Genomic DNA, 498,073 nt, shown 5'->3' on the forward strand with positions numbered 1-498,073 from the left:
TTTTGAAGAGTCTTTCCTAATCCATTGATCTTCTGTTTTATCTGCTGAAATAAAGTTGATACATTAAGGTACTGTTTTTGTTTGGAAAAGATTGCAAAGTTTGCTGAGGACCATGCACGATTTCCCTGACTTGTCCATAGAAAAGACTCCAGTTCTGTACTACTCAACTCCTTAGTTCTGCCAACAGTGAAACAGACTAATGCATTTCTCCATCAAGGTGCAGACTGTGCCTGCTCTGAGCTAGCTATAACCCCAACAGTTTCCATTCCCATGACTCAGTGCAACTTCCACAACTCATCTAAACCAGTTACTTACCCTTTCTGTTATTTACTGCAGTGTAAATGCCCTTCAGGTGAGGAAGTTTCACACCAATGTGGTTTTCAAGTGTCTCTTCACTGCATGCAGTGACCGGGCTTTTCTGGGAACATGTTTTCAGTATTAATCCACATCAGAAGAGGGGCTTTCCTGACACAATGTCTGGGTATGGTCAGAGCAGCTTCCCCTGGAGGATGGTAAGAAACAACGTCAAGATTGGTTGGTGCCATAATTTATTCTTCCAGATTTCTGAGGCTAAAATGTAACAAAATCAAAGCAAGTAATACAGATATGAAATCTCTGTCCTCATCACCTTTCTTACTGCTTCAAATTGCAAGCCTATCTGGGCAGTAAGGAACATGATAATTATATTTGGCCTTGATCTCTGTTCACACAAAAGCATAATTAACACCGCCATTGAAATGATGTAAGGGAGACTAAGCAGCTTTCATGTATTTGAAAGTTAGGCTCAGAAGAGAATATTCAGTTTGGGGAAGGTTTGAATAATTCATCCCAAGCTGAAGAGGTCTGTTCTCCAAATGGATTTAGCAGCTGTGCTCTGAGGATCAGCTTAGTAAATTCTGGAAAATGTGCACAGGGCTTGTTTTACATCATGCAAACCAAGATTATTCAACTTTAAATGGAAGTGAAAAACTGAGTTAATTATTTGTGCAGGGAGTACCCGCAGTGATAACTGAGGCAGTAATGCATTGCTGATCTTTATTCAAATACAAGAGTTGCTACAAAGTGCCCTTTCTTTCTTGCAACATTTTAAGAGAGCAAATGCTTTTTCCCAGTTCTGTCTGTAGGGAGATAGTGGGAAAGTACTTCCATGAAACCAAAAGAAAACTTTGGTATCTGACACCTGTCTCTTTACCAGTAGTATTACTAAGATTTATGCATCAAAATCCCTTTAAATGCAGGATCCTAATCTTCTGTAGAATGCTTAACCCTGAACATGTTTACTCACAAGGAAGGAGAGCAGACAAGCTCACCCTTGAATTGGTGGCCATACAGTGGGCTCAACCAATTTTAGCAGTGTAGAACTAAGCTAGAACCTAGCCAGGTTGTTTATGGATGAGAAAGAGAAATGACAGTACCTCTAACTGAGGCATCCAAGCAAGAACTTAAAAGTGTGTTAAAAATTCACTGAAGAATTAAGGGATTGTTTAACTAGCAATTGTCAGATGCCAGAATGCAAGCAGACAACATGATTGTTTTCCTTATTTAGTGTATCACACTGCTTGTTGGACAAAGCAGAAGCTTTCAAATTCAGTAGAGAGTTAATAATGTATTCCCATTAAGATAAAAATATCGCCTCTCCTTTGGGAACCAAGTCTTATACCCTACAGGACATCTCCTCTTCAGCCCTGCAGCTTTCTGGTAGGACTGCCCTCATTATGTAAGCAAGTGATGTTTGTTTAATGTTAGCTGTGTGGTATGTCAAATGGCTTGCTGCTGTACTGCCAGCAATTTGTGAGGCCAAAAATCTCCATTGTCAAGAGAGTGGCTGAACTTGAACACATCAAGAAGAAATACACTGAAGAAATTCTCCGACCAGAGCTGTTTGTTTCCCTCATGGATACAGAGGATGCACTCCAACACTCACTGCAACACCTTGCTAAGCCTGAAGTTCCTGAGAAGTTACTGCTTCACAGGACAGTGTTTTACAGTCTAGGTACAGCCAGATACATTAGGAATTGCACAGGCAGTCAGTGCTTGCAGCTTTTTTTACCTTATACTCTTCCTGGTCTGCCAAAGGCAGGTTTGCAGGAAATGCTCCACATTTCCCTGTACATGCTGTGTTACTAGAGTCAGCTCTTCTTACTGCACTCGTCCTCACTCTGCTCCCTCCTATGCCCACACAGCTGGAACACTGAAAAATGAGGCTACTCCTTCAACATATTGTCTTGGTTCTCTTAAGTGCTTGCTTGGGTGTTACAAAAGCTAAGGGGACCCTATTTCTGTTTATTCTGTAAAAAGACTGCTACTGGGTGCTACCTTTTCCAAAATCTTGGGAACAGAGGGAACAGAAGGATGTTGTTCTGGAAAAAGAAAAGCTTGGTACTCCATGGAGCCCTCCAGAAACCCTCAGCTACATAGGTGTTGTACCCAACTCCCATTAACAGCTTGTGGGGGCAAGCTACTTTCGTACTTCATGTCCTAACTGCTCTTAGGTCTCTTTCAGCACTTCTCACTTTTTAGAAACAAATTTCCCTCACTCTTCTTCGACAAGTTAAATGTATTTGGATAAGATGTCTGATAGGCACCTTATAGGTGGAATATAGGCAGGAGTATTTCTGTCTACCATTCAACACTATTACCTCCCGGCAACTGCATCACATCACATTGTGTTGTAAGCGTTGCAGCCCTGCAGTACAGATGACAGCATCAAAAAAGAGGTAATATTTGGTCTGCAGATATTGCAGTTCTACAGAAAGGGCCAGAGGACTCTGCTCACGTGTGCATGCATCCCTTCTTTAACATGGTTTTCCAGTAAGAACCAATATATTCCACCATCTGCTATTCCTTCAGCCTTCCCTCCACTGCACACACAGGGCACTAAGCACTGAAGCACTACTGACCCACTCAGAAATCAGCTTTGAGCTAGGAAAAGACCTTGTATGGTATAGTTTTTGTTAACTGCACTAGATTAATTATCATTGCTTTGCATGTGAAGTCTAAGCCTAGGATACCAATTGTTCACCTTGTCGTGGACGAGAGGCATTTTACACACTGAAGGCAGGAAGCAAACAAAGCTCAGATAAAAACACTGAACAAACATTACATTGTCAGCAGGACTCTAGTAAGTCCTTTCTGGGTATTTAAAGTGTTATGTCCTCTGAAACAGTCATATTTCAATAATCTACTTTGTATTCAGCTCATTTAATTTATTTATTTCTGCTATGATTCAATATATCTATGCTGTATCAGAAGAGCTCTCTGCACCAAATATCTCAAAGCAGTCACATGCACTTACAGAGATTTGGGTTTAAATGGAAATGCAGATGCTTTTATTTTTACCAGTTAACAGGTGGTCAATAATTTTTGTGACAGACTGCTAAAATGTTCCCACACTTTTCAATGAAATTTCAAAATATTTTTTACAACTGCAGTGGGTATCAGTTACAACAAATATTCAAGCTGATATTCCTGCAATACATCACACATGGTAGCCACCAAAGATGGTGATATTTACCTGAAGTTATGCGTTTGAAGGGAAGCATTCAAGTTCCCTTGAAAGCATTTGTCTTAAAATACTTGAACCCTTGCTCAACAGTAGAAAATACTCTGCCAGTCACAGAGGGGAGTTATTCAGTTTCACTCCACAGTAAAGGAAATGCTAATTGCCTGGAGAGATTGCTGCACTTCAGAGAGCACAGCTGCAGCGTCTGGACCCCTGCACACCAGACGTTTGGTGTGACCGGCACTACCAAGAGTCACTCTTCCTTTGGGAAGGCAACGCTGGTGTTTGGGTAGGGAAGAGGAAGACCTCCCTGCCTCCTCTCATGGTGCAGCCCATCCCCAATATCCCCTCACAGGAGGCCGGCTGTGCCACAGCACTGAAAGATGCTGAAGTGTAAGGCGAAGGGTTGGCTCAGACTTTGTGAAAACAGCGAGGTTGTGGGATCCTACTCTCCAAGCAAGTCTCATCAGCATTTCACGAGATACAGCTTCCAGCTCTGGAGCACACATGACAGCCAAGAGGAGCTTGCCTCACAATTTTAGCAGAAACTTTCCTGATATTAAACAGGAAATGTCTTCCCCTTGCCTGCATCTGGTCTTCAGACTATAAGAATAAGCCTCTCTACCAAGCAGCCTGATACCTTTTCTCCCAGACTTCAGATCTGCCTTCCTTCAAATCTTTTCTTCCCATCACAGATAACCTCATTGCATAAATAATTCACAGCTTTCTAGTGAAGCCAGGATATTAGCAGGTTGCTAACAGACAGGGTGGCTATGAAGAGTCCCGATTAGACAGACGATCTGGAAGTCTGAATGAGTTTGATGGATCTGAGGAAGTGTGAAGGACATACTGCGACACTTCTTCCTTCCCAGAGCTTGACCACTTATTCGGAGGATCCCTCCCGGTAGGTAAGAGAGCTGAACTGTTTTCCTACAGGCATGTTGCATAAGAAAAGAAAGGAGGATCTGAGTAGTTTGCCCAAAATTAAAGACTCCGTGAACAGTTGTTCAAACAAGCAATTTGGCAGTCTAGGTATTGGTCTTCTCTCAAGCACTGTACATTCATCCCATTTGAAAAGCTCTTTGCTGTTGCTTACTTTTAAACACATTTGGAGGGGTTTCAGAACTGCTCATTCTCTCTTTCCACCTAAGAACTTTCCTAACAGGAGCTCAAACTACTAGTAACAAACTCGTATATTTAAACCAACTTGGAATGTAGACAAATCTTGTTAATAATGACAGAAGTTGTGTGGCTCCATAAAGAGTAAACCAGTCTGCATTGGTAAGTGTTTTGGACCCTGATTTTGGAGCAAGACATATAGCATCAATAATTGCAGACTCCACACCATCAGATTCAGCTTTAGGAAACTGAAGTTAAGCAGCTAATATACACTGAGAGCCTTGAATTAAAATCCTCATTCCCTGAACTGCTGAGCACTTCCGTTTCCCATTTACTTTTGATTATCACTACTCCGTAGTTGCTGAGAAAAATACTGCTCTGTCCAGCAGCCTATTGCATGGGAAGCTGGAAAGTTTCATAATGCTAATATGCAAAGAGCATCTATTAAAATAAATCTCGCTTAGCCTAGCCGTTCCTTCTGTAATTCCACACTAAAGCAACCTTTAGGTAGGAGAACTTTTGGAAATGCCACTTTGATGTCAGTAACTTTTATACTTAAAGACCAAATATTTACTCAGTGACTGACTGGCTTCCATGATTATTCTATTGTTATTACCTCTTGCCCTTATTATCTTGCTCATTAATAGTATTAAGGCATTCATTTCCTACCTAAGAATACCTTCAGGTTGCCCTATTTAAAGGTCTATTTTCAGTGCAAGTTAGTTCACATAAAAATGCAAAGTTTGGTCATTCTCCTGAGAGCAAGAGATAATATATGGACTATAAGTCAAGAGATGATGAAGTTTTATCCCCGGGTTTGCAACTGGTTTGCTATGATACTTTGGACAAGTCACATCTCTTTTTTCAGTCCCTGCTCTCCCCTCATTCACGGTGTCTTTGTAGATGGTTGTCAAGATAGCAGGTGTCTCTTCCAAGGCCTACGCACTTGGGTAAAACATGCTGTCAGAGCAGTTAGACTAGAAAACCCTCTAGTGGGCACACAGTTAGAAAGGCATTCAGTCACGCCGGGCTAACAGACTGTCCCAGAGGAGAGGCAGAGGAGTGCTAGCGTTGCCATAGCTTGTACCAATTTATACCAGGTCCCAAGTGTTGGAAGTAGAACTCTTTCATTTGATTTCACTTGATGTCTGCATCTCTAAAGGTCCGAGATGGCAACAGCTAAGGCATGTGGTGAGGTAAGAGTATGTTACAGGGGACCTTCCTCTGGCATCACAAAAGCAAGTGTTTGTGGGAATGAGCCCCTTTTCCTGAAACCCAATCACCTTTATGCACTTGCATGTCTGTGCAGTTAGCAAAGGCAATAAAACTACAGACTTTCCATGACATGACTTCGGTAAGTTTTAGTTACTGAAATCATTGATTTAAGAGGAAAAGAAGTGATTCTAAACAAGTCCTACTCTTGCTGACTTCTCCAGGCACTCAGGTTTCATTTTTTCAAAATGGCTGTTTAATCTCAAGGGGCTTTTAACAGTGGTTCAAAGAATAATCAGTTCAGCTGTGGGATTCTCCCCACAGCCAGAAACTGTAATGAACAATTTATAGATGGAAGAAAATCCCTTTTTTAAAAAATTGATTGAACCATTGATTTTACTTCCATTGAAGTAGAAACCATGCAACTGAAGTGCTGCTGGGATGCTTTGTTCTGAAGTTGCTAGTACTTCTGAAGAGGCCAATATTGCCATCTTAAGTCAACTGATATTGCCACTTTCCCGAGAGCCATAAAAGAAATCTCTTCGATTATATTTTGTACTTTTTCAATAATGAGAGTTCATTTCAGATATACTCACCAGGGTAGCTGTCAGACCTAAGAATCTCTAGCTAGATTTCCAATACGGCATGTACTTCCAGGAGCTCTGACCAGTCGCTTGCCTGCCTGCACGGGTTCAAACATAAATGTACATGGTTTCTGATGCAGTGCAGCCTGGGCAAGGGTACTGTACACTAGCTTCAGCCGTTTCTATGTACTAACAGCTGTACCCACAGTAAAGGCAAGAGGACACAGAGTTCAGAGATATCCAACTATAAGTGCCCTCATTACTTTGCTTAGTGTAGCCACATTCAAGCATTTCTCCTCTTAAACACTGGATGCAACACTAGCATAGTCATTCCATTGGACGAAGGCATTACTAGTCTTAACAGAACAGCAAATTATATTCTTGGCCAGAACCGGGACCAAATTGTCTAGACAACAAATTTGAGATATTTATATTTTGTTCTAGCACAATGACATTCTCAGCCTTGGAATATGCTGTTTAGGGCTACAAAACTGCTCAGCTAAACAGAAGTCAATGACCTGGCCACTATCTTGTGAATACTATGGCTTTCCTGCCATTGGCAGAACTACACTAGTTTTGTCTTCTGCATTAGAAGGAATACACTCTACACCAAGTCAAGCTGTGAGAAATTCTTGGACAAGTGTAAGTTTGTCAAGAGGCTTATATGTTTCACGAAGATCAAAGGCATGAATTTAGCTTGCAAGTTTGATAGCCGAAACAGCCTGGCTTAAACACTGTGAAGCCAGCAACTGAGGAAACCCAGTGTTCATGTCCTCCCAAAAGCAAGCAAGTTGCTTTTGTTGCATTTTTTGGAAGCCTTTCCAATTGAGAATCTGATGGCTTATAACCATTCTTTACTACAGGAGGCTTTTAACAATCTGAACAGTTCTTTTTGCGTTATCAGCCTGACCCTGGCAATTTTTCAAGTCCTGCCTTTCTTCCCAGATTGTGTCAGGGATCTGGAACTATAGAGCCCCTCTTCAGATACACTCTAGTGCTGAAATGTCCTGTTCCTAAGAAATTCTGGATGCTGAAGACCCAACACAGAGATTAAAAATGCCCAGCGATAAATAGTTCCCCAGGCAAGAGAGGGGTGTTATCTCCTGTTTGTGATCTTTAAACGTTCCTGTCACTGTAATTCTAACAGCAAACTCCCCAGGGCTAGAAAGCCTCATTCCCCTCAAGCCCTGCTAGCCAATTTGTACTCATCGGTAAAAGAGTAGAAGTAGTTCTGAGCAAAGCAAAAGCATCCCCAGGACAAACAGAGTTAAGAGTTCCTAGTGCATCCTCTATTCAGCTCATAATTCTGGCCTTGTAACACTTCACTCAGGTATATGGGCAAATAAATCTGTGGTATGTGTCATTTGCAATGCTCCTGGCAACCAGAAATGCAAACTACTCCTCAAAGAAGAGCTCATTTCATTCCTCCGCTGTTCAGACATCTTCCACTATCCCCACCACTAAATGCACAGTGAAGTTATTTATTGGATGTATGTATGTTTGGTAGGAAGGCTGCCTTTCTGGAGATGTTCAAAGCCATTAGATGCTGTAAGCTACTGAAAATGAGCCTTGAGGGATTAAGAGTCAATTTATCTTCTGTCTTTTTAGAGCAGAAGAAGGCAGCGTAGGGAGGACAAGGGAAATGTGAGTGACAGCTGTTATTCCCTTGCTCCTTCCCTTGCTAAGTCACTCCACATGCAGCTGGATTGGCAGAAAAGGGAAGCACTGAAGAAAGGGGGCAAAGGAGCAAAAGCCAGCAGAGGTACGGGGAAAACTGTTAAGTACTAATTAGTTAGCTGCCGGCCTTTGGACACTGTGTACCAGATAGTGACACCAGCTGCTCCCTGCACTACAGCAGGTATCATGTACTTGTGGAGATGGAGTCCCTGAAGGTATCAGGACTGAACCTCAGCTCTGCCAGCTTGCTGTGCAAGGGCAGGGCAGGAAAATGTCTTGTGATGGACATGTTTCTTGGGTATGGCATGCTGCTTGTGGCCCTCCAAGGACAATACTCTTTGGGCATGATTATGCCACATGGCCTCCAGGGCCCATAACAGCCTCTGACCGTGTCCAGGAGCCAGAGGAAAAACTCCTTTTCCATATGCCACCTTAATTTTAAGACCTGTTGTGCGCACATACCAGGCTGAGCCTGAGATACAGGAAGACTTCTACTCTGTTTTGTATATAGTGCCAATGTAGGTCTAGAAAATAGCAATCGGTATGCAAAGAAAAGCAAAATTATGGCTGTACAAGGCTTTCAGCAGAATAAAGATCCCTTCATTTGTCTCACGTATACCATGCCTTTAGCTACTTACCTTGATGGTGGTCTGCCTTGCCATTCACATTGCTGCACCGGTGCAAGAACCAGCAAAGACTGGCTCCACAGCATAGGGCCTGTACTTGGTGCAGGACAGAGAAGATTGATCATAAGGACTGACGGGTAGAGCTGAGAGAGAAACGGGAAGTCATGAAGTCAACAGATTATGTGTGGGTCAAATCTCAGCCCTGATATTCAGATAGAACTGAACCCATTTCTTTACAGCAGATAGGACTGGGTATATTTTCAGCAGAAATATCCAAGTCAATTAACTTGTCTGAGTTTTCCAGTACCAATCATTAAAAACACCTTGCTTCATGTGCTCAGTTCCTTTCAGTTTGTCTAACCAAACTAGAGAGAAATTGAGTTAATACAGTTTTAGGCTAAACTTGCTACCTGATTAGCATAGGAATGTGCCTTTTAACATATCATTAGTAAATTCATAACAGCTTTTATTCTGTTTAACATTGATTAGCTGCAGTAATTTTGGATGTCTTTTCATTTCTTTCCTCAGAAGTGTGCCGTAGAAGAGCAACATTGCTCGGCTGATACACAGGATTTTCCCACAGCAGGCACTAAGCCTTACAAATTGTTGCTCTGTCTTATGACCTGTGTCATCTCCTGCCTGCCTTGCTCTGTGAATTATATTTCGTAGGATCTACAGAGAGGTCCATCATGGCCTGATCTTTCCTGCAACCGAGGGATTTCTGCTGGTACCTTTTTCCACCCTCATTTGCAGCTTCCTCAAGAATTAAATCCGTGCTGGAATTATACAAACTGGGCAGTGTAAGCTGTCCTCTGACTCTGCCTGCACATCATTAACATTCATGTGGGAGTCTGTCACCCTCTGACACCTCCACATGTGTATCAGCCAAGCAGTGAAGCAGTTTTACTTCAGCAGACATATGAAGGATGATAACAGCAGCTGACACCAATATTTTAAGCCACTGGCTGAATGAATTTAACTAGATCTGTTGTCACAGTGGTGTTTAGAAATCAGTGATAGTTTCCATAAGGAGTCAGGAATCCCATTCCAAACATGCCTGCCGAGCCCAGCATCTCCTCCAAGCATAAAAGAGGTGGTTTCCAGACAAGCTCTGCACACATAATACCAACCAAAGTGCAGTCACTGTGATGGTTCTTGTTACACTGAAAGCAATAGAGACAGGTACCTACATCTCAAGAAACATGAATATTCAGTTTAGCTTCCTCCAGCCAAGGGTTTTAAAGGTGTCCCAAATACCAGTGTGGTGTCAGGTTCAGGCTGGTCTCACCATAACTTACAGCATCACACTGAGGAGAGTGGCTATTCTTGGTAGTTCCCTCCACGATACAGTATTCCCAGGTGAAAGCCTAGCTCTCTTCCAGTGCCTGGGGAAGATATTTGTTATTTGTATTTCATATTGATTTTTTAGCCCTGCAAATTACTGTGAGTCTACAGTGTCATTAGTTCCTGAGACAGAGCAGACAGCCAAATGGCTATATCACGTGCTTATATTTGCTTTATTGATATGGTATTGTGGAGCTATTTGAAGGGGCCATGTGGAATCTGTATAAAGAAGCTGTATTCCTGTATACAGACCACGGTTAATATTAGTAGCCCTGGAAAACCCCACTCTCAGATTTCCTGATTCACTCTTCATCAAGTGTGAAAAGGATAGTCTACCAGTGATGTGTGGCACGTTGATTTTCACTGAAAACTGTCAGCTCAGACTAAACACAGCCTTCATCGGTGTAAACTACCCTCGCTCCATCTACTCAGAAGCTGTGCCAGCTTGCATACACTGTGTATCTAGCAGTGGGTGTTTATGGTTGCTTTTTTAAAGAAGAACAGAAATCAGAGTGTCAGCTCCCCTGAGGCAGCTGGCGGAGCAGGATGCTGCTTCCCGGGTCTCTGACTGTCCTGCCAGAAGTGCCAGTGAAAGCACTCCTTTGGCACAGCTTACAACAGGCTCAAGAGATAGACAGACTAACCTATAGCTTCAGACAGACCATTTTTTGCAGAGCATGATGTGATTGTGATACGTTCTCAGCTGCTCTATGAATCACAGAATAACAAAAGGAAGACCTCCTCTGGTCAAGACTACAACTGCCTACAAGGCGAAACTGCTTTGTTTAGCTAATGAATGTCATTGGCTAATGTAAACATTTGTCACTAAGTAAGCACATTATGCATGTATTACAGAAGGCTGCACAGCAGCAGAAAATTAATGGTTTGAAATGTTAACATCCTTGGTTGTAACACTGTTCAAGCATTGCTGTGACTCGCATAAAACAGGTGAGAGCTGGCAGTCGTAAGACACATGCCTAATATATTCAAATTGCTGCTGGAATAAAGCTGTGTTTGTCTGCTTCATTTACCATTAATAGCCTTAATGTCCCTGGTGCCTCCATCCGAAGGAGCCTGTCAAGACCTTTAGGTCACCTCCCTGCGTCAGAAGGGACCACATCTCAACTCTCGCCAGCCCGCCCGCACACGTGATGGGATGAGGTGCGTAAGGACACCATCCTACCTGAATGGGGACAGAGCAGGCAACTCTCCCTGACTGGGACTCGTGAAAAATGTGGTGAAGGGACCAGAGCTCGGCGTGTCGGGCCAATCCCTCCGTGCTCCTTCTGGGTGGCAGCGGCACAGACGCGGGGAGAACACGAGTTGAGGAAACGTGGCTTTCCCCTTTCCTTTCCAGTGAACTGAATTTTGATCTGTGTGGTCCTCTAAGTAATGCTGCTTTTCCTAGCTTATGTTTCTGTCCTTGTCCAAACACTACACATTACCAGGCTTGAGCAGGAGGTAAGATACAAGAGGCTATGACAGAGCTGGGGCGGGGGGAGGGTGTTCTGCACAATTTAACAAATTACACTGATTTGTTAAATCTGTTTCTCAAATCAAGTGACTAAAGGAGGTGCCCTCCAGAAGGGGAAGGCAACCAGTTTGAGAGACTTCTTCAATTAGCTTATTTTTGCTTATTTAACCTATTTAGGGATTTCATCCACAGAATGGTTTTGCACAGATTTAACCAGATCAGTCTAGAAATTTTTAGTTCAGTTGGTCAAATTTCAGCATGTGAACAAGGTTTTGATAGTTAGATACAGAGGACTGCACTAACTTCACCAGTAATTTTTCTGCATTCATTTTCTTTTACACCAGGACATCTCCTGGTCTCTCAGATCCACATCTCAGTTCCTGCTTTCCTGGCTTTTAGCAGCTATTTTGGAGAAAGGACTGAAAACCAAGAAAGACATTACTTTTCTTTTACACTATTCCAGCTCAGAGTTAATGAGCTTGCTGCTTCAGAGAGCAGGAAAAATTGATAGCTATAGGCCTGTATGACAGAATTAGAAATGAAAGCTTTCAAGAATCTGAGAATTGCAGTGGCTTCCTTGGGTTAATACTGATTTTATTCAAGACAGTGTGAATTTTCTCATTATATGGCTCAATACTGTGGTTACAGATGATAACTAACCTATAGTTCACAAAAGGTGCTTTTTGTATGTACCTTTTAATTCCTATTCTTCTAAAGGCTTGTCATCAGATCTGCAGTTAAGAATTGCCCAGAGTAACTTCAGTTAGTATAAAATTTGCCTGTATTTTGATTATACAAGGTGTTAGTGGTAGAAGTAGGTATGAACTATTTATGCTGAAGTAACACTGTTTGCAGCTCCATAGCAGGTTTGGCAGTGAAAGAGCTGTCAGGCTCTTAGGGCAGTCAGGCTCTAAGGAGCTAAGGCTAAGCACAGGACAAAGCTGCCTAAGAAAATGTAAGCAGACTGTATGCCTTGGAGCCTCGTACCAAAGTTATACTACACATCCGTCTGTAAGAAGCTCCACGGATGTACAAAGTATTTGAAAGCTAACCTCATACCAGTTGCCAGGGCTCAGTAATCAGTCTCCTCCCTGAATGCTCTTTCAGGTTACAAAATTGAGCCAAAGGGTTTTATGCAACTTTTTTACATAGCAATGAAGGGCAAATACTGATGAAACAGACTTACCCCTCCCAAGCAAACTGGACTACAGCCCATGCTGTGGCTTGCAAGAGTAAGATAATTCCTTATAGAGTTGAATCATGCAAAATGCTGATCACCTCCAGGGAGGGCTCACCCTCCTTAGCTTGTTAACCTTTGGCTCCTAATCCGAGCTTTACATACTCCTGGTAACAGAGACAGGCTTGTCAATCAAAGGTCTCTCCAGTTTTGATTTGCAATTTGACAAAATTGAAGTTAACTAGAGATAATACAACTCGTAGCTTTGGGTTAGCCTTCCATAAAGACTGCTGGATATTGGGAAACTGTGAGTTTCTATCTGACTGGTTTCCATGGTTACCTTTGCTCCTCTAAGGACTAAAAATGCTTTTTAAAGGCAGCTGAGGCTCTACGCACAAGATGGCAGCTGCCTCCAAAGTGTACCAGCTGGCTGAGGATGGGACAGCCATAGCTCAACAGCCAGCACATAAGAGCTTTCTCTCCTTTTTTGACCTTTAGAAGTATGCTTTACTCGTTTGCAGCTTGTTTACAGTCTAAATAATAAAAGGCACATCTCAGTGGGGAAGGAAGACAACAAAGACATCTCCAAGACCTTGTGTGAGCTGACAGTCAGGGATTTCCAGGGCTTAAAGTTGTCCTTAGTTTTTCAGGATCTTCAAGCTTTACGTGAGACTGCGCCTGCCTCTGCAGGCACTGCCCTAAGGAAAAAATCTCCAGGTGGAAGAACAGTTAAGAGCTGGCAGAACTCAAACTCCAGGAGATGAACCAGGGAAGGAGGGGAAAGAAAAGGCAGTAAGGAGTAGATCCATCACTGGTCCATGTATGAGCATTTGTAAGCATCTGGTCAGTACGAACAACCAGATTCAGTGGAAATACACTCACAACAAAAATTGTCCAGATTACTCTCTCATTGCAGTGATTTCACAGACTAGAACTGGACACAGAGATCAAAGATGGCTTGCCTCAGACTGCATTCTGTTTTACTTTGAACTGTTGTCGGACATAGCATACTGTGTTACAGGACACGAACACAGCACTGCCCCATGCTCTGGCTGGACCAGTACAGAGAAACAGCAACACTGGTGGAGCAAACTTGCACAGAGCTGGCAATATCTGACTGTTAATTATCAGACAGACTAGTCCTTACTACCAAGGCCGAGACATCACAGAAGATTATCAGAACGCTTACACAAATATTCAAATATTCATCTGTGAATAAACACCTGTATCTTCGTTGGGCTGTGCAACCAATATCATCAGTAACAGGTATTTTTTCTCCATGCATTTAAAGCTGTTGTCTGGCCAGAAGAGTCAGTTTAGCATTTCCATTATTCCAGAGCAATAACATAAGGGGTCAGAACAGATCTTGCTTTGTTTGCCTTTGAGTCATCTTATTCCCATGCTGAACCAGACCGCAGGATGAAGTATGCCACAGTTTAGTCAGTTAAGCAACTCTACAAGAAGGAATTACCTCATGGAGGCCAGAATTTCTATTATAATATTGTTGTAGCTGCACTGCTTTAAGGATAGGTGAGTTCCCAAATTTGTAAGGAGGACTCAAGTCCATCTTTTCAAGTACTAGTTGATCTGAACAACATATTCCTCTGCCTACACACAGGAGCTCTGAAAGACTGCAGTGGTCTCCATGGAAATACACAATATCAGGCCTGTCTATTCATGTTAATGTTTTCAATAATCAAGGAATTAATGTTCTGCTTCTGCAGTGTTTGTATTTATTCAGCAGCACACACCCCACACTAATACCTCTTATTTGTTTTCATTAGTAAAGCTATTTTCTACCCATTAGTCGAGTATTCTCCTCTTTCAGTTCCAGCCCTGCTTCCCTGTTGCATAACCTGTTGTCATGCAAATCCTCCAGGGCAGATGCGGTCAATCCGGAGGGACGTGCTGACAGCAGGTGCTATCTTGTGGTCCCAATCCTGTGCATTTTCTATGTGTGCTGAGTCAGCAAGGCATTCGATGGACATCAATCCACAGATTAAGCTATGTCAATAAGCAACAAATGCCAACAGAAGGGATAGCTGTAACATGACACTGCACAGCAGACACAAAATGGCCACATTACCTAACATCATTGAGGTTCACATGTTTGGAAGCACAATAAACTCCATGTAAGAAGAAATCAGCAATCAACACGTACAGCAAAGGAAAGTTGCAAAGAACTTAATTTAGTTCAGATATATGCACAGCAAATTTTAAGGGAACTAGACCCAGGTGGGTCACAAATCTTCAGAAGCTAACCACTAAAGAATATTCCTCTAACTGATGAGTTCTGGACTGCTGAGTAATTATAGCCATTTTCTGTTTCAGGAGGTGGGGTGGACATTGCCAACGTCAGTGTGAGCATTTTGGGTGCCTCTGTCAGTGTCTCCAGGTTCAGGTGAAACAGCAACAGCTGCAGCTTCCCAGGTTATATGCAAAAGAGAAGCTGATGCTGAGGTTAATGGCGTGACACTCTCAGATACAGGATCAGACAGCAAGTTCTCCTGCCTGTCTGAAAACATACCCTGTCATGATGCAATACGAAACCCATCCACACAGAAAAAGAAAGATTCTCTTTTTCCTCAAAGAAAACAGCTGATAATACTAGCCATGACATTTCAAGGAAGACCCCTTGCACTAACTAGAGCAGCCCAGACTGCTTCAGGCTTGCATGAACAACACCTGCAGCACCTGTAAAGGGGGAATCAGCCTCCCTCCTTTCATGCCCTTGTTCTTCTGCTTCCAGTCCTAAATACACAGTAACTTTTGCACTACATTGCAAATGGAGTAAATTCTTCTTCATGAATAAAGCGTGTCACCAAATGACAATTGCATTACATTAAAGTAGCTCAGAACTGTGCAATTTTCTTACAAGAATGTTTCTGAGTGTTTTAATTAGACAAAAACAAAGCATGACATGCTTTCCAAGGCTAGCCTTCAGCACAGAGCCACCTTGTAACAAGCTTTCTGAGCCTTTGCTGAATGAGATACCAAAGACCAAAACAATCCTCCAGTTCTCAGTTTCACCACTTCACTTTTCAGCCTAACACCTTATACTCATCCAAAGACGTGTCTGCAGCATGGTAGATCACACCTGTGGTAGTATAAGGATTAAACCCCAGACTCTGTTAGTCAGCACACGTGTTTAAAAATTCAGGAAAGAAGAAAGCCAGAGAGAGCAGAAAGAAAGCAATACCTGTAGTTTTTCAGAGTATTACAACCCCTGTAAATCTTTCCTTCACGGTGCTGGCACTGTCTCCTGATACTTGCAGCACAAGAAGGCAGGCATTATGGAAGTTTTACAACTTTGGATTGTGATTTGTTTGCTAATTATGATGATTTGCAGATGGAAATCTGTATGGTAAATATTTACAAGCTCTTCACTGCCTTCTCCCTCTCTTCCTTCCTGAAATAGACAAGAGGTTTTTTTAATGAGTACTGGCAATTATGACAAGGTCTTGTTGCTAAAAAGTTTAAAATGTAGTCATTTTTAACTTTTCACCTGTTAGGATTTATTATGCCACTGAAATTTTGAATTCTAGATACTTACAAAAAATGACCCCAGCATCACAATTCCAATTAGCTCTATCTAATGCATAATGAGCCAAATTCTTACACGTATCTTTTAAAACCCTACTTTTTTTGTGAATGAACCCCTTGAAGGAAATGAAGGGAGATCTGTGGAGCCCAATCGGGAAGTCCCCATGGCACTCCTTTCCATCCTATCTGTGCATGCAAGAAGAGAGGTGGACAAGAGTGATATTTCATTTGGCCCAGTGGATTAAGTCAGTGATTTTATGTCTTACCACTAAAATGTATCACTCAAGGGCATAGGGAAGCCAGGAGCATGTGCACTGATGTGAGGCTGGTGTTTCCACAGGAGCCTGCAGAAGTGCTGTGGCCTGAGGAAGGTATTCATGAACATCCCCAGCTGTAATGAGCAGTGTTGTTTATCTCAACTTAGTAAGGCTTTCAGCACTGTCTCCTGTAACATCCTCACTGCCAAGCTGATGAAGGACAGGCTAGACAAGTGGACAATGAGGCGGACTGAAACCTGCCTGAACTGCTGGGCTCAGAGAGTTGTGACCAGTGGCACGAAGTCCACCTGGAAGCCATTCACTAGTCACTATCGTGCTCTTCAGTTTTCCTGCAGAAACTTCTCTTTATTTTTGGTTTGGTTGTACCAGAATCCTCTCAAGCAAATAATAGGCAAAGCTTCAGTGACTCAGAACCTCTGCTTTAAAGTGATTTTTTAATAAGTTATATTCTTCTTGCAGCTGAGTCAGAGTTTTTCTGGCCTTGATAATACAACCAAGTTGTGGCAGCACTGAGGACACTGAAATTCTTTTTAAATTTTCTCTTTTTGTTTTCCAAGCACTTCAGATTGTTGCCATGGGGGAAAAAAAAAATCACTCTTCTTCTTTGACATTTGCTAGTTCTTGAGGTGGGGTCTCTCCTAGGAAAAGCACGGGCAAGCAAACAGCACTGCTTCTTCCATCAGACCTCAGCTCTTTGATGTCATGGGCTCAGGTCTTCTAAACCAGAGACGGTGCTTCCTACTTGAACTTTTCTTACCTGAATACGTCTAGAAGTTCTTTAAGATTCAAAGTTAGGCTCAGAGTACCCTGTGCCAGTGAGTTCTCCAGCATAATCTGATGAAGCTACATTTCCTTATGTCTGAAAACTGCCCTGACTGCCCTGAGCTGCAAGCTCTGCGCAGAGGCATGTCCCACTCTTTATGTAAGTGTTTTTCTTTGGATTTGACATGAAAATCATGCTTTTCTCCCTTAGCTCCCAGTGGTGCAATGAGACTTGCAAGCTTCTCCATAGTTATGACCCCCACAATATCTAGGAATGTGTTTTGGCATTCAGTGGTGGATCAAGTGGAGTTACAGAGCAGCATTTTGATGGTACCCATACAGAGAAGGCAGTTCTCCAGTCCTTCAGCAGCACCTGGGCTCCTATCCACCTGCGCAGCTCAGAAGAGGGAAGGATAGGATGGATGCTGCCAGAACACTGAAGATTTAGCTTAATTATTCTGAGTTCACTGAGAGTCCTCTGTAATCACTTTCAAGAGAAAAGGAGTTCAGCCAAAGCCGTAGGTGTTGGCAGAGCAGGCTTAGGCTGAGCTGAGGCAGACGGCGTTCCTGTACTGCAACATCTCACCCCATCATTGCGTTTTCTGGGCAGACCTGAGTAATGAGCAGTCACAAGATGAAAAGTACTATCAGGCCTGCTTCTCAGGTGATACTGAAATATAAAAGAAGCAGCAACTCTGCATATTTGTCTATCTGATGTGGAGATAGGTGCCACAGGCTTGGGATCATTAAGTCCTGTCTCACAGAAAGTAAGTGAGCAGGACACAAGGCAGAGTCAGTACAGAAAGCTGGCCAGCTGTTTTAATATATCACGTCTCCTAATAGTATGCATTTCTCACGAGCGTCAACTCCTCTAGTCTAGATATATTACAAAGGGAAAAGCATTAATTGCAGCTTACATTTTGGTTTTGGGAGACTTTTTTGCATTGCAAAATAGAAAGGCTTCTCTGTGGAACACTTTCTCCTCACTGTTCTACCACTAATAAGGAAACAAGCTTTATATTCATGACAATAAATTGAAAACCTTATCCCCTGGTGTGTCCTTAACAGCGTTTTGGAAACCAATCTAGTTTTTAATTGGAGTCTCAGGAATTTATAATTGCCTTGCTGTCAGTGGAACCAAGCAACTGTCTCTTTCCAGAAAGAACAAGAATCAAAGCAAACGGTCATAGCTTTGCCACAAAAATTAAAAATAGCCACAGTTCTGCAGGTGCCCTCTCCAAGAAGCAGATATATAAAGCAGGATGCTATTCTTGTTGGTGACCTTGAACAGTTCTCAGATAGTCAAGACCTTTGAAGTTAGATGAAATGTCCTGTGAAAAATCAAAGGCAACCTATGAAAGGAACTTCATTTGGCATAACTTTTAACAGGGAGGCTTAGGTTAAGTCAGCCTGTTCAGGCACTGGAAAATTTGGTTCTAGTTGCTCCCCTGTGGTTGCCACATAACCCGAAGAAGATCTCTCCTTTCCTGCTTCATTTGCTTCATCTGTTGATATTGGCACTAATAAATGGCTCTTTCAGACCAAGAATCATGGTATTTTCCTTCACTAATCTCTTAGAGGTTTTGTGAGAAGAGCCTGAGCAACTTCAGTTTTACTCCCACTGCAGTCAGTCAGCATTTCACTAGTAGACATTTTAGCAGTTAGGCAAATAAGAATTTGATTGAAGCTGTCTGAGAGTGTAGTTACACCAATGCTGATGGGGTTTTGAAATCCAACCCGTATTGTCATCAAGAAAAGATGAAAGGAAAAAAATACAAGCCATCAAGCAAAGCGTATGCCTCTTCTCCTACATATAGTTCAACAGATCAGCAGCAGCAGCAAAATAATGAACTTCATTGTTTGTGCATGTGTCACCAGGAAGAATAGGACTAATATGATAAAATTTAATAATGAAGCTTCACCCCCTTCCTTTCTTCTCTTTCCATAGCCCTGTTCTGAGTCCCTGACATATTCAGCACTCCTGCTAGAAGAGCTACTTTTCAAGCTATAATTTCTGACTGATGTAGGGCCTGTGGGAGAGGATGAAGAGTCACACAAGCTGCCACTTGGCAATAGAAGAGGAAAGTGCAAAAAGTTTTACTAACTAAATCAGAGATTCCCTTAATTTTCTGCCTCTCCTCAATGTTATAATCTGATTTTTCAGATCAGCAGTGACATCTTCCCTGTCCCTGCCCAGATTAAAGACATCTCCTCTGGCTCAGGACAGGCCTTTCATCTAGGAACAGGGCTGGTACTGTGGCGGTGGAGGATCTCCACTGAGGCATCTCTATGGCACAGCCTAAGGAAGTAGAAGTACTTGATGCTCCAGCAAATACAAAGGCCCATACATGCTGTCTCCAACCCTGAGCAGCATAGAGAGTCCCTAGCCAGAGTTCAGGATCTAAACTAGACAAAAGCAAGGATAGAAGGAAGAGTGATCTTAAATGCCAATAATGGGAAAGGTGTCCTAGAACCTACCACTGAGTCTGCTAGCAGAGGTTACTCTCAGTTCTGCAGGTGCTTACATTTATGTTAGCTTCTTCTTCTTCATCTTTGAAAATATTCTACAGGTGCTAGAAATCAGTGCTACCAAGGTGTCACACCTCAGCCAGCTTTAAAAGGCCAGAGATGGTCCAGAGAGGGGCAAGGCACAGGCAGTAAGCTCTATCTCCAGCAGGACCAGAAGCCAGCTTTGCTAATGTTCAGCCAAGCCCTGGCCCCCTTGGGAAAGTGTAACACATCAGTGCAGCCTAAGCACAGCCCCCTGTGCTTGCCCTCTGGCAACTTCTGTGGAAGCAAATTTTTCCTCACTTATCTGAAGAGCAAGGAAGCATTGCTTTATTCCAGGCAGTTACTGGAAACAAATCCCTCTTTAGACATGGTCTGTGTAATACGGTTCCTCTGCACTGGAATAAGCCCTTTAGACCTCTCAGGCTGTTGAGCTCTCAGAAATTTGCACCTTAGTCTAGCTGAACCAAAGCCACTGAGCACTTCAGAAAGTCAGATTTCTTATTTTAAATGCGTATGTGTGAGCATGAACTGTGAAACTAAGGCTTCCCTGTAAAGTGCCATACATCTATTGAGTTCTGAAGCAGAGGACAAAATTCCTGGCCCAGGGAACAGAATGACTTAATGCTTTATTTACTTAATGGATTACTTTTGTGTGTGTGTGTGTCACATCAGTTGACTTGAAGCAAAGCTTGACTGAAACGGTGTAAGACCATCTATTAGACAAGCTCTGTAAACTACTTCATGACTTGATGTCGTTGGTCTATTTCAATGCACTTTCATCATCTCTTAGCTCTTCCCTATCTCTAACACACAGAAGCACTGAGGGGAAAAAAAAAAAAAAAAAGCACTAGCAAAAATGCAGCTATGTAGCAAATGGCTTAAAATTTGATTCAAGTGCCCCCTCCTGTGGTCATATAGCTACATTCCCCTAAATATGGCTTGGTCGATGAGTATTACTTGAAGTTACATTAACTTCAGGGAGACGTATCTAAGATACCTTTTTACTAGAGAAAGTTGAACTCATTCTTATCCATGGCTAATATTAAGCTGGCTTCTACCTTGGCTTTGGCTTTGAAAATACCCCTTATTTTATGAATGTTATGGATATTTGCTCTTACATGCATTCCATGTAGATAGATCTCTTTAGAGGTTTATGGTTTGCAGGAGACCACAGCAAATAGCTCTGCAAGTTGTGGCCAACTCTTCACACTAGTATCAATGATAAGAGCATTTTCACAGGCAGTTATTATATTATGGCATAATCAAGTAGACAGAAGGCAAAAAGAGAAGCATTTCGTGGGGGAAGAACAGTCAGACATGAGCTGCTATTTTCACTGCCACATTATCTGGAGACAGAGGACCTGTCATGATGCTGTACAGCCAGATAAGACTTAGCAGGAAGATATTCATGTTCTTCTAGTCCATGTGTAGTTGCTGCTCAGTAATAAATACACTGAAGACATCTCCTGAACATGACCTCAGTCTGAAAAGCCAGTAGCCTACCCACTTGCCCCAAATTAGTGCAGGATCAGCTCTCTCCAAGACATCAATTACCTTACAAACTGCTGCTCCAGCACCCCATCAGCCTTCTCAGGTTTCCCACAATGCAACTTGTATTTTCTTCACTGCACTTCACACATATTGCTTCTTATTTACCATAACAGGTCTTTAGCTTTCCTTAAAATCTCTCTCTTTCTTCCTTCTTGTCCCAGCCAGATCAGTAGTGTAGCCTTTCTTCAGAGGTCTTCAAGACAGTTGTTGTAAACAGCCCTGCACTTCCTTCATACCTGTTTTGTCTAACCCAAGTCATAGAGTTGGCAAACTCATAACAAATATGTCGGTAGGCTTCAAGTGCTAACCTGTGGGCCAGGATTCCACCACTAGTTAGCCGAAGAGGCATTTGAATTTGAGTTGCTTGAACTCTCTTTGCGAAAAAAGAAGACAGTGAAGGGACTCATTTTAATATGAATACTAAGAAGTAGGGGAAAGATTCTAAGAAAAACTCCCTTTGACTTTAATAACTTCCGCTAAAATCCAAAAATAAAAGGTCCTCAGCTATCAGAGACTTAAGCCTACTGCTCAGTACTTGAATCTGCTCAGTACTGCATAACCTGTGAGTAGACATAGTGCCATCCAGTTTCCCAAATTTAGTGATTTGGTGTGTTTTTCACTGCCTAACTCATAGGAAGGGTAGCATGAGTGAGAAGTGTGACTAAAGCAGTAGTACTGCTGCTTCATATCAGAAAGCAATAGTAGAGGTAAGAGAAACGACAGACTGAGCCATTCTGGCCAGCAGTAAGAATTCAGAGAAATCATTGCAATAGTACCACCATCTCGCGAGGACCACAGTCTATATTTTCCTGGCTTTGCCTATGGTGAAGTAAATGATGAGGCTGTTGGGCAAGACCTCTGTGTGCAGAACAAATGCCCCTGTCCTAGACACCTAACAGGAAGGAGTATTAGTGTCTCCTCTGCCAAGGAGATGTTTGCAGCCCTCTTTTCCTGGGGACAGCAGTCCACAAAAGAGAATTGGCTACTGACATTACTGAAACCCTATCCAGTTCCAGCTCAGCTGTGCCAGCTGCCCAGCTTCTCTGCAATAAGGTGGTGTGCATGGGTATGTAGATGTGCTATTGCTCATTTGTCTGTTTTTCAGTCATCTCAGTGCATGCCAGTTCCTGTGATCAGCAGGCTATCAATTTTCTTGGATTAGCATGGCTGAGAAGCACAAGAAACATGGTGAACATTTGGTCCACACACCATATTATTGTAGGTACAAAAATAATAATAATGAAATAATAACAATATATATTTTTATATATAAATATATATAAATAATAAATGAATATATATAAAAATAAAAATAATCTCTTACTTGACCAGATACAAAATACAGCTATGTATTAATTAACAGGATTGAACTAATTGTTAACAGGCTTTTTGCTAAAATGTCCCCTGCAATTAACCAACTGAAACGGAGTCTGGCAAGAGTTTCAGTGATAGTGAAGTGCAGGGTTCACATGATTAATTAAGCGATTCCAGCACAGTGCATTTCCTGCAGATTAATGACCAGATGGGAAACTTGATAGCCTTTTTAACCTTGGGCCATTAACCCCAGCAGCTCTTAGCCATCTTTTACTGGAATTACTATGAAAGAAACTTTGATTTAAACATTAAAAGCCTATTTTCTTTCTTAAACAGAAATGTTTGAAATCACAAATTCCCTTTTGAATTGAAAAGCTTTTTATTTGAACATGCCCCTATTACCCATTAGATACTACCTGGAGGACCAGATTGGTCCAGGGATTTCTCTTTATTTGAACTAATGCCTTGTGCCATGTGTCAGCTGTTCGGCTGATTCCGTGCGTACTGCTTAAACGGAGATGCCACCAGGACCCAGCACAACTCTGCCCAGTGGCTCTGGGCCTGGTCCAAGGCTTGCTCAGTTGCACCTACCTTAAGCAGCAACAAACATCTCTAGCTCCATCAAAGAGCATGCCTGGAGAAGCTGCTTGACCACACCTCACCAAAATCATGGAATAATCATAGGATAATTCAGGTTGGAAGGGATCTCAGGAGGTCTCTAGTCCAGCAGCCTGCTCCAAGGAGAGTCAGCCATGGGGTCTGATCAGGTTGATAAGACTTTATCCAGCTGGATCTTGAAAATCTCCAAAGTTGGAGGTTGCACAACCTCTTTGGGCAACCTGCTCCCAGTGCTTGGCTGTCCTCAGGGGGAAAATGTGTTTCCTCATCTCCAGTCTGAGCCTCTCCTGTTTCAGCTACACCCACCATCTCTATCCCTCTCACCAGGCCCCACTGGCATTCCCGGACATGCTCCTGGTTGTGGACATCTCTCCAGCACGAGGTCCTGCGCTGGCAGCAGCGTCCGGCCTGGGTGTGATGAGGCAGAAGAGAGGGAGCATCCCTGCCCTGCCCTCACCAGGGCTTGCCCCTGCTCCTACTGCCCAGGACCCTGCTGCCCTCCAAGGCCCTTCCTCCCAGCTGCCCAGTGCCCTAGGTGGCAGCCCTGACTTTGAGTGTATTGAAACACTTTCTCTGCAGTTCTGGCCCCAGCTCTAGTTCAAATTACCTAGATCCAGCGAGATTCTTCTAGGAGATTCATCCAGTTTGGGGGCTGAGAAGACCTGAAAAATCTCCAGATGCACATGCATTTGAAGGTGTAGGCAGATGTGACCTAACTCCTGTGAATGAGCTGACACTCAGGGATGAGTGCTCCTTAGCAGTTTGAACAAGCTTACAATTACTTCCACTTAAGAAAGAAAGAAAAATCCACTTTACTCTGCTGCTTTGACATTTTCCCTGCAGGCTGTATTAGGAGAAAAACATTTGGTTATAGCTTTTATTCTACAGCTCCAGTCAAGTGACATCCTGCACACAGCTCACATATCTTCTCAGTTAAAACTTCCAGTTTGTATTTAAGCTTTTAGTGCCTATGTATGGACAGGAGAAAAGTTTCATTACCAGTCATTCAGGATTGAGATTAAATCTGATTAACATTCAGGCTATTTAAGCCCTGTCATATTGCTACACCTTCTCCAGGATGCTGCATGCCTCAGGAGCCTGGACTGTGTTTGCGGCACAGCACCATCCCTACTTGTGCAAGCTGACAGTGCACAGCGACCAGGTGATATACCCCTCATACAAGTATAATGGTATCGTACTGCCTGCTCCGGACTTTTTACTGCAAATTTAATACGCGCCCATTCAGTTCTGAGTGCCCCAGCTGCAGCAACATGTATTTTTTCTCTTTCTCCTCCTTTTGCCAGCACTTGGTCAGTTCTTGCAACTTTGCCCATTGGTTCAAGTGTTTCCCCAAAAGGCATTTTTCAGGAAAGTTTGGGCAAGTTTGGCCTCATCCTGCATTTTGTTTGCATGAGTGGTTTGGGCATTCTTCAACTTCTACATCCAAAATCTACTTTTAAAAGTATCAGTTTGCTAAGTCAGAGGGTAAGGAGTCTCAGTATGCATACCCCAGATATAAAATAGATGAACAAGCAAGGAAAACTAAGGAAGTGTGATAACATGTCAGCTGAACTCCTCAGAGTGGAGGACCAGCATTTCCCATGTAGACATCAGGTGCTTCAGTTTATGCAAAGCTGTGCAGGAAGAACTTAATCAGTGTCTACTGCACGTCATGGCAGAGCAAATACACACCCTCTCCTGCCTTGTGGAGATACCAGGGTTTAGAAGAGGCAATTTATTCAATGTATAGTTTTGTTCTAAACTTGCTTTCAAATTTCTGCAGACATGAGCGCTTCGAAACCATGTCTAGGCAATTCAGAAATAGTCAGTTTAACATCCTTCAGATCCTCAGGAATATAAACTAAAGGATTCTTTTCCATACACAGAGGATTTCTGACAGTACAGCATGTCTTTTAAATGAAGCATTAAAGAAGACCACACTGCACCTAAGTAACATTTGTTTTATCAAATGTTTGGATCAAAATCCTTTTGCATATGGCTGACTTTGTCACAGGAACCAAACAGCCAAGCCTGGGTCAAAAGCTCAGGAAAACTGAACTATTCCCTTCTTCCCCAAAGGATGCTTGTGACCGCAGTTTTTGCTTTCTTAGCTTGTCAGAGAGCCACAGAAATTCCTCAGATGTCAAAAGCATTTAAATGGGAGACTATTTGTACAAAATGCAGCTGCTTGGTTTGGAAGTGTGCACTGCTAGTGAAGAGACAGGATCAAAAACCGAGAGCAAATCCCATGTGAAGGCTTGGAGCAGCATGACATTAAGATTGTTTTGGGCACCCAGATCTCTGTGGTGGTGTGCCGTGCAGGCACAATCTGTCCTGAGGCTAGCTATACCCCAGATCAAACACATCTTCAGTAGCTCCTGGACAGACAGTATTTAGGTACTTTGAAAACCCCACAGAGCATAACACTCTCAGAGGCACTAGGTACCAGCTAGCTGGAGCTCAGTACCCTGACAGATTGATTGCACAACAGTGAGGCTCTTGCAGAGCTTAAACCTATTTAAAAAATGTTATGATATTCTTAGAAGAATAGCCACTTTAAACAGATCAATTTTCTGCTATCATCTAATTGTGCTAAAACAGAATCAATGCCTGATGAGGTTTTAGCTGCAGCTGCCAATATTTTGTTTGCTTTTCACACAAGTACCAAGTAGCTCAGTTTAAAAAGATCAATAGATTAGCCTCTTTTCTCTAATTTCCTGTCTGCATAAAGGCAATGCAGTTATACTAAGAACAAACAGGATGTAGCATCTGTGATTTCGCTGAACTAAGAAGTGCACACCTTAAGATTTATTGATTTCCTTAATGTCTGATTTTAGGAAAGTACTAAATGCCAGTGAAATAAATGATTAGGACTTTTAGTCAGTTCAGTGCTTATGTATGTATTTGCTTTGCAGAAACAAGTATGTAAACAGACACCAGAAGATTCTGTCCTAAGTGCTCAGACTATGTAACATTAGTTACAGAAATAGGCTGTAATTCCTCTCTGAAAGTCAATATTTCATATGAGACTTTGGCAAAGTGACTCTGTCCCTTGCATTTAATCTGATGGAAATCTGAGGAAATATAGGTGGGAAAAGTAACCATTTTGAACCACAATGGAATTTTGAGGAGACCGAAAGAGGACGAAACATTCAGCATACAATTTATGGGATTGCAGTGATACTTGCACTCTAGGCTACTTCAAAACCCTTGTCTTCTGCTGGGAATTGCTGTAGGAATAAGTAAGGAAGCACCTTCACCTGCATCCTACCCTATCGTCTTGTTGTTGTCAGGGGCCCCAGAGGCTGACTGGGAGGGGGGAGTCACTGCTCTGCTGTGCTTCATTCTGGGTCTGCGGCATTGGCTTCGCTCCCAGAGCGGGAGTGTTTCTGGTGCTAGAAGTGTCCAGCTGTGAACTACTGCTGGCCAGCTCTGATTTGCATCTACAGAAGTAGATCAAACTGCCTAGGGTTAACAACTTGAAGAACGATCTCTCTCAAAAACTCCTTAGGTTACAAAGTGAAACACAAAGCCTCCGCTGAACTATCTAGAGATTAAGCGAAAGGTTTTTGTCTTGTTCAAGGCAGCTAGCTGTTAAAGAGGGGCCTGGAGGATAAATGCATTCAAAGTCCTAGTGGCTCAAGACTATCGTTTCAGATAAAACCTGTAAAGAGGTATTTTTGCTTCATTTATTAAGATTCCCTCCCATCTCTAGCTTCAACTGCACTACGATGCAGTCTGCATCAGGTGAATCAAGCTGCAATACAGCCCACTAATTGTGCAGCAAGAACTCAACACTTCAGCCAGAATGCTAAAAAGTAATTAGCAATGATTGCATTGGAGACAAATCACAGTCCCTTACCAGAGCTGATGTTCAGAGAAAAATAAGGTGCCTTAAGGTAAGAGATCTGTAAATACCTTGAGATTTTAGGTGTTTCAGTCTCTGAAAGTGTTGTGCTATGTTTTTGACTTTCCTGAGCTCTCAGCATGGGGCCTCAGAAGTCCTGGGCCTGAAGACCACTGGATGATCAGTGAACACCTCCTCCATGGTGCCAGCATCTGAAGAAAATCATATTCCAGCAGTGTCCTTTGGAATAACTTTTATTTCCCACGTTGTCCTCCAGCTCCAAGAAAGGGAATCCTCAAGCAGGGCGAGAGCTGCCTAAGTTCCAGTTCAGCGAGAAACACGAGTTGCAAATACAGGGGCCGAAGTGACCTCCCAAGTGGTAACAAGTGAGCTAAACAGATGAAGTTGTACAAGGCCAGATCCTCCCTGCCCATGGCTTGGGCCCTCCCAGACCCTTTCCAGGAAATACATGAAATATGACTGAGCAGGGTCTGCTCTGGCAGGCCAGAGAGCCAGCACGGGACCCAGCTGCAGAAATGCCTCTCGGGGAGCTTTCCTGCAGCACGCTATCAGACATTCACAGGGACACTGTTTGCAGGGCTGACGGATCCTCAGTAGTCCCACAATCTGCATGAGTGTTTTGGCACACAGGAGCTGTGCAGCATTATGCTGTTTTGCACCCAGCGTGCAGCTCTGTGAGTCATCTCCTGTAGTATCCTTATGGCCAAACTGGTGAGACATGGGCTGGGTAAGTGGAAGGTAAGATGGGAGGAAAACAGGCCTTTGGGCTCAAAGGGCGGAAAGCAGCGGTAGGATGTCCAGCTGTCTGCTAGCTAGTAGTGGCGTTCCTTATGGATTAATATGGGAGCCAGCACAATTCAGCATCTTCCTTAACCACCTGAATGATGCAATAGAGTGCACTCTCAGGAAGAGTGCACATCCATATGGAGATTTCCAGGTAGTAACTAATGTTAACTGTAAGGGCTTCCAAAGTAGGAAAAGAAAGTATTAGTGTGAGGGGGGGGGAGCATTATTTGAACTACATCTGAGATAACCAGCTTTACACTTGTCGCAGCAGAGACACAAAATTCAGCGACCCCGGCAATTTTCCCATACTCATAAAATCAAAGTGTCTGGTTTAAAAAAAGGCTTTTGTGAGCCAGACAGTAATCTTAGTGCCACCCAGTGGCCACTGGTTGTCAAAAAACAAGAAAACTGCACTAGGTCTGTTCCAGTTTCCTAGGTATTTGTGCAGGCATAGAAAAGGCAGTGTGCCTGTGACCTTGCACGTCGGGGCAGAGCTGCTGGTGCCTATTGACAGTGTAAGACTTCCAGGGGAGCTGCTGGAAGAGCCCTTCACATACTATATTCGTTATTTCACCACAATCAATCATTAGTGCATTGCAAAACAATGTTTGGGACCTGACATAAGGGGTGAGAATGGCAGATGTCTGTTTTTAATTGGGACTCTTACGGGCTACAGAAGATGCTGTCCAAACAGGAGTTGTTTGCTTGAATCTAGCTAATCAAGCACGAGCTTAGATTTCTGGCCAGCCTTACTCAAATATTCAGTGTTTGGGGATATTTTCATCTGGTGAGTCACTGAAATGCAGCCACTGCAATTTTACCAGACGTAATGGCAGCTGCAGAATAAAACTGTGTGAGGAAGGTAATGAGAAGTAGTTTATCCGGCTGAAAATTCAGAATTTAGTAGAATGTGGTTATTTGAAGCAACTAGACAAAATAAATTGTTCAGGAATCCTGGAGTTTGCCAGATAACCACAGGATTAGAGGAGCATCCCCCTCTAAGGCACTGGACTGTCTACTCACAGCAGGGCTGGCCATCTCATGAGCACTGCAGCAAAACAGAGAGCAATGCCAGTGACTTTCCTGCCTCCTCTACCTTAGGATGAGCTGTTTGAAGAGGTGAGCCAAAAGTCACACCATGGCAGCTGCACTGAACAGGAACTAGTGAGCAGACTTTATTTCGTGTCTCTCCCATGAGACCACACCAGACCTGGGCTTCTGGCACCACCGGCAGAGAGCAGCTGCAGCCCAATGCATCATCTGTACCCAGGGGAAGCCCTTGCTCCACTGATGTCCTTTGCCTAAATAGGGACGACAAAAGCAATTGAGGAAATTTGGCAGTTGCACCAGCTGGTTTGCTAGGTATGAGACAGGGTGTACGACGAGGTGGAGGTGCAGTTGCCTTGGGTGAGACCTGCATGCACCGCTGTGCTGTCAGAGTGCACTTTGCTGGGAAGAGGAAGGTGCCGACCCCCAGCATGGGTTGGTACAGAGGGGAAACAGAGAGGCAGAATTCACCTGTACTACTCCTTATTTTAAATTATTTAAACACACCCCTTTGCATCATCTGAGAGAAGAGGATCTCTCTCCTTGGAGAGAGAGAGGAGGGCTCTTATCTCCTCTTTTACTAGGTCAGACGTTGTCCCACCACCACCATCTCCACCTCCACCCCAGCTCTTCAAACCAGCAGGGCAGAAGCAGCAGGAAGATGATGAGGTCTTGCCAAAAGCACCTCAGAGAAGGCTGGGTTAAAGCTGCAGGCACACTGCATTGTAGCATATACAAGCATCACATATTGCTGGCCTCCTGACTGTGTCTAGTCTAGAAAGTGGGACTAATAATATTTATCTTAACAGTGTGTGCTTCAACTTTGATTTCAGTTATGGCATTACAAGCTATTCAACATGATTTCGGGATCAAAAGTGAGTGAAATGGGGCCAAAATTAAATTTAATCTTGCTTTGCTGTGGTTTCTTTATCTGACAGTGTCAAAAACTCATGTTTCCTAAGATTACGATATGGTTGATTTTGAGCTGGAAAAGCTATTATATCCTTTCAGGTAACAGTCAAAGATGAAAGAAAAAAATTTGCTTCTAGTACAGTGCTACACCACTCGCTTACTCAAGTGAGAAACTCAGGCAGTGCTGGCAGTCAGTAACTCAAAATTGCTGAACTTAATACCTCTAGCTGCTCAAGCATGGCTTGAAAGAACAGTCCCTGTTTACCTGCAGCCTAATTTAGATTACATTGTTGTCCAGAAAGGTTACTTTGAGGAAAAGGATTTTGTTGCAAAGGTTCAAACTCTTGCAAAACCCGAGCTGGTCATGCCTTTTCCCAATAATAACTCCTGACATCACACTTACTAAGGAGCCAAAGCCATCTTTTCTGGATGAGAGCAGATGTGAGTTTTCCAGGCTTACTAAAACACATGGAAGTGACCAAGGAGGAGACAAAAAGACATTTTTTTTTTTTTATTAGAGGTGTCAATATTAGTTTTATTTTCTTAGCTCCAGGCAGAGACACAGAAACAGGCAAAGCGAGATAATGTCACGTGTAAAGGCTGAAATAGCAAACAGCAGGGATTCCACCCTAAGCATGTGGTGAACACAAAAGTTATTGTACTCCCTTCTCTTCAATTATTAGTCACTTGACAACAGTTGTGTAAGCAATCAAATGTATTTTTCAGCAAGGAAAAAATGCATATTGCTAATAACATTGCTAATGAAAACCAACAGGTTTTTCCTCCTCATTTAGTGTCTAATGTCTCTGTGCTCAAGACACCCATCACCGATCCTTCTCTGGCACTAAGGTGATTCCAGACCCCCATCTTCTACAGCCTCACAAAAGCATCCGAACTGTAGCCTACTCATGAAATGCAGGGATTCCTCTGTGCTGTTCTCCTTCTACACTGGAAACGGCCACAGCAGGAACCATATTTTAACAGGAAGCTAAAGAAACATGCACTGAACTAGATGGAAGAGACTGGGCCGCTCTGAGCAGCCTTCATCTTCTATTGTCACAGGAGATACGGGAATGCTCCAGCTTTATGCTGGTGAAGAAGAAATCTGCATAAAGAAGTATGCAAAGTCTCCTGCCTTATGCTTATAAGGCAAAAGATAGCAGAAGCTTCGAAGCGCAGCTCTAGCAGGTATCTTCCAGAGAGAAAGCATATCTTCAGATGGTATTTAAGGACTTCCAGAGTAGGCAAAAGCTCTACTCACTTCAACCACAGCAAAACAAGACTGGAAAGTGAAGCAGTGCTCAGCAGCAAGTCCACTGGGAAGGGAATGGATCCATGGCAGCAGCCACTTACCCACTTGCAAGTGCTCTGCCTGTCCCCAGCACATGGTCTGCGTGTGGTCCAAGCTCTCCAGGAGGGAAGAGCCTTCCAGAGCCTGGCCCTACCATTAGCCTCACATGGTGCAGCAGGGCTGCTCCACTGCTGGGTCAGAAATGCTCCCTGCATGAGGCACCTCCACATCAGGCCCAGAGCAAAACCTCTCCCCCAGCAACTGCTGCAAAATCCCAGGGCTGCTGCACCCTGACACCTTGAACACCCCCCACCCCTCTCCTTGACTTCTCCCTACCATTGTTTTAATCTCATGGGCATCTCATGGCTGAGTCCTCAGTCCCCAGGGCCATCCTCCTTAGCTCAGAGACTGATTCTGCCCCAACAGCTTAAGCAATCCAGCTGCTACTGACGTTAGGTGAATAGCTTGTGCCTGTCTGTCTCTGCCGCTCTCCCATTGCCTGTCTGCACCTTGTTTTCTGAGGGCCTTGTGCTTCTTCTTGATTTAGCTTTGGTGGTAGGTAATGTCCAGTAGCTGCCACAAACCTGTAGGAAAAAGCTAAATGTGTTTCAAGCCAAGACATAGCAGCTCTTACAGGTCCCTCCTGTCTGCTAGCATTTCAGTGACTCAAGTCCTTGAGGTACTCTGCCTGAGCTGATCATCTCTCTTTGCATTCAGCCATGGCTATTTGGTATGCTGCTCACTTTTTTTTGTATGATTTCTTCTTTGTGGCCTTTCGAGGGACTTGTGTACTAAACCCTGCCTGGCCTCACATCACACAGGATCACATGCACTGTACACAGCAATGCTGCTCCAGGTACCACCTTCATTCCCCTTTCCCTTCCCTCCAGCCGAAAAGCGTTGCCTGAAGAAAAAAACTTCTTAAATTAATCTACTCTGGCTGTAACTTTAGGCCAGACCTTAAAGCTGTTTACTTTATTTTCATTGATTTAACTGTTGGTTTAGCACCTAAGACATATTTTTGAGGAGAGCAGGGCAGCAGAAGACAAATGGCTGTCCGCACTGTAGATGTCTGATGTGGCTGTTTGACTTGATCCTGGACGGCATTCTTCTTCAAAGCTAAAATTTACCCCACATGCTACCCACTGAATGGAAAAAGACTTAGCTGCCAACTCTGAAAATGTAACTGTAAAGAACAACTCAGCCTGTAGAGGAACAAAAACTGCTCCTTGTGCTGTGAAATATGTTCCCAACATTGAACGGAGTCAAACAGCGTCTAGTAGACAGTGATATAAGAAGGTCCCACAATTGGAAGTGAAAGCTGGACAAATTCAAATCCCAAAAAAAGTGCACATTTTCATCTGTGAGGACAAATAATCACTGAAGGGTTCATCAACAGGTGTAAGGAATGCTTAGCCACTGGCTTTCTCTGGTTTCAAGCAGCCCAAAATACTCTAGCTCAGGAAGACAGTGGAGGGAGGTTGCATGGCACGCCTTCCCTAGCAAGGCAGACCAGTTGATCAGAGAGGTCTGTCTTACAGGATCTGCTGAAGAGGAGATAGGCCAGGAAGAGGAGAGCTAAGAAAGATTGTTCTTCTGTCATTGGGACACATATCACGTTGGGCCACATGGATGGAAGGGCTTTAGCCTCCTTCCTGCACCTTGCAGTAAATCCTGATTTGACTATACATTTATAGACTCTGAGACTGTGAAATTGATGGGTACTGCTATGTTGGCTGAAACCACCTGGGAGCTACACTGGTGAACAGTCAAGGGTAACAGCTAGGGTTGCTGTTATGTAGGGCTGGGCTGGCAGAATATGGCCCTGTACATCTTGCATTTTCCCTTTCTGTACAGATCCTAGCCATGCTGTGGATTTGGAAAAGTAAATGTTGGAAAGCTTCCCTTCCCCTTCTGCAAGCAGACAAAGTGGCAATGCAGACATTTGCAGTCAATTGTTTAGCCTGAATTTCTGAGGTGCAGACATCTTACTGCAAAGCAGAACTTGTTTCACTTTTGTCTTTGGAAGGGCAAAATGGACAAACAATTGCACAAAAGCTGTGTTTGGATTTTTTTTTCTTTTCTCAAATGAAGTTTGCAAAACTGCAGATGAGTTGTGAATGTCTATTTGCCATTTGTGAAACTGAATGACATTATCCCACAGAGGCAGCTTAGGAAGCTGTGCATTGTTCATTATAGATGTGATTTACAATCTGTAAAATATCTAGTAGAATTGCCTCTTACCCAAAGGAGAAGAGACCCAGTGATCTGTCAACCCTACACATTGCAATGTATACTTCATTTTATTTCACAAGAAGGTGAGTCTCTGATCAAGTTCTTTGTAGTCCTGAGACAAGGAACAGTGGACATAAAAGCACATATCCTTTTTTTTTTTTTTTTTTTTTTTTTTTTTTTGACTAGGGAATATTTAGGCAGGAAAGTACATATTTGAGTTCTCCAGCTTCTCTCAAAAGATTTTTGCCTTCAAAGTGCATGACTCATTTTTCCTGCTGTGCTATGAAACACAAGGACTTCCCAAGCTGGAAGGGCAATCAGACCTTTCACCACAGCAGATGAATACTTTATATCTCCCTGTGCAGCATCCCTGCACTCTGAAGATGGATCTGAGGATAAGGGAGTGCTGGGTAATTGAATGGGGGGCAATGGAAAAGACGTGTCTGAAGTCATTCATCTGGCTAAGTGCTTTTCTTGCTCTGCTCCAGCCCAAGTTGTCTCCTCTCTGGGGCCATGAAGCCATGCTCTGCTTCAAGTCTGAGACCAACCCCCGGGCTGGAGGGCTTTCAGAGGACTGCTGGTGTCTCTCCTTCTCCTTCCTCTGAGGATTATGGTATCGAGGCACAATGGCTGCCTTAGAGCTGAGCGCTATTTTCTCTAGAACAAAAACAATGAAAAGATCAGAGGGAAATGGGTCTTAAAACTGTAAGGTGGTTATTCGTAACTCTTGGCTTCTCAGATGGTATTTCCATCTTCCACCCAGGGATCCCAGCAAGTCAAGGCATCCTGCGGATTTCTCAGGTTTGGGCTGTTATTCTGTTTCCTCTGCTCACATACGCAGTTGCCTCCTGTTGTTTAGGGAATACCCTTTGAATCCAGCTCAGACTTTTGATCTCCCTTCACTTTGTAACTGCCTATGTTACTTCAATCAGTAAACCTGCACCATCAAAAAATACAGTTTATCAAATTCATGAGGAAAGTGCAGGACATGGGAACTTCACAGCTGTTTGCCAAAGACCTTCCTAGCATTAATGTTTTCTGACTTGAGGCAAGATGGTATTACACAAATCAGCACAATTTCACCGCATTCAGTAAATAGGCTGCAGAGACCACTGCTCAGCATGTTCACTCCTCCTTCCACCCCACCCGGGTGAGGTGGCTGGGGTGAAGGGAGCAACCACTAACTGGGGTGTAGGAAAGGAAGATGGGTTTGTTGGGCAGGTTTCCTCTCCTGCAGTGTGCCAACCAGGTTTGGAATAGGAGTGCCTCTGAGCCCCCAAACTAGAACCCCAAGCTGTGTTTGCCTTTCCCAGTGGTTTACTCCACTATCTGGTTTTCAGGGGAGTGGGTGAAGGGAAACAAAGTAATTTCTATATCACATACCTTCAGTAACATCATGACTCATATGTGGAAGGCTTGTTGCTCTGAGAGTATAAAAGGATCATGCTAATTTCAGAGTGACTCACAGTCCAATGTGTTCCCTTCTGCAGGGAGGCAGCTTACAGAGCTGTGCCTCATCAGAGTATAAAGCACTGCTTCCTCCTACTGATACAGAATATTGTTAATTTTGAGATTCTTCCTCCTCTCTACCCAATTAACCAGTTAATGTGCTCCTGTTCCCACCTCTCTACTTGGAAACTGAAGGTCGCACGGAGTCCTTCGCTGAAGCTCAGCAGAAGGCTTAGGTAGGATCCAAATGGGGTATGCACCTGAGCAATTTCCAGCAGGATTTACAATGCAGTGCAGAGTTTGGCTGTCCATCACTGGAACAAAGCGCTGATCAGAGTGTTAAATCCTCAAGGGCTGTGTTAAATTGCACAGCACTGGCTGTGGCATGTGGGGGTGTAGCGCTCAACAGCGACAGCTCAGCTCCTCCGTGCTGGCAGGCGCCGAGCATACGCCTCCTCCTGCGGGTACACTGAAGCTTGTACCGTGTAAAGGAAGAGAGAAAATCAGAAGTCAGGTCCCGGCGAAGCAGCAGTTCCCCAGTGCTCTGCATGGAGCATGCTCCCCATCCTGCGCCATGCCCCACTCCACCTCAGGGACCACGAGGACACATGGCAAGCAAAAGTAATTTTTACGATAATGACCAAACTCTGTCAAATGCAAGATGGGGTCTGCCAGCTTCTCTTTGTGCGTCTGCTGGGCTGTCTAATGTGGCCTTCCAACCAGGAGAGGAAAGTGAACTGGTACCTCACTTAATGAGAGCCGAGGTATATGCTAGTTAATGAGAAAAATTTCTCAGTTTAGCAGAAATCCCTTCCAAGTGCAACATTGATTCAAGAAACACCCTTGAATACAGATTTTTTGCACTAGAGTTATATCTATAGAGGTGGTAGAAGTGGAAATACCAGAGAAATTTAAGCTGCTTTTGCTTTGCATTATTGTTGTTGGTAGTCACGATATAAATCATCCACAGCACTAATACGTCCGTGCGTGACGAACAGCATTGTTAGCCACTGTGCAGAATACACCAGTGGTGCTAATCTCCTAGGCTGTAAAACCCGGCACAGCACAAAGCCCTGAATTACAAAGGGGAGCTTTAATTCCTAACGCAGCAGGTGTTCGGAGATTCTGTTTTGCTTTGTTTCTCTTTCACCCAGAAAATCTATGCTGGGGTCAAAGGCTAGGCGTGATCTGCCTTGCAATGCCAAGTTCACAGCATCAACCCTGCAGCTAACAAGAATTTGCTTTATTAAAAAAAACCAAACTGGTCCTGTCTTCAAATGCTGCATGTTGTTGTGTGGCCCAGTGTTTAGAGACATGGGTTTTAGTATGTCCTGCAGTCCAAGCACTTTGAAGGTGTCCAAGCAGTTGAAGGTAGGTTTCCATCCTAGCAGTTTGAAGGGAGGTTTACATCCCAACAGACCAGCTGGACAGTCAGCTTTCCAGCCATGCATGAATCCAGCCTGAAGGCTCAGTTGCAGAAAAAAGCTAGTGAATCTCACCTGCACTGCCGTGGCAGCGATGAGCCCCGTGCACAGAAACAGGTGATCAGGGAGCTGTGCCTCGGGCTCATAGCCACTGACACTGGCTGCAGGGTGTTCTGAAAGAGGACAGAAAGTCTGAAAGAAGTCTTAAAAACAGCAGGGCCTGGTGTTCCTACAGTAAAGACTTTTTTTGGCAGGAGACCAGGGATATTAGGACAGCTGTGGGTGGAGATGAGTTGTCTAGGGGTGGATGATCAGTCAAGGGAAGAGAAGAAAATACTACAAGTCTCCTTCCTACCATGCCATGACCTCTGCAAATCACTCCTGTGCAGCTGGATACCCATAACCTTTGGTGTGGCTGGATTATGTGTACAGGAATGTGAAAGGGCCTCTTTCAGGGCACACAATTCCCAAGCTAAGTGGAAGAGAAAGGAGTGAGGACAGAGCTCTCTGAGTAATTTACCACAGTTATTTCTCACCCACCTGAGTGATATTATTTTCTTTTAAATCTTATTTAATTAGTGAGATCAAAAAAAGAAAGGCCTGAGCAGATCCTGGCATGAGAGCAAAAAGCAATATTGCATTTATGTTGTGATTCCAGATGAGTGTGTCCTTCCAGGAAAAGCATATGTTTGAAACAATTAAAAAGTTGCTTTGAAATAATTAACGGTAATTCCCTAAATATATAAAATAAACCAGCAGAACCCTTTATAGAAAGCTAGTACTGATACTTTTCAAGAGTAGAAGCACAGATGAATTTAAAAAGGAAGAGAAATTCTATACTAAGGGGAATTTACTCCTATTGGAAGCTATCAGACTAGTACAGTTTTGGAAACTAGGTGGACATATTCACTGTTAATTGTGCGCACTGTCTTTCCCTGTCCGTTACTAATGACATTATGAATTGTGGAGATACGTATATGTGCAGACTGGTTTTATTCCCCCGGGATAGCTTCTTTTTGCCTGCTACGTAAAGACACGCATTAGCTTTGCCGCGCAGAGGGTCTGAGCTCCTTTGCTCTAGGTCATTTGTCACCCGTCCTGATAGGGAGCTGGAGGAGAGCCGGTGTTGTTCCCCACTGGAGGGTATAGTGCTTGGACTCCCGAGTAGCCCCTGTGTCACAGAGAAAACGTTTGTCTTCTCAGGAGAGAGCATCAGGTCTGCACAAGCTCCTTCTCCCTTCTTGTCACCAGATGGTGCTCCAGTGCTGGACAAGCCCAGTCCCTGCCCGGGCCGCAGCACCGTGCGCTCCCCAGGGCTTGGACTCTGTGATCTCCTATCCGAGTGACTTCGTTAACCAGATTTGCACTTCTTTTCACTCTGGCACAGGCCCTTGCTTTGCAAAGGTATATGAGTCCTTTGCCTTCTTCTCAGGAGCTGGCCTTTGCTGAACTGGCTAGTTCCTAGGACTTGTGCCAGGACAGCATGGCTGTCCCCTCTTGGATTGCTCCTGCAATAATGGACATTCCTGGTCAGGTCTGGCCCTACTTCTGGACAGGACTCAGGCCTCCTCTGCTGACCACATCTCTCTTTTGAGCATGGCATGTTGCTGTCATGCCTCTTGTTCTCCAAAGGCATCAAAGCCCTCTCCTGGACTAGACAAGCTTTTCTCAAGTACTGTGAGGTGTTCCTCTAGCTGAAATGAAGACCAGCGGGATGAACAACATGTCTGGCATGCTTAGAGCAACTGCCTTCAGGATGCTCTCATTTCCCTGGGGAGGGTTTCGATGGGGGCAAAGGGGAGAAGCATATGAGTGCAGAGGAAGAGTGTTCTGGTGAACTCAGACCTGAAAATGGAACAAATCTATATTGGGAGGACAAATTTTACTAGTGCCATGCATTTCCTCTAACAAATCCTCTTCCCCAGGTAACTTCTGGGGTGGCCTGGTTTGCCAGGGTTGAAAAATTGCTTGCCTGCTCCTAGGATAGTCCCACAGGCTATATGAATCTGCTTTGCTGTGAAAAGGGGGTTGAAGTTCTGTACAAAAGAACTTAATCTCAAGAACTTCCTAGTGGGGTGATGCCCTGCTCATTAGAATAATATGGATTATTTCCTGAAGACTTAGGAGGAGGCACATCATAAGATTGAAAACAATCCTCCAAGGCCAAGGAATAACCTTATCATAGAGAATATTTTCCCTTTGGTTTGACGGGTTGTCTGTTTTGTACAGGAAATAAACCTCCTGCCCAGATCGATTATTGGAGACATACTAGGCACTTCCATACTGTTCAGCTGGACCGACCTCAGGATCTGAAAAGAGCTATCTGGAGCTCCATGTTCCTTGCCCCAGGGAAGAGCCAAGTTGCACCAGACTGACGGGGTCATTTTCATGACAGAGGTTCACCTTCCTCTGACTTGAATCTGGAGGGCAGAAGGGGTTTCTGTGTCTCCCTCCTGGGCTCAGATGGAGAGCATTGTCTCATGCATTGCCTCTTGGATAAAGTGCATTTTCCCTGCGAGCTTAGGGACCACTTTCTGCATAGGAATCGAGACAGGGACTTGATGAATGCAGCAGGATTTCCTGCCTCACTGCCTATCCCACTTGGAAAAGTGGATGTTCTCCTTGTTGTCCCATGCTGCTCATCCTGGAGAAGGAAAGCATTGATTTCAGGGTCAGAAGGGCTGGTGTCTGGGTTCTCCCAGACATACAGACTGGTCCCAGTCTCAGATGAATGGCTGCTGGCATCTAGCAATGATCTTCTAGGGTTTGACTATCTGGCTGCCTGTTGGGAGACCCACCAACTTTTTCCCTTGGGTGGCGTATAATTTCTTTTTGCTTTCCTCTGAGATTAGAACTAGGGCTAGGGAAACTGCTTTCTGGAGGGAGGCTGCTTTGCTGGGGCCAGCTTCATAGTCTCTGTAAGATGGCATGTTTTGCCAGTGGCCATCAGGAAAAGCGTTCTGTTCTTTGGCCTAGTCATTTCTTCCCTGACTGCTGAAATCTCCTTTCCTGCCCAGGTACACCATAGCTGTTCTCCAGTGACAGGCAGCTCCTGGAGGTTTTCCTCCTGGACTGGACAGAAGCAGTCATTCTTTTTCTATTTGCATAACAATGAGCCTTGTAATATGCTGAGCTTTCTGGGTGTCCTAAAAGGTTGTTGATAGAGGTTCTTTCCCTTGTGCTTCTTCAACTGAGCTGGCTTCTGTAGCAATGGGAGTATTCCCTGTAACCCAGCGCATAGTGCCATGAGGTCTCCCTGCCTTCAGGAAAGCTGTGGACAGCTTCAAGATTCAGACTGTTGCTCTGGAAACCAGCTTGGTCAAGGCTGTTCTGCACTGCCACATCCTCATCAGGCTCCCCTCAGGTGGAGAGGCAGACATTCATCACAGCTGATGAAGTCACCACACTGTCAACAGGCAGCCTGCTTGTGCTCCGGACATCAGTGCCAGGACAGGCGGCGTGTCACCCATCCCTCCTGGGGCTGGGGCGACTGGCTGTGCTTGAGCAAGTGGTAGGGACAGGGCACTTGTTAGCAGGATCTGCTGCAAGGCCTCTTACTCCCAGGGCCTCTTTCTTGGAGTTGGGTGGATCATACCAATTTTCAAACTGAGATATGGGGCCGTCATAATGATATGGGAGGTGAAACAGGTAAGGTGTGTGTCTACACAGCGCTGTGTGCCACATTAGCTAGCTCCTGAGCTGGAAGCATAAAATGACGTCAAAGATGCAGCTTCTGAAGCCAAAGCCTCTGCTGATGAAACTAGGCTGTTTCTGAGGCTCTAGAGAAAATACTTGGTAAGCTGCTCTGTTGTGCTCCATAGGCACGCTAGCTCATTCAGAGCATGCCGAACAGAGCCAGGAACTTGGCCAGACAGCACTGGAAGCCCCTCACCTCACACTTGGAAACAATAGAAAATCCCTCCACCCTGTCTGAGAACAATAAAGAAATTTCCACACCCCAGCCCTGTTCAGGACAGGGGAAATCTCCCCAGTGTGTGCTGAGAACAATGGGAGTGGCCAGGTCTCAAACAGGTTTGGGAAAACAGCCTCTTAAACTCAAAAGTCTTGGCAAACGATATTAAAAATCAGGAATTTGGGTTTGTCTCCCACGTTCTTCCTGTCTCACTGCCTTACAGTCAACATTGAACGAGTTGGCCAAGTCATAATGGACAACTGAAAATAAAATGTACTTCTCTATTGTGTCTCCTCACGTTTTCAAGACTGTTCTATCTTAGGCACATGTGGTTGCCTAATAAGGAAGGCAGAATTGAATCAATCCTCTTCTGAGGCAACTAAATAAAGATCCAAGGAGATGACTTCATAGGCTCGAAATCACACAACAGAAATACAAATATTAGCCTTCAGGCAAAAAAGATGCTTAGCTCATTAACAACTTAAACTCCAGGATATTAATAAATTGTTAGGCTCTGTGTGGGAAGTAGGGAACACCGAGGTACAGAGGTTGTCAATGGAGACTGAAATTTCACATAATTGCCTGGCTCTAGGAAGTGGGATTTTACAGAACAGCTCCTGTCAGAAGTTATATGGTAAAACTGATCACTGGTAACACTGCAAAGATTGTGGACTGAAACATAAAACAAAGAGCAAATGCAATTCATGTGTTAGAAAGTCAAAGAAGTCAGCAGGATATTTTTACGGATCCAAAACTCCACCTGTGTGTGGTGGATCTCAGCTCGGCCACCCAGGCTTCCTCAAAACTGTGGCCTTGTTGCTTCTTTAGGGCCAGAGGCTACCAAAGCACTACCAGCCCCAAACTTAGAAAAATGATTCTGAATTCTTAAGGGGGTGAAGGAAGTGGTTCTTTTCCTATCTCCAGCTCCCTGCTGCTCTTCCCAGCCTCAATAATCTGATATAATTGTTTGACTCCAATAGGTGTCACTTGAAGGGAAATGCCGGTCACTGCAAAACTGCCAGTCATCATAGACGAGCTGGTGGCACTATAATAGGGAGAGAAATGGCAAGGTATTGGGGCAAAAGGAAAGAAGAAACATAAAGTAGGAGTCAGGAAAGGCGGCTTGAAAAAGAAAAATGAGAAATTCTCACCAGCCCATGACACTGGTGATATCCCAGCTGGCAACTCATTCTTTAAAAGAGCAAAAAGTCTTTCTAACCCCCCTTCCAAAACACTGCCCTTCATAAGCTGAAGACTTTATAGGTGGTAAAGCAGCTGCAGGCTTGCTCTTCCCCTCTCCACTACCTTCTGTAGCCTTATCGTATTCACCCCTCCTACCTCCTTGCTCATGAGTGGCTGTCCAAACCCTGGAGGCATTCGCTGGGGAAAGAAAAAGCAAGTGTTCTGAGGATGCCTGCACTGAACAGGTTACCAAAGCACCTGTACAACACCCAGGCAAAGGTCACCAGCTTCTCCCAAATGAAGTGTAACACCCCTGTTTACGTTCCCTCTCTCTTCTAAGTCATACATGACTCCGGAGAAATCAACAAGCCTCCATCTTAATTTTGCAGCCAGTGTTGCACAAGAGACTTGCCTGCTTGTAAGACTTTGGAAGTTTATGGGCGTGCTACCAGGTGTAGGGGCCGCTGGCACTAGGTAGCATCTGATCACTATGCCAGACAGATGTCATGTGGCAGAAAGCAGAGAGCTGATGCATGGCCTCCAAGAAGCTGCTGTTCCAGGTGCGGCCGCATGTTGACAGCATGAGGTGCTGTAAATCAAAATCAACTCAAAAACAGATGAAAGAGCCTGTTCCAATGCTTAGAAGAGGCACTTGGGTCCCAATACCAGGGATAAGCAGTGCAGAGGCCTGGAGTGGCTTTTCCTCCTTCACGACAAGGGTGAGTGAAGGTGCATGGGATGCAACTGGCTCAAGACCAGAAGCAGAGGTCTCAGAGACTTCTGTGTGACAAGTTCTGCTTAATGCTGGAGGAAGTAAGTTCTCCCGTTGCTTCTGTCCTTGGAAACACAAAATCAGCAATGCCTTTTAAGGAGGAAGAACTGCCTGTGACTGGCCTAATGCACCCAGAGGAAGATACACCAGGATTAATCACATGAGTTTAAGCTGTCCCAGGCAGAGAGCTCTGAGCTAATTCCTTGTCTGGGGAAATGGCCCAGCATAACTGGATACAGAGACCTGTCTTGAGGTCAGGTTGTCAGAGACAGAATTCACGGTCACTTGACAGCTCTTTGGCAGGCTCTGAAAGAGGACCTGGCAGCTCCATTTCCACCTCTCTGTGGACAATTACCTCTGTCACCAGAAGCCACTCTCCCACTCAGCTGACTAGACAAGCCAAAACTCAGGGGTCCTGGAGATTAGAGTAGCCCCTAAATGGTTTTAATTTAAACTTATATTTTTTTCAGAGCATTCAGTACTAATAGAATTGCCTTTAAGAGAAAGCCTTTTATGCCTTGGAAAGTGTTCAGCTGCAGCAGGAAGCGTCCTTGGTTGCAAATACGTGTGCAGAAAATATAAATGCATGGGTTATCTGCATGAAAGATCACTGGCAGGCAAACTGAAGGTCTGCTGTCAGTACTTCAGCCTCTTCTCACAAAAAGAGCAAGCTGGTTCCTGCAGTGAAGAACTAACGAGTATTCGCTTTTAGAGAGGCTGCCTCCTCTCTTCCATACCTGCTGTGCTCCTGAGGAGGAGACCTCACCGGTGGAGAGAGCCACGGCTGCTTCTGAAATAGGAATTGTGCATTCCCCATGGAAGGTACACCTGCTGACTGGCGGCCTCCTGAAGCTACTGGTCTTGTGCTATACTTAAGCATAGTAATAGCTAACACAGAAGGGGGATTCTAGTCTGATGTGTGCTGGGTAGTCCCCAGGCGTATGGAAGAACTCCTATAATCTCACTTTTCTCTGGGGAGAGGACTGGCTTCCTCACTGTACATCAACACAGGCGCTAGCCTTACAGGACATGTCCCAGGTTTGGAGCTCCTGGGCAGACATCTGCTTCATTAAAATGTTGAATGTGATATTTTTCCCATTAATTCCTGGTGAAGGTCTGCATAACCAAGTTGAAATGGAGTAGAGCTTCAACGAGTTTCTCCAGAAGCTTTTTTTTTTGCTTCCTCTGAGCCACGTGAACAAGGCAGAAGGGTGCACCTTACCTGGGTCACAGGCAGCATTCAGCTGGGCCCAGGACGCGCTGGGTGGCTGGCATCTGATCTTCCACTAAAGGGAAATAATGCCTTGAGCTGAGGAAGCCCACCCCAGCCCAGCCTTGGGCTCAGTGTGAAGATATCAGGCCTGGCACTGGCTGGACACTTTTCAGGGAGGGGGTGATCTGAGCGCAGGTGGCCCAAAGGGAAAGTTAAAGATGACAGTGACAATCTGAGCTGCATTATTTAGCAACAAAGGGGATGCTGAGACCCTGCTCATCCTTTCTTTTGCATCCTATGAAAGCAGTGAAGGGAGTTTTCCCTCACACCAGCCTTCCCCCAAGCACTTGGGGTCTCACCTGCTGCTGGAGGGTAATGAAGAGATTACCATCCTTAGGAAGTCCATCCCATTTCTCTGCTGTTGGCAATGGCAATTTTGTTGCTGAGGCCACGTAGCGGGCTTCCAGGAGGGCTGAGGGAAGCTTGACCCATAGCTAGACAAGGAAGCGAGCTAGAAAATAGTTTGAAAAAGGCACTTGTTTGAACACTTTACAACCATAACCCAAGTAAATTCATCCTTTTACCAGTCCAGCGATACAACTAGAGCATAGTATAAAGTGGCTTTACTGTCCTGCTACTCATATTTCAAAATACAAGCCTTCAGACAGCTCACATATCGGGATGAAAACACATTTTTTGCAGTTCTTTAGGGATAAAAGGAAAGAGCAATGTCCTCTTCCCTTAGGTGGCAGATGTCAAGTCATCTCAGAGGTATGAGTTTCATGTCCTTGGATTGCATTTGCATAAGCAGAGACTGAAAACCATGGGGCCAGTCACCTTTGCCCCTCGTGCCAGGAATTCCACTACAGAATAAAGACATATTTCCAGTGTTTCTAGTAAGAGTTTTCTGTGTACCATAGATAACTTGGCAGTAAGCACTTCTGGCAAAAATAGGTTACTTTTGCAATTCAAAATTCTTGACCAAATCTGCTCACGCATCTTTCTGCCTTCCAAGTTTATGTCAGGTAACAGAGTCCCACCCTTTCAAAATTCAGATTATATGCCAGAAAACAAACATCTTAGAGAATTTCTTAAAAGCAGCCTACTTTGGGATTTGCACTGCAGGTCATAAAAAATGCCTAGCTCATATTAACTTTTTTCTGGAGCATTGTCCCAGGCCTTGTTATTCAGCAAGGTCATCAGTCTGTTACTCTCTAATCCAGTAACCTTAGATCAATCAGGAAGGCGTTGTGTCTGTGGACCCAGAGGCTGCTGGGGTCAGAGCAGTCTGTTCTCACCCAGAGGCAGAGCTCCTCTGCCAAAGACCCAGCGGGGTCTGTGGTGTCCTTGTGCATGGGCAAACAGCTGGTGCTCAGTCTCAACAAGCGCCATCTCTGCCTCGGAAACGTCCTCTGGCAGGGCTGGCTAATGTCTCGCATCCCGCATTGACTTAGTAGCTCATGCTGCTCTGCTCCTGGTGGAAATGCTCTGTAAGAGACTAGGGGAGTTATAGCAAGAAGAAAAGCTTTTAGACTTTCCAGTGAGTTGGGGAGGTGGTAGACTTCCTGGGCAGTAGATATGTGAAGGTTTAGTCACTGTGGTAAAGAAAGACTAGAAACAAGCAAAAGGTAAAAATCTCTAACTTTTTGTCAGCTTCCTTCTGTGTGAATGAAAAACTAAGGGAAACAGAAACTAACTATAAGAACCTGAAAGAAGGGCCAGCATCTGTTTAAAAGGAGGACATTTCTGGGATGAAAATTTTCTTAGAAAACAGAAATATTTTGAGAAATATGCCTATGATGATGAACATTTTATAAGTGGTAAAAGATTTTTAAATAAATTTGTTTGAAGGAGGTTTCATTTTGTTTCATTTTTGGTTGGAAAATAAAAGCAATCAAAATTCTCAGACAGTATCGATGTTTATGGAAAATGGGAACGTGCTGAATGGAGGTGCTAACATGCATTGGCACTGCACAGGACATCCCAAGGAGGCCCAGGAGCAGGTGGGGCATTTTCAGCCCTCACCTGCGCACCTGAGAAGAAAGCAAAACCAATGCTTTATCACCCAGTGGCAACCTATGTCTGCTCTAAGTTCTCTGCAAAGACTTCAAGTCTTTTAGCCACTTGCTAATGGGGTGTCTCTTTGATCCAGCCAGTCCCACTTCCTGCTTCTAGATTAACAAACTCTGGGTCTGAACTCAGTTCATAAAACCATTCTAAAGAAATAAAAGGAAATGTAGAAGAAGCCAGCAAAGGCTGTCTACAATGGCTGATGTTTGCCCCGAAAGGTCAGTCTTCTTTCATGCCCTCTGAAATCAGTGAAGGAAGACGGACTTTTGGGGACTTACCCAGAAGCCCCAGGCTCTGAGGCCACCCTGGGGAGAATCTCCACTGCGTGACACTGGAACAGGTTGTCCAGAGAGGTTGTAGAGTCTCCATCTTTGGAGATATTCAAAAGCTGTCTGGATGCAGTCCTGTGCAAGGTGCTTTAGGTGGCCCTGCTTTAGCAGGATAGTTGGACTAGAAGGTCTTTAAAGGTCCCCTCCAGCCTCAACTGTTCTGTGATTCTGTGAATAGAGGGTTATACTAGGGAAATGTCTCACTCTGGAGATGTTCAAAAAGGCTGAGGCAAGCTTTAATGGTCTTAAGACACGTGTCATCTCAGATAGCCATGCCAGGCTGTTGCAGCAGAGTCCTCTGTGAGCAGAGACCTTCAGTCCCACAGGGTCTAAGCTGAAACCTTAGCATAGCTCTAGGTGAAAAAAAAAAAAAAAACTACTTAAAGATGGACTTAGCAATTTGGAGTGGGAAAGACATGCTTTTGATTTTTGTGTTGCAGGGACATAAAATAAATTTGAGTGTAAATTTGTCCGAACAGCTAAAAAATGTCTAACATAGTAAACAAGCAAAAAATTACTAGGAATTTTTGAGTACTTTTTAAAGGCCTATTCAATCCAGTGATTTTTGTCTCAGAAGCACCTTAAGACTTTAAAATCATGTGTAATGCAGAGCTGAATACAGAACTGGTGTTCAGACATAAGCAGACAAAATTTCAAGTAAGGGTTGCTACCTTCCTAACAGAGCAAATCTCTGCTTGGAGGCTGGCTGGCCTCTGCAGTTTATTTGGGCAGACTAGCACATTGGTCTAAGAGACCACTCTTCCTAAACACCTAAAATCATTGAATTTCAGTTTGATCTGAAATGGAATTTTCTTCCTGAAATTTTGATCTCTGTGCTAGTTGACTCAGCTATTATCTCTCCAGTTACTGTTGTAAAGTCTAGCAGTAATCTCAGATAGCTTTATTTTTAGTCATTTCATCTTTACAAGCAACAGTACATATGTTTTTTCATTGGCTTCAGGCAGGCAGACTTGTATATTAAAAAATTTTAAAGGAAGGGAAGTAAAGAAAGAATGAACTACCTTTTCAATATTGGAAAAGTTTCTCCATACTTTAGATGGCAGGTAAGGGAATTCCACAAGGACTTGACATCCAGGTAATTATCTATCCTTGAAAGGTTAATTAGCCCAGTGGCGTATAAATGCTCCTTCAACTTTGCAGAACCAATCAAGATTCAGTAAAATATTTTGCGCATCACTTGAAATTTCAACCTAGAAGATGGTACAGTGTACAGTGTAGAGTGTGCTATTATGTGACTGTTGAGTCAAAATCTCTTATTATGTTTAATAACAAGCCATGAAAAGAAGCTGAGAACAGTAATGTGCAAGAATGCACCACCTGCTGAGAAAGCATTTCATAGTGCTACTAATTTTGACTACTGGCTTCATTTGACAGTAAAAGACAAAACACTGACAATATTGCAGCAAAGCAGACCCTTCTTAAAGAACTGTGAATATACAGCAGAGTGTACAGCTTGCTAACAATCTTAATTGACGTTCCGAAAGGTTGAAAGTGTTGTTTCTGTCCAGATAAATACTTGACATCTGGATCCTCATCTCCATCTTTAACTTATGAAAAGGGACCGATAGGTCCTGCCAAAGCAGAAATGGCAGCATAAGACTGTATGACCCGTAGTATGTCAGAAGCCAGATAAAATGACTGCAGTCATTCTTTTGAAATAAATATATCCCTTTCCCAGCCTGCTCAGCTCTTTCTAAGGCCCTGCTAGGCAGTAGGATTTCTGCACTGCTCCGGGTGTACGCATGCCAGAGTATCAAGTTGGCCATGTCCTGGCATGTCTGTGCTGTGCCAGTGAAGTGTGGGTCTGAGTCCATTCTCCTGGAAACACCCTTCCACCTTCCACAGAGTAAACTCTCAGGTCTGCCCTAGAAGGAAGGTTCTTGGTTTATTCCATCTGGACAAGGGTGAGCTCGTTACAAAACTGTCCACCAGCCAACATCCCCTTGATGATTTGTCATAAGCCCACCTGGGACACTTTGAATTTGAACTATGGCCAAGGTAGAACCAGCAATGTGGACGTAAAGCAGAGGCTCACAGCTCTTGGTGAGGGCTTATTAAGGGCAAGACCACTCCCAGCCCCTTCATCTCTACACAGAAAGGACAGACCACTTGCAGTGACGTGCCACTGGTGAAGCAGAAGCCTGAAGGCCCTGCTCCATTTCCCTGTGATATTGCAGTGGGATAAATGGTTGCTTTACCACATCATCTTGCTTTAGGGTAAATTCTACATGAGGCTGATGTGCTGCGGTGGGCATCACAGACATTACAGGCATGTGGCTTTCTGTGCTGTCTGGTTCCAGCTAAGGGGACCTATCTAGAACATCTGCAAAGGTGGCTGAATGTCTACAGGAAAAGTGCCCCTTCCTTTTGCTAAGTATTAAGAATAACCAGGCTTGGTGCAGCCTGAATGTGCTTATGCCAAGCTCCAGGCTGCTATAACCATGGCGTTAGCAACATCCAAACCAGGCAGGGGTGGCTGACATAGGCTGCAGGTAAGACCCCTGCCCCAAAGTCCCTATTTATCAGGTACACATGTAGACCCTGATCCTCAGTCCATAAACTGCAAATGTAGAAAGCCTTGTGTGCTCCAGACCAAATCTTTGGCCCGTACAGCTTGATTACAGCATAGAGGAAACATTTGTTTTTAAAATTACATGGGCAGGTGAGTTGGAGATTGTCCAGCTCATATTTAGCAAAGATTCTTACAACAGTTTAAACTCTAATGGCATCCTAAGCACTTTTTTTTAACTCTAAAATTGGCCATACTATATCTGTTTACATGTCCACAGCTGCCTCAGTCTTGACAAGGGAGAATGTCTCAGTCTGCCTGACTGAAATTGAAAAAGGAGCATTTCTTTCACCTAAAGCCCTCAAGGGCCCACATCTCCTTTGCAGTAAGTCAAACTCCTTGGAAGAGACGCTGACCCAGTGTGAATGGGACAGCAATGCAGGTGCATGGCTTCATCATACTATGTAAACAGTAGATCCTCCATTTCCCACACATTCACATGTGGGGCATGTAACCAGGTCCAAACACAGCATGCATGGGGCTGCAGCTAGGGAGAGAGGCATTTCTCCAGCACTTCTGACCCCAGAATGGCAGAAGGCAGATGCTGTAGGGGAAGACAATAGAGCTTTTCTTCATTTTTCCCACTACTAACCCCTTATCTATTTAGCACACATAACAGGAAAGCAGCTGATCATTCTAGATAGGAGTGCTGCATTTTATACAATAGCTTAATGCTTAAGGCAATTGCCCAGAAAACAGAGGATCCCAGTCCAATATTCTGATAAGCTATGGATGTTCTCTGATGAAGGGAGGATGAGACAGTGTAGAAATATACATCATCCTAGATTTGCTTACTTCCTCTCTTCCCAAACTTAAAAGTCTGCAGAAGACTGTTATTTATCTAAAGGAAGAACCAGTAGCATATAGAAGTGACTAAGGCGGCCTGCAACTTATTCCAATGTCTTACTACAGAACACTAAATCCAGGCCTTGAAAATAAATCTGGATAAAGTGCATAAAAGCAAAATTATTTTCCTGTAGTGTGCTCCCTCCCTCTTGCTTTTTAGTTAGAAGTTAAATGACTGAGTAATAGGAGTGTGGTCAGAAAGTTACTGAAGTCTCATGGAAGATGAAAGGATAAGTGTGGGGACATCAGCAGAACACGTTTAACTGTCTTGTTTTTTTATGACCATTCCCTCTGAATGGTGAGGCTTTGCTTCCAGTGTTGTGAGTTTGACTTCTGCATTTATTGTCTTTTTTTTGCTGCTTTCACAGCCTTTGTTTGAAGGTAAGGAAATCGGTCAGCTCTGCTCCTCTTACTTCACTTCTGCTTAAATATTTGGGCTGTCAGCTCAGTACAATTTGTCTGTGAGGATCTACAGACCTCTCTCCTCAAGACACAAAAGTCATGTTTTGTCAAGGGAGGCAAACTTTAACAGGCTCAACAGTTCCTAAAAGACTGAAAAACTCCTTGCACCCAAGTTTTGTGGTCTGTGTTAAAAACTGCACATTGATATTTTCCAAAGGCATTTCTGGCAGAATAAATTCAGAGACTTACACTCATGCAGTCAAAGTACTATGTGTGCATGATTCGGGTCACAGTTCCCATGAAGTTAACATCAAACATTAATTAATTCTGTCTCAGGGTTGTGCATGCAGATGTGAACCTGAACATCTTTCAGGTGGATTCACTTCCCAGGGCAGGGACTTGATAAAACTGTGGAGACAGGCAGTGAGGTACAGGCCCTCTTAAATTCCCTGTTCCGCCACAGACTCCTATGTGGGAAACCATGAGTTAAGTCATTTAAGCTACATCATTTCTTGAAGTGCTTTATCACTGCATGAATGTCAGTATATTGCATCAGGATAAGGCCAGCTGCATTAGCTGTCTGTACTTACTTAAGCTGTCAGCTCCCACAGAGAATGACGCTCTGCAAAATAGCTGCAGTTGTATTTGTGACTAAACCAGGGGTTTCTGCTAGTCTGGTGCTGCCAGTCAGGGATCCCACCCCCTGAGGTTGCTCTAAGTCTGCAGGGTCCATCTGAGCCTGATTTTGATCACGGAGCCCCAAACAGCCTTCAGTGCCACCCATACTGTTTAAATTCCGCAAAAGACAGAATGATTCAGATATGCCCAGGCCCTACGAAAGGTAGGCAATAGAGGGCCACAAATAGGAAGTGCCTGAAAAAGTAGGTCTCCAACTTTCAAGAAAAGTCACATCAGGATTTCTTTCTTCTGTGTCTGTGCAGGTAGGGATGCTCCATTGTCCAAATGGGTGATGGAGAACGAAGGCTCCTCCCGGTTTTGCCTGTCTAAAATACTTTTACAAATGATGCAATTTAAAATCTCACTGAAAGAGGGGAGAGTGGTGGAGGGGAAGTGAAGCCAAATGAAATTTGTATCACAGTTCAGGGTCAGCAGGAAAATATAAGCAATACCAGCCACAAATAGAAAACAAAAGGTACCTGCCACACTTGCAACAGCCAAGGTTGCCTTTGATGGAGGAAAGTGATTGAAGTCATGATGTCCAGATGGTCCTAGCAGATGATCCTTTCTGGAAGGTAGAAAAAAAAGCAGAAGCTTCCAGCATTTTGTTTTGGAAGAAATCTATTTCCTACCCCACTACAAGTAGTTGGATTAACCTTGCTTACTCAGTCAAGGGAAAACAGCAAGAGGACTCCTTCTAGGGCACTTGTACGGGTCTCTGTGATATTTGTTCTGTGCTTTTTTAAAAGAAATAACTTTACCTCTGGGTTTGGGCTCTTCATTGCCCTTCAAAGTGACAGATGCAGTGCGGAGAAACTTTGGAAAGGAGCCATGGCTGTAACTGCTAAGTCAAATGTACAGTATAGCCCCAGGGCCAGAGCATTGGGTGTGAAGTCTTTACACAATGAAAAGGATGGGATGGGATGGCTCCCGAAAGCTTGGGCTGCACCTCAGGAGCTCGGAGCTAGCTGGGAGGATTTCTGCATGAGCATCTTTGCCATGTGTTATGCCAGAGACTGGGACAGCACTTGGGGACCGCAGGAGCACAAACGCTTTCTACACAGCAGGCTAGCACCGGAACATCACTGTGAAAGGTCTCGGGCATGACCCATCCCCTTGGACTACCCTGCCTGGAAGAGGGCAAACTGGCTGTTCAGAAGTCTAAACTACACAGCCTAAGATGCAAGAGTGAAAGGAGCTGTTTTTCTTACAGGAGAGACATGGAAATAGGCTTCACCTAGACAAAATTTCCTGCAAAATTAAGGGAAAGATGTCCTCCTGGGACAAAGAGAAATAAAGAATGATTTTAAACTGCATCAGGGGTAAATTACACTTTAGAGAAAGGACTGGCTGGTGTGTCTGCTGTGGGAAGTCATTAAGAAAAGGCTAGACAGTATCTGCAGGAAATGCTGTAGATACAATTGAAGCACCTTGGGGTGGGAGATAGATCGAAGAGATGACCTTGTGAATGCTTTTCGACCTTATTTTTTGATAACACTTTGATCATAATCAGCTGAAACCCAGGAGCAGTTCAAAGGTGTGCTCCTAACAGGCTGTTCGTCTCTGTTTACCATTGAGACAGTCCCCTTGAAATGCTAATGACACGCAGAGGCCTCTCCACCCTCTCCTCTCTTGCCTAGAGAAGCACAGCAACCTGCTTGGTGCAGCAGCCCCTCTCCCACCAGCAGCCTCCTGATCACCTGCTCTCCTGACTGGTAACCCCTTGCAGATGAACACAATTCCAGACCCATCTTCGCAGGAAAATTAAGCTAGATGGGTTGAAAGTAACATCTATCTAGACTAATCACACTGAATTAATTCTTTGCATAGGTATTCTGACAGAAACTTACTTCCATTTATCTTCATATACTTTCAAAACAGAGTAGTTCCCTTAGAAAACAATTGCTGCTGCTCAGGACCAATTAGGGAAACTATTTCAATATACCTGTCATGGACTAACTGACCACCAGAGTCTTGCATAACCTGTGGGTATCTAGTGTGTTTCACTATTTAAAGCCCATTAAAATAGTTGGACAGCCAAGTTTCAAAGTCCTTAGGTGTCCATGAGGGTCAACCTTAAAAAATCCTATTACTTTTGGAAAAAGACACCTCCCTGGTCGTTACTTTGTTATGTACAGAGAACCTTTTGGGTAAGGACAGAGAATTTCTGAAAGTTTCATGAGATAGCAAATGTGACTCAGTTTACCTGCTCACACTACATGTCCCTCTGCCTCAAGGGATTAACTCCTTCCCAAAGGCATTTTATGAGTGTAAGAAATAGGTACTCTGTCAGTATGTGTGCCACATAGCTAAATTTGATTCATAGATTTACATAGGTGGCACGCACAGACAAATGCAATGAACAGATTGATTCAAGAGCAGCACTTCTGAAATCCAGAGAGCTTCTACCCAGGCAAAATCTGGTGAAGCTCATCAGGGAATCACCTGACTAAGGTATTTGGCACCTGTGATAGGATGGGGTGGGGGGTGTCCAACCACTTTCCAGTAAGTTGGAAGAGGAAAAAGGAGGAGTAAGGCCATCCATCAGTCTACCCATGACCTGTGGTAGGTGATGGGCTGGAAGAAAGGTTGTGGAATTAGCACAGAGAAAGGTCAGGAGCACCGAGAAAACGATGACAGGGAAATACTTATGTCTGCCACAGTATTTTAGCCTTGGCTACAGCTGAGTGGTTTTTGTGCTCTCTAAGGTAAAGAATGACTGAGTGATTGGGCTTGGAGACATTTACAAGCAGAGTAGGTCCAATCACTCTCATCTATTGTGGTTTCCTTAAGGGTGGACTTAAAAAGCTCAAGTGCTCACAAGTTCTGGGAAATGCTGTGCTTGACCTATTGCCCAGACTAAAAGCTAACACTGCCCTGAAGGCGCAGTGCAGCTGATATGGAGCAAGGTCCCATTTCTGGGAGAGGAGAAGAGAGAAAATCTGTTCTGTGGACGTGAAACAGAGTCTGGGGGAAGTAGGTTGGAAATGCTATAGCAGGTCAGGCTTACTGACCTAGCAGATCACTGTGCAAATCCAGCAAGTTGCAGCATTACCAGAGACTGTGGCATGTTCCAGCAGGTAATCTGAAAGCTCTTCTTCCACAGAAAACCAACACAACAGGCAACAAGGAAAATGTAAATGCTTTATGCAGACAAGGAGTAACCACACAGTAGATCACAGAGAATATATCTGATAGAAGGTGGTAAGAAGCAAATTAGTGCATCCTGGTGCAAAGGGATGTTTGTTGTTTGTGTCAGCTGAAGATTAGTGGAGTTGCTGTAATAGGCTGTCTTGTTTTTTTATATCACCTTGGCAAGAGCCCTAACTACATGATGCATTCATTTTAACAGTTCCTCTTGCCTCCTTTTTAAGCTCTGCTATGATGATACCTCCTCTGTTACTCTATTCCTTTGCAAAAGCCCCTTAATGATGACTGCTCTCCTGTTTTGTTAAATTTTATTCTTTCTGCTTTCTCCATAGGAAGCTATGTTGCTGGGACCTTGCTCTCAATTAGCCCTTCTCTGAGCAGCCTTCACTGTAATAAAAGATGCAAAACAAATCTCAGAATCTCCATTTCCTTTCTCAGTGGGAGGAGACATTCAGAATCCAAGCTGGACCCTGACTTTGCCACTGGCACTTAGCTTTAGCATGCTTTGCTTGATGCTGACACTTTTCCTCACTTTATTTCAAAGACCCATCAGCTGTAGGCTACTGTCTGGAGTTAAGGCTTTGTTTCTCATGATTTACCTAAAATCACTCAAGTCCCTTTGAATCTTGATTGGTACAGCCATAACATGGGGTTCAGAGAACTCCCCTGTGCTGGAGGGGTACGATGACTGGACAGACTTCTGTAAGACTGCCCCAAATGCTCTGAAAAGTGTGAGATGAGAGGAAATACCCAAGAGAGAGGCTTACATAACACAGCTGTGTGATACTTCTCAATTGCTCCAAGGCACTTGGTTCAGAAATGCCTGAATGAAGTTCAAATAGATAATGAAAAGAAGCAGAAAAGTCCCTGGATAGTCACAGAGCTTGCTAAGACCACTGTCTGCCTGATAGAGTGAAACAGCTCAGTAGCTCCAGATAACAGACACAGAGCTGCCAATCTGGTTTACATTCAGCATATCTGTCATTACCTCCTCTCATCCTGTCCCCGGCCAAATGCAGACGTGTCTTGCTCTGCCACTTTCAGCAAGGCTGAGGAAAACTTCTCCTGTCATGACTGCAGAGGAGGAGGGTTTGACTAGCACTGTTGTTCTAGGTCATGCTGAACAACATGAACCCAGATTAAAGCAGGCTTGAGCCAGGGTATGTGCCCTAATGTTTCCTAGAAACATAACTGCTTTCTCCTGGGAAACAGCACACCTCCTCTTTATAAAGGAAGGAGGATCTTTCTCCAGTCTCCCACCAAGGCTGCAGGACCCCAGAAAGGCTCTGCTGTTTGTCTCCAGCAATGTGACAGAGCCAACAGCTGTCCCTGTAGTAACTGGTGTCCCTGGGACTTGCAGCCGTTTTCCACAGATGTAAATATATGCTGATAATGCTCCCCGCTAATCTGTGGAATTTCCTTATCAGCGATGCTTTGACTCTCCCCCTCTTTTTATTTCTGGTGCAAAATGCTCTGAAGAGATGTGACAGATGTCATGGATTAACGTTCACCCTGGCAACATCCATTTAGTTGTGGTGACCCTCTGTGCTTGGACGGACCTGCTGTAGATGCCCTTCCCTGCCACTCTGAGTGTGGTGTGCACTCACAGCAGGCTGAATGCCAGGGCGGCACATAGCTGTGCAGCTCGTCTCGCAGGCTGGGCAGACCTCTGACAAGCTGGAGGTCAAAAGTCTGGTACACATCTATTTGACTGAAGACCATGTTGAAGATTTTGCTGTGTGTTTTCTGAACCAAAAGCAGAGTTTCCTGGATATGTGGAATGACATCTCCTATCTTCCAGCTATTGTTCCCACATTCTGGAATTGAAGTGTTGTGCTTTTCAGAAAGCAGCAAGAAGAAACATGCTTCAATAAAACTGCATTATTTGAACGTTACCTAGTTCTCAGATAATACCCTAAGTCACCCATGGAGAGACACAGTCTCTCAGTACTAGATGTCACAAAAGCACTTCTTGCTTAAGATGCATTTCTGCTCACTCCAGGGAGACATTTAACAAATGGTGAGTACATACCACTCTGCACATGAACTCTCCAAGGAGCTGAAAACATAACAACATGAAGAGGAAATTCAGAGTAATTCACTGCAGCATTTCTTTTGTTAATCATCTTTTTTTCTTCCCTACTAAATGATACAGAAGGAGAAACCTTTGCTCTAATGTGTCCATAGCTGCATACGTTGTTAGTATACTTAATATTTTACTGAATGTCCCAGACAAACAGCTTACTAGATCTCCTTTGCCTGTGCACCCTGCAGAGAAAGTACATGTGCAATACGGAAACCAGGCACTCCTGGAAAGACTGACCTCACTTCCCCAGTCTAGTGGGCAAGTCTCAGAAGGTGGAGAATCTCTCCGAGGGGTCCGATTAACATCTTGCAGCAGTTGCTTTTGCTCTGCAGCTGGCAAATCATCTCCAAGTGAGAAATGTCCCTGAGAGGCCAGGTTTTGGGGCACCCTTCCAAATCTGTTGCCCATGCCAACAAAATCAGGGAGCATGGCACGACAGGCTGGTGAGCTAGCTCTGCCTCTCTGAAGAAAAGCAAGCTGAAAGGACTACGTTATTTCCTCAGCTTCTCATCACATGAGGCAGAAAACTAGCTATTCCCCATAGCCACTTCTGAAAGGGTAGCTGCTGTTGGAATTCTGGGCTCTCCAGTGCAAGGGACATAAGGACACACTGGAGCAAAGGGCCATGGAGATGTCCAAGGGACTAGAGCACACGAGTTACAAGGAGAGGCTGAGAGAGCAGAGACTGTTCAGCCTGGAGAAGAGAAGGCTCAGGGGGATCTTCTCAATGCATATATATATATATATCTGACAGAAAAAGGATCACATAAATATCTGATGGAAAGAGGATGGGGCCAGACTCTTCTCAGTGATGCCCAGGGACAGGATGAGAGGCAACGGACACAAACTGAAACACAGAAAATTCCACTTGAACACAAGAAAACACTTTTTCACTGTGAGGGTGAGTGACCACTGGAACAGGTTGCCCAGGGAGGTTATGAAGTCTTCATCCTTGGAAATATCCATAACCCACCTTGACATAGTCGTGGACAACCTGCTCTAGGTGAGCCTGTCTGAGCAGGTGGGTTGGACCAGATGATCTCCAGAGGCCCCTTACAGCCCCAACAATATGTGATTGCGTGAATGACAGCTCTTGAGAAATAGGTGCTGCTCAGGGCACCCCGAGTCTTTACCTTGTGGCCATGCTGAGACACACCACTGCGGCTTGCCCATCTTCTGTTAGCAGTGAACACTTGGTTTGTGAAATGAGAAACGGCCTCAAATGTGGGCTTTTGGATAAAGGAAGAAAAGTACAGTCTAAGTGTGACTCTATATGCCATGACTTTTTAATTCTTTCTGGGCATTTTGCAGGCTTTAAGAGATCCACTTTAACAAAGTTATGAAGTTTTTTTTTTGAGTTAAAAACAGAGCAGAGCATAAGTCAGGCAAGACAATTGTGTAACACCACAGAATAGAATGCCATTTTTAGGGGAAAACTGATGATGAAAAAAGGCATTATGGCAGAAAATTTGAAACAGTTTGTCAGAATTAGAAGCCCAGTTCCCACTGCTGAACAAGGGGTGCACATTAGGGTCTACTCCATGACTGTGAGTACATCAGCCTTTCAATCCAGGGTGAATTTTAGCTGCAACAATGTCCATTGGAAGAACAGTTGTCTGAGGGTGAGAAAAACAGAAATAAACTTACCCAGTGCCCACATAGGACAGAAAAAACAGCAGAGGGTAAAGCCATTTTAAAAGAATAATCAGTGAATTAAGATACAGCCGAGTAAGAGCAGAAAGAATTTGAGAGGAGGAGATGGGAAATAAACTACTGCTTGTTGCAGGGTCTGTTGCATTTGCCCTTGCTGCACTAACTGATGTACAGTCGGGGACATCTAGAATAAAAAGAAGGACAGGGTATTATTTCAGTGTTAGCAAGCAATCAACATCACGGCTGCTGTGAGCAAAGCTGAGAAGGAATGACCAGGACTCTACTTTTGAGGGCACAGACCAGTACAGATGGTCACATTTGCTTCATTTGTGTGCCTGGCTGGCTGCAGGCTGCATTAGCTCAGTGCTGCGCGTATGCTAAATGTGACCCTTCGGCTTCTGGTTTGTGTCTTGCTGTCAGCAAGGGCAGACATAGAGAAGATGTGTCTGTCTACACCCTTCCTGTAGCTATGGGTGAAAACAGCGTTCAGGCACTTGGAAGGAATTTACGGCTTGCCTCTACAGATAAATTTTTTACTCAGATGGCTGCTTTTCTGACTTACTGCTTCTCCCAAAAATGGCATCTCCTCAGCTAATTCTTAGTTCTGCTTGGGAATATGACAATTTAGCTCAACTGTGAGTCACCACACAACTCTTTGGTATAGACATAATTGTGCTACAGTACAGAGGAAAGGTATACCTTAAAATCTGTACTCAGAATGGGATCCAAATGCCCTGAATAGTCCCGTGCTGGTAACTGCATTAATTTAGAGAAAAATAGTCAGTGCACATACTTGAAAAAACTAAGACTAACTGAACAGAGAACCCAGATAACAGAAAGCAAAAGAGAAGAAACGACTATCAACACACTACATCAGTGAAATGCATTTCACCTGGCTAGAGAACATCACTATATAGAGAGCACTTTTGCTGCCTGGTCTTCCTTCAAACTGCTTCCTGATGTTCTTTCTGAGATTTCAATAACAGTGAAGGGTAAGCATATAAATAAGGCATGACTCGCAGGAAAAAAAAGGTAATGTCTGTTACTAGAGCAACAGATAAAGCTGAAAAAATAGCCAAGTTTTCAAGAACACTAGGCCTTCTTTAGCATTTGCATTACTTTATTTCCGGAAATAAACTCAGGTGATAACGGTATTTGCAAGCTGATATCACAATGATAGATAGAATTGTGTTGTGACATCATGTCTGGAGCACCATCTTCTGTAGACAAAAATCTTGGACTTTACATGGAAAGGGACATTTCAGCTTTAATCTGTAGGATATTGATTTTGCCTTGAACTGAACAAAGAACAGATCTCCATGGCCCTCAAGGGTGTCAATGGATCTGGGTTAGTTCAGCCAGTCTGAGAATCTGGCCATATTTTACTTGCACAGACACTTTGGGTGGTCAAATAACCACAACCTGCTCTAATGAAAGAGCTCAGAGGATACATTCTGTCCTGACTGGTGCACTGGCAGCAAACAGATTCCCTTATTTCCTTTGGTGTTCACTATGCTTTCTCCTGTGTGAACTGACACTGCAAAGGGCAGAGATGCAGAGGTAAACACTACCACCACCCTATCATTTCCAGCTGTGATAAGAGTCTGGTCACTACCATTCCCAATGGAAATAAATTTTCTTTTACATCAGTGAGCCAAAGTGGAAGGATGAGTCTGACAAACTACCTGTAGTACAGATCCTAGAGAGACTAGTAAGGCTTAAAAAAAAAAAAAGAAAAAAGAAAAAAAGAAAAAAAAGGAATGATTTCAAGGAGTCTAGGGCTGGGTAACAAGGTACACAGAAACTGCCTGCTGTTGACCACCAGCAGCTGCTAACTGCAGCTGGGCCTCAGGCCGTTCTCCTCAGTGAAGCTCTGGTTGTCCCTGCAGGACTGGTGGCTGTGCTTTGCTCCACGGGACTGCAGCCCTGGCCGTGGGAATGGGTTTTGTGCTTGTAACCTGGGGCTGAAACAGCGTCTGCTGTGATGGCAGAGGCGGAAGGTGGGCAGGCATTGCGTGTTCGTGTGGCTGGTGCAGGAGGGAGAAGAGACAACACTGTTATTAAAATGTGTCAGAAAGAGATTATCTTTCTACCGCTGAGATGATAGCAATTTTGTCCCAGCGTTAAAAATGAGAGATAAGGAAAGTCATCTGCCCTGCCCTGCTTGGGAGGATGTCAGTACCACCGTGTGCATTGCTCGCAGTGCACAAACATCACCAGACGTGCAGACTGTCTGCACTTTCCACGTTCTTTGCAAACTTCCATTTACCTGGACCAAATCCAGGCCTGCGGCATCCTTTCCAGAGTACCTGGGACGCTGCTGACACATGTAGGCAGAGCAGTGCAGGGTGGTCACAGCCCCACAAATCCTGCCTGGGCTCCAGGATCAAGATTGCCCAATGTGTTACCCTGGATTGCTTCTCAGTTCATCTGTAACAAAACACTGGTGCACAAGACCCATTCCTCTGCCCTTTAAGAGTGTGAATGCTAAAGATCTTCATCACTGTGTTCTTCATGTCATAGCACCTAGCTTCGGGTTTTTTTCTTTACGACCTTGGGCCTTTTTGACCTTTCACATCAAACATAACTTGGGATTATGTAGCATTTGTCTGGGAAAATATTTAGCTCTAACTTTCAAACATTTCAAAAATGTAGATTCAGAATATAGTATCACCCTCACATCCAGTCATTAAGCATGAAAAAAAGTGTTTATTTTCTAACTGGAAGGCACTTCTACTTCGGGTCGTCTACCTACTGTAGATACCTCTGTGGTTCTCTATCACTGTAATTCTAGCCTGCCTCCTAGTCCTTCCTCTTATTTCCTCTTATGAGGAAGGGAGGTTTGTTATTTCCATTTTATTTACAGGGAAAGGAAGCACAAAAGAGGAGAGAAAGATATTAGTGCTCTCCTGTAAGCATGTAACACCAGAGATCTCAGCACAGTCCATGCGAGAAACAGGTGCCCCCAGCGTCATGCATGGAGAAGGACAAGCTTGGTGCTCCGACAGCCACCTCTCTCGTGTCAGTAGAGACAGCCTGGCCTCCACGTGTGGATGCTTACCTGCTGATGGCATGAGTTTATTTTAGGATGGCTTAGGATGGCTTTCAAAAGCAATGCTAGATATCTGTGGCAGAACAGGCAGTCAGTCCTCAACCTCAGATGTCTGCCACTGGGCCACCCATCTTTCCAGCATCAGCGAGGGCTTTCAGCAGTGCTCAGAGGAGCTTGCTCACCTTTTCAGCCTGTTTGGTCAACAGACCCCTTTAGGCTTTTTTTGAACACTTTCATTATTCAGCTGTACCCTGGAGATACGGTGTTAGATGACTTGGCAACATTTCGTGGAAGCTGAGACTTTCCATACCAAAGCAGGAGGTTTGCTCCCCAGGCCAGAGACTCTGCCTCCATCACTAACCGTGGGAAGAAGGAGTTATCCCAGAAAGACCCCCTCCTTCCTGAGCCATCTTTGACTCATGAGGCAGTTTCACAATCTGAATGAGAGGAAGCATATGAATATCTTACATGTTGGGTCTCATGTTCCTGTGTCCTTCAAGTTAGCCAGGGGTGTTAAGAATGGGGCAGCAGAAAACCATGCAGCCAGGCAGGGTGAAATGGCTCCCCATAGTCATAGTGACCGTTCTAAGGGAACAGAGAAAATGGAAGGGTTCATTTTCACCTAGTACTCCTCAACTTTCAATGGTATTAACAAGGCTTTGAAGAAGTGAGGGTCAACACAATGTTGTTATAATTTCCCTTCCAAAAAGAAAACCTAATGGTGATAAAATTCAGGCTACAAGCAGCTAGGAATCCAAGGAAAATTCAGTTATGATTGAGGAGAATGTATGTATGTATGTTAAAAACCTGACAAACAACAAACAATAGAAAGAGGAGCAATTTCAGTAAACTAGATACCTTGGAAATTATAAAGATATGCAAAAAAACTTTGCAGATGCTTAGACAGAACCAAAGCATGAACATTTTACCTTTCGGGTGTACCCAGATGCCTGTCCTGTTGCACCCCATTTTCCTATCTGCCTTCTGCCAGCATCATGGATCATGTTATGGCATTTGGCTTTTTATGAGCCACATTGACTAGGCACTCCTTTAGTATGCAGACATCTTAAGTCATGAATGAACTCATGTTTCAACTTCTTTTTCTGATGTAAGCTGAGGCGGAGGCAATACACAAGGTACATTTGCAGATTCCTAGGGTTTAGAATAGACAGGTTTAGTGTTGCAGACTTGACACTGAATATCTGCAAGATGGCAAAGATTCAGGAAAAAGTTAAATGTGCCCAGCTCTGCCAAAAGAGTACTGGGATTTCTGCTTTATCACAGACATCTGCAAAATACTAATAGAAAAAGCCAGATGATAATTTTAGAAGGAAATTGAAATCAGTCTTATGGTGAAGCGTGCTTATAATTTTGATTTGATAATCTATCTAGATTTTGCTACAGCTCCATCAGGATGGAATCAGAACTCCTCCATGGAAGAAGTTTAGAAAATGAATGCTTATAGCACCCCAAATATGAAGTTAGAGGTGGTTGTTCTGCTTTTAAACAAGGGAACTGAAGTGAGACTAAGTAACATGGTCAAGCTGACAGAGGAAGCTTGCAGTCAAGTAGGAATTTCAACCATGCAGATCACGGTCAGGTCCTTAACATGGGTAAATTATTAAAGGCTTTCGCTTCTTAAGTCTTGCCATCTACAAAACTGAACTGATTTGGGGCCAGAGCAGTGAGGGGAGTAATATCTGAAGACAGCACATACGTGACTCTCTGGAGACATAACATGGTATTTTGTGTGGAGGGCTGTTTTCAGTAATGTATATCATCAGCTACAGCAATAACTAAGGCTTGCTACCTGTTCTGCTAAGCTTTATCAAAATGTAAAGCTAACATTTTTTCATACAGAAAGTTTTTTTTATCTATATATTATTGCAGCACATAAGAAAATAGAACTCAAAATAGTCCTCTAAACTTCTTTTTTATGAATATCTACATACTACAAATAGTGTGCTGTTTAAAAATAAATGAGTTGTTACCTGTGGAAGCAAGTTTGTATTGCCATCCATATTGTCTCGTCGTCTGACAAAAAAAACTAAAAAGTATTATAAATTGTTCACTGCTTTCAGACCTTATCCTCGTTCCAGTAGTGCGGCACCTTCATTATTCATCTAAATGTTAATGCTCTTGTCTGTTGTTGGCTTGTTGCAAGTCTACTCTGGCTGAAAAATAAGAAGATCTACTATCCAGGATTTTTCAAACCCCTGTGCCTGAATAGTTGTCTTATGCTGCTCAGCATGACAGAAATAATATCGGAGATCTTTTCATACAGTTGCTTATGTAGGCTTGTCGTTTTTCAAGACTCTCCGTGCAGGGAAATTTTACCATAAGAAAAAGGAGAAAAGTGTCGTAATGGACGGAGACAAATGGAGACATTGTTTACGAAGATCTTTGCCTGAAAGGTTTTTGTATGAAGCTTGACATTTGGCACGTGTGGTCTTGTTCAGGAACAAATGAGGCAGTTTGGCACGTCCTTACCTTTCCACTGTCTTTGTCCAGTATTATCACTGGTGTCATTTGGGCCATTCTTGCATCACGGCCTAAACAAATGTGCTTGTCAGTTATCCACCATGTTTGTGTTCTGAGTAAATCAGTTTAAAATATCCTGAGACTTCTGCAACAGTTTGATCTGCTCTCTCTGTAATGTGACATTAAAGAAACGGTCAGCCGTAGCACATGCTTTTTCTCTGTTTTGCTTTATTAAGCAACGAGGAGCTCCCTTCTTGCAAGGCTGCTGCTTTCAGCAATCTGGCTGACCCTGCTGAGCTCCCACTGAAGTGTGTGGAAATGCCACTGTCAACTTGCTGTGGTTTAGGAATACACCATTACAGCTCTACACTTCCACTGCCTAATGGAAGCTGAAGCTGACACTGACATAAATACTGCAGCCAAAAGAATGGCTGCAAGGAAATTTAGGATATATCTAGCACCCTGTTTTATACAATCACTATCTGTTCAGACTGGGAGATGTTCAGAAAAGGACATTAGTGGCAATATTTCTGCATAGTACTGTGGCTATCTTTATCTTCTTGCACTGTCACTGAGCAGGTGAGGGAGCTAAAATAACAAGATTGAACTTTCCTTCAAGAACAATTCCTTTCTGGTTTACCTTATTGGAAACTATAAATACCAGGTTTGATTATTGGTGGCTTTTTTTTGCACTGTAGACCTTTGATTGCTGTGACTCAACTCAGTGTATTTGGTGAAGGGTCATATCACTGTGTCATGCTGTTAATATTACCTTGAGGAGGCATACAAAACACAGCAAGGCCTGGCAGGGAAGGATTAATGTTATTTTCTTGAGCTACAGGCATTAGATTTTATCTAAAGAATTGCCAGAAAATTCAGCCAAGAGCAAGTAGGCTATTCTGACAACAAAGACTATTAGGGGCTAAGCAGAGTAAATAGAATAAGAAAACAGCAAAAGAAAGAAATAAAACTTTCCAAGGGGGAAATACAAATTTTACCTTCTTTCAAATTTCAAAGTTGCACTTCAGTCTAGATATTCTTTTCTCCCAACGACAATTACATTTCAGATTATTGCACAGGTTATTGAGAGGAAAATATTGCCCTTTTGTTTACTCTTCTTTCTGACAATTACAGAGGTTTTGAAATGTTTGAATAGCTGTTAAGATTATTACCAGCTCCACTTCTGAGGTTTTGCTCTGGGTTTTATGGACTATATCTTCTAGACGTGACATGACAGAGGTGGCAAGTCATGATAGGGGGGATATTATGATCATGACTACACTCATTGCAATGAGAGCCTGGGGCTTTGCATAGACTCCCATTGCTATCATGACACAGGGTCCTGGCTGCACAGATTCCTTAGGCTTTGTAAGATGCGGCATTTCATAGCAAACTTTTTTTTTTTTTTTTTTTTTTTTGATACAAGAATATGTCCATCCTGATTTGCTTGCTCTGGAGAATAAATCCAGAGCAAGCGAGATGCCAATGGCCAGGGCACACACCAGTGCTGACAAATGCTGTGGTCCTGAACCATGGTCTGAACCACATACTGTTCCCACAGCTCCCAGCAGGCAAGCTGACCACCAGTAACATCTGTTCAGTGGTTGACTTACTTGACTCTCCTGTTAGAGCTTGTCTGTGTATATAAAATTGAATATGAATTGGACCTGAGAGAGAGAGACAGAGAGGGAAGGAAGGAGGTTGTACAGCACTTTTGTAACCCCACAGGTTTTCCTGCAGTTACTTAGGATATAGTCATGCTTCCTTGCCAATCAAGAGTCAAATGGAGCTGAGAAATGGTGGGGCAGAAGGGCTGAGTAGAAGAGAGTTCATGTTACCAGCCTCAGGCCCAGAAAAACGATGTCTTACTGTTGCATGGTAGTGTTTCTTTAGGCAAAAACTTTTTCCCATGAAAGCAAGCAAGGAGAAAATCAACAAGATCAAAATATGGAATTAAAAATAGTCACTTAAGTTAGTTAAAGTGATATAGCTATACCTATGCAGATGTATATGCAGATTTTTCCTAAAAAAAATCATATGGGTCACTTTGTTCGCTCCCACTCATGATGCACAGATTCACCTCTGAAGCTGGCAAATGAGTTTGTTTGCATAAGGAAGACACTAAAATCCTGACTTGTTATGCAGTTTTTGTTTATCTAGCTGTATTGCTGGCATTGCTTTTGATTGAAAACTACAATTAGGCCAGAACTCCTATAGTGAAGTCAGTTCAGGTTCAAGATTTCTACCTGATCCATTAGCTCCACAGCCACACAATTGCTAGGTCTGACAGAGGGGAGCAGATCCAGGAGGAATTAAGTGCTCTTCTTTCGGCAACAGCTCATTACTAAATCAGTTTGGCTGAAGTACAAGGCCATGCTTTTTGGCTATGGTTCAAACCCCTCTTCCTATGGAAACTGAAATATAACTGGTCTTGCCTTGCTGACCAGAACCTTATGTACTCGCTACTGGAGTAACACAATCAGTTATCTCACCTTCGTGGCTCAAAGTCAGTATTTATTGCCAGGCATGATTTATTATTTGTTATTGATTGCTTATGTACCAGGAAGCTGCCAGCTGTCCTGAAGGCTTCTGCTGATTTTAGCACTGGAACTTCTCAGTTGTCTTTTTAAGATCTGAAGAGGGTCTATTTTTCCCTGGAAATGATCCCAGAGGCTGGATTTTTTTTTTCCCAGACCATTGACTGAGCTTAGATTGGCCAACTTGGAGGGTACAAAGACACCTTATCTTCTCCAGCATCATCAGGCAGGGAAGGGAAAATGAGTGTATTACTGCTTTTCAGAGAAATATACTTCCATACTCGACCCTTTTTTTCTTCCAGGGCTTTTTTTGAATATTTCTACCAGTTTTATCATATTTGCCTCAAACCACAAAATAGTTTGCACTCTACAGATCAAACAAATATTAAATACACAAAGTTCTTGAAGGCATAAACGATGATCTCTGACAATGAATTTGTGCCTCTCCAAGCACGTTCACAGAGTTACTCTGACTAAGTCCCACCGGGTTACAAAAAAAATGAAATGATGAACTTTTATTGTTCATTTCACTGAAGGCTGGTTTAACTTGCAGTGGAAACTTTCCTATCATGATAACATGACAGAATCCCCACCAACCTCAATGAGCCTTGAGCCATGTCTATATTTCTTCTATGATCTTCCTGAAACACAGAGATAAACTGACATCACTGGAGTCACCTGAAGTTTTAGTATCCTGACCTATGTGAGGGACTGTTGCTTGGTCATGAGAGAAAAAGATAAAAATTTTAGTTATGATTCCTTCAGGCTGTCCTGACTCTTGATGTGAGACAGCCCTAAGAGTCTCACTTATTACCCAAGAAAGAGAGCAGGATAGTCAGAGAAGAGGCTGGAGAGAAAGCAGAAATAGTATCTCTGTTCTTCAGCTGTTTTCTGCACTCATTCTTTTTCTAACTACCTTCAGAGGAAAATATGTTCCCATATTTAAACAAATCCAATATTTCTATACACAAAGGTAGAAAAAGCGTGCATCTAGAACAAGAACACCTTGTGAACCTTGCCATCTTCTTTTCCTCTTGCAGGATTACATATATTTTTTAATATGCAAAAGATGTGACCATATTTTCAGATGATCATATTTTCAAAGGCAATATGCTATCATACCAATTACCCATATTAAAGAATGACAAATTCAGTGGGAGGAAGATACTCCAAGGAGTTCCACAACCAACAGTTCCTTCTAAGAGCATGAGAACTACTTTTGAAGATTTGAACCTGGAGGCTGATTTCAGACTGTTCTACATTTGCAGATAATCACAACCATTCTGTTTAGTCTGCAGAGCCAGGTGCACAGAACCCAAGCAGGTGGACAGACTGTCACAAACCTTAAGTAAACTAGCAACTTAGACGGTGATATACAAATGTATGACTTACAGGCAAAGCAAGACCTGCGTCAAGGAGACATAAAATCAGCATCCATTTGTTCACATTTCAAAGATCTTCCTGGAACAAAACTATGTTATGAGAAGTTTGAGGTTAATTTCAGCTCCAGCAAATAAACCATACCAGTTTCAACAGCAGTTCTCTTTTGATAATCCTGTGTGTTTTTAATCATGCAGTGAGAGGAGTACTAAATTTCCAAAATCTATATTTTCTAATTTTAATGGGAATGTAATGTATCTTCTGTGGGAACAACATTTTAACTTATTTTAATTATTGTGCAAAGTATTCCAAATAAGGGATTTTACAGACATGCGGTAGAAAACATAGATGATGTTTCATTACAACCAATAAATAAACTCTGTGCTCGATACTGTTTGTGTAATACTGTTATTTCGTCATCAAATATCTAATTAAACTGGAATGCATGGGCTAATTTCGCCATGTCCCATTTATTGTAGCAATCTATCTGAAGTAGGCAGAGATCTGTTCACCCTCATGGTAATAATCCATTTCATAACTACCATGCTTCAAAAATGAAGATTCAGCATAAGCATAAAAGCATATCCATCTGGCGCACACACCCCTTAAGTTTAATTCCCCAAACTATGGGAAATTATTAATGTTCTGTCATAAGGTGATGAACTGACAGACTTTCTCTGACTCATGAAGTATCAAAATAATTGATAAAACTGTCAAACATCCATGCCTATCACATCAAGAAAATGTTACCTGTGCCTGTGTTTAGAGAGACATTTTTTCTGGAAAACTTCAATGCGTACAGAGAGGCAGTAGCCCAAATTCTGACTTCCTTTATAGCAGATGTAAACGTAGAGTCATTTCACTGGAGTCCCTGGATGGTTCTCGGGACTTTCTCCATTAGCTTTAGCATTTCATAGGCCGTTGATTGTGACAAATGTATTATCTGGCATAATATCACAATGGATACTTAACAAATGCTGTCAGCAGAGAACAAAACACAACAGAGCAAGCATCAAGGATAAGCACCTCTCACTCGTTGCTCAGCAGCACGATAAACAGCAGTCCCTGCACACAGACCACTCTGCAGACATCTGAGCCTGATTTCCCAACCATTTCCTTACTGCATAACCTCGTATCAGCCTAATATCTGTCGGTCTAGTGTAAATCCTCAACCTATATCCCATTTACTGTGCAACCCTTTGTACAGTGCCGGGTGGTGTGGGCAAGATATGAGGAGCTGCAGTTGCAGTGAGGAAGACTAAGCTTAGACATTAATAACAATTGTTCAGCCATACAGACAGCCTAATTTCCATGAGCACCAGCGTGAAGGAGTGTTAAGTCCCTCTCCTAGGGATTTGCGACTGTGCCTTGGTAAATAAAGTGTTTTAAAGGTCCAGCAGGACGCTAATTTCCATGGAATGTGACCTACCCAAACACAGGTTTGTAGCGTTCTCTCTCCCCTGGAAGGGAAACATAATTTCACAGGGGAAACTTTGTTAGGCGTCTTGCTCCTCATGTTGGAGTAGTTTCAAAATAATCACGAGAAGCTAAGTGCTCTGCTCCATTGGGTTTTAATGGGAGTGAAAGAAAGGAAGGAATTGAAGGCATTTTCCTTGATTTTGTGCCTTACATTGCACTCTTTTTTTGCTGGAAACAAGCATCCATTCTCTTTCCTTTTGGTAAAGGATAAATCTTGACACTGCTAAATTGAAGGCGTGTTGTGGTTGAGCACATCTCCACTGTTGGGTAAAGTTTCCTTCAGCATTGTGCAGACGTAAAGATGTACCTCCTGCTGCAGTACTGTTATAGCTGCACCTAACCACAGAAAGACAGTGACATCTCTGTGCAGAACAAATATACCTTATTCAACCAAAGGATGAATTTTTGGACATATAACACCTTCTACAGGTTTTATTCAGGTCCCCCCAGCCCTCTGGGATCAGGATTTCGTCCTTTCTCCCTGCTTGCTTGCTTTCCACATCCGACCTTCTTGCCAGCTCCCCGCTAACTCTTCTTGCTCTCTGTGGCCCTCAACAGAGTTTTACACGTTATTTGTTTTCCTCCTCTGCTTCCACCTCACTTTTTCCTGTTTTCCTAGAGTGGTCTGTGTCTGTTTGCCCTCTCATCTCCTGCTATTGTCTGTCCTCCCCTCGTCTCCCTTGTCTCTGTGTGATCCTCTCCCACATACGTCTTTATCTCTAATTATGAGAACAGCATCTGGCGTTTACACAGTGTTTCAGAAACAAAGGCCGTACTTCTAACAGTCAACACACAGGAAAGCTGTGGTGCTTCCAGTAGGCCACAGGCAAAAGGTTTTCTCACGGGGGAAAGATCAGGGTACAGGTGTTCTTACTCACCACCCCCTTTCATGAACAAATATGAAATCCATTTCACTTAGTTTTGAATGCTCACGAAAAACAACTTGATCTACTTTCATTCAAGGTTCTCATTGGGAGAAATAAGTATTTTAGGTGACCACTGTCTATAATTTTAATGTGCATTGTATTCCCCTCCAAGGTCTCAAAATGGCAGAAGAAAGTTTGAGTTACTTTCTGACCTATCTCAAAACATTTGTAAGCAAGCAAATAAAATCAGGTTTCAGTTCTACCCAATGTTTCAGATTTTATCACCTTAGAGACCTCATTGTGCTACTTAGCTCCTGCAAAGAAATTCTATAGTGCTGCTCAGAAACTCCCTCTATTCGGCAAAGAGTGAGAGAACAGGAGCCTATTGCATGTGTATGAACATGTGTTCCTGCTAAGCAGAGTATATTAATTAAGAATAGTAATTTTTGACAGTTTTTAAGTGAAATGCTGCACATTCCTTTGGCTTTATAGAAGGTATAATAATGTCGAGCTAAAAGTAAGTGTAATTCTTGGCCCATTAAACAGTGGTGATATCACAAATAACTTGATACTGCTCAGCCACCACTGCTTCACTGCAGGGGATTAAAAAGTTGTGTGGAAATGGGAGTCTGCTATGAAGTATTTCATAGGCTGCATGATTACACCCTTGGAAAAGCAAAGTACACCTAAATGTTGCTATTATAGACATTAAAATAACATTTTTCATGTCATAGTTGCTAGCAGTTCTGTAAGTATTCCTAGAACGTACATCTGTGCAGATCCAATTAGATTGACCACATTCAAGTGATGGTCCCAGCAAGCCACTGCCCAGATTATTCAGCAATAAACAGTTCTTTCTCTGGGGTTTCATCTGAAGGCATATCTCAAAGACAGGAGCAGTCTGTTGCTTTGTTTTGAGGATGAACAATTTAGTTTCCAGAAAACCAACATTTTGATGGAAAATGTTACATTTTCCTTCATTTTCCAGTTTCTGCCAGGAAAGCTGCCATGACATGTCAGTGATTTCTGTTTCTACCATAGCTCATGTACCACAAGAGTGGCTCGCCACACTCCTCTCTTGGCTGGACTCTTTGACTGTAATCCTGCAATTCCCAGCTGAAGGCAAAAGGCAAATGTCAGTGTTTTTCCACACAGAAACAGTTAGGAAAATGAATGCAAAACAAGTAGCAACATGATTTTAAAGTGTAATGGTTACATTGCTTTCAGCAGCTTTATAGATTCTTATATCAAAGAGACGGGAGTCTTATTTTGACTTAGGTCGGGAACAAAGTGAGACCTAAAGAACAGAGTTTAAATATTCATTTAGATTAATTTCCCGTGGAAAGAAAATTCAGCTAACAGCATTTTCCATGACATGGAAACTTTGAAGGGGTGGAGGAAGGGGAGTTCGTTTCTGGGTTGACACTAGCCAATATATGGGAGCAGAAATGAGATCTCCTCCTCTTCATGTGGGCAATGCTTGATCATTTCTGCCAGGAAGGGAGCAGCAGCGAGTATGGATCTCCACTTGCAGACAGGAGGAGACAATGAAGTCTTTCTCGGGGTCCTGCCAGTCTCCAAATGCCACTGAAATGCTGTGGGCAGAGTAGCAGCGACTGTCTTTGGGAACAAAACCATGACATTAATATTGAAGTTGCCCAAATCACTGCTAGAATAGATTCAGGAGATGATAAATAAGAGAAATTACTATTTGTTGGTCCCCTTAGCTGCACCAAGATGAAGAGCAAACCTGGAGCATCTCTGAACAAGCTGTTCACAGTATCTCTCCTCACACAGACCTGCGTGAGGATTTGCTAACGGCAGAGGACAGGAGAGCATTTCAGACAGCCAGGCTTGGGCACCATTGCTGGACGATTGCTACCCTGCTGAGTGGAAGGTCTGAGGCTTGGCTGAGAGGCAACAGGTTGTTTCTTCTTGTTGCCAGATTGGTAGGAGGACCTAGAGGGAGATGTAGAAGTGCAAAATATTGCTGCCTAATCTGCAATAAATAATCAGCTCTGCTGATCACAAAAAAACTCCCCACTGTTCCTCCAGCCTCTGCCCCATGTTTTATCCAGGTTTTCACCAAGGATAGCTGACCAGCCCTGAAGGAGTTCCTCACTCCACAGGCTGAGGGTGGAAGTCGCTGGCCTGGCTGAAGGACCTCAGCACAGCTCCATGCTGGAGAAAGTGGCAAAGACCAGGGCTGTCACTCCCAGCTTCTGCCTTACACAGAAGCCTCTGACCACCACAAAAGCCATTAACTGCTCTGTTTGAGGTACAGGTACCTCTGACAAATCTCAGCCTGTGCTTGGGCATTTTTCTCTCATCCATAGCCATGGCAGTGTTTCTGCACAACCCCTTTTTGGGTTGATACCAGTGTTGCTTTACAGACTGTAGATCATCATGCTGGTCTTTGCTCTGAATCAGCGTTATCCTTCTATATCCGGGGAAGAAGCCCATTGTTGCCTGCACGGCAGGCATCCATTTCAGGTGGGGATGCTTTGCTACTCATTTCCCAGGATATCTGTAGTCAGCCCTGCAGCTTCACATCTTGGGTATTTTCTCCCTGTGGCAGTTGTCTGAGAATTCAGTACCTGGTGTGATACAATTCCCATCTGCAGACCACAGATTTTCTTAATTGCAAACAGGTTGTGGTTGATAATATTAGAAGTAAGGTCAGAATCCAAGCCATTGCATACTCATACATGTGAGTGAAAGGCCTTGATCACCAGGCAGTGCTAGGATGACTCATTCTAAGCATCTAACTCATGCTTAGCTCACCAGATGATGTCTGTATTGTAATAAAAGGTTAGAGCAAGTGTGTTTGCTGGGACTGCGCATTGCTGTGAAATTTTGCAGTCTGAAAGTCATCTGAGAGAATAAGACTGCTCTGCATAACAAAGCTGGTTATGAAAATTGGTCCTAATGTTAGCTTGAGAAAATCACCTTTTTTAGACTCCACATGCATTCTAAGCACAGGGTATTTTTCTGTGCATTCTTCAATCCAGTAATATAGAAAAGAGGGAAAGAGGAGAGAGACACTCTCCACAGTAACTGCCAGACTGTCTCTGGTCTCATCAAAGGATGATACAAGATCAGGCCATGTCTTTTTTTATCATGTACTTGGAAGCTGAATTTGGTTTTAGATAGATCTGAAATATAAGAGGGACAGATCTGAGTATGAAGGGCTTTTCACCATTTCTTCTCCAGCTAAAGAAGGAATTGAAAGATTTGTGAGTTTGAAATGAGTGAATAAATACAATGCAAATAATCACTTGCAAACATAAAGGTATTCTTTAATTCAGGAAGAAACTTAGCCCTGAGCTGCTTCATGTCTTATCAGCTACTGTTGGACCAACAGTAATTATTTTCCCCACTCTTACATGACAAAAACATATGAGTTACATAAAAGATGAGTTAAAAAACCTGGAATAACCCTGGAATACCTAAATAATTTGATAGGGTGTCTCTTAAGTCTGCAAAAAGAATATTTACTCCACTTTGATAAAAAGAGAAAAAAAATGTGCATTTTTAAAAACTATATGAAATCTTAGTCTTTAAAACTAAGACTTAATTAAAAGAAAAATAAAGCTTATGTGTGTCTTCAACTCAGGTAATATTCTGAAGCCACTTCAGCTTGGCAGATGTTGCAAATGTAGTGTAAGGATGGCGCCAATACTTATTTGTTCTCCTCAAGTTGTAATATTCAGAAAGACACCATATCTTGAATTAATTTGAACACAAACTCAATGTGGATACAGAAGATTTGATATTCCCACCCATCCTGCTCCCTTGCAGAATAAGGCTACAATTAGGAGTGGAGCAAACAGAGAACAGAGAGAAATTGCTTGTAATTTATGGCAAGCAGCTTGCTGAGACAAACAAGTCTGATTTCTGGTTGGGAGAAGAAATGACTGTGCCTGAAATCCAGCTTGCCAGGTAGAGCCCAAGAAATAAGAGCAGAAAATACAAATATTCTGTGCTACCTGTAGTTAGTGGCATTATGGGGTGCTTTTCTCCTTTCTGTGCATACTCTGAGTGAGAGAAGGGCTGTTGTGGGGGATGGAGAGGAAAAAAGTGTCTTGAAATGTCAGTGATATCACTGCCTGGAGTGGATGTGTGTGCAGGTGCCGAACTGCGAGTACGTAGGGTTAGATCTTGGCCTGGCTAGATGGATGGATGGATGCCTTCAAACAAGAGTTGAGCGCCCTCCCCACTCAAGGCCATTACATCAAACTGCTCACTAGTGCCTTCACTTCTACACCTTCATCTCCAAAACAGACCTTCAGCTCCATGATGATTAGCTGTGGAGCACGTCCTCATGTCCAGGAGCCGCATCACCTCTTGGAAAGTGAGGCAGAGGTACACACACTCACCTGAAACAGTAGTACCAAGCCCCACCGGCCAGGGTCACAGGGCTAGCATGGGTCCTCACTCATGCAGCAACCTTTCCCCAGGGAGAGGAGGCAGCCTTTACACAGCCTGTCTGCTCAAACAGGTCAGGGACACCCTTTCACCTACTTGTAAAACCTTCATCCCTTCTTCCATGGCCACAAGTTGGACACTTCCAGGCTTGGTGAAGTTTGCCCAAAGCATGTGATGCAAACTCAGGAACTTCTAAAGCAGAGCTGCGCACAAATATTCTCCGCTGCTCAGTCTTCAAAGCAAGGATGAGGAGTGCACCAAGAGGATGTTTGGAATGAACAAATCAAGAAATGAACTGGAGATTTTAGGTTGTTCCCTGGGGAATGGTTGTCTTTGGATCCTCTGAGTAAGTCCATGAATAACTCTCACTCTATTTTCACTAGCATGCTACATCATGTGATATGTTTCTTGGCCAAATCCACCTGTTTCCCTCATTGCTCCTGCACAGAAATGGATTTCCAAAGCAGGAAATCATGCTCTGTGGTAGCTTTTTTGTACAACATGGATAAGCTGCTAGGGTGAGCTGTACTGCTGGAGGAATTGCAGTTGGATGAATCGTACTGCTTGGTGCACCTCATTCCCCCTACCCTATCTCTGTGTAAACTCAGAGTCTGTGCATAATACTGTGGTTTTCATTAGTGTGGTGTGCCTCCCTGCGGACTGTGCCCCAGCACAGCCGAAACATCTGTAGTATGTGCAATTACCTTCTGATGGTACTGTGTGTGAACTGAATCTAAGATGAGACTTGTGTAACTTGCAAGGCTGTCTCCAAAGCAGCCTCCCAAACATGGGAGCCAGTTACCAAGGACTTCCTTTAATCAGAGAACACTTCTCATCCTAAAGTGGACTCCTACAATTACTGAGATCAGCTGCACCCTAATCTTTGTTAAGTGCATTCTCTGGGGCTCCAGGGGCTATTAAATTAGAAGAAAGGAATCCCACCTCCAGAGCTTGAGAGCTGAAGGACAGTTTGTTAAGATTACAGCAATGTGTTCCTGTGACCATAGCAGATGTTGCCGCATGTGTAAGACCTCCCAGGACAAATACAAGAACCCTTTAGGAGTCCCTGAAGGTACCAGGGTCTGCAGAGTATCCAACAGTCTTTTCTTGCTGCCGCAGGTGAGAAATACGTATGGCTTCAGCTAACAAAAGTGATATCTTGACCACCGGAGTGAGATAGGGCAAAAAGGAAAGCATTACATTCAATAACAGGACTTCTGCAGCTAGGAAATGTGGCTTAAGGTTTGGGAAGGGAGAGGGAAAACAGGAATTGCCTGAACCTGCCATTCTAAAGAAATGTTGCTTCTCTTCCCACCGTATACACGTGGACAGGAATGTCTTAAACCTCAGTCTTTGGGCCCCGGCTGCAGTACCAAAAGTTAAAGCACTGGTCTGGGCATGCCAAATAGGCATTTGGGCATGCAAAGAGGTTGGCACTTCCCTCTGGTCATGCTCTTCTTGGAAAGTTTCATCCAGACATGCCTTGGCTGAAGTCAGTGCTACTCCGAGCTCAGAGTGAATCCCCCTCCCTTGCTGAAGGTGGCACAGCCACAGCGGGGGAACTGAAAAATGAGGTTTGGGGGAAATAGGGAAAGTCCTACCATCCCCTCAAGCTTTCCATGCTGGAGCTGCAGTTTCAGGTGGCAGGGGTAGAGGACACAGCAGGCAGCTAGAAACTAGCCAAACAAGTCCAAACATGCTTTGTATAAAGGACTTTTCCTCTTTTTTTGAAATATTCCACATTTCCAACAAGCAAACCCAAACCAATGGACTGCTTCTCATTACACAGAAAATAATTTAGAGTCCAGTTCTGAATCTTTGTGCTAGGTCAGCCTCTCCTATCAGAGTTTTTGTGCAAGTCTCATTATGCCATGAAAAACATGGTATCTTCTTCTTTTTTTTTAAGAGATGATGCCTTAATTCTATTTGCAGCTTTTGACTCTGACTTGAAAATCCTTAAAAAAATACTCATCTGCATGCTGACAGAGAGCAGGACCTTTATCCAAACGAGTGAGTGAAACATCAGCAATGTTTCTCCAGTTAACATGGAATATTGTCCAAGCTTTCACCTGAGTATTATTCAAAAAGAATTATGACTATTTTAGTTGCCCTTTAAAGAACCTTAATTGGAGATTGGCACAATTTTTCTTTCTGCTGTTCTGTGTTTGTTTGCATAGGGCTCTATGTGTACATGTGTATTTGCCACTCTAGTGGAAAGCCTTCGAAAGTATAAACAAGAGAGCCTAAGGATATTTATACAAGTGAAAAAAAAGAGCCTAAGGTGCAGTTTCCCCTTATGTAACTCAGTAGCTGCCATCAGTAAACACAAAGATGATTTTGCAATGATTTTGCAACTCTCTTGAAAGGCACCAGCTCTTTCAGGGTGGAACCAAACCTAAATCCAGTAACTACAACAGAAGATTCCCTTTTCCTGTCACGGTGTTATAGCCTCATAATGTTCAGTCATGAAGCACATCGGGACTATGCTCTTTGGCTCGGGATCCCAAAAGGACTTTGAGGGGTGTAACTCTCATTAATCTCTAAGGGAACTAGGTGTTTAAATACCTCTGGGCCTTCCATGTCAATCTCCTCATTTGGCTTCCCTGGTTGTCCATCAGAGCAGTCAATGTCACTTACTCCACACCAGACCTGGCAGAATGCAGAATCATACTGTATTTTTGCACATGTTCAGTTAGAGAGAGATGACTGAATTTGTGTGAATCATGCTCCCCACAGATTTTTCAGGGCCTTTTTTTAATCGATTTCACAATTAATTAAAATGAAATCTTATTCCTTTAACAAAATTAATTCTTCATCAAATTCCTGCAAAAAAAAAATTATTTCAAGCATGGAATTGGTTGGGTAATAGTCCACACAGTCCCTGAAAGTGGTAGTTTGGCTTCCCTACTGTGTATGGCAGGAAGATCTCGCTACAGCCATCTCTGCCAGCAGCTTAACACCTTCTGCCCATCTCATATGCATCTCAGCTAGCACTAAAAGCTGCATGACCATCAGCTACCGGGATGAGGTAAATGCAGTATTAGGGACTTACTTTGTTCTCTCTAAGAGGCTGGACATCTGCAAGAAAGGTGTTGACAAGAAGCTGAATTGCCTCACAGTCATCCCAGGCTGACAGCACACGCTCACCTGCTCACCCGCATTGCCCGGGTTGTGCTGTTATTTGTTCTCTGTGGTGGCTCCACCACGGGTCTGAGGTCTTAGGAACATAGCTGGCTTCAGAAAGATTTGCCTGTAAGCTTTTGGGAAGGGATCCTGCCATTTACTCTGTCTGGAGAGCACCCACAGCTATGAGGGTGAAAAGCGCTACAGTCAAGATCAAAATGAATATTGCACATTTGAGTGAACACAGTTTCCGGGTAAAAAACGCAGGAAAGGCAGTTGTGTTTCAGCACTGAACCAGTCTGTGGCACACGAATTCATATGCTTTCAGTATAGGACAAACTGCTCTGAGTCATCAAGGAGCCGCATTGCAAGCAGAAATTGGTAAGAGAAGGGAAAGGTTAGCAGTAAACTGAAGATTTCAGGCTGCAGGAAAGCAAGTCATGTTCTTTTGTTTTTCTTCCTCCTACATTATGAGAACGGGAATGCTTTCAACAAGACAGAAAGGCAATTCATTTAAAACTGATGGAAAAGAAATATCTGCCCATGCTGCACTTCATTAACCTGTGGAATTGGCTGTTGCAACATATCCGTGAGGTAGAGGAGCAAGACAGATTTAAAAAAATTATGAAAAATCTGAAATATTTAGAGGTCTAATGGAAAAAACACAATTACACAAAGGAGTACAGCAATTATTTATAGAAGGGGTAAAAGCCATCATGATTCAGCATATAAACCAGCCTCCTAATAGACAGAAATTTCTTTTATGATTCTATAATTGTTTACTGTGAAGTTCCTTGCAACTTTACCTGGAGCAGCTGGTCTAGTCACTGCCTGAGATGTGACTTTTGGCTAGAAAAAATACTAGCATGAGCAGTTCTAGGAGTAGAAGGTGATCATTGATTTCACTGAGTTTTCTTATCTATTAAGATGGAAATTTTAAAAGAGTAATAAACACTGCTCATTGTTTCTTCAGAACTAAGAACTCCTCCCTAAAAACAAACAAGAAAAGCTAGCACAAGTCAGAATTAGGATAGGGTGCTGGGTTTTTTCTTTTCTTTTTTTTTAAATCTACAGTCACCTTAAATTCAGTGCAGGAAGGGAAGGAGATGAGATGGTGACTTTTCTTTACAAGGCTGAAAAACAGTTACAAAGTAGGTTCTTATGCTCATTAGTTATATGAAAAGTGGAAGCCTTTTAAATGAGTGAATTTGCTCTTGCTAAATCAGTGCCAGCTCCTAATATGCTTGCAATGAGGTTTTATTGCCTTCAATGAGCTGAACTTAATTCACTAAATAAACAAGTTAAATCAATATGACTACAAACCCAATTGTAAATCAGTTTGGGCTATCTACAGCATTAACAACAGCTAACTTCTATATTCCCAGCTGAGGTGAGTCAGCCAACCGCACGTATGCTCCTTGCCTCTTGCTATTTGAAATAACTTCTCAGTTTATACTGCATTCATGAGCCATTTTAATCACAAAATAAAAAGCATATGGTTCAGTCAAAACTTTACTGACAATTGCTTCTGTTCATTTGTCCATAACTATGTCTATATGAACAAGACTTTGGGAAGTATTGCAAGGCTTAGATAATATGAGTGTTTTCTTCCCTTAGAATTACAGTGAAATGGTGGAAAATGGTGGTGGAAAAGTCTAGGTTGGAAGGGACCTCTGGCGAACGTCGGTCCAGCCTTCTGTTGGAAACAGGGCTTCAGATTAATTTGCCCTGGGGCGTGTCGAGCTGAGTCTTGAATATTTGCAACAAGTGAGATTCCACCACTTTTCTGGGTGACCTATTCCAGTGTAACGTTTTTCTGATGTCCAAGCAGAAATTCCCCTGAAGCAAGCTGTGCTGCTGCCTCTTGTCCTGCCACTGTGCCTCCTTGTGAAGAAAGTACCTCCATCTCCTCTATAACTACCTTTTCATATCAGAAAACTGAGATTAGATCCCCTCCCCACCACGGGCGGGTGGATGAACCATGTTCTTTCAAACTTTCTTCCTATGACAAGTTTTCCAACCCTCTAACCATCTTAGTGGCCCTCCACTGGATCCCCTCCTGTTTTTCAATGTTCCTTGAACTGTGGAGACCAAAACTGGACCCTGTATTCCTGGTGTAGCCTAACAAGTGCCGAACAGAGTGGGATGATCACACCCCTTGATCTGCTGGCTGTTCTCTTGCCAATGTCGCCCGCTGAAGGAGCAGTTGGCCTTCCTTGCTGCCAGACACCCTGATGGCTCATGTCCATCTTGCTGGCCACCAGGACCCTGCTTGTGCCAAGTCTTTTGGATTCGCTGCAGTTGACGCAAAGGCCTATGCTGTGGGGCAGACCGTCTGGGATGAGCACGGGTGTCTCAGAATTACGGGTTTTTTGAAGAACCCTTGCTCCATGTGAGAGAGTCTGTTTGTCATGCTCTGCCATGTCCAGATATTTTTACAAATACCTTTGGAACTATGTGGTCTAGAAAAGGCTGCATGGGAAGAATCTGGAAGGAAAGGAAGAGGAAAGGAAGAAAAAGAGAGGAGAGGAAAAAAAAGGAGAGGAAAGGAAAAAGGTAAATACACTGAGATAGTTGATAAATTTTTCCAGTTCTCTACCAAATGGGATTTGGCCAGACAGACCAATGACACTTTGCATGGGATTAAATTTAGGCATCTGCTGTATAAATTCCTGCCCCAGACATGTTGTCCATGCCGCCTTCTTATTCTGGAAAGCAAAACAGATATGTGGGGGGATGCCTTTCATCCTAGCTCAATTGCAAGCCAGTCACAGAAGGATGTGGAAGCACCCTAGCAAATCCTGATAGTCCTGCCTTCTGTGAGGCAGAATAGCTAAATCAGTCAGATGACTTGTGTCCTATCGGTGCCTCCTGTCTAGGAAGGAAGAATTCATGAATAGCTCACTGCAGACCTTTTTGTCTTCCCTGCCTTGCCTTTCTCAAGATCCTATCAACACGACCAGGCAAGGGAAAGCTGCCGGCCCACTCCAGTAAAGTCATCAGAAAAAGCCTTGAGACCTTCTGGTGCCCTTTAGGAGAACTCTGAAATGCTCCCCCGTCCGTCCCCTCTCCGCGGCTCGGCGGCAGTTGCTGTCTGCTCCCCCTGCTCCCCACTATTGCCCCATCGTTGCTGCTGCTGCAGCAGTGCCGAGCAACGTGAAAGGAGAAAGGGAAACTTCTAACTTTTAGAGGCACATTTGCACAGGTGTGAACGCGCTTGTGCTACACCTGTCAGTCGAAAAGACCCATGAGGGAAAGCCAGGGGCTTTGTGCCACCACGGAGAAGGAAAAGGCAATGTTAGCACCCCTTCCCAGGCCCGGTGGGACAGGCGCACTGTCTAAAAGATGGCAGGCTGGCTAACGTCTTTTCTTTGCAGAACACACAATCTTAATTCACTTTGTTTTAATTGTACTCAGGAACAGAACCCATTTCTCCTTTATTAATTGAACACTTTGCAATAAAAAAAAAAGTGAAAACAGCAGGAAAAGTGTAAAGAGGAAAGAGAAAAAAGAGGGAGAAAGAAACTTACTAAATTTATGTTTGGTTCTAATGATAACATTTGCATCAATCGGATAAGGTTGAGAACTGGGAATATCTCTGTCAGGGAGAAACTGATAAAGACATGATGATTCTAAGACAGATCTCTTAACACAAATTATTCATCTGTTGGGAGCACTCTATGTTAGACCTAACACATGAGGGACAACTCAGGACACACCTGAAAGTAAGAGCTCTCACTTCCCACCAGGGCACCATATCACTACCGTACTGTGTCCAAAGGACTGTTCACAGGATGATGCAAGTGAATAATCCCTGGAGGTTCAGGGCACAGGCATAAAGTAATAAATAAGCAAACAAAGCCATATGGAGCTTCTTTGAACATCTAAAATTTAAATGAAAATTTATAAGTTAAAAATTTGGAAATGCTGTCTCTTCTTCACAGAAAATGTTGTCCCAAGCAGAACTAATAGCCTAATAGGGAAGGATAGGACAGGTCAGCCAAGCATTCCCTAAGGGTTGCAGACGAGACACAGACCGACGGGAGATACGAGACTGCTGGAGTGACACCTGGAGTAATAGACTAACATGGCTATAGCCACCCACATGTAGGCAACTGAATCACATCACAAATGACTAGCTTAGCATTATTCTCTTTTAATTTCATCTTTTAAGTGAGCACTGAGTGAAGGTGGGAGGAACCCTGTGGAGCCTGCTGTCCCACTGCTCCCACCCTGGTCCTTGAGGAGTCAATGCAGTCAGGTCTCAAATACCACCGCTGCTGAGACACAGCCTGTGTGTCCCTCCTGATTTACCTGCTGCTACTGCACCAGCAGCATCTCTGGACTGAAAGCAGCTGGGCAGGGCGCAAGCCAAGCCCAGGGTTTACCTGCTGCTATGACAACAAAAACTTATTGTATGCATGAGATGAAAAATGCTGTTTTGTGTTTGTTGACTGTGTTCTAAATCTGCGGAGGGAAACTGCTCTTGATTTTTAAATTATACTTTTTCCTTCCAAAATACAGCTGCTGCCATCTGTGCTTTGTTATTTTGTAATCAATGGACATAGTAATTAAGTAGAACATTCATCAGTTTATAGTCATCAATAATTTGAAGAAAAGTTTCTAGTTATTTGGTTCAGAAAGAGAAAGGCTGATCCTGGATAAGGGCAATAAGCTGAGACACAAAAAAATAAATTTAATTTCTTGGATCTCACATAGGTTTCCTGTGCAATTTTTGATTGGATCACATGATCTTTCTGGAGCTCAGCTCTGCCTTTGACCAGTTTTCTTTATGTTGATGAAATTTGTTTTATGCCCGCCCTGTTCTTTTCTCCTCAGGTTCTGCAAACATACTGGTTTTGGTCCAAGTTTTTATTCAAAGATTTTTTTTCCTTTTTTTGGACCTGAATTAGAAAAACTCATGAGAAACACCTGAAAGTGTTTAATTTCTGTTTTTATATTATAGATTTCCATTCCTGACAAGCTATGCTCTGCTCCTGACTATAAAGTGGGTTTATCAGAACATTTCCCACGACTTGCACCTTACAGGTGTTTGGATCAGGAGCTATGTCCTGCGTTCCCTATGTGCTGCTGTGGAAGAGATCTCTTCTCTGGGGAAGATGCCTTTCAGACAGTGCAATAATAACTACCACTGAGAAGTTTTTTTATTAACATATTAACATTACATTATTATAATCACAAGCAATGATTTAGAATTATTAGAATTACAATTATTAATAATAATTAGCAATAATTTTTACTTATAGCTACTTAACAGGTGGTTCCACTTTGGATTTGCACGTAGGGGAGATCTGAACCCACACCAGATCCTGCACGCTGCAGACCCTGGCATGGCAAGCTCCCATTTGCTGGATGGACACTTCTTGGCTGGCAAGTGGAAACTGAACTGGAGTTTACAGAGTTAGAAGGATGCAGTACATTTGTAGAAGCAGCACATAGCCCACTCAGATGAGGGTAGCCAGGAGCTCAGAGGTTGCCTAAGGAATTGATGGACTTTGAGGGTGCTTATCTTCTCTTGTGCGTTGTGAGTTGCTGGTTCTTGATCATGAAATTCAGTTGACAAAGTTCTCCCACAATCCCAAATTAAAAACTACTGTGAAAAAGCCTGAGCATGGTACCTGTGTCCACTGGCATATGTGTCACTCAGAGCACCATCTACCGCAGCTGCATGATCTGGAAGGTGAGAGGAGATACTTTCAAGCTCCATTGCTTTATATGATCCTCACAGATGAACGGAAAAACCCAAAATAAAAAACAAAAATACACAAGCCTTTGAAACAGCCTGATATTTTTAGATTATCAGGTTTTCCTTTCATGGTTCAGTTGAAATTCTTCTCTAGTGTACTGTTATAGCATCTTTCTTATGACATTCCTGTTTAAACCCAAAGACAGCTTGTATCTGAGTGTAATTTCAGCTTCTGAGTTACAAGATATTTTCTTCACACAGCAGAGCAATGAAATAGAGAATTTAAAAGGAGATGGCTGTAATATTTCACAGCCCTGCTGGAGACAGAAAATAGCAGCAGAATTGCAAACAGTTCTGTTTCCTTGCTGCTCTGTCAAAGGCCACGGAGGCACATCTATCTTTAATGCTGAAGCTTGTAATACATGCCACAGACGTAAAACTAAGCTGTAGATAAGCATTGGCAGCACTGGAACCCGGAGACTTACCTTAAGCAAGTGCAGGTATTTAAAGTGACTTCCTGAGCTTCCTGATGGAACAAATAAAATTTTGCAAATTTTCTGATTCTCACTCAGAAATGCTTTTTGGATTCTCAGTGTCTTATGGAAAGAATGGATTTTCAATTCTATAAAAGTGTTTTTTCCAATGACTTTTTTTTTAACTTAGCAATATCAATTTTATCACTTAGGAGGGTATGGGAGAGAGAGTCCCTAATGTTGCCAGTCTGAATTGACTAGCTCTGTCACACAGCACCATTTTAATTAAAAAAGGCTTCAGAAAATTAATATTTTGGAAGTCTGAAATATTATTGAAAATCTACAGGAAATTTATCATTGAAATATATGTAGAATCTGTAAGAAAAGTATCCACAGAAGCTTTAGTGATACCAGGTTACCTTGAAACCTGGGACAGGAAATCTTATCAGACATCTTAGACACTTTCTAAACACCCTTTCTCTTTTCTCTCTCTCTCTCTCTTTTTTTTCTTTTTCTTTTTTTTTCTTTTTTTTTTTTTTTTTTTTTTTTTTTGTTAAATAAGCTGCCATTGGCAATTAGCCAAATTGGAATAATGACAAAATTTTTTTTCAAATATTCTCAAGAACATAGATAACATTATGCAGGGTTTTTTTCCCAGAAATGAAAACTAATACTGATTGATTGCACCTCATTGTAACACAACTTGTAGAAGTAATGTGACTGAAAACAATAAAGAATGAATGAAGTCACAGGCTTTTTTGAGAAAAAAATGTTTTTGACATCATCTGGCTGAAGTTATTTGTCAGTTACCTCTGCTGTTGCTCACAGAACAAACTCTGCCAGTTTGTCTCACCTGTGGGCAGAAACACGTCTCTGTGCATCATGATAAGGCTGGATTTAACTCTATTAGCTTGCAGCAGGGTAATTATGTCTTCCACCAAACAGATCAGCTAAGCATTTGCTGTGGTTCAAGAACAAGACTTGGCTTACAGTGCAAGTGACTGAATACAGCTCTGGCTCTATATCTTGAAGATCACCCTCATAAGTGCTATATTGCCTAGCACTGTCTCACTGAGACAGCACCTGGGTGATCACTGAAGACTCCCCTAGCAACACCAATCTATTAACTTGTAATATATCCTCCCACGCACGAGACAGCAGGGGACACAGAGGGCAGTGTGGCAGCACAGCTGTCTAGCTGCCTCCTTTACTAATAAGAGAGTGAAGAATATGTCTCCACACCACAGTTCTTAGCTATGTTCATTTCAGCATGCCACTCTCCATTCCTTAACTTTTCAGCATGTTGCGGAATCATAAAATTATTTTTTTACCCAAAGCAGGAGAGTTACACCCAGACCTATACTGCTGGAGCACAGTTTTTAAATGTGCACACCATGGGCGATCCAGCGACTCGGGAGAATAGTCTAAAATCTACCATAGCTCACTCTTGGGGCAATTTAAAAAGGCAGAAATGAAGATATGCTTGAGTTTTGCTTTGATTCAGCGGAGTTAGCACATAAACCATGCCAAGCAAGAGGCAGGACTGAACATACTGGAAGAGAAAGTGTTGTTCTTAGGGTGCAAAAAAGTGAAATTGCAGTCTTTCTTCTCTGAATTGCTGCCTGCATGAAGAAAATAGTGTTATTCTTTCTCTCTCATTTGCTCTCAGGAGAGTATAGCCTGTTATTTACTACCCTATCTCTATCTGCAGCAAGTAATTTCTACCACTGATCTTAGGCAGTATCAGATCATGCTTGAATCTCACATGTTTTCCCCACAAAGAGCTTCAGGAGTTTGCAGTGCCACTAGCTCCCACCCCTAGTTAAACTCTATGTCCCAGAGACCAGTCAAAAGACTGGAATCCACATGAAGTCATTCAGTTTTTGCCCAGCTCTTCATTAGCTGCATTATTAGTCATGGACCTCTTTGTATCCCATAAGCATCCATTGTTCTAAAAGCAAATCTCTTCCGAATGAAACCCAGAAAAACATGCACGGCCTAAACAAATCTGAACAAGAATCCTTCTGCATGTACTACAGGAAGATTATGAAGAAATGGGATGTCAGGCTTTTGTGTGAGACCTGTGCAAAATGTTTTTTGTGAAAACTCCCACCATGGTTTCACATAGCATATACTAGGTGTCCATTTCAGTCTCAGTGGAATAGTTTGATTTTGCAGGTAGGTAGAAATACAATGAGAAGGAAAGCCAAATCTCTTTCGCATGGCAATTTTTCCCATGTGTTATTTTAACATATCAATTTGTTGCATACCAGTCAGAGCCATCACTGTTTTCAGCTGCCACTCTTTCCATCAAGATGCAAACAGTCTTCAGAGAAAATTTTCACCATTTTGCTCAAATGGGAAACAACATCAAGATTTTCCCACTTTTGATTCGAATTCTCCTTTTTTTTGTTTGTTTGTTTGTTTATGCTTCTGAGTGTCAACAGTCAAGCCCCACTGTATTTTGGCTATAATCTGGCCTGTAGTATCTGATTGTTATTCTTAAAATAGGCCATATTGTGGAGTTTTGCAGTGCAGCAGTAAGAATGAGGTAAGAGCTTCAGAGATCAGCATAATCAGTTTAAACACTCTGAATTGGATTACTCTAACTTCTTCCAGAGAGCACAGGACTGCTGCCATTGTTAGTCTGGTATCATTCTTGGGAGGAGTTTCTTGCTACTGGGTTGAGATCAGGTTGGCCAACATCCTGAGTGCTGCAGCCAGGATTCATGTTACCTAACCTCAAACAACTAAAAATTAGACATCTAGACTAAACTAAGAGTCAAGACTCTCCCTGAAGTCATCATCTCTGTCAAGATGGTGGATGGCAGTATAGGGAAGGCAATTCATCCCACTTCTCTATGAATGGAGGGATTCAGGATCTAGAAATACTTAGAGACACAACCTTTAGTAGTTTAACATTTGTTCAGAAGATCCCCTTCCCAATCTTCCTTCAAAAACTGAAGTAGAAAACTATTTAACCTTGTGCTAAATAACACCAACCTTCTCAGTCAGTGTCAAACACCATTCAGAAAACTTTGGAGCCCCACATTTTATCTCTTAAAGGCAAACAACATTAAGTCTGTAAAAAGGATGAAATCACTCTCAGAAAGAGTCTGCCTAATTCCAGAGTGAAGTGCCTGGCCACAAAGTTATAATTCACTGTCTGCAGCATAGGGACATCCGGGGTTTGAAAAGAAACACACAGCATCAGCAAAATAGGCTTCACTTCATTAGTTTGTATTGACTCAGAAAGCAAAAGGGATTTCAGTGCTCGCATATTGTATTAGCCATCCCTGCAGCTGTGTCACAGCCTGCAAGTAAAAAAGTCAGACTCCCTCCTGCACAAGCCATGGCTTACACATGATAAATGGTTTCTGTTGAGGCAAAGGGTAGGGAAACAAGATTACTCACATAGCACTGAGTAATAAAGAGAGAGAGCCACCAACCTCACCCGACAGCCCAGATGCAGATTATCCCCATCGGGCACCACCCAGACTACACCTGGTTCGTGATGCCCTTGCATGGTTTCAGGCAGGGGTAATTGCAGCGCAGGTGAGACCAAGGCTTTCTGTGGGCTCCAACATGTCTCTGACTGGCCTCACAGAGCAAGACTGAGTCTTTCCTGTGAAAGGCAGCTACCTTAGCTTACCTGACCTGAGCATAAATCCTTCATCCAAAACCTGCCAAAGCCACCAAGCCATGGAGCTGTCACCTATACCTTTGGTCATTTGGGCTGAACCAGAAGCCAATCTCTCACACACTAAGCATGTGTTTTTAAATAAAACTGTGAATGCATGTCTGAGCAGAAGGCTGACATAAAGCCATAGCTCAGGCTCTGTAAGTGCACAGGGCCAAGGACCTTGTGATTCAGGGACAGCCGGAGTGCAGCAATCTCCTGCAAAGGTACAGTATTTTGCCTGTCTCTGTGGCAATCAGGACAAGATTTGGGAGAGTCATACCTCATCAGTACGCTTTGTACCTTACTTTACCCTGTTATGTTGCACCACAGTGTGACAGACTGAAATGCCAAGCCAGGAACTGCTGCATTTTTGCAAGATGGGCAGGTCCAAACTTAAAACAGTCTGAAGAGATAATCAGGAAGACCAGGTCTGTGACTGTCAAAAATGTGTGTAGGAGACAGTCACCCATCTTTCTGAAAACCCACCATAAGCAGACTCAGCATCACCTTTGAGAATGAACATGCAGGTTCACTGCCCTCGAGCTCAACTTCCTAACCAAGTGACGTGATTACAGGGATAACTTTCCTTTGCATGCTTGCTCTGATCTCTTAATGCATGTCCAGGCCAATGCTGGGGATCTCTAGGCCATGAACAGTGCACAGTGCAAAGCGCCCTGAGCTTTGGGTCTAGCTATAGCAGCTTCAGCATGGTCCCATGCTCACATGGCCCTATTTTTTGGCAATGAAGAACTCAGGCAATTGTCATGAGTTAGTGTGTCTATACACATGGAAAAACTATATGCTGGAGAAACACCATGCAGACACAGAGGTGTGCTTAGGAGGTACCTCTGCTTTGCCAGGAAATCACCTCTTATGGCCAGAACTGCCACAACAGAGGAAATGATCATAATTTTTCTCTTAGTAGTCTTTGTAGATGTTTTCCTCTTTTTCTTCATGATCAAACTGATTGTTTATAATTGCCTCTAAATGAAATGTAAAGGCATTCTGCAGTCATGGTGAGGACATTTGGTCTGATTGGTAAAATGTAATCAGTTCTTTCTTTTTCTCTGTTATACTGTGGAAGAACCTTCTCTCTGCAAAAGTCCCAGTTCATGCCAGGAACTAGGATTTGCTCCCCTCCCTGTGGACAATGCTGTGCACTGCACTTATTTTTGCAAGGCAGTAACATTCCTCTTGGTGGGCAGCAATGAAGAATATAATCCCTGTTCATCTGTTGGTAGCATCCGTCAGTCTGCTAAAAGAGCTAAAGGAAACCTTCTGCTGGTGGTTACCAAAACAGATTTAAAACAAGGTGGAGAACACAAAATAGCTCCATTTTGTTCTCCAGAAAATGAAAAGTACTGCAACTTCTAAGTTCACTGCACTTCTCAGCCACGTCTGTCCCACCCTTTGAGTCTGCACGCATTGGTCTGGACAGCAGAGCACTCCCTCTCACCCACCTCTCCTTGTCCTCACTCAGTGCCAGGAGCTGCTGGGAGACAGACGAAGGGGCTCAGGAATGGCATCTCATCTTTCGGTACTACCTGAGCCCTGTTCACTCCTGCCAACCCAAAACTAGGAAGGAAGGACCAGATGGGAGCTCCAAAGTCCCTGCAGCATGTGTATTGCCTAGGAAACAGTCAAGTTCCATGGGAATAATTACGGCAACAGGGAGAACAGGATTTGGCCCAGTTTTGGTGTCAGTCTTTGCATGAATGCTTTGCCACAGGAGTGACAGTAGCAAAAAAGCACATCTCTTGGACAGTTACGCCAATTCCCTTCAATAATCTGAAGGTCTGAATGCTGTGCTCATGACGTTACAGCCCAGCAGCAAACTGCTGGACTTGCGTTAGTGGTGTGGGCTCTCTTGACAGCCACTGTTCTGTTTGGGGCAAGATAAGGAGAGGCAGAGCATTTTTAATTCACAAGATGAATCATTCCCTTGGAAACATTAGACAAAGGTACCATCACAGACAGATTGTCTCTGTGAATGCAGGATGAAGACACGGGTGCTCTCTGCTGCTTCAAGCACCAGGTGAACTCAAGGAGCCTGGCTGACAACTTGCTAAAGCAGAAGACACTTCATGCTCTGTAAGCAGTCTCTGATACTAAACCTTCTGCCTCTCCCACGGAGTCTAGATTTGGCCAGATACAAGATGCCCACTGCCAGTGTAGCTGTTTGATCCTACACCACTCACATGAGCCCTCCTGGCCTTACCCAGCCTTGCTTGCCTTCCTTCTGAACCCATGAGCCTGCTCTAGGTGTCCTTTGCCATGACCCGGTCCTACAGGCCTGTGGTACTGTGCAGGGTGAGATCAGAGCAAGGAGGGAACAAGGATGAAGCTCCACCATCAAGCAGTTTAGCCTGAGTTTGTTTCCCCGCTGTCCCACACTGCTTATGTATCCCATTCTGTGCTGCACTGGCAATCTGCACACATGCACAGATCATACCTGCTGTTTCCACCCAGCTGACTCACATACTGTCCCCTTCCCTCGACCCCTCTCATCTGAGAGCTGGCCTATTCCAAGCAGCCCCTCATGTGCTTCTTTCAAGTGTTTCTACTACCAGTTTCTTAGCCCCATTTCACACCACTTACCTGTGTCTTTGGAAAACAGCTAGTGTGACACAACCTGGAAGCCTGTGGGCCTTGAAACAGTCACACCTTTACTCATTGACCAGCTTCCTTCCAAAGCAATAAAAAGCGACGCAGCCCTGAATGGCTTGCTGAATAGCGCAATACACTGAGAACTGCAGTATTGCCCAGGGTAAGGCACAGAGGACTGCTCACAGAAGAAAACAGCTTTTTTCAAAGTCTTCCTGATATATGCTGCATTCTAACTTTTCCTGTTCAGGAAAACCCCAGTAGACCCTGGGAAAGTTGTTTCGCTCTCACAACAGAGTTTCACAGGTGTTCCAGGAAATTCTGGTGTTCCTGTAGAAGACTTCAGTTTTGAGAAGACAAAATGACTGGCAGAGACATTGTTCAGAATGTGCCTGACACCTCAAGCCCTGGCCCATGGCAAGAATCACTTGTCTGGGGATTTTGTTGCTGAGTTTTGCATGCAAAAGCAAGTTGAAAATATCTTGGTTGGTAAATCCCTCATGTTACCACTGCTGAAAAACAGACTCATTAAGTAAAGTTTCACTGCTTCTTCGCGGTAGTCCCTGCTCAGAAGGTTGTTACCTAGTCACACCAACTCAGTAGGAGCCCTCACCACCACCAAGAGAAGTAGCCTCATCTCCTTCCACAAACCCTAGCAGCTCAGTTGCGCTTTCCTTGTGCTAGGTCAAGAATCCACGTGCTTTCGCAACGGCACAGGTCAGGGAATTAATTACACCAAAAAAACAGTATGACAGGGGTTTTTAAAGTATTTTTGAAGGATATTTTTCAGCTGATCAGTCCTTAAACCTGGCTCACTGTCCAGTTGTGTGAACTTTTATACCCGTACAAGCAAAGTTGTGGGAACAAACATACTACGGTGAGGAGAGGATGGGACCTTCCCTCTGAGCACTGACATGGACATACAGAAGTTTAAAGTGGACAGAAACCCACAGTTTTTCCACAAACAGTAATACGTAGTAAAGAAAACAGTTTGTTAATACATTAACCTTGAAAATCAGACTGTATCCCTGAGGTACCTAAATGTAAGCTGAGTTCCTCAGAAAACTGCTTTCCTTTTCTTTCTTTTTCTTTCCTTCCAATAAGCTTAATATCACAACAAAACAAGAGATAAGTTGTGTCTTTGACAGCTAGGTGATGTTACATCATAAAACTGAACAATGAAAATGAAAGATTTGCAGTCTTTACGGCTGTGATCTTTGTTGGAGGCTTACACGTGTGGATGGCATTTGGATGTTGAATTTCTGGGGACTTTAAAGATAAACACTGAAGCACAGCAAAGAGATAAAAAATACAGCAAGGAAGAGCTAATACAAGAAAAAGCTTAGCAGAAGAGATTTTCAAGACTTAGCACAATTTGGAAAATGCACTCCTTTCCCTCCTGAAGGTAGGTTTATATAAGCAGCCAATCATTCTGCAGTGCTGTCTGTCAAAGATTTCCATGATAATGTGGGTAGGATTTGCCTGCTTAAGGGAAAGAAGTTTTATTTCCCATTGTAAGAGAACTGGAAATCTTTCTTTCTCCCGTGGCTGATTACAGAGTCTGACTCTTTCCTGCAACGTGCTAACATGACATTGCAAATTGCTTCTCCCAAACTCTTAAGCAAAATTTTGAATATATTACAACTTACTTATTCAGCAAAGCACGTAAGCACATGTTGCTGGTGAGGGGGCCTGTGTACACTCTGAGGAAAGTGTTCACAAAGTGCTTTGCTGAGGAGGGATGGATTAATGGACTGAACCTCCAAAGCAAAACCCTATTTTGAAACAAGAATACATTCACACATTAGAATTCAAACACTGGAGTTCAAACTTTAGAAATGTCACAGAGCACTGATTTTTGGAATACTATAAAGAATATTTGTCAATGCATCTACTGATATTCCTCCCTTCTTCACTGCTGACACACATGTTCTGTGTGACACCCTCAGTACTGTGCTCTGTCACATGGATTTAAGCACACTGGGCTCCGCACTTTTAGCAGGGAGGATTTCTCAGCCTTCGCAATTTAACCATTGTATCTAGTATGCATCATCTGGACTCTTCAGAGCACGTGGAGAATACCGGTCCTTCATCCATCTCCAAATTCTTCCAGGTCCTGTTGGCAGAGAACATGGGATCACCCATCTCAGTTATAGCCCTGAATTAATTGATCAAATTTTTTGGTGACAGAAATCTATACACCAGTTACAGCCTCAGTCGTCACAATATAAACATCCATAAATTACTGAGTTCATAAGACTTTCCTGAACCAGCCTGGAGACTGGCCCAGCTCTGCAGGGGAAGTTGATAGTCATTCGCCAAGAGATTTTTCCCATTATGAAACACAGAAATGGCAAATAAACAGGTCCAAAATTTGCTATTTCCAGACTATATCTGGATCCTTGTAGTTGAGTTGCCCTGTTCTGCACCTGTGTACAAACGTGCAGAAATACTGAGTTTTCTAACACCTTAAATTGGCAATATTTGTTTTAAGTGTTCTGCAATTCTGGTAAGAGGGGCGCACATGCTCTGTGTGCTGCCAAACCTATCCTGAGAGCAAAAACAGTTTTCATACAGTCTGAGGAAATGCCGTTTTCCTCCGCTGTGCTGTCTCTTTCCTGAACTAAACAATTGCAAAGATAGAAATATAAAGCACATAAGAACAGTCATATTGGATAAGACCAATGGTCGATCTAGTCCAGAATCTCAGCAACACCCAAAACCAGATACCAAAGAAAGTATGTAAGAGCAGGACAGGTCACCGGTGATACTTCCCCAGAATAGTATCACAGACTTTAAAAGCTTTGTGGCTCAGGAAGCTTCAAGCAGTAGGCAGTGCCTTTATAGTAACCAGCCTCCAATGGATTTTCCCCTATGAATTTGTCCTGTCACCTTTTGAATCCATGCAAAGTCAGCCCCATAACATTGTGGAGCAAGGAGGCTCTCAGCTCCCCTACGCGTTATGAGAGGAGCCATGTCCTGCCCTTTGTTCTGAGCATGCTGCCTTTTGGTTTCATTTGGGGACCCTTATTTCTTGTACTATAAGAAACAGTGATTTCCTTCTCTGTTCCTCATGGGATAGACCTTTGTCCTATCCCCCTCAGCCACATCTTTTCCAGCCTGGAGCATCCCAATCTGCTTAGGCCTTCCAGACCTTTTCCCCATACTTCCAACATCCCAGCATTATGCACATACAAAGCAACACAGTGCTCAGGTCCTAGCTGAGGACCCTGAACACAAATAATAACGACAGATAAGAAAACTGTGAAAGCAAATCTAACACTGTCCAAAAATGACTGGAAAAACAACTGGAGGGAACAAATGTTATCAGAGTATCTGCTTCTCTAACTTTCCCTCCAGTGTAAAGCAAAAATCGCAGCTGTTTCCTTTTGTGTTTCAAGCAAAAGGCTGAATTTGCAGAGAAATGTGTGGACAGGACTGCAAATCAGAGAAGCCACTGATGTTTTGCCACTTTATCAAAAATTCTAGTTATTGTGGCAAAAAATCACCTGTGTGCAGTTGAGTATTGGTAGGACTTACTTTCAGAAGCTTTAACTTTCCCACTGCTACCTCTGATAAACTGTGTCTGTGGCATCTGAGACACTTCAGAACCAGCAAAAAGTGAATCTTATTAATCATAAAAATCCCTCATGACTGGACTGACAGCTACTATGACAAATGTCAGCCTCAAGTAACACAGACACGAAAAAGCAACTTGTAATGGAAAAGCAGCCTCACTTGTAACTAGAACATCATGAATTAAAAGCGATAATTGGCCCACAAGCAGTGAATAATGCCACCATTATTCTTACTGCTTGTCACTTTAGATCTTGATAAATCATAGATCTTAGATGATGTTCACAGCTAGAAATTTCTGACTGGTATCCATGTGAAGAGGCTATTCCCAGTCTGTTTGAAGTGAAGGTTGCAAACAGTCTCCCCTGTTGACCAGTACTTGGCATGCAATTTCAAGGTGAGAAATTGGCATGCTTTGAATAGGGTCAGACTTGCTTTGAAGGCAACACCAATTTCTGTGCACTATGTGTTTCTGAGCTTTAAAACAATGATGACCTTGATTTTCTAGTTAGATTTTTATCCAGTGAGAATAAGTTCTGTTGAGTGAAAATAAAATGTATTACCCAGTCATACCAATTTTCCTTGTACAGAAGCAACATTGAAAGTAGCTCAGACTATTCAGCTTCAGAAAGCAAATGTGAAGAAGTGATTCAGTCAAAGTTTGTTAGTGCCTGCAGGATTTCTGCTACCTGATGGCTACTTAATCTGCTGTGTCTGACCTGCTCCAGTCTCTGAAAATGGAAAAAAAACTTATGTTTGCTATAACGTGTAGTTTCTTAAAGGAAAGAAATTAACTACTGGAATGGGAAAGATGCAGCATATTGTCCAGCCCTTGAAGTGGAGTCCAGTTGTCTTTCTAGTAGAAATTCTCTCATTTCATCAAAAGGTATGGGCATGATGCAGGAACTGCTGAGTGAACTCACCAGACCTATTTATGCTGGAGTTCAAATTGCCTGAGCATACATTTCCTCTTGCCTTGAACTCTATGCTCTGACTTGGTGAAACCAAGACTTCATGCTAGTTATGGAACTCCAGAAAATGTGTGAATTTGGTACAGGTACAGAGCAAATGGCAAAATCTCCAGAGTCACCATCTCTCACTACTTCAGAAATTTTTAAGCTCCTGGCAATAACCAAGGATTTGCATACAGAATTCACACAAATATTGGCCTTTCATATGACATAGGGCTTTGAGCTGACATAATCTGTACTTTGAAGCAAACATTTCTAAATTATCTGTGCATGCCTCTCAGATTGGTGTAATTTTTTCTTTGGTGGCGCTCCTTGTTAAACTGGGTCTAGATGACCTAGTCAAATACAGTTGTTCTTCCTGAAAAGAATCTGCAAACACAGATAGGAGCACAAAGTGTCTGCATTTTTCAGCAAAAAGCCCCCATAACTTAATAGTATAATCCATTCAGAATAACTGAGAGGTAATTTAGGGCAGCCTGCATGTGGTCAGGACTCAGATATCTCTCAGCAAATGCTTCCTGTGATGCTTGGAAAAAAACCCGACTTTGTCCAGAGATACCAATCTTCTATCAGTGCCTTACACTCTGCCAATTGTTTACCAGTTACTTCAATTTTGGATTGTTGGGGGTTTTTCTTAGCCATTTTGTTGCTGGAAAGCCATTTCCTTTAAGGAATCTGGAGCCTTCCTCATTTTGGAGCCCTTTGGAAGTAAAGATTATCTCTTATATCTACCATCTGCCTTAGATATCTAATGTCAATCATCTGCATCACACTGCTTTCCCTGGAAGTGCCAGGTACTGGGGAGAAAGTGTGCACCTAACTTCATTCCTTGAACCATCTGCAAGAAATTCATAGTGTGAATTTCCTCCCCCTGTGATGGGGGACTTTTTGTCACCCTCTAGTCTCACCACAATGTTGATAATAAATCAATATAATACAGGAACCTGTCTTCCACAGACCCATCTGATAGTGTGATACGATAACAGCCTTTTGCTGCTAGACACTTTTACCAAATGAACTGTTTCTTGATAATCTATACTTACAGATACAGCTGAAGTTTGGCTGTGTCCTGAAATGGACCATATAGGACCTTTCTTCAAACCGAGTGATATCTTTTCAAATAGTGGAGCAGATGAAATCCGGGCAGGTTTACACATGCAGAGCTAGGGGCGTAATATAAAAGGACGGGAGGACAATGAAAAGCAGGCAGTATCACAGTTACCAAAAAACGACTTTCTTTGCATTAACATACAGGTGTATCACGTGAAAGATGGAGAATCAAAATATCGTTTGTCTAACTTTCTTGAGTTTTTGTTTTAACACTTTGCCTCAAAGGAAAAAACAGACCATCTGACGAAATTGGATTAGTTACAAGGAAATAGTGTTAATTCAAATTCCAGAGAATTTATCACTTAATTTATAAGTACTATAGGAAAGCTAAGTCTCATGATTGGTATTAAACTGGATTCCATTAGAACGGAAGCATGACAGAGCCGCATCATTCTGTGCAATAGAGACACCGTTCCCAAGCAGGGCACAGTGCTAGCCAGCAACCAGGGCAATTATTAAATCTTTGCAGGGCAGAAATCATTGCAGAAGTCTTTCAAAAGGAGGTTCCAAGAAAAGAAATGTGCGCGTCACAAATCAAATGAGTAACACTGATCCTTGGAGGCCAGGATCTCAAGCAGGTAGAAAAGGCGAGGAAGAGAATGAGGAAGGGCAGAAGGGGAAGACACCATCAGCCAAGGAGGGTAGTTGGATACCTTGCAAAACCTCACATGTGGCCTAAATCCCCAGTACATCTTGAAACTCTGATCAGCTTAGGAAGATAGAGACCTCTGACATCACTGAGATTGCAATAATTTGTTTATTAGGCTTTGAAATAAAGCATACCGAAAGATAAGAAGCACTTGTGATTTGAGATTGAGTAAAGGCATTGGATCTGGGAACAGGGAAAACTACTCAGACAAATGTGATGGGTGTTTGCTGCTAGAAATGGGGCAAATACAAAATGTGATTAAATAAATACGAAGAAATTAAAGCTGATCATGCTTCCTCATCTCTGAACAGTCTGTACAGTGGGTCAGATACATTCTAAATGAGGTCCACAACTAAATAATATTTCTTTCACTCTGGGAGAATTTGCAGTACAGTAGCAAGGTGGGAGCTGGAGCTTTCAATTCCCTTAGGCCTCTTTGGAGGCCAGGACTGTCAAACTTCAATACTGAATAAACTCCTGAAATAGGGTTAGCACCTATACAATTAAAAGAATAAGCTCTCTCATTTCTGAAAGTCTTGGAGTTGAACACTGCATAGATCAGAGCTGGCAAAATAAATCCACTGAGATTTCCTAGATGAAAAGACATTCTTCAAATTCCTTACTGGAAGCATATTGCAAAGCCAAAGTATAAACGTGGTTTGAATAACGGAAGGAGACAGAGCTGGGAGGTCCAGCACTGAAGAATATAGCCTATCAATTAAGGAACTGAGGAAGGTGCCAAATACAAACCTGTCATGAAACAGTCCACCTAGAAATTACTGGTGCATGGCATGAGGAAACTGGGACATAATGCTGTGTCATGAGTTAAATGAAACCACCGCAAATGGAGTGTCCCAGCTCACCAGTAGAGCGTTTTCCCCCTGTAACCTTTTAGCATCTGTTTTTCACATCTAAAAGTGTCTCCTCTGGGACAAGAGGCTGGGAGTGGAAAAGGGGCTTTTATATTTGATTGGCTTTGAGTTATCCAGCTTTGCTGCTGACACTGGAGAAGACTGAGGGTTTCCTGCCACAATGCCCATTTCAGAAATCAGTGACTGCAATGGGAAACCTGACAGAGGACACCCCAGAGGCTTGTGGAAAAGGGAGCTCCTTTGCTAGCCTTCACGAAATGCAGCACACTTTATTGTCACTGAGTATAGCCCACCTTTCTTCTCACATTCTTCCTCTGTTGGCTCCCATCTCTATAAAGCTACACGTGAGTTGCTTGGCTTCTCTTTGAAGACCCCCTCGGAGCCTGTTCATGGCTTACCCCTCACCTCATAGAGTGCCTAGGTCCACCCCAGCATGGCTCAATTTGGCTGGAGAGACGGGGAGGGTATTTGCAGGCCATGGATTTTCATCCTTTTGTAGTCTCCGTCTGAGATGAGAACAGGCACAGCTCTGGTCAGGGATTCACAGTAATATGGAAGAACCATTTTGCTACGGGCATATTAGCTCCGAGACCAAAGCAATAGCCACCACGGGAGAGACCGTCCCTCAAAGCTTCCTGGTGGTTTAGAAATGGACGGAGCATTGGCCTTAAGTCTGACAGGCAGAGAAGTGCTGTGAGCAGGTAGCCCAGATCCTCTAGATCAGGACCCCTGCAGAAAGTCTGCAAGACCAGGAATCAGCAGGTCAGGTCTTGGCGCTGGAAGATTTTGGTGACATGGGAGAGGCCTCTGTGGGGGGAACCAAGCCCTTCGCAATGGCCAACCCTCCTTGTTCTCAGGAAGCATGGGGCAGGCTTACCCCATGCTTTCAGCTCAGACCCCACTGGGAGTTTTAAAAGTGCCCTTTTAACTAACCTTTAAACTTCTGGAGAGAAAAGGGCCAGAATGGGTCTAAATCAGATTCACGTGACACATTAGAATTGTTTAAAAGAACACTTGGGCTGCAGCTGATACCCACTGATTAAATTTTCTAATTTAGACAAAACACCCAACCGCATAACATTGATTTTTAATAGTCTGTGGAAAGACATCAAACACTCTGAAGCGCTAGAAAAAGTTGGAGCTAGTTAATATGTGCTTGCAAGTGTTTTGGTTTGTGGGCTGACTTGGAGAGGTGTTGTTTGTCTTTTCCTCTATTATTGTTATTGCTATTTTTTCTGTTTTGTTTCTGTACGCCTGCAGACAGCGGTGTGCCCTGCCTCCCCTGCTGAGTCAGACACTGCCTTACACTGTGCCAAGGGTTGCCCGCAGAAGGGTGTCTGAAGGGCTTTTTCATATGTGCTAAAACAAATAGACTGTTGTCTTCTGCAAAGCTTCTTGGAACTATTATAGCTACATTTTTTAATTATAGACTCAGAATTTTCTCCAGCAGCACAACTGCGTTTTCACTCCTGCTGATTAAAACTTCTGGAGTTCTTGCAGAGGCATTTTTAGATATCAAGAAATATAAAAACAGTAATAATTATCAATAAAGGATGGAAGTGCTTTTATTGATGCAGCTGGAGAGCTGAGCTGGCTTTTTTAGCATGCGAGAAAATCTGCAGTCAAGGAAAGACATTTTGCTTTGTCATTGTTAATTTTGATATACAAGGTTGCAGTTGAGAGCACAACTTATGAAGCGGAATTGCACAAATAAAAACCACAGTTCTTGCCACAGAAGAACAATCAAATGGGTTTTTTTCTTTTTTGGAAAAGTACAAAAGGTGAACAAAACAGAGGCACAAGTAGGTAAAATAGAGACATGGGTGTCAGATAAGTTGCAGAAAACACTGCTAGCTATGCAAAGGTATAGCTTAAAGGCTGTATTTAAAAGATCTAACATGAAAATTCATGAATACCATTTGAAGTTATTTGCAAGTCTGAGGAACCGCATGGAAGAAATCATACTATTGCTTGAAAAAGACATAAATGAAAATACCATCTATTTCTTTCCATCTGTCTTGCTGATGAAAAAAACAATTATTTTCAGGTCTCATCTGAAGGCTGGATATTGTGTATTTATCTTAACTAGATTTTTCTTAACACTCTCAAGATAGTGCTGCTGGAGTAAACAGTTTCTTAGCAACATCCTACTGTTTTAAATACAGAGTATGTTTTCATTATCAAAGCAGAGTGATTTTCTGGTATGTACAGTGACAGTTTGATATAGTCAGCATTAGTGAGATAGGTAAGAAGAGACTTTTTTTTTACCAAATACTCTTTCACAGAGCTGATGGTAATTTTACATAATCTTGACGAAGTATCTTGACCTATAGAGTTGGTGTCACTTGAGCATTTAGGTCAATCCCCGAGGCCCACACTTTGATCTTTGGCATGTTGCCGTGTAGCTGTTAGGATGTAACTTCTGTTGGATAAAGCACAGTTAGGCAGGTGGTGTGAAAAACACATGCAATTGGTAGAAACGGCATAACCACACTTATTTATAGAAGTGTATTTGCTCAGTGACTCGCAGCACCAATCAACCAGCAACAGCTTGGAGCACTCTGCCAAGCTGTAAAGATGAAACGTTCTGGAAGATGTTCTCCCCTTCATAAACCTCATCCACCTCTGCCCGAAAGGGGATGGCACGACCCTGCCCGTGGGGAGACCTGGGAGTGGAGGACCTCCAGGAGCATTTGGGACCAAGGTCACGGGGCTGGAGCCACCACACTCAGCACCTTGATCCTCCCCACCGCTGGCACCACCGTGCCTGTCAGCAAAAAAAGCAGAAGTAGAGATAACTCCTCTTCTGTGACTTTGTAGTGTTTCTAGTATTAATAAAGACTCTTTCACAGAGGCAATAAACATCCAAAGTCCTTCACAGAGATCCCATTACTGTGTAGTCATTAATGCATGTATTTCATCTGTCCTGATCTAAACCACAATGCTAGCAAAAATAGTGTCAGAAGTGGGATCCAGAGGATGTTTTGGACAGTGAGAAGAGGATGGTACAGCTGTAGCACTGTCCAGTGAATGTCAGCAATGCTGGGACATTGCTAGTTGGCCCAGGTGTAATCTTGCAAAGACAAGGCAGTGAGCACTCAGGGGTAGGAGTTTGGAGGGATGCACACGCAGCGCTTGCACTGGAGGTAGCGCGTAAATGACGTACATGAAATAGCACTAATTGTTACTCTGTATAGCATGTCGATAGTGCATATAAGCTATCACTGTCTCCCATGCAATGTAACATCTCAATAGTGTGCAGAGGATAACACTAACATTCTGGAAACATACTCAGATGTTTGGACCAGCAAGGAATGGACTCTTCTCCTCCCTGATATGTTTCTGTAATCAGTTACAGCTCCTGGTGCATGGTCCAGCGAATCCTCCCTGTGCTGTCTGGGACATCCTTGGCACAACACTGTGCCTCTGGAGGAGACGGTGGGAGATTGCATGCTCCTTGAGGAGCAGTGGGAGGAACTGGAGTCAAGGTTAGGTGGCTGAGCTCTGGGCAGTGCAGCTTAACTCTGACTGTCCCAGCATCTGTGGTGGGGGTTGTTCCTTGCAGTCATCCCACCGCTCTGGGAGAGGGGCTGAGAGTGGTCACGCAAATCACCGGTGAGGTGTAAAACTGAAACTGCACAGGCCTGATATCTGCCTGATATAGCGCCAAATTGTGAAACCTAGGGACCGATTTTGAATGAGGGGTAGAGGAAACCTCGTGGGCATCTTCCACCCCCTCCCCAGCCCCAGCCCCCATTTCAGCCCAGCCCAGAGCCATCAGTTCCTGCCTGCGATGCCCCAGCAGTGCCGGACTCTAGCCCTACCACGGCCCTGCCCCAGCCCGGCCACTTATAAAGGTAAGTCTCAAAAAACCAAGTTTTGGGGAGACTTAGTACACCTGGAGGAACTGAATGTCACAGTTTCAGGAATGAGAGTTATGGAGAAATAAAACATGGGATTGACTGGCTATACCACTTGCCCTATTATCACGAGGTCTTAAGAATATTAGAGTGAACACCTTCAATTACCAACCCTTTCATAAGAAAACAGAAAGGACTAAAAAATGTCCCAAGATGTAGCAAAACCTCAGATTATAAAACAAAACTCATTATAAATAAATAGTTCATACTTGAGTAGTAGATGGATGTAACCTTGAGAAATCTTAAGAAAAATAGTTTCAATGGTCACAGTTAAAGCCAAATTCTAACCTCACGGCCATGGTAAGTCCTATTGTTCTGTTTTACAAGGTGATCCTTTGAAGAACAATTTGCAAAGAAGCAACTAGACCTAGTAATAAAGTTGTTAGTTTCAGTAATGTTTTCTTAAACAAGTGTTTAAACAACAGAAAGCATCAAGATTAAAAGTTTGAAACAAAGGGGAAACCAAGTAAGTGCCACCTGTACTTAAGTGGTAAAAGGTTAAAAGAACTGTGGGTTAAGCAAGAGCGTAGGAAAGTTTAAAAAGTGGTAGTGAGTAATAAGCTATTATGATTCAGCCAAAATAGAAGTAAGATTGAGAGAAGATGACAAAAGTATTACAAGATACTCATACTTAGTTAACAACCAATGAAAAGAGAAATGGAAAAACTGTAATGACTATTGTGCAACTAGCAGAACTCAAGATATGTGGACCCTTATGTCATTCAGAGGAAAATGATTTGTAACCCCTAATCTGAACAGGAGTCTTTAGGTAATGTCTGCAAATCTACCAACAGAGTGGTAAAATGTCCACGTGAGAATGTGAAACCAATGCTACTGTGGCTATAACTGGCAAACAGCACCTATCATGCCCCAGTAATCACACTAATGGATATAAAAAAACCTCTCTAAAGAAAGTATTTATTGGCAGCACTCTACTGTGAGACTGGAGGATACCTAACTAATGTCCTCCGAAACCAAGCAGACTTAGAGAGGCAATTTGCAAAACTATTAAGAGGCCTAAACACCCGCCAAGAGGTAGAAATCAAAGTGTTACATCAGCATGGGAATGTACTTAAGACTGCTTGCCGTGCTGCCACTGCCACCGAAGCACCCTGGTGTGAGACAGTCCCTGGCTGGTGCCCAAAAGCTAATGCCTTATCTGACCTCCTTGCTCACCGCATTGTCGTATTATTGGGATCACTTACAGCTTTAACCATCATTGACATAATTCTGTTTGTGAAGACCTGCAGTCTGTTACAGAGGGTCTCATTCATGATTCAAGGAACCTCCCACTATGTGTCGTTAGAAGAGCGAGTGTTACGGCAGTGTAGAGTGGGGTAGTTTAGTGTCCTGGCCTACATAGCTGATGTCACTTGAGCATTTAGGTCAATCCCCGAGGCCCACACTTTGATCTTTGGCATGTTGCCGTGTAGCTGTTAGGATGTAACTTCTGTTGGATAAAGCACAGTTAGGCAGGTGGTGTGAAAAACACATGCAATTGGTAGAAACGGCATAACCACACTTATTTATACAAGTGTATTTGCTCAGCGACTCGCAGCATCAATCAACCAGCAACAGCTTGGAGCACTCTGCCAAGCGGTAAAGATCAAACGTTCTGGAAGATGCTCTCCCCTTCATAAACCTCATCCGCCTCTGCCCGAAAGGGGGTGGCACGACCCTGCCCGTGGCAATGCCTAGGGGTGGATGACCTCCAGGAGCATTTGGGACCAAGGTCACGGGGCTGGAGCCACCACACTCAGCACCCTGCTCCTCCCAACCACAGCTCCTGTCAGCAAACAAGTCGGAAGTAGAGATCGCTGCTCTTCTATGATTTTGCATTAATAAACACTCTTTCACAAAGGCAATAAACATCCAAAGTCTTTCACAGGGATCCCATAATTGTGTAGTCATTAATGTATGTGTTTCAGCTTTCCTCACCTAAACCATGACACCAGGTTCCAAACATGTTACACAGGAGTAGCAGTATGGGACAGAGTAGCATATAAAAATCTTGACAATCCTGTTTCTTGGGTGATATAAACCAAATTTCCCCACTGCACAGGGCTACACCAGTTGCATCGTCTTGATGCCTGCTCAGGGTTATCATTTGTAATCCACTTTTCAGAAAACTTTTAATTTATATTTATATTATTATATTACATTAATTTATATTTATCTTTCTGCAGTTTGAATTTACATGGCCTCAGCTTCATATCTGGGAGCTTCTCAGGAATGCTTCTACCCCCAAAGGAGTCTGGTGGGTTATTAAACCTTATCTCACAGCTGAGGATGTGAAGGCACAGACTATTCAACTGATTTGACCAGGGTCACACAGACGGTCTAGGAAATTTATGCCAATTTTTCTGAAACATTGGGCTGGTCCTTAACCTGCTCTCTGAACAATCTTTTTATCACTTGCCTCATAGTCCACTTTCCTGAGGTGAACTGTTTCATGAAACTGTGTCACAAAACCAGACAGGATGGAGCAGGATCTGGCACTACTCTAACATCTTGTCTTAATTCACAGATTATTTATCATAGCTTAACTCTCAAAGCCACAACAAATAAGAGACATCAGGTCTGCACTGACCTTTTGAGGGATTTGTATAATAAAGCATCTAGCATGCAGACAGACTGTTGTGGCTTTCATATCTATTATTTTTTCACCTGCCTTGAAATGGGATCTGAACGTTCTTTCACAAACACTTTGAAAGGTCATCTGGATCATACAAACCCCTGCATCTTTTGATTGCTGGCTGTGTTTTAAGCCTCCTCAAGCCTCTTTCCTCCCTGAATCATTTTATATATATACATACAAAATCTGGGCAGGTAGGGAAGTGCGTATGTGCGTATGTGTAGATATATATATATATGTGTGTGTGTGTGTGTCTGTATATGCACATCAGACAGATACACCATAGTTTGGTAGAACAGCAGTATGCATGGGAAGCAGAGCTAGTTTTAAGAAAGGCTTAATCTTAGTCTAAACTCTTCTTCATTTCAATAGAGCAGAATTCAGAAGCTCCTTTTCTCAACTGCATTTTTCATTTTTGAATCCAGAGGAGGGATTAACACTATTATTAAAAGGTTATTTTTAGAGAAGGAATATGTACTTTTCTATATCTTCATAGCAATTTATAAGTTGTTACTTATGGATATTTAGCTCAGAAGGAATGATCACATTCCTAAAAGTTAAACTGACTTTGATTACATTCTTAACATGAAATGATTTATTTTAGGGTGCTCTGAAGACCTGGTCTTTAAGATTAATGTCATAAATACTCCGAGAATATTGTAGTAAAAGTCACTCCTGAAAATTTTGATCAAGCTTCCTGTAAAGTCTTATATTTTCCAATGATTTGCCACTTCTGGAGCAGGCATTAAAAATAAGCAGAACGTGGTCTGTATCATGCTGCAGGCTTTGGACCTTTGCCCTCAGAAGGCTTCTGTGCTTGGACTGCCTCTGAGCCAGTTGGCTCACAAGTGCTAATGTTGAGTATCTCTATGCTGCTCTTCCATGGAGGTTTAGCCTGGATGCAGAGAGCTGTTTGCCCTTACTAGTATAGACGTTTGCTTAGTGTATCTCTCTCTCCTGATGTGTAAAATGTCAGCAGCAGTTCTCCACCCCTGTTTTTGAAGGGATCTCATTCCCTTGGGATGAAAAACATCAGGTGAGCACAAGGTAGCATTATGTTTAAACCCATCTATGGAGAAGGCAACACATGTATCTGGAGGTTTCAGATGACCAAAAGTGGGAGCTATATACCTGTCTCCTCTGGGCTTTTTTAAAAGCCCAGTCTAAGAATTTCTGGGTAGATCATTCTGTTTCAGTGCAAAATCCTTCTGAGAATATATCTTCTCTTCCCAGTTTGGCATTTACTGTCCCCTTCCCTGGTGCAAGTGAGCTGGTCCCTTCTGCCTTCATGTGTGTTTAGTCTGGAAGTCAGACAACCTAATCTCACGGCTTTTCCCACTGAGATTTCTGGACAGTTATTGCTAAGACAAGAAATGTTAATTCTTCACATCTGCTGTATTAGGCTGCCTGCTTTCACAGTGCCCTCAGCGTGGTCAGAGTCCCAGGTAAAAGCAGCAAACAAACTGAATTTTCCTTGTACACTCCTGCAGCCTTTCCATAATGGTGCACAGAAAGACAGGGCTGTGCAACACTTTCTTCAGAAAGACAGGACTGTGCAATACTTAGAGAACATGTGACAAAAGCATCTCTGCGACTGAGTTCCTCTAGAACAACATTAATGAGGAATGCTGAGTAATAAGACTTGGGGACAGCCTGGGGCTCCATATGAACAGCTTCTGTTCATGTTAGTGACCTTCTGTGTGACCTTGACAACCTCCTAATCCATTGCCTGTGCCGGATCTCCTTTTCTCTTTCCTATTTAGCTGGAAGGCCTGCAGAGGAGGGATGTGCAGCATTTAGTTAGCACAATGGAGTCATGATCACTGTGAGGGGTTCTCAGAGTTGTTGCAATAATAGTCATTTATTTCTTTGCAGTGGCAGGATTGTGTTTGGATTAAGTCAGAAGTCTAATTGTTGTCTCTTTTGCCATTGATACTGCTTGGATGGTCCTCCTGGATTTTTACTGTGCAGCTGCTCTTGTTTCGTTTTTAGTGCGTGTGCCTGGGTTGTGGACTTCATGAGTGGGTTTATCACAGCATCAGCCTGTAGAAAGAAGGCTCTCTCTGGCTCTACGAGAGTGGGCACAAACATGTAGACTATCGTTCTGCTCCTCTAGAGGGAACTCTTACTGTGTCTTAACTCTCTCCACACATTCGTCTAAATGCTGCAGGCTGGCTGAGACAGGGAAGAGCTATAACCTATTTTGCCAAAATGAAGCTTAGAAGAATCCCGCTCACTGGAAACCAGCAGTAGTTGTCTTCACGTGGCAATGGCCTCCTGTTTTACTACAGCCCCTCATTTCCACGTAGGCATTTCCACCTCTAAGAAACAAGCAGAACACAGTGATACGTTCCCCCTCCCCCCCAGAGAGCAAGGTTTAATATCTTCCCCAGTCCTGCTGCTGTGTGTGCTATCCCAGGTCTCCAAGCGGACCAGGGAAGCTTGAACTCTGCTGTTTGCATGTTGGCACCAGACAACAGACAGAAAAAACTTTGTCCTGAGGGTTTAATGCAAGAATTTATCTTGTGGGAGGATAAGGGCTGTAAACATTTCTAACCTGCTCTGTGCCTCTGTGAAGCTATCTATTCAGCCTCAAATGCTAAGGCCCGTTTTCCCTGTAGATCCTCCATAGTTCCTGTAAGCCCATTTGTGGTGGGAGCTATTACTCAACGCAGAAGCGTCACACTCTGGCCTTGGCAGGCTTCAAACTCAGTGGGTGGCAAATAGAGGGGGGGGAACCATCTGTGGGAGGGTTAACTTCTGCATTCAGAGGAATGTGGAGAGAAAAGTCTTTGGAGGATGTCACGGGGTCTCTGTTTTGGGCAGCGTTGGTCACTGCAGATGGGCACGGGTCTGTCGCGTGGAATAACTCTGGGTTACAGGGCAGGCTCCTTTCCATTCTCCTTGCATTTTTCCCGAAGACCAGTGCCAGTCTGCCAGCTCCTCTCATTACCCTTATGTGGAAAGGTAATAAATCACCTCTCCTGTTCATATTGCTCTGGTACAGTGCCAGCCTTCCTCCACTCACAGATGTCTTGTTAGGGAGCAAGCCACGACAGAGCGCAGACGCAAAGACAGTGGCGTAACCTTTGACTAGCTCACTACTGGGAAAAGAGACAGCCATGAATATAGAGTAAGTTTGGTCTGGGTCAGCATCTTTATCAAGAACAAGCTGGAAATGATAATAAAGAAGATGGAGAAAAAGCGGACACCTGCATTTCACAGAACTCGCCTCTCCACCAGTTTGGCCCTCTGGTGTGTACTGTCTCCAAAATCCTCCAAGAAACAACGCACACTTCTGTTCACAACCCCCACTAGTCAGAAGTTGCCCTGCTCAACTGGGAGCCCAGGTGGTGCAGAAGGCCTCCGTGTCCTGCAGCCAGAAAAACAAGGCGTAACAGAGCCACAGCTTTTTGCCCTTCTCAAGTTTTATAGCTGAGCAAAGATTTGCTATATGCAGTGATTTCTGGGTTACTAGCTATTCTCTGTGAGAGAAAGGCATCAAAACAAATGATCACCAGGCAAGAAAAATCTGATAGATCAAAGAGAAATTACCCACTTTCCTTGTTTGTAGGCAGCTGTATATGGGGACTGCCTCCTGCCTGTGCTGCAAAGGGGCCCAGGTGTGTGGTAGATTTCATTATAACAACAAATGTAATCACAGGACCTAATCTGATTCCAGGAACCCTTCAGCTGGATAACATGAGTGATCAAGCAATGGGCATGGGCTAAGAGGCATTCATAGTGTACCTCAAAAGCCAGTTCTTCTATCTCCTGCTTCAGAAATTCTGTCTCATTTTTTCCTACCATACGGCTCCCCTGAGGAATTTGTACATGTACTACAGGGTGCTTGGCTCCCTCCTTACTGAAACCAGCCCTTTCCTGCCCTGCTCCATTGCTCTGAACGAAGTCAGAACTGGTACACACCAGCAGTCCTCTCAAGGAGCAAAAATGGATTAACAGGGCAGAGGCGTGTTAAGAAACCTGCTGGTCCTGGGGGGCAGCTGCTTCGACTGCCATAACAAGGGCTCTGTTCATCCTTCCTTTGCAAACTAGGACAGGACCCGAATCCAGAACCCCTCACTAACTGATGTAAGGCAGGTTACATTCTCACCAGCTCAGAGCTGAGCACTCTTTTGCACGAACTTGTTGCATCTACATCGTACATTGTGACCCAAGAAATCCGGAACGTAACAACTAATTTTTTTATTAGTATTTTAATTATATCTGTTCTGGGAGGAGTCATTCTTTTTCTAGCAAGGATGCCCTTTTTGCAGCTCACCATAGTAATACCCTGCTCTTAAGGATGTACATTGAATGCTGTGTGTCGTGGGTGGGATACAAAGGATTTGAGCATTTGAGTCCCGCTGAGATAAAGTTGATGGACTGTTGTGTGTGTGCTATACAGTGCGACAGGTGCCCATCAGTCAGCAAACTGTGCTCCCATTGCCTTTTCAGAAGGAAGCCCAGGAGCAATGGGCACAGGTGTGCAATTTGGACAACCAGAGGGCCCAGGGTCCAGGAGTGAAACAGGGAGTGACGCAGATGAGCTGTTAGATACACGTGCTGTTAAACACGCAGTAACATGCACACATTTTTTCATGTCAGAGGGCAGCTAGCTATGCTTTTTGCAAATGCAGTTTCTCTGGGAAGCCTGTGAGAAAGCAGGTGGCACAGTGAAGTACATGTGTTGCCTCAGTGCACTCCGCAGCCATACAAGCCACTTCGGTTTGGTGCAGTCGCCCCAGGCCTGCATGTGTTTGCACTGATGTGCTCTCCTCAAGTTCACAGCCCACCTATCTTCACAGTCCTTTAATAAGGACTACTGGTCAGAAACAAGGCTGGCTGTGCTCCCTGCCTGCTCAAGAGGGAAGCAGAGGGTGTAAAGTCCCATCACTCTGCTGTGTGGGCAACCCCACAGCATAACTCTGGGCCTGACGGGCAAGCCAGCACTTCTGCTCCTCAGACACCACAGCATGTCCATCATGGACAGCTTCCTCCTCCAGTGCTTCCTCCAGGGGAGGAAGTAATCTGAGACCACTAAAACGCAGAACAGTTGTGGAAATGAAAGAAAATGATCAAACGTAGACTTGTGTATCCTAGGTTGCTGTATGACCTGCTCTGGGCTGCTACACCTACGTACTCCCCCTCACTGCCCCACACCTGCACTGTGCCAGGCACCTCTGCCTGATGGGAGTGGAGGGGAGGATGACACCCCTCCCATGATAGCATCTGTAATTTGGTGCTGGGAGAAGTCTTTGTGTATAGCTTTTGCAACCTAATGTTTTCAGGTTCCTGTAAATAAGTTGTCTTTGCCTCAGAAGAAATTAGAAATTTTGCACAGCATCTTCTCCGAGCATGGAAGTAAGAAAGGCTTTCTCTTGAGCTGAAAAATCATTAAACCACAAGCCAGTGAGTGTGAAGACATAAACTGTTAATTACCATCTGTCTGTCACATCAGCATCCTGGGATCTAGGATCCTTTTAGTATTTGTTTATCCAGTGAGACACTCAGGCTGTGTTTACCCTGTTAGACAGAGTGTGTCTCCCTGGGGGTCTTGATACATCAAGTCCCACTGTAGGATGAACTGAAGAGAAAAACCAACAAGATCCATTGCAAGGCCTTAGCTTAAAGTCTAACTCACACAACATGTTAACAAATGAGCAGTCAAGGACTGTGTACCTTAGGCTTCACTATAAACATGCTAGCAATAGTTGATATCAGTTAACACATTGTGCACCTGTGTAAAGTTGCTGTAGAGTCAGATACAAAAATTTTATGTCCATGCTAAACTTCGTAGTCTATACAGAGGCCACCACCTAATAATTTGAAATCCTTATTGTCACCATAAAACTTTTGAACCTCTGTTAAGGCAAAAAGGGTTAAATTCTTACCAAAGAAAGTCAGGGCATTATTTGTGTACCAGCCATCTAAGAAAGTTCACATTTGGGGGGTTTTCTGCAAACAAACAAACAAAAAAAAGGAAGGGGCTCATCCCCAGCCCAAACCAAGATATTTAAATAAACCCAGTTTAAGTGTACTACTATTACTCTAATTTGGAAAGAGAATAGCCAGTAAATATCATCTAGAATATATGAGAATGGCTGGACCAGGTAACAGTTTGCCCAGTTGGGATTCCTTCTCTAACAGTGACTAATAGTGGACACTTGCAGAACAGAGCAAGCAGATAGCCATATTTCCCCAAAATACTCTCCCAGGCTCCAGTCCTCTGATGCCCAGGGATTTCCAGTATCATGGTGTGCTGCAGCTGTAGACAGACTTTTCTTCTACAAACGCATTTAATCACTTCTGAAGCATATGATCTTTTGGCACGTACAGATCTTGTGGCAAGGAGTCCCACCATTAAACTGTGTGTTCTGTGAACTACACCCTTTGCTTGGTCTTGAGCTTGTTGTTTGATAATATCATTTTGGTGCATCACAGAGATGTTGCTGCCACCACCTAGACTGGAGATGTGAGGAGGAAAAGCTCCTACCAAGCTCCTCGGCACACCAGGGAACACCCTACACTGATGCATGGGTGAAGCTCTGAGGTTTGCTGGGCACATAGCAGGCATTTTGCATATAATTAGCCATCAAGTAGGACCAGAATAATAAGTCTGGCTTTCTTTAGAAGGCGAGGAAAGCTTTTCCAGACACAATAGCAGGCACATAGCAGCAGCACAGCCGAGAACATCAGTCCGTGCAAAGGCACAGAGTGCTTGCAGAGCCCTTTTTCCCCCTCATGGGGCTGCTGTGGCAATTTTGGGGAATGGGGTCCATCCTGAGCCGAATGATGCCTGTGACCACCTTGCCTCATGGCCTGGGAGGTCACACTGTGGGGCTGTTGGTCTGTGATGGTGGGGCAAAGACGTGGAAGCAAGGTGGAGAAGATCCATCGTCTAATAGTGAGAAAGTCAAAGCACCTGCCACAGGGTTAAACTTGAGTTTTCAGTGTAAGTTTCCCCAAGAAACTATAGAAATGCTCTGCTAAGCTGCCCAGCACTTGCAGTAGGGTTCAGCCTTTCAAACCTACCAGGCACCATGCTGACAGCACCCCCTGATGATGCAGAAAACCAGGGTGTTGTTTCATTCCATTTTCTCTCTTGGAATTCGACTTGCTCTTGAAAGTGATCTTGAACTTTTTTTGCTATAGTTCCCTTTTAGAGTGATCCCCGTATTTAATGCACTTGGATCTGCAGAGACTGGAAAATCATCTTCTACTCCTAATTAGGTTCAAAGTGCCTGGAAGGAAAGAGACTGATGAAAGCATTTTTATGAGCACTGGGAGATCTGCTTTCAATTGCTGAGCCATCTATGGTCTCCTTAGGTGAATCACTTAATCCACCCCACTACCTCTGTTCTGCATTTCTTAAATGGACTCTAATGAGAATAAAACTCATTAATGATTGTCAGTAGGCAGGCAGGAGGAAGGTGTGGGCCTGCAAGTTACTAAATAACAAAAGTGATAAGAAATTAGAAAGAAACAATATACCAGTTCCAATCCATGCTCACCAGCAATGTCTTGGAAACAAAACAGTCTTGGAGCTCTGTCTAAGTGTTATTCAGACTATCTGCTCAGTTTCCATATCCAAAGCAATCCTTTCAGACACATCACTTCTAAAAACAATTGCCTGAAAAACACAGCATCTTCCTTCAATGTCAAACCTTGTGTTTGCTCCTGCCCAAGCAGCAGTCACATGCAAATAGCCATCCTGCCACTTCAGCAGGAATTTGCCCGAAAGTAACCTTTCTCCCCTGAAGCGGTGGCATTGTTTAATTCCCTTCTCATGTTAGTCTCATGGTGGGCTGCTTTACTGTGGCTGTCAGGCAGCAGCCATCCAAGTGAAAAAAACAAGCGGGAAAAGAAGCTTGATGACTATGCATCAAGTATTCCTATAATCCGCAGGTTAAAATATACATACATATGTGTGTGTAATGAATTTAGAGAGGGGTGATGTTGGTGGTTGCTGGTCTCAGAGAGTTCAAGCCTTGCTTTCCTCTGGAGGTTTAATTTCCATGGTGGAACTGGCTGGCATGGGCTCTTCATCACATGTTTATGCATATTCCTCTTTACTCCTCTCTGGTTTCCCTGACATGCCCCGTTCTAGGAAAGATTTTACAGAACTAGAACAGCAGCCTGAAGATGTAAAAGGGTGAGATTGTGACATACAAACCACAAAGGAGAGAGAGGTCAGGAAAAGATCAGGAAAGAGCTGTGCCCCTGCGGGTTTATCTGGGGGCTGAGGGTGAAAACATATTTAGGAAGAAGGGTATCGCAGCAAGGGTGCAGTGAGTAACTTCCCACTGCCCACTCATGCCATTAGCATGTCACTTCTCCTTGGTCGATATTTTCAGATTGTTTCCACTTCCAGAGCTGCTGGTCCCACACTCTGCCTGCCACTGCCTACCCACTCACACAGGAAAGGGAAGGGAAGATCTGCAGAGGCTGCACGTTTAGGGGTCTATCCCACCACCACCCCCTTAAAAGGAACAAATGACAAGTTATTGTGCTGCCCAGACCATTCACCTTACCCCCTGCTTCCAAAGCTGAGAATTTACCCTTCACCTCACAATGGTTAGCAGGGAGTCTCATTTTGCCAATTTTTTCATTAAAAGCTGTTGGTCTGGAAGTCACATCATTTGCACAGAAATCCCAGCTTTTACTTGCAGTGGTTCTTTTATTTTGCTTCTCCTCCAAGCCTGAAAAAAAAAAAAAAGCTCAAATTAATACACCTAACAGCTCTTGTAGTTTAAAATGTAAAATAAAAAGATACTGCTGCCTAAAGAAACGTACAAGCCTACATCACAATTCTGACAGTGCAACAATAGCCAAAACTGTCCCTTGTTATAGGGATGTCTCGTATCCCCTAAAAAAAAATGTCAGTGACAGCTGGAGGATCGTGCTTTTGCTGGATTCCTTTCTTTATCCCTCTCTCCCGGTTCCCCACATGGCCTTCAGAAAGCTTTCCTTCCCTTCTTCAAGGTCCCTCTCTGCTCCCCTTGCTGACTTATCTCCCCACCAAGGGGACTCTGAGGGAGGGAAACCAGTCTCTCAGGAACTGATAATGTGTAAGAGCCATTTTTAACATGTGGTCAGAGGGAGACATGAAGCCTGCTCACAGCCCTGTGAAAACACTTCAGGCTCAAGTCCTCCTTTCTTCCTGCAAAAGGTGTAAGAAGGAGCTGTCTTTTAGGGAGAAGTCCTCAAAGACATGTCTCTCCAGAAAAAGCAGCATCTCCCAGACTTCTCCATCTTACTCTGCCTTTTTCCAGGAGAGCACAGCAGGTCTTCTGAGATAGCTGAAGCCACCCATTAGCTGCTCTCTACAGCACAGAGCCTGCGCACTGCTCCTGGAAGTTTGCTCCAGCCAAAGCTGAGAGGAAATTAAAAAACGCATATGTATGTGTGTACGTGTGTTCATGAACTGTATAGGTTTTACAGCACATGGAGCAGAGATGTGATGGGCAAGCCTAGCACAGGGGACTGGCAATCCATTCCCCTTACATCAGCAGGACCCAAGCATCCGTAGGGAGGGTGCAATGCGAGGCCACCGCACCTCCTGCAAGGTTGCTCTTGTATGCCCAACCCTGGGAGCACACTCTGTGGTGCTGTGAAGGGCCATTTTCACCTCCAGCTTTAATCTGAGATGTTTGCGGTCAAGCAGGAAAAGCCTCTGAGCCTAGAAACACTGTCTGTAAATCGCAACTTGTAAATACAAACAAGTGGAAAGCGTGAGACTCCCGGGGTTTTTGTTATGTCCCCTGAGCCCCTGAGAAAAAAAGGATTGTTCTCATGCTGCCTATAGTAGAAGGAGATCTGGGGTCAGTGACAACCCAAGACAGTATATCTGGTAAGGGATGCCATGGGAGACCAAGGAGAGGAGACCGAGCTGTGCTGTGACTGAGTGAAAAGGACCCTGTTAACCAGCTGCTGTAATTTCTGGGAGGGGGTGAGTACATGCGGTAGCCCAGCACCGTATGACGTGACTGGCTTATCTTCAGGGTTCAGAGTACTGAATTACTAGGAAAGCTTTTTTTTCTCTCTGTCTCTGTTTTTTAGCTTTAACAAATGTGAAAGGTACTGATAAATACTGCAAGTGAGTGATACAGTATTTACTCACTACTGCTTTCCCCTGTTTGTGAAATAATTTGTTTCAGCCTGGGCAAAGACAGAAGATATTTTGTACATTTCATTTCCCTTACCTACAGCAATGGTTGAAACTAGAATACTGACCAGTTTCTTCTCCTCTACATCAGTTCCTGCTGCTTCCACCTGCTCAGCTCAGGGGTGTTGTGCTGAACGCTTCTGGCCTCCTGGAAAAGTTATTCTCAAGGTTCCTTCCCCTTTTCTCTTACCAGCTAGTTTCCACAAGACGTCTTGGTCAGGAGTCTGTATATTCAGCTGCAGCTCCTCCAGACACCTTCCACTGAGGAAGACTCCTTCCAGTCACCACCCAACAACTTCTGTTGCCACCTGCATCCAAGGTCATTTAGTTTCTTGTTTAATGCCTTAGCAGACACCCCTCTGTAGCACTGCTGTGGGATAATGTCTGCGCTGAGTAGTCTCAGCTATGTAGAGGTTATGAGTGACTGATTTCTACTATGCTGTTAAACTCAGCAGAGGTAGGAAGGGCACAGACATGTTTCTTGTCAGCTTGCCAATCCCTCTTTATAGCTCCTCACGTCTGTACGTGGTGCTGGTGATACTGGCAGGTTTCGTACAGGAGGAGATGGCACAGAATCAAACAGTGTCCCATATTGAAGGTGCTTTTGGAAAGGCAATGGAAATGCCATTGTCAAAAGCTGCCTTGTGATGTGCTCTCCTGCATCGGTCCATAGCCAAAAGATCTAGTTTACTCTTGGTCCTGGATCCAGCATATTCTTCTCCAAGCTTTGCACCCACTCTCTCTTTTTTGGCCTGGTTACTGACAGATGGATTTCCCTGAAGCAGAGGACAGTGTGATGCCTCCCCCAAAGTTGCAGCCCTTGAAATCCCCATTGTGAGTGTTATAGCAGTGATTTAGCCTTTCCCATAGGTCAAAAAGGGTCACTGGCTCAGGGCACACTTTTATCCAGTGATGGGAGTAAGGAGTGATGTGATGGTCCTTCACTGCTTCACTCTATTAGGAAAAAACATCTTGAGTGGATGCTTCCAAAGTTAAAATGTATCAAAGGGGAAAGAACATCTGTCATAGGAAAAAAGTTCAGAACACTATTACTGAAGTTTTATCATGCTCAAATGCACCATTGGCCAAGCTTGGCCTGTAGGTATATAATGAGGAGAATATTAATCAGTCTTATCCTGCCATCAAACAGTTTTTATTTAGTTACGTGGATTCCTCAAATCTTTATTCTAGTTCTTTAAACCTCTCTTCTACAAGCAGCTGTATTGAGGATTCACTTCCACTCACCATAAATATATGAAATACAGCAGCAAAGATTTATCTGGAACACTGCTAGGAGAGAACTGTGAATGATGAGGGCTTGAACTCGATCAAATAAAATGATTGCAATGTTTACCCTCCACACAGACTTTCCTTCAGTCCTGTACAGAGTGCACTACTTTAAATCAATGATGAAACTGTTTCTCTTCAAAGATTTAATACACTTTACCTTATCTCGGGAAACATGAAATGTAGGACTAGAATTCAAGTACAGAAAATATGTATTTGGTTTTTTTGACTAGCACTGGCCAAGCATGCAAAAGTTACTTACACACAAGACCATGTAGAGAGAAATGTGTTTCTGCCTCACAACTCTGTATGTACACCAGTAACGAATAGTACAGAAAACAGGATATGTAGTGGAGAGGATATCCTCCACAGGATACGGAGTCCAGAGTCCTCAAAAATGCATTGAGCTGCACAGAGGAAAGTCCGAATAGGAGACTACAGCTATTTATTTAAATGAACGTACAGTGCAATTGCTGGAAGATGGTTTCTGTCTATGCCTCCAGATAGGTCTGTCTGTTCCCATACGTTAGGTGCTCAGTGCATGGAGAACTTGGAAACATCTGTCTCTTTATCTCAATACAGTGCTTTTTCTCTGCACTTCTGTGGTGGCTTAGATCAAAAGCTTGGGTTAAAGGGCACCAAAAAGAAAAGGCAAAAGAAGTCAGAGTCATTTTTAGAGAAGCAGCTTATGGAGGCCTGTGTCCTACTTGGCTTCACACCGACTGAAGCAGGGTAGTCGTGGTAGGGGTTACACACAAATTCACCATGCTCCTACGAGGCCATGGGACAAGGAGCATGGGAGCTTTGGTCTGGGAGAAGGATGCTGAATTCTGCAAACTGTCTCAAAAGAGAAATGAAAGGAGAAATGGAAAAAACGGTTCAGGATCTGCAGTAGGTTGGCATAAGGCTGGGGAAGAGGTCAACAGGGCTTAGTCATATCTACATATGTCCAAGTACAGTAAGGAAATGTGCACTCATCTCTGGCTTTTTAAATGCTATTATCTCAGAGCCCTTTGGCAACTCGGTTGCACTTGGCCTGGAAAAACCTGCTCCTGTGTACCTGCAGTTATTGCTTCTCCAAAGGTGCCCAAGGAAAAGTCTTGAGGGCAACATTCTTGTTTTATTGCCTTCACCACTAGCAGGGTGCCATCTTAGGGAGAGAGAACAGCTGGACCCACAAGACGAGATGGCAGAGGGCCAGTCACTCAAAAGAGGTGCCACTAGGAGACTGAAATGTCTCGGAGGAGGCTGCCTAACAGTGACCACCGACAAAGTGCAACCAATAAACCTTGTGTAGAAGCAACTTGGCATCTTCGGATGCACCCCATGAAAGTTCAAAATGATGCTTTCAAATGCACTAGGAGAAAGTGAAGCCCAGCTTCCAATGCAATTGAGCACTTAGACTTTCCATTAAAAAACATCTAGTCACAAAAATGCTCTTGTTTTTATGCACCAAACTTTAAGCTACATATATTAATTAAGGGAATAAAGTCATTGTCAAGAGAATGTTCCTCAGCATTTCCCTGATTCCCTCACAGGGCCTTTAAATTCACTTATATTAAAGAAAACCAAATAACTGCAGCAAGATGCTCTAACATAGCTGTATTAAAAAAAAACAGGAAAAAAAAAAAAGCAAGCATCTTCTAGGTCTTGAATTAGCTGTTATGCCTGCATTTGCTTAGAGCTGACTAACTCCATCACTGCTCTGTGCTCAAGACATTAAGAGAGGACTGATATTGATATTGACTGATATTGACATTGACTGATACAATCTTTCCATTGCACTGAGTCGGGTCTGAGTCTCCTGTCTAAGGCCGGGGAAATAAAATTAGAGAGATTAAGATCTACTTTTCACCCTTGCACTGAATACCCTTCTAAGTAAAGGGCAAAATTTTGCCAAGATAAACAAGAACATTTATCTTAATTCTGTGCCTGGTCTATAAATAAATTCAAAAGAAGGGAAAAAATGGTCATATGTAAATAATAACTCAATTACTTACCAGAATATGTGGGTGACTGTCCTGGGTCCTCTTGCTAAAACAGGGTTCTTCCTCACTTTTCCTCTTCCTGTTAATTTATTCCACTTACTTAGGAACTAATCAGCTGAATATTTGCCTCTAATTTTAAATCTTCATTGTGCTCTGTTGTGTAATCGCAGTGATCTTTCTATAATGGGTGTTGACACATCTTTATCACTTCTCTTTATGATTTAATTGTTATGGAGTAAGCATTTTTAATTGACATCAACACAGTTCAAAGTACGTAAGTGACTTAAGTGATACCTAAGTTAAGCTGTGCACTTGTAATTATGATTATGATTTTAAGAATCATGATGCTTCTGCCTGGCTCCAAAGCAAGATGGGCCACATCTGGCCTGGAAGAGGCACCCGCTGCGGCAGGGGTTGTGTGCCACATGAAGCAGTGGGCTGTGTGAGCCCAGAGCTGTGAGGTGGAGGGACCGCGACCATCCCCGAGACACAGCCCACTTCCCAAGGAACATCTGGCCTGCCAGCAAGAAGATCAAGACCAGTGGTAGGGTTCTGGGATCTTCTTAGTCTCATACCCTCCTGTAAGATCTCCTAGGTGTTGAATGGGGTATTTATATAACATGTTTTTCTCTCTCTCTTTCTTTCCTTTTTTTCTTTTTTTCTTTTTTTTAATTGAGTGCTATTTATATCACTGGCAATTATGCTGTTTGGGTCTGGTATCCCATAAGCAAGTCTCCACTGGCCCAGAGATGCTGGAAATATTCGTGAGAAGCCATACAGAGATGCTATTTAACCTAGCACCTGAGCAGAGCATGGCCTGGTACTGTGTACGCTAGGGTTGGTAACTGTGTGCGAGAAGAACAAAGGGAGGAAAACTTGAGCTGTGCTTCCACTTTAAAGCTGGAGTACCATGCTGAGTGTTAGGAAAGTCTCAAGAACCCACTGTGCCAGGAAAAAGATTCTACCCAGCTTCACTGGGCTATGGATTAGGCCTCATGCCGTGAGGGCAGAGTTGGCCTTTTCGTTAGGAGTGCAATCCCGGTATCCACCTCTCCACATGCAGAGTCAGCCATGGAAAAAATTTTAATCCCAAGGGCCCGTATTTGTGTTGCAGCAGCCTCCCAGGCTGTGGAGTGAAACCCCAAAACTCAGCAATGCAGCATGCCACAGAAAGGAAGCAAGGGCCTCACAAAGCCTGAGACTTGGCAACAGTACAAGGAAACCATTCAAACATATCCTAATACCTCGAATAAGATTTGTTTTAATACTTCTTTTAAAAATGTATTGTCTATTCTTAGCATTTTTTCAACCTGTTCTACTCGGAGAATTTGTTCCTACTGCTCCTAATTTCCATGGAGCACTTATACACAGAAAGAAGTGAGGTTGGCATTAGCAGTGTGGGAGCCTCCTGTCTGGGAGTGTCCTTGCTTTGTTATTTACAGAATTCCAGGTTTAAAGCTAATTATGGGTAAAATAGCTTTGGTAGGAGGGACAATGCAAGACATGTCCTCACTTCCTGGCGCTTTTGAGGACAGACACATGGCCAGCCAGGCTGTCTCATTGCTCACCGAGTGCTTCGACATGGTGGGGTGATGAACAGTAACAGAGACTCTCCAGAGTCATTGGCAAGAACTGAGTCTACTGATATCAGGCTACTTCCCACGGGAAGGCCCTACAATGAAGAACATGGTGTTTATCTGACATGAATGGCTGCAAGATTACATCATTGGACATACTCTGCACCCACATGCTAACACCTGCTACACCCAGTGTGGGCCCCGTTTAGCATCTGCTTTTCTGATGCGAGTGCATTGTTCTGGCTGGGCTAGCTTGAAATGATTTAGGGAAGCACCCTGAGCGTTGCTGAGCAGAGATAGCACTGCACGCGGATGTAGAGGCATTGTTGAGTCAAGCCCTAAGTGGGATGTTCTGCCAAATGGTTCCCTTCCCTTCCTCTTCTCATTTCCTTGTTCTCCTTCAGTCGTTGGAGAATGCTAGTCCCTTTATTTGTTTATGTATAAACTGGTGACTTTCCAGATCTGCTACAAAAGGCATCAGGATGGAAGGCTTTTTTGGAAAGAGACAGCAAGAGGAGCTGAGAATTCATTTCCTGAGTGATGAAAGAGTTGGTGGCAAGTGGGTTAGTCCCCTTGGACCTGATGATTTTGATATTGCTGTGTCTGAAGTGATAGTCATAATATGGAAAGCCCTGCATAGCCAGCTGTCTTACTATAACAAAAAGGAAAATACCGCAGCTTCTTTAATTCTTCCCTTTTACCAAAAATTTGCTTTCAACATCTGTTTCTGACCAACTCTAGAAACAACATAGCTGCAGTGATGCCTTCCTCATCCAAGGTAGCAAGCCTCTGACATTTAGTTCACATCACAGAGAAATAAGCAGACACACAGCCTTCTGAAGGGAGAGAAGCATTTTCCATGATCACACATCACAGTCTTGAAGGAAGGAAAAAAACGTGCTGGTCCGTAAAGAAGTGAGGCATCTACAGGTCCTCATGGTATCATGTCTTGCTGACATTATGAATCAACTGCCCATTTTATAGATCTGCAAAGAGGAACAATTTTTTTAATCACTGAATTGCTGAGTGCTCTCTCAGCCTTTTAAAGAATGTTTTAATAATCCAGTTTATTTGTTTATTATGAGCTTAGAGGAAATAATATTGGACTTCAGGAAATCTTGCCGCCTGCAGCATCTAATGTCTAAGGCATGTGACCCGATGTGAAAGCAGGTGCCCAGTTTCAGACAGCTGCGAAGAGTCCAATGCCTCAGCATGGGAGCCAAACCAGCTAACTACCAAATTACTGGTTGAGTATGGGGACACCTCCAAACAGCATGTTCATTGCTGGGTTCCAAAAATTCCTCACAGTGAAATGCCTAGGAGTAAAATCTGAGCACTAGGTACTGGAGCCAGGGCTTCCTTGCCTTGCAGACCATTGCCTGAAATCCTCCTCTACACCCTTTCTTTCCAACCAAGAACAGGTTTTTCTGTTGAAAGCATTAGCTGGTGAGAGGTGCTGGTTATCTATGGCACACTGCCTATCCCCCCATAGTCCTCTCCGGAGGCTGTACTAGCTGTTGTGGCTGCCCTAGCACCTTTCCTGACGCAACTGAGCATTGCAGGACATGATATGAGACTCATGGGGCCAGGGAGAGCTCCTCAGGCTCCCAGTGGAGCCCTGGGTTCTTGTCTGTGCACCTACAACTCCCTCTCTGCTTTACCTAGTAATGGCTTAGTGTGGTGAGATACCTGTGGCTTTAAAAAATAATATCATAATGTTATTACTTCAGAGCTGGTCTTTTAATGAGACACAGTCACATGCTTTGCCTTTTAAAACTCTAAATGCCCATCAAGTCCCACTGCTCCAAGCTTTGACACATGGAAAGCAGCAGACAGCTTCCTCAAAACACCTGCTGCAGCACTTTCACTCATTCCCTCTTTGTAGTTTACCTCCCTCATCAGTGTGTCCTTCTTCTCCTATTCATTCCTTCTGGATGCTCTCTGTTTTCACTGCTTTCAGTTCCTCCTCTTCTCTCTTTCATTGTCCTTCCTCCACTCATCATCCGCCTTTGTTCCCACCCATCGCCCACCCTGTCTCTACTGCACGCTACTGGCCCTGCTTTAGCCAGGACCGAAGCTAACGGAGGCAGCCAACAGATGCAGCAGTTTGTGCAGCAGTTTGCACAGCTGGGTGCGAAGGAGAGCCTGGCATCACTGCTCAAAACAGCATGCACATACTCTGCTGTGGTGGTGGCGGGCCACAGGGCCCCTGAAACGCTGGGGTCTTCAGCCCAGATGGAGCTGCAGGAGGAGGATGCAGCCCAGCACATCTTGGGCTGCAAGGAGCCCTTGTGGCGTCTCCCTGGGGCTGGGGCTGGCGCTGGTGGTGTCCCTTCCTGGAGGAGGTGTGCAGTTGTGGAGGAGCTGAGCTGCCAAGTCACGGAGCTGGGGGAGGTCAGCAGAGCACCCAGCATCATACGGGATAGGAAAGGGATTGACTGGATCTTCCCTGAGACTGCAGATCAGGAACCCAAACATCGAACTGTAGTGGAGGGGCAGGCAGAGTCTGTGCCTATCAAGCCAGAAAGGGGAAGCTCCCACAGTGGGTGGATGCTGGTGCCTTCTGGCCTCAGGGGGAAGACTCCTGCTCCACCCGAATACTTGCAACTTCGGGATAGGTTCAGGGCACTTGTAGCCCTTGCGGAGCCGGGAGCGCTGTCCGATGGAGCCTGGGTGTGTGCACCTACAGCCACAGAGGAGCACCCGGAGGAAGCAGCGAGTGGTAGCAGGGGAAGACTCCTTGCTGTGGCAGAGCCCCCCTGACCTGCCACCCAGGGAGGTGTGCTGCTTGCTGGGGGCTGGCATTCGGGATGTTGTGGAGTGACTGCTGAGGCTTGTCCAGCCCTTTCATGGGCAAAGCTCTCCTGCCCCTTCGAGGAAGTCAGCATGCTGAGGTCCCTCTCTGAAGTGCCTGAGCACTAATGCACGCAGCATGGGGCGCAGACAGGAGGAAATAGAGGTCTGCACAGCTACAGGGCTACGATCTCGTCGGGATCAGGGAGATGTGTTGGGATAGCTCAAGCGACTAGAGTGCTACAATGGATGGATGCAGGCTCTTCAGGAAGGGAAGGCTGGAGCAGTGAGGAAGAGGAGTTGCCCTTTATGTGAAAGAGCAGTAGGAATGCGTGGAGCTCTGCCTGGAGATGGCTCTCAGGGGACCTCTGAGAGCTTGTGTGCCAGGATTAGCAGGCAGAGGAAAATGGGTGACACTGTGGTGGGTGTACACTATAGACTGCCTGATCTGGAAAAAGAAATAGATGAGGCCTTATTCAGACAACTGGAAGAAGTCTCACATTCCCAAGCCTTGGGTCTCATGGGGAACTTTAACCACCCTGGTGTCTGCTGGAGGGACAACACAGCAAGGCACAAGCAATCCAGGAGGCTTCAAGAGTGCATTGGTGGCAACTTCCTAACACGGGTGATCTAGGAGCTGATGAGTTGAGGCACTCTGCTGAACCTCATACTTGCAAACAAGGAAGAATGGCTCAGAGATGTGAAAGCTGGTGGCAGCCTTGGTGGCAACAACCACCAAACAGTAGAGTTCAGGATCCTGCAAGGAGAGAGCAAAAAGCAGCATCACAATCCTGGACTACAGGAGAGCAGGCTTTGGCTTCTTCAGAAACCTGTTTGGAAGAATTCCGTGGAATACAGCCCTGGAGAGAAGAGGGGTCCAGGACATCTGGGTGATTTGCAAGGATCACCTCCTCCAAGCTCCACAGTCCATCCCAACAAACTGGAAATCAACCAAAGGCAGCAGGAAGCCTGCGTGGATGAACAAGGAACTTCTAACTAAAACATAAAAGGGAAGTAAGTGTACAAGAGGTGGAAGCAGGGAGAGGTGACCCAGGAGGACTATAGGGACACTGTGTGAGCATGCAGGGCTGGGGTTAGGAGAGCTAAACCCCACGTACAGTTGAAATTGGCAAGAGACATTAATGGCAACAAAAAAAGTCGTCTATATGTACAGCAGCAGCAAGAGGAAGGCTAGGAAAAATGTGGGCCTGCTGCTAAATGGGACAAGGCCCCTGGTGACAAAGGACACCAAAGGTAGAGGTCCTGAATGCCTTATTGCCTCCGCCTCTGCTGCTATAAAGGAATCCCAAGCCCCAGAGAGCAATGAAGCCTTAGCCTGGTGGAGGATCAGGGTACAAAATACTTAAACAAACTGGACATGCACAAGTCCACAGACCATGACGGGATGCACTCACAAGTGCTGAGGGAACTGGCTGATGTTGTGAAGCCACTCTGGATTATATTTCAAAGACCATGGTAATCAGGAAAGATTCCTGAGGCCTGGAAGAGCACAAATGTCACCCCTATCTTCAAGAAGGGCAAGAAGCAAGTTGTGGGAAACTGCAGGCTGGTCAGCCTCACTTCAGTCCCTGGGAAGGAGATGGAGCAACTAATCCTGGGTACTAGATACTCTTTCCAGGCACGTGAAGGACAGGAAGGTGATCTGGAGTAGTCAGCATGGATTTATGAAAGAGAAATCATGCAAAATCCACCTGATAACCTTCTATGATGAGAGAGCAATTGGCAAATGAGAGAGAAGCGGTGGATGTTGTCGTTTACTCTGACCTTAGCAAGGCTTTTAACACTGTCTGCCATGACATCTTCATAGACAGGCTGATGAAATACAAGCTAGATAAGCACATAGTGAGAGGGACCAAAAACTGGCTGAATGGTCAAGTTCAGAGGGTTGTGATCAGTGGCATGAAGTCCACCTGGAGGCCAGCCACTAGTGGTGTAGCCCGGGGTCAATACTGGATTCAATACTGTTTAACCTCCTCATTAATAACATGGACAATGGGACAGTGGGCACCCTCAGCAAGTTTGCTGGTGATACAGAACTGAGGGAAGTGGCTGACACACCAGAGGGCTGTGCTGCCGTTCAGAGGGACCTCGACAGGCTGGAGAGATGGGCAGAGAAAGCCTCGAGAAGTTCAACAACAGGAACTGCAGAGCCCTGCACCTGGGGAGAAACAACCCCATGAACCAGTACAGGCTGGGGAGCGACCTGCTAGAGAGCAGCTTTGCAGAGGAGGACCTGGGGGTCCTTGTGGACACAAAGTTGACCATGAGCCAGCAACGTGCCCTCATGGCAAATGTGGCCAACAGCCTCCTGGGCTGCATTAGGGACAGCACTGCCAGCAGGTCGAGGGAGGTGATTTTCCCTTCTACTCAGCCACATCTGGAGTGGTGGCTCCAGTCCTAGGCTCGGCAGCACAAGGCAGACACGGACATCCTGGAGCAAGTCCAGCAAAGGGCCACCAAGACGATGAAGGGACTGGAGCATCTGTCATACGACAAGAGGCTGCGAGACCTGGGACTGTTCAGCCTGGGGAAGAGAAAACTCAGGGGGATCTTAACAATGTGTGTAAGTATCTGATGGGAGGGTGCAAAGAAGATGAAGCCAAACTCTTCTCAGTGGTGCCCAGTGATAGCTCAAGAGGCAATGGGCACAAGTGGAAGCACAGGAAGGTCCGCCTGAACATAAGAAAACACTTTCTCACTGTGAGGGTGACGGAGCACTGGAACAGGTTGCCCAGGGGGGTTGTGGAGCCTCCGTCCTTGGAGATATTCAAATCCCCAACTGGACACCGCCGCAGGCAACCTGCTCTAGGTGACTCTGCTTGAGCAGGGTGGGGTTAGACCCGATGACCTTAAGTCCCTTCCAACATCAACTATTCTGCAGTTCTGCTCCTGCCCAACTGTCATCTCGAACCAAGTCAGAGCTGCCCTGATTACCCTTCATGCTGTCCCCAAAGCACACAGAGGTACCTGCGACTCCCCTCGATCTGGTGATCCCCTTCCAATAGTCCTGGCACCTGCTGTGGGGCAGAGCAGCCTTCAGGCTGCTGGAGCCATCACAGGGCAGGGACTAGCTGACAGCCACCACTCCGAAGCTCAGCAATGCAGATGAGATGTGGATCGAAGAGGCACCTCCTTTACCCACAGGTAGTGGTTAGGGATAAGTGCTTGCCTTTGAAACCAAGGGGTCAGAAGTGTAATTTGCAGAGTACATTTTTGGTATAGAGAAAAGGGAAGTGCAGTTCTGCCATTTCCCCAAAAAAAGAGGAAACGCCTTTCAAAGTAAGGGCTGTCCCTAAAAGTGGGGGAAGCTTGGAAACCGCAAAGTGCAGCTGGCTGGCTGCTTAACATGTGGCTGGGATGCTTGTTGGCACATGCTGATTCTTTGCTGCCTTGATTTGTGAGTTTTGGTGTTTCCTGAAAGGTATCACGAAATTTAAAAAAGATCACGAGCTGCTCTGAAAAGAAAAGAAAAAAAAAAACCTTCTCATCCCAGAATCCAATGAACAGGTTATGTGGGTTTCACATAATACAAGAGAGATACCGCTAAGATTATTTCATCAAAAGCAAACTAGTGACTTGGCATCAGTTTGAAAATTTTATTAAAACGATAGGTTTCCATTCCATACAAAACTGAGGAGCTTTCTTTTTAAAAAAATGTATTACACTGCATTATTTCCGATGTGGTTAAGTGGTTCATTGATAAAAATCTTTCCGAAAGCTATATACAGGATTAATACCACACAACTGTATAAATGCAGAGACTCTCAGTGACTTTAGCAATATATACAAACTACCTTTACACACATAAATATGGTATTTACAGCTAATAAATAACATTCAAAGCTAAATCATGTGTCCTCATGTACAAGAACCTTCACTATTTGGTGACTAAGTACTGTATGAGTTTGTATTAGATCCTGTATTAAAAGCAGACCTGTTTATACAAGTTTTGTTTCCAAAGAATCTTAAAACTTAGGAGAAAATTGCAACAAAATGTGAAGTCTGTATGAAACAAATCACTGTATTTTTAGAAGTCTCAAATGCAGTGGCTCAATACTCAACCCCTCCCTCAGGGACTCATCCTATCTCTGCTGTACTTGTTGCATTAGGAAATCAAATGTGAGCAATTTTGGAGTTGTTATTATTCCAACCTATTGCACTGTTTAGAACTTTTGTCCCTACATGTAACAATGGCCATGGCTATAAAAAACAAAAAAAATGTGTATGCATACACGTGCCAGCATTGTTTTATGGTTGGAATAATGTTGGAGAATCACCACTTTTGCACCATCTTGCACATGTGCAAAAAGATTATGAAAGCCAGCATCAATAGCTCAGATTACCACTTTTCCAAACATGTACCTTCCAGCCTTCCCACCTCCCCAGTAGTTTGTTTATCCTCTGCAAAGCTAAATGAAGGCTGTGAACCTTTCAGGGCACTAGAAAAATTACATGTAAAAAAAAAAAAAAAAAAAGGCAGAAAGCCTTCAATTCACCTATTTTTGGCTACTCACAGCATGTCTAATTCAAGTGTTTCTCAGAGCATTCATTTCTGTGGATCACACAGTCAGACTCCTTTTGACTGTCCCAGCCCCTGCTCCTTGCTGAATCCCACCTCTCGTCAGAAAACCGAGCACCTCCAAGCATCTAGCACTAGCAGTGCACCACAGCCCAGCCACAAGCAGAGGATGGTCACTGGAAATCAGATTTCCAGTATAGGGGAGCGTGATCGCAGCTTCTCAGCTGCCAGGTTGATTCAGGTCCAGACCTGATACAGCTGCCACTCAGCTACATGACTGACATTCACTGTCAAAGAGCAGAGTGACTGTCACGGTTTAGCATCAGGGATGCAAGCAAGGTGAAAAGTCCATTTCCTGGAGTGTCTGGTAGATTGATTCCTTTGCACTTCCTAACTCAGCACAGTGTTGGAGGTTTGATGGTTTCATTTTTTAAGAGATGAAAGCACGGATGAAAAGTACAATATCTGCATAGGACACTGGTACTGCTGTCTTGTCCTACAACGGGATATTTATTGCAGGATAAGCTGCATAATAACACGTAGCTTAACAGATCATACCTATGGTTAAGTAGCACTGGCATCTACCCCCAGTGTAACACATTCATAACCACAAACTAGTAAATTTATCCCCATATTCATTCAGTCCCTGACACCTTTGAATAATAGCTTTACAGATAGGAAAGATGTTTTTTCACATAAGAAATCTACTCAATTCCTAAACACACACTTGAAGACAATGAGATCTGGCCATTGAACTGTTAGAAAATTCAGTTAGCCAAGCCAGAAGAAAAACAAAAACAACAAACAAAAAAATCCCAAATCTGTTCAGTTAGAAAGAAAAGCCAGGTACAAGGCTTTTCTTCTTTTCAATAAATACTAGAAAACTGCTACAGAGGATTTGATATCAAGAAACCTTGTCACGAGGCACCATGATTAAGCAAAATTACTTATTCCTTCCCAGTACTCAAGCTTTTGGCAAGTTGTTTTGGCAGTTTCTTTTTGTTTTTAACTATTTGGATAATGCATCTTTATGGTTAGTAACAACTTTCTGTGTGCTGAGACTTCCTTACAAGAAGTCTCCTAGAATAGCTAGGAATAGCAGGCAAAAAAGCCAGCAGTAGATAAATACTTCTATATATTTGGTTCTAAACACCCAGTTCATAGGGATGAATGGACTCTCCTCCTGCCCAGTGTGGAAAAAAAAAAGTCTCCATTCTTGTCACTTCTAAGCAGATTCATGAGCAGAATTTTCTTTAGAGGCTTTCTTGGCACTGCAGGGGGAAAAAAAAGGACAGGTAAGGTGAAGAAGAAGAAACGATTCCTTTTTGTCTTATTTTGGAGAAAGTTCAAAAATACTGGAAAATAAATTAAGTTCTGGAGCTTTCAGTGGCTGCTGCCTGATATAACTTGGGCTTGATTTTACAGGTATACTGTACATACACAGAGAGGTCTCAAGGCTTCACCAGGTCATTGCCCTGGAGTGAAGGTCAGCACACGCCTTTTTATGCGGAACTAGACCTCAGTTTGTAAGTGTCCCCACAAGACCTTTCAACTCACAAGACCCATTGCAGCTGCACTAAAATAAATGCAACCACTTCTCCAGATCAAACCTTATTGGATAAAGTCCAAACAAAGCTGGCCCATTTTTCAAAGTTTACTCTGGGTCAGAAAAAAAAATATTAAACAGATAAGAAAAACCTATCAACAGCTATTAAACACAAAGATGCAATTTCTGATGCAAATCTGAGATGCAAATCTCAGGAAGTCACTCACCTGGAGGCTGCCAGCAGCAAACACAGTATACTGGGGAGAATATCTGCGTTTGCCTATTCAGCTTCTGTAATACCCTCCAAATCTGCTGCTGGCCAGTGGGGAAAAGGGGCTCTGGATTGACTCAGCATGGATGTTTGGATGTCCTTGAATTAGGGGTAAATGTAGGGCATCTCTAGATAGAGGCCGAGTTAGGAGTGCCTCGTTCGTAAACCCTCTATGCAATCGTTTATGCTTGGCCACTGGGTGAATGTGAGAGGCAGCGATGTGTGCAGCTCAGCTTTGCAGAGGTGCAAACAACCACACGAGGAGAAAACCAAACTCAGGGTTTTCAAGTTGCCGAAAGCAAACCTCAGGTTAGTCTGAGTTGTGACGCTCCCCAAGTCTTTAGCAGGCTAGTGTACAAGCCAACCAGTTGTGGGAGGTTTTATGAAATTCCCCAAAGATCCCTTCCACCATTCAGTTTCCCACAAGCTTAAAACAACACTGCTTATGCGTACCCTCCTCTTTTCCTGTTGACCGGCTGCTCCATGCATTTCACAAATATTGCCGCTTCTTGTCCTTTACTGAGGCGCGAGGTGCCATCTCGGGAGCAGAACACGACCCTGTGGAATAAACACTGAACAGTGACGCGACCGAGCCAGACGCATCTTTTTAACTACAGAAACAGAACTGATGCTTGGAGGCAGCCTTTATGCTCTTGTCATGTGGGGCACTGCTACCTTAAGTGCCGTAAGTGCCAAATCACTGGGAGAAAATCACTTTTCTAAAAAGCAGAAAGCATGGATCTTGTGAGGGAAGAACCACCGTACCAGAAAAACTGGTAAATGCATTAAGCGTAGATCCAAAATCGCAGGCGTAACTTTGGTGCCTTCCCTCAAACCTCCCAGCGGCTGAGAGAACGGAGCCCCTGGCACAAAGCCGCCGGGATCTTTGTTTACATCAGCCCTCGTGTGACTTCTGCTTCAGGTGAATGATCTTGGAAGACAGCCTTGCTCCCCTGAACGTCTGCAAACAAAGTAGGCTGCCAATCCCAGCAAACCTCAGCGGCTGCTTTTATACTTATCAGTACTTACCCCACCCCTATATTTGTTCACTCCGATAACTGTTTTTGATGAAGTGGCTGCCTTGTTTATTCAGCGGAGGAACATATTACCCACGATACTGTACATAGGACGTGAGCATTCTGTCGTGGACCTGTTTTCTCCCAGCAGTTTTCATGCCTAATGAATTTGGATGTTTCAAAGGATTCAGGGGAAAAAAACAGTCCTGTTCAGACTTTGAGTGCTGTTTCAGTATTCATATACTGGCAGTGTCTTATATGCCTTCAGCAGAGTCATGTGTTTGTTTCCACTGACTATTCAGGGATTCCCAGCTCCAAGGAATTCCAAGTTAATGAAGCAATCATTTCCTGTACAAATACAGTTTTGGAAAGGTTTCTAAAAGTCTCCTTCTAAGCATGTGCTCTGCAAGAAAACTTGTACAAATGTCCAGCAAGAGTGCAACTGCAAATACAGTCAAAACTTCTAGTTCACAAAGGGACTCTCCTGTGTATTATAATTAACCTGAAACACGTGAGAAAGTGGGATGCAAATGAATCCTGTGGGAGTAAAATTACAGACTGCAGATCCCAGGGGAACAAAGCAACTTAAACTTGGTTGAGGTAAATACGGCTTTGGTGCCACTGAAGCCCTGACTATCTGTGCTGCACCCATTTGTAATTGCTTGCCATGTTTTATCCCACCCTGTCAGGAAAAAACAGCAGTTAAAACTAATACTTTAAGACAATGAAAACGAGTTACTTTTTTTGAGTTTCTCCTGACTTTACTCTGACTCTCTGGATGTCAAATGCAAAAGGAGTCCACCAGTCAGACCAGCTGAAGAAAGTGTCTTTCTCCCACTGCAGCTTTAGCATAAGCAGGTCACCAATATCCACTTCTGTGTAAATCAGGAAGGAGAATGTCTTGTTTGAGGAAACTTCAGGCCTGTGAGGAGGGAAAAAAAAAAAGAAATAAAAAGAAATGGGAACTATTGCAAAGATCATAAGAGCCAACAAGACTAATCAGTAATCTTAAAAGTGAGCTATGGAAAGATTGGTGGGATGGGGGTTATGCAGAGGGAAGGCAAAAGGAAATGAAGGGAAAAGTTGTGAAAAACAGGACTTTATGTGCTTCAAAGAGCAATGAAGCAAACTCCATTGCTGGTGGCTCTCTGGAGGCTGTTAGACAAACACCATCCAGGAACAATTTAGGTAGATAGTCTGCCTCCTTGGAGCGGGAAATGGATTTGGGTGCCTTCCAACCCTGTACCCTGCCAACCCAGCCTGCATGCTAGGGGACACATAAGCACAGACTTTGCCTTCAATTTGTAGAGCTGCGAAAGCAAGTGCCATCTCTTTGCTCAGCTTCTGCCCCAAGGCCTTCAAACCCATTTGACAACTAATTCCAGGTCACATTCTAGATTTTAAGTTGCTTTAACAGAGCTGGAGAGTGACAGCTTAGAAAAGTGAAAAAATGACAATGACATTAATCAATGACAAGATCCGACCCTGCAAACCCGCAAGGACAGATTTCCATAGCTGGAGCTAGAAAGACAAACTTTGCAACTGGGGCTTTAACAGATTTGGGCTAGACACAGCAGTGGGGTAGCAAAACACAGGGGCATCAGTTGCATTGCAGTGTTTTCTGTTGCTACTTACAGTGTGAAAGCAATGTTCTCACTCTCATCTAGAGTGCCATACAAAGAGATCAGGAAAGGCTGGTTTGTCTTAGTCATATTCGTCTTCCCAAAGAAATGGATCTTGACCTGGTAATGAAAGACTGGAAGAAGAACATAAAAGAAAAGTCTATTATGAAAAAGCCTAGGGCTCCAAAGAGATACTACTGATGACCAAACACTTAAAAACCGTGTGCAAATCCTAATCTGGAACATGCCAGCATCACTAAACTGAGGAAGCCTGTGGGTACTCACGGAAATATTTTTCTGAGGAGGTAAAATTTAGGATGCAAGAAATCATAATTAAAAACCTTCGCAACCCTTGCAACTGAACCTGCTGTTTAGCTGAGTGGCTACTCAGTAATTACAGGGTCCGCAGTATGGCCTTCAAACCTGTTACAAATGTGTATGACTTGCACTCTTTGGCTGGAATCAAGTGAGCTGTGCCCTCCTCCTCATACAAGCTTGGTGAAGTAAATTCAGCCTCGTGACACTGCAGACTAAGTGCCAAATGCCAACCAAACACTATTCTTGCATATCTTCCAACTCTGCAAGAATTTTCCCTCTAATTACTGGGCCATCACACTGTTCCTCTCTGCTCACAATGCATGCAAAGCCATGTGTCGCAGTCAAAGCTAGAGGAAAAAAACAAAATCCAACTTAGCAGTTATTTCTCTAGCTGGAAGCCTCCCAGTTTTGGCACTGTTCTTCTCAGACCTACCAATGTGGCAGTGGAAATCAAGAAGTGCTGTGAGATTTTAACGTAAGGGATGGTGCTCCTCTGGCCAGAGGCAGTATGAAGGGTGTAAGTCTGATGGCTGCATGTGTTTAAGTTACTCATCAGGCTGGGCTTCACTGATTATTTTCCCAGTAGCAGGAAAAACTCATTTGGAGGAAAAAAAGTACTGGAAAAATTGAGAAGACTCAATTGTTCCAAGTGGAGTCACTGTCTCAGCTGCATAGTAAATCATCTTATTTTGTCACTTTGAAGTTTATTACAAAACATCTCCCTCTTCATTTTCTACACAACAAATTCCACACTATGAATAAAGTCACACTGCTCTTCAAATGCTGCACTTTAGCTGCTCTTTATAGCAAAATGCAGGCAAGCTGGACCCCTGCTCACTCCAGGCACCAAGAAAGAAGTACTATCATCTGGGGCATGCACCCACTCCTACCCAGAGCTGAGCAAAACTACCACTCTTGCTCACCAGTAAGCAGGCAGGAGCAAAACTACCACTCTTGCTCACCAGTAAGCAGGCAGGACCTACCTTTATAGGGCATCTGCGCACGAGTCTTCAAGTACATTTTGCTGTTTCTCTTCGTTCTCACTCTATTGACCTTATAACCCAAATTGTTGCAACGGTTCTTCCGGCAGCTCAGGCAGAGGCCCTTCTCAAAGGCCTCCTTCGTGTTGCAGCGGTAGGCCATGCTTGGCTTTTCTTCGTAGAGGAGGGAGTCAATGAAGAGGTGAATGGATCGCTCATGAGAGCATTTCACTAGCTGATCCACATCTTCAAAGAAAGAAAATAAATATAACATTTTATTCATATATATATGTGTTTGTGTACATATAGGTATGTATGTATATAAAAGTACTGACATAAAACTGTCAGCAATGCCATCAATGGGCAAAACCCTCTATTCCAAAGCTGGGCTTTATATGGAGAGTTTTAAAAGCACCTAGAAGAACAAATTCTTGTGCATCTCAAAAGGATCTCTGCTTGTAGGAAGCCCACGTACTACTGAAGATCTCCCTTTAGATGTTACACTGCTTGCTACAGAGTAGTCTTACCGGCAAAGCCTTTTTCTGCAATCAGACGAAGAGCCTCTCCTAAGTTGCAACCCGGCTGGAAACCTCCACCATTAGGATAAATATCGATGTGTCCAACCGGCTTCTGGATCCCAATGCTGCGATCCGGAGAGCCCCGCGTGTAGGTGTGCAGGACATCCACAAAGTCCGCATCGTCCGGGGAGAGGCGGGTGGGGGCATCGGCGTACTCAAAGGTGGGACCAGCAGGATCCAGCCCTTCATGAGGAAGCCACAAGAACAGGACTGAGATGACAGCCTGCCCAAACACTGCAGTGGTAGCAAACACCAAACTCAGCGCCTGGGCTGGAGCTTTTTTTTGAACAGTGTCACTACAGACACTGCAATGGGCTTATTTAAGTAACACTCATGCATGCAGAAGGACCAAACACCCTAACTTGAAATGCTGTCACCTTTTTTGAAAAAAGGTGTATGTAAACATATGTTAAAAAGCACAGATAACTTCTCCATAGCTGTAGTGTTTACAGTGGATGGGAGAAACTAGCTAATAAACATTTTCTCAGTGTTTTCCTCTCTTGTCAATAGACAGAGGAAGTTAAAAAGTTCTCTTTGAAGTGTCTGAAGTGTGGAAAATATCTTGCTGCTAGCTCCCTGCCAGGGGGACAAGTGGGGAACATAAATGAGAGTTTCACCGTCCGCACGCCTAAGGGGAGGGGGAATATTATGGTACACTTCCAACTTGCAGCAACACTGTAGCATCAAAACCATTCACAGCTATTCTGCTGGGAAATAAGAACTTCCATTCATAAAACAGGCACAAGCGGTTCCTGTTACTGCACAGTCTCCCATGTCATGACAACATGCCTGGGACACGGCCGCATGCAGGGCTGCCCCCATGGGATGCCTCCTCCCTGCAGCGCTCCGTCGGGGACCAGCGCCCAGGCGAGCTCATCTCAGGGCATCTGCCCACCCCGGCACCCTCCCCGACCTCTGCTGAGAGGACTTCAGGGACCCATCTCCGTGCCCAAGGGCTGCGCTGCCTCCCCAGGAGATGCCCATCCTGGGCACTGAGGGGTAAAACAGAGCACTGCTGGTATTTGAGCGATTTGGAGCGCCAACTCTCAGGTCGCAACAGATCATGATGAGACACTTGCAGCCGCTCTTACGTTGCCCTGGTAGGTGTTGCTGCCCCAGGACAAGGGCAACCCAAGAGCTGGGGCACCAGCTCCTGCACCACCGCTGTTTCCAGACTAGCGCAGTAGCGTGCATGCATTCGCACAAGTTTCCAGTGTGGCGTGAGCCACCTCGCACGCAGCTTGGCCGCAGCTTGTTTAGGACACCAGCACATCCAGCACAGTACTCTGCTTCCATAAGCACACATTTAAGCATGCACAGAAATAGGGCAAGCACGTTTATGCTTCCCACCCCTTCCCAGTGCTCTCCCAGTATTATTTCAGCCTAGATTACTTGAGTCTGTTATGATTTATTCATTTAGTAACCCAGAGTGGGTCTCTTCTGATTATTTGTCCAGTCTCTCCTTGAGCTGGTATAAGCTTCTTGCATCCCCAGCACCCATTGGCCATGAGCTCTGCAGATGCTACACCCAGTGCAGGAGGATCCCCTCCTGTTTGCTTGGGCCAACCCCTATCAGCAGCAAGAGATGGTTTCTGGCTCAAGAAGACCTAGCTGAAGTTCTTGCACTGCAAGAGACAGCAGTCTTCTCCAAGCCATGGATTTGGTCAGCCTCTGTCACATCGCCCCAGCTAGTCTCTCTTCAAGGCCAATGAATCCCCACCTACTCGCTCATTTCTTGTACACAAGCAGATTGAGATTTCTCACCCACCACCTTTGTTGTTCTGCTCTCAAGGTTTTCGCATGCTACTGTATGAACAATATCAGCCCCACTGATTCGAGGAAAAATAAACACATAGCCTAAGCACTGCCAACAGCAACAATTATTCTGGTGATCTCCCAGTGGAAAGTGATATTTCAGCTTCTGGAAGGAAGACACAGGACCCTCCACTCTTCACAGCCTCAGGTTTTCTTACCAGTAATTCTGTTGACCTTCTTCTTGGTCAGACTCCCAGCAATCCCAGCAGCATGGGCACCCAGACTGTACCCCAGCAAGTGGACATTGTTGAGAGGGTAGTTGATTTCTTCCTGGAGGAGAAAGGTTTGTTTAAAGTTTGAAGTCAAATCTGACAACATCAGCAGACGTGGGGCTGGGAGAGGGATGTTATCTGAAAAACTGGAATTTCCCTTCGAATCATAAGCAATGGAGAAAAGAAAACACTAAATACAATCAACATCACTTCATTCTGTTTTAGCTAATTTGAGTTAACTAGCTTAGGACACAGGACACATCTCCATGAATATTCTTTTACTAATACAGAAGCAATAATGTATTATAATCAAAGCTTTTTAGCCTTCCCCTGACACACACCAATTTCTGGATCCCCTAAATATTTCCCAAAGGCAGCGCAGACTTCTTAGAGTCTCCCACATGCTGGTTGCTGTACAATCTATAGGAATGTGTCTTTCACAGCTACCTCTCACAGAGCCTTTAGAAATAGTCTGTGGACCCAAAGGGCTCCACGGACCACAAGGTGAAAATCTCCTGACTGTAATACAAAAGGCTTCCTTGTGTGAAGACAGCCACGGAAGTAAACCCAGGATTTTATCAGTCCAGCAAAGCACTGTCTGTGACAGCCCAACCCCATCTATCCTATGGGAGACTGCTAACATAGATGCATCGTTGCTGCTTTGTCTCCTAGGACTTTATATGCAATGTGTGGCACACGTGACTGCACATCTTACCTCCATCCAGTCAATAAACATAGCGACGTCCTTTCCCACCAGCTTAGTGTAGGCAGCAGACACTGGGTAGTGCTGCTGAGCCCGAACGAGCCAGTCAACCACAATGACATTTGAGTCAGGTTCTCTCTTGTACAGAGCATCCACCAGCTTTGGGACCCAACTTTCATACATCCCTGTCACCTGGTATAAAAAAAAGGTATATATTATTGGTGGCAAACAGGCACATCTGCTGAGACATCTAACACTACCCATCAGGAGGGTAGTCAAACAAAACTCCTAGAAGGGAGATTCCTCCTCTTCCTTCTTACCGTCCACCCATGGATCACCACGAAGGTTTTACTAGTGTGGTTGAAGTTGCAGTGTGCCAAGCTTTCCACCTGCCCGGGAACCAGGTAGCAGACATCCTCGTCGGGCTCAGCAGCCGTCCGTAAGGAAAATTTGCTCTCGATTCCTTCAAAATTCTTCTCGGCTTCTGCAGTGCAAGACCATAGGAAACAGAAAGTGGTGTTTTAGAAGTATTAAGGCAAACAGTTCTACTGTAGGAAGGCTAAAAATAAGTGAGAGAGTCACAGGCATGATGTTGGAGAGAGACCAAAAAACAGACAAGAAATGGGCACTTGGTTTTCATTTACCTCAGTGCTCCTTTTCCACCACAATGGCTGTGTAAAAGGAAAAATGGGGTGAAAACTGCTCCCACTTGAAAGTCCTAACCCTGCTAAAACAGGGAGGGCCTGGCCAGCTGTCAGATGTGTAAAAGTTCATTTCAGGAGTCAGTGTTTTCTTCACTGTATTATTAATAGGAAGCCTGTTTTCTCTGTACAAGAGCGTCATAATATATGTGGGAAAGCAACAAGTTCCTACCACACTATGATGTATTTTGGCGGCGCACTTTCCACATCAGTTCATCACTAATCGCTCTTTAACAAGGCTCTTTTTAGCAGCCAGTAGCTGCAGTCCATCAGAGGTAACAGCTGTAAACTCACCATTGTGTTAGAAAACACGGGTGTTAGACTTCACACCAACAGAGGGAAACAGCAGGTGACAATATCAAAAACACTTTAAGGGAACTTAACCGAGCTAGCGAAGCAGAAGCCTGTATTTTGAAGGCAGTATTATTTCAGATCATCTGATAATCAGGTTTTGAGAATAATCTTTCTCTGCCTGAAGACGTTTTGAATCCGGGGCGGGGGAAGATTATGTGCTGGTAGTAACCCAGCATGTGATGGGCCGTGCCTGAAAGGATCACTTCTTTCTCAGAGCACTCCCTCTGGTTTCCAGATTCAAAACATAAATTGCTCTTTTTCTTCCTGACAAGGCAGAAGAGTGACTTTAGATTTTCTGCTTGCTGACTCCTTTGTCTGGAAAGAAACTTAAATGCCTCCTCTTTTTAGGTCTGATTCAACACCTAAGCACCTCTCTTCAGCAGACCCTGTAATTAATCCTGGACTTAAGCATACACTCCAATGCTTTTCTGAAGCCAGGCCCTACTTTGGCAACTTCCACTTTGCAAATACTGATTGCCTGTTTTCCAAGTGAACCCAGGCCAACTCTGTCCTGCTCCGTGTGGTTTCCTGGCATCCTACTCTGAGGTTTTACAAGCTCCTAAGGAGGCATTAACGAATGGCTCAGAGCCACCACAGGCAATGCAAAGGTGCAAGGTGAGGTCCTCCTGTGAGACACCCAAAACATCTCTGCTCCCCCTTTTTCCCACTGCAGAAGAGGGGTTTTGTGATATTTGTATTTCTCTGTAAAGTTTGCTGCATCACTCGGAGGCTACTTCTACGGTGAATTATGTATGCATTGTTTCCTAAAAGTTCATCTTCTGGGCTCAGTCAAATTACACGCAATAAAACGCCTTCAGCTCACGGCAGAAGCTGTCCGAGACCTTTCCCTGCCTTTCCCGGGTGCGTGGCGGGGGAACACAAGCCGCGCATTTAACTTAGCGGCTCAGCATCAGAGGGTCTAAGGCTGCAAGCGCTTGCGCGCAGATCCTGGAGGGAGGGCAGCCGCCTGACACCAGCCGCCCAAGGTGCTCGAGCCACGGGGACTCCCCGCCTGCCCAGGGCGAAGCCTGCGCACGGGCGTGACGCGGACCGCTCAGCGCCGGGCTGGACCCTGACTGCGCCAGGACGGCCGGCTAACCCGGGAGAACTGCACGGGACGCCCCCTCCCTGCCTCCTCTCCCCCAAGAGCAGGTGCAGTTTACCACATCACCAAAAGAATTCCCCCCCCCCTCCAAACCAGCAGAAGGTGAAAATAACACTTTATCTAACGAAAACACACAAATCTGCTACACTAGCCAAATTTGCTTGTCCTGCAACTGATCCTAGTCCTAGGTCTTTCACAGGAAAAGTTGCCCCTTTTTTGTATCTTCCATGTTCAAAACTTCACTTCCTCACCAAAGAGTGAAAACCTCTTTCTGAAACAAGTCTTCAGAATTACACTCTTTCTTTTTTTAGCCAGAAAAAGGTAAGAGCCATAGGCTTATTAGTTGTTAGTTAAATATCAGCTATTTAACTTTCACTCAGCAACGAACTCGTGAAACCTTAAAAATACCAAGAACAGCTTTCAACTGTAAAGTACAAGGACTTTCAATTATGTATATTTCTGTCCCACACAGGAAGGCGAACAAGAATAGTCCACCTGCTCACTAGTTATACTACTTCCTTTCATATTTAGGAATCATTTCCCTTCTCAATTAAACCTATTTGATAATCACCCAAAATCTAAATTAAATTGATATCTGTCTCATTGCATGTTTTCAATCACAAATACACACTGTGATGTGCAAATAGCTCAGACTGTCTCTCTTAGGTTTGTCACAAAGTTATTTCCTCCAATATATACTTTGAACTGCATGTCACTAATTAGGAGAGTCTGCAGTATAACGGCATCTTCCCCTGGAGAGGTGCAAAGTGCTTCACAAACGTTAATATGCTTCAGCCTCAAAAACTTTGGGTGGGATTTAGGGCATGGGAACAATCCAGCCAGCACTGAAGTGCAGGCACCTCTGTCAAAGCAGCAGCTGCAAAGCAACAGCCCGTAAGTTAGGGAAATGGCAGAAGGCCACCTGCTCAGCTGGCTATGCTGTAGGAGGAATTAGAAAGTCAGAAGAAATTATGATTAGCATCTTTTATGCTCGCAAGAAGCGTCATAGCGTCTGATGGCCACCCATGCTCAATTTCCAGCAGCAAGATACCCTCCAGATGCCTGAAGCATAAGCGTGCTGGGGTTGGTTACTAATATAACTTCCTAACACTGTGTTAATTAAGAAGCTGTCCTCAAATATTTCCTGTATTTAACTTGGCACATTCTGGCTGGGTCACAGCACACGCTGTTTCGTCTGTACCTCACATTGTAAAGTTAGGATGTGCCTCATGCAATACCACGTAGTCTCCTACCATTTGCAGATTCAACTTTAGACATACCATACAGAAGTAAGTAATAATGTATATGTACTCACCACACATACATGCTGATATCTACCTATACCATGCTTTAAAACTGCAGCAGCATGTCCGTTCAGAAGGCTAGCATTTGCCAGTTCCATGTTTGTACCTTATAAGCAATGTCTTGGTCTAGTTAAAAAAATAATTGAGACCCAGATTGTGTCATGCATAGACCTTTGTCACAGACCTTTTCCTCATAGATTTAAAATGAGAAGTCTCCTTGAATCATGTTCTAATTTTCCAGTCAAACATTATGGCAGTGGGTTTCATTCCTACAGTCTTACACAAGGCCAAAGAAATGCAGAGACTGTCTATGCACACACTCACTTCTGGTTAACTGAAGATGTGTTTTAACACAAGTTAGTTAAACCAGGGCAAACCCACAGACGGAGAGTCTTCAGCATGTTTCTCAATGGTGGATACTAATTTAGCAGAATTTGCTTCAGGCTTGGCATAATGTGGATGGATAGAAATCAGGTATAAAGAAAATTTTGTGTGTCTATATTGAAATCTTGAAGTAGTTTTAGCAAAAAGAATGCAACTCTATTTCTAAACAAGACCTTAAAAAGAAACAGATCTGGAGGTTTAAATGCGTAGACAAAACAAATCTGTGGTTTTGCTTTAAAAAAAAAAAAAAAAAAAAATCACACTTTCCAGAGCTTAGTGCAGTAGAGGTATTAAGGCATGTGCTCTGTGTTGCAAGAACTTCCAGGCACACAGTTGCAAATACAGCCCCTGTTATAAAATAAAGTTTTCTGGCGACTGCTATGTGTTTAGGGCTGACAAGGTGGCCTATAAAGAGATATCCAGCTATCCAGGGAACTGGAAAAAGCAGTAGAATTAAGAATTAAGCCACCAATTTCAGACTGGAGCTCGCTTTTCTGACAGCACACAGGCTCTGTCGCCAAATTCTGTCATTTTATCACGCTCTGCAAACTTTGTGATGCTTTTCTTAAATCTCCACTTACATACTCTCACCTTTAATCTTCTAAAAAAGCTGACCTGTAATTCCAGGTTTACTTTAAAGTCCTGGAACTCTGAAGAAAGTGCTAATACTTAGAATCTGGGAAAATTCAGTAGCTGAATTTTCCTATTTTCCTATTTTAACCAAATACACTCTGCTTTGGACTTGCAGTTTGTGAAATTCCATTAAATCGGAGACTCCTACCAATTTTGAAAGAATCCAACTGACTTTAAGCATTCTCACACAGCCTAAAAGCAAGTTTACACACTAATCAAGAAGAGAATTCAGCCTCGAATTTCCTTCATGGGAAGCCTAAGGCAGCCTTGCAGTTGATTTTGATAGAGGAAACTTTATCACTAGTCAGCTGGGTGGAGAACTTGAATTCTGAGGAATAACAGCATCTGGAATATTAAGCAGAAGTTAAACTGCTAGTCTCAGACACAGGCAGCCAAAATCATAATAATGCAGCTGCCAAAATCAGTGCACCTGATTAACCTGTGGATTAAACGGGGAAGCTTTGACAAACAACGATTTCCTCACGTTATTTACACAGAAATGAAAATACTATTAGCTAGGTGCAACAAACCTCAGAAATTAGACTGCTTGCTCGTGTAAACTGCAGTCCACACGCACAGGCACAGAGGCACACATCAGCACATAAAATCAAACATTTACAGAACCAGCTGGAGCTAACTGAAATAGCTTGTCCTCCAGATGATAACCGGTGCTATGGTAATGCATCAGTCGCACTGAATTCCTGCATGGCTCCTCTAGCAAACCCATGGACAGCTGTAATAAAGGGACCATAGCACAGAAAGTATTATCACTTAATTCGATCTATAGTATAAACTGAAACCAGACTACTGTGTTGCAATCCCATAAAACCTACCCCATAAGTCAGGTTGTTGTTTAACTCTGCTGTGAAAGAAATTCGACTTCGAGTTTATTTATGTCTTCCTTAACGGTAGAGCCCTGAGCCCAAGTTCTCCCACACTTCCCAGGAAGAGTCGGTGGAAAGACCAACACCTCTGAAAAGCGATGGGGCTGAACCTTCGATGCTGAGCGGAGACCTGCCTGCTCCAGCCCTGCAGCCGGAGGTAGGAGGCAAACCCCGGCTCTCGCACCGCGCACACGGGTGCTTGCCCCATGCCCAAGGCGCTCCCCGTCCAGCAGTGCTTACTCAGCTGCAGCTGGGAGGCTTGTAATTCAGCCAACTTAATAGCAGGTCTCTCGCCATCCATCAGACCCTCTGGGGTATCTGGAATTAGCCCAAGACAACAAAATACAATCAGTGTCAACTTTACAGTAGTAAGGACCAAATGAGGCATGAGGAAGCCTCACCGTGCCAGTACCTAAGAAATTCCTGCATCTAAGAAATTCCAGCAAGCTTTCCTACAAACACTTATCCTGATGCAACTCTCCAGCACAGTTTTGATGGCCTGAATGCCTCACCTCTGCTCTGCCTCAGAAATGCATTGCTGCTGGAAAGACCATGCCCAGCTGCTCTGGTAGGTCTGTCCCAAACAGCCATAGCACAAGCTGGCAGCACACAACACATCACACAACAGTGTAAATCTGGTGTAACGCCTGACTCTGGATTTACACTGGTAAAAATAGAGAACAGCACGCGTTCCCAGAAATATTATCTTTTCCTGGAACACCAATGTTATCTTCACCTAGAAGATTTTTGTAATGTTGTTTATTAAAGACTCTGGATTCCTGGATGGTTGGATCATGCATTTTCCATGGTTTCAAAACATCTTTTTACTAAGGTGAGCAAGAAATACTGTGAGAGTCAAGGCTTAGATAATTTTAGGATGGTCACACAACCTGTTCTCATATAACCTATTTCTGTGGAGAATTAATACATTCCTTAGAAAGTCTCTACAGCAAAGCAGTTCCTAGAGGGATGAAAGGCTGCTTAAAAAGAGAGAGTTATCTCACTGGATGAGACTTAGGTACTCTGATGGAAAGCACTTTTGATTGCCTCTGATGGCACAAGATAGAATTTAATATGAGAATACATTCCTTTGGCTGTGCCCTAGCACCCCATCCTCTTACTTCGGAGTACTTCCCTCCAGCTTCTCTATTCAGAAAGGAAATAACAGAGGCATCCACGGTAAAAAAACAAAAAAGAAAAAAGAAAAAAAGTCTCTATTTGCCATCTTAGTTTCACTTCGTGGCTATAACAGATACATCCACATTTTCTTCTCACAGTGTGGCCTTTTAAAGATACACTAATCTCTCACACACAATGTCTAAGAAAGCGAGACCTCGACAGGGCCCTGCTATCATAAATTTAAGGAGTAGTGCACTATAACAACCAACCTCTTTGCTTGTTAAATCTGCAAACATCTTGCAGATTAACCCACAGAGCATTAGTGAGCATCTGCTGGTCACTGCGTAGATGTTCTAACTTCTGTATCCCGGGGAGGTGCCTACACACACATATAGGTAAAACAGTATAGGTATAGCAATGTATATGTATGCAGTAAAGTACATATATGCAGACACCGCTAGGGAACATCCCCAGGCTGCCCCTGCGGCCCCTCACGCCGGCCACCGCATCTCCTCGGGGGATGCGGGCACCCCGCTTCACCCCCCCGTGCAAAGCCCCCCCCCCGAGGGCGAGCAGCCCCCCAGGTCCCCCCCCGAGCTGGGAACACCCCCCGGGGCCGGGGCCTCACTCACCGTCGGCCGGGGCCGCGCAGGGCGCGGGCACCCAGCGCAGGCAGAGGCAGAGGGCTGCCAGCAGCGCCGCCCGCCCCATGTCTTCCCCTCGGGTCGGTCCCCTCGCGGTCTGGCGTGCCGGAAAAGTTTCGGTGCAGGAGCCGGGGCGGGGGGGGGAAAGTAAAATAAAATAAAAATAAATAAATAAATAAAATAATTAAATAAAAAGTTTTGAAAGAGCTGCAAAGCAAAAAGGAAGAAAGCAAAAGAGAGGGGGGAAGAAAAAAAATAAAAACAAAAGCTAGGCTAGGCTCACTCAAGGAAAACCCGGCGCGCCCCGGCTGCGGCAGGCGGGCTCCCCCTCTGCCACCGCGGCTCCCTGCCCGGGCACTTATGTCCCCGCCGATATGCAAATATGCAAATGAGGCCCGCACTCATTGGCCGCGCCGCCGCGGGGCGGGGCCGAGGCTGCCCAGGGCAGGGGGGGGTCCGAGCCGCCCTCGCGGGGCCCCGCCGCCCCCGCCGGCTCGGGGCAGCCCCGGCACCGCATGGTGCAGCCCGGCACCGCATGGTCCAGCACTGCCCTGCACGGTGCAGCCCGGTACTGCCTGGTCCAGCACTGCCCTGCACGGTGCAGCCCGGCACTGCCTGGTCCAGCCCGGCACCGCATGGTCCAGCACTGCCCTGCATGGTCCAGCCCGGCAGTGCATGGTCCAGCACTGCCCTGTGTGGTCCAGCACTGCACTGCGTGGTCCAGCCCAGCACTGCATGGTCCAGCACTGCCCTGCATGGTGCAGCCCGGCACCGCATGGTCCAGCCCGGCAGTGCATAGTCCAGCACTGCACCGCATGGTCCAGCCCGGCACCGCATGGTCCAGCCCGGCACCGCATGGTCCAGCCCGGCAGTGCATGGTGCAGCCCGGCACCGCATGGTCCAGCCCGGCAGTGCGTGGTCCAGCACTGCCCTGCATGGTCCAGCCCGGCAGTGCATGGTCCAGCACTGCACTGCATAGTCCAGCACTGCACTGCATGGTCCCACCTGGCACGGCACGGTCCAGCCCAGCAGGGCACGATCCCACCCAGCACTGCACAGTCCAGCCCGTCAAGCTCCAGCACAGCCTGTTTTTCCCACAGCTCACTTTCGAGATGATTTTTTTGGTGTGGTGTCCCAGGAGTTTGGCAGAGCTTCTGTCCCCCACGGCAGGGCGACACCAGGAGCCCTCAGGCACATGGCCAGGGCTCCCCGCGAGTCCCTGCTGTGGGAGAGAGGGCTGAGAGCCAGGAGCTCAGGCACCGCACAGCAGTGCCCACGTCTGCCCCGCTCTCTCCTTGTACCGTGGCACCGGTCCCCTGAAGGACCCACTCTGCCCTGCCGTTTCACCACCCCGTGGGCATCAGCCGAGATGCTCGTCTGTGCTACTCTTCCTTTCGCTCTGCGTCTCTTCCCTGTCCTAGCTCCTCCATGCACACAGCAAGATCTTCCTTGCCGTCCGCATTTTTGCACCAAGAGCCAACTGTTAAGTGCACTCATAGTCCAGCACCTGCAATCAGCCTTTTGCTGTTCACTTGAAAAACCTTTGCCAAAACCTTGTTTTGCCTATGCTTAAGGAAATACAAATCTGATGTGTAAATAAATACCCTAGAGATTATGTCCGGTACTCTGGAGAAATGCAAAGTTGCATCTCTGAGCTGTTCAGCTCTCACTGCCCTTTTCTCAACAATAAGGTCTGCAAGCAGCTTTTCATTGTTGGCCACAGGGTGAAAGATCAGTTATGTAAGGACTTGTAATGAAGAAATATGAAGTTAATGACAGGACCAGTTTTTATTCCATTCTGCAGTGCTTTGTCAAAGCCCCAGCTTCACAAAGAAGCCTTTGACACAGGGAATGAGAACTCCTTGGTTCGTGCAAGGTGAAACAAGTGGGATTCACTCTGGGCATGACTGTTTCTTTTAGGACTACGTACCTTAAGAGACTAAGATATACCTGGTCCGTATTAGCGAGGATGTTCAACATGAGGTTGCTTTAGCATAGGACAGAGTCACCCTTGCAACGTTAGATTTCGTAGGAAGAGCAGTAAGACCGTTAAGAGAGGATACGTCTTCCCCAGGACACAGCATGAGGTTCCTCCACTGCTGACTCCTACTTACATCCAAAAGGCAAAGGAAGAATTTAATGAGGGTGTGACTGATCATGCTGAGACTTACTTTCCAACCGAGACAACTGGGCAGGGGTGCTAAACCGTGTACGAGTGGGTGGGGGAAGGTGGGGTAGATAGGAGGTGAGAGGCTGGGGGTGAGGGGAGAGACGAGTCTGCCTTACTAGAGGAGGTAGTGGAATGAGCAGGGAAAAAATTACAGTTTGTGCTAGCTGCAGCTTGCTCTTGATAAATCAGTGAGCCATCCTCGGACCTGTGTTGGAGATCCTCTGAACAAAACAATGGCAACAGTTTTCTCTCTTTTTTTTTTTAATTGGCTGGACAATGCATTTTCTCTTGATCTCATTCAGCTGAAACTCCACAGTGTCATTTCCCCCCAGAAATCAGCCTGACTCTATCTAGGTTCAGACAATAACTGTAGGAAGACAATCAATCTACTTCTACCTGCTAGCAGGATCAGATCAAGCAGGTGGAAAAGAGCAGGCCAGCCCTGGGTGGGCTACAGGCCCCTATGAACCTCTGGAGATCCAGGGGCAGGAATCAGAATTGGAGTTTGTTGCCAATACGAGTCTTGTAACCTATCAATAGCAAGAGCAGGCAGTAGCTTTGCAGACTGCTCGGAGTAAATCTGATTTGTTACACTGAAAATGCTTGCTTGCATAATTTTGTGTTCCTTGTCATGCCCAAGCCTCATTCTAAGACATAGTCTGAAAGTATTGTGCTAAGTCTCCACTTAAAAAAAAAGAAGGAAAATTAAAAACAAAACACGAATAGAAAACTTTCATGTGGTGAAAAAAAAAAGTGTGGTAAAAAAACCATGTATTTACTGTTTCCCAGATCTTGAACAACTTGTCCATGTCTGTTGTAAACCCAGCTGCAGAATAATCTGAAATACATGGGACCTCATGAAGGCAGAAAGTGTGCCTAAACACTAAGCAATCTGCAGTTGCACTATTCTGACACAGCACCTTCTCCAGCATTTAAAAATGTTCTTTCTTTTGCAAATAATCATGATCAGACCAAGGTGAACCCTCTGAGGACCCAAACTGAATGTGCTTCAGCGCAGCTAATGGTGGATTTGAGTTTTGGTTCCTCTGCAGAATAAATAGTCCTATAGGGGAAAGCAACGCTCCATCTGTACAAGCGAGCCTGATTTATAGCACTGGGGGATTCCAAAGTGGGTGGAAGGCAACTGTGAGAACTAAAATACGTTATTTCTAACCAGAGGGGGAAAAAGTCTGGAGGAATGGAGACAGGAGTTGCGTAACGAGGCTGGTACTTGCACCCACGGACCATGTAGAAGGTTAATGTCAGAACAAGTCAGCGAGAGTCTGCAAAGCAACATCGGCGGTGTTGGTCTGTGTGGTGCAGCCGCATGAAGCCCTGAGCAAATTCACCGGACGGACATGACTGCGAGCAGGAGAAGACTCCACACCAAAATTTCCTTTACACAGCAGCGCTCCAAAGAGAGCTCGAAACACCAGGCAAAAGTGTAAAAACCAGAACAGAGAAACCAACTGTAAGTGTGAGAAATTCTGTGTTGCTTTAACCCTTTTCTGATAAAAGCTTTAGCAGCTGAGGATGAGAGGTCTTCCACAAAAAGACTTCTGCTCAGAAACAAGCAAAAAGCCTGTTCTCTTGCTTTCTTTCCCCCTAGGAAATGCAAATAAGTAAGAAGTCTTTGTTTACGGTCTATAAATATTTAAATTTTGTCTTTCTTGCACTAGAAGAAAAAAAGGGAAATTACATCCAAAAAACTCAGAAAGTACTTCCATATGATTTCTATGTGAGTAAATAAAACAAAGCCCGCTTCTCGTATTTTTTGTTCAAAGACACCAACGAAATATTTCTGAAAATCCCTTTTTTGTGAAAACCAGCCATTTCTAACAAAACCCCAGTTTGGGGATAAAAGGTGGCCCTGCCCACCCCTTTCCCCTAACGACATTTGGGCTGCAGAAACGACTCCACGTGTGCTGGAGACCTCCTCGTCCTGGGCTGCAGATCCTCCATCTGCTCTGAGTGAGGAGCAACACGTCCTCAAGCCATTCAGGCACAGGCAAGGGCTGGGTGGCCCGTAGCGAGCCTGTCGCATCAAAGCTGATCTGAGAGTGTTTCTTCAGGCGCAGCGTTGCCTCTCCTTCCACCCACGCCGGCTGAGTCACAGCAGGGGTAGTGAGCGCGGGGCGGAGGCGCCGGCCGGACGGGGCAGGACAGTTCAGCGGGGAGCTGGGGAAGGGTTTCGGCAGGGGCTGCCTGGGCGTCTGTTTCGCGACGCGGTCCCGTGCAGCCTCGCTGCTGTTGGTGCCTGGAAGAGCTCGGCGGGAGGCAACGCAACGCAGCGAGCTGCGCTGCGGCTGCGGCTCTGCTTGCAACGGCGGCACCTGCTCCTCCTGCACGCTTGCCTTGGGTCCCCAGGGCCACCCGTGCAACAGGAGGACGAGACCTCCCGTGGGAAATGACTGTCAGCAGTCTTGCTTTCCTACCCTTTCTACTACTGCGGTGGGACTTGCTGTTCTGTGCCCAGGTTGCCTCATCTCGCAGACGAGGTCTGCTCCTTGCTGGTTAGCACCAGGATACATTTCATTTCATCCCGCGCCCGTTTTCAGTGTCAAACGCAAGCTGCCCGCTCTCCCGAAGGAAGGGGTGCGAGCTCTAGCAAAGTGCCCTGCTCTGCTAGCGAGCTGCAGATCTGGCTGCAGACTAAGCTTGCGCTGCAATTTTCTCAAGTGTGCTTTAATTAATTATCACGCTGCCGGTGCTGCCTGCCAAAGTCCGCTGGCTGTCTCGCCAGATGTGTCTTTCAAAATGCAACGCCGGGGGAGCGGCATTCCTGCGCCCCTTTCGGGGTGGCCGGCAGGGGAGTGGAGGCCAACTCCCCACCCATTGGCCGTGGGGCTGGCGTGCGGACCATGTGCGGTCCCCCTCGCTGCCCCTCACGTGGCCCCCGGCCCTGCCTGCAGTAGGTTAAAGATGACGTTGTCTGAAACTTCTTGCAAGGTTACGAAAATGTGCAAGGGCAGGGGGGAGGAGGAGACGAGGGCGTTTGCCTGGGGCGCCCCGCGGGGCCGGAGCAAGCCCCCCGGCCTTGCCAGCCGGGTGCCCGGCGGAGACCCTCCGTCGTCCCCCGCCGCCCCTCGTTATTCCCCTGGTGCGTGTTAGAGCCTGGGAACGGAGCCCTCTCGGGTCCCGGCTTGGCAGTCTGGGCCCCCTGGCCAAGGGAAGAGCGAGTGGGACGAGGGAGAAATGCACGGCACGGCCAGTGTGGGAAAGCGTTTGTGTCGTTTCCGCTTCAAGAAATATCTCAGGGAAGAGAAGCCACATCCCCTGGCCCCGGGGCTCCCCGGCCAGGGAGAAGATAGTCGCGCACTTTCTGCTTTTCCCTCATTTCGCTCCGCGAGGCGGACAGATGGCGCAGCCCAGGCTGATTTCCAGCGCGTACCTCCTTCGGTCGCCTGTGACTCGCTCAGAACAGATTCCTCCTCGGGCTGACATTTCCATCTCATGCCAAAGGGGATTTGCTTTAATTTTCCTTTTCATTTAAAGCTTAGGCTGAGCTAGCGTGGCTGTTCTGGGGTTTCACAGCTGGGTAAAGAAAAGCTTCCTCCCGCCCAGCCCAGCCCAGCCCAACATCCTCGCTCCTGATGTGGACATCCCACCCAAGCACTCACAGAGCAAGGGGTGCGCTCCCAGAGCAGAGCCCAGCCTCCCCACGGTCGAAGCACCCTCCTGCGGTACCTGCAGGGATTAGAAAGCGATTTTGCCCTCCTGACTCGCGGGTGCCTCAGTTAAATGCCCAAAGTCGCAGGGATTTATCCCTCTTTACACACCCACACAGGCACACACGCATGCACACACGCGTGCACGCCCTCCTCCCTCCCTTTTCTGCTCTTCCAGGGCTTGCATACAACCAGCTGTAACATGATGTAGGATTAGGATGCGGATGTTGGCTCCCAGCTCCTCTGTTCAGCACCAGATAGGCAGCAAGCACACACCAAAGAATGAGGTGGAGTAAAGAAACAAAATAAAAGCTTTTGAGTGTCCCCAAGATTAAAGTCCAGAGCAGAGCAGGCAGGTTGCTGAGTACCTAGTTGTTCTCCAGCTCCTCTTCACTCCAGTGATGTCAGGATTTAGTTCAATGAAGCCCAGAGTTAAAACAGACCCGGAGCCAACTTTTTAGCTCTCATGGAGATTTAAAAGACTTCGAGCAAAGCTTGAACTCAGTCAGTGAGCTGTCTTCAAACTATGAACAGGAAGCAGGCCAAGTTTGCATATGCACAGTAAAATTTCCCTGTCTGGTTTATTCTACTCACCACGTATAAATAACCCACAAGTAGTATTTATTTCCCTCCACTTCTTACTTCATTCACGTTACTTCGCTTTAGTCATGGGCCTGCCGACGCTTTGCAGGAACACGTGCAGCTGCGGTCCCTGTCCCAGGGATATTCCTGCCAGCGCTCGGACATGGCAACGAACAGGGGATACAAACAGGGAGGAGGGGAAGGGGAGAGGAAGGGCAGGGGCTGCAGTAACAAGATCCCGCTGCTTCTCGAGCCATCCCAATCGCCATGGGAGCTATGGGAGGAACTCGAGCAATGGCAGCCCCGGTTCCTGTGTCACGGAGGGCTTAGGATCCTATAAACAGGTTCTCCGAGATGGAAAATAATGTTTTCCCTGGGGACCCTTCATTAAGAGGCAGCCTATAAGGGAAGTCAGTTCGGGGACCAAATGGTGTCACCTGCTCCTGGCAGCCACGAACCTTTTGCCTTTTGTTTTTAAAGTCCCAAAGTGGTCGGTCCAGCACTTCTAACGTTAAGAGCACCTGGCTGTCGCTGACAGCGTTGCCACGCGGCGCGTCGGAGAGGAGACACGCCAGGTCCTGGTGACGTCCTGCCCTGGATGTGGAGGGCTGCCCGCGCGGCCAGTCTGCGTGGGGATGCTCCATCTCCAGCGTCCCCCTCTTCCTCGCTCCCGCTGCGTGCTTCCCTGGGGCCGCAGGAGATGTCAGCGAGTTGCTGTTACAGCTCCAGGCAAAACCCCCGGAGGTGACGCTCAGGGCTCTGGCAGCATTGGTGGCTCCGAGTCCATGTGCAAGGTCACCAGCGGTCACAGACCTGGAGTCCAGACCTCCGTCCCTCCCCACCAAGGGGTCTTCCCAAGGCGGGTAAAACCAGAAGGGTGCTGATTATATAAGTAAAAGCAGGTAAAGTATTTGCTTTCCCCATCTGCTACGGGCCCCAGTGATTTGGGGGTCCATCAGTGCTTTCACCTCCTCCACGTTCACAACTCCAAATGTGTCCTTGAAGTCCACTGGGGAATTTCTGTTTTCATGTCTAGTGGTGAAAAAGTTGCCCCATGTGTTTATATGCGGGTTTGCAGTGGTGTAGATGGAACGATGCCAAACAAAAATGGGTATTCTAACAAGTCTTCCTGTTTACTTACTATGGCGGCTACCTCAGCAAAGGTCCCTGTGTTTAGAGTTATAAAAAGGCCATTCAAAGAGCTACTAAAGGGCTTAGAAAGCTCTGAGGATCAAACTCCAGGCATGAAGTTAGGTAACAGTCAGTCACATTAGCATAGCCTGTTTTTCGAGGTGGCTGATAACGCTGTAACTAACCAAATTATGACATAAATTTGCCCCAGGAAATAGGCAAAATAACTCTGTGGGTTGTTTCAAATTACTTATCCTGTGGGAATTGAAGGCATTCTTGTTCAATAATTAGGGACATGTGAATTTGATATCTAATTGCTCTGATGCCATGAGAACTCTGGGAAAGCAGCTTTTTAAAGGAATATTGGTCCTTTTGTTGTTAAACAAACTTTTTCCTCAAATATTCTAGGGTCATAATGTTTAAGGTCATTTACATCGTTATACATTATTTTCTATTAATGTAAGAAGAAAGGGTTCGAGGAAGTAGGAATATAACCATAAAGAAGGTTTTTGAATCTAAAGCCTTTCCAAAGTCTTTCCAAAAGGAAAATCAAACCATCCAACAATGAGGAGAAGCCTCCAGTGCATAAACCATTTCGGATTCACACGGCCAAGGTGGGGCTATGGGTGCAGCCAAAATTCCCTCTAGCAAGAGGGAAAGCGTGACGGAGGTGTTTGCTCTGTCGCTGGCAGCAAGTAGCCATGGGGCACCTCCCCGTGCCCCGGACCGCAGGATGGGCCGAGTTTTCGGCAGAGGGGCAACCACGCCGTGCAGTTGGCGTTGCCTCTGGCAAGACGGTGATGCTGCACCCGCCACCCCGATGCTGGGCAGCGGCGCAGCCCCCTCGGGCTGAAAAAAGAAAAGTCACGCATAGCGTTTCCCAAAACTTCAAAAGAGCAGAGCTATTTTAACTAAACCCATTCTGGGGGTGAGGGAAGGCTTTTTCTCTCCAGGGAAAAGAAATTATTAAACACTCTGCTTCTGTTTTACATTTTCCTCCAAGCACTGAGACTTTCCATAGCCCGTTTTGATGTAAACCTGACAGAAGTTGCTTAGGACAAAATTTCCCACAGACCCCCAAGGGCCTCTGCAGTCTCCGAGCTCAGCCTTGCCCCTCAGCTCATCCTCGCCGCCTCTGCTCGCCGCCAGCCCAGCACCAAGCAGCGCATTTGCGTGCAGCCGCTGTATCTCAGGCTGCTGTGCAAAAGGCAGCTTCTCTCTCTTTTGTGCGCGCAGACCACACCTAACGGAGAGGGCTTTTTCCAGGAACATCTGCACTCGCCGGTTCTGGGCTGCTTTGGGACGTGCCCAGGCGTCCTGGAGGACGCAACGCAGGGCGATTGCAGGCGTTCCTCACCTCGACCGGGTCTGAATCGCTCCCAGGAATTCAGGCCTTGGAAAAGCTGCCTAAACTGGGCGTAAGGGCCACTGCGGAAAACGTGAGGGGAGGCCGTGGCTGCAGGGCCGGGGCTCTGCGGGAAGCGGGTGATGCTGCCTCCCTCCCAGCAGAGATGGGAGGATGAACCCGCTCTCGGCACAGCTCTGCGTGGTCCATGGCTCTGCACGGACCTAGATTACCCGTTCCACCCTCTGGAGAAGGGGAGACACCCTGTTGCAAACGCCTTTTTTTTTTTAACCCTGTGGGTTTCCACAGTGATGCGGTTGAGGTACAGGGTTCAACAGGCAGACCTGAGATGAAGCTGTAGCAAACACATGCAGCAGAAAAATGGACACGATACAGCCTGGCTTAAAAACTGCCAAGCTTGCTTCGTTTTGTTTTAAAAGACAAAGGCTGAGGTATTTTTTCATTTGCCTTTTGTTTTTTGAGGTTTAGCATTCTTGCTGTCAACCTCTTCTCTGTGGTCATGAAGGCTAAACACCTACTCTTAAGCAAGGCGAGCTGTGAGTCGTACGTAATTGCAGGACTCTGGGAGCTGGACTCTTACATAAACTACCTGCTCCCACAAGACTTGCCATAATTCCTAAGAGCTTCCACCCCCTTTAGGATTAGGGAACAGTTTGCAAGCTGCTGCAATTTTCTTTTGCATCTTAATTTCTGATCAGATTTGCTGAATAATTTTGTATCGTTACTTGTTTGTTTTTGCCAGCAGACTGGTGAAAAGCCACTGTATGATTCCTTCGACAGCTCATATCTGGATGTTGTGGTTTGCCATCTCAGCCTGGCAGGGCTTTTTTTTGTTTTGTTTTGGCCTGTGGATTTCTTTTCCATGACTGCCTGAAGAGAAGAAAGCTTTTCAAATAGGAGAATTAGCCTCAAAGGAGCTTCCACCTGTGTACATGGAAAACAGGTTCCTACGAAAGAACTTTCCCTTCATAGGGGAGAGCAAAACAAATTCTTTCCTTGTGTTTTAGGGACATTATAGGGCCCTAATCAGAGGGCAGAACCACCCTCGTAGGTGCCTTGCAGGCAATCGAGGAAGACAGTCGCTGCCCTGTTTGGTGCTGGGCTGTCACCTTTACTCCTTCCCAAGATAAAGCAGAGACAGACAACAGAGCAAACAAAGCTAATGGGATAAGGCAAATTTGGGGCTGATTAGACATGGTCAAGGAAGGAGTCAAAGCCCCATGGATAATTCACGATGAAGCAGCTGCAGGCTTCTCTTTCGAGGCAGAAATAGAGCTCAGCAAAATATCTTCAACTCAGATAATTCTTGGCTTTGAAAACTTATGTTATCGCTGTTACGAGTATTTTGCATTTTTCTGTTGAACTGGTCAAATTGCTCGAGATTAAAGAGTAATAATGCCCCCCAATCCCTTTGATTTGACATTTTTCAAAACAAAGCACTACTTCTAGAATTTTGCATTTTGGAACCTCCTTTCAGCTTTATTTTAAAAATGTAGAAGAGGAAACCACCATCCAGCTCTTGAAATCAAATTTGAATATTGATCCTGGTTTTAATGAGATGCCTTGTTTGGCCTCAGGCAGATATTTCAGCTGTAATTTTTTTGTTTCACTGAATCTCTCCTGCATATGACAACTTTCTATGTTTCTAAAAATCCCATGTAAATCCATGAGGACAGATTCAGCTGCTCTGCACTCTGTGCGAACGCCAGTCTCGTAGGTGCTAAGCAGCTATAAACTTGGTTCAGCTGGTGGGGTAAGACATAAAACAACTCCTTTGCTTCTGCTGGAACAGTACTAGCCGGAGGAGTAAACTACAAACATACCAGCTTCACTGACACTGGCAGTAAAATATCAGTCTTGGTGGTAATCTGCTTCTGTATTTCTTTGTCTGTGATTTTGGTATCTCTAGGGCAAAGCACTTGTGATGATGCAGAAAAGCTCAGTATTGCAAACACGATTAATCAGATATGCTCCCAGATATCTGGGACTTGCTGCAGGCAAGACATTCTGGAGCTTTTGAACTCGCTGACACTGGCAGGTCCATGCATACAGATGTGTGCATACAGTTTGAATAACTGCTGTGGTGCCAACCCCTCTGTTGCTCTCCTCAGTTTACCTTGCAACATAGTCAAACAAAAAGTTCCTTTTTCCTTTCCTCTTTCCAATTTCTTTTTTTTTTTCCAAGGGTAAAAAATATGGCATTTCAAGAATTACATTTTTCCCAAAATGAATCTTTCATCTCCAAAAAAATAGTTTCCAAAGCTTTGTAATAGAAGCACAAATCCAAAAAACTTGAAATTGAATCTGAAAATATGAATACATGAGAAGTATATCCCTTTTTCATAATTTGGGGTTTGCTCCATCTGGAAAGGTATTTTCCTCTGGAATAACAGACTAGGTACTGTAATCAGCTCTAACCTGCTACTAGTACTTTTGCAATAGCAGGTAGTGAAGTCTTAGGTTTCCTTACAATGAAAAAAGACCCTTCAATTGACAGGCCGTCTCCTGATCAAATGACCCTTGCTCTGTAATGGAGAGTTTACACGTGCAGAAGCAAAACCTGGTACCTCCTCAAAGAGGGAAATCACTGTATATCCTGACATGGTTTGCAAAGGAAGTGGCTCATTCCTCCCACCACAGTCTTTCAGTAGATTTTTGGTCTTGTTAAAACACAGGACTGGGAGTAGTGATTGACTTGAGCAGGGGACAGTATTAGTTTCCTCCCAGAGGCCAGCTGAAATATGTCAGAATGTGTGTCTGTGCTTAGTTACTCCTTCTGCTGTGCTCCCTGAGGCTCAGCGAGAAATCCCCTTCCCCAGACTTTTTACCATGGTTGGGCACTGGCACAGGCAGCAAGCCTTGCAGCAAAGATATATTAACCTTAGCACCTGTCATGTGGTGATCAAAGCACGCATTGCAAAAGCTAAGTTTCCAAACCCCTGCAGGCTGGGTCACCTTAGGCACTGGGGAAAGGTAACAAGCCAGCAGCTGGGAGGAAAAGGATTTTTGTACCCCAGAGCTGCAAGTAGGATTTTCATGGGCAAAACCCCAGGAAGCAGCAGCCTCAGGAAACCATTTGCAGTGCATGACAGCTGTTGGCTCTGGTAGGTGATGGTCGGAGGCAGGTATTCGTCTGCGCCAGTTAGTCATGCAGACTGGTATATCTGCCAGCCTTCCCTTAAGCACCTGTTGTCAGGGCAAAGTTTTGGGCCGGATGGAGTATGGTCTGGCCTGGTCCAGCCAGTCACCTGTCCTGCTTGTAAAACCCGTGTAGTATCTGATCCAGAATTCATTCGAAGTACCAAGCTAACACACCAATCTTCGTGAGAAGTGCCGTAAAGAGGAAAAAAGACTCTGAAGTTCCAGTAACTCCACAACCCCATCAACTCTGCCAAAATAGAGCGGATTCATGCAGAATATTGCCGCGTCCTATGCCAAATAGTTCTTGCAACCTCCTGATAGCCTAAAGGAGGCCTCCCATCCACCTGACCTGAATTCAAGCAGAATCAGTTCACTAGCTTCTCATGTTTTGACTGCACAAGCTGGAAAGACTTCTGGCATTACAAAACATTTAGGATACGCGGTCAAACCAGGAGATTGTGCTTTCATGAAAATACCACCTTTCTTAGTGAAGTTCAAAATCCTCCTGAGAAAAAAAGTGTGAAAGTTGTAAATTCCAGTTATTAATTTCTCTTTCTGACCATCTCTCTTTTTTATGTGCCTAGTCACTCTCACTCTGCTACCCAACCTACTGCACACATCAGCAAACTGTAGAGCTGAAGTAGATGCGGCAAGTGCTGTTCCACTGATAAGGTCCAAGGTGACAAGTCCCTCCTTTCAGCTCTCCTGATACGGCTCTGTGTCACATGAATACCATCACTTTTCTGTATCTTTTCCTTGTGCTGATTATCTGTCTGTCCTGTTCTCACTTGAGCGCGGGGCTGTCTCTTTCACCCCACTGAAATCAAACATAAACCTCAGGGTCCTTGCACTTGGGTAAATCATCCATTAACATCCATCCCAATAAACTAGTGCCTAGCAGTCCAAGGGGAGAATCAATCAGGCCTGTTCCCCTCTAGCCTCAAACTTGCTTAAACACAAGTCTGATATTTTGTTCCAGGACCTTACACCATCCTTTCCCTCTCCCTACACCCACATGAACCCACTGGAAAATTCACTTCTTCCCCAAGGACAGAGAAGGGCAATCTAAGTCCCATGGGAGTCCAGCCTTAACCTTTTTAAAAGTTAAAGACCTTTCCTGTCTGACACAATCCCCTGGAGAGAGTACACAGCTGAAATTGCACGATCTGAGCTTGCTTTGCAACCACCCCAGCCAAGTGATTGCTAAATGCAACTCAACATCCACAGCAGATGCTTGCCTACAACCTGCAAATTCCATCTTTCGGCAGTGAAGCTGGGGGTTAGAGAGGTGGAAGCTTTGCAGACAGGTCTTTGGTACGACTTTCCTGTGCACAGTGAGATGTGAAAGCACCCCACAGGAAAACAATTCCTTGAATACAGTGGCATGTCCTCACCACCTTCTCATTCTCTACTTGGATTTGTGTATTTTGGTTGCATCTGGTGATATCTATCTCTCTGTATGAAAATATAGAAGAGTGTGTAATGCTGGAAGCTAACTTGATTAGTTGGTCCCTTCCTGGTGAAACCTTGTCACAGATTTCAAGGTCTGCTGAGAAATAAGCAGGAAAGGAGAGGCCAAGCACCACGTCTTGCATGATATGCCCCTCTCCCCGCCGAAGGAGGAGGCCTTACCACCCTCCAAGCCCTGGAGAGAGCCATGCAGGCAGCCGGCACTGCAGTCCTTCCACCTCACGTGTTCAGCCCTGCGAATCCCCGGGGAGACCACTAGAACAGCTCTCTGGGACAAAGATAATACTTCTTCTATCCCTCCACCTACTCAAGGCCCTACCACTAACTTTTGCCGGTCACTTTATACATTTTTCCCTTGCTCCACATCCCTCAGGAATACCATTCAGCCCCCAGAAAGGCAAACGCAGGCTCGCAGAGCTGCTCAGCGAACGCTGCCAAAGGAAGGTTCCAGTTGTTTCTCTTGGATGACACAGAGGATTCGATGCTCAGGAAAACAAAACAGCTCCAGGGCCTGATCCAACTCAGACAGCGCTCCCCCGGCACGCTGCCTGAGTAGGGAGGTCACGGCAGGGATCTCACTGGGGGCCGAGAGATTTCAAAGTTTCTTAGAAGATCTGAACACTTGACACCCATCTATTTCTAAACTGGGCGCCTAAATCCATTAACCATTTCGGAAGAACTCAGCGTTAGTAGACAATATCAAAAGCAGGCAACAAGCCATCACAAAGTGAACTGTCTGCAGGAGAAATTTGGAGTTCCTTTTTGTTCCACGTTGGGTCCTCAGACACGAGAGTTAAAAATACACACGGCTCTGGAAGATTCATTACTGGTTTTCCATGCCCTTGGCAAGGAGCCCAAGGACATTTCTGGTACATCAGGTGAGGTTGGGGGAAATACTAAAAAAGGGGAAAAGAATTTGCAGCTCAAGCACATACATCGTTAGATAGAAGAGATAAGGAGAAAGCCCCTTGGGGGCTACTGACAAGACAAGGAAAGTTAAAGATAAGGAAGCTGGGGTTATTTCCATAAAACTGTCACACACACCGCAGTGCAAGAGAAGGAACAAAAATCTCCACACAGAAGACCACCATAGTGCTACTGAGGTATCTAAACTCTTGTGAAAAATCAGGAAAGAACAGCATGAATTGGTTAATTATGCAATAGAACATAAACTTCAACCATTCATCCCTAGTGTACAGTTAGGAAAAAGACAGCATTACGCAAATTATGAAACATATTGCTAGTCCTGAGCTATTTTAAATTTTCTTCATTATTTACTGAAATTAAATGCAAGCTAAGAAGTTCAGAAATCATTTCTTAATGTGCTTTTGCCTCAGGAAAGGTCACTTGCTGTGGGAGGGTTTATTCCAGTGGGAAGGACTAATATCTTTTAACCTGTAGCTCTATCTCATCTGCCAGGTTCTCACCATTAGCAAAGTGATCACAGGTGACTTATTACACTGGAGATAAAATACAGTTTAAGTGTTAAAGCAAGTAATCCCCATTTGTGCATTCTATTCTGACATCTGTCCAATATTGAGACTTAAAACTATCTGGTGCAATATTGTCTCACGCCTTATCTCAGGCACAACACTTCTCTCAGGCACAACACTATTCTCCGTGCAGGCCTCAGGCACAGGCATTTCAGGTCTGCAAGCAGAAGCAGACCTGGTCTGTGAGTCAATGCTTTTCTGAGGGGAGCTCGTAAAGAAATTGGGGCCCCCAGATCTGAAGCATGATTGTATAAGCCTAAAGAGGTGCTGTAAAGATTATACAGCTTGACCCTTGGAGGGAGAAAGGAAGGCATGGTGGAAATCCCAATTTCAAAACTTCATCCAGAAAGACACCCATCACTCAAAACCCCAGGGCACTGGAGTCAGCTGGTGTCTGTCATGGAGACAAGACCTTGTCATGGTTTTGCCCACTTCGGGCTCACAGACATCCTCAAAACAGCCTAGGCACTTAGCTCTGCCTCAGTTTCCTCCCATGCAACTCTCAGCTGCCAAACCCTGCAGGAGACACATTGAGGTCCACAGCACTACAAAGCCAAGCATCTCAGACGCTTGGTTTCTCTAGATGAGGTGCAGCCACAGGCATGTTCAATGGAGAGTGCACCATTACCAAGACCACATCTCTTTGCCAAATCCAGGCACAATGGTGAGTCCTTCCCAATAACTGATGCCATCTTTGAAGGACTTACTGCTGAGCTGAAGAAGAAAAGCCCTGAGACCCAAGTCAAACTTGCTCAAGGTTCATTTTGGTAAAAATCTGGGTGTCTGGCAGTCAACACTGGCCTTCACACAAATTGGGAACGTTTTTCAGTACGTGATGTGGATGGGATGTGCCTAGAAACCCTGGTCTCAGACAGGACCTCCAAGTTCCAGCCTAGCACAACTAGGAGTATCCGGCACACCTCAGGTTGACGCCTGTGCTTGCTAATGGGGTATAAATAGAAAGAGCAAGCTCTGGGATTCATTGACTGGACCTGTAAGGGAACACGGTGCCACTTTGTCTGTGGCATGTCCAGACCAGTTTATTTTTCTGTCTCCCCATTAATGAACAGATATCCGCTGGCTGTTAATCCAATTGTCGCAGAGCATTTCAGGGACGCGTGCGCTGTTAGAACAATTTGTCATTTTCCGTCCCCTTATCCTTCTGGGCTGTTTTTTGTTTAGCTTTCTGGTTCCAAGCACAGTCCTAAGGAACTGTACATCCTGGCACTTCCTCCCCGCTCCTGACAGGGCTTTGCAGACCCGGCAGACATTTAAAAACAAAAAATGAGCCTGAAGCTTGCTCACAAACCTTCTTTCCTTCATGGCAGAAAGGATGCCCAAGCCAGAAGGAAGTGCCAACATGCCTCTCTAGCACTGTCATCCTTCAGAGGCTTTGCATTGCCACTTCCTTCTCCACAGCCTTCATTCCTCAGCAAGTAACATGCTGCCGTAATGTTAGTGACAGAATCATCTCCCCAAAGCTTCTGGACAGGCTGTCAGTTTCGGTACTAGCTCCTAGGTTTCATTTGTCCTGAGTACTAGGGAAGACAAAGCAACACCAGTACAAAGTTATTTTTATATTATTCAGAAGGGATCCCTCTTTGGAGCAAAGACACACAGGCGTTTGTGGTTTGACCAAGTAACGAGTCATACTGCCTTTCTTTGTTGTTGCCCTCCTTCCTACACTGCAGTCAACGCAACCCCTGGGGCTCCTGTAGCAGAGCCAGAAACACCCCTTGGAGCTGCACACCTGGAGACGGACGGCTCACCACAGGACTGGGAGCTCCACAGTCACCCACAGCTCAGCACTCAGGCACCTAAACCACTCCCAGCTCCTGGTTACCATGGCAAGGCTGCCACTCGTACCCAAGCAGGCTGCTTTAGGGCTAATTCTACCCAAATGAGCAATGTCACAGCAGTGATGACTTACCCTGCAAGACTAAAAGCTGTGTCGAGAGAGGGCCATCAGTGGTGGAGCAGGGCCACAGCAGAGTCTGAGGAGGAGGTGCTGTGTTTTCTGCCTCCCCTGCCAAGACTCTGCTCCCTGGGGCTTCTCTCAATTGAAGGAACAGCCCAGCCTGGGTCAGTGTGACCCATGACATTTTCAGCCCAGGCCATTTTGGCCACAGGTGGATGAACGAGATTTCTTAATTGCAGGAAAAAAAGAAAGCAGAGCCATCTTTTACAAAATGATTGCTTTGCTGAAGCATAGGCCACCTTTTACTTGGCTGTCAGCTCCTCGATTGCACAAGGAAAATGGAGACTCATATTATTTTCTTTTGTCAAGACAAACAACATGTACCTTCACTGATTTATTTTAACTAAGTGGGTTTCCTACCTCAACAGCCTTTCCTGTTCTCCATTTCCCGTCCTATGCAAGTCTACTCTGGCTCATGTGCTCTGTGCATGACACAGAGTAAGCCCCCTAAATTCCTCCAGTGGTAGGATACAATGCTATTCTTCCAATGACGCATGAATATACAATAAATAATATATATTGTGTTATGCAGAGGTCAGCTACTGAAGCAACATCTTGCAGCCGGTTGTCCGTGAACCCTGTGGTCCCATAGGTCCTGTACTACATCTGCGTATTTTGGGTGGAGGGCTTGGACACCCTAGGATGTCTAAAATGGTATTGCGTACATGTGTTTAGGAACCTGAATCACGCCCAAATTTTCCATGAGAGATTGCAACCAAAAATGGTAAAGCCACTGTGTGAGAATACGATCTGACCCCACACATGAGAACGTCCCACAGCTTGTCATACGTCATTTTCCAGGAAGAACAGAACTCGAGTGCTTTGCAGAAATTCAAAAATAAGTCATGAAAGAGTACTCTAAGTTGGCTCCATAGAATTAATATACAATGGAATCGAAAGTCTTTTAATTCATAGTGAGCATTGTCTGATGCTAATTATATTCTTCATTGAGTAGTCTTCAGTCTGGAACAAAGCAATATTATGATACAAACTGAAAGGTATTTAACAATGGTCACCTGATAAAGAAATGTATTCCCCAGCCCTTGCTTTTGCTTCAGGGGCTGGTTCAGGGGCAGACATCTTCCGCTCTGGTCAGCTGGGTGAGGGGCAAGGGGGAACGTGGGACTTCGCAGGTTCAGTGGGAAGGGGTCTAGAGCCATTGTCTGTGTCCTGAGGTCTCGCTGGTGGGGCGCCTTCCCCGTTGCTCCAGTTCCTGTGCCAGAAGAGCTCCACTCCCAATCCTTCAAAGCGTAAAGTGGCCTCTCTTTGCCCCAGATCAAGGATCCCAGCTGTACAGGAGACAGTATGCGGGGCCTGGTCCATTGGGGATACTTTTTGACTCCTGAAACAGGAGACATGTACTCTGACAAACTTTTTCTAATCAGAAGATGGGGACAGCACAAGATACAAGAGGGAGATCACTGTAGAGCCAAGGGCAGACTGCTTGGTCTTGCCACGGCCACCCTGAAGCAGACAGACATAACAGGACTTAACAATGGTCTTGGATCAGCTCTTAAAACTTTCCCGTGTTCCACCATTATATTATGCAGTCCTCCAGGGCTGACTCGGACCTAGTTCCCCTCCAGACAGCTGTTCATCCTTCTCCTGCAGGCTGTCCTCAGCACAGAGCATCCCCTCGGAGGAAGCAGGTAAATCACTCTCGTCACCATGCTCAAGACATGCCGCATTTGGTAAGGTTCAGATGTTGCAGTGGGGCACCTTGCTCTGCTGATCTCAGATACGGTCATACAGAGATAATTGGCTAAGAGGTTGTTCTTGCGCTTTCCTGAGTCAGGAAGAGTGACATGACTGCTAAGCTCTGTTTCACACAGATGTGCAGGGTGATACTGGGCAAGTCACTTAATGTATCCTGTCCACTTCAGTCCCCTCGTGGGTGAGAGGAGGATACATCTTCTCCTCACACCTCTAATCCAATGATTCGGAACACTGGGGAAGTCCTGCAGGAGACCCCACAGCAGCAAAGAGCCAAGAGAGGCCAGGTTTTTCCCTGGGGTCATGCATGTCTCTGAATTTTCTTGCCCGGATTCAGGACAAGATTTGGAGGTTTCACCACTCAGACTTTCAGCTGAAAGCAGCCTTTGTGCTGCTTGCCTTTCTCCTCATATGCCCCTCCTCTCCTGATAGCCTGTAGATGCTCGTCTTTTCTGATGGCACCATAGCCATCCTCAGCCTGCCAAGTTCCCTTTCCTGGAGTGCTGAGTCTAAGCAAAGATGCGTTTCCAGTGCCAAAACCAGGAACTTTCAACATTCACTGGGAATACTTTCCACTTTTTTTTATTATTATTACAGAGAGATGGCAACCCATGTGCTTTATTTCCAGGACAGGAAATGGCTCTTCACTGGGAAGAGAGATAGCACAGTCACATCCTTAGTAGCCTGTGCCATGGACCAACACAGAACATGTCTGCACACCTTAATTGCCATCCAGGACGAGACAGAGCTGTAATTGCCGGTGGCCCAGGCCCATTGAGCAGATTGCATCAACTTCTGTTAAGCCACTGTGTAAGCAACAAGGCTGTAGAGTCTACTACTTTGGTATCATGGCTCACATGCCACCACAGCATACAGCCCTGTTGATAAATTCATAAAGTTACAGCATAAAACTACCTAGATTTTAGGAGGAAGTACTTAAAGAACATAATTCCTCTGGTGGTTAGAAACCTTCTAATTTCTAGCCTAAATTTAGACACTGGATTTGGATGCTGCTGCAGTGTTGGGAAAGGTTATAAGGCCTTCCAACAGGGTCCCTCTGTAGGCAAGGCTGTGTTTTGCTACGCTTTAAAGCATTTAAGAGAGTAAGCAATGCCACCTACTGGCACCGAAACGAAGGATTAACTACTTCAGTGGGTTGGTGCAATGGAAAGATCACAAAAGAGGAGGCTGGCACTGTTCTTTAGATGCTCTTTTGCAGCTTCAGCTGAAAATGAGATGGAGGCAGACAGGAGCTTTTCTGCTCACAAGTATTATCAGGTTAAGCTCTGCAGGAAACATTTAACAGCTGACTCATTAGCTTTCACCATGCAAGACTGAATAGTGAGGAAAGCAGCAACCACAGCTGATGGTGGTGTGTGCCCTCCATGTCAGGGTGGCACCCAAACCTCCCCAAAAGGTGAACATGCAGCGATTAGGAGAAATTACACCCTAGCCCAGCAGCATTTGTGGCCGAGTGCAGACTGGGTATGGGAAAAGCCTCTGAGCAAAGCAAGAAGCTCAGGCCGCTACAGGGACTGAAGGATCAGACCTTCATGTCAGAAAGAAAAGTCGTAAATGGAAACATAAGGCTGTGCCTCAGATGCTGAATGGGTTGGTGGATGGGCAGCTGGGTAATTCCAGTCCCATAGTAACACATGTGTGCAGAAACATTTGCAAATAATAGACTTAGAACTTATAAAAGGAAATAACAAAGCCATGTAACTAAATTAAGGAAGTCCCTAGCACAGGATATTCCTGAGGCGACGAACGCTGTTTGTTTGGGTTCCCCTTCCCCCTCTGCAGAGGCTGAGTGCAGTGAAGCACTTACACAAGAGGCAGTGCATCAGCAGAGAGCATTCCCAGGGTGTTGATTATTTCCCAGCTCTGCTCCCTCTGAAGTCAGTGGGGTTGCTTAGTGGTAACCTCCACGAGAGGAGATGCAGGCTACCGCAGAGCATAGCTGAAATGCCTCTTCCTGCTTTGAAGAGCCAGCTGGCCACCATGGAGCCACCTTGTAACTTCCCAGCAGTGGAAGAAAAATGCTGGGAGATGAGGGCCAGGAGCCAAGACAGAGGACATCAGCTGTGTCCACTGGCAGCGCAAAGGAAGACACAAGCGCTGATGTTGGCACCAGAGGCACTGGTGAGGGTAGACCTCCTGCGCTCCCCTCCGAGCAGCCAGCCACCTCTTTGCCTGGCACTGACAAACAGTAGCTGTGGTTATTTTATCAGTATTGCCCCCAGACCCCACCCCAGAGCCTGCCCTATGTCGCTGGTACACCTAAGCAGTCCTTTCCCCTCTGGGCTTGCCAAGGTTTCCTTTTCTGTTTCCTTTTGTGCCCCAGAGCAGGGATACTGACATTTCAGCAAAGGACATCGGCAAAGTACGTACCACAAGTATGGGCCCTGCTGAAGGCCTTGGCAGTCGCGCTTACTGCACAAGCCAAATGAGACATGGTTTAGTGCCTCCACTGTGCTCCTGGGCTTTTCCCACAAAGCAGTGTGGGGGAGAAGGAGCATGGTAGGAGCAGCCATGTAGCAAATCCCAGGGCCACCTTACACCTTCCTCTGCACCAGTTGCTTCTGGCCACAGCTGGAGACAGGACACAGGGGGGATTAGCTGGATGCCTTTGCCTGTCTCAGTCACCCACCCATCAGCGCTAGCCACAGCACACCAGAGCTCCTTGCACCCAGACATGCCTAGCAGGTCACACTCCACATCCCAGCACTTGCTTGGGGAGCAACAGCAGCTACGGGAACTAGAGACAGCTGCTGAAAGGCTTTGCTGTATCACAGCATCAGCAGTGCCATCACTCTTGCCTTGCAGTCTGCGTTCAGAAACCCCAGACCTAGCACCTCGGAGACTTTCTCTGCTCCAGGACCCCATGCTCCCAGGCTGCTGAGCACACCCCTGCCACAGGCTTTCTCCAGGGTGGCAGGAGAACAACTCTGGGGAGGGTTTTAGACTCCCAGGCAGCCACAGGCAATGCCTTCCCCCCCATGTGCTTTCAATCAGCATTTACTGGTGCCAATCAGCTGGGGGAGGAATGCAAAGTCTGTGCCTTTGGCAGCCCCAGCCCTGCAGCATCTTGCTAATAGTTGCTGGCATCCACATGCAGCAGGAAAAAAACTGAGGTGCTGCAAGGAGAGAGCCCAGAGCATGAAATCTGTAAGGCAAAGAAAGGCACTGAGCAGTGGTGAAGAGGTGGCTCCGTGGAGGCAAAGCAGAGCAGCATGTGGCACCATCCATCAGGTGTTTTGAGTGATGGAGAAAATGCACATGATCCCTCCAGCTGTTGTCGTCCTCGCAGCGAGCACGTGGGACTGATTGCAGCTGTCCCTTCTGACCTCTTTCCTGCAAACTTAATGACAGAATTAGACCCTACTGGCCCCTAGTTACCTCCAGGCCCTGAATGGGTTCTGCTCCGTGCTTGTCCGTGAGCGTTTTTCCAGCCTGGTCCTAATAAAAGAAATTAATACCTGAGTGCACTCAGAAATCTTTGAACTCTGAAGTAAAAATGATCCCAATGCTAGAACCCTTAAGAGGGCAGAAAAGTACGGACAGTCTCCAGTGACTGTACACCAAACTAAAATAAGTGAGGTCACATCAGTTTACACAGCAAAGATCCTCAAACAGTACTATCACTGCAAGTTAACAGGCTGAACACCCAATTAGATGCATACAGATAGCTTGCTGCTGACGCATTAATTCCCTGTCCAACTCTTACTAATATTTTGTGATACCAGACCCTGCACAAGTTAATAAATTAGGAGAGATTGTAACTAATTGGTGTTTAAATGGCTGAGATTAAACACATCTCGTAGATGCATTCACTCTCTCTCACCTGCCACCTGTTCCAGGAATAATTAGTTGCAAAGGAAGAAGAAATAACAAACAAACAAGCAAAACCATAAAATCTGAAAGAGTATAAGTCACAGCTTTGCTAACAGTATTATATTTCATCCTGGCTGCAGTTCAGAAAGTATTTAAGCACAGATTTTATACAGTTTTAGCTTTTTTGGCCATGGCTAAAACTGCCCTGAAGCCAAGAGAGCTAAAATCATTTGAAATCAGTGCAACTGAAACATTGTAGTTAAATGCTTTCTGCAAGATAGAAAGAGGATTTATGCAGTGGTTTGGAAGAGCCTGGTCCGTTTCCCTGCTTTTCATGTATTTCCTGTACGATCTAACAGCCCAGGGCATAATATGTGTATCTCACAGCCCTGGTGTTTTCATGCAGCCTCGGGTGCATTGGTGGTGTAAGCTGAACTGTGAATGCTCAGTGAAACATGGATGCACTGCTTCATTTCAGGGCTGCTAAATCCTTTCCAAGAGACAAGCCAGGCAGCTGGCTACAGCGATATCTTAAATCACTCAGACTAAATTCATGTCCTACAGAGATCACGGGATAGCAGGGTGATTGCGTATTTCCATGATGAGGGCTCAGCTAGTACAGTAGGAAGATCTTCCAGCCAAGACCTCCATGGCCAAGAGAAACAGCTTCGTGCTTGAGAAAGAGCCAAAGGCTCCAGTGACGCGGGGGAAGAGGATCGGAAAGTTCCACCTTCTCACTGCCCACATTACAACCTAGCAGGGCTGTCACTTGCCGGGGCTCCAACAAAGCCCCCCACTCAGGTCGCCCACCAGCCTCTGGGGTGATTTATGTGCTCTGGATTCATCCCAAGACAGGGAATAAATCTTATCAGCATTTAGCCATGTGCAGTAGATATTTATACACCACCTACTGTATTAAAACACCATGTGGTCACCAAAGCCATGCTGTGGTCTAGTTAGAGTATAAAGTCTTTCAAAAAGCTTTTCCCCTCACCAGAGTCCTGAAAAACCTAGAATATTCCCCAGATATTCCACATATTACCTCTGCACAGTCATCATACTCAACAGCCTACTGATTTCTGTCCATCAGTGAGGCTTTCCAGTATATCACTTTGTTGGGCAGATGTTTATAGTGTGTTGACCCATTAACGGACTGAATACAGCATCTACAGTAATCTTCTCCAATCTCACATAGTTTAAAAGCTTGCTATTGATCTGGCAACACCTACTTAATTCCAGGAGGGAGATGGGATTAATTGACAGCTATCAAGGGTAAGTTGTCCACAGTGAGACAGAAAATCCTGTTCTTGTCTGCTTCCCATGTAGAGACCTCTCCAGCCACAGCTGGCAAGGTTAGCTCCAACTTGCCACTGGTGCGGCTGGATGCCAGCAGCCTGCAGCAGGGCTAAGGCAGTCAAGACCTTTCCATCGTTGTACCACCAACTTGCTGAGCTCGCACCTCCTCTCTGGACATCTCCTGTTTGTTCTGATTGCTTTCCTCCATGACAGGGCCCGCCTTTCACTGTACAGGACATTACAAGAGGGTAGGATTTCTGATTTTGTTGGGGGTCTCTAGACTCTGCTGTTACACAGGTAATAAAGGACAACACAGAGCCACTCATCCAGCCATTACAAATAGCCAAGTGTTGGCTCCTACTGACTGTTTCACCACCATGCATTTCTGATGACTTTTAGGTGTTGGAAGTGGGAGTAGATTTCAGTGATGATGCAAGAATCATATCGATCATACCTCAGTTCTTTGGGGAAAACAGCGAAAAACTAGTTCAACATGGTGCCAGGAGAAAAAGCATCAGCACCTGTTTTCGTAGCCCATGGCAAAAAGAAGCTCAGGGAGCTTTAAGCCAAATGGCATCCATCCTTATGAAACTCGCTCAAACTGCACAGTAGAGTCCAGAGAAATGCAATGGTCTGTTCTGGCTACCAGCACCAGCTGTGACTCTGCAAAGTCTCTGCAAAGGTAAGGAGCAAGATGGGAGGTGTGACTGTGTTTCTGCAACATGCAAGAAGGAGAGCCATGGTGTAATACTGCTTTTGAGCAGGCAGTACTGCTGTAACGGTACTTGAAATGCCTGCGATTAGGAACACTGGGAAAACTAGAATGGGCATTTGGTAGAGGGATCAGAGCAGACACCTGGACTGGAGAGCTCAGTCTGCTTAGCTCTCCAAGGAGCAGCTAGTGAGGCTATGACTGCAGCAAGCATCTCCTTGGGGGACAAAATTCTGCATCCTTTCAACCAGAGAAAGGTGCAATAGGAATTGATGGTTGGAAATTGAGGCTGGACATTCAGACTGAGATTAGAAAGATTTGTGAAAACAAGGAGGAATTAACTATTTGGTTGCAAGTACCAAGGGCAACATCTTCAGATTTCTTCTGGGAGGGCAAGGTTTGGATCTATCCAGCATATTGATATACACGCTTTTGGGGTGATGTGGGGAAGTTTTCAGCTGTAATGCAAAGCTGAATGATATAATAGTATCTCCTGACATTGTGCTTCAGGGAAGGTAGGTGAGGCTAGGCTGTAGAGTACCACCACTACCACCAGCTCTCCATTGGACCATTTCAGCCCAGTAGAGGACTCTTCAGCTATACTGTGCTATTTACCTGGAGGGAATTTTCATTTCTTTCTCCTCTTCTCTCCTCCTCTTTTTTAAACCTGGAGCACTAGAATCCTAGCCATTTTCTTCCTCATGGCTATTACTATGCTTTCCACACTCTTGCTCTTAAGAGAGCAAATCTTCATTCCTAGTTCAACCCTATAGTGTGAAAGAAGGACACCTTCAGCTAATTTACATCTAAGTAAGCATTTGTCAGGGAGAAGAATAAAGGTCTTACTGTGCAAAATGGCTCCTATGGCAGCACTAATCAATACTTGTTTGATGGATTGCCTGCCAAAAGTCTTTCAGGCACATCATTTCGGCTGCTAGACTTTCTGCTTGCTCACTGCTTAACAAAATAAATAGAGATGAATCATGGTATTTAACATAGAACTCCAACTCCAAATAAGAGCTGTTTAAAATGCACCATGGCTTGCTTCACTCCATCCTTCCTTTCCTTTGCTCAGGAAGACTGTTAAGTCCTAGCTTTTTTGGTGGAGCAGGCACAAGGCTTGAATGATAACTACCTCACTAAGGACTGCCCTTTCGTCTGCCATCAGTGACTGCATTCCCAACGCAGGGGGTTCATTCCTCACTGCCTGGCTGAGGGGGGAGCCAGCCAGGGAAGTAGGAATTCAGGTGTATTCCTGCATGGCTGATGAGAGGGTAGTGTTTCACACATGTATGTGCTTTTCTTAAATGATGTGATGCAATGCAGAAACATCCCCTCTGCTCCTGAGCTGATTGCTCCCCATGTGAAAGCCAGTGCCTGTCTGGAGTATGCAGGTCTCACCACTGAACTGTCCCCACCTTCAGCTGCATCAAATTCAAATCGATAAGAAGCGACAAAGAGCTGTGTTTTCAGAAGTACTTAGCTTCTCAGTAATAGTAAACAGGTATTTGACTCTCCAGAAATTCAGTTTTCCTATTCAGATGCATAGCTGGATGCTGACTTCCTTACCTGGCTTTAAAATGGATAATATTATTTCCCAAACCCTGTTATACCTGTAACCCACTAGTAGCCTGGGAAGGGGTGAATAATCACAGCAGCAGCTTTTCAGGCCAGAGAGGAACATTGCATTTCATCTAGCAAGTTGTGTCTCCTCTCTTGTCTTGCCAACCCCACCATCACCCTGCAGCAAAACTCAAACAATCAGGCAGGACTTATGAAATGGTGTGGGATTCATCTCTGGGCTCTGAAAAATGCGTCCTGTTTTGCTGACACTGATGCCAACAAAAGACCTTGGGGCCCTGGCTTGGGGCAGGAGACAGAGATGCCCTCATTTCTTGGCAGGCACCCTGACCCTCGAGGTCTCCTCGCCTGCTCTTCCACTGTCGTGGTCCCCACTGCTCTCTCCTTCATGCTCTGCCAGTGGGAGCAGTTGCCAGGCTCCTCTGAGCCCATCTTTCTCTTCAGAGCACCAGATTTGGGCTCTGGAGGTTCCTCTTTCTCTCCGGGAAGCTGAGGAAAAAATCATCGCCATCAACAGGGTGGACAGATTAACAGTCTCGTCTTCCCCATCCACTTTCCCTCTTCAGCCCCCCTCTTTGCTGTGGCATTTTCCAGTCATGTGCTCACACAAGCTGCCACTTTTCCTGGCCAACAGCTCCCCTTGTGCAGAGTGGGAAACACAGTCTGTCACGTTGAACCTACCCCACCAATGCAACTGCAGAGAAACTTCAGCTGTGCTTGCTGTGCAATCCTGTAGACCTTGCCAGGACTCCCTGCCCCAGGGAGGGTTTCTGCCTTGCCCTCCAGACACTGAGCTCTCACTGTGCGGCTTCCTCATTTCTTAATCCTTCAGTTCTGCTTTTCAAACCCTTCCACGATATCTAGGCTCATTCCTCTGCCTTTCTCCCAGAGCATCACCGCTGCCCTTTAGACTGAGGAGTGCTGAATCCTCGCAGCACAGCTTGGAGTCTGCTTTGACGTCTTTGTGGGGCTCCCACCTTTTCCCCTCCCTCCCCAAGAGCCTCCGAGGCAGCAGCAGCCACTGCCCCCTCATCACTGTCCTCCCCGGCTGCCCTCCTCCCGCACAAGACCTGAGCAGCTGGTGCCCCAGCTCTGGGGACTGTCACCCGCTGCTGCCGCCACCCTGCTCAGGGAGCGCAGGCAGAGCCGGGGATGAGCAGCGCTTGGTGCTCCGAGAGGGTCACAGGCATGCTCTCTGCGGGCTCCCTCCCTCCCTGCCCTGCGGCTGGGCCTCGCAGCGAATTTCCCAGCAGTGCTGCTCAGGCTCGGGGTGTCTCCAGAGCGGCTGGGAGGGTGTTGCTACGGGGGGAGCTGATAGGATGCGGGGGCTGGTGTCTGGGGAATCGAGAAGTGGGACGCACCCCTGCAAATCTGGGCTCGGCTCAGACCAGAGGGCATTTTGGCAAGACAGCTTTACAGCTGTGCATGGGCAGAGGGTGTGGGTAGCCAGAAAAGCCAGAAGGGAAATGCTCAGGGGTAGAGCAGCAAGGAGAAGTTGCACCTTGTCGCAACACAGGGTTTCGACGTAGGGAGTTACAACACTGGTGTGCTGTAAGTCATGTGGAAGCAGGAACAAGCAACACTTTATTATCCTTTGGGATATAGGTACACAGAGCCAGGGGCAGTGGCTATTTGGGAAGAGTCAGAAAGGAAACTTGCCTTGGAAAGGCTGGCGGGTTGCAGACAGCTCGTTTCCAATGGGGGCAAGAGGGGTTTTGAGGTGCAGAGCTTTCCTTCTCCCTCTTGCACCCCCATCTCACCATCTTCCTTCCCAGGTTTTCAAGAAAAACATATGTAGAAAGCCAGTAAGTATGTTGCACTGGGACAGATCAGAAAAAACATATTTTCATCCTGTTTGAGTTCTACTGCTGTTTTTGACCATGGTACAAATACCTTATGGACACATGGTATGCTTCTGCATGTGTGTGTGTGGGGGTACAAGATCACTGCACATATAGCACACTTTTTAACAGGAAAAGCCGGTTAATAGTTACAAAGTAGACCCCGTGAAATCTTTCCATCAAGGCTTTCCCAGTCAAACGTGCAAGAGCCGTGGGGGGACATTTTCTGGAGTGCTCTTGTGCACAAGCTGGGACTCACCACCTCGAAGCACAGGGAGGTGAAGCAGCTTGTCTTGTATGGTGGCAGGTTAGCATCAGTAATAATAATCCAGTCCAATGCTTTGTGGACTGAGCAACACTGGCTCTTACACATTATCAACAAGATCCTTTCTGGCCTTAAAATCCGGGACAAGTTCTTGGTTTTTTTCCCCAAAAGAAAAATCTTGCACTCAACATATTTTGCTATAAGCTTGGTAACTTTGTCAGTTTCCAGTATCCTTCTCTCTCCTTTTTGTTTTGTTGTAACCTGACATATCCATGTTTAATAAATTTTCTGTTAGTGACATCTTTAAATTATACATAAACGTTTCAAAAACAATCAGAGGAGAACCTGAATATTTCATATTAAAACTAAATGTTCTATGTTTGCTTACAAAGTGAAATTAATAAGGAGTCTCAGCCAATGCTGTATAATTTATGTCGTGCTTAAGCTTGAAGACTGGGGCTAGTGCTTACATTTGTTTGAAGTCGTGGTCTCCTTCTCTCACCTGGCAGGATGAAAGCCACTGGCATGACAGGGCCAACCTTCACTCTCAATCCCAGCTGCTCCTCTAGGAGGGAGAGTCTATTGCACATAACCAGAGCTTAAAAAAATAAAAATAATAACAGTAACAGTGTTGTGACCTTGGGCAAATGACCCCATTTCTCAGTATGCCTATTTCTTTCTCATTCTTGATCTCTCTTGCCTATCTAACTCGTCTGTTAACTGCAACCAACAAGCACATATGACCCTGTTAGTATTAATAGCAAAAAGTCCAATAAACTTGTTACCTCTGAATTTCAGCTCAGGTATAAATCTCCAAAGAACAAAGGGATCAAAGACATTGCCTGGAGCTTTGGCGGACTTACATGTTGCTTAGCAAAGCAGTACTCCGAACTCAGCAGTACAGTGATGACAGCAGTACGAGCAACCACAAATAAACCTGTGCAGTTCTACTGCTTCATTTTTAATGGTGGTTTTGCACTGATGTAGCAGAGGCGCAAATATGCCAGAGTTGTCAATCTTAGCTGCAGAGATTCAGTCAGTTGCAAAGTTTTCTCTAATCATAATTCAGATTAAATAAACTGAGAGTAAGAATGAAGGATAAGACCAAAAAAGGAAGATTTTCCTGAAAGAGGATAGGGTGTCAGAGTACTAGAGGCAGCTAAAAAGGAGAGTGACCCAGGAGTGATAGTATGGGATTTGGGTATAGGAGTTCACCTTCCATATTTGCTCACAAACTCTTGGGTGATGGGTTACCTAGGCTTTTTGTGCTTCCTTTTCCATCTAGATGACGATATCATACGGAGAAGATACAATATGACATGGCCAGTTACCACAGTATTAAGAGCTCCGAGGAGCACAGATAAGCAAGGGAAGTCATACTCCAATGAGAAGATGCTACAAGTAATATCAGCAACCAATGAGCTTTAAAATTTACTCACACCCATCACAGGCCTCATCCAAAACATAAGCAGCTGTAATAACAGTAGCAGACTTTCGTCATCCAAGGTGGGACCTGCCATGAACTGTAGAAAGCATACCTGCTGAGGAAACGTGGAATGAAAGTTGTGCTTCAAGAGGAAGGACCTGAAGGGACAAGGGGGAAAACTTTTCTTCCTGTCTTGCTATATTAAAGTCCTTTGTCAAAATCAGAACTCCTCGGAGTGCAATGACAACCCCCAGAAAACCATTTCAAAAGGCTGGATTTGGGTGTGGGATTTGTTTTGTTTTATTTTGTTTGTCCTCTCCAAAGCCATTGAGATGAGAGGGGTCTCAGAGGAAATTTACAAGGAAAGTTTTCTAGAATTTGGCACCCCACCAAGGCAGTACCCCACTGCCATCAAAGCTAAGTCCTCAGCTGATGAAGGCCAGCAGCTCTCCTCTGCCTTTGGCACTCAGGCAACCTTTCCTTAACCTCACTGGAGCTGGACTCAGTCACCTCAGCTGCATCTTTGGCATCTGACGTTTTTCAAGTCAAACTCCTTAATGCTTTAGTCAAGGCAGGTGGATGTTTAAACCACTCAGATTCAAGGAATCAGCCTTGGTGAGTCACAGGGAAAGGCCTGCTCCTTTTTGATTGATCACATTTGTGACTCAAAGCCAAGAACACATTCGAACAAGCTAAACCAACCCCAGGGCTCATAAAACACCGTGCCAGGCCTTTTGTGTTTTGCCTTGAAGTCATGCCTGTCTCTGAAAGCCTCACAGTTTGCAAATCATAAAGATTAATATTTATTCCTACTTAATGTGCATGGTCAAGGCCCCTGCCCTGGAGAGTTTGCAATTTAAATAGTACAGGAAGAGCTGGCACAGACGCTCAGTGCTGGCCTTAATCTGCTCTCAGGGAAGCTGAGGGTGAAATCTCCATGACTCATGAGCATGGAGATAGATCAAGGCAATTCCCACATAAGCTTCCACATTGCTGTTGCCTAGAAGACCGGACTCAGCCTCGGTAATCACAAGAGGCTGAGCCCCAGACAGCACAGCTGGCATATGCAAGCCCCTGAAGGACGTCTGCAACTCCTAGTGCTTGGCAAAGATGCCCTGTCAGTCAGAATACACATTGAGCTAAACTTCAAGAGACATCTAATGAATCACAAGCAGAGCAAGAGCCCAGAGGGCTGCAAAATACCTCCAGGGACTTGTTTGTGCCAGATCTCTTAGAAAGTTCAAGAGGAATTAGATAAAGATGTGAATCAAATTGCTGTGGGGAACGTGTGCAGAATTAAAAAAGGCCCTCATTGGATTCAGCTTGCCTCACTCCAGAAGCGAGACTGAATTGAGGTCACCCTGTTTCTGAACCAGGATGCACACACAGGTATTCACTGCGGTGCACCTTATGCATTTTAAAGTGGCGTTACCTCACTTCAGACGTAGCTGTCCGGCCAAGGGCTTTGTTTGAGGAGGCATCAGCTCACATTTAGATGCAAAGTGACCTTGAGCTACAGTGAAGTGCAGACATTATGTTTCTGCAAAGAGTATCCACCCAGTTCACGCTGTGGCTCCAAATGCTCAGCCAATTCACTTTACCTCTCTGACAGCATGCAGACAAGCTCTAAGAGAAATGATGAGAAAATGGACGAAAGATAAGTGAACAAGCAAATTATTGTAAAGCAGGGACTCCCCCCTTGACTGACAGACAGGTGCCTTGGGAATGGTGCAACTCTTCATGCACGAGGAAGCAGAAATGCTATTGCTACAGGATTTAAGCTGCAGGTTGACTAGAAAGTCTCAAATTTCCCATCTCCAGTGCTTCCCAGGCAGCTCCTTCTGGTGTCAGTCTGGACCTAGCCTCTGCTGGTGGAAAGAGGCTGAGGCAGCTTGACCAGAAACAAGTTTCTTGGTAGACAGCTGGACCCTTTGCAGAAGAGACTTTCCCTTCCAACTATTAAGATTCCCATTATATTGCTGTAGCCCAATGTCCTGGGTCAATCCAGTAGTGTCCCTGCACTTGGAGGTGTGTGGCTTTGCGGCTCACCTGCAAGTGGCCATGGGAGGGTTGTTGGCCATGAGCAGCTGCAGCTGTGGGTTTAATGTTCTTTTCAGCTCCCAAAGCCTCAGATTCAAGCCCCACCATTGAGCTGATGAGGGGTGGTCAGAAAACTAGCCTGGAAAGCGTCTGGAGAAGAAAAAGAAAGCAACGAGGAAAACAAAACTCTCTGAAGTGTCAGTGTACCTGGTCCCCATCATCTGCCTGCCTGTTGCCCACACAGTTTAATCAGCGTGCCTCGCTCCCAGGCAGTGAGGATGCAGATTCTGACAATTTGTCTGAAGTGGAGTCAGAAATTGCAGCTAAACAGAAAGAGAACTACTTTTTTTGTTTTTCTTTCTTTTTTTTCCAGAAACAATTACAACCTCTAACTGCCGCCCACACCTCAGTTGCCTGAGAAACACAGCGTGGGTATGGCTGTGGTAACAGGGACGCAGTTTTACGCCCTGCTTGCTTTCATTGGCTAGCTGCAAGGCCCCCACAAAACTGTCCCAGCAGGATGTCTTAGCCCAGACATTGAGAGCATCCCCGCCCCAGGCACAGCCCGTTGCAAACTCCTTCCACAGCAACCCTCTCCTTGGGAGAAGCCAGAGGTGCAGTAACTGGTCTGATAATCTGGTAATGGCCCTGGCTCCACCATCCCGGTCTCAGTATCTACTGGGTGCCCAGCAGAGCTCAGCTCTGGATAGGATGGAAAGCAGCATGCATCAAAAGAGGGATGCCATGCATGCTGCTCTGTTTCATGCACTTGACAGAAATCTTCGAAATGTTCCCCATACCTACCCTAACAGCAATATTCCAGACGTCGCCTTAATCAAAACCACTTCTTTGCAAATGACAGGACAGGGCATGTGTCTGTACAGGAGGCTGTGTTAACACCATATTTCCAACCAGATACATACATCTTGGATAATAAGCACCAGCTGGAATTGCTGTGAAAAGAGAAAGTGTATCCTTTCACACTGAACACCTGAGAGGAGAAGGGGAGCTTGCTCAAGGTGTCTAAAAATACGCACCTTCCCAAAGAGATGACCGAGCACCTCTACGGTGCACTTCTGAGCTTAGGGTCACAAGGTGGGGTAGATTGAAAAGATGATTTCTGGCTGAACAAGAACATTTCCTTCAGGGAGGAAAAAGAAAAAAGTGTTTCTATTTTGCACAATCTCTGCACAGTAGCAGAGAGGGAAGAGGGGCTTCTGCTTCTTTTTTTTGTTTCTGCACTTTCCAGCAAAGCTGCTCCCTATCCAAGAGGCAGTGCAGACTCAGGGAGGCTTTGGTCTCCCACGCTACAAAGCACAGAAAGGAATATTTATCCTGGCCAGCTCTGAGCAGCTTTCTCCGAAGGCCAGCGCACAGCGCTCACTCCTGACCCGACAGCAGCCTGTGGCAATGCTCAAGGCTCCTCTGCGAACTGTTCACCAGAGGAGCACTCAGACAACGGGAGGTGCTAGACAACCTTCACAGGGGCTGCTTCTTCCTTACTTCCTCATCAGCTGACTGCTTTTTTGGAGTCTTAAGTGAATCTGCATAGACGAAGTCCCACCATTGCTTTTATATGTGCACACGAGCAGCGTTCGTTCTTAGAGAACATATGATGCTTCTGCAGTATAAAAGTTTGTCCCTGAGATTTTAGCTTACAGACCTTGCTTTCTCAAACTATCCTTTACGCTGTTATTTTTGCATTCTCAAAACTCATCCTGTTTAGTTTGTGGCTTGTGGTCACTGGCAAGGCTCCTACACAGTTCAAACTTAAAAAAAAAAAAATCTCCACAAATATCCTTGTCAGATTTCCAAGTCATAAACTTGTTGTGGCTGGAGTAAGTTAACAGTAGGTAGGAACCATTCTGGAGCATTTCTCCCCATGTAACTGTCATTATCTGACTCTCCTCATTTAGACTGAAGAATTAAGATGCAGCTGATTTAGGAAACCACAGTGTTTATTGATTAAGCAACACATTACAAAAGAATTAGTCAATCCGTTAAATAATCAATAAACTGCTTACCCAATAAACCCACCACTATTACTAATCTCCAATTATATAATTTTTCACACAATTATAAAGCTATTAATCAGCTCTCTTATGAATCACATGCAGTCATTATTCCCTCACATTTCCACCGCCCTTCCCTCCCCACACCTCTCAGAAGCAGGGTGCAGGTCTGTGCCTCTTTAGTCCACCCTCCCACACCACATCCTTCAGACGCAGATCTGATGGATAGTCTGGTGGGTTGTCCAGTGGGGAGTCCCTCCAGCTTCAATTCACAGATCAGTTTGCTACCATCCGTATGCATCCTCACTCCCGCCATCAGGAGACTCCCCAATCCTTTGTTCTTTCCCCAATTTTATACCTTATTCTTTATTGTTTCTATTTCTGGAATGACCTTTTTCTACCCTTGTATCTCCCTTTTTCTGCCCAAATTCCTCCCCAAGAAACAACCTGCCCCTACTTATTTTTCCTGACTGATCCCAGTTTTGCTACATCTGTACCCAAGACCAGTGTTTCCAAAGTTGCTACTGAGGCAATCTCAGTTTGTGCAGCATTACTAATGCACTTCCCTGGGCACAGAGGGCCAAAACTTCCCTACAATAATCTGGTTCATACTAGCAGCACACTGTTTACCCTATATTTTCTCTGAACTGAATCAGTCTACTTGACCCTCGATTCCTCCACCTCATTCCACTTAAGTGCCCTATCTTTGTACCTTGCTGTCAAGAACAGACGAGCAAAAGAGACCCAAATCATCTACATGCCTGATCCACCCAAAACTAGCTGTTGCTTGATGACTGAAAGAGACACCCTGCAATGAAATGAACGTGACAATGACCCTGTAATGGCGGCTAGGTGCTGTGCAGTATTTTTAGGACTGTGATTTTTCCCTGAAACTGCCTAACGCAGTGGGTGGCCTCATTTCTTTTGAAAAACATGTATTTAGCAACAAACATAGAAAGACAGAGCTGGAAGATGTGATGACCTGACACGTGACAACCTGTGTCATCATCATCATAATTCCCCTTCATAATGTACCAAGCTCTGTCTTCAAAGCCACGGGGTATTTTTGTCCTTCCCTTGCTATTTAGGAGGCCACTGCATAAAATCACTGCTCTGCTGGGTAGGAGCTTTCTTCTAACTTCTTCTAACTAGCTTTCTAACCTAGAGATATCCATGACAATTTTAGACTAATCTGTGCTTTACTTGTGGCTTAAGTCACCTGCTCATGCTAGATGACCTTTATAAAGAGCCAAAGAAGATGTGTAGCTTCTGTGGACATTTCACCTGCATACACAATCTAGCCCTTTCAGGCTCTCTTGATAATTATATTCCTTACTTGGAAACTTGAACTGAAAATGGACAATGAAGAGAATATAAATGCATCTGTCTTTCACTTTGCGGCTGTTCTGTCATTTTGTTCTGGTTTAACGCATCGTGAGCAACGTGACGTGACTAAAGATTCCCAGCAGAAACAGATCAGCAGAAAGTGCTCAGCATTAACTTTGTCAGCTAGGAAGATAAAATAGAAAAAGATACGGTGAGCAGCGCTGACAGCGACGTTTAGACACAGTTAAAACATTCATCTGGGCTTAGGGAAGGCACTTAAAACATCTTCTACGTAAGTACAACTCCCCCTCCCCCACCACTTTGTTTGGTCCTCTTATAAAAGAAATACTAATCCAGGACCATGTACTGGAACCAGCAATCTCAATGCTTTCAAGTAACCTGGTCTGTCTTGGATAGCAGTTTGGGAATGTAGCTGAAAAAGTGACATTCCATGGCATAAGGTGAAAAAAAAGTGTGACTATCTCAAGTGCTAGAGGTCTTCCCACTCATCTAAAGGCAACATGCCTCAGAAATACAAAAAAAGGAATCATCTCAAGACAGTCAAACGTTCAGAGACATCTTGGTAAGAAAAAAGCATGTCTTCCCTACTACTACCTCCAATTAGAAATTCCCAGTCCTGTTTTAAAGCCTCCTCGTGCCCCACCTGGTAAGCTTTTGGACATCTTTTGCTGATCTGTAGCTTATCCACTCCCCTTTTGCATGTCTTGGGTAGCTTCTCATCGTTTGCCTCTCTCCACCCAGCTTCTTTTCCTCCCACACTGAGGCATGTCCAACCCAAGGAGAGGGAGCACAGGACTGTTTGCTTTGCATTGCACAGTCTGTTTCCCCTCACTCAGGAGGGCCATGGTTTCTTACTTGCTCCTGCCTCTGTCTTTCTGCACTCCCCTTTTTCTCCGTACCTTCCCACTCTTCTGTCTGTCAGAGGTCCTCACGTCCCATCCACCAGACCAGCAGCCACCCCCAACTTAGGCAGTGCTCTCAAACAAGCTGTCTCATAATAATTTTTTTTGGGGGGGGGGGCAATTCCACGTAGTTTTTGACCAGCTGATCACACAGCCTCCCTCTTCCAAACCATGTGCAGCAAACCCATTTTTAATCGGTTAATTGCCTTCTCCTGGTCTCTTTGCAGCTATGTGGTGACAGCTCAGCAGAATATACCCACTGTATCTTGCTCAGAGAGAAAGCCACCTCTTGCAGAGGTGCAACGGGAGAGAGATGTGTTCCAGCTACCCTCCTGTGAGACCAGTGTGCCTGCTCTACCTCTGGGGTCCACATGCTTGAATACCTCCGCTTAGCAGAGGTATTCAAGTCCAGACTGTGTTTCTGTGAGGTATGCAATACATGCGCCCTCTAACTCAGAAAACCTTTAAACTGCTGACTCCCAGAATGGTGCACTGGGAAGGGACTGTGCCAACTAATTGCTCCACATCTTCCCTATGCAGGGCTGCAGACCCCAGTCAGGGGCTGCTGTATGAGCCAGTAAAGCCATCTTCATGTTCTTATTCATATTAAGCAACAGTAAGGACGCCAATAAAATCCATTCAGCTATAGGACATGAAATACATTTGGTTTATTTCTTTCTAAAGTTTGTACATATACATATATCATATACATATGTGAGATTCTTCACTGGGGTTGCTTGATTTCAATTACATAAAAATTATTAGGAAGCTTGCAGGCTCTCTACTGCCTGTAAGCAACATTTATTCCAACTTATAAAAACACAGAGGAACAGAATAATAGTCAGGAACATGGACACAAGAGAGAAATCTACTTTATATCTCACAGTTTCAATACATCAGAGGCAAGTTATTTGTTTGTATACCATAGGCTTACTTTATCAGCAATGATAAAATAGAAGGAAATATTTATATACAGTCACCTCAAGTGAAAAATAAAGCAATGTAAACTTAAGTTCCAAAATATTATTTTAAATGATATAACAATATCCCCATGAGTCCTTTTCCCAAGGGAAAAAAGGACCTAGTAAGTGCCTTCATTTGTCAGGAAAAGATCATTCTAGTACCAGTTACATGAAGTAGAATAGAGGATCCAAGGGCATCCTGTGGTACCTGTAGAAAAGAGTGACAGCTCTGCTTCAGGAAAGCATCTCTGTGTAAGCAAGTATTATGTTCCTATGGACATCAACAGCACATGGAAACATCTCCCATGAACAAGGGCTACTTTAAGCCTGCACAGCTCTGGCTCTGACCACTGGGGAGGAGTGCACTTATCTGGCCATGCATGTTCCCAGGGACAGAACAAGGTGCCGCAGGGGTAGGACAGGTGCAAACCTGAGACAACGACCACCTCAACAGTCAGAGCAACAAGTTTTATGCTGCTGGAAAAGATTTGCTGATTACCTCCACAGTGCTTTGAGGCAGACTGGGAAGCTATCACAAAGCAGTGAGACTGGGACTGCACCTCTAGTGCACTGCATGAAAAACACTCCAGCAATTCAGTCATGCCAGTAAGCTAAGTTCAAGGTTATTAGACAGAAAGTTTCTACACTTGGCAAAAGAGATAGGAGGCCAGCCAGAGGAAAGGTCTTGCAAGGACCGCTGCTGGGCCCCATGGGTGGCTCTGGTCATATCCCTCAGTGAATGCTGCAGAATACTAGAGTAAGGTTTGGTCTGTGCCAAGAAGATGCATGTCCATACACATGTGCACACACATGTGCATGCTGTTCTTTGCAGTTCTGCTACCAAGAGTTACGACATGGACAACACCGCATGAACTGAGAACTGAGTGCTCTTTCTTGGCCTAAGGAAAACAATGCTGCAACGGCTCAGGTGGGGGGTAAATGACAATTCCTAACTGGGACTCTATATATGACAGGGCTGATCCTCCTCTTCCCACTGCATCACCATGTGAGGCAGCAAGCCATAGCGCTCAGCCCCTGAAAATGTAACTTCAGGGTTACAAATGGCCCAAAGCAAGGTGAAGGGGATGCTCCCCTTCATTTCATCCTGAGCTACAGCCCACTCAAGTCCCAGTCCTAAAGACGTGATCACTCTGGCCATGGTCCAGTGAAGCACACAGGCATGACTTCACTGAGGTTGCTCAAGTACTTAAAGTTAACTGCACACTTAAATGTTTATGACTGCAGGTAAGAATCTCACCCTAAGGCTTTGCTGCCCATTTCCTGGGTTAATGCAGATCTAGTGCTGCACTGACTGGAGCTTAATAGGAAAACCCACTGGGTTTCATTATATCTTTATTCACACCAGCAACTTGTTCAGATTGTTTAAACCTCCCAAGAGAAACCTCTGAGAGGCATATGAGATGCCCATGGGAGACATTTCAGTCCTCTTGCTCTTCTTTTCCCTGCTGATGAACTGAACAGATTCTTCTGGAAATCTGTACAATTGCAGAAAAAAATCCTCACTATCACTGCTTGATTATATCTGCAAGAGACATCACAGGCACCTGTGCTGCTTGGACAGTTTCAGACATGATGTCCCCTTGCTGAATATTCACAGAGTGAAGCAAAAATTTTCAGAAATAAAACCATGTATCACATTCCTATGGTGTGATTTTCAGAAGGAGTCTGCATGGATGGTCACAGTGCAGGCAACAGCTGACATCAATGAAAAGAGAGTTAGCCCGAAGCTGTGCAAGCAGCAAACCCCACCCAGTAACCCTTGCTTAGACACTCAACTATATGCCTTTGTTTTAACATGTGGAACAACAGGCAGCCCCTGTTGAACAACAGCAAGGGAACTCAAGGGATATGCAAAATCTGCAAAAGCTCTGATGACTGTTTAACTTAATTTGACAACTAGAACAACAAGCATCTTACCAATGTTTACAGCTGCTGAAGTGCTTGGCTTGAAAACAAGCCTCAGAAAAGAACAACAGATTTTGTAGTGCTGAGCCACACAAGCCATGCCATACCTATGAAACACATACACACATCTATAGGCATCATTTGAACACATTTACCAAGTAATGTAAGCCTCAGGTTGTACCTCATGAGAAAAGCAGTGATTTTGAAGCTCTCAAACTGTCAAAAAATTCTGTTCTTTTAGCCAAGTTATAATCCCGTCTTCAGGTGAGAGGACATGGTTGTCATGACTATGCACAAATGAAAAAAACCATCCCAGTTCTCATCCTACAGGTTTTCAGAATTTGACAGCATTGAGAACGAGGCTTTCGTGATGTGTAAGTGATTTAAGACTTTGAATAATGATAGAATTTGTCCTCTGAAGCCACCTGGGGCTTTCTACAAGTTGCTCCCAATGTTTAAAGTGACACAGACTGGATATCACAGACCTCCATTTTCCCAGCAAGGGGCTGGGGGAGTCAGAAGAAGATTTCATGTCAAACAAATCTCTATGGCAGCGTGGCTACTTGCTATGCAGTTAGACCAGGGTATTTATTTGGCCCAAGGCAAAGCTGAAACCTTGCCTGCTTACACAAAAAAAGTCTTCTTCTATTGGTCTCACTAACACAAGTTAAATGCACGATTAGTGTCACAGAGTGACTACTAATTACAATGGTTTGTGTCAGAGAAAAAAATCTGCCCTTTTAATTTGTAGCATTTCTAATCCCTTCATTGCTAAGTAGCACACTTCACATTTGGTCCAAATAAACCTCTGGCCTGTACTTCACATGATTCTTAGCACAGATTTAACAACAGATGCCACGGGAGGTCCCTCACTGTTTAAAAAATTATAATTTTTACAGAATACTTTGCTGCTCAAAGGGAAGGACAGAAGCACTTCAGGCTGGCATAAATTTGCTCCTTCTGACCATGGGAGCAAAGTTAGGTCAATGGTGTGGCCTTTGGGAAACCTGTTGCTTGCATTTGTTAATTATTTATGAGAGCACTTCCTTTAACACAAAGCCTCAACGCAGCTGACAAAATGAATGAGCAAGGTACCTTCCCTCTGGGCTGAGCCTGCCCCCTTTCACTGTTCAACTGGATGTTGCCAACAGGAGAGCAGATATTCACAGAGGATGTCAGGACATAGTGGAAGACCTCTGAGAGAAAGGAGAGGCCAGGCATAGTGCACAAATACGCATTAAAAAATATCCCCTATAAAGTATAGGCTGGAGACCAGCTCTTTCAAAGAAATTTCTGAGGCAGCCTCTTTGGCTTGCCCCTCAAGGCAGCCTAGACAGCAGGCACCAGGATCAGGTGCTGAGGAGTTTTGGTCATGCTCAGGACTTCAAAACTGCCTTTGCAGGGAGACATGATGCCCAGGAGCGCAGGGAGAGCAATGCTGGGTAATTTTGAAACAAGTAGCAGGCTGGAAGATTGTTTGAGATATGCCATTCACACTGCCTTTGCCTCTGCAAAAGCAGCCAGTGTTTCTGACTGCCTGACTAATCGTCTCTGCGCTTGGGGGGCGCCGACTGAAAATGGCATCCATTTTAAGAGCTCCCCAGAAGACTGCAAAACCTGATTTGCAAGGTATCTGGCTCCTTGCAAAACAACCTGTCAAAGTTTCCCCACAGCAGGGGTTGCCTCTGCTTTTTTTGGAAAGGAGACCAGAGCTGGTACCAGTGGAGTACAAGTGTCTGGTCTAAGCGTAAGGGGACACCTTGTGTCCCTGCAGCATACCACGAAAGGATCACAACGGTCTGTGACTGTCCTGTACTGCCCAGCTTTAACTGCGGCTGGAAACAGGCTACAAACGAGCAGAATTAGAAAGCTGTTTGAAGGATTATCCATTCAGAGCAGCACCGCCACAGAGCAGGTTTTCTCAAGGCAAGAACGGGACAGTCAGAGTTTCTGCATTTCTGCACGCACGGAAGGAAAGAGACCTGTTATACAGAAGCAGCTGAGGTGCTAAGATGACAGACGGGAGCAGCTTGACAGAGGAGGAGGAGGAGCTGTAAGACTAACTGCAATAAGGCCAAAACTGATTTTGGGATGGAGAATGCAGACATGGTATTGCTAGGTGCCATCTACAGAGGAAAAACCTTCCCTATTTTCAAGAACATTCCAGTGCAATCCCTCCAGAAACTCCGCAATAATCTTGCCACCTTAGACTTTCTCCACTGCCACAACCATCTTCCAAAGGAAGAGACATCTCTAACCAAGCAGGAAGCCATGTCACCAGAGTTAGGTGGAAAGCTCGACTGCTTTGAGCCAGAAGCCTTTTACAGGAGGGCACAGGCGCTCTGGAAAGGCACAAAACCATGCAGGTCATAAGGGACCTCTGGAGGCCACCTAGTCCAAACTGCTGCTCAAAGCAGGACATGGCGCAGCTCTCCAGAAGACTCCCTGAACTTGGGCAGCAGGCAGCACCCTGGGAGTAAGTGGGATCCAAGAGAGGGCACTTCAGAGAAGAGCAGTTATGGCCTCTAGAAAGCTTCTGATAACCTTTCACAAATGGCTGGCTGTAGATGAAAAACTGTCTGAATCGGCATTGTGGCTAAACAGCGTTTCCCCACAGCTCCGCTACATTAATCACCCAGCTGGCTGACTTATCTTTCTACATCAATTAAAGACACAACATAAATACTGGATTAAAAAGCTGTAGTCATGTTCCCTAGTCCATGCGTGATTTATCTGCAAGACGCACACAAACACACAGCCAGCCCAGGGATTCTCCTGCGCAACCCCTGACGAACAAAAATCATCTGAACCAAATCCCAGAGTCCTGCTGACTCACAAAGGAGAGTGCGGTTTTGGCTTCGGGAGAATTTTTCACTCACTTCGGTTGCTGAGCAAAGAGAGGGGAAGGCAATTTTGCGCTCTTCCCTCCTCTCCCTGCTGTCAGATGAATTTTGTTTATTTATAGAGGCCCAATGGAGGCCTCTCCTGCCTCAGCAGGACAGAAGAGCTGCTCTAGCCTGCGGAGATTAAGCAATGAGCAATCTTCAAAGCAAGACTGGTCCCTCTGGGCCCAGTCCTACTCCCTTCCTCACGACCACCCTCTAGAGGCGCAGGCAGGGAGGTGGCTTCCCAGTGTCGGGAAAGACCACAAGGGAGGACCAAACCTCCCCACAGTGCTGAAGCAAAGGCTGGCGTGGGGGCTGGACATAGGTTTGCTTTGTGGTGGTGCAGCCTAGAGAGAAAATCAGGATACTCAGGTATCACGCAAAGTTATCCGGCCTGATTCCCCATGATGCCAACCGCAAAACCCACCACTGACACCTCCTGCGGATCTCCCCACCCTTTGCAACACCATCAGAAAGAAAGCAAATGACAGTACTGCTTGGCAGATGATCTTGTTCTCATAGGGCTCCAGGAGTTTTTGCCATTCGCAACAGGATCTCCTTTCACTCTTTTCTCTCTACTTGCCAAAATATGCATTTCCACCTGTGAGCCTGGGGTGCTTGGAGTTCATAAAGCAACTGAGCAAAATGGCATTAATTACAGCTTGAGCAGAACCAGGCAAATTCTCAGTTAACTAATCTGCACACCTCAACAGTCTCACCTAGAGTGCTCTAAACTCAGCAAATATTTAATAGCTAAAAACTGCAGTGAAAAGCTGCATTTACTAAGCCCAGATGAGACATAAAAAATAGACCACAAACCATTTACAAGTATACATGGAAATAGAGAATAAATAATGAAAACTGAAAAAATAAATAAAAAGATCACTTTTGCAGCTCACTATTTAACTTTTCGTATTGCTTGAGATCATCTCCTCTGCAATGACTTTGAAGACGAATTAACCAGTTTCTGTGCCAAAGCTGCAAAACACATTTTACAGAAATCATTTCCTTTTTGAGCTCAGCAATTTAACTGCAGTCTACAGCAGCTGGAATATTTTAAAAGCTGGAAGAAAAGTTAAATGTGACCTCTTTGCCTGTAAAAGCACTGCATTCTCATCACAATAGGCTTCTGGGCACGTTCCAGACTGCCTTCAAAAAGCCCATCTAGAGTACCCTCCTGTGGGGGATCACAACAGGGCCCATTTACAAATCTACACTTTTTTTTTTTTTTTCCCCACTCCATGCTTTCCATGAAGTGCAATATCAAAGACAGCACACGTTTTCTTCTTGAATAAATGCAATCAGCATTCCCCATGAGATTTTATTCCTCTCAGTGTAACCTCTCTTCTGTTTGTTTTCAACTGCCACAGCATGATGAACAGCTGCAGGGATCTCCTGGCTTTGTTTCCGCTCCAGGAGCTGTTGATCTGCCACATGTAAGTGAGTAATCCAAACAATCCCTTCCAGTGAGTGCTACCATGCACCTGTCTACACTGAATTTCTTCTCTCAGCACTCTGCAATTTTGTCTTCAGTTCCAGGAGGCATCTCTTCTTCAGGAAAATGCCTGGACACTTGCTCCTGTCTAGGGACACACAACTGCCAACGCCTCAATGCTTGGGAAGAGTTGACAGTTTCCATCTGGGACTCGGTAGTCTTCAGTGACACTGCTGGGGTAGGTGCTGACCTCCTTACTACTGGCACAGAGAAGCCACTCTCGGCAGCAGATGCAGTACATTTGTTTGCCACGTTGCTTACACGTCTTACCACCGTGCTGGAAAGCCAATTCCCTCTGGTTCTGCTGCTGGGCTGCGGCTTTGAGGATCGATTATCTCTGACACCTCCTGGAATTTGGCAGTACATCATCTTCATCACAGCCGATGGCCAGCACAGCACGGGGAAAGCCATTGCGCAGTGGTCCTCAGTGGGGAGGCAAGTCATTCAGCTCCTGTGAAAGTCCTTCTCTTTTGATTGTTCCCTTTGCTGCCCACTAAACCGGCAGTTCAGTAAGCTGGACTAATTGACTTGGACCCTTCGGGAGGTCTGGCAGAACATAAATCCACTCCGGTGGTAATCTTTTTGATGGAGATATCTGTGTGGCCCTACAACTGTTGGGGCTGGAAGTACCAGCACATTTCTAAACAGTCTTGATCTTGGCTTTTCTTTACACATTGAGAATTATATCCTTCAGGAAGGCTGACCTGAGCCAGGCACAACAAAAAACAATAGCAACAATTTTCACCTGATACACTAACAGTACCTCTCAAGATGCTCTGTGGAAAAGGCCAGCGCGGTTATACTATTCTGCATATGGGATGCGTGAGGCGAGAAGTGACCTGTCTGAGCTCACTCAGCAGGCCAGTATCAAACCTGAGATTAAAACCCAGGGTGTTAAGGACCGGGCGAGTGTATGCTCTCCACAACACCACAGTGAGCTCAGAGCTGGAGGGGCTCAAAGTAAAAAAGGGATTTCTGCACAATCTTTCTAATCCCCTGATGCCAGTGCCCAGACTGTGAACCACCTAAGGAACTGTGGAGCAAACGGGGTTTTGAGGTATGGAAATCTCTAGCCACATTCCCCTCTCTCCATTCTGAGCTTGCCACTAATAGCCCCAGGTGAAACACGTTGGAGCTGCCATGCAGGCTGTTTCACGTGGGTGGAGGGTAGGACTGGCCAAATCTGTGGCTATTCTGTGCTGACCTCCAGACGTGGAGCAGCCATGATGGCATTGCCCTCTGAGGAGTCCAAGTCTATCCCATTCTCCAGTCTGCGCCAGCCTGTTCCACTTGAACATGAGCTAAAGCAGGAAAAATGGATAGCTGAGGAGAATCCCTTCCTGAAGAGGAAAGGCAAAATACTCTGTGACTAGCAGAGAAATTGCGAACACCTGGGCATACCAACGAGGAAACTCCTGGAAGGGGGAACATGGATGAATGATATATTGTAAGGCTCTCTATATAGCAGCTAAGTGAGAGTGTATAGTTAAAAACTACACAGACACCCTTTGTCTTTAAAACACAATGCTTATAATGGCTAGCATCTACAGTAGCCTCTTTGCAAATAAGTTTAAAGCCCAGGCTCATTCTGGCTGGGTAATCCCTGGCCACAGAGACAGCATGGGTTTGGATACCCCCCCAGTCTGCTACCTCAGGAGAAGACTTTTCGCGAGGAAAGAAAAACAAATTATTCCAATGCTGCCATCCCAAAATTCCCAGAGATTTTCAGGTTTCATTCCTTCGCATTTGTGGGTCCAGGGTCAATGCTATAATCATAAGCAACAGCGCCTATTTACTGAAGCACCCATTGCTGAGTATCAGTATCATCTGCTCTGCATTGTCAGGAAAACACTATTCCCAGCATCCTAGACTCTAACCAGCCTTCTGCAGCTGCTTATTTGCACACATTGCTCACAGCAACAGTCTGAATTCACAACACTGCAGCATTTGTCCAGTTACTTTTCCCACCGACCATGTAAATAAAGTGACAAGCGACTTGAGAGATGAAAGCCACGTGCCAATGGGAGGAGATAAAAGGGGAAGAGACAGATAATAAGTCACAGCGGTCTTCCCCTCCCCCAAGCTCCTTTAGAAACAGAACAAAACAAAAAAATCCCCAAAGATGTGCTTCAGTTGCTAAATGATAAATTAACAAAGCAAAGCAAATCAGGAGCAAAGACATCTCCCACAATCTGTACAGAAACAACAAAATATACAATAGAAAATGTCACTAACACCCCATTCAGGCAGATGCACTTATTTTTGTGAATGACAGCTTATCAAAGGAAAAATGTTTGACCACCGGTATTCTGCTGCATGGATGTTCCCCTAGTTGTCATTTCTACTCTAAGTGACCTTCTGCTTAATGCTGGGTGTTTCTGGTCTGTAGTCCTTCCTCTCCGAGACATTGCGTTTCACCTTGGCACTAACTGGAGACTCCTGATTTAACGAGGGACTTGAGTGGGATTTCTTCAGTCCTGGCCCATCATTCTCCCCGCTCAGCAGCTCCTTCACCCCTTCTCTCAGGAGGCCAACATAAATCTCATAGCGAGTTTTCTGCGGAGAGGAAAAAAGAGAGGAAAAAAAAAAAGGCCTGAATCAGTCTGGGAAAAAAAGTCTACAGGAGCACTTGAAAGACCGTTCGGGCAACGTAACGGCTTCTGCTGGTCTTGAAAGCCAGGCGTTTCATACAGATGTGAACAATGGTAGCTAATGTGGACATGAACAATAGTGGCTAATGTATATTACACTGTAGAAAGGGATTTCAGTCAGGCTGAGCCCAAAGATGCTGTACAATTAGAGACACTTATTTCTGCAGCATACAAATCCCACACTCTACTAAACAGCAGCTCTCAGCTCGTTGGGGGGCATGGTGATTTCTGAGTCACTACACCAAAGGAGATTTTGCTGACCTTAGCCATGCTGAGTCACAGCCCATGCTCACACAGGGCCTGAGAGGAATTAAATATCCAAAACAGGCATGTTCATCTGTGAGAAGTCCATTTTACTATGGCCTCTTGTACTGGTGCTTTCCCTTTCCAGCAGGAAAACCTGGGCTCTGGGTGTCACAATAATATCCTTCTGCACAGAGTATCTCAGCAACCAACAAAGTGAAGGTAGATTAACAGAAAATCCCTGCAGGCCCTCCAAAATGGTAGCAGGTGTGGAAGGTGTTGAAAACAGCAATCCACCTTACAGCATTTGTTTAATAGCCTGTCCCTGACAAACTCACTGATGATGCAGTGCAGGCATTGTATTAAGGTGATCTCAGTGGGCTTGGGTATTAAACCTTTCTACTGATTATTAATCTGTTTTTCCAAGCGACAAAATAGCCACCAAATTATTACGTTCCTGACTGAGCAAAAAGTGTTTAATGAAAATTTCTCCAATTTATAATAAAATAATAAAGTTCAGGTAATAATACTACTTATTTGAGTACCTTATTTGAGGGCAGAAAATAGAAGAGCTTGGGAGCTGCTTTGAAGAGTGAATTGAAAAGAAAAAAAAGGAGAGAATGTGACTGGGTTTCCAAAGAGTCCTTTGAATAAATAAAATCTCATAAAGGAAGATCAAAAGAGAATCTACCTAAAAATTAAATAAAGGATAGCATTCTTATCAATTCCATATCTGGAGCTCCAGCTCCACAATGCAGGAGACAAATGTATTAAGCAGGTAAGATGTGTCACTCAATAAGAAAGGAAAGAGAGAAACAGCAAGCAGAAGTCTGATGATGCAGTGGGCTGATGAATGATTCATCACACAACGAACGGGACACCTCTGCAAAAAAGACACCAAGCCAGTGCTCTAAGCCTGGGATCAGCATATTATTCATCAGAGAGGGGGACATTACTGCCATATAGACTTCTGCTTTTCATTAGATCACTAAACACCAACAGGGTCACAAGACCTGGCAATCAGAATGGAAATCTGGAACCAGTTTTTGCCCTACACTTCAGTCAATGAGCATTTCACCTCTGACTTTGTGGATCCAGGATTTCTGTCTCAATTAAACAGTGCATTAAGTAGTTTCTCTTTCAAATTCAACTGCAAACTTGTTCTTTTAGTGATGTGACATTTGGAGCTAGGCATTCAAGCTGGTGGAATTTTTTTCTTTTTAAAGGAAAAAAAGAAAGGTAATCTGGAAAATTCTGTCAAGAAAGAAAAGACATAAAACTTAAAAGAAAAATGTTCAAAGGTTTTTGCAATGTTATCTCTGAAGACTGAATGCACATGACAAAGGAGATGACGTAGCCACCCACCAAATTTCTGGTTTCACCTCTCACCTGACAACACTCAAAAGCTCTCTTTCATACCAAGATTTTCACAATGAGTAATCATCATCTGGAGCAGTATATTCTCAGACACCAAGCAAAGAGGTAACTCGCATGGAGAAATGCTCAAGGCTGCATCTCTGAAAAAGACTAGGCAACTTCTGGTTTGCCTCCCCTCACAAGTAGAGGCCATCTCACTTGTGTTCTGTTGGGAATAAGGATGAAGCAAACTCAGGTAGCTAAGGAAGAGAAATTACAAGGGCATACAGAAAAATAATCTGGCTTCTTCCTTCCTAACATGACCATCCTGCTTCCTTTGGGACTATCTGCCCTTTTTACTGTGCTTCTGTGGACATATCAGCATGGTCCTCTGCACACCAATGCAAGCTCTGGTCTGCCGCCTCAGCCTGAAAGAGCCAAGTGCAAAATGCTGCCTCACTCGCCTCTTGCCCTTTTGCTTTGACCTCATGCAGCAAGGTTTGTCACCAGCTCCTGCCTGGCCCTCACAGGACTTTGCTCTGAAGGGAGGGGGAGGAAGCCCCAAAACTGGTGGAAAGTTTCTACTCAGGATCTTCAGATAGCTCTCATGTTTTTCACCATCTACCAACCGTTGTACATATCCTGTGAAATGTGCACCAAGCATGAAGGTAACAGCTTCGCACAGTGGCAGCTTGAACCACCTTCTCTCGCACCTGACAGAAGCTGGTCCATCATTTGCCTGCCCAGACAGTGTTCCTGGCAGTGTTGATCACACATCCGAACTGCAGGGTTCAATGATTATTCAAGGCTTTCTCTAGGGAAGAAGGTTGTTTCCTGTGCTGTAGCTCTTCTTCTTTGTACTGACATACCTGAGGAATATTACTCCAAAGCCCATCATGACAAAATTGACAGAAAACAAACAAATGAAAAAAGCACAACTTCTTTTGCCACCAGTCTTCTTCCTAAATCATCAAACACTCCAGCCTGCATTTCATCCTAACTCAACATGCTTCCAGAAGCGACAGAAAATAAACTTAGTGTCAGTCGGCCCAAACCAAATAAACTCTTTGCCCTCCCAAGCTCCACAAACCACCTCCAAAAACTCCACAGAGAGAAAGTCTGAAGCTTGCTCTGCACATCTAAGCACTGTGTTCAGGACTGACATCAGTTTTACAGAGACACAGCCCTCCATTTTCTAAAACTGACCTGGGCTTGTTTAATTCTAGAAACCCAGACAATCCTCCCTGCTGATTCAGGGACCAGGGCAAAAAGATCACAGGATGACAGAATGGCTGTAGTTGAAAGGGACCTCTGGCAATCATTTGGTCTAACCCCCTCCCACTCAAAGCATGGTCACCTAGAACACATTGCCCAGGACCGTGTCCAGATGGCTTCTGAATATCTCCGAGAATAGAGGCTCCACAACCTCCCTGGGCAACCTGTTCCAGTGCTCTGCCACCCTCACAGTGAGAAAGTGTTTTCTTATGTTCAGGCAGACCTTCCTGTGTTGCCATTTGTGCCCATTGCCTCTTGTCCTGTCACTGGGCACCACTGAGAAGAGTTTGGCTGCATCCTCTTTGCACCCTCCCATCAGATATTAAAATGCATTGATAAGATTCCCCCCTCAGTCTTCTCTTCTCCAGGCTGAACAGTCCCAGCTCTCTCAGCCTCTCCTCATATGAGAGATGCTCCAGTCCCTTCATCGTCTTGGTGGCCCTTTGCTGGACTTGCTCCAGGATGTCCGTGTCTGCCTTGTGCTGCCGAGCCTAGGACTGGACCCACCACTCCAGGTGGGTCTCACCAGTGCTGAGCAGAAGAGAAGATCACCTCTCTCGAACTGCTGGCCACACACTGCCTAATGCAGCCCAGGAGGCTGTTTGGCGTCTTGGCCACAAGAGCACATTGTTAGCTCATAGTTAACTTGTTGCCCAGCAGCACCCCCAGGTCCTCCTCTGCAAAGCTGCTCTAGCAGGTCGCTCCCCAGCCTGTACTGGTTCATGGGGTTATTTCTCCCCAGGTGCAGGGCTCTGCAGTTCCCGTTACTGAACTTCTCGAGGCTTTCTCTGCCCATCTCTCCAGCTTGTTGAGGTCCCTCTGAACAGCAGCACAGCCCTCTGGTGTGTCAGCCCCTCCTCCTGACTGGCAGACTTGCTGAGGGTGTACTCTGTCCCATCATCCAGATCAATAATGAAGAAGTTGACCCAGTACTGACCCCTTGGGTACACCTCTAGTTACTGGCCTCTACCTGGACTTTGCGCCACTGATCACAGTCCTCTGAATTCGACCATTCAGCCAGTTTTTGATTCACCACTATATGATGAGAAGATCTACTCTGTTCAATTCTGCACCCTTTGCTTGCCAACCCCACCCATGACTTCCTCACTTGATTGTTTGTCAGTTCATCTCAGATATGTAGGATATGGAACAACAAATTGGCCAACTGTGTTCCCCATGCAAAACTGTAGGAACAAATCCCAAGTTCACTTCTGCAATAACACCAGCCCAGACCTACAGCGAAGTCCTATCCAGTCGCAGGGATTACAGCCTTCCTAAGCAAAAGCAGAAGGACACAGCCAGTCAGCTCAGGGGCAAGCAGAGGTCCTCCAACACAGTCCTGTGTAACACAGAGCAGGAGATTCATTCCAGCTGTGGATGTTTGTATTACCACCACCATCTCCTCTGGCAGTCCGCCTGACTTCTGTCTTGATGGAGTTTCTCCCTGCTCGTTACTTATCAAGCCACAGCCTTAATCAGAGCTGCTCTCGGGAGATGGGGAATACAGGAGACAGCTCTCAGCTCTACTGCCCACTAAGATGCACATCCATTGCCCAAGAGGGCAAAAGAAGAGAATGTCATTGCTAGAGCCTGAAGGAGAACCTGGAGCCACAGAAAATCCTGCCCCAGCACTTCCCTACCCCACTGCCACTTGGTCTGCTAATTCCAGTGAGGGAGTCTCTCCTTCCAAGAAGAAGAGGATGTCTCTACCAGCAGTGGAGTAAGTGACTCTTCTCTCTGCAAAAAGAGCTTACCTATTTCAGGATCTCCAGAACCTCTTAGAGACTGCTAAAGAGAAAATGCCTATATTCTTCCTCTCCTTCAGACCATGGATTTTCCTTGCTGGGCAGTAGTCATTTAGAGTAGGGTCCTTTCAGACCCAAGGCAACTTTGTATGGCAGTTCTACAGGAAAACATTCAAAGGTGCAGCCTTGAAAAATACCAGGCATCTGCTGAGTCATCCACCCCCTTCCACATAGCCCTACAACGTGGCAGACACAATGATGGGCAAAAGCTGCTGTCCAAGCCTCAGAGCAATCTCTTAATGCAGCTGCCTAAATTGCATTCCTCTCTCCTGTGATATTTCACTCTACCCCTTTCCTGCTCCTCCTGATGTCCAGATCACGGGTACAAACAGCTCTGATGAGGCATGCCCATGAGTTAAGTTTTAGAATAGCTGTTCCTTCAAAACATACCAATAAAGACAATTATCATGATCCGTATTACAGCAGAATGTTGTCATTCCAGGTAAAGATCGTGGTCCTGTTATGCTAGGTAACACATAGCCTTGTAACAAGACACAAACCCTGCCTGATGAACTTGTAAACACTTCTACAGAGATACAACAGACAAAGACAGAAGGTGTTGTTTTTATCTCCCATTTTACATGTGAGGAACTAAGCCACATATCTATCTAACAAGAAACCCTTCTCACTGAGGTAAGCTGCAAACTCAGAACTCTAGGACTGTATCCCAAGTATGACCAGCTGTCCCCCACCATGCCCCAAAAGTAAAAGTAATAGTGTTTCCCATACATACCTCAAACTCCAGATAGTGGTCCTTCAGCTTATAATCATCCACTTCCTTGCCTTTGAGCTTCTTGTCAGGAGGATAGGAGCGATGCTCGGCAAGCTCAGTTGAGATCTGCTTCAGCTTAGCTTCATGGGATTTCAGCTGTTCATCCTTCAGAAACACATTAGGCACTTAAGTGACAGAATCTAAAATATTCAATAAGCAAAAAAAAAAAAAAAAAGAGAGAGATCCCTGTACAACAGTACGAGATGGTTCCTTTTTCTTCCTCTCTCTCTTCCTTTAAATTAATTTTAATTAAATTGCTAAGGCCTGTTCTGAGCTCTGTCCCCAAAAGCAGTCTCAAAGGGGTCCAGGCAAAGTAGCCAGATTTGCAGAAAAAACTCAGCAGCTAGCAGATGCCGCTGGGAAGGATAGCAACCCTGTCATCCCTCACCTGGCTGAGGGCAATAGAAGCAGCTTGCTGCAGAGCATTACTGACAACATGACACTTCTGCTCTAATACATTTTGTGGCAAATTAATTAAGGCTGTTGTACATAGTCAGTCCAAGGGCACAATTCACCTCCCTGTTTCAAGTCTCTACTGTAGAAAGTAGCTCCTTCCAAGACAGAACGAACATACAGACATACAGACAAAGCCCTTCTTTCCATTACTGCACTACCAAATGCTCTCTGGTCTGTGATTTCTATTCATTCAAAACAATGCACTACATCTAGAAGAGGAAGTCTGTCCTCTCCCCAAAATGTATCTTGTTTTGCTAAGCTGCTACCAACTTTTATCCTACTGTGCAGTTGGAGAGAGCGAGGAGCTGCTACTCTGTCTTTCTAGGCAATTTCCTTTATTGCAGTCCCAAACCCACTCACTTCCTCCATTCCATCTGGAGAGGGAACAGCTTCCCTTCCCTCAGCTCAGGAGGTTTCCAGCTCCTGCAGCATGGCCTTCTGGCCGTTTCTAAGCTTGGACCTGAAATCCTGCTTGCTTTAGATAAGTCTAAAATACAGACATGGTCATGCAGACCTCACTAACTTAGCCAGAGTCGTAATAGCAGCCAGCTTTCATAGTGCCCAGCTCAGCTACTGGATATTTACCTAGCATCAGAAGAGGGGATTGCTGCCAGTGGTTGTACACCAGTGGTGTGGCTCTACAGTGTGCAGGTTCAAGCCTAACTCAGAAATGTCTGTATTGCACTGTTAATCACACCAGGGACTGAGCCTCTCACCTTATTTAACTATAACTGCAGAAAATAATAGAAGGGGGAAAAAAATCTAGAGCAAATCAGAGCTGAACCTCAGCTAATCTTACATTTTATCTCTTCCACAGAGAACTGCAGAAGGAAATATGTGGGATAATTTGCCTCTACCTCTACATGGCAGGGCTCAAACTGATCTCTATTGGTTGACAAAAACTGTTGTTGCTGTTAGTAACTACTCTGGATCTGCTTGCTCTTTCTATTAGTATCCAATCTGTCTTTAGCACGTTCTGCTAAATCCCCAGTCTCAGTGACATCCTCTTGCAATGAGTTCTCCACCTCCTGATGACAGGAAGTGTTTGAGCAACTATTAATTCAGCACTTTTATGTTCCAGGGCACAAGCCCTTTGGTGTTTTTATGTGTGCATGCACACTTTCACAAAGAAGGAAAACAAATACAGTAGCTATTTTCTAGACCAGTCATTGCTTTATATACTTTTGTCACAACTCTTCACAGTAACCCATATCAAATACTGAAAGCAAGCTTAGCACAATGATTTTGCATAACTTGTCATGTCCATCCTGCTTCCCAGCCCATGTTAGGTTACCACCGTATTCTGACTTCTGCCTGACCAGGCCCTTTGAAAGAAGTACTGCGCATCATGATTCAGCCTACAAAATCCTAAACAACAACCAGAAATTTGACAATTCATATTTTGTTGTCTGCCAAATGAGAAGAAGCCTGCTGGCAGCTTTTTCACACTGACAGATAAAAGCAGACATGTTTCTGCTTGTCTTTGAATTTATCTGCTTTGAACACTTAACATTCTTCTGCCTTTAGCTAGAACAGCTTATCTTATTCCACTTCTTATGTCTTCCCTTCTTCGAGACACAAACCACAGGGCTGTGTTCTATTTTTCTCCCTTTCCAGATTAAATGGAAACAATGAGACTAGGAAATAATGTGCTAAATGGAACAATCATACAGAACAACGATGAGTAAAAAGGCTTTTTGTGGTAAGGATGGGTAAATTATTGAAACCACAAGTTGAGCTACAGTATAAAAAAAAGGTGAACAAAACTACAGTCTGTATGAACAAAGCGTAAAACCACAAGGACAAGACAAGTTAGTATTATCCTGTATGAGACACGCTTTAAACTTCAATTCAGAAAAGCAGATGGAAAGTCGGTCACCACGTCATAAGAACGGCTACTGCCATGGAGAGGGAAAAAATAGGGGCAACATAAAAAGTACCACCTTAGAGAAATGTAGATTCTGAGATAATGGTTTCTAAGGAGTGTTGCTAAGCTGTGATGATGGCAAAAAAGCGTGTAAGAAGCAATCCTCTCCAGGGAGATAGCTTTAAAAGCTACAGTTTATTAGCAAAGAATACACCTAGGATCAGGTTCTGTCCTTTCCTGCCACATGTCCAACCTGATTTACACAGCTGGTGGTGAGTTCCCACTGGCACAGGAGGAATCGCAGGCATGTATCACAGCTCCTAAACCACACCCAGCTATGAGAATGACCATCAGACATAGCCAGTTTGAAGCAAGCAGAAGGTGTTTTTTCATGCAAGAGGTAATAGAGCTGTGAAACTCCCTCCCATTGGATGCTGCATATGCTAAAAGCTTATATGGTCATATAAGTTGAGACCAAACATGTTCATGAAAGGGACAGTTCATGAATATACATAAAACAGGAAATCCATGAGCTGACAAGGGTTGGAGTCTGGAAAGGTATTAGGGAGAAATATAACCGACGCTCGCCCTGGCCTTACCTCTCTCTACACATTCCTGTAAAACAGAATGAGAGGGCTCCTTGGTCTGACTGGCCCAATACTACTATTCTTATAGCCTCACTGGTGTGATTTTAGAGCAGCTTCGTGGCTGTTCTAACACAGACGATGAATCAGCTTCAATCTTTTATCACCCCAAGAGTCTCAAAGACTCGGGCGTATATACATTTTGTGTAGTCAGTGGCAACAAACACTCAAATTCAAAAAAACACTAGGCAGACAGTATATGAAATGTCCTCTACAGAGCTATAGCTATGGGATGAAAAGTCCACATCCAATACTAGGAGCATTGGTGATTATTTCTTTTCTTCAGAAAAATAAAACAATTATATTCAAGCCTGCTCCCCCACTTAAAATCTTGCATCACGAAACAAGCAGAGAATTACCCTGCTAACAGAGATCTGTGCAGGCCTATTTCTCATAGGAATGCCAGTGGTAACAGGAAAAAACAATTTTAAGAACCACCTGCTGGACTCCAGCCAGTCATAAAAATCTCCACAACCTATGCTTAAGATAAAAACAATTCACCTGAGATAGCTTTGTTGTGGTAGCTGGCAGGAGTGGGCGACTGAATTTCTTCTGAGACCCAATTGCAGCTGGAAATGGTGGTGCAGAGAATACAGCAGCCACACAATTAATCTTGTTGATCCAGGCCTGCATTTCTTCTTGGCTCCTGAGGAAGAAACACATATTGAACACCTGTTGATGAAGCTTCTTCTCCCTTGTTCTCTCCCCTTCAATTACATTTTTAAATAGAGAAAATGAACAACTGGACAAGTCTGTAGAGACAGCTGAGCTTTGTGGCCTATCTCTGAGAGCAGTTAGTGTCAGGTATCTCAGTCATAGGTCAGCTCACGAATAGCTCCATAACTCATCCTAATAGATAGCATACCCAGACCTGCCTTACTGATTTTGTAGGAAATTGATGCCTTCTGGAACCTCCCAAACCTGAGGGACAACTCCAGTGTCCTCACTCTGACCATGTCAGGGGCTCATAAATGTGTGTAAGATTGACACTGTGTCCTCATGCATCAAGCTATTGAAACCTGTCAATGTTTTTATGCAGTGTAACTTTTGTTTTCAGGGCTGGCTGCTGCAAGCAGTAGTGTTAGGAATGGCATGCGACACAAAGCCAGAATCTCTTACTGTGATCTCTCTTGTTCTCATCCTTCCAGTATGGCTACAGCTTTTCCTAATCCAACCCAAGTGGCCACAGGGCCAAACGATGCTTTGATTCCACCACATATCCTAAGGCTTCAACTGTACTGCACCCCACAAATTTCTGGGAGGTTTCATGTGGATCTCAGTGGAAAAGATGGGCTTGTGCAGAAAACTGATGCACAGGTTTTCAATGCTAGAAGCAAAAGGCAGGTCATCTGTTCCATCTGGATATCACAGGCTGAAGAATTTAATCAAATTATTCCTATATTGAATAGTAACTTTGTTTCTGACCAAAGTGTGTCTTCTAAAAAGACATTCAGTTAAGACCTGATGACATCAGGGGATAGAAAATCCAAGACTGCCTTTGGTTATTTGTTTCAATGATTAATCATCTTGGATATTAAAAGTTTGTGCCTTGTTTCCAAATTGAATTTCCTGCAGCTTCAGCTTCCAGCTGCTGCATCTTGTTATGCCTTTCTCAGATAGATTAAAAAGCCTCTTAAAACCTGATGTTTCTTTCTCATGAACGACTTGTGTGGCCTAACTAAATCACCTTTTAATCTTATTTCTGATCAAATAAACAGATTGAACCTCTTAAGCCTCTACCTTAACCTGCCCAGGCAGGTCCTTCAGCAGTGCTCACTTTCTTCAGCCATTGGCATGACTCAGAAGAGAGAACTTACTGGGCTTGGAAAAGCAGGACCCTCCAGTCTGCTGTTTTAAGCTTAAGAACATTGGGTTTCTTCTCGTAGTCCGTTGCCTTGGATGCCAGCGCATGATGCACACTAACTGCATTCTTCAGATCTTCCTCTGATAAAGCCTTTTCTGGTTTATACTCGTCCTGCAGGAATTAACAGGGAAAAAACTGTATATATTTCTCCATGTGACCTTTCTCTTTCCTTAACCTATGGAAAAACCCTCTTCCATATAGGTCTGTGAACATTATTAAAGTATATGGATTGAATGCAATATGATTTGAGCACTTGCAGTTCCCACTACCTTAAACAAAAATTTTTTTAATGTCCTTTCAAGGGAGAGAAGCAGTTCCACTACCTGCTTGCTAGCAACAGGGGTAAATGAGGCGTATTTGACTACCACAATACCTATAGACTACTTGTCTTCACTTCAGGAATCCTACATGACCAACTCCCCACCTCCACTTCCCAGCTGCTGGTTCCTACATGAGTTCCCGACTTCCACTGCCTCCTTTTTATTTTTCTCAAACAATTACCTTTGTACTTCCTCCTAGACAGGCCTCTCACAATGGAGAAGCCAATCTATCACTCTCCACAAAGCAATTACAGAAACCTCCTTTAAATCTCTCCTTTGCAGTGCTAGGGAAAAAACCTAGCAGCAGCTAGTCTGTCACCATGCTGACGGCGTGATGGATGCAACACCATCTCAGTTTCTTTGTACATCTTCTTACACCTGCACCCACTTGTTGTCTTTATTACAGGAATAAGGAAGAAACACCTTAGGTTCTCAGCCCAGTTCCCAGTTACAGCACTTTAAACGATCCCTCTGGAAGACAGAGCTGCACACGCTGTGGGAAGGGATTGTCTCTGCTCAGGGTCTGCAAGTGCCAAGCACAAAATGGTCCTGATTTATGAGGCAACAACAGCACCACTCATAACAGCAAACAACAAAACAGGGTGTCAGAGTACTCTGTGCCACAAGCATCAGCCTGGGAAGAGCCTTTGGTCTCCTGAGTGATAGGAGCCAGTGGAGTGCACAATCATGGTATTGCCATGAGTTCAAGTTAAAGCTCACCTGCCCATAAACGGCTTGCTGAACATAGAGAAAGCCAGCAGCTTTTTCAAGGAAAAGTCACTCATTAGCAATGCTGCAATTGCGAAAGTGTATCTAAGGTTCTTAAGGAGAGGCTGGAAGCAGGCTATAACTGACTCCACTTCTCTCCTTCAGTGGTATCATACAGATCGGTCTTGTCTGATACGCCTGCCAAGGGAGGGAGTGGAATGGCTGCAAAATAGAAGAATAAGTCCTGGCAGGTGTGATAGTTATTGATTGCTTCCCTTGAACGTAAGAGTACAAGATGGAGTTAGGAGACAAAAGAGCACAGCACACAGCCCTGCGCCAGGACAGCCCTTGCTTCAACACCCAGAGAGGTATTCGTTGCTAAAGAGAATGGGCTAGAGCTCATGAACCAACTTACAGGGCTTATCTGGTGGCTAACAGACCAGAGCTGAGCCAGAGGCAACTACGTGGCACTCATGCTCTTGCCAGGCTGGATTTCATCATGTTTCTCTGAGGTCAGTTTCAGAGGATATGGAATCACTACCTTCTCCCAGACAAGTCTGCAAAGCTTTTCACTCCTCTGCCACATTTCTTAATTGTCCATGGAGGTTCAAGTAATGCTGGCTTAGGACCTGCTGCTCAGGCCCCTGACCAACATGTTAAGGAAGAGTTAGCTAACTGGTTACACAGTCACAGCACTAGCTCAGTTTGGGGCCTGACAAGGGCACAAGCCACTGCAGATCAGTGGCAGACAAAGGAGAAAGGCCAAAGACTGTCACAGAGAGGATGGAATTGAGGTAGCCTTCAACCTAGTCATCCACAACATAAGGAGTTTTCAAGGTCTGGTATTCTGATAGTGAGTGAATAGGCCATAAGGAAGTTCATAGCCCAAGGACAAGCACTGAAGGATGTCCTGAAGATGGAGCAAGCAAGCCTCCAGGTCAAGTCCCTTTCTCCATGGTTGCAGAAGCTGATTTATTTGGTGGTAGCTTTGGGGGAAATGACTGGGATCACTGTCCAGGGAGACTAGGAAAACTCTAGGGCCAGGAAATGAACTTAGACCTTAGAAGAAGGACAGTCTGGCTTTCCTCAAGGTGCTGCCTTGAAGCAGTATCAGCTATCGCCTTGCCTAGTGCTTCCAAGCTTTCTGTGGAAGAGGAGTCCAACATTCACAACATGTTCTGGTATCTAAACCTGTTCCAGAAGAACTCCACATTTGGGCAGTCACAGAAACAGTCCTTGCTAAGGACCCCTCCTTATCGATGGATGGAGTGTATGGTAATCCTTGTTAATCCCACTGGATCAGCTTGTCTGTAATTTACCTTGACAGCTGGGGCTCTGCCAGCTCCTCCACAAGCACTGATCAGCATACCAGAAATGTCTTCAAAGTAGTTGGCCAATCTCAGAAAAAGCTGAAAGGATGTTAGTGTGCTGCCAAAATTCCTCCTCTAAGGCCTCCAACTCTTTTAAACTGGCGGAGAATGGTAAGGGTGCAATAACATCCATATCTCATATGCAGCCAAGAACAGCACATGCTCTGATGTGCTGGTATCAGCATGGAGGAAGAGCTGAAATGAAAGGCAGCTCACTCAATTTAGACCAAGACATTGTCAGGAGAAATATATGAGAGGCCAGGAAGGAACTACAACCTCCGTATCAACTGAAGGCTGATGTGAGTGCTGTACACAATACAGCTACATGCTCAATTTGTCTTTCTAAAACTCCGCAAAAATGACTTTTGCATCTTCCACTGACCCAGAGTCAGCATATTTCTAAATCCATTTGTGACAGACCAAAGAATGGCATTTGGCTTTTAATCAGCCAGTGTACCATGGGTGAGCATCTATGCTCAGCTACATGTGATGGTTGCAAAATCCTATCTTTCAGAAAGCCTTGTCCCTGATGACTTTACATCATTCTGTTCTCTTTCTTTTTCTGTCATCGCTGTTAAATAGGGGAAATACATTTGAGAAAAGTTATATAAAAAGATACCCGAAAGCCCACAGGATTATAAAAAGACACATCAAAAAGCTAAAATGTTGCAGACCTCTCAGGAGAGCACAAACACAACATGAAAGCTTGTGTCCTGCACCATCTGCCCAGAAACGATTTCTAGCAAGGAAGTAAGGTCAGGCTTATGTCCTCTCCTTATAAGCTTCTTTTCTGCATACACACCTCACATCCCACATCAGTCCAGTGAACAGACATTCTGCCAAGCTCATACATTGTGATTTCCTCTTGTTATAAATACAGAGGGCAGGAAATTAACCTTGGCCTGGAGATGTCCAGAGACAGGTCCAACATCCCAAACGTCAATTCTCTCATTTTACATAATAATGTGCAGGCACGTTTAGTTGGCTAATTGTGAACGTTTCCACCGAGCCCCTCTGGCAGTTTCTGTGCTTACTGATTCAGAAACCATCTCTCCCAAATCACAAATTTAAAAATAAAAAAAATATGCAGCACAGCAATTAGCCCTGGAACAGTTCCAAGAGGAAAAAAAAATGTGGGCACAGAGACAGGACTGCCCAGATAAACTCCCCAGTAAATCTCAAATGATCGTCATTTAGGAACCACTCTCATATACGGACTTTGACAGTAAAACGGGGAGAACGAAACTGGTAAGCAAACTAAATGAGAGCAGAATTGAGACCCACTGCCCACTGGGGGAATCACAGCTGTGACAAACTATTAATATTTACATTAGAATAGCATCTTGAGGGAGCAGCTGAGGTAGAGATAAACAGAGAAAGCAATGATGTAGAGGTTTTTGCAGATGGTTGATGGCTGGCTGGTAGATGAGAGAAGAGCAGTGGATGTTGTCTACCTTGACTTCAGTAACGCTTTTGACACTGTCTATGATAACATCTTCATAGACAAGCTGATAAACTATGGGTTAGATGAACAGATAGTGAGGTGGATTGAAAACTGGCTTAATGGCAGAGCTTAGAGAGTTGTAATCATTGGTACAGTCTAGTTGGAGGCCTATAGATAGTGGTGTCCCCTAGGGGTCAATAGTGGATCCAATACTGTTCAACTTCATTACTGATCTGGATGATGGGACAGAGTACACCCTCAGCAAGTCTGCCAGTCAGGAGGAGGGGCTGACACACCAGAGGGCTTTCATCACAGCTGCTCTCTCCACACATACATAAATAATGAGAGAAAGAATAAAAATCTGTGTGCGCATATGCCTTTGCACCCTGCCCTAAGTACTGCATAAACAGGAAAGAAGGCAAACAGGGGCAAGGAAATTCCTTGCCCATGACCAGTTCCAGAGCTCTGCATTTCTACAAAGAAGTCAAGCTGTTCTAATATGCTCCTGAATGTCCTGAAATTAGGATAATTTCAGTCTTCTGCTATACTACAGAAGGAAACTGCATTTCAGCAGCTTTTATTATAGCTAAGCTTGGTCTAGCCATGCATTTTAAAATTCTGGCAACCTCAGCTTCTGCAATATCATTTCCCTAACAGAAGAAAGTTTATGTCAGGAGCTGAAGGCAAATCTGAGAACGTTTCACTGCTACAATTTGAGGCACAGGGGCTGAGCAGGGCCCAGAGACAATCACGCTCACAGCTGTCCCCTCGCTCTGCAAAAGAGTCACTTCCTACCAGGACCCTCTGTCAACTTCCTTCAACATCAAACTAAAAGCCCTCTTTTTCGCTGTGCTATGGCACGGTGGCTTGAGTGTAAGCAGTTTCAGGAGCAAGTGGCAGAGTGCAGCTTTTGCAGAGTAACCACAGAATTCTCGTGCTGTGACAACTGCAAAGCACACAAATAACAAACAAATAAGAACAAGAATTCCAGCTATGTATTTTGTTCTGCAAAGATACAGTCAGATGTGAAATGACTCTCTTGCTTTTAAAAGGATAAAGGGGGAGAGTGGGAAGAACCTTCTGTAGGAAATTTGTGTGCTAAATCAGCATCTGTATGTTTTGTCAAACAGAAAAGTGTTTATATATAATATTCCAGTGATAATCATAACAGTATTTAATTAAGATTCTAAAATAGACAGCTTCTTCATTTCTTCTTCTTGAAAGCTTACTAACCACCCCTCAGGTATCCATTAAGAAATTAACGCATGCATTACGGACAAGAAACCTTCTTACTTCATCTTAAGGAAACACTCGCTCTTTTCAGCTGAACACTAAATACGACTTGTTTCAGAAATCAAAGCATCTGACTCCAATTCACTCAGGAAAGAACACATACAAACCTGCCATGAAGGCCACCTTAGTAAAACTGGTAACTGCTGCCCACAAGAAGACCAGAGGGAAGACTCAGCTGGTAGGGATTCGGACTTGATTCTAGTCTTTCTCATGTCACATTCACCTTTCGACCCAAATTTCCCCTCCTTCCTGCAGGTTGTCTATTCCAGTATTTCAGCACTCTCTAACAGGGACTGCGCCCACAGCATCCACCTTGTATCGCTCTAAGAATTTGATCCAGACCATCCTCTTCCTTCTCAGAGACCTTTCAGCAGCAGCTAGGCTGGCTCCAGGGAAATAAACAACTTCAGAAATCCAAAGCAGAGGAGGAGGAAACAGCAGTATGAACTTTCTTGCCTGATAGTTGCAAAATGCACAGTGTAAAAAGGCTTTCAGTGGAGCAGACTTCTACAAAGCAGGGCAATCTGGATAAACACTACCTACTTCATGAATATTTCACTTATGTTTGCTAGGGGGCAAAGGGGGAAGCAAAAAGCCTTATCAGTCTACTTTGCTGCAACCACTTATTTGATTTTGTCAGTTCTTGTTCATATACTATATTTCATTTTGCAAGAGAATAGTTAAAACTGTGACATAATAAATATAAACTTGCACTGAAAGACTAGAAGGGTTACAGTTGACGTTTTCTTAGACTTTTTGCTGGTGGGGGGCAAAATTTTTTTGGAAATGATAGTGTTTCATCTTGCTTTGGGAATAAAGGTATCTTCCAAATTTGCTGTGGAGCAGAAGCTGCAGATTCCTACCAGGACCAAGTCACTGTTAAACTACTTTGCAGCTGCTCTTGCAGTCACTGTGGAAAAGCAAACCGTGAAAAGAGGGGAGAGAAGGATGGCCTCACAGCAGGGGCAGTCATACTTATGAACTGAGGTGTTCAAAGCAGCACAAAGAAATGTGTGCAAGACAGAGAGAGATTATGCTGTCTTTGCTGGTGAAGTTGGCCATTTTATCAGTCACAAGTGGCAGCAATGTTATAAGCTGGAATTTATGGGGTGCACATGTGATGGGGACAACAGGATTGAACTTGACAGCATGAAATGGGAAGGGGAATCAGTGCCAGGTTTCATGCCTGAAGGAGTGCGTAAACAGCGGTGAGGCCAGAGTGAACAGCTATACTATATATTGGAGGGAAAGAAACCTGGAGGTGAGCTGTGAGAGTAGAGGATACCTGCTGCTTTATCCCTCTTTAATTAGTTTCCAGAACAGACTGATTTCTCTTACCTTCTGCAAGTACAAGACTGTTCCCTTCAGCACAGCATAAAAGGTTTTCCAGCCTCGCTTCCCCCTGGGAGCTGCAAAGAAAACAAATGAAAACCCATTTAACTCAGATCCATTTTTACACTTTGTCTAGGCAACAAGGGAGCTACATTAGTTCTATGTTAAACCTCCGTTGTACTCTCCCTTTTCAAAGGACAATGCAACTCAGCACAGTGCTGGCACATACCCGCTGCGAGAGAGAGTATGAAAGCAGCCGGATGACAGCCCTGGACGAGATCAGAAGGGAGCGGGAGCAATGTAGAAAACAGGCCAGAGCGATCTGGTCTGTGCTCCTGCAGGGGCCAGCCCTGCCCCTGCACAGCAGGGTCTGAGCTCAGTGCTGGGGCAGAGATTTGAGTAAGGACAAAACCCTTCTCCTTTTGCCCGCGTGTGGAAGGCGCTGTGCAGAAGTAGCATGCCTTTGCCCAGCATGCAACGCTGCACAAAAGCGTCCATCCCTCCTACAGCCACTGCGCACATGGCAGCGCTTGGTGGAGCGCTCCTGGCCCCCAGCCCTTCTCCCCACAGACTGTGGAGAAACCGGAGAAAGAAGGGAAGAGCAGGAGGGGCAAACAAAACCCTAGGGGAAAAAAATGAGTAGGTTAGAGGTGGTGCTGGAGGAGCATACCAGAGACAACACCTCCTGTTCACAACTGTCCAGAAGAAACAAAAAATAAAAGGGAACTCAGGATGAAGGCTCCAATTAGAAATGGATTTAGCATGGCTAAAGCATCACTCTCAGAAAGGCATCCCATCCTCATCTGTGGACACCAAGCAATGGTGAAGAAGAACTAGGTTAGTTCCTAGCTTGAAAGGTTAATCATTCTCACCTCATACCATGGGCCTTATTTCTAATTAGCATTTATCTGGTTCAGCTTCCAGCCACTGGCCCTCATTATGTTTTTCTCCTCTAGACTGGCTAGTGATTTAACCCTCAGCACTTCTTTCCTGAGAATATATTTACATGGTGTAATCATACCACCTCATTTGCTCCCCTACAGCAGCTAAACTCTACTCTGCAACAACACCATTAGAAAATGAAATAAGAAAAGCACTAACTGTCTTTAAAAATGAGTTTCATTTTATTTGGAATTCAAAAGTCAGAATGTAAATTTTTGATGTGTTGCATGACAGTGAGATCAGGCCACTAACATCCACAGGAGCTTCTGAAAGCATAGCCCTGATTACCTTGCACATAAAATGACAATCCCAGAAATGCCAACATCCAGGATGCTGCATAATGAGTGATTCTGCTCATTTGTAATTAAAGAAATAAGTTAACACAGGCAACCATATACCTTTACTTATTAGGGTTAAATAAACAAAATCTAATAAAGAGGAACCTATTCAGTGCATCCAGTCATCAGAAAGAATGAGGTCATTTTGATTTCGACATCTCCACATGGTTTTAGTTGTCCAGTTGTTTCAGCCTCCAGCTTGAAAACATTAACCTTCTAAAATATACTCACAGAATATGCAAACTCTGAAAAGCTTAGTGCAGCTAAAGGGAGTTGCAGTTACTCAAAACCGATTACAAAGTCAGATTTTGCCTTTTGGATTCAGTCCAGTAACTGTAATATGAATGATTACTGATTACGAATGATCAACAATGATCAAGGAAAAAACAGATGCTCTGAGTAGCCTCTGCTGTTTCCAAGAACATAATAGAAAACAAACAAATGGAAATACCCAAACAACAAAACACACGGGGTAAATCAAAAGCCTTTGATAATTAGTGTACCACAAGTGAAGTAGGACAAGAAGGAAAGAGGATAATTAAAGCAAATGAGACAGGGTTATTACAAAGAAAGGGCAGGAAGGAACTGCACATTGTAATTCCGCCTATTACAAAAAACTGCCGAAATTCCCCAGCACATGAGACCCCAAGGCTGGGAAAGGAGGGAAGGGAACAGTTATAGGATTTTCCAAGCCAATGTAAGGAACACCCTTTCTTTGAAGACAGAAGCAGAGGGGAGGGGAGATTAGAGACAGTTTTGGTTTTGATCCAGTGTCACATAAGGAAAAGACAAATTCCACTAAAAATTCTACTACAAAACAGCTACTGTAATTCGCTTGAAAATGTTTTTACTTCTATAAACAAGGAACTTCCTTTTCTTTTAGCACAAAAGACTCACGTTACTTTTCTATAGCACATTATTCACCATGAACATGCATTATAGCTGCTGCAAGTGGGACTGAACACTCAGTAAGCCATGACAGCAATAGTGTGATAATCCAGTTGCTGTAATTGCTGCAATCTCCCCTAATGAAACAGCACTATTTGCCTTGAGAAGCACACAGTCTCATCATGTGAGGCACTGTGCAGAGACAACAAGGAAATGAGGTTTTCCAAGTGAAAGATACTCACTTTTCTTTCCATCCATATCTGCATGGATTTTCCGAGCCAGGAATCCTGTTTTATACACAGCAGCGTTGGGGTCATGAGGGATGTCTAAGAATGGGTTATTAGAGTTGCCAATGCGACCAACAGCCTTCATCTGGCTCCCATTATCCTTTTCATCAGTACCATCTGAGTGAGATTTTTTTTTCTCTTCTTCATCTCTAAACAAGTGATAAAAACAAGTAAGGTAAAACAAATGAGCAACTGTTCAGCAAGGTTACATTTTAGTAATTCTTGCACACTACTTGTTACAGCATACCTCTCTTTAAAGTTGACCCTATTTAAAAATGAACCAAGACATGTACCAAAACACAGACAAGTTACAGCAACACTTTTGTTCACCTACTCCACCAGCACAAGTCATGGGAGCTGAATTTTCAACAAAGCCCAAGTTTGTCTTTTACATTCCCAGAAGGCAGGCTTTTAAAAGAGCTCCGTGTCCTCCAGTTTCAAGTATTTTTACATCCAGTTAAATAAGTACTAAATAGGAACTACTTGCCTGCTGGGCTTTTCTGAAAAATCTCCAATTTCTTTATGAATTTGCATGTAGATGAAAAGAATTAGATTACTACAGATCACTGTGGCTTACCCCTTAACTTAGTATATGAAACACAGACTCTGCCTCCTTTCTTTATTTTCCTCCGCAGACTGGTGTAAAAGTAGTAATTTAAAAATAAAAACTACAGCTGGTGAATTATGTTATCTGTATTTTAGAAACAAAATGTGGCTCAAAATGTTACTTATTACTGCAACCTATTCAACACGGCTCTCAGGGACAACAATGCAACCCATTTCAGCAAGTCACAAGCATTGCCGGTCTAATGAACACCTCCCTGCTTGCCACAGCCAAAGGCGAAAAGGAGAAGGTGGCTGGGAAAATAAACACCCTTGTGAAGGGTGTCCATTGTAAGAGTAGGATGACAGTTATCAAAGAATATCTGGGTGGATGGTGCATCTCAAAGTCATGGTTGCTGCTGGGTGCAGAGCTGTCCCATCTCCTTTGAGACCACACACGTTCCCCTCGAGGTGATTAATGAGGGTGTATCGGGAGGATGAGCAAAATGTTCACTTATGGGAATGCCCTTCCAAAGAAATGTCTTCAGAGAAATGTTAGACAGAAGGACAATGTGGAATATCCCAGTCTTGGCTGAAAAGGCCTTCCAGGGCATCACTTAGTCCAAGGAGATACAAGGAGATGTTGTGACAGCAAAGGAAATAAATACAAATCCAGTTTAGAGGCATCACCCTGTTTTGGAGGGTAACACTTTTCAATAGTACAGATATGGACTGCTATAAATTCACATTTGGTCTCAGAGCTAGAGAAAGGTGACAGACATTTTACTTAGTTGTGGAGAGGTACTGATAGCTCCTTCTAGCTTGGCAGTGTACCATTCCATCATGGTGATGTCTGGCAAGGTCTCATGATGAAGAGGAAGGAATCTTTCATCTGAAAGCCTGATTCCTGCAAAGACAACCAGTCTTTGCATCCTTCAGCCTATCAATACGTGTTTTTCCACTCCTGAATGGAGATATCTGCAATAATTTTTTTGTTGGTCAAAGCAATAAGGATTGCTTCATGCATACGTTCGTTGAAGCCCTCCACCAGCTAAAACGTGCAGGAATTCCTGACAATTTTGACTGCCCCCTCCTCTCCTATGTCTATTTTTCCAAATGGCCAGTAGCAAGCGCAGATGAAATCTGAACCACTCTGTGAGGGATGGTGCTTAAATACGGGTCCATTCCAGGAGCAAACTCTCTCTACATAATTCTGTTTGTAACTTATGGTGCTTAATCCAGACTAAAGTCTCTCACAGGGCCTAAGCACTTAGGCTGATTTGTAATTTAGAAGTGCCCTGTGAATTCTGGGATCTCAGCCAAGGACACAGTGGATTTCTCCTTGTCAGCAGAGACCTAATGCAGCAAAAGGCTTAGCATCTTTTGGAACAAGCTACTTCCTTAGGAGCCATGGGAGCACATTATCCTGTACTGACCAGTTGTCCAAGAGAATATACCAAATATATCCATCCGAGGAGCCACAGGTGTTGTGATGAGCAGACATGGGAATCCTGGACAGCACTGGTGCTGGGGGTGGTGCTTTCAAAGTCAGCATCTCTGGTGGGGCTGATAAAAAGGAATTCCTCAAAAGACAAGTGCAGACAGGGCAGGTAAAAGCAACATAGCATCTGCTCTCCTGACTACTAGATAGGAACAAACTTTTAATGGGTATTGAAAATGGGACACCTTCTGAGATCCAGAAGCTTCAGGTGCTTGTGAGAGCTGGATGCTTTGACACATGAAAGAGATGGTTTGGAAGTCAAGAGGCATAAGCGAGTCCAGTCCATAAGATCCAAGGAGGATCCAATGAGGATAAGATCCAAAGAGCCAACAGGGACTCACTACAGAGACATGAAGAAAGGGGTGAACAGCTGAGGAAAGAAACAAAAAGAGCCTCTATCTCCCTTTGATCTTGAATATTAAACCATAGTGGAAATAAAGCCAAGGGCTCTGAGACCCACTTCTTCTAATGCTCCATTTTGCTTCAGTAGTCAGGAATAAGAAGAAAGCAGGAGGATTGTCAGGAGGTTCAAAGCAGCAGAACAGCTCAGGTAATAGTCTTTATTTGTGTACCCTCCACAGTTGGCTGAATAGGACTGGCCAGGAATGGAGTCAACTGAGGACTGATCAAAGCACAGATCCTTACGTGGACTGATCAGCAAGAAAGGTGATGAAGGACTGGTTAAAACAGAAACACTCTTGCAGGACTGTCCAGAACACAAGGCTTTAGAATAGCTCAGAACTGGATAAGCTTTCCTTTAAATGGCCTCAAAGATTTATCAGTCTGCACTTACTCCTCACCAGCTTTCAGGACACAGTTGCAAGAAGGAAGGAAAATTCAGCTTGCCTCTGAATACATACACCTGAAGACTTTCTTTGAAACCCTTGGCTGTGGGAGTTGAAACTACTTGCTCCTCCTCAGATGGCTTTGACAGATTATTCATGGCCTGTAATGTTCCTAGCACGAAGGGCATCAGTGATGCTGGGGTGACAGTTAGTGGCTAGTGTATCTGTGCAGGTGCATGCAGTGCCGTGAATTTAGTGCCACACAGCCAATGTTCAGGTTCTTGTCAGCGCAGGCTTGATGCCTCGGCTTTGCATTTCGCACACCATGATCCTTGTGTCTTTGGGGAAAGAAAAAGAAAAAAGAAAGAAACAGAGAGAGAGAGAGAAAGAGAGAGAGAGAAGATGTTGGTGCCAACACCGATTTCTGTAGCAAAACATCAGCATCTAGACGCAGTCAGGTTTTCAAAAGTCTTAAGAGGTTTTCTGTCCTTGACAGTAGAGGGAGATCATTCCTGTCCCTGCCTCTGGGAGTGACTCCTCTTGCAACCTTCTCCAGTGGCAGAAAGGGGCTGATGCCTGTGAACCTGTTGTGGCTGAAAGGTGAGACTGAGCACTGTCTCTGCCCTCTGGGGTACTGCTGGCAGGAACAGGTCTGTAGGGCTTTCCCAAGACACTGCCTGAGTCACAAGCTATTTGCACAGTTTCCCAAAAGGAAAAGCTTCACTGCCATCTCCATTAGGTTGTCCCTTTGGATAAAGACCTGCAGATGGAGCAGTACACCAGGACACAGGCTGTCCACAAGAACCAGCACTCCAAAACAAGAAGCTGCCTACTCTGCCACTTGAAAAAAAGCATCAGTGTTGTGAGCCCCACATGTGTGGTCACTGAAAGCCAGAAAACACTTGTTTTCTTTATTCTTAAACACACAGATCTGAAATGTGCAGAAATAGTGATGGTACCATTTTGGTGAAGAAATATATTTTTGCCTCTCTCCTCAAAAGACCGCCTACCAGAAAAGTCCCCTTTTTATATTCTCCAAGAAAAACACCATCCAGGTCACTCCATAACAAAAATGTCTATGTACTGCTCTAAGACCTGACTTTCGGCTCCATCTCAGAAAACTTCAAACTTACTAAGCTGGAAAGACAGGGTCAAGCCCTTCATTTTTAAAAGTCTGCTTCTTTGCATTTCTTCTAATAGAAACTCACATCACATGGCAAAAGACTGAGTTTATCAGTTTAAAAAATAACTTTTTTAAAAAAAGTCTGATTTATGACATATAATTATACAAATCTGTGGAACTGATAATATTTGTATCAGGAAATCCACTTGAGGAACTAGTGGAGAGAAGTTCTCCGTGATGTCTTCCTCAAAAGGAGGAGAGAAAGCAGAAAGCCAGATGATAACCACATGACCTCTGTAAAACCAATTCTTAAGTTGCACTTAAGTTCCTGGAACTTGAGATAAGAAGAGGTAATTATTCTTGCGAGAGATTTTTGGATTTGATCTAGAAAAAGGGGATTTCAGCACAGAGGTCATTATAGCCACTCAAGTCTCAGCATAACAATTTGCCACAGGAAGCACAGAAGATCCAGTGTTGCAGGTCCCTTTTTCTATGACCTTGCTTTTCTCCAGCATCACTGCCTCTGTCACCTATTTTTTTCTGGCTGGAAGGAGTTGATTTTTCAGTGGAGTTCAGAACAACAAAAAAGAAGATAATGTGTCCATATCTAAGCTTCTGCAGAAAGAAAACTTTCTAATGTATTGGCCAAAAACCGTAAGCTTTTCCTGAAAATTACACCGTCCTGCTTGGAGAAAGCTTTCACAATACTAATGGCTCAAAAGCAGCCACTTGTATTCTGTAATCTTGTAAGCAGTACTTCAGGGTTTCAAACGCTAATACTAGATCACCATTCAGCCTATTTTAAGATGATGATATTTTTTATTCCTATCACCTGCAAAGGGAAGCAGACATAACATTACAGACAATGGAGAACAATAATATTCACCACAGCATTTCCATGTAGACATCATAGAAACAAAACATATTTAGCCCTGGCGCCCTTGAAATCAAACTCAGTTTTCTTCTTCACCTTAAAGATGACAACGATCAGTGCAAAAGCAGAAGGATGAGAAACCCCTGCAAAACCCAGACCACAGTATTACAGACTGTGGGACTGAAAAGATCTTAAGAGGTCAGCTAATCTATTTCTTTACCTCTAAGGCTAAAACAACTCTTCCTCGCGCATTCTGGACAGAAACTTGTTTAACCAGTTCATAAAAACCTCCACTGAAAGCAATTCCATAGCTCGTTCAGGCAAACTTTTTCCCTGATTTAAGTTTTATTGTCAGAAAGCCTTCTATAATGTTTAGCCTAAACCTCCCTTGTTTCAAATATTAGCCTATCCACAATGGGTGTGGAGAACACTTCATCCCCTTCTTCTCTGCAACAGCCTTATACATATTGAAAAAAATACATTCAGGTGCCTCTAATCAGTGTTCTTTTCTGACTAAACAAACCCAAATCTTTTAACCTCTTCCCACAGTTCATGTTCACAAAGATCTTGAATTAATTTAGTCTTATGGGTGATTTTGGGGTAGAAGAGCAAGATGAAAAAAAAATCTGATGAAAATATGAAGTCCTTTAGGGAAGTTTAAAAACCATGAGGAATTACATAAAAATTATTAAGGCTAACCGCACTCCTAGGGTGATTCCAGTGACCTCAGCACACTGAAAACAGGATGCATTGAACTAACTGGATAAAATATTACCTCCTGGTTTCACTGCAGTCAGTAGGAATTTCTGCCACTGACTTCAGTGGGGCCTGATGACTACTGACTATGTTTAGTCCTCCACTTCTGATTCAAAGAAGCAAAGTACAGTCCAATGGATAGGAGAAATCTAGAGCTGTACATACGCAGTAAAGCAGAAACACAGAATGGCATAAAAGACTTAGAATAATCATATCTCTGATGGTTCATTTTCCCATACTGATGTTCCCTTATCTTCTAGGACACTGAACAACAAGATAGGCAACTAAAATAAATGGCAGAAGACTTTCTGGCAAGGAAAGTGACCAAAAAAGTGTTGCAGGAAGTGGGCATGGGCATACCCAATCATACATTTACCAGCTGTCCATGACTTCCAGGTCAGATGTGTTTCACATTTCACGAATCATAGTACATGATTCACTTTAATCTTTGGTAGAGGCTGGACTTAGAACTACTTCAGAAAAAGAACTCTAATGCAATTTTCTCTTCCAGAGCTGTACTCACATTTCCATTTTCATAAAGGATAAATTAATATTCCTCCTACTGAATGCCTCTGGAAATACATTGGAAGCACATGTTCTGATTAAGGTGACACTTCTCTTGAATACAGATCCAAAGTTGGAATCAATGGTAGCCTCTCTTTTCAGTGGGTTTAGGACCAGATTGTAATTCTACTGGAAATGGACAGCAGACCTTTTAGGAGGATGATGTCCCTTGTGACAAGTGAGAGAAGCATCATATAGCAGTCTTCCCCATGTCATTCATCACCGTCAGCTTCCCCTGCCTCAGGACTTACTGACAGCCATTAATCCACCAAATGATGAACTGCAGGAGAAGCTCTTCAACTGTTGCTTAGCTCATAAGAAAGAGTTTTAGAACCTCAACAGGGTTCAGAATGGAGGACCCATCACCACATCAGCATCACGAGCGAACTTAGGCTGGACTTTGCAACACTCCTTCCGACCTTGCTTTACCTCCCTATTTCTCCCCCTGCCACTTCCATCGAGGAACCAAGGGACACTCCTTGGAAGGGAGCAAAAGCATCTTCCTCAGTCCCGTAACAGCAGAACTGACCACATCCCTCCCTCATCCACCTTTCTCTGCAGATCATGACAGCAAAGCAAGAGACAGCAATTTACTTTCTCCTTCCAACCCAAGGAGTTTCAAGGCTGTTTGCCATGATTATCCTACACCAACCACACAGCTCTGTAAAGATGAGGAAAGAGATGGCTATTCACCCTCCCTCTTTCAGCTAGCATTCCCTGCCGAAAAGCACCACCATTTCAGCTGCCCATTCAGTCTGGAATGAGCCTCATTTCTCAGCATGGAGAGTGATTTTCACAGAGGCTGCAGCTGTCTTTCTGAGTTTCAGATTTGAATGGACAATTGGCCACTTGGAGCGTTCTACAGGGACAAGGTGATGTTACACCTATACCCTAAAGCCTTATTTAGAGAGGACTCTGATTTCCACCTCTTCCAGCCTGCTTACATTTTTTTGCCAAACAAGTCACTAGTGAGGGATATGGATTGGGCTGTGTATGTGCCAAAGGAGTTATTATCTGCACAAGAGTAAGCTATCTCATAAATCACCTTGACTAAAACTCACAGGAGCAAAGCCAGGAATAAGCCAGTTCCCACCTGGAGGCTGCCCAAGTGGATTAGACATAGTATGCTCTCTTGCCAAGAGATGGAGGAAACCTGTGACATTAGGAAGGTCACACAACAGATTCTGCTAGGTATGAAGTAGCTAAGAGCAAGCATCTTGCAAACAGCTCTGGTGTTGGGACATGCCAGATTCTCACAACATATTCTAGACACACTTTGGGAAAACATGTCTCCCAACCTTCTTCATGTGAGGCTCAGCAAAGATGGCACTTCTCGATGATTCTCATTACCAGCCCACCTTCCCCACTACTCTGATATTATTTAACACACTCCTTACACATCTGAATAGGGGCTGCAGCCCCAGTTGAGACTAGCAACCCTTCTGAGCAAGGTTGCCTGCCCTGGTAAGAAATTCAGTTGAAGATAAAGAACTTACAACAATGAAATTTAGAAGCCACTGGTGTAGGAAGACCTATGGCAGTAGATATGACTGCTAGCCCAAAAGATACAGCAGCCTGCCTCCTAGACATATGCTGCTCTCCAGAATATTAAGGTTCAGGTATGTGAATACACACAAATAAACAGCTCATACAGCCAAAATAGTTATACGACATCATTCTCTTTTACACCAAAATCCACTGTTCTGCAACAGGCAAAATCTAGAGCAGACTCTTCTCCTCTCTGCTGGCATACCTAGATCATGTAAAACCTAAGCACAGTGAAATGTCAATTTAACATGATCAGAAACTAAAGCTCTTCCTTGTATGCAGTATTTCAGTACTTGACAAGTGTCAGCCTGTCGAAAGCAGCTAACAGTGGGGGGAGATCAGACTTTGTCCGATTTATCATCTTTCATATTAGGTTGTTGTCAAGTTATCCATAGTTAATCAGGAGACAATCCAGGACAATAAACCAACAGCAGGAAACTCAATCCAAGACTTGTGTTTCTATTCAGTAGTTCTGACACAATGTAGTGAATGATAAGGGGAGAAGTCAACATCTGTTTTATTTATGCAGTCATAGAACAAAAGGGGATTTAATTTCTTCTTTTCAGGCTGAAGTTTCCTACTAAATGAAATGTCCTCTTTCCTTACAAATGCAGTTGGCTCCTGTCATTAGCAACTCCCCTTACTAGGGAAACAGATGAGGCAATATTGCCAGGTCATTCATTAGCAGCAAAGCAAACTCATTACATCCACTGGCTGCCTTCTGCAGGCTTTGGAGTCCACACAGACAGTGACATAGTAAGTATAAACAAATTACTACACAGGTACTATTTTTAAACTTCTGAAATCTATGCCATATACTTACACTGCCCATTCAAGCTTCTCATTCTTGATTGAATTGTAGAGAGCCTGTAAAGGGAAAGAAAGGAGATGGGATTATTGTTTTACACCTGCGACACATACATTAATATGCTAATGAAAATTACCTAACTAACACTAGCAAGAAAGCTTTCTCTGATCAAGGAAGCACCATATCTGCTCACGATAACATGAAAGTCTCGAGCCTGAGGCAGAAATATCATTTAAGGAAAAAAGTATTAGAATGTAGTGTTTCCGAATACAGTCATTTTCTGAAGCAGAATTCTCTTTTAAAGTAAGTCAACAAGTTTGCAAAATGTGGGAATCCACAAAAATACAGCCCCACATATGACCATGCAATTTAAGGTCAAAGTCCATCTCTGCTCAAGTCAGTGAGATTTTGCCACCGACTACAATAGGGCCAAATTTCACCTACGAAACTGTATCAGGATGGCCAACCAAAGCCTATGAGCCTCAAAGACACCAGGATGCATCCCCCAGTTACACAGCCAGGCATAGAAACATTCCATTTCTAAGTGTAAAAGAGAAAATGGACTATGAGAAGCTTGCAGTTCTGACGTTTAAAGCTCAGGCTGCTATCTACTAACATAGGTATTCTTTTAAATCAAAAGATAGAAGCTAGTTGGTTTGGCATCAAAGGTCTCAATTCTGTTGTTCATAGCAGCCTGTAGTGAAAGGGTCCACAAAGTGACTTAAGTTTCTGTAGCTATCAGACACTTGGGATGGATTTTTTTTTGAGTAGGAACAGGTACATCATTTGGATAAGTATGTCTGATCTCATCCCTCCTGTAGTTGATATATAAAATGGATAATGCCTGCTATTACTACCAGCTAATGGAGGTCTTCAAATAGGCCACTTGACTCCAGTGAAGTATTTTGGTATGGAATGTCCCTGATTCTAGTGCTTATAATCCACATTTGTAATTTACCTTATATACATAGCTTGATTTACTCCCTCCAGCACATAACTCCTACACAGCCTCAAAATATGTTAATGTGTAGAACTGTTGATGCACATGATCATCAAAAAGTAGCACATCAAGTATGAGCAAGTCTGCAAATCACATACTATAATAGCTATGACATGCTCAAAGAAACATCAGCATTTAAATAGCCTTATATCTGACCCAAAATAAAAATAGTTTGGAAGACTGAAGAGTCTAAGCTGGGCTTGTATGTCACACCTAAACGTGCAAAGAGAATCCCACGAGGATATGCCACTGTTTATCCTGTGCTCCACCAGCTCCTTTTCCAACCTTGCATGGTCCACTTGAAGGTCCTTAGTATTTAGTCCTGTGAAAATCTGGCTCTTGACTGAACCATACGCACCCAGGTCAAATACACTGATACAACTCGCCTCACACTGATGAACTTCTGGCCACTGCTCAGCATAAATCTAGCTTCCTCAAAGTAATAGAACAGATATGACCACCAGGAGGAATCACCCCACATCCTATTCATATTGAGCTAGCATGGAGAGGTCCCCACTGCTAAGAGCTTTCCTGCGCTGCACACAGCAATATGATGAAATATTTCCAACTCTGGAGTGTTCACAGTCTATTTCTATTTACTCTGTGTTCTCCAAATTTGTACAAAGAGGTCAGATCCAAAGACAAACAGTCGGACAAAGGTGAAAGAAAGGGCACTGCTGGCAATCTGTAGACAATTTCCTAATTTTAAGATAAGAGCTAACAAGCAAGTTTAAGAAAACCCTGCAGGAGGAAAGCAAAACAAAGGGATAACACTCCTCCTACCATGCACCCAGCAATGCTGCAGAATTAGACCCACCTCCATTCCTCTACACAAACTCACGCTGAGACTGATTCCCTGGGGCTGCCCAATATTTTCCATAAGAAGGTATTATGTTACGAATGATTTGGTCTCTTTGACTTGGGCATTTTTTCATATTGTTATCAACATATTCGTGTACATCTTGAGCCAGAAAACTATTTCCAAAAATAAGGCAAAGAGCTCTATGTGTGGTAATATTTTTCTCTGGTTGTTGGCTGGATGAGCTTCCAAAATTTCACAAAAGCCTGGCCTGGGGTAAAGAAATGCCTTTTGCTGTTATCTAGCCCATATGCCTACAAGATTGGGCAGAGATCTCTGAAAATTAACACCAGCCCTGTGCAGTGCTGCTTTTTATGGGTTCTGCTGCTAAGGAAATCTTCAAGGATCACTGCAGCGGAAGAATGCCCATTCCTAGAGCAGGAGACACAAAAGTAGAACTCCAGATTGGCAAGGGAACAACAAATGCCCCAGGCTTTTGCCTTGTGGAAACTGACATGTGTTTGTCCCCTTCACAATTTTCATTAATGAGCCAGACTCCATATTCCTTCTTTAAGTAACAGACACCAATCCAGTCATATGGCATACATCTGACAAAGGACACAGTGTCCCGACAGAACATCAAATACAACTGTCTCAGAAAGTCTCTATTATTTACAAAACAGAATACCTCGCAAGCAATGCTTGCGAGCAACTTCAGTACAGACAGCTTTCACTGTCCCCGATACAGAGAGCAGTTGCAAAATACCATGGAAGTGTTAGTGCTAACAAAGGCTAGTGAGGTTGAAAGAGAAAGCCATCCCCTTGCAAGTGACAGAAGCAAAAGGGGTAGATACTCTGCATGTGCCACTGTGCACTGCTTCACAGTTTTTCACCAAAGCAGTGAACCCACTTTATGCTTTAACATTTTCCCCACATCCAGGGGGCTCTCATTAGCTGGAGGAAAAAAAAAAATTCCCGTATTTTGAAACTGGTGGTAGATGTGTACAGCCCAACTCGTGCTCTATCATTTCCTGGCTACTTCCCAAGGTCCTGCTTCAGACAGCATCTCTTTTCAGTAGACATCTCTTCAGAGCATGATTAAATCAAACAAACGTGAAGAAAGGCACTGAACTGCTTCACTAAATTGGAACAAAGCTGATCAGAGATTACGGTGGGGACATGACTTTTACCAGTACTTTGATAGTTGCAAGGATGGATTTTATTTACTTGTATTTTCTGTCTGGGGAAAAACAAAACAAAACAAAACAAAACAAAACTCCGATGGCTCTGGTTTAAAGCATGCTTGCAGTTTGACCAAGTTGGGGGAAAAAAAACCACCGCTTCTTACCTGCTTGCATGAGAAAGTGCTCAGCAAATTTACTGCCACATAAACCAGAGAACTGGGGGCTAGACCACAGCAGGGAATGACAGAACTGATCTTTCACTGTCTCATCTCCCATGCAGGACCAAAACCACTTTGAAAGGAGAGTGAGCTTATACCTCCCTTCAAGGCACTCAGGCTACTGGAGAGGGGATCCAAACCCATGGCTACTGACTATTCAACACTGTCAGGTTTCATTAACCATTAAGTTGTATTACCCAGACCACACATGCTTACTCCTCACTGTTTTTACTCTCCTGAGGACTGCTGATCTCTTGGTCCCCATACTCCGAGGCCCAATACTGCGGTGAGCTTCCCTGAGAAGCAATAGTAATTTTGAAGACGGAATAAAAGAAATTAACTGCTGTATAAAGCCAGAGAGCAGGCATCTTCCTAAAAATTTTTCTTATTTTAATTCCGCTGCTGCTTTCTCAAGCCTCGATTTGACCCTTAGCAGCCTGTGATATATAAAAAAAAAAGTGAGATTTGTTTGTATTTAGTTATTAATTGGGTAGCTTTCTTTCTTCTTAATCGGAAGCCTAAGGTCTGTAAGAAGTTGCTGACTGCTGAATTCCATTCCCAATCTATAATTGTCCAAATGAATTTTCCCTTTGGTAAGCAGGTAGGTCAACTTTCAGAAATCGAGATTTCCATAAGCCTTCACCAGCTGGTAATTTTATTCCAACTGGAGAGAGAAGCAAAACTATAGAGAGTGCTTCGGAAAACTCTTGTTTATTTGCAAAGCTGCCGAAGTTGTGTTTGAATGCATTATGCCCCCATACAGTGAAACTCCTGAACGAATTTAAAAAAAAAAAAAAAAAAGTCCCCCACCATCCCAACTTCTCTCAAAACCTTCTCACGTGTAGCACTGACTGGACCCATTTAAACAGGCTGCTCTCAGCACCTGCAGACTGCTGACTATGCTGTGAGTCAGCCTCTGAATGCAGAAGTAGCAAAAAAGAAAAGGCACAACCAGATGTGAACATAGGGACAGAGATGTAACTAATTACCTCAGTATCAAGTGGTATACCATTTAGGTAATAAGAAGGCTGGGTGACATAAAGAGCCTCAACAAGCTGAAGAGCTCCTGGGGGTACTGTGCAAGCTCTTTCTTCAAAAGGTGATGCAAGAGGCTCTTGAGGGAGACTACTGGCTGTCCAGAATTGGTGGCTTAGGGTCACACTTGGACACAGTGGCCCACCCAAAAGTTTGCCGGGAGAAAAAGAAATACACAGCCATGTTTATTTTAGGTCTGCACACAAGAGGGAAGAAATCAGAAACACCTGCCATGAGCAGGTACAGGGGCAGAACAAAAATCAAGTTTGGAGAGTCAGCAAGGATCACCTAGACCGTCTTCTCTGATTATTGTCTCCCTGTCTCTCTGCTCAATCCCAGTTTCACCATGATTTCAGAAGTTATTGCTGGTGGATCGTCAGTCTCATCCCTTCAAGAGATGCACCAGGTGACTACAGCAGTCCCCACCAGAAGGTCCAGCAAGGCGCACAAGAAGGCAGATGGGGATGCAGCCATGCTCCTGAGCTGGGCTGCCTTCCAGCCTCCACTGCAGCCACTGACAAAAGAAAAAATGCCCGAGGACGTTTCTTTTTCAGCCTCACCTTGCAGCAGGCAGGGTGGATTACAGGTGGCCAAGGAAACCCCAACCATACTGCAAGACCCAGAAGTGCTCCTCCAGTACCCCAGCCCAGGGCCAGGGCAGCTCACAGGCACAGCAACAGCATGACCTGGCACCTGAAGGCACAGTGCGTGTATACACACGATCAACATGGTTTCAGGTTACCTCTGCCACCTGCCCTCTTTATGGTTCACAGATGGAGGCCACACGCGTCTTTCCTCTCTAGACTGAGCACACAGGGGATGCTCCCTGTTGCAGTTCAGCATCTCTCCTGCTCATGCAGCACTGGTCCATCTGCTTTGTCCCCGGGACAATGGCTATCAGCCAGTCACCAGCCCAGCTCTTACTATACACGGTTCACTAGGTGGGGGGATGGAAGAAGAAAAATCCTGCAAAAAAAAAGCAGGCTACAGAGACAACAGATAACAGTCATCACAGATGCCTGCATGTGGTCCTGACAGGTATAGAACTTAACGCATCAGTGCTTTGGACCAGTGTCTCTGTGTCACGACCTCCTGTCAGCCTTTGGATGGAGCAAGATGCATTGCTACACCCTGCTCCTGGCCTGCTGTTTAAGCTATTACCTTCAGCAGGTTGGCTCTCCCTCAAAACTTGTTACTTGCACACAGATCTACATTACCTCACCATCTCCCATCCACCACCATCCCTCCAAATAGTCAGCTCTTGAGTTTTTTTCCTCTCCCCAAGCACAGATCTGTAACACCTGGTGAGCCCTGTACAGGGGTTCTGAACACTGAGTGCCTGTAGACTCTTGCCAATCTCAAAGCCAGCCCGAATGTCTTTCTTCTGTCACATTTTTCCCCTTCTGAAGAGGGTGCAGCAAGGATGCCAGAGCAGTACCCAAGAAGCCCATGGGTTCGTCTACGGTGTGGCACATCAGCTGGCACGGCTCTCAATTTCAAATTCCACTGGTGTGTACAATAAGTGTTCTTCTAACAAGCCAGCATACATTATTCATAAAACAGCACAGAGCTGTTCAGCAGCATATGGAACCGATGAATGTTGTTTTGGTGTGGGTGGAGATAGGGTTGATAGGAATGTTTTAGGGAGAAGGAAGGGAGATCATTTCACTCAGGGAATTTCGAGTGCGTCACCAACCGGAGGAGAACATTTCTAAGAGAAACTCCTCTGTTAAAAATCTGGTCTGTATGGAGAGGAAAGAAAGAAAGAAGAAAAAAAAAGAAGAAGAAGGAAGGGAAGACACTGCCAGATGCATCATCATCATAAAACAGAAAAGGAAGGTTAGCTGGGGCTCCTGAGAGCCAAGAAATTAATGCCACACAAGAAATCCTTCCTTTGTAATCTTGATACATAGGGGTTGCTAAAAAGATTTGTTCAGTGCTTGCTGGAGCGTTTAATCAATGTTATTGGTAAAGGGAGCATACTGAGTTATTATGGGTGAACAGAGGAAAGACTGGAGAAGTGTTCCTTGATAGTGCAGCACCTGCACAGCCTATTGCCGAAATTGTTTTGATGGCCCTGTGCATTTGCAGACAAGACAAGCAAGGGCACTTTGCAATTCAGTCCCTGGCTGCAGGAAAATGGTGTCTGGTGGGAGAAGAGATGGCTGAGCGAGCTGGATCACACAGGAGACCCTAGCGTCCTCCAACTCACCTTGCATGCAACTTGGGTTTGAGCCTCCTCTCCAGTAATGGAAAATAATATAACACCAACCCTCAATATCCTCTTCACAGGTTCTCCTACTGGCCTGAGATTGCTGGCCTATAATACACATCTAGGATGCATTAGCTACTGGCACCTGTGTACATACAGGTACGTGTGTGCATACATGTGTGCACAGCATTGCCTGATGTTTTTAAAGAAGATGACAGGTCCTTGGGCTATCTAGCTTCTTCACCACCAGCAGCAGGCAGACACCATCAACTCTTGGTGCCTTATTCATACTGTCTGGTGCATGAGGATGTATAATGTTCTCCACCTGAGCGAAACAGGCTGAGTCACAGGTAAGGGCAAAGATTCAGAGGAGTTTGGTTCGGTGGCACAAATGGGTTAGATTCATCTCCTGCCCTATGTCAACTGTAGCAGACATGGACTAAGTCTTTAGCATTATAATTTCCTTGTATGAGGAGCAGATAAAATACAAGGGAAGCCAGGTACAAAGGAGAAAACACAGCTACGACAATATGAAAAAGGACAAATCAGCCAATCTAGCCTTGTTTGAGAGACAGCGGATCTCCATGGCAGCTTATCTAAAAAGCCCAGCCTAGAACTGAAGACATCTTGTGAGAGGTGATGTAAAAACACACACCCCCTGACTTCACTGATGAAAAGACCTCCTTTGCAATGCTATATATTGGCAATAACTTCCAGGTCTCTTCCACCAGTATAGCAGTACAGAAGAGCTACAGCTCAAACATAAGTCAGGTCACTAAATCAGTGAGATCCTTACAATATAGATGGGCAAAGAACACGGAGGAGAACAGATATACAGAGAAGACAACAGAGTTGCCCAAAATCACATGGATGATCAGTGGCAGAGCCAGAAATACAAGCCTTCCTCTCAGTCTCATCTGCAAGACACATAACAGCCTGCACTGGGAACAAGAGGGAAAGTGGGCAAGAGGAATAATCCATGTGGTCTTGTCATCTTATCAGCTGGGCAGGTATCACTAGTGGGAATGCAGGAATCTTCTCAGCCCTCCAAAAGGTAGCCTTTACAGGTCTTAAGTAGTCCACAGATACAAACACCTTGGTATGAAATAAGGAAACAACACTGCAAACAGTAATGAAACTGCAATATGCATTCTAACTTATTGAACTGGGCTGGAGGAGGAAATAACAATACATAAATTAATCCCCCACCACAACCTACACAACTGAGCACTCAGGAGGCAGAACTCTGCGCCCAGCTGAAATGCTAGTCTTACACAGGGACAAACACATTATTACAGTAGTAAAAAAGGCCTTGTGTCAGACGCTTACATCATCAGTGAGAGAAAGTCCCTGCCCTGAAGACATTAAAAGCATACACCATGGACACAAAGCCTGAGAGGGCAAATGGAGGCACAGAGACTAGGTGATTTACCCAAGGTCAAAAAACCTGAGTCTCCACCAGTATGTGGAGACTTGTTTTACACACATAAATCCTCACACTGAATGCAGTGAAACTTTGCCTACGCCTAAGGTGAAAGTGTTTGCAAAAGCAGGGTCCCAGAGTACTTGCAAGCTCCAGACCTTACTTTGGCATTTGTCAGAGCAGCAGATACTGCATCAGCAAGAGCTCCAGAATGATGGCCATGCCATTCACGACACAACCCTGGCAGTACATTGCTTCTCAGTTATGGTGAATAAGACTCTCAAAACGGAGGTTCCTGAACTGGACTGCATAAAATATTTCACTTATTTCTATTTGTATTACTTCCTGCCTAGAGCTTTGTAGCCGAGTCTCTGAAACACTATGCAACCTGTAAGCTGGCAGAGGGAGATCTGCTGAGAACTACCATGCAGCATGGAGATATTTTCACTGTAGCAGAGGAGGTTTCTTTCAGGATAGATATGGGATTTAGAGCAGAGACTGAACAGGTAGATCCAGAGACTGTGTGTGCCTGCTGCTTTTGTTGGCATGCACATAGACATGCTTAAATGCCTTTGGATGTTGTTCCAAAATATTTCAGTCTCCTCAAAACACTTCAGCAAACAGCTGCATCTCCTAATCCCAAGGCAGAATCAATTTGCAGCAGGAATGAAATTAGAGGAATATTTGGTCACTGGATAAAGTTCATCTGATCCTATGAGACACAGAGCACCTTTGGGAGGGAGAGAGGTATTAAATCTCTTTTCGGATGTTCCTGGCATCTCTCAGTTATTGACTGAGAGTGATGGAATGAGGAAAGAAGCTATTCTGCATGAAGTAGGTGTTTGTTTGTCTAGGAACTCAACAACTGTGCTGGGCTGGGATTGGAGACACTAAACGCAGCCACTGTAGCAGCTGCATATAGCCTGTGCTACCTACAGTTACACAAACAATAATGTATTTCTATAAACGCACAAGTGATGTTTTCCTAATAAATATTTGATGGCAATATTTAATCATGCATGCAAGCAAGATGATATTTTTATCTAACACCCACACGTACTAAAACACAGAGCTGCAGAGAAAAAGCAAAAACTATTTTTCTATTTAAAAAAATCCCATTAAATGAAGAATTCCAAGGATATAATTTGCCAACTCAGGCAGCTTTCCTGGGAGCAGAGCTCCAATTAGCAATCTCTCTAGCAAGTTTTCACTGTTTACTATTGTACCAAGCTGAGTGACAGGGCATTCCTCTAAAATCTGATCACTGCCACACACCAGACCCTTTTCACCTTCGGCCTCTCCTCAGTCCTATAGACCTTCTCTGACTTCACAGCAATTCTGTGATCACTGCAGATTACCCAGAGCCTTTCATTCCTAAAGAGCATAACCTTTTCTACATCATCATCTCTATTCTTAGCAAAGAGAAACGCTGTGGATATTTATTTACCTTGCTTTCTTTAGTAGAAAACTCAGAAGAGTTGGAGATTTTCATAGATTTGGACCGATGGGACTGCCGCCAGAGAGATTCTTCTCGGGAGTATTTCACTGAACCTGTGGCTCTCACCCGGACTTTGCTGGTGCTCTGAACACTGTTAACTCCGATCATTTCCAAAAGTGAGGGTATGGGATGGGGGAGAAGAAAGCTAATGGCACTTCCCAAACCCCTGCAGAGGAATTGGAAAAGGTCTGGAGAGCCCAGGCTCAAGCAATCAGTGTTTGCTTAAAATGCACTAGGCTGCTTTCTCCAGCATCTTCAGACACACTGTTTGGAGCCAGCCTGATTGTTCCAGGCATTGCTCACGTCACTGGATGGGAAGGAAAAAAAAGAAAAAGAAGAGGACGACAGAAACCCCACCCCTGCTCCACTCCCCTCTCTGGCACAGACTCCCCCTTCATACACACGCACCAGAAGAGAGAAGGAGAGAGGAGGAGAGAAAGATGCTGGAAGAAATGCCAGCCGATTAAGCAAGAGATTCATTTTCTGTTCACAGAGCCACACTTCCCTGCCTGCAATGGCCTGCCATGCTCATTACTGCCTCTAATGAAAAAGGGACACCATAAATAGAGTCCTCAATCGCCTGCCAGCTATAGGCTTCTGGAAGTGAGAAGTGTTGATGGATTCCCAAATCACTGAATAAATCAGTAAACCAAAGGTAAAATACAACATCCTAACAGAGTCCTGAAAAGCATGCAAGCCTCAAATAAGTGCTCTGGGCACTGTCCATCCTTAATGGTATCAACAACTCTAGGTGTTAGCACTTCTAAGCTAGAGTCTTCATGGTGCCTTCACAGGGCCAAGGGAGAGACAGGCCACTTTTGCCTTTGGAGAGAGATGCAAGGAAACAAAATGACTTTCCCAAGGTCACACGGCAGATCAGTGGCAGAGCTGTGAGCATGCAGCCAGGGGACCAGGCTGGCATTAAAAACAGCTACGACGCCACCATTCTGCAAACAAAACACATGCTCCAGGAGCCTAGCTGGCAGCAATGCCATGGGCTGGCTGCTCCCTTTCCCTCCCCACCAGGAAACCCACACCATCGAACTGGTGCGGGGGCAATCTTCAGAGCCCAAGCGAGGCACAGGCACCACTTACACCTGCTGGAGCCCCACTCTGCAGGTCAGAAATGTTCTGTGTGCCCAGGGCCAGTTTCCCCTAGCATGGGGGGGCGAGGGGGGGAAGCAAGGGGAGACCTGCGCCAATCACAGCCTGTGGCTTCACCAAGGATGGATGTGCTATATAAGGGAAAGCAGGGATGTTTACCTCAATGTTGCAAAAGCACCATCATTTCTGGCTCCTGGAGACCCAGAACACAGCAGACTGCACATCACCATAGCAACCTGCTCCAATGAGGGAGATCTCTACTACGCTTGGCACAGGGGTAGCGGCAGCTGATGGCATGCGCCGAGGCAGGTAGAGCAGCTAGTACAAGCGTGCAGAGAGAAGAAGATAATGGGGACATCGTCCTGAGCCCAGATGGGAGAAACAATTTGCACGGAGGGAGTGCAAAGAGGTGAATGGCTAAACTGGCAGAGCAGCAAGTGACAAAGACCTTGCCATGTGCTAAACGCAGGGCTGGGGACACTGCCCGCCTGCAAGGCGGAGCATGGCCAACCAGCCTAGCAGCAGGAGGGCTACAGGCTGGGCAGACATGCGAACCTGTTGTCTGACTCCCATGTAACACCCACTGCTGCGGTGTCCAGTCTTCTTGGGGAAGGGGAAATATCATCCCATCTTCCCTCTGGAGCCCATCAGCATTACCCCTCACCCCATCTTCCCTCTGGAAGAGGGCCATGGCTGATGGATGGCCATCGATCCCTCCCCCCATCTTCCCGTATCGGCACTGTGCCTGGACGATGCCCTGTGAAGGCTGTCAGGTTGCATGCATCTGGTGCTGTCTTGCCATATGCTGGGGGTGGGATCTCTCCCCCCAGAGACTACATGTGGTCCAGCCACGACTGAGCCCCCTGCTTCACTGTTTGCACTAAAGCACTATTCGGTCACCGTCCTAGACACTGTACAGAGCAATGGTAAAGAGCAGTGAGACCCAGTTTGAGAGGCATTCTGTGCTGGTGGATGCTGGGTACTCCCATCCTGTCACTTGCACAGTGGTATTTCTGCCAAGACATACATGGGGGAAAAGAGTGACTTTTGCTGTCAGTCATCACAATCGTAGCAATGAAACACGGGTTATTTCCCAAGCACAAGACACAAACGTTCCTCACTGAAACACGTCAGTTACCTGAAGGTTAGGTTGAGAGGCTCCAGCCCTGATTCGTGCCCAAGTCCCATTTTTAGTGTAAGAGCAGCTACATTAAGGCAGAACACGGGTTCATTTAGCCTTCGTCATGTGTGCTGCAGTACCCAGAAGGGCATAAGAAGCAGATGAACTGAGTGGGCGTTTTGCCTGGTTATACATTCACTGCCTCTTGCAATCAGTGACTTCTGCTGTAAGTGGACAGATGACCAGACGGTCTCGTTATGGTCTTAGACACATTTTTGCTAGTAAAAGACTGCCGCCTCCCCATTATATAACCTCCTTCAGACAGCAGCCACCCTTCACTCTTTCTCCCCATGGGATGTCACAGCCACAAATCCCATGTGAAGAGAAGACCGGGCAGACTGGCAGTGGAGAAGCAAGAAAAGGGACCCGAATTCCCCACCCCCGTGGCCATTTCTGGCTTCTGTGCTCCCACTTCCCAATTTTTCACTGCTCCCTTCCCAGGCAGCACTTCTTGAGCTGCCTGTAGCTGGCAAAAGCTTGCCTGAGATCTCAGTGAAACAAGCAATGAGGAACCTAAATGTCAGTATAGAAACTGTTCACAGGATGAGAAAGCTCTGATTCCCCACAAATCCTGCCTCTGCTCTGTATGAAGCACTGACCTGTTCCCACTTGGCAAACAAGCAACATGCATTCTCATTTCCACAAAAAGTCAGGTCCAGAAAGCCCACCCCTCACGCATTAAGCACAAATCCCATATGTGCTCCAGCCTTTTAACACAAACCTGTTATTGCTAGGGGTTGTCTGACAGAACAGGGGATCTCGCAAAAAGCTACTGCATACTCTAAGTTACTTGTGCCACTTCCCAGAAAGCATTTTACATTACTTAACCCATTTGATATTATCCACGGCTAGTAGAAAAGCTTTTCAAAGAAAATCTCTTCTTAGAGGAAATTTTCAATGCAATCAAACTGTTCCAGATGAGCTAAGCAGCGGGTCTCGACAGGTGCTACATAAATGGCTACAAATCATTCCCTAACCTGCCAGCCCCCTGCTTAGCTGATTATTCTTGCTCTTGGATTTATAAGGCCACCTCTCCAAGCACCCTCAGCATATCTGAAATAATTATATTTGCTAAATATCACAAGCAGACCTAGGCCAATGTGCATTATGCAGGGCAATTTCGTTATTAAACACAAGCTAGACTGGAGCACAGCAACATTTCCTTGCTCTTGCCCATGGCACAGCAGCACCACCACTGCTTAAGTGCAGCAGTTCTCAATCGAGCATCCTCTAAGCAAGGTTAGCGGGTCCTCAGACAGGACAGGAACCTTAATTCACATGGGATCAGACCTGCTTCCACTGTCACCAAGAAGCAGTCCAAAATACCAAGCATGACAGGCTGCATCTTGTTCAAATCCCGTTTTTTTTCCTAGCAGAATACAAAAAGCACTTGTAAGCGTATGCTCTGTAAAAGAGAGAGCCTCTTGAGATCACGCTTTTGAAGCCTTAAATGCCTTCAGCTCAGGGATTCAACTATTTCATCAGTGCCCTGATTTTCATCTGTAAGTGATAATACAACCTTGTAATCCTGGCTGAGTAATTAGACCCATGTACACAGCGATTACTCTTCTTGTAGGGAAAGACCATCACTCTCGAACATCAGAGAGGTCCTACCATTTTAGAAATTAACACACACACAGGAATTGATTTGTGTCTGTAACTGAGCAACAGGGATTTCTAAGGAAGAAGGGAAGTGGGTTGTTAACACAGAGGACTAGAAGGAATTTCTTTAAAGACGGGCTGCGATGGCAGTGAAATACCAGAGAAACCAGAGGTCTCTGCACCCCAGGAGACCCAGCTGTGGTGAGAAGCCACGGTCTTCCACTGGGACAGAGGCCAGAGAAGAGTCAGTAGAAAAGGGACAGAAGATATTCAGTCATTACTTAGACAACCCCGTGACATCAGCTGGGTGGTCTAAAGGATCAAAACTCTACTTCCCTACAAGCATATCTAAGGAGCAGACCATAAACTGGCAGGAAAATTCAAAATTTTGGGCCAAAGCTTATGAAGGAGGAAAGAAAAACAGAAGGTCTGTACTGTTCTTTCCATCTTTTAAAGCCATCCAAAAGCTTTTATCTGCCACAAGCCCTATGGTACAGTACACCTCTCATGTAGGGAACAAGCTTACAGTGCAATAATCTACCTCCTGTCTCCTCTCCCTCTCACCAGTCAGGTTTTCTGGCTGATAAGCATACCCACCCCTTGCTTTGCCCTCCTAATGTCATTCAGCAAATAAACAACAGAGGAAGAAAACCTGTGGAATTCAAAGTGAAATTCTATACTGGTTTCTCAGGACAAAAATCCAAGTAAAACAAGCTATAATGTCTGAAGAAGAGCTTCAATGTCCTCAAACGAAGCCACAAGAATCCATTAGTATCATTTAAGCCTGATCCCAGTGACAAAGATGCCAACAACAAAAGCCAGCAGAATACATAAATACACGCACAAATCAATTACATAAAATACATTCTCAAGAACCAGTGACATATTTGTGCAGCACAGAAAAGCAGCAATATTTAATACTGCTATTAAATACTGTTGTTTGTTAAATAAACAACATTAAATCTTTCATATGCAGATTGATTTCCTTCCTCCTTCACCCCTGATCCCCCCCCCCCCCCAAACAAATACAATAGGAAAAGTTAATTCTGCTGGATAAATTACATATATGTGATTGCTACTGAAATAGATGTAAACAAGAGATCAATGGTCAGTTACTTTGAGAACTGACATTATCGGAACATTAAGATAATCATTTCTGAGGTCTGCTGACCAGCAGCAGCTGACAACCAGAATTAAATCTTAATGTCTGCCATCCATATAAACAGCAGATACTTAAATATTAGAGCAACTACTTCACTTCTACATGCACGAGCAACCCTGTCAACAAGGAACCATAACAGCATGTTTCAGGCATGGTAGGAGAATCATGGAGACTGACAGAAAGATGTGAAAATATCCACCAAACTCCACCCATGAGATACTCCTTATTATCTACTGGCCGCAGTATCTTATTACCAGACATTTGCAGAGACTCTGGGTCTTATCATAGTCTCAGTGAATTCACCATCAAAAAAACCACTTGTTGATGTCTTTGAGAGAAAATCTTTTGCTTTTTACACTTTTAAATGCAGCACAAACATCTGTGCTGAAGGATCCCTGGAGATGACTCTGATTTCCCTTACAATGTGGAAAATGATCCTTACAATGGAAAGCGATCCAATTACTACAGCCCAGATAGTTATTCCATGTAAACTAAACTATTGTAACTGCATAAGCATGTGCTTTTAGACCACCTGGATCAAGAAGCAAAACACACCAACTCATAGTACCAGGAAAATACAAGCATTGATCCAATGAGTCCTTGCAGGTAACCAAGTTTGCATGTTTTACTTTACATGGGAAGCACACTAAAAGCACATTCATGATCAGCTGACTTGTGGTCCCAGGCCCAAGTCTTTACTACTTTTTTCATCAGTAAGTTCCTCAAAGGCGAGCAGAGTGACAAATGCATAATGTTGGTGGAAAACCAAACTAATCCTCGTACCTTTGTATCTCTCTGGGAGACACACAGTATCTTGATCCAAAAGAGATCATTCCTGATACAAAGTGCCCTGTAGAGTATGATGGAGGACTACAAATTTAATAAAAATAAACTCTTTGTTAATAACAGGAGTGCAAAGAGATTATGCCCCCTTTATCCTAATTAGCACATTACAACTGAAAAGATGCCAGTATCCATCTTGATCCTTCTCGCAGAGCATCCCAAAACAACTCAGTGTCACAGTCTAGGCTCTGTCATGTTTCCTCTCTAAGCAGTATAATCTATACAGGAAGAAGTTCATCTTCATGCACTCCTCCTTGTGTAAACTCTAGTTTACTACACAGCAGGCTAACAGAAATGAGTGGTGCCATGAAATATGCATCACATAACAACCACCACCAAATTCGTTAAGTTAAAGCTGCCAAATGCAACTACAGAAAAGAGCAGCACCCCTGAACAAATCCATAAAACTGTCAAAATACTGCAGCCCCACATGGCTGTAACTGTGAGACAAATCCACAATGACCTGAATCAAACACTGCTGCAAAGCCAGCCAACTCCTGGATCAGTCCACGGACAACCCTGCTTCTGCACCTGCAGCGAGCATGCTTAGCCTCAGGAACGCCAGAGACATACATAAAAAGAGAAAACCACCACCCTTCAGTGCTCCCCTCTGATTCAGACGACCAACACAACTAAACAGACCAAGACTACTCCAAAAACCATGCAGGCTTCACGTGGGTGTCATCTGTGCCACAAGTGTTCCATTGTGGAAGGAGCAGCCCAAGAAGGGGAAAATAGGCAAGCCTTTGACATCATTTTTCTCCATAAATGCATGTACCTATGGAGGGGTGGAGGGGTGTCCACTTGTCTTGCTCCAGCATGAGAAGAAACCCTTCCAACTGCTGTTAGAGCCCATGTGTCAGCAGGGCACAAAAGAGGCAGCTTGGATTTGCCCCATGTTTTTAGCAGGATCTTCTAAAGACTTGATCATTCAAGGAAACATGACCTTGGAAGGAAATTACACGTTCCATTTAAAAATCAAAGGAAAAGGGTGTGTGTGGGGTATCAAAATTCAAGCAGCAACCTAGCACTCTTGCTTGAAAAAACAGTGCAAGTAGGTCAGAAAAAGAGTAGTCCAATGTCATATGAAAAGTGTGATGACTAACAGAAAGCAAGGATACCAAAGATTTATACAGCAATAATTCCAAAAGCAGTGGAAGTAATATTTTCTTTTCTTCTTTCTCCTATTTTTTTTAAATATGGTATAAATTATATTCCTACTCCTCCTTCCCTCGAGTTGCAGTACAGAAGTTAAATTTCGAGCAGATCAGTGGGTGGAAGATCAAAGAATGTTTTTCAGAATTTGTTTTCTACCTACATGGAGGTGGGAGTAATATGTCATAGGGACCAAAATGTATGTGTGACACTGTATTAGAGATTTCCCAGCTCAAAAGGAGCCCAGAATTCCTTCTTTAAAGTGACAGAGTGCACTATTCCTGAAGAACACTACTCTGTATTTTCTGAACTGACAGCACAAGAACTGGGAAGCTCAGAATGGAGATATTCGTGTTCTGGAACAGCTACGCATTTCAATTAACCACAGCATAAATGACAGCTTTGGCTATCTGACAGGATGGGGAAGCTAAACATCAAATGATTCACTTGCCTGATCCTTCCTTGGACAACAGACTAATGAGACTTTACCTCCCCAGATGAAAATGAAACCCCTGAACATTCATTAGGAGCCTGGCATTGAACCACATAATTGCTGCCAGTAGTAATGGAAATTCCTAGCTGACTGCTTGGGTTTCACTGCTTGCTGACACAAAGGCCCAGTGGGCTAGGTGAGGTCTTTTGACTAAGAATCTGAAAGCAAAGGGATGAAGGGTTGGAGGAGAACAGATAACACAGAGGAATGCAGATCACAGGGGAATGCAGATTGTTAGAGCAGAAACAGGCCTCTCCTGAAATGTCTGCTTTTAGACCAAGAGAAGCAATCCCTCATACCATTGCTTGGCCACAGAGAGGAATCCTTATTCCTGGATCACCTTTATAAGATATCATCTTTTCAGGTGTTTCAAAAGTTTTATTTTCCCTGCTCAGAGTTATAAAGCTGGTAGGCAGTATTAGGTCTTTGCTGTTAGTTCGTGTTGCTTTCCTAGCCATAACACCTGGGCTTACTTGCCTTGAAAGAAGTGCATAGATTTCAGATTTTTTTTTCTTTTATATGAATTGAATCACGTCCCTGGATCATGGAAAGAAATTCATCCGCACTTCAACAGGGCAGAGCGGTGTGAGGATTTCAGTTACTGGTGGAACCCAAAGCAGTGCACACACATAGAAACATCATTATAATCCAGTTTAAATCATAGTTCTGCACAGGCTTGCTTTAGCTGGTTATTATTCTTACTCCCTTATTACTCTTACAGAGGATAAGCCAAAACACCACAATCACATTCCGAAGGAAACAAAGGTTATCCCTGCAGGAAGGTCCTTGCTGAGGATGGGGAACAGCATTAAAACAACCTGGGTTTCCCTTCAGCCACTATGACTCTGTGGCTCACTGGTTATTGAAAAGAGAGTATGTTTTCATAAACAAGTTTTAAGACAAGGATTGATGGATTTGTTCTGCATTTCCTGACTTTTATACTATTGGATTAGACTCGGTTGTCTCCTAGCAGCTGAAAGAGGCCTTCAGTAAGAGTTATGTCATTTCAAGCAGATAAGAAATGGCTGCCTCACAAACATTATCCAAAGGGAAACATTTTTAAAAGGAAAAATTTCATTTTTGAGAGGAAACAGGGAGGTAAGTTCTGATCATTGCAAGGGAGAATGCTAACTTTTCTAACAGAGCACAGGCATTTTGTTCTCTCAACCCCCCACTCCTGTGCCCAAAGCTGGACACCGTTGCAGCAATAAAAGCTGTCCTTCCGAGGCCCTTCACCTTTGCCCTCCCGACATGCTGTATGAACTCCTTTCTCATTTAGCTGTGACTTAATAAGGCTCCCTTTTCCATTCAGCAATAGCAGGAAGGTGGAAATTCCTTGCTGAACAGCGTCAGCCACAAAATGGAAGAAATGCAGAGACCACAAATGAAAGCAATTAGAGTGTACATGGAAGTCTGATTAGTGTGATTTCCTCTGGGTAAATGAGAGAGAAAAAAGTCAGCTACTTGATGGTCACACCCTTCTCTCCACTAGACTTCTGAAATGATTGGAATGGATCAAGTAAGATGCCAGTAATTCTCTTTTAATCGAGTGTTTGTGTTGAAGAGTTTAAAGGAAAAAGAAGAGATAGGAGACAGAAAGACAGTGACAAAAACAAATCCTTAATTAAAGTGCAGAGAACTGACAACAAAATGAGATAAACACTACCTTGCAGCTTCAGTGGAAAATTGCATATCTCAGGAATCATGATCAAGAATTCAGATCATTTAGGAAATTAAGAGGGACAGTTTCTTCAAAAGAGCTCAGCACCAGCGTCTTCCACCTAATTTAGTCACTTCATTCCAGGGCTTCTCCAGGAGATAAAGCCTAGTCAAAAAACAGCCTTTGAAAAAAAAGCAGATCATCTAGGCAAGACTGGAATCTTCTCTCCGTCAGCAATGCCTGCCTGCAGTGCTCTTGCTAAGGTCCAGCGCTGCATCCCAGCTCCCTCAACTTGAGGGAAGGGCATTGACACTGCGCCCCAAGATGACGCCGAGTCAGCGAAGAGCCACCACCTCCCAGCAGAAATCATCGGGGCCAGGCAACATCTCCCTCCCTTCCACTGTTGAAGTCATGGGGCAGCACAGTCACCAGAGCCAGGCAACCTCAGAGGCTGGATGGTGGGACAGATGAAGTGAGGCTCCACACAGCTTCTTCTATTACAACCCATGCACTTCTGTCAGAACAAATGCCTGTGATTCTCCAGAAATAAGGTACTTTGGATGCTGCAGATTCAGAGAAGATTTATACTTACTGAAGGAAACATGGGCAGGTGGTATCTTCACACATGGCCTAACAATGGAGTACCCTTCCCAAGATGGAGAGCTTCATTTCCACAGTCTATAAACTGCCTTTTCAGCTTTTGTATGTTACCCTAACAAAAGCAGGTATCTCTTTTCAACGGTGAATCCTTGCAGACTCTCTGCGGGTGGGGGACACTTTCTTTCTTTTTGTAACAAAATCCTGTCACTGCCTCCTTCCTAGAGCCCAGTCTCACACACCTTGCCACAAGGTGACTAGAGGAAGACACTGTGGCCAATTCTAGCAGTATAGCATTTGTGGGGAACCACTGCCTCCAAGGAACAAAGCAAGAGTGCACAGCAAGAGTTATGCATGTTCCAAGCCAACCTCCTCCTCTTCTCACTTCAAGCAACCTCATGAAATCCAACCTTGAAGATAGATAAAGTATTAGCAGTGAAGATGTTATGACCACATCAGATTAAAGTTGGTGTGAGCGAGAAGAGGAAGCCAGCCTGCAGATAAACTGTTCCTACACCACAGTCATGAGGTTCCTGAAATTATCCCAGAGTGATTTTGGCTTCCTTCCAAGTAGCCAGACACTAGCCACAACCTCCCTTTCCACAGGAATAAATGAACAACCATCTGGCTGTGACTCCCTTAGGCTAACAACCCACATGTTAGACCTAGTTGTTCTAACTGTTCCTGATGTGTTATCTATCATTGATTCACCACTGTGGTGCTGAATCTCTTTCAGCTTCCCTCATCATCCTCAATAGCATCTGCAGCAACTAATCCCAGGATGCCAGGCATATCTGCTGTGAAGAGATGGGTGCTGCAGCTGGGACTCTTTGTGCCTTGCACTTCTGGTAAATCCGTCACCTGTCCCCAGCTGTAAATGTTTGTAGCTGTCCGATTCATGGTCATGCTCAGGAGTGTGCAATGAGTCCATGGACAGCACAGCACTGCTACATGGCGAGACAGTCGCGGCACCACCACACTTGGTATTTAGTACTCCTTCCAGGGTTTAGACTCACCCCAGGACCTTTGCAAGAGAGGATTATAATATCAAAGTTAGAAGGAAAACATTGCTGGGAATTCAGGATCATGTTGTCTGATTACAGCTTGATACAATATAAAATAATCTGTAGGCTTAGAGTCAAAGAAGAGGAGTTTCAGAAAGTTTCCTTGCCTTTGAAAAATTTCTCTTTCAGTAACCTTAATCTGCCTGGATTTAACAGGCCTGATTCACCTTATTTACACTAGTCAGCTCCATGGAGAGCTGACAGCTTGGGAAGAGAAGAGAATCACAGCTTGGGATCCTAGTTCTCATTCACAACAAGGAGTTTGCCCCAGTTTGAAGGCATATGGGAACCCAACAGTAAGTACAGATTACCTCTGTGTCCACTCTCAAGGCTGCATGCGCTGACAGTACATGGGTATCAGGCTGCAATCTCCATGTCTACTCTTTAGTAGCAGCTGATGGAAGATTAATGGGACATGTGACAGATGGTCAAAGCAAAACTACGATGGAATAAAAGGGAAGGTACATACATCTGCCTGCCTGGTGAAATACTGACTATATAAATATTGCAAGCAGATCCCATGGGGAGAACCATGCTTTTAATCACAGTTTGGCGTATTTGCCTCTATGGGTCTCAACATTAAAAACAACCTCAGATCTGACAAACAGAGGGAGGATGAAGAAAAGGAGATGAATCTTTGTACAGATGGGGATACAAGAGTGAAACTCTTTTCAGTGTTAATGAACAAACAGACAGAAAGACACAAGGTGAATGAGATCATATCAGCATTTCTCATTTCCATTTCTAGCCAGAATGAAGTCTTAGTTCCCAAAGCACGATCAACAGCGCACAGAGAATCACATCCTGAACTACAAAGCTTTGTGGTGTTTATCAAAGTGCCCTTATTGTTGAGGAAAAAAAAAGAAAAAACTTAATAAAGGGACAGCTGTCTCACAGGAGTAGGGAGAAAAAAATGCCAGGTTTCACATCAGAAATCTTTGGAGGCTGCTCCCTACTACAGAACTGACCCTCCTCAAACACTGATGTCTGCTAGTTGAGACTCTGCTATTTTCCTATTCAGACAAAAAAAAAAAAAAAAAAAAAAAAAAAAGAAAGAAAACACCACAATACTCAGGGCTGCACTCTATTCTCAGCAGCACTAGGGTTGTGAAAGATGTACTATTTGTTTCTCATATATGTCTTCATATTTGTCTCCCTACACTTCCAACACTGCTAAGCTTTGATTTGGAGCTTGGCTGAGTGTAGGTGCAGAGCTTCACATGGAGTTGAAATGCTCACCTTGGAGCCACGAGGAGAACACAGAGAGACTGAAAAGCTCAGTTCTTTTCTGACCTTGCCTGCATTAATCACAAGTGGGTGCCTACTGAGCCAAACCCCCTTGCTCACTATCACACTCCCACGAGGGCACAGTGCCACCATGTGGAAACACTTCCTCTCCCAGGGATTGCAGACAACTTGCAAACACTCTGGAGAGGCCGCCTGCAGCCTCAGCACTACTCATTATTGGTTATATTGCTAATGCACTAGCAAACCATAAGCACTTTAGATCCGAGCTGAACCACGGCTCTCTGAATTTAATTTACTGAGACTAATACAGGTTTAATTTCTGTTAAATCTTTGTAATCACATATCTAGTGTCAGGGTGGCTGCTGTGGATGCAGTAATGTAGCTGCTGAAATGTACAGTTATTGCCACTCACTCTGTTTCCTCGCAGTGAAAAATGAAAGCCATGAGTGGCAGATCATCAGCCAGACTCGAAAAGATCTCCAGAAAACCAAGATGAAAGCACAATCTCTCTCACCCTGAGAGATCAGGGCAGCACACAGAACGCAGCAACATGCCCAAAATGAAGCAGGACACTGATGCGGAGCGTATTCCAGCCTGTCGTCTCCAAAAGACCCTCAGAACCAGGGCCTGGCTTAGGGTGGGCAGGCAAAGAGCCAGCTAACCTCAGCATTAGATTGAAGGTCAACATTAAAAGCTAAGATTCAGTCCCAACTGTGTAATTCTGTCAGCAGGAAAATAAACAGCAGGTGAGCACCAATGGAAGTCTCTTCTTAGTGCACTCGGAAGGTTATTTAAACACAGCCTGGAGACCTGTTTATTCAATAAGGACTGTAATTAGCTTGCAAATTAATCTCAACATATCTCTCGACAGCAGAGTGAGAAATAAGCTTCCTTGGATTTTTTTTTAAGTGATGCTGCTGACAGATGAATACTCTGTATCCAGATTTAAAAAATAATTAAGTCTAAAAAGAAGGGTCTGTGTGTATATTCCCTGATCTCTACTATGAACCGAGGCAGAAGGGTCTAAGATAAAGATCCCTGAAGAAGCTAAGGAAAACAGGGGGAATTACCAAATGTTAGAAAGCAAAGTCTGTCACTTGTAACTATGCAGGTGTGCCTGCATTTCAGAATGAGCCTGACACAAAACCATCTGAAGAGATGGTGATTCTTTTCATTTACTTCAATAGGCTTTGGGTCACATCTCAGATGCAGCAATCTCTCATTTTTATTTCCATTACCAAAACATTTATGAAGTCTAGTGTAAGCGCTGTTGTATTCATTCAAACAGACTGATGTTTCATGCCAACAACCACACAAAAGAGAAATGAAACATTCTCATTATTATTGACAATAAAACAAGATTCATCCAGCTCAGCCTCTTTAACAGTTTTTCAGATTTAACTCCTGGCATAAACTTAATGAACAAAACCTGAAGCAAAGCAGCCTGTACCAGACAGCATTCTAATTTGAAATTACATCTCCCATTCTAATCTGAAAACCCCAAAGCATCTTTGATGAAAAAACACATACGTCTCCCAGATATGCAGTTTAGCATTAGCCCCTATGTATTCAACAGTGAGAACCAACTGTCTTCTTTTGTCTGATTTAATCAGGAGACAGCGCTCCGGGCTGACATGACCATCTGAGCTCCCATGACATCCAGCTCTGGAGCTGGCCCCACTGGTGTTCAGGCTGGCCTCTCCATGCTGCACACAGTCTCAAACACATTCAAGTTAAGGCAGTGGGAAAAGTATAGAATAAACGTTGTGTACATTCTGGGTGGAGAAACATGTCCATTCCCTGTCATGCTTGACAATTAAGATTTGGAAGTAGAGTGTTCTGTTTTGAACCATGTTTCACTAACTGAGCCACGAAATCACAACTGAAATCCATACTCTACAGTTCATTTCTTACCTTCAACAGCCCTTTCGGGAAGTCTTTACCATCATTCATCCCCTGAAGGTTAGCAATGAACTCCTGACAGGTCATCTTTTTCCCAATGTTCTGGAAGAGACAACAGAGAAACACAGCATCATATTCATGCTGCTTTCCAAAATGACATTCATAAGCAATACCACATGAATTGCATCTCGTCACTTTTGCTTAAGTCTAAGGCAGGCAATACTGAGAAAGCATTCCCGGGATTATTCAAACGCAAGCAACCCCATGTGAATATATTGAAAAAAGGGAAGGTGCCCTTGGACCCCAGGTCGCACACCCATCTGAAAAGAAAAAACAGCTAAATACTGGAGATTAGTGGAGAGGATGGTGATGAAGCTCCCTCGTTTGTCCAGGGTACCCTCCAATCCCATGTCTCCAAGGGCTCTATCAATCTCTGGCAGAAGAGCTCTACTTGATCCTGCTGTGGGGCATAAGAAAAAAACCAACTGAGACCCTTTCCAGACCTGTCTCTTATGATTTCCAATCCTCACTTCCAGTGACAACTACCAAACAAAAGCAATATGCCCAAGGGGAGCCATTGCATTTTCTGGTTCCCAGGGTTGAGGCTGCCTTGACATCTCCAAAGGATTCTTTTCTTCTCCTTGCTGTCTAATTCTCAGACTGAAAGTTACCAGATTGAGTCATGACCAGAAAGGGAACTGCTGTGTTCATGCAGGACCCAAACCTTCCCATTTGGAGAGTGCTCTCAGATGCTCTTTGGATCCCAGTCACCACCACCACTTGATGAAGGTGTCTGTCCTAGGTCCCCCTGGCACCCTGTGCACTAAAACCCCACATCTGCAAGTGGAGAGGGCAGCAATGACAACACTGAGCCAACAAAAAGAGGGATCAAGGGAAATCTGAGGGAAAGTCAACTTCTAGTTCTGATTAGAGCTAGCCAGTGGTGAGCTACTGCACTGTGACCCTCCAGCTGCAGCACAGCGTCCTCATGCGCTGCACTGCGCTTGCTCCCTCTGCCTAGAAGAGTGCGTCACAAGGTGTCTGCCTGGTTCCTGTCTGCAAAGTGGTCTGCTTGCTGTCCCCCTGAAAAAGCAACCTTTGAGCTTAAAGCCCTCCTCCTTGCCTTGCCAACCAAATGCAAAGTATCTGCAGCCTGGAGTGGAAGAGCTCCATGTGCAGATATGACTCAAGTTAACAGCAAGAGCCCAAGTTAATGCAGCAGAGAAGCCCCAAGAGGGGGGTCTGACTATAATATAGGTCATTCAACATTTCAGTTACATGATGCCTTGAACTGCACATCTTTATTTCCCCTCCAGAATGCATGACCAAGGAGAGTCAGGAAACCACCCAACCTCTACTGTCAGCTTCTAAAGAAAACTCCTCAATCTGTGGCCAGCATAGATCAGCACAGAGAAAGCAGACAGGAACACTGCTTCCCAAGCAAAGGGAGATACTTCTGGAGCGGGACACACGATTCACCACTTTCTACATCACAAAGGCCCTTAACAATCCAGTCTGGCTGTGACCCTGTCTCCTCTGGTTGCTACGCAGAACATAGCTCTTCCCCAGCATAATCCCGGTGCTCATATGCAGGCTGAAGCCCTTTCTCATACAGTTGCAAATGCCTTCCTCCTCCCTGAGACAGTCTTCAGCCTGTTTCTGTCCATTTCCTCCATATATCAGTTTGGTGTTTCCTCATGTTGACCAGAACCAGTAGCAATATGGCTCATTTCACCTACTCAGCCCACTTCTGAGAAAATTAGCACAGCAGTGAAATGGCTGTGTTGCTCCAGGACCAAAGCTAACGTCTCCACACAGTACTACACAGGTCCAGGCAGATGCTCCTGGCAGGTTACAGCTGTGTTAAAAATCTAGAGAATTTTAAACATGGCATCGCAGTCTGGGTGATAACTCGCCAGCAGAAAAGCAAGCATGCATCTCCAATACACAGTGAAAATTAATTATAAAAACAGAAAGACAGAAAAAGAAACTATAGAAAAATAGTTATAGAAATTTAGTTATAGAGAGAATGAAATGCAGCAAGACATGAACAAATAAAGGGATAAGTAAGAGTTTGTCTACAAGAGTTAAGGGAAAGTGTGAACTCAAGGCACAGCAGCTGTCCTACAGCCCTACAATCAGCAGAGCTGGCTCTGAAATAAAACTGTCCATGCTTACTTTCAGTATGTCAGGAACAAGAACAGCTCAGTGTAGACAAGCCCTATGACTCATTCGCTTCCTGCTCTAGCAGAGTCATGCTAAGGAAGGGTTGGAGCACTGTATGCTTATTAGAAAACAGGCAATTAGTGTATATATATATGCAAGGGGCTGCATTCCAAGTCAGAAATGCCCAACTTACCACCTATGTGGAAAAATGCAAAGCAACAAGAGGAAAAAAAAAAAATTATAGGAAACCCCAGGAAGACAGAAAGAAGAGACACAGGTCTGGCAAGCATTGTTGCTGCATACATATAACAACACACTAATGACTACCAGTAGGACAGGCTGGCAAGCTTAGAGAATCCTACAACAACCATAGTCACCCTAGCTTCAGCTGCAATTCAGCAGCAGCAATAAATGGCCAGAGCCAGATCTCTTACTCCAGTACCTCAAAAAGACAGCAGGGCCCACTAGAGCGATGGGCAATGCTGCCAGGCTCAGGCACATCCAGTCTCCCTCCCTGGACTGCAACGCAAAGAGGCTAGAGAGCAGGGGTCCAGGGTTACTCATTGCTCTGCAGAACAGAGTGCCAGGGAGACACCTCATCCGCCACGGGCAGACCGAGAGAGCCCAGTGTGCTCAAAAGAAGTAGGATATATCAACAGTCACACCAGAGCGCGTTCCCATACCTCCACTCACTTGCCAGTGGGATGGGTGCACTCCTCAGTCGGAAAAGGCCCAGTATTCAGAGAAAAAAAAAATCCTTTGCAACTTCTGCTTGTACTGCTTTCAGACAGAAAGTGGGAGGTGGGCATCAAACCCCCCAGGGAAGGACGGAGGAGTCTTGGCTTCATTGCCCACAGTTGCTGCAGAGCTGCAACCACACAGGGCCGGGCCACCCTTGGAGACCCACAGTGCTCCAGGAAGGCACAGCCAGGGCTGAGCCTCTCTAGGCTGTACCAAGCCTCTGTCTGCTGTGGCCTGACCCACTGCACATAATGCCCGTGGGTCCTGCGCTCTGAGTGCATGCCTGCCAGCTCTCACTGGGCAGGATATGGTGGTGATGCCAGGCCCGGCACTGCCAAGGCAGCCAGCGTGGGCATTTCATGAGGCCACCCTGCAGCAGGCACCTGCGTGCCCAGAGGATCCCTGGGTGGTGTGGCTGAAGTCCTCAGCTGGAGAGAAACCCCAAAACCGCTGGGCTGAAGCCACCACTCCTGTGCACTGATGCACCACACTTCCCTGGGCTATCCCCTTCACCACGACGGAGAAGGCCACCCATCAGCTCAGGGTTACCACGCAGAGCAGCCATAATGCACCATGAGTGGTGAAATATGTCCCACAGTTGTTGGCACTGTGAACCACCTGAGTGAGACTAAGAGGACTCAACCTGGAAGCTCATTTCCCCTAAGCAGTCAACGGGGAGAGGTGCGCAGAGGGAGAATTCAGGTCTCTTGCACCAGATGCCCATGCCGCCTCATCCTCTGCTCTCATGGCTCTGAGCACACTGGACATTACACTAGCCAAGCAGCACACTGGTTTTCCCAGGTTTTTGCCCCTACAAATGGCTGCCTGCAAACACCACCTCCTTGTGTGACTTTCCCAGCCCTGTTCTGCCTCTTTTCCTGCTTCTGCCTTCCCAGATGCTTTTATATTCTGGAAAGGGGAAGCCAGTCCCAACCACAGCTTCCTGTCCAGGGCCAGCTGCCTTCATCAGGAAAGGATGAGATGCACACCAGAAAGAAAGGGGCCTGAGGACAAGAAACACCCTCATACGTAAGGGCAAAACCAGGTACAATGCCAGCCCTGGATATGATTGCTCCTGCACATGCTGGAAAGCCCCTTGCCTAGCATTACAGCTCTTCCAAGGAGTGCAACCCTTTCTCCACTTGCTGTCTGCACTGGAGATGTTCAGGGTGCTTGAGTAGGCAGCAAAGGGACCCTGCTGCCAAGAGACCACCCCCTACCAGTACAAAGTTGACAGGAACAATCTACGTGAAGATGTATATACTCACATGGCCATGCAGGTCAGTGTTCAGCAGCATCATGGCACACGTGAGACAGTGAACCCCATCTGCAGAAAGAGACATGAGTCAAGTCACAGGCAACACCACAATTGGACCTTTAAGAGTGCAAACCAAGCTTCATAGCCTAATTGAGTCTGCTCCCTTAATGAGAATCTGTTCATCAAGAAATACACACAATTAAGTAAATCAACAGTGAGGTCATCCCACAGCTGCCAAGCCAGAACAGCCTTTCTTTCATCTTTTAATGACTGACAAAACTATCGTGCAGCAGCCATGGAGGAGGCAAAACAGACAGGAAACCATGCTGTCTCCCTTTTCTTGATAACACCAGTACCACAACCTGAATTGGCTGACTCTTTTTCATTTGTTTTCAGGACAAAACACAAAAAATAAGCTACATCCATTCTTGTCCCAGTCTGCAGGGACACGGACATCTGATGGTCTGCCTCTGCCAAAACACCTGCCTGTAAAGTGTGCAGGATGGGTACAACATGACGGCATCCTGAGTTTCTCCATCTCTAACCCCCTCCTCATTCAGAGCTCAGTTAGATTGAATTTTGCAGAACTCCAGCCAGCTGATGCTGCCTGTGCTCCAGATTGCGTAGTCAGTGCTTCAGAGATGTCTGAGAAGCAGTTCTTGCAGCAAAACCCTCAACAAGCAACCAGTAATGGTTGGCACCATCCCTAGAGTCACTGTGGTAGCACTGAAAAGTCAGTGCAGACTGCTATTTGCATAATTGGACACCAGTTTCATCTTCCTCCATGCCACCTAACACCACTGAAAATTCAGGATCCCCATGCCTCTAGCCAGTTTTGAAACATCAGGAACACGCTAGAAAAAAATATTTTTTCCATTTGCTTGTTCTGCAAACTCACGGTACCACCTTCCCTTCGCTCACAGGGATGTCATGAAAACAGAATCATTTATGAGACACACATGCACTGCAGGAAGACACTTAAGTTAAAAGCTTCTTCACCAAGTCTGGATAATGACCACACACAATGTCCCTCTGTGCAGTAAAGCAAAAAGAGGTACTGGGGGAGTGGGGGCAGGATAGGGATGGACATGACATGTTTTAAACTCAGTGGGACTATCACAGGCTTGAATTTGTGCCAGATCAAGCCCTTGCCAAAGGATGTTCCCAAAGCTCAGGACCATGTTTTCTTACAGTGTTTGCACAGGCCTTAGCACCCAAGCAACATCCCAGCACTCTAGCAAAGCACTGCTTCTCCTATATAATACTATTATCAACAGCGGTAAATTCAGAGCAGCTTGAATCTGGGGCTGTGGTGCTCCAGTTCAGGTGTATGCATTTCTGTAGGGTAGCCTGCCCTCTCATTCCCAAATCAAGAGCGCATCCAAACGATGGAAATGAGAATGGGGAAAAGAGAGGAAAGCAAGCAGCAGTGCACTCAAATGACTATTTCAAATGCAATCTTCGATTTCCACTGAAATGAACAAGTACCTCACTTCTGCAGTGGAGCACCTGACTACTGACACTGGGAATCCAACATCAGAATTACTTAAAATGCCTAGGCAAAGTCTATGGTGGTCACTTTAATCCCAATACTTGCTCATGCTCTGAAGTGGAAATATCCCTACAGCAATCTGGACTAGAGTAAAACAGCCACATCAGCATGCAAATCATTATTTCTATCCGGAAATGATGCACCTGTTCTAATTGATTGCTTGGGGTATCTTGAAATGAGAAAGCATTAGGAAGAGCACAAAAATGCTGTGGGAGCAGATCTTGTCTTATTGCTGCCTATTGACACCTTCCTTGACACCCCAACCAGTAAGGATGGCCAGGCACAGAGTGGGCAAACTTCACGCTCCATTAATGGGCAAATCACAACATAAGGAGTAAGGAAGTGTGATGGTACCTCAAAGTGCAGCAGCTACATGCTATTCCTTCTGACTTACACATGAGACCAAAGGCACAAATGAGTGTATGCATCTTTCCTTTCTTGTCCTCCTCCCTTTCTCAGTTTTCAGTGGCCTGTGATCAGCCAGCACTGGAATTACAGGGTCAGATTTCCCTGCTGGCGTGGCAGGCTGGACGCAGCAGAGGCACGCCAGTGGACAACTCGTCCTCTTCTGCAATGCCAATTTTCCTGGGTTTGATCCATGTGCTTGTTTGTTTCCCCAGTCAATTTCCAAAATGACTGAAAATGTTGGCAAGGAGGCAGCGCTCGGATTGATGTTAGCTAGTCTAGATGAAACCATGCCAGGGTCTGGATACTGCACCCAAAATTCACCCCCACAACTGGCAAGAGCTGGCATGTCTGTTGCCAGTGCATGCAGGGAGACACGCATTGAACTGGGTATGAAGAGTGAATACTTGCTCTTCCACATGAAGTGGGAGCTATTTGCATTCACACACATATAGCTGGAGCACAGCTACCTACATACACTCAAAACCAATGAGACCAAAGCCGCAATGGGGGGATATTTAAATCTGGAAATGTTTAAACTAAGGATTGGCACTGAAGAGGCCTAAATGCTTTCCCTGACTGGGGAGCAATACAGATTTTCTCCGCCTCACTACAATTCCATGTACAAAATGGAGAAGATTTCCATGCTCACCACATGCGACCTCTACACTTTGGCACAGCAATTACATATCGTCAGTTCCCAAATACACACCACACATGCTACTGAAGGTGAGAATGAAGGAAGAGGGAGACCATAGACCTTGTTATCACAACTAAAATTACCTTGAGTCGAAATGGTGTTTGGGTTACACTGATAGTATCTGCTGGAGAAGTGGATTAAAACTCTCTCTCGTTCCTGAGTTTCTCCGATAAGTGAAAAGGCTTTAAAGAAACTCCTACAAGAAGGGCAGAAAACAGTAAAATTAAAATCATAAATCTCTTGTGGCCTCACACAGCACATACAGCACATTTCACAGCAAGAAATATGCAAGTGCGCCCCAGCAATTCAGTTCCAAAAAGCCTTTCTAGAAAAACAGATTATTATCCCATGTGTATTTAATCCGAACATTACAATAAATCAACCAGAAGGAGTTAGATTACCACTGGTCTCAGCCATGAAATATGTAAGTTAATAAACAATTATGCTATTTGAAATAGCTGTTCTTATTTTTAGTGGTTTTCATTTTGGAGAGAAAGGAATTGGAGCAGGTGGCATTTATGGATGATGCTCATTCGGGGTGTTCTCTGTCCTCTTCTAACTGTCCATCAGCCCTATATGCTTTAACTTTATACCTATTAATATTCGCACTGAAAGCAAAGGAACAATTCCAAGCAGCAAAGTCAGGCAGGTGCACTGCAGACTTGGAGCCTGGCCTGAACGTGCAGCTCTCCTTAGGGAGGGACATCTACAGAGCAGCCATCACCACATCAGTCGCTTTGCAGACATTACAGTCTTAATGGCCTTGCAGAGGGGCAGTGTCACTACCTGATCCACAGGAAGCATCTGGGGAAGGGGTCAGAAGAATTGCAACTTCTCCCATGGCACTTCAGTAACAGCAAGAGCAACCTGGCCTTCTTGGATTTCCTCTCACAATGCTCAAGGGCATGGGGTTGGTGTGCACCTGGGTCCACAACTTAGACATAGCCTCTTAACCACTCTCTTCTTCTTTCTGCTAGAAAAACTGGCCTTATTGCCAGCCCTCATGAAGAACTTCTGTACTTCTCAAAATCCCCAAATCCTGGAGCCAAGAGATGACCTCAGAAGTCTCAGCCTACTTTTATTTGTCAGGATGTTAATAAAAAAAAGCCTGAAAACACAAAGCTTTTGGGTCTGAAGGAAGAAGGCATATAAAATGAATGCCTGATAGACAATTTCTGAATATCCCAAGAGATTTAAATTGACAGTAGATTCGAGTGGGAAACATTATAGGAACATTCAAGGTTATCTAACCTGCACGAATAAGTGTTAACTTCATTTCTTCGATGCAAGGTCAGAGACGAACTGTAGTTGCAATGATATCACACGCATACAGAGTGTGACCTGATGGGTAATAACTTAATTTGACATGTAATGCATTGCAAATGACCAAGTTCACAAGTAGATACAACTGAGTCTTCTCAGGGTTTCTCATCTCACAGCTGCGAGGGAGGCAGCAAGGAAGCCCAAACAGAGGGCAGACAGGACTGACTGTCCTCTCAGAGCAGGCTGGCTGGCTGGTGCCCCGCAGATGAGCTCCCTGCCCCACAGGCAGGACTGGGACAGGCTCTGAAAGGGGCTGTTTGGGTGCAATACGTCTTCCAGGAGCCGTGCAGACGACCTGAGAGATGCATGAGCAGAGTGGGCCCATATGTGGGAAAGTGCAGGGTGATCCAGACTGGGGAAGATTTGGGACTGACTCCAGTCCATGCTCAGGACTCATTGCTGACTGCAATACACCCTACACAACAGCTTCCCACAGGCAATGTGGGTCTGGACAGCTGCCAAGGGCTTCAACAGGCAAATGTCTCTGTGGCTTAACAAACCACAGCGCATCAGCATGTCAGCAGTAACAGGGAGATTACTCACTGCAAATGTGAGGCAAAACATTTTGGGCAGCTAAGGTTGAGGCCAATGCTCTGTCCTTAGCCTGTGCTGAAGGCACGCGTCCGGCTGCTACTGCAGCTTGGCTGACAAGCAGTAACGCATGAAAACTCAGCAACTCCCTTGTGTGCCCAGCTAGAGTGTATTTCACCGAAGGTCATGACTATTAATATTAACAGGCGATCTACAGGGAGAAGAGACCTCCTAAATATGTGCCACAATTTAATTAGGTATTGGATTTCACAATTTAAAAGATGAAGTATATTTAGAATCATGCTTCATGGCTCCTAGTACCCAAAACAAGGAGCAAACTTCCCACCACCAAGGCTACCGCCCCACCAGGACAAAGGGCTCTGGCTTTGCTCTATCCAAACATTTACGTGCTGGATTAACTCTTCAGCAGGTGTTTGCACTGTCTTCAGCAAGTGAGACTCTGCTTTGCTGTGCTGATGGGGACTGACGTTCACCTCGGCTTCCTGGAGCAACGCCCCTCCAACTACCTATGCCAAGAGACTGATAAGGGCTAATAGTCTTCTCGGTTTTGTATCATTAAGAGGAAGAAGAAAAAAAGAGGAAAAAAAACAACCTAAAGTAATCTGAGCCAGATAACTAAAAATTACTTTAAATCCCCCTCCTTTAATGTCACCATTTAACTGTCAGAACACCAGCAACTACACTAACAGGCCACTGCTACGCAGGTTTGGTATTTTGACTCCTAAGATAAAAAAATATTGAAAGCAAACACTGTTAAGGCCTGGTTCCAGGGTTAAAAGGACATGAACATTGAAGGGATGGGCTTTCAAACACCCACATAACTATCTACCAAACACTCAGAGCATTTCCCATCTGGAAGTTTTTGCTGTTCTGCACATTTTTAGATATCTCTGAGGGACATGGCGAGGGGGGCTGCCAAGCTGCTTGAAATCCTGGCCCCTTCTGTACACAGGGCAGCCAGGCAGAGCAAACTCCACAAGGCACCAACCAAAAAGGCTGCAAGCCCTGTGCAGTCCAGCCACGAACAACATCTTCGTTCTTCAGGTGCACCTGCCAGATGACGAGTCACTTGGTGAACAGGGGACTAGTAATTTTTACCCCTCTCTCCTCCACTGTGTCAAGCACACAACCTATCTCTAAGCAGGTCAACCCCAAAATTTCCCCCTCCAGGAAATGCCAGCCCTCCAGTGGTGTTATGGGGTATACCAACATGCCAAGAGATATAGGAAAGAAAAGGTCTGTCCCAGAGTGCTTCACACTTCCCTTTTCTCCCTCATAAGCCCTCATCATGCAAATGCTTCAACTGAGACATCACATGAAACAGCACCGTTACTAAAACAAGAATGCAAGATTTGCAAACAGGCATATACCTCAGTGAGTAATCCAGCGTCATGCCCGTGAAATCAAAAAACTTAAGGTATTCTTCAGCCACAAGTTTGCTGAATTCGTTGCTTCAAAAAAAAAAAGAATAGTAATAATAAAGGTTAGTCAATCAAGAATAAACTCTTCAGAACCAATGCTCTGAATGAGATGGCAAAGGTCTCATTTCAACACATACTTTTTACCCAAATGCTTCGCCACGTCAGACCGTTTGAATCTGTCCAGATGGTAGAGGCGTTTGGCCAGGCGTCGGGCTGCTTCCAAATTGCTGCTGCTGCCATTGCTGAGATCGCAGCCGAGGGCTCCTGCGGCATCCTTCTCCTGAAGCTCATTGCTCCCCATGGCAGCACTGGACTCTAACACCATATTCTGCAGTCTAACATTGCTATTGGATGGAAGGAATGGGGAAAGGGGAAAAAAAATAAAAGGTATTACATTTTTGAGAAGGACTTAATTCCTCTCAGACTGGAAAGCGATTAATGACACAGAGTCAAGATTACATGATGCAGTGAATGCCACCTAACTGAAGGAACTGTGCAGAACAGAGATATTTACTTCACAGTCAGAGCTCGTAGGGTTAAACACGGAGGCCCAAATTTAAGTTCCAGCACTTCACTCTGCACTCACGTTTTAGGAGTGCCAAGAGTGAGAAAGCCCAAAACTTGTGCTCACTTCACAGAAAACTGTTTGCTACTATCAGCCTATAACTTATACCTAACAGTAAGGACTCCTTGTTCATTTCTTGCACTACTTGTTTTTAGCCCAACTGGTTGCCAGTGGTAGGCACCCACAGTCTTTGAGAACGGCTGAAGGGGTGCCTGCAAGAGGGAAGCCACAAGCCATTTTCCACAGGAAAAAGCAGTGAGCAAGCCAGGATGTGCAGCAGCTCCAAGCTGACCCAGCAAAAGTCCCTTCCTCATTCTTCCCCAGTTGTCCTGGAAACACTGCTACTCCTCAAATCTAAAATAACCTCAGCAGAAGTCTCAGCAGCGCCTGCACTGCCCACATGCCGTGGGCATCCTGCTGGGAGGCACCACCAGGAAAAGCAGGGCTCCAAGCCAGGAGCCCATCTTTGAGAGCTGGATGGAGACACGAACCACGAGGCCAATGCGGAAACCACTTGCTTTTCTCCTATAGTCCCTCGTGGCCGCCACGATTTGCCTCGCAGCTGCTCAAAGTAGGGATGTGCAGTATTGCAATCCCAGGGCGCTTTATATTAATCATGCATTTATAGATTCCTTCCACTTCTACTACAGCAGGAAAGTTCTTGCCATGTACTTGTTTTGCTTCTCCCCTCAAAGGAGCAAAATCCTTCCACTTAAGAAAGCGCTCCTCCGCAAACACTCCCCTGCACACAGCTAGATTTTTTTGTTTTGTTTTGGTAAAGCTTTTCTCTGACAACTGCATGAAAATTCTTGCAAAAAACAGTTCTGTGTGTGAGCAACAGCATTTTTATTTAAGAAAATACAATACAGAAATTCTTTCCATTAAATTCTAGTTTACACAAGGCTAATGAATGATCAGCAGATGTCACAAGCAGGGCAGATAGGAGTGGAATGAGTTAAAGATGACTTTAAACACGACCCTGCAACATACCACAGTTTCATAAGCCATTGTAATCTTTGCGTTTGACAAGCCATGGTTAGAACAACCAATCACCAGACTCCAGTACCAATTTTCTAGTGATTTACTGCAGTGTCTGCTAGTCATTTATTAACTCTTTAAAGATAGGATTTTCATATAATGTGAGCTTAAACTAAAAACTTTTGCTATTCTGCATGCCTCCTTCAATGCAAATCACCACAATGTATTACCATGAGGGAATACACCTCTCTGCCCATGCACGGTTTAAAAAAAGGGAGGTGCTGTGCGCCTGTGGGAAGAAGGCTTGTGTTCATTTTGCCTCTGTTTGCATCCTCCTAGTACTGTTACAATAGCACTGAACAAAAGTATCAACCTAATCATACACAATGGGGGGTGAGGGTTATTTTATGAAGTATCTGGGTAAACCAGACATCCACATCTCCTCACAAGTACTAGGGAATTTTATTTTGCGTTTATTTCAGTGTAAATTGTAAGGTGCTATAATAACAGCGCTCTACCATGGGATTAGTATTGAAAATATAATCCCAACAACATTAAGAACATTTCCCACCAGACACCCTAGAAGACAAACAAAAGAAAGCTCCTCCTGACTCCACTGGTGTGGGAAATGCCTCTTCCGCCCTTTGCTAAAGTACTGGCAATCGTCTGAAATCCTCTTAAGCAGGTCACTAAATTCAGACTATTTCAAACTTGAAAAGCAAACCAATTCCAGAGTCCTGTAGCTCTGATACACACCCAAGCAACGCCGTTACATTTTGAGATCAGGCACGACAGGTTTCAAAGTCTCAGCCGTAACGTTTTACGGGCGCGAAGGAAAGCAGGTAAGCCAACACAGCTATGGAGCCTTCCACGCAGCAACACGGCTTCGAAAGCCATGCCAGCTTGCAGGGCCTTGCTCGTAAGTCACAGCCTTCTTTCACCACTGCTCTTCATTACAGCAAGATTTATAATCCTGAAAGATGGCCAAAGCTGACAAGAAACATCTGCATTTTGCTAGGAATCAGTGAACTACAGGAGCTGGCGTTACCGCAAACCACCACCAGTGTAAGAGAGGAAGTGCCAGCATCTGCCACTTAGTGAAATAAACAGCACGGCAGACTTCGGTTTTGCCACGCGGGGCAGCAGTTCAGACCTGAAAAGGGAACACCCAGCAAGAAGAAGAGAGCGCTCTTTCTTTCCCTCTGAAAAAGTAGCTGACAGGGCTGCCTAAGAAACAACCCCTATCTCCAGCTTTCTTGATTTAAAGCTTCATCCTGATGGGAAGTCCCAGGACATTTACTAGCTCAAAAGATGCTTCTATTGCTATTCAGACAATTAGGTAACTCATTACTAGTGCAGGAAGGGGCCAAATCAGTAATAGGTTGTTTACAACCTAAGCCTCTTATTCAGGGAAAATGTCAAACATAAGGTGAGACCTCAGCTCTCACATGCTTTTAGGTGGTGAGAAGACAGTTGCCCACATCATTAAAAACAGAGACACCCTTGGACAAGCAGCACAGCTTCTGCAAGCTGCCCCTTTAATGCCCCTTCTGGACAGCTCATTTTGGCAGGGTACCATGGGTGTTATACAGGACTACGCCAGGGAAAGGCTGGCATTTACTCTCACCTCCCAGCCTCGGGGGGCGCATCACTTTGCTCCCGTGCCTCAGCTTCCCCAGCTGCTGAACAGAGATATTAATACCTGCCTCTCTCTGCTAAAGTGCTTCAAGCACACGCCGATTAAGGGCTGGGAATTATGAAGGCTGAAAATAGGTCTGTCTTCTGCATGCAATGATTTCTACACATGGCCAGCCCACAGCAGCATTCCTAGCTAAAAACACCTAAGAAACAGCTTCAAGAAGCAGAGCAAGAATACACAGGCTGGACGCGCATTTCTCATCCGGCTTTTTTACTTATCCCACTTATCACATAAAAATGAGAAACTATCACTGACAGAAGTGGGCTGAAAATGTAATAGATTTTATTGCACCTAATCCTGAATTCAAGCCCAAAAGGGACTATAACAATACTTTGGGTAATTGCCTGTGTAGCAACAGCTGCTGGTTTTCACCCAGAGACTCTTACATTAATCTCCAACACCAGAAAGAGAGAGAAAAACAGAAGCTACAGAAAAACAGACCTACCCTCCAACCCTTCAGTCACACAGTGCATGAGCTCTTACTAGAAACCAGCTCCTTACACCTTCTTATTTCTATCCTCAGCAATGCACTTCAAATACATCCTTCCTACCTCTTCTGCCAAAGCATCCCAGATTTACAGTTGAACGCGCAGCAGCCCCAGGACACCATATCCAGCAGAAATCACAGCAATTCAACACAGTTGCTGTGGTAAATTCAGTATCTCTAACTGCAGCAACCACCTCCCTACGCTCACTGATGAAACACAAACAGGTTGCAACATCTGTGGTGCTGCCTTTCCACAACACGCTCTAACAGCTAGGAAGGGTCTGAAACATTTTATACTGTATTTTCACTTATCCTATTATTTACCAGATCAACAGTGATCTGGGAAGTCCCAATACCAAGATACCTCGACCACGCTGTGCTCGGCACATTACACACTTGCTCTGCTTAAGGAATTTCTAAATTAACTTTTTCTGGTGTTGTTTGTCAAAATTGAAACCCTCTACAACAACATATGTTTGGGGAACAGCTGCAACTTCCAATCAAAACCAGAGCAAGACCAATAACCTAGTAGCAAGGATAAAAGTGCATCTTACCTCACACGAGTTTAATTCCCCACTTGATTGCACTGCAACTGGAAAGTTCAGCACGAATATATCCAATTACATGTGCCTTAAACCTCAGGATGCAATCCATTTTTTAAACAAATTTGGGGGGGGGGGGGTGGCAGAACCCTCTCAGTTTTGTAGCAAGGGAGAGAAGCACAGCAACAGTGTGTGCAACCGGAAAACAACCCCTGCTCAGTCAGAGCGTGGATCCCAGCGTGCTGCTGTTGCAGTGGCTGCCTGCCTGATGCTCTGCAGCAGAGCACCTCTGACCTGTGCCCCGCCAGCTGCACACAGGTCCTTCCCGAGGAAGGCTCATCCATGTGGCACGTGCACCCAGGACCATGCAGCTTCAGGCAGGGCTTGTGTGAGACAGGGCTGGGGTCTCCCCGGGTCGTTTTTGGAAGGCAGGAAGAGGAAAAGGGAGAGGGGCTTAATAACACCTGGTTTTCCTCAAACAAATCTGCATGCTTCTTGTATCAGCTTTAGGCAACTGAAGTTAGGAATTTGCCAGTGGAGTCTCTCACAGCAAAACATACAATGATTAAAAATAAGGAAAGGGTGGAGAGCAGTTCTGGCTCCCAGGAACGAGGGCCAGAACAAATGTTCTTTTCAGCAGGGGAACGGCACCTGCCAGGGGACCAAACAAGGGTCAATACAGTTTTTTGCAATGCTAAACTGTTCCTGTTGTTTTAAATGCTCCAAGTATTTTTTTTTCCCCTCTTGGTTTTAAAACGAAGTACACCTCTTTCCTCACCTATTACCACCAACTCTGGCTGTGAACAGAACTTGCTGTTTTTAATTCAACACCACCTCAGCAGTGGTTCTCCCCTTGCAACATCGGAAATACAGAAGTATGCAGCTGGCACAAAACCAGCCTGGACTGCAGGGGAGCAAACCTCACCCTGGGAAAAATCCCGCCTGAGGAAAACGAATCCCCGCCCTGCTAAGCGGCAGAGGGAAGTTCATGCTCAGCCAGCGATAACGCTCCCACACTTCAGAGCTGATTATTCGTAGTCTGTGGCACGGGCAGAGTTTTGTGTCAAAGAGGCAGAAAAGCTGTGCTTGAGCAGAGCGCTGGAAGGAGTACCCCGGCCACTGGAAGACAAGAAATCTCAGCAGCATTCGAACACGATCAGTCAGTTCCTGCTATAAATGACCAACCACACAGACGGGCTTGGAGCCGCGTTGCTGCAGCTCTGCACTGGGCTCTGCAGGGCCGGGAGCAAGTACAAAACCATGTCAGGCAATGTATTACCTTCCCAGTTAATGCCAGTTTCCAGGGCTCTTCCCATATACAACGGTAAGGGGCGGGGGGAGAAATAATAACAATAATTCCCTTTCCTGGCAGATGACTCACTCTACTTTTTTACTCCAAATGGTTTAATCTGCTTTGAAGTCCTACGTATGGGTTCTCTTCAAAGACACGCTTTGAAGTAGATCGCTCTTGGAGAGCTGACACAGCTGCACTTCTCTGCAACTCAGTTCAGTGGGCGTCTCACAAGCGCAGCATTGGTGAGCATCAATGAAGGGAGGAAAGTTTCTACAACTCTGAGCACCCACTAAGCATCCACTAAAAAGCACTCTGTTCAACCTTGTCACATCACAAAGAGAAAAGCAAAGAGAAAAAAACCCTATAATCTCTCATTTGTTATCAATAAAATACATGCATAAAGTCATCTTCAGAGACTGAAATGCATGCTGCTGCTAAAATAACCTCTTGTTGCCTGCAATCATGTTCCTTTTTCTTTGATTAAAAGAAATCCCACAGGTCATAAGTAGGGAGCTAACAGCTAAAACGTTCAGAAAATGCCATTTCTAGTAGGCCTGCGTCCAGCATGTCTAAATCCTGTCTTTATATGATTACAGTGTTAGGACATCAAGTCCTACCGCATGCAAGGACTGGATTACAATCCCTCGGAGAGACAGCATGTCCTTTACTACACGGACACGCTGGCCCACTGCCACCTGAAATACAAGTGTATTGCTAAAAATACTTCAGGTTTAATTCCCTTTCAGCCTCAGGATCCTTACTTATATTGCTGTGCCAGGGGTTAGAGATCCTAAATGGACTGCCAGCACGTTAACGCCCCTCAGAAGAGAAAATGAAAATCAGGCCATTTCCAAGGATGGCGGTGTGTGCTCTCAGGTGTCCCTTTACGAGTACTTATGCCAACGGCATTCACGCACAGACGACTAAACCCTGCTGCAGTACACACCAAGACAGCCCCGTGCTCACTCGCAGGACCTGGCCCACCTGTCAACACACATGAGCAAAAAACAGTCCCAAAGATCGCATTAAATACCAGTTACCTCGGTCGGAAAGCGCTCGGCCCCCAGGTGTTTCAGGCAGGCAAGGGCTCTCCCTCCAGCCCACCTGCCCAGCCGTCACTTTCCCTGGGAGCGCCCGCCATGCGCGGCGGGTGCCGAGAACCTCCCGCGCCCCTGGCACCGGTGATGGCATGACATTTTCCCACGCTGCTCCGGCAGCTTCCCCTGGTCCCAGGCAAAACTTGGAAAGCAGCGAAGCACTTCCCCTTGCTCCTCCTGGTGCCCTGCAGCAATGTCCCTCCACCAGACCCACTTCAAAAGCCCACAGTGAAATCATACATGACCCTACGCTAGTGCTCAGTTTAACTGTTTGGAGACCAGCCCAGCAAGTGCACGTTAACAGTGCAGCTGGTCCAGCTTAATTCTCCCCCTGGCACAGAGGAAAGTAGATGTGTAAAAATACGGGGGTTATCTTATCTTTCAGTTAAGGCCACCATGCAAACATGCAGATGCAGGGGGGGTTTCAGTGCCAGTAGTTTTCCACAGGAGTCGAATGTCAAAACTCTAGAGTGAAGTGAACTGCCCTTTTTAGAAAGAATTGTTAATAGTGATAAAAAACAAAGCTCAGGGGTAAATGGAAAAACAAAAACCCCCACAGCTCACCCAGCTGTGCTAGCAGGTAGTCTGCATGTTATGTGCACTGCCCCTCTTCTCCAGCACTCTTGCATCAAATCTGGAGCTCTACGTACATATACAACTTCCCCCCAGCCTTCAGACCCTGACCCTCTCCGTCTGGGGAGGGAAGAAGTGAAGTAACCAGCACAGACAAAGCGGGGCTTCAACTTACAGCTGGACGCAGCTAAGGGAGGAGACAACGGGCTGCACATCAGGACCAACTCCTAGCTGGCATACACGCTTCGGTTTGAGTGAATGAAGGCTTCTTGGCCTAAATGGCTTTGACTTTAATGGAGATGTGCCAAAACACATGCCAGCTTAGAAGCTGAGCTGCTGACAGCTTTATACTGAAGTGCTTTGTGCAATGGTCTGATCAGCTGCTCCACATTTTTTTTATTTTTTTTTTTTTTGTCTCTGTCAGCTCCTGCATTTTTTGTTTGTTTGTTTTATTTTTGGAGGAGGCTGGGAACTGAAGAGGCCAAGAGTCAGCAACCCTTTTTCCTAAAACAACAGTTTATTTAGGAACTAGAAGCAGTTTTACAACACCTCACTAACCTCGTATCGCAAACACCCTACTAACTAGAGCAAAAGCAAACTCATGACTGCGCGTTCAGAGAGCATAGGTAAAATGAGGATACCCTCATGCAAGTAATCCCAGGGATCAGAGCGGCTTTCCATTTCTGAAGCTATGAAGCTGTGAGACACAGGGGCAGATCCTCAGCTGCCAAGGAGCCGCTAACTTCAGAGAAGCTACAGAAATCTCTCCCTGCTCAGACTCGGCCACTCTGTCTTTATTTGGATTTAACATACCAATGCCACTCACCATGGTTCAACACCTGACAGATGCAATAGCCCACATACAAGCAAGTGCACTCCAGGGCCTCTTTGCCTGCAGATGCATTTGATGTGTTCATTTGTCTGTGACAATTACCGGCTATAATCCTCAGAACAACCTCCCTTGTGCTGGGCAATTTTTTTTCCCTTCAAGGGAAAACAGAGGGGTGAGAACTGGCCTCTGTACCTTTGAAAAGGTACCCAAGAAATACAACAGCCACAACCCATTGTCCAACAGACCCAGGATTATTTTTGCTCCCTTTATTGACTCTAAGCCTTACCAGGGAACAGTCCCTTTTACCATCCTGTTGCATCACTCGTTCCTTGTAACAACCATGAGTTTATTTCCTTGTAGCTGAAACTGCAACTGCTGTAGCTGTCACCGCAGTGATTTGAGAAGTTGCTTCAGTTTTCTAAACAAATATTTTCAAAGGAAAATTGGCACAGAAATGCAATTACAAGAGAGCTCCTCTTCTGTAGGACGCTGCCGGCTGGCAGGAGCAGTGAGAGGTGTGACAGACCCATCTCCCAGAGCAGAGCTAGCTTGCAAGCAAAAACCACGCACTCAAAAACACACGAGCTTGAAAGAAAGCTGCAGTTACTCCCGACTACACTGCTACACGCATATCCAGATGAAGAGATGAAAGAAACCAAATCTAGTGTTAGTCTGCTGTAAGTGTTCAAGAGTGATTCAGATGCCTTCCACCACATGAATTTCACTTCCAGATCAAAGATTCTATGGTAGCAAATATTAAGTGCCATCTTCTGACAGCCCTATGTCTCCAAGTCCACTGTGAGGTGAGCCATGCCTGAAGGCGAAAAAATAGCCACTTGGGAACACAGGGATCTTGGGCAGATTTCATGCTGAACAAAAAAATGTCAACCAGGTCACACGGTGAGTTTTCAAAAGGGGAAAAAAATCCTACCAGACACATGGGACTGCTATTGGACAGAGTAATAAAATTAGTGAATAAAGGCTACACATTAAATATGCAAGTATTGCATCAAATATCCACACTGAAAATCAAATACAAACTAGCTTGGACAAAAATACCAAAATGCCAAATGAAAACCAGAATTATGACTGCCATGCAGAGCACTGATAACACGGGAGGAGACTCAGACCAGGTTTAAACTGGTTTTATCTATCAACATAGTTACTGTCTGGAAGAAGGAATAAGCAGAGTGCCAACAAAAAAAGCACTGGAACTGCACCCATATGCAGAAGAAAAAAAACAGCCTACAATCTACTACCATGAGACCTTAAGAGGCCCAAACCATTAAGTAACATAACTAGCAGAATTTGCAGAGCACCAGCAATGCTTTGAAGATGATGGCAGGTGGCAAATATTTCACATATTTGAGGATTAAGAGCTGCAGTACAAATTTTCTCCTTTCCCTCCAGATTTTAATAATCTTGGGCTGTGTCCTACTGACATGGACCACACCTTTCAAGATGACTCAGGAGGGGAAATGCCACAAGTTGGGGTTTTTTTTCTTCTTCTTTCTTGTTCTGACCGTAGTGCTTAGGGAAAAAGGAAGGGTAGTCCACTGTAAAGAATGAAGAAAAAAAAGATTAAAAGAAACTCTGTCTGAAAGCAGAAAAGAAAGAAAGGAATCAGCAGGGAGAGAACTTCATACTTCACTTAAACACTTGCAGTGATTATCTGTTGCTCATTGTACAGCAAAGGCACCCATGGGAAAAGCGAGTTATACCCTACCGTGCTGGAACCACCTCATCCCACTTCGTTTAGCGGGAATGATTACAGCTAGCTCAAGCCATGCAAACTCCTGGTACCTGGATGAGAACTTGCAGGAAGCCTTCTACGATGCCCCCTGGGCAGGACAGACCCCCAGAGAAAGGTACCCCTGCCACCCCCACAGTGGGCCTGAGTGCCAGGGTAGAGAGCCCACCATGCACAGGTCACCCCAGAGGTGTCCCCTTGCCTGCCTCTACAGGGTGGCACGTCGACAGGCCTGGTGACAAACTACAGCCCCTGGATTTGCTACTGTTACCCTGCGCAAACCTCTCTGGGTTCCCATAGCTCCAGGATTTTGGCACCTTTGGGCTCAGGATGTTTCACAAAGACCCCATACCAGCCAGTGCAGAGAGGCTACCACGCATACTACCAGGCATAGTTCCAGTGACTGCAGTCACTGCTAAAACATCATACATGCTTCCCTTCTTCCTCCAATTCTCCCAACCCTTGATGGAGAAATTAAGCCCACCTCTGCTGCAGAAATCCGACTTCTAGAGAGAAATGGCTATTACATAACTAGGCAAGAGAGTAAACCCAAAAATAACAACAAGAACTGAAATCCTTCCTGAAGGACCGTAAACTGCACATACATCTCACTCAGGCTTCCCCATCTCCCCTCCTCTGAGCACCACTTGTCAGGCATGAAGTGTAAGGAAGCTTTACTGAGAAAGGATTACTCTTAAAAACAAGACAATCTGTCCTGCAGCGAAGATCTGCAGAAGTACTGCATGAAAACCCACAAGTTAGCTGATATCCTTCTTGCTCTAAGAAAATGCCACAGGTCCCTGCCAAAGCAGTCACATCCAGTGTCACACAGTTTGCGTTAGGACTTACTGCATTTAACCAAGGCCAGCAGCTGATAGGACAGCAGAGACGAAACATCCAGACGCAAAGGAGCCCCTAGGAACTTGCAGCCTATGAGCCTCTAATCACTTTTTTTCCTTTTTTCAGTTGCAAAGACATGTGACTGGCCTTCACATACCAGAGCTGACCCCTCCCAGAGTCAGTGATTTCCTAAGAGCGGCGAAGGATGTTACCCTCCTGCTTATTCATTAGAAGATTAGGTTTCGATGTTATGCATTAAAACCTCACGCCATCTAGGGTCCATGTGCCATTTATGCTAGGGCTCCTTCCAGAAAGACACAGGAGACACTGCAGTACATCTAAGGGGCAGGTGTCTATCGACCTGCTCCTGGGGTGGCCTGGCTTCCTGGAAGGCCTGCTCCTCCTTTCCCAACAGATGGCTGTTTTCATTTCCAGGTGTGAACCATTAACTCTTTGCTTTCACATCCACCCTCTGCCTCTGTCCTGAACCAAAAAAAGCTGTCAGTCTTTTCAATCTGTTCCCCCATAAATTATCACTGCTACTTGGAGGTGTGCTTCCCCCACACACACTTTCCCACACATGCTTTATGTCTCTGAAATACCAATATGCAGGGAGCTGCTGAGGTTCTGGTTACGGTTTTTGTTTAGTGTAGTTGGAAGTGCAGTTTCTGAGAAAAGGGTGGGCTTTTTATTTTGTTGCAGTGCAGTTTTACTCACATACCTCCTGCTTTGCAAATTCCCGTTATGCTCGTCACTATTCCCATGCTGAAAGCCTGCACCTGCCCCAGTCTCTGCAGAAACGGGTCCTCGAACTGCTCTCCGGTGTGCATCCGCTCTCCAACTACTTTACAACACAGGGCGGCTGCAAAGAGCTGCGGGAGCCCCGGGCGTCAGGCAGAGCCTGCAGTTCCGCGGAGGGCACAGAGACCTCCGGTGGCTTCGCGGCGCACTGCAAGCAAGCAGCTGGCGACGAAGTCCTACCTGTGGCTTAAAGCTGGGTATGCAAAATGCACGGCCAGGGAAGGCTGCCCGGGAAAGCAGGCAGCCGACAGAGCAGTGTGTGTCTTTCCCTAACCTCATTCTCAGGACGAGCTGACCCAATTTAACTGAAACTTTCTGATAGTCACTCAACACCGGGCAGGCACGCTGCGTAGCAAATCACAGCCCGAGAACAATTCACGTTTGGCAAACCAGTAGGCACTGGGAAACAAGGCCATATAACAGAAGGCACAAAAGGAGCTGCAGTAGCTCTAATGCAGAAAATATATATACATTTGGCTGAAAAAATAGTTTGAGGTTGCTTCAGGCAACACAATCACAAACTCAAACCCATAGGAATAATGTCTGTGGTTCATGCAGCTATTTCTGGTAAAACTGGGTACCACAGCAATGCACTGTCTTGACTCCTCCCTATATAAATCCCATCCAACCCCCAGCATGCACACTGCACTTCTCATCAGCACGCTGTAACACTATGATTTGTCTCTGGCTCCAACAGTATAGCATATATGATCTGGCAGGCATCCGTGCCCTGCTGTAATACAATACAACATTAGAATCTCACGGGGAGGTGTTAATTAGGTTATAGTCTGCAGGAATACCCTGGTGGGCACATCTATGGCCAGCCAGGACTGCCGCAGCGACATCCTTTATCAGCACCTGCCTTAACAGAGCAAGCTCTCAGGGCCTGTCCCTAATAGAGCACTGCAAATGCCAAGAGCAGAAATTCACAGCAAACCCACTGTTGGGGACAATTCTTCCCTCCCTTTCACGGGCAAAAGGGAGAACTTGAAAAAAAAAGAAAAAAACTGTTGTTGTTTCACTATGCGTGCAAATCTAAACTGAAATGAACTTAATTCCTAATCCACATTAAGTAGATAGCTAACATATTTCCAAGCATTATCTAAGCTCACCTTTTCTTCATGATAACTTCTCTCTTGACAAGCCAATGCAGGCCTCATCTGGCAGTACTTTCAGCCTGATGGAAACTAGAGACCACAACTATGGGCTAACAGAATCGGGGTCTGTATGTGGTACTTAAGTTCCCACAGCTCAGTCTCACGGAAATCTTGGAGTCTGGTGAAAGTAAGAGCTACAGGCATCAGGACTGACCTCAGTTGCTGCCTCCTTGTTGGTTGTAGCACACCAGCAATTACTTCATGTCTATAGCTAATAAACAGCTAAATGTTGTGCAAGATTTAAACACTTATTTTTCAGTAGGAATGATAAAAGGAACCGTTCTAAACCACTAAGCCCTTTTGCCTGCTCTTTTAGGAGTAAGCTGTACCTTAGCCCATGAAGTTAGCAAAACCACTTTGCGTACTTTGCCCCAGAGGATTCATTTCACACTGACACAAAAGGAACAAAACAGATAAAAGACCTCCTGCCACTAATGCCCAGGAGAGCTCAGATTAGACCAGTCCTGTCTTAGGTAACATCCTTTTCCATGGAGGATGAGACTCAAGGCATCCTGGTCACTCACAAGGTCCCTCAACACCTGGCTACTTTTGGCTCACTCCCCCACTTTGTGTGTTGGTGCCTTTCAGTCCCCTTGCATCTCTAGGTCAACAGATAATCAGGAAAGCCTTCTCATAAAGTAAGTTTCTATTAATATATTTCCTGACCCCTTAGCAAGTCTTTGCTTCTCACATGACGCTTCTCTTATTAGGTTTCCCTGTTTCTCCCTTCACCAAACAGGAGGTACTTACTCTTTTTTTGCAGTACTCTATTCCCTTTCCCTTAGTTACTTGCACATAAAGGAAACAAGTATCTAACAATCTCTAAACCCACAGACATGGTGGGAGTAAAATATTGTCCCAATTAAGTAACTAGCAAAACTGCCACTGAGTTTTGTGTGTTGAGAGACACACCTTTAACATCCAGACCAAGAGCTGCATTTGGAGATAGGACTTTTATTTTTCCTAATGTTGGTGCTAGTAGATTCAGGTATAACTGGAGATGAACATATGTTCATCTGTAACAGATGATTAACCATTCAAGAGATAGGTCCTAGAGATGTTGCAATACAGGCCAGCCTTTTATTTGTACAAACACTACACAGAGACCGACAATACTTTGGTAAAGTAAATACAAACTTTTCTAATAAAAAACAGGTTTGGATGGCTGGTGTTTCTTCTGCAGCTCATTTTGTTACACTGGAAATTATTCTGTTTAGAAAACATGCAGTGCCAAAGCAGTTAAACCTACATTATGAGACAGTTCACTGAAGTAAATGGATATTGGAAAAAAATAAACACACACACACACACAAAGTTCATCTATTATCTTTACCTGTCCAAATGAGGAACTTCTGTGACGTCTCCTCTAAACAGCGTTTCACTTACATCCCTTAAGCCATTGGAGATCCCTTCGCGGCGACTCTTCATTTCCCCATCAGTGGGAAGCTTAAAGACATCTTGCTGTCCTGAGGCTGAAGTCCTTTCTAAAAACTGGCTGCCTTCCTTCATACGTTGCTGGATCATTGGAGTGAGTGGCATTTCGAAGCTGAAGTAGCTATCAGGCTCTGAGTATAAGGTCTCCAGTGACTCCGCACTATAATATAAAGATGCATTGTCCAGAATGTTTTCAAACTGCGAGCTGTACAGATCCGTGGAGATGTCAGAGTGCTTTTGTCCAAGGACATCTTCATACCCTCCCATGGATGCTTCTTCCTCCTCCATAATCCTAGAAATTAATTAGAAACAGCTGATTTAAATTTGTGAGGTCAGGTCTACACTGTTGAGCAAGCCTCACTAGGGTGTGAAAGTAGCCGGGTGAGATGCTCCTTTCTCCTTGTACTGCCTCAGTTCACGACTGGCACCACATCTCTCCCTGCTGTGTTACAGTTCTGGGGACACAAAAGGAAACAATATTCTGAGGAAAACAAAAAAAGCCCAGTATTGTCTGACAGATAACATCAGCTGCTTATGCACAAAGAAGAAAAGCACTCACAATTTCAAAAGATCTCCCCAGCACCATTCCTGCCTGCCATGCAAGGGACTGCTCAGATCAGAAGTTTTGCATTAAACCAAAGTCTCCACCCCACTGGAGTACAGTCTGCTAGCTCTGCAATTCTGGAGTCAGGGTCTCAGACAAAACACTGATGTAAAACTCTCCAAAATGCATTAACACAAGAGGGAGCAAAGACAGTTAAAAACTCAGAGATGGGAGTGCCAAAACTGAAGAGGAATGTTTGGCCTTCTTGTAGATGTACAGATAAAAGTTTAAGATCACCTCTCTGTTCCCAAAATCAGAGGAGACACTCCAGAAAGAGGAGGCTGCCAGGCCAGGATGCTTAAGCAGAGGCTTGAAATAGGCAGTGCTCCCTCCAGCTCTTTTCCACAGCCACCCTTCTCTGGGATATAATCCCAAGCAGTCTGGCAGTAATATTTTCAAAACTTCTTCCACAACTTCAGGACCTAAGCCACCACAGAAACACAGAGGATTCCAGTCATCACTTTTTAGGAGGAGATGTGGTGCTAACACAGATGTTTATCCTTGCTTTTTTCAAGAAACTAAGATTTTTCTGCTTCTTCCACTTCACCCTCTTTCTCTGCAGCTCCAGAGATGCTTCAGGGCTACTGTGCTCCAGCCTCTTAGCTAAAACCTCACGATCAGGCCCACGTATAACTCGCATGCTGAGCCTGGACCTGCTTCAGCATGGCTTAGGAGCGAGCAGCTCTCCATCCATGTGTGGGCAGCCGCAGAGTGGGCAACCGCAAGAAGGGCTGCAGCGTGAGATGCAACCTGCTGCAGCGTCCAGCAGATGCCACGCTGTCCGTGTGGCAGCGGTTTACGCAGGAATTGCATAGCGGAAAGCTGAGCGCAGCCTGTCCTTGAGCTGGGGCGGTGTGTCTGCTGATTCAGAGGAGGGGGTGGCTGCGGTTCCTGCAGGAAGCTGATGGCATGTGAAGTGCAGATGGGGTGCTGAGCCATGCAAGGACTTACCGCCTTGTTTTTTATGCTCGCCCTCAATAGCGTGACCAGCAAAATGAATCTCTACAGCCTGGATCCCCCATTCTGGGAAGTCTTCCAGGTGTTTTAAGACATGTGGCTCAGCACCGATAGCTACCGTCATTCAAGCAACATCCTCCTCCAAACAGCCCGTAGGGGCTAGGCCTCTCCTAGCTCCTGAACACCCAATGCTCACTCACAGCTCCTTCTAGCAGCCAGCCCCACAGGGCCATGCTGCACATCTTCTCTTCTTCCTCCTCTCTTCATCGGACCACCCCATCTCTTGACCCACTCCTGATGCAACTTTCATGCCCACGCTCTTCTCAGAGTCCCCATGGACCTCAGAGCCCATCTACCTCTGCACCTAGCACCTCACCCATGCCCCTACGCAACCCACCCTGAGCTGCCCCAGCAATGCTGGAATTGGACTGAGAATAAAGCAATTTTCAACAGGTCTCCTGCCCCCTCTTCCTCCTTGCCTCAAAGAGGCAGCCTGACAAAATGGAAATAGAAGTCAGATCCAGGATCTGAGGGTCAGAAATAATGAGTCAGACTCCTCCTAAAATCATGGGCTTAGAGTCATAGCATCTTGAAAACACAATGCACTGGAGACTCTGTATTTACTATCTGGTTTCTCAATTATAAAGAATACACTTTGGTTGCACTTTTAAACTTTCCTTCAAACTCATGGAAGCCAGAAGCTTTTTGCATGTGTTCGTTTTAAGTGAAAGCTGAGATCTGCGTGCCTGCACATGACCACTGGACCTGAGGCCTTAAGGAACTCATCAAACACGGTGAGGTTCCTCACAGCGCCAGGAGAGTCGTTAGGACCATAGATCTGAGCAATCCCACACACTAATCGCAGCAGAACTGAACAGATCCCAAAGGACAGAGAGACAAGCTGCCCTGTGCGGAATTCCAGTTGTTTTTAGGAATACCCACCAGACCAGAACAGGCATGCTTGCTCAGAGCTCAGAGATGGGACCCTTTATTACAGATGTAATTAGAAAACAGTATCAAGCAAATCAGGACACTTTTCAGTTATTTTAGCAGATTATATATATATATAAAATACATCACTACTTTTATCTTCTTATAACATATGGGACTTCAGCTAAAATTTATTATCTGACCTCGCAGAGGTGCTCACACTGTTCTTGCACAAACCCTGCTTGAAACCTGCCTGAAACCAATCTAGCAGGATGCATACAGCCAGGCCTGCATGTTGTATGTATTTAATTATATACCATAGTTGGATCCTAATTATGCTGTTGCTTCTTCACATGAACTTTACTGTGCAGACAGCAAGAGAGGTTGCTCCTTTTCCAAACCTGAGACTGCTTTCAAACTTTGGCAGCACGGCACAGCTAGAGTTCAGTCCAGCTTCACACACTGGCCATCACAAATTAAGTGTTCAATAGTGCTGTCAGCTTCATAATATTGCATGCAGGTGGCAAATATTAGTACCTGTTAACAGGAAATCAGCAGCTAGGCACAACCCACACACTCTTGGGAAGAAAGAAAGCCTGCCCACCCCCACCCCCAGCATCCCGAGAGAGCCATTTTACCTGTCCTTGTCTCTTGCTACCTCAGCGTCTTCACCGTGTTTCTTATCTTCCTTCACAAAGACTTCATCCTCCCCGCTTTCATCAAGCAAAGCCAAAGGAGTGGCTCCAGAGACAGTTCCTTGCCTCAGCTCTTCCCAGACCTCCCTCCAAGCACTCTCCGGTGAGGTGACCAATGCTGGGGACACCATAGGTGGTACAGAGTTGCTGGGTATTTTGGGGAATGCTTTCCTCTCAACAGACAGAGTCTCCAATAGCAAATGCTTCTTTCTTTTCTGCTCCTCTGCTTTTTTCAACCATAAAATCTCCACCCCTTGAAATTCTACATGTTTGCTCACAGCTGCCTCTTTTGAGTGCCTCCTCTCAGGACCCATTTGCATTTTGCCTTGACTGTACGCTGAAAACTCCTCAAAATGCGCCCACCCCTCCACTTTGCTGGCTGCTTCCAGGTTTGTCACAGATGGTCTATGACAGCTTGTCTCCTGTGCTGTGTGGACCTCCTCAGTTTTATTACTGATGGCTTGCAAGGACTCTGACTGCTTTTCTCCAGTCAATATTGCAGCCAGATCTTTTTCTATGATCAAATACATTTTTTCCTCAGCTGTTCCTTCAGATGGAAGAGGCATGTCTGAGGGTTTTTCTTGGCCTGCTGGAACTGGTTCTCTGGCTGTCTGCACATTTTGGCTGCCAGTTACCCTCTCTTTTTCCATTTGCGTCTCTGAATCAAGAGAAGTATTTGCTTTCTCCTGCACCTTTGTTGCTTCCAGCCATCCAGAGATTTTCACAGTCTCTGGCAGATTACCCTCAGGTTGTAGACCTTCTTCTGCAGCATGCAGCTGCAATGCTTTAATGTGAGTTCCTGAACCATCTGCAGAAGCAGCGCTCTCAGGAAGTGGCCGGCAAATTACCTGGTCACTGTCCCATCGCTTGGGAGTGCACACTACAGCCTCTGCTTCATACTCAGACGAAGTCCTCATTGTGTCTCCACTTGGCTCTATTGTGCCATACTCTGGAAATTCATTGATGATGGTATGAGGGAGCAATGTATTACTTCCATGGCCACTACCTGCAAAAAAAGAAAGCATGGATTTATCCTCTGCATACATAAGTAAACAGTCTGACCTCCCCTCCCCATGTCTGAGTAACAGCATAACCACATTCGCCCCAGCAGAGAATATACCAGTCTGTTTAACTCACTGCTGCCTGCTGTCACTGCAGTTATCCACAACTGGTCCTTTCAGACAGGAGTATCTGGGCAGCCTACTTTAGAAGTTCGCCTTTCAAAGGAAGGAATGCCAAAAATGTCTGCTACACTTCAGAAAGGGTCCCAATGGCCCATGAATTCTCTTAGGCCACATGCCAGATGCAAAGGCTGAAGAAAGCAGATATTCAGAGGTTTAGCATCCATCCACAGCATGTGCCATACATGCTGGGTTTATTTTTAAAGGATTTTTAAGTCATTTTCATTTATCAAGATGAAACATATGGAAGATAACTACTTACCTCCCATATATTCTACAGCCACAAGAAAACCAATTAGCTAAATTACAATGCAATTAATGGGCAATTTAACTTTCTGCCAGTACTGCCATCTTCCTTTAATAACTCAGGTAATTGATGGTCGTGTCACAGTGATGCATGTGTACTCAGCAGTTCACATTTCCTAATCAAAAAATAAAATCACTAATGCCCAGAAACCTTGTTTCCCCCTCCCAACAAGTGCTGCTTTTCAAATTGTTATAAATAAAGTGGGGGAGAAAGCTGATGGTCATATTTGCAAAAGAGCCGAGCACCCAGTGGCTACCATTGTTCTTGGATAACACAGAATCAATTGTTCTCAGAGGGACCTCATAGATGACACACTGACAAGTATTTGGCCATCTTATGTAAAGGCCCAAGGAGGAACTGAGCTTTTGGAAAAAGGAGCAACAGCTGTGTTTGCTGCACACTCCTGGAAAAATCTAGCCTGGAGTATAAATTGCTTTAAATAAAACAAAGGGCGTTGGATCCAAACACCTACTCTGAGAAGTGTCTGGGAGACAGCTCCAGAGCTAGACTCCAACTTGCCTTTTGGAAGCACTGCCCTGCTTGGGGTACATCTCTAGATGCTATTTTGCAAACAGATTCCTGTCTTCCCTCTGCACTGTCTGGCCATAAGCCATTTCTGAGAAGGGAGCCGTGTAGCTGTGGTTAACAACAGGCTGAGTTCAAGGTAAAACAGAGGGTAATTTAACACTGGTTCAGCACTAATGTAGCTATATATCTGCCAGTGATTTGGAAAGACACAGAGAAGCAGCTCACACCTGCCTACTACCTATCCAGTAGCTCTCTCCAGAGGGTAGATACAGCAGGTTGTGTGTGTGCTGGACCAAACCGACAGCCTGGGAATAAGCCTAATTGCAGTCTCTTCTCCAGTAGGTTCTCCAGAATTTCAGTTCTGTTGATGTAACTGCTCCAGAATAAAAGTTCCCTGGGTCAGTTTTCCCTGCACGGCTCAGATCCTGCTGAAGACAGCATCTGGACAAAACAGTGACCTGTTCTCTATTGCCAGTCGTGCGGCCTTGGATTAAAGAAGAAGGTCTCACAGGGTGGTCAGGACCAGTGATGCCGTCCACTTCGTTATCACAGCACACTTTCACTACAGGGTTTCAAACACACAGGATGCTCTAGGGGAGTCCAAAGAAGATGCAGGTCCACTTCTCCACATGACCATAGCCGCCACTTTTTCTTTGTGTCTGGGAGCCCCAGATAAACTACACCTTGGCACACAATTTCATCCACACAGCCAGGCAGCACTTCATGCACCTCAAACCCACGTGCTTTGCAGAGTAAGCACCAGATCATCTCTTACAGCTGCTGGATGTGTTTCCACCTGGATGCACTTGCAGCACCCATGCTGCAGGCACACGTGCTCCCTCTTCCCACCCAAGCATCCCGTGCAGGCAGACGAGGCTGCGTGCTGGCCACAGCCCTATATCTGCACAGAGGGGATCAGCTCAGCCCACAGCACAGGCCCATTTTGTGGCTTGCTGCTCCTGCAGCACACGCCTGCAGCGGGATTTTTAACACAGAAGAAATGCAAGTATGCACTCCCTCGCTAGAAATGTTGGCATAAACCTTTCTCCATGAACACAGCTCCTCCTACAGCGACTCTCCCCTTGCAAACCTGCAACAAGGGTGCCCGGTTGGGACAGGGCAACCCCAGCAGCCTCCTTCCTGCCCAGGTGCACGCTGAGGAGGGCACAGCTCAGCACCCGCCAGCAGAGCATGCAGGCACCCTGTGCCTCCCGCTGATCCATGCGCCCAGCATCTTTGGGGGCTGCCCAGTGCATCCCGCCATGCACAGCTTCCCCAATGGGCTCCCCACAGCCGACACATGCTGGAGGCCAAGCCTTGACAACGTGCCATGCACAGACCTGGCGAAGTGGCGAGGCTCTTCCCTGCTAAATGCTATCTTAGCTTCTGAACTGACATTAGGGAGACAGAAATGGCATTGCTTCTGGCAATGAATGCTAAAAACACTGCTGAGCATCTCTATATATCACAGAAGGCTGCTGCTCAGAGCAGCAAACCATCCAGAGCAAATATCTGATTTACCTCTCTTCATTAACATCCTGCTCCCATGCAGACTTTACCCTTTGTCAAGTCTGGTACACTCAGGAAGAGTTATATATATAAAACACATATATACAGGCACATAAAGACATGTGGAAGGGGAGAGCATGCACACAACCCTGGGCAATGTGCTCTAGGTGACCCGGTTTGAGCAGGGGGGCTGGAGTAGACAATCTCCAGAGGTCCCTTCCAACCTCAACCCTTCTGTGATTCTGTGATCTCTGAAACCCTTGCAAAGCTGTAAGAGCTCCAACTGGGCAAGAGAAAAACATTTTCACATAGAAATTTAAGGCCTTTTTTACAGTAAGATCACAGTAACATCACTCTGGAAAGACTTCCATTGTCACAGTATGCAAATACAAGTAAATAGGATTCTCGCCTTTACCAGAATCCTGGAGAAAAACTACCTAATTCAGTGCCCAATAAAAAAAAGATTCTGATGTGGCATCAAAGCAACAGCCTGTCCTGGTTACACTACATAACACCACACACAACACTGCTGAGGTCTCCATTCCTTGCAGTGAAACACCACCAGTTGCCATCTGCTCCTGAAAGGTGCAAAGCCAACCCAGATGGAGCTCAGCGCCTCACTCCAGGTGCAGAGTTTAGAGGAGCTGGAGCTCTTTAAGGGAAACTCCTCCCTTATTCCCATCCACCACCACAGCATCATGTCTTGCTGCAGCTACTGGCATATCCTGTCTAGCCCCATCCCCCAATATGACTGCATTACAAACAAGGCTAGAAAGGCAACAACAAAATTAAAGGACTCCACTGAAGATGAGCAGGGAAAAAAAATACCCACCACCAAACAAACAATGAAAGGACAGACACCCTCAGGTAACATCAATTTCTACTTTGCATTGAAGGTGGCTTCTTTCAACAAAGCAAAGATTAAAAGGAGAGAGAAAAAGCTGAAATAGCAAGGGGGTGAATGACTAGAAAACTGATACAGGGCAAATATAACGAAAGAGCAGCTGGCAGCCTTTCTAATGACTAGAGGATGAAAGAGTTCATGACTTAAACCAGCACTGGCATAGATATGATATTTCATAGGTAAATAACCATTGCATTTCAATCAAGCTTGCCTACAGCATAATAAAAGGAAATTCTAGGAAGCAAAACACAAGTTACAAGCATAGACAGACATTTTTTTTACAGTTACATTTTATAAAAGAATGGTGTGAGTGTCTCTCTAATCTATACAATATATATATATTAGCTAGCTAGAGAAATCAGAGATATTTGCTTGAACAGTCTCCTTACTCACAGAGGTTACTGTAGCTCCAGCAGTTACCCATTGGTCAAAGAATAAAATGCACAGATCATCAGTTTATCTATAACGATACCAGCTAATTCAATTGCTGCTGTTCTAGTCAACTGGAATCAAAATAGTTTCAAATTTCCTGGCCGCTGCTGCCCTGCACTGCACACAATGATGTAAATGGAAGCTTTCTGACTATTATGAAACTGATGGGGGAACTGCAGTCTCATTTGGTCTATCGCAGAAGCTAAGGAGTCCACCTTGGCAGCTTACAGGGGGAAAAAAAAATTCCTCCAGCAAGACTGCCTGATGATATGCCAGGGAGATGCTTATGCTTCACAGCCGTTTACTATACCGGGGTTCATAAAGGAATAAAAGAGCACTGTGGCAATCCTAAGCTTGGTATATTTGTTACAGGGCAAAAGGTGCCTGACAGCATTTTAGCGTTTCTGAATTGGAAGATTTCACAAAGGGCACAGTCATCTTGCGGTTTTTTTCTCTGCAACTCTTTGTGCTGATCATAAACAGCACGTAGCTGACGCTGCATGCAGAATCATACCAATTATATTTTTTTATCATGGTCGTTTCTTGTTTTTATTTTAAAAAGGCAAATGTAACCAATAAAACAACGTATACGTAAAAGGAAATTGTCTCTAGGTGACAAAGATTAAGGAACCAATCACAGGATTAATGGAATTTTATCATTAATGCACCCTTCCAAAGAGGTGGAAGCACACACAGCTCTTCATCTTTAAGTCCCTTGATTATCAACTTCTATGGTAATGAAAACTATTCAGATTTATAAAACTGTGCCTGCTCAGGATGAAATGGAGCGGCCTCCGCCTACAAGCGAGCAGGGATGCTGCACAGTCGCTGGCAGCCTTGTGCTGCAGCCCGTTTTCCAAATGATGTAATTCCCTGCACTGTGATAGGTCCTGGCTGGCAGAGGCCCTTCGTTAGCCAAAGCTGTGGGATTAGCATAATTGTAGCAGCGTTCTCTTGTAGCCAGCCTACAAACGTCCGCACGCCACTGCGCTGATTGGGCACGCGAGTCTCCACAGCTTGCAGCGGCTCAAGGCTTTTGGGCTGTTTGCTCGCCACAGAAGTTGCTGCCTGGGTCTCACCTGCTCGTCAGCAGCAGCAGGCAAAGTTGCACAGGCATCATACAAAATTTTGGCAGAAATGCGGAAGCTGGTCCAAGGGGGGGGGGGGGATGGAGCAGAGATAAGAGGTAAAGGGGATTTCTCTAGGAAATGAGCACCGGTGAGATCCCTCCGCTCCTGTCAATTCTTGTTGCAGGAACAGAAAGCACACAGAGAAAGTGACAGAGAGACAGAGATACGAACAGCCGGCACAGCAGAAGTGACGGCGTAGGCTGGGACGCCTCACCCTGGGGAAGCGACGGCAGAAGGGGCCGCTGTGGGAGCCAGCAGTGTCACGGAGAAGGTGAATCAGGAACAGTCATTGTGCCGGTGACAGGGAGCTCAAAGCAAGCAAAGAGGTGCCCCACACGCTCGGTGCAGCAACGCTGCACCACACACGGCAGCTGACCGTGTTACACCTGAAAATTTGGATTCACTCAAAAATTACGTAGACCAGTTCAGGGGAAAAAAAATCCCTTAAGTGCTAGTAAGTGCCAAGTTATACCATGTTGCTCAGGAAATCCATAACCTGCAGGTTACTATGAACCGGAAGAGGCTTTCAGAGGAGTATTGCTTTACACCATTCTTGCACTGTTCCCTAACATCTGCTTTTGGTGACAAGACACCACATTAGCCAGACCTTTAGTCTACCACAGGGCAGCCATTCTCGTATTAGGTAAAGTTCTCCACTAGTTAAGTAAGGATTATAAGACACATTCAGTTGTCACCACTAGAAATAGACAGAGAAAAGCTCCTAGATTAAGAATATGAATCCTATCAATTAAAACAGCAATGACAAAATCAGCATGTCAGATCGCTGAATGTGTGCGTGTGTTTGTGCATACGTGTGCATATATATTTTTTTACAATTGCAAATCTAACTCTGTTTCATGACAACTGGCTCTCCATGGAATGCCTTAAGTGAATAATGCTGTGACTCAATTGCAAATTTCTTTCACACATTTTAAGTATTTCCCACTGGGAAATGGAGTTGGAAGCCTCTGGTATAAATCAAACCAAATCAAACTAAAAATCCTCCACTGAGAGCCTCCTCCTTTCTCCAAGCTGCAGGAAAGATGGCACCTTGCCGCAACTGCTCGGAGGCCCAGGGTGAGCTCAGAACAGGACAGAGTCCAAAACTAGCATACAGCACGTGCTGGGAGAATTTCGTGTGAGAGATTATCCACTACAAATTGCTATATTGGCCACAGATGGTCAACGAGATAGCTCAATCCCAAGAGTCATTACCCTGGAAAGCAAAAGAGTAGAGTGGAACAGCTGCTAACATGACTGGGAATAGGAGGGAATAGAAAGAAAAAAAAAACATGGGCTCATTATCCTGATGTAAAAAGCATGAGTAATTCTTACTATATGTAATATACTTTTTTTCTTTAAAGCCACACCTCCTGCAGTCAAGTGTCTGTTTGATTTTAAAAAGCTGGAAAACATAAGATTTAAACCCAAAATTCAAAAGGCAGATCCAAAAAGAATCTGAAATTTACTGTTTTTCCATTGCTCTGATTTGGAAAGGAACCTGGTGATTTTATATGTGTAAATGGACATAATGATATCAATAATAATTAAAACAACTCCCTAAGAGCCTTCAGCTGAAAGAGCAAATTTCTGGAGCACTGACAACTCACAGCTGCTGTGACACTCAGCTTCTACAAAGTAAGATTTTATAACCTATCTGAATACACTAATACTTATATTATTTATTTTAAATATGATAGTTTTAAAGAATCTTTCAAAAACCCTTAAAAAGTCCTTTCAAAAGAAAGATCTCTCCAACTAAAAAAATCTCTCCAGACTTTGAGCTAGCAACAACAGCATTAAAAAAAATACAGTCCTGCCCAGAGATCTAAGACACTCTTGAACTTTGCAGCAGCCACTGAGGAAAACAGACACAACAGCAGAAAAGGATGTTCTCTATTACATTTCAAGACTTTGGTCCAACGGGCCAGGTTAAGAGAATGCTTGCTTAAATAGTTCTCAAAGCCCCCCAAAAGCTGGTTATTGAGTAAGTCTTACTTACCCAGCTAAAATAAAAATAGGACATAGAAGGGCTGTGCGTATCCCAGGATCTAAGTATTTGCTGCTAAAGGTGCAGTTGGATATTGCACAGGAATTTTTCAGCAGGCTAGCACGATCAATGAGAGTCTCCTCCTCAGGAGGCTGAACAGTGTTAAATAAACAATGCAGGGGTAAAAAAAAGCGTAAAAAGTACTTGTTAAAGCAGTGAACAATGAACAGGAAAAATCTTTGCTGTACCCTGTGTTAAATTTTTTTCAGTGTGGTACCAACCCATAACTGCATCTGCCCATAAAATTTTAATTAAGCCCCCTTCTTACACATTCATTATCAGGCCATCACTAGCAGTCGGGTAATACGCTGCTTTTCCTTCAGAAAGCTTTAGAGACAAACCAAGCCTGCAATGTGTTTGTGTCTGTGCGCTGCCTATTTTTATCTCAGAAGCTGAAGGGGCTGAAGGAAAGCAAAAGAGAGGAGCCCATGGTGAAGACAAGTGGAACTGTCCCTATACCCACATGTGGCCGGTCAAGTCAGTTGTCTGAGCCCTCTCCTTTTGTGGCCATTGACCTGGATTCTTCATTTTCTCTCTGCCCAAGAAGGAAGGCCTGAGAGCCTCCTGGAAAACATTTCTGAGAGCTGCCAACTAAGTTCAGTCTGCACCACATTTGCTCAGAGCATCTGAGCAAGGCCAGACACTGTGACCCAGCTGCCTGCATCACCAGATCCCCCAAATAATTGTGCACTCTCTCTTGTCAGTGCGGCCCTCAGCTTCTGCTGACCGCCCATGGATGGAGAGATATTTGCTGTCCTCAATCCAGCATTTCCTAACTTCTGTGTGCTTAATTCTGCACCTTTAAGAAACAACAACAACAAGCAGCCCATTTTTTAACTATTATTTCTGCTAAGCCCTTGGCCTTCAAAGAGTTTTGCTGTTTACAGAGTTGAGGATGTGGTAATCTCCTCCCTGCAGCTGTAGGTTATGATAACTTGAACCATCCTGCTTTCAAGTGCGGGTCATGAGACATCCAATTTCCTCCCACAGAGCAATGGACTTTGTATAATGCCTCATGCCCTTTTAGTTTTTCTTTCTCAGGGCCTGGAAATCCAGATGTCCATCAAAGCACACCCGACAGCTCCAGAGCACACCCCAGCACCACTCAGCCCCCAGCAACGGGACACAAATTCAAAGGCAGGGGCAGCAACACAGCTGCACCTCCTGCAGTCAAGATTCAGAGCACAGTGCAACCTGTCCTCCTTAATCTTCAGTAATTTTTCTGTGGGCATAGTCAGGTGTGCTCTTCCGACTCAAGTTTGAGTACTTTAAGCATTAGCTGCTTCTCAGAGCATCCCAGAAGTAGTTTAAAATCACCTGTTTTACATTGCTTGGAAATGAGAGAGGGACATTCAATGCAGTCAGTTAACATGACAGCCAGAGAGATGACTGCTTTTTAAACTGCTCAAACTCAGCTGGAAAAGTACATTTGACTACAGCACCTCTCTTCTGCCCCATGTGGGAGTATGTTCATTTCTCTTACTTGAGACGTACACTTACAAAGTTACCTCCTACTGCTCTCACTCAGTATGTTCTTCAGCCTTTCCCATTCATTCCTTTTGCATCATTACCAACCAGAGGCAGCAAACATCAGGGATTACTATGAGAAAATGTAATGATTCCACGCTAACATTTAAAAGCCCTTGCTGCTCTTCAGTATGTTAGAAATTGCAGTGGGACACAGCAACAATAAAAACCTGATTAATTCAAATACACACAATAAAATAATGGAATATTAATTGTGGGGGGGCATCATAGATTTTAGCTTCTCAGATTTGAATCATACATGCGTCCCTGTTTAACTGTTGCAGGACATAATCTTAAATATACATTCTACATACAGGCTCCCTCCCCTCTAATTAAGCAACATGAACCTAAAAATCAGGCAGTCCTTTAACCCTTAGGAAATGCAGTTTTGCATCTTTTCAGGAAAGGAAAGCTGCAGAGGAAAAATGCAAGACCAGGGAGCCCAGATTTCCTGGACTGCCTGGAGATGGAAAGACCAAGAGATGAAAATACAACACAGGGTGGTGTATCAAAATGGAAAGCAATGCAGTTAAAGCACTGGAAAAAACTTCAGTTAGTCTTTTAGTCTGGGCTAGTCTTGAGAACTGTGCAACTTTTGAGGTAATTAGGTCTGTAGGAAATTTTCTGAGTGAAGATCAGGACGGTGCAACATTTAGGCAATGCAGAGAGAATGCAGCAGAGGTGGATATGCAAGAGCAGATTGATGAAGTGATGCAGAGAACAAAAGCAAGGCAGGAGAGCAAAGGACAACCTAAAAAGTTAGTGATACTCATCTTACATAAAGTGACTGGAATAATTTGCTTACAGATATTTCAATCAGAAATTTAAATACAGGATCACAAAAATGCTGTGCTTGCACAAAAAACAGCTATTGTTTGTTTCCTTAGCTCTTGACATGAATTAAAGAAATTCTACAGCAAACACAATGCTTTCCATGATTCAGGTCCAGGAATGTGTATGTTGCATGGATTAAAATACGTATTACACTCTTGCACGTGTCAGCTTTGGCAGAGTTTGACCCCCGACAGAGGTGACGCAGCACAGATTGCGAGGAGAAACAAGACTTTTTTATTTTTTCTTAACTCAGCTTTTTGCTGGCTTGAGGTTGTTAAGAAAACAGATGAGCACAAGAACTAGAATGAGACAGTCAGAGGGAGTATGCAGCTGGGACCATCACCATCCCTTTTGGCAGAAGCAAGCTGTTAAATGAGCTCAGTTGCCTCATGACACCTCACTGTACACAATACAGCAAGTGACAGGCTTTCCAAAGCTATTTGTTTTTCCAGGAATTCAAAAACAATTTTTTTCCAGCAGCTGTTGGGAAAGACCAGATTTACATAGCAACCCAGAGACTATTTGTACTCTGTGTGTGTGTGTGAAGGCTGAGATTAATCCTTGTGTTATACAGAAAAGGTGAAAACGTTCCCATCCTAGAGGCATTAGGCAAAAGACTGTCTATGAATCTCATTAACATATTTTCTTAACAACTGACTTGGATTTCTTTTCTACTCTAACAGGATTTAAGGAGTTCTTGACTTTCATGTTTGTTTAAGTAATCATTTTGTAGGGTTCTCCCCTCTTCTCCCAAGTTCCTAGGAAGAATTTTTTAGATTGACTTATTTTTTCAAGACTTTTTTTTCCTGTATTTAAATGTATTAACTACAAAGCCATAAAACAGTGCTAGCCTGTAGCGTGCCCAATTCTAAGAGATGAGGCTATTCAACAAGATCACTGTTTCCACGGCCATTTCCAGAGAAGGGTATGTTTCCAGGCCTATATAAACAACTGCCCTTTTTGTTACGAGGCTCAGAAGACGACTTGTATGCTCCAGCTTAGTTCAATTTTTTAAAAATATTTTCTTTTGCTGGAAGGCAGAAGGCTGGGATTTCACTCAGGAATGCAGGGAGGCTGTATGTCGACATGCGGTCATGCAGTGGCGCGGCGCAGCAAAGCCCAGGGCACGGAGCAGCCCGAGGAACAGGCTGCAGGAAGACAGGTGGCTGTTGGTCCTTTCTGCAGGCCTGGCTGCTTTTGGGGTGCCAGGGGCCTGATCCTACTTCAGCACCAAGGAATACACCTATCTACCTCCTCAGAGCAGGAGGACAAGTGATAGCAGTATCTTCTGTTGAAGGAGAGAAAGTAAAGAAGCCAGGCAGGAACTGCACACTGAAGAACAAGAGCACACGCATACCAACACCATCAGGGATCGCAAAATATACCAAATAAAAACAAAGCATTACTATAGACCGAGTGCAACAGAGGGGAGGAATGAGGATGAATTACTTACTTTTAATACAACAAACTTATTATCATGTACATCTGAATCTTATCAGTGAAACAGCTCTTCTACAAGCATCTAACTTGATTTTTCTTCTCTCACCCATGAAAATGACCACCAGTTTAAACCTGGAAGGTAAAAATCAGCACCACAGCTTATTAAGCAAGTCTGCTGTCTCCCCTCTGGGGAGCTGTTTGCCATGATCATCCCCAATTATGCTTCCTTCTTTATGAAGTAAGTTGTCAGATGCAAGTATTTCACTGCCCAGTTGAAAAATGTATACTCTCAACAGCATCCAAGAAGGCTTCAGTAGTATGGCTGTGCCTGAAAGAGAAGGGATGAATTTGGAGGCAGAAGTGATTAAGCCATTTACCAGCTTAAGTATTACGTTCTCACTTTCTGAGGCCAGCCAGGGCCCAGGTGAAATCTGCTTTGGGTTACATAAATTAAAATTCAGCTTTACTGCCCCACAGTGACAAGCTGTTACCTTTACTGAGTTTAAACACCAGTGCGTCCCCTTGCCCTGCCCCGCCACTCATTTGCTTGAAATCATTCATACTTTAATCTCCAAAAAACACATCATCTTTCTTTTAAAGGTAACGTTAGAAATTAATGGGTTTGTTTGGATTTTTCTCCCCCTCTAATACTGAGAAGGATAGAGAACCCTTCAGACATAGCTGCTTCCCCCAAAACAGTCTCTGTCCCCCCAGACACGTTATGACATATTCGACATATGTCAGATCAAAGGAAATGAGGAGTTGCACAGGGACCTGGGTTTATGCTTGTGTCCCATCCTCACTCATCTGAAGTTGGTGAGCAGTTAAGATGTGCTTATTTGAAGAAAACAAGTAGAAGGAACGGCACCACCCTGATTTACCCATTTTGGTCAAACATCTTCCTGGAGGAGGAGGAGGAGGAGGATGCATTTGTCTGTGTTAAAGAGAAACCAGTTTGGGAAGGTGTAATGTCATGGAGCAGAGAATCTGAGTTATGGAAAGGGGGAAAAACATGCCTTGTTATTCTCACCCGCAGTAGGCAAAACACTCAGCAGGAGCGATACAAGCAGGCCATTGCCACATCAGAGCAGGGACACAGGATGAGGTAACCCCTTCAGTCCCTCCTGCATCTAAATGTCTGCGACTGGACAAAGAGCAGGGCTGACCTGTTGCAAGGCAAGGGATCATTTCTGAGGAACTTCTTGGTACTTACTGCAATCATTAAGTCCTGTAGACACAATAGTATAGAAAAAGCACCTTTGCAGCAGATATATGTAATGACGGTGCAGTTTTCAGGTACAACTGGCAAATGTTGTATGTTAACCACTGTTATATATGGGAAACTCTCCCTTGAAACCACTCTCGTTTCACTAATTGCTAGCCCCTAATGGTAGTTTCTGATTAATAAAGGGACAGAAGGAGACTCAGAAATGAGGCAAGCAGAAAAAATACAGAAAAGAAAGCATGTAAGACAAGATATAATGGCTTACACTTTGCTGTCCTTTATGTCAACACTCAGTACTCACACAGTGCAGAATACCCATCACATTTGATAGTTGTTTTTGTTAGCTGTAACAATGGATTCACTTGGATTTATTGGACACAGCATACTTCATTTAATGCAAATCTCCGGAAATGTACTAATGCCTGCTGACAGTGCTCTTACACTGTGTTTCTCCAAACAAGAAATGAGGTCATCGTGATTCATGAATAATCTGATACACATTTTAGTGGCAATTTACAAAATTTTTTTAGAATTCCTAAGCAAGGAGATTTGTGAGATTTTGTTGTTTCTCCCACTCCGCAATTAGGATTTCCCAAGTGAAAGGCCTAACTCTAGAAAATCCGGGGAGAAACTGTTTACTTACTTTTCAGACTTCAGTTCTGCTCTTTTTTTCCCCCTTTTCTTCATGACTGAAGTGGAAGAGCCTATACAGCTGGTTTCTGTACAAAGTGCTGCCCTTCTATGGTAAGAAGGGGATCTTCTTTAATTAGAAGTGACATCCCAGAAAGTTTGCAATTAGAAAGGATCAAGATGCAAAGAGAGCAGCTTGAGGAAATACTCTTTTTTTGGTTTCTAAAGAAGGCAGGGATCGCTGATAATTAAAACGAGGCAAAAGAAATAGGAATGGTAACTACATTTCTTTTCCTCTAAGATTATGCTGGGAAAAGGTAGAATATACCCTCTGTTTACGAGAAAAGCATAGAAGCAAGACTGATCCCTAAGCATAGCATTTGATCCTGCATCTGGATTCCTTGTTACTAAATACAGATGAGGGAACAGTTCAAATACCACCTAGAATATCTAAATTAAAATCTTTTATCTCTCTAGCTGTAGGTATAGCAGCTTGCTGAAGACCAAGGGCCTTTCTGGAAAGGTATAGCAGCTTGCTGAAGACCAAGGGCCTTTCTGGAAGGACTACCAGGCAGAACTGGCTGTGTTTTGTCATGTGCAATTGCAGAAATGATTCAGTTGCAGAGAACTGTTCAGACTCCCAGTACCAAACTCCTGCCTGTGTGCAAGGTGGAGACATAAGACAGGGAACGGTTGTCATTTTCTATGGCCAAAACAGCAAGCCAGGCTCTCCTCCAGGCTGGGGCTCCTTTGTTTTACTGCCTCCTCTGTGTGCCCAGGCAGGGCAGCGTAGCAGCAGGACCAGGCACTCCTGGGGTCATGACGAAGCAGCTTCTGCAGCTCCTTCCTTGAGTAGCTTAAGAGATTTTTAATACACAGTAACAGTAAATAGCACTTACCCATTTCTGAAGGCTTCTCTTCTTCCAAGCCAAATAAAAATTCATATTTGGCCTTGGCAACACTGTGGGACTGGGTCAATACATCGTTATCCCAGACAAGTGCTTCTGCCTGTAAAGTCAAAATAAACAAAGCTTATCCATCTTTCAATGAAGTAACAATAGTATGAACATGAAATCCATTCAAGTGTGCTGTCAGGTAGGATTTTGAGTGCTGTCTGTTCATTTAGCTCCATTTCCACAAAGATCGACCACAGCAGATATGGGCCAACACTGAGCACTTTAGAAGAGCTTGTTGTTGTGTCTTCAAACACAAGCGTGTCAGGGTTGAGAAGTGATGCTGGAGCACCCAGCCCCCTCAGGTCTCTAGCAGGTTTACCCATGGCAAGGCCAGCTGGCCTAGGTTACCAAATCAGTAATATCACGTAAGGCTACCAAATCAGTAATATCACGTAAGGCTGAAAGTACCTCTGTGAGAGTATCCGAAATACCAAACTTGAGTATGGATGTTGCAAAACTGGGACTAATGGGAAAAGCATAAATAAGGGGCAGGTTGTTTCTTTGGGAGGAGACTGGCACAGGGAGAAGGAGGGGCAAGGGCTGCAACAATGAGGGCCAAAATATGGGAAAAGAGATAATAAGGTATGCAAATACGTAAACAGCACTGTCTGAGGGTACCTGTCAGACAGCCTCATGCCTGACCACTGCTGCTAGATCAGGGCAATGAACCCACCCTGTTTTTCTGACCACCTTCACAGATGGACAGGCCAAGAATCCCTGTGTCACCCTGTCAGTGCCAATGCTATCCCTGGTGGCATCAGCACCTACCCACCACTTCCAACTTGAGACAGTAGGAAGCACCTTGAAACAAAAAGTTCAGTTTCTTGGAAGAGAGAAAGGCTGCATGACTAACAGTAAAATTAGCTTTTTGGACAGGTGGCGACAAACCAATTCTCCAAGATAAAGTATACACCACCAATGAACTGTAGTGCAGACACTGCCTGCAATAGGTATCAGGCATTAAGTTTCTTCCCAGCTGGGCAAGATGGTGCCTGTAATTCTTCTGTGTGAAGTGACAGATGAAATTAATCATTAACTCTATAAATTTTTCAGTGACATTGTATTCATATCTAATGTTTGAGGCAGCCAATTATTACAGCATGTCAAGTCATTTCATGGCTCATATTGGCAAAGGCTTTAGCATACAAAATTATGCTTTAAAGAAAAATTCAGATGGAACATTCTGCCCCCCAGGATAATAATAATTTCTATGCACCTCCACAAAATACCTTAGGATAAACGTCAACTACAAACACACATTCAAAGTGCAGAAGACACATAATTCACAAGAACACAGAGTCAAGGCTTTTTAATCGGAGGTGGATCTATACATTTCCCCAAGGCCAGTTCTCCAACAATTAAGTTTTCTTCCAAGAGCATAGTGACAAATAACTATCTTGCCCCATGCCCTAGAACTGTTTTGCTCAAGGCTTTCCTGGCATTTTTTCCCCATTACGTCTCCCATCTTTCTGCTTTGAGCCAGTCCTGCAGAATTTAGTCCAGCACATGTCTGCAATAACTCAGCAGTAGATCTTACATGAGAATCCTGGATATATTTATCATTCGCTAGCCCAGCTATTCATTACTATGGCTCCAATAGCTATTCTGATGGACCTAGCCCACAAATATTTGGGAGAAAATGTGATGAAACAGACCAAGAAGTTTCTAGCACAAAGAAGAATATCACGGGCATGATGAAACAAGCTTGGAAACAGCCTCTCTATCTCCCCTGCTTTTAGAGGGCCACATTCATTTGCAGATAGTGGGGGTAACAAGGGCTGGAAAAGCAACAGCTGCACTTACAGCAGAGGAGAAGTCTTTCAGTCTAAGACAGTCTGGTCAGCAGCAATTCATAGAGCCAGACAAAAATTCAACTTACTCAGATTAAGGTTAAGAGATGGGACAGCTATGCAGCCAAATCCCATCCACAGATGAATGAAATGGAAAATGAAATGGACAGCTGAACAGTCAGGAATCTCTGATCCATGTACCTCTGGGATACCGCACCTCCATTCGTCAGCCCTATTCTTCAAGGCTTAGCAGCCATCTGCTGCACTGAGCTTCCCTGCAAACAGATTTTCCCAGGTTCTTTATTTGCCTGTGTTTTATCATAAAGCAAGGAAGATGATTCTAGTTCATAACACCCTCTGCATCATCCAAAAATATGCAGAAATGAATTATTTTAAGTATACAGGGCAGCATTTATCAGAGTTAGGTGCCTAAACTGAGAGTGCAAGACCTTTGTCTTGGCATCTGAAAGGGAAAACTTGATTTTCAGAAGTGCTCAACACTGCTGATTAGGTTTCCAGATACAGATTCATGTATGGAAACAACTGAACCTAACGTCTACTTATGCTGTCAGAGTAAGACAAGGATGTGTAAAACTAAAGTAGCTCAGAGCCTCCACATCACAGCTTAAGGGTAAGTTTATGGTATTTCTCCCAAATGAGAGATACTAAAAAGAGAAAGAGAATGATAATGTTATAACAGCTGGCTTTGAAGACTATTGCTTTATTGTTGTCCTTCCTCAGAAACAAAGGAATGAAGAGTTAAATGAGAAAGTTGAGAAAGAAATTTTTTCCCCCTTTTCTGCTGACAATTTGCCACTCACCCAAAGCTTGCTGAAAACATAATGTCCCCAAAACTGAGAGCTCAGAAAAGGACTGGACAAATGCTCACAGAGCTTTGCAAGCTGCATTAGCAAGGATTAAATACAAGCAAGACTGGAAGGGATATAAAAGTCCTGCTTAAGTCTCCTCCCTCTGCTCAAGAGAGAAGAAACTTGCATCCAAGTCAACCCATTTCATAATTGCTTCCCTCAGAGGGCTTTAACCACCACCTTTGATGCATCTGGTGTTTGTCACCACCAGAGAGGCCAACACTTGATCAGACCATCAATCTCCTTAAATCAATCCAGCTGTACAAATGTTTCTCATGAGCCACATACACATTGCTTTTAAGTCCGATTAAGCTCTGGGCAGAGTGGCAGTGAGTTTCTGTCCGCCCATCCACTGCTCTTGCAGCCCCTCTGCCTGTTGGATCATGCACACAGTCCAAGCCTACTTCTCCGGATCACAGTTCTTGGTGAGGAGCTGGAGAGGCTGCCTTTCTCTCTTGAGTGAGTTTCATACAATATTTGTGAGGCTGCCTGGATATGCAAGCTCTCACCACTCAAGCCTCCTAGCAATATCCTGGACCTTTGTGCTGATCTCGCACGAGGCATTGACATGGGTCAATACAGATCATCTCACTGAGGTTTTACCCATTTCTGAGGGAGAGGAGATTGTGTTGGAAGTGCCCATGGCACTTGCAGTGGTTTAAGGCTTTTAAATTAGCACAGGAAACAAGCTGCTGAATCTGTGTTTCAGCACTGAACTAAACAGCAGCAGGACACGTAAGACCTCACAGATCCCGATGACTTCAGCAGAAGCTGCCAAGTACAAATAAGTCAGCCAGTTCTAAAGCATGCAAAATACCTGCAATCAGCTCTGCTATTTGAATGTCCTAACAAGAGCAGAGGGCCAGTAGTTGCAAGGAAAAACCATTGCCACAATTCAGCCCTGAAAGGTAGCTTTAACCAGACTCTTCCTGAGAGTTGTTTGTCAACACACGTGAAGTGCAATGTGGGTGCATTCGATGTCCATTCTAGTCAGGAGCTCACTTAAAACTGTCCCCAGACAATTCCAGTGATTCTTAGGGAGGCATTTGGAGTCACCTGAGTCTGGAGAATGCACTTCTCCGTTCTCCATGGAAGGAAAGCACCAAAGCATCTTTTTTTGAATTTAACTGAGTTATTGATTGGGGCCTTTTAGGGACTGACTATTATCATACTGAGGAGGACTTTTTTTTGTAAATGCCTGCCTCCCAGAGAGCATAACTTGAGGGACAGGAAAGCCTGGCACTCACTGCTGCTTGCAGCCAAGCTGATGGAAGAGCTGGGCTCCACCTCTGTGGAGTCTCAGCAGTGGGAAACAGCACTGGGCTGCTGCAACAAGGAACAGATCAGTGTGAGTCAAAACAGCCTTCCTGAACCCCTGCCACTTGTAGCATTCACACTTACAGTCATGTGCTTTCTTTTGAAAATGTGTAACAAGGGAAAAATGTTAAAAGGAGCAGATAATTAACCGGTCAAAGGCAGTCTGGTGTTACTGGGATCCCTGACAGGACAGACGCCATGTGACAGATCACAGTGACTCCACACAGGAGACTTGGAAACATGGAGCTTGGGAAAAAACAGAACAAGATGGATGCCCAAGCTTGAGCCTTCAGGGAGCAAGAGTCAGCCAAAATGGCCAGTTAACAGAGAAGTTAAACATCAGCAGGAATGGATCTGGGGACCTTTCACAAAGGGCTGTGAGCCAGGACAGAGATGTCAGAGCTTATATATGGGGACCCCTGCAAGCTTTGGCAGTCAAACCCAACCCTTCTCCCTGCAGAAAGAAATGTTACTCCAGTTCTTCTACACTTACCGGAAAAAAATGGAGGGAACTGGGTATGAGGGAGACTGTTTGGGGGCACCCAGTTTTGGGCTCAGAGGAGTCCCAGTTTTGTACTCCTCTGTGTGCAGAGCTCACTTTCCAACAGCTGATAACACGGAAGGCTGCCTGGTCAGGAAGATGATGATGAGGGCTTCCCAGTTTGCAGTTCCCCTCTTCCAAGAGGGACATCAGCCACAGTGCAGCATGAGCCTTTGCTGGTTGCCACATAAAACTCCTCCTCTGTGCCCAGCCCAGCACCTCCAGCTGTGCTGACTGGGATCGGCAAGGAGGAGGTCTACCCGCAAAGAACAGTTAGGGCATTTTAAACTACCAGCCTGGAAGAAAGCACATTAAGCTGTACTGAATGAAGTACAAACCTCTGCAGGATGCCTGTAAAGCACAACCAGTTGTGAAGGATTTTACACCAAGACTAAGATCAGGCTTGCTTCACTCTCATTTCTTCATCTAAATCTCAGGAAACAAAAAGCCAAATGCCTTTCAGCAGTTTGTCCTATACCCTAATCTGGTGAGTTTATACTCTCAGAAGTTTAAACATCAACTTTCCATGAAACTGTGTCTACTGTCACCATTTTTGTTCCCCTTCTTTCATAAAAGAGTCCTGCCTCAGGCTGTTCTTTCATTTTGGCCAGAATCAATTTTGACCATGACAGGATGCCAACAATGTTCTCTTCTGCACCCCAGCTGTTTCCGCAGAGACTTAATGAAACATATTAACAAGTAAAGGAGCTAGCTTCAAAAAAAGAAAGGAAGGGAAAAAAAAAACAGAGCAGGGTGGAAAGAATGATGGACAGAAATTTTCCAGAGCTTTGCAACTCTCTCCAGCAAGTTTCAAGCCAAGCAAAGGCGGCACCTGAGTCAAGCTGCAATGCCATGGTGAAGTCTTCATGTAGTCAGGTACTCTACCCAGTGTGCTGCCTTGCTGTCACGGATGGCCAAACAGCCCAATAGCCTGGTGCAATTAATGGTCAGCACTTGTTTTTAAGCACTGTTGCAATTACTAGGTAGGCATAAACTTAGCAAGCCTCAGTGCTTTTGACAGGTAATACTAATTAATCTGGCAAGATTATTTCTGTTTAGCTTTTCTTCAGTAACTTTCCTAAGTAGCTGGCAAAAAGCTGGAGTTAAAATCAACTTGCTAGCTGGCAACAGCCAATGCACTGACAACACAGAGACAGCAGAGAGAGTGCTGGTCCTCACAACAAGACTATTAAAAGCTTTATAGTTTTTAATTTATTTTGTGCAACCTCAGATATCATGTTGGTATTTTTTTCTCCTCACCCCTCCAACATGCTAATGTAGATTTTTAAATTAAAGCATTAGCAAAATAAGCCGAGACTTAAAAGAATAGGAGTTTTATGTCAATAAATCTTAACTGGAGCTGCAGAAGTTAATGCTAACAAAGGTTCTGGAAGAGAAGAAACCTCAGCTTGGATTTTAAATAATTTCTAATTATCAAGAGTTACAGGGAGACCTGTAGAGAGCCAGTTAGTTAGAGTTAGCAGAGGAAGGAAAGGGTGTGAAGGGCTTTTCTATATAACTCTCTTGGATTATAAGAAGGGACCACTGAGTAAGCTAGGACTTTTCAACTACGGAAAAGAGATGTCAAGAGGTACGCGGCAGGGATGCACGCAATCACAAGGGGCCTAGAAAAGGCAGAGATCAATCAGCGATTCACCACCTCTTTTCAAACAGCAGCCAAAAGTCATCAAATGAACGTATTAGGATCAAACCAAACTGAAGGAGATGGTTCCTCATACATTTTCTGGTCAAAACACAGAGCTTCCCACAAAACAATGTCATGGAAACCAAAAGCTGAAAAGGATCACAAACAAGCTCATAGAATAAAAATCCACAAAATACATAGAAACCATATCCATTTCAAGAAACCCCAAGCTGAAAACAGTTGGGAGTTTTAGAGAAGGGAACCCAGTATGCATGTCTTGCTCTTGTACTCTTCCCAGGCACCTGCTTACCCTCACTACCAAATACAGACACCTGAGCTAAACTGACCTTGGTCCAAATTGCTACATCCAGCCACTTTTACCTGCTCCTGGGGCTATGGCACGTCCTCAGGCTCAGTGCTACCCAGCACTCGCCAAGTAGCCAGCTCCAATCCCCAGGTTCATTGCAGTGCTTTGCCCTCCACGTACCCTGTACCTTCACCCCAGGATTTCCCCAAAAGGGGATGGGGACACTGCAGGCTTTTCACTTTGCTCAGAACAGTGCAGAATTTGTTTACCAGGAACAACCTCCTGGAAAGCATTCAGATTACAGAGAGTAAAACTAAAAGGGTGCAGATACTATCTGAGCTGTTTTCCCCATTCAAAGGAAGACTTCACAGAAGTTCAGTGTCTTATGAGAGGCTCAATTCACAAACTAGGCAAAAGAGTGTCTACTTAGAAAAGGCATGAGAAAAGTGACTAAAAAATGCATTTCTTAGCAGCTGAATCAAACAGTTGCAGGTGAACTTTTTTTTCAGTGTGTTAATCTTGTTTTACACCTATACTTCAGTTTTCCTCCCCTTAAAGAAATGTTTGCTTTGTCACTTGGTTAAAGCTATTAGGAAGCGGTCAAGTGTTATACCGAATTAAATGCTTTTTATTATGCAAAGGGTGACACTGTCTGTGCTGTAACTGCTTGAACGCGTACAGCATATCAATGCAAAGTCCTCACTATCACACTCTACCTTTAAAGGTCACTCAGCATTTTCTGTTTGCCAAGTCAGTGATTTTTCATGTGTATTGTGTGGACCTCTAGAGATCTACACATTACTCCTAAGGTATGTGCAAAACAAGCCTACTGTCACGTAGGCTGCAATTTACTGCACAACTAACCAGGTTCCTAGATATAAAACGTAGAAATAGTAAGAACATCCAAAATATTAAAAGCCACAGTGCAAGAATTTTTCATTACTTATGTCAAACTGCATTGGGATGGGGGGCTGATTTAAGAAAAATTTCACAAAGCCAGCTTTTTTATTCAGGGAATTCACTGGTGTGTGTACTAAGCATCTTTTAACTTTTTTGTTCAGTCTGTTCTGGGTATATTTTGCAAACTGACAGACTGCTTCTTGTCAGCAGACAGGGTATTTCCATGATATTTAGATCACGGGGGTGGAACAATGTTTAGAGGGGTTATAGGTCAGCCCCACATGGATTTCAGCTCCACAGGATTTTAATGGGGATGTGCCTAAGTGCCTGCTGAGGCTACCAGAAGTTACATCTGTATCTTTAAGCAATTAAATCCTTTCCAAACCCCAAACCTTTCCAAAACACCTGGTGAGACTGGAAAACTTAAAAAACTCACCTTTCCCACGTGCTGTGTTCCCTACACGGCGCTAAAAATGGCCTGTTTTTATGGATGGAAGTAAAAAAGGAGGAAGGATCAGGAGAGTTCATTTCCATTTTTCAAACAGATTTTACAAATATGGTTTAAGATGGTAGTTCAAAGTAATTAATAAATTCTTCGCATCTCAAGTTTTAGTGAACTCAACAGTAATAAAAGAAGAAAAAACACCCTACACAAGAGAAACTGGAAGAATTTACACTTGGAATGCGTAAAAATCTGCATTTGCTCTGGGGCAGAGACAAACCATAGAGATACAGCACGGCAACAGAGCATGCAAAAGTTTGCATACATCTGCATCTAACCTATAAATAGCTCATTGACTGTGCATGATTAGTGTAAAATTAATTTTACAGCTTTCAAATAAGTTGTGCTTCTTGAGTTTTAACTAGATTTAACAGAAGTTATTCAAATCAGAAATCCAACTAAAATTTGAGTTGAACTATGTTTTGCCTTGCATAATTGAGGCAGAAACTAGCAGTCATACCAATAAAAATTATGTAAGCATCCTGCTGCATGAGCAGTATGGGACAGAGAAGATGTTGCAAGAGCAGACTGCATGCTTGCTAAGCGTGAGTTAAGAAGTGCCACCACGAGCATCCACTGCCAGCCGCGGCCCCACAAATGTTTGGGAGCCACCAGGCAGTTTCAGCCACAACTGAAAGGCAGAAGATACCAAAGGTGCCACATCCCCAACAAGCACCACAAAGTTAGGCAGATGGGCACCAGTGTCCCACTGGTGAAGATAACACTCACTTTCTTTTTCTGTTTGGCCTCGGCCTAGCCACACATGAGGAAAGCTCATGGAAACCAGAACTCACTGGTACTTATGAGGGTAGAATTTGCTTTCTTTTGAGAAAAGTTCTCTCCTGGTCCACATTCCTCTGTCAATATTGAAGTGCAGCCATATCCCAGGCTGGAGTGCATCCTGCCATCACATTTGGCATACACTCAGCCCGGGAGATGCAGTTATTACCCCAGTGACACTTCCTGTTCAAAAGCTCTACCGTAAAAAAATAATGAGTATAATTTGGAGATAAGCCACATCTTCTGCTGTGCCATTTCATGGTAGGAGGAAAAAGCAAGCCATGTTCATCACTTCTGCAAAAATGGACGCTTTCACTGTTTAATCTGTGCCATTTGGGCTGTTTTCCTACTGCTCTGAAACTACCATATCACAGACGTGGGTCACTGCCCTCTTGTCCAGTCCTTTTACCATCTGTCAAAAAAATAGCTGCTGTGGCTACAACACAAAGCAACTGCACAGCAGGAGAGGCACCTCAGCCATGGTGTCTGCCTCAGCAGCCTGTTCTTCAAGGCTAACTTCGGCCTGGTCCTCCTCAGCTTAACCCACCAGTGGCAGCACTGGAAAATTTTTTCCACACTGCCCAGATACAAGGAAAGCCACAGCAAACGTCACCATTTCCAGCAAGGAGAGCTGGTGGCTGAGGCACTCGGTGGAGGTTGAAATGCAGAGCTCTTGCTCTGACTGACAGCTTGATCCTGTGCCCCAGCAGGTTTGTTTGCTTACAGCATCCAGGAAGTACAGTCAATTCAGGAGCAATTCAAGCCTCAAGGTTTAGATAATACCTGAGCTATTCTGACTCCTCATTCAACCTCATAGCAACCTAGCCCTCACCCAGAATAAATTTCACTCCACCCAGCATTTAAGCCCCATCCATGATCCATGTTGCTCATCTCTCTAATATAGAGAATAAATGCTTGAATGCATTAGCGTCCCAACAGGCCGTGGTCTCTGACAGGAGCTGGTGTGACAGCAAAAGGAGTCTCAGAGCAAGGAGAGGCTGTGTTCAGAAAAAGCATCTGGTAAGAAGACTGCAGAAGCCTACTTCAAACAGTGTCATTCCTGAGAGGAACAGGGCTGAACTGAAAGTGTTGGGTGGACACTTACAGCTGGTCTGAAACAGCTTCTTCCTCACACAGAAGTGTGCAAGTTCTCCCTCACAGCCCACCCCAGTGCAAGCAGGAAAAAAGAACTGGAAATAACCTCAGGCAAAAAGCCCAGCCCTCTGCTACCATGAGTGCCAGAGGAGAGAAATCCCTTCAGATGGAGGTTTGGATATTTACATTTAAGGCACAAGTTGCTCAAGGTCTAACTTGATCTGTCTGTGGCCCTGATGCTCAGCATTGTGGTAGTTTGGAGGAAGTTTCTGCTTACAGAGCCTCCCACTCAGCAAAACTTCCAATGTGAAAGATCCCTGATTTGACATTTCTGCTGGGGTATGACAGACCAACCAGACCACTGAGCGGCTTTGGGTGGGGGGCAGCCAGGGTGAGAAATCCGAGCTGTGCTGGAAGTCAGATCCGCCTTTCCCATCAGGAACTGGCTTTGACAAAGGGATCTCCAACCAGCTGCCCGCAGAAAAAGGGAAAAGGGAGACATACAGCACTGAGCCCAGAGACGCTATTCCCACCTCTTCTGGCCAAGCCCAGGAAGCTTGTACCAACCAACTCTACCAGCTCTGTATACAGGAGAGCCTCTGGCACCCACCCACCCAGGCCACATGCTTCACCAGCAGCAGAGCTGACGTGGAGTGGGATACTCCAGCTTGTGACTGACAACCCTGACCTTTGAATTTTGGCATCAGTTCACAGGTTTGCCCAACCTCAGGCTGTCTAGTTAGAGCATGACAGCATGGAAGATTACTATCAGATACCCTCAAGACCCACTTAACCTTATTCTTCAGACACTAACCCCTCCCTCCCTTCCTTTTTCCTCCTTCCCAATGCCACAACACTGCACTCCCTCTTCAGATCACCAGCACAAGATACAGCTTCCACAACCCAATGCACCTTCTCTCTCAGAGCCCTCACAAATAAACAGAGAAACTCAGAGTGCAAACACAATCAACTCTTCCAAAAAAAATCACACAGGCTCCATGGCCTGCCACCACGTATCTCCGCGGAGGGGAGGTTGTTTCAAGCAGTCATCCATGCTGCACATGCGAGGACAGTTTACCCGCCATGGCAAAAGCATCCTTCCTCTGAGTCGTAGCCTTTTTGCGGTGTGTGATTCATGCCGTCATGACCATCAGGCCCAACGCTGAAGCTCCCAGCACTTGGCTAAGAGCCCTTTGGTGGTCCTGCTCATCGGACCCACAGCAGCCCTGGCGTACAGGAGATCACCACGCTTCTCGTGGCAGTTTATTGAGATAAGCCCTTGTCTATAGATGCTTCTGTGGTATCAGGTATTACCTGATACTTCAGCAGTGAGACTGCCTCTTCATGCCACAGAAAGCAAACCCCAAACCATCTCTTAAATTACAGCTGCAAAACCAAAGGCCAAACTTTCCTAGCAACAAGGGCAAGAATAGAAAGTCCCATTCCAGAGTGGGAGGGAAATAGTCTGAGCTACGTCCAGGTCTTCTAGCTACACTGTTTGACAACAGTGAAGCAATTCGTGCTCACCCAGTTTCAGCTGCCTTCCAGGGAAGAGGACATAGAAAAATATCCGGTCAGTTCATTAGGATCCTCACTGCTCTTCTCCTTTTCAGGTCGCTGGCATGGAAATAGCAAAGGTAATCTAGATAATCTGCTCAAGCACCAGCGTCACAAGAGGACCTCTTCCATACAGGTAAGTTGTGCAGAAATTTTCTTTATTTGTCAAAAAGCTGAATTTTTTTTGTCATATTAAGCTTAGAAGTGCATAATGCAGAAGTTGCTTGCAATTGTTTTTAACACCACCACTGCCACAAAGAAATTTCTTACAATCTTTTCTATGCTGAACTAAGGCTACAGTTGAGCCAAAGCACTTGCTGACCTTCATGGTTAGCTTCACCTTCACTCCCATCCAAGACATACCAACAAAACATCTCAATAGCCAAATTCTCTGTCTGCCTAAATCAAAGAAATAGGTCAGATTCTCAGCTTGTGCTAAACTGGTAACATCTGCTGAAACACACCAACTAAAGATATGACTGACAAAATGGGATCTGAGGTAGGAAGAGGTTTCTTTTTTCCAGATAAATCAGAACAGCCTGGGTGATCCTCAGCAGCCTGCAAACACAACAGTTTCATTAGAAACACTGCACTGGGCTTTCTCTCTCTGTTTTAATGGCCTGACCTAGAGAGTATTAAACTGTGAGTGAAGCTGCAAAAGCAGTAGTAATTGGAGTTACCTATTACACACCCAAATTGTCTAAATAACACATAGGTGTGCTCTGCCTGACAATATGGTAACTGGCACCCTGTGAGAACCAGGTAATTGCTGTTTATGGCATGGAAATACTGCATCTATACGTGGAGTTAGCATCTTGGTGAGTTGTCTGAAATTCAAGCATGTTACAACCATGCGTGCACGTTCCATTGCAAAGCATAGCTTCAGTTCACAGCAGCAAGGCTTGAGATAAGGCCCCTACAGCACAAGAGTGTTAATGTGTAAGTTTAACGTGCTAAAACTTTATGCCTTTGCTGAACTCACCTCAACCCACTCCTCCCCAGAAAGAGTGTTACTAACTCAGCTGAAGCCACTGCTTTTTTCAAAACATCTCACTGAATTCAAGAATTTGGAACAGTTAGAAGTGCCTGTCAGCGAAACAACACTGCTTACTTGTTACACAGAGGAGGTAGAAGGACAGAGGAGCAAAACCAACTGCAGGAGATGCAGGCGGGCCTGGCCGCCTGCCCGGAGTTGTCCTGGGGCAGGAGTCCCTCCACCAGGGTCTACTGGGTCCACAGAGCAACAGCTGTGAGTGGGCTCCCAGGTCCCTTGGAGGAAAGGGGAGGAAAAGAAGAAAAGGGAAGGGAGGGAAGAGGAGAGGAGGGGAAGTGGAAAGGAAGAGAAAGAAGAAAAAGAAAGGACATAGAAAAAGGAAAAGAAAAAAGAAACCAGAAAAAGAAGAAAACAAAAAAAATAGAAAAAGGAAAAAAGAAAGCAAAAACCAGAAAGAGGAAAATGAAAAGAAAAAAAACAAAATGAAAAAGAGGAAAAAGGAAAAGGGAAAAGGGAAAGGATAAAGAACACAGAAAAAAGATAAAAGGAAAACAAATGAAAGAGGAAAAAATAAAACAAAAAGAAAAAAGAGGAAAAGGAAAATACAAAAAAGGAAAAAAGAAAGAAAATGAAAAATAAAAGAGAACGAAAAAAAATAAAAGGAAAGGAAGAAAGGAAGGCAAAGGGAAAGAAAAAAGTACTCGGAGAAAAGAGCCCTCGGCTCCGCACACGCCGCCCCTTACCGCACCGCCGCCTCCCTCCATCTTCCATCGCCGGCCGCGGCGGATCTCAGCTGCCCGCCGTCCCGTGGGCCGGGCCGGGCCGCGCCAAGCCGAGCCGCGCCGTGCCGCGCCGCGGCGGTCCAGGCCAGGCCGGGCCGTGGCGCCCTGCCGGCCCGCAGCGCCGGCGGCGGGGCCGGGCAGCGCGGCCGCGGGCGGCCCCAGCACGGTGGGCGCGGCGGGAGGGGGCCGGCGGCGCCGCGGCCGTGGCCGGGGCGGGCCGGGGGCGGGGCGGGCCGCGCCGTGCCGCGCCGGGCGGGCTGGGCGTGCTGCTGCCTGGGGAGCGGGAGCCGGCTGCTCCCGGGAGCGCGTGAAGGAGGAACGGGGGGCGGAGTGGCGGCGGCAGTGGGAAAGAACGGGAACGAAATGCTGCATGTGCTTTTCAAAAAAAAAGATTAAGGGGGGGAAAAATACGGAATTTCAGGATTAACGAAAGCGACGTAGTGAAAAACACAAAACAGCTTGTGTGTACACATAACAACAGCGTCTATGAGAGACACTTTCAAAAGTCCACAGGGGTTCAGAACAAGCTGTACTCTGTTGTGCTCCTAAATCTCTTAAGTGCTTTTTAAAGATGCTGGGAAAAAAAAGAGTCCTTGAAAACTTACTCAGCACAGGGGCTTTTCTTTGCAACTTCAGTTCAAAAACCAAAGAACACAGATGTCTTCAGTGTGACCCAATCTAAATATTCAAAACTTTTTTTTTCAGAGTTCACTGGAAGTTGAATCTTTGGGTTTCTGAGCCAAGAAGAGGCACCCCATCACATTGTTAGGATTTCTCTAACCATGAACTCCACAAGCTGTCGCTTTTTCATGGGCCTAGTTACAGCAGTTAGCTATACTCATGTATCAGTTAGTAGCTGATGGTGTGGAGAAGGAAGAACATTAGTTGCAGTGTATTTGCATTTTGTTTCACAACAGTCCAATGCATTGTTTTTTAACCCCAGAAAAAATTGGGAAAAGGCTTTCTGCTGGACAGTCTGGTTCACTTTAGGCACTCTTGCACTGGCTGTGTGACTGGGAAATCATTTCCCATGCATTCTTCCAGCACCTGTAGCTTTGCCAGGGCTCCTTCGTGTTCCAGTTGGCAATGTTTCAGAGGTGCAATCTGTTCAGCATGGCATGGACATGGCCCCAGGACAGGACCTCAGAGCTGAGTTAGCATCTGTGTGTTGGTAGAGAGTGATCTGCCTTTGAGGAAGTGCAACCAGGAGACATTTGCACACAAGGCGCTCTGCACTACACTGTTCAAAAGCCAGGCTCTGTGCACAGGCTTGAAGCCATGCAGGACCTAAGCAGCACGGTGAAGGCCGGCAGACTGCAGTCACCCACGAGGCAGTGTGCCCACATAGCCTCAAATGCCTCAAATGCACTGCACTTGTGGGATGACCCAGCCATCGTGCTGTTATCGAACCAGCCCCGCTCTGACAGCCTTGGCACAGTAGGAATTAGCCCTTATAGATCATGCCACAGGTCCATACGTGGCCTTAGGCTATTTGTGTGTTCAGAAGGTCCTTTTGAACGCATACCGTTTTGGGGCAAGAAGCAGTTTCATTCCAAAGGCCTCTTTGTCCATCAAACAGATTTACATACATTGCAATCTGGAGCAGGAAGAAATGATGACCAAAGTGACTAGGACTCATTAATCACTTTACTTTTGCTCCTTCCCTTACACCAGAGAATAAAGCTGCTGATGGAGAGCAGTGTTGTTCCAGCTGCTTTGCTGTGGTGAAGGGCTTTGGACAGTCCCTGGCAGCAGAAGTGTGTCACCCTGAAGTTACAAATGATCGCAGCAAGCCCCTACAGCTCTGACACATCAGCACCCCAGAGGCTGAGGGGGAAGTATAGCACTTCCCCATCGGCCTCTCCCTCACCACTAGAGCCGCACTCCCTGCCAGCACCAGGGTGATTTCAGCCTTTCACTTCTCCAGCAACAATACAAAAACGGTTGTTCTCATCCAGGATAAAGGGAAGTCCATGTGCAAAGCATGATGCGTCCTGGCCTGGAGCTGGTGTGGATAAAAGAGGTGCAGAAACACCATCCCTTTGCTTTCCAGATGAGCAACCAGTGTGGAAGCTCCTTCCAAAAGCATGCTCCTCCCAACAGGATCTTGCTGTGGGCTGTGTTGTGCAAAGCTCACACTACCGTCCCTGTCCCAAGCCCCTCTTTCTCACTGCCTTCAGCTCCATACTTACTTGAGCAGTGCCACCCTTGCTCCCTGCCCATGCCACCCTGCAGGAGACCAGGGCCCTGCTAATGCCTCCAGCCTCTGGGCCAGGCCTGGAGTACCCAACCTCTCTGCAGGAATCCTGTTCTTTTCCTGAAATTTCCCCCTCACTCCATCTCAGGCCTCGTCTCCGGCTCCCCAGGACCATGCACCTTGCTTAACCATGCTTCCCAGAGAAGTGCAAGACCTGCCTCCTGTCCTGCTCCCCAGCTCAGCAGCCCTTGATTCCAGCCATCTGCTTTCTCTGGAAATGGTCAGCAGAAAACCTGTTTTTTTCAGTCCTTTGAATGGGTGGCACCCGTCCTTAGGGGTTCACTGCACAGGCCACAAGGCACCACCTCATCTTTCTCTGCCCTGTGTGCCAGAGGCTGAGTGGAGGAGTGAGACCAGTGGGTACCCAAAGGAGTGGTGTGTCATTTGAGCAGTGGGGAGGAGCTGGTTCTTGCCCGTCCATCTGTAGCTGATGCACACCATTAATCACAGCACCTGAAGGGGTAGAAGGACAAGCCAGAGAGCTTCTGCCCCCCTCTCCCAATGAGGCCTCAGGTGCCAAGTGCTTTTCTGCCGCAACTGTTTTCTCACATCTGTTTAATGTGTGTCTGAGGCTCCAGGAACCAGCAAAGGGGCACAGGCTGCAGAGATTCCCCATCTGTGCCACATCTGAGCTGGCTAATGCACTGGAAAAAAACACCCAGTGTCTGGGTCTCGGAGGAGGTGATTTGCTTTGTCTCCCTCCTCCCAGACAAGGCTGAGGTAATGGTGGTGCAGGCCAGGAGGCAGCTGGAAGCAAAAGCTGCTTTTGACAGGAGGGGTGGTGCTACCCTTTGCAACATAACTGTGTGTTGCCCAGCCTGGGGTGCCTAGGAGGCAGCTGTGGCCACAGCATTTTAATTTTTTTTTCCTATTTGTGTTCTTTGAGAAGAATTTGACCTTTTCTCTCCAATCCAATCATCTGGCCTGAGTCACCCAGGCATTTAGACTACCAGGAATACGCTCTGTGCAGGAGGACTGGAAGAGGAGAGTGTTTGCTAGCTCGGAGGAGGATGATCCAGCAAGCCTCCTTTGCCATGCTGGCATTTAGCTGATAGTTTGCTTCACTGCAAATGAGGGTGATGGGTTTTGGCACCACTTGCCCTGAGATTTGCGTGAGGGAAGAGGATATTTCTTACATCATTGGTCATCACTTTCCGCAACATGAGGGCCATATTAAATCCCAAAACAATACTGTGAACAGGCAATCATCAGAGAAAGGGGATATTTTTAGTGTGTTCATGAGGAATCTGCAAATTTTGTCAAAAAGATTGTAAGACAGTTACATCAAAAAATTATTGCAGCAAAAACCAACACAAAAATTGATAGCTTGCTAAGTAGTCAAGTGCTTGCTGCATCTATAGAATGCTCTGAATTGCTTAGGGATTTAAGCTCAACCAAATGGCATGTATTTTAACAAAGTCCAGCCTAGAAAGAAAGACAAAGGCAGGATCTCAACAATCAGCCACTCTGAAGATGGCAAATACTTAGCTCAGCAAGAATTTCCAGCCTCGTGTAGTGGCTAAGCCAGTGAAAATCTCATGGCAGAAGGCACTGATTAGGAGCATGGAACTAACAACACCTCAGTATACAGCAGCCAAACTTCTGCTTTACTCTGTCTACTTCTGTCACCTACACTTTGGAATGGCTGTTGAGAAACGGGAGAATATTTGAGGCCAGATGCCCATCTAGGAAAGATTCTGCAATTGCTTCACTTAATATGGGAATTGCTGGGGGAAGTTCCCTGGCTCTGATGATTCAAGTGGAAGTCAAAGGACTCCATTCTGATTTTACAAACAATGGGCTCTAGACACCAATTTACTGAGACCAGTCTGCACGTGGCTTCACATTAGGCAAGAAACAGAGAAAGGAGCATTCCCTAGTAAGGGAAGTCACTGCCTAGTAAGGAAGTCCCTGAAAAGGGATTTGGATGCTTGTTGTTCTGATTGTCCCTCTCAGGGCCTGCAAAGAGGAAAGGAACGTTAAAGGTGACAAGGAGATTATGCCTGTACTTTTACTATTGAAGGGGTTTGATAGCTCCCACACTGCCAATTATCAGTTGCTGACCTAGGCACCAGAAGTTGTGCGGATGAGCTGGAGAATGAAGTTAACTGTGCCTGAAAAATGCGAGGGCAGCAGGCAAACGACAAGGCTGTGGATGGGGCCCTGGCCTGATGTTCAGCTAGGTGAAGAGGATACAGAAAACTGGATGTGGCATCAAAAGTTGCTGTATGTGACAGATAACAGCATGAGAAGCGGACAAAAGTGATGCACAGTGCCCTGAGGGGTGGGTTAAGGGGTAGATGTGTGAGAAATGGCGAAACTGCACACATACTTGCTAGGGTTATTTTGGGGATTACAGTCTTGCAAGAGCAGTGGTAACTATGTAACCCTGTCAGCTGAGATTGCCTAGATACAGTATTGAAAATACCAAATTTGGGTACACATGCAGCCAAACCAGGATGAAAAGCGAAAAAGTAATTAGGATGGGTTGTTTATTTGGGAAGAGATTGGAATGGAGAAAGGGAGGACTGAAGGCAGTGAAAAGGAAGGTCTGGAAACAGGAAAATGGATGAAAAGTTATGCAGTGTGATCAGGACTGCCTTGGTTTGCCTGTCAGGCAGCCCTGCACTTGATCACCACAGCGGGAGCAGGACAGTAATCTAAACCTATTGTTCTGACTGTACCACACAGGTCAAACCTGCTTTGTGGTCAGGAGGACCAGGGGGCACAGGGTGCTTTTTCTCAGCAGCAAGACAAGATCTGGGTGGATGCACAGACTGAGCAACATGGTATCACAGTGTGTGTGCCTGTTCCAGGCCTGGTGGCACCAGCATCCGCCCACCATTTCCTAACACAAACAGTTATTTTCTGGGTCATTGATTCAATGGATTCAACAGTATTTTCAGCAGTGAAAATACCTTCTCCCCCACCAACCAAAACAGAAAAAAAAAGAAAAAAGGAGTCTATCACGATCAGTGGTCTATAAATAATAACCAGTCAGTCTCTTCCCTGATCCTCTTGTTCATTGTGAGATACTCTCACAGCAAAGTGCAAATACAAGAAACTCACTTCTATTGTATTCCTCCTCATTCAAAGTGGGGAAAGCCACATGTAAGCCATCATCCAGGTTCTTGCCAGAAAACAGCTCAGGACATTGCTTTGCAAGTCAAATACAGATTGTCTCTTTGCATGAGGGAAAGAGAAGGCTGAAAAAAAAAGAAAAAAAAAAACAGAAATGCCATTACCCACAGATGGAAAGACTGAATTAATCATTTATTGGATCTTCTTCTGTGTGTCTGGATTTTTCTGGTCACAGCTGGGAAAACATTTTTTTCCTTGGTTTACTCAGAAAAACAGAGCCACCATCACAACCCTTTACGTTCTGAATTATGGAAGGAAAAGTAGCTGTAACAGCACAAGGGGAGCAGCAGATTTGGAGGTAAGGTCTAGACTTGAGCATGTGTAAATAAGAGTAACCTTTCCCTTATTTCTTAAAAGGAGTCAGATGGTACTAATAGATAATTATAATAAAACCCAGGGCTGCAGCCATGGCAGAGAACTGGTTAGTGCACACACTGGCTAGTTCGCTGGTGTTTCTGTGAGGAGTGGCATGCTGCAAGCCCTGTCAGTATCACTGTGTTTTACTTGGGTCTTTCCTTGCAGATTCGCAGGCTGGGTCAGCTTTAAACCCGAAACTTCTCTTTCAAGGGTTAACTGACTCTTGTCTTGCTTTTTACTCTGCTGACAGTTCTCTAGGGTCTTGCCATGCCAAGGACTATGGGAAACACAACCTTTCCAGACTCTGCATCTCTTGTCTCCAGAGACTTCACTCTACTCCTTCCTCCATCTGACATGTTCCCCAGGAGGAAAGGAAATGACAAACATTTCCTGCATGGGGAGTTGGACAGTGCTTGTCCTTTAACTGGCCAAAACTAGAGCATTTGATGGAAAAGCTCAAAAGCTGGTTATTCCACCCATCACTCTTTTTTGTGGATCTCTGATTTGACATTTAGCCCAGAAGAACAGGGACCTGTTTGACATTTGACTTAGAGAAAGAGGAGGCACATGAAATCTCCTTATTAGCCAGATTCAAACTGAAGGACACAGAAAACCCACTGAATCTTCCTGTTTGGCAAGTTGATGGGTACCTCCTGGATCTCTGTTGTCATCTACTCTCTTCTTAATCTGTTTCCTTCCTCACCTCTATTTTTAATCTTCATTTTTGGCCTTGTCTTCAGTAAAGTACTAGCTGACTGAGTGAGATTTGCAGCATTGCTCTAAGCCAATGACCACAAAAGACAGAGAGAGCAACGTACTAAGCAAGCTGATGGTCTCTGTGTAAATTTGCCATGTTTCTGAGCAGCTGATGAGACCATCATCATTAGGCTTGCCTTCTTTCAGCATAAGACAGCAAATAAGTGCCAGCACCAGAAACTGAGCTTGCTTTTTTCCATCTCAGATGCCCTCCCTCCTTTTGGGAGCCTTTGGTTTGTTTATCTTCAAGAAAACAGGATGGTCCTCCAATATGAAGGGCAAAAGATGTTTTGGACTGTCCAAGTGGACATGTCTCTTTTCCTGCAAAAAAGAACATTTGAAGCCAAGTTGAACAATAGCTGAAAACCTGTCAAACTGCAGCAGGGATGTACTGAGGGAATTCCATATTAAATATATTTCTGCATGAAAGAGAGAGGGGATAAGGGATATTGTCAAAACAAAAGCCTCCCTTAACATGTTGCATTTCAACTAAACTCCCTCCTTTTTCTGCCATCTTTCAGAAGCATCTCAAAAGACTTCTAACAGTGAACTGGATGAAGCAAATGGAAGCCTCAGTCCTCAAATCCTTCACTCTAACTTAAGTGCTTAGAGTTGTGCAGTTACTGCGGAGAAGGAGAGTCACATTGCCTGGGGGGAAAGTGGCTAGTGTAAAATCAACTGTATGAGCTCTTTATAGACATGAGATCCTTTAAAGAATTAGTATATTCCTCTTATCTAACTTACTGGGGAGACTGGAAGTGAATATAGAGGTACCCCACGGTTTTCCTGCCTCTGTGCCTTCCTTCCTCAAGTTCCCTAACTGGGGAGATACAGCTTTGCATTGCTTGCTCTCCTCTTTCCTCTCCAGCTCTGTCCTTCCTTTCCTGCCTACCCTTTCCCACCATGCATCTGCGCTTCCTTGCCTGCAGTTACTCCTGAGGCATAGATTGTGGAGTTCAAGATCCTGTGAAGAGGGAGCAGAGCAAAAGAAGGATCACAACCCTGAACATCAGGAGAACAGATTTTGATCTCTTCAGGGACCTGCTTGGAACAATTCCATGGGATAGGGTCCTAGAGGGAAAAGGAATCCAAGAAAGCTGGTTGATATTCAAGGATCACCTCCTTCAAGCTCAAGTGCAATCCATCCCAGTGAGCAGGAAGTTGAACAAAGGGGGCAGGAGACCTGCATGGATGAACAAGTTGCTGCTGGCAAAACTCAAACAGAAGGAAGAAGTGTACTGAAGATGGAAGCAGGGATAGGTAACCAGAGAGGAAAACAGGGACATTGTCTGAGTATGCAGAGATAGGACTAGGAAGGTCCCATCTAGAATTGAATCTGACAGAGAATGTCAAGAACAGCAAGAAGGACTTCTATAAATATATCAGTAACAAAAGGAAGACCAGGAGAAATGTGGGCCCTCTACTGAATGGGGCCAGGGCCCCAGTGACAAAGGATACAGGAAAGGCACAGATCCTGAATGCCTTCTTCTCCTCAGTCTTTGCTGGTAAGACCAGCCCTCAGGAATCCCAGGCCCTGGATATCAGGAAGAAAGTCTGGAGACAGGAAGACTTTCCTTTAGTGAAGGCAGATCGGGTTAGAGATCACTTAAGCAAACTGGACATATACAAGTCTGTGGCCCTAATGGGATAGACCCATGAGCGCAGAAGGAGCTGGCTGATATCATTACAAGGCCACACTCAATCATCTTTGAAAGGTCACAGCAATCAGGAGAGGTGCCTAAGAACTGGAAGAAAGCAAATGTCACTACAGTCTTCAAACAGGGCAAGAAGGAAGACCCAGGGAACTACAGGCCAGTCAGTCTCACTTCAATCCCTGGAAAGGTGAAAGAGCAGCTAATCCTGGATACCATTTCCAAACACATGAACAACAAGAAGGTGATTAGCAGTAGTCAGCATGGATTCATCAAGGAGAAATCCTGCTTAACCAACCTGATAGCCTTCTATGATGGAATGATTGTCTGGGTAGATGAAGGGAGAGCAGTGGATGTTGTCTACCTTGACTTCAGCAAGGCTTTCAACACTGTCTCCCATAACACCTCATGGGCAAGCTGAGGAAGTACAAGCTAGATGAGTAGACAGTGAGGTGGATTGAGAACTGGCTGAATGACAGAGCTCAGAGGGTTGTGATCAGTGGTGCAAAGTCTAGTTGGGGCCAGTAACCTGCAGAGTACTTCAGAGGTCAACACTGGGTCCAACACTGTTCAACTTCATTCATCAGTGACCTGGATGAAGGGGCAGAGTGCACCCTCAGCAAGTTTGCTGATGATACAAAACTGGGAGGAGTAGATACACCAGAAGGCTGTGCTGCCATTCAGAGGGACCTGGACAGTCTGGGGAAATGGGCCAACAGGAACCTTATGAAGTTCAGCAAAGGAAAGTGCAAAGTCCTGCACCTAGGTAGGAATAATCCCATGCACCAACACATGCTGGCTGCTGGAGAGCAGCACTGCAGAGAAGCACCTGGGAGTATTGGGGAACACCAAGCTGGCCATTAGCCAGTAATGTGCCCTTGGGGCAAAGAAGGCCAAGGGTATCCTGGGCTGCATTGCCAGCAGGCTGAAGGAGGTGATCCTTCCCATCTACTCAGCACTGGTGAGGCCACATCTGGCATGCTGTGTCCAGTTCTTGTACAAGTTCTTGTGCTCTCTTTGCAAGTCCAGTGAAGGGCCCTGAGATGATTAAAGGCTTGGACCATCTCTCGTATGAGAAAAGACTGAGAGAGGCTGAGGGACTATTTAGCCTGGAGAAGAGAAAGCTCAGGGGGGATCTTAGCAATGCATATAAATGTCTGAAAGGAGGTTGTGAAGGCGCCAGACTCTTTTCAGTGGTGCCCAGTGACAGGATGAGAAGCAATGGGCAAAAAACAAAAACAGGAAGTTTTGGCTGATTCTATGGAAAAACTTCTTTACTGTGAAGGTCACTGAGCACTGCAACAGGTTGCCCAGAGAGGTTGCGGAGTCTCCATCCTTTGAGATACTCAAAAGTCATCTGGACAGGGTTCTGGGCAATGTGCCCTAGGTGACCCTGCTTGAGCATGGGGGTTGGACTAGATGAGCTCCAGAGGTGCCTTCCAACCTCAACCATTCTCTCATTCTGTGATATCACAGGATATGTGGATGAGGCTATTGGGAGTGGGCCTTCGATCAGCTTATTGCCTCCTGCAGGTGCATTGCCCCCTTGGAGCACCGGGCTGTGGGATGCAATGCCATAAAAAGCTTTTGGTGCACACAGCCACTGTCCTGGTTGCTCCCCAGAGTTTTTTGCTCTAGGCACCTGGTGTCTTTGTTTCAGGAGCTGATGACTGCAAGGTCCATAAATCAGCCTAACTGCCCTGTAACAGTGGGTCTCTACCCCCTGGCATCACAGACCTGGCAGAAGCCCAGACTCTCAGTGGCTCCTGAGAGCACTGTCCCTTCCCTAGAAAACAGCCAGAGCCCTCTAGGGGTGACAGCTGATGACAGTTCATGGAGGAAAGATGAGCCTGCAGGAGAAACAGATCACAAAACCTTTTTTGTGTGTCTTCTCCTTTTTTCTTCCCCTCCCCCTTATTATTATTAAAAGCAGCAGTAACATGCAACATTAATGGTGTCATCTGAGAGCTCTACTCAAAGGTCTCCCCTGTGAAGAACCCAGGGAAGTGTCCAAGCCAGGTCCAGGATGGGCAGGTTCTTCCATGCACCTCCAAAAGTGAAGGAGAGGCTGTCAGAGTCAGTTCTGAGCTCCCAGACCCTCTCCAATTCTGCCCCTGCTGCTCCACAGCACTAAGGGTGCAACCCAGACATCCATCTATGTTAAGGAAAGCCCTTCATCTTGCTTCTAACAGGGAAGCAAGGGCCAGATCTAGCAGTCCAGGATACTTCAGAAACATGAACACGAGCAGCGGGGCTAGGGAAAGGCAAAGCTGAGCCAGTCCCCAAGAGCTCCGTACTGTTTTTTTTCTGGCTGGATCTGTATTAAAGAGGGAGATTTTGAGATGAAAGCACCATGGCTCCTTGCCTCATCCTGACTTCCCATGTAAAGAGTAGACTCATACACCGGTTTATTTACAGGCACCACAGGGCAAGGGGGCCTTCACCTCTGGTAGGGAATAAGGGAGGCAGCTTTTCCTGCCTTCTAATATACAACATGCATCACACTGGCACCATCAGCCTCAAAAATCAATCTGACACACATACCTCCTCAGGACTGTCCCACAAGAAACAGTGCTTAGCAGCAGAAAAGCTAATGAAGGATGTAAGGAAAGAGAGACCTTCTCTCAAACTGAAGCACCCAGGCATATATTCATAAAATCAAAAAGTGCTTTATAGGATCAAATTTATTAATCAAAGGCCATCTCAAAACAATTCCACAAAAGCCTTTCCCTAAGTGTGGCTACTTGTAGGGTTTTCACCCTCAAAGCTTGTCTACACTAGACTCAGTGATTCTTCTGGTTTCCCTCCCTTGTGCCTGGGTACGGTAACTAGACAGATTCACCAGCAAAGCAAAGTAGCCCATCTAGACTAACAATGGTGAAAAACAAGAGTATTTTACACAGATGTCAGCAGCATCTTAGATCTTCGGCAATAAGAAAAGTGCAGCGATGTTCAAAAGTGCTCCTGACAAAACACCCAGGGGAGGGGAGCACACTATATTCAAGAAAAACAGAAGAGAAGTTCTCTAGATGGTCTTTTCCCCTCTAGACTAATGTCTGGGATTCTACAAAATGATATTCTTTCTAGGAAAACCTTAGCCGACCCCACACAAATCATTCTGGTCTTGACCTCCAAGAGGAGATGCCAACTACTGCAACTGTGTGGTATGCTAAGATTAAGGGAAACTTACATTTCAAGCCAAGATACTGTGGTTTTGTGTTCTGGCTTCCTGAGACTTCGGCATCCCCCTGCAAAATGCCTGTGTATGTTTTCTCCCATTTCATGGTATGTCTTCTTTCTCCTACCACAGATGATTCAGGCTGGACTGAGACTTACTCTACATATGAAGCTGGTTGGAGGGGAGGAGAAGAGGGGGACATCTGCTTGATGGCCTTTCTTTGGTAGGGTAAATGGCAGCTTTTTAAGGCACTATCTGTGTTTGGAAAGCCAGAGACAGAGGAGAACTACAGCAACAGCTACAACTGGATTGACACACAAGCAGCCTTCTGACACAAGCAGAAGTAAGGCACATCATACCACTATTCCCCTCAAAATAGGGATGTTTATGGACTGTCACTGTGGGACTTTCATACAGCAGCCACTGCACAAAGGCCTTCTAGGGAATGCTACGCCTGAAGAGAGAATTAGCACCATTCAGAATGAAGTTACTAAAAACAATTAAATAAAGCAATCTTATCATGTTACAGAGGGGACTAGAATAGACTAGAATAGCCATCTACATTGCAATTCACTCTCCATTCTTACTGCAAGCAGCAGGATGCTGCTTCTAATTGGACAAAAGAAAATTCCTCCATAGGCAGATATATTTCCCCTCATGTTGCTTCTTCAGTCCAACAAGTAGGTAGCAGCCCTTTACGCAGGCCAGATGTTGAACAGCAATGGCTCAGCTTTCCAGCAAGTGACAGACTGACTGCATTTCATATCACTGTCCTAGCTTGCATACTTAAAAGAAAGGTCTCCCTATTCACTTAGGTTGTAACAACATGTATGAAAATGACCAGGTTTATGCTGTTTCAAGTCCTGTCCACAGTTCTCATGCCACTCTTCCCTTCCCAAATCTCTCTCCTCCCATCAGATATTAGAATATATCTATCAGATATTACAATATATTTTCACTACTACATTTTCACGTAGTCACACCAATAAGATCTGCTTCTTCTCCTTAGACAGAGGAGCAAAAGGTAACAAACATCTAGAAATGACCCTGTGCACCCATATCCCTCTTTAGCTCTCTCCACATGGTGAACACACAAAGGATGGGTGCCAGGTTGATCAGAAACAACTAAGCATATTCATGTGGACAACAGGCCTATCCAACATAAACAAATTGATATTGACTTTGGTGGAAGTGAAAGGTTTCTACAGATCATTTTCTTGACAGATTTTCTAAACGAATTCCACAGCAGAGAACAAGAGCCAAAGCCAAAAGAGACTTGAGCTGAAGGTATTCTATATCCTGCTAGAGTAACACTCTCCCAGGGACAGATCACTCTCCCAGGTACAGCACCATGGTAACAGCCACTGGTTTGCAGCTGAGAGGGCTTTACTGTCAGGACTGGGGAGTATAGCATTTTCTCCCCTTTATAGCTGCTTTCCTTGAGACAGTCTACCAAATAAAGGGGCCACACACCCTCACCGACTTTAAAGTGTTATTTAAAGAGGTGAAAAGCCCTACAGGAACAAGAGCTGGCAAAGCTGTTGTAGTGAGAAGGGAGGCATTGCTTCTCATCACATGACTGGGAGTATATGCCTAGAGCTAGCCACCAAAACTGTGTGTACAAAAGGGACTATCAGAGCTTCCTGTTTTCTTTTCTTATGTAAATCTCCTATAGCTTTCCTACTCCTCTACAAAGCAGAACCCCAGACCTCTCTCCAAACTCTTCCACTCTCTTTCTTGCCTCCTCAAACGACAACCTCAGCAAGTATCCTGTAAATCTCCATCCTCTCATTTACATGCCCATTTCCTCACAGCAGGACCCAATTTCTCACTCCTCATCACCACAGCCTCCAACACCAGGCTCCTTCCCAAACCCAGTCACCAGCACAGGAGCTGTCCTCCTGCTATACACCAGTTCTACTGCAGCAGAAAGTTCCAGCATCACTGCCATGCATTCCCTATCTCATGCTGCCTACATCCCAAGCAATCATTTATATTGCTTTTTCCTCCTCTAACTGCTCATTCCCACTCTTCCCCTGGACAGACATCACCCCTCCCTCAGTGAGAGATGAGCTCACAGACTTGACATTCAGTGTTACTTTCCACATGAGCAGAAAATCCATGTCCCCATCCACTCTTATTCCATCCCAACATTTGGAAATTATGCCAAACGCCAAGTTTAGCCAGGCCCATTCTCTGAAAACTCAGTTCGAGACGAAAAGCATCAGTTTGTGTTTGAGCTCTTTTTCTACGTTTCCCCCCTAAATGAATTTCTGCTATCATCTTTACTTCTAAACCTCCCCTTTACCTGAGCCTTACTTTTTCATCTTTAACTGGATAAAACAGCTCCTGCCTGTTCCTGTACTAGCTCTCAGAAATCATTTTCACAATTTCCATACATCTTCCCCCACACCCTAGATAGCTGTACTAAAAGTCAGACTTAGCAGGCTCTGCAGAACCTATCTCTTTTCTTCCGCTTACTTCCAAAAAAAATCCTCACCTGAAATGCAGATGGCATACAACGGACAATCCAGTACTCCAGCATGGAGACCAAATCTCTTGCAAAGCAGATTTTATCTCAACAACAGAAGGTGTGGATGGACGTTGTCTGTCATTCCCATTCCATATCACTCACCATTTCTATGTGGATCCAGTGTCAACAGATGAACCTGGTATGCTGCTCCTGAATCCCTGAAATCCAAGACAGCTTCTTTACTCCTTTTTGAAGAGTTTGATTTTTCTCTTTTAGCATTATACAGAGTATTTACAGCCCCATCAAACCAGCTTTACAGCCCCATAGCTATCTCAAGATCAGATCCAAGTCCAAGTTTAGTTCAAGGCAAAAATCCATTCACTCACACAAGTATGTGTGCTGATCCTTCAAAATAGTTTTCCATTTATATTTTTAAATGAAGGTGCTAAATCTTTGATACCTTGTGTGAAAGCAACATGCTATTTTCCTCCTTTGCCTTGATTTCAGAAAGACTTGTCCCTGGCTTAAAGAGTTGTATTCCTATTTTCTCAGAGAATTAGAGGATGAAGAGGTATGTAGCATGATGAAGTGATAACCATCTGAGACAGATGTGAGAGATATAAGCTTGGGTCCAAAGTCTGCTGGAGTCAGTGTAAAGCTCTCACTGACTGTTTCAGCCTTTGGTGCCTCCTTAGGCTCTAGAAGTTTTAGTTTCTTTCCAAACTTTGGACTTTGGATTTCCATAGACTGCCTTAAAAAATATATATATATATATATTTTTTTAGTCTGTTTCTGATCTTGCTGAGCACATTCAAACTCTACTGCTTTAAGCATTAGTGGCAAGCAGTCAGCTTTGCTCAGGATCAAGGTGTTGTGCAAGTGTTTTCAAGTGCAGGACAAACAATTGTTAATTACAGTTTTACATACTAACTGACTTCTCAGAAGTCCAGGGCACACACTCATGAATTAATCCTCCTACATCAGCTGGCAAAAAGGCAAACCCTAGCATTTTCACTTCACAGATGAAACAACTGAGGTAGAGAAGTTAAATGACATGATCAAACCACAAATGTAAGTGCGTGTTAGAGTTAATATGAAAAGGCTGTTCTTTGCATAGCAATAAACTTTTAGCTTTGGTCTTTTAGCTTGGCGTGTCTTAGTAAACACATGCTTCAGGCCTACTGAAGCTTGTCACATAGTTAAAAACAGGCAGGCACACAAGTTCTTAACAAAACTGGGACCTAGATACTCCAGATTCACATTTCAGGTGTTTAGACTGTGCTCCAGCAAAGTTCTGAAGCATGAGTTCCAGTGCTTTAACCACACCTGTAGTCCCCATGAAATTGCCAGCCAGCACAATGGTGTCAGGCTCAGAGTAAGCTCAAACTGAGCCCTCAGGGAGGGCCTTAATTTCCATGGGTTGCTTCAGCTTTTCCACAGGTTGCTTAAGCTTGAGCTGTTTGAACCGGGTGGAAAAAGAGAATGATGTTCTGAGGCAGTCAAGTTTGTCCCTCCTTCCTCTCTGCTTGAATGGGGAACACTTTTCAATCAGGTAACATCAAAATAATAAACTTGACTCACAACTTGATTTCTATTTAAGGGGATTACCTGAGTGAGACTGAAGCTTTTAACCTCTTTTTGTATGTCATTATTTGTCAGTCTGTTAGTAGCTTCTGTAATACCAACAGAAGATCATTGTTTTCTCTAAGTAAAATATACAAATCAGGCTTTTCCAAAGCTCCTATTGCAGCAGTTCTTTAGGCATACCTACAAGAAGCAGCCAGATTTACACCAGGGGTTAGCAACAGCCAAGAGAGTAATGGCAAAGCCTTCTACTTCCCATAAAGGGAATGTGGTTATTGACTAAAGAAGTTGCATAAACACTGGCTTCATTCTCCAAAGAAAAAAATACTGCAGAGTTATGATGATACAAAACCACCATATCATATAGGACATCAGGCAGCCTTTTTAACTGCAGGGAATGCATTTTTGGAATGCAACATGAAGACTGCATCAGGCCATCTTTGCATTCAGGCTATAGGCCTCAAGCCATACAGCTACCCTTGATGCAGGCTGAAGTTTGGCAGGTACCTCATCAAGGAACTATTCTGGATATAAAACACATGAAAAAAAAACCTTGCTATATGCATAGAGGTCACCCTGTAGAAAGAGATTGCCAAAGATCCTTTCCTTCTTTCCTTTAGAAAGCCATGTCTGAATTTAATAAAAGCTAAAACCTCTCTGGGATGCAAGGGATGTTCTACAACAGGCTTATGAAAGAACTGGGAGGGCTTGGCATAAAATCCAGAAAGTTACTGTGGCCATTGTGTGTGGTTGGAGAACTGGTAGCGAGAAACAGTGGAAAAGTAAACAGATCCACATCTTCTGTCTTGACAGTCACTACAAGCATGGGTTTTCCTACGGATCAGAGCCCATAAAAGGTTTGGAAGGTGTAATATGCCTGCAGGACAACCTGTTGGTTGTGACTAATGCATCTGAAGCCATCAAGAGCTTATCTAAAAACATCAAGACAATTCTCCAGCTGAAAACACCCCACATGGATTGGAATCATTCTTACCGGACGGCACTACTGAATTCGAATGACATTGTGACAGACTGGACAAATGTGGGGAAAATTCATATTCTTGGAGTGGATTGGAGAATGACAGCCACCCTGAGGATGAACATGACAGAACGCTTTCAAAGACCAGAGCATATTGTAGTAAATAAGGTACAGTACAGGCCATCTGAAACTACCAATACAGCTATGGTTTACTCTAGCTGTGGTAGAGATCAAAATGCACAGGATACATTCCAAGCATAGCTCCTTACTCCAGAAGTCCACGGTTCAATGAGTGATGTTTGCAAGAACTGCCATTTTGCTATGAATCATGTGACAAGCAGGTTTAATGGGGTGTCCAGATTTGTAGCACAGTGCTTTGTACTGAGGCTCTCCTTTGTACTGTGGTTCAGTCCATTCCCTTAGCTTCTCCCTCTGGTCCCAAAGAAGGCTCTAGCACAGCTGGGAACCAAACCCAGGTCTTCTGAACTCAGTCCAGTCCTTTACCCGTATAGTTGCCTTCATTTCCTATGCCTTCGGTCTGCTGAAACAGTGCTGGGAAAAGTGCTGAATACTGGATCACAGAATCTTCAATCAGACCAGCCTTGTCAGGGATTTTATATTCAGTGTGTGTCCTTGTGGATTCTGCTGGATTTAACCCCCTCATTTTTGAGGCACAGACTTTCTCCTGAGTGCACAGGCTCAACTAACTCACAGGCAGCCAACAGTCAGATTAAAACAGTGCTCTTTGTAGCCTGTTCGTTTAAGAAAACAGAGCTTATGGAGTTACACTGTTACCTGTTTGTTCATGTCTGTCTCCCTAAGTATCTTTCGAACAGGTTAGCTACAAAAGTAGGACAGAGGTCTCAGGGAAAATTAGGTTAATGGAAATCATCACCAGATTTATGATTCTTCTGAGGGTAAGAGAGGGAGAAGCATGTTCCCATGGGCAGTGTTCAGCATTGGCCAGCAGTGCACACATCTAACCACTTTTTCTTGACTGATAGAGGTATCCACCAGAGCACAACTGGGAAATGGACAGTACTGATAGGAGTAGTAGATGTTTGAGCGGTTCAAGTGCAAATAGGAGTAAGACTTGACAAAACATTGTGTTTTCTGTTACCCCTGGTAAAACTTCCTTGTGATTCATGTGTCCTGACAGCAGGCAAACAAGAAAAGTAGCTTTCTCTGTAATTCAACACCAACTGAGCTAGCCCCTCTGAAACACTATCAGCTTTAACTAGAGTGCTCTCATTTTCTTTGCTACCAAAAGGAAGAGCTCCTGGTTACCAAAGGGCAAATCTTTGCTAAATATCACAGTTGTTGCCTCAAGGTTACAGAGAAAGAATCCTGAAGAAAGCAACTGGACCAAGCTATGGTACAATATTCAGCTTTGTCAGCCCTTCTGAAGTCTGTGTTGATCCCAACAAAAACATCTTCGGGACAGATAAATGGCAAAACTGCATTGCAGTGTTTAATCCTGATGCACCCCTGGTTGCTTTGGTAGTCACTCAATATATAGAGGGCCCTTGTGGGCTGTCCATGACAAAGGACTGGTTCATGGCAGTAACTGATGTTATCTGCAAAAAAACTATATGTGTAATTAAGAGTTACTTTCAGCAGTTGACCTTATCTTAGAAAAGATGTTTAGAGGGAACTCAAAGTCAGGTACTCGAAAATATCTCAACCCTCTTCAATCAGAGAAGAAAAGGCTACAATCCAGTTAACATTTCAGAACTTGTGGATGCTTAGGAGCGGCAGTGATGAGTAAATAAACTACTCAGCATTTGGTCAGAGTGTTGCCATTTTACAGCAACTTTACTGTTATTGCCCCAAGTATTTCAAGTAATCACTGGGAGCAGACAGCAGCAATCTGCCACACCCCTGCTAGCTTTCTGAGAGTGAGGGTTTTCTCTGGATTGTCTTCCCATTCTCATTTCATGTTTCATGGATCTTGTATGTCTCAGACTATTACTAGTCTATAGTCCACAAGTTAAAACAAACTGATCTAGCCCATCCTAGCTATATGAATGTATGAACATCATTTTAAGCATCCCTAATCATCTCCAAGCCTGGATATCTTACTTTCTCCCACATAGTCCTTTCAAACATTCACTATCTTGATGAATGGAAAATATCCAATCTAAATTTCCCTTCCTGTAATTTCAGCCCACTGCTTTTATCTTATCCACCATGGACAGAGAGAACAGATTATGTCTTTTTCTCCTGAAGCACTCTTGTAATCATCTTAAAAGGGACTGTATGATCAGTCTGCTCTTCTCTAAATTAAACAACCCCAACTTTTTTCAGCCTTTCTCATAAGTCCTGCCTATGTAACTTGTATTCAGATATGCCTACCTGCCTGATAAAGCAAAAATGCAAAACTCTGTTCTCAGAAGAGCTGAGCAATGATTACCGGGGCTGCCTGCCACCAAGCAGGAAGAAAATTTTCAAGGCTTATAGACCATACATTTTAGGATCTGGAGCTAGAAATACCTAGATTCAAACCCAGCTTCTGCTTTTGCCAGTCTGTCTGGTTCTAGGCAAATTGCATCCCAGTTCACAGCTTCTTCGCTTGACAGACAGGTCTAGAAATATCAATTTGCTTAAATTAGCATAGCATGGACCAAGGTAACCAAAAGCTGGGGACTGTGTGCATGCTGTAGAGTCTAGTGGAAGAGCTGATCGCTGTGACAGAATTCCAGGTAGATAGGTGTTCTCTTTCAGAAGTTATCCATAGTATTTCAGAGCAAAATTTTAAAAAAATCTCTAAAAAAACCCAGTTCTTCACCACAGTGACTACATCAAACTGCCAGGATCTCAGTAGCTTCCAAGTAAATCTGGGGAAATGCAGGACCTCAGAATACCTGGAATCCTATTAGTAAGTATTGGTATCTGAAGCCCTTCAAGTGAATGATTAAACTGTTTTGCCTAACATTACTGTGACTCATGGGTTTCCTGCTAGCAAGCTGTCCAAGTCTGCTGGAAGGATTTTCTCTAAAATAGGTGTATTCCTCCACCATCGAGATGCTGACTACGAATAATTAGAATGTCTTCTAGTTAGAGTTGCTCTTCTGATTTTCTTATTGCTGTAATGGAAATCCACACAGAAAGACTCAATGTTTCATGCCACTTAAAATTTTTCCTACAAAATGGAATTTTCTATACAATCACTTTCCTGTACATGTATTGGCCGAAAGACTCTGTATCAAAGCTTCTTATGCAGTTTTATAGGCTTCCTAATTTAAAAGAGAAGTGTCTGTTTTGCTCTGTTTTTAATATACTAAATTATTAGAGAGGAGCTATCTGCTGTAACCATCACCAAGAGTGATTTCAGAGCTATTTCAATGCTATTTCAGAGAATTTTCTTACACAGTGAAAGCATATTTAAAGACACCAATATAGCTTGATTTTACGCTTTATTGAAAGAATGAGTCCCATATAGGTGGATGTAAGCAAGGCAAAAAGAAGTCTATTTCTTTTGTAAAGGAAGTGGGTGCTCACTTAAGTGACAGTCTGCAGGTGGGCCAAGCCCACTTGCAAACATTCTTCACATCACACATCCACTCAACTCATACATGTCTACTTGCAGTCATAAAAAGCGCTACAGTCACTCCTATGTGGTATAAGGAGTGCTGAGGTGAATCTCACAGGTCATACTGCTTAGTACCACTCTAGCAGTTGCTTTGAGGAACACTGTGGCTGAACTTGTCTATTCTGGTCTGTCTCCATCTTCTTAGCCTATCAGTTTATTTAACTGAGCTATATCCTGCTCAACACGTTCAGCCTGTGCCAACTATAACTCTCTCACAGGTAAGTGAAGTAGTTCAGACTTCAGTTGGGCTCTCCTTGCACGAGGATGCAGCTTGGAATGGAAGCAAAGGTGAGGAGACCACGCTGGCCAGATGTGGCCAGCTGACAAGTACTGCAACAGCTATAAATTCCCCTTACACGCACACATTCCCTTAACACAAACCTACCACTCGTTACCCTCAAAAGCAGCGGTGCCTCCTCAACTTTGACAAGAGACATTGTATAACTAAGGAACTTATCTTGCAGCACCAAGAAAAGCAATTTTTCTGTGGTGTGAGGGAAGAAGAACTAAGGCAGAAACAGAGGCCTATGATCTGTACCAGTTTTAGTGCAACTTCAGGCAAAGGAAGCCTTGAAAGCAGTTACTCACTGAAGACTGGAAGACAGAATAACTTTCCCAGGCCTGTGGGATAAGACTGTCTTTCTATAGGAAAGAGCTATTTCTCTCTGCAATGTATCAGTAAATAGAAGGGAGATGTGAGTTATGGGAGTGGTTAATTCAGCCTTGCTCAGAAATTTCACCCACTATTTTGGTCTTTTCAGTGATGAAAAATTCTCCAGGACCTCTCAAACTAAGCAGGTCAATTAGGGCAGAGAGTTTCCTCACAATAAAATGACCTGTTGCCTCTAATGCCAAGAAGGCCAAGCACAGCCATCACTTAGTTCCTTTCATTAACATAGCCACTGGGACTTGTGCTGCAAGCTGTGTGGGACAATGCCATAAACAGTATAGCTGGTATTACAGTGGGACACAGAGATAAAGAACAGGATACCTATAAATGACATGCTTACCAAATGCCAGCACTGATGCTTCTCCACCCAAGTAAGCAGGCCTACAGTAAGTGAGCAACACTCATTCTGCGCTGGTCATTACAGAGGTTAGGCTCAATTGAGCAGCACTCAGAAAACTGACTAGCTGGTCAGTCAGGGCTCCCTACTGGCACAAGCACAGCAAGCAGGCAATGGGGAGGGGTGCACTTGTCTGAGAGGGACATGTTTGCCATTCATGTTGGATTCAAGGCTGGAGAAGGGCAAAGAAGTCACTCGGGTGAGGAAAACAGGCCATATTTAGCCACCAATGGCTGCCACTCTTCTACCTTACGCTTGACCAGCACCTTGTCTTTTCCCCACCTCTGGGCTGGGCCTGGCATGGGGCTGCAGAATAAGAACAAGTAAAAAGTGCTTTCCGCAGTAAGCTGTTTTGTGTGGGAATCATCTTCCTTTATAAAAATCTGACGGAATAAGTACTTTTGCTTGTCCCCTGCATCGCATAAGGCCTCACATCAGGCCTCAGACAGGTTAGGAGGCACAGGGTAGTTCCATCCTCGGTCAAAACCATCCTGGATTTCTCTACCAATCATTGTATAGTCTATAAGGAAACAGACATGCTTGCAATGCAATTTCCCCACCCTTTCAATGGAGATGCAGTAGCTGCTTATCCAGTGCTGTTCTGGTTTGTCTCTGAGCTAGTACTCAGCCAAGCTTTAGACCAAAGGCCTGGACATGGGCTCTGCTCCTGCTCCTCTGCTGCCCATGTGACAGTCAGGCACTACCTTGCCTCTTGCTGCACCAGTCTGAGTTCTCAGACATGAGCAAAGAATAAGTCAAACTCCTTGTAGCACAGTTGGCTAGAGAGCAGCATGGCAGGCGCCCCCATCACATCCTGGAAGATTTTCATTTATTCTCAGCTGTGAACAACCCAACACCTCCTCTGTCCCCAGGTGCCTCTGCCCACACCATGTCCTTTGCAGGCTTTGCACAGGAAGGTAGCCACATACTTCATGCAATCCTCCAGCTAGACAGAAGCATGCTGAGGCATCCTGTTCCCCCTCCTGCTGTTTGGTTCCATTTGAAAATGGAGCAGATTGTCTGAAACAGGAGGTTAAACATGTCCAGGTGTGTGTGCATATTTTATACAGCTATAAGAAAAGGTTGTACGGAAAGTGTGTGGGAAATAGATAAGTGGAAGACCCAGAAAATACCTGTCCAAGGAATGGTGGGATGGGCCTGAAAATCAGATCTCTGTCACCTGGCTTTACCTGCTTTCTTACTAGAGAACTTAGAGCCTGCCTTAAAACAATACATAGCTCCCATCCTATACTCACTTCTGGGCAAGCAAGCTTGGGTTCAGGCCACAAGTAGAACCTGGTTAAAAGGGATTTTTCCTAGGCAACACTTGCATTTGGCTAAATCTTAGATAAAAACTACCTCCAGAAAACAACTTCTTAAATACAGACAGAAAAGCAAGTAATAGAACACTATAGCAAAATGTCTTCTATAATGTAAGAGGAGTCTGGGTGTTAGATCTCTCTATACCCTTTTAGGCCTTAAGCTTCCTGGGAAAAATGTTAACTGAGCTACTTGTAAAGTGAGAAATCAACCCAGCTGGGTCATTACCATGTAAACCTTCATCTGCATACTCACATTAACTCTCTTCCATGCTCTCTGTAACACGTATCTTACTGTTCAGAGCTGCACTGTGCTTGAAGTACCCACAGTAGCAGAAACCACTTGATGTCATGCCACCTGTGAAGATAAGCAAGCAGAACATTAGGTTTTTGCCTGAGATTAACTAAAAGGATTATTTCATTTTCATATTTTGAAAATATCATTCACAAAACCCAAGGTGACATTCTGGGAGGGACGACAGCAGTTAGAGTGGTCCCCTTCTACAATCAATATATCCTTGCAGATTACTAAAGGGGAAAAAAAAGGAAATAACCCATTAAGCTTCTGTGAAACATGTCTTCTAAAAAAGAAGAGCAAACGCATCTGAATGTTCTCTTTTAAAACTTAAATCAAACAGAGGTAGTGGCCTGCTATTCAGACTCTGCAACGGCTACTTGCAAGATGAGTAGAGAACACCTTTGACTCAGTAAAGTTTATTTCTTCCTGATGCTTATATAATCAATAACACAAAGCACCATGACATGAAAGATGAAGCTCAAATATCAAAAAAAAAGAAAAAAAAAAAGTGAAACACTGTGAAGTAGCTCTCTGTTTCCTCCCCCAGAAAGCCACAAGCCCCTGCTCTCTCCTTTATCTTCTTGCCCTGAGGCTCTGAAAAACTGCAGTTTCTCAGCTGGGCCAAGCCAGCTGATGAACTCCACCTGGGTGTGGTTAGGGAGTTTTGTCAAATCTCAATGCATATTCAAGGCATTCAGAAGTGGAAAAAAATAGAGTGGACAGAATAGACCTGTTTCTCAGGGAGATAAAGCACTGTGTTGCTGTCACACTGTCTTCTCCAGCAAAGGGAAAACATGAAATAAGCTTTCTCAATGCCTATTCACCACCTGGTAGGTCACTGATCAGAAACCAGAATCTGACTCTGGTTCAAGCACGTCCTTAGGCCCTGGGTTCGGGGACGTTCATGTCACTCTTGCCTGTGGTAAACACAGAGATGACACTGGTTCTTGTAGGCACTCCCACCAGTGCCTCACAGCAAATATTTGTATAAAACACAGATTGTCTTGGTGAGATGAGGAATACAAAGTGACTGCAAAAAACACAGAAGAAATAGAGTCCAGTATGTTATTACTCAGATTGTCATATGGAATAGCACAGAGAATGGAAATAGGAACACACAAAGATGTATTACATTCAGCAGCGCTGTCCTGTGTGCAAACCAGGGAATCGCTCAAGGCCTGCTCACTCCTACTTAGAACTAGTGAAAGGAAGGGCAGCACCTACTGTGAAAGATTTTCAAAAACATTAACAATGGAAAACATGTATTACACTTACATTAAATAGGCACACTACATACCCTTCTCAAGTACTAACAATGGCACTGCACAATGTAACCAGCGACATTTTTTAAAGGAATCCTATGTCCATTGAAAATGAGTGGTGCCTCATGCCACCCCATGCTTTTGAAGATTGCCTGAGGAAAGAGCTTAAGCTGAATGCTTCATGGAGAAACACAAGGAAAGCTCCTTACTTTACCTTTTATGCATGAGCAAAGTGAAAGCTGTGATTAACACGTGGGAACAAACCACCCAGCAAAGGAGGAGGTATTGTGCTTTCTCAGTTTCCAAAGAGTTAATTCCAAAGTCACTTTTTCTGTATTTAAGCAAACATCACAGATGAAGTTTAAGCTGCCCCAGGAAGCCTTAAGTCTTTTGGTACAGGCTGTTGCCTTCCTTTTACATCCAGTGCTTTTCCACATTCACAAGTCATATAGGTACAGATCAGATCCAAAGCATCTCTTTGCTTTGTGGAGGAAAATGCTCCCCCACAGAGGAGGTACAACATGTAAATGCACTAGAGCACACAAATTGCCTTCTTGCATTTTGCTTTCAGGGAGCTTCGACTTCCATCAGTAACAAACATTTTAAATAAATCACTTCCCCTTGGCAGTCACAGCCACAGAAATATAAAATCTCATTTGATTCAGTAGCAAAATTAAAACTTTCCATTGAAAAGTGTACGTAACAGGTATTGTCCATTACTGTTTCTTTTACAAGATCAACATTGGCATTCCCAGATGTCAGATCACACCTGTGAGTTGTGAAATTCATCTCTATGCTCCTGCATGAATGGTGAACAGATCTGACAGCGGCAGGAAAAGTGCAAACAGTAAAAATCAAAACTTTTTAAAAGGTAAAGGAATTTCCCAGCACAAGAGGGCTATCTTGTTCAGAGCCATGAATAGTAGTAATAGTATTACTTCATCTATATAACAAGACAAACAAAGGAAGACCTTAAATATTTTGGAGAATGTCCAATTTGCTGAAATACAGTTCGGTCTGAAGTGAAATAAAAACCTGAATGTTGAATTGCTAACAGCTGCAGCAGTATCACTTCATATGTGTTTCTGGTATGGAAACTACAAGAATAATTCATGCAATTGTGCAAAAACGCTTTAGTGTGTATTAAGTTCAGTTCTTTTTGTGTAAAAATGTTACAGACAATACCACTCGCAAATGTACACACAATTAATGCATATAGTTGCACACTCTTAATTCTTTCTACACCAGCTTTTAATGTGTTTGTTACAACAACTTCTTCTATCTTGTTTTAATTTAGACAATCTTTGCTGCTGGGGCTTTAACAAAGCTCAAAATTGTCCAGAATCATGGGAAAAACTATACACACTCCAGAATTAGCAACTGGAACTAGACATGAATCCATCATTTCTCTCTTCACCTTAACTCCAAGCAAAGGCCATTAAACTCGATTACACAGACTGGAGGAAGGAATGTGCTGCCCTCTTTAAGGGGAATCATTGTTATCTTAAATTAGGTAGTCTTCTGTAAACCACCCTTTGCTATGAGCTACTTTATCTTCCATGGGTAAAACACTGGTTGCACTGACACCAATAGGAATTTTACCTTTACCTTTGGTGGGCCAATATTTAACTCTACAAAGGTATACAGTGTCATCGCAAAATCCCATCCCTATGTAAAAAAGAAACACTATGAAATCAGGCATAATCCTATAGTGGGATGAGAGTGCTTAGAACTGTATACCCCTTGCACAAAACTTGGACTTACCTACACGAACACTTCAGACAAAACACATGGTACTTTATTCCAAACGAGGACTGAGGATGAATGATTTTTTAACTGTAGAATTTGAAGTTTGATCCTGCAAAAGATGGAGGGTGTGGAACTTATTATGTGATTAGCCTCATGGCAATCTGTGGGAGATAAGAGTCCCAGGTAACCCTGAACAATCAGGGTAATTTTATTGTATTTAGGTACTCAGATGGGGAGGTAGGCACCAAGTTTCAGGCTCCTATCTGTCCATCCCTCTCCAACAGAATAAAGCAGGAATTAAAGCACACTTGAGCTTACCAATAGAAATACAGGTACATAGATGACCATGGTAATCTGAACTTGGAAATTTCATCGTCTTTGCAGCCAGTATCAGCACATCCTAACCACTGCTCCAATGCTGCTTTTAAGCATCTGCTGGAAGTAACTCTTCCCCAAAAGACAACCATACCGGCAGGACAGTGCCAGCGTTGTTTATTCCAGCTAACCCAGTCCTGACGGGCGGCAGCGGCTCCTCCGCCACGCTCCTCCCACCGCCGAGCAGCCCCCAGCCGCGGCTAACAGCAGAGCAGCTCCCGGCGGGCAGCTGTGCAGTGTGCCGCTAAACCTCCCAGCGAGGCGGAGGCGGAGGCGGAGGCGGAGGCGGAGGCGGGGTGGGGTGGGGTGGGGTGGGGGCCGCCGCGCCCGCCCAACGGCCGCTCCCCCACACGGCGGGGGTGGGGCCGCCCGCCCAACGGTCACTCCTCCACACGGCGGGGGTGGGGCCGCCCGCCCAACGGCCACTCCCCCACACGGCGGGGGTGGGGCCGCCCGCCCAACGGTCGCTCCCCCACACGGCGGGGGTGGGGCCGCCCGCCCAACGGCCACTCCCCCACACGGCGGGGGTGGGGCCGCCCGCCCAACGGCCGCTCCCCCACACGGCGGGGGTGGGGCCGCCCGCCCAACGGCCGCTCCCCCACACGGCGGGGGTGGGGCCGCCCGCCCAACGGCTGCCCAACGGCCGCTCGCAAACGGCGGGGGTGGGGCCGCCCGCCCAACTGCCGCCTGCCGCGGAGGCGAGGAGGGCCCGGCGCGCTGTCCCCGCCCGCCCTGCGGCCTCCGGCCCGCCCTCCCGCGCAGCCGCCGCCGAGTTCGCCTGCGCCTCGCCCCGCCAGCCATGCTACTCTTGGGGGCGCTCCGCCGGCCCCTGGCCGCCTCCGCCGCCCGCCTGGCCCGCGAGAGGGCCCGAGCCCGCCCGCAGGTAACGGCCGAGGCGGCGGGGGGAGGGGGAGGGGAGCGCGGCGGCGGCGACGGCAGGGAGCCGGGGGGGGCAGTTGGGGGGCGGGGCCTGTGGGGGCGGCGCGCCATCTCCCGGAAGGGGGCGTGACCTGGGCAGGGAGGTGGGGCGGGCAGTGTGCATGGGGTGCCCCGGGCTTCTCGCAGGACATGCAAAGAATTCCGGATGGTGTATAATTAGGAAATAAAACCTTTAGTGTTAGTCGCCGTCTGGTAGGCACGGTGCTGGTTCTTGTGAAGTAAGGCAGGTCTGAAATCCATCCAGCAGCCACCTCTGTGTAAATACGGGCTAAGGCCAAAGCTTTGGTTTGGCCACAGTTTTTCCTAGTTTTCCTTGAGAAGCAAGTAATGCTTCCCCGTTTGTTAAGGGAGTTGTAAAAATAAGCATATTCGGGGACTTCTGAAGGGTTCTTATGTTCCATGAATGGAAATACTGTTCTGGAGCAGCCTTTAGGAAGCTGCCAGTAAGGGCAAAGACGCAGAATTCAGCAGTCTTCTGCTAGAAGGAATCAATCTTTTCTCAAGCAGTTGAAACTTTTTATGCCAAAATATGTAAATTGCTAATACTGATTTAAGATTGTAATTAGCAAGCAGATTGCAATGGCTGGTTATAGGTCATGCTTTATATAGCATTGGTGAAAACCTCATTTAGTCTGGTGAAGTATTAAGTGCCAAAGGAAGCATATTTTTAGTGCAGAATTGTAAATCAGAAGTATCAAATGTTATTTTGTATAGTGGCACACTGCCCCTTGAGCAGAAGTAAAAATGATTTCTGTCTTACACAGTACTCTGTATTAAACTGTTAAAATATATGAAGAAATAGCTTCTTTGTATGCTTTTAAATCAGAGAGTTTAAAAAATTACATATATTACATGGAGTAAACACCAGCAAGTTTTGTTTGCTTTTGCATCCAAAAGCAGCTGTGCAGGAGCTTGTTCTGCAGAAAGTAATGAGAATAAATGGATACTCTTGGCAGCCACTTTTCCTACTCCCATTTCTTAGGGTTTGGACTGAATCTGGGAATATAGTGCTGTTGCACCTTTTCATCCTGGGGACAGATCTCAGAGGCATTCAGTGATGTGAGTGGTTGCGCCCTCACTGGGGTGGGCAGTTTGAGGGTGGTTTATTGTGGCTCTGTGCAGGATATTCCCAGTAGAGCAGGTGCTTTGGTGGCACCAGCAGCCCAGCCTTTGAATAATGTATTTATTGACTCTTTTATTACTATGATTTTTTGTATTATACTACTGGCAACAATTTAATATGACAAATGACTGGCCCATCAGGTGAATGGCTGTTGCACTGCCAAAAGGAGTTGCAGCATGCAATGCGCGTGGGGATTCTTTACAAAGGGAAAAGTGACGAGATACTCTTGCAATGGAGATCTCTTGGTACTCACCCCTCCCTCACCCCCCGTAAAAAATCCACCAACAGCTTCTCCCTTTAAAAAAAATACTGAAATCTAGCAATAAGACAGAAGATGGTTTTCTGGCTCGAAAATTAGTTTTAGTTATTTTTCTTAACCTTTTCTCTTAGGTATATGCATCCCTTGCTACAGGGCCCAGACAAGATAATGGCATTTTCTATGAAATTCGCACCTATGACGTTAAGCCGTCGAAGATGAAGGAGTTTGTGGAAGTGATCAATCAGCATATTCACCTTCGCACAGCCCATTCTGAGCTGGTGGGATTCTGGACTGTGGAGCTGGGGGCAATGAATAAGGCTATCCATATCTGGAAGTATGGTAGGCTCCACATCCCTGCGCACTGTCCTGGTCTCACGCCCCCTGCACTTGCAGATGGGAGGAGAGTGCTTACTGCCGGCCTGCTTTGAGAAAAACTTGTTGTGCATAAATTCCTCCCAAAGCTGCGCTGTGCAGGGTCTGCAAGCTGCTCCACCAACTCTGATAGTCAGAGCACGCCATACATTTTGCTGCTGCTTCAGCTATGGTAGCAACAAGCTTAAGGTCTGATCAACTTTTTAGGTTGTTGGAGTCAGTGCCATCCTGGAAGATGCTGCTAACCAAGAAAAGCTCCAATTTGTTGAGAAACTAGATGTGCTGGTTATGCTCTTTTTGGAGCACTGGGGGACTCAACTCCCGGTTATGGAGAGATGGGAAGCCATGCCCAGGATCATTTATTTTTGTACCTAGTGTAATTTAGGGTATGTTTGTGTACCAAAACAGGAGGAGTTTTGTTTCTGATTTCCTCAGTCTATTATTTGAAATTCAGCATTTTCGCTGTTACTCACCTCTTTTTCACTGAAGGAGTGAAGGAACCAGCCATCTGCAGACCAAAATGTTAGGAGTTTCAATGCACCTATGAGTAGCATATCCTTCTGCTTCTCAGAAGTTTTTTATCTTCATTCTACTGTTTCTTTCTTTATTTGATGAATTCTTAAAACCATTTTTGTTAGTCTTTTAGATGCTTTTAAACTGAAAAATTGAGAAAAATCATACTAATTTTATTTGTTGATTTCCTCATAATGTTTCTATGTTTAAGGTACAACCTCCTTTCTCCTTATTTCATCAGAGTCCTGCTTATATCTCTTTAATAGTTTAAAATAACTGGTATTTTTTTTTCTCAGTCCCAAGATACTGATACTTCTTAAGCTTCTTCCCATTCTTAGATGCTGGATTTTTCTTCCCAATCCTATTATTGAAAGCTATGTGCATAAATATTTTGCACAAGATGTTATTACAGCATGAGCAATTCAAATTCGGTGGCTCTTCATTGAAGGAATCCTATGCATTTATTGTTTTTAATCTAAAAAGGTTTAAAGGTATAGTGTATTGACATTTAATAACTTTTTATAGATAACAAACATTACTTCTACATTTGTTATTTTAATGTCATTTAACATAGGCAAAATGTAAGCATTTAAAAAAAATTACCTAGCTAGACTACCATACTTTCTTCATGTTAATTTACACTTCACTTCTTGCCCACTGCACTTCCTTCAGACCCCCTTATCCTTGGTAACTGTTACCACATATCCAGTAGATCCTGCAGGTATCACATATAAATTTTTCTTAACAGTAACATCACTTATGATATTTTAATGCTTTTATAAACTTTTCCTGTAGATTTGGTTTGGCTTGAAACCACTTAAATTTGAGAGCTAAGATTTTTTCAGAGTTCAAAGGAAGCTTAAAATATTTACTTCAAGCTAATAATCTGTTTAAAAACACCAACTTCAAACTGGCTATTGCGCAGCTTGCCTCCTCATAATAAACATTTGGCTTGAGTCTGATGTGACATAAATTGCATTTTTCAGAACTCAGTACAGTATTTTTTCCTTTCTTGCAGATAATTTTGCCCACAGAACAGCAGTCCGGGCTGCAATAGCCAATGACAAAGATTGGCAGGGAAAGCTCTCTCTAATTCTCACCTGTGTAGAAAAACAACATAATGAAGTTGCTTATCTGGTACCCTGGTGTCAACTTGGGAAGCCTCCAAAAGAAGGGGGTGAGCTTATCTTCTGTTTTATTGATTTAAGTTACTGATGCTGACCGACTAGCACAAAATGGCTTAATGTTTAAACCAAATATTACATCTTTTTATAACCCTCTATGTACCAAGAGCACATACGTACTTCCATGTGAAAAAAGTGACATAATGGAGATGAGGTACAAAGTTTCTAAGAAAAATTTTATATGGAAGCTTATGTCAGTAACTGCCCAGAGCCCTGTTTGTTTGGGTTGTAAAGAAATGTGTGAATTGCATAAGTGGACAGTTAAAAATGACTGTTCTGTAGTAGTGTTTTGACCAGTCATTCCTAACTTCCATCCATCAGCGAGAAGACGTTTCCTGGAGATATTAAAAAAAATTGATTGTTCTATTTCACAGATATTTTCTCCTTCATTAATTCAATTGGTTTGTTGTTATTCCTTCTTCCACATGATAGCTTTAAGAAAAACAAAAAAGCCCCAGTAAACCTACTATTTAAAGATATGTGCAAGTGAAACATACTTTGTAAATCATAGATTAGGTTTAGGTGTGTATTTTCCTACTCTTACATATTATAATTTCTCTGCAGCAGATATATTAACACTTCTGACTATTCACCCATTTATGAAAACACACACACTCTGTGGTTGCTGTTAAATGGAATCATGTCAGAATTGTCCTGCTTTAGCACTTGGCATGTGCATACATACAATCATCTTTGTTCTTTGTTTCCTTGAGATTCTGATTTTTATCCTGTGTTACAACGGAATTCACTAGCAGTCCAGTTTCTGTTAAAAGTGGATGGCTGACTACTCAAACATTTCATTCCCCCTTTTTTTTTCCTCTAGTTCATTGTTGAGGAATGAAACCAGAAGAAATATTGCCCCATGTCAGTTGTCTTGATTTCTGTTAAAGTGTCAGTGGTTGTGATCTGCAAAAACTACCTGAATGGAAATGAGCCAGATAACGTCTTGTATTAGGACTAGCATTTTTGGCGAATCATGTGATTTCTTTAACAACCGGGCAGATTGGCAGAGCAGCTATGATAAGCTATTCCTGGTATATTGGTTGTTGCTGCAGGTGTGACTGATGCTGCCATGTGTAAAGGGGTTTATAATATCAAAAAAACTTCAATTCCAGAAGCCATCACAAATCGTAGAAAAGGTTCTCTTACCTAGTTCAGCCATGAGCCATCCGAAACCCACAAAGGTGTATAAGTATTTGTGACTTCTGCAAAGAAGTCTAATTCTCCCCAAATTTTCAGCTACTGTTTGCCTTTAAGTTGGGCTTCATGCGAAGCCTTTTATTCCTCCTGGTAGCTGTACTTTCATTTAACAATGAAATAGCTCTAATTAAACAGCAGCTTCTGTGTTTTCCTGTGACCCCAGGACCTGTGAAATGCAGTGGACTCTGGGATCAAGTGGTGGTTTCATGGTCAGCTGAGCCTCAAATCACAGGGAACTGCTGTACCAGTTTCACAATAGATTTCATGACTGTGAAAGACTGTTTGAGAATTGGCCTGTTAATTTGCACTTCCTTACTTGAAGTCGTCTTTACCTTTTTCTCCAGGAGTATACGAATGGGTTACTTTTCAGATGAAACCCGGTGGGCCAGCTCTGTGGGGTGAAGCATTTCGAGCAGCAATCAACACTCACATCAACACAGGCTACACTAAGCTGATTGGTGTTTTCCATACAGAATATGGATTACTTAACAGAGGTACAAGCACTGATCAATTTCTAACACAGAGTTTGGCACAGAGGGGCAAACAGTCATCCTGGCTGAGGACTGGCTGGCTTGATAAAATGTTGATACGGATCCCCAAAGTCCTGCAAACAGTCCGTGAACTCAGCTTTGTGTGTTGGGTTATAGGCTTAAGCAGGGTGGTGCTGTTTTAAAAGATTCTCAGATGATGTTAGAGAGTCAAACTTTAAAATCTCCACAAAGGACTGGCTCACAAAATGCCTGACGAATTGTTTTTGTTAGATGCAAGGCAGCTAACACTTGAAGGCAGACAGTTAGACCTGCAATACATAGGGTACTGTAATGTAACAGTAACCACATTCAAGCCACTACTACTGTTTTCTCAGTGCATGTGATCTGGTGGAATGAGAGTCCAGACAACCGGGCAGCAGGAAGGCACAAGGCCCATGAAGATGCCAGAGTGGTAGCAGCTGGTAAGAGACGGAGACTCTAGGGAACCAAGTTTTGCATGTATGCAAGGAAGAGTATTATTCCTCTTATGACTTCTGTCTTAATTAAATATGTATTTAATTTCAGTGCGGGAAAGTGTCAGATTCTTGGAGTCCCAGGAAAATATGCTGCTGGTTCCTCTGCATTGTTCACCACTGAAGTAGCCTTCTACTAAATGATGTGAGCAGTGGCAGAAAAGACACAAGACAGAAGTCCCATCAGCAGGTACTATCACATGGATCTTCATACCCTTATGAACTGAGCCAATTGTTCTTCAGTTTGCGACATGTGGCTGCAAAACACACACCTCTGGCAATGTAAATTACTAAAATGCTAAAGAGAAGAGTTTATTGTGATGACCCTAGATCCCCCAATAGGAATTCAAGTCATATCAGTTATGGCATGAAACTCGCCCTGCAGATCCTTCATTTTAGCCCCTGACTTCTTCATACTTTTCTGTATAGCAAGATCACTAATCAGCGCTATAACATAACATGCTCTTTTCCAAGGTTACAACTGTGCAATACTATTTCCTTAATGTATTTTGGTTACTTTTGTAATTGTTACATCTGGGTTGTTACCTACCAGCTTAAGAAAGAATGGTCCCACTCGTCATTGTATCCAAGGTATTATATTTTGACCATCTCAATGGGATGTTTTGTAGTGATTCTTAACAGTGTAAAATTTTGATGCAATTGGGAGTTATGTCCAAGAAATCATGCGGTAGAACTGGTTAGACGATGTTGTGATGAACATTTATCTACTAGCTAATTTTAGGTCATTTCAACACTTTCATTTTGAATTCAGTAAACACTTTCTCAAAACTGTAGATTACAAACATAATTTACTTTAATTTAGCTATTTTAATACTTGTTTAATGTGCTAAAAATGATGGGTCCTTCATGTTCAAATATGTATCACAAGCTCAGCTGATACACACGTGCTTACATTTTTTGAAATACTTTTTGCCAGACTGTTAAAAGCCAAATAAATTTGTGTAAAGCACAAATTCATCGTGTTTGTATCTAAGGCTCTTACTGTTCTTTAAACTGCAAAATGATAAACCTACTCTCAAAGTGCAATATCCTGCAGTTTTTATATTTTGGTCACCAACAATCTTGATAATAGCTGGTTCAGAGGCAATAAGCTGCCCCTTTTTCAGGATTTGTTGAAGGCCTTTTTAGTTAATAACCTCAGAAGATAAAACTCAAGCTTCTGTTTCAAATCTTGCACCGTCTCACTTACCTGAACACAGCATGTAGCCCGTGTTAATTTAGGAAGATATTGGAACTTGCTTGCATGTTATGCATGAAAATTCACATTGAAACAGAACAAGGACAAAAGGCTTCTAACAGCACTCTTCAGTAGAGTATAAAAGTGACGCTTTAGAGACCAGTGGTGCCATAACAGCTTTATTTTTTGACTTAACACAAGGCAATTAGAGTGCCTTTTAATACTTCACATAAACAGTTATTAGCAAATACAAATATATATTTTTTTGCTTTTAATGAAAATGTCCATTTAAGGATTTAACTCAGAAATTTCAGTTGTGAAATCTCTCTAAATTTTGCAAAGTTAATAGATATTCCAGTGCAAAAATAGATCCCATTACAGATAGCATAAAGTGCTTGGAATGAAGGACCAACTATAATTCAAAGGGGGAGGATAAGCACAAAGTGATAGTTTAACCATGGGGAAAAATACAACTCCTTACTGAAATACAAATGTACTACAATGCAACATTTCAACAGGAACAATGTTTAAAATAAGTTAACACCTCAGTGCAGTTTCATTATCAAGAGTGGTTCATAATCATACTGTATGTGACTGAAGTGATTTTTTCCTGATGCACAACTGTAAGGGCAGGGGAATGGTTGTCAGAAGTTATTTCGGTAACCAATCAGCATGTGCGAACTGGATTATGCTGTCTGCGTTCAGTATGGCTAAATACAAAAGGGACCAGACAGTCACGAAATAGTTCAGAGTCTGACAATCATAGGGCAACAGGAATTAAGAATCTCTTTTTGGCAGACTAAAGAAAAACGCTTCTATTGTAACTGTTGTTTCCTGCTAAACTAATCATTTACACGAGCAGTTGCAAGGAGCCCACAGCCCTTTTAGGACCCAATCTGAATCCTCCTATAACTCACTCTCCTTCTACATAAGCTAGTTCTGTGCTCTGCAAAACTTAAGCTCTTCGTTTCAGTCTCTATGCAGAGAGTGTGACTTCATTCTGATTCGTGATCATGATTTTAGCAGTAAGTCTTCAATACATGCTGTTTGTTTCACTGATCCCCATAACAGATATATGCTATTTGTTTCAGTGATACCATAGCAGGCAGCCTATGAAAGAGAAGTCACGGCTGCAGGATTAGCTCAACTGTTTAGTAATAGTTCGGCACCTGAAAGTCTGGTGTATTCATGACCCTATACTCATCACCATGGGGTGAGGATGCCATAAAGGTAGTAACAGAGTATGCTTTAAATGAGGTATACCAATCCCCGTTTCACTCCTTTCTCTCTCCCTTAGCAATATAGTCTACGGATTAAAAAAAAAAAAAAAGAAAAGAAAAAAGTATGAAAAAGGCACTTTAGCAGAGCTGTAATAAGCTCATACTTTATCCCAAGGTAGGATCCAATGAGGACTGGGGACTTGTGCAAAAATATTTAACTGTTTATGTATTAAAAATGCTGAACTGGTCAGTGTTACCAAGTATATCCAGAAATACGTAATTACTCTTCTTCAGGCTCATTCCAGCCCTTCACTCTTTGCTGGGCTGCTGCCAGGCATTTAGAGAAGAAAATGGTCACTGAATCATATTCATGGTGGAGCAGCGTTAAGAACCAGTGTGGAACTTGAACCGGTATTTAAGGCAGAGGCATAACGTACAGGGATAACCCAGGAACTGCTGTTGGGTTCAAACCACATTACTGAACGTATTTCTGAATGTAGAAGCAACACGCAGGGGCTCGTAAGCACATTAACGAGAGCATACTCCCCCATGACTGTTGTACAATATAAACAAGAATTGGTTGTCCTCAGCACAGTCTCCCCTCTAATATTCTTCTGGCTTTGTAAAACTTAAAAAAAATATTAATCAGCATAATTATACTACTATCACTTGTAATTGCACTACTACTTTGAACTACCTTGTTCTTCAAAGGAAATTTTACTGAAACAGTTTCTCAAATGAACAAGGGTATATTGTCCACTTAGGGATCACCTGATGACTGAAACTACACTGCACTACAGAAGTAGAAACTTGCACACTAATCTAATGTTATACCAGTTTCCAAGTAGGAAAATTATAGGTGAACAACTTACAGTAATTCCAGATAGTGGTTGATTGCTGGAGTCTGGAACTTGCACGGATTATGAACATAGCTATCACTGAACAGAGAGAATGAGAGCATAGCACTGCAGGCATAATGTAAAGAAATACTGTGGCTACAAAGATCAACTGAAAGCACTTTCAATCCCTAATTATGCTACCTACCTATTTAAAGTCATATAAATAATACTGTTTAAAAAAAAAATCTACATCTTGTTTCTAGTTTTATCTGGCAGAGCCAGAAATGGCAACATACTTTTGCTAAGCGATAACTTCAGATGATGGGTACCTTTCTGGTGCAAAGCAGGGGTTAAAGAGCAGACATTACATATCTGAGTGATGTTTCATGATTTAGCATTTGCTCTTGGCATTAGCAGCTTGTACAACCAGTGAGTTTGCTGCTGTGGTCCAAACCCTAGATCTGCTTGTCACCCACTTCCTTCTACTAGGTGTTCATGCAGTTGCTGCAGTACCTCAAAAGGAGCAGGAGAGTACTTAACTACACAAAAAACCTAGTCAGAGTAGGTTATTGGTTTTGATGCTGGTGGGACAATCCTGTGCATTTGCAGGGTTCACAGTTCTGCATATCACCACTCACTGAAGTAGATGATAAGAGACAGGCCATCATGTCCATACAACCCATCTGCACAGTACAGCTTTGTGGCCTCAGATTTATCCCCATATGACCTACACCAGTCCAGGAAAAGCAGCTGGTCAGGTCACTTTTCACAAAATAAGGCCACAACACTGTGGTGTTTGGTGACTTTTTTTGCCACTGACATTTTGGTGCATTCATTGCCAGCAATGGATATAGCACCAGGTAATCCCCATTCTTGACATGCATGTTTTCAAGAGTAAAACATGCATGTCTTTAAAATATCAATAAATAACCACTGGCCATGATTTTCAATGGACTATTTTTGCAACTCTAGGAAAAATGTACTGTATAGGACAAGATACAGTATAGTTGAAAGCCCACAGCATCTGGTGGGTGCTTTGCCACAGCTTCACAGAGTTATACTGTAATGAGCTAACTTCAAGTCTCACTTGAGAACAGTACAAGACAACGACTCCATGAGGCACGGCCTCTGTAATGGAATTTTGTTTTCATTGCATTGAACTGCGTTGCATTGAATGGTTATCAGTAGAGTGTCCGGTTTCTCTTCCGCTAGCTTCTTCCTTGGGAGTATCATACCCAGGCAAAGGAAATCTGCATCCTGCTCATCATTTCTTTGCTGAAATTGGCTCACACACAACTTTCTTTCACCTTCTCATCTTGCAGAAAGGAATTAAGGATTGCAATATCTACCACAGTCTGGTTTTTGTGCAATGACAGGTCCTTAGTGTGGTCGTCGTCGCTTTGGTCCTTAGCAAAATTTACAAATACCTACAAGAGCAAAGGCCATGTCACAAATCACTCTCCATTGTGATTAATTCATGGCATTTTATACACTGGGCCTTTCTGGACTAGTCCTGGGGTTCGGTATTGCCCCTGAAATTAACAGCATTTTGGTCCCATAAACAAGTTACAGTATTATCTAATTCTCTAAAGCGACTGCCTACAAATCTTCTAATCGTGTGATAAAGGAAGTGAAATTTCTCTTTTCATCATAAAGAAAGTTTCCCCAAGTTACCTTGAGTTTTCTGTGGGAAAAGAGCCAGTAGTTACTGTGAATTAGTTCTCTGTGGTAACTCATCTGTGTTCATATTCTGCCAAATTTGCATTGTCTTTACTGGCAGACAAAATGATCAGTGCAGGGATAAAGGGTGGGCTTGAACACCTATGCAGTAATAGCCATTCTGGGGGAATAAATAAATTTAAAAAAATCTAGACAAGAGTACACAAAGAATTCCCAAAGATACTGCAGAGCAAAAGTCTTTAGGAGATTTTGGCTTACCTGCTCATGCCTAAATCATCCCTTTGTTTAGCCATAAAGGTTAGATTCTGGTTTACTGAAATGCTTTTACAAGATAGGGCCAGCAAATTGGTGGATTTATTCCTATTCTACTGGAAGAAGTTTTTGGCACACAGGCTACTAGAAACTTACTTGGTCAAGTGTGGTCTGAGAAACGGAGTAGTCTTCTATGTGGAGTCTCTTTTTGTTCTGGGAGAGGATGCTGAATATTCTGGCCAGGGAAGATGGTGAAGAAGGAAGCTGGTACTGAAGCATATTCCGATGCTTTTCCTTCAGAACACTTCCAGGGAAGGCAAGCCCAAAGAATTCCTCAACTGGCTTCAGGTCTGGGTTTGCACCTGCAATTCGCACCACTATGGTGTAACCATCTCCAAATCTGCAAACAAGAGGGTAGCACAGTTTAGGTAAGTGGCTTTGAAAAAGAAGTGCAACTTAAAATCCTGCAGCTTTTTCTGTAGCTAAAAAGCAATAGGAATGCCATGTGTGAAAATAAGACTGATCTGTTTGTATCTCCCTAAAAACGCAGACAACTCTGTGGTGTAAGTGGAAAGAAAAGTTACCTGTTCTTTAGGTGCTGGACGCTGCCCAGGCACCTGAACCGCCCATTGACCATGATCGCCATTCGTGTGCACAGGGCTTCGCATTCTTCCATGCTGTAAGCAGAAGTAACCTCATTAGTACCGCAGGCAACACCAAACCGCAGAGCAGCTGAACCAAATTTAGCACGCAGCCCCAGCAGATGGAACAGCAGGGGTACGACACAACCCGGTTGCTACATGCCTGTGAGATGTCAGCACCACCGATCTCCCCTCCTTGATGACACTCAGAGCGCAGTTCCACAGGAAACGGCGCGCTTTGGGATCCATCCCTGTGGTCGGCTCATCCTGCAAAATAGGCATGAAAAATCAGGCTATGCTGTTACGCTCTACTGGTAAATACCCTCATCTCTGAAACGACGTGGCCATTCTCATTATGCATACTGGAGAATTTGAACATAAGAAACAAGTTTGAGTACTTCTCTTCTTGTTTTTCCAGAATGGAAAAATAATTTTTGCTCTTAATTTTAAATTAGGTAGCATCTATTTAAGAACTGAGAAGTACTGCTTATTCTGCAATTAAAATATGTTGAAATATCCAATTCTAAAACACATTAAATTCAATTAGCTGAAGTTTAAATAGATCATTAGACTATTTTTCCTGTACTACGAACTTTAGTAATCCTTATGTTTTTCCAAAACATCGTAAAACCTCTTTTTCCATTTAATGATGTATTTAAATGCTAGCTGGCCATCAAATATCCAGTCTTCACTCAAACCTGATTTCTGCTTTTCAGCGGAAAATGTTAACATGCAAATCTTGCAAACTCACCAGGAATACCACAGGTGGTCCCCCAATGAGGGCAATCGCTGTGGAGAGCTTGCGTCTGTTCCCCCCACTGTAGTTCCCTGCATATTTTTCTCCGTACTTCACAAGGCCCAGTTTCCGAATTGCCCATTCGCCAACCTGCAAGAGACACCACAATACCCCCTTGGACTGAGCACAGCAGCATCTCTGCAGTGCGGTTTTCCTTATAAGCTTTGGCTTTACAAGATCTTGGGGAAGGGCCACTCATCCCAGGTGCTAATTTGGCACAGATCTGGGTTTTGAAATACTTTGTTCTCCTTTAGACCAGGATACACAAAATCCTGCCTTTGGGTGCCCAGATGGCTGCAGCTTAATGAGTTACTGCACATCAGCTGAACCACAGTAACTACCAGCAACTCACTGCAGCAGCTGCCCAACTACAGCTTCTCTCACGCTGGCTTCAGCTAGCTTTCCAGTTGCAGTGGGCTAGCAGGGGGCACAGAGTCACTGCTGACACACAGCAGTCCCACTGTGCTCCCGAGCCCTGCAGCAGGCGAGGAAGACCTGGTTCATCACTTGGCAGTATGAGTAAACCTGCCAATAGGCTGGCACTGTTGCCCTAGACACTAAACAGCACCCAAGAGAGGTGATTCAGTTACTACTTGGATCGCACTCAGCACCAGGGCCCGTTTCACATGGGGCTTGCAGGAATGTAGGCAGAGGAAAGTGCCCGTGGGCCTCATGAGGCTTGCAGCTTACACCCATCGCTAGTTTCGTAGAGGGACTCTCGCTAGCTGGGCATACCATAGGCACCAGGTCTGGCCCCATCCAAAGCACTGGGTGCAGATGTCACCTTCCCTTCTACAGCAGTTCATGTTCTGCAGTGCCCAGGATGGAGATGGTGAAAACTGCTGTTAGCTCAAGGAAGCAGCACTGAGCAGGGAGCTATATGATACCAGCAGTGATCATTACTAATGGCCTAAAGACTCTTTAGTGTAACCTGATGCTGGATGTTGAAATAATGGTATTTTAATGATACAGTGGGATCACTTGGAAAGATAAAATAGCCACTGTGAGGCTTCTGTGATGCTCTACTACGCAATTTTTCCCTATTACTTCAGGGAATTAACTCTTGACAGTAAGTGAGGCTCAGCATGAACTGCAGCTCCCCAGCCCTTAAACTTCTACATAAGACAAATCTTTCAGTGGGAAAGCACATCCAGTGAGAAAATGCATGGCCCAAAATATCTGCCCTTCCCTCTAGTACGCTTTAATAGGCGTCACAGAAAAAAAATCAGAGCCACAACTTTAGTTTGCCTGGAAGAAAAGGGGGCCATATTTCACCAGCTGATACCTTCATCAGCTGCCCAGACCATCACTGCACTCTGAGTATGCCCAGGGAAGGTGCATGTTAGCGGGAATGACGGGTCACAGGGGTGGTCTATGCTCTCCATCTCCTTTACCTTGCAGACTTCTTTCTCGGGAACCCCTCTCAAGAGCGCAAAGAACTCCAGGTGTTCTCGCCCCGTCAGCAGTTCGTTAACAGCATCAAACTGCGGGCAGTAGCCCATGTTCTGGTGGACTTCTTGGATGTTGGACAAGATACTGTAAGAGAAAAACTACCTTTGTTAGGATTTTAAAAAGTGCACACTGCCATCTTAGGTAAGAAAAGAAAGAAGATGAATCAGTGGTTTTGGAATCCGTGGACTAAAAAGAATACAGGATCCTAAAAGTCTGTATGAGCTAAATTCATTGTTTTAAAATGCGACCTTTAAACATGACGGGTACAGGTATTCAAAAGTGACTATCAGATTAAATCCATTTTCCAAAGCAACTGAAGTGCTTTACCAGACTCCGTAAAGAGCTGAAGCAGTTGCCTAAAATTCAAAAAGACAAAAATGTGGCAGACTTGATACCTGCTGGCAGTGGAACAAAGACCGTGAAAGCTGGAGGAGAAAAGAGCCAAGCATTTTATCTGACACAAAGCAGAGGACAGATGCAGGGTCTTTCACCTGTTTCCTTTGAGGAAAGCTTCTCCTCCTGTCACATCTGTATCACCAGTTAGCATCTTGAAAGTGGATGACTTGCCAGCACCATTTACACCCAGGAGTCCAAAGCACTGGGGATGTAGAAGAACACAGTGTGTCTGAGAACAGGACTCAACTGCAGAGTTTCCATCACTGACCAGGATGTGCCAGATAGGAGGGAACAAGCTCGACCCCCAGGACAGCTGGAGGTTGTCCAGAGAGGCCTGAACTCTCACAGTTTTCAAAGGTTCCTCTTCAGGGCATTTTCAGAATAAACTTCTGACCTCTCATTTCAAGCATAAATCTTTAGACTGGGAGAAGGGACAAACTGTAGTGCCACCTCTGCAGCCGATGTACTGCTGTAGTGCCACCAGAGCGTATCTGTGCCAAATGCTGGAGGGTGCTATTATTTGGCCTCTGGTCCCAGACACTGAGGAATTCAGTATCCTCTTTATAACAAGAGAGGGCCTGGCCCAGAAACTGCTTAAACTACCAGGCCATTCTCTTTGTTGTGAGCTGATCATCTATTTCTGATCTCACTCTACTCTGTCCTTTTTATTTCTCTTAGATATTACAGCAATACCAAGGCAATGAGTCTGACAAATAAGCTTACCTCTCCAGGGGGGATTCCAACACAGATCCTATCAACTGCCGGCTTTCGCTTCATTCTGTAAATCTGAATCCAGAAAAAAAAAAAGAAAGAGAACAACAGTGGAAAAGAGAACTATAGAACCATACATATTCAACACTCCAAACACGATCTGGTTTTGATCCCACTAAACTCCTCTGAAAGAGACCCATGGCGACCTGCATGGGTCTGTGCCAGCAAGGCTTGGAGACAAGAGCAGAACTTTTGTTGTCACCTTGGTCAGCTCCTTGATTTCCAAGATGTCACTCTGTCCTCCTCCACTGATTATCCTCTGTCTCTCTCTCATCACATCCTCATCTTCGTCATTCACTGGAGGCAGCTTGGCATAGACAGGCCTGCAGAGGGCAACACGATGAAGCATTAACAGAAGAAGACAGAGCCTCTGTAGTTCATGGCAGACACTAAGGGAAACTTCGTCTGCCTGAAGCGGTAAAGTGGAGCAAAACAACCCACCTGGGTTTGATGAAGAACCTGTACTGGATGAGCACGGTGATGACGAAGAAGACTACGCCCTCCACCGCCATGGCAAAGAGGTTCCTCCCCACCAGGTCCCATGACAGAGGCGACACAAAACGATTTTCTCCTGCCAAAGTGAGACAAAATGCACGGTCACTTTTCCAGAGCAATGGGCTCGCGCTTCTTCCTGCAGAGATCACCACATTGGGCACTGAGCAACTGCGGAGTGGCACATGGGAGGAAAGTGTAATGGGCCACACATGGGCCCAGTCGTGGCTGGGTGCATATTTCTTACTGTAGCAAAGCTGGGACTGGGCACATGCTCTTAGGAAGAGGTGACTCAGGCCAAGAGAGTTTGCAGTCTGCCAAAGAAAAGCTGGCCTACCTTCTAGAGAGGGTAGTGAAGCACAGAAGACTGACTCATGCCTGGCACTGGCCATAAAGCCCAGAAAAAGATCCAGCTCTCCAGAATCTCAGCCATTTCTTCCGCTAGGCCTAATAATCTCATCCATGCAGTTTACTTTATATATTTTTAATTAATGCTCCTAATAACTCAAAATTCTGGGGATCTAACTGCCAGACCCTCTTCAGTCCTTATAACAACCTGAATGGGACAGATCTGAAGACCTGCCAGCTTCGATCAAATCTCTGTGCTGCAAACTCAGCACCTTCAGTTATATTGATAATTCAGAGGAGCAAGTGCTGCTCATCTGGGGCAGACTTGACCTTTCTCTGTTCTGCTCAGGCCATTGTGTCCGTCCTACACAACTTTGCTTACCAAACCTCTCCAGAGCATCAGCCATAGCCTGGTTTTTCACCATGTCAATGAGTCCTCGCCCCAGGCAGAAGTGGGGGAAGATGAGGAAGACTGACTTCAGGATGTCATTGATGTTGTTTAGCTTCTGTTAAGACAAAACCAAGAGCCAGTGAGCCATCTCAGCAGGGAGCAGCCAGCATTTGCCGAGTGTCACCTGGGCTGTGAATGATCACCCGAACACTGCAACCCAACAAAAATTCAAGGATTAAAACACTCCCAAAGAGGCAGTGCAAGAGCTCCTCTGGACAGTCAGTACTGTTCTTACTCTGCTCAAGATGTTATTAAGACAAACAAACAGCACCAAAGGAGAGATCCCTCCAAATGCTCACAATCTAAAAGGCACACTGTGCAAATGAAGAACATGTGCAGAAAAGCCACAGGTTGAGGAGAAGGAAGAAATCTGTGCTTGCACAGACTGGCCATCTTAGTGGCTGTGGGTAGTCCCTTCCCTAGCTAATGTCAAGTCAATATGTGATGCCCTGTTCCTCCTTTTTCTCTCCCAGTTTTTGTCTCCCATTTCCAGGCAAACATATGTGTTGGCTTTGTTAACTACCCAGCCCACAAGTCAGACCAATGGCAGCCTGACGAAGAGTTTCTTATAGGCTTTATAGGTTCTTATAGGCCACTTATCTTCAAGCATGCCCATGTTCTTACTGAGCTAAGACAAGTCTTGGCGCACAAGGAACCATCTCCAGGTACTGCCTTTTCACCCTCACCCCCAGTGGTGCAAAAGGCAGGTTAGTCCCACAGGGTCCCTCACCCCATCTCCACACAGAGCACTCCCCACCAATTGCCAGATGAGTCCTGATAAGCATGCTGCATACAGAGATGAGGGGAATTTGCACCATCCCCATTAGGCAACTGGCCTTGGAGAAAATCAAGTGAGGTGCACATGTTCCCAACGCAGTCAGTGGAGAGGTATCCACCTCTGAAGGCATGACTGAGGGCAGCTAAACCAAACGCTTGAAATGGCCTGTAGTAGACAGAGACTGTCCCTCATGAAGAACATACAGGGAATCCCATTAAAACATAAGAAAAAAAACCTGTTTTACTCTGGGGGTGACTGAACACTGGAACAGGCTGCCCAGAGGGTAGGCTGTGGAGTCTTGGTCTTTGGAGATATTCAAAACCTGGCTGAACAAGCTCCTGGGCAACCATCTTTACTGACTCTGCTTTGAGCTGCCAGGTTGGACTAGACAATCTCTAGAGATGTCTCCAACCTCAACCATTCTGTGAACATTGCTGAAAAGGACTTTAACCCATTTCCACCAGAACCTAGTTTAAACCCCTACGTTAACTGGTGTGTGCAAGCTGGGGACTAGCTTTGCTGGGGAACTGGCTGCTAACGGCGACATGGCACCAACATGGAACTAGCCGTTGGTGACATAGGCAGTGACAAGCTTATGGTGAAACATACGTTATTAGTGAAGAGCTCCAGGACAAAGGTGGCCACACTACCGTTGATGCCAATGAAGAGATTCACGCTGGTCAGTACAACATATGCTGTGCTGGGGATTTTGAACACGAAGGAGGCTGGGTACATGAGAGGGGTGATAGACCACCTGGCAAAAGGAAAGGCAGCAACATCAGACAAGCACCTTCCAAGTCTAAGTGCCCCAGTGAGTTTGTGAGGAGAAGTCCCTTACCCATAAAGAAGCAAAAGAAGGGCCAGCACAGGCAGGTTGGAGGAGGACACATAGGACTTCTGCTGGAAGCAGATGAAGATGATGATAACTAGTGTCGCTGGAACAATGTAGTTGCACTGGAAGGCGAAAGATAATGGCTTCACATTTGTTTCCAGAAGACAGTATGAAAACTATCTTTCTTCCCTAAACCAGTGGTTTTCAACATTCTTCAGTGTTTGCAGAACTGCTTCCAATAGGACACTCTCTTAGGAGTGTCATACATGTAAACTGCAGTGTACTATATGTGCATTTGCATTTTTTTGGTCCCTCTAGAGGCAGTCAGTAGATTCACAGAGGTTTTGGAAACCACAGATTGCAAAACATTGCTTTGAATAGGGCAGAACAAGTGGCTACGGGAGCAAATATTATTTGGGAGGGCCGGTATTTTAAAGTGATATAATAAATGCTGATGATGGAGCTTACAGTCACCCCACATCCTCTGACCCGTGTTCCCTGTCCCACTCAGGCGAATCACTGCATTAAGAAAGTACGTGCAGAAGATATAAGCACAGTTGTTACTCTCTGCACTAATGTAGTGTCCATTAGCTCCAACTGCATTTTGCACCTTAGTGCAATGGACATCCTGCAAACAGAGCGGAGGACAGTCCCTGTCTTGACAGCCTTACCATAAATGAAAAGACAAGTGTTTCAGGGAAAACTGACAGATACAGAAGGGAAAAGCCTTGCTCGAGGTCTCCCAGCAGTTCAGGAGCATAACTGTTTCTCAGAGTCACATCTCAGTTCCTCCACTAGCCTCCACCAACTGTACTGTCACACCAGGTACTCCTCACTATGATATTTACACTGAAGGAGAAAATGCTTGCTTTTCAGCACCCCTATAAATAGCATGCATGCCTAAATACCCACAGAACAGTGGACACAGCGGTGGTAGCTGCCCATGCTTATGCCAAAGCTGACCAGTTGCATAGAGAAAGAAGCAGCTCCATCTCCTTAACCACGCTGAAGGGAACCACGTTCCTCCTCAGACCTAACTGTTCTCAGAGGAAGATACAGCGCCCTTCATGAAACAGCCTCTCTTGTCCAGCCCTCAGCTCAGTGATCCCGTCTCCTAGTCACGCAGTGTAGTCCACCTCTTACCATATCCCAGACAAAGTTGGCCAGCCAGTAGATCACTGGCTTCACACCGCTGATGAACTGCAAGTGTTTGGCCTTGCTGACGCGCTCCTGGATGAGGAAGACCACAAAGCTGGCCGGAACAAAGGACATGGCAAAGATCACACAGATGGAGACGAGGACATCCACGGACGTGGTCATTCTGCACAAAAGAGAACAGAAGCAACGTGCTCGTATGGTGGTGCTGTCTCCCTTGAGATGAGGTGAGGCAGCTCTTGCAAGGCAGTGCAGAAACTGGGTCCCCTTCTGCTACCCTTATTTTCCAGGATGAAGGATGACAGCACCAGGCCATGTTAACTGCAGAGTTGTTCTCTGTATAACAACAGGAATGTGAACGGCCTGCCGGTGTGTCAAGGACTGCACCACAACCTGGAGATCTTCAGTTGGTGACTTGAGCATGACACTCCACTTTCTGCCTTTCTTATCGCCACCCTCTGTTACTTTATTTCCCAGTTAGTATGTATTTTTTTAAAGGTATCTCTGCCTCTCATCTGCCACTGCTCTGCTAGAAGATCTGAAGGATGTACCTATATACACACACAGCTCATGAGCCCTGAGTCAGGTTGTGACAGTAGTGGATTAGTCAATGCCTCAGTGGCATGCAGGAAGCCCTGTGCATTACTGCATGCCTCCTAGGGTAGGACAGTGGACGAAACTGAACAGGACCCATCAATGGCTTTTAGTGAAGCGGTGACACCTTGGGACAAGAGATTGACCGTTTCCCTGGTGAGTCCAGGTTCCTCCAGCCTTTCTGGATATGGCTGAGAGGGAAAGGAGGGGTTACACAGCCAAAATTCCTCAAGCAGAACATGAGGGGTTTACGAGGCTTCTTAAAAATTACAGGGAGCTTAGAGGGGCTCAGGGACAGCAGAAAGCTTTGCAGAGCAGTAAGAAACAGGGAGCCATGTTTACACAGCAAACAGGTTCCCTTCAGCTCTGTGACCACTGAGGAAGAGACTGGCTACGAGCATCTCTGACTCCTTGGAGGAAAATTACTGCAGCCCAGAGAACACAGAGGTGGTGAAGCAACGGGGCAGGCTGCTTGACAAAGCTGATCATACTTGCACCAACTACCAGAAAGCATGAGTTACTTCTAGAGCCCTGGCAAAGCCAGTGCTGTCTCTGTGCTTTGGTTTGTCAGCTCCCTTGAGAGACCAGGGATAAACTAGAGTTCTCAGTGATGGGAATGCCTAAGTATTAGAGTTTAACAGCAGTGCTGTTCAACAGCAAAAGCTCAACAGCACGTGCTGCAGCCTGCCCAAACCACAGCAAATAAGGCCAGTATAGTAGAGCCTAAATAACACACGCCGCTGACTGTGCACCAATGGGTCTGTAATAGGACTATGACGTTCCCCATGACACCTGATGACCCCCAACCCACCCGTGCTCGCATCAGGACTTACAGGGCCACTTCAGAGAGCTGCTGCTTGGTGAGGTTGAGGGGGTGGTTGAAGGCAGTGATCCCGTAAGCACTGGGGTTCTCGCCCTGCTGCAGGTTGGCCCGAAGGATGGCGTTGTTCATCACGTTCAGGAAGGAGGCGATGGCATGCCAGCCCTTGTTGTTGAACCACACCTGCCAACCACCACATCAGCATCAGAAAGGCACCGGGCACAGCAGCGACCCAGCAGGCTCCCCAGCCCCGCAGAGCATCCCTTCTTCTGCTGAAGATATATCATTTTCTTCTACCTCCTTCTAGCTACAGTTTGCTCGGGCTCAGGACGTACAGTCTGACCAATGGCCAGAAGAGGTTGCTGGAAGAAAGAGGATGCCCCCTGCCTCCGACCCACTGATCCAGCACAGAAATCCTTTTGGCTTCTGGGACTTAAGGCTGGACTCCAAAGGAGAAATAGATCTGGGGGGACTCCACGCAAGAACACAAGTTGCCTTTGCTCCTCTAGCAAGCAAACAACTTAAACAGAAACAGCTCTGGCCTGCACAGTTGCCCAAAGCAAACTGCTGGGACACTGCTAACTAAAAATAACTCCAGGCTACCAGAGCTTCAAATACCAGGCACAGCAGCAGGAGCAGTGATTTACCTTTACATTGTTCTTTGTATCCAGGCCTTTCATGAAACTTGCCAAGCTGTTGAGAAACCGATCTCCAGAACTTCCCTGCAAACGGCACCAAAAGAGATGGTTACTTCTTCTCTGAGAGCACCTCTGCTGCAGGTCCCAGAGTCTGGGGTCAGTCGATGTTTTACACGGCTCTGACACAGGTTTCTTTCCATTCTGCAGCCTGGATTCTCCAAGCCGGAGGGGGCAACACGGGTTAGAAGCTGCAGCTTCTCCCTGCCGCCATCCACTCTGCGGTCCCAGTGGTAAGAGAGGTTTGCTTTCTTTCCCCAGCAGCAATTGTGAAGAAGGGCAACCTCCAGAGACATTACGGCCTGGAGGCAGATTCACGAGAAAGAAGTGGCCCAAATTCTCTTCTGAGCCTGGATAAATTCAGCACAGAAGGGCTGAACTAAGGTTTCAGTGGCGCTGGCAACAGATCGTTAGTTCCCTGAGACAACATGCTGCCCTGTCCTAGGCTATAGTCTCTCTCCATTGGCTTGCAACTGGTTTTGGGCAAGATCCACATCAGCAATGTGGGCTGTGCAAGGCTCAGCTGAGCAAGTCCCCAAGCCTTCTGCTGATCCCAAACACCAGCCTGGGAGCCCCGGCTCGAAGAGGCTGAAGAGAAGCCACTGGACTGCTAACATGCACACTCTTCTCATTTTACAGTTTCCAAGTCACCTCCCAAGTAATAACATTTTGTCACCTTAGTGCAATCTGGGCTTATGAGGGACAGCTGCTCACCTGTGCTAGCTCCAAGATTTTCTTCACTTGTTTAATGGCATCAGTGACTTCATGGCTTGGAGGAAGCATGAGGGAACTGCTCGCTCCCAGGGAAAAGCCGCCATACCTGGTGGCAGAGAGAGGGTGAAGCACAGATATGAATACACTCTGACCTCCAGAAAAGGCAGCTTCTCCTCCCTTCTCAGATCACTCATCGTCCTGCACTATATCCAAGGCAAGTGGCCCCACTCTTATAAAAATGGCTAGCTTCGGCTTTCCCACATGGCCTCTTAGGCCTGCTGTCTTCTGCTCCTTATTTCTGGGGTTAAACACACAGCTTAGGCAAGAGATTACATGATGTGGTGCCTGCAACAGCACAGGTTGCACCTGATGAATGTGACTGCACTGCGTTCCCCGTGTGGGCAGAGCAGGAAATCTCCCTGCTTGGTGAAAAGCACGTCCCATGACAGAGTATCTGCAAGCTGGTCTTGCAAGCCTGCTCTGCTCACTGTGCAAGGCAGGCAGGCTTTGCAGTGATGGGTCCTGGGTTTGTCCCAATTTATTCTCAGAACTGCTCCCTGAATACTCAACAATTGGGAGCCATCAATTATTCTAGTGTTTATTTTCTCCAGACTTTGTGAGAAATTCATCATGATTTTGAAATTTCTGTACAGGCTTCAGGTCTCACCAAAAGAAAATACTTACAACCAACTATGCTGGTGTGTGGGGGTGGATGGTGTTTGACCTGAGCACCCTGCTGAATGCAATGCTTAAGGGCTAGCAGATACGTACAGGCTGGAGAAAAGGCAGTAACTCACCTGAACTCATTCACCCAGATCTTATTCTTTAAGCTGTGGAGACAAAAAAGAAAGCAGATGTATTACACACGGAGCAAGAGGACAAGCAGACCCACCAGCACTGCAGGGACACCCCCGGGAAAAAAAAATGCAACGGCATCTCACACCAGGCATATACCCCACCACTTCTCTCTGATGTAATCCCTGAGCTTTCCTTCCAGACTTTCCCCTCACTCCACCTGCAAGGCCCAGCACATCCCTTGAGAGCTGCCACTGCATCAGCATAAAGCAGAAATACGCCGGAGCAGTGGATCAGCACAGTCCTAGGAGCCAAGAGGGTCTGAACCACTGCTGAATAGTTTGGGTTGCCCAGGGCTTTTTTGCCCGAGTGGTGCAGCATCCCATTGACAGCAAGCAGCAGTGGTGGGGAGGGAAGGGAGAAGGTGTGTTCAACAGGTACCTTTTCCCAATGATCTGTGCATAGGTCTTCACTAGATAGTCTGATATATTGCGGCCTGTCAGATTCTGGAGGATGTCTGCAGTGTCCTGCTCTCGCTGGTGTCACCAGAGAAACATAAAAGTGTCAATCAGAAAATGCAGACGCTGAGTGAGATGAACTGTGCTCAGTACTAGACACACAGTCATCGCCAGCCTCTTGGCTCTGCAGGCATGTCCCTCCCTAGAGGACCATCTGAGCCCTCTCCTACCTGCGGGGGAGGCAGCCCGCCTGCACCAGGGGGACATACAGGCAGCATCTTCTTGATCTTCTCATTGCTGCACTCGCACGATGGGGAAGGGTTCTCCATGCTCCAGTTGCCTTTCAGGAAGATGTCCAGGACGGAGTCGGGGACCGAAGCTGTGGTCCATTCCTTCTGCCCAACAGTGCAAGGAGTGTCTCTGTGTCAGGACAGAGTCAAGGCAAATGCACGTTTTTAAAACAACTGTGACAGCCTTTGCTTATAAGTCATTTCATAACAGAGACCGTATTCCCTGGGAGGAAAGGAAGGCTGCTCTACCTAGTTGGCTTTCAACGGAGCCTGAGCCCATGGAAACAAACAGCTCAGAAAAAGAGACTGGGCCCTGCAGCTTCTAACAGAAGGTCCCACTGGGGTCAGAGAGACCAAGTGTGGCCAACACCGGGCAGTGCTGGATGCCCCCTTCCTCTCATGCCTCCCAGGGCATGCCCAGTGCTTCGTTTCAGCCAGTCCAAGCACACACAGCATCCAGACCTGGGAGAAACCCCCAGCAGACAGCCATTTCTTGCATGACACCTCTGCAGTACCAGGGTACTGCGTTTCCCTCCGGTAGCATTCGCAGGCAGATAATCTGCAGCCTCCTACCAGTGCCCATGGGTGGAGGGACCCAGGTCCTGTGCTTGTTCGGCAGGACACAGCCTACTTCCCCTCCACAGGCCAGTGACAGGGCAGGGGGCTCCCACCCTCACCCCCTTCCCCATCTTTGCCCAAGACCATGAAGCAAGCCAGCGGCAGAGCAAAGAAAGGACACCTAAGCCCCCAGGCTCTGCGCTCTGCCTGCTGGAGTTTGTGGGGGATGCTAACCAGGGTTTCCAGTGCAGGTGGAAAGAGAGGACTGCAGAGCACAAATAGGTACAGAGAAAAACACACAGCAACATGAGTAGCTCCCTTTTCCACATTCTGGACTACCCCAGTAACCCAAGGAAGAGACTTCTGTCTCCTTTCCACCTCTCTCAGTCAAGGCTTGCACTCAGACCTGCTCTCTCATCATGCTGGACGCTGGCAACTTTCTAGATGGTCCCAAGCAGGAAAAAAAATTAATTTGCAACCCTTTTGGATTAAAGCCTGCCCTGGTCATGCATGGATAGCATCCCCTGAAGCGGGCTAAGTCTACAGGGTCATCAGAAGGGGCTGGTCCTTCCCAGGCTGCAGTTCTACTTACGGGATGGCGTGTCCCTGCATACAGCGTGTCCCAAAGCCAGGCTTATTGAGCAGTGCATCCAAGAGCTTCTGAGTGCCTGTATCATCTGGAGCGTCATTGCTATGGGTACAGCAGAGAAATATCATGAGGTCATTGCATAATGGGCACACAGCAAAAACGGCAGGAGGGCAAGGCTCACAACATGGAGAAAAAGTTCAGGAAAGGGACATGGGTAGAGATTTTCCTCTGCAGAACACCTGGCCTGGGAGCACAAACACTCCTGGTCATCATTTATCTTTGTGCAAAGATAACTTACTAGATAACTAGGACTTACTAGAGTCCTAGTACCATTCAGAAATGGGTATGGCTAGTAGTGAGAGCTAGCATTTAAAGGTCTAAAAAGGTAATAAAAGGATTCTGTTAAAATTGTGCTTTGGAGCTAGGCACAAAAACAAATTTAAATAATCTGGTAAAGGTCTTACTAAAGGTTAGCAGAAAAGAACAGAACTGTAGGATTTAGCACCATATCCTGGCTACAAGAAATGTACCTGATAAAAGTGTACTGCTCATCATACATCCAGGGCTGTAATTCCAAGCTGGGATACTTCCCGAAGGGAGGAACAATCAGGCTGAACATGAGCGCGATACACACAAACACAGCTGGCAGCACAATCTGAAATTGCAAGGGCAGAGCAAAACCTCTTTAAAGTGAGTATTCCCAGAAGCATCAGCAGCTTCAGGTGAGGCATTTAACAGGTCAACGCTTTTTCAATCACAATTTCCCAAGAAAGTCTTTTATTATTTACCAAGGCATCTCTAGACACCGAGACAGACTTATCCTGGCATGCAACCAGGGCACTTATTTGGGATGCACAGGAATCAGCCTCCAATTGCTGCTCTTAAAAGGCAGAGTTTGGATTTGAACTTTAGCTGCACCCCTCCTGTGAGTGCTCGAACAACCTCCTTATCATCCAAGTCCTTTCTCTCTCACTGGTTCACAACAAAAACAAAGACAAAACAACTTGCACAGGCCTCCTTTTGCTGACATGGGCAATGAGACCAGTTTTAGGGCCTTGGATCATCTTGAGGTTTCCTGCCCACCTTCGACCCTGAACTCAGCGCAGGGCCCAGTGCCATCCTGGCCATGGGACCCTGCACACGCTGGATGCTCTCACCTGGGCAAAGAAGCCCTTCCGGCTTCGCCTGGCGATGAGCAGCCTCTTCCACAGGAGAGCCACGAACTGCTGCTGGGTGAGCTTCCAGCCCTTCATCTGGTAGGAGCCCTTCCCGTCCATCCCACTGAGAAGGTCAGTCTCCCTGGACTCTGCTGGCAAGGAGCAACAAACGACCCTCACTCACACGCTCGCAGGGATGTTTCCTGGCCACTTGTTTGCTGGAGACAAGGGGCAATGGTGGGACCAGCTACTCTCACTATCCAAGAAGGAGACAGGGAGGGGAGAGGGCAACAGAGACTCTCTCGCGTGTATGTATTTCAGCCCTCTCTCTCCCAGCCTTGAGGTGAGGAGGGAGCAGGCTGTGCATATCGCTCTGCCCACTATTTCTAAATGCAAAAAGGCCGCCACTCCTCTGGCAGTCTCAGCCTCGGGATCAGCACTATTTATAATGTGAAAGTGTCCACAAGACGAAAGCAGGCTTGAGTCCCAGCAATACCTGGATCTATGTCTGAATCATTAGGGTCAAATGCATCATCCTCTGTAAATGGACGAAGGCAGCTCTGTCTGTCTCCAAACACGCGCCTGTTCCTTCTGGCTGGCAGGGTCCCATCTGAAGATGGTAATGAAGTTATGGTTAGCTCCACTGCTTCAGTTAATCAGGATAATGAACCTCTTCAGGCTCCAATTAGCCCCAGAAAAAGCAAAGCAATATAATTTCCGTTCTGTATGACTCCCATTTGCAAACTGAGGAGCTGGGCTGGAGTGATTCCAGTGCAAGAAAAATTAAAACCATCAGTGCCATTCTGCAATGGATGACGTGTCTTATGCACCATTTTTTTGCTGTTGTCCTAGAACCTTCTTCCAGTACACTGGACATATTCTAGTTTTTCTATTTAGCCATGCAGGCGGGCTGCTCTCACAGTAAGAATGCTCACTTAAGATGCAAGTGAAACCAAGTGCAAGTTGCTAGCATCAGTTTATCAGGAAATGTTGGTATGAGCACTTAGGGCAGTGAGCCACTCTCAGAGCAAGGAGAAAAAGTCAGTGGGTCCCTACTCTGGTCTGACCCTGTCAGAGTTTTTCTTTTCGTCAGAGTACGCAATAGTGTCATCATACACTCAGAAACTAGAAACTCTCCACTCTTGTAAAATAAACATGTTACCACTGGGTCAGTAGAAGATAACAGTAATACCAGCATACTTTAAGTGTACTAGTAACAAATATATTGAGTCCTTCAAAAGGTTACCACTGGAGTGCTCCAGTTCAACCTTAAACAGGACCTACCATATCGGGGTATGTGTCACTGTACAGCTGGTCACACTACCATACACAGAGGTCACCGACCTGCCCAAAGCTACTCACAGAAAACAGGAACACTCCTCATTTGATATAACCGTTTCTTCTCCAAGGAGCTATGCTCTGCACTGAGATTTTGCTCCTGAAATACCTAGACCTTGTCAGCTACGTGCTTAAACAACAAATCCCATGTGGGAGGCAACTGCTCCCCAACATCCCCTTCGATGCTGTAGGAGATAACCATGCTCACCTGAGGTTTCTGCATCCACCCCGCTATCATCAGCCACTTTGAGGAAGATCTGAAAGGCAATGATAAGTGTCAGTGAAAATCAGAAGTGGAGCAGTTTTACAGGTGCTGCTTCAGGCAATGCCATGACAGAGCCCAAGACTGACAGATGCAGCAAGAGAACAGAGGACATGGGATCTGTCCCCTGCGTGATGGGGATAGGGATTTTGTGGCTCCTCCAACCTCTAGGAGTGTAACTGGTAACCACATATCCACCCTTTCCCCCTTTCCAATGTCAGTTCTCAGTGAATCTCAAACAAAAGCTATTTCCTATGCCTTGGAGAAAAACCTTGGTACTAAATTTGTAGATCTCCACCTTCCTTCTAGTCAAAAAGCACTGACATGCCTACTCATGTTGGAGTACGAATCTTTGTGGAGCTTGTCCCCTGTGCCTCTTAAATCAGAAAGACCTGATTTTCAAAGTGCAGATAACAGCAGCAAGGCCTGCGCAGCTCCAGGAAGACTACACACAGGGCCTTCTAAACGAGGGACAACAATAATAAGCTGAGCTTCCTTCATTACTGTTAAGAAATGCAATGCCATTTCAGATAATCTGGGATAAAGTGCTTGACATTTGTGTGATAAGTGAAAGGGACATTTACAAGGTGTAATAAAATCACAAAGAACAATCCTAGGAGTATTCCTGATGAGGGGATATGGCTTAAGGGTTCCTACAAAGGGCAAGTCTCCAGTATTGAAATGGGCCTTTTCAGTTGAGTGCAATACGAAGCATCCCTAAAAAATACCTCAAAGTCACACAGTCATCAGACTTACAGTCATTAAGAGTCAGTTCGCAGCCTTTTGTCACACGGCACCTCACTGAAGTCCAGTTGAGGACCTGTGAGAGAGGACCTGTGCCTGCCTATACTACTTTTCAGGTTTTAATGCTTCTCTGCGAGCACACACACAAACAGGGCCAAAGAGAACCATCTGGAGAGCAAGACAGAGCTGCCTGTCCCATGATAAACTGGCAGATGCTTACAGGAAGAAGAAACAAGACTGTCTTGCTCCTACTTCTGCAATCATTTATTTTACCTAGTCTAAGTCAAAAGAGAAGCTTCAGCTCACTCACCTCCTCCAGAGTGGTTTCAGAAATGCCATAGCTGGAAATGCCAAGATCTGAGAGACGGTCGTCAATTTCATGGAACAGCTCCACAAATGCTCCCTCTTTAGCAGCTTTGTAGGGCAAGACATAGGTTAACTCATGGCCAATGTCCTCCACCAGCCTAGCCTCAGGAACATGCTTTGTAATCAGATTTGAGATTGCAGAGACATCTAGAAGAATCAAAGAAAAAGATGACGCTCACCTTCATACTCTGTGCATCATGTGGAGAAAAGAGCTCAGGGTCTGAAAAACCCTGGCAGAAGGAAAGGAGGGAATACGGGACAACTCTGGAAACCAGCACATCTCCATGGAAAAACTGGCTTCTCTTCTATACCTAGGATAAGCTTGGACCCGAACTTAGCTATTCTTTTTGTTTGCAGAATTTGGGAGAACTTGTAAATGCTAATGGCAGCCCTGCAAATCATGGATTTAAAGTTCACCAGCAAACTTTACATATTGCCAACGGGCTTACCAAGCACATCGTCTTTGACAGCTATTAAATTTCAGGTGAACATGAACCCAAAATGGCTTCTAAGAAAAATATATCAATATTTGTGGATTTAAAAATACTAGCTCTACAAATTTCACAGTCTACCCAAGATTGTAGCTAAACAGGGGCACAACAAGGTTAAGGCAATTTTCCAAGGTCAAAGAACGAGAAATGTTAGCACTGGGACTGAACCTCACACATTATTTTTCCAGGCCTCACCTATTGTCAAGGTGTCACTTTCATGGTCACTGCCAAGGCCAGCATCAGAGCTGCTCTGGGAAACGCTATCATCCTGGTCACAAAAAAGAAGACAATCATTGTTTTTGCTGTTTAATTAAAGAGGACACCCACCTAGATGCTACACGCTCTTTGTAACTCCAATCAGATGGTGCAACATGCTGGATACTCCATAAAGGACTTAGAGTGTAAAGGTGACATACCATCGCAAAGAGTTTAAATACAAGTAAGAGGTCACAGTAATAGAAATAAATTTTACAAAAGTGTGTATTTACTCTATTCTATATCTTTCCAAACAACCTTGGAAGCAATGGCATTAAGAGAAACTATAATGGAAGTGTTCTTCCCATGCAACGGTTTAACTAGATGTGATCTGAGGTAGTACATACAAAAGCAAATCACTGTTTTTAAACAACAAGTGATTTCTCTTCAACACATCATACCCTGCTGCTTCCCATAAGCCTAAGATTTCAAGCAAGAAGGACAAACATGGGTGGAAGTGGATAGCTGTACCTTTTTCAGATAAGACACGGTGCTGCTGCTGTTTCGGCAGGAGCTCAGAGAGGAATCCACGTCCTTCTTCACCAGGGTCAAATAATAGCCCGTCCCCAACTGGTTCTTCAGGAACAGAGAAGAGCCAACACAGCACAGCTTGCCGTGAGAAATGATGGCAATCCGGTCTCCCAAAATGTCTGCTTCATCCATGTGGTGTGTGGAAAGGATGATTGTCCGTCCTGGAAGCAGGCAAAGGAAAACACTGCCAGTAAGTTAACTGCACCTATGTCTCTAAGTTAGGAAAGGCCACAGTCATCTGCCTCTTGACATAAAGTTGGGTGGAAAATATATCCCGCAAGTCCAGGCTCCTTTGAATGAGGTTAGCAGTATGGAAAAGGCCCACAGGGATGCCCCAATTGGCTTCTTCCCACTCTCCACATGCCCTTCTCATGCTCAGCTGAATCAAGTTGTTCTCACGTCAGCAAGCACGGCTGCACAGGGCAAGGGGAACTCTGCAGCACACTGAGGAGAAATTTCTGATCTTCGCTACTCTCACAGCCCAGTGAGGAATCTGGCTTGTTCACAAGCACTCTTGACATAAACGGGATGAGAAAGGAGGGCGGGTGAGGGAGGGATCACAGCACATGTGTCTTTCATGATCTTTGTTCCCACCTTCAACGCAGGCAACAACAGATTTGCAAAGACACATTGCTATCTTGAGAACCCACCAGCTCCCCAAACAGTCATAAATCATAGACTGATTTCCTTTTGGTTTCAGTACCACATTCGCTGGGAGCAAGGAATAAGAACACCTACCTTGCCGATACTTCAGCAGCAATTCCCATATCCCTCTGCGAGAGTAAGGGTCCACCCCAGCTGTGGGTTCATCCAGAATGACAACCTTGGAGCCACCAACAAAGGCTAAGGCAACTGAGAGCTTCCTCTGCATGCCACCTGATAGGCACAACAAGAGAGGGGTGTTCAGGCCTACCCAGCGAGCAGGGGAGCAGCACCTTTGCAGCAAGGCGAAAACTGAGCTCTCCCAGAGAAAGCAGAATTGCACACTGATAAGATCAAATGCTGCTGCTGTTTCAGGCCCAGCATGGTCTTATCACCTGCAGGGCAGGGAATAAATCAGCTGGACTGTTTTCCTCCAGTGGAGTTCACTTCTTCTTGTACTGCAGTAAACGCTGTCATGCAAGCCCTTCCATAAGTGGATCACACTGCATCGTAAAACCAGCAGTACAAGTGCCCCGCCCAGGGACCTAACCATTTTTGAGAATCTGGAGCACAGGTATCTACAGCCAGAACTGCAGGAATAGGTCCTGAAGAGATTCCCCTCCAGCGGAAGAGAGTCAGAGGCAGCAGCAATGAGCTATGTCAGGGTTTTCAATACTGAAGCAAACCTCTGTCGAGCCCTCCTGAGAGGGTTTCTCTGAGGCCTGGGGAGCAGCTGAGAAATGTAAAAGCAGCTGAACCTACCAGAGAGTTTGCTTGTTCTAGCTTTGAGTTTGTGAGGCAAACCAACATCCATTGCCATCTGCTCCATTTCCTCTTTCACCTTCTTTTCCGGCAGTCCTTTGAGACGAGCATAGAACCAGATGTGCTCCTCCACAGTCAGCCTAGGGAACAAGGGCAGACTCAGAGCACAGCTGAGATAATGATGCTGGGATTCATCCCTTGCGTCAAGGCAGGTATGTTTGTTTGCCTGGGAAAACATCTTCCAAGCCTGAGGTCTCGAGAAGTAGCTAGGGATCAGGCGTGCTCAGCTTGGGCCCAATTTCAGTGTGGCTGTTCAGCACCAGTATAAATGGTGCTCCTTTAAAGGTTCTTGACAGGGTACCCAAAATGTGCCAAATCACTAGGCAGGTGAAAACATTTGGCCTAGCTAAGCTGAGTGGAGCATATTTCTTCAAAGAGAGGAGAAAGATGAAAGTGAAGGATCTTGTTGCTCATTCACAGGCATATTTGACACCACTTATAAACAGAATGTCCCTGTACCATCTGACACCAACCTGTTGCCTCACACCATATACACAGCTAGAAATAGCACTGTCCTAATTGAAAGTACACAAGTGTCTCCTAAAGAACTCAAATGTCTGCTGGATATCACTGGCCCTGCATCTCATGGATGCTACTCACAAGTCAAACAGCACGTTGTGTTGTGGACAGACACCCAGATTCTGCCTGATGGTGCTGAGCTCAGAGCGGATATCTTTGCCCAGGATGAAGGCTGTACCCGAGGTTGGAGGAAACAAGCCAGTCAAGATGGACCTGAATGACAAGGACAACAGATAGGTTGTAGGTTCCACCACCAGGAAGTGGTTGTTGTACACATCAGCATGAATGAATGATGAGTGGATGGAAGCCTTGAGGAACTCCCACGTCAGGCAACCAGCCTGAGAAACATCTCACTAATGGATCAAATCCAGCTCCAATGGCTTCAGCATTGTAATCAAAGCACATTCACATGACTCTACTCAAAAGAAATATCTTCTCCTCTCCTTAAAAGCCTCCCATGCTTTCAGGCCCTATTCATGTCCTTATGCTGATAAAGCAGAATCACAAATGAGATTACTGAAAAATGCTGCCAGCACATGCATTCAGGCACAACCTCAATCTGAACCTGAGGTACCTCCATTTCAGAGCATTTCAGTCCGCTGTATCTGTGCACCTTCCAAGACAGCCATGCAGGTAGAAAAACTCAGCAGAGCTCCACTGAAATCAACAGAGCACCCTAGTTTACACCAGCTCTGTGCACTACAGCTGTATAGTGACCTGTGCCGTATTGATGAGGACAGTAGAATTGAGAGCCACTTCCCCCATCCTCCTAAGGCATTATGTTGCTCTTACATGGTAGTGGTTTTCCCTGCTCCATTATGTCCCAGAAAGGAGGTGATTTGCCCTTCATAGAAGTTCAGCGTGAGACCATCTACAGCAACTTTCTTGCCATCACGATAAACCTTGACCAGGTTCTGGATGGAAACCCCAAGGCTCAGATGCATGGGTTCTTCCTCCTTGCACACTGCAAGCAAAACAGAGCAAACTGGAGTGGGAGATGGATTTTCCAGTGCCATTTAATTGTGCCACAATTGTAACACACATTCCCCCAGTCTGTTGAGATCCATGGAGTAATGAGCTATATGAAGAACTTCCCACATTTCTGCCTCTGGGACAGGAACCTCCCATAGATATTGCCCTTTAGCTCTTTTCACTTCATTGACCTCATGTGGACATTTGCACTGCATTGGGATCAGATCTCAAGTGCCACCAAGGTCAGCAAAAACGGGAGGACTTCTGAACTCCATGAGGCTGAAGTACTCACCTATCCTCCCTTCCTGCACTCACACTGGCCAGATGCCTCCTGGGTTTATTTGGTTATACCCACCTAGTCAGTGTGCCCAAAATGTGGTAACAGACAAAGGAATCACCAATTTCACCTTAGCCATGCTGGTCCTGCTGGCTCTTGGACTCTGCTTTCAAACAGAGAGACCTCACCACTTCACTGCAAAAAGGCTCTCTGTGTCCAGCACTCACCTTCTGAAGGCCCCTTCTGGTCAGGATGAGGATGTTGCCTGTCTTGTGGTTCCTCACCAAACCAATAGGACTTTGTGAAAGGAAAGTACCAACGTCTGGGAATCCCATATTGGCCTAAATAGGAAAGAGCAATAGATGAGCTCAGTTACAGCAGTCCCTTTTCTCAGGTCAACTTTTAGGACAGGTAGGGAAATATTCCACTCCCAGTAGGCATCTAGGTTAGACCGGACTAAGGAGATCTGCCTTGATGAAGACACTGCCAGCATTTTGTATAAGTGCAATCTTTTCTCAAACTTCACTTTAGGATTAGGGGACCTGTGCTAGCAGAGGTGCTAAGCACCATGTGTGGTGCTGATGCTATCAACTCCTCTTCTTCAGCTCTGTCTGCAGAAGTAGCAGTTCAGAGAAGGAATTAGTTAAAACAGAGCAAAGCTTCTGTGCTAGCCCAGCCATCACTACAATGGGGCACGGTCCCAGTGCTGGGAAAAGGTCACCGCAATTAGCAGCAACAGCCTTAAAGTATTGCTCGTCTGGGACTTTCCTCCATGAACTTTCTGCAGCTCTGTGTAAAAATGGGCCTGATATAGCATCCTGAGAAACAAGTAGAAACAGAGGAGCCATGTAAACATACGATGGTGTGGTGCTCCCCCAGAAGCAAACCTCACCTGGGAAGACAGACTCAATGTACCAGGTCATGACCCCATACAGGAAGGTGTCAAACAACATCATGACAGCAGATGTCGTGATGCTAAAGCCGTCTTCTTCCAATGGGCTCTCGAAGAAGTTGTCCCACTGTACACCAACTCCCTGCTCCTCAAACAGTGCAAAGTACTCACAACCGAAGCCAAAGGCTACTGGAGACAGCAGGCTCTGCAAATGGGAAGCATGAACATGCATTAAGCTTTCCACAGGTACTCAACTATCAACTACTCTGGGCAATGGGATATGGCCCAGAGCCTCACAGGAAAAGTCTAAGGTCTCAGGAGTGTGACTAGATTTGCAGAGAAGGAGTGGCTGACTAAGTTTTAGTTCCATGTTTTGCAAGCAGGGAGAGTCTGAAGTATCTGCTGGACTAACACTCAGAATTCAGTTTATTTCCCTATTCCTTCTCTTGCTCCTTGGATTTTTATGTGAAGGAAGACATCATCAACAGCCACCCCCTCCAGACAGGTAAGAAATACTACGGAGAAGAAAGAAGCCAGCTTGTTCCTGCTGAAAAAAGGATAGCAAATCATGCTGCATCAGCAACCAAGCAGCATAACTACTATAAACTTCAGAAGGGCAGATTGTAACTGCAGCACTCTGCCTCTTAAAGCCCATCACTGATTGCAGCCTCTGCTGGTCTCTGTTGACCATACCAAAACCTTCTTCACAATGCCCTTCAGGTCTACTAGTTCAGCATCATCATGGTACACAGAGATTTAGGGAGCCTAATGCAGCTGAATTACGTCTCCTACTGAAGCCAACAAAACCCTCCCAAGTAGTTTCTATCAGCTCAGTAGGTTCTATCAACTTCTTCACCAAGCCCGGCCTTGGCAGGAAAATCATATTCCTGCTGCCCCCTCAGACATCACTGTTGGACTAGAGAGCTGCTGGTGCCATAGCGGCAGAGGACCAGTGCCCAGGACAGCCTCCTCAAGACTCACCGCAAAGATCTTGAGCGAGAAGCTGACGTAGTCCTGCCAGGCAACACACAGCACGTAGGGCAGGTAGAGCGTGAAGTAGATGATGCCCCCACAGGCAGTTGCCAGGTTGGCCCTGGAGAACACGGTGCTGATGAGGAAGCACTGGAGTATGGTCACAACGGCAAAGATGGAGAGGAAAACAAAGACCACGCTAGGGTCGCTGTACGGCAGCAGATTCCCCACCTGGCAGGAGAACAAGACGAGCGTCAGGCTTTGAAAGGACTCTCCAGTATAGGCAGTTTGCAGAGCTGCAGCTCAGGGGCAGGCTGAGGTTGCTACAATTTGCACAGTACAGCAGCCTTCCCAGAAGTGGAGCAGGAATATAGGCACGTTCTGAAGAGCATTGAGAGAATCTGCTGTAGCCCCTCTTGCCATTTTCAACAACTCCACCCTGGTCCCAAAAACCTGCTCCAAAGGGTTGCTGGCCAATCCACACCCACTACCTCCTCCACAGTGTCAGACAGATCTGTGGTTAGTGGGCTGCAGGCCAGTAAGGCTCTAGATGCTGCTGCCAAGGAATGGAGGGCAAGAGAGAGACCACCCCAGCGACCTCACCTTGAGGATCAGAACCAGCAGGCCGGCGCTCATCAGGAGAGGGATGAGGCTGCTAATGAACCAGCTTAGCCACAGGATGCCATTGTCTAGGCCCATAATCCTCATGGTCTCCTTCAGTCGGGCTTCCTTCTCGTACACGATACCCTTGATTATCACAGCCACTGAGTAGATCCAGGCGAGAGTCATGAAGAGGGGCATGGATCGGCTCATGACACGCAGAAATCTGAGAGTGGGAAGGAAAGGAGTCGGGAGAGCAGGGAGCGAGAAACGTCAATGCAGCTGCAGATACAACACAAGGTCTAGCAGGGCATGGAGACGGACGGCTAAGGCTTCACTGCACAAAGAAGCCCTCGTGCAGAGCATGACACAGGATCAGTGCCTCACCTTGAGGCGACACTGGTGGGTCTAGTGCACACCACTGGCCCTAAGCAGGAGCTGGAGATGCAATTCCAGCTCAGTGAAACAGCAGGTGCAAAGAGCTGCCTTGCCTGGGGACTGCTCTCAACTATCCTCTTTCCACTCCGTCTCTGCTTTTTCCCCAGTCAAGCTACCCTTGACTGTATCAGGTCTGAGGATATGGGAACATCTCAGGAACACACTTCTGTTGTTATCCTTCCACCCTGTAATTAAGTCCTGCACAGAGCTTTCCAGGGAAAGACTCCACAAGTCATGACACACCCCTAAATCCTCAGTGCTATGTGCAGAAGCACTGATTCGAGGGATTAGAGAGGCTAAGGAGATCTCCTCCCACACTGATTATAGGGACATGCTAAGCCACCTCTGAGGAGCAACAGAAGCCCATGCCTCCAAATCTGCCATGCTTCTGGAAGCTTTCAACAAAGCCTGCATACGTACATGTCATCCACGTAACACGGATAGGGCATCTGCTGCACATAAACTCCTGTCGTCTTCTCCGTGCCTGTCTGCACTCTGATGATGGCCTGTTCCACCACGTCCTGCAGGTAGGCAAAGCCTCCCCAGACATAGCGCATGTCCTCAAAGGGGTCAGCCCGGGGACCCGGATCCCAGTACCTGAGCCGAGAGAACAAGACCCTTCAATTAGAAATCCTTAGCCAGCTCAGGCCCCACGAGAAACTGCTCCTACAGCAGCCAGTCAGGACTCACCCATCCTTTATCTTGTTGGTCCTTTCCACGTTGTCAATGTCCATGCGTATCTTGTACTTGACATGATGAGGGAGCTCTATGCTGTTAGGAGCTATTTCAGTGAAGACGATGCCAGCCCAGAACCTCCTTTCATCCAGCAGCTCCAAGGACTTATTTATAAGCCGCACTTCTGTTGCCATTGGCTCCAGTTTGTCCAGGTTGACACACTAAACAGGGACAGATTTGGAAGTCCAGGGAGTTCTGGTTACGCTACAGACAGACTGCGTGTTTATCGGATCATGTTACTAAACCAGAATGTGCTTTGTCTAAGTTTGAGAGGGAGAAAAAAGGAGAACTCTGCAATGCTAATGCCATGCATAAGAAAAGGCTGCAATGCTGGATTATTTTGCAAGGGCTTATAGCAGCCCAACACGCTGCTAGAGCCATCAGTCTTTCCTGCTTGATGGTCATCTGCCAGTCAAACAGGTAGCACTGAGAAAGACCCCAGCAATGGTATTTTCTGGACAAGAGATTAGGTAGCATTGTAATGGTACCTATCGGATCCCATCCGAGCATCAATTTCCATAGATAGAGGCTTATTTTCTTTGTTACCATTATACAAGGTTTGATTCAAAGCATCTGAAAACCTGTGGAGAGACTCCTAAAGACTTTGGACCAGGCCCCTGACAGGCTGAGGCCTGTCCCTGCGCGCTCATCTGCTGAGATGACTGAGCAACAGTTTGAACAAACTCCACTATTTGCTATGTCCTCCTCAACTTAAAGCAGCTGCCGGCCTCACCTGCAGTCCCCAGCTAAAAGGCCACACAGAAATGTGAGCGGCTGAGGTGAGGAGCTGCTTTCAGTCACCCCTCAACAACTGGGTGGGAAACCACACGCACTGGCCAAAGTGAGAGCCTGAAGAAGAAGGCCTAAAGTTAGGCTCCCCACATCTATATTTAGGCACCTAAATGAATGGTACTTTCTGCATTACTCAGCGCTCACCCCCACTAAAGCCTGGCCATTTACTGAGCAGAGAATGAGGAACACGAACCTTCCCGTCCCTGGAGCCACCCCACCGCACCCGTGGAGCCCGTGCTGCTGTCCCACCCCAGCTCCTCACCCACGCTAGCACGGCCTCACCTCCATGAAGCGGGAGATGGTCTGAACAGCCCTGTCTGTCTCATTGAAGGCGTCCATCCAGGTGTACACCGAGCCATTTGCCATCTCAGACTCCTCTGGGTGCTTTGACAGGAAGCGGGTAATGTCCTCCACGGTCCAGTTTGAAGCAGGCAACTGCAGGTCCCAAATATCTTTGCCTTTCAGTAGTGTCTGCAGGTATTTTTCCAAAGGGGAGACAGTTCTGTTGAGAATTCATGTTGGACCTCCCCCCTCATCATGAAAATCAGCATTACCAGGGGAACACGTCTTCTCAAAAAGGTGTATCAACATTAAATCAGGACTCCTCTCAGGAGCCACAACCATCTGCCCACAAGCCAACTGCAGGATGACCCATTTCGGGTGAGACCAAGCAGGTGCTCTCCGTAAACGCTAACCTCCAGCACAGGCCATGCACTGGCACCAAGGGCCAGCCACCTCCAAGAGCCAGCTGTGGGTCACAGGCCAGATCTTGGCTGAGCAGTCAGGGCATCTCATTTCTGCCGCTGGCTACCCACCGCTGAGCAAATCACTTTGTCTCCCTGCACCATTGCCTCCTGCACCACCAGCCTACTCCATCTGCTTGAGTTATACTTTCCCAAAAGACAGGCCCTCTTTCATACTCAGGACAGCATGCTGGGGTCCTGACAGCTCCTGGTGCCTCGCTTTACTGGTCCCTTACAAATGATGTCCCTCCCTCCTCCAGCTGTTTTGCAGGCTGGCTTGCTGCCTTCGTGTCCTGCCGCCTCTTTCCCAACGAGAGGGCAGCAGAGAGCCACGCACAGCCCTGAGCCCTGGAAAAACACAGCAATTAACTCCCAGCACTGCAGCTGCCACAGCTGTGCCCAGGCAGGGAGCCGCAGAAGGGAGCAACCCCCTCCCTTCCCCAATCCAGGGACAGACTTTGTACCCATGCACAGACACACGGACAGACCTTCTACCTGCAAAGCACAAAAGGGAGGAAGAAATGCATTCAGCCACTCAGTGGTTGCTGAGCTCTACTGACCTCCTCCAAACAAATCTCTGCTCCCAGCTGAGACGGAGGGGGACTCAGGCACAGCTGGAGATTGAATTCCCAAGGTGCTAAACACCAATACCAACACGAAGGGCTGGGGTGGCTTTCTGATATCTGCTTCTACTGCAACATTCAGATACAGCCACGGCAAGTCGTGATGTCTTGCCTCTGTTCCCTCATCTAGGACAGCGCATTTTTCATCTACTTTAACTGCTAACTCTCTAATGAAGGGTTGTTTCCCCACAACATGTATGTGCAATACAGCTGTGCTCCATGTAGCAGCACCTGGCAGTACGGTAGATCCCAGGCCTGCAGGGCAGATGACATAGGGATTGCAGGGAGGAAGGGAGCATTAATTGTAAAGGATACTGCTAAATCAAAGGAGGGGAGAGAAAAAAGTCAGCGGGAGAGAGGAAATGATAGAAATCCTAACCAATAAAAACAGGAAATGGAATCTCTGCTAGAACGAAGAATGAAACACTGGACAGAGGTGAGGACCTTCCCCATGTGCAGCTGTTTCCAAAAAAGCATAAAGCACAGGGTCACAAGGTTACAAAAATAATATCACAAACTGAGAAAACAGAGCAGAACAGGCCAAGCTGACAAAGAAGAGCACACGAAAGGGAAATCAGGATGAAAGGGGATCAGCTGCACTGTGCTCTCTTCAGGTTTGGTCCCCCAAGGCCAGTTCACCCCACCCTCCCTTGTGGGAAAGGTACCACACCAGCAAGGAAGGGACTCAGCCTTGTCACATTCAACAGAGGCGTTATTTGCTTGGAGGGACACTTCTCATCCTCCTTGAAGTTAGTAGGTGCATTAGCATCTAGGTGGAAATGTCAGAGATGAGTGAGGAAAGCATTTTCATCTCCTTCAGCAGGAAGCAATGTGCCAAACAGAACAACTTGATAGCATAGCAACATCAGTGTCTTTACCAACAGCAAAGGACTGACCTCCCCCTTGGCAGCAGCCCCAAGCAGGCAGCTGTATGTTTTAGCTTATTCGTATATAAGCGACCTGTGCTCCATCTCTACGTGAAGCAGGATGCAGCCTGGGAGCTGCCCAGGCATTCACCATGAAGGACTCCTGCTTGCGTGGACCATGGCAGGTGATAAAGGGACTTGTGCTACTGCGCCAACAGAGATGAAGAGCCTGAACCACTGGGAAGATCCAGAAGTACCTACCAGAGCCAGCACGGTTAACAACAAGCGTAAAACGCAAGCCCAAGAAAGCCAGGTGCTCATTTAAAAATGCAGCAACATTCACTTTTCGGAGGACACACAACTGCAAAACAGTATCCAAACCCTGACATTCTGCCAGAGTTCTCTGCCACCAATGGTTCAATTTGCAATTGCTGGGCCTGATTCTCACTTCTCTGATGCCTTCATTTGCACAAATAACTTCCATCAAGCCAACACAAGAGTGATAACAAAGATGTCTCTGTCTTGTCTAACATGCTGTGTTCATGGGGAAGTGCAGCACGACATGTCACAGACTACTCTGCATGTTATTACTTTGGGGGAAAAGGGGGAATGAACCTCAAGGCTTAACAGATCTGGGGAGATCTCTTCTGCACAACAGCTGTGTTACGGCAGTCACCCAGCTGCCTTGCAGAGGCAGCAGTAAAAGCTATTCTGAATTGTCTCCCAGATTCTTGGTTCTGCTAATCCAGTCTTACATCACTGTGATTCCAGGAAAAAAAAAACAGTACAGAGGTGCAGAGACCCGCCATCAGAGTTGCACCTAGGGGAAGGAACAGCAAGCTAAGCCACTGTCTTTTCAATCTGCAGATAATGCCCTAGTATTGTAGGTCTAACATCTGGCCCAGTGCTCCAGGGAACCTACAGGCTGGCGGGAAGCGTGTCTGATCAGAACAAGACTCCCTGCCCCTTCTTCGTGGTCTAGTGTGCACAGTACGTTATGAAGGGATTGGCCACAGGGGGACGTGTGCTCTTCCTTCTGCGAGCACCTAAATATTGCTAATATTAGTGTACCGTGCAATTCCAGATGAGTTTTTTATAGCTTGTGCCCAATTACTGCCCGGTGTCTAGGTTCAGCTCTAGCATGACACGCGTTCAAATCTTGCTATACGCAATCGACCTGAGGGCACCTGGCACCTTCCAGGACCCATTTTCGGCATTTGATGGCTGACTTTGCTGCCTTCACAAAAGCGGCTGCTCGAGAGAGCAGGGCATGGCGCAGGCAGCTGAACATGTCACCAACCCTGCTGCTCTCTGCTTTACAAAAACGCTACAACATTTATACTGCATCAGGGCAGCAGTGTGGAAGAAACAGCCCATTTCCCTGCTGAGGCAGATGAAAAACAGCAGGTAAACATGCTCCGCTCCAGCTCACGGCAGGATGTTACATGACCGAAGGAATGCCTGGCGTCATGCAAGAACGTAAGGTCTCAAAAAAGGGGTCACATCCATACCCCTTATCTACCCAGCTCGGCACTGAAGTACTGCCTAAAATAAATATTTTGTCACTCTTTGCAGAAGGAGATGGTGACGGCAAGGACAGCATACTGACCCGAATCAGATCCATTTCCCGGCTACTTTCCATGAACGTCCAAATCTTCGGGCTTATCTCCTCCCACATCCCCCCAAGGTCACGAAACACACCCAGCTCCTGGAACGTCCTGTTCACCTGTTGGCAAAGAGGAGCGGAAGGTTATTCCCAAAAGCTGGCACAGATCCACCGCAGGCCAAGCAGGGGCATTGACCTGTAAAGTGAAGTACCGAGCGTTGCCTGTATTCAAACAGCACCTCATTTCTGCAGGGAAGGGAGCAGGGGAAGTAATATGCGTATAGAAGGAAAAATACAGCAGGGAGTGGAGGTCTGTGGCTGACCAAGGTCTGCTCAGAGCACAGCCTTTCAAGGCTACTTTTTAAGAGCTGAGTGGAAAATGAGTCTGGCTTGGCAATGAAGGGCTCACAGTGGCAGCCCTTCCCCACACGCTAGAAGACTCTCCTGAGGGAGCTGGGGGGACTAGAGAGCACATTAAGTGAACCACAATCGGAAACGATTAAGGATCAGCTGACCGGCCTGCAGTGGAGGAGAGGAAGGACACCTGAAGGCTTATTAAGGTCCTTCCCGGTCCCGTATCAGAGGTGTGAAGAGTGTAGGTGACCAAAAGCCACCCACCATGAAAGTTTCCAGTGACGTCTACAGAAAGAGCTCAGCCTGGCCTTTCCTCCTTCAGCAATGAGTGTACGGGAGGTGGGCAAGTGGGGAGGCTCTGCTTTCTATGCAGTCCTTTCTAGGCTTGCATTTAGGCCCAGCTGAATGCAGAGCAGCTGAGCTGTACAGCCAGAGCACGTACCACAGTGCAGTACACTTCACACCCTACATACAGCAGGGAGGTCTAGAGTTACCTCAGACATGACCTTCCTTATAGCTGGTGTGTCTGGAGTGTACAGGACCTTCCCAATCAGCAAAGGTTTCAAGGCCCTCCAAATAATCCTGGAGAGCGGGCTGGATTCCAGGTTCTTCATCAGCTCATTGCAGTAGGGTGCTGAGGAGGCAAAGGCAGGGGTGAGCAGCTGAACAGCACTGCGACAGCTGCTGAAGGCAAACGCTCCACTTGCGTGTGCTTTAAGAATGGTCACAGCTGAAAGCACAGGGCTTACTGCAGAAGAAAAGCCCTCTGCTGCAAAGCTACACAAGAAGCCCTTTTCAAAGCATACCTTATGTCGGCAGGCTGCTCAGCAAGCCAAGAGCAGCTGCCCAGGCTCTACCACTCAGAGCCACACGGCTAGCTCTGCACAGCTCGCACAACCCCGTGCATGGCACAAGAAAAACCTGCACTGACCAGGCCAGATTTCCAAAGTCTGCAGGCCACTGGGCTCCCTTTCCCCTTGAAGGAGGACCACAGCACAGCCCGCAGCGGACTCGACACAAGGTGCTTGGGAACTCCTTGCATGCTTAAAGGCGCACGCAGGAGGCAGCCTTGGGCTGCTGAGACAGCACGCGTGTACCCTCCCGAAATAACACAAGGTATGCTGCCTCTCAGGACCACTCGCTTTCATCAGGGAAAGTTTGGGAAACATTAGAGACGACTACCATGAGGTAGATGGGACCTGAGGCCATGGCGAGGTTACACTTACTTGTGGAGTTATCGTAGAAATTAGTTACATCGTCTTCAGTGCTGTTCCCTCCAAACAGCGCTTTGTAATTATTGTCCTCATACCAGTTGAGGGATTTGATTTTGAGCCCTCCGCCTTCAGGATGGCCACATACAATGCGTGAAACAGCCTGGTAAATCTGCGTAGAGGAGCTGGAGGCATTCACATTGGTCAGGAACATCACCTCTTGCCTCATGTCACTCCAGCTCTTCATGCTCTGCAACTGGAGAGGGAGATCACAACGGAGACAGGGATAGGAACAGGGTTGGTGAGGGAAAACTATCTTGCCATTCTCCTTTGAATCACACATCTATTGCTGAACAGCTAAGGACCCACTTGGTGTAACACTAACTCGAGAGGCTAGGTAAAGCACATTTCCCCCAGAACAGGGGGGAACTGTAGAAGAATGCATCTGTTGCACGTGCATAAAGACCATCCCCATCTCAAGCTCTTTATTCTGACTTCTGTCTTTCAACACCCTGGACGGTTCCTGCCCTCCCTGCCTCCTCTCCATTCCCTCTCCCGTGGAAGGAAGCCGCTTCTCCCCGTTGCACAACAGCTCACGTTCCAGCCTGCAGAATCCCCTTCATCCGGGGTGGAGCAAGGCAGAGGAGAGTAAGGAAATAAGAAAGAATGAGTGAAGCTAATCAGATGCAGCTTTGCAGCCATCAGAGGAGCAGCCTTGCAGAGCTGCAGGCCCCAGTGCACCTGTGGTGTAAACTGGCACAACTCCACAGGAGTCAGCAAACTCCACCAATTTACACCAGGCAGAAAATTTGACCTTCTAGACCAATACCACTGTCCCTGCCCCAGTACCAACAGCATTCTCAGGAAACCCTTGAAAACAACCCAACTGCAGCTGAGGGCCTGATCACGGCATGAACCTTCCTACTCCACAGCAGGCACAAAGATGCAGCACTGGAGCCTGGCTGGGATGATCTGTGCCTCCCCCCAGACGCATCGTCTGACATAACCATCTACCTGCAACACATCATGGACAAAAGCACCAGGGGGGCAGCCTGAGACACGGCACCATCTCTACTCACAGACAGGGCCCAGCTCCCCACCTGGGAAAAACCATCCATTTCGATGGGCATTGGTTTACGCTGCACTCAACCATTATTCTTGGACTCCCTGGTTGGAGACATAAGAACATCAGAGCATCCATACTGCATCAGACCAAAAGTCTATCTGGCTCAGTAACCTCTCTCTGATGGGGACAGTAAGTGGATGCTAGGAAACAATAAGGCAAGGGCAAAAACGTAGGATACTTCCCCCAAGTAATTATCCAGCTTCCAAGTATTTTCAGCTCAGGGAACTCCTGTCTATTTACTAACCCTCAAGAAATTTCTCACATGGTAAACTTCCAGTGTTTAGAGCAACTTAGCATCCACCACTTCACTAGAAAGAACCTATTCTCCCTCTTCTCCTAAACCTGACTACAGCTAGCTTCATTTGGTGTCATAATTTTAGCACTGGAAGAGACAGTGAACAGTCGATCTCTATCTCTCTTCTGTGGCCCACTCATGTATCTATAAACTTCTCCCAAATCTCCAACTCATCTGTTTCACAGGATGGCAAGTCCCAGCCTGTTCAGTTGCTCCCTGCGTGGACCCAGACTTCTGAATGTCCTCACTGCCCTTCTCTGAACTTCTTCCAGTTCTACCATCCCTTTTTGGAGACAAAGGGACCAGATCTGTAATCCCTATCAAAAAGGAGGGCAAACTATTGATTCATGTAGTGTCACAGTGACATCTTCCATTTGGTTCTCTGTTCCTTTCTTAATGTTTTCCAGCATTTGATCTGATATCTTGACTGCTACTGATCACTGAAATGTCAAGCAACATGAACTGGGATGTTCTTGCCATGCTGCCCAGAACATCAACATGCACTAATAAGGGCAAGCCGAGCTGCTGAAATACCTAGTTGTAATCGCTCATCAGAAGTATCTCAGAAACAATTTCAGATGCTATGGCCCAGCTGCCTTGTTTTCAGAGACAATGACACAGAGTCAGTTAAGCCCAGCTGCCAGTTTTGCTCTTGGTTTTGTCACCTTTGTTTAAATAAAATGCATGTAATCAAGATCTAGGACAGCTGGCAAAGCCAGTCAGCAACAACCTAGAAAGCGACAGTGCCCTGGAACGTTTCAACCCAAATGCACCCAAGGTGAGCACACCCAGAGTCACTGGCCTTACACTAGGGACAAGCCTGACCCTTTGTGTTTATTTGCAGGACTGTGCATGCTTTAGATGTGCCAACATCTGGACAAAAATTCCAGCGATGCTAAACAAGAGCTACTCTGTGTCACATACACAAGGAGCCTCTATTTTTAGCTGCCTAAAAACACATGACACACTGATATGATCGAAGACAGTTGTGAGAACAGCTAAAACCTGGGGATTCAGGACTTATGTGTCCAGAGTTACTGCTTTGAGCATATTTTCATTTCCTGACTACTCACTGCTGCCTTTGTCTGCAACAGGGTGCCACTCAGTCTGGTTCCACATGTTCAGTGTGGCTGATGGGACACTGACATAATGGGACGTGAAGGGAAAAAAATGTATAGCAACAGCTTTTCTTGGTTACAACATGGCTCGTTTGAATTTTGGGCTTGATGATTCCTAAACCACAAGGCCAGTGCTGTGTTTGAAGAGTGACAGTTTATTACAGTGTCCAATTCAAAGGCCTTCTCCTTAGCAGAAAGTCAATTATCTCATCTGAAGTACCACAAACTGCCTAAGATGGCAAAGTTACACCAACAGAAACAGTAGCTAATTCCCACAAATGTAGGAAGTGTTAACTATCTTGCAGAGGGCTTGCATTAGCATAAATCCATTGTTTGCATGTAATTTTAAAACACAGCTTGAGCAAGCGGCTTTGCTTCACCTTTGACACCAGCAAATTTACAAGCAATACACGTGCAGAGCTGCTCCAGACAGCTCTTGCACCTCTGAAGGGTTACAGGACTACTTCTTCTCCCAGAAGTCAGACCTGACTCTGAGGGTTTCTTAATAGCTGCCCTCGCTCTCAGAGTTTAATTTGCCCTCTGAGGCTGATTTAGAGAGCCCAAGGACACAGATCTGATCAATCCCCATACTCAAGAGACAAATATTTCGTTCAGACCCTTCTCTAATTAAAATTCCTTGCTAGAAAGGCTTCTAGACGTGGCACAAACAATAGCTCTCTCCACCCCCTCCAGCTGCTACCCTGCGAAACAAGGCAGTGAGTCCCTCCTTCTCACACAGAAATCAGCCTGCCAGACAATAAGAAGTAACTTTCGGTCAAGCCATCTGGAGTGGCTCACGCTGTACGCAGAGGAAAAAGCTGCCTTTGTTTGCACAGCAATAAGGCAGAAGAAAAGGTACTCCTACTCAAAACAGTTGCCAAGCAAAAGGCACGTTACCCAGGGGTGTTTTCGGCCACATCAGCAAACTGAACATCACATGGTTTCAATTATTTTTATCCCAGACAAAAAAAAGAAAGAAACAAAAAAAAAAAGCAAGCCTAAGTGACGTAAGGGGAAACAGCTGTAACCGAACTCCTGAGGGCAGCTTCGCTGCTCATAGCAAGAGCTCTGCGGCGATCTCCCCCAAAGCCGATCTCGAAATCATCTCCACTCCCCCGCGCGCGGGACCGGCGGCACGCTGCGGGACGCGGCGAGGGACGGGTGCCAGGGCCTGCGGGCTGGCACGGTGCTGGCTCCCGGCAGCCGCCCCTCCGCGGGACTGGAGCGTGCGGTAACCCCAAGTGACCCTCCGCGCCGCCTGCTCGCCGGGGTTACTGCCGTTCACGGCTCCCGGCGCTCCGGCTCTGGTGCGCAGACGGAAGACGAGCGGAGGGGAGGAGGAGGAGGAGGAGGAGGTATTGTTTGGTTTAGATGGTTGCGATTCCTGCTAGAGTGAGAGAATGTTTTTGCCTAGTAGCAGCACTTCAAAGTCGGAGCAAGCCAAGGAACAGGGAAGATAAGTTTCTGGCTCCAGTGAAAAAAAGTAGATCTGGGATCCTGAGCCAGGCTAGGCGTGTGGGGCTTACTTTTTTATTCACCATTTCACCTACAGAAACAGACATTCGCAGGCTTTATAATGTCACGTTGCCCGTATAAATTGCTATTTATGTTCTGCCAGAGCCTTTGTCAGCCAGTGTTGTGATGCCATCGCACTGGGCACCACCCAAAGACTGAAGAACAATCTTTGCCCCAAAAAGCTGGTTATCCGAACACAAAGAGCAAGCAGTAGCCTGCAGCTACTACTTTACGACATCTCTTCCACATGCAAGCCCTCACCATACTCAGAGACCAAGAGCTACAACCAATTACCACCCCTGCCATGGCTGGGAACTAAGTGCAAAAATTACGAAGGAGGCAAACCTCCACGTGCAGTCTGTCGGGCACTGCTGGTCAGCAGATACATTGCAAAGGCAACTGTTGTGCCACCGCTGAGACAGGGAACCCCACAGAACAAAACTTCTTAATTTTTGCTCCACCCACAAGGACCCAACTTTTAGCCACCTATCTCAAAAATTTCTCCAGAGCTTGTAAGTCAGCGCTGTAGACACCAAGGGCCGGCAAAGCGGGTGCTGTCTCTACTGACATAGGGAGAATGGTTGTAGGAGAGGGGGAAGTTTCAGGACCAGCCCTGGACTTGACTTTGAGTTGCGTCAAGTACTTGTGCTCCTTGTACTCGATGACAGGCTCAGACAGCAACTGCGCACTCTCTTCTTCTGAGAGAAAGGAGCAGCTTACCTCTTTAATAAGCTTCACAAAGCTCTGTGTCAGAGCCTCCACGGTTTCTGACAGATCCCACAAGGAGGAATTGAAAGAGATCCGTCTCTGCAAGAAAAGAGAAAAGGACATTGGAAGTCACTGCAAGGCACAAACCAGGAAATTAAACTCTTGGAAACATTCTTGTAGAGTCCTTCTTGTAGGAAGGACTGTCCTCAAGACAGAGTCCTCAACTGGGAAGCCCAAGAGCTGGCTTTCTGTGCAGCCCTGAGCTTGAACAGCCTCGGGCTTCAGGGCCCTACAGTGCAATGAAGAAACTTCTTTCCTTATTCACAGGTTAGCTACACTGGCATTACAGCAATCAGAGCCATCCTAATAAAAGCAGATAAAGGCATGCACTTACACTTCCAATGCAAGGAGTGGTTTTCATTCCAGGTCCCAAAACAAGGAGAGCCTACAGGGCAACATGTGGGCAGACCTGAAATCCCGCAAGCCAGCGCTAGGCAGTGGAAGCCAAACTGTTTAAGGGAGGAAGCGACCACATGGTAGACACAAGCTTTCAGCTGTGATCCATAGATGTCAACCCAGAAACCCTGTATCTCCTGCTCCACTGTGTATCTCATTTCCTTCCTCATCACCCAAGTCTTCCATCAGAGCTTGATGTTTTCAAACTAAACCAAGCACACATTTTAAAATAGCCAGCTTCTGCAAAACAGTTGATGCACACACCACACAAGGGGGAAAGAGTGACAGCTTTCCAAAAGCACAGATCTCAGGGAGCCGTATGCGCTTTAGCAGTTCCTTGCTTAGACAGTTGCATTGAAGGCAATTCTTCGTTTGCAGTTAGTCTCCATGTAACTGGTGGGTTTTTTGTGTTTTTTCTGTTTGTTTGTTTTTCTTCTGTTCCTATTTCTGGGATGTATTATCTTGTATTGGAAACATTTCATGAAAGAGAAGCATCTAGACTCTTTAACCTAATAATTTGGACACAATCCCTTTTTCAGAGGAATCAGAATTAAAACCATTTCCTAAGATTTCACGTTAGCAGTTACACATTACAGCATATGAAAGCACGTTAAAGTCACAGTATTGTGACACACAAGGAATGGCCCAAACCCTTGTTTTAGCATACTTTTTTGGATTGAAACTCCTCATTTTCCTATCTTTTCTAGGGCAATTTCTGGAAGCTGCTTGAACGTCTGGAGGCTTTCACATGCTCTAGCTGATTTGCTGGAGAGAGGTTACAGCTGGTCAGAGTGTCAGCTGGTCTAAGTGGGCACGGCTCCACCGATCCGCTGGGCTGTTTATACCCAGCTAACTTTTCTGAGTGCTCAGTTAGTGACTGCTCCAAAGCCAGCTGTGAAGTCATGGAGGGTCTCAGTCAAAACTCACCTTTTGGGCTAAAAGAAAAGCAAATCAAATTCCCAAAAGGCTAAATCCTTCTCAAGACATTTTTGAAGAAACACAGTTAACAAATATCAAAGCTATGTAGCTGCACTACCACTCTAGCAACAAGATGGGGTAGCTTCATGCATGCAATGGACATGCTTTGCTCAACTCCATTTGTCTCAAGATCCACAGGGATCTGTGTGGCTCAACATACTCAAAATGATTCAGGGACAGGGTGGGCGACAAGGAAACAAAGTTTTCTGATGATACTACTTGGCGGAGAATAGTAAAAGTCAAAAGCCGGCTTCAAAGGATTAGTGAAAGACCTCATGCTGACACGCTGGGTGGTAAAGTGCCACACGAAATTCAGTGCTGCAAAGTAATGCACACCGGGAGAAGACAGTTCTACCTTTACATACTCTCTGATAGCTCTGAACTAGCTACTGCCACTCAAAAGAGATCTTTGCTTTACAATGGTAGGACAGATCAACATCAATATAAATCCACAGTGCATTCCCCTCTCTGAAGTACTATGTACAATTTTGGATTCTCCATCTCAGAAAGAACACAAGTACAGAAAAAGGCTACAAGTATGATTTCAGATACAAATGACTTCTGAAGTGAGAACAATAGACCATGGTTATTCCAATGGGACCCATAATGATGAACAGAGGATATGACAGAGGTCTGTAAAATTAGAAAGGCAATGGAGAATTGAATAGGGGATGGTAGTTCACTGTGCCTCATAATACAAGAAGTAGAGAGCTTCCAATGAAAAAATCAGTTTAAAATAAACCAAAGGAGTTACTTCACATGTAACTCAATTGTCAAAGTGCAGAACTCATCTTCGACATGTAGGTACCAAATATTAACATAGGTTTGAAAAAGGATTACACAAATTCGTGAAAAGAAAAAAAAATCTGTCAAGATCTATTAAACACCAAGATTCCAGTAGTATTTGGGGAATTTTGAGAGTTGCAAGCTACTGAAGACTAGGAGAGTATTTTGAGGAAATATTGCTATATACTTGCCCCACTCCTACATTCTTTCACATGTCCATTACAGGCCACTGCTAGAGTGGCACCCAGGGGGCACTGAGCTGAACAGGTCTTTGGTCTGACTTGGTATGGAAATCTTACAAGACTCAAGGAGACTGCAAACCTGGCCAGAGGTGGGAGCAGAACCCAGTATCCATCCCCACTAGACCCTTCTTCCCTTACAAATTCACAGACCTCCCATGTTCATTTCTTAGCAGAGCATACCATGAACCACACTATGGAGGGAATTTTGCTTTAGTTAACACCACCCTTTGTACCCTAAAAGCCCACTCAGAGATCTAACTACAAGTCACATCTCCTGAGACAAGGAGAAAGTGAGAGTTACAAGTGGCCAGTCTTCTTCATATGGAAAAGTGTGTCATGGATTTCCCTGGAAAATAACTCTTTTCAATGGCACCAACATTCATTGCATTAAAAAGAGCCCTCTAGATCCAGCGTACCTCAAGTAATACTGATCCCACTGTGAGAACACGTGGTAGGTGTCTGCACTGGAGTAAGGGGATCAATGATTTTTTTCCCCGTGAAATGCTGGAAAATGCAGCCTGTCCTTTCTAGGCAGATAGCAGAAAGGCATTACAGTTCTGGTAGTATTTGAACAGAGCTGCCCTGTCCAGTCATAGTCTTAGTGGCTGATTAAGTCATGCCCTCATCTACGCTCATCTTTCAGGGCAGCCAACTTTTTAATGTTCTCTTGAGTGATGTGTTTTACCGCATGCACTTTGTGTGCTTGTGTGTGCACGCTACAAGGCTCAAAATAGAGACAAATATTTCAGCTAACTAGAGTCAACTGCACAGTCAAAACAAGCCCTGAATAAGTCCACCTGTCAGCTCCCACTAGAAAGGATGAACAACTTACAAATTTAACATGCAGTAGGATGCATCTGCATTTGAGGTGTTGGGAGGTCATGACAGAACTCAGCCACTATCTGCTTCTGCTAAACAAGACCACTTAGTCAAGTTTGCTTTGAAATAGTTACAACTTTAAACTGATCTTAGTAGAAACTTTGCACTTAGCAGAACTATTATTTCACTTAGCAGAAAAACTATGTGCATTAAATTTTTCCTTTTCTTTCCTAAGAGCGGAAATCCCAGAGTACAGCTGTAAATACCATTGTGCTTGACCCAAAACAATCTAAAGAGCAAAGAAAGCCACAAGTTCAATTGCAGCTTGTATTTACATTAAAAGACCTTTTCTAAAGCCATTTGTCAACTGGAATGCATTTATTAGTCAATTCTTAGTTCATGATAACCATATGACAAAATACTACCCATACAACAAAGGGACAAAAACAATTAGATTTTCATGTGCTCACCCACACTCCTTCAAGGACCACTATAGTACACAAGCCACAACGTATTCATGGCTTATTACAGACCCACACCACTGGAAGGCACAACGGAAAGCCTCTCTTAGGCAGCACTGTAGAGCTATAATCCCACATGACCAATCTAAGTTATCTCTGTCAGTTACTCCTGTCTACCCGGCTTGAAAACTAGGGAGATCTGCAGAGAGAAAGGTCGTCCCACAGCCAGGTAATTATGTGATGTATGGCAGTCCCCACCCATGACAGCACCAGCCCGGTGGGACATCTCTGACTTATTGCCATTGCTCTCACTAACCAGGGGTGCCTGTAACCCTCCCCAAACTGCATGGTTCTTCCATGGGACAACAGTTCTCCTGGCACTGGGAGAAAGCTGAAAAGGAAATTAGTGTATATGGGGTCAGAAGGTTTTGTTCCTATCTCTGTTTTTCTCAAACCAGCTCCTCCTGGCCCTCCTTAATCTCACTGAATGCCTCTGGTGCAAGGCAAGCCTCATGAGGGACAGCTGTGCCCTTGGGTGACTTGAACAGGGTGTCCTGCACCGCACAGGGCAGTCCTTGGCCAGAAAGGCTCTAAAGATGGATGAAGATTAAGATGTGTGGGTCCTGGAAAGGGGAATTTGGCTTTTGGAAATGTTAGCGCGAAAAAGGAAAAGCGGCGCGAGCGCTCAGTCAAAAAGGAAGGTTGATCCTCTGCCTCGGCTCCCTGTGATCACTCCCAGACACTCCGCTGGGCTTCCACATAAACGGCTCTCCCTGAATGAGAAAGAATAACGAAGCACACTCAAACCGCCTCCCCTGGCCTCTCTGAGCATGGCTCTATCTGTTCTCTCACTCTACGGAGCAGGAACCAAGATGTTAAGTGAAAGAATCATACAATAGATTGGGGCACAGCTAGAAATCCTATTGTAATATTTTAATTAGAAGACCTTCTGTTGCTACTGTACTGCTTCTGTTTGGACAGTTTCCAGGCTGTTCTTGATAGAACAAATGAGTAGGTGTGCAAAAACAAGCCTTTATTCTTTGCTTTTTTTCACCTCCATTAACAGTACTGTGATGTTCACAGCCAATACACTTCACTGTGCACCCTCAGTAATTCTCTTTCTAAAACTGTGCTCCATCCATAATTTGGTAATTATCACCATTTTCTTGTTAGCTGCCTAAAACACTTCTTGTTTTCCTCAGGCTGCAAAGGCACAAATAATTTAAGTGTGGCGCAAGCAGGTGTTGACATGAAAGGTAGGGGTCTCAGCCCACACGCACATACTCACACACCCTGACCGCTGGGTTCTCAATCTTGCACCCTCCCCTGCCTTTTCAGCACAAGTGTTTGTGCAACTGCACAATCAGGGCAGTCAGTTTGAATCCAGATCAGCTCCCTGATGCAATTCACACACAGCCTTGCAGAGGTAACAACAAACAGGAATGCACAGGGGCTGGAACAAGCAGCTGGATGTTGGGCTGAGTCTTCTGGATGTGTCCTGCAGTGCTCGCCAAAGTACAGCCATTCAACTACCCAGATACGTGCCAGAAAACCCCAGTGTAAGTGCTGAATTTACACAATTCTTGCATGCTGCTGCAAGCCCTTTTACCCTAATTGCAGTCATCAAATCGTATTAATATTTTTTCTCTGCCTCTCCAAAAATTACTGCTGTCAGTGGAGCCCAGGTCTACTTACACGGCATCAGAACCTGCTTCCAAATTTCTGTTGCACACCTCTATTTGATTTGGGCCACATTTTTTACTTACTGACATGCCATGCTGTGAAGTTCATCGAGGGGATTAAGTAAAAAATTAAAAATAAATCTCTGGGCCTATCAACTTGTTGACATTGGTTTACAAGCTCTGTAGTAGATAAAGTGCACGCCAGCTTCACTGTGCATATCCAAAGTTTGACCCACAGTGCCTTTAATGATAAGCTATTAGTCAAAAGCCTTCTTTGTTCAAGAACAGAATGTTCCCTCTTTGTCCAAAGATGTTACTGCAGGTCAAGGCACTTTTTAGTCTTTAAAGCCACTAAGTTTCAAACGTGTTGGTCATGATCCTAGAGTTAATTTATTCATTTTGCGTGGCCACATCAAAGCCAGTGGTTTTTAGTTCACTCACTGAGGCATTACAGGAGCCTTAAAGAGAGAGTATCCTTTGACATTTTTCTGAAGAAAACTGTGGACTTTTGCAAGACAGTCTACAATACCCAGCAGGTTTAGCAGTGCTGACTTCAGGACTCGAGAGCTTTTCTCTCCGAAGCCAAGATCATAAGCCCACTTCTCAGAAGTCCCCAAAACTGCACATAATGTCTTAAGCTACTTTGCTGTTGCCAAGTGGCACAATCAGAGTGGCTTCGACTGCTTTCTTTCACCAGTAAACAGCACAGATGTGACAACGCAGATGTAGATACACTCAGTATCTGCTTCTGTCAGCTAAATGGTAGAGCCCTTCATAAATGGGAAAACCAGTACCGACTCCCTGCAGGGCCCAGCAGACCAGTGCTGAATTGTACTAGCTGGCCACTTTCACCACATTCAGTCCAAAATTCCAGCATCTCCCAATCATTTGAAGTAAATGCATGCATATATGTTTAACCAAAACACAAGGAACAGCTTAGGGCCATTCATTTTCAGAATGGCTCATTTTGTTATGGGGATGATTTTAGTGCTATTATCTCATCTCTTTATGCTCATGACTAGCTTACTCTCCCATCAGGAAAGAAAACATCCACATGGAGGACATGCGGAAAACAGAAAATCAGCTACAGGGGGAAGTAACTGACCACTATCTACCGAGCTGGAGAGTAACGAGGTTCCAGCATTTGATAATCACCCGTTTTGACTGCAGACACGCCAAGAAAGTGGTACACAACCTTCTGTCCTGAAAGGCACATCAAATCTGGAAACTCACACAACAGAAGTGTTTATTTCTTCCACAGCAGACAATACAGTATTTGTTTTACTGGATAACAAAGTGGGTTCTGTGGTCCCATCTTCTCTCTGATGATACTTCCACTACTAACTTCCTCAAAACTTTTGTATTTCATCCAGATATTGTGAAAGCATCACTGGTGTTTCCTAGATAAACAGCTATGTCTTCTCTAGTCTCCAAGCACCCCCTAAATAGTGTATTTACATGAAGTTCAGTTATTTAGCTCTTGCTCCAAAGTCTATTCAGTTGGACAATCTTTCAAACAGGGCCTTAAAATCTGACTCTTCTTTGCATGTATTAAACCTAATCAAACGTTATGGCCAGCCACTGGCTACAAGCTTCTACACTCAGTGGACCCCACAGTAAGGGCAGATGGTGATGCTTCTAGCACGAAGCACGTGTCTGTCTAACTTCTGGGCTCATTCCAGCTGAGATACAACATCTGGCCAAAATACAGGGACAATCAATAGCCCGTTTGTTACCACGCAGCATAAATATTTCCATCTTGACAGATTAAATTGCAGACCACACGCATTTACAGGCTACCGCATGTAACACACTGCAGCAGAAAAGATGACAGGAGGAACCGTCTTTCTTCTTTCTTATTGCTAACGAACAATTCGCTCTGAAAACAGAGGGATGAAACCCTAGACTGAAACCCTGAAGAAATGCCACAGCTCTCAGTGGTGGCATTCCACAGCGGTGACTTGTGCACTCACCTGAAGAGGTTTCAAAGGGTTCAGGTCAGCATGGAAGGCTTGTTCTGCTGCATGGAGTTTTTCCTTTGGTAAGGTGCAAACGAAGCTTTCAAAGTCCATGGCCACTGTCTGGTTTTGGATTGTAAGAAATTCAGATAATGTTGAGGCATTGCAGAGATCTCGCAGTCTCATTCGGTAGCCAGACACAATGACCTGGAAAAGCATATGAATCTCCCTTGGTAAAACATTCACCGCACAAAGTTGGTTATCACCTAGGCAGAACCAGCCATTCATAACCTTTCAAGATACAAGGAAGAGGGCATTTTTCTCTACAAATTGCATGGTTCTGACCCATGTGCAACTCTGAATTCCAAGAAAAGCATGTTTCCCTGCCGAGTACCGGGGGGAAGAGTCCTGGGGGAGGCAGGTCTCTCTCTACCTCTCCACACACACGCTCCGAGCAGCAGCAACCCTGCCCTCCACAGCAGCCATTCCTTCAAACCAAGGGTACACACGTTGCCCAATCTTCAGTCTTCTGGGAACTGAGCCATGGAAACAAAGTAAGGCTTGTGATCAGACTCAAGTCTGGCAAATGTATGTGAAGGGCAAAAGACCTATGTCCCACACTCCTGAGAGACATTATCTGCCAGGCACATATTCTGTGCTGTTCTGAATCGGGATCTTCTCCCCTAGCTCTGAGGTGTCACTTCAGTAAGAGCTGAGAGAACCATTTTGCAGTGTTTTGGGGTAGATAAGGTACCAGAGAAAGACAGAATTATCTTACTGATTGCAACAAGCAAGAGACCAGATCTTAGCGTCTTCTTCCACAGGCACATTTTACGGGAGGTAATGGCTTGCTTGTGGATAAGGTTTATTCATCCACAGTTAACCATGTTGCTTGTGAAGGAAATGCATAAAATTGCTCTGAATGATCAGAAGTCCCTTGCAAAGACGATAGCCAGATTTCTTCAATAGGGTCAGCAGTGGATTTGGGTCTGCTAAACAAGGCATGGCAAACACTTCATACAGGTGATAAATACAGGAAACATCTGGGATTTGGGGAGAGGGGGGTTGTTTGTTGATGCTAGACAGAGGCAGAGTGAACAGTTTGAATATAAACACATAGTAAACAGCTTTATGTTTCATTTCTGCTTTCTGTCCTCTTGCAATATCCGACATATATTACTCGATCTCCAGCAACAAGTAAAGAAGATCAATCTACACCCCAAAAGAAGCAACATTTCCTGAATCATGCTGGTAAGTCAGACTGAGACATTTCTCTTATCTTTCAAAACCAAAAGGGCATCAACAATCCAGAGGGAGAAAAAAATGTGCTGTGCTCAGAAAAGAAGCAGATAATATGAGAAGGAAGAGATTTATAGTGCAACACTTCAGCAAACCTTTAACTTTAGTCTGCAACCATATGCCAAAAATAAGATGTTGCTGGGCTGCACACTGGGCTGGACAAATGGAACAGCTCTTGCATCAAAAAGCTGGCCTTTTCGAAAAGTTCTGTCAGCAGTGATATTACCACCACCATAGCAATGCTGAAAAAAGGATATTCCTGTGGCTGGTAGCTCTGGAATAACATTGAGGAGACCTGGGTTCAGTCTGAAACAGCTTTTTTTTGTGTGGAGATACAGAAAAACAATGTCTCGAAGTGCCTCAGGTCCTCATGCAGAAAATGAGAATAAGCAATGCTTCCACCAACCCTTGCGGCCTTCCATGATCTCCACGCAGATTTTAAGCTCTTTCAGAAAGCATCCAATTTCCCAAATACATCTCATACTACATGACCCTGAAAGAAAGGCCCTGAGACCCTCACCAAAAATAAACCACATGGTCACACCAAGTCAGGTCGATGCAACAATTCCAAGTCACCCGAAACCGTGGCATTTTCAATAGGAGAATATACTTTAAATGACAGATTAAGTCCCCTAAGGACTATTAAAAAGTCAGGCTCATTTCTGAGGCATTCCTGGAAGTGTCCGGGAAAGCAGACACAGGCGGCTTGACTTTGTGCTCTCTGGTCACATCGTGCTCACCTGGCACCAGCCCTGCTGCACACGAGCAGGGAGACTTGTTCCCAGCAGCGCATACCCTGGCCGTGGTCATCTACCCCTCGGCGTCCTCCAGCACGGGTCGCTGATTAGCGCTGCAGCCCTCGTCCAGGACCGCACCGCTGCCCCGCTGCTTTGCGTCAGGACGGGACCTGCCCTGCGGTCCACGCCACGCTACAGCTCTCCAGGGGTGCCTGCACGAGGGCAGCAGCAAAGCCTTGACCAGACAGGCTTGACTTGGTCACCGTGCAGGAGGAGATCGCTCTGCCTTTCAGATATGAGCTGTACGAGGAGAGTGCTTAAAGCAAGACCTGGTGGCCTCCTGCTCTCCTCTGCGGCTTGCTGCCACATCGCACAGGTTAATTAGGCTGCCACAAGACTACACGTCACTCCCAGCGTACAGCAGGAACTGCACAAGACTATCCTACCAACAAGGACGACGCCGAAATTCTTCAAGCAAAGTCTAGCTCACCGGTTACCCCTTTACTGCGATACATCACAGAGATAAAAGTTAGACTTTTCTCACTTTCTGCTGGCTCTCCCATTGCTAGCACAGCTGACTTAATATAGTAGTCACACAACAAAAGATCAGGGCTAGCTCCTTTGCCTACATGGAAGTCTTTCTGCCTTTCCATCACTTAGGGAAAATGAGTTTGTTGTTGCTGTAGCCTTCTGGTTATCCCTGTAGACCAATCTGTAGCAGGGTCCTGCTCTATTCTAGCATGAAGTTCAGACAAATTTGTTTCAAGACAAACAAAACTTGTTCCTTACAACAGATAAGATCTTTGCTTTCTTTTATTTTTTAAGCACAATGTATCTTTAACTTGTAGGAGTAATTACCAAAGGACACTGAAACACACAACTTCATAAAATTCACAGAAGAATGACACAGTTTGTGTGAAGGGGGCCAGTATCTGTAACTGCACGGGGACAAAATTTAAAAGGACTATTAATCAGTATGCTTTGGAGCAAAAGATTTGATCTGGATTTGGGAAGCGGAAGGGATTTCCTTCTCCTTTTGCACAGTCACACCGCACTGAGAGGACGGCAGGTCCTCCCCTGAAGCCACCCGTCCTGAGTGCTGCAGTAGCACGGGTGCTGGCAGCCGTGCGCCCAGTCCCGCACACCTGGGACAGACACCCTGTCCTTGGGCCTACGCTGCGTCGCCTAACAACAGAAACATTTTTTTCCTGACTGATGCAGAACAGCTCGAACAGCACTCGCAGAAAAATTAATGTTTTACTTGAGGGGAAAAAAACCCAGAAAACACAGAAAAGAAGAAATTCTCTTTAGCTTGCAGACTACTAGGCTATTTTTTATGCACATCAAAACATTTCTATGGGGCTCTCAGGGTGCTACTATAGCTCACAGCTAGGGCAGGCAGTAAATCTGAGGGCAAGGGAGAGAAGCAGCAATTACATTTTACTCTGTGTTTACACAACACCCAGCACAGAAGGGTCCTATACTGCGGATGTTGGCACTACGGTAAAACGAACAATAAACTAACGATTACATTAACAGCTGTTTACCTGCTGGAGGTTGACCTTAGCGTTCAGCAGCTGATGGACTGTGAACGGTGGCATGGACACATTATGGTGGAGGAAGTCCGAGAACGTCTCGTTGTCCACCAGAAAATCCTGGAGTTTCAAGTCTGGAAGGTGACAAAACAAGCAACATTTTGGTCACGGCAAAGCCAAAAGACGCTCATTTGGGAGCTGTGAACAGGAAAGGCAAAAGCCGACAAATGGGGGAAAGAGAATTACACCAACCGCAGCCCAAAGAAAAAGAGGAGGTGCGGGCAAAGTGCTCTGAAACATGGCAGCTTTTAGAGATGTGGCGAAACCGTGATGTCTTAACTTCAAAAACAGAATCTTTAAAAGCAGCTTCCCTTGAGCACTTTTACTTAAGCTCAGCTTGCAGGTACCATCTGCCATCAGACACGGAAAAGGCAAACCAGACCAAGCTGTTCCCCTTCTGCGGGTGAAACCTGCTCCAGCATTAGCCCTGCACAAAGATTAGGCTTCACTTAATCCCTGTGTTGTTCGTGAAAACAGGACTGAACTGGTGCATAGACTGCTGAGAGATTTTCTAGACTGTGTGTTTAATTATGCTATTAACTGCTGTTAGTAGTACCCTACTAAAAAATATTTCCAAGTCTGACATGTGCAGACACACAGTTATCAGATGATAAAGAAATCACAGGCAGACCTAGAAAGCAATCTTGCCCGCACTGGCAAAAAATGCAATTTTACAAATGCTTTGTTATTCCATTTTCTTTCCTTAAAGCTTCACCTTCTGAAACCGTTAGTATTTCAGCTCTTGGCTTCAAAACAGAGCTGTCTCTCTCCCTCAGCGGAGGGGAATCATCTGGAAATTATAATCCACGTATAGAACTGAAGTCAGAAACGTGGAGCTGAAGCAGCTGGCTCTCGTGCTGCTGCTTTGTTTGAAAGTGTGTTTGTTTTTTTTTTTAAGAGACTGACTCCATCTTCGTTGTGCTTAAACAAGCGACGATCGGGACAGCGGCTACGTCGGGGCAGCTGCGAGGACAGGGTCCGGGGACGGCGCGGGGTGAAGGCTCCTCGGCCAAGCCGAGCCGCCCGGCCGGGCATCGCGCTGGCTCTTCCGCTCGGGGCGGCCGCGGGAAAGGAAGCGGCGCGCTCTGCTCCGGCGGCACGAAGCGCGCGGGGTTACTGACGGTCGTTGCTCTCTAGTCCACATATCCAGTTACCAATTCCCCTTCGCCTTTTTGTTCTGCGTGAAAAGTAATCACCACCCCGGGCTGAGGCAATGCGGAGGTTACTCCAGGATGAAAGTCTCTCCCTCGGCTCTCCCCAGCAAGAAAGCTTAGCCTCATACACGCGTTTTGACCACCCCGTGGAAACACTTAAACGCACCTTGCCAACAAAAATCAACCAGGGCTCTCCTCTCCCAGCCCAGACAAAAACCAAGACGAGAGCCGGCTCCTCCGACGACGCAAATCAGCCTTTTTCCCCCAGCACAGCCTAACGCACCCAGCTCAGTGGCAACTGGAGCAAAATGCCCCCCACCCTGATTCCTTGGCTATTTCCTAAATCCACGGAACTCCCTAAACACTTCAGCTTGTTTATTTTTCAGTGAGATCAGCAACGGTTCAAAAACTCAGATGGACAAAGGGGTAGCTGGCTGAAGGCACACTGGCATGAAAAGATCAGATGTTTGCAAGCTTTTTCATTTAGCCCAGCTGTATTTAGAGTATTTTTTCAAATGCCTCTTAAAGGGCCACACACCTTATTTTTTTTAAAAAAAATCTAACTGTGCAATAAGTCTCCTACTTTCCTCTGTTTCCTCATTGTTGTTTGGGCTTCTTGGGTGTTTTTCTTTCTGCCACGTGAAAGCAGGACTTTCTTGGTCGGGAACATATTCTATAGGTAATTGCAGGAAAGCAGCCTGAACCACAGCTGGATTCCTGCTGACCTGTCTGTAATCACCACGGGGAGTAACAGAGAACCTGCCTTCTTCCAAAACTGTAATTAACCCGTCAGGTGTTAACAGAACGTTTCTTCCCTCACTTTTTATCATGCCCAGTACTTTCAGATTTGCTCAGCGCTAGAAATTGCTGAAAATCAAAACAGCCTTCCAAGAGAACTTTTGCAAACATCTAAAGGGGTTTTCATTACGATTTGGAACAAAACGTAAAGTTACCGAAACTCGTCGTGGGACAGTGCTTAGCATCCAGTTGACTTGACGTGGACCTGTGCTCGCTGAGCATGACTGTAGTCTGCCTGAGACCATACGTGACAGCTCTGCGAGACCAATGTCACCGTCGTGCTGTGCCAGGCAAAAAGCTAGCCTTTTGCCTAGACAAAAAGCTTGCCTTTCTGTACTGTGCATTTTCTCCCTCCACCTGGCCCTGTTTCTAGCGTTAGTGGCTCGGTGTCTCCAAGCTCAGACTTCCTCACACGACCTCCCTAAATCGCGGAGACACACATAATGACTTGCACGTGAAACCACGGAAAGGCGCCGCATGCTGCAATCAGTCTAAATTCCTGCCCTGAATACTTGAAAAAGATGAGAGTTAACAGAGGTTTCCTCTCGAAAACAGCCATTCTTCTCTCCAAGATTACGTGCCCACTAGGGCCTAAGGAAATACAAGCGCATTAGTTAAAAGAACTGCTCCAAAAATAGAAAACAAGAGAAACGGACACGTCTTTTGAAAGCTAATGCCAAACTTACCTAATAATGCAAACATTTGGAGTAGAAGAACACATTTTAGAACCAGAGGCTAACTACTGCAATATTTTCCTGCCATAAAAGTTCAGACACGCTATCGAGTTACTTAAAAAACGTGAGGCAGAAATGTGTGGGCTCAAACCTGAGGGGTTAACTCGCCCACTTTCCCTCGCACTCCAGGCTGACCATCAGCGTTCAGACAGCCAGCCGCTCTAACGCAGCTGACACAGGGTAACCCCAGCTGCAGTGTCCCGACTGCACGTCTCATCCCAGGGAGAAATTCCTCCGCGCGCTCCTCTGCTGACGTGGAAGGACAGCCCCTTCTGCCCTTCCTTTCCAAGAGCAGGGCAGAGCCGCAGGCTCGCAGGCTGCCTCACCACCAGCACTGCAGCCCGAGCCCCCCTGGTCGCAGCGCAGGTCCCAGAAGCTAAGGTGAGCCCGAAGCACAGACGCAGACAGGAACTGGAGGCCAGGCCAGGCCATAACATGCAAGTCAAATCTGACATGAACCGTCGCCGCAGTTCGGTGGTTAAACACCTGTCTGCAGTTTGCCCTCTCAGCAACAGAAGAAATACTCAGGTAGATCGTCCTTATGGTAGTTTTTTTTATAATTCCAACCCAAGTCCCGAAAGGAACAGTAGCAGGGAATTTAAACACGAGCTTAGCTTGCATACGTAACGCACAGGTCCGCGTTAGGCAGTGCCTAGGGCCATGCTGGGACCTGTGCCGCGACCAAGCAGGCGGCCACCCCCATCCACATGAAGCAGGAGGGAGGTCACCTGCTTCGCACATGGGGAACCGGAGCAGAGCGGGGACGGGGACCTCCCTGCCATCACGTAAGGAAGTCTGCAGCACAACCAAGAGCTCCCGGAGCTGGCAGTCTCGTGCCTTAACCACAAAACCACCCTTCCTTTCTCAAATCACAGGCCAGGACTAGACGATCACATGTGGCAACATTTCACAGACACTGACTTCATGACAGAGATCGCTGTCCTCCCCTTCCACTCTGTTCAAACCCATACTGGGGGCAGAATTCTGGGCATGGAAAACAGAAATTTAGGATTTTCAGACTGCAGACCAACTCCTTCAGGACTGACATACGTCATCTGCTTAAGATCTACAATTTTCTGGCAGCCCAACCTTTCCAGCACCTTCATCCCTGAGCACAGAGCTAGGCTCATCATTTCTGGCTTGAAAATCAATTTTTGTGACAATAACAGGAAAATCTACTCAAGGGGATGAAGAGATCTATACGAATTAGCAATTAAAAACAGAACCTTTATAATTGATACATTTCTTGGTTAAACTGCAGTGCAGAACAGTAAATATTTACTATAAATAATAGCAAGACACTGCTATCTGAGGTCATGAAAAGCAACATGAATAACATTGGGCCTCCTTTCCGTGCAGAACAGAAGGGATGCACTGCTTGTAGGATGAAGAAAGTCTCCGTAGCCCACACAGACTCCACAGTCACTCAGAGGTTTATGCTCTCACTTTCTGGAAACACATCCCCAGCTCTTCTCACAAGCAATAAAAGGTAGCTAAGTGCATGAAAGAGCAGCAGAACCCACACCCTGGAACCAGCTTTAATTTGCTGCTCTGACTAGTAGTACGACCACCGCTGGTCCCACAGTAAGAAATGATTATTTCCAGCAATACAGAGAAGCTTCATAGACAGGTGGGATAAAAAATCCCTTGCAGACAGGTTACAGAACAGGACTGCTCTCCTCTGAACATACTTCTCTCCCTTTTTTTTTTTGGTTCACTTGGAAGCACAAAGGGCTCATACTTTCCTTCAGAATTTAATGATGCAGAGTCATTAAAAAACGAGCAATAGCGTAGAAATAACTAAGCCCCATGAAAAGTGTGGCTAGGGTTTTCGCATCCTGAGCACTGCCTTCTAAAAATAAAAGGCATGCAAGCTGTATTTCAACATATCTTAATCCACTACAGATTATCAAGTTTACCAGGTGTGACTTTAGTTTGTGAGGTTTGTGCCAATAATCTACAACAAACCAGATTTTTCAGCTAGTGTAAAACTACCTTAGGGTGACTGAAAAGAGTGTGACAGGCATATCTACTGTTTACTTCCCAGCTTCATGTGGCCTAAGTCCCTCCAAGAAATCAGGTGAAGGCAGGGGGATTCATGTCATAAGTTAATTTAGCAGCTAACAGGAAAATGGGGCAATGCGTCCAGTCTATAAGCACGACTATTTATCTTCAGGGCCTTCAAGCTCTATTCATGGAACACTCAAGGCAGAAAACAATTAGGTGATTTTCTGTACGTCCATTGTGTTTGGTTGATTTACTCGCCTTTGGCTAAGCCTGCATTCCTCACAGCCAAGCACCAAGGCAACAGTTAAATTATGGAGTTAAATTATGACCTTTAATTTCTTATCACAGAGACCATTAATATGAAAATGATGGGGCTGCCTGACGAGCAGCATTAAGGCATCACTGCGAGATGAAGCAATGGGGCAGGATGGGGTAAAGGAAGCTTTAGCTTCCTTCTTTCAAGTCAGCAGGTTCCTGTAAGTGCCTGAGGGAGATACCTGGGAGAGGGAAGTGCGTTCCCAGCACAGCACAAGCAGAGGCACCTGTCTCTCCCAGCTAACACAAGGAGCAATACAAGGAAGAGAGTGGCTCCTGAGCAGCTAATACATGCTCCTCTTCCCACAATGGGACTGATGAGCAGCTGAAAGGCACAAAGGTTTCAGACTCACGGTACCTCTTCAGGCAAAATTCCACTTCTACAGAAAATGAGGCAGGCATGGGGCACCTTCACGGTGCTTTCAACTGAGAGCAGTATTTCACATATCCCCATGCTAATTCGACTGTACGCCCTGCTGTCAAGGCCGTGCAGCACAGCTCCACGACATCTGGGCACGGCCAGCGGACAAGGTCGCAAGGCTCCCCCGTCGCAGAGGAGGGTGCTTTCACCCACAGGCACTGCTTCACCCAAGGGAAAGCTCGTTCGGCCGTGCACTCCCAGAAGCGAGACCTGTTGCAAGACGCAAGTGCACCACGGGGCCATCAGAGGACCCAGAGCTGGTCTCAGCTCCAGCAGTCGCAATGTACAGGTAGTGCCTGTGACCCTGAAGAGGACTCTGACTAGAGATCTGCCCTAATGTTTAGCAAACGCTCACACAGTCAAAGGACCAGAGCAGACAACTCAAGTGCTGTCGCAGAATAAACTTTTACACTGGAATTCTCTATTAGTTTTTCAGTGCAGAAGTATCTGGGAAGTATTTCTCAAAAATTCAGGCAGATGCACACTTAAACGCCAAGTTTACCGTCAGCTGATTTTCACAACCATTGTTCTTCATTGTGATTTACAGCCAAAAGGCTTCTGAGGCTATTTCCCATAAAAACAAAAATAAGCTTTCAAATAAATAACACCAGTAGAACTGAGGGCTGAAGGACTCTATGCAATTGCTGCTCATCCAGAAGAAACAGCAATCTCCTAATGCTGGAGTCTGTTATAGTGTTGTGCCCTACTGAGCCAATGACCCAGACTGTGAAAAGCAAACCTTTCCGATCAGCCAGTGCTAGGCTTGGCACCGCGGCAAATTTTCATCTGCCTTCATTATATTCCCTTGACTAACTTCCCTAACTAACTTGGCAACACATCCAGAAAGCAGGACAGAGTGACATACGATTTTCTTTTTAAAACAATTACTCTGCTTTAAAATTGCTTTTTTTCTATAAGGCATTCTTCCCCCTGTGTGGTGGGAACAGCTCTCAGGGTTGACTGTTTGCCTGCTGATACTGACAGGAGCTAAAACTGTCTTCCAAACATGTTACACAGCCTTACCCTGATTTGCTGACAAGAAATCAAGCAGCTCAGCAGGCCTGCTGTGCAAGGTCTGCTCATGTAAAAACACAAGGCTAATTTGCCCGCAGAGTGCTGCCCCTTCTGCAGCCATAGCTTGATCTGTTTTTGTGGTAGGTTGCAGGTTTGTCTGTTCTCTGGCAATGAGACATGTAACGGTGTTATCCATGGAGATACTTGGATGAGACCCAAGTAAGCATCACCTACAACCTTCACTTATTTGCCATTTCGAACTTCCCTGGAACTGGGGGCAGGGAGGAGGCAGCCTCATGCCTTCTCCGCTGCCGTACCTGCAGCAGCTAGGGCATCTCCTGCGAGAAAGGGGAAATGCTGTGTGACAGGCCCCCATCACTGTGGAAAGCACACTTCTCTGGTCCTTGCTGCTGGTTGCGGTGGGAGCTGCAGGTTAAGACGTGACTCTGTTGGGGATGCTAATACAGCCGCAGCGGACAGGCATCTCAGAGACTCCTTCCTCACTGTAGGGCCAGCACTTTGAGCAGTGACACCAATTCAGTCACTGGGACTCTCGGATACTACACAGATTTATCCTGTCCTCACTTACGCTATCAAAAACCACTGTGACTGGCACACAACATGGGAAGAAGGTACTTTGGGGATGGAAGAGGGGAAGAGGAGGTAGAGGGACATCTGTTGTAAGGCGTCAATAACAGACTGTGCTTGCAACACACATCTTGGCACAAGAAGTGTTTGGATTATGCTTCCCAGCCCTTCTGCCACAAAGCAGCTGTAAGGGGGTCAGCTAAACTGCAGTGAGAAGGCAGAAGACCGTGGGAAGCAAACCTCTCGGATGCTTCGTAGGTGAGAGACACCCAGGATTTTGCAGCTCGAGCCTTGCCAGGGGTCACTCAGCCAGCCATCCTCTTCTGCTGTCATAACAACGCTCTCGAGAGGCAAGTGGGAGTCAAAAGCCCAAGTGCTCCGGCACCAACCAAGCATCTTTATCTCTGGCACATCAAAGTGACTGTAAACCGCTGTATACTATGATAGAACAGCCATAGTATTTAAAAAAGGAAAAGCAGGAGGAACAGTGATCAAACGAACAGCTTTTAAGTAGGTGGAAAACATGGGTGGAAATGATTTTCCAGGAATTCCCAAAACATCATTCCTTTGAGCACAGTCACGTGGCCACTTTGCCTGCCATGACCCAGCAAAGGTAAGCGCTGGACAGAAACACTACGGCACGTCTGAAGAGAAGCAATAGCAGGTGAACGTGCAACTTGGGCTTGTAGACCCTGGGACCACCTCCTTTCCTCCCCAAGTCAGCATTTTTTCAAGAGGAGCTTTAAAAATAGCAGCCAGCACAATCGTGCTAGCAGAAAAACAAGGAGGACTTCTGGAACAGTACACACAGGAGAGGCCAGCCCACAGCCAGCCTTTACAGGGGGTGGTCTGCCGACTTCAAGGGAGCAGAGCAATTTTTGGCCAGTTGAGATCCCAGATCCAACCTGCACGGAAGGTCAGCTGCAAAAACAAGGCTCATACTTCTGTGTGCGTAGTACCTGCAGTCCCAAATATCATCAGGGCCCCCCGTATGTTTGTTCACACACAGACAGCCTCTGCCCCAAAAGGCAGACGAAGACACGAGACAGAGAAGTGAAAACCACACGGTGGTCACCAGCAGTTCTGGGGACAGAAGCGCAGCCCGCAGAGCTTCTTTCTATAAAGGGACCCACCCAATCGCCTCTCCAGCTCCTCTGTAACACTGCAGAAAAGATATTCTTGATTTTTTCTCTGCTGCAGGCCAAATTCTGTTATCAGCACAGACAGCTGTGAAACACACCTTGCCAATAAAAAATTAAAAAAAAATGTTTCTAAAACGGTGCAACTAATGAAGCAGACTTAAAAGAAAACTCCTTATATAAGTATCCCCACTGTATTGTTTCAAGACAGCAAATCCCTGCCCAAGCAGAGCCCCATAGTTATAATTGATTGAAAATTATCCTGTTAATTTTCACAAAATAAGGACAAACTGCAAATCTCTTAATCTTGTCAGTCACCAAGATGACAGACCTCAGATCTGACCAGATGCGATACTTCAATACTACAACCAAAATCATTTTCAGGCATATGGGTGGTATGTAGGAGAGGTTTAGGGCAGGCCAGTATAGGCTGTGAAGGCTCTAATCAAAAGTTCAATCCAGCCTAGAAAAATGCATCATAGGCAATACTGGAGAACTACTTTTATAGGTAAAGGCTAGTTGCTGAAAATAAGGATTTACACCATTATGCCCTAAATAATACACAGATTTTACATGCTCCAAAACATCAGCTCTGAGCTATAGTAAAATATACTAAAAAACAAATAACACAGCCTGGAAAACAAAGGATGTGGTCACATTCAGAAACCTACCACTATTCCAAGAGCAACTACTGGCAGGAGAATACACGGGATGACACTGTGCTATGAAGAAGCATGGAGCTAAGCAGAAGTTGAAAGCTGTGAACAAGGAGGGCCTAATCCAGACTTCCTTGTAATTGGACAAGTGACCTTAAGCTCACTGGAAATTCAAGTCACGGGAAAATGCAGAATCGGACATTTTAGTCAAATGACCATTACTAATAGCAGAAGGGTTTGGATGAGCTGGATATGTGAGCAAGTACCTAGGAGACTGCTGGTTCAAGTGAAAACCTACATCAGAACTATCCAACTAGATGTCCAACTTCAAAGGCTTCCTCCCCAAAATGGGTGTGGTTAGTAAAGAACCTTAAGCAGAAAGGCAGGCAGAGCTACCCAGGCCCAAAGCACCTTCACAGTCCTCTACTTAGATCGTTTAGCCCTGCGCAGAAAGACAGATGAAAAGACAAGAAGCAAGAAGCAAAGCCACCCCTCCGCTGGCCTCACACCGCACCGGCTCACTCTACAGCCAGCAGAAGACCATAGTGAATCTTGATGCCTCTGGTGTCAGGAAGAAGTGTCACTTCTGGATTTAGCGCCAAATCCTAATTTTCCTCATCTAGCACAAACATCAAATCCAGCTCCAGAACAAAGAACTTCCCAGGATCAAATAGAAAAAAAATGCTGAAGACTTAGCCAGTCATTAAAATACAGTTAGTTCAAGCAGCAATGCCACCTATTTGTTTTGAACACATATCCGTATCTAAATGATTTCAAACCCCCATGACTGTTCTCTATGTTTCCATTTAGTGGGACATTGGAAAGTTACCCATAGTGTTCCTCAGTTTTGGCTCTGAGCTTCAAGTCCAAAGAAAATGCAAGGGTCAGCACGAATCAAGAGAAGATGTTTTCTCTGAACAGTTTAGGGAGAGCTTTGCATCCACTCGGCCCCTTTGCAAGTATAAATCAACAGACGGTTGAGTGACAACGCTTCAAAACAGCTAAAGCGCCTTCTCAAGCTTTGGGAGACCAGATGATTAGCGGCTGTGTATCAGCCACATTCACCCAACAGACGAGCAGCAAAGGCTGGGCGAGAGATCACGCCTCGTGTCTGAAGTGCTATACAACGCTGCTGTCCACACCAGGATGCTCCCAGCAGACTCTGCCTTGCAATCAGGGGAGCCCATCCTAGAGTCTGACAATACACCAGCCTTTGCCCCTCTTTAGTCCTGACGTAATGTTCTGGCTGAAATACTCCTTGGAGTACTTGCAGCAACATCAGTTCCTACTGCCTGTTTTACATAGGGGACAGAAATATTACTGGTATACACAGGAAAGAGTAAAGCCTCTTCTAGCTTTAGGAGCAAGGTCCTGTGTACTTTGGAGTCCCAAATCAGTGCACCTAAGCTGAAGAAAACCATGCGTGTACACGGCTGGAGGAGCGTGGTGCACTGTTTACACAGAGCCCCTGGTGAAGTCCTTCTTCGGACTCCCCTCGTGCAGCCCTGGCAGCTAACACGAGAAAGAAGGAAATGGACCCAGATGTGAAAGACAGTTGTGGGCATGAAGAACTGCTCCCTTGTCTTGACTCCTGTTCTATGGCTTTGCAGCACCACAGTTACGGCTTTCTCCATCCTCTGGGCAGTGAGAGAGGATGTGAACAGAGCGGGGTAATAGCATAGCTTAGCAGGGATAACGGATGGCTCCTGACCGTGGTGTGACAGCAGTGCCTTTACTAAGAGGAAGGTTGCTGGGATAGTGCGTCTTCTTGTCCCCATGTGGATTCATGTGATAAAATGCTTTTTTTTTTCCTTAACCATTCTCAAGTACGATTATGTTGGACATAGCTGGTTGCTCTCCTAAGCAGCTGATTGGCACAAGTCAGAACAAGCATGCAGATTTACGATATCGCTCAGCCAAACTCAGACAAGCTATCTTTGCCCTCCCAAGGAATCCTCCTCTGGCACACGAGGGTCCAGTCACCCTCAGACAAGGGCCAAACAGGTTTCAGCTGTGCTTGCTCGGATAGATGGAGAACTGTTAAGGAAAGGACCTCCTGAGACGCAGTATGTACTCTATAAATTGTGGCTGTCTGGACTCACAGAAACCTTCCACCAGTGTCAACAGAAAATGGATCTGAGAACTTTCTTACAAAAAGTACTAGTCTCTAACAGGTGCCTTTAGAAGAACAGTAAGGCTCTGAAGCAAAGCAGGAAAGGGTCTTTTACTGCACCATCCTCAAAATTAGAATTAAATAGAGGGGGGAGAGAAAAAACACTGTTTGGAACCTTTGGCTCTTTGTAGAGGATGTGTCACAGATCCTCATGTCTCCTTCATGCATCCCTCAGAGCTGCCAGGTCAGCATAAAAAAATCCATTAAAAAAGCCACGGCAAGATCTTCACCTAACAGATGGGTTATGTTCCACTGACTTCTCAGAGCTACCCCGTGTTTCACCATCTAAAGATCTCATCCTACCCAGGCATAAGCAATATGCAGTCTGTTAATGTGTAATACTTTTGCATTCTGTAGCTCCGCGGTTTAATCTCAAAGGATTCTTCAGAACACTACGCAACATATAATACAAGTAGAAAACACGTAATCTGAACCAAAAATGCATCTCTCTCTGGAACACGACACAATCACTACTTGATAAGACACAGCAAAAGAAACATATTAGGACTGGAAGTGAAGAATGCTGTAGCTTGTTGAAGACAAATTTAGCAACAGGAGGCAGAATATAATTACCCTTATTTGATTTTAGCTGGGATTCTGATATTAAAATTCATTTATTTTAGTATCAGAAATATTTAAACAGAGCAGCATCCGCCTCCTGTGAAAAAGACAGCCTACAAAAATTGAACTTCCATGGACTTCCAAAAAATATTGGTTAGGCAATGCTCTATGTTCTTGCCTAGCTAGAAATTAACTTCAGTATTTCAAAGCCATCATCTTTTATTGCATCCTGGCTGTGTTGAAAACTATGTTGCATCCTACTGTGTTTCAGAATAAGGACTTGAGTTCGTTGGCAGCAGTCGCTTTAGTTAACAGGGATGCTGTAAAAATTAGGTAATAAATGCAATTGAAGATGAAATGTATTATTAGCAGAGAAGGCTCCAAAGCTGAATATTAACTTTAGAGATATGGGAGGTCGGATCCAAATTAGGCGCTCCCAGTAAGATACAGAAGTGAACAAGGCTTTTTTCCCCAACTGTGGCAATTTCACAAGAGCCACTCTCACAAGAGCACAGCCCCAGATACCAGAAATCCCCTGAGAATGGATGCACTTTTCACCAGACGATAGCAATACAAATTTCCCAGGAGGGTATTATCACCAAGCCCAGTGTAAAAACAGTCTCTAAGCGCCTCTTTCATCCAGTCTCAGTCTGCTTAGTTTAAATAAACCAAATGCAATCTTCAACACATAAGGCAGTTTATTGAGATTCTGAGATTAGAAGCCACTGAGAACGAATTCGGAAATTGTGTTAGGATGAAGAACAGGGGGAAAACAAATGCAAATTAAAGTTAATACTGGGCACATGTTTTTGGCAACATAATGCCAGTATTAGCAAGCTTTGCTGATACGGCTGCATACAAAGAGGGAGATAATGGGAGAACATGAAAGGCATAATTGTTTATTTAACACTCACTGTTTTATTTGATAGTTTAGGATAAAAGTCAGTATTGACAGAGCAGGCTAAAGAGTTTTAGGACATTAAAGAAAAGCACCCAGAACTTTCCAACAGAGTCCTGTTCCTGAAGTACATGCTGATATTACTTGCATTGCAGCAAGCACACTAAGCAGAATTTCTCGTTTTCTTTATCATTATGTCTGTATCTAGACAAATTAATGGCAAAATAAAAACAGTACCTTTAGGGTAGTGATTTGGTACCTATTAGAATAATGGTGTTGCAGACTGTAAATATGGAAGCTATTGGGTTTCCCTGCATCCAGCTACCATCAGTGTAGCTGGTCTTTAATCAAATTGCCAGTGCACCCCTTCACCAATGCTGGCACACTTGCGATACACCTCACATCTTTTTAACGTGGTATATACACAGTTTCTGTGACAGGATTCTCAGAAATGCTTTGCCCAAGCTCCTGTCACTTAGCACATGCAAACAGTAGAGTAACACCAGATTTAACACTATACTGAACAGGTTTTTGAATTCCACTTTTGAAGGTAATCCAGCCTCTCCCTCCTACATCCCCACATCCAAAAGCACCTCTGCAGAAGGGAGGTTCGGACCGAGAACTGGCAGCAGAGACCAGTTCTGCGAGAACCACAAGACAGCAACGCACATCGTGCCGTGTCTGTTTACCCATCCCAGCCTCTGGACAGAGTGATGTAATAGCGATGCCACCACCTCTCTTGACTGGCAGCCTACTTTTTTTCAGTTTAGGTAAGAAAAATAATGGACCCCAGTGGATTCACACAGACTGTGTCCCCCGCCCATAGTAAGGGACTTAAAAAACCTGCCCATCCAAGCATATTATGAGAAGTTTTTCTAGCAGATCTGCGGTTGCCCACACAACTCCCATTCATGTAAAGGTGAAATGTGTTAGGACATCCAAATCTGACCCTGCTCAGAGCCCCAGTGATTTCAAGAAAAAAGCTGCTGAGGCAAGTTTGGGAAAGTCTGCCACATGCACCTGAATTCTCCTAACTGCCTGGTCAACGTGGCACACACCAAAAGAAAATGCCTTCTGCAGCCTGAGTACCCATTATCGGCTTATTTTTCCATTTCCTTCATCTTGACAGCTATCCGAAGGGGAGACTACCCATGCTCCCACGTGGTCCTGGGCTTCCCTCAAGGGTCCAGACGCTTCAAGCATCTGGGAGGCAGCAGTTAATTGCCAGCGGCCTCCTGGGCCGTTCTCTTAAGAGCTAACGCGATGGTAATGCACAGCAAAGACACATTAAAGGTAAGGCACACGCAGCAGCTGGCCTCCTCTAGTTGTCCTGAAGAGCCAAGATCCCTCTACCGATACCCCAGGGCAGCGCTTTCGGTGGCATTTTCCCTGGACTAAAGGAAAGACGAGGACTTGTATATCACTCTGAAGTGCGATACCAGGGAAGGCAACCGCGCATTTACACGCTACTGTGCAATGGCAGGAATGCCTAATTAGGGAGAGGCAGGCAGGCATAAGAGCTAGTCCAAGTGCTGAGTTGGAGGGGTGAGGTCACCGATACCGGGGAGAAGGGCTTGAGGAGGGAGTTAGCTGTCACCCTAACCTCACCTAGCAGATGATGTACAACATCCTGTTTCCTGCAGCGCAGTGGTAATCACAAGCAGGACACACCACCAGACAGCCTCTCCCAGGGCTCTTGTTCAACCCTCTGTCATTTTTTTTTTTTAATCAGCTGAAGTAAGGGTAGCACTGTTTGTTTTGGCCGGTTAGGGTGCAAACTCCTGTCCCTGCAGCAGCTAGGACTATCCAGGCCCAACATCCACAGAGGGTGCCATCCAGGTGATGCTCCTCTTGCACCACCAGCGATACTAATCTGGCAAACAAACGGGAAAGGAAGGGCACGTATGTAGAATAATGGCCTGGGATCTGGTGCGATTTCTTGGGTGATGTTTGTTTCCCTCTGTCTGTTTTACTACTTCATTTTTGTTTAGTTGGGTTGGTTTCAAGGAAAACAGAAACATGCCCTTTGGGATCACTGACAAATAAGAGATACAGAGTAAATAGCAGCCAGACTGGTTTATCTGGGCAACTGTTAGCAACAACCACAAAAAGGTGGCTTTAATTTTACCCATTGATTTTTATTATCCCATGGTACTGCAGAGCAAAACATTCGGGAGGAGCAGGGGTAAAGAAAACATGCCTCAGAGTCAACAGCAAGCTGTATCCCCGCCCACCAATGCGGAATGAAAGCTCATTGCCTGTAAACACTTCATATTCCACTAAAACGCTGCCGAGGCTGGGTGCAAAGCAGTGCCTGCAAGCAGCCAGCCGAGCTCAGAGCGGGTGGCAACCCCAGCAGCCGTGTCGTGCTTTGGGAGGTGCTGCTACCAAGGTCTTCGACTCGCTGTTGTCAGCGTTGTCACGTTAGCACTGGAGACCCTGTTACACCTCTGTCCAGAGATGTCACCAAGCGACAGAAAGGAGAGGGCACCTGGCATCTGCCCGCAAAACTGACTGCATTAGGGTGTGTGTGTGCGTGCATGTACGTTTCCCTGCTCAAAGCTTGCTGAGCACGGCTGTGAACAGCACCCACACAGCCCGGCAGCTGCCTGGGCTCAGCCCCCTCTCACTACCAGTTAGTACTTTGTCCTGGCTAAAAGAATATGAGTAAATAAGGTGCTACGTGAAACAAAGATGGGCTCTGCCCCACTGGTCGTGCCCTCCCTCTCCCAGCTGGGGAGCTCTCTGGAGTTAGGAGCAGCAGGGAAGAGCAACAGCTTCTCCGACTCCTGGAAGATCAGCCCAGTTGTGAGGGATTACTTCCCACCTTACCAAGAAGTGACTCATACAAAGCTTATTGCGGCAAGCGTGCACAACGCCTTGCACAAAATCTTAGGGTCCAAGCTGGTGTCTTTAACAGCGACACTTGACTTACAGGCACCTGTAAAAGCGCCTGGCCCTTTTAAGCAAGTCTCCCTTCCTCATGGTTTAGCATGTGCTTTTCTTCCAGCACACAAGCATGTCACTATATTTAATCATACCACTACAAATTGGCTAGGACTGTGTGAGGCTGTCAGCCCCGTATTGCTGTCCTCACAGAGCAGGAAGGCTTTGGAAGTCAGAGGAAGAGTCAGTTTTTAGTGTTCTGGCCCCAGAAGTGGTGCCAGACCTTACGGAGAGCAAGGTCTGTGGGCAGGGCAGGAAGGAGGGGAGGAAGGGAAAGACAAGTCACCTGTTAGCTGCATCTTCTGCCAGGGGAGAAACGGAGATAGGAACAGTTTCAGTGCAGACAACACTAATAGTCCCACCCTGGGCATTAGTTAAAAAGTCTGAAGTTGAATGACTTTTGCAAATGCTCTGTAAACTGACACGAATGCCTGGAGTCAAGCATAGATATGCATGTCCTGCAAAACAAGCACTGGGGGGATGTGAGGGGTGGAGAATCTGCACCACAGCTCCCACAGGGGACATGTGAGCTGCAAAGCCACATCTGTCTGCTCCAGAGGGATTCAGGCCCAGGCCAGACCTGGAACAGAGAAGGCTTTACAGACCTTTTCAGTTGTTACCTTGTCAGGTAATCAGCCCCGCTGCTACGTGTGGGGAAATACTTGTATAAAGGCAGGCAAAGGAGCCTTCTCCCTGAAGACGAGTAGGCATGTATTTACCAGGACATCCTTTCTGGTTTGGATGTGTGCTTACACCGGGTATTCATCCCTACTGCCTGCTTGGATACCCCAGAGTCCCTGGGGGAAGCGGTCCCGTGAGGAGGGGATCCAAGCATTTCTCACACCTCGCTGTCAACAGCGCCTTAAGGGCTGATTTGTGGTTCCCCTCCTTCCACAGGGAAGTACTGCTAAGGATAAATACAGCTGCTGTGTTTCCAGGGAAACAAATCTTGGTGCTGATTAGTGCACGGGACTGTGTGCATTCACCAAGCCTGCTAGGAGCTCCTGGTAAGGGGGAATTTCATCTCCAAAGGTCCCTCTGGGATTCCCAGAAGCTAGTGACTAGACTCCCATTGGCTTTGATAGCTGTATTTATGTGAGAAGGAACACAGCTTTTGACAGAGCTGGCAGACAAGTTGGGTGCCATTTGCACCCTCCACACAAGCTTTCCCAGCAAGGACCTAGTGGCTCATCTTACAGAGCAATCAGCTTTTGATGCCTTGAAACCAAGCCTCAGTTCACCCCCCTGCGTGTGCATCCCTTCCTTGGGGCAAGGTCAACAGCTGCTGTTGAAAACGCAGCTACAGCTGCTCTAGATAAGCAAAGCGCCCAAGTGTGCAGACAAAGGGGATCTTCCAGATAACGCCAGCACGTTGGAGGAGCTGGATGTGAAGTCACCCTGAGTGCCACCTCTGGATTATCCATCTTCTTGGGAGCACGGATAGTCTTTTTGGAAGTAGATGGCTTCACAGGGAAGCACTGCACACTGTTCTGGTGGATGGCTAAAGCATGCAAGCACCCTCGCCAGACAAGGACTGATAGGGAATGGCTCAGACTCTGCAAAGCAAAGGGCAGCTATGATGAGGCCATGGGTGCAAGCGCTTGCCTTCCTGGGCAAGGTGCTCCCGGAGTGCTGTGGAGGGGCTACTAGAAACAAGTCACTAATTTCCTGATGCCTCTTTTTCATCTTCCACTCAGTGTTACCCAAACATTTTCTTCTTTTAAGGAACAGCTTATCTGACAATAATAATAAAAAGCAGTCAAAGCAGGACTACTTTACCAGTTAAAAAAAACCCAAACAAACAGATTTTTGGAACATAGGACAGCTCACTAGATCTCTGATCTTCCTCTTTGTCCTAAGAATAGTTGAGAGATTAGAGGATGCAGTTTCACGCGTGCTGTCAGAGAATGAATCAGGCAGCCAAGAAGTGGACAGAGGGGACACCCAAGTTGGATACTCTAAATGAGCATATCATGAGAAGGACAAACAGGCTTTGTTCCCTGCAAGTCATACCAACAATGGGCAGACTGTCATTCTAGAGACACAGAGACTTGATTTCTTCTTACTACACATTTGAAATGCTTTATTATGGAAATATGATCTTTGATGTGCTTTCTGAGGCTTATTTTTGCAATCAATCTGCTACTCTTTATACTATGGGGAAACATGAGCCAGCTGACTTTTGACTAGTATAATACTCCCTACGCGAAAAACTTCTTGGAATCGCTCCTCCCCCTCAAACCTTCCCAGCAATGAGAGCTTCAGCTTAAGACTTTGACATGAATTGCTGTAAATGTCCATGTCTGGTGCTCACTGCATATGTCAATATGCAACACCAATATCTGCTCTTTCTTACAGTTAGCTTGCAGATACTACTTTCCTATTTACAGGAGAAACCAGTTCTGCACCTACAGATGGGAAGAAAGTTTTCTGTGTGCTTTCATGGAAGAATACAAGGATGGAAAGCCAAGGCCAAGATTTTTGCAGAAGATGTGCACAATTTGAGAATCCCTAACTGGAACCATCTTAAGGGAAATGCAGAGAAGTGTTTAACCACCCTTCCTTCTCCAAGTCCAACTCCTTCAAGGGGCCTGAGGACAGGCTTGAGAAATTCTGCGACAGTTGTCACCAGTCACCTGAAGAAACATCAGAACCCTGAGAAAAAAAACCCATCTTTGGTGGCAGGAACATGGAGATGGAGACTGATTAGTCACACCATAAACAGCATTAGTCAACCTTTCAAAGGCAGCCGTTTTGCAGTCAGCAGGGCACTTAGTAACAAGAGAGCCCACTGTTCACACATGGAGGACCTGTCCCCAACCAAACCACCTAGTTAAGCCAAGAGTTTGAAGAGCGCTCTTTCAAGTTTAAAGCCTTAAATCTATCCTTGAGCAATAAGGTAATCTTGGCTCATTTTGGCTGTTTTCATCATCTGTCTCTGTGCAAAGGACTCACATTTTCTCTCCACCTTAAAACCACTGCAGACTTAGGCAAAATGATGACAGTACCAGTTACCGGTTCTCAGAGTAAAGAGAGGGGTGCATCTGTATACAGCCCCAGCGAAAAGGATGTTGAGCCCACCCAGCAAGGAAGGGTGTCCTTCCACATAACAAAAAGTGGCACCTAATGCTGAAAACAGGCACTAGACAGCACCTGCAGATCCAATCACATCTGGAGTCTGCATAGCCCTGAAGGGGGAGAGGAGGGTTATGTATCTAAGAAAAACCCTCCGCACAGTTCTTTTGTACATGTGCACGCAGCATGCACCTGCCAACCTGTCAGTAACAATACATGTTATTTCAGAGTGACCTCCGATGCACTGAGCAACACTGGGAAGGCAGTAAAGATACTGTCTCCGCTTTTAAGAGTACACAGTCCACATCAAACACGTGAAATTATTCACATTACACCAGGTCTGATGTTTTCTTTACTGGAGCCTACTTGACCAATGGTCAGATGGAGAGCTGGGAGCACTACAGCTGTAAAATTAGGGGTTTCCTGATAAAGACACAACTTTTGCAAAGCGCTAAAATATCAGCCACAATCAGGGGCTCCACTGACCTAGAGCAGATAAAGGCAGTAGACGAAGACATTTGATGGCTCCGCTCCCTGCTCTGCAAGTATTCTCTTTCAGACCATTACCTTCCTACCACTTCCAACAAAAACAGGCAGCACCAGCACAGCTCCCAAGAGAAATAATCTTTCACAGAAGAGTACCCCAAAAAACTTAGGAGTTGCCATGACAGAGACAGACTTTGCAATAATGAGAGACCACATAACTTGCGGCTGGGCACAGCTGTTTTAAGGCCCAGCTCTGCTGCAAGTTTCCTGCGTGATATCACACAAGCCGCTTCGCCATCTGCACAAGGCAGAAAGGCACATCAGACCTTCCCCGCACGAGCTAAAAAATGGAAGGACTGTCAGTCACTGCAGCAAAAGGGGCTGCACGAGCCCTCAGGGCACGGAAAATTTTCTTGTCGAGCCTGCCGTTCAAAAACACCTGCTGGACAACGGCAGAGAATAAAATATCCTAAGCAAAACAGAGGGAAACTAAAAACTGAGAAGGGAAATGAAGACTTCATCGTCAGATAATAATCAGCTTTGAGTTTGTACACTTTGGGCTAACATCAGCTCTTCCATATCCGCAGTCTTTGAGCATACATCCTCTTTGGAGCCTGAGCCGCAGCAGGAGGTGAATTCTAGCCACACTGGGTACCTCATTTGTTTCTCTGACAAGTTAGCAGAATAACTAGTGTTTTCCACAGACACACTGTACTTAGACTCCCTCGAGAAACTGCCAGCATTGTAACTCATGGCAGCAGGCTGAGGATTGTAATTTCACATCCAAAGCAGCTGCTATTCTTGGCCTTACAGACCCTCCCCTTTCTCTTACACCCAAGAAGCCAAAGAGAGCATAAAGCTCTGACCCTGCAGAGGCTTATGTCGCTTTGCAGGACTGGAAGGGGGTTGATGAGCTGCGGATGATAGTTGTGCACTTTCCCATTGTCATACATTCTGGAAAATTACACACGCACATGCAATTAAGCAGAGCAGGAAACTCTTGCCAGATGTGTGCCACGTTTCAGCATTCCTTTACCTGAGCCAGACCTTCCCAACTTCTGCAGTTTGCCCAGGACCTTCTGGACATCCTTTATGCTCGTGTCCTGTTGGCTGTACAACAGTAACCTCTTGGCATCCGAGAACAGGCGGGAAACACTGGGGGAGTAGATGGGAAAAAAAAACAACAAAAACAACCAGCAGTCATCAGCCCTGTAAGCCAGCATCCACTGATACAGCTTTACATCCCAATTCCAAACCTCAGTTCCCCTCAGTGGTGCCGCTGCCCTCTCCAGTACAGTTGGTCCTTTGTGCAGTGACCACCCCGGGGCAATCTAAGGAGCCTAATAAAAGACGGCTCCTAATGCGAGGTCAAACAAAGTGGTACTGGGAACCTCCAAGTATTTGAGAGCAGTTATGTAAGACTGGGATGGAGACTGCTTCCTGGTACTTGTAAACAGCTTCCTCTTAAAAGCACAGTGATTTAAATACGGCCTTGCTCCTTTGAAATGCTTTTCCAGGTTGCAGACACCTTTCATTATGCTTTAAGCCTAACTGCAGCCAGATTGCATGTATGCAGCAAGCAAGGCAGGGTATATGGAAAATGGCCATAAATGGAGCTTCCTGGAACACATCAGCCACTGATAAATCAAAGGAATGTCACAGAAAATCCCCCAGACCTAGCTCTTAGACTGTCTCTCACTCTATGTACTGTACATCTCAGTGGCTTATTAGGGAAACAGGGCTTAAGCGTCTCTCTGGGAAACAGCTGAAGCTTCTCCTTTTTGTGGGCCAAATGCTAAACAGCAAGAGAATGGACGGCCCTCACCCAGGCAACGCTCTCCGGTCACCAAGAGCTTCACATGCTTGAACTCAGGGACACCCCATATGGTTTGCTCCACCATTTACTCAAAAAAAGATTTGCTGTGGACTACAGCTACCCACTCCCTGCTAGACCCTCTGAATTTGGTAGCAGGAGAAATTGGGACTTCAGAGGCAACGGAAACAGCAAAACCCTCAGTAACGTGGGGTTTAACAACTCAGAGGTGACTTCTAAATAACCCTTTCCCATCTGTTTCCCCGAAGAGCAGTGATGAAGAAAAAGCAGGCAGACTCACATGGAGGCATTGAAGTTTCCGACGACACCAGGGGACTCGCCAGGAGTTGGGTAGCGGAAGCAGGGGTTGTTGGCATTGCAGATGATCCCCTGTATCCAAGGCAATGTTCCCGCTGAAGGCATGGCTTTGTTTGGGAAGTGACCTGAAACAAAAACATAAGAACAACATAGAAGACAGAGGAACAAGGTTTAAGTCAGGGTCTGGGTTCTGAAGACCCATAATATTTCCATTCAGTCCTTTCAGTTTTCAAAGTACCCTCAACCGAACGCAACAAGTATGCAGTGTAACCACCAGCTAAAGGGACAGTGGTTGTGGGGTATCTACGCTGGGCTACCTGAGGTAGGGACGTCACTGCTCTCCCTTAACAGTTTGGTTTACAGACAATCCTAAAGCTTTCAAGAGTTCCTAAAATATTTAGGCTCCCACCTGCCAATTTCAAGTCCTTTTACTGGAATCCAAGCCTTGCTATTAAAGATTTTAAGTTTCACCTCGGAGTGCATTCTCCGTCTTCTAGAATTTGCTGAAGGGCTAACGCAGTAACATCAACTACTCATGACAGCTTTACACCAGCACTTCTCTCAGATATTTTTGAATCCCTTGCCCTCCAAAGTTAATGGCAGAATGACTTTCTTCATATCACCCTGCAACTTAAAGATAAGCTGCCACTCCGCTTTCTGTGCACAAATTCACTTTCTCACCTCTACCTTAAGAGAAAAAACAACTTCTCTTCAGTATCACTTACATAAAGCAACTACTCAAAGATTTGATTATGAGGCTACCTCCATGATAGTGACAGAGGTACCAAATCCAGTGGAGGGAGAGAGTTTACAAAACTGCTGAATTCCCACAACACTTGTTAAAATACGTGGGTGAGGAGAGGACAGGGAGCTTATTAGTCCTCCCAGGAGAAAGTCAAGAGCTCTATCCAGGAAAAAGGTGCAAGAAACGAGGGTTCATTGTTTCCAGTACCCAGGGGACTATTTGTTCCTAGCTTTTTTTTGTTTGTTTTGGTTTTGGGTTTTTTTTTTTGGTTGGTTTTTTTTTAGACTAGAAGAGTTCTTTAACTGACCTCTGTGGTTTTTGTTTCACTTTTGCTTTTTTGTTGTTTGGGGGGTGGAGGAAGAGAGTAAATCCTGTCTCTGACATTCAGATGCCTTTCCTAAAATTTCTTAAGGAGAGAAAGCATCTTCTCTCTCCTCCGTACCCTTCATTTTACATGAGTAAGAAATCAACAGAGAAACAACAGTTAAAGACAATATGAAAAAAGGAAGAGCACACAACAGAATTCATGGTAACATTCTACACACAGTGAAACACTTAATGGCAGTTTCTCGTAGAGGAAAGCAGGAATCATCCAAGACAGGTGAGTTACACAGAAAACAGTATTTCAGCACACCCTATTCAGTGACATTGCTGCAAACATCTAGCTCTTCAGCAGAATTTAAAGTTAACTCTTTCTGTTGGATTATTTTTTTTTCAAAACAAAGTGCATTTTTATACCTGAAAGGTCACCACAATGGCAAAAAGTCAAGCTCTACAATATGCAAGGCAGCAGTCTTGCTCAGCAGCTTTGAGATGTCTTCTCTGGCTGGGTCTGGTGAAAGCCATGTAACCATCACTTAGGAGTTAGCAAGATTTTCCCCCAGTGTTTTCAGAAAAAGGTTCAAACTAGGCTAAGTTGTCAAAAATGAAAATTCTGAGTGGAAAGTCTGATCCTAAGAAACAGCCCAATTCTTGTTTAGGTGATTCTTTTCCTCAAACCAAAAGATGCAACTCCAACTTTTATCTAAGTATTTTAAAAATTATACTAATAAAATATTGAGACTTTCTGGAGGTTATAAAGCACTCACACGCTTGCATGCTGCTTAGTTATTCCTATAATCAGGTACCACCTGCACATCATTTCATAACAGCGTACAGCAACCGCTGCTACAGATAACAATCCTGTTTCCCTAAAGGCATCCATAGGATTACCACAGAGCTCACCATGAACTCAACATTTCTTTCCAGTATCCCCACTCACAATTCAGATTTTATATATATATGTCACTGATCTATATCTATATCTATCAGCAAATGAGTAGGTGTTCAATAAACCAATCTGGACTTAAATGAAAGAATTGTGACCTGTTATCAGAAGCTATTAAATAAGTGGATAAGAATTGACCATAAAAAACAAATTAAAAGGTTACCAGATGCTACTCTGAATTTCTTGGTGCTGACACAGGGAGAAGACAGACAAAACATTAGTGAATGTAATTGGGAAGGATAAAGAGCTGAAGGTGAAAGAAGACTCAATTAAAATCCTGCTTATGACACCAGAGTGCCAGAGCAAAGGATTTATGGGGAAGCTAATAGCTAACATGGCTTGCCTGAACAGCTCTTGCCAGGTTTGAGTTTATAGGAGCACTCCCACAGCTGGGGAGAATTACCATTGAGGCTGAACATGTATTTATGCCAGCTGAGTGGAGGGCTTAGTGCTCCTTTTGCTTCCCTCCAGTTTCATGTCCACATTGCAGGTATTTCTCCTAACACCACTGTAAGGCTGAGTCAGAGAAGACAATTCAGATGTCACCCAGCAAAGTATCAGATTTAACTTCAGGAAACTTCCATTGCCTGCCAAGCACTACAGAAAGCAAGTTAACCACAAAATGGGACCAGTGGTATCTGCAGCAAAGTTTAATGGGAAACTGCAAACATTAACACTTCAGCTCTGCAAAGATTCCCGTCAGCTTGAGGGCCTCGAAAGCAGCATGCAGTGCCCCAGCCACTACAAAGAACTGCAGGGTCAGTGCTGCAGAGCTAATTCTTTACCCATTTTAAGAATCAAACACTCAGAGTGCCCTCCATGACCATGTTGTGCTGACCCTTAACCCTTACCTTGCAATAATCAGGTAAAGGAAAGATAAACAAAGAGCTCTTCCAGAGTCAGCTAATTGCAGTATGCGTCTGCCACCAATTGCTGTAAGACATCGGATACTGCTAATAAACAAGCCATGCTTCCTAAAGCAAATGGCAAGCAATGTAGAGGCCCAAAGACAGTCCTCTGCAGTGTAAGAACAACCTTCCTTTGAAAGAAAAACAGAAGTGTCCACTCAAGATGTAAAGAGAAAAGCAAGCTGAATGACTGCTGAATCTACTGAATACAAGAGCTAACAGTCTGTACTCAGAAAGAATTGAATTGCTCTTGTATTCTCTAGTGTTTGCAATACATTAGCCCGCGTCACTACTGTCTGGAAAAGAGATTCCTTCCTTACTGATCTGAACACTGCTTTCTTTTTATGCTAAGTCACGTGCAGATCAAGAATGAGAAACAAGGCTTAGGTTATGGTGTGGGTTCTGCAAACTTGCCACACTTCCACAGCAAATTCTTGGCTAATACATAATAAATGTATTTTATGTTCATTACATTATACATCATTATTATTACATTATTGATGTACATTATAAAGGTATTACAGAAGTATAAGCAATGCAACAGAAACAGTGATGTGCAGTGCTGGAGCAACATGAACCTCAGAGCATGCTGCAGTTCCCTAGGTGAAAGGAAAAGAGCCACTAAAACTTCCCTGAAGATTTTTGACAGAGGTATGGAACCACTAGCCCTGCTATTTGTTTCTTGCCAGTTGCAGTATTACCATTTAACCATGACACAGTGACCATACAGGGTGCAGCTGCTGTGTTGGGTACTTACATTCATGCTGTTCGTAGGGCGGATATGAAAGTCTTACAGAGATCAGGATGAAGAAGATAAAAAGAGGCCAAGCGACTTCGATCAGCAGCTGAAACTGGAAACAATAAAGACAAAGCATTAAGATGTCATAGCTAAAACACAGGACAAAATAGAGATTCCAGTACAATCCACTTGTAAGCCAGGAGGGATTTTGTGAGCAGTCTCACATCCCTTTGCCCATGCACTCCATGACCAAGGAGTCTGGACGAGTTCAGAGGATATTCTGCTAAGAATTACAGCGTGCTTCTTGTTGATATGTGCAAGTTATCGCACTAAACTGGATGTGCTTGAGTAGGTTATTTGGGAGGCTCATTTCAGTCTGTCTGGGGGAAAAAAAACAAAAAAACAAAAAACCTTCTAATGTATCTTCCCAGCAATTTGGTGAATTTTTGGCCTCATTTTAGACGTAGCTGTGAAATATTTGCACCCCATCATCCTCATGTTAAACCACTGAACTTCTGCGCTAGTGTCAAAGATGAAAATTGTGCCCATGCACAGCTATGCTAAATTTTTCTATTTCACTGCTGCGGAAGTATCTTGGCATGAGGAGAGCAGAGCTATTAAGGTTAAGCTTACACCTAATTATTGCTTTGTACTAATGTATATATTTTCCCAAAGGCAGGCATTGCTAGTCTGGATACTTAAAGACCTGTATACAGAGTGTCAAGGAATGATATAAAGAATTCTGTTACCTAGAGAGACTAGAGAAAGATACAAGAAAGGACTATTATTAAATGCAGCATGTTATTTATACAGGGAACTGAAGCACAGTGGAATTCACTGAGACGCCCTAAATCCCACAGAAGCCTGTGGACGAAGCAGTGCTTCAGCCTGGAGCTTCTGGGTCTCAGGCTGAGCCCTTAACCTTCACCAGCTATCCCCTCTCCTCCTTCCAGGAAGGTTGCCTAAACATAAGACATGAAAAAAAAAAAGGAAAACGGGAAGGAAACCTGAGTGTTTTCTTGATCAAGTTAAGAGAAATAAGCTAACTTTTTCCCCTTTATTCCTAGAAAATCCTGTCTTTTCTAATGAAATGCCTATGTCATTCTTCTAAGTCAGTGGGACAGGACCTGCATCCTACGGGAGGATATAATCCCCCCACACTAGTATGTATTCACACATCACACCAGTAGCAGCTGAAGCGAGGCTGTTGACATTCAGCACAGGGTCCTCCACACAAACTTGGAGCAGAAGCTTCTAGGTGACTCAGGATAATCTCACACTGCAAAAAATGGTATGTTGAAACAAATGCCACTTGATCCAGCAACGGAAACCAACTAAGGTGCATCCTTACAGATACCCTTGAAGGCGGACATCCAAGTGAACAGTAACTGGATCCAAAAGAAGTGAAAACCCGGCATCACAGCCTCACAGGCACTTCTGGTAACAGCACTGGGCTCTACAGGATGAGTCTGGAGAACTGTTTCCCACCTGCTACTTTCATGAACATGTTTTACCACTATTGGATAAGAAACCACGAAGATGCCTCAGTAGTATCCGACCTCTGTTTTCACAATAAGCAGTCCAGCAGCAGACACAGGGGCCCCTAACCGTGATGACCTGCTTCCTTCAGCACCACGCTGAACAGCGATCTGGCTCCCAGGGGCCAGAGATCCCAGAGCTCGGCACTGGCAGTTGTCTACGTCTTCCCTTTCCAGGACTCCTGAGACGCAAGAACGGAGTAGCAGGACGCTTCTGCCTCCTGAGGAAGAGGAGGGCAGCTGTGAAAGAGGGTGAGCCATTCCCACTGCCCGTATCAGTGGTGATGGTGGGGCACATGTAGCTGGCCCCGGTGCCAAGCAGGGCTGGTTGGGGCTGTGCAGGCTTCCCAGGGCGAGCAAGGCGTCCAGGCAGCTTCTCGCACTCCGGCAGCTACGGCTGCAACAGCCACCGAGCCAGGAGCGAAACGCTGTCCTTTTAGCCCTGTCTTTGCTTGCTCGGAGAAACGTCCGCTCCGGGCGTGGCCTGAGCTCACTTAGCAGGTACAAGGTAAGGCCTAACTAATCCTCTTGGCAGAAAGGGAACCTGGCCACCTGCACACATAGCTCCTCCATTGCAAGCCCAATTACAGTAATTGCATGATCAAGCAGGTAACCACGTGTGGGCTGTGTCCATGGCGTTCCTGGGTGCACAAGCACCACACGTCTAACCTTCCAGACTGACAGGCTAGGGGAGGACAGGCAAAGGAGGGACTTAGTTTAGAGTGGCCAAGTTGCAAGTCTGCGGCTGGAATCTGCTGCATTATGGCTGCAACTGATACACTACTCAGCGAGATACAGCCTGGCTGTTGCTGAAACAGGGGCTTGCATAGGGTCAAGCTTAATGCGTCAGTGAAATTTCAATAGAGAGTTTGGACTCCCCAGCCAACCCCTTGTTCTATTCAACCAGAAATGAATCCTCTTCCTTTCTTAAAGTTCAGTAAGTTCCTTCCCCTACTGTTTCCTGACCTTTATGTGACAGTAATTACACCAGGGCTTTTCAACCGTTGTAGCGTTTGCAGAGGACAGAGAGATACTGCAAGTAGATAGATGTGCCTCACCAAAGTTCATACTAACTAGACACTGGAAACCAGGTCTCATCATCTGCTGCTTTGCACTGTAAATAGTAGACCAGCCTGGTAAACAGTGATATGAAACTTCAGAACTCGGACCACTCTGTTGTCCCCATCAGGGATTCAAGGAGGAACCTACCATTTGCCTACACTGCTACTTGGCTCTTAATAAAAATTGCTCATAATTTTGCTGAGGCCAGTCCCAGAAGCATGCTCCATTTATACCAGCTGGCCGACAATGCAGGATACCACGAAATGTTGAGATCCACACTGTGTCAACAGGAAATCTGTTGAGCAAGAACTAACCAATCTACCACCCCTACCTCACTGCCAACCACCCTCCCCAGCTTTACTGTACAGGTGCAATGCAGGGATCCACCAGCAGCCCATGCCTGATTTGTCCCTCTGTGTGAGATGGCTCCCCATTTGCAAAACATCAGGGAGATTCAATGAATGAGAGGAGCTAAACCAGAACAGAGCATTTTTACACAACTTTGACCCATGAACATGATTTTTCTTGCCTACTCTCCCCCTGTACTCTCCTTCCCCCCACTCCAGAGAGTGGCTAAATACATTTGTGCTGTTGGAAGTTATCCAGTACAAAGTTACGCTCAAATTGCACACGTCAGGCTGAGCTTTGAACCCAGTTTTCGCAATACGGCTCAAGCTCACAGCAGCTGAGGAGAGGGTTCAGTGGGAAGCAAAGGCTAGTCCGCAGTTCTTGTGAGAAAAAGAACAAGGATCAAGCAATTTCTGGACTACATCTTTAGTAGGTACAAATGGGAGAGAACCGCCTCCAGGGCACCTAGCCGAAGGACGCTGGTCTCCAAAGAGCAAGGCAAATTAATAAATGACTGTGCAGCCATGATAATAGCATGGCAAGAAGAGATATTCACTATTTCCCTGCCATTTTTTGTTAAATGTAACTCCATTTGGGCTCCAGGTAAGGCCCAAATTGGAGCGACTAGTAAGAAAAATCCTGGAGATAGAAACACAGCCCCTGCCTCCCCCTCCCCTCAAAAAAAGAAAAAAGAAAATAAAGGGACTGTCTTGAGGTCTTTATTGTGAATTGACTAATGGTTTTGGTATGGAATGGATTATTAGCACTTTCTTTCACACCTTACAGGCTACTTGATGGGAAACTGCTACAGAAGCTGCCAGAAGTTACCAGGAAATAGCTAAGCAGATCCAAGAACATGACAAAATACAAGCCAGAAGGTGCTCTGCACTGACAGATGCACTCTGCCTACTGCATTTTTTTTGGCTTTGCCAAATGATCTGAATGCACCTCTGTTACCCAGCCAGCTAGCCTACAGTTACCTTCATGAGACATGCCACGCGAGACCTGAACCTCTCCAACTCGCCTTCGGACTTGATGCATTAATTCAAGAAGGCCCAGCCACAGAAGTTGTCAGAGGAGCTGGGAAGTTTTACACTTTATAGAGGAAGAGACATCTTCCGTTCGAACCCCTTTAAATACTGGCCCAGTGGCTTCACCCATATCCTCTATTTACTGAAGTCAGTTTGGAAGAGGACCAGAGCAGGACCCTAGCAGTAAGGGCAGAAGAGACTTTCTTCAGCTTTAAGAACTTAGGTTATTTAGCTGAAAAGAGCCTATCCTTTTAGGAACTGTAGCCAGTTTTGGGACTACGCCCCAGCTCCACTGCAAGAATGGGCTAAATTCAGCTCTGGATTCACCACAAGCCCCAGGCATTTGAGCAAAGACTTTAAAGACTCAGTTTCCATCTCCACGGGTGAACATGATAGCCACCTCTACCTTGTGACTGAGTTTCTAAAACAACCCAGGCCCAGCCAGCTGGCAAACACCCTGACATTTGCAGGGTTCAGAAAGCTTATCAGACAGACGGCTTTCCACTCACCACCTCGGTAACTCATGTTCCCTTCACATTCCCTCGTCATACCTCCTCAAGGTCAGACCTAACAGGACAGCTCCTCTGCACAGGCCTGCTCTGCGGAGCGCTCCCTCATCCGACACAGTCATCCCCAAAAATCCCAGAGGGGAACCGCACATCCTGGCTTTTGGCTGTCTGCTGGAATTACAGTATCCTGAAAGGTCTCTTTAATGCAAAGGCAGATGAAACCCCTGATATCTTAAGAAAAATGTGCTGGCCTCATGCTCCTGTTCCTTTGTCACCACACAGATATTCACACTGCAGACGGTCTGTCCTGGCTGGGTATCCTCCCATACTGGTAACGGAGGGTGAAGCTAGCACTGAAACTAATCAGAACGCACCTTGGCAGCAAAACATCAGTTACACGGATTTGTCTCCTTGCTAATGCTAGACCATGTCTCATATTCTCGTATCAGTCATTTAAACTATACCTCCCACTGTAAAGTTAAACAGCAGGCTTGGGTTTCTCTCCCCGATTAAAGAGACTGAAAATGCTTGCTCTAACAGATGTCCCAACACTGCTGGCATTAGGAAACAGCAAAGTTTCTTCAGCTGCAACAGCAGTAATGTCTTTTGGACGCAAGCTCACATCCCTGCAGTCTAGTAATGCCTCACGTGAGGAGCACTGCAGGTCACAGCACTTGCAGCGCAGAGCGGTCAGGCTCCCTCCCTGCCTGGTCTGACCACAGTAGGCACTTCCAGCACGGGAGAGTTTCGGGGCTCCGACGTTCTCTCACGCTGGGAGTCCAGACAGAAGTCCTGAGCACCTCCAAGCCATCTGCCTTTCAGCCCACCCACAGCTCTGTGGGACTTGCATCAGGTCCCTCCGAAGGCTAAAGGGGACCACTCGTTCTCCCAGGGACCACTAGATGTAAGACATCAAGATACAGGGCCTTTTCCCCATTTTTCTTACTTAAGAGTAAGTTGCAAGGCTACAACTTTGACCAAAAAAACAAACAAAAAACACTGGCTAATACTTACAGTTTGTCTTCTTCTGTAGGTGAAGTTTTTCCACAGCAGCAGTCCCAGCTGTGTCCAGAAAGCCATCTTTCTTCACCAAAGTCTAGCAGCTCCCTTTGTGCAGCAGCAGTGGCAGCACACAGCAGGGACACTGTGGCTGGGCATTAACTAGAAGACAAAAGTTGAAAGGGAGAAAGCTGTGTTACTCAGAAAAGAAAAGGCAACAAGCCATGGAAGGACAGAGGCAGGGCCTGCCCTCCGCGCCCCCGTGCAAGCTCGCAGCATCCCATGGCCTTCCCCAGCTCTGCTTTCTTACACCACGTACTCCAACCGAGTCCCGAGGGTCCGAGTGAGCCCAGACTTACACTCACCAACCACTACCTCAGAGCTCCGAGACAGAAAAGTATGAAACACCCGCAGCACAAGAATTTCCCGCCTTTCTGCCCAAAACATCCAAGATCAAAGACAATCCCGAAGGAAAAAAAGAAAAACACAGGCTGATTTAGCTGATTTAGAGACCCTCTGAATGAGGTTGAACCACAAAATTCATCCCAAGCTTTTTAAGTTTCTTTCCATATTTACTTTTACAGAGGTGAAAAACCTGCTGCCAAATTAGGAATGACTTCATTTCCAAGTCTAGTCAGCACCACTGCTTGTAGAAGAATATACTATGCACTCAACAAAGGAGGGAGAAATGCCCATCTCCTTGAAGGCAGGTGACTAAGTATAATCCTGCAGCCATTCATATTTGGATCAAGTGACGGAAAATTGCTGTAGAGTCAGTGTCAGGTCTTGGAGCCACTTGGCCTCCAAAGCTCAGTATACACCTCGTAAGAGTATGAAAAAGCATAAAGGGTTGAAAAACACATTTGTCTCCTTGGTGGCTATTAATACCCTGGTACCGGCTTGGGTACACATAGACTTCCAGGAAGGTTCACTCCAGTGAAAAGATGTGAATTCAGAGCAGATTAGTTAAACTTCACTACATCCTGTTTTTCCACAACTAACTTGGGATAGCTTGATTCACTTTTGAGTTTTAGCCACTTCAGATTAAGAGTATTTTTGTCCTGAATAGAAGTGTCCACCCAGGAATTTAACTAATCCACATCGAATTAATTTTGATTTATGTTCCTGAATACCCTCTGTTGACAGACTCAGTGTTAACAGGACAGCTAGCCAGTCCAAAGAAATGAAGAGATAACCAGTCCCTTTAACATCTGTTAAACTGGGAACACACATGCTTTTGATTCTAGTGTCCCACATACCAGTATCCTAGTCCTGTGATTCAGAATTGCATGCCTGACTGCAGACTGCATTGAATACATTTCCAAAATTCATAAACACGCTAGGTACACAAGATTTATGCAGGTCCAGGTCTGACCAGACCCACAGTGCAGTAAGGCTAGATGATTATAAAGGGCAATTCTGGACGTAAGCTTTGAGTTAATGAACATTCACAGCCCAAACCTTTAGGTTTTTTCCACAACAAACTTCCACTATTGCAACGTCTTACAGATTAAAAAACTTGTGTCTAATAATATAGGTCTCATTTACAAAAAAGATTTCCCTAACATGACTAACACAATTAACGCCATTATGCCGAGTTCCACAGATAATTATACTGCGGTATCACAACAGGGCAACAGTGCTTCTTGATGTCAGCACACAGGAGCACAGAACAATAGCAGACGCCTACAAAACCCTACGAGCCGAGCCTCGTGTCGGCACGCAGGCAGCTGAGCGTGCAGCCAGCACAGGCTCGTGCACCCCTGCTAGGCACTGCCGGACTCACCGAAGTGACCTCTGCCTGCAGACGTGCCTCGTGAGGGATGGACACCCAGCCGATCCCGCAGGAACGCCCTCCTCACCCTGCCCCGCTCTTCCCCCAGGCTGGAGCACCCCGACGCTAACACATTCCAGCTGCGAGCACATCTGGCGGATAGCAAGTCCCCAGACATCCCCAAAGCGAGGCACTTGACAGACTAGCAGCACGTCCACAGGGATAGAAAACTTTTCCTTCATGGACAATGTCAAAGGACAAACTCCACTTCTGAGGACCGCGCACGCACACTTACAGACCTGATGTGCACTTACTCCTGCTGGGTTACGGGGCATCGCAGTGTCTCCTCTGCGTATCAGTATTAAATTTCTAAAGCTGTTATTAACATGTAACTCAGGAAAGAAACTAAAAGAATGTTACCACCTCCTCTTAGGCTCCCTCCACCCACTCATATCTGCTTCGGGATACCCAACGATATCTCCTTTATAAGCCCCAAAATGGTTTGGATCATTATTCACTGCACTTTAGTGCAAGAGACAGAGATGCTCTGTAACCGCTAACTTGGTGGAAAAATCCTTCATAAAACAGTAGGTGAATTTCTCGTTTCAAGTATTTTCCATGAGGATACTAGCCTGTGGGTCACAGACCTGAATCTGCTTTGCTCTGCCCACCAGTGTGCCCCAAGAGCACATTCCCAGAGAGCCCACTCCTGAAGCCACGGGAGAAGTTCAGCACACAGGAGCGAAGGACTGGAAGGCACCATCAACCCTCTGCAACTGTAGGTAACCATGCAGTGGATATTAACTTCAGAAAGGTGCTCAGAGCACCCATTTCATACCCCCCAACTCAAAACTGCCAAAAACCCTGCAACAAAATACTTCCAAATCTTTTCCAACATTTACAGCAAAAGACCCAAAACCACAAGTGTAAAGTGCTACCAGAAGAGAGCAGGAAGGATCCTGGGGAGAGCAAGAGACCTTAGCCATTCTCAATGGAAATATACCCAACTCTGCTGCTTTAATAACCTGCACAGAGGCAGAATGAAGTTTGGAGCAGTCTGCAGGATGTTCAAGATAGTTACAGGGCAACTGGTTCAAGCCACTTCAGTGAAAATCCAGATTTTGCTCCCTCAGTTTCAGGCAGTCTCCAGGATCCAAAACACAGAAACACAGAAAAACACTGTTTTACAGAAGTTGTAGGGTTCATACTGCACTAGCACTCTGTAGTGAGATAAGGGCACATATCTGATCACTTATCACACCTCGGCTGATGACTGGAAACCTGTGGAACCAGGAAGACTTGGTTGTGATTATTTGCCTGGATTCCAGCTCTCCAGAGTTCAGCTAAACCTCACAGGGAACAAAGAAAATGTGCTGTCCTTCAGATAATATCAGTTTGTCTGGACACAAGTTCCAAACAAAGCAAAGACACCGATTTGCAAGGTGTGCCTGAAGACTGGAAAATTCGGCCCAGAGAGTTCAGATGTTGACACTACTAGCTAAATCCCTGCATTAAGCTAAGGGACAGGTCCTGTTACTGTACAGACAGGTCAAAAGCAGCACAAACTTGAATCTGAAGGGTGCCCAGCTGCCCTTCTCCCAGCCATGCTGAGGTGACAGCTTCAGAGATTTACCCTGCATCACTGTCTGTCAGACGGGGTAACACAGGTATTGATGCCTAGAGCTGGCTCTGATTTTGACTGACATGAGAGGCTGACTTATTTGGTTCACTGCTGATACAAGTTTAGTAGGTCCACTTGAATCACTACCAAGGCATCAGGAAGCGGTCTGCAGAATCTCGGTGCAAAATGGATTAGCACCCTTTCAGATGCTCTTCTAGCTGTCAGAAGGCAAGAATTACAAACCAGAGCCACAGAAAACTGCTTGATAGACCCAACACTCTTAGCTCTGTCAGCGCTGAAGTCTATCTATGTTATCACTTTAGCCCAGTCTGAGAAGTTCAACACAGTTTGAAATTCAACTTGCCATTTAGCACTGCAGGGCTAAACCCCACAAAGATCAGCTAGTTTCCAGTACAAGCTTTTGCACATCACCTAAGTAAAATTTTGTGAGCCAGTGGTACATACCAGTGATCACTCCTGACATTTACCCCAAACCATCTAAAGCAGCAACACTGTCTATGCCTAGAACAAAATAAGCTGCATGAATTTGCCACTGTAGGACAAATTTTCCATTATGCAAAGTACCACAGTTCTGCTCAACAGAACAGAGGTTTATACCAGACCTGTCCTTTTACAGTGTAACGTTTTGCTTTTACAGAACACTCGTTCCACAAAGGTAGGAACAATTCCTTCCGCTGTAGCAAACGTTGCAGGCTATTTGTGGGGAGGTCTTTGCTGTACGTAGTCTTTCTCGTTGTGCAAACACTACAAGTTTTCCAGTAGAGGTAGAGGTCTACATACAGCAATTTTAAGCCTACAGGCAACAGCCTTACTTCTCTTAGTGACCCAAAAATCTAATGCTGTCCAGTTCTGCATCAGCATTTTTCCACCTCTTTACCAACATGTGCAGCACAGCTGCATACTTTGACCACAAGGAACACGCTTGGGGGAGACTCGAATTGCCTATAGCTTAGCAATAACACCTGGCAGCTGTCTAGCACACCATCTCTAACTGCCACCTTTGCACAGATAATAAACAAGAAACATCAGCAAAGGCTGGCTGGTAACAGAAACAAGTAATGAGGCCATCTCACATTTAGCAGTCTACTATATGGCGGAGATACAGGATACCAAGGTCCCTGCATGTTCTACCAACATGCCACTGAGACTTGTGTACCCTCAGCATGCTGTTTTCCTAACACTGTTCCAAGTTTTCTCAATCCCCGACAAAAAAATCCACAGGAGGGATCAAATATGAAAAATGCCTGAATACTTCTCCAGACCTTTCTTAGAGCCTCCCCCCATCTCTTACTGGGGACAGGCTTGCCCTTGCCGTTATGGAGGATATTAAGTCTGCAGAATCAGTGGACATGAGAGGATAAGCAGAAAGTGCAGAGCAGGCTGCATGTCTTCCGATCTGGCTTAGGGGTACCTGCTTTCCTCTTAAAAAAAAAAATTTAATAGCAAGTCAAGACCTTCTTTACTGGCTCAACCCAGCAGCCAGTGCCCTTCGGCACAATGAAAGCTCAGGGTGCACATGGAAGGGAACACGCACTGGTCCCACAGACTGTCTCTGCAGAAGATTCCCTGCGTTCGACATTTCTCCCTGTTGCGGAAATGCCACATGGGATCTAGAGCTATACGGCTGCGATCCCATCTGAAAGCAACTCAGAAAGTCGTTCTTAAGAGACAATTAGCATATAAGACAAGCACCGCATATGCTGACAGTGAAACATACACTCTGACTAACCCTTTCTTAATAGATCAGTGCTCTCCCACTACATGGAAATAAAATGGTTGCTGAAAGTCCACTGCCCAATATGCCAGGAGTATCCAGACTCAACCCATCTTAAATAGAAAACTATGTATTTTTACAGCTGTAAAATTTAGGAGAAAACTGCTGGAGTAACACCGGATCACTTCCCCACCCCCATTCCTGGTGTCTGTACTAAGCAAACACACAATAGCCTTCAAAAGCAGCTTTCTGCAAACAATGCAGCTGTTTGCTTTCTTTTGGGGGCAAAAAAACCTTTCCCCTAGAGAAGAAATCACTATTTAGACAGGGAACTAGGTAAACTTATCAAACCTATGAGACTGCAACCTTTCAGTATCCCAGCAATAGGTTATGGAGCCTTATATCTCTAGCACCAACTCACACCCAGCCCTGGTCAGCAGAACTAAAAGCTGTTAGTCGTTGATGGAGCTTCAGCAGCCTCCATGAAATCTGTTTAGTGGCCTCTGTCCAGTTCTCTGGGACAGACTTCCACACCACAAAAGCCTCCATCACTGGCAGCTGTCCACACACCAAGCAGCCACAGAGAATATCAATCTAACATCTAGAGATGGTGCTCTTGTGAGGACAGAAATATTACTTTCAGGGCATGGCATGGGTCTGCAATACTAGAGCCAGTGCTGTTCCTGTCCTAGCAGCAGACATGGACTAGTGCCGTAAATATTCAGCCTCAGATGAAAAGCTGTACATCTGCCTGTCTCCAATAGCCTCTGGATAAGCATGTATCAAATCAAACAAGAGCCTCTCCCTGAAAAAAAGGGACAACTGAAGCAAGAACACTGGGTCTGAGCGGAAACGCAGTCCTCTTCGGAAATGCTGAGGAATATCTTATCATTTCATTTCCTTTGGACAGTATCAGGCTGCACTTTTTGCAGCAAACAGTATCATGAACCATGTCAACTCTGCAAAGCCCTGGTCCAAGGGCAAAGTCCCCCAGTGCTCAGCATGCGATCTGCTGAGAGCAGCCCCCTTAAAAACTGTGAACAGTGAGGGCAGCAGACAGCCCCTGCCCCAAGAATTGACAATTTGACTTGCACAAAACCAGCCATCAGTGAATTATTAGCCTGGTGGGAAACAGAGGTGCAGATAACTCAGTCAAGAGTTGCAGATCCCCCAAATCAGGGTCTAGCGTCTTGGCCACTTCTCTGAAGAACACCCAAATCTCAGCTTCTGTCTTCCTCCAGCATAGCAGCTGCAACCAAGAGACTTACTCCTGCACAGCTGCATCCACTCCGTACAACACATGATGGGAGGTTTCATCAAGATGATCTTAAGGCACAAGTTGGGGGAGGAAAACTTCACCACAATACCCTGAAAGGGAAAAGCCCTGTGTATCTACACAACTTCAGTGAGACTAAGGGAGGTGGAAAAACAGCTTTAGTCCCAATTCTGTTGAGATTAGGGTAGATAAAGAGCAACTGAGGACAAACACAAACCATTATTTATCCTGCTTGCAAGAGATCTAACTAGAGCAGAAAAGCCAGTGCATAAAGAAACAAGAGTAAGTGTCCATTCTATGCTCAAAACTCATGCAAAGCCTGCCAAACTAACGGGAGCAAACTTTGAACATTCACATCTCTAACAAGCTTTCAAGAAGTCAAAGAACTCAAGACATCTACTCGAGCTCTAGGAAAGAGGGAAAACCACCACGCAGAAGTGATACTTCTCTAGGAATAAAAAAAATATCGCTCTTTAGAAATGACCTTTTTAACATCAAGATGCTTAAGCAAGCTACAAAAAGATGCCATGAAATGCATTAGCAGCACACAGACTTGAAGCAACTCACCTGAGGCCACAAGCAAAGCAAAAGTGGAGATGAGAATAGAACAAACAGATCCCAAACGTGTCTGTCTCCTGGTTTAAGCACTGTTAGACTCTGTAGCAATCACAGGTAGAGCAATGCAGGATCAGCAGTGGAAGGATGAGCTTTGAACCCACAGTCTGATGCCTGGGACACACAATCATTTTCAGCTGAGCCACACAGACACTAAAATAAAGTCTTTCGAAATCTCCCCCACGGCTTCCGTTTTCTCTCAGATTTGCCAAATAAATTTATTAGACACTAAGTTTCTTATTACATAAACAAATGCAATCAGCAAGAAGTGCTTCTCTCTTCGAAAATCACCCACATCAAGTCACATGGTCTACGCTGACTCCTTTTTGTTAAGGGAGAGCTGCTGGGTCAGCAGGCAAGAATTTAATTAGGACCACACATATTTGGGTGACAGTATTTGGCAATACCCTCTATTAGTTTACATCACTATACACACACTGACTACCTGGCCTTAGGTTTTGTAATAAACAAGTCTTGGCCTTGTCACCCAGTACTCACTAATGAAAAGCAACGTGGTCACCTGTCTGCCTTCTAAATAACAATGCTGTATATGACAGAAGCATTTAAGTGGCTATAGACCATCTTAGAACACAGACCTAGCTTCATGCTAATACACAGCCAGTTTGACTCACAGTTTCCCTCTTTGAGGAGCATGTCAAGTTTTGCAAGAGTTCTCAGTGCACAGTGGCAAAATATCAGGAAGCCGATTAAACGTTCCCATGCAATTCCGCTAGTGATTTGCAGTCTCTGATCTAAACAAAACCAAGACACGTTGCATCTCACTCATTCTCAGGGTCCGTCAGGATGTGCACAGCTACAGAACATTGTATAAATGACTTCTCTTTGTTCTCCAAGGCAGCACAACCTCACAGAAGATCAGAGACAATTGGTGGAAAAGAACTGCTCCTTTCAGCAAAGGCTAAAGCGAAAACACCTATTTTAACTACTGCTAATAAAACTGTTAGTCTTGTAACAGAGCCCAATATCAGGCTCTGCCTGCCGCACTAGGTACTACACAAAGCCAGAGCAAGGTCCAGGCTCTAGTCTGAAGCGTTGGAACACATCCAACGTCACATTAGGGGCAGAAATCTGGTGTCCCAACCATTCAGTCAAAATTGTAAGAGGTTTCTTAAGGTATCTAACCTGCGCACTAAGAATAAGCAGTTGGATTTTTCAAAAGTCAGTATATCGCACACAGAGCATTTCTGACACACCGGCTATGAACAGCCCAGCAGCGGGATGGTCATTTTGAAAGGTCTGGCTCAGAATTACTACTGCGAGCGCTTGAATCCCTGGCCCCAAGTTCTTCAGAAACACTCTGGCTTGCCTCTCTCAAAAATGAACTCCCAAGATGTGTGCTTGGGGGACCGGTAGGCCCGTATTTACCACTCAGAAATAAGCCATAAGGGATAGTTTCCCAAAGACCTCAGCGCTGACTTACAGAGTACTCCATAACTTAAATGGGACTACGATTTCCAAAGTACTCAGTACCCACTCAGGTGTTTATACAAAGCCACATTTTCAGAAATTGTTGGTGTTCAGCAGCTTACCTCGTGACACAGCATGACAAGCTATTTGAAAACCTGTCCCAGCTCACATGGGAGAAACATCTGCTTACCAGAACGACCACAAGAACTGGTTCTCATTACTCCTGGCACTCTCAGAAGGTTCATTAGTGAAAACCAGCGCAGCTCCACTGCAACGAAAGAACTTACGTTCGCCTGCACCACTGCTGATCTGACCCCCAAGAACGGCACACGCCAGAGGCATTCACTTCAGCAAGACGAGCTTTTTAAATGTCAAGTATAACATTCAAGACGAAATGCAGGCATCTATTTTACAAAAGACCCTGCCTTCCACCGAAAGTTGTGAAACAGATGAAACACTTGAGCTGTCTTATTACACTCAATGTACCTCTTTGCCAAATGAAAAAGGTGAAAAATCTAGTTCATTCTCTGGGGCAAACAAACAGAAAAAGAGTAAGGTTCCAGATAGCCCAGAAAACTAACTGAATAACCGATTTGCTTTATCATAATCAGTGTCCAAATATCCAGAGTCCATATTGGCCAATTTTTTTTTTTTGCTTTCAAAGAATGAGCTCCTCTCTGTAGTGGAATTTAGAAATAATACAGCATTCCTACTGAAATAATAATTGCAACATTTGAGCTCAATTCATGCCATTAGGCTTTGATCTGAGAGCAATTATGCTATAGTCAATACACAGTCTGCAAAAAGCTGTGTTATGCAGGCTCAGCCACTTTTTCCAGCTGATGGCACATCCTGTTTAAGGACATATTTTTGCAAGTGCGAAAAGACGTGAAGCGTCTGAGATTGGTAAAGGTACTTTTCTGTTTGGCAGCAGCCTCCAGGAAAAGGAAGACAACAGGGGCATCCAAGAAAGTCATCAGCTTCATCAACTTTTGGGAAAAGAAATCCACGAGCTCAGAGGGAGTTGGACAAGCCAGCTGTACTCTTGAACATCACCCCCAGCAGAGCACACCCCGATCACTTAATCACTGTACCTTTGCAAAGCAACCACAAATCCGGATTAACACAGGTACGCTGGCCGGTGCTCTGTGTTCTTACCGCAGAGTGGCTGCAGCATCAGTCAGCATGACCCTAATATCCTATACGTGAAAACCTCCGGACTATGATGAAGGGCTTCCTCGGATCTTTGAACGAAACAACCAGCACATGAGATGCTGTTGTCATCAGTGAGATGACTGCAATTACAAATAATGGGGAGGGCGGAGAAATCACACTCATCACGTGCCAGATGTGGAGGTTACCTTCCACATTTATACGAGCGTCCTGTAGGGAAGCCGTAGTTATCTGGAATACACATCAGTCTTTCATAACTTGCACTTCTGACACTGCGGTGTTTGTGCCTGCTCTTGAGTGAAACTACCATGCCTTGCAGCTTCAGAAGCACCTTATTATGATTTTTTTTTTTTTTTGAGGGAATGTCTTCTCCTAAATCATCTCGGTTTTTGTAGCTTGCTTGTGATTTTGGGAGAAAACAGAGATACAAACTGTGCCTGGCACAAGACTAAACTGCAGTAGGAGATGTATGGCTACCCTATAACATCTAGGGAAACTTTACTGTTTTTTTCCTCTTGATTTTTGCCATCTGGGACCAACATGCCATGAACCAGCACATGTGTCCAGTGAAAAATAACAGCAAACCACCACATGGCTTTATATGACACGAAACATCCCAATGGTGCCTTTGAGATTCACTTGCGTAAGGAATAAGCTGTTTGTTAAGGCTGATACCAACACAACTGCACTGACATTAATGCCGTGGCACAGGTATAGGTAAGAGCAGATGAAACCAAAAAATTCCTAAACTGTGCAGAAAAGCATAAGCCAAGAAAAGAAACAGCCTCTAGCACAATGCAAGGAAATGACACTGTCAGGGGAAAAAAAAAAAAAAAAGAAAAAAAAAAAGCAATAGCAGTATTTTGGAATGGTTGTCAGAGAGCAGGGTTTGTTCTTTGAAAGACTGCAGCAGACAGACCAGTAAGTCTTCTGCTCCCACACTGCTACCTTCTAACTATATGGATGAGAAAATTAGAAATCCTCAAAAGCTATTGACAGATGTCTAAGTACTTTTGAAAGCAAAGAGTGTCAACTATGAAAAGGAATGAACTTCTGATCAATCCTGGCATTTGATACAGAGTGCAATAACCCCTTATCTTTAAAGTTATTCAAGGAAGAATATAAAAATAATTGGCATACATGATAAGAACCAAGCCTGCCGCGGCAGGCATGGCACTGGGCAGCTAGCAGAGTGTGCCGGCAGAAAGTGAGCACAAACGCTTCCCCTTTCTGCCTGATCCACAGGGGAACAGTTGCTCCACACAAGTTATATTCCTCAGCTGCAGCTGTACAACTCGTATGCCTAGTGCTGAAGCTTCAGTCCTTAGTGTCAACCAGACAGATGACTGACGTGCAAAGCAGGCGAGCGTATGCATTTAATATCATACATGGATTGACCTAAAAGTGCCAAAAGGAAGGCCAATAAGCTTGCAAGATAGAAATGTAAACAGAAGAGATTTGCCAGTTAAGTAATACCGAATCCAAAGTGTATTTATTGTTGAGCACAGGATATCCTCAATGGTGCTCCCTGAAACTGTTCCACTGGTGTCCAAGCATACTCCCAAAATCTAGCTGACTGCAATTATGTCTGGTGTTGTACAAGAATACAACTGGAGAGAAAGCTGTAGCAGTCTGGAAGATTAAGAGGATGTCACAAGAATGGGGATCAAAGCGTTGGAAGACATGGCAATGAAGAGAACAAAAAAAAAGCCAAGTAATAATTAAGATCTGAAGGAATCTGAAAACAATCTGTGTACATGAGATGGTGTCAGTCTGCTAGAAAGAACCAAATCCAGATTTCTCCAGTGACAGTAGAGAAACTCCTATTGTTTTCATTAGGATAAATCTTTCAATGCAGGTTTGTGAGAGCTAGGAAACAAGATGGTAAGATTTGTCACTCTGATTTAATAGGGTAAAGAATTATTAAAATAGCTAAAATATTTCCAAATGAAGAAAAGAGACGACAAAGAGCATTGTCTTGAAATATTTTTAGATGCTTATTCTCTGGTAGAACAAAAATTAAAACAGAAGATCAATTTAATTTAAGAAATAGAAACCCTTTCATTTGAGGGAGGACTGGATTTTGAACTTCGCCTCCAGTACTGCTGCCAGAAAGAAATGTGTCTGTACTTCTGCACTCACAATAGGTTGGTGCTGGTCTTTGTTATTTGGAGGACAGAAGTTTTTTTTAAAGAAAAAGTCCCTTCCAGTTTGGTCCTAACTGTGCTTCCACTGACAATCATAGCAGAGCTCCTGTCATGAGCGCATAATTAGAACAACGGGAAGAGACAAAGAAAAGTCAACAATACATCCTTAGAATATCAATGTATTTCCCCTTTGGTACATCTCTCAGACAAAAGAGAGTTTGATTATTTGAAGGCGTAACATTTCACCTGCAAAAGCAGAAGCCACATCTGAAAACCTGGCCCTTAAAACCAGGCTGCTAACTCTAGCAACGGTGTCAAGGATCTTCAAAAAGATACGTTACAGTGCTGCAGCTCAGAAAAAAACTGTGTTTTCACTTTTATCTCGCAGAGTGTAAAATTTCATAATCTCACCATTATGATGATGGTGAAAGCAGATAAGAGGAAATGGGCATAATGTCACCAAAGCAGATGAGTCCAGGTGCTGGAAACAGGGGTTGATTGGTTCTTAGTCCCACACTTGCCACCCAGACCACTGCCACTCTCTGTCTTTCCAAATGGCAGAATTTTGGCTTTTACTAAGCTAACTATCAAGATCATTAATGGGTGTTAATTGCATGGTTTTGTTCCCCGCCCCTGGGAACAATTTTTCAGTGGGAAATGTGCTAGTAAAGCTCCAGCTTGTTTCAGAGAGGCACACTAGCAAGGTGGTAACAGGTTTTGGCCACTTCTGCATCTTCTGCACAACGCTGCTCGCCTGCTGTCCGCGAAAGGGGAAGCCAGACCTCTGGAGCGATCTCTGAACTGTGTTGTCAGAGGCTGCGGCTTTGTTTGTTCTTTCCCAAAGAATGACCTTCTTATCTAGCCCAAACCAGAACAATCTTGGAAATGCTCCTCCGCTCTCTTTTTTTTTCCTGTGTAATGCCAATCATTCCCTAATAAAGTTAACATAACGCAAACCAATCCCTTATTGGATTAAGCAGAACTCTGCTAAGCAACACTCCTACAGAAACTAACAGAAGAAAGAAAGGTCTGCTTGCATATCGATACTCATGCTGTTTAAACTGTGTACATTCTTGTTCTGATCTGTGATCAAGCTTTTACTCTAATAACCCAAAGAATAAAGTCCTGAATGCTCCTGTTTTCCCCCACAGCGTCACTCTGTCACATCTGGAAAGCTGCAGCAACAGTTTTCCATCCTACTCCACCTCACTCTCCGCACTTGGGGGCAAGTTCACATGTTTTTGCCCAGTGACAAATGCCAAAAATGACAGGTTTAGCATCACCCCCACCTTTCGAAGAGAAACTGTCTTAACGGGGCGGGGGGGGGGGGGGGGGAGAGCTATTTTGAGTACTCCAGTCGGTAGCTGGAATCATGGTAATTCTTTTGAGTTACTCTATATGACTTCTTGTACAACACAGAAGTCCAGGATATACAGCTACAGAATTTGTGATATTTTAATCCCTCATGTTTTGTGGTGACCTTCTCCTGTGCAACATTGCAAGTAGAGCCTCACAGTGATACTTCTAATATATTACTCTTAATACCACCAACTGCAAATGTGCAGGGTAAGTACAGAGAAAACTTCTAAGAGTTCAGGATTCAAATCCTTGGCTGGCAAAAATACGCAACACTCTTCAAGAGAATGAGTTTGTACAACATTAGACCTGGAGAAAGCGCGCAGAGTCCCTAGCTGCCTCTGATGAACCAGGAAAAATATGTCACACCATAAAACAGCGGGTTCTGATCCCAGTCTCTCCCACAGCAAGAGTCATCAGCAACGATGACCCTAAAGGAGAACGGGGAAGCACTGGCGTTGGGTCAGCTGTGCCCTCCGCACTCATTTCAGGATTAGGTGTGTTGCCCAGCTCATGAGACCTATGCAAACACCAAGGGTGCTTGCTCCAAGGTTACTTGAAACGGAAAGCGGTAGTCTCGTTTTCTTTTCTGCTGTTCCCATCATCTTTACATTGGTACCAGCGTTCACAAACCCTACTGAGACTCTCACCAGAGAACATTAAATAAATGTCAGCCAGCAAGAAGGGAGCTATTTTCAACTGCTTGCTGTGGATCAGGGAGCTCCAACGCTACCACCCCGGACAGTGCGTGGGGGAAGAAAGAAGAGCCAGCAGTTGGGGGGAAGATGAGGCAGGTCCATTACTTCAGCAATGACCTTCAATTATGTCAGATTAAAGAAGAAACCACACCCCAAGAAACACTGAGCCTGTGTGGTGAAACACGTGATAAACAGCAGCAGAGCTGATCACGTTCAGCCACAGATGGGACAAGTTCAGGGCAGATCTTCCCTCTGCTCTGGTTTTCTGGGTCTAACTCTGTCAGGTGGGCACACTGGTGAGACAACAGCCTTGCGGGGGTGAAGGCACAGGGAGACCACATTTTAAGTGCATATAATGTTTTTGATTAATGCATGAGGCATTATGTGCTCCAGCCCAGAATCTGTGTGGAAGGTCCTGATCTACTTTCCTCATATCACTGGAGTTCATTCCTGAATTATAGCGGGCTGTTTTATCCTCATACAGCTGGGGCAAAGTTCAATCATAGGAATACTGGAGAAAAGACTATTTCTAGAACAAAGTCCAAATTTCAGTTTTGCTTAAGTACTTTTACCGCTCATGGCATTTCTTTTTTTTTTGTAGTTCAACAGTCCACAAGGAGCCACTACTACCTGCCCGCACCACTCATTATCATATTGGTGCTGGACCATTTCTCTGCCTACGTCAAGAGCAATGAGTGATGAAAGCTTTTGAAAATAAATTTGGCATTACAAAGAAGGTTTGCCAGCAGCTCTTTGTGCTAAACCCATTGATAAAAAGACTCAGTTTCTCTGGGTGAAAGACAAGCAACTTTCAACAGATCTGCTTGCATTATTATGCAGCTGTATTTGGACAAAACTTAGAACAGGTATCTAAAGGATTGCCAAGACTTTTGTAAATGCAAAGGTCTTACACACAGCTGCACTTGAGGTGTTCCCCCCCCCCCCCACACACACACACAAGTATCATATGCATAAGTGAACTTCAGCAGAAATTTATTAAGGGAAAGTTATTCTGAATGTTGGGGTTAGGCTGCTTGGGCTGATTATTACATACGAATACTAAAAGAAAGCCATTATGACCTCCTGCAACCCAGAGGTCTGCAAACGTCTCCCCAAAATGCCTGCAGTGGCCATAAAAGGAACAATTTATTAACTTTTAAAGTTGAGAACACATCCCTCTAAAAGTTCAATTTAAATTCTATCACACATCTCTTATTTTCCAGACTACAACACTTATCCACAACTTGGGAAGAGCTGCTTTTTAATTTTCATCATATTCAGTCCTACTGAAGCAGGATTACATGGCAAACAGTGTTCTCCAAGTCATTAGTGGAAACATCATATTCTTGCCCTTAGTTGTCCCAAGCACACGAGATACAGACTGTGCAGCACTGCATTTACACGTTAGAATTGCAATTAACACAACAATTTCTATTGGGCCACCATAAGCATTAATATCTGTTACATCTGTAACACAGTGAACAGTCACAAGTAGTACCTATTTAGCTTAATAGCCTGCAGGGGCATCACAGAATCACACAAAGATCTGCATGTTTTGGGAAGGTCTCATAATAAACAGCCATTCCCACTTGCTCAAAAGCAAAGATCTGCCACAAGGGCTAAACACAAAAAGCCTCTGCACTGAATGCTTGTTATCATAACCTGCTTTCAGAATTAAGCAAGGTTGCTCAATTATAAAAGCCTTAAGACAGCAAGCTTGACCATCTGCTGCTAATGGATCACCACCAGGCTGCACGGGGCTGCTCTCTGTTGTACAAACACCGACACGCGTTCAAGGGCCACCTCTTCGCTGAATTTTAATGTATCAGTCCATACCCATACTCAAGTTCGCCCCCTCTTTCGGCTCCGATTTAGCTATGGATGCAGGCACAGGCTTGAACCTCTCTGGCTTCAGTGAGGTCTAGTCCAGCACACTAAGGAGTAACTCTGATCACCCGAGAAAGTTTATTTATACGTACAGCCCCGAAGCCTAAAAGCAGAAAAAACAATCCCAGCACCGCGGGGGGGAGGGCAGGGAAGGGGTTAATGTTTTAAGCCAGGCATAAAAACGCTGCTTTGCTACGGGCTTTTCACCCGGAGCCGGAGCCTCTCTCCTTCCTCGCAGCGCTCGGGGCGGCCGCACGGCAGGATGTCACCAGCGGACGGCGGGGGGGTTCGCAGCGCGGCAGCGGGGGGGTTCGCAGCGCGGCAGCGGGGGGGTTCGCAGCGCGGCAGCGGGGGGGTTCGCAGCGCGGCAGCGGGGGCTGCTCCCGCCGGGCCGGGCCGGGCCGACCCGACCCGCACCGCCGCGGCCCCGCGAGCCCCGCACCGCCCGGGCGCCGTCCCGCTATCTCCGGCAGCGCCGCCCAGCCAGACAACTCGCTCCGCTCGAGAGAAAGCAAAGCGGAGTGAAATTAATTCAAAAAAAAAAAAAGAAGAAGAAGCAGCGCACGCCAGCACCACACCGCCGCTGCGGCGCTGGCTTCGCGCAGCGATCCGCGCCGCAGAAACTTGTTTTTTGGGGTTTTTCTGTTTCCCCCCCCCCTCTCCCCCCGCCCCAGTTTTGCTCGCTTTCCCCGCGGCGGAGGATGAGCAGAGCGGCACGGCGGCGAGCGGAGCCCCCCCAGCCGCCGCCTACCTCCGCGCCGGGCGCCGCGGCCGCCGCCGCCGCACTCCGCGCCGCGGGAACCCCCCGCGCTGCGCCGCGCCGCTCCGCGCTGCTCCGCTCCGCACCGCGCTGCGCTCCGGGCCCCGGCGCCGGCCCCGCTGCCGCCGCCCGCGCCCGCAGCGCCTCTTATAGGGCGTCGTGGGGCGGCAGCGCCCGCGCCCGCCCCTTCCCGGCCGCGCCGCCGCCGCCGCCGCCGCGCTGCCCCCGGCCGTCCGCAAACTTTTCCTTTTTTTTCCCCCACTTCTTTTTTTTTTTTTTTTTTTTTAACGTCGCAGCGTATTCTCAAAGGCTCACGGCGCCCGGCTGCATTTGCTCCACGTGCAGCGTTTAATATACCTGGCGGCATCGTTTTCGCTGCCCGAGGAGTGGCTTGCGCCGCTGAGCTCCTCTCGGACGGGTCACGGTGCCTTGTCACCCTGTGCGGGCTGCTCCCCTGCAGACGCACCACCCTTCACAGAGCCCCTTCGAAAATCCTGGCTTCCTACATGGCAGGAGCACATAAAAACACTGCAGTGCGATCTGTGAAAGCACAGCCGTGCATTTGCAATGCATAAAATGCTGTATAAATGAAAGCGTGTGATGTGCAAACACCAGGCAACTCTTAAGGTACGGTTCCCACTACGGATATAACGCATCGCCATGGCTCATCTACGGTAAGGTCCGTGATGTTACTGTGCATGCTATTAGAGCTCTGCCTTAATGTGAGCAATCTGGATCACATGCGATTACCAAGGGAACTATACCTTCGAGTTTCCTGGCTTGTGTTTCAGTTCTCAGCCCAGCACCGTTGTATTTCCTTGAGAAGCAAAGAAATACAAACACCTGAAGGCAAACTCCAAAGACCTCAGAGCAATTGCAATTTGAGATAAAATTATCTACTGGGGTCTCAGAGACAGCGGCAAATATCCAGATTAGAAATGCACACCCTTCTGCACTGAATAAAAGCTGAAACCTTCATTGTGGCAGTGACCCAAGCTCCTTCCCCTGTCACCACCTCCCGGAGGGGCTCAGGGCTGGACAAAACACAAAGATGCAGGTTCCAGTCTCAGTTACCCCAGTGCGGCTGCTGCCGAACACCATTCTCCTAAATGGACTCATTTGGGTTGTACATTCATCTGGCTGTAAATCTGACGTAAAAGTTGGGTCTGTAACGTATAAATCCAGCTTTGTTTACTTTCACTATATACCATTGCTTCCAGTCTTTACGCATTTTCAAACATTTACTAGATCATAATTCTGAACCGTAAAATAAATAATTTCAGCGTAGATGTAGTGGCTTGACATCAATGAGAACAACTACTAAGTGAATACCAAAGAGCAGACACTGCTAACGGTGTCTCCTTAAACCAGATTCCTCCGTCTAAGGAAAGCGCTTTTTAAAGCAATATCAGCAGAAGGGTGGATTTTTTAAATTCTGGAAATGAGTATCTGTGTCAACTGTTAAAGCTTTTGAATACCTTCTTCCAATAAAGCAATCAATATACAGCTGTCCATAAGAAACAAATAGAGTATTGAATTCAGTTTGTGCTGCTAAAATACCTGTAAGATGGTGAGACCCATGCTTGTGCCTCGGTGGATAGCATTTTCCAGCTTTTCCGTCTTCCTGGTTGCTTGACAGGGGCATCAGGTCGCTGATAGACAAGCCCTGACAAATGGACACGACATGGAAAGGATGACAAGAAAACGGGGCATGGAAAGGTCCGGTGACCAGTCTGTACACACAGCGAGGATATAGCCAAGCCAGGAATAGACTCCAAGTATCGCGGTCTCCTACACTGCCTGTATTTATATTTGGGTGGTTGAGTTTTCAGAGCAGATGAGCATATGCAGCTCCTACAGATTTCTCAAAGAAATGTATACTTCCCAAGCCTTAAATGCACAGCAAGCATTATGTTGGACCTTTATGTGCTGTGGAATAAGGAAGATTTGCCAGGTTTGCCATGGGCAAAACAGTCCTGACTTGGGAATTATTTTTTTTATTATTATTAAATTTATCGCTAATTAACACAATTTTTTAATTACTGGTTCAGGTACTGAGAGAAATAAGAAAAACAGTTAAACAAACATTTAGGGAAACATCTCTCCTCCTCTTTCCCCAGGCTCAACTTGCATCAAACACCTCTCCTCCCCCCTTCCTGGTCTCAGCGTCCTTTGGATGTGTGTTTTGCCCAATTCATCCCAATCCCTTTGGTGAGGCAACAGGTGCTGCAGGACACTGCGGTCAGCACAGGACGATTTCCTTCTGCTGCTCCTTGCTTCTTAGCTGTTTTCCTCCTCTGGTCCTTCCTTCTTACCACTGCTCTGCCCCGTCGCGGGTCCCCAGTGCCACTGGCCCTCAGTGGCGTCCCTGCCCCAGTACGGGGACCCCTGGGCTGCAGCTCCCTCAGCGATGTCCCTCCTCCGGTGTGCAGCACCTCCTGGCCGGAGCACGTCCCCATCCATGTTCCCCACAACGCTCCCTTCCATGTTTCTCCTGCAATTCCCCCTCCGTTTTCCCCTCTCCCATCTTCTGACACATCTCACAGGTCCCCTCCCGCGCCTCCTGCCCCTGGCAGCTACCGCCCCTTCTCACGTGCATTTGGGCAGAGGCGCCGTGTCCTCCTCTGAGGGGCTGAAGTTTCGGCGTGCACGGGGTTGTTTTCATTCGTTTCAGCGCTGCATGGAAGTGGCTGTGACTGGCACGGGGCAACTCATGGCCTCCCACGCGCGGGACCCCTGCTGCCACAACCCTGCCAGTTGTACCCAGCACACAGCTCCCATTACACGCACCGTCGCTGCAGACCTGATCTGTCCTCCTTCTCCAAGGGCCAGTCTTCTCTTTCACCCGATGGCCTCACTACATCTTCCTTTTTTGCAAGTACAGAGCGTGCAGCCCACGTTGGGTTCACTGTGCGCAAGGAAGGAGCTTCAGAGCTGCAAAGGGAATATAACCGCTCCAGAGGGTTAGGCTGTGAAGTCAGAGAAAATGCAAATTCCTCATGGAAAAGACACTACATACGGGCATGAAGGGGTAGAACGGAAAGCTGGAAAGCAAAACTGTTCCTGTGGAGGAGGAGGAGGTTTCTTCATGCTGAAAGTTCCAGAAGGCAAAAGACACCATTGCGGAGCCTGCAAGACCAATGGCTCGTAACATCAGTACAGGAGAAGATTGCGGGGCAGCCAGTCACACCACGAGATGCCTTGGTATAAAAGGAGGAACTCTAAGACAGTTAGGTTTCAGCAGCAAATAAACCAACGGTTGAAAACACCTCTTGCCGTCATCTATGGAGATGAGATATTTCATCTGGAAAGCCAAACTCTTTTTAACCCTAGGTGACCTAGTTTGGACTCAGCTCAGGAAGCAAGGAAGATATCAGATTAGTAAAACTTTTATTCAGGAAATTGCTTTTCGAAAAGCTTTGATCACCTCTTTTCTATTTCTTGACAGTTCTGCAGCACAGCCACAGCTTCAGGGTTCCTCACTGCTGTGTTTTGGGGTATACACTGAAGATTAACCAGCGCTGCAAGCGTCTGCGCTGCCGTTTTTTCACTCTCTCCCTCCATTTACAATATCTGAGTCAGCTGATGGTGACAGCTTTCATAAGATGTTCCTGGAAGGAGCTTTCCAACTTTTAGTACGAAATAATTGCATTGCTATTATTTTATAGCAACATAAACTCTCACTTAGCATTTTATCTTCTATCCTCCTAACATGGGCGTTAGTCACATCAACCTGGTTTACAACCCAGCGAGTGCAAATCACCGCATTATGTTGTTTACTGCAGCCTGCCAGACTCTTTTTTTTTTTAATCCTTCTATTTACAGGAAAAACAGATATAGTTAGTTGCTCTTCCACTTGGAGAGGAACAGAAGCACTGGCTATGGTTTCATGACCCCTGTGCTGTCCAGTGCTCCCTTGGGTGGGCCAGCTTTCGAGTGCTCACCTGTGGAAGCGAGTTTGGTATCTGTGAGATAATAGCAAGTCACAGTTTGAGCAGTATGGGCAATGTTTCTTAGTATAACATATCTCATGTTTTGAGAAATGTGATTTAGGAGCCAGCTCTTGTGAGGGTTAGTCAACAAATGACTGCTGTTATCATTACTGTAAGAAGAGATGCTATCGCCACAAGCATAGCTTTGTTATTTCCCACAAATACTTCACATTAAATATAACCACATACAAAATTCTATCTACAATTATCTATACACAGTAAGATGGTGTGATGCGCACTGTTAACAAAATTACTACATTTCAGAAGTAAAATATATATGCAGTCGAATCCTTAGCTGGTAAAAAAAATTCTTTGACTTTGCCAGAAGTAAGCTTATTTTCCCCACCACCAATGTAACCTATAGTTTGAAAAGTAAAGAAAGTAAGTAGAGTTGCCAACTAAAATACTGGAATTTTATGTAAGGTAGGAATTCTAAACTTTATAGTAAGGTTCTTCCTTTCTCAGGCTCTCCAGAGGTATATTTTGTAATGGAATGCAGCATGTATATATTTTTGCGTTAAAGTTTAGGCCTGCCTCTGTGCAATCAATTGTCCACCTTTTAAAAGTTAGCCTAGACCAGGACTTCTTCATAAACATTTTAACATGCACTATATATACATTGCCAGACAGCTTTTATAGGGATAGACTGGCCTGCACAAGCCAGGATTTCTATGCAATCCATGTGATTGAATGGGTAGCTATGGAGAATGTAAAAGTTCAGTGTGAACAAAGCCCATGCTTTAAAAAGAAGTTCTGCACTTCATCTCTAATGAAAAGTACTTGTACTAAAAACATCCCTAGTGCATGGAACAAGGGAGCAAAACTTTCAACACGAAACAGAAGTGAAGTTTAGTAGACACAGAACCTGGTCAAAGAAAGGCACATAAAAGGATGCAATGTGGTTTTATCTAAACCCCGTTTAGGCATTGATGGCCAAATCTTCTCCAGTGTAAAATGGAGTAAACTGGATATAAATTCCACCAACATAACCCTTTAAATGTAAGTTATAATGGTCAGTTCCCAGCATTTCCTTGTGGCCAGGCAATTTTGTATTCTTATTCAACCAGTGGTCATCAAAGTCAATGTGATTTTTGCCTGGGTAAGGCCTCCTAATCTGGACCCATTATCACAAAAGCTTCTGCTTTTTTCATAGGAAGTGTATATTTGAGTAGCTCCATTCAGTCAGCAGAGGTAGGTGCTTGGGAATTAGGCTGCATAAGCTGGCAGTGCCCCTCTAAGCTTAATTCTGGATAAGACAGTCCCTGAAGACCTGCAGCCTCCAGCATTCAGCGCAGATCTCAGCGGCAAGACAGCTAGTTTCAGGAGGTGGTGTCTCTCCTTCGCTAGATAACGACACTCAAGCAGGGAAGGAAGCATGCCGTCAAGTGGTTGAAACCAGCTCATTAACCAGAAGGAAAGGCAGCAGGGGACTCTTCCATCACCATGTGGCCGGGTTCAGCGGCAGTGCGGTCACGGGCCGCAGAGGAGAGCACGCTGTCCTGCATCTTAGATCTTAACAAAGAGTTGCGCTCAGGACACGCCATCCTCGGGTCAGGGAAACAAGGAAGTTGTATTTATTTAGTGTCACCGCAGCATGCAGGACAGCAAGCCCCTTGGCCTCCACCCCAGCAAAGCTGTGTCTTCGGGCTCTTCAGCCTCGCAGCAGCTTCTCCCAGCTCACTCCATGCGCATTCAAACCTCCGTCATGGAGCTGGAGGAGTGCTGCAGTCCTTCGGACAGTACTTCTGCCTCTATGAGAGGGGAGGATGCAGGAGCCTTGGCTGCCACAAGCCTTGCCCTTAAAGAAAGAACAGCCTATTTTTTTCTCTGAACCATTTCCTCCTCTTTTCCCACATCTGCGTCTGAGCTCATGGGTACCCCACAGTCTTGAGCTTGTGACTGTCCGTACCATCCTGCGAGGACTCACTTTTCAGGAGGCAAGACACACCTCTCCTACACATCCTCTTCCAGGAGTGACTGTTTTCAAAGACAGGACTGGGACTAGGTTTTGCTTTTGTTCGTTTCATCCAGGCACAGAGGTACCTTCTGCTCCTCTGGCAGAAGTCTCTCAGCTCCTGGGCAATGACATTTTTAACACGGGGAAGTGACCAAGACTAGACATCCTCTACACCTTCAGTCATTTGGGTATTGGTTTTTTTGCATCTCTGCAATGCTAGTTGAATATGCTGTACGCCCGTGACGTCCCATCTCCCTGCCACTTCCAAAATGGTCAACATATCTGCAGTCAAGCTTTAGGGCTATCTCTTCCAATCTTGGGCTTCCCTGTATATCCGGACAAACTCACACTGCAAAATGAAGAACCTCTATTCAAATGGAAATTCTTTTCAGAGTTGTTCAGAACTGCCAGCCCATTTCCACACTTGCTTGTAGACAGTGCCGTCTGCTCTGTATAATCTGCCCTGCCTTCCTCACATGCGGTTGACTGCATGTTCAGTTTGGAGGCTGCTTTGCACTGTGCCTCTACATAAAAAATGGCAGCTTTTAAATTCCATCCACTGCTGTATTATCCTCTTCTGAAACAGCTTCACCCTCTGCAAGTTTCCAGGTCTTTTATCAAGGGCAGCAGGTCTGACTTCTACTGTCTAGCTACTTGCAGCTGGATCTGGGGCTTAGCCAACTTGCTCTGTAGACATAGTCCCCATCTTGGCTCTGAGGTGGACCAGCTCCTGCTCCTGCTCTATTGTTTGTCCTAATCTGAAGAAGAGGTATCTCCCATGCCTGTTGACTCTCTCCTCTGCATCTGCAATAAGAAGGGATAGTTAAATTTAATTTTCTCTCGTGTGCCCCCACACCTCCCATCCGTTACTGTGTGATCTCACAAGGCACCTGGAAGACTAATGCCGTTGCTGCAAATACTCTTTTACTCGCCTTCAGTGTTGGTGCCAGAGGCTGTGCAGTAATTGGTCAAGATACTAACCATCTTCCTGGAGGTTCAACAGACTTACAGTCTATTACATTTCCACAGAAGCTTCAGTACTTAAGCCATGTCCTTTCTTACCATTGCTAGACAGTTTTCTTTCTTATTCCATGTGGTATGCCCAACCGTGAAATGCTGTTCCTTTATTGCCCAGCCCCCAAACTCACTTACCTCAGTGTCCAGATCGTTCCTCTCCTTCCAGAGAGGTTCTCTTGACTCTCTCTCCCTTTAGCTTAAATGATCTCCTTCCCACTTCAGTGTTTCTGCCTCAGCAAATTCCCACCTACCCCGGTAGCAAGAGGAATTCAACATTTTGAGGGCACTGTATCTACTCTTGGAGAACGAGACAGTCAACCTCCTCTCTGTCCCTGAGTCTTTACACACTCATTCATCTAGTGGAGAAGACCAACAAGCAGCAGTCCCTCTGGTGAAAACACATCTCTTACAACGAAGATTGCAGAAAGTACGTTGCTTCTCAGTTTGAAGAGGTAATTTACCCTTCTTCACCTGGCTTCTGGTCATGCTAGCCAGACTTTCCATAAAAACTATAAATGCAGGGCTTCTTCCTTCTTGCATTAGCCATTTCCTCCATTCCTCATACATCACAGTACCCTACATGATTGTACAGGAATTAGCCAGCTTTACAGACTCCACTACTTTAAAAGGAACAAAACACTCCTGTCATTTTTTCCCCAAGACAGGATCCCCTGGATTAGACCATTGTTTGGCAACCAATAAAATAGTTGTATTTCCCTAAGAAAAGCAATGTTTTCAGCATTACCCCAATAGAATTATGGAGTAATAAGATATCTGATTGTGTTGTTTTTCCTGATAGCTGTAAAACCTTGTCCACTTTCTTATTGAGGAAAGAATCTTATTAGGATTCCTGAATCTGATGATCTCTGTCAAAGCTTCTTCTCTAAGTTGCCCATTAATGTTGTCTTTCATATGCTTCTAAAGGAAGATTTAATTCAGGGCAATATTTTTTGACTGAGGTTTCCAGGACTCCTTTTCATCGACTTGTGGTCTGGTGCATTATTGTAGCCTACCAGAAGGAAATTTGTAATGCAACTGATTCCTAGCAGTCAGCATAAAACTCCTAATAATTGCCAAAAGAGCAATATTAGAAAGCACAGGAAAACTGATGTGTTGAAAACTAAAAGGAGGGGAAATATCATAAATATGGAAGTCAAGTTTAATTCATATGCTATCATTTAAAACTTTCCCAAAGTTAGCCACAAAATCAACAGGCATTTTAGGTTTTGGTAGGTTGTATTTTCTTTATTAAAATCAATGAAATGTAACCTTGCTATATGCTTGTGATCCAGGTGCCAGAAACAGTGTTACCTCATATGAAGCTATGATCAGGAAACCTATAGAGGAAACCTGTCTAATCTCGTTTCTGCAAAAAAAATGTTTTTCTGTTAGAACTTACAGTAGTTCAGACAGCACATGCGGAGCTAAGCATAGACAGTCAGGAGTTAATATAGCTTTACAGAGCTACTTCAGTGTTCATATGCCATCTTGTAGGGCATCTGGTTCTGGTCACTTTCAGAGTTGGGCTTCATGTCTCATCCATTCAGGCAGAATTGTATTCCTTGTAACACAAACTGGGCCGATTAACTATTGCCTTACTCCAGTAGCTCACCTTCAAATCCAGAGTTTCTCCACAGAGTATTCTCCGTGGTGAATCAGGTCCACCTGCTCATTCTTCATTTTTCTTTCCCTACTCTGTTATCGCTTTTTGGTCCTGTAAGGCCAAGAACCAATATGGATGCCTGTTAATGTATAGAAATGACCTTGTTTATCACATATTTATCATCAACAAATTCCTTCCACAGAGGAACTTGACTCTTCTTCATCAGTTTCAATCTGTTACTGATCATGCCCAGTGCGTTCATCTCCGAAACAAAGAGATTCCGTGCAATCCACTTGCATGTTCTGCAATCCCTTTATTGCATCAAGGTAAAGCTGTTCACTGAATTTGGAAAGTCAGCTAAGGCTGGAGTCTAAAAGCTGCCTGACTATTTTAGTGCCCACAGAAAGGGGAAGTGGTTGTCCCAGTTTCTGAAGCAGCTTAAAAGAATCCACTCAAAGCGACAGGTGCAGAATTTCACTAAGATTGTTTTTGAGATACTTGGGCTTGGCATTTAGGGTTAATTTTCCTAGGTTGTTTTCATTTTTAGTGAATGATTAACTCTCACAAATGAGTACCTTCAAAGCTGCCAGCAACCTCCAGAATTTCTTTGGGACACGATGGAGCAACAGCTTTGGAGCCACAACGTCCTACCTGTTTTCATCTTCTGCTCCTAAACACTGCACACAATGATTAGGGTGCTGTTCAAAGGCAATATTAATGATCTGTTTATACATATCCCAGCATTCATGATAAATACACCTCCGATGGCAGAAAGTTTATGCAAAACTCCTCCCCATGCAATTACAGTTTGGACATATGATCAGTGAGAAGAATCCCGGGATATATGCAAGTAACATTGTGTAAAGAAAGTATTAGGGTGCCTTGGATGGATTCCTGCACCTGAGATCTTTGTACTAATATTAGTGCAGTAGCTGGACGGTATTATACCTGGCAAATCCCAGACTGCATAGATGGAACCAAGGTTGTAGAGCTTACTGGGAAATTCATTGCAGATTTTCTCTTCTCAGAATTGGCCTTTAAAAATGAGAGACAGATTTCCTACCAAAATAAAATGAGAAAATATCTAAAGTATACAAAATAAAACTCAAACCTTTTTGGTTCTTTCTTTGCTTTGTCCTTGTTGCCACCCTTTCAATGGAAATAAAAAGAAAGCAGAAGGAAAACTAGAAGAGAAGGGTAAGAGAGCAGACAAGCAAGAAATACTTCTGGTAGTCTTTTCAGTTTTGTACCACCCAGAAATCTGAGTTTTCACAGAATAATTATCAATGTTTTGATCAGTTCTGTCTGACTGAAAGCTTGTTGCATAAGGAAAATAAAAACAGTAGAGATTTGTGGATCCACCCTGGTCCTGCCTACACAAAAACAAACTCCTTTCAGAGAAAAACAAATGGTCTTCTTTCTCTCTTTTTTTTTGGGGGGGGGGGAGGGTAGAATCATTCTTCAAGGATAAATGAGCATCCTCTAAGCATTAAGCAGCTTAGTTGCTCTTCCCCCAGAGCAGGTGCCTCCCTGAAGGCTACAGCTGGAATATAATCATAACCTCTTATGTACTATCCACTCTGAAAAAAAAAGACTGTGGCTTGCCAGTGAATAGTAGCAAAAAGTAGGAATCCACCTTGGTCTGCGCTGTATCTTTTCATTGATCCATCTTCAATTCCCTCACTGTCTTAACCCATGGCAGTTTTTAACAAAGCGGTCTGGGAAAATTTGATCAGCTATTCTGTCAGGAGAAGTTTAAGTTTAGCTGATCCTACCTTGGAATAACAGAGTGGAAAAAATGACACCTTGAGAGATCTTCCCACCCAATTTTTTCATGCTGCTGTCCCTGCAAATGAATGGAGAATAGCTAGAAAATACATCTGCATACAGCTGCGTCACAAGCGTACTCAACAGCACGCACTGCAATATTCTGCCGTGGGGGAAGCTTTAGGAGGTGTCAAACCAATTACAGAACCACAGGAAGCCCCATTCTCACAGCAAAATGTATGGTAAAAATTACCATTATGCTGCAGTGCTTAGAGGAAGACCAGCAGTGAGGAATTTTGGGTCACCTCCTCCTTTTGCATAGTGTTAGCTACCTTGGAAATGTCAATGTAGATTTACTGCCAGTACTTTTACCACTACCAGAGTTTTATACAAGCCTCTGCATTTCAAGTTTCAAAACCTTCCAGCAATATAGCACTTAGTGGCTCCACTAACAACTGCAGCAGACTCTGGAGACTTAAATGACTCACTGCTGTTCAGAGATGTTTAACATCAGATGCTCTTTCTGTTTGACAGCTTACCTGCCACAGACAAAAATGTTTGAAGTACGGGATTTATATGCCTGGTATCAGCAATTAATAGAAGTTGAACAGTTCCTGTTAACACCCCCCATTGAAATTGTGTTTTATACAGTTGCTTACACTGCGTTTTTAGAACAGATCTTCATCGCTGACAAATTTCCCCGCATGTATCTAAGGTTTGAGAATGTGTGGGCCAGCACACCTAAACCATTTGCTAAGGAAAACTCTGGTGAATATCACTAAAGAAAAAGCAAGGGTGAACTTATGAAAAACAGCAACAAAACTCCAGTTTTGGTCTATTTCTTCAAATAGCAACATTAGTATATTTTGCACTTAACTACATGTTCCCTTACACACAGTTACCATAGTTGTACAGGCAAATATTGCATGCGCTTGGTTTACCCACCCATTTCTGAGAATACCCAAATCCTGGTTCTTCTAGCTTTTTGTTCCCGGGATTGATTTGCAGACAGTCAGTTTTTGTGTTTGCATCTTTTCACTCGCACTCCCTGGCGTTTCCTAGATGGAGGCTGCCAGCAGCTCGGCTTTGTCTTGCTGTTAATATTCCGCGGAGTTGTGGCAGCAGCAGTGCATAGCAGATGGCAGGCCTTTTTCCTTTCTTTAAGCAGTATAAACTGACTTAGAGCTGTGTGTCAGCATGAAGTAGAGGCTGCATGCAACAGTAGATCCAAATAATGGTACAGGAGAGCAGGACTGCGAAGCAATGGATAGTATGACCCCACTTCTGACACTTTCACAAATCACTGTCACTCACCTTTGATTCAAGTTCCTCCCTACTGCTCTTGACCAGACGAGTGATTATGCTATTGCAGTGCAGACCAACTGCACTCAAAACCTTGTTGTCAAAACCTCCGTATAAACACATATATTATATATTTTATATATATATATGTATGTAGAATATATAAAAACACATGTATTATAAAATAACAGAGAGTCCCCAGTCATAGACAGGGCTAAATCAATCCTTACCTTTTCCAGGAAGTCAGTTCGATAAATAGGTGTGTTGGTAAAGTGTTCTTTGATTTCAAACCTCTCATACAATCATAGGTCAGGATAACAGCATTTTCTGCTAGTTGGAAACTCCAGTTGGATTAGCTTTAATAATATTACTGATTTATATGAGGTAACAGTATAGAACTAGGGCTCCAAATGCACAAACTAAAGGAAAAACTTTTTCAAACTCTTTTTGAGCCAATCAATGTGAAAAACCTCCTTCTACCACATGCGAATAATATCTAAATCCTGTACACCTCCAGCTAAGCTGAAAGTCAACATTAAAGATAGAATAGTATAATTCTCTTTCTCTTCATAATTCTCGGCATAATTCTTCTACTTCGGGTCACAGTCAGGCTGAAACCAAAGGGAAAAGATTTCATTATACAATTAACTAAACATGTCCATAGTTAAAAAAGAATCTCTCATAGCAAAGTTTATGCTTTTCAAACTCTCTCAAGATTAATTAATTACTCACAGATTTAATGAGCGTTAAACAAATTGACGAATTCTCATCTGTTGGTGTTAATCCATCTGTGCAGATTCTACAAGGGTAAAAATCATCAAACATGCAGTTGTCCCTCACTTTTAGACAACAGCTTATGGAGTCAGATTCTCTGACAAAACACACCACGGTATGCTGAATGCACTCGGTTAAGTCACACCAGTGCAGACCAGCACGAAAGCCTGGCTCACACATACTGGGATTTTCTCTTTCCAAGTCAGAAAAATTGCTGAATTGCTAGGACATGCTGCAAACATGCCTAATTACTGGAAGGCATCCATCTTCATAGACCATCATATCATCAGGTTAAACACGACATGACTTAGAGCTTGTCTACACATGGAAGTTAATTCTTAGTAAAGAAGAAAGTGAATTTACAGCTGAGCACCGAACTTTTCATGTGGATATATGCAGTGTGCATGAAGTTAACTCCTCTTCAGTCAAGTTTTGAGCGAATATCTGCACAGGAATGATTCAGAGATGGAATAGCTGGTGCAATGCAGATCAGTCTTACGAGAACTGGCAAAGAGATATATGCTTAGCTGTAATCCTTTTTTCTTTTCAGTGATGTTAAATCTTTGTTTACAAGAAGTACAGCTGGTCAAAACAGCTAGAAGAAAACCACAGCATTCCTGCAAAGTTATGGTTATTATCCATAGTAATCCATTCTCGATATTTCTTTGTAGCTTGCCAAACAGATAACATTAATGGCTAGAAGTTTTAACTATTAAACAACATGGGCAAAGGCCCTGACTACACACACACACACACACACACACACACACACACACACACACACACACACACACACACAGCGCTACGTGGGAAGACTGTGCTGGGGGAAAACTCAAGCACTCGAAATGCCAGAATTGAAGCTATCTTCACCCATACATACGAGCTGTGATGCCCTTTGCTACAGTCTCATGCAATTTTTTCCCACATTCAATGCACAGGAAGGACAATACTTGCCCAGGATAGCCATTTTTTTGTTTCTTGAGTGAGCCTGAGCCACTTCTATTAAACAGTATTTAAGCCTTTTCTGAGGAGGGAAATAGGGGTTTCTATGTCACCATGAACAGTTCACAGAAATATGTTAATTTCCCTTCAGAAGCATCCTAGAAAGAGACCTGAGGCAGATAGCAACTTAAAATCTAAAATGTCAGCTGTGTCTGAGGGCCTGATCTGAGCTGCAGAAAGCCTGAATGTTCAGTGTACTTTTACATATTTTACAGTTTGCATTTTAAAGTTCCTTCATATTCAAAGACCCCTGAAGTAACTATGACTCAGCTACATCTGAGAGCAGTCAGAATTTGTGCAAGTCTTGTCTTGCCCAGCTGAGTACTTTTAATAGAGACATTCCCAAAAACTTAAGCTGAGATCAATGCCAGTTGCAGGAAATTTCAGCCTAGGCTACTAAGTCATGGGAAAGTTACAGGACTTGAGATGATGGACTCACCTTGGAAAGTTTCAGATTATCTGACGGGGCTACCTGTGATTTTTGGCAACACCAAACTACTTAATCCAGTAAGCAAGCCTCCTGGTCAAGTAAAAACTCTGTAAACAACACGTAAGTTTACTAGATAATTCTGTATGCAGCATTGTTAGTTATCAGCCGAAGTCTTGCTTTTAACCCAAATGCTGAAATAGCTTCTGAGGTCTGCAGGCACCCGTGTTCACACCTTACCTGGAGAGAACATTGCTCCAAACTTCTCTCAGCACTAAAACTGTAGCAACATTTTCCTCTCCTACTATAATTATTCGTTCCTGTAAGAGGGCTCTTCACTGTTACGAACAACTCATGCACAGGAAGGGGGCTAAGCTCTAAGGCTGTTCAGGTGAGGAGTATAGCTTTGGCTCTATTTCCACAGCAGCCTAAGCCACTGCAGGATGCAGCGATCCTGCCTCTCCACGTCCCTTCCGACAGCCGTTGCACCACTTGCGGAGTTGCACCACTGCATCAGGCCAGCAGCAACCCGGCAGTAGCAGGCAGTGGTGGTGGTCTAGTTCCCCAGATGTTTGGAGTAGGTGTTGGAAAGCACCAGGACCAAAGCAAGAAAGGGAGTGGAAATACCCCGTTGGGAGAAAAGGAGAGGGGCAGTGAGGGTGTCCATGCACAAGCAGCAAGCGTCTCCGAAGGCTGCAACGCTTGTCGTGGTACAGGCGGTGGGGCAGAAGAACAACGCCGGGTGACTGAAACCACAGCGCACTGAATGCAGGGGAGGGCACTGTGCCACGGGGATACGCATCAAATTTAAATCAATCCAAACAGCCACGGCCTCCAGTTGGCACCGGTTTAATTAAACTGCTATAGAAATTATTACACCTCTAGGTATGTTGATAAATTTTCATCTGTAGATCAGGTCTTTGGACTCCGGAGTGCAATTGCCAGCAGAGACACTATTTCTAACCGTAATTAAAAACGATGGAGAATTTTTGCCAGGCAGGGTCTTCTCAGCTCCTGGGGATTCACTGTTCATTTCCTGTTGCTCAGACAGTTGTTAACAGAACAATCACATTTTCAAAGGGAAAATGAAATTTTCCTTATGTTTCCTTTTTTTCCCTTTCCCTTTCTGTATTCTGCTGAAAATTCCCCTGCTATTCTGTCCTATTCCATAAAACTCCCTGATCTCAGAAATTCTTTGCTTTTCTCAGCCAACCTCTTCTTACTGCTCTGGTCCTGCTCCTTATATTTTCAGCTGTGACAGTCTCCCTCTCAGCTCTTCTCTTCTCTGTCCAATTCGACACACCGTTCTGTCTTCTTCACTTGTCACCGCATCCTTAGTGACTTGAGACTAAGCAAGACAATTAAACCTTCCTGAAATAAGGCTACAGAGCAAGACCTTTTCTCAAAGGGAAGGTGCTCATTTGGAGACACGGCTGTGTAGTCTGAGGATGTTTCACTACCAGTTGTAGAAAAGTTCAGTTGTAGAAAAACCATAAATATTTAAGCTATCAGGCCATGGGTACTTTAAATTAGCATAAACTTTGGCTTCACTCATTCAGTCATTGCGTTCCCATCACCAGTCAGGGGTCTAGCCTGGACTTCCATTGCTAGCTAGACTGCTGAAATAGCTTGAAATAGTTAAAAAGCACTTCTAACTACATCAGTCCTGAAATAATTAAAAAGCACTTCTAATTACACCAATCTTATTTTTAGGTATAGACAGCCCTCAATTATTACTTTTTTTAAATAGAAATTTGGAATCCTAAGGACAATTGCCTGACAGCTTCAAAGTGTGGAGAGTTGTGCAATTTAAAAATTTTATTATGAGATCACACATAGGGCTCCCTTCCTAAGTCATCAGTAAGCAATAAAAGATACAGCTTCGGATTTAATTGCCAACCCTACGCTGTTATTTATACAAATTCTTAGAGCTCCAGTTCCTGAGTTCATGTGATCCTGGGATTTTCATGTGTGTTTAGATGCAAGAAGGCTGATTGAAGAAACTGTCTGGTATAAACTACCGTGCACAGAACATCTGATTTCTCCTGCCAGGAAAGCCATGTACCTGTTAAGCTCCATGCACAGGGCAGGTCCCTTAACACTGTGTGAATGGATAGACTTACAGCCTTTATAGAGACCCTCATGTCCTCCTTCATCCAGGAAAAAAAAAAACCCTCTTTGCACAGGCTAAACAAAGGAAAATTGGAAGTAATGTGAGGAGATGCTTTTAGATAACTTATAGGAAGCAACAAAGAAATGAAAGGAGTACGTCCCTTCTGTTTAATCTGCAATTGCCCAGCTAAGCCTCAGGCAAGACCACTGTTTTTGCAGGTGGAGGAGATGCGCGTTGGGAGCTGCAGGTCGTCGGCCCTTCATGCAGCGATTCATGCGCTGATGCACTACAATCCCCAGAGCATGGCAGAGGCTCCTCCATCCTGGGCAAACCCATAGATGTTTTGGACCCTCTGCATTTGGGTGTTTTGGGGGGGTTGTTTTTAATAGCCTTTCCTGCTGTAGTTCTGGCAGTGCCTGAGCAGAAATGAGCTGAATGCTTGCTAGGACCAGCAGAGATCTGCGAAGCAAGGCAAGTCAGCTGCTTTAGTTTGGTGCACCTACGGACCGAATGCATTCAGGTGTAAAATGCAAAACGCAATTGCCACTGAAGGTTTGGGCATCACTTAAATTGAGATGCCTATCTGGCCTAAAACTGGGCAGCGCTTCTCTTTTAAACTGTGAATGGATACCACTATTACAGAAATAAAACCCCACTGAACTTTTGGAAGGGAAACATCACCCTGATAGACACCCTTTGTAACCATATTATCCAAATCCTCAGCAACAAGCCGATATCCTAATAAGCAGGAATCACGGATGAAGCATCTGATTGCTCCTTCAGACGCGTCCAGGTGAGACAAGTTTTATCTGGCACCAAGAGGCCTCCACAAAATCCTTCCCTTTTTCACTCTCCAGGAAACAGATTTGCCTTGCGTTGCCTTGCGTTCTGCAAGAAGCCAAAAATTACTTACGATCAGAGCATCTCTACATGTAAGAGATCGCTCCGATCATTTTTCTTCATTACTTGAGATGACAAATGTGTACAATCCATCGGGCAAACCCAGACTCCTTGCACCCACTTGCACTGGGGTTCATTTCCTGCTCATTGTTAACATCATGCCTAGAAAAACGTAGGTACTGCATCCTTCTTTGACTGCAACTGACATTAACACACAAAAAAGTCTGCCCAGCCTTGCCCTGCCTCTTGCACCTGGGCTGTGCGGAGCACCACGCTCAGGAGTCATGTGTCGTATAATGAGATAACGTAAAGACAGGAACGCTCTGTATTCTCTTCTATGCCAATTAAGTTTAAAAAAAAAAGAAAAAGAAGGTACATTAAGGCCACAAATCTTAAAAAATTCCAATGGTGTTTCTGTGGTATGGGTGTTTTCCCTCCTTTACACCTATCCAATATCTCCTTGTAGAACAGCTGAAAAAACACAGCCTCTTAGTAAGACATAGAAAGTTGTGGTAAGTTTGCAGCAGTGCCGCCATGACTGAAATCGGGCCAGCAAAGGGAAAGCTTGAGACTCCTTGGTTCTGCCGGTGTCAGACTGCAGGCTCTGGGACGAATTCAAAGAACAGGGGTTCTGGTCTGTCCATCTGTCTGATGGACAACTCCAGTGAAGCTTACTGGAAAATGGCTTTTTGATATTTGTGTTTCTATCCTACTTGTTTACTCATTTATGAACATCAACCATAGGCTGTAAAGTTTTCTTCAGCTATACACTAAAATGTCAGATTTGCAATTTTAGTGGAAAATCAGAAGAATCATCATAAAAATTATTACTTTTATAGCGAAAAAAAACCTCAGTCATTTCCAAAATGGTTCTACTCCTAGATTGCTGCATTTATTGTCTGTATATGAATTAGTGTCCTGAGGCAGCTAGCCACAATAGGTGGGGTTGTAAAGCCAGGTCACAGGGCCAAGAAGGCGGCTTTAAGTTATTGCTAACAGGTAATTACATATATAAAAAGAGAACTGTGCTTCTTTTATACAGAAAGAGTTGTTATTTGCATAGTGCCCAGAGCACGCTAAAAGCTCTGAAGGAAAAATGCAATAAGAAGCATGTGATGTGAAACAATAATCCTACTCTCACTGCAATAAAAAACGACCTTGCTTACCTCCCCAGGTGCAAGGCTGGGCTCCACGTTTGTTTCGCTGCTGAACCAGCTGTGTTTTTTCAAACTGCCATGCTGTAGGGATTTTTGTTTGTCGGTTTTCTTTCGCTTTTAAGCCTCTCAATTCCTCAGCCACAGAGCAGGAAGGGATTATGGAGTCCAGCACAGCTCCTGAAGTCAAAGGGAGTTACTTCTCCCATAGCAGGGCTTTTGTTCAGAGCACAAGGGTGCTCAGACGCAGTGTAGGGCTGCAAGCTGTGAGGAAGGGCTCGTGCCAGCGAATCCGGCTTGTTCATTGTGCTCATCAGTGTGTGTTACAGCCGAAAAAAAGAAAAAGCACTGTAGTAATAGTAGAATGAAATATTAAAAGGTAAGTTATTACACTTCTACAGCCAAGCTTCTGCAGCTCCTTGCTATTTCAGACCTGTTTAGTGCTGTGCTGACAAACTTAGAGCAGTAACCGGGCACAACTGCAAGAGATGGCTTGAAAACCCCTCTCCTGCAATTAAATGTATGTGGATGTCATGCCTGTGCGTTTCGGAGCTGGCAACACTTGTGTGCACACTGAGGGACACAGTCCAAGAATTTAAAGAGAATTTAAAGGGAGTTCAGTGGAGAAGAACAGCCAGATTTCTCACACTTGGGGAGAAATATTCTTCAATCATAAGCTGAACACGCATTTGAAGACAAAGAAACTGAGAACTCACCGAAGTTTTCTGGGAGAGGAAAGCTCACAGCACAACCATTAAGTTTTGCTTGTCCTACTTCCTGAATTTGCATTCTTCACTATACTTTGCAATATGATTTTATTTCCAGCCTGATGGAAAAAACATTATCATCATTATTTATTACTTATGATAATTCCTACAGTACGTCATACTGTTTGTACTGCAGTAGTGCTTAAGGCGTCCAGGCAGTAACCAGACAAACATTCTGCTAGGTACTGTGTAAACACCAAATACGAAGACAGCTCTTGCAGCATATAAACATTTTTCCCCTAGCTGGAGCACTGTATTTACGGACTGCGAACATCTTATTAAAAATTAACTGTCTTTCATTCTGTACATGGCCTCATTTATTACACAAATGATTTCATTAAATCATTGCAGAAATCTTTATAAGATATCCCAGTTACATGACTGAAGCCTTAACCTTAACTTAGGCCTAAGGAGGAAAACGCTATTCCTGTTAATGAGAAAAAAAATCCATGGAGAAAATTCCCTCATCTGAGATTAAAGAGTGTCATTCTAAGTCCTAGTAAATAGGGTGTTTTTTTAACTAAAGGGCAAGCTGAAAACGAGCACTTAGGTCCCAACTGCTCTTTTTACTGTAGAGGACTTTTGAAGAGGGCCCAACATGAGGTTTAATTGGAGTTCTTTCCTTTGTAGACCAAATAATGAATATTCCCTGAAAGCAAGGCGCCAATTACACTTCCAAGGAAACTCAGCTAGAAATATGCACTATTTTTAAGGAAATACAGTTTGCAGGCAAATTCTAGCTCAACTAGCTTTGTTTCCAAGCTGGGGAGACGTGCCCTGTCTTGTCAGAATCACTGTAGCAGCACGAGCTATTTACCTGGGGTAGAAAATAGCATTTTTAAAAAACAGCTCTTTTACGGTTTAAGCTGTCCAGATGAGAATGTAAAGCCATTATCAGGACGGAGAGGACAGCAGGACAGGAACTCTGCTTCAAAGTGTCTGAAAAGGCCGTGTTTGAATCTGCTCGCTTTCCAAACCCAGCCACCACGAGGCAGAGGAGGAGGGATGCTGCTGCCCAGGGCACAGCGCGCCTCGGTGCTGCAGTCCGAGACTTCTGCGGCCGCTCCATCTCCTGGCTGCAACTCTGAGCCGCCCTTAAGGTCTCACGAGGAGGGACCAAGGCCTGCGGAGCGAGGACGGACAACAAGGGAGGAGGAAAAGGAAGCACAAGAAGTGCAGGCGCTCATCAGAGCAGATCACCTGGGGGGCCAGGGCTTTGGGAAGGGATCGTGACATTAGCTCTGGCTGGCAGCTCTTTGAAAGAGTTTTATTTAGACTCACTTTAGCTCATAATTCTGTCCTCATAAGCATGCTGACATTGCTTTGATCTTGAAAGTCTAAAAAGTGTCTCTTCACTGGTATCTACAGAAGTCCACAGCTACTGCAAAATCCAAGACACAATAACAGCATAAATACGATAGTCTCATGAGAAATAAAAAATGGTGGCTTTGGTAAAGTTTTTTTTCTTTAAAGACAGACAGAGTTGAGATGTGAAAAAGAGAACTTAGAATGAGCTTAGAAAATGTAATTTTGGCCATGAGCTTTATTTTCCTTGGATTCCTCTTGGTTTCTACCAGTAAACACAACCTGATGCAACAAGCACTTGGCTTCCACCAAGAGTTTCTAGTGGAAATAATAAAATGCATTTGTAGAACTTTATATTGTCTGGCCTTTAACCCTATTATTTTCGACATACTGAGTCTCAGGCCTCCCATTGCTCGTAGGTAGGTGTTCATGAGGAAGTCAGAAAACTCACTGTTATGTGTAATGGGCCCCTAGATATTTCAGTACTTAGTAAACAACAATTGTGCAGTTTCCCTTAAATATCCCTGAAGAGAAAGATAACAAATGCAGGTGGAAAATCGACAACGACAGGTGTGGGGAATGTCACGGAAAAATACTTCAAAGGTTGTAAAGGTGACAAACGGTTTGCTTCCTAATCCTCTCATTTCCCACGGCAAATACAAATATTTCCCGTTGGTTTATTTCTGCTTTTATACAGCATAGCGATGGCTAGTAAACAACTTTACTCAACAATCTGGAAGCAATGGAATCGTGAGGGAGAGAAATCGGTTTCTTTTTCAGAAACAGAAGAAAGTTTGCAATGGGGCGAAAGTTTGCAACGGGAGAATGGGTGGGATTCCAGCGAAAAAACACAACGCAAGGGGGAAAAAGAAAAAACAGCAAAAGCATTTAATTCTGCAGCAAATCTCTAGGTATCGCGGGGGGAGGAAGGCAGCTGCTTCTAAAGCAAAGGAACTTTCTTCTACATTCTTTACTGCTTAATTTTAGTTTGCTGTGCAGCACGGTGTAATCTGCGTGATGCTACAGCTTAAAGAGCTGAATCCAAACAAGGTGAAGTTCTTGAAAGGAAGGAAGAAAGAGCTACTTTCCCCTCTTCTGTAGGTTATTTAATGACAGTTAAACCAGGTCTGGGCTGTACTTAGGTTGCTTTTATGGTGCGGTATAAAGGAAAAGGAAGCACATGTCGTATCACAGGCATTTGCAGGATGAAGCTCAAGGTCCTCTTCAGCGTTGGCCTCTCCCAGGCCGAAGCAGGACGGCCGCGCTGCGCTCTGAGGGCCGACGCGCTCTGCTGTTGACGCCGTTGGAAGGGAGCGGTGATGACGGCGTCAGGAGGACGCGCAAAGGCTCCCGAAGCGGAGCTGGGGAGACACGGACGGTCCAACTCTCCGGTTCACAGCGCACGTGGGGTTGCCGGTACCACCGCCACGGCAGCGACCTTGAAACACGGCAGCGGCGGTGCTGCAGCTGCGACACCCGGGGTCCGACTGCACGCTGCATCCGCCTGGTTGACGGCCGCGGCGCAGGTTCATGGAACGAGCAGAAGGGGCCAAACTGACACCCCAACACCGCGCCGACACAAAGTGCATCTCAGCCCCTCCAAGCACAGAATTCGACCCGGCTGCACGGTCCGCCCAGCAGCGCCCAGGCCCACCACGGCGCACAAACCCCGCTTTTCCCGCTGCGGGCCCTTCCCCCCCCCCCCCCCCCGATGAACGGAGGCCGCGTTTGGGGAGAAAAAAGCGCTTCCCGGCGCAGCGCGCGCGCCCACCCCCCCCTTTTCGGGTAGGGGCGGGGGAGGGAGCGCCGCGCCGCGCAGGCGCACTGGGCGCCCGCGCTTGACCGCGAGTTACCCCGCCGGGACGCGCCGCGGCGAAGTAGGTGAAGGGTAACTCGGTGTCAGCGCCCTCGCGACGGGCGGCGCGCGCTGCGCATGCGCGGAAGTGCCCTTCCCCCCTCCCCCCGCGCTGCGCTGTGCCGGGGGGGCAGGAAATGAGGGGCGGGGGAGAGGAGCAGCGTGTGGCCTGTGCCCCGACAGCTACGCTTGTTGGAAACAATCGACCAGAGTAGTTAGCATTTAGGGTCATTTATCTCAGAGTGGGCTCGGGGCTGCGGAGGCTCGGCCCCCCTTTTCGCCAGGGCCCCCCGCTAACCCCCCCCCCCCCGGCTGTGCCCCTGCCTCCCTTTCCCCCTCCTTGGCATGGAAGCCCTCCTCTCCTCGGCGAGCTTTCCGGGGCGGGATATGGTCTAAACGGCTGGAGATCTGTGCAGAACTGAGTGCCTGGGCCATAAAGGAATAAAAGCTTATCTCTCCCACGTCTTCAGTATTTCTGTAGTATTTTCTGCAAAAAAAACCGCCTGGGAGCTCTCCCGCTGATGCACACCATGGAAGTGCTAAGTGTTGCCACGTACTTCACAGTCATAAATCATGCTTAAATTGCATTAGTAACTCCCCACAGAAAAAAAAAGCCTGCCAGGTCAGCAAGCACTGAAGTTGGCCCAAGCCTTTTCTTACATTTATTTATGACTTACTTTTGTGCGCACTTTTATTACTAGTGGTAGAACTGTATTTAGTGACTTTGAATACATTAGTGCCCAACAGATATGTCATCGCTAAGGAGACAGAGGCAAGAGGGCAAACGACTCCGTCTTACACTGAATTGCTTTCTGTTTTTTATGATCTCCTTTAGGGAGTCTGGGTAATTCACGCTGGTAATATGCCACGGAGGCTCTGGCCTCCGTATTACTGTCTCCAGCAGACGAAGAAGAGCCATCGGCTCTTGTGTAATGAGCACCGTAGGTGACAGGCGTTCACGGTCCTACCTAAATTCCCGGTGGACAGTGGTTAAGGGCCCATGACCGCTCCTAAGGGAGCCGTGCGGATGGGCAGCTTCTGCGAGGACATCGGTGGCAGCCAGCAGAGAAGGCCTGATTTCGCCATGCTGCTCTACGCCGTGGTTGGAGCAGTCTTGCTGAGGTGCTACGGACGCTATAAGCAATTGTGCAAGGAAGCTGGAGTCCCAAGGGGATGCCAGAAAACCTGCAGCTTGTCTTCTTTCTGCAGCTTCGTAGGGGGCCTTTGTTTCCTAGAGCAGGAAGAGGGTAGCTAACGTCGAGAACGGCGTGGCAGAGATGCTTTGCTGGAGGAAGGCTTGCAGCATCTCGGAGTCCGTGTTCGCCTCCTCTGCTCTGCAATTCCATTCCTATAAACTGCGAATAATTTACTGCAGCTCTTCCAGGCTTCGAAGTGTACCACAGCTTACAGAGCGCAAAAGAACACTTGTTCTTAATAATATTTTCTGAGCTCTGAGTATATCCAGAGATGAAGGGTGGTGATTATTATAACCAAACACAATTCCAGGGCCAAGAACTTTGCTGGTGTTTTGCAGTTGTACATAAACCTGCATTAGTGAAAACTTGAAGAGATTATCCTGCATCACCCCTTCTGCCCTTTGCAAACCCAAGATATAAGAGATCACAAGGCAGATTTCATCTCAAAAAAAAAAAAAAAAAAAAAAGCATTTCACTGAGCTTAGGCCATCATCTGATATAACTAATCTGTTATAAACTGTGGTAAGCAGGATGACAGCGACAACATGAAGCACTTGGCATTTTTGGAAAACATGATGCCATTGTTCCACAGAGTAGGTTTCGAAACCTGTGTTTCAGTTAGAGATGCATGAATTCCTTCCATTTTTTATTATAGATGTAAAGAGACTATCTACATTCTTCCAAAACGGGCACCTCGTGTTTCTTCTTTGGTGAAAACTCCCCTTGACTTGACTTTTCCTGTGCCTGGATCTACTAGTCTTCTGTGCAGGTACATTTTCCCCAGAATAATTGGTCTAGATAGAAATGGACTTAGGTGTCTCACTGCAGCTCTCCCGCAACCCAAACCTGCTGAAAGAGAATACTGCTCCCCCAGAGGAGGGCACAGAGAAGCTGCAACTCTGCTTTGATAGAAAGAGAAGTTTGGCGTGAACCCTCCAAGTGTTTGATGCAGACTGTGCAGGGAAGAAGGTGCTATTTCAAGACCCTTCACGTTTGTCCAGGCAGTAGGACAACAGCATTTCTGAAAGCGTACATTTATGCTTTACAGCACCCTCAGAAGTGCTGGACACCTCACAGAACAGTTTGAAAATAAGTTCCAGCTCAACAAGTTTACAACACTGGGGCAGTTGAGGTTAAATTCAGCCCAAAGTGGTAAATGGCAGGCAGAGCACCGACTCGGTGCTGGGGCCGTTAGTGTTGTGCCTAACGAACGAACGCTGGGCAGGCTCACCTCCAAGTGTTGGAGGTTAAACCTTCGCCAGAAGCAGCAAGACAGGCTGATCTGCCCTGATTACTGCTGAAAATCTCAACTGTTAGAACTCAGCCTGGATTTTATGACATCTCCAGCTGGGCAGTTAACTTTTGCACCCCAACTTTACTGTTTAGCCTGTTACATAGGAAAAGCCTGGCCCGGCTTATCCCATTAAGAGGACATCCCACCAAAGTAAGTCTAGTTCAAAATAAGCTTCGTTTCCATGACCTGAAGATGGATCGTATCTCACTGCCGTACTTATGTAAGTGGTGTGCTGCCAGTTTTGCCTGCAGACAAACTTCTTCGTGCTGTGACATCTCTCAGTGTCGCAGGCTAGTTGCTTTGCACAAGTGTTGAGACAGGGACAAGACGGAGCTGGCACATATCTTCCTCACTGCTGTGTCTTAAAGCGTTTATAGCGGTTGAGTACCTCTGGGATGCAGGTACCTGCCTCCATTTGTGCACCCATTTGTGTCTGTTGGAGCTGATACAAGCGATATACTTGGAGAAAGGACCTCAGTTCTGGGGGTTGCTCCCTGCCCTTCTTTCTGGCTGAAACAAGGCCGTTGTTTTTAGACATATCAACTGGGCCTTTTCGATTACGACTCCAAGGTGAGACAGATACAAGATAGTGTGCAAACATTTTGAGCTTCAGTGGCTCCCTCCTCCTGGAGAGAAGTCTTGCTGTGTCAGTTAGAGTCCAAGCTTGCTCACTTTGGTGCCTCACGGTAGCCCTTGAAAACACTGAGCATTATTTTAAGCGCTTTTACTAGGCCTGTCACGGGCTGCCCACACTTCTTGCAAGGCCACAAGGCAAGTGACCTTGTAGGCCACTATTTTCTGTTGCTTTCTAGCCACACAGGCAAAAGATGATCGGCTCCTTTTGACACATCAACCCTGTAAGTCAGTTTTCCTTACCAGGTCCTAATCCTGCTCCGTGCCTCTTCCTAGGCTCTCACTGCCTTCCATCCAGAGCTGTGCATCTGAGCCTCAAAATCCAAGAAATCTTCCACTGCTGCTGAGGAAACAGCCCTTCTTGCCTCTTCCCTCCCGACAGTGTAACTCCCCTCCTGCCAGCTGCAAGCTGCCTGTTGTAGCATCAGCCTAATTAGGCCTCCGGGCAGGGGATCATGGGCTGCCTGAGTGGTCCTTAGTGCTTTCCTTCCTCTCCAAACTTGCCCTTTGACAGTGCTTGCAAGTCTCTCATACTACAAGATCTTATCTGCACAAAGGCTCTTTCCAAGTTAGGTGCTTGAAAGGCCCTTGAAATACAAGAACGACCTACGCCCATATAAGCCTCCTTCACGCTGACAAGTGAGCCAGGCAATCACGAGACGGTATTCGGAGGAGTGGGAGAAAGTCAGTGAGTGTGCGAAAGAGTGCTTAACGAAGGTGAAATCCAGGTCTCAGTTCTTACCTAAGAGCTTAGAAGTGCTGGATTTAAGAAAGAAGGCATAACCTGTGGAGGTCTGCTCACTCCGTCGTGAGAAGAGGGGAAGCCGAGGAGAGGGTGTTGTGCTTTTCTTATGCCCCCAGCCTTCCACCTGCCTTTCCCTCAGTGGGAATCGAGCTGCATGGGGAAATCTGGCAAAATCATTTCTCCGGAGCATTTTAGGGCTGAGCTGTTAAACAAATCTCTCCTACATAATGTAAATATATTCTCCAACACAGCACATTATTCTTGATGAAGTCATACGGATACTAGGCTTGAAATTTGCCTGTAACTTACACTGCTCACACAGCCTGTTTTCAAACATAAGGTGAATGACTTACTGTAACCCCAGATTGGTTTCAACACCAAGTGATTAAGCCATGACATCTAGACAAAGTAAATTAAGGAAGTGGTTTCACAGAACAGGCTGACACAAGACAGGCACAGAACTAATTCTGTAGCAAAAAGTCAGTGAGTCATGCATCTGCCACATGTGCTTAGGATAAATTCTTGTAGATCAGTATCTCTTTTACATGTAGCAGCCATGAGGAAGGGGCTATAATCTCATGCTGTGCATGCACACAAAAATACTGCTATAGTGGCAAATTCTTTCAATCGTTTCTCCTCCTTAGCCTACAGGATGAAACTGAAAATCACTCTTACCTTAGAGAAAGTGTACCTTCCCCTCCCACTATTGCTTCTTTCTCCCTGGTTTCCCTTTTATTTAAGTAGCTGCATCTCCAAGGTCATGACAGGTTTGCAGTGGCTCAGCAAGCCAGATCCTCTAACGTGTAGTTATACACAGAGTCCCTGACACAGCTGTCTGCTCTCCCGCAGCCGCTCCTCGCACTTTAACATCTTTGATCTTCCCAAGCTTTTCCTAGAAGCCTGGGAGGTCTCTTTTGCACTGCTTTGCTTGTTCTTATGGATCTGGCTTAGTCTTTCCTGATCCTTCTTTGACGAAGCCTCCAAATGCTCGCTGCTTTCAACTGAGTCACTATTGCTCCTGGCTGTTGCCACTGCTGGCAAACTGCTGTGCAAGGTGTAAGCCACCATCACACTAGACTACTTCTCTCTTTTAACTCAGGTATATCCTATTCTCAGGTATCATCTTATGCTCTGCTGTTAAGAAATTTCCTGCATTCTGCTGAGGTATAAAGCAGCACACAGTGTACTTGGGGAAGGACTCTGAACTGAAGTAACCAGGTGGAGAACTCGGTCATTATTACAAATGCTGGACGAGGCCATACAGCAGAACCAGATCTTCATAGCTTGAGTCACAAAAACACGGAAATGCAAAACTCTCCTTTCAGCCTTAGACATCAAAAAATGCATCTTGTTTGCCAGGTAGTATGTGCTGGAGCAGGCACGAGGCAGCTGGGTTCTGAAAAGCCCTGTTGTTGTTTCTCAGCTAGGACCTAGCTGTCAGATGCAAATGTAAGAAATGTTCCAAGGAAGGAAGGGACAAATCTGAAAGCTATTCCAGTGTTACTGAAAACCTCACCAAGAGCTTATTGACCTCTTCAGTCTCCAGAACACCCTCTGTGCTTTTGCCCTGGGGCACACCTGTGGCTGTCCAGCCTGGGGACGGGCACGCTCTGGAGACTGCCTTCCTGTAGTTCTTTTCCCGAGTGTATTAGCTGTATCCTCTCGTGATGCCCATCTTGTGAGTGCCCTCAGCTCACGGTGGTGGGACCATTCGAGGAGTTTTGCAGTGGGTGAACCAGCAGAACATTGCTGACACAACTGATAGTGTGTCCTGCTCTGACCATCAGCCTCTGAAAGTTATCAATAATTTGAAGGTCTTCCTCTATAATGATTTCCAAAACTAGAGTAGCAACACAGAACTTTTAAAGTACTTCCTTTGCAGCAACATTATCACTCGACTTGTAGCGATGCCCCAGGCTGCATGGAAACAGAAGGGCTGTTATGTTATTATCACCGTTGTTGCTGAATCCAGATGTCAGGCAACATTTTGGCCCTAATTTTACTGGTGACATTTTTTAATAGCAACCCAGATGCAGTCAGAGATCTACCAGATCATGATAACAGCCTCTTCCTGTATTGTTTTCCCACGGTGTGATTCTCCACGCAAACCGGTAGAAAGCCTTTTGAAATCCAACCAAACTTTCCTCTGATGACTGAGGAGCTCACTTGCTTTGCCGGCTAGCACCGCTCCAAAGACTGAGGCCAGCTCTCAGGGACCCCTCTAGCCAACTGCTTGGTCCTTGTACAATTGCCCAAAGCATTTTTTTTTCTGGAAATTCAGCCACAGTCACGAGCATTGTCACCTGAATATTTTGAGGCTGGGGCTAAGCCCTAGCTCAAAGACGCTGAACTCGGGATGGAAGGACAAGATGAATCCAGACTGCCGAGGCACACTGCCTCCAGGAAAGGATGAGATTGGTTATACCTGCTTTATTCATACACGACATCCCACAGTCATTTGACCTGTATCCTTGCCTTTACCTCAGCCAAACAGACTCTCCTTCATGGATCCAAACCTCCATTGCTTATGATGGCATCATCAAACCCACACTACACAGAAAAGACCCAGCACATGGGACATTTCTGTCTGGCCTCCAGCCTTTTTCCTAGAGAAGACAAAGAACATCTTCAGTTATTGTCCCAACAGCTGAATGTTTCCTCCAGTGCCCTCGCAAAGCTGGTGACTTGTGGATGACAGAGTCCTAAATCTGTACACGTAAAGGCAGGACCACCCAGATGACGGTGTGGAGATGGCACACTGTTGCGACCTGGCTAGGAAGCATTCCCCTGTGCCCTTCAGTTTGTGGGTGATGTTGTATTGATCATCAAACACCACTTGTGCTGCCCTGGTGCTGAGATGAGCAATCAGCCTCTGTCTTCTTTAATTTTTTTCGAAAAGAAAAACTACAAAACTGCTCAAAAAGATAATGGGACGGATTTGGTCCTTGCTGCAGCCCCTTAATACTTTTCTGTTTCACGTATAGGCATTCTAGCACTGCCTGCGTGCTCTCTAACCGTCTCCTCTGCAGTGTAATCCTTCACAGCTGCCAGTGCAGAAACATGCCAGGACAGGACCAGAGCCTCTGGAGGCATAACAAGGTGGGCAGGAAAGAGTCACTATCACCACAAACTGCAGACTTCCCAAGAGCAACGAGATAAAGTTCCCATGAATTTGCGTTTTTATTCTCTTCTGCCCCATCATGCTTGGCTTATTTTATAAGTCTCATAGCATGTAAATAGGTTTGTCATAGAAACAGGTAAGTCTTGGAATGACTATAGATACAAAGTAAAAAAGAGATTACGATCATTTCCTTCTCCTGAATAAATATTGAGTCAATTCCCTGGAGCAAATTCCTGTCACTCTGCATGTCCAGTTGCATTTAGCTAGGTGCAATCCTTTTTGGAGCACTTACCACAAGCATACCATTATTCAGGGAGTTCTGTTACAGAAAATCTCCATCCGGCAGTCAGGTTCACTGACCTGATGTATGTCTGTCATGGCTCATTAATCATACACTAAGGACATGTGCGGGTGCGGTCAAGTTTAGTCTTGGCACAGTTGCTGCTCAAATGGTTTTGAACATCACCTTCCATTGGGATCATCTAATGAGTTTGTTTCTCAGGGGGAGTAGCACCTTAGGCTTTTCAGGAAGTTTTATCATCTTCCACATTTTGCCCTTCGCTTTTCTAGGCTTCAATCATTCTTCCTCTTCTCAGGAAGAAATGTGTTTCCCCTTGAGCCACAGTTCCTTGTATCAACCAGAGGGAGCACTAGAGAACAACTCATGATGGTTATTTGCAGTCTAACAGTGTTACTTTTGCAACAAATGGTAGGCTTATGAACTCAGTTTCTGCACATTTTCTGTCTTGAGCCTTCATTTTCATACTTCAAGGTTTTATTCACAAGTCTCCTGCATTTTGGAGATCCAGGTGGCAAGAACTGCCAAGGATTCATCTGAGAAATACTTATTTTATATTTTTGTGGTTACGAGAGTCACATGTTATTTTTGTTCTCTATTAGAGAACTTTTGTAACCTAGCAGCAAGAGCATGATTCTTAAATTTTACATTTGAGTCTAAAATGTGATTTTAGCTAACATAGGTTTGTACTTTATGGTGTTATATCAGGGCCTAAATCTGCACACATATAGAGCATCAAAGTAAGTTTATCCATGCCTATGAGGAGTGAGCAGGCCCACTAATTTACTATAAGAACTCTCTGAGCTACTTACAGGATAAGCTTTTAATTTCCTTTGGTGTGAAATAAATGAATCATGCGTTTTGCAAGTATTCACACTACGAAAATCCAATGTGAGAACATTTCTGGGGAGGGATGAAAAAAGGATTTGAATGTGTTGGAAATTAATTTTCCTTTGAATCCAGAGATACACTCCTGGATTTCTCTTTTCCCTTGCTATTCATTTAGTATTTTAGGAGAAAAAAATTGTGAATGTGGGGGCTCTCCACTGAAAGAGCACAGAACTGTAAGTCATGAGAACCAGAAAATCGGAAAACTTTGAGGATATCACTTCAGGACGTTGTTTCCCAGCACATCTCTCTTACCCAACTAATCTCCTCTTAGCAGGACTAGGGCTATTTTACTATTTTATACAGCAGCTAGCACAGTGAGGACTTGATATATTGGGCCTCTAGGTGCTACTGTAATGTAAATAATTGTCCAGACCATTATTTCCAAAGGACTGTAGAAATGGCTTTATTATTGTGTTTGATCAGCATCTTACTGGAAATAACATGAAGAACAACATTTTTGGATGTTCCACAGAAACAAATGCCAATAAGATAGGCTACAAGTATTAAAAATCTCTGTATGTTACTGGTAAGTCTGTGTATAAATATAAGGCTACTCTACAAGACTTTTCCTTGTCATATAGTTGAAGTCACCAGTAGGTAACTCCAAGGAAGTGGTGAGCTCTGTTGGGCAGCTATACCTAAATCTTGTTAGGGAAAAAAAAGAAAATACACCCTATAGGTAAAGACAAAGATTTATTAACAGTATAAATGAAATCTTAATTAAAGAATTATTATTAGTCCAGATCTAATTATTGCAGAAAAAGAAAGAAAAAGAAAATAAAGAGACAAATATTGCTGTAGAGAAAAAAGTTTCAATAGTTCAGTTTAAGGTCTTATACATAGAATTCCTGTTCTACCCCCTCTCCTGGTGTTATTCTCACCCCTTTGCTGTTCCTCTAGGTCCTAATGCTGATTGATGGCTTCCACTTGGTTGGCAGCAAAGTGTGCAGCAAATCACCAGCATCCCATTGCCTTTGCCAGGAAGAATATGATGTTGATGTTGATGGTTCCTTCTTCCTACTCCTCTTCCCAGTTTATGTTTTTGGGTTTTTTATAAATATATTTTCTAATACACTTTTACACCTTGCTTTTTCTTCACTGGTCTGCAGCTCCTCATTGCATCTGAATTTACTATAAATGGTGTGTTTTATCTGTGTTAGATTCTTGCTCTTTTTTCTCTTTATTGCTTCTAAAAAGAGTTATCCCATTCCTGTACTCCTCCAAACTGCATCCTGGGTCCCCTCTTCTCAAAGCCTTTGATGTCATACTAGGCCTGTGTTTCTCTGCATCGCGTCATTACGTTAGAGTCAAAAATATCTCACTCTATACAGAGTAATTACTTGTTACTGATATCCATATAAAAACTACGGTTGTACTACACAAAGATAAGCAAAAGTAAAACAAATTAGACATAGCCACCTGGTCATTAGAAAAATTACAGTTAAACTTACTAAAAACAAAACTGCAGTCAGGTCAAGAGAAGTTCAGACAAAGCAAGCCTGACAGGCCTCAGTCCTGAGGCCTTGCAAACTCTGTACAAAGCCTGTGACTTGTTACTAGCAAAGGCAATACTGGTTTTACCGGGCGACAGGGCTACAAAACCTGTCCCAGTTGTGAGGCTCGCTCATGAGACTACTCTGTTCTTTCTGGGTGTATTAGGAGAGGCATTCCCTGTTGCCTATGGAAAAGAGAGGCAAGTTTCTAGCACAGCAAATTAATCCACCACCACTGATTTTACTTCAAAGAGGGAACAGTCCCCATGAAAGGGAGAGTTTGGGGACCTTGCTGTAAGAGGCATTTCAGCCCTGTCCCCAAAGCAAACAGGACACTTGCAGTGTGTCCTAAGCACCGGACCCAGGTCAGCTGCAGAAGTACCATGTATTGGATGTACATTAGAGTAACACTCGGACCTCTAAAAACTTGCAGAATTCTGCAGAGGGCTGTGATACCTGCTCCAGCCTCTGAAAACCAGGGACTTTTAAGAGATTTCATATTGATTGCCCAGAGATGGAAAACTACAGAGTGACACTACACAGTGTCTGAATATTCTTGAAGCAAATGGCTAGAGATCTGTAGTGACGCCATAAATGCTAAAGAAGGACAACATCAGTTTGGCGCAGGATTAAGTGTCCAGGGCTGAAAAGGGATTGGTATATGCCAATGCCAAACTTTAGATTTGTAAACACTTGACATGTACATGCTTTGGCATATTGATCTGCAGGATGACAAAAGCAACAAACAAGTTCCTGCAATTTTTGCAGCTTCTTTAGAGAAACGAGCAAACAAAAAATCACAACCATCACAAAATTCAGTATCTTTTGTGTAGGCAGTTTAGTGATAATATTTCTACAAGAACTACTATGCGTGAAGTATTGTGTGAAGTTCTGAATTGGAGATGGTTTTTTGATTTAGAAAATGGAGGCATATGAAGAAAACATTCTAGAAATGGAGACAAAGCTCAGCTAGGAACATTTTTTCTTTCGAGTTTTGCTTTTTGCCTATTAGTCATTAATATTTCCGTAATGAATTTAATTCTATAGTGTATTATCTAAGCAGATGTTGGTCTGCTTTTAAAAATCAAATGCATAGTCTGAACAGCTGCCAGGGACTAATAGGTGTCTTTTATTCAACATAGATCAATAAAAGCACTGCCTGATCCTTACTTCACATTTAATTCTGCTCACCAGGTATCTCACTTGTTCAGTTTTAGAAGTGCTGTACATTCAACCAGCTTTAATATCTCTGAATTAAAGACTGGTCATGAATACAGCCATAGGAAATAGTATACTCACAGCTATTTAAAAGTAATAAAGAATATGAGTGGAGAAAATGAAGAATGTCTCCACAAGTAACTGGAGATTTTTAATAACTAAATACAGTGCAGGAGTTGACATGTTCTGACAAGAATTTCTGTTTCTGAAAAAGTGCATTTTTTTCACCACAGAGTTTTCCACTGCATTATTTGATCAACAGTATTAAGAGACAATCACATAGTTACGGAAACATGCAATTAGCTTTAATCACTTGATTTGTCCATTTTACTGAGATCAATAATGATAAGATCATCTCAATACTCAGTTTGTGTGTGCCCATCATAGACAAATGATCCATGAAATGACTGTTACTAAATTAAAAAAATCCAAAAACTGCCCTCAAAAGTCGTAACACGTTCAGCTCTTCTTTACTGTCTGGCATAGACGCTTGAGTGCCTATCTCAAACTCTTCCCAGAGATGTGTCTGTCTTGAGAGGAGTAGGACTATTTATATCATTTTGGTATAACCTACAAGTTTAATCATTTATATACAGACCATTAAAAAAAAAAGAATTCATTTTACATCAGTGCTTTAATCAAAACGAGAAAACCTGGGTCCACTCCACCCACAAAGGCTTTAAACAAAGGGTGGCCAACCTGTGCACCCTCAAAACACTTGTTCATGTACTTATGCCTCAGACTAAGGCATAGCAACATATCATTTCGGTTTCAGACTAAAAAACCCACCATGTTGCCAGACTGCAACAAAGCCTTTGCTTTGCATTGTATTGTTTGCGTTGTATCAGGCACTTTCAAATGAAAAGAAAGCTGACCACCATAGAAAATACTAACTGCCTCAGGGCCACAGGGCATCACTGGAGCAAGTACTATGCAGTGTGGCTGTGACCAGCTCAGCCTAGAGTCCCCGAGCACCGTGGACACAACTCTACATCGCTTGAGCTGAAGGCCAGAAGATGGGTGCAGCTAGCCACGACGTGTAGCCAGCAACACTTCTCATTATCCACCGACAGACACTTCATGAAGTTTATCTCAGTACAAAGCTTTACCAGCAACCTCGAACGCTTTTCTAACAGTGTAAGTGGGAGGCTGAGCCATGTACGGTGCTGTGGTATCTGCTTAAGGAGGAAGTGAAAGTCTCAGGGCATTTGAACTGTAGCCTGAGTGAGACAGTCTCAGGTTCGCCCTAGGAGTTACGAACTCTATAGACCAGGCTGAGGAGAAGGCTAAGGAGTATTAGTTCTCCTATTAACCTCCTCTGCCTCCTGGTCACTTGCCACAGTGCTGGTTCCCTTGAATCCTCTACCGTGGTGCTGTTTGGGGATTTGGGCTCACGCCCACCCCACAGCAAAAGAGGGAGAGGCGAAGGGATAGAAAAGCATCATCCTTTGGGACCAGCTATGTCTTGTCCCTGGGTCTCCGTTTGCAGCAGTCAGCACGCTGCAGCTTCGGCATACAGACCGAGCTCTAGGGAGCTTGCCTCTCCACGGCCCTATGAGGGAAGGAGAGAAGGAACATGTTTTCCACTTTCACACTGGGGCTGGTTTGCTCCAGCCAAGTGAAAGCAATAAGACTCCACGGGAGTTTCTTAGTAGTTCCTTTTCTCAGAGTGTGATATTTCCATGCTTATCGGGATGGTAAATGCTGAGATGAAACCCCAAACTGCTACTATCAAAGCTTTTATGTACATATCTTCTTAGTCCTGTTTACTTTAGTTGAGGGTGGAATGGCCTAGTGTATTAGTCATAGCAGAAGAAGGTTTGTTCAGGTGACAATTAAGTGAAATGTGACTGGTGTTTTGCCATTGCACCATAAATTTCAGATGAGAACTCTGAAGGTCTCTGATCTGTGTGTTAGCAGAACATCAGGGTGGCTGCACAGGTCAGATCTCCATCTCCCTCAGGGTCCCGAGGGCAGTAGCAGACACCTAAGAAAGATTATAAAAAGAGGGCAAGCATATAGTGGCGTTTCCGTGGCATAGTATCTCAGCCTCCAGTGACCTACAACTCAAGGATGTCTGGGTCTCTTTAAGTTAAAAAAAAGGTCTTTAAAGTTAATGCTTGAAAAACAGAAGATCCTCATTGGGCTCATGGCAGAGTTTGAGCCCTGCCCAGCTCTGTACCACTTACAACGTACACTGCAGTAATTATTCCTATCAATCTAGCTCAGCTCCATAGAGGAGGAACTGCGTCTTCTTTTGCAGGATTTGTGGACTACAGCTGTAGCATTAAGGATGGCTTGGAGTGGAGTTTAGTCGCTGGAAAGAGTGTAATAAAGTGCATATTTACATGAAGATGATAGAATATGTCAGGTCTGGTTTGAGTTAAAGGCCTGGGCTGTATCATGTTTTTTTTTCATCTCTCCGATGACTGATTTGCAAAGTAGGGTGGTGGCTTATGTGCGAATACCTTCCAGGGCCCTGGCTCATGGCTTGGTCAACAGCAAGGGGTGTGAAGTACGCTGGAATGAAAGTGACAGCTTAGAGAGCCCCACACCTCTCTGAAGTGCACATCGCCAGGACAAGAGGTAACGGGCATAAGTTGCAACATGAGAAATTCCAATGTGATATTGGGGAAAACATTGCACCACAGGAGTGGCCAAACACTGGAACAGGGGCCCACAGGTCCCCCAGGGACCTCTCTCCATCCTTCAAAACTCACCTGGATAAGGCCCTGAGCAACCTGGTCTGGTGGACCTGCTTTGAGCAGGCACTGTGACATGAGACCTCCAGAGGTTCCTTCCAACCCCGATTATTTTGGCAATCCACATTTCTTTCAAGTCTGTGGAAACTGCAGTGGCAAAATGGGGTTTCCTTGGAAGAGAAGAACACATTATTCTCTCTAGATCAAACCAATTTGCATCAAAGCGTGAGGAAAAAATGTAATTGTCACCAAGCTTTCTGTGATTATTTTTACTTTTCTAACAAAGTAGTGGTTAACAATTCCAGCATAAACACATCCAGCAACACTTTGGCTGCTGATGGGTGCATTTTACCAGCATTCCGGTTTCTGAGATTTTGAATTATATTTGGTTCATAACTCTCAGGCCTTCTCCATCAAAAGAATTGAAAACACTCTCAAAAAAGTTAAGAGTGAAAACTGGGACTGTCAGTCGCATGAATCCTGCTGTCCCATTGATGGCAACATATAATATAGATCTCCCACAGTGCTCTTCATCCATATATCTCAAAGCATTTTATAAAAGATACTGTAAACATTATCTTTGTTTTGCAAAAAGAAGCTTGGATATGGAAGTGTTCAAGGTCATACTGAAAAGCAATGACAGAGACTGAATCTGTCTCTCCTAAGTTAGGAAACACTAAGTTAGGAAGTCTCCTAAGGCAGGAAGAAGTGGTGACTTTTTATTTGATGGTTGGGCTAAAAGCTAGGGAAATAATCATTCTAGTTCAACCCAGACCAAAATACATGTGGGTAGGTCATCAAATTAAGTGTTGAAATGCAAAAGACAAACTACAACACTTCCAGTTGCTTTTCTAGCCAAAACTTTTCCCCAGACTCAGCCCAGATTTTCCATCTCCTATTTGCTGACTGTAATTATTTTTATCAACAATAAGTGGGAGCTCCAGTTCAGGGCCTGACCCTGATATGGCCACAGATATCTCTGGTATAACACAAGTGTAACAACACAGAGCTAGATGTTAGAAGGGAAGCCTGACACCCATCTCTTTCAAAGGACAATCAGTAAAAAAAAGTTAGATATTAAAATACCCTGGTAAATGGAACATTATTTTCTTTTGCCTAGAACAGCTACTGAACTGCAAAAAGAGAGTGGAGTGGATCTTTAACCTGTCCAGCTTTTCTGGAAAGGGCAGAAGGATGAGATAGCTGAGAGCAGTGCACAGTGCATCCAAACATGCTGTCTAAAGAAAATATAACAAAAACTGCACCATGCTACAAGAGCTGTCAGGCATCAACAATAGTCAGACTGTGTTATATTAACCTCTGGGCACAGCTGGAAAATTTCAGAACAAAGGCTCATCAGTCTAACATTTTGTCTCAAACAGTGGCCAAAGACAAGTGTTTAAGCTAAAGATATAAGAATGGGACACTTGTATAGAAATATTTTCTCTGATATGTTCTGCCAGGACTTCCTGAAGCAGAAACTGTATCCTTACCTTTGCGTCTAATAGGCCATAATGGACTTCCATTAATTTATCTAATGAAATTCAGTCAAGCTACCATCAGTTCTCAGGGGTGATGCAGCATGACCATAATGTGTGATGTAAGAACACACACTGTGCTGGAAAATATTGATATGGAGAAGGGCTGACTGTTCCAGCACCCCCTGTAAATCTGGACCTGGTACTAGACACTCCTTTACGCATAAAAGCATCAGGCATTTTGCTGAAAATGTTCCAAAGCTGGACTTTGGCCAACTATTCTTGTTTTCAAAACAGTTCACCAACATAGCAACCTACCTTCGTGACCTATGTTTTGAGTAACACCTAGAGAGTTTTGAAGGAATATTGTCATAAAGGGTGTTGGAATTACTGATGTACACATACGGCTTTTTGCTGTGAACAATTCCTTCCCCCCCCCCCCCCCCCCCCCCCGTCTCAACAGAAGATTTCCCTAGCTAAACTGGGAAGCATAAACTATCACTACACATTGATGTGGGTGCTGGCTTAGTCATTCCTGGTGTTAAATTTTACACTGAGGCCTCTCCAGGAGAGCTTCTGCAAGCATTAATAAACTCTTTACAAAAAAACCCCAAACAATCAATACAAGGAACAACTACAAAAAGTGCTGTCAAACTGAGTAATTCCCTTTCATACCTTCCACAATCTGACTTTCAGTGGGAAACGCTATCTGCACCTGCAAGGACACTCACCTGTCTCTGTGCTATGCAGATGCTGGAAGAAAAGCTTAGTCCAACCTCCTGTACACAAGACTCTTATTTAATCCAGGTTGTGGCTGATATAATTCACTCCTAATTTACATAACGCAGGAAATAAAGTTTGAGCAAACCCAGCTGCCATCCCTTCTCTCATCTTCTCATATGTAAACTATGAGAAGACTGATAAACTGTGAAGAGAAGACTGTAAACTATGAGGTTAATGATAGGGTTTTTTTAAGAGCCTGAATCTTTTTTTCATTACAATTTTTTAGTGTAAAAGAATTCAAAAGGCAAACATTTTTAAAAGGAAATTCTGATATCCCTAACTCAACACTTTTGGGCAAGGTTTTATTGCAAGGGAGGAGCAAGAAGGAGGAAGGATTTCAGCCAGATATACCATTAAGTTTAAATGCCATAGATCAAAATACTGTATTCAAAGACGCTGAAGGTTCAAAGGTTGCATGAACATATCTGATCTGTGTGTTTAAGCATAGTGTAAATACAGAGTCCTTCTTTTAAACTCTGAATATAGGACTGGTTTCCAGAGCTGCTGGTCATATGTAGCTGCCACTAGGCTCCTTGGGAAATGCACATCCTTCCACCATCTGGAAGTCAGGCCATCTTTGCTAGTTTCCCAGCTTCTGGCGATGGACACTGAAGTTTTGCCCCCCGTTCTGTATGCATGAGGAACATAGAAAGTAAGCTAAGAAAGGGATGAAAAACAGAAAAGCCAAGCTATTACTGTGCTGGTGTTTAAGCTGAATAACTTCCAGTGAATCATGAAATCCATTTTCTTTTATTCAGCTTTTTAACTTTGTCAACTGTTAATTGTCCATGAAAATACAAGCAATTCTGTGTTCAAAGAAGTAGATCTTAATGAGTTTGCCTCCTATTGTCAAGAAGTATTTAATTAAAGCGAGAGAACTGAGTTTTTTAACAGTATATTTGGTATAATGAAAGGGCTTGGGAGTCTGAAAGGGTGGAACTGCACTCCAGAAAGAAGGCACCTTTTTTGTGTGTCAATTGTTTTGTTCTAAACAGGATGATTCAGGGCTGGAGCCACAACAAAAACTAGCAGAACGCAGAGAATGATGCTCTACTTCCCTGTTGGCTACTGGGCTAATCTTTCAGTGCTTTGGAAAGCCTGGAGCTTTCATCCTGTGCCACTTGCTGTTTTTATCGGTGCTTTCTTTGGAGAATGATTTATCACTGTCTGTATCACTGTTTCAGCCCTTGTAAAATTCCCACCCCACAAATGAAAACACCATCAGTGATATTTCTTGCCCGCTTGCCTGCTGATTAACAAGCAGACTTGGGTCAGCATTACTTTGAACATAAGCTGTTTGCCATTCAAACATTTGCATCCAAAAATCAGTGTCAAGGGCTCCATGCACACTTGAAGGAGATATATAAGCTTTTTTGAAATAAAAGCTGTGAGTTTTCCCACTTGCACGTGAGATTTGGGAGCTGTGCAATCAGAGCTGTGTATCTGTGATAGTTCCTGTCCACAAATGGTGAAATAGGGCCACCATCCTGGCTAAGGTTGGTATCTGTAGGTGTATGCTCATTAATGCTGATGTTACAAGTCATGAGCACTTACTAAAATGCAGTTCTGAAGCAGTTTGAATAAACATATACAAACCAAGGGGGAAATCCTAGCTCTTTGGAAGCCAAGGAGAAGGGAAGAGGCACAGTGCTCCTGGTGGCAGTGAAGACAGGAGTTCACTGCAGATGTTCATCCAGAGCTTAGCTTGCTGTTCCAGGTTGGCAGATCTCAGCCAGGCAGCTTGTGGAGTAATTTGTGTTTGCAGACGTGACTCTGAAAGAAGAATTCTCCACGTCACTCTACTCTCACCTTGCACCAAGGCAGAGGTCCTTGTGGAAGGTTTCTCTGAGACCTCTCCCATTTCTGCTTGCAGCTAGAGGGAACGCAAAAGTTGCCTCTACTGCTTGTTGTGGTCACTTTGCTTCTAGCCTTAGTCAGAGCTCATCCACTCCATCTCTATTTGTGTTTTGCTTGCCCGAGTAGTTTTCTGCTTTTTTAATACGTTAAATCAGTTCATGGTAGGTTGTGAGGGTGCCTGTGCTGGCACAAGGGGAAGTGCAGGAGTGTGCAGTCAGCAGGCAGGAAAAGGAGAGATGGGAAGGGGAAGTAATATCATACTATATTATTACCTAATCCTCCCAGAGCTCTCCTACTTTCCCCAGGCCTTGGTTATCTTAAATAATTTTGTGTTCTCAGCAGGTTTTGCTGCTTTAATGAGAAAGAGACTTTTATCTTTTAACTAATAACCAATTTTTAATTCTGCTCAGGCCTTTTCAGCCTATAGATTCTACCCTCTCTTAATAGCCTCTAACAGGGCACTTCAACAAAAGGCATTTAGAAAACTCCGGTTCTTTATCATGAATGGTTTGTTTCATCCACCCTCAGCCTGTGCAGTTCAGCCTTACACCAGCAAAGTAAGGGCACTCTGCTGTTTTATATGGGTTGGGGACCTAGCAGACAAGAATCTGCTCCACTCTTCTTCCAAGAAACTTACTTCAGAAGCATGATTTATAAAGGCAGGACTATTTCATCCCCTATTATATTATTCACATCACAATGCTATATAATTCCATCTCTAATGATTTTCTTCAGAGTATTTCCTTTTAACACTTTTTCTCAGAAGAGTACAATAGGGGCCACATTCCCGCCAAGCAGCTGTTTTGAAAGATAAAGACCATAATTTTTGTCACCACTCTAGCTATTCTATTCCCTGGTTCCTGAAGTACTCCCAGGCACATGTCATCCAGCCCTGGCAAACACTCGCTAATCCTCCAGTTTTTGTACCCTTTCTTTTTTTTGTGACAATGTTCCATCAGCAGATAAATATCAGCATGCCTTTTCCTTTGTCGTGAGGACCAGAGCACAATGTTCACTTTGCTCCTGCCTTTTAATGTTCTCCCTGTACAGAAAATGTGTACTTTGTCTGGATTATATTCATTTTACCTTAGAGGCAAGGTAAGACAACAAAGAAAGAACAAACGTAATGTCCACAGAAAATGTCCTTGTCCCTATTTGCATACCATGGGCACAGTACCGAGGAGGGATGGAACAGCAGTCCTGCCTATGGACACACAACAAATTCCAAGAGTTCAGATTATGATTTAATGTTATTTATAATCAGCCAGCACCAGTCAGAATCAGACTTTCATTATGCACGGCACTGCCACGATTAACCAAGAAGAGGCGCAGGTGCTTATACGGAGCTTGTTCATACCTAGAGAATTTACGTAATTTCTGGCATTTTCTGTTTCCAGCTGGACTATAAACAATGTTAACTATTTACATCTTCCAAGTTTTAATTGCTCTCCATAGGAATCCTGGTGAGATATGTATTATACCTATCACTATCATCCCTGTTGATAAGGACCGGGAGACAGAAGGGTGAGTGAATTGTATAACCACCCATAGGAAGAGAAGTTAGGTGGTGGGATGAATATGCCAGAGCTCCTGGCATATACTTGTACAAGATGTCACTAGATCTTCCTTCTCTATGGGCCTCCCCACAGCTGCATCACTCATTCCACTTGGGCTAGCAAGCAAGCGTAACCACGGTTTGGGGGTGTAAATATTCATTCTGATTTGAGTTAAGAGATGCCTTCCACTTGTCCACTGGAATGCTATTATAACCAGAACAGTTCAAGACGCCTTTCCTTTTCCTTACAAACTTGCTTGATATCTTTGACAGTGTACTTGATGTAGAGGCATAATCACTGCTTTCTGAGGAAGATGCCTTCAGTCTGAGCCTGATGTGCCTGTGCTGCTTAGAGATATCTTGTATACCTGCACATCCCAAGGACTCCCGAGAGTTTTCCTGCTAAAAGCAGCAGAAAGGCTGTTACCAAAGTGACTTCAGACAAGCGGGTGGGAAAATGGTGGGGAAAGGGCAGATGAATTTTAACAGCACTCCTAAGTCCACAGCATGCTGCTGGGTTTGCCAGGAAAGGTGGTGGTATGGATATAAAGCCCTGGAAAGACACTGAAATCCTGGGCTGGTGTCGGAAGTGTACCCAAATGCAAAACACATCACTTTAGAGTAGAAAACCCTGTTTGCCCATTTGTTGGTCTGCCTGTCCTGGAGATGTCCTATGGGAAACAGTTTCAGCAGCACATGCTGCAGGTGCCTGTGTGTTCTCCTTAATAACTCCTGAAGCCATAGGCTAATTAGTCAAATTTGACAGAGTGATAGCGATCACAAAGATACTGAGTTCCTTCAAGTTTTATGAAAACAGGTGTATAGGTGGCAGAGAGATCGTATTAGCATGCACACTAAGGGAAAGGCTGCAGCATGCACTAAATGCTGATTAAGAACAAAGAACCTACATGGGTCGGAAATGCCATCAGTTTCCCAACTGCTGGAAAGCTCCTGCTAGGCCCACACTTTACTGAACAGAGGAAACCACTCTATAGTCAATTTACTGATGTCTAATAAAGAGTGAGTTCACAAAACAGCTTTGCTGCATCAGTTAAATCAAGCAACCATAAGACACATGTCCAAAGGAAATTAGGATTCGTTAATTCTGCAGCTTCTGGAACTACTTCTTTTGATTCAAGAAATAGCATCTAAAGGGGACTGCATCACATGCTTACTTTTTTGTATCAATCTGTTCTTCCAGAAAACAACCTCATTTCCATGTATACTTGCACAAACAGCTAACCTATCCTTGTTCACCTTCCTATTCACAAGAATTAACCCTTTAAAAAGGCCTTTGTGTCTTAGGAGCACAAGTCATTGTAATGTCCCTGGATTCCAGCACTTTTCAGTCTTTCATTACCTAAGCCCACCTACAGACATTTTTTCCCAGGTGTTTGAGATTCACATGAACATAACATGGGTTGTGTTGTGCCCTGTGCATGGGTCTTGGAAATGAAAGGGCTAAGATAAAATGTTATCCAGACAATCCGTGTGACCTCCAGAGCCTCTCAGAGACATCTGAGAGGACAGTAAACAAGACAGCAACATCCGGCCTTGCCATTGCAGGCTATTCATGTTCACATCTAACAGAATTTCTCAGTATAACGCTGACCTTTAGGTTTTACCAGAACTGTGCTGTCTCATAATTATTTCCAAAAGCTTTAGAAAACATGTTCTGATGTAGAGTATGGTTTCTACATCCAGGTAGTCAGCATGCAGCCTTTGCTGTGGATTTGCTGATTTATTAGTACTTTAATACCTAAAAAATGCAGAAAGCCACACCATCTTTCACTCCCCTTGTCTGTATGATCTGGATTTCATTCTACATTTGGCAAGGATACTCAGGAGGTATCAGGTCTATTTTTGATCTGCTTTTTCCTGTTTGAATCCTAAACTGGAGAGAAACACAGAAAGAGCATCTTTGAATTCTCAGCCTCATAAGCCAATGTTTAGTGAGACATAAAAATTTTCTCTTTCCAATGCAATGCTGAAATGGTATATATAGCTTCAAACACATTCAGCAAATATGTTTCAAACCCCTCCATGCCCCCAAAAGAACGCCAAATGCTATAGGCTACCATGGCAGAACTGTCCAAGAAAATTGTGTTTCTCTGCACGGCATAGGATAGATTGCTATGGACTTGCCTTTCCACAGCCCTGTCTCCATGCAGATCATCTGAGAGAGCCAGGAAATAAGAACCCTACCTGCCTGGATCTTTACCGTGACCCACAGATGTGACCCAGTGCCAGAGGAGCTGGCTGTGCCACTGCTGGAGGATTATTCTCCCCTTCAGGTAAGCATTGCCCCTGACCTCAGTCCCTGTCAAGAGTGCTGGGGAGAAATGGTACAACCCAATTTTCTCATTTTCATGAGACAATTCATGAGAAAAGGTAGTTAGTTTGGGATATGGCAGTCAACACATGCTGAGCGTTTTAATCTAGCTCTTTCTGGGATGCTTTAGCCATCCTACAGCTCTGCAGCATGGAACAGGAGAAAAACGGTGCATGAAAATACAGGCCTTAGATAAACTTCCCTATTTAACCTTTGTTTCCTAAGAAAATCCAGCTATGCTGTAGCACTGTTTGTCCAATCTGTTTTTCTGGTAGTCCCCATCTAACAACTCTCTAATCCACTGTTGCTTTCAGTTACACCTGAAAGTGACTGATAGCATTAATGTAAAAAGCAGAGACTGGGCAGAAGAGAAAGACAGACTTCTACATTTCATGACGGAAAAGGCGGGCAGAACCCAGCCCTTACCGTTCTTCTGGCTGATGAGCACTGGTCACCAGCACTGACCAGCCCATCACCACGCACACAGCTCAGGGCAACCTGCTGTTTCCCTCCCAGGAAGTGTATGGGACCCAGAAGCGGGTGAGGAGAAGCCGGGTTGGTGTGGGGAGGAGGAGGAGAGGGCCAGGGGACAGAGGACCTGAAGTTTTACTCGCTGTATTTGCTCAATGCACGTCATGGAACAGCTAATTATTTCTGAACGTAATTAAAAGAAGCTTTTGAAGTAGCTTATTTGTATGGAGATGAAACTTAAAACATGAGCCAATTGACTTCTGGTCTACATCCCTACGGAAAAAGACTGCCGAATGGTCTAGCTGGCAAAGAGAACAGTGCCATCTGCCCATGAGATGCTCACACTGCTTTCCCAAAAAGAAAGACTTTTGTTTGATACTTATACACCCACAGTGAGCAGCGGGTGGATTTATCCCATGTGCAGATGCTGACTCTGCCAAGCTGAAAATAGCTCGTGATGGGCCAGCTTGCTGCTGCAGGGGAGGTCTGGGGCATGCCTGGAGGCATTTCCAGGCCCTCGGACCGACTAACTCAGAAACAGGAAACTCTAACACCAGCAAACAAATTTGTCTCTTGCTACACCTGAAAAAAGCCGAAGGGAGCTTGCAAACAGGAGGAACTGACTGAGCAATACCCTGATGGATCCCCTGAGTGCAGAGCCAGCTCCTCTTCTGTAAGAAAGTTGCGCTATCTGCCCCTAAGATGTTTACACTTCTTTTGCATTTTGGAGGTTGAATGCCAAGCAGCTGGATGTTTTCAATCTGTTCTGCCTCTCCTTCTCTCTCTTTTGCCAGCTTGTGGGTGAGCTTTCCGCAAGCCTGTAACATGTCAGGCAGGATACAGTCATGAGGAAGCTAGGGGAGTGGGAGAGCTTTCTCGTAAAGCAGGCTTTTCTTTCGTACTCCTTATATTCACAGCGAGCAGTGAGAGGAGTGCATGGACGTATTCTGCACACTGATGCTGACACTGCTAAACTGAAAACAGCTCGTGGTAACGGGGCCAAGCTGCTGCCGTGGAGGATCTCGAACGTGATCTCCTCCAGAGCCTCTCCAGGCCGTGGAGGAGACCCTCTTGGGTCTTCCATTTCCCAGGCTGGGGATATAAAAATATGACTGGTGATATGTACCTGTGAGCAGTAATAAAGTATCCGTGAAGAAAAAAAGCTCTACAAGCTTAAAACAGCCCTAAACAGCTTCATGCCGATACTCAATAAAACGTGGTCTCTGTTCTCTGTTTGAGCAACCTAAGAAAGTAAAAACTGTTCAGCCACAAACTGCCAGCCAAGAGTTGTCAAATTTCGTCCTGCCGTACTGTCAGTGATGGCCTGAACCAGAGAGACAGCAACGAAGTAAGGAAATGTTAACCACTGTACGAGACAGACAGCTTACAAGGAGGCTTTGCACCTACGCTAATGCTGCAGTTCAGACACTAAATAATCATTTTGGTTCCCTTACTTGACTCTCAGCTGACTGCCTTTGGTAAAATCCTGTAGCCAGAATTTTAGAGACAGTGGACTCTTTGAATTTCTTCCAGGGATTTATATAGACCGATGCGTTGTGTTCGTAGAACAGCTTAACACAGGAGAGGATTTTTATTCCACGCCAGTGCTGGTGTTAACTTGCTGACAGGAGTTTGATTTGGTGGCTGGATAACTTTATTCTTAACTTAGTATTATTAAAAGCAGTATAGCTTTGGGGAAATATTTTCTTGATTTTGTAGTTAATCACTTGCATAAAATTGAGTTCCTTTTTTCTCAGTAAGTGACATGAATCCTGGCCCTCCAGACACTTGTACAAGACATCAATCATTTCTCTTAAAAGTCTGGCCAGTCCCGCTTAATTAGTCATCAGATCTTATGCTCATTTTTAAAAAATTGTTAGCTCTGTCATAAATGTCTATAATCAAGAGGGGATGAGGAATGCAAAGAAATGATTTAGTATCTAAAAATAATAACTAGCGGTGCCATGAGATAAAGTACACTTCATCTCCTTGTGATTACACCACCGGCAAAGGGTGGGGAAAAAAAGACATATTTTCCCAAGGCAAATGCAAAACTTCAAAGGCGGTGAGGGACTGTCAACCTGCTAAACTCAAGTGCTACCAGAATTGGAACTGTCAGGAAGCACTGAATTCTTCCACAAGAAATGTTTCTCCACAGTAAACATAATAACATTGAAAATATAGAATATTCCACACTAAAAAACCCACAGCACTATTACTCAGTGCAATGCAGACTGAGTTCCACGCTTGCCATCTCCCTCTTCCTTTACTTCTGCTGGTGACTACATTCCTCTATACAACAGCAAGATGAACGCAAAAGGAATATTATTTGTGGAAGTGTGATGAGATCTTTCCGTCAGCACCATTTAATCACAGAAACACAGATTAATTCAAGGTCGGACGAGACACTGGGAGGTCTCTAGTCCAATGGCCTGCTGCAAGCAGGGTGAGCCATGGGGTCAGATGGGTTGATCAAGACTTTGTCCAGTCAGGTCCTGAAAACCTCCAAGGATGGAGATGGCACAGCCTCTCTGGGCAACCTGCTCCCTTCCCAGAGGGGAAGAGTGTTTCCTTACCTCGGCTACACCCACCAACTCTCTCCCTCTCACCAGGCACCACTGGCCTCTCTAGACTTGCTCCAGGTTGTGGACGTCTCTCCTGCACGGGTTCCCACATCGGAGGCAGTGTCCAGCCAGGGTGTGACGAGCAGAGGGGACCACCCCGCCCTGTCCTCGCTCTGGACCACGCCCCTGCTTGCACCCCCCCAGGACGCTGCTTTTCCCGGGGCTGCCTGGTGCACAGGTGCCCCTGCTTCTCCCGCTGCTGCCGGGACCGGGGCTTCTCCGCAGAGCTGCTCCTGGCCCCGGCTGGTGTCACTGCCAGGGCTCTGCCGTTCTGGGGCAGGGTGGGCGTTTGTCCATGCTGGATGTTGTGGGGGCCCTGTCATCCCCTTTCTCCAAAGTGTCTAGGACCCTCTGGAGAGCGTCTTTGCCCGTGAGCGTATAGACTGGTCCTGATGTGGTGACATCTGCACACCTGATGAGGATGCACCTCAAAGCCTGCTCCAGGTCGTTCATAAAGATGTAAACAGGATAGCGCCCAGGACAGACCCTGATGTGGGAGACAGTGCCAAATACCTTGCTAAAGTTTAAGTAAATGATATCCACGGCTTTGTCTTCATCCAAAAATTCAGTCACTTTATTATAGAAAGCAGTCAGGTTGGTCAGGCATGATCTGTCCTCAGAAGATCCATACTGACTTTTCCTAATCACCTTCTTTTCCATCATATGCCCAGAAATGTGCTTCAAGGGGACTTGCTCCACCATTTCTGAAGGGATCAAAGTGAGGATGACTGGCCTGTAGGTCCCTGGATCACCCTTTTGGCCTTTTTTGAAGATGCGTACTAATGCAGTAAATTCAGACTTCTGTTATTTGAGAAGGTCAACAAAGAACATGAAAAAATGGATCCAGTAAAAATGGCCACATAAGAGAAGAGAACTCAACATTATATATTCTATAATAGATAATTACAATTAATAATTATTGTTATAATTTAACACCTATGACCTGTTTAACAATAAAGACCACAGCGCAGATATGTCTCCTGTTGTTTTAGGAACAAACAAAGAATGATAGTTCCAAAGGCCCAAAGTTACAGTCTAAACTGACAAGTCATAGATAGGTATACCAAATCCCAGAGTAGAGGAATAGCAACCAGATTTGCAGGGAAAGATGTACCTGTTAACTGTTAATTCAATACTCTGCTTCCCTGAGATAAGGAATGAGCAACGCTGATTAGAAACATGCCACCACATTTCCTTTCTTATCATTTCTGGTACACCAGGATAAGAGTCCTCAGCCCAGATCATCACCTGGATGATTTTCCTTTGCCTCTATAGATTTCTTACAGGTGACTCCTTAACTTTTCTGACTTTTGTGGTCAGAAGATCCTCCACTCCCCAGAGCTAGGACTTCAACAGAGCTATGCCATTTTACACAGCTGTGGGTCTGGGCCATACTTCTGAGAAAACCCACAGCTCGTGGCACTGCCATTCTGTGGGGAAAGGAATGAAGAAAGAATACATGAAAATGGCTGGTAAAAAGAGAAACCACTGGCCCAAGTCACTCTTGAGTTAATCTGCGTTTTAAAGTCAATAGAGCAACGCTGACATTATGGTGGAGTGACAAGTGGCAATTAAGCAGAGGGCTTTTCTCTAGATGTAACCTCGAAGAGGAATTAGGCGAGTCCTGTGGTAGGAGGTTATATTTGCAAGGTATTAGGAAGGGGAAGTGGAAGGATAAGGAAGTATTCTCCTTCCCTTGGTGGAAAGCAGTGGAGGTCTGCTGGGCTGCGTGATGTGGTCTACGAAAGAGCATGTGGCTGGGTAAAACAGGAAGCAGCGAAATCTGCTGAGCTTTGGTTTCTGAGGTGGAAAAGGGAGGAAAGAGGCAAAGAAGGTTTGTGCCATTGCTGCTTCAGGCCAAGTCGGTAAGAACGGTTCAGTGAAGAAAGTCATGCTATAATGAGTTATCCCAACTCAAAATCTCACCTGTGGGATACATCTTTTGTCATCTAACTGAGAACAAGCTAAATTCAAGGCCAGCTCTAAATTTTATTTTTTCCCGAGCTCCTTCCAGGCTCAGAAAAAATATGGAAGGTAGGAGTGGGACAGGGCGACCAGGAGAATGAAAGGAGAAAAGAATGTATGTTCTAAAGCAACAAACTGATATAATAAGCACAGACAAAGACAGATGAGTGAGTCATGATGACTATGTTTTAGATTCCAGAGTTTCATCACTACCTTCTCTGCCACATCTGTCATGGTCTGCCCAGAAAATTAGCAGTGAAACCATGAAGGACCAGATCCCTAAGGACCTGTGCAAGTTTACTTTAATTCAAGATCTGAGCCAAAGCTCAAATATTTGACATCAGCTTTCTTAGATGCTGTTACTTCCTCTCAGCTTGGATTTAATGTTGTTTATCCCCCAAAGCATCCCTCACTCACTGTTTGTATTAGGGTAGACCCAGGAAAAGGAGAGAAACCGTGTCGGAATTTCAACCTCTGTGACTGCTATTACCGTAAAATAAAAAAGAAAGTTTCAGAATAGAGAGCAAGAAAAATCCTGTGTACAGGTTTGCAAACTCGATTTAGTTTGAATTGGAAGGCAGAAGCATTCAGTTTCTTTCCAAAAAATCTTTAATATCAATAAACCTAGATTAAAAGAAAAGCTTTGGGGTAAGACCTCTGCCTGCTCCTACAGAGCCATGCAAATGATGCCTGTGACGCTATGAAACCAGGCTGTGGCCCCTAGGTTGACAGCCCGTGTTTGACAACAACCAGAGGATGGCTGTTTCACGTGTCAGGATGCCAAGCCAGATAATCCAGCGCAGCAGAACACCTTCCATCTCACTTGGAAGGCATCCTCTAAATGCAGATAACAGCCATTTATCCAGCAATGTTCTCCTGTTCTCTTGGCAGCAAAAGCTCTGTGAGAATTGAGTAATCCATGTTTTCTGCAGCTCCTCGGTGAACTCTAGTAACCCTTTTGTCTGCCGCTACTCACTGGCTGTGCAGTGTACAGGCAGGTTCAGAAATTCCCTCGTGGGTTGGCACTTCTCAGAGCTACAATTTTGCAAACAGTTGTTGATCTGGGTGTCCTCCATTGCACTCGAGTAACCCCAGGACTGAGACAAAAACACCCATTGACAGATGCCCTCCAAGAGAGGCCATATACATAATAATAGCATATGGTTTGCATTTAATTATGATTTTGCAAACATGCATTGGTATTAAACACATCAGCTAAGCAATAACTTTACGTGCAAGCACAAGCAATGAAGGAGTCCTGTCAAAGAACATCTGTTGAAAATTGTATCTACTAACTTAATTAGTGCTTGCTGGCAGCTAATTACCATATCTTCCAGGGTGTGTTGCTACATGTTAAATCACTGTTTTTACTTTGTGCTTTTCAATTGTAATTATTCAAATACAATCTACATGAAATGCTATCTATATCCTTTTTGGTCAAGTATGCAAACTGGGCACAGGAAGAGGCAACAGGCGCTACCAAAGTAACTCGGATTCAACTCCAGTGCCTCTAGCCGTCAGACAGTATAGCATCAACATGCTTACAGGAAGAAAAGGTTCAGCTAGGTCTACTGTGGAGATTACAGTAGCCAAAATACTGAACAGCTGAGAGAGGCATGTGCTACTGTCGCCCTGATAATAAAAATACATGTATATGTGTATATATATGCATTTTAACTGTGCTTTTAAGCAGAGATGTATCACCAAAATATTAAAGAAAACTTAAAAGGTATTCCTTAGCTATGCCTTTTCCACTAGCATCCTGCATGGCCCAGAAAAGCAAAGTTATTATGACCATAGAGTCACAAGCCATAAAATATCCACCTGAATTTCTGATCTGCTGGCTTAGTTTTGTTCCTGGATCTTGACCAAATATCTGCAGAAGCAAAAAAGATCCGTTAAGGCCATCAGGAAACGTGATTGCCAGGTCTGAACAGGCCCAGAAAGAGTTCCAGTTGCCAAACCGTGCGTGAAGGCCACTGGATCACAGGACAATTCAAGACTGGAAGTGACTTTGGGAGGTCTCTAGCTTGGCTGCCTGCTCCAAGCAGGGTCAGCCCTGGGGTCAGACCCAGTTGATCAAGACTTTATCCAGTTGCATCTTGAAAACTCCCAAGGATGGAGACTGTGCAACCCCTCTGGGCAACCTGCTCCGCTGCCTGACTGTCCTCACCGGGGAAAAGGTTCCCACACATGTAGTCTGGACCTCTCATTTCAACTAATGCCTGCTGTCTTTCATCCTCCCACGACGCATCGCTGACTCCTCAATCCCTTCTCCGTAGGCAGCAGGCACTCCCGAAGCTGTCCCTGCTCCAGGTTGACTGGCCCAGCCTCGCGGTCTCTCCTCGCAGGGCAAGGGCTCCAGCCCTGACGCCTCAAGGTCCTCCCTGGACATGCTCCGGGTTGTGGATGTCTCTCTTGCGCCGGATCCCACCCCAGTGGCAGTGTCTGGCTGGCGTGTGATGAGGCCAGGTGGAGGGAATCATCCCTGCCCTGCCCTCCCTCTGAGCAGTGCCCCTGCTCACGCTGCCCGGGACAGGAGCTCTGTGGTCCCCGGCAAGCTGTTAAGGACCACTAGCTGGGTATCAGTGCCAAGGTATGTTCCCAGCCATGGGCGAGGATGACTTGTCAAGTTCCACCATGGATGGCTGGGGCAGAAAGTGAGGGCACTGGTCCAAGCAGAAAGGTGATCCTCCACAGCAGACGGATGGCAATGGAAAAACCTTAATGTAGCAACCGGAGTAATTTTTCTAAGGCGAAGAGAAAAAAGTTATCAGGAAGAGAATATCATCTCAGGTAACTAATGAGGAGAAGCTGGAGCCATACTGCTGTAAATCAGTTGAGCTCCAGCACATTCAGTGGAGATATGTGTCTATTTACACTGCCTCAGGATTAGACCTGAAATACCTTATTCCCTAAGGAGTCGTTCCTTTTCTTATTCCATGTATCACCTTCTATGTGCTGGCACATTATACACCAGCGGCAACTTACTTGTAATGTCTTTACAGTGCTGCATTGCATGATAATGCATTGTTCACTGACGTGTCGGAAATTATTTTAATGAGGTGCCTCTGCTGCTCTGAAAGAGGGTGAACTCTGAATATTAATTTTTATTGTTTACAGTCAGCATTCATGTAGATCCGGTGGCAAATCTACAGTTCTCATGGCACAGCTCAAACTGCTTTTGCACACTCCTGCTGAACTGGTTTGGACAAATAATCGTTATTCATTTTTCTTTCTTCAGCACGAGTCAAAGGTGGAAAAGTCTTTACAAGGACAAAGAGTTCTGACAGAAAGTTCGTAGGATGCTAGCAGGAGCAAGGACAGTCTATTTGTGCATCTGCTTAGTCCGATTAAATGAGGGCTACATTAAACATTTCTCCCTTCTCTGCAGAATGGAAGGAAAAAGTAGAAGGATCTTGCGCAGGTTTAAAATAAAAGTTATCTCAGGGACAAGGTGTACATTTATGTTCTAACTGAAGCTGAATTTGCAATCCAATGCAATTCTGGTATCAGTCACTGAGTCAAAAGTCATTCCATGATAGCGCTCTACACCTTTAACTATGTCTCCTGCCTGGGCAGGTACTTAAGTATATGCCGAACTTCCACTTAGCAGGATCACTTACTTGCTTCCAAGTTAAGACACATACTTAAGTGTCTTGCTTAATCATGGTTGAGTTTGATCCAGTTCTAAGTCAAACTAAGGAAAGACTGCTAAGATTAGAAGTAAGTTAGATCAACCCCTCAAACCATTTTCAATAGCCAGTGCCGGGGCAGGTGAGGCACAAGGGTTAAAGAGAAGCATGACACAACACGATCACGCAGTGTTGATGAGGCTGTCAGGCAGACCTGCTGCCAATCAGTATCACACCGTCAAAGTTCACTAAACAGTGCCAATATGCAACAGCAGAAATTTACTTGCAGAGAAGGGGGACGGCAAAGAGCTCAGAGGGCCAGTGCCCAAGGCTGCGCTTCAAGTCTTAGCTGTGACCCCTCGTGCCGATGCGTTGCAATTGCAATACAATCTTTAATAACAACTCACATGTCCTCTGCCTAGCATATGAAGCCAATGAACGGTCTTTATTTTTACCCTAGTGCTCCTGGTTCAGCTCTTCTTCATTCATCAGTTTAGCCTCCCATCCGTCCTCTGGACAGCAGATGAGCCCGAGGTTTCCCAAAGATATCTCAATTAAAAATATAGGTGTACACAGTCAAGCAAGCACAGTCAAGGAGGCATTAAAAATCATTACTATCTGGCTAAACCAAACTGGATTTTTTCCTGATCATTGAGCATAATGGATTATCTCCATTCTAAATTTTAGGTTTGCATTGTCACCTGTTGGGACACTTGAGTATACTCATAAAAAAAAACAAAAAACCCCACATTTCTTACAAATGTAAAAGCTAGAAAGAAAAATCCACCCCTTACACCAAAGTCTTTCTACTCAAATTAAAATAACTCCTTGAAGCACAGTGCAGATTCAGAAAACCTGAACTGTGGAAAAAATGAAGTCATCATTTTTTTGAGAAAGATCTTTAGATCAGAAACAATTAGCCTTAATTTTCACTCACTTCAGGCTTCAGCTATAACCATTTGTAATGCTCACCACTATAAATCTTAAAGAACTTCAGGAACATTATACAACATTTGCTAAAGCACTATCAATTGTTTTCCCATTATTTTACAATTAATCAGAAGAATATATAATTACTGTACAGTCAGTAAAGGTAAATCATAAATTAATCTTGTGATTAGAGTATTGGCTTTATCTCAAGGACTCCAGTTTCATTGTGATTAGATTTGGGAAGTGAACTGTTTCTCTGATGAAGCCAATATTGAAGTGAAAAAGAAATGCTTGGAGAAATCACTTAGAGAAAAACATTATAATGCTGTTATGTGTGACAAGCGTGTACCTTCACCTATTATACTCTGTCTCGCCAGCACTAAAAAAAATACAGAACAATTACAGAGGCTTCAGATCTATCTGAAACTATTATCTGTTGAGAAATACAAATGAATATTTAAGTTTATCTTAAGGAAAAAAAGAGGAACAGGAAAGTTCATGCTAAAGATCCACCAACTCATGACAAGTACACAGATATTACGTTTTCAATACCCAGTTCTTGTCTCAACACCAATACAAACAATCACCAGTGACTGTAAGAGGTACAAAGCCTAGAACAGATTAAAATACATTTTTGGCATAGCTGATTCTTGGAGCTCACATTGAGAAAATATGTGTATTAGCAAGGACTTAACAAAATCCCCCAAGAGATCAGACATCAGCATGGATAACAAACCTGCACCGGGTTGCAGAGATTTAAAATTAAAAGCTATAATCAGCAGGAGCTGCGCTCTTGGAAACGAGGAAAGCTCCTGACGACTGTTGTGGATATGGACCTCTGTCTCCATTCTCACCCTTGACCGTTTAGAAGAGGAGCTGCCCAAGCTGCGCATGAAGAGTCCTGGGTCACCTCAAGCAAGAAAAGCTAGCAGTGACACCATTTTAAATTTCCTCCTCAACCCCACTTCTGCTAAGTGTGGTCTGTCTTCCTTCCCCCTTCCTGCAGCAACACAGGATCCTTCCCAGGTTTAACAGTGAATAAAAACCTAAATTGTACCCAGCGGTCATTTTTTGTGAACACACCCAGTTAAACACAAAATAAGAAAAGGGCATGCCCCTTCTCTCCAACGAAAACAGAAGAAATAGTCCAGGTTTCTCCTCCTTTCAACACCTGGTGTAGCAATTTACTATCTGAAACAAACACTGGTCAGAGTTCAAAGATTTTGCTCCCACTGTTGACAGCTCATTTTTCGGGCCTTACCAATAATTCAGGTCTTTCATATTATTTTCCTGGCATGTGGTGTCCAGCAAAGTGAATGATTTATAGATTCAGATATTAGTGTTGGAGTAAGATAGAGCAGTGTTGGTCATTCTTTATTAAACTACATTTTATCTATCCCTTGTCATTGGTTTTGTGTTTACGCGGGCTGTTCCCCATCTGACCGGCATCAGGACCAGCCCTGTGCCAATGGGGCAATTAGGTGAACTGAGCGTGCAGGCTGACATAGTCCAGCCCTCTCCCATTTGACAATCATTTATACCATCATGAAAAGCCTTATCTCTAAACTGCTTTTGCTGAGTAACTTGCTAAACAAGCTAAGTTGAACTACAAGCACAGGATCCTCCAGCGCGGTAGCCCACATGAGGTCTACTGATCAGCAAAACCCAATCTTTTTTCTACCAGTAGATAAATATGTAATTAAAAACTTCTCCAGTCATACATTGTCTGGATGGTTTCTAATTCTTAAAATTTTTAAAATGTTTCAGTTTTCTTAAGATATTTTAGTATTCTTAAAATATTTTAGTTTGTTTACAGAGTTTTGAGTGGCACTAACAAATTTGTGGCTGGTTGTAATATGTACTGATCTAAACCCACAAGCTGCTTTTGCATTCTCCTTCGTCATTAAGCAAAAGTCAAGAAGTCCACAGACCTAACTCAAAAGTGGGGTTCCTTCCCCATCCCAAAAGGATGGTTTGTTTCCAAACGGCTCCCAGCAAGGATGGCTGATGGCCCTTCGGATTGCCCTTCGGCACACGACTTGCTTCTCCTCTGCCTGAGCCGCACTTAAAGAAACATATTATAATGCTGTTATATGTGGCAAGCGTGTACCTTCACCTATTTCACTCTGTCTCTACGGCACTAAAACAAATACAGAACAATTATAGAGGCTTCAGGTCTATCTGAAACTATTATCTGTCGAGAAATACAAATGCATGTATCAATTTATCTTAAGGAAAAAAAGGGAACAGGAAAGTTCATGCTGAAGATTCACCAAGTCATTCACCCCTTTCTCCCCCCGCCTAACGCCCGCTGTGCAACTTGCTGTGCTGGCGGCAGCACACGGGCACGAAACCTTGAGACGAAAACGCGTCTGAAAACAGTCCGCGGCCCACGCGTGGGCAGGAGGCACAGTCAGCATGTCCCAGGCGCACGTGGCTCCCACCCTGCCACCCCGACATTTACACACGCCTCTCCGTGCTTTTCCGCCCGGAGGAGACAGCCCCGGCCACCCCAGGAGCAGAGCTGGAAAGCTGTGCCACTGCCGCGCTGATGTGCCCGTGGCGTGACAGCGGGAGCAAAGCAGATACCTCTGTCTTTGGCAATGGAAATGGCTCGCGTCTCCTGCTCCGTGAGCTAGCAGCAGCACGCCGGGAAGCTGCAGCCCCCGCGGGACAAGCTCGCCAGCAAGCACCGCAGGTGACAGCAGGAGCTTCCGACAGAGGGGCTGTAGCTGATTAGGGAACAGGCTGGGCGCAGCCTCTTCTGCAGGCTGTGACGTCTTGCTGTACCTACAGAAACAGGGGGCAAATCCTCAAGTTGTCTAAATCTGCATAGCTTCAATAATTTCAATGGATTGGTACAAATATCTTACAAGGACTAATCCCAATTTTAGCAGAAACCCATGGAGCTCTTTAGGGCACTAATGATTATTTTGTCCTCTATTTAAACAACTCTAAGCACAACAGCCTACACGTGGTCCCTAAAGTCCTAGGGCAACAAATAATGGTAATAACTAACAGCTCTCATAAAATACTACACAACACCTAAACATGTGAAGGGTAAATTAAATGAAAAATTACAGCTTTACCACTTCTTTTCCCCCCTGTTTAGAAAACCTACATGGTGTCCTACACAGCAAGGAGTATTAGCAAAGCTATTTTATTATTACTCACAAAATGCTAAATTGATGCAGTTCTTCAGCTCACATTAGCTTTCTTTCCACTTTACATGTGGTGATTGCTGTAGTTTAGACTGCCTCAATCAAGTTTTATGCCCTCTGGAAATCTGACTCGAGTTTTTTTTTCCAGGAAGAGGCAAAATAAACCAGATTCCCTTTTACATGTTTTTTGTAACTCAGCATGCAAATGGTTAATGATTTGTTGAAATACATGTAAATATATATGTCTTTTATACCTTTTTGTCTTAAGTTTTTTCAGGGCACAGCAAGGACTGCCTGCTCCACAGGGAAGATGAGCCGGGAGCAGAGCATATAGCAAGCAGTTACCTCCCCAGCAAGGAGCCGGACTACAACAAGGAGTTGATGAACTGGGTATTTTCTGGGACAAAATTGCCAGAAAAATTCTATGAAATTTTTATCCTGCTTTGCTTGCTTCTTGTCTTAATCATTCCCAAGCGTGTAAAGAGATGACAGATTGGTTTTATATGCTCTGAAGCTGGAATGGAAGCATTTTACACCCTGTTCGCCCAGGTGCAAATGACAATATAAGGTACAAGGACAAGGAACGGCACGCTGGGCCTCAACGAGCTCGTGTTGCTCGGAAGTGACCAGGAGGCACATGGCTGCAATCTGCCTATGCTGGAACAGCTATTCAGTCTGCAGAAAACGGAGATGACACAGTGGTAGCGAAAAGCAAATTAGAAACATGCAAAAAGCAAATTACAAACTTCTTAGCCTTTTGATCACCTGTTGACAAGTATGATTTAATAAAAGTTCAGTGTTTTTATTATATCTAGATAGGTGCAATTATGTTGACAAAAAAGATGTAGGAAGTTCATCTTCGCTGCTCTGATTCCTTTCGGCTCACTTTTTACCTTATATTAATACTTGTTAGACTTTGGTAGCTGAGGGCACATTCGGGCCTTTTCTCCAAGAAGCACAGTCTGTGGTGTGGCCTGGACTTGTGGAAAGAAGTGAATTCACTTTGTCACAGATGACGCTTGCGATACCAGCAAAGTCGCACTGCTTATGCAGGGGTTTGGTCTGTGATGCTTTTTGCCTGTCTTTCATTATCATACTGTTTTCCAGAATGAAAATGTAGCTTGCAGAATTGATGTTTGGCTTTAATTGCGTAGCGCTGCATCTTTTGCCCTACCACAGAGAAATATCGCCTGGATATTTTAGTCTTGAATTAGCTCAGTTTTCTTTTCATCTGCTGTTAATTCAAAGGCTTTGTTACAATAGTCACTTTCATTCTCCGTGTATTTCATCACCTGTCACTTCCACTCTCTCTCAGTGTCAGTCTTTACTGTATCTCCTAGCTGCAGAGGAAAAGACAGCCAGCCTCCGTATCAGGGTAGAACACATTTTGACTGACCTATATATTTCCACCTTATCTTGCAATATCTATTTCTGTGGTGACTGTAATGAATACAGACACAAATCAAGCAACCTCTTTTTTTCTCCTTTACTTTTCAGTTTTTTTGGAGGTGATAAATTTTAATGTCTATGGCTCCAAGAGATCAGTAACAGCACAAGGTCACAGCCCGGGATCAGGAGAGATGAATGCTGTCCCAGCTGCCCTACTTGTATCGCTCCTTGTGGTATCAGAATCGGAGTCTAATTAATTAGGAGTGCTGCTCTTTGGTGTTCAGCCTTGGAGTAGGTATTTGAGTGTTCCCGTACGCTTAAAGGTTTCAGCCCCACACTTTGACCCCTCTGTGATGCTGGAAGTCGCTGAACCTCTCTATTCCTCTGTTTCTCATCCTGTAAGGCAAATCTATAGCACTTGTCTTGGCTACTGCAGGATCTTTGTGAGGGCAACCAGTCTTTACTGCTGGTCTCTGCAATGCCCAGCTCCGCAGAACTGTGATCTCCTCTAAAGTCTGTAGGCATGACTCCATTGCAAATACTGGGAATAAGTAAGAATAGCCAGTAATACTGTTTTGTGCCTTGGCTCGTCTCAAGTAGTTTCTGCTACTTGGTCTGCAGCTACACCAGGATGGACCGTACCAGGGCCATAAAGCAGGTCGCCAAAGCTGAAGAGCAAACTCACACAGTCACAAGATGGCTTTGCCTAAATTCTCAATGAGGTTTTTTCCCCCCATTTCTGAAGACATACAGACGCAGACAGAGGACCCGGGGGCATGGCAGGGAGTGAGTTCATAGGGCATCCTACGCTCGGCAGTTAACAGTTCTGTGCACGGAGTCCTACCTGCACAGTGGAAATTAAAACAGACAAGATGGGGACTGCTGCTTTGACGGGCTAGGAGCTCTGCTGAGGACAGCAGGGTAAATCAGCTTAGCGGCTACTCATGCGAGATAAGGCAAGAGCGTTCCCCAGTGTAACCCACCGATCAGGTGAGGATATGAGTCTTTCACAGCCCTGTGGTGTGGAGACTGGCTATGCAGTGCAGGCTGAAGAGACTGAGAGGAAATTCCTCACTCAATCCCTGAGAGCAGCCTTCACATCATCGAAGATTAACTAACTACCAGCTATCTACATTTACTAGCAGCTGCCTCTCTTTCAGAAGCAAACATCTCACTCAAGAAATTCTCACCCCCAGTAGCTGCTTAACTGTTTATCTTAGTTTTCCTAGAAATACCGAGTTCTTTTAAGACAACTTTAAAAAATAATAAGCAATAAACAAGCAATCTGAAATACACAGTAGCTATTTTGTAAAGGGTGGGGCATTTTCCACTCTAGTGGAACGGCTCTAGTTCTGCGAACTCTCCTCATCCTGTCCATGACATAAGAGTGCATGAAATTACAGAGGAGTTATGCAAGTTAAAATACTGGCAGCAGCCAGCCCCCATCAGTATTGCACCCCCGTACAAGTATCTCCACCACTCAGCTCACTCAAAGTTCAGCTGAAATCTCCATCGGCAGGAAGGAGCAGACAGATGGCAGCTCTTGGGGAAGAGTGAGGCAATCCACATAAGGAAGTGCGGTGAATAATTCACCATCTAGTCAGATATTCAACATCTAGGGGGTAGATTGTCTGTGTTTTTCACCATGCAGCCTGGCCACTCTGCTCCAGCGAAGCAGCAGACTGCTATTGTGCTCAGTGTATCCATCAGAAATCTGAAACGCTGAGAAACAAATGAATTGCCAAAGTTACACAGCAAAGCTGGTACTTCAGTGGATGCATGCCTGCTGTTCCTAACTATTGCAAGGTGTTTCCATGAGATGCTCTCCCGTTATGATAAAAGGGTGACAGTCCTATTGTTTTTCTCGCTTTCTTACCCAAATGACGATTCCCTGACGCCTGCGAAGAAGCTGCACCCACCGTGTCGGAGCCAGGCTGAGCTACGTTGATCCAGCACTTGTGACTGCCAAGTTTAAATAGCATCAACTGTTGTGCCTAAGTGCAGAACAGCTGCCCCTTAAAACAGTCACAGCTGGCTCAGTACGCAGCAGGCCATCTGCTCATGTAACACAGATGGCTAAGAACACATCAGCTCCGGGCTTTGCTCTCTTCCCTGGCTCCAGGTCAAACTGGAGATGAGAGCTTTGATCTTCAGATTATCGGAGAGATGACCTCTCTGTGACCGAGCAGGGTTTCTGCAGCAAGGAGGACAATGTCACGGTCAGCAGAGAGAGCAGACAGCGCAGCTGCAGGGAACCGAATGCTCCAAGTGCCTGCACCAGCCACTTGGGACTTTCTCCCCGGGAAGATGAAGATGACCCGCAGCACAACACTCCCCTAAGCACATGCACATATAGAGAAACAACCCCCCCCCACACCAAGTCCTGAGACATAAGGGGAAAGAAATCTTTATATGATCACAGTTTACAAAATTGTGAGACACTCACACGCCTTCACTGTGTCTAAGAAAAGAAAAAGAGTAAAAAAACCAAGCGAGCAACCTGTGGAACTAATCAAAAAGTCAGGGCTTCACGGAGAATGAGGACTAGTCGGAAATCCCTAGTCGTACCCCTCTCCTTTGACTCAACTTGGACGTATTCAGCTGACAGTGTTGCACTGCTTTATATTTTGAAGCTCCTGTTCAGAAAACTCTCTGAGCAAGCTTGAAATCTGGTTTCAAGTACACGGATAATCCAGCCGATGTCAAGAGGGTTACTTACGTGCTTAACATGAGGCACATGTATAAATGCCTTGCTAAATAGGGATTAAAGTAGTCAGGCCAGTTTCTACAGGTAAAAGTTTTGCCACTAATACACATGCGTAGCAGCTTCCTGGAAGCATCTGGCGACATGTGAATTTTACTTTCAACTTTACAGAAAGGCAGAAACTGATAGCGACACAGAAGATGGAAATACACAAAATAGCTGTTTGAATGCCAGAAAAAACAGTGATGTAAGTGCTAAATCTTTAGCATTGTCATTCTACAATAACCTCAGTGTTGCTGTACGGTGGTTACAGACTTAACGCTGAACTTGCCCAGTTTGTTGAAGGTTCCTCTAGTAACATATGAGCCCTCCTGAGATCCTAAGAAGATCAGAAGTTCAAGCAGTGTCAGGAAAACTGATGCTTTTAAAAACCCAGAGCCTGTTTTAGGCCTCAGTCTTAAAGAGTTCCATGAGCTCTAGATGGACCGTGGTAAAACTACACGAATGGGAACTTCAAGGGAAGGGGAAGGGGAAGGATACAGTAAAGAACCATTCTCCCAACTGAGGTTGCAAATGGAAAGCAGCTCTGAGATTATTACTCATCTTCACATGATCCCCATTGCCTATAATAGTAAGTGACTTCACCGTGTTTTATTGTCATTTCTTTTAACTGGGAAAAGACTCACAGCTTTTCTGAGATGAATGACTTCATCTTATTATTCAAAATGCCTCCACAAAGTAGAGCTGAGAAAATTTGGAATGCACCATTGGACAAGGGTTTCCCAAGCCCCAGCATGAGGTTATGAGCTGCAGATTTAGAGTCTGCCAATACTGTACGCAAGAATGTTCCTTCCTGGGAGGTGAGCATGGCTCTGGATATTGAGAATTGGCCTGGAACAGAGCCGCATTGAAGCTCTTCAGTCACTCCCAGCACCTGTACCCGTGCTTTCTTGAGCTGATCCAATCCCTCATTTCCTTGTCTGTTTGTGAGGAGCTAGTGTGAGTCCCTCCACCCTCAAGTCATGCTCACAGGATCAGAGCAGAGGGTCATCACAAGTCTGATGCAATGAGAGGGATTAGTAAGTAATTTATTTCTCTAACTGCCAAGAAAGGTCTCATCACTCATTCTGCACATAGCATTCTTATTGGTGTCACTTTATTCTGCATCTAAACTTTCCTGAAAGAACGACCTGAATGTGAAACAAGCAAAAGCAAAAAAAATCAAAATTATGATTATGAGTCAAAACACAGAGAGATTATATTTCCTGAGACTGAAGTCTAAGATTGCTTACTCTTTTGCCACGGAGCTTGCCTAGATTTACCCCATATAATTGAGGACAATGTTTAGACATATAGAACAGTGACTGGAAGAGCCAGCACAATGAAAAAAAACCTAAATATTGTACACGTCAATTTTAGCCTTTCAGGTAACATTGTGCAGTTGTTGCCTGCACACAGATCTGGTCATACATTCAAATTTATAGATGCATATGATCTATGAAACTCTCTCCAGTGAAATTCTCTTATCTAAAGAAGTTATCATCATAACAGTATCTTGGGAACATGCAGAAGGATAAATGAGATTTAGCATTCCCCAGTGTGATATTTAATAACAGGACAAAAATTTGGTTACATAGATGTTGCTTCAGTAACAGCTGTCTGTCACTGCTCATTGAACTCTCTTTGGGTGACTCGGATTCATGACATGGTAGTTCGTTATGTAGCTTGCAGCTGAAGAGAACAAGCTATTTCTCCAGGTGCAAACTCCTGTGCTTTGGGCATCTAACTGCTCCTGTTTATGTTTGCTCAAAGGCAAAAGTCATAGAGCAGTGAAATGTTGCTGTGTGTCTGTGTGAATCTTGTCAGGCAAAATCTTGTTCAGTGCATGGAGACCCAGATAAACTGTTGACTTTCAATGCCGTTCCTCACTATAGTCTAGGAAGAATTTAACTGATACAGGGCACGCTAAACAACTTTCCAACTTCAGGAATTTGCTCTTTCTTAAAGGTGCAAATGAGAGCATATCTAGGATGCTCTTTTGCCAATAGGGTCTCAAAATGTTTTCCTTTGCTGACTCTTTGAGACAATGCATATTGTTTTGAATGAAACGTTCTTGGGGGATGAGTGGAAGACTCTTAACATGGCGATATAGGAAATTTCATGATCCTATAAGAAATGCAGGGACAAGACTATCATTTGAATCTCTCAGAATGGAGAAATTCCTTCTCTCCTTATGGGGAGATTGTTCTTTTAGATCACTGACCTAAGCAGTAAAGCAGTGAGCTACGGTGCCGGTATGCCTTTTAGTTCTGGTCTTCAAGGAGGGGACAGTACCCCTCCCTACTTCCCAGCTGGAGCTAGCTGGATGTTTGCTTTGGAAAGAGATAACAGCTTTCCCCTGTTGCTGTTGCTGTGCTCTCACTGCCATCGTCTGGCACCATGGTCCTGAACATAAGGCTAATTGTTACTCTGTGAGGATGTTTCTCAAGGACACTTTTTTCCAAAGCTTCAATGTACTTCAAAGACCTCCACTCCAGCCACATATTTAATGAAATCTCAGAGTTTTGGGCATGAATAAAATGAGTTCACATCCATCCCTAATGTGGGATGACAGGAGAAAAATACTAACCAATATTAGGCACATACAAACAGCTGCAAGCTCCATGTTTGAGAAACAACGTGTGACCATTGGACTGACTACTGGTGTATGTCTATGAGGCAGCACCTGAGATAACGTGGTACTGCCGGGTTCCCCACTCGGCCAGTAGCCTTGGAAGAAGGCCATGCGCACGGGAGGAGGATGCACAGCCCAGGTGAGCACTCACGCTGCTCAGATCGTGACTGGCAAACAATACTGAACAGATTGTGAGGAATTCACTGACCGACACGCATTTGCATGATAAATTGGCAAGTGCAACTAAAAAAGCGTGTGTTGTTTCATACATCTGAGCAGGGCTGCCTGCCGAGAATGGTCTTCTGCATTGCCTGCTCTCCATTTGAGGCCATAGCTGGAAAGCCAGCGCTTCCTTTCTGAACGCTACTACCATTAAGCAGTGCAGAGAAAGTGAGATTCAGAGCAGCAGATTCAAGGGCACCTCTGAAGAGTGCAAAAGACAGAAGCTGTATGTTTGCAAGAGCATACTGACTAAGTGGGAATATTTGCCGCTAGCGGAAGTTCTCTTCAAAGTCAGTCCTAAATAGAGTCTTATGTCCACAGGCAAGACAGGCCATAACTGTAAAGATGTAATAACTGGCATTTTTGGGTTATAGTGCTAAGGCTGCTGCTGTTACATACAAACCCAGATAGTTAAGCTTCATAGGGTACAATCAGATTCACTGTTTTTAAGGATATACCTTTTACATATTCCTGCTGAATTCGTAATGATGTAATGACTTGCTTCAGACGAAGATTGTAGGTTGAAATAACCATCCCATACATGCATATGTCCCCTTTGGCCATCTGGGAGAAATGCAGCTCTCTTGCTAATTATCCAGCCAGTAAGTATCTCCTGCAAGTAACTGGTCAATCACAGACATATATTACTTCATAAAAGACTGGGAGGTGTATGCTTTTAAAAATGAAATGCCTAGATGGATGTTCTGACCCAACATAACTTTTGTACTGGTGTTACCAGCTGCCATTCTGTTCCCAGGCGCCCACAGTCTAACGGAAACTTCACAAAAGAATCATATGCTTAATTTCTTCACTCTCATGAAGGCACTGGCCAGGACTCAGGAGGCCTTCAGCTGTGTTATGCCACATTAATCTATGCAAAGGTATGTGATCCAGAAGAGCAAAGCAGTCATGCATAACTCAAGACAAAACAAAACCTGATTTCTTTTTCTGTGGTACTTCTTCTCTTCCTGCTGTCTGAATAAACTGAGCTGATCAACAACCTCTGAAGCAACCCACATTTTCTGTATTCTGCTCATCTGATACAAGCCAGTTGAACTTATCTGTTGTTCATGCTTTATACTTTGGTTTCATAGGGCATAAGTCAGTCTTTTGCCACCGGCCTGTCGCAGATGAAAAGCCAGAATTATACACTCAAAAGCAAGCGTGACTTTAGTTTTACCATTGCAATCGCAAAGTGAGGCAAACGTCTTTTTTGCTTTCTCCCCCAAGGGATGGCTTGCAGCTCATCCTTTGCAGTATTATGACTGGCTGTTTTTATCTTCCTATTCTTCTGCTCCTTCAGCTCTCCACTGCCAGGTGCATGTCAGACATTTCAGTGCAAGGTTATAAATGCTTTACTTGCCTTCCTATCTCATTGTTTTTTGACACTGTGCTGCCACCAGGAGATGCTTCTGTTTCAATAAAGCAAACATTCAGTCTTGGTCTAAATGACAGCAAAGTGGAGGAGGGAAAGAACAATATGCAAAAACACACAGAGACAAATAAAGTTAAAAGCAGGCTGTGTTGTTACATTCAGATTGTTGCATTTTTCTCTTCATTAAGAACTTTGAGTCATGAATCTTAAGCAGGACCAGGGACATGTCTAGCATCATTTTCATGACACAGATATATATATTCATTCAAGACAGGGGGAAGTAAATATTATGATGCTTGCCACTGGATCCCCCTGTAGCTTTGATGCTCTTTGAAGTTTAATGCTGCTTCACAGCAGCAGGAGCAGTGACTTGTACTGTTTGGATTACAAAGACCTGTCTGCAGGGGTGTAGCTCCCATACTGGTCTATCTAGATACCAAGTGGTGCTATCATCTGGCATTACAGATCCTGCTTCATTTGTTCTTGTGCTCATACTAATAAAAAAGCTACTGGCACTTGCATTCTTCCAAACACTTGAGTGCAAATCAGTTTGAGAAAGGTCAATAAATATATTGACAACATTTTAATGACTGCAGAATTCCTCCACAATTTAAAGGACTTTCTCATAGTATTTCAAGGTAATGCATTTTATACAATGCGCCCATTCAGTCCTCATCAGTCATCTGTTATGAGCAACAGAGCACTTTTGCATTGTGATAATAAGTTGATAACTAACTAGAATAGCGTAGCTATAAAAGTGTAATCTTCCGCGAAATTAAAGAGTGGGTCATGGAAGAGCCATCATAATAATATAGCAGAGATTTCTATTGTGCTCTCACTGCAGTTCTCTGTCAACTATTGCAAAATCACTCTGCTTCCATCTTAGTATTATGTTGGCTTCTTAATTTACCAGCAAACAACAAAGACTGTATACCAAGCAATCTGTTAGGAAAGTCTTTGATTTGATTAGGGATATATTTATACACCTAAAGTCATTGTTCTGTACTGGGCAAATCTTTCTGAACTGACACAGATTAAATCTCTGGTGGATACCATACAAAAAGGATTTCAGTGACAGGCAGGCAAGGTAAGATCTTTGTCCTTACACTGTACAGGTAAGTTTGGAGGAGCATGGAGGGAAGAAGAAAAAGTGGCTAAGAAAACAGGGGACATAGAGCTGGATTAGGTCATGCTGTTCCTGCTTTCCCTCCAGTTTGAGCAAAGAAGGCAGAATTTCAGGGTCAAGAAATTCAGTCTTTTGGGAGCTGATGCTTGAAGTGTTGCAGGTTAGGACAAAGCAATTTTCCTTCTTCATTTGAAACAAATACTGCAAAATATTGAACAAAGCTCTCAGTAAAAGTTGTTTAGAGAAAGAGAAAAAATTTACCATGAAGTGAATATCACACGTCACTGTTGGGAAAACCATTAAAGGTGAAGATCTCTCCTAACAAACTCCACACAGTCATCTCTTTGAACAGTGGCACAATAGATTAAAATACTCTAAAAATCTCAAAGACAGGGCTGCTGAAATACATCTTTCTGCTACAACTGCATCTGGACCTTGCTTAAATCCCTTAGTACCAAGCATTAGGTGAAGACAACATTTTCCTTCCCACAGAGTTAACCATCAAAATCAAGGAAAATAAAACATTTGGAATGGAGAGAGGAGAAGCACATTTCTAAATTCCCAACCTTCTCTTCAGCCACTGCATAGTGTTGTCCTCTTTGTAGATTCTTGTTTGATTAGAATCAGTTTTTTCAGAAGACAGAAAATCTGGTAACATATCTGCATTCTGGATAACACTACACATAAAGGCCAGAGTATTTCCTGAAAAAAGAATCCTATACAGAGCCATCAGCTTCCACTGATTAAATAATCTCTGACAGAGTCTGCCAGAAATAATTGCATTTAATAAGGTGAATGAAAGCACAGTGGAGTCTGTTAGAATGGGGTCAACTTAGGCAATTTCAGTTTGATCATTCTATGTAAATGAGTTCTACATGCTTAAACTCCCCAAATCGGAGGCTAAATGCAGTGTTGTGCTAGCTAGGTTCCTCAGTACTGGGAAAGAGAGAAGTTTTGGGGGGGGTGAGTAGCACTCTGACAAGTTACAAGACATTTGCTTGCAGCCAGTGGCTAACTGAAAAGACTTCTCTTCTTTTGGAATCACTCCAACACCACTTCAGATCTGGGACTTGTCACAGGTGCCCTCACTGGTGGTAAATCAGCCGAATGTACTGCGGAAAGGCCTGTACATCAGGCTGTGGCCAGTGCAAGTAAAAGGAGACAGAAAAGGAATTTCCCGAAGCACCCTGCTCAGCGTGAAGCCTGCCCTGGCCCCTCAGCGTCCTGCAATCGCAACCTAGAAGGGCACCGCGCAGTCACGTTGCTGCTCGGGAGAGCAGCGCGGGCACTCTCAGAGGGGCAGATCTTGTCCATAGCAGCCTCCGTAGAAGGAAATAATGCAAAGACAAGATACCTTCAGCGCTCTCTTGGTTTTCACACAAGCTGCCCTCAAGACCTATGTCCACTTCTTCCAGAGGTAAATGCCTGCTACAGACCTGTCTACTGATACCAGTGGAGCCAGCTCACTGCCAGGGAGACTTTCTCTCTATTTCAGAAACAAAGATGAGGAGAGCTTGCTGTGTACTGATAATCCATTTCTCTGTAAAAGTGTGTTGTCTTTCGCCAACAATTTGGTCCATTTTGTACAGGTAGTATATAAACTGGTATCCTAAAATAATGCAAGGGTATGGTTTTATAAGTGGTAACTTTTAGCAACGCTGTCTCTGAAATACTGATTCGCTTTTGGAATATGGGCTTTCTTTTACATCTGTAAGGCTTCTACTGCTTGAATATTCTTAAAGCTTTTTGTACATATTCACATTTGCTTTCAAATGTAACAAGTTCCAGTCCAAATTATTTTTCAAGACAAAGGTGGAACTAAAATAGGGCTTATTAACAGAAACTGGTTGCCAGGTTAAAGATGAAGAAGTTACTCTTGCTCCATTGTTTTCTATCTAAGTGCTTTTATGACCTTTATCATGGGAGACCTTCATAAATCCTCACGATTTTCAATTCCAAGTATTAAAAAATGAACTTGACTCAAGTATCATGACATTTCAAAAATGTCGGCTTTATTCATCTGTCTTGTAGTTTTAAGCCTTTTGTATTTTCATTTTTAGTCCCCCCCCCATTAGGGCCATAAGTACTTTTACATTTAAAACAGAAACTCACCCCAGAATGAGCCTTTCTCAGTACCTACAGGGACAATATCCCAATTCAGGGAGCTCCGTGAGTCGTGGCAGCAGCAGCTCCCTTACTTTCCTTGAAACACACCTGAACATATGCAGGTAGATGGTCTTCTACTTTGTGCCCTCTCTTCTGGGATGAGAGGAAAGCTCTACCCAACAAGAGGAAGTAACACAGGCCACACAGAAAACATAGCAGAGACAGATCTACGAGGGAAAAAATCACATAAAGTCCTCTCAGTGGAGCCTGGAAGAGTATTATAAGGAAATGTTACTGCATTCTTGCCCGCTCCTGATATTTTTCCCTAAGCGCTGCATTTTGGCTACTGTTGGAGACCTGTGGTCTGACCACGTATGTCTCTTCTCATGTTCTTATAGAGTAGGAGAAGGAGGAGAGAAATGCTGTGGTCCATCTTTGTGGAAGGCTGACTCATCACCAGTATTAAATACCCATTTTTAACCTTCTTTCTCACATTGGTGTATTCATACATGTTTGGGGAATGCTGTTTTCTTCTGCTGTACAGCCTTGGCAAGATGGCTACTTTCTTTAGCAGGCAGTAGTCTATGCACCTGCTTTGGTCAGCAGCTCGGCAATGCCACCAGTGCAAGATAAGGGGCTGCCTGGAGAGGAGGAGGAGATTCTTTTCATGGCTCGAGTTTCATTAACCGCATGCCAGTTCCTTGCCTGTCCAGTATTGCTGTGCTTAACTAAACACATGCAAATGGCTCCTATGTGCTGATTTGCAAAAGCATTGCAAAACACAGGAAAGGCAATGTGACTTTGCTGAGTGCACAGAGAAGGCAGAGCCATCAGTCCTACCAGACAGTGAGGTCTGCCCCAATGTGCCTGGCAACAGGACAGTGACAATGCAGCAGAGCCACTCTTACTGGACTGCTGATCTTCAATCACAGTCATGTTAAGCACTGTTATCTTCAGAGAAGCGGATGGCAGCTAGCAGCAAGCAGGAGGGCTGGTAAAGAGCACAGTGACTATTTGCAACAGGGACCTTCCAGAAACAAACTCCCTCCTCAGGGAAGGCAGCTTGAGTTGTCTCTTACACTGATGTTGCAAGGTTAATTCCCTTTGTCCTCAGTGGCATCAGCTGTATTCATGCATTCTGAGATTATTTGACAAGATGCTCCAACCCAGAAATAACTCTTTGGCCCAGAGGTCTGAACTCTCAAACCCGGTGGTCATGTCATCCGTTCAGCAAAGCACCAAGCAGATAGATAACATTATGCCTATGCTTAAAGACTGCCATCCTTCAGCCAAGCATTTAATATATGGTTGAAGTTAACTCTCTATATGAAGTGCTTTGCTAGACTGGATCCTTATGACCCCTAAGTTCTGAGACTGAGCTCTCCTACTAAGATGCCAGGCAGGCCTGCAAGAAGGTATAGTGAAAAGCCTTTTTGATAAACAGTCATTTAATTACATATTTGATAAGTTATCAGAAAAAAACATGACAGCCACTGGGGGTTGATTTTTGGCAATGATCATCTCTGAAAACTTGCCAATAGTCACCAACCTTTTCTGTTGTCATGGAAAGTTCTGAAGCATCTTACTGTTTTTAAAAGCCCAGCAATCGAACCAAACAAATCTTGTATCACTATACCTTGGATTCAAAAAGCTCCTGTCTTGCAAAAACAGCTGAAATATTGGGATAGAAGAAAACACAGTATTGGGTCACTGCAAACCTATTTTTAATACAGTAGTTAACAACATTTCTGCTGACATCCAAATGTTGGATGCTAAAAATACTTTCAGTCTTCATTCTACTGCAGAATTTTGGTATGCACAAAGAAATAGCTGCTGTCTTTGAACACAGAACAGGTCTGACTTCTAAGGCTAGACATTGGAAAAAACCTGAATCCCAGGGCTGTGAGCTTACTGTTTTATTCTAAATTAGACATGCAGTTACTGCAGCTGTGTGGCAAATCAGGTCTTTGAATGTACAAATGGAAAGATGGCTATCTCACTGCAAATTCCCAATGAGGGTAAATATTTTTACAAACTGTAAAGTACACTGACCACAATGTTGTAACAGACTCTTCCATGCTTTTGAAAATAAAGTATCATAACATCTGAACATTGACATGAAACTTAAAAATATCTTCTCATCTTGCACAGCAATACTTATAAAAGACACTTATTCCCACAGAAAACAGAAATGGTACAACTGGATTCTCTTGTATTTCGGATAAACTACTTGTCTTCAGCAACTGCCATACACAGCAGAGTCAAAGATAAACTTTTCTTTCACTTAAACATGTGGGGAGATGCTATTCTTGATTCCTAGCTACTGATTACAGTATGACTTGAACCACAGAGGTTCTTGCCTGTCTCAGTGGAGAGAATAGCAAACTCACCATAAGCCTGTGAGGTTTTACTTACTCTCAAGTTTTCTTTCTATACGACTCCCTCCCTGCCTACCACCAATAAGCAGTCAGGATGGCGTGGTACATAAACACAGCAGCTCTGCATTTGACTCCTTGATCGGAACATGTCGAAGTCTGACTTTTGGGATGCAATGCAAGCACCAGGTTCCTGGCTATGGAAGGGAAGAAGAATTGATGTTTGATGTGATTAGAGTTTGAATTTCATCTTTCACTATACATATTTTGAATCTGAGAGAGGAACAATTATAAGCTTTTCTTGTTACCCTCTTCTTAAGGTATGTCAAAGGTGCCACTTTACATATAATAACCCCCCCTTTCTTTTTGCTAAGAAAAAGAAGAGAAAATTCACTGCAGAAGAAGGGTAACAAAACATTTAAGCATACAAAGACCCAAGGGAAGCAGGAAGAAAATACAGAATTACTTGAATTACCATAGCAAATCAATTTCCTTAAAAGCCTTCAGTACTCCTAGCTAGGGGGAATACAGCTGATGAAGGTTACAAGCATTGAATTGAGCGCACAGAGCAATTCTCAATGGGCTCAAACCACATAGTTGGATCATGTTTCAAATTTGAAGACACTGAGGTCTCTAAATATGGTTCAATATCTCAGAAGATTGTGAAGCTTGTGAAATGCAAAGCTGGAGCTTGTTAATACCATAACTTTCTACTGGAGTTGACTTCTCCTAGAAGCCCAAAGATTTTGGTTGAAAATCTTGAATCTCAGTCAGCCTCTGTGAATATTTGAAAGGAGGCAATCAATCGTTCTCATGCAAACAAGATCCCCTTGAACACTGCTACTAGTATGATGGCTGCTTATTTGAAATTACTTGCATAGGGGAGACAGACGTCCTTTCATCAATCTGTATAAACACATAATCTTGAAAGATTATGCCTCCTTTTGGACAGGCAGAGATTTTAGTGAACAGGGAGAGTTGCACTTCCCTCGCCTCATTTTAATGACAGAACTATTTAAGAGTTTCTCTCCAGAGTCTATAGGACTGCAAAACATTACAATCCAGGATTAAGGGAGAAGGCAAGAATGTTTCTTTCTCTGTTGCATGGTAGCCCCAGTAGAGAACAGTCCCTAAGCCTGTCCTTGAGCCAGCAGTATTTCCAGATCTACCAGGACAGGAAACAGCAGTCTTACTGCAGACTGGGAGATCCTGTTCTTCCCATTTGGTGCTCCTTTTGACCTGCCCTTGTTATGGCCAAGCACAGAAGATAGAGTAATTTGAAGATTAACTTCTCAGACTAGAAGTTGGTTTGATCTGCAGCTGCCTCATGCATCATTATGTTTACTTTTCTGTAAAGTGTCTAGGCTTTGTATGACAAAATCTCTCTCTCTAAAAAATGCATTGACACTATACTTGTTTCCTGGTCTTTCTCCACTTATCAGAAGAGTGCTTGGAATGAAGAGCCATGTCTGAAGTATGCACTCCCTATATTGTGAGGCCTAGGGATTCAAACCAGCCTAATGTGCTTTGGTAGAAAGAGATTAAAATCAAAAAGCTCTCCAAACCTGAATTTTCCAAGTGCTTTATTTTAGCTCAACATATACCTCTTATGTCCCCTTATGAGGCACCACAGGAAGAAACAGATTCCTCTTGATTGAAAGTGCAAACATTGTTCAACAGATAGAGAAGTCCCTTGGAATCAGGACTGAGCTTTCTGATGAAATCAAAGCTCAGAAGATTGCGTTAATACCTGATGTGACTCATCAGCTGCAGGACAGACCACATCCTTTGGAGGGAGTCCTGTTTGTTGCTTTTACATTGCTCCCTCAGTCAGGAATTAGCAACTCAGTTTCAGGGACAGAGCTGAAGCAGCTTGTAAGCCTTAAAAAAACCTCCAGCATGGTTTAATAATGCCAATTCTGCCACCTAGTGACACAGGAATATTAACCTACAGTTATGAACATGTTGATGGAGGATTGGCTCAGGCAGCTACAACTGTGCCATGGCTGGTGGATAGGTGCTGCTGTAACACCATCATTCCCTGCAGTTCACCCAGGCAGTCTGCACGCATGCTCAAAGCATGAAAGGGAATGAGTGTATGCTGGTCAGCAAAGCCTGAAGAGGATGAATGGGCCATTATGTAGATGCCCAGTCTCAAGGTTTGTTCACCAGCACACACTATAGCTGCTGACAGGTCTAGATCTTGTCTTCTGGGAGTTCAGCATGTGGATTCAGCTATTACCTCCACAGAAGCACAGCGCTCCCTGGTGAAAGTACACTGATGTACTTTCCCAGGCCCTTGGCCTACTGAG

At 44.9% G+C, this 498,073-nt stretch overlaps 4 protein-coding genes and 1 long non-coding RNA gene across 16 annotated transcripts; 2 read left to right on the top strand and 3 right to left on the bottom strand.

Annotated features, from left to right (window-relative positions):
• Positions 1-124,149: 124,149 nt before the first annotated feature.
• LOC112982387 (lipoprotein lipase) lies at positions 124,150-141,525 on the bottom strand. Its single transcript, XM_026098745.2, has 10 exons — positions 141,264-141,525; positions 134,468-134,631; positions 134,160-134,339; positions 133,391-133,502; positions 131,367-131,600; positions 130,843-131,085; positions 129,555-129,675; positions 128,659-128,841; positions 127,357-127,461; positions 124,150-126,357 (listed from the first exon to the last, which is right to left on the bottom strand). Exons 1-10 carry the CDS (start codon positions 141,340-141,342, stop codon positions 126,312-126,314), a joined length of 1,467 nt encoding a protein of 488 aa, XP_025954530.1. The 5' UTR covers positions 141,343-141,525; the 3' UTR covers positions 124,150-126,311.
• Positions 141,526-177,896: 36,371 nt separating this feature from the next.
• Positions 177,897-319,505, bottom strand: LOC112982199 (PH and SEC7 domain-containing protein 3). Of its 9 annotated transcripts, XM_064501795.1 has the most exons (19): positions 319,315-319,505; positions 319,012-319,105; positions 315,944-316,045; positions 307,309-307,364; positions 280,197-280,305; positions 265,544-266,606; positions 262,314-262,706; positions 248,503-248,709; positions 248,315-248,395; positions 245,153-245,265; positions 242,423-242,481; positions 238,260-238,349; positions 214,884-214,927; positions 206,322-206,515; positions 203,918-203,988; positions 197,398-197,555; positions 196,082-196,226; positions 192,575-192,718; positions 177,897-187,067 (listed from the first exon to the last, which is right to left on the bottom strand). In XM_064501795.1, the coding sequence occupies exons 4-19, from the start codon at positions 307,309-307,311 to the stop codon at positions 186,858-186,860; spliced, it is 3,084 nt and encodes a 1,027-aa protein (XP_064357865.1). In that variant the 5' UTR covers positions 307,312-307,364; positions 315,944-316,045; positions 319,012-319,105; positions 319,315-319,505; the 3' UTR covers positions 177,897-186,857. The 9 variants fall into 9 exon arrangements, with proteins under 9 accessions (XP_064357865.1, XP_064357867.1, XP_025954230.2 ...); XM_064501797.1 differs by lacking the exons at positions 307,309-307,364; positions 315,944-316,045; positions 319,012-319,105; positions 319,315-319,505 and adding exons at positions 277,456-277,770; positions 278,324-278,376; positions 278,473-278,608; XM_026098445.2 differs by lacking the exons at positions 307,309-307,364; positions 315,944-316,045; positions 319,012-319,105; positions 319,315-319,505 and adding exons at positions 277,456-277,770; positions 278,217-278,376; positions 278,473-278,608.
• LOC112982231 (uncharacterized) lies at positions 269,752-305,547 on the top strand. Its single transcript, XR_010386086.1, has 4 exons — positions 269,752-269,992; positions 271,716-271,862; positions 291,613-291,692; positions 304,806-305,547. It is a non-coding gene; the product is annotated as an uncharacterized LOC112982231 (long non-coding RNA).
• A 510-nt stretch (positions 319,506-320,015) lies between the features above and the next one.
• NIPSNAP3A (nipsnap homolog 3A) lies at positions 320,016-326,938 on the top strand. 2 transcript variants are annotated; one of them, XM_026098397.2, is made up of 6 exons: positions 320,019-320,254; positions 321,824-322,031; positions 323,596-323,754; positions 325,306-325,455; positions 325,827-325,913; positions 326,017-326,938. In XM_026098397.2, exons 1-6 carry the CDS (start codon positions 320,171-320,173, stop codon positions 326,091-326,093), a joined length of 765 nt encoding a protein of 254 aa, XP_025954182.1. In that variant the 5' UTR covers positions 320,019-320,170; the 3' UTR covers positions 326,094-326,938. The 2 variants fall into 2 exon arrangements, with proteins under 2 accessions (XP_064357936.1, XP_025954182.1); XM_064501866.1 differs by lacking the exon at positions 323,596-323,754 and having other exon boundaries at positions 320,016-320,254.
• Positions 326,939-327,325: 387 nt separating this feature from the next.
• On the bottom strand, positions 327,326-425,612 carry ABCA1 (ATP binding cassette subfamily A member 1). Of its 3 annotated transcripts, none has more exons than XM_064501865.1 (50): positions 425,465-425,612; positions 409,019-409,165; positions 403,535-403,628; positions 399,841-399,982; positions 398,763-398,881; positions 378,714-378,835; positions 375,146-375,337; positions 367,761-367,847; positions 363,002-363,242; positions 362,270-362,409; positions 361,425-361,541; positions 357,866-358,054; positions 356,747-356,952; positions 356,477-356,653; positions 355,622-355,844; positions 355,028-355,249; positions 354,047-354,251; positions 353,382-353,495; positions 352,698-352,869; positions 351,987-352,118; positions 351,327-351,466; positions 350,661-350,798; positions 349,863-350,083; positions 349,332-349,404; positions 348,590-348,792; positions 347,482-347,530; positions 346,432-346,545; positions 345,936-346,084; positions 345,309-345,433; positions 344,782-344,880; positions 343,572-343,761; positions 343,325-343,419; positions 342,886-342,918; positions 342,089-342,194; positions 341,327-341,401; positions 340,693-340,862; positions 339,254-339,431; positions 338,117-338,232; positions 337,888-338,032; positions 336,432-336,555; positions 335,651-335,780; positions 335,412-335,532; positions 335,162-335,224; positions 334,534-334,640; positions 333,985-334,126; positions 332,546-332,680; positions 331,958-332,061; positions 331,738-331,830; positions 331,310-331,553; positions 327,326-330,648 (listed from the first exon to the last, which is right to left on the bottom strand). In XM_064501865.1, exons 2-50 carry the CDS (start codon positions 409,082-409,084, stop codon positions 330,508-330,510), a joined length of 6,783 nt encoding a protein of 2,260 aa, XP_064357935.1. In that variant the 5' UTR covers positions 409,085-409,165; positions 425,465-425,612; the 3' UTR covers positions 327,326-330,507. The 3 variants fall into 3 exon arrangements, with proteins under 3 accessions (XP_064357935.1, XP_064357934.1, XP_025954162.2); XM_064501864.1 differs by having other exon boundaries at positions 345,936-346,087; XM_026098377.2 differs by lacking the exon at positions 425,465-425,612 and adding an exon at positions 415,977-415,996 and having other exon boundaries at positions 345,936-346,087.
• Between the last annotated feature and the right edge of the window lie 72,461 nt (positions 425,613-498,073).

The sequence above is a fragment of the Dromaius novaehollandiae genome, chromosome Z (assembly GCF_036370855.1).
Source record: "Dromaius novaehollandiae isolate bDroNov1 chromosome Z, bDroNov1.hap1, whole genome shotgun sequence".
In the NCBI taxonomy this organism is placed as follows: domain Eukaryota; kingdom Metazoa; phylum Chordata; class Aves; order Casuariiformes; family Dromaiidae; genus Dromaius; species Dromaius novaehollandiae.

Coding starts and splice junctions, on each gene's coding strand:
- NIPSNAP3A (XM_026098397.2), top strand. CDS start 320,171: ATGCTACTCTTGGGGGCGCTCCGCCGGCCCCTGGCCGCCTCCGCCGCC. Junction 322,032..323,595: donor TATCCATATCTGGAAGTATG/GTAGGCTCCACA, acceptor CCTTTCTTGCAG/ATAATTTTGCCCACAGAACA. Junction 325,456..325,826: donor ATATGGATTACTTAACAGAG/GTACAAGCACTG, acceptor CTGTTTTCTCAG/TGCATGTGATCTGGTGGAAT.
- LOC112982387 (XM_026098745.2), bottom strand. CDS start 141,342: ATGGGGCGGGCGGCGCTGCTGGCAGCCCTCTGCCTCTGCCTGCGCTGG. Junction 133,503..134,159: donor TGTTTATTGACTGGATGGAG/GTAAGATGTGCA, acceptor TTTCTCCTCCAG/GAAGAAATCAACTACCCTCT. Junction 131,086..131,366: donor TGCAGAAAAAGGCTTTGCCG/GTAAGACTACTC, acceptor CTTTCTTTGAAG/ATGTGGATCAGCTAGTGAAA.
- ABCA1 (XM_064501864.1), bottom strand. CDS start 409,084: ATGGCTTTCTGGACACAGCTGGGACTGCTGCTGTGGAAAAACTTCACC. Junction 342,195..342,885: donor ATCTGGGTGAATGAGTTCAG/GTGAGTTACTGC, acceptor CTCTGCCACCAG/GTATGGCGGCTTTTCCCTGG. Junction 331,831..331,957: donor GTGGTGCTGACATCTCACAG/GCATGTAGCAAC, acceptor TTCTGCTTACAG/CATGGAAGAATGCGAAGCCC.
- LOC112982199 (XM_026098410.2), bottom strand. CDS start 293,314: ATGGAGGGAGGCGGCGGTGCG. Junction 248,396..248,502: donor GCGAAGCATTTGGGTAAAAA/GTATGTGTTGAA, acceptor TTTTTTTTGAAG/CAACGAATTCAGCAAACTTG. Junction 238,350..242,422: donor ACACTGACCTGCATGGCCAT/GTGAGTATATAC, acceptor TGTCTCTTCCAG/AACATTGGGAAAAAGATGAC.